The 576716-nt window shown below is 40.1% G+C and overlaps 7 protein-coding genes across 18 annotated transcripts; 3 read left to right on the top strand and 4 right to left on the bottom strand.

The window, feature by feature from the left end:
- Positions 1-11857: 11857 nt before the first annotated feature.
- Positions 11858-345655, top strand: NCOA1 (nuclear receptor coactivator 1). 8 transcript variants are annotated; one of them, XM_061168793.1, is made up of 23 exons: positions 11858-11899; positions 56499-56626; positions 149330-149456; positions 229566-229722; positions 242936-243041; positions 245913-246079; positions 251641-251738; positions 262980-263157; positions 265121-265300; positions 266592-266687; positions 271502-271642; positions 278453-278600; positions 279908-281228; positions 284075-284255; positions 292881-292998; positions 294263-294431; positions 302819-303133; positions 316075-316176; positions 318108-318510; positions 328124-328298; positions 335302-335485; positions 340761-340850; positions 344646-345655. In XM_061168793.1, the coding sequence occupies exons 5-23, from the start codon at positions 242953-242955 to the stop codon at positions 344814-344816; spliced, it is 4326 nt and encodes a 1441-aa protein (XP_061024776.1). In that variant the 5' UTR covers positions 11858-11899; positions 56499-56626; positions 149330-149456; positions 229566-229722; positions 242936-242952; the 3' UTR covers positions 344817-345655. The 8 variants fall into 8 exon arrangements, with proteins under 8 accessions (XP_061024776.1, XP_061024778.1, XP_061024782.1 ...); XM_061168795.1 differs by lacking the exons at positions 11858-11899; positions 56499-56626 and adding exons at positions 87598-87639; positions 177673-177757; XM_061168799.1 differs by lacking the exons at positions 11858-11899; positions 56499-56626 and adding exons at positions 87598-87639; positions 344504-344560 and having other exon boundaries at positions 344649-344737.
- LOC133104936 (thioredoxin-like) lies at positions 166921-167259 on the bottom strand. Its single transcript, XM_061210862.1, has one exon. The coding sequence runs from the start codon at positions 167257-167259 to the stop codon at positions 166921-166923; it is 339 nt and encodes a 112-aa protein (XP_061066845.1).
- Positions 345656-358726: 13071 nt separating the features above from the next.
- Positions 358727-361718, bottom strand: PTRHD1 (peptidyl-tRNA hydrolase domain containing 1). Its single transcript, XM_061168728.1, has 2 exons — positions 361467-361718; positions 358727-359066 (listed from the first exon to the last, which is right to left on the bottom strand). The coding sequence occupies exons 1-2, from the start codon at positions 361716-361718 to the stop codon at positions 358896-358898; spliced, it is 423 nt and encodes a 140-aa protein (XP_061024711.1). The 3' UTR covers positions 358727-358895.
- On the top strand, positions 361479-374845 carry CENPO (centromere protein O). 2 transcript variants are annotated; one of them, XM_061168726.1, is made up of 8 exons: positions 361479-361856; positions 362179-362287; positions 363856-364025; positions 369852-369969; positions 370669-370928; positions 371902-372073; positions 372830-372996; positions 374398-374845. In XM_061168726.1, the coding sequence occupies exons 2-7, from the start codon at positions 362242-362244 to the stop codon at positions 372964-372966; spliced, it is 903 nt and encodes a 300-aa protein (XP_061024709.1). In that variant the 5' UTR covers positions 361479-361856; positions 362179-362241; the 3' UTR covers positions 372967-372996; positions 374398-374845. The 2 variants fall into 2 exon arrangements, with proteins under 2 accessions (XP_061024709.1, XP_061024710.1); XM_061168727.1 differs by lacking the exon at positions 372830-372996.
- Positions 374397-423092, bottom strand: ADCY3 (adenylate cyclase 3). Its single transcript, XM_061168725.1, has 20 exons — positions 422966-423092; positions 396720-396850; positions 396217-396328; positions 395909-396036; positions 394464-394622; positions 393514-393691; positions 389726-389854; positions 387969-388111; positions 387648-387809; positions 386271-386358; positions 385314-385430; positions 383235-383494; positions 382875-382940; positions 381286-381367; positions 380126-380284; positions 379454-379600; positions 378762-378881; positions 376518-376638; positions 375749-375873; positions 374397-375165 (listed from the first exon to the last, which is right to left on the bottom strand). Exons 1-20 carry the CDS (start codon positions 423065-423067, stop codon positions 374983-374985), a joined length of 2712 nt encoding a protein of 903 aa, XP_061024708.1. The 5' UTR covers positions 423068-423092; the 3' UTR covers positions 374397-374982.
- Positions 423093-479588: 56496 nt separating this feature from the next.
- On the bottom strand, positions 479589-537878 carry DNAJC27 (DnaJ heat shock protein family (Hsp40) member C27). 4 transcript variants are annotated; one of them, XR_009703842.1, is made up of 8 exons: positions 537620-537878; positions 522361-522443; positions 517195-517264; positions 507429-507611; positions 506690-506812; positions 493028-493188; positions 489294-489481; positions 479589-479606 (listed from the first exon to the last, which is right to left on the bottom strand). XR_009703842.1 is itself a non-coding variant. In XM_061211358.1 (7 exons), the coding sequence occupies exons 1-7, from the start codon at positions 537704-537706 to the stop codon at positions 489349-489351; spliced, it is 822 nt and encodes a 273-aa protein (XP_061067341.1). In that variant the 5' UTR covers positions 537707-537878; the 3' UTR covers positions 486821-489348. The 4 variants fall into 4 exon arrangements, 3 of the variants coding, with proteins under 3 accessions (XP_061067341.1, XP_061067340.1, XP_061067342.1); XM_061211358.1 differs by lacking the exon at positions 479589-479606 and having other exon boundaries at positions 486821-489481; positions 507447-507611; XM_061211357.1 differs by lacking the exon at positions 479589-479606 and having other exon boundaries at positions 486821-489481.
- Positions 497321-499729, top strand: LOC133105390 (exonuclease 1-like). The gene is given in 3 exon segments (XM_061211379.1): positions 497321-497675; positions 497678-499509; positions 499511-499729. Coding segments are annotated over 3 exon segments (2406 nt in total).
- Positions 537879-576716: the final 38838 nt, after the last annotated feature.

Below are 576716 nucleotides of genomic sequence, written 5' to 3' on the forward strand. Positions count from 1 at the left end.
TTTTAAGAAACTCTACCTTGTATGCCAGAGTTTCCCAAACAAGTATAGTATTGCCAGAATATTTTACAACCAACTCCTATGTAAATCTTATAAATTATAGTTCTGATCAAATGTTTAATGTTAATCTGGAGAAGAGCAGTAGACTTGGGATAATAAATAATGGCACAGAGACCATAATTTCACCCTTTTCTCTATTTTACATAGGTTTTACTTTTATCATGGTAAAATATACACAACATAATATTTGCCATTTTAACCATTTTAAAGTACAATTCAGTGGCATTAATTACATTCTCAGTGTTGTGCAATCACCACCACAATCTATTTTCAAAACTTTTTCATTACCTCGAACAAAAAATCTGTACCCATTATGCAATAACTCATTATCCTCCCCATTCCCCCAGACCCTGGTAATTTCTAATCTACTTTCTGTCTCTGAATTTGCTTATTCTAGGTATTTCATATAAGTGGAATCATTCAGCACTTTTCCTTTTGTGGCTGGCTTATTTTACTTAGCAAAATGTTTTCAAGGTTCTTTCATGTTGTAGCATGTATCAAAACGTCATTCATTTTCATGGCTAAATAATATTCATATATATATATATATATATATCACAATTTGTTTATCCTTTCATCTATTGATGGATATTTAGGTTGTTTCCACCTTGTGGCTATTGTGAATAATGCTGCAATGAACACTGGCATACTAGAATCTGTTTGAGTCCCTGTTTTCAATTTTTTTGAGTATATAGCCAAAAGTAGAACTACAGGGTCATACAACTTTTTGAGGACCAGCAAACTGTTTTTCACAATGACCGCACCATTTTACACTCCCACCAGCAATGTAAAGGAGTGCCAATTTCTCCACATTCTTGCCAACACTTGTCATTTTCTCTTTTTTTGATAGTTACCATCCTAATGGATGTGAGGTGATATCTCATTGTAGTTTTCATTTGCATTTCCCTAATGATTAGTGATGTCGAGCATCTTTTCATGTGCTTTGGCCATTTGTGTATGTTCTTTGGAGAAATGTCTATGCAAGGCCTGTGCCCATTATTGAATTGGGGTTTTTGCTTTTGTCATCGTTGAGTTATAGGAGTTCTGTATATATTCTGGATATTAATCCCTTATCAGATGTAGTTTTGCAAATATTTTCCCTCATTCTGTGGGTTGCCTTTTAACTGTGTTGATATTGTCTTTTGATACACAACATTTTAAAATTTTCATAAAATCCAATTTGTCTGTTTTTTATTTTGTTGCCTTTGGTGTCATAGCCAATAAATCACTGCCAAATTCAATATTGTGAAGCTTTTGCCTGTTCCCTTCTAAGAGTTTTATAGTCTGACGTCTTACATTTATGTCTTTCACTCATTTTGAGTTAATTTTTGTATATGGTGTTAAGTACAGTTTCAACTTCATTCTTTTGCATGTGGGTGTCCGGTTATTCCCAGCACAATTTGTTGAAAAGACTGTCTTTCCCCATTGAATGGTCTTGGCACCCTTGTCAAAAATCACTTGATCTTATAAGTGAGGATTATTTCTGGGCTCTCTATTCAATTCCATTGGTCTTTATGCAGTACCACATTATTTTGATTACTGTAGCTTTGTAGTATGTTTCAAAATCATGAAGTTGTGAATCTTTCAGCTTTATTCTTTTACAAGATTTCTTTGGTTATATAGGGTCCTTTGAGATTCCAAATGAATTTTAGGATGGGTTTTTTTTTTAAATAAATTTATTTATTTATTTATTTATTTTTGGCTGTGTTGGGTCTTCGTTTCTGTGCGAGGGCTTTCTCTAGTTGCGGTGAGCGGGGGCCACTCTTCATCGCAGTGCGCGGGCCTCTCACTGTCGCGGCCTCTCTTGTTGCAGAGCACAGGCTCCAGATGCGCAGGCTCAGTAGTTGTGGCTCACGGGCCCAGTTGCTCCTCGGCATGTGGGATCTTCCCAGACCAGGGCTCGAACCTGTGTCCCCTGCATTGGCAGGCAGATTCTCAACCACTGCGCCACCAGGGAAGCCCCCTAGGATGGGTTTTTTTTAACAATAATATTTTTATTTACAATGATCACATAAATGTCCATCCACTGATAGGGAGAGATGTTTATGATCTATTAAGTGAGAAGAGCAGAATACAGAAAAGTATTTGTAACATGATCCAGTTTTGTTTCTGAATTGATGGTTGGAAAGAGAACTATAAAGCCTGAAATGTAGGATGGGTTTTTTTATTTTGCAGAAAAAAATGTCATTGGGATTTTGATAGGGATGGCACTGAATCTATAGATCACTTTGGGTAATATTGACATTTTAACAATATTAAGTCTTCCAATCCATGAACATAGGTTATTTCCATTTATTTACGTCTTTAATTTCTTGCAGTAATGTTTTGTGGTGTTCATTGTACAAGTCTTTCACCTCCTTGGTTAAGTTAGTTTCTAAGTATTTTATTCTTTTTGATGCTATTGTAAATGGGATTGTTTGTGGGGTTTTTTTTTCAGATTGTTCATTGTTAGTGTATAGAAATGCAACCAATTTTTGTGTGTTGACATTGTATCCTACTTTGTTGAATTTGTTTATTAATTATTAACAGTTTCTTTGTGGAGTCTTTAGGGTTTCTACATATAAGATCATATCATCTGCAAAGAGATAATTTTACTTCTTCCTTTCCAGTATGGGTGCCTTTTATTTCTTCTTGCCTAATTCCTCTGGCTAGAACTTCCAGTACTATGTTGCACAGAAGTGGCAAAAGCAGTTGTCTTTGTCTTTTTCCTGGTCTTAAAGGAAAAGCTTTCATTCTTTCACCGTTAAGTATGATATTCACTATGTGTTTTCATATGTGGTTTTTATTATGTGAAGTTAATTTCCTTTTATTCCTAATTCGTTGAGTGTTTTTATCATGAAAGGGTATTGAATTTTGTCAAGTGCTTTTTCTGCATCAATTGAGATGCTTATGTGACTTTTCTTCTTCATTCTGTTAATATGGTATATTATACTGATTGATTTTCATATGTTGAAACAGCTTTGCATTGCAGGAATAAATTCCACTTAGTCATGGTGTATAATCCTTTTGATATTTTGCTGAATTTGGTTTGCTAGTGTTTTGTTGAGAATATTTGTTCATAAGGGATATTGGTCTGTAGTTTTATTTTCTTGCAGTGTCTTTGTCTGGCTTTGGTATCTGGGTAATGCTGACCTCATAGAATGAGTTAGGAAGTTTTCCTTCATCTTCAGTTTTTTGGAAAAGTTTGAGAAGTATTGGTATTAATTTTTCCTTAAATGTTTGGTAGAATTCACCAATGAAGCCATCAGGTCTAGGGCTTTTCTTTGTCAGATATTTGATTACTGATTCACCATCCTTACTATAGGTCTATTCAGATTTTCTATTTCGTTGTGATTTAGTCTTGGTTGATTTGTGTTTGTAGGAATTTGTCCATATCATTTAGGTTATCCGAATTGTTGGCATACAGTTGCTCATAGTGTTCTCTTATAATCCTTTTTATTTCTGTAGAATTGGTGATATTCCCATTTTCATTTCAGATTTTAGTCATTTCAGTCTTCTTTTTTTCCTAGTCCATTAGCTAATGGTTTGCCAATTTTGTTGAGTTTTGAAAGGACGAACTTTTATTTTCATTAATGTTCTCTTTTTTTTTATTCTTCATTTATCTTTGCTCTAAATCTTCGTTATTTCCTTTCTTCTGCTAGCTTAGGATTTAGTTCTTCTTTTTCTAGTTCCTTAAATTGTAAAGTTAGGTTACTGATTTTAGGTCTTGTTTTTTTTCTCCTTTAGCAGTGCTTTCACTACATCCTGTAAGTTTTGGTATGTTGTGTTTTTATTGTCATTCTTTTCTAAGTATTTTCTAATTTCCCTTGTGATTTCTTCTTTGATATCTTGGTTGTTTAAGAGTGTATTATTTAATTTCCACAAATTTGTGAATTTTCCAGTTTTATTTTTGATAATTCTATTATAGTTAGAAAAGATACTTTGTATGATATCAATCTTTTTAAATCTATTGAGACTTAATTTGTAATCTAACATAAAAAAATCCACTTTCCACTTGCCCCTTCAGACCTAGGGGTGGAGATAGCCCCCATGTACTTCACCATCCCTTACTGGTTCTTTTAATCCTGCCCACACCTCTGTAAATAGTTTCCTTATTAAATTCTATTCAGTTCTCCTTTGAGTGTGCCAGTCTGTTTTCTGCCAGAACTCTGACAACTTCATCACTGTTCATGTTCTCCCTTTACTGTGTTTATTCATTTCAAGAATTTAATCTCATTTTAGCAGAGTTTCTAGAAGCAACAGAAATAAGTGCCATATGTTCAATCTGCTGTATTTAACTGTTAAATATCCTTTTCCCACTATCTTTTCCTATGCAGAAGTATCTGACTCTATTTTCTTTGATATACTAATTTCTCTCCAGTACCCAAAGCAGAAGACTGGAGGCCTTAATCTATGGTTAAACTGAAAAGAGAGGTCCCAACTCAGGGACAAGCACAGTGGTAGGCAAAGCAGAAGCACCATACTATAAAGAGTGACAAAGTCCATATGGTGAAGGGTGAGCCTCCACTCAGTCTCTTGAGTTTCTCAACGTCAAAAAAAAGCTGAAAGCCAGAAGGCCAATAGCTCTGTCCCCATGTACCCACCAATCAGAAGGTTCAAGGTTTTTTCCCCTGGAGAAAGTGAACAGCTCTAAAGAAAATTTTAAAATGCATGCTCAGTCATTCCACAGTGAAGCTCACCAGGCAAAAGTCTGGCACACTTACTCAAATCTTTTTTTTTAAATTAACTTATATTTTAAAAATTTATTTTGTTAAAGTATGGTTGATTTACAATGTTGTGTTAATTTCTACTGTATAGCAGAGTGATTCAGTTATACATATATATACATTCTTTTCCGTATTCTTATCCATTATGGTTTATCACAGGATATTGAATATAGTTCCATGTGCTATACAGTAGGACCTTGTTGTTTATTCATTCTCTATATAGTAGTTTTCATCGGCTAATCCCAAACTCCCAATCCATCCCTCCCCCATCCCCTCTCCCCTTGTCAACCACAGATCTGTTCCTCTATGTCTGTGAGTCTGTTTCTGTTTCATAGATAAGTTCATTTGTGTCATATTTTAGATTTCACATACAAGTGATGTTGTATGGTATATGTCTTTCTCTTTCTGACTTACTTCATTTAGTATGATAATCTCTAGGTCCATCCATGTTGCAAGACCCAGCTCTACCCACAAGAGGGCAGGCACCAGTCCCTCCCACCAGGAAGCCTACACAAGCCCCTGGACCAACCTCACCCACCAGGGAGCCGACACCAGAAACAAGAGGAACTGCAATCCTGCAGCCTGTGGAAAGGAGGCCACAAACACAGAAAGTTAGACTAAATGAGATGACAGAGAAATATATTGCAAACGAAGGAACAAGATAAAAACCCACAAGAACAACTAAATGAGGAGATAGGCAACATACCTGAAAAAGAATTCAGAGTAATGATAGTAAAGATGATCCAAAATCTCAGAAAAAGAGTGGAGGCACAGACTGAGAAGATACAAGAAATGTTTAACAAGGAGCTAGAAGATTTAAAGAACAAACAAACAGAGATGAACAATACAATTACTGAAATGAAAAATACACTAGAGGGAATCAATAGCAAAATAACTGAGGCAGAAGAACGAATAAGTGAGCTGGAAGACAGAGTGTTGGAAATCACTGCCACAGAACAGAATAAAGAAAAAATAATGAAAAGAAATGAGGACAATCTCAGATACCTCTGGGACAATATTAAATGCACCAACATTCTCATTATAGGGGTCCCAGAAGGAGAAGAGAAAGAGAAAGCACCTGAGAAAATATTTGAAGATATTATAGCTGAAAACTTCCCTAACATGAGAAAGGAAACACTCAAGTCCAGGAAGTATGGAGAATCCCATACAGGATACTCAAATCTTTCAATCAATGTTTTAGTGCCTTATTTAAAAATATGAATGGACAACAAAAGTGTACTAAGTATTTGAAAAAGACTTAAGAGAGACAAAGACAACCAAAAATAAATGCACAAACAAGCCATAGCAAAAATTCAAAGAAAGGAGAAGCAATTCAGGACTCAGAAAACAAACAAAAGAAAACAAGAACATTGGATTAGTCTGGAGAAAAAAATGAAGCAGTACTTTAAAATTCTGAAGAAAAATGATTTCCAATCTAAAATTCTATACCTAGGCATATTATCACTCTGATAAGAAGGGTAAAGTAATGGCACTTTTATTCAGGAACACTGAATGATGTGAAAAAGGAAGAAGCCAAGAAAGAGAAAGACACTGGATCCAGGAAACAGAAGATGTGACATATAAGCAAGGGGAAAAGAATTCCCAGGATTTTAGTGATGGGAAGTTTCAGGATGACAGCTGGGCAGTAGGCCTAGTGAGTGACCAGTACAGTTAAGAGAATGAAGGCAGAGGGCTCCAAGAGGGATACTTCCAGGGAGAAAACTACTTGTAGATTATCTGATGTATTTTAATGTATTCAGGGGACTTCCCTGGTGGTCCAGTGGTTAACACTCTGTGCTTCCACTTCAGGGGGCATGGGTTCGATCCCTTGTCAGGGAACTAAGATCCCACAAGCCACACGGCCAAAAATAAATAAATTAATGTATTCAGAAATGATTTTTAGTTCTATTGGATAGTTTGGAGTTGAATTAGTGATTTTGACTTGGGAAATAAGCAAACAAGTAACCAAAAGACCCCAAGGCAATTATCAATACCAGGAAGAACATAAAGTTGTTCAAGTATGAAATGTTATCATAGTATACAGTATCACAGCTGTGAATAATAGAAACTAATCATAATAATATAAATAATAAACATTTATTTAAACAAAAATGCCAAATGTAACTAATTTGGTAAATGGGAATGAGGAAGTATATGTGAGCAAATATATTTGGGGGAGATGACTTAAGAGAACTAAATCTTCATTTACCATAACAGCAAGTCAATAGGTAATAGCTAACATAAAAAAATAAAGAAATGGCAATGTAAGCACATAATTTATATAAATGGAGATAAAACCAGAAGAAAGAGTCAAAAAAATTTAAAGGAATTGCTTAAGAGGAGTGGGAATTTGGGAATAAGGCTCAAAGGGGCAGACTTCTGCTATTTTCCACTGTAAACTCACAGTTCTATTTAATTTTTTTAAACAGATACATGGGTTGGTCTCATAAAAACAAAAAATGAGAAGAAAAACAGGGGACTTCCCTGGTGGTCCAGTGGTAAAGAATCCGCATTACAATGCAGGGGATGCAGGTTTGATCCCTGGTCAGAGATCTAAGATCCCACATGCCGTGGGGCAGCTAAGCCCACGTGCCACAACTACTGAGCTTGCGTGTCTCAACGAGAGCCCACGTGCCACAAACTACAAACCCCATGTGCCCTGGAGCCTGCGCACCACAACCAGAGAAGAGAAAAGCCTGCACGCCACAACTAGAGAGAAGCCTGAGCTCCGCAACGAAGAGCTCTCGTGCTGCGATGAAAGATCCCACACGCCTCAACGAAGATCCCATGTGCCACAACTAAGACCCAACTCAGACAAAAATAATAAATAAAAGAAAGAAAGAAAGAAAAGAAAAAAAGAAAAGATAAACATATCACTTAGGTCAGGGGACCCCAACCCCCAGGCTGTGGACCGGTACCAGGCTGCAGCCTGTTAGGTACTGGGCCGCACAGCAGGAGGTGAGCGGCAGGTGAGCGAGGGAAGCTTCATCTGCCACTCCCCATCACTCCCCATTGCTCGCATTACCACCTGAACCATCCCCTGCCCGCCCCCACTTCCCTCCCAGCCCGTGCATGGAAAGATTGTCTTCCACGAAACCAGTCCCTGGTGCCAAAAAGGTTGGGGACTGCTGACATAGGTGGTCTGAGGACCTGAATAATAGTCACATAGCAATATTTCTCTATCTCTTCCCCCCACCTCTGTTCCTTGTAAAGAGTTCTCGGAACCTATGTGGTATCTCACAAGTGTTCTGTGAATTTGTTCTCTTGGCTGCCTTGAAGTTTCTGTTCTTGCTGTCTTTTTTCAAAGGCCAACTAAAGGCCACACCCCTGCTGGCTGCTGATTCTCACTGATCTCTGTCCCCAGGCTGCCGATTCCCAGTGTCAAATTGTTGATGTTTGTGCCAGCAATACTACTTCTTGTCACTGCTGAAGCTGCTGGCTCCAAGGCTGTCAACATTTTACACCCTACTGCCCCCACACACTTGTGTTTTCCTAAATGGGAGAAATTTCTCTCAATTTGCAAAATCAGGAATCAATATTCTCTCTTGAATATCTGCTTTTATCTTTTATCTTATGAATACTGTGGACATGCAACTGACTTTTCTTTTTTGGGGCTGACTTATAGGAAAGTTCTTAGCTAAATCTACTTGTAATTCTAGAGGGTGGAGAGGATCTTAGGGTTTGTATGTTTGTTTATTACTTTTAAGTGACTTTTGGACTTTGTTTTAATCTTACATTTTCACTTGTCTTTTATTCATTCATTCATTCATTCAATACTGTATTTATTTTGGTAAGGTGACTAATATCCTTTTTTTGGAAGTGGGAATATATAAATAATGGAATAAATAAGTGACAAAAATTTTTAGATTAAAAATATTTCCCCTTATTAAAATCTCTTTATCTTAGGAATCAGGACTGAATGCATGGTAGCTCTCTTGATTACTGTAGCTTTATAGCAAATCTTAAGATTGGAGAGTGCATTTCCTTCAAATTCTTCTATTTCAACATTGGTTTCGTCATTTTAGTTCCTTTGTCTTTCCAATAAATTTTAGAATTGGCTTGTCTATAGTTATAAAAACTTCCGCTAGAATTTTTTAAATAACACCTTTACTGAGATATAATTCACACACTATAAAATTCAACCTTTTAAAGTGTACATTTCCATGGCTTTTTATATATTCACAGAATTGTGTAACCATCATCACTATCTAATTCCAGAATATTTTTATCACCTCAGAAAGAAAGCCCATACCCATTAGAAGTCACTCATTTAATCAGTTGAAGACCTTAGGAAAAAAAGCTTGAGTCCCTGGAGGAAGAAAGAATTCTGCCTTGGACTCAAGCCTACAACATCAGCTCTTCTCTGAATGTCTAGCCTGCTGGCCAGTTTTGAACTTGCCAGGCCCCACAGTCGTGTGAGCCAGTTCCTACTCTGGAGAGCCCTGACTAATACATATTTTGAAATCATACAATATGTGCCTTTTCTGTCTGGCTTTTTCATTTAGAATAATATTTTCAAGGTTCATCCACGTTCTAGCATGAATCCATTCTTCGTTCCTTTTTATGGCTGAATAATATTCTATTGTATAGATATATGACATTTTGTTTATCCATTCACTAGTTGATGGACATTTGGGTTGTTCCCACTTCTGTCGATTATGAATAATGATGCTGTGAACATTTGTATACAAGTTTTTGTGGGGACAGGTTTCAGTTCTCTTGGATTTCTCTTCAATATGTGGCCACACCATCTTACATTCCTCTCAGCATTGTATAAGTGTTCTAATTTCTCCACATCCTCACCAATACTTATTAGTGCCTCTCTTTTTTATTGCCATCAGAGGGGGTGTGAAGTGGTATCTCATTGTGATTTTTATTTGCATTTCCTTGATGGCTAGTGATGTTGAGAATTTTTCCTATTTATGTTTAGAGTCATCAAAGGACTGCTTCATGAATTCTGTCCATTTTATAGCTGCATTCAGTGGGAGAGATTGGAAATATGCTTACTTCATTTTACCTGAAAACAGAAACTTGTTTTCAATTCTTAGAACAAGAGTATCTTTACATTTTCTAATTATTATTGCTGGTGAATATAAATACAATTGATTTTTTGATGTTCATGTGATTTCCTGCAAACTTGCTAAACTCTCTTTAATTCTAGTGTTTTATCATCTGCAGATAACGAAGTTTTGTTTCTGTCTTTCCAATCCTTATTTGTTTATTTATTTTACATGATTGTATTGGCTAAGAACTCCAGAACAAAAAGGTAAATTAGAAATGGTGATATGACACCCCTATTTTCTTCCTGGCCAGCCCCCACCTTTAATCATCTTGTTAGCATAAACTACCTAGGGGCCCACAATGGGTCACCTTGTTAGCATAAATGTCAGGTATGGTCCAAGGGGCCCACCATGAATAACAGAGACACTTTTGCCACTTGGAAAATTCCAAGAGTGTAGAGGTTATCTCCCAGAGCTAGGACAAAGGCCAGACCTCTCTTTGGAGGTCAAATTCTTTACTACACAGTGGTATGAGGATTAAATAAATAATTACATGTAAAGCTCTTAAAATATGACCTGGAACATAGTAAATTCTCAATAACTGTTAGTTACTACTATTACTCTTACTATTGTTATTAATCCTTGCCTCTTTTATTTTTGGTCTTTGACTTCTAAGAGAGCCTTGTTACCATTTTAATTTTTACTTTTGTCTATCCAACAGCCTTCGCTTTCCTAGTTTCCCTTCCTCTTACATCTCACATAAGGAGGACATTGCTTGACCGAGAGAGGGAAGGAAAGTGTAGAAATCAAGCTAATGTCTTTGTCCCTTCTCCCAACAATCCCTGACTCTTCCATTCTAAACCAGCATCCTCCTTCCCTTCTTAACAGCTCTCTTTCCTTCACTCCTAAATTGGAAGATCTTGACACTGTGAACCCAAATTCTTGCATAACAATATGCTGGTACTGGTCCCCACTTTAAACAAGCTCCATCCTGTCTCCATAACTCCCATGTATCTGCTTCATCTACCTGTTTAGACCCTCTAGGATCTGATTTTGCAATGAAAAGTTTAGAGATTATTACCAATAGTCTCTCAATATCTTACCAATAAACAGAACACAAGAAACATTATTAACAAACTTAGCAAAATTTTCTTACTAAAGAATTCTCCTGCTAAAACTCAGGCATGCTAAGTTGTATATGAAGAGCAAAGCTTTAATGATGTAAGCTCATGTTAATTTTTTGAATAAACTGGCCTTACCCCTTGCCATTGCACCTGAGAAATGGTGTTTCCATATTTTTTTAACTTATGTTACTTAACAAAATGCCTTCATTGAAAAAAATGAAGGTCCTAATAGAGAAATCCTGTGTGACGCAAACCAGTTGCATGAGATTTACCTTATCGCTAGTTCACTTATCAAATGTTCTTTTCCAAGGGACTGGAACTTCTAGTGCATAATTGGTTTTGGTTAAGAAAATCAGAATTCTGAATAAAAATGATTCCAAGTTGAAATAGAAAATAACTGGTTTTGGTTGTTTAAACAATCATTTCAAGGATTAAGTGACATTAGAGATCATTTAATCCAACTCCTGCCTTTTAAATATAAGGCAACTATCCAAGAATAAACAAAGTTCCATGCTGTGTTTTATGTTTTGAAGCTGTCAGAACCTCTTAAAAAATTAACCACTGCAGGGGGTAGACAGCAGAGGATTTGCTTCTTCAAATGTTGGAAATCACACCATGATTTTCCTATTGTTTTGGGAACAACTACTTGGAAATATTTCAAGGAGTTCATTTTAAGTTCAATCACATCTAAAGTGATGGAATTTATTATAATTTATTAGTCACTGAATATCCATGTGCTCCCATGCATTTCCCAGCTCCCTTGTAGTTAAGTGGGTCTATGTGACTAGTTATGACAAATGAGATGTGAGTGGAAGTGACATGTGTCACTTCTGGGACAAAGTGTAGAGAAAAGAGCACTTTTTAGTTCTTGATCCCTCTCTCTTTTCCTGCCACTACAACAGGAGAAGCTAAATGTCGAGATGGTGTAACCAAAAGATGGGAATAGCCTGGATGTCAGGTGTGCTTAGAAGGGAGATGTCCAAAGAGCCACGGTACCTGCAGCTAACTTCATGTAAGTGAAAAATAAACGTTAATAGGTTAAACCAATAAAAGTTTGGGAGTATTTAATTCTGCAGCATAACTAATCTATCCTGGTTAACACATTAACAATACTATCTTACATTAGCTATGTTTTAAACTTGCCATAATTATCTGAAACATAATTTATAATCTTTGACATTCATACAGATTTGAAACCTTAATATTTGTATGCATCTCTTATTTTAAAAAATGATGGCAAGTGAATTCTTATTTTTTCATGTTGAGTGAGAAGAGAGCCCAATAGAAGACTATATCACCTATGATTAATATAAAACATGGTCAGATTTAATCTTATTTAACATCTTGATTAAATCTGAATAATTAGGTAACCAAAAAAATTTTTATTTAGTTTATAAGGTTGCAATTTGCTATATATATCAGCACAGACTAAGCCATTTTGGAGGACAGCACAAAAGTTCTTTAGGACTACATGATATATTTTTCCTTTAATGTTTTCCTTTAATTTCCTTAAAGAGATGGATGGGTTAATTTTAATTTGTTTCCACAAAATTGAGAGCCAAAAGTTAGGTAATTTGCTCTAAGCCATACAAATGAATGGAGAAGGTAATACCGGAACCCAACTTTCATTGTTTCCACTCAGTATATGCTTCCTCAAAAAGATACAGGATGGTAAGTAGGAAGAGATGAAAAAGTGGAGGGTACACTTCTACTTCCAGGAATGATGAGTTAAGTAATTTAGACAAATCCTCTGTTGAAGACAGAATGCTGAACAAGATATAACATCATCTTTCTAGAAATAGCAAATTAACAAATAGTGAGAAATTCCTAGGCTAAGGTCCTGGAGAAGATGAAAATCCACAAAGATGTGCCTGGAAGTGGTGCCATTTTGTTCTGAGGATGTTTAGTAATAGAGAACAGGGAGTTGAGAGACTTAACTGCCTTTGGGGCTAGGAAGACAAAAGTTGGAGTCCATGGCCCACCACAGTAAGGGCCCTGCACCTTGAGTTGAGACTAAAAGGACGGACACTAGAAATAAGGGTGAATTGTACTGCAGTCTGCTTCTGAGTCATCTGTGCAGCCCAGAAAATGTCAAGCTGTGTAATTGGATTAGGGTAATCTTGGATTGTTGGTGCCTCCAACTGCCTGTCAGAAGCAATGAAAATTCTCTTTGGAGAAAGAGAACATCACTGTAGGCCTCAAATTATTTTTACAAATAATTAAAAATAAAATTGTCAGGACACAGTAAAAAAGAACCAGGTATACAAGATGAAAAATGCCATGAACAAGAAAAATAAAATATAACAGACTACAAAAACAGATCCTCAAGGATTCCAGATACAGATTGTAAAGCAGCTATGCTTATCAAAGTGAAGTAAATAAAAGGGAAGCTTGAATATTTTAGTAGAGAACTGTACAGAATTTTAAAAAAGTAACACATCAGAGTTGAAAAAGAACCAAATAGAATTTCTAATAGTAAAAAATAGAGTAACCTAAATGAAATCAGTGAATGAATTTAAGGACAAATTAGATACAGTTAAGAAAGAATTAGTGTACACGAAGACAAAAGAAACCACCCAGAATGAAGCACAAAGAAAAAAACAATGGAAAAAGAAAAGAGAGCAGAATGAAAATGTCTAACTTGTTTAATTGGAGTTTTAAAAGAAGTAAAAGACAATGGGACAGAAGCAACATTTAATGAGATAATGGCTGGGAATCTTTCAGCTCTAGACCTCAACCTACGAATTCAAGAAGCCTGGTGAATCACAAGGAGACTTGTAAAAAGAAAGCCACGCATAGTCACATCATAGGGAAACCAAGAAAACCAAAGGCAAAGAGAAACTATTAAGAGCAGCTTAAGTTGCTGCTATTAAGAGCAGCAACTTAAGACAGTTGACTGTCAAAGAAGCAATAGTTAGACTGATTGCTGAATTCTTAGCAGCAATCACTGAAGCCAAAAGATTAAGTAATGATACCTTTAATGTGCTGAGCTAAATAGCTGCCAACCCAGAATTATATACCTAGTGAAAATATCCCTAAAATGCTGTGTGAAAATAGCCTCAAGTCAGTAATTAAAAGTTTTGCCTTCTGGTACCTGCTGCAAGTACACACCTGTGTGTACCGCTCTTCTTATTCTTACTCACCTCCGACCTATAAGCTCCGTGCTCTTTGTAACTCTGCAAAGAGCTGCGAGAGAGGTGAGAACAGGAGTGAGGTAGGAAGGCAAGATGGGGAGTTAGAAAGTTCTTACTTGGCTAACATTTTTGTAAGATGGCTTCACATCCTCTAGGGCCAGTAAATGTTTGAAAACTGGCTCTCCCACAGGCAATTTCCAGAATTCCTCATAAATATTGAGTTGTCCATATTTTTCTTACTGCTTTGTAAGTTTTTTATACATTCTAGATACAAGCCTCTTTTCAATAATATATGGTACAAATATAATTTCCCATTCTGTGGCTTACCTTTCCATTCTCTTAATGGTGTCTTTTGATAAATAGAAGTTATTACTTTTAACAAAGCTTAATTTATCATTCTTTTCCTTCTGGTGAGTGGATATTTTCTTATTTGCAAAGAAGTTCCCCTTTGTCTCTTTTAATAGCAAGGCCAACCCTTTTTCCTCAGTAGCATAAAACCCAAATTTAACTGTGTGATGTTGAACAGAACTTGGTAGTCTAACCAACAGCCATTTCCCATTTCTTCCCTGCTTACAAAACAGAATTGATGGGAGAAGAGATTAGGGGAAACGTGCACCCTAAAAACCTAGGTTGTTTGGTCAAAGCACCCCACACCTGACCCACTGAATCATAATTCTGGGACTAGAGCTTGGATGTGTGCAATTTTAAAAAGTTCCCCCGGTTGTTTTGGTTGTATCTTAATAAAGATTACAAAGAAAAAAAAACCCCCTCAAGTTTCAGGAACGTGATGGAAGGAAGGAGAGAATTTCACGCAGGGGTTGGAAAATAGACAGTCTGGGGAGGATAAAGATTAAGAAGGGCACAAACTTCCAGCTCTAAGATGAATAAGTTCTGAGGATCTAATGTACAGTGTAGTGACTATAATTAACGGTACTGTATTATACACTTGAAAGTTGTTGAGAGTGGATCTTAAATGTTCTCACCACACACAAAAAAAGATAATTATGTGAGGGAATGATGGTGTTAACTAACCTTATTGTGGTAATCATTTTGCAATATATACATGTATTAAATCATCATGTTGTACACCTTAAACTTGCTTGTTATATGTCAATAGTATCTCAATATAAAGCTGAGAAAAAAATGCAAGGCATATGCAAAAACTAACAAGAAAGATATGGGCTACAATTATACCAATGGTACCAAGCAATTCAAATTTTAATTTTGTAGGCATTTATACAAGAATGAGGATTCTAAAAAATACATGGCGATTCTTTGCACATTTGCAGAAAAATTATCTAATAAATTATCTAATTTTAAAAAGATTAAGAAAAATGTGTTGGATTTAGTTTGAATCTTCAGTCATTAGTAAACTAAGAACACTTTTAGTTTATAGAGGTGTGGTATAGAATTTGGGTTACATGATGTTAAAGATAGGGAATAAGGAGTCAGAAAGCAAAGAACAGGTATATATTAAATATTTAAGCAGAGAAGATGGTAATAAAATGTTTTGCAGAGTCGTACACAAAACGACGTTTTTCAGTTTTAAGATTTGAGATCCAGGGGAATTCCCTGGCAGTGCAGTGGTTAGGACCTGGGCCCTTTGGTTTGGGAGCTAAGATTCTGCAAGATGTGTGACGCGTGGCGCAGCCAAAAAAAAAAGAAAAAGGAAAAGAAAAAAAAAAAGGCTTGAGATCCAAGACCATTAAAATCCTTGAATCTTAGAGCTGAGAGGGACCTTAAAGGTCATCTAGTCGAATTCCGTTTGATACTTAAGTTTTCTTTACAAAGTCCTGTCATTCTGTCTATACTCAAGCTCCTTTGTCGGGGAGGTCTGCAGTGTTTCCGCATGGCTTTGAGTGAGGGTTTTTCCTTGTCCACTTTCCTCCTCAGAGTTTACTGATTGTCATATTTGAAACAGGAGGACAGGTGTCAGCTGTGACGGAATGTCATCTCAGTAATTTATTTAATAGCTTTCCAAAGGAAATGATAAAAAGGGGTCTGGCTTGAATTTTATTTTCCAAGGGCGAACACTGGATCAAACTTAAATAGGACAGTGTAAGAAATAGTGGTTCGTCAAGAATGAAGTTTTGAAGGTCAGTCCTTTGTTTTATTTATTTATTTATTTAGTCCTTTGTTTTAGACTTTGTGAGGAAAATTTCACTGTGTGGTATTTATTATGGCAATCCCAAGTCAGAAATTTGAGGAGGAGCCATATCATTTAGGAATGACTTTGGCCGAAAGAAACAGAATATCCGACTAAAACTGCTCAAACCACATGACCCATAATATGCCACTTAAGAAAACGTGTGAAAGCAGGTGATGACTGGGGTGCTCAGCAGCTGGATGACGTTCGGGCACAAGGGCTGTTCCCTTGTCCTGCCCGTTCTGGCCACCAGATGGCGCAGCTGCTCTACACAGTGTATCCTCAGAGCGCCGAGTCCCAAGCAGGAAGGAAGGAGACGAGCAAAAAAAAAGGGCTTTCTCTTTCTCTTAAGTCTCCCTAAGCAGGAAGAAACATTGAGTCTCCCAGCAAATGTCTTGGGCCTGAATTTGACCTCATGCCCATCGCTAGACTCACAAAAGGGAAGTGAGAGTGACATGATTTGCTTAGGCTCTGAAAATGGGCACATCATTGCCCAATCGAAATAGGGCTTTTATTTTATGTATGTAATTATTATTATTATTTTTAAGCCAGAAAGAAGTGGGCAATAGCTGCTGGGTAGGCTACTAATAGCCTTGCCAGAGGAGCTCAGGAGAAATTATACACGCTAAATCCACCCGGCCCCGTGCCAAGGCAGGATAATGCCTCTTCAGAAACTAGTAAAATGTTTTTCTTCCTCTGATAATTATTCATTCTCTTCAGTGACTTAGAAAAACTTCTTGGACTACATTTCTTGCCATTAAGTACTTGATGAATATAGAAACTGACTGTAAAACTATTTTTAAAAGTCACTCTGCTTCTAACCCAAACTTCTTACTCTGGCTCTTAGCACTACACGAGTTGTACAAATCACCTCCAGTTTACATATTATAGAAGAGCCTTACATGGAAAAGAATAAATCATTTTCAAATTAGACATTCCATCTAGAACTGAGTAGCCGATTCCCAGCACTGTCTTTTATTTCTGACATGCTTTTACATGAGAGTGATCTTCTACTTGCAGTAATTCTCAGGATAAAATTTTCTTCTCAAAACTCATTTTATGAAGTGTTTTTTGTTTTTTTTAGTTTTGAAGAATAAAGCAATTATTCTTGCGTTTTGAAATTGCACATCAAGTCCAGGAACATGAATTATTCTTTGTTTTTGAAATTGCATATCAAGTCCAGAAACACTGACTTTTTAATTTAAAATATTAATGTCAAGTGATGGCTGTAAACATCTCCTATTTTCACCCTCATTCTCTCAGTGTGCTTCTCTTTCTTGGTAGATCCTCATTCCTACTGGATTTCCATTGCACGCCAATTATCTCAGGCTACCGCTGTTTACTGACAGCTGTTCTGTGCCCACCATGCAGCCACCCTTCTGCTGGTAACTGGACTCTCATTCCCATCTGTGGAAATCCCTGCCTCCCCAGTGTGGTTGCTTTGGCTGTGGCTTCACCCCTGGCTCAGGCACAGAGCTTGTGACCTAAATCAATCCAAATATTGCATTCCCCTGGACAGACTGATTCAGAATCAATGAGAAGTAATGATACTTTTGCTGGGACTTCTGGGAGAGAGATTCATTCTCTGTCCTGCTAGATTTTTATGTTTAATGCAAGTCTCAGAGTTGCTGTAGCCAACTTGACATCTTAAGGGGGAACCCTGTGAGAACTGACCTGTGAAGAGAGAGAGAGCTGAGAGAGAGAGAGAGAGGCACCCTGGTGGTACTTTTCAGCCTTCAATCCAAGATAGCAGTGTAGAAGCAAGCCCTATTCCTGGACTGTTCAGTTACATAATCAAGTAAGTTCCTGTTTTGTTTAAGCCAGTATTTGGATCAGATCTTTTCTCACTTGCTATCAAAAGAGATCTACCTGCTATCAAAAGCTATACAAATGTTCAGAATCTCTTATGACCAAGAAGTGTCCTCAGATACTGAACATGTCATAAAAATTAATATGGAAAATACTTGTTAGGGAATAAATGCACTTATAACTTATTATGTCTAATATTTTTGCTGTCTTTTCTCCAAATAATAATGTCCACTCATCATACAATATAGAAAAGAGTTTGAATTAGTATTCTCCATTTTACATACTTAATATATTCTTTCTTTTTTTGTTGTTGTTTTTTCTAAATTTATTTATTTATTTAATTTTGGCTGCGTTGGGTCTTCGTTGCTGCACACGGGCTTTCTCTAGTTGCGGTGAGCCGGGGCTACTCTTTGTTGCACTGCGCAGGCTTCTCATTGCAGTGGCTTCTCTTGTTGCAGAGCACGGGCTCTAGAGCGCAGGCTCAGTAGTTGTGGTGCATGGGCTTAGTTGCTCCGCTGCATGTGGGATCTTCCCAGACCAGGGCTCGAGCCCATGTCCGCTGCATTGGCAGGCGGATTCTTAACCACTGCGCCACCGGGGAAGTCCCTCATTCTCTTTAAAGGCAATATAGGGTTTCTTGTGAGGCAACTGACATTAACTTTTTTCATTAAAAAAATTAAGGTATAACTTATATACAGCAAATTTTACCCTTTTTAGTATACGGTTCTGCAAGTTTTGACTAACACATATCTTCCTTTGTCATTTTGATAGATACTGCCGATAGCCCTTTTGAGAAAGTTGTGTACGTATGTGTATCTGCTTTTCTACAGTCTTGTCAATTCAGATGTGTCATCAAACTTTTTGATCTTTATCCATCTGTAGGTGAAAGTGGTATTGCATTATCATTTAAAATTTTATTTCTCTTATTATGACGAAGCTTATCATTTGTATAAGATTCATTTAGATGTCCTTTCCTGGGAATGATCCAAACCTTTTCTTTTTTGGTCCATTTTTCTACTGTGGGTTGTTCTTCTTATTCATATCAAGTAAGGACTCTTGATATATTAAGAAACTAGTCCTTGTTTGGTATATAAATTACAAAAATTTGGGGAACGATGTTCACAGAAACATCACATAAGAACTGCACCCCCCCCACACACACACACAACAAACACTTAAACCTTTGTCAACCACTGGGAGCACACTGTATATACAAAATTCTACTCCAGGAGAACTAAACTTCCAAAATTAGGTTTTGGCTTAGGAGATTGTCATGCTTTGCAAAGGAATCAGAGATGTATTGTCTGGAAACAAAAATAAAATGCACGTGTCTGTGCAATTAACTGTATAGTCTTTGAACAATCTACAAGGATTAAGAGTAAATTTTTAAAAAAATATTTTTTTATTTATTTGGCTGTGCCAAATAGTTGAGGCACTCGAGATCTTTGTTGCAGCATGCGTGCGGGATCTAGTTCCCTGACCAGGGATTGAAACCGGGCCCCCTACATTGGGAGTGCGGAGGCTTAGCCACTGGACCGCCAGGGAAGTCCCAAGAGTAAATGTTTTATTATCTATAATATAACTGACCTGGGTCTCTCTAATTAATACATGAGAATATCCATCAGTTAATTTCAAGCACATGGAAAAATATAAAGTCACTTCTGGGTGCTTCCTGCCATACCTTTCCAAAAATATTACATTATACTAAAATGAAGAATACATTCACAGTTGCAGTGATCTAATCTCCAAACTGCACACGTAATATTCATTAGAGATCTCTATATTTCAGGATATAATGGAGAAGAGGTGGGATGTAAGAAAATTAAAAATTACTTTATTTTCACATGGCATGGAGAAATAAAATGTGTTATTTGGCCCCCAATACTGCAGAAGACAGCTTGTGAACTAAAAATGAGGGCACAGAAAACTTTACTTGATTTATTTGGATAAATAAATTTATAGAATGTTTAGGAGAGAACCTCTAGGAAGAGGGAGATGGAAATAGGGAGAGAAGAGTGACTCAATACGCCTTCTTACATATGTAATGATGGACATAAGGGTATAATTAAGTCATCCATTATGAGCTTGTATATGGTGAGTACTGGTCACTGCCTTTGTTTGTTTGTTTTTTTTTTTTTTTTAGAGCAGAGAAAGATTTATTGCAGGGCCATGCAAGGAGATGGGTGGCTCATGCCTCAAAATACCCTGAACTCCCTGAAGAGTTTCAGCAAAGAATTTTTTTTTTTAACATCTTCTTTGGAGTATAATTGCTTTACAATGGTGAGTTAGTTTCTGCTGTATAACAAAGTGAATCAGCTATACATATACATATATCCCCATGTCTACTCCCTCTTGCGTTTCCCTCCCACCCTCCCTATCCCACCCCTCTAGGTGGTCACAAAGCACCGAGCGGATCTCCCTGTGCTATGTGGCTGCTTCCCACTAGCTATCTATTTTACATTTGGTAGTGTATATATGTCCATGCCACTCTCTCACTTTGTCCCAGCTTACCCTTCCCCCTCCCCATGTCCTCAAGTCCATTCTCTACCTCTACGTCTGTGTCTTTATTCCTGTCCTGCCCCTAGGTTCTTCAGAACCATTTTTTTTTTTTTTTTTAGATTCCATATATATGTGTTAGCATACGGTATTTGTTTTTCTCTTTCTGACTGCACTCTATATGACAGACTCTAGGTCCATCTACTGCCTTTGATTTTAATTTGCGTATTGATATTAAACATTTTGTGTACTCTGTCATTATACATGACTTTTTTTTCAAACATGGATAATTGGTAGAAGTCATACATATTGGCAGCCTTTTAATTCTTTCTCTTTCACACCAATCCTTTTGTGTAACCAGCTCACTGAACAAGCAGGACTTGTACTTTGTGACCATAGAAGCAACTTATTTTTATTTCCTACTCTCTTTTTAAAGCTCTCTGTGGGAGGGAAGCCCTTGCCTTCCCCTCTGGGTGGAGATTCCAGCACTTGCATCACATTCTGCTCACTTTCAGGTAATAAGAATCCTTATGGTGGCTTTAAGTCCCAAACACAACCTCAACCTAGTAATTAAAGCTTATCCCTTACTTCAGCTGCGGCCTGTTGCAGGTGAGAGTCTGTGATCCAGGAAAGGTGAGAGGGGGAAACAGTTTCTCTTGCTCACGTGCCTCTCCCTAGCTGGGCGCTGTCTGTGAGGAGCCAGGAGCCAGGAGCAGGCATGGGAGCAAGGAGCGAAGTGAGTGGTAAGAAAGTACCTACTGGTGGATACTGGCTGGCTTCCCTTCTCCGGGCCTAGTGATGCCCACTCTCATGGGCAGTTTTCTAGGTCCTTCAGGCATTCTGCTCCTGGGCCTTCACTGACCCATCCTGTGGCCTGAGAAGCGCCCTTTCTTTTGGTTGGTTGCACCTGCTCTCTTCTTGGCACTGCTCCTGCTTTCTACCTATGTCCCCTCACACCACAAAGCTGCCCTCAAGGGCAGGACCCACTGAAATGACGTCTGGACAGCAGGAGAGGTCCTGCTCATGCTGTGGGTGTGGGCAGCCCCTGTGTCACCTTTAGCTTTCTCAGTCATGGGCCCCTGTAAGCAACCCTGTTTGGAGTGGGTCTCCAGGGCATCCTACTGAAGCTCCCTTACCTTTGAGGGGAAGGTTTCAAAGCTCCCTCCAGAGGAACCCTCCTCACAAAGTTCTTCCTCTCTCCTCTCTCAACACGGTAGGGCCTCAGTGTGGGTTCCTTGTCTAACCTGTTCTTGGCACCTGCTTTGAAGTTCCCACATGGCCTCACACCTCACTTTGGAATCTGAAATCTATCAAAACTGGGTGCATGAGTCAAACCTCCCAGTTACACATCTTGTCATGTTGTTTTCTCTTTTTCTTCTGAAGGAAATTCCTTTTACTTGTAGAGTTATTTCTAGCAAAACTTTCTCCCTTCCAGAGGGCATCACTCAAATTGGTGAAATGGCCTTTATTATCTCATGTCCCTGGGAGGCCCCTCAGCTGTCTTTGTCTCTTTATTTAGGTCACCTGTTTTTGATTAGGCAACATATGCACATGGTATAAAATTCTAAATGCACAAAAGGGAAGAGCGTGAAAAGCAGGTTTCTCCTCAACCCTGATCACTTGGATTCCTCATCCCTCCCTCCAAAAATAACAACTATTTTGAGATCTGGAGTATGTTTCCAGAAGTATCGATACAGATACAAGTATATATGTCTATGAAACCTTTTGCTTATAAAGGTAGCATGTAACACACTTTTCTGTACTCTGTTCTTTCCACTTAATATATATTATAGATCATTACATACCAGCACATATAAAGCTATCTCTTTCTTTGTAATGTCTACATTAAATTTCAAGGGGTATAACATAATTTGCTTCACCAGTTCCATAGTTGTAAAGATTCAGGTTTATCTTTGTTGACTGATTTAAATAACCCATTTACGTAATGGTTTGAGCATGGGCTCTGGAACCAGGCTGTCTGTATTTATGTTTCAGCTCAACCACTTACTTTCTGTGTGGCCCGAGGAATTCTACTTAACCTCTCTGTGCTTCAGTTGCTGCATCTCTAAAATGGGTGTAAAAATATTTACCTCTTAGAGTTGTGACGATTAAATGAGTTAATACATGTAAAGAGCTTACAACCATGCTTAGCACACTAAGCACTTAATATACGTTAGTGTTCATTCTTACTGGATAAAATTGCTCTGTGCCCTCCTGCTGTTCCTAAGCCTGGTCTCCATTGGTAGAGGGAGGGAGCTGTTGTTTCTCCCCGTGGTGTTGCGGGGAGGGACTGTGATTCAGACGTGCTGTCTGGTACTCGCTGACCTCAGGGGGGGCCTGGGTGCTCTTTGCTGCTTTGTTTTCACAGGTCAAGTCTGGGGTCTAGGACTTGTGACCTGGTTCTCTCAGCTAGCTGAGGCCTTATGGCACTTCCTGGGCCACTCACCTTCCCTCCTGGCCCTAAAACCTGTCTGAGGTCTGGCTGCTTCTCCAGTTTAGCCCAGTCCAGGCAGTTTGCTCTGTGTTCTCTCAATTCAGAGCCATGGCTTTCTTTTTTTTTTTTTTTTTTAAATTCTATTTATTTATTTATTTATTTATTTATGGCTGTGTTGGGTCTTCGTTTCTGTGCGAGGGCTTTCTCCAATTGCGGCGAGCGGGGGCCACTCTTCATCGCGGTGCGCGGGCCTCTCACTATCGCGGCCTCTCTTGTTGCGGAGCACAGGCTCCAGACGCGCAGGCTCAGTAGTTGTGGCTCACGGGCCTAGTTGCTCCGCGGCATGTGGGATCTTCCCAGACCAGGGCTTGAACCCGTGTCCCCTGCATTGGCAGGCAGATTCTCAACCACTGGGCCACCAGGGAAGCCCAGAGCCATGGCTTTCTTACTTTGGTGATCCCCTCTGACAAGCTTCACTCTCAGCTTTTGTCAGGAGTCTTCAATAAGTTTCTGGGCAGGAGCCTTCTTTGTCTTTTGTGTTATGCTGTAATCTAATGAATGCATCTCTCCAAATTCTCCATCCTCTCTTGGTTGGCTAAAGGTTGTCCTGTAGTACTTTCTTCCAGAAAGGAACAACAGTTCACCCTTGAACAACATGGGTTCAAACTGAGAGTTCACTCAGACATGGATTTTTTTCAGTAAATATGTTGGAAAATTTTTTGGAGATTTGTGACAAATTGTACAAGCTCACAGATGAATTGTGTAGCCTAGAAATATCAAAAAAAATTAAGAAAAAGTTAGGTATGTCATGAATGCATAAAGTATTATGTAGATACTAGTCCATTTTATCATTTACTACCAAAAAAATAAACAAATCTATTATAAAAAGTTAAAATTTATCAAAACTTATGCAAATAAACACTGCGCCATTCGCAGCTGAGTGAAATGTAAACAAAAGTAAAGATACGGTATTAAGGCATAATTGCATAAAATCAACTGTGGTACATACTGTACCGCTGTAATAATTTCGTAGCCACCTCCTGTTGCTATCGTGCTGAGCTCACATAAAATGCCGGGTGACACATTTTCTCCGCATGAGCAGTTGGTGGCTCCAGTAAATTGCACGTCGTAGTAAAAAGTGATCTCTTGCGGATCTCGCATATTTTTCTTCGTGTTTACTTCAGTACTGCAACCTTGAATAACACATGGGATCCACACGAAGTGCCACTACTGATGCTGGAAGTGCTCCCAAGAAACAGAGAAAAGGCATGACGTTACAAGAAAAAGTTAAATTGCTTGATATGTACCGTAGATTGAGGTCTGCAGCTGTGGTTGCAGCCATTTCAAGATAAATGAACCCAGCGTAAGGGCTATTTAACCAAGAAAAGGAAACTCGTGAAGCCACTGTCGCTGCAGCTACACCAGCAGGGGCGAAAACCTTCCACTTTTTTGCGAAATACCTTTTTATCTGGCATTGAAGATGTAGTTTTATGTGGTGCACGATTGCTATAAGAAGGGCATACCTATAGACTCTAACATAATTCAAGGAAAAGCAAGGTCATGCTCTGACATCTTAAAGCAAAAGGAAAGTGAAAAATCTAAAGCTGGAGAATTTAATGCCAGCAAAGGATGGTTTGATAATTTTAGAAAGAGGTTTGGCTTTCAAAACATCAAGATAACAAGAGAAGCAGCTTCTGCTGACCAAGTGGCATCAGACAAGTTCCCAGACACCATTAAGAAAACCACTGATGAGAAAGGGTATCTGCCTGTACAGGTTTTTAATGCAGATGAAAGTGCCCTATTCTGGAAAAAAAAAAAAAATGCCATGAAGGGCATTTATTAGTAAGGAAGAGAAGCAAGCACCAGGATTTAAGGCTGGAAGGGATAGGCTAACTCTACTGTTTTGTGCAAATGCAGTTGGGTTTATGATCAGGACTGCCTTTATCTATAAATCTGCTTTCCCCCAAGCCTTGAAGGGAAAAGATAAACACCAGCTGCCAGTCTTTTGGTTGTACAAGAAGGCCTGGACAATAAGAACCCTTTTTCTGGATTGGTTCCATCAAAGTCAGGAAGCACCTTTCCAGTAAGACTTTTAAAGTTCTTTTGATATTGGACAATGTCCCTGGCCACCCAGAACCCCATGAGTTCAACACCAAAGGTGAGGTGTTTGAGTGGTTTACTTGCCCCCAAACACAACATCTCTAATTTAGCTTGTAGGTCGGGGATCATAAAGACCTTTAAGGCTCATTACACACAATACTCTTTGGAAAGGATTGTCAACCCTATGGAAGAGAACCCCAGTAGAGAGAACATCATGAATGTCTGGTAGGATTACACCATGAAGATGCCATCATTGTTAGAGAAAAAGCTGTGAAAGCCCTCAAGCCCCAAATAATAAATTCCTGCTGGAGAAAACTGTGTCCAGATGCCGTGTGTGACTTCACTGGATTTATGACAGAGCCAATCAAGGGAATCAAGAAAGAGATGTGGATATGGCAAAAAAGGTTGGGGGAGGGAGTGAAGGGTTTCAGGATATAGGTCTTGGAGAAATTTAAGGTCTAATAGACATCATACCAGACGAATTAACAGAAGATGACTTGATGGATATGAGTTCTTTGGAACCGGTGCCAGACGACGAGGAAGAAGATGTAGAAGAAGCAGTGCCAGAAAACAAATGGACATTAGACAATCTGGCAGAAGGATTTTGATTATTCAAGACTGCTTTTGACTTCTTTTATGACATGGACCCTTCTATGATATGGGCACTGAAACTAAAGCAAATGCTGGAAGAATGATTGGTACCGTATAGAAACATTTTAAGAGAAATGAAGAAGGAAAAAGTCAGGCAGAAATCATGATGTCTTTCTGTAAAGTTACACTGAATATGTCTGTCTCTCCTGCTGCCCCTTCCATCTCCTCCACCTCTTGCACCTCTGCCACCCCTGAGACAGCAAGTCCAACTCCTCCTCTTCCTCCTCTTCCTCAGGCTGCTCAACATGAAGATGGCAAGAATGAAGACCTTGGACTTCCCTGGTGGCGCAGTGGTTAAGAATCTGCCTGCCAATGCAGGGGACATAGGTTCGAGCCCTGGTCCGGGAAGATCCCACATGCCGCGGAGCAACTAAGCCCGTGCGCCACAACTACTGAGCCTGCACTCTAGAGCCTGCGAGCCACAACTCCTGAGCCCTCACGCCACAACTACTGAAGCCCGCACGCCTAGAGCCCATGCTCCGCAACAAGAGAAGCAGCCACCTCAATGAGAAGCCCGCGCACCGCAACGAAGAGTAGCCCCCGATCACCACAACTAGAGAAAGCCCGCGTGCAGCAATGAAGAACACAGCCAAAATTAAATAAATAAATTAATTTTTGAAAAAAGAATGAAGACCTTTATGATGATCCACTTTCACTTAATGAATAGTAAACAGTCATCATGCTGTACAGTTAATAAACTTACCTGCTGTGTATGTATGTGAGTGTCTTTGTGTGAAAATCTAATAATTGTATGGCAAGAACTGTATGAGACATTTTTGTGTCATCATCATCATTATCATCACCTAAGTATTCATTGTGTAGAACATTGTGTGCAAGACTTGGATTGAAGTGGAGATCCTATCCCTACCTAGGCATAAGGTGAGTGATATTTAATATAAACTTAATAATGTGTTAGTTTTCTTACTGTTTTATAACTTTAAAAGAATTACATTACAGTATAGTGCGCCTCTCTTGTAATTGGAAAAACAGTATCAACCTATCATCGCAGTGTTTTGTATCATGCAAAACAATATTGATGTAGGCACTGACAGACAATTCATCTTGTAAACATGATGTAAACTTACAGTATTGATAAATACAGTACAGTACTGTAGATATATTTTCTCTTCCTTTTTTTTTTTTTTTTTCTAAATTGGGGTATAGCTGCTTCACAATGTTGTGCTAGTTTCTGTTGTACAGCAAAGTGAATCAGCCATATGTATACACGTATCCCCTCCTTTCTGGATTTCCCTCCCATCAAGGTCACCGCAGAGCATCGAGTAGAGTTCCCCATGCTATACAGCAGGCTCTTACTAGTTATCTATTCCATACATAGCAGTGTATACATGTCAGTCCCAATCTCCCAATTCATCCCACCCCCCTTCCCCCCCTTGGGGTCCATACGTTTGTTCTCTATGTCAGTGTCTCTAGTTCTGCTTTGCAGATAGGTTCATCTGTACCATTTTTCTAGATTCCACATATATGCGTTAATATATGATATTTGTTTTTCTCTTTCTGACTTACTTCACTCTGTCTCTAGGTGCATCCACGTCTCTACAAATGACCCAATTTCATTCCTTTTAATGGCTGAGTAATATTCCACTGTGTATATGTACCACATCTTCTTTACCCGTTCATCTTTCAATGGACATTTAGGTTGCTTCCATGTCCTGGCTATTGTAAATAGTGCTGTAATAAACATTGGGGTGCATGTGTCTTTTTGAATTATAGTTTTCTCAGGGTCTTCCTTATGTTTTTAGTAATAACATTTTCTTTTCTCTAACTTACTTTTTTGTAAGAATACAGCATATAATACATATAACATACAAAATATATGTTAATCAACTTTGTTATCAGTAAGGCTTCTGGTCAACAGTAGGCTATTTGTAGTTAAGTTTGGGGGGATTCAAAAGTTATATGCAGATTTTTGACTGCACATGGGTCAGTGCCCCAAACCCCTGTGTTATTCAAGGGACAATTGTATATTCCCTGACTTTTGGCATGCTTGACAATATTTGTCTGTTGCGTTTATATTAAATATGCTGAGTATGAAAATCTTGGATCACACTCCTTTCTTTATAAGGATTGCCTCACTGTGTTCTATTGTTGAATGTGACTATGGAGAAGTCTAAAGCTCATCTGAAACTTTTTCCCTTTAAAGATTAGTTGATAATTTTGCATGAATGCTCAAAATATTTTTTTTCTTTATCATTAAAGACCAGTAACTTTATTGGGGCATATTCTTGGTGACAATTCAAAATGTTCAGTTTCGTTTGTTTTGCTTTTTTTCTCAAGCCTTTCTTCTGTGTTCTTTAAAGGTTTTCAAGAGTTCATTGTTAGTTTCTTTGTTGCTCTTATTGTTATCCTCAGTTCAACGATGGCAAATGCCTTTTCCCTGCTTTTTTCCTGAATTCTTCCAATTGATTTAAAAAATTAACTTTTATGCAATATTTTATCTATGAAATTATAAAGTATATATAAGGCATAAGGACTAATCAAACAAAGATTTGACCGCTAACATTTGGGTTAGAAGTACACCAACTTAAACTGACAAGTCAATTCTAAAATTTATCTGGAGGGCTTCCCTGGTGACACAGTGGTTAAGAATCTGCCTGCCAATGCAGGGCACACGGGTTCAAGCCCTGGTGCGGGAAGATCCCACATGCTGCGGAGCAACTAAGCCCGTGTGCCACAACTACTGAGCCTGCGCTCTAGAGCCCGTGAGCCACAACTAGTGAGCCCGCGTGCCACAACTACTGAAGCCCGTGCACCTAGAGCCCGTGCTCTGCAACAAGAGAAGCCACCGTAATGAGAAGCCCATGCGCCGCGACGAAGAGTAGCCCCCGCTCACTGCAGCTAGAGAAAGCCCCCGTGCAGCAACGAAGACCCAACACAGCCAAAAATAAATAAATTAAATAAATAAATAAAATTTATTTTTAAAAAAAATAAAAAAAAATAAAATTTATCTGGAAATTCTAAGAACCTAGAGAAATCTTGAAGGTGGTGATCTTGAAGAAGTAGAATAAAGATGGACTTAGACTTCTAAGCATTAGATTTCTTATGAAGTTAAAATAATTAAGAGAGCATGGTGTAGGTACTAGGAGAGACAAATAGATCAAGGAAAAGAAGTCCAGAGATAGACCCACACATGTACAGTTCCGTGATTTGTTATAAATTTAATTCGGAGGAAAAGATGTTATTTTGAATAATGGTGCTAGGCAAATTGGCTGCCCACATAGGAAAAAAAATGAACCTTGACCCCCATCTCCCTTCATAAACCAACATTAATTTGAGGTGGATCATAGAACTGAATGTGAAAGTTAAAACAGTAAATCTTAAAAAGAACATGGGAGAATATCTTTTATGATTTTGCTGCAGGCAATGATCTCTTAAACAGGTTGCAAAAAGCACTACATATAAAATAAAATATTGACAAGTTGGTCCTAATTAAAATTAAGAATTTTTCATCAAAAGACATCAATGGAGTGAAAAGGCAAGATACAGACTGGGAGAAGAATATTTGTAGACATATATCTAACAAACGACTCCTACCCAGAATATACAAATAGCTCCTTCATATTAATAAGAAAAAGACAACCTGATAAAAAATGGGCAAAGACTTGAATGGGTACTTCACAAGAAGTAAGCACGTGAAAAGTTTCTAAATTTGAGTCATCAGGGAAATGTAAATTAAAATTACAATGAGGTGCTTCTACCAGAATGGCAAAAATTAAAAAACTAACAATATCAAGTAGAGGCTAGGATGTGGAGGATGTATTCCTGGTTTAAATTAGTACAGCCACTTTGGAAAACGTTTTAATTATTCAAAGCTAAATATACATGTACTTTATGACCTAGAAATTCCACTCCTTTGTATATTCCCAATAGAAATGAATGTTTATATCCCCCCAAAAGACAAGTACAAGAGTGTTCATAGCAGCTCTTTTCGTAATAGATAAAAACTGGAAACAGTTTAAATATTAATGGATAAATAGCCTCACATTCATGTAATGGGATACTATGTAACATTGCAAATGAATGAACTACTACTATTCACAACCATGTGGATGAAACTCATAGACACAATGTAAAGTGAAAGAATGTATAAGAGTACCTACTGTATGTTTTCATTTGTAGAACATTCAACACTAGACAGAACTAGTTGATGGTTGATGATAGTGGTGAAAACAACAATTACCTTTGACTGGGAAGGGCAGGGAGGAGCCTTGTAGGATGTTGGTAGTGTTCCATACCTCTTCAGAATGGTGGTTGCATGGGTATGGTTACTTTTTAAAACTTCATCAAGCTATACATCTAAGACTTTACTATATATAAATTCTACCTCAAAGAAACAAATGTTAATGCTAACTCATTTGTTAGCTTCAGTCATCTGATCATTTTCTCCTTGAACCCTTGTATCTCTGCTTTGAGTGTTTGCTATATACAGGTTATTTTTTTCTAGAGGTTATTTTTTCTTTAGTTCCTCGAGTTTATGGAGATTTGTTTGGTTATGATTTTCACTGGCTTTGTGGCAAGATTTTTCTGCTGTTATTCTTTATCTGCTAGTCATTTTTCCCTCTTGATTTCCTTCTTTTTTCTTGTATTTTTGTAAAGAACTGTGCTGTTCCCCTTTTGATTATTTCCCACCTTTAGTAAGGGCACTTTTTCCTGCAGGGCTGATACACTACCCATTTCCAAAGGACAGCATCCGTATTGTATTCTCTCCAGGGGGCGCCGTTCACACAGAATATGATATGAATAGTGTCTTCTGAGACACCTCTGCTGAGACGACCTATCTGCTGAAATTCTTGTGGCAAAGGGACCAGAGCAGAGTGCCAAACCTCTCCCCGAGCCCCCATGATATCAGCGGGGTTTGTATGTGTGCTTGTGTGAGCTGGTCTAGCCTTTCCTCCTCTTCAGAGGAGAAGGTTAGCAACTGCAGGGCAGCTTATTACTGACAGCCATTCCTCTACCTGACATCACCATGGTGGGTCTGTAACCTTCTTTCCTCACCTGCTGTCCCTGCCCTCTGTGGTCTCCGAAAGGGTCCGAGGAAACTTCAACAGCTGACCTGCACCAATTCTTGTTCTAAGCAAGTATTGTTGGTTTTGCACCTCAGGAATCCACTTATGTTTGAGCTGAGTTCTGCCAGCTCTGCAGTATGCAGTTTCCCTGCCTGGATCTCCTTTCTCAGGTTGGATTATCACCATAGAAAACAGCCTTCCTTCATATATATTAAGGTTCATGGTGAAAGCGGCTTAGCCATTTCATCAAAGATGAGGTTTCTTATTCTCCTTATTGCTTTCAGGTGATTTAAAATATTTTGTTGTCACAAACAGTGCTGCAATGTATATAATTCAGTTTGTATATATGCAAGTGTATCTGTAGAACAAAGCTCTAAGATTGGAATTTGGGTTAAAAGGGTATGTGCATTTATCATTTGAACATTACCTAGAGGTTGTACCAACTTATACTCCCATCAGTAAGCATGCCCATTTCCCCAGATCCTTGTCAACACCATGGACTATCATACATTTTGGTCTATGCCATTCTAGGAGGTACAAAATGGAGTCTTAGTATATTTTGAAATAACATTTTCTCTTTTTGTTTATTTAAGAATCACTTGTCTTAGTGTTACCTTTGTACTTCCTTTTCTACAAACTGTCTATCCATTTTATTAGCCCATTTTCCTATTGGGTGTTGGTCTTATTGATTTGCAGGAACTCTTTATATTAAGGAAATAAGCCCTTTGTGATACGAGGTGCAAATATTTCCCCCAGTTTGTCATTTGTCTTTGGATTTTGCTTAGAGTAACTGTTGCTTTATTGATTTTTTTAATTCACGAAGCTGCAGTTATGGATCTCTTCTTTGATGACTTATGGTGTTTTTACATCCTGAGAAATGATCTTCAGTGTAATGTAAGGTGAATCCTTTTGTGGTCACCACCCATGGTGAAACAGGGCTTAGAAACATGGTGAAATAGGGTCAACATCATGCAGTATGGCTTAAAGATAAGATTTTATTGAAGAAACCTACAAGCCAGGGGTCAGCAAGAAGAGATGAGGTGAGTAGTCCTCTATCTTCTCATCATCCTGTGGAGAGACATACCAGGGCCTGGGTAATCAGCTAGACACAGAGCAGGTTTGAGTTTCAGGGGAAGGATCCCTCATCCTCCCCGCAGTGCTCTTCCTTCTTACTGTGCAAGCATCTTGTTTGTGGGGGGGATAATGAGACTACTGGGCACCAAGAAGTCTAGATTTGGTATTTAGGATTATGACTATCCACAGGGATTATTTAGGAAAGCTAGCTGCCCAAAACTTGGAGACTTTGGGGCCAGCAGGAAGTTGTATAATAAACATTGAGAAGGATAATTATGCTCATATTTCCTAATTTTTTATAGCCAGGGGGTCAAAAGATTTCATTTAAACTGATAAGTCAGATAAAGCAGTATAACACACTAAATAGCACAAAGGAAAACCCTAAGACTGATTCTAAAATTGGGCCAAGTTCTTGGTTTCAATGATAAAATCCATGCTCACTAGTTTAGGCAGAAAGGGATTTATTAAGTAGCTCATCTAAGCATTGGAAAGGCTGGAAGAAACGGGCTTTAGGCTAACGTTCTAGCACCAACTCTTAGAACTACATTGCAGAACTAGCCTGGTGAGATAGCTGCGGCCACTTGTCCTCAGCCATGCCCAGGAAGGCACTTCCTCGAAACCACGAGCTGCTGCCTCCAGCTGCAGAAATGTCCTCCCCAGCACAGAATGCTCTTCCCCCAGATAGCTGTGTGGTTCCCTCCCTCGGGCAGCCCCCAGTTGGCTTCTACTCCTGGGTTTGAAGTTTGCAGATTAAATTCAGCCCCGGGCCCCGAGAGCCTTAATAATAGCCTTGGGCATGGAGACTCAGTATAAATCTGTTCGTGTCCTCAGCTGTCATCTTTCATTACCCATTGCTGCTCACATGCCCCAGGGATAAATCCCGGCTTCAGTACTCTTCTTCTTTTGAAGCAACTGGGTGGTTTCTTTCCCCAGGAACTAAGAGAACCATTTTCTGAAGGGAGAAGAGTGGCTTCCACCTAGTTGTGTACAGAGTAGACATGGATCAAGTGCAAATTCCATCTCAGAATCAAAAGGGAGATGTTAAGAGTATCTTGTGCTGGACTCTCTGTAATTGCCTTTAGGGAATTAATACATTTGAAGGCTAGTGTCCACAGTAGGCATTTGAAATCATTTATTATTTTATAGATTCAAAATTTTTTTGACATGTGGGACAGCCTTTTGATACCAGTCAGGTCAAAAAGTGGGTCCCCAGTTCATTGGTGATGTCATTCCATTTCACATAGACTCCCTGGTGTGTTCTTCCTTTCCGAGTCTGCACACCACATTCATGCACTCTATGGGGAGATTATTTTTAGTCATCAAATTCCTTGACAAGCTGGTGATGAATTTCTGCTAGAAAAAAATTTTTTTTGCATTAAAAATATCAAATCACAGCATGAATTTCATCTGGGAACCACATGTCTAGGAAAGTAATTATTTCAAACCCAAGGGCATAACCGACCACAGCTAAAATGGATCCAGTTTATGGTTCTGCCATACTTGCTCATAAAGCATTGTACTCCCAACAAAATCACAGTGCTACACACTGGGTACTGGCCACTAGCCTTGTAACTTTCTTCTTTACTGACTTGGATATTTGAGACCTGAACTTCAAGGGAGTTTGTAGTCTCTGGAAATGGAGAACAGGGACCAGCTAAAATGATCAACTTTGAGGGATTCTGAGAGCATGACATGCATACGCAAGAAAACAGTACTATAGAAAGTTCTCGAAAATCTGCTACCTGTATTAATGTTGACTGTGGTTCTGAGAGGAAATTTGATTGTAAGTTCCTTCTAGGAAAGGAAGGAGTGTATCCCTAGCACATACCTCTTGGTAGGTGCTTTGATGATGAACGGAAATAAAACCTTGACCTCATGAAGGAAAACAGCAGTGTCTTCTGCAGCTGCCATTCAATAAATAATCATCGAATGAGAGGCAGTGAAGGGTAATTATACCCCTTAAGGGGTAATTCAGCTAAACTTTGCATCTGTGCTTGTGCACAACCATGTGGGTAAGGGTAAGCTTCCTCAGAAAGACATTTTCCCAGTGGAAAAAGACTTAGAACTGAATTAGAAGATTTGGGTCTTGATCCTGAGACTTACTATCTATTTGACCTTGAGTACCTCACCATATGTCTCTGAGACTCAGTGTGTTCTATATAAACCATTTATGAAAATATAATGGGCGTGTGGACGAGTGCATTCATTCGGGAGAACAATCCACCCTTACCATGCGGAGTTGGGTGAGAGTAATCCTTATGGCCCTGTAATCCCCCAGAGTAGCTCACCTCTGTGTATTAGGGCAGCTTTATGAGGATGTTCATTGCATATGGAGAGTGTGCAGCAACCTAGTATCCATCTCTAGGGGAATGGGTAAATAAAATATGAAGGATTTTTATCACAAAATACTCTGCAGCAACTGGAAGTGATGAATTAGAGATACAGAGAGCAACATGGATAGATCTTTAAACATAGCCTTGAGCAAATGAATAAGACATAACAGTATCATAGAACGATTCCATGTTGGCTAATTAGAATCACATTCATGGAAAATAACCCATGTATTTATCAGAGATACATACCCATCGAGGACATATTTCAAACATGTCAGAAAGATACCTATGGAGTAGGGATTGGGAAAAATAACAGTATAAGAGAGGGGCCTTATCCAAAACCAATGATGAGAATATGGCTTAATCATCTCCAGCCTAATTAGAAACATAGCAAAAAATGCCATTCTTTACCCCATAGTTGGAATTGTTCCACTCACCCTGCTTGCTATCATGGTGTCTCTTTTTTTTTTAATTGTTCTTTAGGAGACCATGGCTTTTCCTAAACTCTGTTCAGTGATATCATGGATAATGCTTAGAGTTTAGGTATAGTTTGCAAATATCCTTTTGTTCCTTAGATTTTCCTAGTCAAATTAAGTATTAGATGTGAATATAAAGTAATGAGTTTTTAAACTTGATCCAAATGAATGTTATTTCTTCCAAGTACTCATAGATTCCACCAGTTCTGCCAATGCTTGAAACATTTTTGGAACTTGTGTGTGTGTGTGTGTATGTTTGTGTGTGCACGCATGCACAGTCATTTAAGGATCAGCCGAACTTTATATTATTTAAAAGCCTGGCCTTAGTTATCTGGTCACTGTCTACCTCTCCAACCTCATCTCCTTCCAGTCTCCCCGCCTTGCCCACAGTGTTCCAGGGACATGTGCCTTCTTTTAGTCTCTGCTGCACGTGAAACTCGTTCTTGCTTGGGGCCTTTACAATAGCTGTTCCCCTTGTCTGAGATGCTTATCCTTCTGATCTTCCTTTTCAGGGTGGGCTCCTCCTTGTCATTCAGGTCTTGCTTAAATATCATATCCTTAGAGAAGCTCTTTCTGATCACCCAACTAAAGAGCCATCTAATAATGTGCTCTGCCACCACCCTGCTTTAATTCCTTCCGTTGCCACAACTTGAATAAAAGTTGCATATCCTCAGTACCTAGAAAGGTGCCTGCCACATAGTAGGTGCTCAAAGGATGTTTGCCGAATACACTGAAGAGTATGATTAACTCAGATCTCTGTGCCTGAGGTCCAGAAAACAAGCAACATAAATATAAGGGGTTAGTATAGATTCTTTCTCCCTTGTTAATGTATTACAATTTATTGTTTATTCTTTTATTATGTCACTTCACACTTTACTTTGTACCACATATGTCTATTTATAAATGTATCTATTTCTCCTACTAACTTGTGGACTTCTGAAAAGAATGAACTGTGTTTCTAAAATTTATATCCCTTAGAGGACTTAGCACCAAATTTTGATATTCTGAGTACTAGATATATATTGCTATCAGATTGAACTGAATCTGAGTGGCGTGAACAAGTGTGTGTGTGTATATATGTGTGTTAAAGAGGGCATGTGGGAGAGAACACAGTTGTATGGGCCTGTTTGGGTACTTTTTGTGCCAATGAGTTTTAGACTGATTTTGAGTGTCTGCTTACATTTAGAAAGTGCGTATTTGGACAGAGATCAAATTTCTGGACCATGTAGTCGTAATAGCCTAAATTCTGTAGGACAAAAAGCAAAATAGACAAACGGGCAAATGGAAGTAAGGTCATATACTTAAGATGGCGCATACCCATTTTACACAATATTCTGCTCTTTTCTACATAAAAACAATGACATTAGGGAGTTAAAGGGGGGTAAGACCACAAAACCCAGGGTTACCCCAATATTTAACTGTAGTGGGTGGAACAGATAGATTGTGAGTGACTTGAGGACTGACCCTGTGTCCTGCAAATTTTTCTCTGCACTAGCTAGCACAGCACATAATGCATAGGAAACGCTTAACAAAAGTTTGTTAAATGATGGATTAAATGAAAAGTGGATACATGAACAGTAATGAGATTGATTTTTTATATGACTCATAAATTGGCTCGGAGACCATTGGCTCAGGAGGAACTCAATTGAATAGTTCCAAAAATGTGGCATCGTTGACCTAAGTGTGAAGTCTCTCTAGAGTACATATTTATCTGTAGAAGTGGCATTACTCTCCATCGTCACCATCTTCCAGTCTCTCAGACTAGAAACGTTACAAGCTTATAGGAGCCATCTACCTTACTTTTCTTCCACATCTAAGCAGTCATTAATCCCTGCCAGATTTACCATTGCCTTTTTGCCTAATTTCTAGACAACAGCCTCTTAATTGGGATCTGGCCACAAGTACCCCTCCCCTTTGCAATCAATCCTCTCTCAACTCACCAAAGTTATCCACCTGTATTTAGTATAATAAACAAGCTGGACTTGGGAGGATTTGAGCGAAAAGCAACTTTGTTCTATCTTATAACTGGCCCTTTAAAACTGCTCTCTCCAATCTTTCTTCCCTACCCATGGGTATTGAAAAGTTCAGTCCAATTTAATATGAAAACTTCAACTTCTTATCCCAGTTAAAGTTCTTCCTTCCACTAGTATGGGCCTCAACCAGACTTGCAAACATATGGTGAAGAGGCGGGGTTCACAGTCATTTCTTCTCTTTTCTCACCTCCTTTTGCACTAGCTGAGCCCAGGAGAGAAGAGGGATTAGAGAAAGAGGCACGGTCTTCAGTAGCTCCTGCAGTTGTAAGAGCAGAGCCCTCTGTGAGTGGCAGATCTAACGGGCATTTCTCTGGTGGGGTGATTTTGAGGATTCATTTAGAGACCCTTCTTCCCTGGGATATCCTACTATAGCATTGCCTAGACAATACCCGCTTCAGGTAGGTTCTTAAAATTCCTCCCTTATCACCTGGATTCCAGCAGCCTCCCCCACCCCCGGCAGTGTCTCTGTTGTTGGAGTCATCTAGAAGGGCCTTGTTGAGTCTATAGGATAACTCAAGTCCAACTGTCTTCCTCATATCCTCATGGCACAGACTTCTGTATTGTTTCCGTAGTGAAGCTTGTTCCCTCTGGGACCCACTGGCTTTGCTCTGCTGCCCAAGGTGCCACAGTCAGCCTTTTGCTAAAGACTTTTTTTCCAGTGGAATCACTCGGTCCCTTCTCTTAGCCTTCGCTTGCAAAGCCTGGAGGTGTGTGAAGATATAAACGTGGTAGAGCCAGCTCTAGGCATCTCTTTGCAAGTCCTGCTTAGACAGTCTTGTATCTCACTTAGGATGTCTATGAGTGGAGAGAGACATAAACCTACTGTTCTCAGCTTTGGAGCCTCAGCCAAAACCCTGAGAAAGGAAGAGCCCTATTTTAACATGCTGTTACATTCCTTTAAAAACATCAGATACTGTTTTGTTTTGTTTTAATTAACTGTTCTAAGCTTACAAGGCTTGATTTTAAAGTCCCAGAAAGACATTTTAGCAAGCTAAGTAATGGATCACTGAAACCCCATTATTTTGCAAGTGAGAAACTAAAGCACAGGAAAGTTGATTGATTTATGGAAGATCACACAGCTAGTCATGACTGACCAGGGCTTGAACCTAGATCTGCGGCCTCCAAATCCTGTGCTCTTTCCACTACATTATCCTGTTTAACATGCTTCTCCTTAAAGAGGACCAGAGACATTTTCTCTTGAAATAAAGCTGTCTATATGTAAAAGTCAAATGAAAATAATACATACTTTTAACAACTTTCAAAGTCTACAAACTGGATGCTGTGATTATGGAGGATTTTAATTTTTTTGGCTTACCTATATTTTCTAAATTTTCTATGATGATCATATATTTCTTTTACTATAAGGAAACAATACATACAAAATTATTCTTTTTAAGTATAGTTCTCTATTATAGGAAATAATTCTGTATAAACGAAAACAAAATTGCATCTATATACTTTTTGGTAAGTCCGTTTGAGTAGAATAATAAGACCTGAGTTAGGGAATTCTCTGGCAGTCCAGTAGTTGAGACTTGGTGCTGTCACTGCCGTGGGCCTGGGTTCAATCCCTGGCTGGGGAATTAAGATCCCAAAAGCCGTGTGGTGCGGCCAAAAGAAAAACAAACAAAAGACCTGAGTTACAGTCCTGGAGCTACTTAACTACATGACCTTGAGTTAGTCATGTGACCTCTTCGGGAATCATTTCCTCAAATGTAAAGTATGGAGCCTGGACTATATAAAAGCTAAGATGTTTTTCAATTCTGAAAATAAAAATTATTTCTTAAAAGCCTTATGAGGAGCAATTATGAACATTTATATGAAAAGTCTCAAAATATAAATCTCCATGTAAATTTATGGTAATAAAGGACCATGGTTTCTCATCCTTCTCTAAAATGGGCCTTCCAAGCAAATGAGGTCAACCTTGTCAGTTTATCCAAGCAAGGCACCCTGCCCCTGTATTTACCCTGAAGGGCTCCACATGTCCTCAAGTCCCACCTCCTCCGTGAAGTCTCCCTGACTACTCCAGCCCTCCCTGCCACCCCTTCCAGTTCCTACAGACTCTGAGCCTGCACCGCCCCATCATTTGTTGCTCTTTTCTGTTGCACATTGTGATTCCTTGTGTGTTAGATTTTCTTCTCCAGCACGTTGCCTGCATTCAGCAGCCGCCTTTGCTTTCCCTGTTTCCCCCACTACTGCCCACAACAGGCTTGAGCACACAGGGCCTCCTCCATGCACATTTGTTAGTGGGAGGTGTCCCTTAGGAGGAAAAATATCTGAAAGGTCCAATTAGAGACTCAAGCGATGTGGGGTCCCTGGCTGTCTTTGGAACAGGGCGCCATCCTCAGCCAGTCTTGGTCTAGAAGCAAATGAAATTGATCCCTTTTCCTCCAACTCCCTTTGGGTCTTTCCCCTTTCCGGCTCTGGGCAAGGCTGACTCTGGGTTACTTTCTGCTGCTGTCACTTCCTGGAACTGGACCCATGGTTTGGACCTCTTCTGGAAAAGGGATCATGAGTCTCTCCTTACACTGCTGGCTCCAGGTGACCTTCCTTGGGCCAGGCCGAGGGATTAGAGTCATCCAGAGCTCTAAACTGTCTGGCGTATGTTTTGGACCTCTTGGCTGAGAAGGCCAAAACACTCATGGTGAGCTCTGCTGATTTTTACTGTCTCGCAGGACCTGGGGGAAAGGAGGTGGAGCCACCTCTCTGCTGTCTCTAATTGGCCGTCTCTTCTACGTTCCTCTTCCACCCTTCGTGCCTCCTCTTCTCCCCTTTCACCCCTCCCTAACCACTGCCCTCTGGCTGTCTTTCTGACTTCCTGCTTTACTTTACTTGCCTCTGTTATCTCCTCTTCTTTCCCACTGGGCCCAGCTCTTGCCCTCTCTATCTGTCAGCCTACCTTCCTGTTTCTGGTTATTTCCACTGTCTTCTCTGCCCACAGAGCAAAGATGGGGAGAAGAAGTGGTCACCACTCTTGTGTGCCAGACTGGGAACTAGATGATTTCAATACATTTTTCTCATTGTGAGAGCTAGACTTGTCATTTTAAGATGGGAAACAGAATGATTGCATCAGCTGCACCTCAGAACCTGGTCAAGGGTCCCAACAGGAGTTGTCTTACATCCTGTTGTTCAGCACCAGCCGGGAGGCGGTGGAGGCACTGGCACTGGGGTGAGATGTCACAGGAGTAGTGGAAGTCCTCCGAAGTAGGCCACATATGCTCTGCTGTACGGTTCTGAGCTCTCTGATAAGCCCTTCCGAGCACAGTGCCTCAAGTCACACATCCAGAGTGAAATGTGGGTGTTTTAATCGCTGAAGAGAATCCTTCATACTGCTCCTTCAGCACATAGCTGCCTCTCCTGCGCCAGGAACCGCAGGGAGCCTATTGCTTCCCATCCTGAACTTGTTCCAGAAGCGTTAGGTGATGCTCAGTACAATTTTCAGTTGTTATCATATGAGGCCCTTAGAGACGCTTCTCAGTTCTAGCAATTAGCCACACCGGGGTCAACCAAGTGTTCTCGGCTCTAATTAACAGCTGTGTTGAATCTGGGACACATACGATTCCTTTGGGGATATGCTCTTCAAACAGAAACAAAACCGGAATATCAAGCTCTTTCCTCCTTATCAGAGGCTATGAAGTTGAAAATTATTGCTGAGGGTATTCTTAATAAAAATTCCGGGAAGCTGAGTGGCTTCTGGGCTGAATTATGAATTTAAAGGTAAAAATATCATCTCGGCTGTACCATGAAATTATCCAGTGGGGCTCAGGAGGCTCCAGGGAGTGCTAGGGGGATTAGGTGCCTCCCAGATGCACGCCCAGAGCTCAGCTACACCCAGCAGGCTACATGATATCATTGCCACATGAATCAAAGGCTTGCTCTCTGGCTTCAGAAGGAAAAGGAAAAGGAACAGAATACTCTGTGTTGGGAGTCCTGCCCCAAGCGGGAACTATGCTGATGCCTGCTCAAGTTGTTCTCTGGGTATGCTGGCATCTTGCCCTGCCTGACAGCTGCAGGAGTTCTGTAAGAAATCTGAGGGAGAATTTCCTCTGCAGCCATGACTGAGACACCCAGGATCAAGAGCTTTGCAGACAGAAAAGACATTACCCTTCAAATATCCCGAGTCATCTATTAGGGTCAATAAGCAGCCGGCAAAAGCAGGACAGCTGGCTGTCCAGCCCTGAATGGAGAAAACGTATTCCCCTGGGAACCAGCCAGTTGAATTTTTCTTTACTGATGGCAAATGTACAGAGGCATTTAAAAATAAGTATATTTTAACACTAGAATGTTTCAAATGAATAAAAATGTACAGAACAATGCCGATTAACAAATGTTAACTTTGTGCCATACTTACTACTTCACATATTTTTCTAAATAATTTACATATATGTTCGAATCTACCCCCGCTTTCTCTGGCCTCACTCACCACTGGTGTCCTGAGGTTGATATGTATCTTCCTGTGTATCCACATCCAAGGGTATGTATTCTTACTACACATGGATGTATCCATAAGCAATAATGTCCTTCTCTCTGTTTTTGAAATGTGTGTAAATGGTATCATTCTGTACCTCTCCTTTTGAAACATTTAAAAATTTCTCTCAACATGTTTCAGAATCATCCACATCAGTACATATAAATCTAGTTCATTCATTTTAATTTCAGCGAGATATTTTATTATATGACTGTTTCAAAATGTGTGTATCCGTTCCCTTATTGATAGACTTTAAGTAATTAAAAAAAATTTTAATCACAAACATGTCTGCAGTGAATAAGCTTGTACATGTCTCTTGGGGAACGTATGGGAGATATTTTTCTTTAGGACAGTGGTTCTCAAAGTTTTGCTCTCATAATTCTTTTACACTGTTAAAATTATTAAGGACTCCAAATAGCTTTTGTTTGTGTAGATATATCTATTGATGTGTATGGTGTTCAAAATTAAAACTGAGAAATTAAAAAAATATTTATTTAACAATAACAAATCCATTGTGTTTAACATAAATAATGTGTTTTTAATGAAAAATAACTATATTTTACCAAAAAAATTAGTGAGAAGGTCATTGTTTTGCATTTTGCAAATCTCTTTAATGCCTGGCTTGATGGAAATTGTTTCTCCTTCTGCATTCAGTCTGTTACAATATGTTGTCTTTGTTGAATTATATGAAGAAAAATAGGCCTCACATAGGTATGTAGTTGGAAAAGGGAAGAATATTTTAATAACCTTTTAAGATAACTTTGGATATTCTTCATCAAAGATACTAAATCAAAAGTCAATAAATAATAGTTTCATAAAGGTTGCAGTGTGGAATCTGAAATAATGTCAATGAACTTCTCATACTCTGTTACACATAAAACCCATTGATCTTTCTTGGTCATTTGGAAAACATTGCTTCACTGAATTATATGTCTTACAAACATCGACAGATTTCATTATACAGTATCAAAAAAGCACATTTATTTATATTACCACTGACTTCATCATAGAAGTTTCTGAAAGCTGGGAAACTCTCAAGGTCATAGTAGTGGATGTAAGTTTTCCAAAATTCTAACTTTTGCTTGAAAGCTCAAAATTTATCATTGGCAACAGATGCAGTCAGTTTCTTCCCTTGAAGTGACAGGCTCACTTTGTTCATTTATGAGAAAATGCCTGCCAAAATCCCAAGTCTGAATAACCATAGTTTGTCAGTCTTTCTTTCAAGTAGAAATGGTGTTCCATGAAAAAAGCAGCTAGTTCAGCTCATAGCTCAAAAAAAAGAATTAAAAAAAAAGAAAGTACAAGTGTTTTTCCGTGAGAGGGAACCAGCTACCCTCATGTGCAGAAATGTTTTATGCGTATTTTCCATTTCATTTCGCAGGATATTAATATTCAAAAGACATGTACTCCAGAGTTGAGCTTTAATAAAATTTATTAATTTTTACTGCTTCATCAGTAAAATTCATGAGTAAAACTGGATGATGGTGATGATGATGATGGTGAAGATGATTTTATTTCAAGTGCCTGACAATAAAGAATACAACAACAACTAGAACAGTTTGGTACCACAGCCTTGATTTGTGCTAAATCACCAGCATTTTACTCACATTTGCTTTTGCATCATCATTGCAAACAACACCACATTGAAAAAGGCAAATAGTACCGAGTTTAGATCTAAGAGTGGAGCTGCTGGGGTCTAGGATATATATGTATTCAATTCTACTGGATAGCATTGAATTGTTCTTCAGAAAAATTGTGCTCTCTTAGACATCTACCAGCAGTGTATGAGAGTTCCTGTTTCTCCACAACCTTGCCAACATGGAACTTGTCTTTTAACTGTGGTTTTGGTGTCTTGGTACAGAGGTTTTAAACTCTGTTTTGAAATATGCCCAGAGCATTCTGTTCTTAACAAGGCCTGCCCTCAAGAGAAACTGTTTTACCAGAGCCTAACGGACTGGGGTTTTACCAGAGACCCACTAACATGAAGGATGGGAAATACCCAACTCCAGCCCCTGCTAACCTTCCTGTCTCACTTAAGGGGGAAAAAGTAAAATAAAACCAAGAAACACTGGTGAAGGTCACAGCCCAGGGGGCAAGGCTCACTAAAAATCTGGGACCTAATCATAGGCTATAGAATATTCCTGTCTCCCTACCCTTGACCACCACATCAGTAAGGCCTTTGTATAATAACAGGGGAACACAGATGGAAGAATTGTGTGTCTCAGACGTTATTTAAGAAGAAGTCTCTATAGAAACCTAAAGACAACAGGGCAGACAGAAACAGAGGAAATTTTAGCCTCTGACACCTACAGTTAGCAAATGGTAACCCCCAGCCAGATAAATATAAAACTGCACACCAAGGGTCTATTTACCTCAGTTCCTTTTATTTGTATATCATGTCTGGCTTTCAACAAAAAATTACAAGGCATACTAAAAGACAAAAAAACAGTCTGAAGAGACAGAGCAATCATCAGAACCAGACTCAGATATAGCAGAGGTGTTGGAATTATCAGACCAGGAATTTGAAACAACTGTGATTAATATGCTATGATAGTTTTTTTCTTTGGTTCCAATTCTTTCACATTTTATTTGTTTCTTTCACAGGACCTCCAGGACAATGTTAAATAGAAGTGGTGATAATGGTCGTCCTTGTCTTTTTTTCCTGAATTAAAAAATGCTTCTAAACATTTCACTATTGACTATAATGTTTGCTTCAGGTTTTTGATAAATACTCTTTTTCAGGGTAGGAAGTCTCCTTCTATTTCTAGTTAGCTAAGCGTTTTGTGGTTTTTTAAAAAAATCATAAGTGGATGTTGAATTTTATTGAGTGCTTTTCCTGTATCCTCTGAGATGATCATGTGGTTTCCCTCCTTTAATTTATTAATGTGTTGAAATGAAATAATAGATTTTTTTCTTATGGTAATTCATCATTGTATTTGTGTGATAAACCCAATTGGTCATAATTTTTTTAAAAACTACATTCCTAGGTTTGGATTGCTATTATTTTGTGTAGGAGTTTTTACATTTATGTTCATAACCAAGGTTGACCTATATTTTCCTTTCTTGTACAGTCATTGTCTGGTTTTGGTATCAAGGATACACTAGCCTCCTAAAATGAACTTTCCATTTTTCAGTTCATTTTCTGGAAATGAACTCTCCTGCAAAATATTATGAACCTCATGTATTCTTTGTGGTAGATTTAACTATTATTCCATTTCTTTCATAATTATAGAACTAGTAATATTTTCTATTTCTTCTCAAGTTAAATTTAATAATTTATCTTAAAAATCCATGTCATTTGTTTTCAAATTTATTGGCACTAATTTGGTCAGAGAATTTTATTATTATAATTGTAATTATATCTTTATATCATTTCCAATATTGTTTATTTGTACTTTCTCTTTTTTCATTGATCAACCTTACCAGAAGTTTGTCTACCATATTTTATTTTTACTCCATTAGATATTTACTCCATTATTCATTTTCTAATATCTGGATTTAGAAACTTAACTTATTAATTTTCATACTTCTTTTAAAAATATACATATGAAGCAATAAATTTTCTTTTTATGCTATTTGTACTATGAGTTTGATATGCAATGTTTTCATTGCCATTTATTTTCTATGTATTTCATATTCATAATTATACTTTGAAGACTAAATTAATAAAAGTGTTTAAAAATTTCCAAACATTAAATATATTTTTATTTATTTCTAACTTTATCACATTGTACTCAGAAAACATGGTCTATATATAAATTCTTTAGTGTTTGTTAAGACTTCCTTTGTGGTCTTATGCATAGTTAATATTTATAAATGTTTTCTATATAACTTTATAACTGATCTTAAAAAATTATGTATTCTATAATTGTTGGGTGTATTGTCCTCTGCATGCTCATTAGATTGAAGTTGTTAAGTCAGTTATAAAAATCATCTGTATCTTTAACTAAATTTGTGTTTGATCTTATTATTTCATATGTGAGAAATGTTAAAAACCTCCCAGTGTTATTATAGATTTATCAGTTTTCTTCAGAATTTTGTCAAGCTCTGCTCTCTCTATATTTTAAAGCTAAGATGTTAGGTCTATATCATCCTCATGACTTAATAAATTCAACCATTCATTTACTGAGCACCTACTATGTGCTAGGCATTGTTAAAGACAGTGAAAAAACAGCATTGAACAAAACAGAGAATGATTCCCTTTATCATTGAGTAATGATACTCTTTATCACTAATAATTCTTTTGCTTTAACATTTACTCTGTATAATAATAATATTGGTGTGCCAGTTTTTAAAAAATGCATAATTTCCTGGTATTTTATCATCCCTTTGTTTTCATCAGCATATGACAGAACTTTGTTGTTTTTAAATCCAATTTGAGAATTGCTGACTTTTAATGGAGAGATAGAATCCCTCTTCTTTTGTTTTGATCACTAATATATTTGGTATTAATTTTAGCAAGTTATTTTATATTTTCTGTATACCCTGCTCTTTCTTTCTCTTTTTCTGTCATCTACTGTCTTGATTTTTTAAAGTCCTCTTCTTTCCTCTGTTGGTTGGGAAGTTATATAATTATATATCTACACTTTTAGAGACTTTTTTTGGGGGTTATTGTTAATATTTAACATGTACAGTTGCCTTAATGTTTAAAGTTAACCAAGAGTTCTATCCTCTTCCCAAACAATGCATAGACCTTAGAGTCTTTAAATTTGGTCACTCCACCTCCCATTGACATGTTATTCTTGAGTGGTATTTTATTTGTACTTTGTTTCTAACCCCCATCAGTCTTTAATGTTACCAATGTTGTTTTCACAAATGAATATTTGTATAGATTTAATCTACATGTTTACCAATTTACCTCTCTCTCTTTTTCTTTTTTTTTTTTTTGCATCTCATTTCTTCCCTTTTGTTTCAATATCTTTCTTCTGATACTTCAGGAAGAAGTAACTATCATAGGTCTTCCAGTGATAGCCTGTGAGTAATAAACTTTCTGTTAGTCTGAAAATGTCTTTATGTTAGCCTTATTTTAAAAGATACTTTAGTTAAGTGTATAACTTTAAGTTAAATAGTTATTTTCTTTTAGCTCTTTGAAGATATTAATCTAGTCTTTAAGATCCTATTGTTGATGATGAGAAGTCTGCTGTCAGTCTAATAATTATTCTTCTGTGCTAATATGTCTTTTGCCTCTGGTTGCTTTTGAGACTTTCTCTTTATCTCCGGTATTCTGTAGATTCTTTCACCACCATTTGTCTGTGTGTGGATTTTTTTTTCCTTGCTTGGTCCTTCAATGTGAGAACTTACATCTTTCTTTAAGTATGGAAAAATTCGATCTGTTTGCTCTGAGCATTGTCTCTCCCCCTATTTCTTTCTCCAGGAACTCCTATTAGAGGCATCATAGTATCTTCTCACTGTGTCTTCTCTCTCTTAGCTTCTGCCATGCATTTTCCATCTCCTTCATTTGTCTGTACTGCATTCTGTGTGATTTATGAAAATCTATTTTCTAGGTAACAGATTCTTTCTCAGCTGTGTCTAATAAGCTGTTTAACATACCTTTTAGGCTTTTTATTTCAGTGACAATAATTTTTTACTTCTACAAGTTGTAAAAGAAAAATCTGCCAGATTTTCTTTTTTTTTATTTTTAAAGATTCGATTTTATTTATTTTTGGCTGTGTTGGGTCTTTGTTGCTGCGTGCAGGCTTTCTCTAGTTGTGGCTAGTGGGGTCTACTCTTCGTTGTGGTGCGCGGGCTTCTCCTTGCAGTGGCTTCTCTTGTTGTGGAGCACGGGCTCTAGGCGTGTGGGCTTCAGTAGTTGCGGCGCGTGGGCTTGGTAGTTGTAGTACGTGGGCTCAGTAGTTGTGGCTCGTGGGCTCTAGAGCGCAGGCTCAGTAGTTGTGGTGCATGGGCTTAGTTGCTCCGCGGCATGTGGGATCTTCCCAGACCAGGGATCGAACCCGTGTCCGCTGCATTGGCAGGTGGATTCTTACCCATTGCGCCACTGGGGAAGTCCCGGGAAGTCCCCTGCCAGATTTTCTTCATTGTGGTTTCTTTCCTCTCTTGTATATCTTTAACTATTTGTTTAATTCAGATTTCACCAGTGTGTGTGTGTGTGTGTGTGTGGTTTTATGCAATCTTATCACATGTATAGCTTTGTGTAACAACCACCACAGTGAAGATACAGAATTGTTCATCACCCCGAGGTTCATGCTGCTCTTTAGAGCCATACCTACTTCCCTCACTCATCCACCCTGTTCTTAACCCCTGGCAACCACAAATCTGTTCTCTATTTCTATAATTTTGTTATTCCAAGAATGCTAAATAAATGGAATAATACAGTATATAACCTTTGAGTTTAGCTTGTTTCATTCAGCATAATTCCCTCAAGATCCATCCAAGTTGTATGTGTGTTAATAGTTTGCTCCTTTCTATTGCTCAGTAATATTCTATGGTATATACCATTGTTGTTTAACCATTCACTAGTTGAAGAATATCTGGGTTATTTCCAGTTGTAGGCTAATATGAATCAAGCTGTTATGAATATTTCTGTACAGGTTTTGTGTGAACATAGGTTTTTATTTCTCTGGAATAAATGCCCAAGGGTTCAATTGATGGGTCATATGTTAGCTGCATGTTTAGTTTAAAAAGAAATAGCCAAACTGTATTCCAGAGTGGCTATATCATTTAATATTCCTAGCACTGTGTGAGTGATCCAGTTTCTTCACATCTGCTCCAGCATTCTAATAGGTACCTAGTGATATCTCATTGTTGTTAGGCTTTGCATTTCCCTAGTGGCTTAGCACTTTTTTGTTTAGCACTTTTTTATGTTTAGCACTTTTTTGGTGCACGTGTCATCTGCATATCTTCTTTGGTGAAATGTCTGTTCATATCTTTTGCCCATTTTCTAACTGGATTTTTTAAAATTAATTTTTATTGGAGTAGAGTTGCTTTACAATGTTGTGTTAGTTTCTGCTAACTGGATTTTTTTTAACTGCTCAGTTTTGAGAGTTCCTATATATTCTAGATACAAGTCCTTCGTTGGATATGTGGTTTGCAAATATTTTCTGTAGCTTATCTTTTCATTCTCTTTATGGGGTCTATTGCAGAGCAGAAGTCCTACGTTTTGATGAGGTCCAATTTGTCCATTTTTCCTTTTAAGAATTATGTTTTTTGTGTCAATTCCTTAATCATTTTAAACTTAAACTTAATCATTTTAAACTTAAATATCTAGTCTCTTTCTGATTTGCTTTTATACCTGGTTGTTAGCACACAAATTCTACCCATTGTTGTGTGTATGAGCTCCACCTCATGCTGGTTTATTTCTTCATCTCTTTTGAATATTATGGGCTCATTCTGGGGGGAGATATAGAATGTTCGTTTTTCCTCATCTTAGTGCCTCGACCTATGGTAGTCACTCTATTTTGATGTTTTACATTTTCTCTTGCCAGGGTTTGAGAAATTTTGTGAGTCCTGGACCAGTTTGGGGATTTCTGTACCTTAGCGGTAGTAAATATATGGATCCCATATTTTCATTTGGGTAGTCTAGAGTTTTATTCCCCCATTGGAGATTTAGTCTCTCCAGTATTAGGTACAGAGCTTCTTTGCAACTTCTGTGGGCCATTGAGATAACGTTTTTCCTGTTCCTTTGTCATGGATTTAACAGACCATCTTCGCAAAGTCTCAGTTCCAACACTCTGCCTTTTTCAAGTTGAGAGTCATGCATTTTTTCCCTGTATGGACGATCAATCCCAATTTCCCGTCCTAAACCTTATACCCGGTTCCAGTATCCCAGTTTTCCAGGTTACTACAGGATAACTGGAGTTTACTGCTCTGATTTTTTTTTTTTTTTTTTTTTTAAGCCAGCATTTTATTTATTTATTTATTTTTGGCTGTGTTGGGTCTTCGTTTCTGTGCGCGGGCTTTCTCTAGTTGCGGCAAGCGGGCCACTCTTCATCGTGGTGCGTGGGCCTTTCACCGTCGCAGCCTCTCTTGTTGCGGGGCACAGGCTCCAGTCGCGCAGACTCAGTAGTTGTGGCTCACGGGCCCAGTTGCTCCGTGACATATGGGATCCTCCCAGACCAGGGTGCGAACCCGTGTCCCCTGCATTGGCAGGCAGACTCTCAACCACTGAGCCACCAGGGAAGCCCCTGCTCTGATTTTTTAATTCACTTTTTGTTCTTGACCTCTGTGGTTTCCCTTTTTTTTTTTCTTTCTTCCTTCCTTTCTCTCAATCTTGACTATATAATTAAAGTTTTATATTATTTTATACAGCATTTTAATATACTTGTAGTAAGAGTTGGTCCACACTAGCTTAATATCCCACGTTGTCAGGACCAAGACCTTCCACATAACAATTTCAGTGTTGTATCTGTTAATCCCATACCCCCAATTTGTCCCTCCTCTCTTCCCTCTCCCCCTCGGTAACCATAAGTTTGTTTTCTGTATTTGTGAGTCTGTTTCTGTTTTGTATATACATTCATTTTGAATTATTTTTTAGATTCCACATATAAGTGATATATATAGTATTTGTCTTTCTCTATTGGACTTAGTTCACTAAGCGTAATATTCTCTAGGCCCATCCACATTGCTGCAAATGGCAATTAAAAAAAAAAAAGGAATTTCAATCTTGCAGAAAATTACACACAATTTGAGAGGTAGAGAATGAAAAATTAAGAATGCAAAAAAAATCCAAAGAAGAGATCAAATAAACACTGATATTAAAATGACAAAATTTGACAGGGAAGCCTGTTAATATTTCTCCACCTGCTAAGGTATAGTTTTGGGTGGAAAGCATCGATTTTCAAAAACCTTTCTGATTGTTTCTTTCTCTGATCCCACTTCTACCCCCCTTCCCTTTAATAGATTCATGTTTGATATTCCAGTGTATGCTGAATCTAGTCCATGTCCTGGGCTTTGTCTTCTGAATATTCCTCTTCATATCCTTTCATCCCCAACCCTGAGTTGTAATTTTAGGTCTCATTCTACCTTGGCAACTGGTTTCTGATTACCCAGCTACTTCCCCTGCCTATCATATGACTGTGCTTTCCAGGCTTATCTTGACAATTGTAGTGCTAATTTCACACCCTTAGTCCCCAAATTGCTTGCTATTCTTGGTACCCCAAAACGCCATGCCAAAAAGTTTGGTATGGTGGGGGAGGGATAAATTTGGAATTTGGGATTAACAGATACAGACTATTATATATAAAATAGATGAACAACAAGGACCTACTGTGTAGCACAGGGAACTATATTTAATATCGTGTAAAAACCTATATTGGAAAAAAAAATGTTGGTATAAAGTTAGTCTCTTTTGATAGATGGAAAGAAAAGGAGGTTCCATGTAAGAGGGAATATGAGAGAATTCCCACAACTACAGTGGAAGCAAGAAGGCCTTATGTTGTAAAGTAAAACCATTTCTTAATTCTCATATTTCATTTTTTTTCAGGTCCACACACATTTTTACTTCTCCATTTTGTGTAACCAATGGTGCTTCTGATTACAATCCTCCAAGGGATTCCTATTACATTTAGAACAAAATTTAAATTTCTTATAGTGGCCTACTGTAAGGACCAACATGATTGGTTCCTGCCAACTCTCCAGTCTCAGCTCTGTATGTTCCTTTCAATATGTAGATTCAGATATTCTTTTAGTTCTAGACATTTTTCTCAGATTATAATTTTAAATATTAAAATTTTTTTTTATTCTTTGTGGACTCTCTATTGCCCACATGTTGGATCTTCTATGCTTATCTCATGTATTTACCACTCTGAATCAACTTTAAATAAATGGCTATCAATTCAACTCAAGCATGTACTTATTGCCTAGAATGCTAGTATGTACCTCAATCAGGAATACAAAAACCAAAACCAAGAAACGATCAAACATGTTGCATTTTGCTTTTTATGAGCTGATTATATATGGAGGCGACTCACAGGGAGAAAATAGCTTGATAAGAAGCAAGAATGTCAATATACGATTAACTGCTAAAATAAGAGTAAAGATACTAGATGATATAGGATTGAATTGTGTAGTCAATAATGAAAAGAAGGCTACTTGTAAAACCCAGCCTTAATAGGCTCTGAGGCAGAAATCTTTCTTTGCCATTCATTTATCAATGCTCACATTGATCTTTATTTTGACACTTATTGACATTATATTTATGCTTCACATTTTCTCATCTTTATACTACTCTACAAGTTTTCCCCGAAAGATGTTTGATGCTTATTCCATGTTTCCTCAGAATTGTGTAGAAACTTCTATTATAACACTAACTACATGGGTTGTCAGTGGCCCAGAGCAGGGGCTCTGAAGTCAGGTAGAGCTTGGGTAGAATCTCAGCTCTGTCACATTAATTTTGTGACCTCAACCAAATTACCTAACCTATGACTTTATTTTCTTCATCTGTCAAATGCGGTTAAGAATAGATTGTTATAAATGCTAAATTGGATAATGCAAGTAAAGTGCTTAATACAGCATCTGTCACATAGTAAATGTCAACTCATCTTTACAGGCACCTCTCTGTCTTCCCTACTGGACTATGGTCTCCAGGAAGACAAGGATCTAGGCTAAGTCTGTTGAGCGAATTTGTAGCTCTGTGTAATAGTCCTTTTTCTTGACTGAAGGTCATATGCCATGTTGGTTCACTATCTAGAGGACTCTTTTATTAAAGAGAGCAGATCCCCAAATAGCCTATCTTGTGCTCAGGTGGTAGGGCATGCTTAGGGGTAAATAATCTAGTTATTGATATTTTTACCTATCCCTATCTATGGTCTGGGAAACTCTATTGATCTGGGTTTTTCCAAAATTCTGGTGTCCATTAATTTTTCTGGTCACCTTCCCTATTGAAGAGGTGCCTGCACTTTTTTCTGGGGTGGCTAATCTTTATTTATTTATTTATTTATTATTTTTTGGCTGTGCTGCACAGCATGTGGGATCTTAGTTTCCCAACCAGGGATGGAACCCGCGCCGCCTGCAGTGGAAGCGTGGAGTCTTAACCACTGGACGGCCAGGGAAGTCCCATTTTTCTTTTAATTTCTCCTTTAAATCCTTCTTCCAGAGCACCCTGTATGCAGCTTAAGTTATTTTGCATTTGGCAACTCTGAGAAATTTAAAAATTCAATTATAGAGCACATTCTCCTCTTTCCTCTAGTTACTCCAATGTTACATTTCCCATGAAGTTTATTAAGAGTTTAAAGGGGGAGAAACAACCTAGCCATCTTTCTTGACTTATTGCAATAATTTAAATAGTCCCTTTAAAAGCAATGTGTGGATATATTTATATAAATATAGGTATAGTTATGGGTAAACTGGAGATACATGTGGTTGTATATATGGATGAAAAAGTCTGGAAGAATGTATCTCAAAAAGTTAACAGTGATAATCATTGGGTGGTGATATTATCAGTGCTTATTTTTCCTTTATGCTTTTCAACATAAATCCTTATTGGGTTGGTTTATATTCTGCTCTCACTTTAGCTGTAACAATTCTCTCAGAGACTGCTAACTGTCTTCAAAGTCCTTTTTCTCATTCTTCTTTCGTAATAGAATTTTTACCTGAGTACAGGGATGCCCCAAATAAAGACTACATTTTACAGCCTCCCTTGAAACTAGATGCAGCCATGTGTCTACCTTATGGTAAATGAGATGTGATTAGGAATGTCATATGTGACTTGGTGAAAGGGTTCTTGAATGGAAGATGCATATTCTTCTTCCTTTCTTTTTCCTTCTTACTGACAGAGAAGCAGGTATAATGGCTAGAAGTTGAGTAGCCCTTTGGACCATGAAGATAAAAGTCACACCCTAGGGATAGCAAACTAGAAAGTTGTAAGAAACCTGGATCCGTGACAATTTTGTGGACCTTGTCATACCAGCTCAAGGCTTCTCATCTCTGGATGTTTTACATGAGAGCAACATGTATGTTTAAGCCATTGTTAATTTGGATTTTATGGTACAGTTAAATCCTGACATGGAATTAGTGTGTAATTCATATTTTCCTTTGCCTCAAAGGTGAAGAATTTATATGCTCTTCCCTGGACATATTTTCTGTAAGTAAACTGTTGGGCTTGGATTCTTATGCAGTTTTTTTTTTTTTTAATTATTTATTTATTTATTTTTGGCTGCGTTGGGTCTTCATTTCCGTGCAAGGGCTTTCTCTAGTTGCGGCGAGCGGGGGCCACTCTTCATCGCGGTCTTATGCAGTTTTAAGGTCATTCAATCTCATAAAGCTCTGGTTCATTGGAAACATTAATACATGTTTACCAGGACACACATATAAGAGTGTTCATAGCAGAATCCACTGGTGATAGCAAAAATTTAGAAACCACTGATGAAAATTATTTAAAAAAATTTGTGGCACAGTCCTGTTACTGAATATTATACAACAGTGAAAATGAGTTAACTATAACTATAACATTATTGATAAATATAGGGAACATAATGTGGAGCCAAAGGAACAAGTCTCAGAAGACAACATGTAATATGACAAGTTCAAACATAAATAAACTAGCATATTGTTTAGGCCACACATGTGTAATAAAATGTAAAGAAAAGCAAGGGTATGATAAAAGCAAAATTTAAGAGAATGGTTACTACTGAGAGGAAGGTTGGGGAATGGGATAGAGGAGGAACACATGGGTCAACGTAAGTCATGGAGGCCTTTTAGCTCTTGGGTTGAGAGGTGGGTCCATGAGTCCTTTATTATATAATACATACAGTATAAATCAATTAAATGAGGTTTATGAAAGGACCAAAGGACTAATGATAATCCTGGATTCGTGACACACTATTAACATGAATCAGGACTCTGATAATCCAATTTTGTGTTTCTGAAGTTCATAAAATAATCATACCACTTGTGAAGCTGCCTATTAGGCAGGCCTGGCTTAATTTGTATAAACCAGGCAACAAGGATAGATGTGTTTCTATTTGTGTATCCAACTGTTTCCCTATCCAGGTTTTTAAAAATAAACTTTTAATTTTAGAATAGTTTTAGATTTACAGAAAAGTTGCAAAGATAGTACAGAGTTACTGTAAACCCTCCACTGACCACCGACCCTGTTTTCCCTGCTGTTAACATCTTACATTATATGGTGCATTTGTTCCAATTAATGAACAAATGACGATACATTATTATTATTGTTATTTTTTATTAATTTAAAAAAATAATTAATTAATTTATGGCTGCATTGGGTCTTCGTTGCTGCGTGCGGGCTTTTCTCTAGTTGCAGCGAGCCAGCGGGGGCTACTCTTTGTTGCGGTGCATGGGCTTCTCATTACGGTGGCTTCTCTTGTTGCGGAGCACAGGCTCTAGGCACGTGGGCTCAGTAGCTGTGGCTCACGGGCTCTAGAGCTCAGGCTCAGTAGTTGTGGCGCACGGGCTTATTTGCTCCGTGGCATGTGGGATCTTCCTGGACCAGGGCTCAAACCCATGTCCCCTGCATTGGCAGGTGGATTCTTAACCACTGCGCCACCAGGGAAGTCCCTTTTTTATTAATTTTTATTGGAGTATAGTTGCTTTACAATGTTTTGTTAGTTTCTTGCTGTACGGCAAAATGAATCAGTCATATGTATACATATATCCACTCTTTTTTAGATTTCCTTCCCTGTTATTATTATTAACCCTAACCAGACTCTAAGCTTCCTGAGAGCAGGGCTTATGCATTTTAGCATTCCCCAGCATCTTGCCTCTCGTCAGTGTTCCACGTGTGTTGTATTGATGAGGAAATTAAATGTACTAAATAACTAAATTGTCTGCAAAAATAAGCTCCATATTTCATGATCAAATATAATTTGCTTTAAGCAACTAAAGCTGCTTTGAGATATAACCCTGAGCTAACTTGGGTTTAATGTTCTTAAAAGTCATTGTTTTTGAATTATTTACAAGTGTCCTCATTAGAATAAGCACAGGGAGCCAAGTGCTGAATTGGGTATTTTTTTTCTTCCCTGGGTTTCTTTTCTAAATCAGGTCATGGAAAATGGATGCTATTTCTTTAAATAATATAACCAAGCTGATCCCTGGATTACAATTAGGTTACGTAACTTGCTTATGAGCTGCTTTTCATTAAGACTTGCAGTGGGCAATGGGGCTTTACATTTCAGAGCAAAGCTGGGAGAACAATCCTGCTAAAAGCCAGAATACATGCGGTGTCAGAGGTAGGAACTGCAATAACTTCGGCACGGGATTGAGTTCAGTGTAGGCGGCTCCTTTTCTCTTTAAATCCTTAAAACATCCTTTGTCCTACCAAACTCCGTGGTTCCAAATACATCCACAACAGAGTTGCCGAGGACCCACAGTAAGAGAGAAGATGAAGGTTGCTGGTCCCCAGCAGGCTGAGAAATGTAGCCCTCCAGGGAGGACATTATCAAGTTTCCGCAGAACCATGGCTCAGTTTCATTTCTTGCAGAACGCAAATTACTAGGAAACATTTTAAAAATGTGTCCAAGGGAGGTAACAAAAATCCTAGTACCAGCCTATAACCGTATCTTTGCAAATAAGCATTTCAGAGGTACAGTAAGTAAAGTAGAAGGTGTCAGATCAAGGAGAAAGCAAGAAACTTGGTGTCAAAGAAATAAAGTTGGAAGAGATTCCAGATGGGGGTTCATCAAAACATACAAACATCTGTTCTAAAAATGGAGATAAAGCCAACTTTCCCCAAAAGGAAGTTGTTCATTGCTGTTAAACAAGATTCTACAGGATGGGGCCATTTTTGAGACTAACATCAAAACCAGTCACAGAAGATGATAAATGTTGGAAATTGAAGTAAGCAAAGTTATCAGAGAATGGGACGAAGCACCCTTGGCAATAAATGATCAGGGAAAAGCGCTGCTCTCCAGGGTGAACCAGAACATCTCATGGAAAGAAAGGATAGCATAATGCCAAAATTCTACTAACTGCAAAATTCTTTTTTGAAATGGAATTACCGCATAGTGATTAAAATAGCAATCAGGAACAATTAAATGAACTTGGAGCCCTTCATGTCCTTGAAGAAACACCTGTCATATACTCTATGGGAAGAGTTAAAATGATAATTCTTTAAGCAGCTAAATTAAAGCTTGTTTCTTAACTTTTGATAAGTGTGATCTCTTGCAAAATTCCCCAAGTCGAGGACATTTTATTATAGAGCTATATAAAATAATAAAGAAAATTTTTTCTTTTAACCTACAGTTAGCTTTTAAAAATTACTGTTAACTTTCAACTACTAACAATATTATAGTTAACTTTTATAAGTTTTTTAACATAAAAATTAACTTTTCACTATCAATAATACTACCAATGTAAATGTAAGCTATATGCTTGAATGCAAAGCAGCTAATTAATTCTAATGGTATTGCACATTAAGCTTGGCTTCAACACAGCCTAAAACTTGCCTAAGCCCTGTTGGTTGCTGGGGAGTCTTTGATTCTGTGTGTGTGTCTAATTTACTAATGAACTTGGTGTCATTTAGGGCTGAACCAAGCACATCTGAACGGGTCTGGCTGCTCCTGGGCAGCTGGGGAAGGGCACCCACAGTGTTCTGAGCAGAGTTGGAAGAACACCAGAGCTGAGCTGAGTCAGAGGCTCTCAAAGTGTGTGGTGAGTCAGAATCAATGCCCCCCCCTCCTCGCTACCCCAGCTGTAGCAAAAACAAAAAACAAAAAACAAAAAAAACTGGGGGGAGTTCTAAAAGGGAAGGTATTAAAGGACACACTACGAACCTCCTCCTGAGACCCTTTGCATGCTGAATGTCGTGGGCCTTGCCCATTCCTAGGGAGGTTCAGACCAGAGGCCACGGTCTAAGCAATGGCCAGAGGGAGAGCCAGCAGAGGTAACCATAATCCTAACCCTAGCATGATGGACAGCAAGAAAGGGGACAGACTGGCCAGCACACGCCACTGGGGTGTGATCACCAGCAGTGAATCTTGGGGAATCTGCAAATGGTCCTGGGAGCCACAGAGATACATCAGAGAAGGGACATGAGCTCTGGGTCCCAGATACTTGGGTTTAAGCTTAAATCCTTCCTCTGTCACTTACGTGTGTGATATTGGGGCAAGCCACTCAAACACTCTGAGCCTTACTTCCCTTATCTGAAGGCAGTAATATCCTTTCTCATTACCTGGTTGGTTTGGTGGTGAAGAAAGTGGGTTGCATGTTGCTAAATAGGATTTCATGGTATTGCTTAGCTCAATACTGGGGCCTAAAATGAAGGAGGTAGTCGATAAAATATTAATGGAATGAATAAGTGATACTACCACTAGACTATTCCAGTTGAGGCTGTGCTTGATCCCTGGTTGACATGTTTTCCAGGACATGATTTCTTTAGACCCCTCCATATCCCCAAGAGAGCAGAAGCTATCTGTCTCCTAATCTGGGAATTGTCTGTCTTCTGTGAGGAAAGATTATATAGAAAAACTACAAGTTTAAATATTTAAAGTTTCAAAAAGCTCTATCCAGTACTCTACAGATGTGCACAACCTTCTCAAAAATGGCTCTCCCAGCAAATATGCCACTGGTGAAGATTGACATCTTTAAAAAAAATTTTTTTTATTGAAGTATAGATGATGTACAATATTATATAAGATACAGGTGTACAATATAGTGCTTCACAATTTTAAAAGGTTATACTCCATTTATAGTTATTATAAAATATTGGCTATATTCCCTGTGTTGTACAATAATCCTTGTAGCTTATTTTATACCACTGTTTGTACCTCTTAATCCCCTACCCCTATTTTGCCTTTCTCCCCCTCCCTCTCCCCACTGGTAACCACTAGTTTGTTCTCTATATCTGTGAGTCTGCTTCTTTTTTGTTATATTCACTAGTTTATTGTATTTTTTAGAGTCCACATATAAGTGATATCATACAGTATTTGTCTTTCTCTGTCTGACTTACCTCACTTAGTATGATAATCTCTAGGTCCATCCATGTTGCTGCACATGGCAAAATTTCATTCTTTTTTATGGCTGAGTAGTATTCCATTATATGTATATCTATATCTATCTATCTATCTATCTATATATATCTCACATCTTCTTTACCCATTCATCTCTTGATGAACATTTACATTGCTTCCATATCTTTGCAATTGTAAATAATGCTGCTATGAACATTGGGTGCATGTATCTTTTCAAATTAGTGTTTTTGGGTTTTTTGGATATATACCCTTGAGTGGAATTGCTGGGTCATATGGTAGTTCTATTTTTAGTTTTTTGAGGAACCTCCATACTGTTTTCCATAGTGACTACACCAATTTACATTCCTACCAACAGTGCAGGAGGGTTTCCTTTTCTCCACATCCTCGTCACCATTTGTTATTTGTGTTCTTTTTGACGATAGCCATTCTGCCAGGTGTGAGGTGATATCTCACTGTGGTTTTGATTTGCATTTCCCTGATTATTAGATGTTGAGCAGAAGATTGACATCTTAATGATGATGAAACAGCCAGAGGCTTTCGAGTCTTACTTCAGTAACAGAGCTCATTTTGGAGAAATACCATTGAGCATTCTTTTGACCGAATTTTACTGAATGTTTCTCCTCTGCAAGGCTTTGTTTTAGGTCCACCCTACAGAAAGCATTACGGATAAGGCACAGAAGCCCTATCTAAAACCTACAATCTTATGGAAGGAAACGACTGCACAGATGACTAGTAAAAAGACAGGTTGTGGTAAGAAAAGCTGAAGACAGAGTTGTGAGACCATCTTGTTTATTTTTGTAATTCTCACAGGGCCTTTTGTTCTGCTGCACAAAAATAATGATAATAAGAATAATAACAATGATGATGATGATAATGTAATTGCAAACATCCTGAGTGCTTACTACATACCAGACACGACACTAACAGCCTCATGCATCCATATATTGCTTTGTTTAATTTTTACAACTCTGTTAGGTAACTTCTCTTATTAATCCAGAATACAAATGAAGGAATTAGGGCAAAGATTTTCTCTGGGAGTTGCTGAAGACATTCATTTGCTTGTTCATCTGAATTTCAGCACCATATAAAACTTTGGGAAACAAAAATGGAATAAAAATTTCATTTCTAGACGCTACTAGAAAGTAGAGTTTGAAGGGGAAAGAAGAAGAAGACTGATATTAATTGAATATCGACTATGTGCCAAGCACCTTCAAATGCATGATTTCATTTAATGTTCATTTTACAGGTGAAGCAATGGAAGATTAGAGAGGTTACATAAGTTGAGCCCAAATATGCCTGACTCCACAGTCCACATTCTTTCCATTCTGTCAGTAGAGTTCTGGCTCTGCTACTTATACCTATAAATGTCACTTACGTGGTTTTTTTTTTTTTTTTTTAAATAGATTTATTTATTTATTTATTTTTGGCTGCGTTGGCTCTTCGTTGCTGCGCGCGGGCTTTTCTCTAGTTGTGGTGAGCGGGGGCTACTCTTTGTTGCAGTGCGCGGGCTTCTCATTGTGGTGGCTTCTCTTTGTTGCTGAGCACGGGGTCTAGGTGCTCAGGCTTCAGTAGTTGTGGCTCACGGGCTCTAGAGCGCAGGCTCAGTAGTTGTGGCGCACGGTGTTAGTTGCTCCGTGGCATGTGGGATCTTCCTGGACCAGGGCTCAAACCTGTGTCCCCTGCACTGGCAGGCGGATTCTTAACCACTGCGCCACCAGGGAAGCCCTCACTTACGTTTTCTAAACCTTGGTGTTCTCAATAGTAAAATGGGAATAAAATGGCTACCTGCCTAGTCCTTAGGACATTTTTTATTTTTAAATTTTTATTATTTTGGGGTTTTTTTGGTCACTCCATGCGGCTTACAGAATCTTAGTTCCCCAACCAGGGATCGAACCCATGCCCCCGGAAGTGGAAGCACGGAGTCTTAACCACTGGACTGCCAGGGAAGTCCCACCCTTAGGATGTTTTGAGAAATCATGTGAAATAATTGGGGTGGTCTACAAAAATGAAGCAGGCATGGATCCAATAGCAAATAATCCAAAGTCAAATCAAGGAGACATAAACATATCTATGATACAAAATGTTAGGAGTCAATATATCTGTTTGATAAAAATGCTGGGAGCACTGAAAAGAGAGTTATTTCTGTTGCTTGGGTGAGCCATGGAAGAGTCCATCTAGAAGATGACATTGAGCTAAACCTTTAGAATGAGGAAGATTTCATTAAGTTTAGAAAAAAAACTGGTGTGGGGGGGAGTGGAGGGTGGGCATTTTAAGGAGAAGAAATGACAGGAAAGGCATGGAGGCATGAAAAAGTGTGAGTGTCCCGGACACAGAGTACCAGGTGCCTGGGATTGGCAGATGATGAGCCTGGGAATAATTGGACCAGACTGAGAAGGCCTTGAATGCCATGCTAAGGCCTTTGGACTTAATTCTGTAGACAACTGGGGGCCGCCGAGGGTAACTACCCAAAGAATCCATAATGACAAAGAGTCTGAACAGGGCCTTTTGCCATCCTGTTCTTGTGATGATCACAAAGTCCCATGTTCAGAACATCACTGTCTGTTGCCATGGAAATAGTAATGGGCCTCACTATGGGAATAAATTATCCTCATCATTATACCTTTCTTCCAAGGAACTCAAAGTGTTTGTTGTATGTGTTTTCTTTTCTTTCTTTCTTTCTTTTTTTTTAATAGAAGCACCAGATGGTGGTTAAGGGAAAGAAGAAAGCCTAAAGACTGTTGAATTAAAGGAGATTTCAAAGGAATGGAAGGAAAAACACAAGTTGAATTTTGAAAGGTTTAATCAAAACAGATGGCAGAATATCTCAGCCTGAGGGATGGGGAAAATTTTCTCAGAACCGATCTGAAGTGGAAGCTTCTTCACCCTTGCTTCCTGGGTCCCTGTCTGATGCCTCTCTGCAGGCTGACAGTTCAAGCTGGCTAATGAGGAAAGAGAGGGGTGTGTGTGTGTGTGTGTGTGTGTGTGTGATAATATACATGCCAGAGACAAGAATTAACATTGTTGAAATGCCTTTTTAAGTTACTGTAAGTACTGATTTGTTATTCATGTGATCTTTATTTTCAGACAAAAATTTTTTTAAAAATAACAAACAGAAAATTTTACTCTCTTCACGAAAGTGTGTCTGCTGTTTTTACTCTGGGGGTAGAAAAAGGAAACTATTACTTTGTGTATTTAATTTGTGCACACTTTCCTGTATCACCCTATTTTAATTATCTGTTTAATTCAGTCTTTGGACAGAATAGTCCTATGAGGTAGACATTGCTCTTCTTTGTTACAGAGGAAGATGAGGCCCACAGAGACTGCACATATTACCCAGGTTACTTCTAAGTGGCAGAGCCCTGCTCTGAGCTCTGGTTAGCGTGGGCTCTTTCCAAAATTCCAAAAGAATTCTGGCCTTGCCGCTCTAAAACCGAGAGAACCTGGGCAAGTTTCTCATCCTCTCTGGGCCTCAGTTTCCTCTGTATAATAGGAAAATCAATGCCTACATCAGCATTCTTGCTTTAGAGACATGGGCGTGGAGTGGAATGTGAATCTGAAGAATGATAAACACTATGTACATTTTCTGATATTCTGATAATCATTTGAGACCTCTGAGTCCCTGTCTTGCCACGCTGCCTGGGGTTCTTTTGAATGGACCAATCATGTTCTGAGGGTTGAAATAGTTATTTTTTAAAAATGTAAGGTACAAAAAGCAGGGAAAAGTTAGGGCATTGGAATACCCATAATGGTTCTTTTTATACCACGTGTATTTCATGAGTGTTTACTATGTGCCAGGCACTGTTGGTGGGGATACTAAAATGAACAAACAGGCAGGATTCGGCTATCCTAGAGTGCCTAGAAAAAGAGCAGTCATGGGAAGATTTCTACCTGGAAGTTGCATGTGAAATGAGGTTCCAGCCATTATCCTTCACAAAAGACTATTTCCTAAATTTGTATGTTGTACCTTCTTCAAGCAGATGAGGGAAGTTGTATTACTCTGAACCTGCCCTAACAGTGATGTATCTGTCCCCACTCCCCAGTCACCCTTACTACATACAATAATCTCAGTTTCCTGAATATTTCTGAGGCTTTTTAAAAATATATATTTATTTATTTATTTGCCTGCGCCGGGTCTTAATTGTGGCGCACAGGATCTGTTTAACTGTGGCATGTGGGATCTTTAGTTGCAGCATGTGGGATTTTTTTGTTTTTTAGTTGCAGCATGTGGGATCTAGTTCCACGACCAGGGATGGAACCCGGTCCCGCCACACTGGGAGCGCAGAGTCCCAGCCTCTGGACCACCAGGGAAGTCCCTTCTGAGGTTTTGATATATAAACCACACATTAGAGGGATCAGGGCAGAAACACTTGTGTTTGAATCCTTTATCATTCTGCCTTTTACGGACTGAACTACTGGTTGATAACCCAACTGTCTGGTTGCATATTGTGGTTTTCCTGTGAGCGGGACGGGAAAGTGAGGAGGGCGAGGCAGCTGCAGTGTAACAAGGAAGGAGAAGCAGTTCACGGACCCCAGCCCAGGAGTGTGCCTGCTCCTCATCTTCAGGATGATCTTGAGTCCCTCCAACCTGCCACAGCACAAAAGGGGAAATAGTTTTCCATAAAAAGCTATACCTTTCGGTTTGGACCTTTCTAACACACATTCTCTCTTGAAGTACTTTGTTTTCTCTGCTCGCCCACTCTGATCCACCTGATGCAGCTCTGTGCACAACCAGATTTTACTGAGGCTTAAGTAAATTTGGAAGGGATTCTTACTCAAGGTCTTTGGACTTCTGGCTGGTGGGAAGATAAAAGAACCTTTCCTGAGTAGCAGGGCTCAGGCAGAGTCAGAGAACATATCCCAAACAGATTGTAAATACCAGGAGGTCTAGAGAAAATTTGGAAAGACCATAACCAAAGAGGGCTTGGAAAATCTGGAAAGGCAGCAGTGAGAAGCAGCAGCTGGAAACAGAGAGGCGGAATCGCTCAGGGGGATTCGGGAGACAGAGACCAGAGGGGTTTTGTGCATTTTCGTGACGATGCCAGATTCATTTTAAGGCAAAGATAGAAGAACCTAAGGAGATGACCATGACCTTGGAAAGGATTTTGGATTTTATTCCAAAATAAAGTCATTGGGTTGGATGTTAAGACCGAGGGAGAAAGAGGAATCAAGGAATCAACTGATGGTGCCATTTATGGAGGTGAAGAATTTTAGATAAGGACCAGGGTCCTTGACCCTGGAAGCAAATCTACAGAATTTCATTTGCTTTTGTTAAGTTTGAGTTGTGTTTGGATGCAGGAGTCTGAAACTCAAAGGAGAGGTCTGGGTTGGAGAAATGAATTTGGGAGTTGTCAACACAGATACTTAATGCCACAGGAATGGATGTAACCATCTAGAGAGAGGGTGTAAAACTATTATTATCTGCATTTTAGAAGAAGAGAAAACTGAAGCTGGGGGAGGTTAAGTAACTTGTCAAATATACCCATTCTGCCCCCAGTGAGTGGTGGAACCACCATCCAAACCAAGGCCTATAATGGGTATAAAAAATAGTTATTGTTATTTTTGTTGTTGTTGTTGTAGCTATTATTTCTTGCTGAGGTTAAGGGCTTGGCCCCATTACCTTTGTGTAAAACCAGCTTAGCACCCTAAACAGCCCCATAAAAATCCTCTGTGATGATACGCCACTGCCCTGGGAAACCCCCAGGCTCTGCCTCCCACCTGTTGGTTTAAACTGCTTGCCTCGTGCTGGGATCTCAGTTGCTGTGCTTTTGCCCAGCACCTGGTTATTTCTGCCTCGTTGCCCAGATCCTTTGGCCTGACACTTCAGTGGGACTCTCTGTTTGGCATCCCAGCTTTGCCCAGGGATGCTATCTTTCCCTTGGCTCCATGAGTTAAAGCCTGTGGGCCAGTCTTGCCTCAGCTTTGAGCCTAGTCCTGGATCCCAGTTCCCTAAAGCAAATATGGTTCCCTAGGTACTTGCTTTTGCAGCAAGAGAGCTCAGACAATATCCTGGCTTTGTCCTTTAATATATATTCTTTCCATGAAAAGCATCCTGGATTTATTCTCCTTACTTTTTCTTATTCTATCTTACTTTTCCAGCCTTGGGCTAATCGAGTAAGAATTCTTTATTCCATTGTCTTGGATCTTCTGAGTCTGCCTTCCTGCTTTTCTCTTCATTCCTCCATCATAGACTTTTATACTTTTTTTTTTTAAACCTGCTTTTACCTCCTTCTTCTTGCTTCCAAATGTCCTGGTTTTCATGAAGACCTTTCATCATTTCACTCCTGTGAAATTTCACTCCTCTTTCCCACATTATTCCTAGCTTCAAAATTAAAAAAAAGTTTAAACCTCACTGTTATTTTTTGACATTGGCTAATTCTAGCTCTTGCTCAGAGGTGTCTTCTCGCAATTCACAAATATTGTTTGGGCAAGGACCAGGTATTTAATCATACTTTCCCATCATTGCTAAATTCGGGGTGACCTACAGGTGGATAATACCTAATGGCTGTTTATGTTCAATATTCATTCAGGTTGTCCAGTAGCCATGCTGACCAGCTAGTTAGTATTTTAAAGATCACTCTGGCTAAAATACTACCACTTCTAGAACAGAGGCACACTGAGAGTGACAACTGTTAACTTTAATCAGCCTGAGAACTCATTGATCCTAAATGTCAGTTTATAAGGATCTTGGTGGCCCACCGACCTCTACATTCTTTCCAGAAACAGTGTGATGAAATAAACTCAGCAAACATTCCAAACAGAAGGTTTATAGGTCTTCCTTGCTGGGAATTAATGTTGCTACAACTTCTCAGGAGCCAAGATTTCCCTGTGCCTTTGTCCAGTGATTCTCAACAAGGGCACCCTTGACCCTTGGGGAAACACAAAAATCTCCAGGTGCAGGGGAGGGGTTTGTTTGAAAAAATACATTCAATATTAGAATATACTTCTATATTTGAAAAATAAATAAGAGCCCTTTTGTTTTCATTATGCAAACTGAAGGAAGTAAAGATGGACAAATGCAGGAAATAAAATAATCTCAACAGGGAGATCAGGGAGAGGAGAATGCTTTTCTAATTTTTTGTTGTTGCTGTGAACCACAACAAAATAAAAAATACATTTTGTCTTAATTCAGTACGTGTGTGTGTGTGTGTGTGTGTGTGTGCAATTAAAACAGACAAAAACATTTTATACAATGCTTACTCTTTTCTTTTTTCCCAACTGCTGGTCATGACAAACTAAATTGATTTTATGATCCAAAGTTTGAAAAACAATTCCTTCAGGTGATAGTGTCAAAATCTCGGGAGGGGTAAGATTTTTAAGTTTATTACAAAAAGGCATTTTTAAAGAAGTTGCCTATGTCCTTGAGATTGCAGACTTACTTCTTTTTTCTTCTCTTCAAGGTCCCTGTTACTTTACTTTCTTTTATTCCAGTGTGCATAGACAACAAGTGAGAATATAAAACCAGTTTGCTGCAGAGTGTAGAACTCCTAGATTACGTACTCTATGAAGTTGGTATATTGTAGGTACATAGTTTCATTGTTTAAACTTAAACTTATCTAACACCTATCAAGATCCTGATTAATAAATTGATTATGAGTAAACGCATTAATTAATTAATTATTAACTTTATCTTGTGATTTTTTGGTTCTATCCAATAATTTTTGCCCCTCATTCTAAATGAAGGTCCAGTTCTTAGCTCACCTGGCTCATAGGGGAGCAAAGTCCCATTTTCCCTACATAGTTGAGGCCTCACCCTCTCATACAGGATGGGTCACATTCCACTCTGCCTCTTGAAATCCCAAGCAGTGATACTCTCCTGACCACCTCCCCCGCTTCCCCCATCATCATCTCCTGCAGCTGGTCTCTCTTGCCGGCCTTCCGCTTAGTCTACTTTTTAAGTTAGCCCTTTTTTTTTTTTTAAACATCTTTATTGAAGTGTAATTGCTTTACAATGGTGTGTTAGCTTCTGCTTTATAACAAAGTGAATCAGTTATACATATACATATGTTCCCATATCTCTTCCCTCTTGCATCTCCCTCCCTCCCACCCTCCCTATCCCACCCCTCTAGGTGGTCACAAAGCACCGAGCTGATCTCCCTGTGCTATGCGGCTGCTTCCCACTAGCTATCTATTTTACATTTGGTAGTGTATATATGTCCATGACACTCTCTCACCCTGTCACATCTCACCCCTCCCCCTCCCCATATCCTCAAGTCCATTCTCTAGTAGGTCTGTGTCTTTATTCCCATCTTGCCACTAGGTTCTTCATGACCTTTAAGAGTGACTTTCTAATCTTTTCTCCTATTTCCTGATCCCACATCTCCTGTACACCTTCCATCCTTCCCTCCCCAGAAGGCAAGAACCCAGAGCCGGTATATCACCTACCTTGTCCATCAGATAATTGTGTATATTTTCTTGAATCCAATCTGATATTGTGATTTTTTTTTTCTGGGTGTAAACCAATAATATAGAGATATGGAGGGCCGACTGTATACAAAGGCCCGGGCTCATTAACTCCTTAATTCATTCCCCTGCGTTGGCTGTTATCTGCTATCTCCACTTGGATATCATGCCAACATCTTAGCGTATTTAAAATTGAATTTATTGTATTCTGCCTCAAACTATATCCCTTTTCAACTTTTCTACTGACAACGATGAGAACGGTGATGGTGAACTGTGCTGCCTTCCACTTGTCCAGAACTACTGTGTTTTCTCGCATATCATCTTATTTGTGCCTCCCCAAAAACACTATGAAGTTGACAGATGCACTCTACAAATGAGGGAACTGAGCCAAGACGGGGATCAGCACCTTGTTCAAAGTGGCAGACAGGTCTTCCAACTCTCAGTTCTGTGCCTAAGCGCTCGGCACTACCTGGCACCTCCAGCTTATAACCGCGTGGTGGTTTCTGTTCCTTTTCCTCTATCACAGTCCCACATCTAACCCATCACAACATTCTCCTGATTGCTCTTCTGCAGTGTCTCACACTTGCCATTATCAAAGCAGTTAAACAACTACCTCCTGGAGGCCCCCATCTGCTCATTCTTCAGTCACCACAGAAGAATGCTTTTCCATGCTTCTTTTCTTCTCTAATTCATCCAGAAGACATGTTTGTTTTGCATATGTTTTCCCTTTCATGTTTTCTTCCCTCTGTTCCATGTGCATTTTGAGGTCTAATTCTGGCTTTCCTCTCGGGATTGAAATGAGGGTCTCAGATACAACAGCTCTTAGGAGAGTAGCATCACACCCACACCCCATTTGAAGAGTAAATATCTGTGGATAACTGGAAAAATCATATGTGTAATATGTATATGTGTAAATATGTTGATCTCATAATATCACTGCCTTGTGGCCTACTTCAGCTTCCTATTTCCTATTTTGGAAAATTCAAAATAGGCTGTATATCCAAGACTGTCTGTTAACTGTGAATTTTCTGACCTTGTCCTAGATACCAAAGTAATGCAGCACTTAAACCACCTGTCCCAAAATTCAAGGGTGCGTGTGGCCAGGGGCTCCCTTCAGGGGATAGATCTATTAAATGGATCTATTAAATGGATCATACTTCTGTGATGCCAGAAACATCCCAAGGATGTTTATTTTCCCAAGGAAAATAAAAGGAACCAACTTTTATTATGTATCTTCTTGATACCACCACAAAGTATGGTATTTTATCCACTTTATCTCTTTGCATGCCAACACCAACCCTGCAAAACAGGTAAAGAGGGGGTGAGAGGGAAGTTCTGTCTTGGCTGCCTAACCTGGACTCAGAATTCTGACAGGTCTAGGAAGGTCCAAAAGCTGATGGGAAGGGACCTATTTGCTTGAGGAATCAAGGAGGTCCTGAGAAATAACTCATTCTAAGGAGAGTGGGGAAAATTTGGATGAAAGTGGGAAGGATACTGTGAGTGTTGTAAGCTGCTGGTCACTAACATTACCTGCTGACTCTGCTCTGGGAATTCCTGCATTAGTCCTAGTGAGATTGTACAAAAAGCAGAAACAAACAAAGCCATTCACTTGAAAGATATTAAGGCAAGATATTATGACCTGAGATACCCTTGCTGGACAGCTCGTGTGGCAGAGTGCAACCCACAGGGCTCTGGAGGATCTGTGGGAGCAGAAAGCACACCGTGACCTGGGAGCATGAAGGCACTGGGCACCTGCAGCCTCAGCCCAGGCCTTGACCACTGGGCATCAGCCTTCACCCCAGGTGCCAGAGCCAGAAAACAGGGAAATGGCAGACTTCATGGGCTGCTTGGACGACAGTAGTGTTTAAAGAATTCTTATGAGACAATCACTGTCTCCATGTTACCTGCCTCCTTCCCCGCTCCCAGAGCTATTTGAGAGGAAATCAAAGAAGGCTATTTCACAAATACTGCTTTGGCTGGCATATTTTTAGTTGCTGTCCATTCCCCAACCTGGTCTGAGAAGCAGATCACAAGCATATTTTCATCTCCATTGTATGGTTGAGAAACTGAGGCTCAAGAAATTTAAGTAGCTTGTCTAAATTAATACAGTTAGAAAGTGGCAGAGCTTGGGTTAGAATTTGGGTCTTCTAGATTTCAAAGCCCATGCTCTTTCCTTTATTCTTTTATTATTTTATTCCACAAACGTTTTTGGAGTGCCTACAATATGTCAGGCACAGGAGGCAATGTGAAACATTCTGCCCAAATGAACCTCATATGCAGTGGCAGAGATTGCTAACTGTTCACCAAAATTCATGGTCTCTTCTTCTTCCTGGACTCATAGCTAGACTACATCTCCCAGCTTCCTTTGCAGTTAGATTTCCAGCCTGCTGAATGTGAGTGGAAATGATGAGTGACACTTCCAGGCCTGGCCCATAAAAACCTCTCTCACATGTTTCTCTCTGCTGAGTTGACTAGCGCCACCTTGGAAGCCACATGTGGAAAATGGCCGAGCTCCTTCCGCTGATGAGGAACATATGATTTGGTCTGTTACATGAACAAGACATCAATTTATATTGTGTTTGAGATATTATACATTTAGGAGTTTATTTTCTACAGCACTCTCTAGATCTTAATTAAAACATACTTCTACATGAGTACTGTTTACAATGGTTTTCTTTTTACCAAAAGAATGCGGGTAAACATGCCTCCTTTTTAAACTAAACTACTTTCTAAAGACGACTTTGAAAAGTCTCGTGGTGTTGGATGGAAAACAATCATCTGCTGGCCAGAAGGGGCTCCTGTTGGCTGAAAGGGTGACACCAGGGACTCACTCGAGAAAGCCTGCATTGGTCCAGTGTTGCTCACAACTGAGGGGGCCATTCTCTCTAAATCTGGTTCTGTTTTACCCATCCCGCTGTGCAAAAAGACTTGATGCTACACTCTCCAGCCTGGCCTCTCTCAAATATAATAAAGACGATATCTTAACCTCCCTCTGCCACTCTTGTTTTACTTCTCAATTTATTCAGAACTCAGGTTGGGAAGAGGTTTGCTACTTATTGGGCTCCCTCAGAGATTTCTGGAGAAATCAGTAGTCAGTGATAATATCATGATGATTGTATAAATAAATCTTCACAGTTGAACCCAATGGAATACTGCGGTTATGTTTTGTTTCTAGTACAATTTTTGCCCTGGAGTTAATAAAAACCATGTTTTTTGTTTAAAGTTTTCTTAGTTTTCTATGAACCTACACTATTTTTTTCCAACTACTACAATTTCTCTGTCAAAGATTTTTCAAATAGTATGCTAAAAGTGCTATCCATAAAAGTCAATAAATTGGAAAGCATTAAAATTAAGAACTTATGTTTATCAAATGACATGATTAAGAGAGTTAAAAAAAAAAAAAAGGGGACTTCCCTGGTGGCTCAGTAGTTAAGAATCCGCCTGCCAATGCAAGGGACACGGGTTTGAGCCCTGGTCCAGGAAGATCCCACATGCCGCGGAGCTACAAAGCCTGTGAGCCACAACTACTGAGCCCAAGTGCCACAACTACTGCAGTCTGCGTGCCTAGAGCCCATGCTCCACGACAAGAGAAGCCACCGCAATGAGAAGCCCACGTGCCGCAACGAAGACTGGCCCCACTAGCCGCAACTAGAGAAAGCCCGTGCGCAGCAACGAAGACCCAACGCAGCCAAAAATAAATAAATAAATAAATTTATATTAAAAAAACCCAGAGAGTAAAAATAAAAGCACAGAATGGAAGATATTTGTAATCCATGTATCCAGAAGAGGAATTGGGTACAGAATATATAAAGAACCCCAATGGATCAATAAGAGAAAGACAACAGAATTTTTTAAAAGGGGCTAAAGATTTCAACAGGCACCTCACTAAAGAGGATTCCAAATGGCCTACAGACCCGTGAAAAGATCAACTTCATTAGTCATCAGGGATGTATAAATTAACACTAGACTGAGGCCCTACATATCTACTAGAATGGTTAAAATTAAGAAGGCAAACAATCCATGTGATGCCAAGGATGTGGAGCAACTGGAATTTCTACACATGGCTGTTGGAAATGTAAATCTGTACAACCACTGTGGATAACTGTTTGAACTACTTATTAAAGCCGAACTTATACATACTCTGTGAACTAGCAGTTCCCATGCCTTGATATATACCCAATAGAAATGAGTATAGTACTCACAAAAGATGTGTATAAGAACGTTCATAGCAGTCCTAGCTGTAACAGTTAAAAACTGAAAACAAAAGTCCATCAACAGTAGAATGGATAAACAGTGATGTATGTACTCATAAAATACTATACAGCAAGGAGAATGAACAAACCATTACTACTTGTAACATGATGGATAAATCTCATAAAATGTAACATTGCATGAAAGAAAACCACACAAAAAAAGACATAATATATGATTCAATTTATATAAAGCTCAAAACCAGGCAAAACTCACCGATGGAGATGATAGAAGTTAGTTTGGTGGTTACTTTTGTTGGGTGGAAGAAGGCTTGAGTGAGACTTTCTGGGGTGCTGGTTATATTCTATTTCACAGTCTGGGTTCTAGTTGTTTGTGAAAATTCTATGAGCTGAGCAATTATGATTTGTGCACTTTCTTGTCTGTATGTTATACTATACTGAAAAACTTTTAAATCTACCAGATCATGTAGACATACTGAAAAAATATTGAAAATTCTAGGAAACGAGAGCCTTCTGGATAGATAAGCTTCACAGTATACAAACTTGTCATTATCAGTAGGATTTGGTCTCTGGAATGACAAATGTTAATTCAGATGTGTAGACTTCTCAGGGGTGAAAGGGCACTTAAGTAGCAAATTGTTCAATCACCTGTCCACACCCTTTTGAGGGTGAATATTGAAGTAGAAGTATCCAGAGTGGACATCAGTTATTTTTTTCTGCCTAGAATTACTTCCTTGGGGGCTGCTACTGTCCAATATGTTCAATATGTGGTTTTGATGTGTTGTCAGTTACAACAATCTGTCATCTACCCCCAACATAGAGGTTGATGTTTGAGCTTTGCTTGGCCAGTAACATTTTTTATCCCAGGAAGCTGAACTTCGAGTTGAGAAATACAGGCACAGAAGGGGGTGAAGCTATGTTCATATGTTGTCATGGGAAGAGAGTTCACAGTTCCTGATTCCCAGATCCTTGAAGCTGCTTTGGTTCTGGCCTCCTGACGACAAATCCAACAGATCTTTTTATTCTCTGACCTGCCCTATATCCTCCCAATCAATTTTTGCCTCAGTAGCAAGAGTTTATTTTCATAAGTTTCAACCAAAGAATTGATACAGCATTGGAACCTGGGAGGTTTAGAAACTCAGTTCTATTAGTTCATTCAGGAATTATTATGCTGCAAAGAAGTGATACACATTGACCAAACTCATAGGAATTTGATATATAAACCATGATATTAACTTATTACTTTATTCTAGGAGATATTCTTGGTCTAAAGACAAACGCAGTCATTTTGCAGAGGGCATTCATTTCATATTTAGCATTTATTTACTAAGGACTGACTCTTAGGCACTATGGTGAGCAAAGAAAAATGAAACTGGGTGTTTTCAAAATGATTTTCATAACCTTCAAATCATGTCTTGATGTGCTATGCTTTCTAACAGTGCTCCTTAATAGATTTTTCCAAAATACCATTTTGTTGGCCCCTGGTCAGAAATCTTCAGTAACCCCCTCATCAACTACATATTGCCTAGAATGCTTCCATCCTCTTAATGTCACCCTCCCTATTCCTAGACAGAGCCTCCATAAAGCTCGTGTGCTACACTCTGGGGCTTAGGGAGCTGCTCCAGGCACTGCTTCCCACGTCCCTTTCAGAGCCTGCTCTCCCTCAGCACCTCTAGTTCACTCTGGTTACCTCATAACTAGTTCTGCCTCTTTGATTCGTTTATCTTGATCCTAGCCATGCCCCAGTTTGCTGTTTTGATCCTCTTTCACTGTGCATTTTGCAATTCCATGTGCCAATCTTGCCTTCCCTCTTACCCTGCCTCAACTCCCAAAACCAGGAGGGATTTGTATCTGAGGTCTCCTGGTTCCAGAGGGAGTGAGGATATGGATCAAGTCCTGAGACCTAAGATTGGCATTCAAATTTCTCCCAAATGCTGTGTATTTTCTTTACATGAGCATGCCACTCTAGCTAGAACAATTATTTACACTCTTGCTAACAGAAAATGAAGTATTTCCCACTCTCTGCTTTTGCTTACACTGTTCTCTCTCCCAGGAAGGCCCCTACCTCTTCTCTCCGTGTCTGAATCCTAGCCATCAAGCACTCCACAAATGCTCCTACAGATCCTTTGGGGCTTCACAGCACCCCACCCGTGAATCTTCTCCTGATTTTCTGGTTACTCTGCCATGCTCACCTTATCTCTACTACCAGTTTTCAAGCGGTCTTGAAGGTAGTGACTGTGTCTTAGACTTTTTTCTCTACTATCAATTAAAATATTGGTACTGAGGTCCTACTCTGTGAAGGGGACTTCACTGGACACTCGGGGAATACAGAGAAATAGATGACTTAGGTCCTGTCTTCAAATAGTTACAGCCTATTGAGGAGACTTTGTCACTGTAGCCCATGTGCATTAGGCCTGCAATAAGTACCTGTTTATCTTAGTCTTCTAGGGCCTGCCGTAACAAAATACCACAGACTGGGTGGCTCAAACAATAGAAATGTATTTTCTCACAGTTCTGGAGGCTGGAAGTCCAAGATCAAGGCATTGGCAGGTTTGATTTCTTCTGAGGCCTCTTTCCTTGGTTTGTAGATGGCCACCTTCTCATTGTGTCCTCACATGGTCTTTCAACTCTGTGCATGCACATCCCTGGTGTCTCTTTGTGTGTCCAAATTTCATCTTCTTACAAGGCCATCAATCAGATTGGATTAGGACCCACACTTACAGCCTCATTTTAACTTAATTATCCCTTTGAAGGCTCTTTCTCCAAATACAGTTACATTCTGAGGTACTGGGGGTTAGGATTTCAACATATGAATTGGGGGTGGCCATAACCCTGTTGAACAGACCATAGCCCTGTTGAACGATTGGTTAATTATAATTCTGTGGAATAAGTTACACCTTGCATAGGAGGCTAAACAGTTGTGGCAATTGCCTGTGAGTTGTAGACTAACGCAATCTTGGATTTCCAGAGGCAGTCCACCAGGTATGCTTCCTTTGGTTTTACAGCACAAAAATACAATGTAAGACACAAAGAAGAACTTAATTCCTTAAGCAATGAGTAGAGTGTTTCATCTCTGTATTTGGTTTTCCATCTTTTAAAATTAGAGGTGGAGTCTGTACATGACCTACAGGAAACTCAGGGGGTTATAATCTTATCTCTTGTACGATCATCGATATGCAACTTCTTGAAATTTAGTTTTCAACCATTGGTCCTCTATGTTGTAAAATTTTCTTTGAGTCTTTTCTGTGGTTCAGTCCTGTCAAGAACTTGGTCTGTTAGGTGCATGATTAGGGTGGGTGGCAGATATTGGGGGTAACTGCAGGCTAGTGAAGGTAACTGGCAGATGGATTAGCTAAGGGCAGGCCTTGTACAGGGATCAGGGTTTGCTGAAGTCTGGAGGATAAAGTTGAAGAAACAGTGAGTAAAGTTTTTCTCTACTGGATAGAGAAGCCTCAGGCTAAGAACTTGTGGGGAAGCTGTTGCTCTAAGAGCATGCAACACTCTCCCTTCTACCCAGTAGAACAGCCTTTTAAAAACAGCACTACTGTTCTCTGAGCATCATCAATATAAGCAACAGTCACATGTAGTCCTGATTGTCAGTGTGCACAGGTGCAGCTCCATGGGTTGCCAAGGGCTGATCTGTTGGCTTCTGTGTCATATCAGTTGTTAAATACTTTCAATATCACCCCTGGGCATGTGTATAAGTTTTCTATCTTTTTCGGTAAAATTTCTGTCAAGGGCACCAGCTAATCTGCTATTCAGTGTCATACAAAGATTTACATGATAAATTTCACTCTGCATTCGGAACTCAGGATGATAAATAACTTTATGCTGTAGTGTACAGTTCCAATTAACGTCAGCACTGACGTCACCAGAACTGTCAGTTTCTCTATATGGCAGTGACTACTGACAATTTGTCTTGGTTTCCTGGATGTCATCCAGTACATTGGCCAAAGAGGCCAAAGCAGGCATCTGTGTTATATTTCAACCTCCTTCCTGCCTCTTTTTTTCTTTTTTCTTTTTTTATTTGGATGTAAACTTTTGCTACTGAGTACACAGGTGCAGCATTGGGAGGTTCCTTTATTATTCATTCATTTGTTCATTCCTCCAACAAATATAGAGTTCCTACTCTGTGTTAGGTACTGGACACAATGGTGAACAAAACCTGATACGGTCCTTGTCTTCATGGAGTTTATTTTATTTATTTATTTTCAAAATATTTATTTATTTATTTATTTGGTTGTGCCAGGTCTTAGTTGCGGCTTGCCGGCTCCTTAGTTGCAGCATGTGAACTCTTAGTTGCGGCATGCATGTGGGATCTGGTTCCCTGACCAGGGATGGAACCTGGGCTCCCTGCATTGGGAGCATGGAGTCTTATCCACTGCGCCACCAGGGAAGTCCCTTCATGGAGTTTAGAGTCAAATGGATAGTTTAATGGCAGGATAAGTCAAGAAGTCATGTCCCCACTTATGGCTTTAATCTCATCCCTGTTCACTTCTGTTAAACGTTGCTTGGTCAGTTATTTTTCTTTTTTGCCACTTCAATCTTTTCTAATAAACGATCTTCCCCTCTGCCCACCAACATGTCATATCTGCCTCCTACTGAAATGATAATCCTCTTGTGTTCATTAAAAAATATATATATATTTTTTTGGTTCACCACACGGCTTGCGGGATCCTAGCTCCCCAGCCAGGGATCAAACCCGTGTCCCCTGCAGTGGAAGAGCGGAGTCCCAACCACTGGACTGCCAGGGAAGTCCCTCATTTAAGTTCTTGATTGCCATTTTCTCTCTCCATCAACAGACTTCACAAGTGAGTTAGTCTTGACCTCCTAGTGCCCACTCACTTCTTTACCACTTGTAATCCTGCTTCCATGCCCACTTCTCTGGGTGGCCAGGTAATTTTATTGCTCTCTGTGTTGCCTCTTTTTGGTCATCTGAGTGTTCTTCTTCCTTTTCATGCTAACAGCAAGCAGCAGGCAAGCAAGATCCTTTACATCTGTGAAACTTGTCCCAGAAAGCCTTCCCTCAGACTCATCCCAGCAAGAATGCCTCCTGCAGGGAGCAACTAACTAGCTGTTTGGACAAGTCACTTAAGTTCTCCAGGCCTCAGATGGCTTATCTGTAATATGAGTAAGTGGTGCCAAGATCTCTTCCTGTCTTAGGAGTTTGGGGGTGTAGAAAATCAGATGAGGGAAGAGTCAAGGGAAAGAGTGCCCCCAGTGTCTCCTGACCCTAGGGACAACGGGAAAGTGAGGAGATAGCAAACTCTGACAGCTCTTGGAGAAGGGATAGTTGGAGAGGGGGAGGCAAAGAGAGGCTGGAGGGCAATGATGAGGCTGGGCAATGGGGACGAGCAGAGGGGCAAAATAAACTCTTTCCTGGAATCATAGCTATAGACACTCTTGGGACAAGAAGCTCTGTGCAGGCTCTGAGCTTGTGGACCTAGGATTGCTGAGTTTGAAGCATATCATGTTTAACACATGCTAGCTCCATGAATGGTGATATGTACACTTCCCTTCCTCAAAAGAAGATATACAGTATAAGCACCAACTATCGGGTTTAGCTGAACACATGAAACTTCCCTATTAGAAGGTGAGTGCCTTGAGGGCAGGAAGCCTCTCTTTTCAGTCTGTATAGCTTCTCAGTGTAGTAAGTAGCACTCAGTTTGTTAAATTGAACTGAAGAATATTCTTAGATCTTATTCAGCTTGGTTCTGGAGGGAAATTCTGAGAGAAATTCAGGGTGTTTAATACATTGGATTATTTTAGCACTGATGCTCTTGCACTTTTATATTCTTCTTATATGAAACCTCTCCTCGTTTATTTACTTGTTTATTCATTTGTTATCTGCTTCTCCCACAATGTAAGCTTTTGAGGACAGATACTGCTTCCCCAGCAACCTCAATACTTAGAATAATGCTCGGCACATAGTGGGCTCTTAATAAATATTTACTGAATGATTGCATGAACGAATCTCTGCATAAAATCTCTACTTATGATTCTTGTCTTTAAAAACTTAGGGGCTGCCAGCTTGCCTTCAGGACAGAGGCAGTATAGCTAGCAATATCCCCTTCTCTGCTTTCTTATCCCTTTCCTCTGCACAAGTGGCAGAGTTTGGGCAGCCCTGAAAGACGGGAGGAGGAGAGAAATATGGCCACCCCACCAAGCTGAAAGAGTGGGACTTTGTCACTAGGTAGCCACCCAGAAGATTCCACAGCTGCCTATTTGAATCTGCTGTGGTCTGCAGCACAGTGGTGAGTGGGAGTGCAGGAAAGGTTTGGCCAGGGGATGGCCAGCCCCACGTGAGTTATGGGGCCTCCGCAGCAAGAATCCCCTCAGCAGGCCTGACTGGGGAGTCTTCTTCAGGGCACTAATGGGTACCACCATGAGCTCTCACCCATGTATCAGCTGCCTTGGCAGAGGTCCTGGTCCCCAGCACCAGCAGCTGGTAGGCCCCATCTTCATGGGAAAATTCACAGTCATCATTGGTCCGCAGAGATACGAGAGAATGAATTGGTGTATCAATAGCTATTGGTTGTACCAGTGTTTAAAGAGCAGCAGTGTAGGTTTTCCTTCTGAAAACCAAACTGAATGAAAAACAAGGGGTGTTGGTTTTATCCTGGATGTGGAGAGCCCTGCCCTCATTGAACTTGCAGGCTGTGAAATCTATAACCTAAAGACCTAATGATGGTGGAAAAGGCGTGACTCCTAGCAACCATTCCTGTTGCTCTCAGAAAGGCTGGTTGAACCACAAAGAGGGTGAAGTTCATCTTCGGTAGCCTCTTACTTCCCTCCGCGATACTTTTCTATTCCAGTGCCCCTACCTCCCCAAAATGGGAAGAAAACCATCTGCTTCACTGAAATCATGAGCAGTCTAAGGCATATATAATTTGCTCCTCCTCCTGTATTTAAATTCTAAAAGAGGAGTGCTCAAATAAGTAACAATTATGCCCTTTGATTTGACAACCTCCTTTGAGGACTTAGGTCCAAGGAAAGACTCCAAAAGTGAGAGAGAGGAGAAAAGACCCCAAATTTGCAATAATAGGGAATGGTGAAATCAATGCAATTGAATACTATACAACCCTTAAAACCCACGAAATTTGAGGCACCTTTAAGAAATAATGCTGAAAAAGGAAACTAGAACCTAAAATAGTTTATGCACTGATTACATGTCTGACTACTGATTTGTAAGAATATGTGAATTTTTATACACTGATAGTGTGTTGTATATCACTAATCTGTGTGTCTAGCTCAACACTTTGCTCGTAGTAGGCACTTAGTTAATGTTTATTGAATGAATGAAGGAACCAGAAGTAAATTTAGAGAAATGCTTGGAATTTATATTCATCAAATTTCTTTTACTATAAAGCTACTTTATTATTGTTTTTAAAATTTATTTATTTATTTTTGACTGTGTTGGGTCTTCGTTGCTGCACACGGGCTTTCTCTAGATGTGGCAAGCGGGGGCTACTCTTCGTTGCGGTGCGTGGGCTTCTCATTGCGATGGCTTCTCTTCTTGCGGAGCATGGGCTCTAGGCGAGCGGGCTTCAGTAGTTGTGGCACGCAGGTTCAGTAGCTGTGACTCACGGGCTCTAGAGTGTAGGCTCAGTCGTTGTGGCTCACGGGCTTAGTTGCTCCGCAGCAGGTGGGATCTTCCCAGACCAGGGCTCGAACCTGTGTCCCCTGTATTGGCAGGCAGATTCTTAAACACTGTGCCACCAGGGAAGCCCAAAGCTACTTTAATGCATAACAAAAGAGTTTCTAAAAGGAAGATCATCTTTTCAATTTTATGTATATGAAAGTAAAAGAAGGAAATACCAAAATATTAACAGTAGTGGAGTCTGAGTCATGAGCTACAGGTAATTTCTATCTTCATTTGTCAACTTCTCTGTATGCTCTTGATTTTCTACAATAATCATAATCAGGGAGAAACAATTTGTTGAAAGAATCATCCTGAAATAGCAAGTTACAAACCCAAAGGAATGAATCTCTGTTGTTGAAATTGCAGACACACTGGTAAGCTTGGGGGTGAAGGTACATCTGGCATCTCTAGAAGCACACAACACAGGCCACCACCAATCCAGTCCTCCTACGTATACAACTGAAATTGGCATTGAGACTTCAAAAGTAGGAAGCAGCGTTACAGCAAGTCTGATTGAAGTCTACATATGTTAGGGAGGCATACCTGTATTTTACATCATTAATGCTTGTCTGGGATATTGTCATTCCAGAACGGTGCAAAGAAAGCATCCATTGCAGTGTGCTTTTAGTAGTGAAAAATGATAAGTAACCAAAATGTTCATCATAGAAAATATAATCCCCAAAATTCAGATGTAAAAACCAAAGATATTTTATGGTACCTTCATCTTTTTAGTTACAATTAGTATGCATGGATAATGTCTGCCTTAAGAGAAACAGGACAGTTGTTGAGACTAAAAGGTATGAAGTGGTCATTCAGGAAAGGAAGATTGTTTTTTAAACATGATCGCATCTACATTTCCCCTGGGTCTGGACACATTGGGGCTGCATATATCACTGGAGAATTTACTACTAAGCATGAAGCAAGATGGTGTTGCTAAGTAGTTAGCTCTGACAAATGAATTAAATGAATTAACTGACGTAGGACCTAAGAATATTTTAGAAAATAACTGCTGTGTAATTTACAGGAATAAAGTTACAGTAACTAATCAACAAGACTTGGCAAAGAGATCAGAAATCCTGTTATTTGATAATAGAACACTCTGACATAATAAGTTATTTATTTGACTTTAAAAAATCAATTGCAAAAAGTAAAATTGTCACTATTTGCAGATGACATGATTTCATAGCTAGAAAACCCTAAGGACTCCACCAAAAAGCTGTTAGAACTAATAAACAAATTCAGTAAACTTGCAGGGTACATAATCAATATATAAAAATTGGTTGCATTTCTATACACTAATAATGAACTATCAGAAAGAGAAATTAAGAAAACAATCCCATTTACAATTGCATCAGAAAGAATCAAATACCTAGGAATAAGTTAACTAAGGAGGTGAAAGACCTGTACACTGAAAACTACGAGGCATTGATGAAAGAAATTGAAAAAGACACAAATAAATAGAAAAATATTCCATTCTTATGGATTGGAAGAATTAATATTGTTAAAATGTCCATCCTACCCAAAGCAATCTACAGATTTCATGCAATCTCTATCAAAATTCCTATGGCATTTTTCACAAAAGCAGAACAAAGGATTGTAAAATTTGTACAGAACCACAAAAGACCTACAACAGCCAAAGTAATCTTGACAAAGAAGAACAAAGCTGGTAGCGCTGTGCTTCCTGATTTCAAACCATATTACAAAGCTATAGTAATCAAAACAGTATGGTATTGGCATAAAAACAGACACATAGATCAGTGGAAAAGAATAGAGAGCCCAGAAATAAACACATGCATATATGGCCAATTCACTTATGACAAAGTGGGCAAAAACATACAATGGGGAAAGGACAGTCTCTTCAATAAATGGTGTTGGGAAAACTGGACAGTAACATGTAAAAGAATGAAACTGGATCACTAACTTACACCATACATAAAAATTAACTCAAAATGGATTAAAGACTTGAATGTAAGACCTGAAACCTTAAAACTCCTAGAAGAAAACATAGCCAGTAAACTCCTTGGCATTGGTATTGGTGTTGATTTTTTGGATCTGACTCCAAAAGCAAATGCAACAAAGGCAAACATAAACAAATGGGACTACATCAAAATAAAAATCTTCTGCACAGCATAAGAAACCATCGACAAATGAAAAGGCAACCTGCTTAATGGGAGAAAATATTTGCAAATCATATATCCAATAAGGGGTGAATATCCAAAATATATAAAGAACTCAGACAACTCAATAGCAAAAAACACAAACAAGCTGGAGGATCTGAATAGATACTTTTCCAAAGAAGACATGGAGATGTCCAACAGGCACATGAAAAGATGCTCAGCATCACTAATCATCAGGGAAATGCAAATCAGAACCACAGTGAGATATCACCTCACACCTATTAGAATGGTTATCATCAAAAAGACAAGAAATAAGTGTTGGAGAAGATGTAGAGAAAAGGGAACCCTCATGTCCTGCTGGTGGGAATGTAAATTGGTGCAGCTACTATGGAAACAGTATGGAGGTTCCTCAAAAAATTAAAAATATAGCTACCATATGATCCAGCAATTCCATTTCTGAGTACTTATTTGAAGAAAATGAAAACAGTAATTTGAAAAGATATAAGCACCCCTGTGTTCTTTGCAGCATTATATGCAATAGCCAAGATATGGAAACAACCTAGGGAGTTCCCTGGTGGTCCAGTGGTTAGGACTCAGTGCTTTCACTGCTGTGACCCTGGGTTCAATACCTGATCGGGGAATTAAGATCCCACAAGCCACAGGGTGCGGCCAAAAATAAATAAATTAAAAAAGACCACCTAAGTGTCCATTGATGGATATCTGGGTAACGAAGAAGTGGCATATATATATACACAATGGAATACTACTCAGTCATTAAAAAAATCTTGCCATTTGTTACAACATGGATGGACTTGAGGGTATCATGGTAAGTGAAATAAGTCAGACAGAAAAAGACAAATACTGTATGATTTCACTTATATGTGGAATCTAAAAAACAAAACAAACAAAACAAAATAAAACTCACAGGTACAGAGAATAAATTGGTGGCTGCCAGAGGGGATGGGGGTTCAAGGGTGGGCAAAATGGGTGAAGGGGGTCAAGAGATACAAAATTTCAGGTATAGAATAAATAAGTCATGGGGATGTAATGTACAGTGTGGTGAATATAGTCAATAATATTGTATTGCATATTTGAAAGTTGCTAAGAGAATAAATCTTAAAAGTTCTCATCAGAAGAAAAAAATATGTAACTTTATATGGTGATGGATGGTAACCAGACTTATTGTGGTGATCATTTTGCAGTGTATACAAATATCAAATTATTGTGTTGTACACCTGAAACTAATATAATGATACATGTCAATTATACCTCAATTTTAAAAAATCAACTTGCTGAGCAAAAAGTTTTGCCACCAAAACTGAAAGAAACTCCAAGAAACAGTTCAAAAATCAGTATTGTTTGGGGGCAAAAACCACTCAATTTGTTTAACAACAGCTAATTTAACAAATAATATTTTCAAAGTGTTAAAAAGAAAATTTTAAGATGCTCCAAATGAAACCCTATGTTTATGTAATATTGACTTCTATTGTACTTAATATCACACAGTAGGAGATGGTAACTTTTCACAGAGTTTATATGCAATTTAAATAAAACAGCATTTATATAGGCTCAAAGTAAAGCATGGCTGTGTATAAAGGGGTCAAAATCCATCTGAACTGCAAGGTGGACCCAGGGTACTATTGCTTTGGAAACAATAAAGTTAAGATAGATGCAGAATGTTTGTCCAGAAACCCCTTTATCTAAAACTCTACGCCTGGGTTTCAAACCAAGGCCACATTTCTGTCAAAAAAGACTTAGATTCTCTAGGCAAGAGACAGATACATCATTCTTATTGATATAATTATGAACACCACAGTTTCTGATATTTATGATTGTGGAGAACAAGATTTCTCAGTGAGTAGGAGAGCAGAAGTCACTCGAAGAAGGCGGCTATTATGACATTTTACAGCTGCAGTATGTCCTTAGGGGACACTGCATCCTGTTAACTGTTCAGCTGGCTTTATCTGTGCCTATTCTTCCAACTTGATGAATGGTCGGTCAGATTTTTACCTTCTTAGTTTGAGCTAATTTTTACTTTTTCACGGGCAATCCTAAGTAGCGAACTAAACACTACTGAGTGCTTTGCATACATTATTTCATTCAATCTTTGCAATAATCCTTTGCTAGCATCCTATTTTACAGATGAGGACACTGAGGCTTGGAGGTGTTAAAGGGATTTGTTCAGGGTCACACCGCTAGTCAGTGGCAGAGCCATTTCAAACCCCAGTTTGCCTAACTCTAAACCTAACTTTCTTAATGTTCATAATTCAAGCAAATGTAGAAATAAAAGACTATTCAAAGGAAAATTGACAAAATTCTTTTTGTGGGGAAGTGGCAGGCTCATGCAAGGTAGATAGGACCATAGATTGGAACAATTTTTCTGGAGGTCAATTTGGCAAATATGTAGTAAAAAAAAAAATTAAACATGTACCCTTTGAGCCAGCAATGAATCTTGTATGAATTTAACCTAAGAAAATAATTTTCAAACACTGCACAGGGGCATGCATTAGAATTATAGCATTATTTATGAAAACAAACACACAAACAAGAAAATAAAAACAATGTAAACATTTCCCAGTAAGGGATCGGTTAATTAAATGGCTAAAGAGACATACAAGGCAAGACTATTCAGCCACTTTAATGATGAAAGTATATTGTATAGTAAAAGACACCAGATTATCTATGAGCATGTATCGTGTGTCTATTATGTAAAATCGAATACCATACTGTATTTATATGTGCAAATACACATAGTCAATATGTGGAAAGGTGTTCATTTTTTTTTTTTTCTGGCTCAATAGAGTTTGTTTTACCTCTTTATACTTTTCTTTATTGTTTGGTTATTTTATGAATCAAAACAAAAAAACTATTTGAAAAAAAGTGTCAATGTTAAATCAGTTCTTGTCTCAGCAAGTGGAGTGAGTTCATGTATACTAGCCAGATGTTTTATACAACTAGGAATCTATTATGCTTTGGAGAAAATTCAACAGGTATGTTATAGATCCTGGTCATGTAACTACCATGTTTCTGTTCCACCAAAGGATTAATATTAAAGTATGAGGTCAATAGGACCTGACTGAAACCAGACCTGTCTGGGCTATAAAAGTTAAATGTTGTCTTACATTTTCATTAAAAAAATCTCTTCAAAACAGTTTTATTTAATTGAAGTCAGTCCTACTTGTTGATTGGCATTGTACTTTGGGAGTAAAGGAACTTTTGCTTAAATAGGTAAAGTAAATGGATTTCAAAGAGGCTGTGTGGGGTTCAGGAAGCAAATCTAACTAACACATCTTTTGCCCCTATATTAATGGCTCCTGGGGGTAGGGGGTTGGTTGGAATTAAGGAAGTGGGCCTGTTTAGGAAACGTAGATGGAGCCAGAGAGGTGTTGAAATGACGAGAGAAGAGACCAACTGGGAAAGAGAAATGTGGGTTATGAGCACATGAAAAGATGGTCAACATCACTAGTCATTAGGGAAATGCAAATCAAAGCTACAAGGGAATACCACCTTACACCCATTAGGATGGCTACTATAAAAAAAACAGAAAACAACTAGAGTTGGCAAGGATGTGGGGAAATTGGAACCCTTGTGCACTGTTGTGGGAATGTAACATGGTATAGCTGCTGTGGAAAATAGTATGGAGGTTCCTCAAAAAGTTAAACATAGAATTACCATATGACCCGGCAATTCCACTTCTGGGTATATACCCAAAAGAATTGAAAGCAGGGTCTCAAAGAGATCTCTGTACACATATGTTCATAGCAGCACTATTCACAATAGCTAAAATGTAGAAGCAACCCAAGTGTCCATTGACAGATGAATGGATAAGCAAAATGTGCTACATACATATGATGGAATGTTATTCAGCCTTAAAAAAGGAAATTCTGCAATATGCTACAACATGGATGAACCTTGAGGACATTATGCTAAGTGAAATAAAAAGACAAATACTGTGTGATTCACTTATTTGAGGTACGTAAGAGTAGTCAAAATCATAGAGACAAAATAGAATGGTGCTTGCCAGGGAAGGGGAGAATGGGGAGTTAGTGTTCAATAGGCAAGGATTTTCAGTTTTACAAGATGAAAAGAGTTATGGGGATGGATGGTGCTGATGGCTGCCCAACAGTGTGAATGTATTTAATCCACTGAACTGCATATTTAATAATGGTTAAGGTGGTAAATTTTATCTGTATTTTAACACAATAAAAAAAGAAGAAAAAAGTGGGTTACAACTGTTTTGGCAAGTGATTATAAACGTAGAGGAAAGAGAAGAAAGTCAAAGGGCCTTACTTATGAAGGAGTCTCACCCTAGAAAAGTCCTTTCTTTAGTGTCCATGGATGGCATGATAAGTAATACCTTAAGTTCCACTCATCATCCAACAAAATCTCAGCACTGCCTGTCCTGAGGATGTTTAAAAGTTAATTAAGACACTGGGCTGCAGAGTGGGGTAGGGGTGGGGGCTGGGAGAGGGAGATGCAGGTGTTATTAACAGTTGAAGCTGTGGAAACAAAACCAAGTCAATCTAAGTGAGAGGAGAGGTGGGAAAAAAAAATCAAACCTTGAGGATACCAACATTACATGGTTCTGTGGAAAAGGAACAGCAAAGAAAAGTGCTAGGGAAGGGAAGTTCAGAAAACATGCAAAGAGAGAAGAGAATGATGTAGAAGACAGGGGAGGGGAGGACAGTTTCAAAAAGCAGGACTTCACAGTATAAAGCGCTGTAGGAAGGCCATCTAATGGGGTGGGGGTTTGAAGTATCTACTGGACCTGGCAATCAGCAGTGGCCAGAGTGCAGCCCCGACAGGAGACAGCATTACCTGCACACGTGGTATGTTTGTAGGCCTCTTCATACAGTCCGGACTGGACTAGACTGGGAGGTATGTCCTACAGAAGGGGATTAACCTGGCGATTGAGAGATACATAGCTCTGGGTATTTTCAGTGATTATTGGGGATGGGGACTCTGTAGGTGGCTAGATGTCCTGCTAAACTAGGTGAGGGCAAGAGCTAATGAAATGCACCTAGGGCTCCAGTAATAAGAATCAAATGAATGAATATATAAAGAGTTTTTTTGTTTGTTTGTTTGTTTTTATTTTTGGCTGCATTGAGTCTTCATTGCTCCGCACGGGCTTTCTCTAGTTGTGGTGAGCGGGGGCTACTCTTCGTTGTGGTGCGCGGGCTTCTCATTGCGGTGGCTTCTCTTCTTGCGGAGCACAGGCTCTAGGCGTGCGGGCTTCATTAGTTGTGGCACGCGGGCTCAGTAGTTCTGGCTCGCGGGCTCTAGAGTGCAGGCTTAGTAGTTGTGGTGCACAGGCTTGGTTGCTGCGCAGCATGTGGGATCTCCCCGGACCAGGGCTCGAACCCATGTCCCCTGCATTGGCAGGCGGATTCCTAACCACTGCGCCACCGGGGAAGTCCCTGAATGAACGAATATATGATGAATGTGGGGTGTGGACTAAAGGTTGGTTTATGAGCAGGCCAGGAATAGGATGATGAGCAGTCCCCAACCTTTTTGGCACCAGGGACCAGTTTCGTGGAAGACAATTTTTCCACAGACGGTGCGGGGGATGGTTCAGGGGGTAATGTGGGCTATGGGGAGCAGCAGATGAAGCTTTGCTCACTTGCCTGCTGCTCACCTCCTGCTGTGCGGCCCAGTTCCTAACAGGCCTCGACCGGTACTGGTCCACAGCCCGGGGTTTGGGGACCCCTGATCTAGGGTATGGCAGTGAATGATGGCAGGATGGAGTACATGCCTCTGGAAGAAGTTGCTCACTGACTCAGAGAGGTGCCAGGGAGGTTGGTGTTTTCAAGGCAAGGTCAGGTTTCAGTTAGGAGAAGGAGGGTGAAGAGCTTAAAGATTTCTACAGGTTGCTCTAGAGCAGAAAACACTGAGAGACAACAACAGCAGGACAGGATTGAGGTAGGTGCAGACAGCTACCTGGGAATAAGAGTGCAGGAAAGGATAGCTATTTGCTTTACAAAGCACCTCTGCAGCCAGCGACTCATTCATCCTTAGGACAACCCGGGGAGAGAGATAGGTATTATATTGCCAGCCTTTGGAATGAGGGATGCTTTCCAGATAAGGCTCGGAAAGCCTGTTCAGCCGCTGTTTGATTCCTCTAGTGACAAGGAACACTCTACTTTTGGAAGTAGCACTTCCATTATAAAATTTAAAAAGCGAGTAGAAAAGAAGAAAGGTGTGGGCCCCCTTGAGGGGAAAGCTCTGTCAATGACAAACATTTTGGGTAATTCATGGAACTGCAGAGCCAGACGCGTCAGTCAGATCTTTTCATCTGTAAAACGAAGGGGGCAGATGATCTTTCTTTCCCCTTATCTAATAGCCTGTGAAATCATCTAGACAACCAACTCCCAGTTTTACAGAATAAAGAAAGGGCTGCGGATGTGTCTCGCTCGAAGTAATACAAGAAATTAGCGGAGGGACAGGCCAGAACCCACTCCACCCGGGTCTACTGCGTCCCTCGCCGCTCCACACCTTCCCGGACAGATCAGGCCAGCGGGAGGCTGCAGGCCGGGCGGCCTAGCTGAAAGCACCCTGGGGTTCGAGGCGGCTTCCCGGCAGCAGTCATAGGAACGCCCCGAGGGGAGGGGAAGAGTTAGGGCCTCCTTTCCCACACTTCGTTAGGACGCGGGCCGGGGCGGGACCGCGGCAGCCCTCCCTCGGGCCTGCGGCCGGCAGAGGGCGCGGGCCAGCTCCTCGTTTCGCTGCCCGGCGGGCGGGGAACTGGCTGCCCCCGGAGCGCCGTCGGAGCTCCCGGGCACCGGATCGCGGTAGTCCGGCCGGCCGGAGGGCGCAGGGGCAGCGCAGAGGGCAGGACGGCGCGAAGTGGGCGGGGCGGCCGGGAGGCGGCGGGGCGGGGCGGGGCGGGGCGGGGCGGGGCGCGGAGGGGGCGGGGCCGCGAGCGGGGGGCGGTGGCGGCGGCGGCGGCGGCGGCGGCGGCGGCGGCGGTAGCTGAGGAGGAGGAGGAGGAGAACATGGCGGCCGCGGAGAGCGGCTGAAATGCCTGTTTTTCAGGCCAGGCGAGCGGGAATCTGAAGCGATTCTCTGAGCTTTCCCCTCAGACGGCTGGACCGCGGCCTCGAGCGCCTCGACTGCCTTGTTCCCTGCTGCTCCCTCGAGTGCAGCCTGCGCCCGGTCCGTTCTGCATCCCCCTGCGGGGGGACTCCTGCTCCGGAGGAGGGGGCCGGAGAGCCGCGGCGGCGGCGGCGGGCTCCCGGCCCGAGCAGCGGCGGAGGCCGCGGCGGCGCCGCCACGGTCGCGGGCGAGCGCGGCGCCCGTCAGCGCGGCCCAGAGGCGGCGGCGGCAGGTGAGTGGCAGGCGGCGGGCGCCGAGCCTCCCGGTGGGTGCAGCTGTCACGAGCCGCGCGGCCGCCGAGGCCCTAGGGGGCGGGAGCAGCTGGTGCCCCTCCGCCCGCCGTTCTCCTTTCTCTCCGCTCCGTTCCCCCTCCCACTTTCCCCGACTTCTCCCTCGGCCTCGCGCGGCTGGAGGGGGCGGAGGTCGCAGCTGTCACGGGCACCAGCTGGGGGCTGTGCCGCGGATGGAAACTGCTGCAGCAGCGACTTCCCTGCCCCGTTTCCCAGTTGCCCTAGTTAGAGCGGACGGGGCGAGCATCCGCGGAGGGTGCGCGAGGCTCGCGGCCGCCGGCCCGGCGTGGGGAGAGGCGCCCCGAGCCCGCGGGCGCTCCCCGCCGCCGCCGCCGAGAGGGGGAGCCGGAAGTCGGCGCGGGCGCCCCTCGGCCCCGGCGAGCGCGGTGACCTTGGCAAGCCCGGTAACCTCTCAGAGTCTCGCTTGCCGGGACTGCGAAATGGGGATGACCGCGGCGAGCCTTCTTGTAAGCGCAGCCTCCGACGGCGCTTCTGTTTACCCCCGCGCACTTGCTTTAGCCTTCTCCAGACGAGGGATTTCGGAGGCAGAAACGGGATGGATAAGTGAGATTGTCCTGTTATGTTTAGGGTTTGGTCCCCTTCGTCGGATTCTGCTGAAAGGATTTAGGAAGGGGAGCAAACATGTTGGCTGGAAGACTGAGAGGTGGGATGGGTTAATGATCAGCGACAGAACTCGAGCCATTCCCTAGTCGCTTGGAAGAGAAATGGAGAAACCGGACACCAGGGTCCCTGCTCTTACTACCCAGCTGTGTTGTTTTTTGTTTTCTGTTTTTAAAGCAGTCACTCCCATAGACTAGACACTGCCTCGGTTGACGATGTTAGAGGGAGACGGAGGGTTTGACAATAAAGCCTGTATGTGTGACAAGGAGAGTCCGTGCTGCTGTGGCTGCAGTTTGGAGGGGAGGAAAACTTTAAGCTGGAGGATCTTTTAGCCTTTCAGGCTGGGCTCTCTTCGTTCACTGTAGGTGTTGAAGAGGCAGGTGTCCTTGTGGAGAAGGTGACATTTTTTTCTTTTGAGACGGTGAATTTTTAATGCTGAGCATGATGGTGGTGAATGAAGGGTTCTGGAGTGAATTGCAGTCCCAGCATCCTCTGTTGATGCCAAGAGTAATCTCTGGGGCGATGATTTGTGAGGGCTGAGGCTTTCACTTCAGTGATTAAGAAGTCTTCAAGTGTCTGTGTAAAACATTGCTGCGGTGAAGCTTAGATTATACTGTACAGCTGAAGGGATGGAGTTCAGGGGTTAAATTTGTTTGAGGTTTGTCTTCAATTTTGGAATTGGTTGAAGGTTAGTCTCAAAAAAAAAAAAAAGTTGGCCAAAGGGGCCTCTCAGCTTGTTTCACAGAAGCTGTGATGTAGTAGGAAGGGGGTCAGATTTCATGTTGAGAATAATATAAAAAGAAAGTGTTTGCTTGGGTCTTTTGGCTCTTGAACTAGAAATAGTTTTGGGTTAAAAGTAGCAGTGAGGTTTGATTCAGCTTAATAAATGGGCATTCCTTGAACTATGTCATAAACAGATGCAACTGCAAGTGTTTCTTTTTTATCTCCTGTACTCTGTGGAAGGGTCTAATTTGGTTTTGTGGACTAGCGTTGGAAATGGTTTCCCCCTATTTCTTATTCAGATTTTATCCTTTGGGAACAATGGATCAAAAAGGGGGCCTGAATAGGGAATATATGGTTTGGAGAGAAAATGCAGGGATGCTGCTTATAAGAACAGGCATTTGGTTTGATTTTTGCAAACATTTTGCACTGATTATTTATTTCATTTATTTAACTCACAATGAAGTTTGATTTTTAAGGTGCAGAATTTGAATTTTACATAGTTTATAGTTGATCTTTTTCTCATTTCCTTCTGAGAAAATCTGTAGGATTGTGTCTTTTAAATTACTTTTTGTGTGGTTTAAGCCAAGGGAGTATTTTAGATCTGCATTTTTGGTAAGTGGTTTTATTGAAAAAAAATGCTTGATGGAACTAATGGTGATTGTTCCACTTAAACTGGGATTATATAGACAATGCATTTTCCTCCCTCTTTCTGCCAACATTTGTTTTTCTTTCTCCTTCAATTCCAGGGTTTCATTTCTAGAAATCTGGGCTGGAAACAGAAGCAGCAGTTTGTATAATACCAAGAACTTGCTTATGCCAGGAAGCTGTAAGGGTAGCATGAAGTGGGTGTGGTATAAAGATACTGCCACTATTTAAGACAACTATTTAACTGTTGAGGGAGTCCAGGGTCAAACTTTAATTTTTGTTGAATTTCCTGTTTTCTTTGTATGTGTTAATCTTTTGGTGGGCAGAGGATTGGGTTGCTATGGTGCTGACTGGTGTATATTGTGAAAGCACTGGCAAAATTTCATGCTTTTACTCTATACGGAAGGGTGCTAAACAAGCCTAAATAATTTAAAGATGTTGCTCCCAGGATGGAATGTTCTCTGCATGTACTGTTGATCCTGCTAATCCAGTGATCGGTCTTCACCAGGACTAAATGTTGAGTAAATGATGAGGGTGGTATAGAGGTGCTGAAAGGTGGAGCGGGGAAGAAAGGATATTGGACATTCTTTGAAAATCTTTTCTCTATTGGACTGTATATCAGAGTATGGTTTATAATTCTTTTTAAAGGACATCTCTTCTCTGTCCTCATCGATTTCACCATAACTTCTCTTACATACTACCTTTGTTCCTTACTTAAGTTTGTCTTTATTGCCCTATCCCCCAAGGGCTCCACATTGCTTGAATATGTTGCATATCTTTTGGGGTTGGTTGGTCTTAAACCATATGGCCTAAAATAGCTTTCATTTTAGGGCAAGTATGGGAGGTAAACACAGCACACACCACCGAGTAGAATCTTCTTAAGTCATGGGGCGAGGAGATCCCCAGGATTCTCATTATTGTCTTGGCAGTGATTTTTACTTTCTGCCTATGATAATCACAGGAATTCTCAGAGGGCCATCAGCTGCTTTCCTAGCATAGGTCCAAAAACATGTGGTGGGCTCCTTTTTACATTACTTCCAAATATCGGGTGCAGAAGAGTGTGGGATTGGATGAAGTGCATGTGTTTCAGGAGTTGAATGACAGAGCACTATATCCAATCTTGGGCTGCAGAACCATACAAATTTCTCCCCACCTTGTACAACTTTCCTATGAGTTGGACAGACTAGACTGTAGGAAAGGACTTCTTCATTGCTTCTCTCCCAGGTTAACCAGTAGCTTAGCTCTTGGTTATTGGTCACTAAGAATGGACCTTATGGTCTCTAACCTTTTTTCTTACCATTGGAGGTGAGGTCTAGTCATTTCAAGCCTTTCTTTCTCTCTTCTTTGTGTTTTACTTAGACTTTGCGCCTCTCTCTCAACATATGGGGTCAGAGGTCATAAAATGGCCTAGTGGCAACTGTGTACCATTCTTGGTTGCTTAGTTTAAGGAGGAGGTGCAGGTTTTTTCCTGTAGTTGAATTCCAGATGATGTTTTGTGGGTGCACAGTATTTGGATTAACATAAATTATTATTTTATATTTCTGCAAGATACATGGTTGAATAAGAAGAATTATTACAAAACACTGACACCAACATTTAAGTCCAGTTCTAGAAATGCAAGTAGAGTTGGTTGTTGAATCCATGCTTCCTCCCCCATTCCCCCATCTGCAACACAGTATTTTTGAGGCTCCTTGAAATGACAGGCTTTTAGAAAAGCTTAGTATAGTTATCATATTTTGAAGATAAATAGCTTATGCCAAAACAGAAGCTATAGTCACTGGAGGAGTTGTAGAAGACTTCACATTAATCAGTCTAGTCACCCTCATCTTAGATATATTTTGATCTAGCTCTCCCCATGGGTATGTTTCAGTGTGGACGGTGGGAAGTTGGGCTTTACTGAGAAGCCCTGGACCTGACCACTGGGAACAGACAGATGAGATCCATAACAATAGGTGCAAGCACAGAAGTGAAATACACCTGTTAACAGGGCCAGAAGTCTAATAACACTGGTTTATCCAATGCTTCCAGAGTGATACTTCATTTTTGCCTATAATTTTGAGGCAGTTTTTAAGCTTCTTTTGAGAATGGATGTTTGACTTCAGACACAGGAATGATGCCCTGGCTCTTTTACTTAGTAGATGTAACCTTGGGCTAGTTATTTAACCACAGTAAACCTCAGGTTTTCGTGCTTAAAATTGGAATAATGTACTTAAACTCATATTGTTGTGACCTTTAAATTAACTGATTATATTAAATAACAAGATATGTCTAGCATAATGATGGGCAGGTAGTTAAGACTTTAATAATGTTTTCTACATTTCCATAACCTAAACACATCACTGCCTAATCCATCATCAGATTATCTGATTCTTTCTTTGTAATTTCTTGGATTTCCCCCTTTATTTCTGCAGTCTGGTCCTCCTGTCATTTTGCACATGGAGTAACTAGCATCACATGAACTCTGTGGGCCTGAGTTTCTTTATCATCAGATGAGCATATTGGTCTGAATTCACATTTCTTCTTGTGCTGAAATTCTATGATTTGTAGGTTTATAGCTGTTTGCCTGCATGCATTTGCCTCTCTAATTCATCCTACATATAAATGTTGAAAAAATTCTTTGCTGAAATATTTTTTGATGTTATTGTTTTTAGTGGAGACTCTCTGTGGAAAAATTTATCAAATGTAAATCATTTAAACTGTTCTTGTATTTCTCATTCCAGAAAATTTGCTGCAGATGGCATATGCAGAAATGCTTTGTAAACTGTAAAGTGCTACACAAGTGAAGAAAGTATTATAATCACTTGCAGATATCTTGCTTCTTTGATTTTACATGTTTCGTTTCTTTATTTAAATTGTATTCCCTTTTCCTTTATCTCTTGACCTTCAAAAACAGTCAGAGCTGGTATGTTCTCTAGAAAGCTTGATTTTTATCACACTCCTTTAGCATCGATTACCCAGTTTGTCCTCTTTTTTTTTCATTTAAATTAAAAAAATTTTTTTTATTGGAGTATAGTTGCTTCACACTGCTATGTCACTTTCTGCCATACAACAAAGTGAATCAGCCATACGTATACATATATCCCCTCTTTTTTGTATTTCCTTCCCATTTAGGTCACCACAGAACACTGAGTAGAGTTCCCTGTGCTATACAGTAGGTTCTCATTACTTGTCTATTTTATACATAGTAGTGTATATATGTCAATCCCAGTCTCCCAGTTCACCACCCCACCCCTTCCTCCTTGGTATCCATACATTTATTCTTTACATCTGTGTCTCTATTTCTGCTTTGCAAATAAGGTCATCTATACCATTTTTCTAGATTCCACATATATGCATTAATATATGATATTTGTTTTTCTCTTTCTGACTTACTGCACTCTATGACAGTCTCTAGGTCCATGCACGTCTCTGCAAATGACACAATTTTGTTCCTTTTTATGGCTGAGTAATATTCCATTGTATATATGTACCACATCTTCTTTATTCATTCCTCTGTTGATGGACATTTAGGTTGCTTCCATGTCCTGGCTAATGTATATAGTGCTGCAGTGAACATTGGGGTGCATGTATCTTTTTGAATTATGGTTTTCTCTGGGTATATGCCCAGGAGTGGGATTGCTGGGTCATATGGTAGTTCTATTTTTAGCTTTTTAAGGATCAGTTTGTTCTGTATAATAAATTTCTTCCTTTCCTTCTTCTTCTTTTTTTTTTTTTTTTGAAAGAGTTTCTCTTTTTAGTGTATGTTGAATTGGCTTTCCTAATTAGATTAGAAAATCCTCGAGATGGCATGAACCACAACATTTAGAGCAAAGGGCCCTTAATGGTAATTTGGAACAACCTTGTTAATATTATAGATGAGAAGACTAAGGCCAGACAAATATAGTAATTTTCATGGGTCACATAGTTAGTGTCTTTACTTGGCCAAGAACCCAGGTATTTGGCTCCCAGTCTTCTTTATGAGAGTTACTTCTTATATTTGAAAGTTATTACAAAGAGATTTAAAATTTTAAGAATTTTAGTAAGATTTTGAGTAACGTGTAAGCTAGTAGGAAAGGCGTATTTTTGGTTTTTGGCCAAAAATTGTCAAATATTGTAATAAGGTATTAATCAGGAATTAATTAAGGCTGCTGTCTCAAAAAGTACAAAAGTGCCTGGAGAGAAATGTTTGCTTTTCTTGTATGGCCCTCATTCAGAGTCAGCAAATATTTATTGAGGACTGTCTCCGAGACACAGTGTACTCAGGTACTGTGCTTGCTCTATATGTTACATTTTATAAACAAGGAAAGGCAGCTCAGGGAAGTTAAGTGGCTGGTATAAGATTGCACAGCTTGTAGGTATTAGGGATGACATTTGAGTCCAGGTCTTCTGACCTGAAATCACGAGCATACCTCTAAATTGGCTTCTCTCCAAGGTGCTCCCCACACTGGGCCACACTGTAGCCCTCTGTTACTTTCTGGACTCCTTTCTGTTGTCTACATGTGCAGTAGAGACTGCTGCCATCTCCATTGCTTTCTGATGATCCAGGAGCCGATGTACCAGTTACTTAATGAAAGTATCACTTTAAGATTTTTGTGCTGTTTCTGATCTCACCTTTGTACTTTAGTAATGTTGATTCTTTGGTGCTTCTGTCTAGGTAAGCTTATCTTTGAATGGTTGGTTTGGATTCTTTGCAATAAAATTCTGCCTCTCATGTTTTGTTAGTATTTAAATAGCTAAAGCTTAGGGTATTTTTTTCATTTGGAATAAATTGCTTGGTCATTCTCTGTGTTTCCACTTGTATTTTGAATGGTTGGTCTTATTCTTATAGCTTTAATATATTACATCTTACATTTTTAGTTTGCTTATATGGTTAAAACATTTACATGCTTTTATTATCAAGCATAGATTCAGTTGTTTAACAGTAGAGGATATTCTATTGTGAGTGTATGTTTGTATATATACAGATATCATGCCATATTTGACCAGATAGTTGAAGGATGAAATGTCCTTGCCTTTTGAAAGTACCTGTATGTGTAATACTGGCTTTACTTTGCCGAGTTTGTTTGGAGGAAACCAGGGAAAAGATATTTGTTCTACAAAGTCTAAGTCCTACCTCCCTCTCCATTCCAGGTGGTACAGGAAGTCTGTAATTGAATTTCTGAGTAGCCACTCAATCATTCATTCAAGACATAGTTATATGAGTACCTACTTTGTTCAAGGTGCTGTGTTGTTAAAAGATAGGGAAGTTAAATGATAAGATATAGATCCTGTCCGTAAGGAGATTATGACCTAAGAGAGGTGATAAAACTACACACAGATACCTATATTACTAATTAAATGTGATGAGTGCTATGAGAGAGGTACTGAAATAGTACTTTGAGGAATCAGGAGAGTGAGCAATTATTTTCATTTGAAAGGGATAGGGGCAAGTTTCGTGGTGGACTTCGTGGTGGACAGGAACATTGAAGGCAGAGGATGATTTCTGTGTGAGTGAGGGGGAGGAGAGCAGTATATTCAGGAAGATTAAATAACAAAGATGAAAGGACAGAGACGCTTGGGGTTATTTTGGGAATCATAAAGGGGGAAAGTGCAAGCGGGAGGGTGGCACCAGCTGAAGTGGGAGAGGGAACCAGATGTTCTAGGTGCAGTTGTAAGACATTGAATGATTTTAATGGAGGGAGGTGGTGAGGAACGGTGAAGTTTGTAGATCTGGATGAAAATGAGAAGTGCCAGTTTTCCAAATCTATGTGGATCTTTTTTTGGCGGGTTTTACACCCCAAATCTTATATTTTCATAGTTTTTGAAATGATTCCATATGTAAGGCTTACCACACTGGGAACTTACGCATTTTTATGTATATTTGAGAACATACTTTTTTTTTCTTGATAGAAGTTAGTACAAAATCTTTTTCACTGTCTTATGCTTTTAAAAGTTAAAAAAAAATTTTTTTTAAAGCAGTAGCTATTTCTTTAAACAGTGTGTTATCATTTGGAATTCTTAAGATGATGCAGTGGACTTGTTTTTCAAGTGTAAAAATGTCATCCTTATGTAAATATGTGTCACTCTATAAGTTAGATTGGTCATACAAGTTGAAAGCCCCTGGCTCTCAATATATTTCATGATTTATTTTACTGATTTATTTATGCCCTGCCATGTTCCAAAAAGGATTTAAGGCAGGATATGTCATGAAGAGTCTTGGACCTTGTTCCAGCCCTGTCTATTATTTGACTGAATTGCTAACCAACATTACACTGAGGGAACAGTGTTGAAGACAGCTGATGTCATAGAATGTACTGCAGTTGTGTCTTTGCCAACTGGTAGTAATTCAGAGATGGATACAATATAATTAGAGTACCTTTAAAGATAACTCCTTTGAACTTCCATAGCATGCCAGGGAAATTGGTTGGAAGGGACTCATGGAGAGCTTTGACCCTTGGGAGCCCAGGCACATTTAGAACAGTGGTCTCTACAGTAGGGTTTACATAAAATTATCAGAGAAATATTAGAGGTGTGTTAGAAAGTTTCTTACTTTCAGTCTGCTGTGATGTTTTATAGTTTATAGGAGCCTGGGTAATTGCTTTTTTAGATTTATTATTTTAAATAGTAGACTAAACATATATTGTATTGCAGTAAGGAGTCACCAAGCAGATTTTTTTTTTTTTTAAATTTATTTATTTATTTATTGACTGCATTGGGTCTTCATTGCTGTGCGCGGGCTTTCTCTAGTTGCATTGAGCGGGGGCTACTCTTTGTTGCGGTGCGCTGGCTTCTCATTGCAGTGGCTTCTCTTGTTGTGGAGCACAGGCTCTAGGCGTGCGGGCTTCAGTAGTTGTGGCACGTGGGCTCAGTAGTTGTGGCTCGCAGGCTCTAGAGCGCAGGCTCAGTAGTTGTGGCACACGGGCTTAGTTGCTCCGCGGCATCTGGGATCTTCCCGGACCAGGGCTTGAACCCGTGTCCCCTGCACTGGCAGACGGATTCTTAACCACTGCGCCACCAGGGAAGTCCCAGATTTTTTATAAAATATTTCATACAGGTTAACTGGTCATCTTGAGGTAAAGGACTTAAGAATTGTCTAATTTAAAGATGACATTAATTTTTCTTTCACAGAAATACAAATGTCTAAAATTTGCTGACATTTTTCTCTGACAAGTGTCTGTGAGTAGTATACTACCTAACAGATATTTATGAAAATAAACCCACTAAATCTGTCCCTTTGGGATGATGGTAAATTCTTAACAGTGACTCAAAAAGTAACTACCTTTCAAAACAAAATAAAATTCAGTGTTTCGGAGAGAGGTTATTGAAAATGTATATTTGGGACTATTTCCATCATTATTGGATTTAATTGCTGAAAATGATGTTAAAACTTTAAGAATGTTTTTATATGTACACTTGAACTTGAAAACCAAATTTTCTAACCTGTATAAAGACCTTGTAAGAGAGGCGTTTTAGTGGTTTTGGGCCCATCTACTGAAAATATAAAAAAGGCAATACTATCTGATGAGTTAGTAAGAACAACTGATTGTCATCAGGAAATATGGAAATGCACTGTCTGAATTTTAGCAAAAACTTTTGCATAAATGGTGAAGAGGATTGAAAATTGAAATTCATGTTTTATTCAGGGCAGCAAGTGATGCAGTTCTTCCCTTTGGTTATACTCATCTTTGTGAAGTATGTTTTTTGGCTATGATAACCATTAAAACCAAATAAAAGAGTTACTTATTATAAAAATGAACTGAATTTAGAACCAGACTTTTAAGTTGCTATATTACAAAATATGAAAGCAAAATTTAAAAATAATAGTGTTCATCACATTACTCTCACCAAAAATGGTGGTAGTATTAAAAACAATATTTATTAGGGAGAGCATAAAGCCGTGTCATCAATAGGTAAATTAAATGTTTAAAAATTGTTTATTTTATTATAATAAATGTCATTCTTTTACATATCCATTTTTGTGTATGCTTTATAAGGCACATAATTTATTGGTCTAGTGGGCAATGTATATAAATTATAAATAAATGTACATATATGGCTTCTTATTCAAAACCTTTTTAGCCGTGGGGTATATGATAAGAATAGTTATCACTGTTTTGTAGGAAAGATTTTTTTTTTTTCTCTGTAATATATTTATTACTCCGGTCTTATAAATCAGAAAAGGAGGATAACACTTCTCCCTAAGACTCAAAAGAAGCTCCAGCACCAGCATCCAAAGCTGAAATTCTACTTAAACTACTCCTTGAAAAATTACACACGAACAGTGAAACATTATCATGTGCTATGCTAGTATTAAGAATATATTCTAAATTATCCCATTGCTATGTATTTTGTGCATTCGGTGAACTACCCAGTCATAATGTACTCACACATACGTGCTTTATCGTACATAATACATACTGTGTATAATCATACATTATTTACCACATGCACATAAGCACGTCCATTAAACTATTAATGTTGCATAATAGATAATTGGTTCACCGTACATACCATTCTTTACCACATAGATACCCATTGTGTAACATATACAATTGATATTACATAGAACACACTAATAATTGTACGTGCCCTATTAAGTCACATCATTTCCAGTCAACATGCTTGTTACAACAGATAATCAGTTCTTAATCACCAAGCTTAGGACGGGTTTTTAAGTAAGAACCCTTGGAGTTCATGGACTGAGAGTCTCTAGATAGGCTTTGCGGGGCGTGTCTGTGAACATTCTGAAATTATGTATATGCAAAATTCTATGAGTCTGTGCATTTCTCTGGAGAGAAATTCATAGGGTCCCAAAAGGGTCCATGACCTCCCCAGAGGTTAAGAACCTCTTTTGTTAAGGACTGGGACCTCAATAACTCCATTCATCCAGTCTTATTCTCTTGCCAAGTTTAATGGATATATCTGATGTCATTACTCAGGCCCGCAGTATGACTGGATTTGCAGTCTGTTTTTCCATTTTGCAATAGATGTGATCACAATGCCTTTGGCCTTTATAGATGTTTGAGTTCCTATCTGTTTGTTGCACAATTACCTGGCCTTCGTCACTTGGCTGCTTTTATATATCATTTCCCACCTCTGTTCCCCCAAATCCCAGTGAAAAAGAGTGGATCTTTTGTATGAGTGTGGAGATGGAAATGAATATATGTATAGAAGAGCCCAGCATCAATTCAAGTATTGGGAGACCCCGCTGCGTAGGCTGGAATTCACAGTTCCTGTGGCTTTAACCTCTTTGTAGCATCTGAATCTCAGCTTTTTAGAGTCCTTAAGGTCTGATTTGACATATGCTGAAAACACTTTCCAAGTTCTATCAGCTCTTTAGATCTATTCCTTTTCTCCTCACTGTCATCATTCTATTGATAATTTAGGCCTGATATTTGCCGTAGTATCCCAGGGAGGTCTCACTGTCCCCAGTGAGTTCCTTCTTCAGTCTGTCTTAAATTTTGTTTTGGAATGATCATCCTAGTTTTGATTTTCATTGTGTTACTTTGTTTAAACCCTTCAATGGCTCCTCATCATTGTCAAGATAAAGTTCCTTAGCCTGGCATTTAAAGCTTTCCAGTGTCTGGTACCAACTTGCTTTTCTGGTCTCATTTCCCACTAGTCTCCCCCAATAAACTGTTTGAAGTAAAATTGTCAGTTACTGTTCCTAACACATCCTTTGGGCTTGTCTGTTTGCACTCCTTTATAATTCCTTTCCTTGGAATGTTCTCTCTTATCCTAGTCTATACCTCTTGAAATTCTATTTATCCTTTAAAGCTCAGCTCAGATTCCACCTTGCTTGTTAAGTGTTCAGACTATAAAATTAGAAAATAATCCCTTCCTTCTTTGAACTCTTTTAATATTTATTTTCCTTACTATTAATTTGACACTTTTTACTGCCTTTATACTCTGTGGAATTTTTTTGTTTTCATGTGTGCTATCTCCCAAATTAGGGTATGAGAATGGCAGAGGGGATCATGTTTATATTCTGTCCTCTGCAATGTCTTATGCATGTAGATATTAAAATGTTTGGCAAGTTATATTGATTAAATCATGATACTACTTATTAATGTACTTAGAGAAATAGGCCTTTTTTGTATGTGTGCCTGGAATACTCATACGTAATATCTAGGGATCCTCTTTACTGGCTTCAGGGTATTTGGGAAATTGAATTGGAAATCAGATATTGCTTGGAGAGCATGTAGTCCTACAGCATAAGAAGTTGGCTGTTAAGGGCTATGTTCAAAAGTCTGGGGTAACCTGGTGACTCTTTGTTTTCCAATGTAGCGCTCCACTTGCCATGGATAACAGAAAAGCCTGTGTTCGTTCGGCTCTCTCCTTAGCCATGCTGGAGACACAAATTCCTTATGTCTTGAGGAATACTACATTTCTGTTTAATTTTTCAACACATTCTTCTCAATAAAAGATAAAGTTTTATTGGATAATTGTTGTTTGAGTGGTTAGTATGGGGCACCATGAAGTAGTTATACCTTAGGGTTTCTGCCCTTCAGGGAGATAATGATCCTTATAGGGAGTCTCATTTGCTTTCAATCATACATGAATTAAAAAATAATATAAAAGATGTCATAAGGGAGTATATAAGTAACTAGTTTACTTAGTTGCTAACTGAGATATGTGGAAACTCCTCTAGCACTTACTATTTTTAGCACTCACTTGAAATTTATTTATTATCATTTATATTTGTTTCTGTTTTGACATGTGTCCTTTCTCAGCAACCACATTGTACATTATAGAAAGTAGAGGCCATTTATTGTACTAGTTATGTGCCAGTACCACAGTGCTTTTCATAGTTCTCTACCTGCAGTATACATGTAAGTGTGTTACTGATGATGCCAGGGGCATGCTCTGGGTAGGCTTCCTGGAGGAAATGGAATTTCAGTTAGATTTCTAGGATTTGAAATGATGCTTATAGCATCATCCCATGGAATATGAAAAAAAGGGTTCTGTAGTTGAATAATAAAGTACCTATGTTTGGTGCATTATCTGAACATGGAGCCTCCTTGGTTACTAGGCCTTTGGCCCTGAAGTGACCCATGTCACTTCCTCTTATAGCCCGTTGGCCAAAAGAAGTCACAGGGCACTACTTATGGAGCCAGGCATGTGGGCAAGAAATGAATATTCAGTGAGCAGTAGATGTCTTTGCCTCACTATAGCAGAATTGGCTTTATTCAGAGAGATGAATACTAGAATTGGTAGGCCCTACTTGGAGTCATTGAAGTAAAGAAGAATTGTTTCTGTGTGTCAGTATAAATAAGGATTTTATTATTAAATTTATTTGTGAGAAGAACTTGTAGTGTTGAATGGTAGCTCTTGGGATAATTAAAGGAGACATTTTTACTAATGTCTCTACTTCAGGGGTAGGTATTATAAATTGTTTTAGTTTAGATGGTTTGCTACCATCTTTAGAGTAGGTATTTGAAACAGGTAGAAAGTGATTCTTTGGCTTCAGTAAAGCTGATCCAGAATATTTCTACATATACTCTTAAGATTATAAGGTGAGAAAAGTGAGAGGGGGCATAAAGGGCTTTCAGATACTATTGAAGGCCATTTGCTCTCTGAGGATTTCATAAAATTTCTCTTTACAGTCCCTAGAGCTCTTTTCCCTCCCTCTTATCAACATATTGCTAATTAATTAAAATCTGTTTCCTCCATATTTTTGTTTGTCTTTTAATGCTTGGTTTGATAAGGACTGTTGGGTGGTGGTTAAAATGTTGGCCAAGTGTGCAGGACTAGGAAGCCCCAATCGTTATTTATACATGAGGCTTATTTTCCCCTCAATTTAACTCTAAAGGCATCAACCCTGAACTTTTTAGACCTTAGGCTTTCTTTCTGACTGCATTCTAATAATTATTTCCTTTTTAAATTAAAAAATAAATCATATATAATACATGACTATATTCAAATAATAAATTCCAAGAAATGGGAGTACATAGAGTTAAAAGGTTAAAGTCTCTGTAGTGAATTATATGATAGCTGGTAATTTAGGCTCTATAGATTTAGGCTGTCTAGTATTCCCTTTACCTCCTTTTCAGGTTGCAGTATCCTACCCCTTGGCCAGGGGGTGAGCATGTGACCTAGGCTTGGTCTGTCATAATGCTCCATTCCTCTGGACACAGTGACTGCTGCAGGATGGCCATATGACTAAAGCAGGTTCAGACCCCTTCCTTGAGATTGAAAAACAGATATTGGATGAGGGACAGGCTCATTCCTTTGGAGTTGCTAAGCTGACATAGAGTGTGCCTGGCCAAATGAAGGAAGCCTATGTGCCATGGGAAAGAATGAGGCCAACATACAGACTGAAGAAGAGCTGACCAACTCTCTCTTACACACAGGCACACTTAAAAATGCACAGTCATACACATTCTCACATGCTCGCATGTGTGAGCATGGGGAGTCATTGGAGCCTCTGGATCCACTTAAACCTTAAAGTAGATCCACTTTATATTTCCCAGTTAAATGAGTTACTCAGTTGCCTGACTTGCTTGTGTGAGTTTGAATTGGGTTTCTCTCTCAGAACTGAAAGAGTCCTGACCATTTCAGACCCCTGTTGGCAGCTATCCCTCTCCTTCCCTCCCCACTACCCACGGGATCATACTTTTTGAATTGTTATAGGCTTTAAAAAACTTAATATCATGGGAATCTTTCTATGTCAGAACATGAAGGAGCTGTTTTATCTTTGCATAAAATGCTGCATAGCATTACATTAGATGTATATTCTATAGTTTATTTAACCATCTCTCTTTTGATAGACATTTAAAAACTAGTTTTTTGCTGTTGCAATCTATGTTTTGGTAAACATCCCAGTTTGCACTTGTTTATGCAGGTGTCTGAGAACACACCTATGGAATTAATGGTTATGCATATTTAAAAAATTGATGTCCTTTCAAAATGTTATTACAAAGGCTATATCACTTTATGCTTTCACCAAGAGTGTATGATAGTTGCTGCTTTCCCCTAACTTTATCAGCTTTGGATATTATCAGTCATTTCTATTTTGGGTCTATCTGATGGGTGAGACTGGTATAAAGCATTGTTGTAATTTGAAGTTCCCTGACTATTGATAAAGTTGATCATCTTATCAGATATTTATTGTATATTGGATTTTTTCCCCTAAGGCTCTCTTGTTCATATTTTTTTCATTTTCCTTTTGGGCCTCTTTTAATTGCTTCCTAGCCATAATATACTCATGATGTAGTTGTTTTTATACTAATTAGGGATGGCCTTGGTAAACAGCTGACCCTGTTACCTAGTTATTTCAAAAAGAAAGATGTGAGATATCTAATCCAAAACCCACATCTTATTTATTTATTTACAGATATCCCTGAATATTTAATTGATTTATACCTGATAACTTTGTATAGCTGCCTATGTAACTTTGTTTAGCTAAGGGGTACATGTCTCAATTGGATAGTCTATGCGTACTTAATTGAGGTAATTTTATGGCTGAGCTAAAAGGTGAGAAACTCTTGTTTGGAGAATTTTCCAGGTCCAAATCATTGTGATTACATAGAATTTTGGGACTCAATTAACTGTTTGTCCATTGGTGCTGAATCAGAACCACTTTGAGAGGAAAATTTTGGCCCTATAAGAAACTATTTTCTTGGCTCACCCCTGTGGAGAGGTGGGTTGGCTGCATACTTATATATCTTTAGTGGTTAGGTTCCTTAATTTTCCTAAGAGCATATTAACCTAACTCTGTACTTGATTGACTATGAAAGTGTATAGTTTACCTGTAATTGGCAGTACAGAACAGCTTTACTCCAGCAAGTATGTATTCACTTACTTTGCAGCCCAATTCTTATCAGAAACCTCGTAGTCAGAAACAGGACTCTTTGAGAATTGCTTAAATAATACACAGTTAATCCATTGCTTTAGAAACGATCAGTTTTTGATTGAATCAAGCCAGTATACCAGAGAGCTACATATATTGATTGCATTGTTTTAGACTGGGGTAGAATTACTTTTACAGAATTGTTATTTGGTGTAATGCAATAAACCTTTATTGAGGGCCATTAAAACAAACAGTTTTATAAAATTTAGTACGCCTCTTATTGAAGAATTCTTGTGAGGATATTATCTCCTTTATCTCAGTGCCCTTGTTGATGTTGTAACTACTGCTACTACTATGACTATTAGCTGGTGATCTGGAGTACTAAGACAACACAAAATGAGCTAAGAGTTGATGGACAAATACTGCTCTTAGCTGATGGCAAATGCTTTTGCCCAAAAGGGAGACAACTTTATGGAAGAGGGGTGATATAATGGTTAGGGCTCTGTAGTTAGATTTCCTGGGCTTGAATCCTGGCTCTGCTACTTCCTAGTTATGTGTTATTTAACCTCTTGGTGCTTCAGTTTTCTCATCTATAAAATGGGGATAATAATTGTACCTACCTCCACAAGGTTGTTATGAGAATTTTGTGATTTTAAACATATAAAATGCTTAGAACATGCCTGGCCCAGGACACATGCAGTGAAAATGAGCAGCTGTTGTTCCTCTCCCCCCCCACTTTTTTTTTTGTGGTAAGATGCACATAACATAAAATTTACCATCTGAACCATTTTTAAATGTATAGTTCAAGCTGCTATCATTTTTATCATCATCATCATCATCATCAGTATTGGAACCCATGTAAAAAAATGTAAAAAGAATCTAAAAAAAATCATCATTTTTAATCATTATTATCATTATTAGAACCCATGTAAAAATGTGTAGTAATTTTTTTTCCCCAAGTCTGGGTACCAGGAAAAGCTGCATTTCCTTTGACCAACTGGTTTGCTTGTATTACATAGTCATCGTGACTCTTATAACCTATGGTATTTCTCTCTTTGCAAGGTAGCTCAGTCAGGTGTGCAGCCCTTCCCTTGCAACTGTATAGGACCTTGTGGCACATAGTTTGTGTGGTAAATTTACCTCTGACTTTATTTTCCTCCCTCGTTTTCTCTTTGCCTCATTCTTGTCATTTCTTTTTTTTGTTTGTTTTAAATAAAACTAAGTAGATTTTATTTATTTATTTATTTTTGATGTATTATTGTTTTTTAACCGTTTTTTTTATTGGAGTATAATTGCTTTACAATGTTGCGTTAGTTTCTGCTGTACAAGGAAGTGAATCAGCTATATGTATACATATATCTCCTCCCTCTTGGACCTCCCTCCCATCCCCTCTCCGTCCCACCCATCTAGGTCGTCACAGAGCACGACTTCTTTCTTTTTAATTCTAAGGCATTCTGTGAGCTGTCTCAAATCTTTTTTAGAATAATATGGAAATAAACAAGTAATCTTCATTATAGCATGTGCCCATGTTGAAACGTCAGATGAATTTTCATTTAATTTACCTTAAGGTGGCTGCTTCTTGATGACAGGGAGGTGCTATAATTTTCATTAAGATATCTCAAATCGCATCATAGGATGGGTTACTTCTGGGAACGTTCCTGTTGACAGCTAATCCTGTTGATGGTGTGGGTTTTCTTTTAAGCTTCAATTACAAAAGTGTTCCTCCTGACTTTTCTTGTTTGTTTTTTCCCTTGACCTTTGCTTCAGCCCTCTCTTGTAGATTTGGGGGGTGGGATTGAGGGGGGAGGATCACTTTAAGAACTTGTAAACCTGTAGTCTTTAAAAGTACGCTTCAGAATAAGACTTTTGTCATAGGTGTAGCATAGGAAGAAAAAAGGCTATATGTGTTACTGTCTTTCTTTTAAAAACCAGAATGCCAGTTTATTGATGTACAAGGGAAAAAAGGAAATGTCTCAACGCCTAAAATATTCCCATATATTCTGGTTATGTCACTAGCATATTCTCTCCCTCAAGCAGAGATGTGTAATGGGGCTGATGCTATTGCCTTGTTGGGGAGAGAATTAAAAAGAAGTTGTTTTGACATCAGGATTGATTGAAAAGTCTTTTAAGTATTTTTTTAACTTGTAGATTTCTTCTCCCCTCCCCCGCCCCCCCACCCCACTTTTTTTTTTAAATTTGTCTGTTGAAGAACCGACCATAAGGATCAAAAAGTGGGCAGTGGCCCAATTCCTGGAAATCCCGCCCCTTCCTAAAATAGCTGGAATTCTCCTCCCACTCATTAGCCTATGAAATTACCCATGCCTATAAAAACTGACAATCCCATACCCTGGTGCCTTTCTCGACTTCTGAGATGGCCCACAGTCTGTCTGTGGAGTGTGTTTCTCTCTAAATAAATCCACTTCTTACCCATCACTTTGTCTCTCACTGAATTCTTTCTGCGATGAGACATCAAGAACCTGAGCTTCATTAAGTCCTGAAACCAGGTGTGTGACTTCAGTTGGAAGACTGTGGGTTTTTGCCGGGTTCAAGTCCTGGCCGCGTGGGTTCAAGTCCCAATCTGGGTTTAAGCTGGCTTCGAGTCCTGGCACGTGGGTTCAAGTCCCAATCTGAGGTGCACGGTTTCAGCTTGTCCTATAGAATTTCTTATAGTCTGGATTTCTGTTTAGTTTAACATGTTTCTCTACCCTCTTGTATATCCTATAAATTGGTAATTTGATATAGAAGCTTGATTAAGGTTTAATTTGGGGAGGGGGAAAGATGACTTTATAGATGGTATTATGAAACACACATAATGTCTAGTTGTCTTTTTGTGATGTTATCAGCTGTGAGTATTGCTATTAGCTTTCTATTCTTAAAATCCTAAAGTGATCACCATGGTGTCTAGATGAGAAAGGGGAAGCAGTGCCTGGAAATGCTGGCATCTACTCTGTACAGATAGGACTCCTGGTGATCATTTGAGAATGATGCAGTGTTGTGTAGACTCGAAGACCAGTCTTGGCTTCCTTGTTTAGGAGCTGTTTGATCTTGCATAATTAACAACAACAATAACAGTAGCAGCAGCTACCATTCATTTATTGCTTATTTTACACCAGGTTCTGTGCTAAGTGCTTTATATATGTTGTGTAATCTGATCCTCATAACTACCCTGTAAGCTAGGTATCTTATTTTGCAGTTCACTTTGCTGAGAAGTAATGAAGCGGGGATTCAAGCCCTGAGTGACTCCAAGCTTGTGCTCTTAATTGCTTTGTTCTTCCATATCTGTAAATTGGGGTATAAATATAGCTGCCTTATCTATCTTGTAGGGTTAATGAGATATTGTGTGTAAAATATTATAGATGTTAAAATGAGAAGAGTGCTGGACTGACAGTACCCAAGGAAAGGTGGATAATGGAGGTCTTTGCCTTTGGCTAAGTGACAGTGAGAAGTTTGGACGGAAAGAACCCTCTGGTCATTTTCTAACTTCTGTTTCCATTACTATGGCTGTTGACATGTGGGAGAGTTTCCTTCTCTTGTTAAAATTGACAGTGATAGAGGTTTTATATGTGGTAAATGTCACATGTCAGAGATCACTTAAGAGTCTCTGGGTGAATAGTGATGTCTTGGTTTTACTCCAAGGGACACGTATATAGGCTTTGTACAGATATTTTTAACTGAGAGAACAAGAGTATAGTCACAGTTCTTTTTCTAAAAGGATAATATATTTATTGAAAGTGGGAGGAGCGTTAACTGAATTTGTGATGTCATATTTCTTTAGCTGGTTAGTGAGTATGTTATGTATGTTAAAGTTATTTCCCCCAAAATACCTTTTTTGTATGTCTAAAGTATTTTATAATTAATAAAACCATTGAAGTGCTGAACAGTAATAATCCCATGTGTAATAGACTAAGAAAGAAATAGGTGTGAAGTTAGTACCTTTAGGTCTAACCTTCAGTAATTTGTTATCAATTATGATATTGGTAATGAGTACATGGAGAACTGTGTTGAGAAGAGATCTATGGCCATGCCCAGTTCCGTGGCAGAGGGTGCTGTGATTGATGACTGACGTCTGCCTGGACCAGGCATGCAGAGTGTAAGCATATATGCTTTGTTTTTGCTAAATGTTGGTAATGTGTTTATCAGAAATCCCCAGGCCTTGACCTGGACTCATTTTCTCGGTTCTGTGCTTCTTCCATTTCTTCTGTTACTTTGGAAATCATGTTGCCATACTATATTTATTATGGCGAAATAGCTAGGATTTCATTGTGATATTCCCAATAAAGATTTCCCATTTATTATTGTTTTTGACATGTAAATCACATACCATAAAGTCACCCGTTTAAAGTAAACAATTCAGTGGCTTGTATATTTGCAAAGTTATGTAACTGTCATCGCTAGTACCAGACTATTTCACTCCCCGCCACCCCCCAAAAAATACCATGGAATCATATACTATGTGACCTTTGGTGTATGGCTTCCTTCACTTTGCATAATGTTTTTAAGGTTCATTCATACTGTAGCATGTATCAATACTTCATTCTTTTTTTTTAAACTTGTTTATCTTTTCTTTATTATTATTATTTGTTATAAATTTATTTATTTAATTTATTTATTTTTGGCTGTGTTGGGTCTTCGTTGCTGTGGGCGGGCTTTCTCTAGTTGCGGCGAGCGGGGGCTACTCTTTGATGCAGTGCGTGGGCTTCTCATCGTGGTGGCTTCTCATGTTGCGGAGTACGGGCTCTAGATGCACAGGCTTCAGTAGTTGTGCCGTGCGGGCTCAGTAGTTGTGGCTCGCGGGCTCTAGAGTGCAGGCTCTGTAGTTGTGGCACACGGGCTTAGTTGCTCTGCGGCATGTGGGATCTTCCCGGACCAGGCACAGAGCCCGTGTCCCCTGCATTGGCAGGCGGATTCTTAACCACTGTGCCACCAGGGAAGTCCCTTAGTACTTTGTTCTTTTTTATGGCCAAATGTTCTGTTCTGTGGATGTACCACATTTTGTTTATCTATTCAGATGTTGATGAATATTTGAGTTATTTCCATTTTTTGACTAATATGAATAATGCTTTTATTAACTTTTATGTACAGGTTTTTGAATGGACATATGTTTTCCTTTCTTTTGGTTATATACCAAGGAATGGAATTGCTGGGTCATATAGTAACTCTATGTTTAACCTTTAGGAACTACGAAACTGGTTTCCAAAGTGGCTGCATCATTTACATTCCTATCAGCAGTGTATGAGGGTTCTTATTTCTCCACATCCTTGCAAATACTTGTTATTATATGGCTTTTTGATCCACACTTACATCCTAGAAAGTGTGAAGTGACATCTCGTAATTTTGATTTGCGTCTCCCTAAAGACTAAGATGTTGAGCATCTTTTTGTATGCTTATTGGCCATTTGTACATCTCTCTTAGAGAAATGTCTACTCACATCTTTTGCCCACTTTAAAATTTGGTTATTTGTATTTTTATTATTGAATTTTAAGATTTCTTCACATATTAGTCCCCTTTATCATGGTTTTGCTTTCAGTGGTTTCATTTACCTTTGGTTAACTGTGGTCTGAAAATATTAAATGGAAAATTCCAGAAATAAACAACTTATAAGTTTTAAATTGCACACTGTTCAGAGTAGTGTGATGAAATCTCATGCTGTCCCACTCTGTCCAGGACGTGAATCATCCCTTTGTCCAGAATATCCTGCCCGTTAGTCACTTAGTAGCTGTCTCGGTTATCAGATTGACTGGTATCGTAGTCCCTGTGTTTAACCCTTATTTTACTTAATAATGGCCCCAAAGTGCAAGAGTAGTGATGTTGGCAATTTGGACATGCAAAAGAAAAGCTGTAAAGTGCTTCCTTTAAGCAAAAACCTGAAAGTTCTTCACCTAATAAGGAAAGAAAAAAAATCTTATGCCGAGGTTGTGAAGATCTACAGTAAGAACAAATCTTCTATCTGTGAAATTGTGAAGAAGGCAAAAGAAATTCTTGCTAGTTTTGAGGTCACACCTCAAACTGCAAAAGTTACAGCCACAGTACATGATAAGAGCTTAGTTAAGGTAGAAAAGGCATTACATTTGTACAATAAGATATTTTGAGAGAGACCACATTCACATAACTTTTATTCTAGTATGTTGTTAAAATTGTTGTATTTTATTACTAGTTATTATTGTTAATCTCTTACTGTGCCTAATTTATAAATTAAACTCTATCATAGGAATGTATGTATAGGAAAAAACATAGTATATATAGGGTTTGGTACTGTCTGTGGTTTCAGGCATCACTGGGGTCTTGGAACGTATCTCCTTCAGATAAAGGGAACTACTATATTTTCTGGATACAAGTCCCATATCAGATAAATGATTTGCAAATATATTCTCCCATCATGTGGATTGTAGTTTCACTTTCTTGATGGTGTCCTTTGAGACACAGAAGTTTTTAATATTGATGAACTCCAGTTTATCTTGTTTTTCTTTTTTGTGCTTCGGTGTCATAGCTAAGACATCCTTGCCTAATCCAAGGTCATGAAAATGTATGCCTCTTTTCCCCTAAGAGTTTTATAGTTTTAGCACTTACATTTAGGTCTTTGATCCATTTTGAGTTAATTTTTCTATATGGTATAATGTAGGTCCCACTTTTTTTTTGCAGTAGAGATAAAGCTCATTATCTTCTATATATACACATCAGCAAGACCTTCTGGTTCACCTCACTTTGGTAATGTTTTAATTAGTATATGATTTTCTGCCAGTTCATTAGTTTCACCTTTGACTCCCTGCTAATGAGTATTTTGTTGGTCTTTTTTTTTTTTTTTAATTAATTTTCATTGGAGTATGGTTGCTTTACAACTTTGTGTTTGTCTCCACTGCACAACAGAATGAAATCAGCCATACACATACAGATATCCCCTCCCTTTTGGACTTCCCTCCCATTTAGGTTACCACAGCGTATTAGGTAGAGTTCCCTGTGCTATCATTTTGTTGGCCTTAAATGGAGGTTTTTGTTTTTTTTTTTAAACCAAAGCCATATTATCCTTTGCACTTATCATAGAATGTGAGAATTAGGAAGAAGTTTATTGATCATATAGTCCAACCTCTTATCAGAGCAGAACCCTCAACGTCTGTGACAGAAGGGCTTTCAGTTTCCTTTTGGACACTTTCAGAGTTGGTTAGTTCACAAGTGTGTTGTACTATAGTGCAGTAGTTACATTAAGAAATCTTACTTAATCAAAAATAATTTTATAAATAGAAAGTGTTCCAGAGGGAAAAGGTGGTTAGGGGCTTGAGTTTTTCACCATTTTAAAGAGTTATTTTTTCCTGTAGCAGTTTAAGTTAAAAGGAGTTGGTGATTACATCTTGTTATGGACTGAAAGTTTGTGTCTCCTCAAAATTCTTATGTTAAAGCCCTAACCCCCAGTGTGATGGTATTAGAAGGTGGAACCTTTTGGTATGAGAAGGTGGGGCCATGATGGTGGAGTCCTCACAGTGGGATTAATGTCCTTATAAGAAGAGACCTGAAAGCTTGCCTCCGTGCCCCTAGCATGTGGGGATACAGCAAGAAGGCAGATGTCTGTGAACCAGAAAGAAGGCCCCTCATGAGACACATCTACTGGAACCTTGATCTTGGACTTCCCAGCCTTCAGAACTGTGGGAAATAAATGTTTGTTGTTTAAGCCACCCAGAGCATGGTATTTTGTTACAGCAGCCTGAGTTAACTAAGGTGCATCATAACCCACAGTGTTTTATAATTAAATGAGAGTGTTATATCCACCAGCACAGTAGAAGAAATGCTTATATACCTAAAGCCATTCAGTTCAGTTTTTAAAAGCTCTAATGGTTAGAACATTTATTCTTTTATTCATCTGGAATGTTGCCCTTGGTAACAAGTCCCCATTTTATCAATGTCCTCTTAAAAACCTGGAGTCTAAAATTAAACTCAGTACTTCACTTGCGTGCATAGTAGTACAAAGTATGGTAGGCTGATAATTTTTGTTTTCCCTTTTAATATAACCCAGAATTAAGCTGTTTTTGGTAGCCATATCCTCTTTGGAGCTCCTGTTGAGCTTGTGATCAAGTAAAACCCCCTTTTAACAAGAGTTACTAAGCTGCACGTCCCATTCCTTTGAAACACCAGAGTTGTTATAAAAGTTGCTTTGCAGGTACAGATTATATGGGCTTTTCTCTGTGACTTATTGGCTCTATGACCTTAGCCAAGTCACCCAATTTCTTTGACCTTAATTTTTAAAATCTGCCAAATGGGAATAATGCCTCCATTTTGTAGTGTTATTGGGGATATAATTAGATGATTTGTGCATAAGGCTCTCACACTCCCAGATGGAAATAGGTCTTGTGAAAACAGTCTTCTGTTACAGGTGCCTCTTTGCTGGCTTTACTTACTCTTGGTCTGGTATTAACTGTTTGTTAAATAGAGTCCAGCCGGTTCAGATCTCTTTATATCCTGAATTGATAAGAAATATTTCAAATATAAAGAATAGTAGAAAAATCCTTCCGTGTACTATCCATCCAGCTTATAACTTAATTGGATCTTAACATTTTCCTGTATTTGCTTCAGATTTTTTCTTTTATAGAAGTAAAACACTGTGGAGTTGAACCCTCTATGTACCCTTTTCTTTCCCTCCCCCCCTTCGTTCCCCAGAGGTAAACACTATCTTGAATATACTTGTCTCCATAAATAATGTAATCGTTTTGCATGTTTTTAAACTTTTCATACACACTGTACTGCTAAACACTCTTTCAGTATGTCTTTTCCCTCAACATTTTTCTGTTGCATGCTACACCATAGCTTATTTACCCTTTCTCCTTTGGTTGATTATTAAGTAGTTTTCAATTTTTTTTTTTTATCATTAGACAATGCAACAGTGAACTTTCCTGAACATGCTTCTTGTGAACGTGTGTGAGTTTCTACAGACAGCATGTAGGGGGGTGTGTGTGTGTGTGTGTGCGTGCTTGTATAGGATTGGAATCACTGATTGAATAGTATATGGCTCTTCAACTTTGAAGAGTAATTAGACATTACTAAATAAAGAATACTAATTTAGACATTACTGTTAAGAGTGTGAGAATTTTACTTTCCCCACATTTCCTCCACCAGGTTTTAGCATTATCTAAAATAGAATTCATCAGGTTCTAGATGGTGAGCAGTTATTGGGTTCAGCAATTTCTCTGGCCAACTCTAGAAACACTTGGTATGTGCAAGGAAACATTTATACATACTGTCAAATGAACAGGCTCCTGGAACTGTGTGGCTCAGGATCTGTGACTAACTTATTCTTATAAGGCCACCCGTAATTTGACCAGTTCCCTGGTGGTCCAGTGGTTAAAAATCTGCCTTCCAATGCAGGGGACGCGGGTTCGGATCCCTGGTCGGGGGACTAAGATCCCACATGCCATGCCAAGGGGCAGCTAAGCCCGGGTGATGCCAACTACTGATCCCGTGTGCTCTGGAGCCTGCGTGCCACAACCAGGAAGCCCGTGCACGACAACTAAGACCCGACGCAGCCATAAATAAATAAATAAATATAAAAAAGAAAAAGAAAGAAAGTCTTAAAAAAAAAATAGCAGATTTAAATTTTTTAGCAATAACACAGTCACATAAGCATTGGTAATAGTCTTCATTTACCTGTATTTTATTTGATTAATCTGCATGTGGGAGCAAGTAAGGTAAGCAAGATTCTAACCTCTGGCAATTGTGACTTAAAATGAATAATATTAACAGATTAATAAAATTAGTATAGGATACTAGATAATAAAATGTAGATAAAAATATTTAAATTTTAATGGCTTAAGATTTTCACATTGAAAGACATCTATAGTCATTTAATACAAAGTAACTATGATTAAGTATAGTATAATGAGTCTCATACAAATCTTCAGAGTAGTTATATTAACAATCCACAGTTTAAAGACCGAGATGGTACAGGTTCACTGAATTGAGTCAAGTGTGCAAGCCAGAAGTAAGAGTGCTTATCACATGTTGACCCTTGCTTGAACTCTGGGGATCAGAATAAGTTATAGCTGTCAAATCTAATTTAGCATTGAGAAAGAGCTTATCTTTTATTTTGTAAAATTTAGTATTAAAAACATGTTTCCTGTGAAGTTTCTAAATTATTGAAGGTGCATTTAGGAATAATTTATTTGGGGGACATTTATATTGGCACCCTTTTTAAAATTTATTACTCCTTTGGTATTTTGAGAGATTAGAGGTGATTCATGTTATATTACTTGGAGGAAGGCTGTGTTGGTTCCTTGATTGCTTGTTTTTGTCCCCTTATGTTATGAAAGGAAAATGGATTATAATGGAAAATAGGGAAAGTATTAAAAAGCAGAAGGGAGAAAAAAAAGCACAGAGCAAGTAAAATAAGCAAGTAACTAACCATATATAGTCCTGTCCCTAGACAAAAGCTATTAATATTTTGGTGAACTTTTGAAAGTTATGGTCTGGATTTATAATTTTATTCAGAATTTTGGAGTGTTTTTTCCAAAGCTAATAACTATTCTTTAAGTCATTGGATCAGGAGTTAAAAACAAAAAAACACACAAAAACAAATAGCACACAGAAACCTTCAGTGAATCTCCTTCTAGAAAGAAATTATTCTGTCATTGAGGAATAGCCATAGCAGCTCAGCCAACAGGTAATCAGTCACTCTCTGAGCTGTTTGACTGTGACCTCCTGTGTGCCAGCTGCTTGGTGGTGAATAGGCTGAGGCTTGCTCTGCATGTTACAGAGGCACAAGTGACATGGATCCTGACCTATGAAATATATTTTTTACTCTTTATGATTATGAATAGATTTTGCCTTTTTTTTTTAATTGAAGGGGAGGAAAGACAAAAGTTCATTAAGCTGTGAATGCAAAAAATTATATGTCACTCTTGTCAACTGAGCCAAACTAATGGCTACCCTTGTGAAATGATAGTAATAATTATAATAGTAGAGATAGACGTAAAAAAAAAAAACTTGGCCTAACTCCCTCTAATTCTCAGTCTGGTGTCTGACCTTTTTCTCTCTTCTCCCACCTGTTAGTGTCATCTTTCTCCTTTTCTCTGTTGCTCTCTTTGTTTTACCTGTTGCTATAAAACTCTCTCTCTAACCTTTTTCCCCAATATACTCTCCTCTTTCTGTCCAGCTTTTTTCATTTTAAAATATATCTTTATATACCAGTGTTTTTCTGTATGCACCCCCCCCAACTACATATTCACACCATTTTTTTGGGACTACACAGTGTTTTAATATCTTTTGAATTTGAATGTTTAAGGGTAGCATGTATTCTGTTCAGTAAGATATAGACCACACTTCTTCCTATTGGCTTAAACTTGCCCCGTTTACACGCTTTTGTTACTTTGGCTCTTGTAGGGATTTGAATTTGTACTTTTTATGCCATACTCTCTGTGACAGTCCAGGAATAGATCCATACATATGTGTTAAGTTGATTTTTAAAAGTACCAAAGCATTTCAGTGGCAAAAGGACAGTCTTTTAAACCAGTGGTGCTGGCACAATTGGATATCCACATGCAAAAAATTGGACTTTGATCCATACTTTGTATCACATTAAAAAAAATTAACTCCCAATGGATCATAGAACTAAATGTAAAACCTAAAACTTTAACACCTCTAGAAAAAGCATAGTATAAAACCTTTGTGACTGTAGGTTAGGTGAAAGTTTCTTAGATTCAACACATTCAAAAGGCATGATCTTGTAAAAGAAAAAATTGAGAAATTGGACTTCATCAAAATTAAGAACTATTAAGAGCATGAAAAAACAGTCATCAGAGAAATGTAAATCCAAACCACAATGAGATACCACTTCACACCCACTGTGATGGTTAGAATAAAAAGATAATAACAAGTGTTGATGAGAATGTGGAAGAAATCAGAACTTTCACACACTACTGGTGAGAATGTAGAATGGTGCAGCTACTTCGGAAAACACTCTGGCAGTTTCTTGGATATCCCTCTCAACTCCTTCAAGTCTTGCTCAAATCTTGTCCCCAATTAAGGGGGGACTACCTGTATCATCCTATTTGGTATCACAATTTTCCCCTTCCCCTCCTCTTCACTCACAATCCCCTTCTCTGCTCTCCCCCCGGTGTGTATCACCTAACATACTATATCACTTACTTATTTCATTGTGATTATTGTTTGCCTCTCCCCACTGGAATGTAAATTCTATGAGGGCAGGATAGAATGGTGCCTGGCTTAAAGCAGCCTCTCATTAAATATTTGTTGAATGAATGAACAAAAGCTGGGACTGACTTCAAATCTCATGTTCCTAATCACTGTGATATACAGTCTCTCTAACATTTATTATTGAGTTTTAATAATGACTTCATTTTTAAATTACGACTCAGTAACTATATAATTTGATACTTCATCTAGTTGTGCTATAATTTATTAAACTATTTATTGTCATTTAGTTTATTTCTGAAGGATGGAATCATTCATTCAGCAAACATTTAGCAGCCTTTAGTGTTAGGCTTTGTGTGCCAGCCTCATAAAGATGAAGAAAATATGGACCTTGTCCTCAGGGAATTCTTAGACTATAGTGGCAGTACGTATATCAACAATTATTATAATGGTACCTGATAAGGGCACACATTAGAGGCATTTTGAAGGTACCAAAAGAGTATACCAGATGTAGTACACAACTCTGTGGGAGCTAGAAGTTGGGTTCTGATTTGGGGATGGTGCAGAAATGGGAGGAGGAAGGACACCTGAATAAGACGCAGTAATCAAAATGTACATGGAGGTATGGTTTTGGCCAGATATTAAAATAGATTGGAAGAGGGCTAAGTATTGTCAAGGATGAAAAGGGTGAAGTAAAACCTTAATCATTAGGAGTATGATAATATTCTCTAGTAATTTATAATCTAACACATCATTGGAGTAAGATTCTTGCTTTTAAAGATTTGAAAGGGGTAATGCATTTACCTTGTATTTATCTTAAAATATGTAGTACTTATACTCTTAGGAGAGGGTAGGATTGAGTATTTAGAATTCCTTTAAACTACAAACAGTGGGTGTTATAAACTAATAGTTGTAGAAGTGAACACTTTTTGAGAGCTTATCATATACTAGGTACTGATGTAAACATTTTACATGTGTTAATTCAGAATAATATATTTTACTTTCAGTTATATGTATGGTCAAGTCATGAGTATCTGTAGGTAGATTATCTGCGTTTGGATTATTCATCTATTCCAAAATATATCTTCATTGACTGTGTCCTCTGTCTTCCCCTCAATATCCTTCTCCCAATTGTTTTTACTGCATCTGACTAGCTTTTTTTTTTTTTTCTGAATCATCATTTATACCTATTTTTAAAAAATCTATTAAATAGATTGTTTTTGTCTTTCTACCATATTTGTTGATATTTGATGGGTCATAATGAGAGAGCAGATGTCATGTAAGCCTGAGAAAAGTATATGGACTCATTTTCCTGTCTTAGAATTTTCCTCACTTCCTGTTTCTTAATATTTCATTTATTTGTTTAAGGTTTTTCTCCAATTACCATTTGATCGTCTATACAAGTACCAATGGACACTATTTTCCTCAGTCCTACTTATTATCACATAGCCTCCCTTCTCCCCGTAAACCAGGGCTATAATTCTTAGAAACCATAGGCTTTTTAAGAATTTGAAGGCTCAGAACTAGAGGAAGGGGAAAAGTTATGAAACAGAATCCACTTATGAGAATTGATTTCAGACAAGGCTAATGATGGAAAATATCTTCACCCATATTGTCTGATGATTTTTTAATTTCACTATTATTTTGCCTGAAATTCTGTCTATTAAGCATTACTATGGATAGACAAATACCTGCTTTTTAGATACTTTTGGTTAGGTTAAGAGTTTATAATGATTTTTATAAATTGTTCTAGTCAGATTACCTCTCCACCCCTAGTTGTGATTAGAAGGGAGAAATGTAATTTTGTACATTAGAGCGCTATGGTAAATTGGAGCAGCCAGAGTAGGGCTATAGTAAGATACTATGGTATGGGGGGATTTGCGCATACTGGAATTAGGAATGAGGAGTGTGGAGAATGCTGTGCAGAAAGGTGGAATTTACAGAAGACAAATTGTTTCATTAAAAAATTACTAAGGTTGGCAGTTTAGGGAGTGACCCTTTTAGGGGAAAAAGGACTTTTTTTCTTTAAGTCTTATCTGATGATCTGCTCACCTACTCAGAACTCAGGTTGATTCTTCAGTGTAGTCTCATTTTCCACATTCGGGAGACTAGTATGAGAAAGATGAAAGCAAACAAAATGGGACTGTAATTAACGTTGTAGTACAGCTTTGTAAAATAAGCTTTTGGGGACAAGCCTGTCAGTTGGACCATAATTCGTGACATTTATTTTATGGGAATATGCATATAAAATGTTAAATGACTAACATGCAGTTAAAATCAAGGCTAAAATTTGTTGTAGAGAACAAAGACCTCATATGCAGGATAAAGATTAGGGAAAGAGAATCTGAGGTTTGTAAGGGATCTTTGGCTTTTTAAGTCTATCTCTCTTCTGCTTGATTATCTATAGTAAAAATGATCCTGAGGTTTACTTCTATATAATATCTACTTATTGGTCACAGCTCTACTCTTCGAAGCTGGATACAGCAAATTGCTGTCCATTTTGGTACATCAACCGTTCAGATATTTGATGACTACTTTGATGTCTATTTGATGATAGCTCTCTGTCTTCCCAGATGCTTCTCTTTTCCAGAATAGTTTTGACAGCCTAATCGTTTCTTGTATACCATTATTTTCAGACTCTTGGAAATCCTAGGTGTTCTCTAAAGTAAAATCCTTTAAATCATAGTATTTAAAACCTCATACAATGGTTTAAGTGTGATTCTGATCAGCTCAGATTAGAATGGGTCTATTTTATCGGTGTGATTAAGATAGTTCAAGTTTTTAATTAGTTTTTTTTTTAATGACTGTATATCCCACTTTTTGTTCCCATTAACTATTTTGGTCATGTAAGCCTGTAGATTTGTTTGTTTATTTATTTATTTATCTATTTATTTTTATAATTGGTTACTATGCCAGGTCTTCCTGTCTTCATTTTAACTGAGGAATAGAGGAGAGATTGGTATAGCAAATCAAACCATGAACTCTAGGGGCAAAAAGATTTGGGTTTTGCCATTTATTAGTAAAGTGTCCCTGGATTAATTTGACTTTTTAAAAAAAAACATAGTAAGATCACAACTGACTGCTGAACAGTCATTGACAGGAAGGCACTGGAACTCACCAAAAAAGATACGCCACATCCAAAGCAAAGGAGAAGCCGCAGTGAGACGGTAGTAGGGGCGCAATCACAATAAAACCATATCCCATAACCACTGGGTGGGTGACTCACAAACTGGAGAACAATTATACCACAAAAGTTCACCCACTGGAGTGAAGGTTCTGAGCCCCATGTCAGGCTTCCCAACCTGGGATTCTGGCAACGGGAGGAGGAATTCCCAGAGAAGCAGACTTCTGAAGGCTAGCGGGATTTGATTGCAGGACTTCGACAGGACTGGGGGAAACAGAGACTCCACTCTTGGAGGGCACACACAAAGTAGTGTGCGCATCAGGACCCAGGGGGAAGGAGCAGTGACCCCATAGGAGACTGAACCAGACCTACCTGTTAGTGGAGGGTCTCCTGCAGAGGCGGGGGCCAGCTGTGTCTCACCGCGAGGACAAGGACACTGGCAGCAGAAGTTCTGGGAAGTACTCCTTGGCATGAGCCCTCCTGGAGCCCGCCATTAGCCCCGCCAAAGAGCCTGCAGGCTCCAGTGCTGGGTTGCCTCAGGCCAAATAACCAACAGGGAGGGAACTCAGCCCCACCCATCAGCAGACAAGTGGATTAAAGTTTTACTGACTTCTGCCCACCAGGGCAACACCCAGCTCTACCCACCACCAGTCCCTCCCATCAGGAAGCTTGCAGAAGCCTCTTAGATAGCCTAACCCACCAGAGGGCAGACAGCAGAAGCAAGAAGAACTACAGTTCTGTACCCTGTGGAAGGAAAACCACATTCACAGAAATATAGACAAAATGAAAAGGCAGAGGACTTTGTACCAGATGAAGGAACAAGATAAAACTCCAGAAAAACAATTAAATGAAGTGGAGATAGGCAACCTTCTAGAAAAAGAATTCAGAATGATGATAGTGAAGATGATCCAGGACCTCAGAAAAAGAATGGAGGCAAAGATCGAGAAGATGCAAGAAATGTTTAACAATGACCTTGAAGAATTAAAGAACAAACACCTAGAAGAGTTAAAGAACAAACAAACAGAGATGAACATACAATAACTGAAATGAAAAATACATTAGAAGGAATCAATAGCAACATAACGGAGGCAGAAGAACGGATAAGTGACCTGGAAGACAGAATAGTGGAATTCACTGCTGTGGAATAGAATAAAGAAAAAAGAATGAAAAGAAATGAAGACAGCCTAAGAGACCTCTGGGACAACATTAAATGTAACAACATTCACATTATAGGGGTCCCAGAAGGAGAAGAGAGAGAGGACCTGAGAAAATATTTGAAGAGATTATAGTCTAAAACTTCCCAAACATGGGAAAGGAAATAGCCACCCGAGTCCAGGAAGCTCAGAGAGTCCCATACAGGATAAACCCAAGGAGAAACACGCCGAGACACACAGTAATCAAATTGGCAAAAATTAAAGACAAAGAAAAATTATTGAAAGCAGCAAGGGAAAAATGACAAATAACATACAAGGGAACTCCCATAAGGTTAACAGCTGATTTCTCAGCAGAAACTCTACAAGCCAGAAGGGAGTGGCATGATATACTTAAAGTGATGAAAGGGAGGAACCTACAACCAAGATTACTCTACCCAGCAAGGATCTCATTCAGATTCGATGGAGAAATCAAAAGCTTTACAGACAAGCAAAAGCTAAGAGAATTCAGCACCACCAAACCAGCTCTACAACAAATGCTAAAGGCACTTCTCTAAGTGGGAAACACAAGAGAAGAAAAGGACCTATGAAAACAAAGCCAAAACAATTAAGAAAATGGTCATAGGAACATACGTATCGATAATTACCTTAAACGTGAATGGATTAAATGCTCCAACCAAAAGACACAGGCTTGCTGAATGGATACAAAAACAAGACCCATATATATGCTGTCTACAAGAGACCCACTTCAGACCTAGGGACACATACAGACTGAAAGTGACAGGATGGAAAAAGATATTCCATGCAAATGGAAATCAAAAGAAAGCGGGAGTAGCAGTACTCATATCAGATAAAATAGACTTTGAAATAAAGAATGTTACAAGAGACAAGGAAGGACACTACATAACGATCAAAGGATCAATCCAAGAAGAAGATATAACAATTATATATGCACCCAACATAGGAGCACCTCAATGCATAAGGCAACTGCTAACAGCTATAAAAGAGGAAATTGACAGTAACACAATAATAGTGGGGGACTTTAATACCTCACTTACACCAATGGACAGATCATCCAGACAGGAAATTAATAAGGAAACACAAGCTTTAAATGACACAATAGACCAGATAGACTTAATTGATATTTATAGGACATTCCATCCAAAAACAGCAGATTACACTTTCTTCTCAAGTGCACGTGGAACATTCTCCAGGATAGATCACATCTTGGGTCACAAATCAAGCCTCAGTAAATTTAAGAAAATTGAAATTATATCAAGCATCTCTTCTAACCACAATGCTATGAGATTAGAAATAAATTACAGGGAAAAAAACGTAAAGAATACAGACACATGGAGGCTGAACAATACGTTACTAGATAACCAAGAGATCACTGAAGAAATCAAAGAAGAAGTCAAAAAATGCCTAGAGACAAATGACAATGAAAACACGACGATCCAAAACCTATGGGATGCAGCAAAAGCAGTTCTAAGAGGGAAGGTTATAGCAATACAATCCTACCTCAAGAAACAAGAAAAATCTCAAACAATCTAACCCTACACCTAAAGGAACTAGAGAAAGAAGAACAAACAAAACCCAAAGTTAGTAAAAGGAAAGAAATCATAAATATCAGAACAGAATAAATGAAATAGAAACAAAGAAAACAATAGCAAAGATCAATAAAACTAAAAAGCTGGTTCTTTGAGAAGATAAAATTGATAAACCTTTAGCCAGACTCATCAAGAAAAAGAGGGAGAGGACTCAAATCAATAAAATTAGAAATGAAAAAGAGAAGTTACAACAGACACTGCAGAAATACAAAGCACCATAAGAGACCACTACAAGCAACTCTATGTCAATAAAATGGACAACCTGGAAGACATGGACCAATTCTTAGAAAAGCACAACCTTCTGAGACTGAACCAGGAAGAAACAGAAGATATAAACAGACCAGTCACAAGCACTTAAATTGAAACTGTGATTAAAAATCTTCCAACAAACAAAAGCCCAGGATCAGATGGCTTCACAGGTGAAATCTATCAAACATTTAGAGAAGAGCTAACACCCATCCTTCTCAAACTCTTCCAAAAAATTGCAGAGGAAGGAACACTCCCAAACTCATTCCACGAGGCCACCATCACCCTGATACCAAAACCAGACAAAGATACTACAAAAAAGAAAATTACAGACCAATATCTCTGATGAATATAGATGCAAAAATCCTCAACAAAATACGAGCAGACAGAATCCCACAACACATTAAAAGGATCATACACCATGATCAACTGAGATTTATCCCAGGGATGCAAGGATTCTTCAGTGTATGCAAATCAATCAATGTTATGAACCATATTAACAAGTTGAAGAATAAAAACCATATGATCATCTCAATAGATGTAGGAAAAGCTTTTCACAAAAGTCAACACCCATTTATGATAAAAACTCTCCAGAAAGTGGGCATAGAGGGAACCTACCTCAACATAATAAAGACCATATACGACAAACCCACAGCAAACATCATTCTCAATGGTGAAAAACTGAAAGCATTTCCTCTAAGATCAGGAACAAGACAAGGATGTCCACTCTCACCACTGTTATTCAACATAGTTTTGGAAGTACTAGCCACGGCAATTAGAGAAGAAAAAGAAGTGAAAGGAATCCAAATTGGAAAAGAAGAAGTAAAACTGTCACTGTTTGCAGATGACATGATAGTATACATAGATAATCCTGAAGATGCCACCAGAAAACTACTAGAGCTAATCAATGAATTTGGTAAAGTTGCAGGATACAAAATTAATGCACAGGAATCTCTTGCATTCCTATACACTAACAACAAAAGATCAGAAAGAGAATTAAGGAAATAGTTGCATTCACTATTGCAACAAAAAGAATAAAATACCTAGGAATAAACCTACCTAAGGAGGTAAAAGACCTGTACTCAGAAAACTGTAAGACACCAATGAAAGAAATCAAAGATGACACGAAGAGATGGAGAGATATACCATGTTCTTGGATTGGTAGAATCAGTATTGTGAAAATGACTCTACTACCCAAAGCAATCTACAGATTCAATGTAATCCCTATCAATTTACCAATGGCATTTTTTTACAGAACTAGAACAAAAAATGTTAAAATTTGTATGGAGACACAAAAGACCCCAGTAGCCAAAGCTTGAGGGGAAAAAAACGGAGCTGGAGGAATCAGACTCCCTGACTTCTGACTATACTACAAAGCTACAGTCATCAAGACAATATGGAACTGGCACAAAAACAGAAATATAGATCTATGGAAGAGGATAGAAAGCCCAGAGATAAACCCACACACCTATGGTCAACTAATCTATGACAAAGGAAGCAAGGATATAGAATGGAGAAAAGACAGTCTCTTTAATAAGTAGTGCTGGGAAAACTGGACAGCTACATGTAAAAGAACGAAATTAGAAAACTCTCTAACACCATACACAAAAATAAACTCAAAATGAATTAAAGACCCAAATGTAAAACTGAACACTATATAGCTCTTAGAGAAAAGCATAGGAAGAACACTCTTTGACATGAATCGCAGCAAGATCTTTTTTGAACCACCTCCTAGAGAAAGGGAAATAAAAACAAAAATAAACAAATGGGACCTAATGAAACTTAAAAGCTTTTGCACAGCAGAGGAAACTATAAACAAGACGAAAAGACAACCCTCAGAATGGGAGAAGATATTTGCAAACGAATCAACGGACAAAGGATTAATCTCCAAAATATATAAACAGCTCATGCAGCTCAATATTAAAAAAAACAAACAACCCAATCCAAAAATGGGCAGAAGACCTAAATAGACATTTCTCCACAGAAGACATACAGATGGCCAAGAGGCACATGAAAAGCTGCTCAACATCACTAATTATTAGAGAAATGCAAATCAAAACTACAACGAGGTATCACCTCACACCAGTTAGAATGGGCATCATCAGAAAATCTACAAACAACAAATGCTGCTGGAGAGGGTGTGGAGAAAAGGGAACCCTCTTGTACTGTTGGTGGGAATGTAAATTGATACAGCCACTATGGAGAACAGTATGGAGGTTCCTTAAAAAACTAAAAATAGAATTACCATATGACTCAGCAATCCCACTACTGGGCATATACTCAGAGAAAACCATAATTCAAAAAGAGTCATGACAACAATGTTCATTGCAGCACTATTTACAATAGCCAGGTCATGGAAGCAACCTAAATGCCCATCAACAGACGAATGGGTACAGAAGATGTGGTACATATATACAATGAAGTATTAGTCAGCCATAAAAAGGAACGAAATTTGATCCTTTGTAGAGACGTGGATGGATCAGAGACTGTCATACAGAGTGAAGTAAGTCAGAAATAGAAAAACAAATATTGTATATTAATGCATATATGTGGAATCTAGAAAAATGGTACAGATCAACCAATTTGCAAGGCAGAAATAAAGACAGATGTAGAGAACAAACGTATGGACACCAAGGGGGGAAGCAGGGGCCGGGTGGTGGGATGAATTGGGAGATTGGGATTTACATATATGCACTAATATGTATAAAATAGATAACTTATAAGAACCTGCTGTATTAAAAAAATTAATTCAAGAAAAATATATAGTGACAATATTAATACCTCATTAGTAGGATTGTTATGAGGATTACATGAAATAATCTAGGGAAAGGACTTTAATATGCTTCATTCTAGTGCTTTCCTTACTGTTAATTTTTAAAAATGTTTTAAATGAACATTTAATAGATGCAAAAGAATATATTAAAAGATATGTAACTGGTAAAGAATACTATGCAGCAAGCACTCATGTGCTTATCAGTCTAAAATGTATCTAGTTTGTTTTCAACCTAGTGTTCTACCCTTTAGATCATTTACCACTTTTAATCTTCATTTATTGCATTCCATAGCCTATTCAGATTTGTGTTATCAACAGATATGATGAACAAGTTTTTGAATTATTGGAACCAGTCATTGCAAAAAAAATGTAACAGGGCAGCTGGAGGCTGAGCACTGAGGCAGGCCACCACAGCCCTGTTCATTGGTGGATACTGAGTGCTTAATCAGCACTTTCTGGGGCGGAGGTTTTATAGTCAGCTTCTTTTCTGCCTGGAAGTACATTTAACCACTTACTTTCTATGATTTTTTTCTCTACAAAGATATTTGAGAGGTCAATGTCAGATATATATTCTCTTTAGTACTGATTTCCTAATTTACCCACCTAATTTTTTTGATGGTTATGCTGTGAAAACTGTCCTATTTTTTTGAAAAAAACCAGCCATATTTAGCATAATGATATAACAAACTCTTAGATATTTTAGCTAGTGGTAAAATATACACATCCTTTGTTTTAGCATATTACAGATTTTTAAAAATTGGTTTTAAATTTATCATTTTAATTTTTTTAGTTCTCAGTGTAATTTAACATGAACTAAGAAATTCTCTAGTACTTCTCAGAAATAGAATTTTATTTAATAGTTCTCACTAAAGATTGCAAAGTTCATTAGAGTTGCAACCAAAGATTTCCAGTTTTAGAATTAACAATAGCTTATTTTTTTGGTGCCACATTTCTAAGTCTTCTAGTGGTCAGCAGAATTATCTGAAGAAGTTTTGGACAAAAGATATTTAATATGGTTTTGATTTATACAAAAAATCAATGTGCTCACCATTAAGAGCTAGAGAAGGATCATTGTTTTAATAATTACATTCACCTTGCCATTTATTTATGTTATGAAATTGTAGTGAGAATCTTTATTGTGACTAACACAGTGGAATTTCTAGCTTATCAGGGTTTTTTTTTTTTTTTTTTTTATTTACTTTTGGCTGTGTTGGGTCTTCGTTTCTGTGTGAGGGCTGTCTCTAGTTGCGGCAGCGGGGGCTACTCTTCATCGCGGTGCGCGGGCCTCTCACTATTGCGGCCTCTCGTTGCGGAGCACTGGCTCTAGACGCGCAGGCTCAGTAATTGTGGCTCACGGGCCTAGTTGCTCCGCGGCATGTGGGATCTTCCCAGACCAGGGCTCGAACCCGTGCCCCCTGCATTGGCAGGCAGATTCTCAACACTGCGCCACCAGGGAAGCCCTGATCAGGGGTATTTATTTTGGGAAATAAAGACTCATCTGATGAGCAGAAAAACCTGTTTCTTATACTTTACTTTTGCAATAATATGGCCTTTGGTCTCTGTTTCAGATTTTTGGCTTTTGTCCATTTTGTCTCTCTGATGGCTTATTGATTCTTTTTTCCTACTGAGGCCCATTATTTATTTGTTTTAATTAATTAATTAATTTATTTTTGGCTGCATTGGGTGTTCGTTGCTGCTCTCGGGCTTTCTTTTAGTTGTGGCGAGCAGAGCAGAGGCTACTCTTCGTTGCGGTGCACGGGCTTCTCATTGTGTTGGCTTCTCTTATTGTGGAGCACGGGCTATAGACACGTGGGCTCAGTAGTTGTGGCTTGCGGGGTCTAGAGCGCAGGCTCAGTAGTTGTGGCTCACGGGCTTAGCTGCTCCGTGGCATGTGGGATCTTCCCGGACCAGGGCTCGAACCCGTTTCCCCAGCACTGGCAGGAGGATTCTTAACCACTGTGCCACCAGGGAAGCCCCGAGGCCCATTATTCTTAATCTAGCTTTTGTTTTCACATAGCTACTTCCCCCTAGTTTATCATCTATATGCAGATTAAATATAACATGCAGTGGCATTCCAGTCACTCTGTCTCAAGATAAGTTACTTTGTACTTTGCTTTTACTTTGTTCAGTACTTCCTTTAAAATAGCAAAGTCCAGAGTCCACATGTGTTTAGACTTGGATATATAGGACCTTTGCAAATCTTTTCAGCGCTGGTAAGGAAAGGAGGGACTGAGAAATGTCTTGAGGTAGAAAAGTAAGGAAAAGAAAATATATTTATGAATATTTTAAATAGAGGATATCTTTTAAAAGGGGTTGATTGCTATGCAGCCAAAGTCCTGTAGGCATTTCTTATATATCAAATTTCTTTATAGCCTCATCTCAGCAGTGTTAAAGCCTCATAATAAAAAATGATCTTACAGCTTCCTGAGTGTTATAGTGCAAGACTACTGAGAGTAGCTGTGATGGACTGCTCAGTTGAAAACTATCTTTGGTAACTTTTTGTTTCTAAAATAGGGGTGAAGGAGCAACCCATTATCAAAAAAAAACCAAAACAAAACAAACTACTGACAGAAATCCCCTTTCCTTCCTTGTAAGCCCAGAAATATGCAGGTTTGGGAAATTTACCTTGCTTTCAATGTTGAGATGACTTTTTATGTTTTTTGTTTGTTGTTTGTTATGGTGTCTAATGAAATTATGGAATGTATCCACAAAAAGAGCAAGTCTTATATCTGTGTTTGTTACTTGGTCACCTAATGAAATCAATATATCTGAATCATTTTGCTGCACACCAGAAACTAACACAACACTGTAAATCAGCTATACTTCAATTAAAAAAGAAAATCTACGGCCTGAATGAATTCTTTCTACCTTTCCTTCCCTAGCTTGAGCACTAGTAGCTGCCTGTAAGAGAAGTCTTATTCAAAGGCAAACCCTGGCCGAATGTTAATAGACTAAAATTTACGTGATAGTGCATGTTGGGAGAACTTTCATTTTCAAGCAGTATTGACCTGTTAAGATGGTGTTACCCTAAGCAGAGCCTTACATGATGTGAACAGTAATAGGATAAGCCAGTAAAATTGAATGAGCTTTGTAATGGGAATTATAAATTTATTTATTTATTTATTTATTTTTGGCTGCGTTGGGTCTTCGTTGCTGCGCGTGGGCTTTCTCTGGTTGCGGCGAGCGGGGGCTACTCTTCATTGTGGTGCGTAGACTTCTCATTGCAGTGGCTTCTCTTGTTGTGGAGCACGGGCTCTAGGTGCACGGGCTTCAGTAGTTGTGTCACGTGGGCTCAGTAGTTGTGGCTCGCGGGCTCTACAGTGCAGGCTCAGAAGTTGTGGTGCACAGGCTTAGTTGCTCTGTGGCATGTGGGATCTTCCCAGACCAGGGATTGATCCCGTGTCCCCAGAATGGGAAGGCGGATTCTTAACCACTGTGCCACCAGGAAAGTCCCTGTAATGGGAATTAGAAGACTTGGGTTCTAATCCATGTTCTGTTAGAAGTTATGAGCTTGAGCAGATCACTTTACCTCTCTCAGAAGCAATTCTTTAATCTGTAACTTGAGGGCTTGGATGTGATGCTTTCTTAAAACCTTTTCTGATTGAAAATGATTGCATAATTATTGTACCTTCCTCACTACCTCTAGATGTCTTTGTACATTTTTCTCCTTTCTTTTTCTTGGAGGAAAAGTTAAATGACTTTCCAAGACCTATTCATGTGATCGTGAAACTGCCCTTTCCTAATTCCTCCAGTTTTGTTGTTGTTCATTCATTTATCCATCAAACATTTATTAGGCATGTTCAAGGTTTCAGGTTCTTTTAGATTCTGGCAAGAAAAAGATCTAGAAGACATAGATGCTGTCCTTAAGAAGGTTACAATTTAGTAGGGGAAGAAAAACGTTCAATACAGTATAATAAAAAAGGGATGTAATATGGCAGGGTGATGGCACAAAGAGGAAGGGAATCTTTTTTTGGCTAGTCAAATAAGGGTTTACAGAGAAGGGGACCCCTGGCCAGAGTTTTAGAATTATAAAAAGAAAAAAACACTTTTTTCTCCTCAGTAAAGTATTTATTTTTTCTTTTAAAATTTTATTGGAGTATAGTTGATTTACAATGTTGTATTAGTTTCAAGTGTACAGCAAAGTGATTGAGTTATACATATACACATATTCATTCTTCTTCAGATTCTTTTCTCATCTAGGTTATTACAGAATGCTGAGTAGAGTTCCCTGTGCTATGCAGTAGGTTCTCGTTGGTTATCTATCTTATATACAGTGGTGTGTATATGTTAATCCCAAGTTCCTGATTTATCCCTCCCTCCACATTTCCCCTTTGGTAACCATAAGTTTGTTTTCTGTGTCTGTAAGTCTGTTTCTATTTTGTAAATAAGTTTCATTTTGTATCATTACTTCAAGTTTTCCTAACACCATTTATTGAAGAGACTCTCTTTTCTCCATTGTATATTCTTTTCTCCTTTGTTGTAGATTAATTGACTATATAGCATGGGTCTATTTCTGTGTTCTCTATTGTGTTCCATTGATCTATTTGTCTGTTTTTGTGTCACCACCATACTGTTTTGATTACTCTCGCTTTGTAGTGTAGATTGAAATCAGGAAGCATGATACTTCCAGATTTGTTTTTCTTTCTCAAGATTTTATTGGCTATTAGTGGTCTTTTGTGGCTCCATACAAATTATAGAATTATCTGTTCTGTGTCTATGAAAAATACCCTGGGTGTCTTAATAGGGATTGAACTGAATCTGTAGATTGCATTGGGTAGTATGGACATTTTAGCAATATTAATTCTTCCAGTACATGAACACAGGATATCTTTCCATTTATTTGTGTCATTGTAAAAGTAGTAGATTCTTAATGTAAAAGTATTAGGAATATAGATAAGCAAAAATCAGGAAAACAATCACTATTAACACCTTGATGTGCATCTCTTTTGAAAGTGGGTTTTAAGGGATGCCTAGAAGACTAAAAAGAAGCTGGGGGAGGGAGCATTAGAGACAAAAGGAATGATGAATGCAAAGGTATGAAGTTCTGTAAAAGCGTGTTTTGTATGACCAATCATAAATAGGTATAGCTGGACCACAAGGGGTATTGCATGGGGAAATGGGGAGATATAGGGAGTCATCAGTCATTTCATGGAGGACTTTGAATGTGATACTAAGGCATTTAGAGTCTATCTGTAGGAAGTCTGGAGCCAACAAAGCATTTTAAGCTGGGAAAGGGACAGATTCATGATGTGATTTGCATTAAAAACAAAACAAAACTTATTCTGGCCAATTTCAAGAAGTCAGACTGAATACTGACTACCTTTCTGCTTTCTTTCACCAAATCAATAGAAATAATAGAAAGATATATATGTAGCCATCTATAGAAATAAGAAGGAGAATTCTCTGTAAATCAGAAAGTATGAAGAATTTTTGAAAATAGACAGGAGGTCCTATGGGTAATGCTCATATCCAGAGATAGGGGAAACTGGAAGCAGAACGGGTCCCAGAATAATCAATAGGGTGATTCGCTAGCATTACTGTGCATGAGCAGTCAAGCAGCTCCAACCTCTGTACATTCTAACACCAATTTGGACCAAGCGAAAGGTCTGTTTCCATGTGAGAACTGCATGTAGCAACCTGGGTCTGTGAGATGGGGAAGCACCCAGGGTAATTGGTTATACTCACACTTAGAAGACCAGGCACTGAGGCCCCACACCTGGTCGCATGTTCTGCTCCTCCTCCACTCCTGTTGAAAGCAGTATGAAAAGAGTATTGCTCTCTGAATGACGTGTACCAAAAGAAGCCAGCAGAATGTAAGAGAATCCCAAATAAAAAGAATCTCCAAATGTTTCAGGAAAGTTGACACCATGATACAGAATCAACAAACAGAAGAGCTTAATGTCAAGTAAAAAGTGACTAGAACAGAGTTATAAAACTAGTGTAACCAATAATTTTAGAGACATAGGGAATTTATTATATTCTTAACAAGTGGTTATAAAACAAGGGTAGGCATTTATTAGGAAGAGTCAATTAGAGATCTGGGGAATGAAAAATATGGTTGTTGAAATGTAATAATCTTTTTGGTGCCAGTGGAGGATGGATTAGAACAGTGCATGGGGCTTCCCTGGTGGCGCAGTGGTTAAGAATCCACCTGCCAGGGCAGGGGACATGGGTTCGAGCCCTGGTCGGGGAAGAAGATCCCACATGCCGCGGAACAACTAAGCCCATGCACCACAACTACTGAGCCTGTGCTCTAGAGCCCGCAAGCGACAACTGCTGAAACCTGTGCACCCAGAGCCTGTACTCCACAACAAGAGAAGCCACTGCAGTGAGAAGCCCGGGACCGCAACAAAGAGTAACTAGAGAAAGACTGCATGCAGCAACGAAGACCCAATGCAGCCAAAAATAAATAAATAAAGAAGTAAAAAAAAAAAAAAAAAAAAAGAAGAACAGTACATGATTGGTAGCAGAGAGAACTGGCTCTTTCTGGTGATCCAGTGATATAATGAGATCTTGAACTAAGATAGTAGCAGTAAGGATAGAGCTGAGGAAACAAATAACGAGATGCTTAAAATATAGAATTAATAAGGCGAACTGGATGTGGGAATGAAAGAGAAGCGGGAATCTAGAATATTTCTAGGTTTCTTGTTTGGTTGAGTGAAGAGGTAATATTGCCGGAAACTGTGGTAGCAAATTCAAGAGTAAAAGCAGTTTTGGGGGTTGGTGATGGAGGATTCTACTCTCTCCCTTGGACCTGTTGAAATTGAGGTGCTTGTAAGACAATCAGGTGGAGAAGTGTTGTCTGTTAGACTAATGGATATATGGATTTGGAACTTAAATGTTTTGGGCTTGAGCACGATTTGGAAGTCATGTATAGGTGATAATGGTAGTAGATCTCATGCTCCTGGGTAAGATTGCTCAGGAAGAATACATAGATTTTGAGACACGATGACCACTGCCATTTAAGAGGTATGTAGAAGTAGCGACAGCACAGGAAGGGAGGGAAGACTGGCTGGAAGAGTAAGAGGTGCACCAAAAGTAATGTCACGGAAACCAGAGAAGTAAGGGAGTGGTCAACAATGGCAGACTACCAAAGGGTTAATAAGGGCTAAGTAGTGATTTGGCAATTGAGATTTGACCAAAACAGGAGGAGCTTCAGTGGAGTGGTGGGGCTAAAACCAGACCGTAGTGGGTTAAGGAATAAATGGAAGGTAAGGTGGAAGAGGCCATGAACATAGATTTTGCAGACATAGGTTTGTAGAGGAGTGAGATCTGTGAGAACTGGAATATGGAGGTGGGATGCAGGATTGGAGAGGAGGTTGTTCTGTTTTAATGGAGAGTCCTGTTTTCTTCTCTAGCCTCTCTTCTTCTCTACTAGTTTCTTACCCCTTTCTTACAAACATTGTCAGGTGTTTTCTTTCATTCTCTTCTAACCTTTTACCTCATTCCATTTCACTCTTAAACTTTTCTCCCAACTCTACATTTCTATAGTACTTATTTTCTCTTTTCTTTGTCTGGAAGGATTCTTATGATGTCTTACATCCTTGTTCATCTATTTATATGCTCTGTCTCCTTAGCTACTTGATACAAAAAGTCTTTCAGTGTCTTTTTGTGTCTTTAGGTTGACCACAGTGTGACACTGAAGATGCTCAGTTAAGAGTTCTTTGAAAGTCAGTTGCACAAATACCAGATGGAGACATCCCATTTTGGTGTAGTTTTAGCAAAAAAGTGTGCATTTTAGACAGTTAGAAGTTTGATATGACTTCTGGGAAAATTTGGGAAGCCTTCAAATGCATTAATTGAAGCATTATATTCTGACTACAGGAAGAATTAATTATTCTACCCTAGTGAAAATACATGTAACAACTGTTGTTTGACTTTAATTCTGAATGTCATGATTAAGAGGGACAATTGGCAATCCAAGAACTTATTCAGGAGAGGGAGGAAAATGGTGGAGTCCAGAGTGCTGGTTGTCAAACCAGTATCTATTCTCCCTTTCATTCTTAGTAACATATCTACAATATTGTGGGAAGATCACTAAGTCCAACTATAAAACATTATTTCTCAATAGCTGTAAACAGAAAACTTGGGTAGCACTTCTAGGAAAGCTCTTTAAAGGAGATGGACTCATCTGGGAAGCCTCAGAAGGAGCTCTTGTCCCTTCCTCCTTTCTTCTGCCTAGGACAGAGATGAAATTTCTGGAGTTGCAGCGATCATCTTTTGACCATGAGATGACTTTGAGCATAGATGCCATGGGGTAAGGCCGGCAGAGTGAAAAGATAGAATGAGTGGGGGTCCTTGGTGACGATACAGCTGCCAATCTATCCTGACCTACCTACCTCCAGATCTCTTATGTGAGAGAAAAATAAACCTCTCTTTTCTATAAACCACATGTATTTGTTCATGTGCAACTGAACCTTATCTCAGCTGACACAGAGGGCCAGTCCACTGACTAGATTAAAGCTATTACTGCGGCTAGTCTTAGCAGGCAGAGAAGAGGTTATGGACTCAGCTGGTTTTGGGTTTCCAGGGTTGACATAGGGGGACATTTTTGGAAAAAGGTTTTAACACTGATCTAAAGAATTCTTGAGAGAGCCTTTCTCAGTTTCTGATTCTGGACATAATTTGAATTTTCATAGCAGATGGCTCTCTGAGAAATAGTTATGGCACTGCATGAGATGTAAAAAATTCAAATTCTTAGACAGAGATTTGATTTTTGTGAACAAAGGGAATTCTGAGAACAGGAAAAAGTTTATGGAAAACAAAATCATTAATATTGAACTAAAATAATTCATAATAGTGAAAAGTAGATTGAATACTCCAGAAAATCACATTAGTGAATTAGAAGACTAGTTCAAACGATGTACCAGAATTACGGAAAGATAGAGCTGAAGATAATAGGCACAGTAGATAGATCCAGGAGATCTGGTATACATAAATTGGGTGTTCTAGTAGGAAAGAACAGAGATGATGTATACGTGATCAAGAAATTCTCAAAGAAAGTATTGAAAATGTTGCTAAACTGAAGACTTGTACTTTTTATAGAACTCACCAAATAGCAAACAAGATGAGTGATTATACTAGACACATTTCTGATGTTCAAGAATAAGAGAAAATTCTCCAAGCTTTTGGGGAGGAAAATCAAATGATTTTCAAAGGGAAGATAATCAGGTTGGAATCTAGTCTTCTATTTCATGAAAAATACTAGATGAGAGGATTCTAGACCTTTTATGGAATTTATGGACTAATAAAAGGCTAATAGAAAATCTGAGTGATTAACAAATTATCAAACTTTTTTTTTTTAGCTAAACAAGGGTATAAAATATAAAATAAACAATTGAGTAATTTTTGCTTTGAGTTGAACAACACTCATCTTTTTTTTTTCTTTTCCATTATGGTTTATTATAGGATATTGAATATAGTTCCCTGTACTATACAGTAGGGCCTTGTTGTTTATCCATTCTATATATAATAGTTTGCATCTGCTAATCTCGAACTCCCAGTTATTTTCTCCCCAAAACCCCTCCCTCTTGGCAACCACAAGTTTGTTCTCTATATCTGAGTCTGTTCTGTTTCATATATAAGTTCATTTGTGTCATATTTTAGATTCCACATATAAGTGATATCATATGGTATTTGTCTGACTTACTTCACTTAGTATGATAATCTCTAGGTCCATCCATATTGCTGCAAATGGCATTATTTCATTGTTTTTTGTGGCTGAGTAGTATCCATTGTATGTATATACCACATCTTACTTGTCCATTCATCTGTCGATGGACATTTAGGTTGTTTCCATGTCTTGGCTTGTAAATAGTGCTTCTATGAACATAGGGGTGCATCTATCTTTTCTAATTATAGTGTTTTCCGGATATATGCCCAGGAGTGGGATTGTTGGATCATATGGCAACTCTATTTTTAGTGTTTTGAGGAACCTCCGTACTGTTTTCCCTAGTGGCTGCACCACTTTACATTCCCACCAACAACACTGTCATCTTTTTTGATTGTACTGAGGACTAGTGAAAATTTAATCACCAAATAGTATTGATTCCTGTTTTAGAGTTTGGTAACTACTACAGTATCTACAGTGTTGTGAGGGAAAAGGATTTATCCTCAGAGTTTTATACCTTACCACACTGTCATTTACATAAAAAGGCAAAAGAGAGATTTCAAGACAGACATGGTTTCAGAAATTATACTAGCTTTGTACTTTTTCTGAAAAAAAAAAGTCCAAGGAAATACTCTGTAGAATAATATAATTAGTAAACTTGATTTAACAGATTGATATTAAACTTTGTACATACAGAAGATACTTCATTTTGATTACCTGTAATATAGCCATTACATCTAAGATACAGAAATAACAAAAATAGAAACTCAAAAGTATTTATTTTAAGCATTTACTGTGTTCCTACTATGTATTAGGCAGAGAGCTAGACTGAGGGTGCAGTGAAAAACAAGGTAATGTGATTTTTTTGCCCTGATGGAGCCTACAGCCTGGCAACCAATACAAGAAATAACCGGGTCGTTACAATGGAGTGCAGTGGACGCTCCAGTGGATAGCCTACACGATAGAATGTCAGAATAGAGCAGGAGCACTTAACCCAGATTTGGGGGAGAGGCAGAGATGGCTTTCTGAAGAAGGAACATCTGAGATAACACAGGAGAAAGAAATTGAGCAGATTTCAGATTAGTTGATTGCAGAGAATACAAAGAGAGAGAAAGGAACAGATGACACCAGAGAGGTAACTAGGGACGGTATCACAGAAAATCTTGAAAATAATATCGAAGCAGTTGGGCTTTATTTTGAGAGAAGTGGGGAACTATTAAAAGATTTTAATCATGAAAAAGTGATATGATCTGGTTTGTTTTTTATATAGATCACTCAGGTTATGGTGTGGAAAATATCAAATTAGAGCCAGTAAAATTGAAGGTAGTAAGATCAGTTAGAGAGTTGTCTTATTTATTCATTTGTTCTAACAATAAATATTTCTAGGTTAGAGGTGATGTTGGGCTGGCTATGGTAGGGTCATGGGATGGAGAGAAGTAGAAGGACTTGAGGAAGATTTAGTCTTTCGCGGTAGGCTTTGGTGGTTGGATATTAGGAAAATGTAGAAGGAAGAAGACAGACATGATCCCCAAATCTCTGGCTTGTGCAATAGGTAGTTGATGATGGTGCCATTTATTAGAGGAACCGTGGAGGAGAAGACTAAGGAAGGATGATGAGTTCAGTTTGAGGTGCCTATGGGACACCTAAGGTGAGATCCGGTAGATAGTTAGATAAATGGGTTTGAAGTTTAGGAGAGAGATCTGGGCTGGAGATACTGATTTGGAAAGTATCAGCATTTGGAAGGTAACTAAAATCATGGATATGAAAGATCACCCTGGTAGAAGGTACAGAGAGAGAAGAGATTTAGGTGAAAGATCTTAGAACACACACATCTAAAATGAAGATTCTTCTAATAAGACTTTTAGAAGGAATGGCTAAAAAAGTAGGACAAAAATTCAGGAGATACACCTAAAACTTACATAATGATTAAAAAAATTCAGGAGAGTGTGGGCTAACAAATCTGAAAGCACTGTACATGTATACTGGTATTAAATAAGTAAATGGACGGTGAATTGTGGGAGCCAGGTTTCTCACTTTTGGTGAGTGAGGTTACAGACAACCATGGCAAGGGGAAGGCTAGAACAAAATCACATGGTACTAGATTAGAGTTAGAGAAATCAGGATGAACTCACGTTTAGGTTAATATAGATATGGATACAGAAACAATTATAGATATGTATGTATATATGGCCAAGTATACAGACATATATTTCCTAACTCTGTCTACTAAAAGGGCCTAGAAGCAGTGACACCGCAGTAGCATTATGCACACCTAGCACCAAGATCTTGATTTCTGATACCATTTTCCAATTAAAAAAACTAAGCTTCTTGGAAAATAGTTGATTCTAGGACTGGCGCAGGGAATATGCAAGATGAACCTGGAACATTTTGTAGAGCTAGAAGGTAAGAAAATACTCAAAAGCCAAAAGGATGGGGCTTGGCAAAAGGATACAGGAGGCAACCTGAAAGAGCATCAAATGACCAAAGCTGGATCAGTTTGAATAACAAAATAAATAACACAGTATTGGATTATAACCCTAAATGATTGAATAAGTAAGTGTCCCCCACTTATTTATCCCATACAGAAGAGCTCCAGGTAATTTATGCAGACACTTCCCTCCCTCAAGGAGGTGGAACTTAACTCCCTAGGCTTTGAGTGTGTGCTGTACTTAGTGACTGAAAGGGAATGGTTATTTATGCAGTTGCTGTTTAAGGTTAAATAAGTTATGGCCTAAGGCATTTTCATGGGATATACCATTAAAGAATATTTGTGATCTCAGTGGGAGCTGTTCTAGGGGAAAGGTAGATTTTTGGGCTATTAATGTGTATGACTTTAACCTTAACCAATCTTATAGAGTATTCTGTATGTTCTTATTAGAAGATTTAATCACAAACTGACAGCTATTTAGTGTCCATCAAAAGCTCACTTAAAGTATCAGATATGAGAAGATAGTTTAATGAATATTTTAATTATGTATTCATCTAATTTCTTGTATTAGGTCTTCAGAGAACAAAAGTATCAAGATCATGTCACCTCAGTCTCCCCCAACATGAAAATGCCTGTACTGATTCTGATTTAATGATATGCCATCTGTCTATAAATATATCTATAAGCAACGTCATTTGAATGATGTGCATTTTCTAAAATTATGTTTGAAACTATAGTCCACTAGGTTCATTGTTCTTTTTCAAGTACATACAGTTCAGATACAAAATTTACATGTTTTCTTCTTATCAGAGATGAAAACTTACAACCCTGGAAACATGGACCCAAATTTGACACTCATTGTTTATAATTTGCTGATATTATGAATTTGATAGTGTCTGTTTCAGTTGCCTATTGTCATTTAACAAATCACTCCCAAACTTAGTGGCTTAAAACGGCATTGATTTATTATTTTTACAGTTCTGTGGGTCAGGAATTTGGTCAGGGCTTGGCTAGGGGATTCTTCTGCTCTGTGTGGCATCAGCTGGGTGCATTCACTCAGCTGGTAGCTGGGCTGGAAGGAGGCTTCACTCACATGTCTGGCACTGTGGCGTGCCTCCACGTGGCCTCTCACCAGCATGATAATTTCAGGGTATTCAGATTTCTTACATGGCCTCTTGCTTCCAAGAGGGAGAAAGGGGAAACTGTCAGTCCTTCTGGTCTGTGGAGTTTCAGAATGTCACTTTTGGTCACTGTTGGTCAAAGCAAGTCACAAGGCCAGCCAAGATTCAAGGAACTGGGGTATAAGCATCATATCCTCATGGGTGGAGTGACGTGTACAGAGAGAGGGAAGGACTTGATGGCAGCCATCTTTGGAGGCTATTATGTGGCCATACCAACTAACTACCATAGTATCTTAATTTTTAATTTTATTTAGAAAGTTTTATTGTGATTAATCCTCTTTACCTTGTGTCTTAACTTGTAACCAATTCAAGTCCTCTTAGAAATTAGATTATACATATTAAATAAAAATTATTACCTTAATTTAGTAGAAAAAATTGGGGGTAATGAGGGGCCATGGTAAGTCTCACTCTTGTCATTGTCACTCACTCTAAATTTATCTGGGCTTAACAAGTATCTTGGATTATTTAAAGCTGAAAATCTTAGTTTCTCTGATCTGGAAGGTTTACTGACACATGTCCATGTATATTTTTTAAGCCCTGATAAACTTTGTGGAGCACAGTTCTAGCAAAGGGTACCATAATTTAAAATTCAGATACTCTTTGACTCAGAAAGTAATTCTACTTCATGAGTACACAGATATTCTTTAGAGCATTGTCAGTAATGGAAAAATACTGGAAACAACATATGAGTCTGTCGATGAGAAACTGGTTTAACAAATCATGATGTATTCATATGATAGAATATCATGAAATTGTTAAAAGAGCAGGAGGGAATTCTATAAGGAATGATATGAAGTAAGTTCTAAAACACATTAAGTTAAAAAAAATCATGATGAGAAGCTGTATAGTATGCCATCACTTTCATTAAAAATACATATAAATGCTTTTTAATGTATAGAATACGAATGAATACACAGTAAACAAGGGAAGGGAGCTGGATGACTAGGGGGGACTTTCTATTCACCATAGTCTGTTAGTACAATTTACTTTTTATACCAGGTACATGTATTAACTACTCTAAAACTTAGCTTAAAAAATGCTCTGACAGTTTTATTTTATTTGTTGGTTATCTTCTTGTGTAAGGCAGAATGTTGGGTGTTCCATTCAGACAGGAGCCTAAAGGCCAGTAGGAAAGATTAAGCACATGTACCATATCAGCAGGCTGCTTGTTAGAGTTGTCATTTTTGCATTGTCCAAATACTTTGCCCATTGTTTTTACTGGACTGTTTATTTTCTTATTATTGTACTGAAGATTTCTTTTATATTCCGGAAACAAGTTATCAGATATTTGTCTTGCAGATATTTTCTCCAAGTTTGTGGCTTGTCTTTACATTTTCATAACACTGTCTATGGAAGAACAGAAGTTCTTATCAGAACTGTTAAGTTCTGTTCTTAACAGAAGTGCAATATCTCAATATTTTCTTTTATGGTCCATGCTTTTTGTGTCATATCTAAAAACTGCCTAACTCAGGTGTTGGCAAACTACAGCTGATTCAGCCCACTGCTTGTTTTTGCAAATAAAGTTTTATTGGAACATGGCTATGCCTGTTTGTTTCCATGTTCTCTATAGCTGCTTTCATGCTACAGGACAGAGTTAAGTCTTTGCAGCGAGATGATATAGCCCATAAAGCCTAAAATATTTACTGTCTGACCGTTTACAGAAAAAGTTTGTCAACCTCTGGGCTAACCTAGCATCCCCCAAATTTTCTCCTGTGTTTTCCTTTAGAAATTTTATAGTTTTATATTTTAAAATATCTAAGTCTATTAATTTTTTAAAAAATATTTATTTATTTGTTTATCTTGGCTGCGCCGGGTCTTAGTTGTGGCATGTGGGATCTTTTAGTTGCAGCATGCAGGATCTTTAGTTGTGGCATGCGGACTCTTAGTTGCGGCATGCGTGTGGGATCTAGTTTCCCGACCAGGGATCGAACTGGGCCCACTGCATAGGGAGCTCGAAGTCTTACCCACTGGCCCACCAAGGAAGTCTCTAGGTCTATTAATTTTTATATAAGATGTGAGATGTGGGTTGAGGTTCTTTTTTTTTTTTCCCCCATATGGATTGTCATTTGTTCTAGCACTAGTTGTTATAAAGACAGTTCTTTTTCCATTGAATTACCGTGGTACTCTTGTTGAAAATCAAATCACTTGACCATAACAGATCTATTTCTGGACTGTCTCTTCTGTTCCATTGATCTGTATGTTTATCCTTATACCAGAATTATAATGTCTTGATGACTATAGCTCTGTAGAAAGTATTGAGGGACTTCCGTGGCAGTCCAGTGGTTAAGACTCTCTGCTCCCACTGCAGGGGGCATGGGTTCAATGCCTGGTCGGGGAACTAAGATCCCTCATAACGCATGGCGTGGCCAAAAACAACAAAAAAATTGCAGGTCAAGAATAAAAAGATCTTCATTTAAAAAAAAAAAAAAAGGAAAGTATTGAAATCAGGTAGTATAAAATTTCCAGCGTAGTTCTTTTTTTAGAATTATTTTTAGCATTATAGGTTCTGTGCATTTCTATATAAATTGTAGAGTCAGCTAACCAGTTTTTATTTAAAAAATCCTCGTAAGTTTTTTTTCTTTTTATTTATTTATTTTTGGCTGCGTTGTGTCTTTGTTGTTGCGTGGGTTTTCTCTAGTTGTGGCTTCTTTGTGGTGCACGGCCTTCTCATTGCGGTGGTTTCTCTTGTTACGGAGTACGGGCTCTAGGCGCAGGGGCTTCAGTAGTTGTGGCTCACCGGCTCTAGAGCGCAGGCTCAGTAGTTGTGGTGCACGGGCTTAGTTGTTCCACGGCATGTGGGATCTTCCCGGACCAGGGCTCGAACCCGTGTCCCCTGCATTGGCAGGCGGATTCTTCTCCACTGGGCCACCAGGGAAGTCCCGCCTGGTGGGATTTCAATTGTGATTTATGTTAAATCTATACACTAATTTGAGGAGAATTGATATATTAACATTGATTAATCTGATCTTTGAAAACAGTATACTTCCATTTATTGAGGTCTTTGATTTCTCACTTGGTGTTTTGTATTTTTGAGCACAGGAATTTTCCATTTATTTTGTTATATTTATCCTATATCTTTCTTTTTTGATGCTAATGTAATTGCTACTGTTTTGTTAATTTATTTCTAATTATTAATTGCTGCCATATAGAAATACAATTGAATTTTATATGTTGACTTTGTATCCTGCAATTTTGCCAAATTCTAAGCAAATTTAGTTTCAGTAGTAGATTCTTTGGGATTTTCTATAGAGACAGTCCTGTCACTTGTGGAAAAAAGACAGTTTTGTTTGTTTCTTTTTGTTTTTTTTTTTCATCTCTAGGCTTTTATTTCATTTTCTTGCATTATTGTACTGACAGTACAGTGCATTGTTGAATAGGAGTGGTGAGAGCAGATGTTCTTGCCTTGTTCCTGATCTTAGAGGGAAAGCATTTAGTCTTTCATGATTATGTATGATATTAGCTTTAGATTTGTTGTAAATTCATGTCATAGGCTGAGGACGTTCCCTTCTGTTCCTAGTTTTCTGAGTTTTGAATCATGAATGATTGTGGGTTTTTCCTAAATTTTTTTTGCATCTGTGAAGGTGATTGCTTATATTTTAGTCTATTGATATGTTGAATTACATTGATGGATTTTTTTTTTCATATTGAACTAATATTGCATTCCTGGGATAAATGCTATTTGGTCATGATATATATTCCTTTTTGTATATTGCTAGATTCATTTTTCTAATATTTGGTTAAGATATTTTGTGTCTATGTTCATGAAAGGATATTGGTCTGTAATTTATTTTTCTTACAGTTTTTTTTTTGTCTGACTTTTATATCAGAGTTATGCTGTCCTCATAAGATGAATTGGGAAGTGTTTTCTCTTCATTTATTTCTGGAAAATGTATGTATTATTGTTATGATTTCTTCCTTAGATGTTGGTAGAATTTACCAAGGAAGCCATTTGTCATGGAACTTTCTTCGTGGGAAGATTTTAAATTATGAATTAAATTTTCTTAATATATTGAGAGCTATTGTTATTTAATTTCTTGAGTGAACTTGGTAGTTTGTATTCAGACTTCCAAGGACTTGGTACATTTTATCAAAGTTGTAGAATTTATTGCCATAAAGTAGCTCATAATATTCTCTTATTATCCTTTTAATATCTGTACAATTTCTAGTGCCGTCCTCTTTTCATTCTTGGTATAGTTAATTTGTGACTTCTCTCTCTCTCTCTCTCTCTCTCTCTCTCTCTCTCTGGCCAGAAGTTTATTCAGCGCTATTGAAATTCTCAAAGAACTACATTTCAGTTTCATAAATTTTCTCTATTGCTTTTTGTTTTTAGTTTCATTTCTTCTAATTCCTTTGTGTTTAATTTGCTCTTCTTTTTCTACTTAAGGTGGAGGCTTAGATTATTGATGCAAGACTTTTGTTTTCTAATATAAGCAGTTTATGTTTTATGCTGTAAGTTTTTCTCTAAGAACTGCTTTAGTGGTATCCCACAAATTTTGATATGTTCTACTTTACTTTTAATTCAATTAAAAGTGTTTTTTAATTTCTCTTTTTAATCTTTGGGTTATTTAGAATTGTGTTGTTTAATTTCCAACCTTTGATAATTCTTAATTTATCTTTCAGTTATTGATTCTAACTTAATTCTGTTTTGGTCAGAGAAAATGCATTATTTAATTTAAATTCTTTTAAATATTTTGAGCTTTGTTTTATGGCCCAGAATATGGTCTTTCTTGGTGAATGTTCCATGTACCCTTGAAAATAATGCATTTTCTGTTCTTGTTGTGTAAAATGTTCTATAAATATCCAATTAGGTCAAGTTAGTTGACAGTATTTTCAGGTTTTCTATAGCTTAGTGATTTTCTCTTTTCTTGTTCTGTTGATTAATAACAGAGGAGTATTAATGTCTACAACTGTAATTGTGGATTTGTCTAATCTCCTTACGGTTTTGTCATGAATTGATCCTTTATCGTTAAGTAGTGTCCCTCTTTATCACTGGTGATATTCCTTATTCTGAGGTCTGCTTTTTCAGATATTAATACAGCCATGCTGTCTTTCCTTTCCCTCCTTTTACTTTTAACCTATGTCTTTGTATATAAAATGTCTCGTGGATAGCATACGATTGGATTTTGTTTGTAAAATTTGATCTGATAATCTCTACCTTTTAATTGGGTGTTTAGATAATTTCTATTTAATATAATCATTGAAAGTTTGGATTTAAACCTACCATCTTGCTAGTTGTTTTCTATTTTTGAATCTTTTTTGTTTATTTTTTCTGCCTTCTATTGAATTAATCATTTTTCATAATTTCATTTTATCTAACTCTTGGCTTATTCTGTATATTTATACACACACACATATTTTTGTGGTTGCTCTAGGTCATGGTTTCTTAACCTTGGCACCGTTGGTATTTTTGGTTGGATAATTCTTTGTTATTGGGTCATGGAGGGGATACCTGTGTGCACTGCAGGATTTTTAGCATCCCTGGTCTCTATCTACTAGATGCCAGTAGCACCCATTCCCCACCCCTAGTTGTGACAACCAAAAAAGTTCCTACACTTTGCTACATGTCCCTGAGGGGGCAAGATTGCTCCTGGTTGAGAACCCCTACTCTACGGTTTAAAAGATATATCTTTAACTTATAATATTTTTTTTCACATTTTTTAAAATCACATTTTTTCCTTAAATAATATTATACTACTTCATGTGTCATGTAATACCTTATATACAGCATACTTCAACTGTCTATCTTCCATCTTTATACTGTGTTGTCATAAATTTTATTTCTATGTAATTAACCCTACATTATCATTTTTTGCTTTAGTTCGTGTGTAAACTTCTAAAATCAATAAAATATGGAAAAAATAGTCTTTTATTTTTACCTTCTCTTTCTAATGCTCTTCATTTCTTTTTTGTAGATCCAAATTTTCACCTGGGAATTTTCACTGCTACCTAAAGAACTTCTTTTAACATTTCTGGTGTCTGCAGGCAGTGAATTCTCTCATTTTATTTGTCAAAAGATTCCTTCTTTCTTCCTTCAGTTTTCAAAAATATTTTTGCTGGTTATAGAATTCTATGTTCAGCTCTTTTTTCTTTCAGTACCTGAAAGGTATTATATTCAATATTGTCTTTGGCTTGTATAATTTTCTGAAGATAAGGAAAATTTTAATCTTTGTTGTTTGTATGTAGTCTTTCTTTTTTCTCTGTCTTAGAGATTTTTATCTTTGTTTTTCTACAGTTTGACTATGATATACCCATGTGTGTTTGTTTGTGTGTGTGCGTTTTGGTATTTATTATGATTGGGGTTCTCTGGGATTTTTTGCTCTCTAGTTTGTTGTCTTAGATTCATTTGGGAAAATTCTTGGCCATTATCTTTTCATGTATTTCTTGTATCTTATTATTTTTGTTTTCTTTTCCTGGGGCTCCAATTAAATGGATGTGATACCTTTTGATATAGTTCCACAGCTCTTGGATGCCCTGAACTGTATTTTTCCTTCAGTGTTTTAAAACTGTGGTTTCATTTTGTATTATTTCTATTGTCCTGTCTTTAAGTCCACTGATTCTTTCCTAATCTGTGTCCAGGCTGCTGTTGAGGCTGCCAAAGAAATTTTTCTTCTCTAATGTAAACAAAATTTCTTTTGTTGTTTCTAGCTTTTCTATTTTACTTTTTTAAAGTTTCCATGTCACTGCTGAAAATTTCCATCTTTTTATGCATGTTATACATCTTTTCTACTAGATCATTTAACATAGTTATTTTAGAATGTTTGATAATTTCAATTAATGAATCAGTCCTGATTCTGTTGATTACTTTATCTCTTGACAAAGGGTTATTTCTTCTTGCTTTTGTGGATGCTTCATAATTTGTGATTTAATGCTCATCATCATGTACAGAAGAATAGGAGAGACTGAAGTGATCCTCTTCTCTCAGGCTGTTTTTGTCAGAGGTTGAGTCAATCTAATCTTGAAATGAGGTGGGTTTGGATTTTGTGGCCATTATTGCCTTCAGTGTACCACAGGCTTCACATTTCTCCATTTGGCTGCTGTTGCCTTGTGTTTAGAGTGTGGCATGTGGTACTACAGGACTTTTCTGTGATCCTGTATCACCCTCATCTTTCAACAGTCTTTGCACATCTGTTTGCAGAGGGATTTCATGTTATTGTTTTTCTCCCAGTGATAGATTATTGTTGCTTGTTACCCAGTGCTATGCTTGTGGGACAGGGCAGAGTTCTGTTTTGCTCTGGTCCAGACTTAATCCTGGTCAGGCCCTGCATTCCTGGGTATCAGTGGTAGGACTTTCTTAGCTTTCCTGCTTTCTCTTCCCTGTGGTGGTCAAACACTGTCATACATTTGTGGTTGGTCTTGGGCAGGAATATCCGTTCCCTCCCTTGTAGTAGTACATCTCTGTTGGTATTGGTGCAGGATCCTTTGCCCAAGACTTTTTCCTTTCCCCCTCCCCCACAGTGGCAGAGGTTTTTTTTTTTGCTTCTACTTTCTCATAGCATCAATGTGTCTTTGCCTGTGTCTGGGAGCTTAAGAGTGTTTTCTCCCCGTCTGGGAGAGGCATTTTGCTTCTGTTCTCCTCTGAAGCAGTGGACTTTTGCCTGGACCCTGGGGTGAGAGGGTTTTCTGTCCTTCCCCCAGTGGCTCTAGGCTTTTGCTCTGTGTTGGGGACGGGTTGGGGAAGCAGGCAGAGCTTCAGGCCTGTACTCATCACCTTGTACACACTTGCTTCAGTGATGAAGGGCTTTCTCTGGTTTCCTATCCTACCTCTAATCTTTCTTGCGAGAATCTGGTTGAGGCATGTAGAAGAACTTGCAATTGAGTGTAAACTCTCCTTGTGTCTGGGGTTCTCAACCACTCCTAACTGACATAATAGTTCATACTTGGTCTTTAAGAATTTGTTAAAATCTTAACTGATTTTTTTCTTACATACGTGTATGGAGGCCACTTCTTCTGATGACCTGCCAAAGGTAAAACAGTTTGTGTGTACAGCCTCTCCCTGGAGGAATTTGTCCCTCTTTGGTATTAAATTACTTAGTTGCCTTCTGACTTCAATTCTTTATTAGATTCAAGAGAAGTTTTGATTTTATAGATCTGGCTTTTTCTCACTAGGGTGGGAAAACATTCTTTTGTGGCTTTCTGCATTCTAGTTGGAAGTGGAACTACTTAGAGTTCTTGACAGGGTTTGCTATTTCAAACTGCTGCTTATTCGGATCCCTCTTGAATGTTTTCTCTTGCCTTCATTTGCCTCTTGAGCACTTTGTCATTTAGGATTGAACCCAAGGGACTACTTCCTCCATGAAGCTTTTCCTGATCCCACTAAGTAGCATAGAACATTTCTTGAATTGTGCAACTGCTTTGCTTCTTGTACAGCTGTATTTCATTTTTGCAGACCCATTGAAACCTTCATTGAGGTTGAGCAGCTTTCAGAATTCGAGACCTCTCAACCTGAGAACTGTCCTTCTACTTTCAAAGTTTATGACTATTATGGTTGATAGATTTTAGGTAGGATCATAAAGTAAACTTGAGATAAAAGATAAAGAAATATACAAGAGAACTTACATTTATTAATATAATAAAAATTTGTGAAATCATACCACATAGTTTCCTGTGTACAGTTATTGCTCTTGAACTAAATTATTTTCAGAAATAAGACTTAAATTTGTAGAATCTAATTTCTTAGAACTGTGGGCTTGGTTACACAAGCTAGTATATATTCACACAATGAAATATCATGGAGTTTTAGAAAACAGTGATAAAACATATCCTAACATGGAAAATCTGCAGGATATAATGAGTGAAAAAAATAAGGTGCAAAACTGAATATTTTGTGTAAGAAGGCAGGAAGAATAAGATTATATTTGCAGTTAAGTGTATTTGCATAAAGAATCACTAGAAGGATATACATACAAGAAACTAATAAAAGTGGTAACCTATAGTAAGCAAGGACAACGTGAGCTGCATGTGTGATATACAAATGAGACTTCTCAAATATGTTATGTTCCTTTTTACATCATTTTGATTTTTTTTGATTCATGTGAATGTAGTATATATTAAGAAAAGTTAAAGTTAATAAACATGTGAATCTTAAAAGATAACAGGAAGATTTAAAAATACTTTAGAGCTGATAAAATATGTTGGCCTATGAAATAAAACTTGTGTGTGAGATACCTTTATTTTACATAAATCAGATTTTACAAATGAAAAGGTAAATACAAAGCATGGAGAAATGCAAAGATCAAGGTTTTATGAATCTGGCTCTAGATGAATAAATATATAGAAAAGCTGGTTTTCTAGCATGATTAGAAAGGTTTTGGGTCTAGACCCAATGTGGATGATCCCTCAAAGCAGAAAGGAGCATTGTGTGTAGGCAGCAACTATAACAGAAACACAGAGCGCTGAGAGTGGACTGGGGAACCACTTCTTACTCATGAAACTACTGGGCATACCCTTGGAAACTGATAAAATGTATCTAACTATTGTCAGAAACACAGAGCGCTGAGAGTGGACTGGGGAACCACTTCTTACTCATGAAACTACTGGGCATACCCTTGGAAACTGATAAAATGTATCTAACTATTGTCAGGAAGAACAGGAGATGAGAATACCAAAGAATATTCTTATTACAAATTAAAACATATAAAGAAACAATAATTACATTATGTAAATAGATTATAGCCCAGAAATCAACCTTGTTGTAGACAAATGAAATGTATAAGAAGAAATTTATAAATCAAGGGGTGGTTTACTTAATTACTTAATGTTGTTAGGAAAGCTGGCAATTTGGAATACAGGTCAGTTCAGAGTTAAATCTCTTTCCATACATCATTTGGAATGAAGTATTCAAATAATTTAGCCCACAGAAAAGTGAAAATCAGAGTATTTATCTGTTATCATTGACGGGGAAGAAATTTCTAAGCAAAGAAATAATAGAAAGTGAAAAATGCACTGATGGATAAATCTGGCCATGTGAAAAGAAAAACTTTTGTATTGAAAGCCAGCGATAGACTGAGAAAATGTTAGAAGTAGATGAAAGAAATAGTATTTTCACAATATAAGTGGTTAAGGAAAACATAAAACTCCTTTCCCATTCTACCCCAGGTGGGGCTGGAAGAGGGAGAGTTGCACATTTGGGAACAAAGGCAATGTGCGTTATGGGAGAAGGATCTGATTAATGACATAGATAACATTCAGTGTCTAACTAAATTTGAAGACCTTAATATTATAGCAGGATCAGTCCACGTGGTTGTGTGTTTTTTCTCTAGCAGGTGATTGAATTGACCCAGGATTAGGAATTTGAGAGTGGTGAAGTGGAAGAAAGAAAGTAACGTACTTGGACTGATAGCTTGGGTGACAACCAAGATTTTGAGACTGGTGATAACACAGAACTGGAAAGATGAATGTAGGTAGAGTGCATCTAAGGGATTGAGTCTGGACCCCGGTTAGAAAAGATAGAGTGGAATATTGAATGACAAAGACAAGAAGAGGGTAGGACAGCCAGATGGCATGACCCTGAGGGAAGGAATGGGACTGCTTGTGAGTTAGGATCTGGAAATGTTACTGTGGACAAGGTTGATTCCTATGGCCTTAGTCTTCACTCTAGAGGGTTCTTTTCAAGAGCCAGATTTAGCCCAGTGGTTGAAAGTAGTGTTCAGTGATAAGGTTGAAGATGTAGAGGTCTTTTGTTTTACTATGTAAAAAGGGTTTCCAGAGGTCCCTGTGGAAAAGGTTGGAAGGAAGGGCGGCAGTTGGGAAACGCATGCGGTGACTGAGACAGCAAAGAGAACACTGGGCATGAAAACAGGAGAAAAGGTAGTCACAATGGTTTATGTTTTGAATAAAGCCCAAGGGTGACAGGGCTGGGAGCCACAGGTAGAAGTAACTAGCAAGATTCCTGAATTGACCTGTGGTGTAATGATTGTCTCTGGAGCCTGATCCACTGTGTCATTGTAATCTAAAGGGAATATTAGTGGAAAGCTTAACCCTGGGTGGTAAAACCTAAAGCAGTTAGGCTTTAAATAACGAAAGCCAGTAGGGCTCACATTTCTTAAGAATTCTCTGATGTCTGCACAGTCCCACTGTTTGGAGTTAGCTTTGAGGTAGAATGGGAAGATACAGCACTACCATTAATTTAGGAAAGTCCAATTTGTCACGTCCTATTGCCAAGGACCCAGGAATGAATGATAGCCATCATATTGGGTGCTTCTTTATCATAGAGGTATCTTCTGCTGGAAATCCTGTTTCCTCCTACTGTTCCATTTTACCTGAAACTGGGTACTGAGGCCACTGCTGCTGGGGTGACTTCAGCAACTCTGATGAGTGAGTCAGTAGCTTAGGTCTCTTGCCTCCTTGAATTACCAATGCAAAGCCCAATTTGCTGCATACCTCCTTTGGGGATCTGAACCTTTTTAAAGCTAGTAACTAATTACCACTTATCAACTTTATATTTGTTTATTTATTTAACCTTTATTCTTTAATTTCAGTTTTTAAAATCTGTGATAGGGACAAGAATGGGAATTAGAATTTCTTGAACAACGAAAGCATCTGTATAAGAATCTTTGTATGCTTACAGGGAAACAATGATGTGTCACGGTATCTAAAATCTAATGTTTTCAGTAGAACAAATGTCTCTTTTCTCCTACTTTAGGTCTAATGGAATGTAACTGGAACCGACTCTCATGATAAAAATCAAGGACCATCAGGCAAGATCAGGCAGTAAGAATTTTTGCTTCCAAATGAAGACACCGACATTTAGAACTTCTACTTATTCTAAGGTATTCGAGGTACAGTTTTACTTTAATTTGACTCCTTGGCAGTCATTTTATAATGCTGATTTCTATCTATATAGATTTCATAAGTTTAAAAGTTTTTATGTTAGAATGGTTAGCTTTTAGGGAAGAGACCACCCCCCCACACACACGTTCCCCCAAATCAGAGAAGAGATTCAGATTTTAAAGGGAGGTCATCCTTATAATTAGGAAAACATGTCAATTATAAGAAATATAATGGACTTCCCTGGTGGCGCAGTGGTTAAGAATCCGCCTGCCAGTGCAGGGGACACGGGTTCAATCCCTGGTCCGGGAAGATCCCCCATGCCGCAGAGCAGCTAAGCCCGTGCGCCACAACTACTGAGCCTACACTTTAGAGCCCGCCAGCCACGGCTATGAGCCTGCGTGCCACAACTACTGAAGCCCACACGCCTAGAGCCCATGCTCCGCAACAAGAGAAGCCACTGCAGGGAGAAGCCCGCGCGCCGCAACTAGAGAAAGCTGCGCACAGCAAGGAAGAACCAAAGCAGCCAAAACTAAATAAAGTAAATAAATTTATTAAAAAAAAGAAGAAACACAAATGTAAGAAAATATATCAAAATGTTCATTAAAAAAAAGAAATAACACTGAGTGCAGATTAACACTCAGTATAGAAGAACTGGAATAAATAAATGTCAATTTAATAATTATTTTGTTTATGTCATGACCCTCTGAGATGAGCAATTGAATTCAGCACTCTAACCAAGTGTGCTTACATGATACAAGAGATCTTAGTGATTGTCCTTTAGTTTGGAAACCTCTCTTTCCTGTTTTCCTAAACTTACTGTTAAGAGTTTTCTATTCACCAAGAAATGTCACTTATACTCCCAGTAGACTGTTTCTATAGGACCTCAGGGATTTGACGGGTTAGTTTCACTTAGATCAGAAAAACCAGGCATGTAATTAAAGAGTCAAATGATACTTCCAAATCATTGGGTAGCTGTCCACTTTAAAGACTACATAAGACAATTGAAAACAATCAAAGGAAACACAGTATCAACAGAAAACATAGTGGTCTCTATTTTTCTAAAATACATATAAATTTCAAAGAGGGTACAGTTAGTTTGGTGTTTATTTAAAAACAAAATAATTTCGTGTTAATTGTATTTTTCCAAATAGGCAGAAAGTATGGAAAGATAATTATTTTTAGGGACAGTCAGAGTTGGTTGGTTCTCTGTATACATTATAGAGGTTTGTAAATTAATTTTGCTAGATTATAGAGAAGATGAAAATCTGAGAAAAATGTATCACTTATTACTTGGATTTTAAATTTCATTTTATTCTGTTTCGGAAGAAGAATATGTAAAACAGTAAATTCTAAAATATAAGAATCCATATTGGAAAACCTAAGACTGCTTCAGTTAAAATAAATGAATTACTTTCTAGAAGGCGGTGGTATAATTGAGCAGTTTTTGCCAAAGAAAAGTTACCTCGAATCAATTAGCAGATGAAAAAGAGGTTGTTTTGATGAGAAGTTTTAAACCTTCTCTGGCAGCTAGCAGGTATATTGTACTTTTCAAAAATTTTTTGGTGTCATTTTGAATCAAATGGTAATGGTGATTAAATATATAATTTGACTTATTACCAGAATCATTTCCCTTTTAAAAAAATTTGGATGTACTTTATTTTTTGGCTGTGTTGGGTCTTAGTTGCGGCACGTGGGATCTTTTATTGCAACGTGCAGGCTCTTAGTTGTGGTGTGCGGGCTCCAGAGCTCGTGGGCTCTGTAGTTGCGGCACACGGGCTCTCTAGTTGTGGCATGCAGGCTTAGTTGCCCCATGGCATGTGGGATCTTAGTTCCCTGGCATCCCCTGCAGTGCAAGACGGATTCTAAACCACTAGACCACTAGGGAAGTCCCTCCCTTGTTTTTTAAAGATATCTTTCCTTCTTACTTTCATTTAACAACATTAGTTGAATATTCAGGCTTTGCAAAGAATAAGTCTAAATATGTGGAAGGATATAAATTATTCTGTAACTTCATTATGAATGAAGTTGAAGACATCTTTCACTCAGAATGTTTACTCTGGGGCTAGGGAGGCTAAATACTCACATCTGAAAACCATTTAAAAGCAATTATGAGGACTTCCCTGGTAGCGCAGTGGTTAAGAATCTGCCTGCCAATGCAAGGGACATGGGTTCGAGCCCTGGTCCAGGAAGATCCCACATGGCGCAGAGCAACTAAGCCCTTGCGCCACAACTACTGAAGTCCGCGCACCTAGAGCCCGTGCTCCGCAACAAGAGGAGCCACCACAATGAGAAGCCCACGCACCACAACAAAGAGTAGCCCCCGCTCGCCGCAACTAGAGAAAGCCAGTGCGCAGCAACGAAGACCCAACGCAGCCAAAAATAAAATAGAAATAAATAAATTAATTAAAAAGAAAAAAAAGCAATTGTGAAATGAGCACATAAAATCATAGTTTAGTATTCCTTTCTAAGTAATATAGTTAAGTTCTATATTCAGATGTCAACAAAAAGAGAGTAGGACATTCTGATCAATTGAATTTGGTGACTAATTGGTTGTGGTTGTTACCCATTTATGGTTCTGCTTGTGAAAGTGCCATATAACCAAATTAGGTTTCTTAAATCCTTAAATTAGGGATTTCTAATTCATCAATTTCTTATATTGCCCCGCGCATTTGCAAACTAATATTTGTCATTTTCCCTTTCAAAAATGAAGTAAAAATTTCACAAACTTGTGCTCAGAAGTTTTATATAATACATTTTGACAATATTTTCTTAAAAACTTTTTGAGAGGACTTTAAGATTTTGAGATAGTGGGATTTTGTTTTTTTGGGAAGGGGGATTAAAACAAAACAAAATCAGTACCTGAGTTTAAGGCCCTAGAACATTTGTAAGGTGATGTCTTGGATTATAGTTTACATTAAATTAAAATAGTACCTTTAAAAAATATTTTGTTTGGACTCACAAAAACATTTGAAAACATTTCAACAAGGTATATTGAGGGAATAGGTATTCCCTTGCCACCATGATTTTCTCTGTGGTGTGATGGAAAGAGCACAAGCTTTGACTCTTCTACTTTCATGCTACCCTGAGGAATTGAATTAATATTTGTCTTAGTTTCCTTTTCTTTAATAGTTACTTTTTAGACTTTTGATGAAAAATGAAAAAAGTGTATAAAATTATATAAAATGATGCTTTTCAGTGTTACATTAATGCACATTGTTGCTAAAGATAGAGAAGACCACACTACTGAAGTATCATTCACAGTTATCCTTCTAGCAAAAAACAGGTCAACTCACACTACTACTGAGAAGCTTGTCAAACCAGTTTCAAACTTAACGACAAATATTATGCTTGGAGAGAAAGTAAAATGAGCTTTTGGCAAAAATCCCTTATCAAAAGCATACCATCTGGAAAAGCAGTTACTGTCATGTGCATGCTAGCAGAATTTTTTGTTTTTCAGTTGGATGAAAGCACTGATGTGCTGAGGACATACCAGCAGTTCATAGAGATGTGTTACTGTTTAATCACTGAGAAATCCACACTAACAGAAGAGTTTTTTGTTGATATTTTGTTTTATTGTTGGTGGTGGTGGTGGTGGTTGGTTGGTTTTTTTAAGCCATTGTTGTCTGGAAAAGTTGCATTGGTTCCTCTGATCAAAGCCCAACAACTTTAGCTGTAGGAGAGGGTGTACTTGGTCTGTGAATAAAAGAAATTGCACCAAGATATAAATTTATATCCTGCTTTTTTCCAGAGAGAAAAATTGGCATTTAATAATGTGATTTCTGGTTGTGATTTAATGTTGAAAAAGAACAGTAAAAATTGTGGATGTAAGCAATTTTTGGCCACTAACACCGTCTCTTTTTAGGATTTTGGGAAGAAATGGTCAGCAAATATAGGATCCTGCTTTTCCACAGCGATGTATGCTAGCTGTGTAGGGTGACAGGGCTTTACATGTTTGTTAATTTGTTTTTTAGTAAAATAAGAAGAATGTTTCTTTACCACTGATAATGCCATTTCTATGATTTCAAGGAGGCATAAACTTACGTTTACTTTTTCAAATAGTCAGAACTTATAACTTCATATTCACAATATCATGAGTTTCAATGTTAAGATGAGGTATAAGAATTTTATAAAAGTCTGAATTATAATACAAAATAATTCATATCTAAGGGTTTGACCATTTCCCCACACTTGATGATTTTATTGGGTTATCAAAGAAAAAAAAACCAGTGAATTTTTATCGTACATGTTTAAAAACCACATCTAAATTTTGAAATAGAACATGAAGAAATACTTTCCAGAGCCAAAATGCCGGCAGAGAATATATTAGGAATCTTGTTGCTCCAGTCTCTCAAACTGAAGCATTTAACATCCAGTTTTGAGTGGGATATGCTCTTTTTTGGACATTGAATGGAATGCTGAAAGTAGACTTGAGAAGGAAATATTTCTGTAATTTCTGGGTCCATGTTCAATCATAATATCCAGAATGTATTCAATATAACACAGTTGATTTATAATTAAGAATTAGGCATTTTTAATTTAGTAGAAATAAAGAATAAGAAAGGAGCTAGTTGAAATGGAAAGCAGCTTATGGCTAAAGCTGGTTCCAGAGCTGGGGCCTTGAACATCTTGCAAGGAAGTTACCATAGGGGGTGGCAAAACAATGAAGGTGCTTAATTGAATGGGCTCTGTCTGGCCAAAGATGAGACAATTTGAGCATTAGTAAGTATCACTGCAATATATAATCAATCACATCCAATATGTTTAAACTGATGAGTTCATGATGATACTTTAAAGAACTCATTCATTTTCTTTGGAGTATGCTAAGAAACCAACTATACCTGAATGTGACCAGTAGTTGAGGAAAGGAAGTTTCTTTTCTCAGGTGTATTCTAGTTACTAGTATTCTATTTACAGTTAAGGGGTGATAAATAGAACATTACCATTTCATAATGAATTCCAGGACGTAAGCAAAGATCATCAGTGGCTGCTAACATCACAGGAGGAGAGACAGTCGGACATTAGGTTTCTCTTAATGAAAGTTCACAATCCTTTCTGTGAAGTATCGTTGCCAAAAAAATTGAATTTGAATCTAAATCTGATCAAGCCTGTAGCTCCAACTACCAATTTACAGGAAACATAGAAGACAGGGAAACAAGTGAAATGATACCATGGAGATGCAGTCAGCAGAATCTAGACTATGGGGAAGTCTTTGGGACACACAACTTGGTTTTTTTTAACAAATAAATTGTGAGGAACAAAAAAAGAGAAAAGAAGGAAGAAAACTGAAATTAATAGCAATGTTTGGACTTTATTTGGGTCCAGATTTTAATAAATAAATATTTAGAAAATAATCAGGGAAATTTGAACACTGGATATTTTATATTAAGAAATTATTGTTAATTTTTAGGTGTGATAGATAACAGCATGTAGTTATATTGAAAAAGAGTCATTATCTTTTAGAGATACATATTGAAATGTTGATGGATGCAAGGATTTGTCTGGGATCTGCTTTATTATCTGGAATAGAGGGAAGGCTGTGGCTGGGGATGAATCAAGATTGGCCATGAGTTGATCATTGTTTAAGCTAGGCACTTGTGGTGTTGGAGGGTGGGGTTGTGGTGGTGTAATTCTTGATATTATTCTCTAAGCTTTTTTGAAAATTTCCATAAGAAAAAGGTCCAGAAATTTACATTTTCTCTTTGTTGGCTTATAAGAATACAATTGAACTATGTGTATTTAGCAACCTGCCAAATTTTTATTTCTAATAATTTCTTGAGTCTTTTGGGATTTATATATACAAAATCATATTGTCCACAAATGACAGTTTTACTATATAGTGCTTACTGTTTACCAGGTTCTATTTTAAGCACCTATGCGTATTAACCCATTAGGTCCTTGCAAGAGCTCCAGTGAAATAGACATTAACTTGCCCAACGTTGCGTAGCTGGTATGTGGCAGAGCTGGGATTTGAATCCAGGCATTCTAGCCCTAGAGTCTGTGCTTCTCTGATTTTTATATCTCCTTATAAGTTTTTTTTTTAACCCCTCCACTCTAATCCTTGTACCTTTTATTTCTTTTGTTCGTTTTAGTGTACTGGCTAGAATTTAAACTTTTAAATACCAGTTTTCATTTGTAATTTTGATTTTGGAAGTTGTCTTAATATTTAGTGAATCCAGAGTCCAGTCAAATTTACTCCTTTATAAATACAAGGTACTCACCAAGAAACTAAGAATTGACTTAGTATGAAGCTAGAAGCCGAAGAATAAAGTGTATCGCTATTTAAAGTTGCCAAGACATGGAAGCAGCCTACATGTCTGTCTAGAGAGGAATGGATAAAGAAGGTGTGGTACGTATATACATTGGACTACCACTCAGCCATAAAAAAGAATGAAATAATGCCATTTGCAGCAACAGGGATGCATCTAGAGATTATCACACTAAGTGAAGTAAGTCAGACAAAGACAAATATGATATTACTTATATGTGGAATCTAAAAAAAAAAGCGATACAAATGAACTTATTTACAAAACAGAAATAGACTCACAGACATAAAAAACAATCTTATGGTTACCAAAGGGGAAAGGTGGGGTGGGGGATAAATTAGGAGTTTGGGATTAACAGATACACACTATTGTATATAAAAATATGTATTTTATATTCAGAATACATATAATATATATATATATATCTGAATCACTTTGCTGTACCCTGAAACTAACACAACATTGTAAATCAATTATACTTCAATTAAAAAAAAAAAAGAATAAAATGTATAGTAACAGCTTCTAGTTTTTTTTTCAAAATTAGATTTATCTCCCGATCTGCAAGCAGCCTATTCCTGGTCCGTTTGACTTTGAGTTACTTGTTGATTCCATTGGTCCTATTTGCTGAATTTCTCTGTGACTCTTTGGTCTTCTTACCCCGACCCCCACACCTGTCTTACAATTACTTCTCATTTGACTTTACATGGTTTCCATGAGATAAAATCAGGGGAAGCACTTAGCACACTGTCTAGCACATAACATATATCTAGTAAATATGCCTTTTGGTTTAAGAGAAAGCTACTTCACAGTTTTGTTTAAAAATTGTTCTTATTTCTTTAATTAATTTTTTAAATGTGGAGAGGCGAATATGGCTTAGTTACTTTAAGAAGCCCGAGACCTGGGACATGGGGGAAAAACTGATGATAATGTGCTGTGGTGGTTTAATGAGTATCTCTGTGTTCTCTGTAAGGCACTTGCTTATGATAGTCTCTCAGTTTGAGAAAGATTACCGAGAGAGTTGGATGCCAAAATAATACTTCTCTACTAGGGAGTGAGGTAGGAACAATTTAGGGGAAAATGTAACTTGTACCAACTCCATGGGACTTTTACATTTCTCTTTGGCCAGCAGCAAAATACATTATGATGTAGTAAGATAGCTAAGCTTCATGAAAGGAGGCATATAGGCTTCAGTAAGGAGGACAATTTTTGGTTTCACCCTCAAGAGAAAGAGATGGGTCATAATTACAGATAACCTTTTCCTGAAGTTTGTGGAAGGTGACCATCTGAAAACTCGGTGTAGCTAGTTGAAAGTTGTGCTATTTTTCTGTCCTTCGCTGCCTTCCTCCCTCCATCCCAAGTGCTTGTTATTTTGTATAGCAATAAACTGAAACAACCTTTTAACATATCTTTAATGGTATTTTTGAAAATTATATTAAACTATTTGGAAACTGAAGGTTGTAGAGGCACAAGAATTTCTTTCATTTTCCAAATGACAGAATATAATTATTCAATATAATTATTGAATGGCACAGCTATTGAAATTGAATAACCAGTTACTTGACTGTTTTGCTTTTATGGGCTGTAGTTTATTGGTAAGAAATAAAACATATTTTTTGAAGAATAAAATAAATGTGTGTGGTGGAAACTCACTCTTCTATCTGATCATGAAAGCTTTAAGTGGAAAGATGTGGAAAGATGAAATACTCTCCAAACTACACCTGGATGCTATGGAAACCAAAAGGTGATATGCAAGATTAAGCACAGTTGAGAGGTGCTCAGTTTAACATCTGTCATCAGTTAGTTGGTAAAGGCATTGAGCCATTTATTGTTCTGAAGATGATCTTAAATGAGGAGGCATAGCTAAAGTGGTCAGTTACAGAGTATGGGATCAGTGAATTTAAGAGAAAAGAAAGCTGATAGGAGAAAACAAAAATGTAATAATAATAATAATAGCTAATATTTAGTGTTTGCTGTGCAGCAGGCAATGTGATAGACACTTAAATATATATTTTCAGATACTATCTTAGTAACCCTGTGAAGTGTAAACTGTTATTACACATATACGTATGCAAATAAAAAACTCTGCATAGCAAAATAAAACACCAAAAAAATTTTTTTTGTAGGAGGAAAATGAATCTTAATAAGGTGTACTTTGAAATTAACTCACAGGAGAGCCAGGATTCCTCCATCTCTTCATCTTGGAGTGAAACCAAAAGCTTGAGTTCAGAAACTGATTTTTAATCAGAATTGAAAAGGAAAGCGAATTCTAGTTTAAACAAGCTGCAAAAGCGTAGATTTGGGAAAACCAGGGATTTAGGGATTTTGCTAGTTCAATATAATTTTATGATATGATAGGGCTCCTGAAAAGTTATTGTAGTCACTAATTATTAGTTGGAGTATAGTGTCTCATACAAGAAAAGTCATAGCTCTAACATGCTAGTAAAATCACATTTTACTGTTTTACAGAAGGAGGGATGCCTTATTGGTTTTGAAATGGTGTTTGATATGGAGTGACTTTCAAGTATTTTTATCACTTTAACTTCCTTCTTCAATTAAAAATGAACATGGAAATGAATTTAAATAGCTATTAATATTTTCGAGAATTTTTGGACATTCCTTAGAATTAGAAATTCCATACATTATTAAGAAACACTCTGCCTATTACAGGTCTAGCAGTGTAAACTAAAATTAGGTTAGGTGCAAGATTGAGAATTTCTGTCCTTACTCTTCATATATGGATGCATTTCATGCTAGTAAAAACTGAAAGCCTGAAGTATAGTGTAAGACCTGTATTGCTTGTAACGTGGTTTATTTAGTTACTTATAAAGCTTTCATTTAAATTTTGGATTAAGTATACTTTTCCAGTTGACTGTGCAACATTAAAAAAAAATATTTAGGTTAAGCCACGAAGGAAAACCTCAGTAAATTCCAGAAAAGCTAAAACTAGACATGTCCAGTCTCTCACCATAACAGAAGTTTAAAATGCGCTACTCCAACCACTTGGAAAAATCAAACAGAAAATGTTCTTAAATCATATTGAATCAACCAGGGGATCAAGTATACAATAACTGATTATATAGCAAACTAAATACAGACTCAGGCAAAGACTGATATTGACCTTAGAAAATTGATTTTTGAAAAAGAAATGTACTCAACCTCAGATTTTAGTAAAACAACAAATAAAACCAACAAAATTAGTGCCTGGGAGAAAGGGAGGATATAAATAAGATGAAAGCAGAAACAGATGAACTGAAAAACAAACTGTAGAATTAAAAAAATCTAAGAGCTACTTCTTAAGGTTAAAAAACAAAGTAAATATCTGACTGATTTTATCAAGGAAAAGATAGAAAACCAAAGTAAGAAAGAATAAACAGGACATAAAAGCAGAAAAGAGATTTTTAGAATTATAAGAGAGTTCTACTTAGTAACCATAAGCCAATTTATTTGAAATCTCTCTGAAATGAATTAAATGCCCAAACTACTTTAAGAAGAAGAAAATCTGGGTAACCCAGAAAACCATGGAAGAAAAGTTCGAGGAATTTTCTCAAAAAATTGGTTCTGGGGCCAGATTGTTTTGCCAGTGAGTCTTTTCTAGCTTTCAAGGAACATATAATTCCTATGGTAAGAAATAGTTTATAAAAGATGGAAATATGCCCAATTAATGTTATGAATATCTTCACAATGGTTACTTCATGGGAGTGAGATTCTTTCAGGGGATTAGTTTTTTAGTTTCCACTGTAAGCACAGATTTTTCTTGAAATTAAGACAATTGAGGGAAAAAAAAAAAGCAAACCCAGAAATTAAAACCTTAGACAAAGATGTCTTTTGTATCTATTAATATATTTAGTAGTGTTACTAGTACTCTTTATTCCTTTGTATAGTTCCACATTTTGATCTGATATTCATGTAGATCCAAATTTTGATCTGATATTCTTTTCCTTCTGCCTAAAGCACATTTCTTTAAAAAGGTGCATGCCTTATAATGGATTTTTCTCAGCCTTTGTCTAAAAACATTTCCATAGTCATTTGGAAATATATTTTAACTGGATATAGAATTATTTATTTATTTATTTATTTATTTATGCTGAGTTGGGTCTTTGTTGCCGCACGTGGGCTTTCTCTAGTTGCAGTGAGTGGGGGCCACTCTTCCTTGCGGTGCGTGGGCTTCTCATTGCGGTGGCTTCTCTTGTTGCGAAGCAGGGGCTCCAGCGGTGCGGGCTGCAGTAGTTGTGGCTCTCGGGCTCTAGAGCGCAGGCTCAGCAGTTGTGGAGCACGGGCTTAGTTGCTCCGTGGCATGTGGGATCTTCCTGGACCAGGGCTTGAACCCGTGTCCCCTGCATTGGCAGGTGGATTCCTATCCACCGCACCACCAGGGAAGCCCTGGATATAGAATTTTAAGTTGACTTTTTCTCTTCTAGTACTTAGCAGTGTCACTACATTGACTTCTCATTTGCATAGTTTCCAATGAGAAGTCTTTGTTTTTCTGTACATAATGAGTCTTTTTCCTTACCTCTGTCAACTTTTAACATTTTTTCTTAATCAGTGGTTTTCAACAGTTTGATTATGATGATATTTCTAAGTGTGGTTTTCTTTGTTTATCTTTCCTGTATTCTGTTGAGCCTCTTTGTTCTGTGGGTTTATGGCTTGAAAAACGTTTGCCTATTATTTCTCTACATACTTTTTTCTATCACCTTCTTCCCTCTAGCTTTTAGACCCCAATTACATGTATATTAGATTGTTTGATATATTGCTACAAATTACTGGTGTTCCCCTTCTTTTCCTTTCTCCCTCCCTCCCTCCCTCCCTCCTTCCTTCCTTCCTTCCTCCCTTTCTCCCTTTCTGTTTTTTCTTTTTGTGCTTCATTTTGGATATTTTCTATTGTTGTGTTTTCAAATTAATTGTCCAATCTGCTATTAATCCCATCCAGTGTATTTTTCATTTCAGATCTTGTGTTTTTTATTTCTAGAAGTTTCATTTGGACTTAAAAAAAATCTTGCCCTTCTCACCTTAACATCGCCATGTCTTTCTCTGCCTTCTTGAGCATGTTGAGCATATTTATAGTAGCTCTTTTAATATCTTTGTCCGCTAAGTTCCGTCTGTCTGTTAGTTCTGTGTCTGTTTTTATTGATCTGTTAGTTTCTTGGTTGTAGGTCATATTTTCCTTCTAGTTTATATGCCTTGTAAATTTTCATTGGATGTCATTGTGAATTTTATGTTGCTGGGTGTTGGATTTTGTTGTATTCCTTTAAATAATGTTGGTCTAAGTTTGGCATGCAGTTAAATTTTTTGAAATCGCTTTGATGTTTTTTTGAGATTCACTTTGTTATGAGGAAGCTTTGGTAGGGTGGGTCCTGGGCAGCCTTATTTCCTTGAGCTAATTTAGAGTTGCTACTTTTTGAGGACTTTACTTAATGTTTCATGTATTATTAAAACCGTGTAACTCAGACTGGGACTTGAACGCATGCGGCCGGGACTTGAACCTGGCCAAAACTCTGTTTGGGACTCCAACCCACGGGCTTTTAATTAGAGTCACTCATCTGGTGTCTGGACTTACTGAGGCTCAGGTTCTTTATATCTCAGCACTGAAGGAATTCAGCGAGAGGCAAAGTGATAGGCAAGAAGTAGATTTATTAATATAGGACACTTGTAAGAGATGCAAGCGGGCAGGCAAGGGAGCTCTGCCCAGAGGATTAAGTGGGCTACAATTTTATAGTCAAAGGAAAGGGGGAGGGGAAAAGACTGCCTTCTTCGAGTAGACGTGGGGCTTACATCACTAGTTCCTCCTTCGTATCAGTCAGGAGAGTGTCTGACCTTATGAGGTCAAACTAGGATTATCATAGCACTTATTCAAGTCAGTAGAAGGGTGGTGACATTTTTCTTCCACCTAATGGCCTGGGGCATATCTTGTGCTTTATAGTTAAGCAAGCCTGCTTCATTCCACGACGTTCCAGTAGCTTTCTTGAGCGATCATTAACTTAACAGTGGTCTCCCAAAGTTTCCTAGGTTTCCCTCTCTATCTATAGTCCCTTACTGGGACTTCTACAACTACCTGTATAACTATCCTATTCTATTCGTATCATTATGAGGTCTTTTCACTCTACTTGGTGGGAATACAAATTATCTCTACCCTTGTATGAGTTTTGGGACTCCTTTGACCTATTTGTTTTTCATTGGTCCTTTCCCCAGTGTTAGGTAGTTTCCTCTCACAGATGACCTGTCAAAGACTTGAGGGGAGGCCTCTACAGATTTCCAGAGCCCTGTGTCTGCAGGTCCCTTCTCTCTGGTACGCTTTAACCAGATTCTGGCTGCTTTGGCTTCCCTGAACATTGTCAGTCTGTCTCCTCAACTCTCTGAGACTGCCAGGCTCTGTTGAAGTCCTCCCTCTCTACCCTGCATTCTGGAAACTGCTTCAAGGGTGTAAAGTGAGGCAGTTGTAGGTCTCACCTAATTTTTTCCCCCTTTTCTCAGGGATCCCACTCCTGCTTTGGCTGTTGTCCAATATCTGAAAGCTGTTGTTTATTTTATCCAGTTTTGGTTGTATAACCAGAAGGATTAATCAGATCCCTGTTACTCCATCATGGCTGTTTGTAGAAGTACTCGATTATCTTTTCCTTCTTTTCTGTGGGTTAAGATGTGGACCTAAATAAAAGAAGCCAAGAAATCATTTGGCTTGTTCTCAGTGTTTCAGGTGTTAGGCTTAACTGTAACTGAGGCAGAGGAGTCCCTAGTTGCCTATGGTCCAAACCCTTTGATAATAATAAACAGGCAATTTTGCCTGGTACATCCCTTCTCACTTTCATTCTCTGGAACCTATTGCAGTGGTAGGGTGGTTGATCAAGAATTATGGTATTCTGAATCTTGGTTAGGTACTACATAGTTTTAAAAAGTTCTTAATACTCTTACTTTCAACTGAATTAAGAGCTATTTTTACTTACTTTTTCTCAGCTGTTTCAATTTGCTATTACCTTTAATTTTATCAGTTTTTTTTTGGCTATGTTATTTGCTATTTAGTTATCTATCCGGTTGTCATTTTTCACTGGGTTGTATTTATTTCATCATGTGTTTTTCTGCATCACAGTAACCTTTAGGATCTTGGAAGGGTTTGATCTTTATTCATTATTATCTTTAGTTTTGTTCCTGCTTCTCTGTTCTTGCTTTCCTTTACCCAGAAATGAATGAGCAAATAAGTAACTGAATAGACATAGACAAATATATTCACACATATATACACACGTACATTTTCTCAATTCTAAGACTATTAATTGTGATATATACTATTGATTGAATATACTTTAAAGAAAGAAGAAACATTAAATTTATTTTTAAAATCCTTAGAAATTAACTGACAGAAGCATGCATTTATCCATACAGTTTCTATACCATCTTCTTTGGAATCGTAATACAAGAGTGAGTCTAATCCTTTTTCATACTGACATGCTGATTTTCCTCACCTGTTGCTGCTTTTCTATACATTATGATTGTCAGTGTAGTTTTGAGTCATATGGGAAATGTTTGGAATTTAACTGCTTTACTTTGTTGGCTAAATTCATGGTTTCAGTTTTTCTATAAACTGTGAATTAAATAACTTCTTTTTTGAGTCAGCTGGAAACTTTTGACAGATATCCAGCCCTTGGGTAATAGTACTTTGTAAAATGTAAATTGGTCACACCAGTGTCTCCCAGCTCTGCTAATTCTGTGATCTATTTTGAGGGACTGGGTAATTTCTACTGCTTTTAATTGCTCTTGCTTGTCTCGCAACAGACAATTTTTGCATCACAATAGCTTTTTATTTCAGTGCTTTCTGAAAACATTTTCAAGCAACAGTTAGGCTTTCAGATTTAACTTAAAATTCAAAGGCTTGTGAGTTTATCTATGCAGTAAATTCAGCTGTGGTGATATTTGGATAATCAGATACCTTCTGTGGGAAGGTGTTTACCATAGGTTTACACATGGGCAAGCAGTTACATACATCACAACTTACTCTTTTGCTTAACTACTGGTACATTTTTTGGACAATAATTCTGATACTTCTCCTAGTTTCAGAAATCTAAAAATATTATTTTAAGAAAAGCATTTTTAGAATTGAGAAAATATGATTTAGGAATTTAGTATACAATAGCAAGCATAAAGTCTATCAAGTATAGAATTATTTCATTAATTTTGAGGTGATCAGGTAGCAGTTAGAAAAATTAGTGTTGAACCTGTCTGTATGCAAATGTATGGTTAACTTTTTAAAAACTGGAAAACTAGTGAAACTATGCAAATAGTAACCCAAAGTAAGAAGACTCAAAAATTGACTAAAGGGGCTTCCCTGGTGGCGCAGTGGTTGGGAGTCTGCCTGCCGATGCGGGGGACACGGGTTCGAGCCCTGGTCTGGGAGGATCCCACATGCCGCGGAGCAACCGGGCCCGTGAGCCACAATTGCTGAGCCTGCGCGTCTGGAGCCTGCGCTCCGCAACAAGAGAGGCTGCGATAGTGAGAGGCCCGCGCACCGCGATGAAGGGTGGCCCCCGCTTGCCGCAACTAGAGAGAGCCCTCGCACAGAAACGAAGACCCAACACAGCCATAAATAAATAAATAAAATTAAATTAAAAAAAAAAAATTGACTAAAAAATTAAGTACATCTATATGAAAAAACCAGCACAAAATTAAAAAGAAAAATAACAAAATGGAAAATATTTACAAATTTGACCTTAAATCCTATCTAAAATAACTATGAATATTTTTAAAATATTTACAACACTAAGATTCCAGTAAGTACATTGATAAAGTCGTGTCTATTAGGTCAAAATAGAGTTTACATAGAGTAAACAAATGTAAGGAAAAGAGTTCAACCTCCTGGGTAATTAACTGAAACAATAGTGAATAACCTTTTTGTACTTATTGAATAACTGTAATAAATTAGGGAATGAAGTACTCATGCATTGTTTTGGAATTGGTACAGCTGGCCTCCATAAGTACCTTTTTGTACTTATTGAATAACTGTAATAAAGTAGGGAATGAAGTACTCATGCATTGTTTTGGTATTGGTACAGCTGGCCTTCATGGTTTTCTGATGAGAAATTCCCCTGTAGGTAATGCATTGTTTTTCTCTGGCTGCTTACAGGATTTTTTTCTTTGTGTTTAGTTTGAGAAACTTTATTATAATGTGTGTATGTTTGGATTTCTTTGGGTTTAACCTGTTTGCAGTTTGCTCAGCTTCTTGAATTTGTTAGTTTATGATTTTCACCAAATTTGAAAAACTGTCATCTGTTATTTCTTCAAATAATTTTTCAGCCCACATTTTTTCTTATCTTCTTCTGGGACTTTGATGATGTGAATGTTAGATCTTATGTAATTGTTCCACAGGTCCCTGAGGCTCCATTATTTTTTTCAATCTATTCTTTTTCTCTTTTTCATACTGGATGATTTCTATTGATTGATCTTTAAGTTCACTTTCTTTAAGATCGATTCTTTCTTCTGTTATCGACATTCTGCTCTTCAGACCATCCGTTGAATTTAATTTTGGCTATTGTATTTTTCAGTTCTAAAATTTCCATTGATTCTTGTCTATGTCTTCTGTTTCTTTGCTGTGACTTTGTTTTCCCATTTGTTTCAGTAGTGTTTATAATTGCATTTTGGTTCGTTTTACTGATAGCTGCTTTAAAATCATCGTTAGATAATTCAGACATGTTTGTCATCTCAGTACTGGTGTCTGTTAATTGTCTTTTCTCATTTAAGTTGAGATTTTTTTGTATATTGCTTTATTTTTTCATGAATATAGTTATAAAAACAAATTACGAGAATAAGAACAAAGAGGAAATAGAACCAATCTAGCTGTATAAACTCAATTTCTTTCTCTATAAAGTAGAAATAATATCTACTTCACAGATTTTTTTATAAAGACTACATGAGAACACATACATAAAATATCCATCTCAGTCCCTGGCATATAACAATGCTCAGAAAATATTAGTTAACTTTTCTTTTTTCTGATTGTAGTATTTTGAAATCATTACTGTCAACTAGTTGGCATTTTAAGGGAAGAGGTTCTTTAAAAGAAGTCTTAACCTTCCTTTCCTAACTAGTTCTCTAAATTGTAATTACTTAATACAAAGATCAGCATCTTCCTCATTACTGTCTTAGCTTTTTTGTTGGGGAATGGACCTTTTTGTTGTTAAACCTAGATTAGTTTTCTCCTTGTCCTAAGTCCTAGGTAATTCATCCACTTTCTTCTGTTCCTTAGAGACTCTTCTCTATCTCACTTATCCAGGGCAGAAGTGGAGTGATGTATTGGCAGCTCCCCCTTACTTGCCAGCATGATAAGTACACTTTCCCTTTTTTGCTTTTAGGATTTTACAGCTACGCTTTACGGGAAAGGTAGAAGGCGTAAGAGGTAGAGAAGGGGTGCTGGTCATGACAGAAATAAACACAGAGGTGTGACAAAGCTTAGGAAATCCTAATAACTTCTTAGAGTCATTGGTAGTCTCTGACTCTTGCTGAGTTGGTAACTGGATGCCCTATTTCAGGGGTCCCCAACCTCCGGGCTGCGGACCGGTACCAGTCCACGGCCTGTTAGAAACGAGGCCGCACAGCAGGAGGTGAGCGGCGGGGCGGGTGAGCGAGGGAAACTTCATCTGCCGCTCCCTATCACTCGCATTACCGCCTGAACCATCCCCCCCACCATCCGTGGAAAAATTGTCTTCCACAAAACCAGTCCCTGGTGCCAAAAAGGTTGGGGACTGCTGCCCTATTGGACCGATGCATCTTGATTTCTTTCTGCTTTCTCCTGAAACCTCTTTGACTTTCATGATGCAGAGTTTTTCCTGAGAAAGTGACATTTAAGCTAAAATTCTGAAAGATGAGTTAGGAGTTACTAGGTGAGAGCGGAAGAATGTGCAGGGAGACAGAACCAGCATATCTGAAGTTCTTGAAGTAATGAAGGAGCATATTGGAGGTACTAAAAGAATGTCAGTACAGAAATAAAAATGGTGTGGTATCGGCAAAGGGATAGATGCACAGATCATTGGAACAGAGTAGATAGTCCGGAAATAGGATCCACAGAAATATGGTCAGTTGATGTTTTTTTTTTAAAAGGGTAGAGTTAATATTTTATTGTCACTTATCAGATGGCAGTTAGGTATATAGTGTTTATACTTGACCTTTCCTTTCTGTAAATAAAAAAATTACAAGTTTTAAACAGCCAGTGGATATTTACTGGTCATGTCTTCAGAAAACATGATGAGATTAATTCATTAATGGTGGCTTCAAGGTTTTCCTTATTGACGCCAGAAAATTCACCCACTTTCTGTTCCTTTTTAAAAAACGGGAAGATTGCCATGCATTTGACTTCACACTCTGAAGCAACATCCTGACAGTCATCCACATCTACTTTGAGAAACACCACGTTGGAATACTTTTCAGAGAGAGAATGAAAGAAAGGCTTGATCATTTCGCAAGTCCCACACCATGTGGCTGAGAAGTCGACTACTAGGAGTTTCTCTCCTGCATTGTTCAAGGCCTCCTGAAAAGCATACTTTCTCTCAATCTGCTTCACCATTTTGGCTCCTGGGGTCTGATGAGCAACCTCACGGTGGAAGCAATGAAAGCGGATCCAAGGGGCTGGACAGAGCTTTGGCCAGTTGATATTTGACAAAGTTGCAAAAGCAATTCAGGAGAGAAACAGTGACCTTTTTAGTAAGTGGTGTTGGCTTTGCATTCATATGCAAAAAAAGAATCTTGATTTATACTTCACACCTTTGTATAACAATTAATTCAAAATGCATCATAGATCTAAATGTAAACTGTGAAACTGTAAAGTTCTTGGAAGAAGGCGTAAGGGAGAATATTTGTGACTTGAGGTTAGGCAAAGAATACTTAGATATGACACCAAAAGCATGATCCATTAAAGGAAAAAAATTGATAAATTGGACTTCATAGAAATTAAAAGCTTTTTGCTCTGTGAAAGACACTGTTAAGAGAATAAAAATACAAGCTACAAAGTGGGAGTAAATATTTGACTATCACATATCCAATAAAGGACTTATGTCAAGAATATATAAAGAAATCTCAAAACTCAAGAGTAAAGAAACAAACAACTAAGTTTAAAAATGGGCAAAAGACATAGACATTCCATCAAAGAGGATATAAGGTTGATAAATAAATACATGAAAAGATGTTCAAAATCATCATTTCTTTTAAAAATCATTTTCTTTTAAAATCAAAATCATTTCTTTTAAAAAAAGAAAATTTGGAATTTGCAGAAAAGTTGCAAAGGTAGTACAGGGTGAAATTTGTTAGTCTTTCCTTCTTTTTGATAACTCTGACACTTTTGAATAGTACTGGTCTGGTATTTTGTAGAATGTCCCTCAGTTGGGTTTGTCTGATGTTTTTCCGATGATTACACTTAGGCTATAGTGTTTTGGAAAGAATACTACAAGAGGTGAAGGACCCCTGTCTTTACATTATATCGCGGAGTACAGTATCAACATTATTATCACTGGTGGCGTGGTGGTGTTAACCTTAATGATTTTTTTTTTTACACTTTGGAAAACAGTTTGGTACTTTTTTATGGAGTTAAACATACAGTACCAAATAACCCAACAACCACCCTCTGGGTACTTACTCTAGAGGACAAAAACTTAATTTCACATAAAAATCTCTACACAAATGTTCGTAGCAGTTCTATTCATAATCACCCCGAACTAGAAACAACCTGATGTTTTTCTGATGGGTAAATAGATAAATGATGGTACATCCATACAGTGGATTACTATTCAGCAACAAAAAGGAATAAATTATTATTATTTTTTTTAATAAATTTATTTAATTTATTTTTGGCTGCATTGGGTCTTAGTTGCTGCGCGCAGGTTTTCTCTAGTTGCGGTGAGGGGAGGCTCCTCTTCGTTGCAGTGTGCGGGTTTCTCACTGTGGTGGCTTCTCTTGTTGCGGAGCACGGGCTCTAGGCGTGCGGGCTTCAGTAGTTGTGGCATGCAGGCTCAGTAGTTGTGGCTCACGGGCTCTAGAGCGCAGGCTCAGTAGTTGTGGCACACGGGCTTAGTTGCTCCGCGGCATGTGGGATCTTCTGGACCAGGGCTCGAACCCATGTCCCCTGCATTGGCAGGCGGGTTCTTAACCACTGTGCCACCAGGGAAGCCCAGGAATAAATTATTGATTCATGTGACAACTGGATGAAGTTTCTGTTGGGGTAATGGAACTTTCTGTATTGTGGTTGTGGTGGTGGTTACATGACTCTATATGTATTGCTAAAACTCATAGAACTGTACATGCAAAAAAGTTTCTTTTATTGTATGATAGTTTACAAAATGTAATTTTTAAAAAAGGAAGCTAAAGTAAAAAGAAAAAAGAGTGCATACCTGGAACACAGAGAACAATAGCAAAAATAGCAAAAATGGTACGACTGAAGAATGGAGAGTAACCACATCATTTAGTCCTTGTAGGACTTAATGGATTTTAAGCAGGGGAATGACCTGATCAAGACATTTTAAAAGAGAGGTTTATGAAACCTCTTTGATCTTCAGTGTGGAGAATGCATTGATGAGAGATAGATTGAAGATCTAAGAGGAAGAATAGAAAATAAGACATTTCTTGCATCTTTCCCACAAATTTTGTTAAAACCCAATTCCTGAGGTCTATTTTTGGTATTAGGATCTTGTGATGATAAGAATAATTATAATTACAAGCACTCCTTTTGACTTTTTTAATACAACGTATATTTTTGTACATTATACTCTGCTTTTCATATGAATAAATGAGACTCAGTTACCAACTAACATGATTTTGCCTAGTTGTGTCTATCCAATATTTTGGTTTCAAAAGTGTTACCATCTTAAAAAAAAATTACTTATGCAGTCCTTGGTATATTATTATACTTGTTCTTATTTTGTAAAAATGAGTAGAAGATTAAAGAAATTCAGCTGAGAATGATAACTATAAGTATGCTTATAAATTAAATATTAGTTAAGACCAAGATGAAAATTACAAATCTTTGGCTTCAGTCAGTGCTTATTGGATTAAAGAATATTAATCCAATATTATGTGTGAAGTAAGAGAACAGATTTTTAAGAAAATGTGGAAACGTAATTATATTGTTGACAACTGGTCAGGTGAAATTAGAGACATACATGTTTTTGAAAAACTTAATAGTATCCCCCTTTTATCTTTTCACACATTTTTGTTTTCATACAAATTTTCGGGAGTAGAGTATATATAAATATAATGAATTTCCTGCAATGCTAGTGTTGCTATAAGAAAATCTATTATGTCAAACTCATGAAACTGCCATTTTTTGAAGGCAAAAATATTAGAATGTTGGCAGTTTCGTGTGGTTGAACCTAATATTTTTTTCCCAGATTGATTACGTTCTTGTCTATAAGTTCTTGATTTAGAGAAGGGTATGTTTTATAGTTAATTTTCTAGGAGATATATCTTGGTTCTGGTTTTGTACAAAAGTCAAAAAAGATTCATTGATTCGCAAAGAGACAGCAAAAATGTGAATTAATGTTCTTTTTTTAAACATAAGTTTTACCCACAGAAGTAATTCTCCTTTTTGAAATGCTAACAAGATTGGTGAAACTAAAGTCCATCTTGAGCATTTCTACAGTCCTGGTTCTTTCCTGTTCTCTCTGTGGTTAATATTTGGTGTCTATCTTTTCAGATATTTTCAGTCCATTTATATTTATGTACTTACATACATATATCCACACATATCCACTGATTTATATACGTAAGTATACATATATACACACATATTTGTAGGAAATTTATAGTATTGTATGGATTATTTTTTGTAAGTGGTATATTTATATATTTTGGCAGTATGACTTTTTCACTCTCCAGCATGTTTAGATCTGTGTTTTGTTGTTGTTATTTTCAGTTTCTGCATTGTGTTTTGTACGATGGCTGTACCAGTTTTATTTGGGCCCTCAGGGTTTTTACTGCAGATTGTTTATAATTTTTTAAAACTACAAACAGTGGAGTCAGGAGTGTCCTGTATGTACTTTCTCATGCACCTGCATGATAGTTCCTTTAAGATAAAAAGAAGTGGAATTGCTGAACCATATGGTATATGCACTTTAAATGTTTTATAGGGAAATTTTCAAGTAGACAAAATAGAAGAGTGAACTTCTACTCGCCTTCAACAGTTATCATCCCGTGATCAATCTTGTTTTATCTGTACTTTCACTTACTTTATCCCTTCTCACATTTTTGAAACAAATCGAGATATCGTGTCATTTGCTCTGCAGATATTTCATGTGTTTCTGGAAAATATAAGGTCTTTTTTTTTTTTTAGAGAAAAACACAATCGTGGTACTATTATCACACTTGAAAATTAACAATAATTCTTTAGTATCATTAAATATTCAGTCAGTGTTCAAATTTTAAACTGTTTTAATGTCAGAAACATTTTCTTCCATATTTTTTTACTTGTTTGAGTTAGAATCCAGATGAGGTTTACAGTTTGATTGGTTGAGATACCTTTAAAAAAAAGTCTTTCAAACTATTTTTCCTCTTTTTCTCCCTCCCTCTCTTTCTCCCATCCCTTCTCTCTTTCTTTCACTCCATCTCCCTGATTCCCCTTTCTTTCTCTTGTCTCCAGCTTCCTTTCTTCCTCCCTCCCTCTTTCCTCCCCTCCCTCCCTCCCTCCTTCCTCCCCTCCCAACCTCCTTGTCTTTCTTTTTTAAATTTTGCAGTATATTGATTGAAGAGACTGGGTGGTTTGCCCTGCAGATTTTTTCCATACTCTAGCTCTTGCTTATTGCATCCCATGGCATTGTTTAACTTGTATTTTGTTCTCTGCATTTTCTGTAAATTTTTAGTTAGGTATGGAGGCTTGATGTGATTCAGGTTTGATTTCTTTTTGTTAAGACTGTTTTATAGAAAGTGTTGTCATTTTCTATAAGGAGGCACATATATATAGTGATGATACATGCAATTTTTTTTTAAGATTTTTTTTGATGTGGACCATTTTTAAAGTCTTCATTGAATTTGTTACAATATTGCTTCTGTTTTATGTTTTGGTTTTTTGGCCACGAGGCATGTAGGATCTTAGCCCCCCAGACCAGGGATCAAACCTGCACCCCCTACACTGGAAGGCGAGGTCCCAACCACTGCACAGCCAGGGAAGTCCCGATACACGCAGTTTTGATTTGGAAGATATTGCCAGATTGTCTTCCAGAACTGTTGTTTCAGTCTATACCTTTATCATTAAGTTTTTGAGAGTATCATTTCATACACTTGTGAACTGTTACCATCTAGCTTTCAAATTTTTTGGAAAATGTCTTCTTAGTCTTTAATATTTAATTCACTAATTACTAGTAAGGTGGTTTTTTTTCATATTTTTTATTTTTTAGGGTTATTTGTATTTTTTCTAATGGGAATTGCCTATTCACAGTATGCTTTGTTTCTTTTCCTGTTGGTTGTTGAACATTTTTCTTATTGATTTGTAGAATTTCTTTAGGTCTTTTGATTACTCATCCTTTTTTTTTTTTCCTGTTTTTATGATGCCAAATATTTTCTCTTAGGTTTTTACTAGTCTTTCATTTTGATTATATTGTCCTTTGGTATACAGAAATTATACCAGTCAGATCAATCAGTCTTTTCCTTTATGACTTATGTGTACTTTTTAGTTTGTGTGAAAAAGGATTCTTTGCCTAGAGGCATAAAAATATTCACTTACATTTTTTTAATTATGAAGAACACGTAACATAAAAATTGCCATCTTAACCATTTTTAAGTGTACAATTGAGTAGTATTAAGTACATTCACCTTGTGCAACTGATCTCCAGAACTTTTTCATCTTGCAAAACTGCAACTTTATACCCATTAAACAACAATAACTTGAGATTAAGTTTTCATGTTTAGGTATTTTATCCTCTGACTTTTTTTTTCTTTTTCTTTCTTTTTTTTTACTTTTGATATCTGGTAGGATAAATAAAACTGGTTTGTTGTTTTTCATAATTCTCTTTGTTATTTAAATATATATGTATATGCATATACATGTCTTTTCTCTACGTTTTTAATATACTTCGTAAGAGGCATGAAAAATTCTGCTAGGATATTATCTGGATTTATATATTAATTTGAGGAAAATTAATATTTTTATTAGGTATATTGACTGTTTCTCCATTCAAACTCAAAAGTTTTATTCTTTTGGAAACTTAGTTTTCTACTAGAAGACCTTACTCATATTCCACAGAATTCTTTATTCCTAGGTAATTTTTATTTTTGTTTCTTCTAGGACGGAGTGATTCTGATTTTTTTTTAAAAATTGTAGTCCGTCTGTTCCCAGTTCTGATTTCCCCTTTCTCTCCTTTATTTTATTTTACATTTTCACAGCATTTGTCACCTTGTAGCAGATTTGATAATTTACCTATTTATTATGTGTGTTGTTATTACCTATCTTCCTTACCCTCTCCCCAAATCTAGAATGTAATTTCTACAAGGACAGGGATCTGTCTTTGAGTTTTATTTTCCCTTTGAGTTTTATAAGGATAGGTATTCACGTTATATGTAAATAATGACTTTTGGGGAGTCTTTTCCTTTCTAGCATTAATATATTTTTTTCCTTAATTTATTGCATTGGGTAAGCCTTCCAGTACTATGTTGAATAGTACATGTGATTTCGCACATTATTAACTTGTTCTTAACATACATGAGAATGCATCTGTTACTTTATTCATAGGTATAATGTTTACCATTGGTTTCTGATAGGTTTTAACAAAGTAGGGAAGTTCATTTTTTGTTCTTACCTTGCCAAGAGTTTTTATTTTTGGATTTTGAATTTTATCAGTGGGAAAAGGCACATAAATAATCTCTTGGGGAGTTTTCACCATTTGTAGATGATACCACCAAGAGGCAGGAGAGTTGAACATATAGTGGTTGCTAAGAAACAGAAACTGAGGAGACCTTTTGGCCGTCTTACAGGGGTGGAGAGACTGTTGGAGTTCAGGGTTACCAAGGCATCTAGAGCTTGAATGACCAAGATGGTGAAGAGAAAATAAGCATAGAGAAGTGAGCCAAAAGTCTGAACCATGTTTCCACCAGAATTTGTTGAAGATTAGTAAACTGCACAAGCCAATAGGCAGAAAAGTTGAGCTGAAGGTGGCTACTAAGAGGCTGAGAAGCTAAGCAGAATTTTCAGCAGTCTCATGGTACTAAAGAGAGGAGTTCTGGTACATATCTGAGGCTTTCAGTTGAGATCTCTAAATAACTATATCCTAACAGTAAGGGTGAACCAGAGAAGGAGACCAGGTCTTTTTTTTTAAAAATTGAAGTATAGTTGATGTATAATGTTACATCACAGGTGTACAATATAGTGATTCATAATTTTTAAAGGTTATACTCCATTTGTAGTTATTATAAAATATTGGCTATATTCCCTGTGTTGTACAATATATCGTTGTAGCTTATTTTATACATAATAGTTGTGCCTCTTGATTCCATACCCCTGTGTTGCCCCTCCCCTTTCCCTCTCCCCACTGGTAACCACTAATTTGTTCTCTATATCTGTGTGTCTGCTGCTTTTTTGTTATATTCACTAGTTTGTTGTATTTTTTAGATTCCACATATAAGTGTTATCATACAGTATTTGTCTTCCTGTGTCTGACTCATTTCACTTAGCATAATACCCTCTAAGTTCATCCATGTTGCTGCAAATGGCAAAATTTCATTCTTTTTTATGGCGGAGTAGTATTCCATTGTGTGTGTGTGTGTGTGTGTGTGTGTGTATATACACATATACCACATCTTCTTTATTCATTTATCTCTTGATAGACACCGAGGTTGCTTCCGTATCTTGGCTATTGTAAATAATGCTGCTATGAACATTGGGGTACGTGTTCATAAGTCTTAATATGATTGAAAATTGTCTTCAAATTAGCTTAATCTCTGATTGGATTAGCTCCTGTTGCCTACCAGAAACTAAAGAAAATCTTCTATTGAAAAAGATAATATCAGTCACAGCCTCTACAGTTTTTGTTATGCAATATCTGACATTCAATCTCCAGATTCCAGGCATGCCAAAAGTCATGAACAAGAGAAAAACAGATATAGAAACACATGATCAAATGTGGACTTCAGTGCCACTTCCTTCACCCCTCTTTTGTTTCAGACAAGAAATCTATCATTTGAATTGTTTTTCCCCTATAGGTAAAGGATCATTTCTCTCTCGCCGTTTTCATAACATTTTCTTTGTCTTCAGTTTTCAGAAGTTTAACTGTGAACTGTCCTGGTATGGATTGCTTTGGGCTTATGCTGTTTAGGATTCACTTAGCTTCTGGAATCTGTAAGTTTGTGTGTTTTGCCAAGTTTGAGAAGTTACAAGTTTTTGTTTCTTAGAGGACTTTTTCAGTCTTACCCTCTTTCTTCTCTCTTTTTGGGACTCAGATGACATGGAAGATAAATTGTTTTGTTTTAAAGGTTTTTAAAAAATTATTATTTAAAAAAAATTAATTAGTTAATTAATTAATTTTTGGCTGCATTGGGTCTTCATTGCTGCATGCGGGCTTTTCTCTAGTTGGGGTGAGCAAGGGCTATTCTTTGTTGCGGTGCACAGGCTTCTCATTGCGGTGGCTTCTCTTGTTGCGGAGCACAGGCTTTAGGTGCGTGGGCTTCAGTAGTTGTGGCTCGCGGGCTCTAGAGCACAGGCTCAGTAGTTGTGGTGCACGGGCTTAGTTGCTCCACAGCATGTGGGATCTTCCCAGACCAGGGCTTGAACCTGCGTCCCCTGCCTTGGGAGGCGGATTCTTAACCACTGCACCTGGGAAGTCCCGGAAGATAAGTCTTTTGTTGTAGTCCCACAGGACCCCAAGGCTCTGTTTATTTGTTTTAAGTTTTTTCTCTCTGTTGTTCGGATTGGGTAGTTTCTATTGTTCTGTCTTCCAGTTCAGTGATTCTTCCCTCTGTCCTCTCCATTCTACTGTAGTTCTCATCTGTTGAGCTTTTGTTTCAGTTTTTATATTTTTTCAGTTCTGAAATCTTTTTTTTTTTGGTGTATTTTTTCTTTGTTGAGGCTCCCTATTTTTTTGTTTATTTGTTTCAAGCATGTGCATAACTGCTCTTTGAGACATTTTTATAATGGCCACTTCAAACATTATGTCAGGAGGGGTGCCATCAGGGTTTTAATCCAGGATCTACCTCTCAGTAACTTTATGAATCCGGGCAACCTCTGGGGTTTTTATCTGTAATTTAATCTCTAGGTACCTCACTTTTCACATGTGTAAAATGGGATTAATAACAGTAATTAGTGACAGTAACTGCTTCACAGAATTATGGTAAGGGTAGAGTTAATATGTATAATATGTTTATAGCATTAGCTAAGCACATAATATATGTTCAGTAAATATTACTTAATAGTAAAAAAAAAAATCCTCATCAGATAATCTTACCATCTCCCTCATCTTGGTATTGGCTTCTGTGGATTGTCTTTTTTCATTCAGTTTGACATATTTCTTGTTATGATGAGTGTTATGAGAGTTCTTATTACGATGAGTGATTTTTATTTGATACCTGGACATTTTGGGTATTATGTTCTGAGACTCAGGATCTTATTTAAACATTCTGATGTAGCTGACTTCTTCTGGCACTGCTCCAACATGGGAAAGAGGGGAGTGCTCTGTCACATTACTGCGCAGAGGGGATAGAAGTCCAAGTTCCTCACTCTGCCTCTGTTGACTGTCAAGTTGGTGGGAGATTCCTCATTGCTGCTTGTCAGGGATGGGAGTTCTGGCCTCCACTGACTTTTCCTTGGCTGGGAAGGCAGGTGTGCCTCAGTACACACCTGTACTGAGGGGGAGGGGAGGGCCTTTTTACTGTTGGGCAGTGGTGAAAGGCCCAACTCCACTAGGCCTCTTCTGACACCAGCCTACACCAGGAAGGGGGAAGTACACCTTCTTACTGCCAGGTGACATGTAAGCTCTCCATGTGGTCTTCACTGACACCAAGGGGAAGGAGGTCTCATTATCACCTGGTAGGGACCAACTCCCAAATGGCCTTCTCTGACACCACCGTGGTGGGGAGTATGGGGTGCCGTGTTACAGTTTGGCAGAGGTGGAAGTCTAGGCACACTTGACCTTTGCTGGTGGCGCTGGTGCCACAGTTTTGTTTTGTTTTATGGTGTTTGTCTGGGTATAACAGCTTTTTGTCTAGATTGTTTCTTTCCTGATCTTTTGGCTGGGAGAACAGGATTTTGTTTTGTTTCTTTGGTTTTTTGGAGGGTCTGGGCCTATTGGTATTTCTAGGTTGCCAGCTTCTTCAACTCCAAGTCTAGAATATATAGGGCACAGAAGACAACCCATAGAACTCACCACCATGTTGTTTTCCTTAGATCTGGTGATTTCTACCTGATCTGCTTTCTTCTCTCCACCTTTAGAGTCGTCTTATGTTTGTTATATATGTTGTCCAGGACTTTTAGTTTTACTTAGTGAGAAGAATAGGGAAAAATGTATCTATTCCACCTTCCCAGAAGTGGAAGTCCTCAAGTACTTTAAATTCTTAATTATTTAGTTTTCATTATAATTAATATTACCTTTTAGTCTGCTTGCCATATGCTTGACTGGGTAGAATTTTATCAGTGTGCCTCACTTATAGGGCTTTAAATTTTTTTTTAAATGAAAGTATGGCTCACCATCTAGAAGTAGAAGTTTTAGAATTAATCTTTTAGTGTTAATTATTTTGGAGAAAGAGCAATAATTTTCTATATCCCATTTTATTAAAAATATATACATAAAACCTCTAGTTTTTGTTTGCTTCAAGAGAATGTCCCAGGGTAGCTTATGTATTAATTATGAATATCTTAGTGAATTAAGAATACTGCTTTAAATATATTAAATTTATTTACTGCCACCACCCTCACCCCCACCCCTACTCTCATTTTCTAGAGTAGATTGTATTAATTTCATGTGATTGATCCAAGTAGCTATGACTGACTGTAATACTGTTTTCCTGATTTCAGGTTCTCTTTACAACTGCGTCAGAGGTTGAATTAATATGCTAAGAAATCACTAAGTACTGTTCTGAGGGGTTTTGAAATAAATGGGGTAAGTTTAATATCCTCTTAAATACTACTTGGATTTTTATAGTGAGTTCCTGATTTCGGCCCGTATGTGCCAGACATGAAGCTGGACGCATCAAGCGGGAAGAATATCTTCACTTTGATTTTGGTCTTTGCTTGTAGTGCTTTTCAGTTTTCTTTTGGATCAGGAGCCCCTTGGAGGGTTTACTTAAAGCTGTAGTCACTTTTCACAAACATTCACAGATGTTCAGAGAGTTCGAGGACCTTCTGAAGTCCCCCAGAGTTCATAGGCCTTGGGTCAACCATCTCCTCTATAGTTTTTGAGACTTTTTTACGTGCTTTGTTGCTCTTTTAAATATCACAACGACCCTGAGAATTAGTGGCTTGTATTCATATTTAACAATGAAGAAACTGCTGCTCAAAGTGGTGTGTGATTTATCTGGTTATGTAGCTGTCAAACATGAGTCTAGAACTGAAGACTTTCCTAAACTGTGACAGTTTCTCAGGGGGGCATCAACATTTTCTAAGGTTCTTGATACTTAATGTCAAAGTGCTTCCTAATAAGGTACTGTCACCTTTTCCTTACTCTCAGCAAATGAGCATGCCTTTTTCACCACATTATCACATTGAGTTTTTCCCCACCCCAGTGTTTGCTAAACTGATATATATACAATAATATTTAATTTCTTTGTTTGTATTAGGGTCCTCTATCCATTTATCCATCAGTCTGACCAGTTTTTATATCATTATGTATAAAACTTAATGTATTAAGAATACTAATTTTGTCATTTTTTTACAAATACTTTTACCCTTTTTATTTGCCTTTTAATTTTATATGATTTCTTTTTTATGTATAGAAGTTTAGAAAATAAGTATGTATTCAGATTTCTTCTAATTTTTTCTCTTTTCTTTTTTTAGTGTAGAAATATCCAAAGATTTGACACACTTAAGTGAATGCAGACACACACATATACTTAGACTTTTTAAAATTTTAAAAACATAATGGGAATCTAAAAGAAAAGAAAAGGAATGTCATTTAAGTTGCAATTATTTGACTTCTTTTTGTCATATGTTTATTGGCTGTTGGTCTTCTATCATTTAAGAAATTTTTTAACCATTTTTTTAATTGAAGTATAGTTAATTTACAGTGTTGTGTTAGCTTCAGGTGTACAGCAAATTGATTCAGTTATATATATATTCAGTTATATTCAGATATATATATATACACACACATATACACTTTTTCAGATTCTATTCCACTATAAGTTATTACAAGACATTGAGTATAGTTCCCTGTGCTATACAGTAGGTCCTTGGTGTTTATCTATTTTCTATATAGTAGTATATATCTGTTAATTCCAAACTTCTAATTTACCCCCCCAACCTGCTATACCCTCTAGTAACCATAAGTTTGTTTTCTATGTCTGAGTCTGTTTCTGCTTTGTAAATAAGTTCATTTATATCATTTTTTTAGATTCCACATATAAGTGATATCATATGGTATTTGTCTTTCTCTGTCTGACTTACTTCACTTAGTATGATCTCTAGGTTCATCCATGTTGCTGCAAATGGCATTATTTTGTTCTTTTTTTATGGCTGAGTAGTATTCCATTGTGTATATGTACCACATCTTCTTTTAGTATTCCACTGTATATATGTACCACATCTTCTTTATCCATTCCTCCACTGATGGGCATTTAGGTTGCTTCCAGGTCTTGGCTATTGTAAACAGTGCTGCAGTGAACATTGGGGTGCATGTATCTTTTTGAATTAGAGTTTTGTCCAGGAGTGGGATTGCAGGATCATATGGTAACTCTATTTTTAGTTTTTTAAGGAACCCCCATACTGTTCTCTATAGTTGCTGTGCCAGTTTACATTCCCACCAACAGTGTAGGAGGGTTCCCTTTTCTCCACACCCTCTCCAACATTTGTTATTTGTAGACTTTTTAATGTTTAATAGTGGCCATTCTGACTAGTGTGAGGTGATACCTCATTGTGGTTTTAATTTGCAGTTCTATAATAATTAGCAATATCGAGCTTCTTTTCATACACCTGTTGGCCATCTGCATAAATATTTTTTGTTTAATCTTTCAGAATTTTTATAATTATGCTATGTAGAAATCTAACTTTTTTCTCTTATATTAGTTAATTCTTTCTGATAGCATTTATTGAATGTTTCTTTTCTTGCCCACTGTTTGAAGTCTACCTTTATCATATATAAGATTCCCATATATACTTATATTTGTCTGTCTGTATAATGTTCTTTTGATCTCCTTTTATATTGCTATGTATTTATCATACTCTTTTTTTTTTTAATAAATTTATTTATTTTATTTATTTATTTTTGGCTGCGTTGGGTCTTTGTTGCTGTGTGCGGGCTTTCTCTAGTTGCGGCGAGCGGGGGCTACTCTTTGTTGCGGTGCACGGGCTTCTCATTGCAGTGGCTTCTCTTGTTGCCGAGCACGGGCTCTAGGCACGCGGCCTTCAGTAGTTGTGGCACGCGGGCTCTAGAGCGCAGCCTCAGTAGTTGTGGCGCATGGGCTTAGTTGCTCCGCGGCATGTGGGATCTTCCCGGACGAGGGCTCAGACCCGTGTCCCCTGCATTGGCAGGCGGATTCTTAACCACCGTGCCACCAGGGAAGCCCTATCATACTCTTTTAATGTTATATTATTTAATGTAACTTTTAAGTTTTCTCTCACTTACTTTTTTTTTTGGTAGTAATTCTTACAGACTTACTTTAGAATATATTCATCAAGTTAAAAAAATAAGGATATGAAGGATTTTGATTAGAATTGCATTGGGTTAAAGATTCATTTGGGGGAAAAAATTGATACCTCTTTATTATCTATACTTATGCACCTTGTGGAATCTTCTCTGTCTCTGTACTCTTGGGGACTTTGCTTATGTTCTCTGGCTCCCAGGGGTCTTTTCCTGGCCTTCTCATTAGAAAGCTGAAGTTTCTTTCTCTCAGAGTCTTGGTGTTCCCCCCTCCCCCTGCACCTCACTGTTGCACAGTTATACCCCATTGAGGCCCTCCTGGGTTGAAAGGGTAAGGGGAAAAAAAGGAGAAGTGAGGAGCTCCCCCGCTCCAATACTCTTCATACAATGCTGGCTCCTTTTTCTAGTTCCTTAGGAGGTTGGGGCCAGTTTTCTCTTAGGCTTTTAGGTTTCCTGCCTCAGTAGTATAGCTTTATAACTTGGACTGTCTTCAGAGCGGGTCAGAAGAGAAAGAAAAGAAAAGGAACTGGAAACCTCACCACCAAACGTATACACTTTCCAGCTTGCAGATGCCCCTTTTACTCCAGTGAGAAAGAGGGGGTTTCTCTTGGAGTTTTTGCTGTGTGCCCCTGCTGTGTAATTCTGGGACTCTACGCACCCTCATGTTAAAGTGGTAAACAAAGAAAGAGTTTTTAAAATAGAGTAAACTCACTGCCCTATTGATTATTCTTCAAGTTTTGACTTCCCTCCCCAGTGCGCCTGCCACTGTTTATTTTTCAGAGTTCTCAGGTAGTTGTTTTTAGGATTCTCTCCAGAGTTTTTACTAGTTGTAATGAGTGGGAGAGATGTAATGGGCTTACCATCTCGGCTGTCACTGAAAGTCAAGTTATTTCATTTTGAAAATAATTTTTGTTTTTATTTTCTAAAAATTCTTTTTTGTTGGTTACTGTATTTTATGAACAGAGTTTTCTTATTTTATGGATATATTGGCCTCTTTTTTTAAAAAATAAATTTATTTATTTATTTTTGGCTGCATTGGGTCTTCATTGCTGCATGTGGGCTTTCTCTAGTTGCAGTGATTGGGGGCTACTCTTCATTGCGGTGCGCGGCTTCTCATTGCGGTGGCTTCTCTTGTTGCGGAGTACGGGCTCTAGGCACGCGGGCTTCAGTAGTTGTGGCATACGGGCTTAGTAGTTCTGGCTTGCGGGCTCTAGAGCGCAGGCTCGGTAGTTGTGGCGCATGGGCATAGTTGCTCTGCGGCATGTGGGATCTTCCCGGACCAGGGCTGGAACCCATGTCCCCTGTGTTGGCAGGTGGATTCTTAACCACTGTGCCACCAGGGAAGCCCCTATATTGGCCTCTTGAATCTCTCTGAAGATACCAATATAAGTTAAACATCTTATTTCTTTTTTTTTGCTTTACTCTCTCTTCTGTGGGTCATGGTGCCCGTGATTTTTCACCTTAGTGCCTCTCTTAGTTTTTATTAAGTAGCTGGTGATTCTTGGCTGTTCTTTATAGAATTTTTAAATGAAGATCTAAATCAGTGGTTGTCCAACTTGAATACATGTAACAATCCCCTGGGGACCCAGTTTAAATGCAGATTCCTAGCTTCACTCACAAAAAAATCTGATTCAGTATGTCTGGGGTGCACCAGTATGATTCAGTATGCACTTAAACAGTTTAGATGATTCTGATGCTGGTAACATCTTGGTAACTGGTGTAATTTGGTACAGGTCAGTGTACTCCTTTACAAAGCATTGTCTTCTCCACTGAATATCATTGCTGACCACAGGACTCTGCGAGTTGGTTTCCCACTTGCTGTGGTAAATGGGATGTGGATTCCTCCCCACCCCACCCCTTTTCTTTGCATTTGCAAAGACAAGGCTAACAAGCTTGTACCTGTCCCTCCCTCAACTTCTGCTATAGGGAAGGAATTTATCTGCAGGGAGAGTTCTGATTAGTTCTGAGTTATCTTCCCTCGATCACAGTCTATTGAGATTGTCCTTAACCTGCTATTATCTTCAACTCAAAGTTCACACTATAAGCCCTCTGACAGAGACTTTAGACCCACAGTAAGTGCTGTGGCCAGCATTTACTATTTATCATCAGAGTTGTACTGGTCATCTTCGGTGATTTTTCACTCATTTGTTCTGTGGCCTGACATGAGGTGTTTAAGAAGGAGAAGAGATAGATGCTCAGTCTGCCATCTTGAACTGGAAGTCCATTGTTACTTTTAAAGCTGTGTTGATTTCTATTATGCCAAGAAGTATTTCTTTTGAAATCTCACATAAAATAAACATCATAAAATCTGTAGCAGGATCACAGCTTACTCATACTCACTTAGGTGTGCAAAGAAAATATAGCTTCTTTATTTTTCTATAAGTCATCTCTTCCTTTTGATGAACTCTGGGCACTGGGTAACTGGAGGAGGAGTACCAGTCTTACTCCAAGCTGGTAAACTAGGTCTTATGTAGTAATTTAAATTGATCTCTTTGGATATTTCAGTCTTTGTTTGGATACTGGTCATTCAAGTATCATCTCTTCTCTCATGCCTTCCCACAATGGAATCCAGACTTATGGGCGCTTGTGTGACCTTGTAGTCATGGAAGGATACCAGAACCCTCAATCCATGTGCTATCTTCTCTGCTTCTCACTGGTCTCTCCTTTAAAGTAACTGGTCAGGCTATTCCCTGGAATTGTGACTACTGTGGTGCTTTTGTCCTTGGGTATTCTTCAGATATCTGAAGCTGAAGTTTACAACTGATGTTACTTGAGATCTGTTTTCTTGGTTCCCAGGATGTATTGCCATCTTCCCAGGTATCACAGGTAACCTGATGTCTGGCTAGGGATTCCCATTGACTCGCTAGCCAGGTGGTCTCTTTTCCAGGCCTCTGCTGTGGAGCTACTTTGCCCCTATGACAGTGACCTCTTCTGGCAAACTCAACATCCAGCATCTTAAGTTACCTGTCCTGAACTACTTTACAGCACCCAGGAATTTCCCAGAGTCTTCCATGGCACAGGGGAGAAAAGGGAGACCCCAGAGCCGATCTCACACCCTTCCTCAATCTGATTGTGCTTCTGTGCATATGCTTTGATGTGGCTCTCTCCAGCTTGTGCTAGATGTGCATGAGGGGAGGTAAAAGTTTGGTTGCGGGGGAGGGCAGTTGGGGGCGTGCAGGATGTTACTGGAAGGCAGTGACTTCGCACTTTCTCAACAGGAAGCAGAGCAAAATCCATTCTAACTCCCAGATTTCCCCACTCCTTCAAACATTCCTTTCCTTTTGCAGCCTCCAGCTGGAGAGGGTAATGGGAGTACTGGGCTGATCACTTGCTTCTCGTGTCTCTGTTCTACTTCTTTATCCCACAGCCCTTTGGCCAGAATCAGGAATTTGAGGCTTTAATTTATAGTCTCTAGGTTTTATCCTCCTTCTACCCTAGGTAGTAGGCATTATGTTCTAGCTGTCATGAGCAGAAGGGATATCTGCTCTACAAAGTGGAAGAAACTGTACTCTGAGTCTTTTCAGCCTTGGTCAGAAAATATTAGTGTTAAAAAAATTTCCTTCTTTGGGAAAACCAGACTTTTAAGACTTAATCTTGCTGCAGAATCCTTTCTTTAATTCAGAAGGTGAGCATTAAATATTTCTCTTTTATATCTAAACTTCTCCAAGGAAATGGATGCTACTCATAGAATAGTAGGGAAGTAAGTAGAAGGAAATGCAAATGGGAAAAGCATATCAACAACTGCTTTCATAATCATTAGGATATACCTACCCTCATTACTCTTCTTTTTCAAAATTTCCTTGTTTTATCTTACAGATTTACTCTTATTTTTTTACTCTTTTTATTTACTCTTTTACTCTTTTCTTATATGATTATATTTCTAAAACACACTTTGGTTTTTATTTGATTTGTATTAAGCCTATAACTTTCAGATCACTTTTTATCTTTTTTTTTCCAACATCTTTATTGGAGTATAATTTCTCTACAATGGTACGTTAGCTTCTGCTGTATAACAAAGTGAATCAGCCATACGTATACACATATCCCCATATTCCCTCCCTCTTGTGTCTCCCTCCCACCCTCCCAATCCCACCCATCTAGGGGGACACAAAGCACCAAGCTGATCACCCTGTGCTATGTGGCTGCTTCCCACCAGCCATCCATTCTACATTTGGTAGTGTATATATGTCCATGCCACTCTCTCACCTCGTCCCAGCCTACACCTTCCCCTCCCCGTGTCCTCAAGTCCACTCTCCGTGTTTGCGTCTTTATTCCTGTCCTGCCCCTAGGTTCTTCAGAACCATTTTTTTTTTTTTTTTTTTTAGATTCCATATATATGTGTTAGCATACGGTATTTTTTTTTGTTTAAACGTCTTTATTGGAGTATAATTGCTTTACAATAGTGTGTTAGTTTCTGCTTTATAACAAAGTGAATCAGCTATACATATACATATATCCCCATATCGCCTCCCTCTTGCGTCTCCCTGCCACCCTCCCTATCCCACCCCTCTAGGTGGTCACAAAGCACCAAGCTGATCTTCCTGTGCTATGCGGCTGCTTCCCACTAGCTATCTGTTTTACATTTGGTAGTATATATTAGTCCATGCCACTCTTTCACTTTGTCCCAGCTTACCCTTCCCCCTCCCCGTGTCCTCAAGTCCATTCTCTACATCTGCATCTTTATTCCGGTCCTGCCCCTAGGTTCTTCATAACCATTTTTGTTTTTTTGTTTTTTGTTTTAGATTCCATATATATGTGTTAGCGTATGGTATTTGTTTTTCTCTTTCTGACTTACTTCACTCTGTATAACAGACGCTAGGTGCATCCACCTCACTACAAATAACTCAATTTTGTTTCTTTTTATGGCTGAGTAATATTCCATTGTATATATGTGCCACATCTTCTTTATCCATTCATCTGTCGATGGACACTTAGGTTGCTTCCATGTCCTGGCTATTGTAAATAGAGCAGCAATGAACACTGTGGTACATGACTCTTTGAATTATGGTTTTCTCAGGGTATATGCCCAGTAGTGGGATTGCTGGGTTGTATGGTAGTTATATTTTTAGTTTTTTAAGGAACCTCCATACTGTTCTCCCTAGTGGCTGTATCAATTTACATTGCCACCAACAGTGCAAGAAGGTTCCCTTTTCTCCACACCCTCTCCAGCATTTATTGTTTGTAGACTTTTTGATGATGGCCTTTTGGTTCTGATGAACCAAAAGAAATTATCAAATACAGATGACTTTTTGATGATGGACTTTTGGTTCTGACTGGTGTGAGGTGATAACCTCATTGTGGTTTTGATTTGCATTTCTCTAATGATTAGTGATGTTGAACATCCTTTCATGTGTTTGTTGGCAATCTGTATATCTTCTTTGGAGAAATGTCTGTTTAGGTCTTTTGCCCATTTTTGGATTGGGTTGGTTTTTTTTGATATTGAGCTGCATGAGCTGCTTGTATATTTTGGAGATTAATCCTTTGTCAGTTGCTTTGTTTGCAAATATTTTCTCCCATTCTGAGGGTTGTCTTTTCGTCTTGTTTATGGTTTCCTTTGCTGTGCAAAAGCTTTTAAGTTTCATTAGGTCCCATTTGTTTATTTTTGTTTTTATTTCCATTTCTCTAGGAGGTGGGCCAAAAAGGACCTTGCTGTGATTTATGTCATAGAGTGTTCTGCCTCTGTTTTCCTCTAAGAGTTTTATAGTTTCTGGCCTTACATTTAGGTCTTTAATCCATTTTGAGTTTATTTTTGTGTGTGGTGTTATGGAGTGTTCTAATTTCATTCTTTTACATGTAGCTGTCCAGTTTTCCCAGCACCACTTACTGAAGAGGCCGTCTTTTCTCTATTGTATATTCTTGACTCCTTTATCAAAGATAAGGTGACCATATGTGCGTGGGTTTATCTCTGGGCTTTCTATCCTGTTCCTTTGATCTATATTTCTGTTTTTGTGCCAGTACCATACTGTCTTGATTACTGTAGCTTTGTAGTATAGTTTTTCTTTTTCAAGATGGCTTTGGCTATTCGGGGTCTTTTGTGTTTCCATACAAATTGTGAAATTTTTTGTTCTAGTTCTGTGAAAAATGCCATTGGAAATTTGTTAGAGATTGCATTGAATCTGTTGATTGCTTTGGGTAGTATAGTCATTTTCACAATATTGATTCTTCCAATCCAAGAACATGGTATATCTCTGCATCTGTTTGTATCATCTAAAATTTCTTTCATCAGTGTCTTACAGTTTTCTGCATACAGGACTATTGTCTCCTTAGGCACGTTTTTTCCTAGGTATTTTATTCTTTTTGTTGCAGTGGTAAATGGGAGTGTTTCCTTAATTTCTCTTTCTGACCTTTCGTTGTTAGTGTATAGGAATGAAGAGATTTCTGTGCATTAATTTTGTATCCTGCTACTTTACCAAATTCATTGATTAGCTCTAGTAGTTTTCTGGTAGCATCTTTAGGATTCTCTATGTATAGTATCATGTCATCTGCAAACAGTGACAGTTTTATTTCTTCTTTTCTGATTTGGATTCCTTTTATTTCTTTTTTATCTCTGATTGCTGTGGCTAAAACTTCCAAAACTGTTTTGAATAATAGTGGGCAACATTGTCATGTTCCTGATCTTAGAGGAAATGCTTTCAGTTTTTCACCATTGAGAATGATGTTGGCTGTGGGTTTGTCATATATGGCCTTTATTATGTTGAGGTAAGTTCCCTCTGTGCCTAGTTTCTGAAGGGTTTTTATCATAAATGGGTGTTGAATTTTGTCAGAAGCTTTTTCTGCATCTATTGAGATGATCATATGGTTTTTCTCCTTCAATTTGTTAATATGGTTTATCACATTGATTGATTTGCGTGTATTGAAGAATCCTTGCATTCCTGGGATAAACCCCACTTGATCATGGTGTATGATCCTTTTAATGTGCTGTTGGATTCTGTTTGCTAGTATTTTGTTGAGGAGTTTTGCATCTATGTTCATCAGTGATATTGGACTGTAGTTTTCTTTTTTTTTGTGACATCTTTGTCCGGTTTTGGTATCAGGGTGATGGTGGCCTCATAGAATGAGTTTGGGAGTGTTCCTCCCTCTGCTATATTTTGGAAGAGTTTGAGAAGGATAGGTGTTAGCTCTTCTCTAAATGTTTGATAGATTTCACCTGTGAAGCTATCTGATCCTGGGCTTTTGTTTGTTGGAAGATTTTTAATCACAGTTTCAATTTAAGTGCTTGTGACTGGTCTGTTTATATCTTCTGTTTCTTCCTGGTTCAGTCTCGGAAGGTTGTGCTTTTCTAAGAATTGGTCCATTTCTTCCACGTTGTTCATTTTATTGGCATATAGTTGCTTGTAGTAATCTCTCATGATCCTTTGTATTTCTGCAGTGTCAGTTGTTACTTCTCCTTTTTCATTTCTAATTCTATTGATTTGAGTCTTCTCCCTGTTTTACTTGATGAGTCTGGCTAATGGTTTATTAATTTTGTTTATCTTCTCAAAGAACCAGCTTTTAGTTTTATTGACCTTTGTTATCGTTTCCCTCATTTCTTTTTCATTTATTTCTGCTCTGATCTTTATGATTTCTTTCCTTCCGCTAACTGTGGGGTTTTTTTGTTCTTCTTTCTCTAATTGTTTTAGGTGTAAGGTTAGGTTGTTTATTTGAGATGTTTCTTGTTTCTTGAGCTAGGATTGTATTGCTATAAACTTCCCTCTTAGAACTGCTTTTGCTGCATCCCATAGGTTTCGGGTTGTCGTGTTTTCATTGTCATTTGTTTCTAGGTATTTTTTGATTTCCTCTTTGATTTTTTCAGTGATCTCTTGGTTGTTTAGTAACATATTGTTTAGCCTCCATGTGTTTGTATTTTTTACAGATTTTTTCCTGTAATTGATATCTAGTCTCATAGCATTGTGGTTGGAAAAGATACTTGATATGATTTCAGTTTTCTTAAATTTACCAAGGCTTGATTTGTGACCCAAGATATGATCTATCCTTGAGAATGTTCCATGAGCACTTGAGAAGAAAGTGTATTCTGTTGTTTTTGGATGGAATGTCCTGTAAATATCAGTTAAGTCCATCTTGTTTAATGTATCATTTAAAGCTTGTGTTTCCTCATTTATTTTCATTTTGGATGATCTGTCCATTGGTGAAACTGGGGTGTTAAAGTCCCCTACTATGATTGTGTTACTGTCGATTTCCCCTTTTATGGCTGTTAGCATTTGCCTTATGTATTGAGGTGCTCCAGTGTTGGGTGCATATATATTTACAATTTTTATATCTTCTTGGATTGATCCCTTGATCATTATATAGTGTCCTTCTCTGTCTCTTGTAATAGTCTTTATTTTAAAGTCTATTTTGTCTCATGTGAGAATTGCTACTCCAGCTTTCTTTTGATTTCCATTTGCATGGAATATCTTTTTCCATCCCCTCACTTTCAGTCAGTACGTGTCAATAGGTCTGAAGTGGGTCTGTTGTTGACAGCATATATAATAGTTCTTGTTCTTGTATCCATTCAGCCAGTCGATGTCTTTTGGTTGGAGCATTTAATCCATTTACATTTAAGGTAATTATCAATATGTATGTTCCTATTACCATTTTCTTAATTGTTTTGTGTTTGTTTTTGTAGGTCTTTTCCTTCTCTTATGTTTCCTGCCTAGAGAAGTTCCTTTAGCGTTTGTTGTACACTTTGTATCTTAATAATTTCCCAAACAGGAAAATAGTCTGTGTCTCTATTTTCCATATCTTTAAAAAACATTTATCATAACTTGATACAGCCACTATGGAGAACAGTATGGAGGTTCCTTAAAAAACTGAAAATAGAACTACCATACGACCCAGCAATCCTAGTGCTGGGCATATACCCTGAGAAAACCATAATTCCAAATGAGTCAGGTACCACAGTGTTCATTGCAGCACTATTTACAATAGCCAGGACATGAAGCAACCTAAGTGTCCATCGACAGATGAATGGATAAAAAATATGTGGCACATATATACAATGGAATATTACTCAGCCATAAAAGAAATGAAATTGAGTTATTTGTAGTGAGGTGGATGGACCTAGAGTTTGTCATACAGAGTGAAGTAAGTCAGAAAGAGAAAAACAAATACCATATGCTAACACATATATATGGAATCTTAAAAAAAAAAACTGTTCTGAAGAACCCTGGGGCAGGACAGGAATAAAGATGCAGACGTGGAGAGTGGACTTGAGGACACGTGTAGGGGGAGGGGTGGGCTGGGACGAGGTGAGAGAGTAGCGTGGACACATATACACTACCAAATGTAAAATAGATAGCTAGTGGGAAGCAGCCGCATAGCACAGGGAGATCAGCTCGGTACTTTGAGACCTCCTAGAGAGGTGGGATAGGGACGGTGGGAGGGAGACACAAGAGAGAGGGGATATGGGGATATGTGTATACGTATGGCTGATTCACTTTGTTATACAGCAGAAGCTAATGCACCATTGTAGAACAATTATACTCCAATAAAGATGTTGGGGAAAAAAACAGTTATCAATAAGGTTTTATAAAATTTCGAAACATGGCTTTAAAATATAGGACCCCTATTCTTTTTTACATGATTTTTTTCCTTTTTGACTGTGTGTGTATGTAAGAGAGCAAGATCCAGTTTGCAGCTCAGTTCCTTCTGCTTTGTGGCTTTTTCCTGTGTGTTCCCATTGTACTTTGTCTTTTCTAGAATTCCTCATATTTATGTTTACGCAGGTGGATCAGGTCAAGGCCAGGTGCTCAGGTATTGCTTATCTTTTTTGCCTTAGTTCCTAACAAATTCCTGCTCATAATAGGCTTGAGGGAATAAGCAATTCCTATACTTCTTCCCTGATTTATTTTTCTCCATAGTACTTACCATATTCTAACATACTATATTATTAACTGATTTGTTTTATTTATCATGTGTCTCCTCCCACTAAATTATAAGTGCCACCATGGCAGGGATTTTTAACTGTTTTGCTTACTACTATATTTCTAACACCTAGAAGAATACCTGGCACAAAGGTGACCAGTGATTATTTGTGGAATGATTAATTAATGAATTGTTCAAATTTAGATAATTGCCTAAATTATACCATACGATCTGTAAAATATGATAGGTATAAATGCTGGCATGGAAAAAAATTTAAGTAATGTAATCATAAAACTCTAGAGTTTAGGGACTTCCCTGGTGGTGCAGTGGTTAAGAATCCACCTGCCAATGCAGGAGACATGGGTTTGAGCCCTGGTCTGGGAAGATCCCACATGCCGTGGAACAACTAAGCCCCTGCACCACAACTACTGAGCCTGCGCTCTAGAGCCCGTGTGCCACAACTACTGAAGCCCACACACCTGGGGCCCGTGCTCTGCAACAACAGAAGCCACTGCTATGAGAAGTCCGCGCACGGCAATGAAGAGCAGCCCCTGCTTGCCGCAACTAAAGAAAGACGGCGCGCAGCAACGAAGACCCAACGTAGCCATAAATAAATAAATAGATAGATAGATAGCAGCAACGAAGACCTAACGCAGCCATAAATAAATAAATAGATAGATAGATAGATAAATACATTTATATTAAAAAAATAATAAAACTGTAGAGTTTAAAAGCCAGGAAGACCTTAGTAACATGTAATTCTGTTCCATTTTGGGAAATGACCAAGAGGTGAAATGACATGATTTAAGCATGGAGTCAGTTAATTGTAGAGATAGAACAAGAATTTAGAACTCAAGTAAAATTTAATAATTAATAGTGGTGTTAGGATATGTGGGAGGCAAGATGTGTGATTGTGGGTAAGAAAAAGAACAGGTTCTGGAATCAGCTAGATATAGGCAAGTGACCAGACTCCCATGCATCAGTTTCCTCCTCTACAAATCAGGAATAATTCTACCTTTTTATACATTGTTCTGAGACATGTATGAGACAAAGCATATTAACTTAAGAATGTACCCTGCCTGGCACTTAGTGAAGGCTCAGTAAAGGTGGCTCCCATTATTACTATTTGGAATATTTTTCTTGATATCCCAGTAAATACCATTTAGGTTTTTTTCCCTCGTAGCATGTTGACACAATTTGCAATTGTGTATTTAATGTCTGTTCTCCATTAGATTGTAAGCTCCATACAGGCATGAGTTGTGTCTCTTTTCTTTATTGTGCTGTATCCAATGTCTTATACAGTGCCGGAAACATGATAGGCCCTGTGTATGTATGAATTATTTAATTAACTTGAGAAGGTTGCTAAGGAGTTTGAAAAGAGGAACATTTGATGAAAACCTTTATGACTAACAAAGGTTGAGAAGAATTAGGTGGGCAGCTTTATGTTAAAACCATAGGTACCTTCTTAGGATCAGAATCATATACTTCTAAGGAACCTTGTGCTTTTAATTTGTTTTTCCCAAGTAAACTGCTCTGCTGGAAAGCAAATTGACAGACTTCCTGGCAAGAATATTCGTTAAGTTTATAAGATACTGTTCATTGTAAATGACTAAATTAGCTTTTAGTGACCACTCTTGGATAAGATAAAATGATCCATTGAGGTACTAGACCTGTGGGGCTGAGAGATTAGGCACCTCGATAACAGTCTTGAGGCCCTTGCCCAGCCATCAGCCTATCTATCTCTTGTTACTTTACCTAGTTTCATTTGATGAAAATCAAAAAAATTGTTTTTCTCCTCAAATTGCTATTCCCTCCTACTTTTTCTGTACTGTTTTGAAGCAGTAACCATGGTTACTAGTAGAAGCTCCTTGGAGCTTTAAAAACATCGCAGCTGGAGGTAGAGTGATCTAGATAAAAGCATAAGAAAAAAAGCTTACTGTCGTTTTTTTTCCTCCTGTTGGAACTGAGTTCTTTCATTAGGAAGCACTTAGCATAAAGTGGAATGTTCTTTATTCCCACTAGAATAGACAATATTTTCATTTAAATTAACAGTAGGTTAGCACCTGGCTCCTTTTTAGAGTCAGGAAAGGGAGGTAATGCTACTGCTCACCTGTCCTCCACCTGAATCTACCCTCTCTCTATTCTCTTCTTTCTCTTCTCTATTTCTTTACACCTTCCCGGGGCCAACAGCGAGTAATACTGACATTTGAGGCCCAGATGGATAAGGTTGGAAGTTGCACCTTTGGATTAATGTGGCTTGGAGCGGGGAGGCAGGGAGGAATGAAGGAGCACTAAAATCTTGGTACAGTGTACCAGGAGCATATTTGCCGGACCAAGAAGAATCAAGGGCCATCTCTTGTCAGAGGGCCAGAATGAGTGATTTCTAGAAGTAAGTTTCCGATGGCACTGTTGAGAAGAGAAAGGAAAAGTATATTTATTAAACATCTAGTATGTATTGAATACCTGCATTGGTACTTTCTACTGTATCACGCTCTCTTATTCTAGGCTGTGAAAGGACTCTGAAAATTTAAAAATACCTGGTTTATACCATCTTGTTTCTTGGTGTGATCTATACCGGGGTTGGCAAACTACAGCCTATGGGCCAAATCCTGCCCACAGTCTGGTTTTGTTTTTTTTTTAATAAATTTATTAATTTTATTTATTTATTTTTGGCTGCATTGGGTCTTCGTTGCTGCGCGCAGGCCTTCTCTAGTTGCCACGAGCGGGGGCTGCTCTTCGTTGTGGTGCGCGGGCTTCTCATCGCAGTGGCTTCTCTTGTTGCAGAGCTTGGGCTCTAGGCACGCGGGCTTCCGTAGTTGTGGCTTGTGGGCTCTAGAGCGCAGGGTCAGTAGTTGTGACACCTGGGCTTAGTTGCTCCGCGGCATGTGGGATCTTCCCGGACCAGTGATCGAACCTGTATCCCCTGCATTGGCAGGCGGATTCTTAACCACTGCGCCACCAGGGAAGCCCCCACAGTCTGGTTTTTTGTAAATAAAGTTTTATTAGACCATAGCCACCATGCTCATTCATTTATGTATAGTCTGTGACTGCTTTTGCACTTCGAAGGCAGAATTGAGTAGTTGCTACAGAGACTGGATAGCCTGTAAAACCTGAAATATTTACTATCTGGCTCTTTACAGAAAAGTTTGCCAACCCCTGATATAGATGGACTGGATCAGTTCATCTTGGACCAGGTATGGGAATGGTTATATTTGGAGTAAAGCATACTCTTAGGTTGTACTCCTTGTGGATATTAGAATAGTGGCATCATGAAAAGAAGGTGCTGGGGATTTGGATAAAAGTGGTAGGCTTTCTGGGCCTTTTTCAATCATAAGTCCAAGCCTAAATTGTGAAAGGAAACTTTAAATGTAAACTTTGTATTTTTTCCACATTTCTTTGCCATTTTCTAATCCTACATACATAACTGTGACTGTAGTCTCAAATGGACTTAACTCTAATTCTGTTACTTATTCATAGACTTCCATAAATGTAGACTTATGTATTTTAATTGGAAATGACCTTGGAAATCATCTGCTCCAATATCCTTATTTTACAGATAGCAAAAACTGAGATCCTAAGAAGTTGTCCTATACCTCATGTCACAAAAGCAGGTTAGTGGCGAATCCTGCTGTCAGGTATAGAGGCATTTACTTATGAAGTCTACCCTGTAAGGTCTCGCCCAATATACCTGCAGCTCTAAGTAGGACTTCTTAGAAATCTAAAGAAACAACTGAAGAGGAGAGAAGCATTAAATCTAGATTCTAATTTAACTCTGCTACTGACTATCTTTGTGATTTTTAGTAAGTGTACCATTCTTTGATAAACAGAAGTGAGAATCTAGAAGATAAATTAAGCTCGTAAAGATGACTGTAGACTAAGTTCCAGATATTTGCTTCATTTCCTGGTAAATGTGCAGTTATTCAAGTAAACACAGCGGTATATTCACAATCCCCGAGTAATCTGTAAGCGAAACATTGGAGAATCCAGAATCCATGTCGCTGTAAGTGGGGTATATAAATGTGTGTAAATGTTTTTCTTTTGTGAATTGTACAAACTGTAATTTATAATAAAAAGATCCAATTTATGACTTCATGAGCTAATGAGAAAGACTTCCTTAAGAAAATTAAATTAAAATTAAATATTGTTTAACTAAAAATACAAAAAATGAATACACCAGAAATTGTGGCCATTTTACTTTTATATTCCTGATTAGGGATATTGCCAATTGGAGCAGAGTCATTATTTTCCTTAAATTTAGTACTGCAAAGGCCTCTCCCTTTATTGCATCAGGAAATAATCATAGAATTTCTTCTTGCTAGTTCCCCAGGGACCCATTTTAGACAAGAGGAATCCTAAGGGCAGCCTGCACAAAAAAATCTACACATTGGAACCTCTATTGTGAGAGCAGATATTAGTATCCGTTTGGCTTATTCTGTAGATGATTTGTAAAACCTTAACACCAGTATTAGTTGCATGTATTTAATTAATCTCTACAGAATTGTATAATTGTTTCTTCTTCCCTCTGTGATAAGTCAGGCCCCTCTACTTTCTTTCCTTTTACATTGGAAAACTTAACATTTTTTTTCTTAGCAATATAAAATAATGAGCAAATTTATGTTGTAGCTTAATAGACTTAACTCATCTTAATTATAAATTAAGATGCAATGAGACTGTGTTCAACTCTTAAAATACATGATTGCTATTTAATCTTTCAGAAATTTAAGCCATTTTAACAAGTAAATATTTGGTATTTAGTTTATATTTTTATTGAAGGCCTATCTCCAAGTGGATTGTCCAAATAAAGAAAATCAAAAGGAACACGTTTGTTTAAATTTGGAATTCTAAGTAAATATTTTTATTACAGTTGGTTCATTAGAATTGAGATTGACATACAATCATAATGGTTTCGGGTATCACTTATCTGGAACTCTGATTTACCAGCATAGTTTAATTATCTAAGCTAGTAGTTTTCAGTTCTTCAAAACCATGTTTCTCTTTGGTAGTCATAAAAGTAATCAATTCCTCTTTACTATTATTTGAAATTTAAAATAAATTTAATTTGTTTTAAAAAAAACAAGAGATTTAGGTACAAAGTACTGCTTTGTTTTCAAACTTATTAACATGTCCCCAATTTATTGAATTCTGTTTAAACTTACAGAAGTTTCTGAGTTCCATGGACCACTTCAGAGGGTCGTTAAACTTTCCTGACACTATATACAAAGTTTTGTACATGTGAAAATTCTTTTGAGGTGAAGTGTCTAGCTTTTATTGAAGTCTCAAAGTTGTCCATCACCCAAACAAGGTTCAAAACCATTTTTATAAGGCTTCTGAAGCTTCTTGCCTTCTGAAGGTATAATGAAGGTAAATCTGCTTTGCTTTCTATAGAATCTTGAGTGACCAACCTCCATTTTTCACAGGTGAGGAAACTGAAGCTCCTAGAAGTTAAGTGACTTACACAAGAATATTGTATCAATAGTTTAATCCTTGTTAAATTAACAGGGGTCCCTCTGGGGCTCTTGTGGCATCTTGATTACTTAGGGCCTTTTTAGCCTTACCGCCTCTGCACAGAGATTGTTGAGCTTTCAGCTGGGCAGCAAGGTATTTGAATACAAAGGTTTTATGGGTGTGATAGAGATCTCTCATAATTTGCTCCAATTATTTCATGAAATATTAGTGTGATACTAGTTATATAGTTTCTTAGAGGGAATCTATATGGAGGACCCCTAAAGCACCAAAGGAAAATCTCTAAGTCTTCGTAAAAAAACTATACCTTTGGCAATGTCCCTATTGAAGTAGAATTTAGGAGCAAGGTCATGAGACTTCAGACTACAGAAATTTCAGGCCTGTGAACATTTCGTTTATTCATTTAACAGATGTTTATTGTGTGCCTACTATAGGGATATAGGTTTTACTAAATGATAAAGAATACTTGTGGTAAAATATGAGATTGTGTTCATTTAATAATATCACCAGTTTAATTAATGTTGGAAGATGTTTTTCTAATTACTAACCCAAAGGAAAAAAAATCATACAATAATATAGACAGCAACTTTTATATAATAGTCATTAGTATGCTAATCTGATAGAGTTATGAAACATTATAAATTCTCAGACTACTGGGAATTAAAGAGATCGCCTTATTTAAATACAAAACCAAAGCAAAAAAAAAAAAAAAAAAGATTTTGTTTCATTTACCATTTTTCACTATCTAAGATTTAACTATTCTTCTTTTTTTTTTTTTTTTTTTGTAAAAACAGGTACAAAGTTTATTATTAGACACATAGCACAGTTACAAGTGGGAGAACACGCAGAGAAACAGTTTGTTTAGTGAGGATAGAAGCAAGGCAGAGATGCACACCTGGAGAGGAAGGGTGTGGGCGTCCTCCCTAAAGAGGAGGAGCACAGTAAAGAGGCGGTTAAGTCATTTATGCAGGGCAGTTCTTCCGGGTCTTTGTTTACCTTTGGCCAATTATGTGGTTTCTTTTTCCGCACCTGACGTGCCCTAGGACCATCCCCAACGCGTGTGAGCAACTTTTTTCCAAGATGGATTACAGCCCAGAGGCCTTAGCATCACATGGCTTTAGCATCACATGTTATGGGGTGGTGCCCCCTCCTTTTTGACCCCTAAGGTGCAATGTTTCCCTTGCCCCAAGGATAGGAAATGTATGACCTCTTGATCTTTTAACAGGGTTTAGTCCCACTCTGTCCCTGCCATAAAAATGTCCAATGTCTGGTTTTTTACCCTATTTCTGTTGCTGGTTTTTATATCGAGGTGCAGATCTCGAAATACAGACAGGAGTCCAGTCATAAATATGTAGTCCTGGAGCCCGTTTGTCTCTTGCTTCAGGAAGTGTAAACAGGGGGCTGGTAATGAATGTCCGGCCTGGAGCCCATCTTCTTCTCACCCCAGGAAGTGTGAACAGGAGGCCAGTTGTAAATGTCTAGCCTGGAGCCCATCTATCTCCTTCCTCAAATCCCCCCTGAGAGATGTGAACCCCAATAAATCTTTATTGGGAGGATGAAGGGCGAAGGTCTGTCTCCTCCAGCTTCCTCATGTTGGCATGGGGCTCATAGGCCCTACCTAGTTAGGGTCAGAGAGCTCTTGTCTTGTCTCATTAAGGGGCCCATGGTGACTTCTCTTGTTATTCCGAGTAGTAGCTGGAGTCTCTGCATCACCGTCATCTTGAAGTGCAACTATTGTAATCTGGAAGAGACAAACTTAACAAGTAGATTAAAAAGGCAAGGGCCAAAGATCAGTAAAAGAAATATTGAAACCAGGGGCCCAAGCAGGAGTAAGAACCAGGTTACATTGATAGCGTTACTTTAACTGTAGTCCAGGTAGTGTTAGCACTTGGGTTACCCTGTCCAAAGGAATGAAGCCATTGAGCATGGTCATATAACTTTTTGACGTCTTTTTCTACTAACCCAGTGTTATTGATGTAGGTGTAACAGACCTAGTTAGAAGTAGTTGGAGGAGTGACAACCTGAATGTTAATAGAGAAAATAGATCTCATTTCTTTTCAGGAGATAAAGCCTGAAACCCAGTCTGGACCTGGCACTTTGGGGTTACTTGTAGCCAGGTAGCCAGTTGTCTAGTTTCATCTAAGTAGGTTTTAACTTTTAATGTGGTATTAACACATAGATAAGAGGTGCTATTGGTCTGAAATTTTTCTCCTTAATAGCCAAAGCAGACGTTACCATTAATGATGTTAGTGTTTTTCTAGGTATGAGAAGATGTAAGAATTTGGGCTCATAAAATCTTTTTCTGAAAATATCTAACTATCTGAAGGCCTGTCCTGCCAGTTTTTCCCAGAGCACAGAGTGCCTCATTTCTGATCTCCACCCTGAGCTCCTTTCAGGGGGTGTTGAAGGTCAGCAGCTGCAATGGCCATGATTTAGTCCTTGTAGAGGTAGATGGCAAGTGTCAGTTTCCAGTTGGCAGGGCCCCTTCATGGTCATAAGTTTAACCATGGTTTGGGGGGCATTTCATGGCCATTTTATCCCATGGTGCAAGGAATGCTCATTCCCAGGTCTGGTGAAGATTTCGTTGACAGGCCACTCAATGTGCTGTTACTGGACTAGCTCTGTTAACAGTAGCCAAAAACCTCTGGACCACCTGTCTTACTAATCCCTTATGGTCCAGGTAAATATTCCCTCTTGTTGCTTCTTCCCATAGCTAGAGTTACACTATTACAGTCATTGATCTCATATGGAACTATATATCATTATTTGATCAGAGGCTCAGTCACACATTTGGTAATGTAATAAACAACAATTTTGTAAAACAGGCAATATAGAAAACAATATAGCCAGCAGTATTAGTAAGGTCATAAGTACGAATTTAAGTCAAGAACTTCCATTAGGTGTAGCCCAGTATATACCCAGGTTATCTAACTTAGTCTGTTCTGTTCCAGCCCTTGTCTTTCAGGGAAATTGTATATTGGCATTGTTCATAAGGCATTTAGCCCAATTTTCTAGTGTAACTAGACTGATTATCCTTAGTATGATTTAATTGTTCCCAGCATAGAGGAGCTGATAAAGCTGCTGGGAACCTAAGAGTTTCCAATCTCAGGAGGGAGCAGATAGAAAGATGAATGTTTTAATTTTACCCACAGGTGTAAATTACCAAACTGTTGTAAACCATAAGTAGCTTGAGGAGAAGAGCTTCTTTATATCTTGAACTCCCGGGTTTCGGCACCATCTGATCTCGGAGAGGCAGCAATGAGTGGTGGCGTGAAGTGAGATCTTAATTCCCTGCCCAGGAATTGAACCTGGGTAGCCTGGATGAAAACTAGGAATCCTAGCCACCACACCCCCTGGCCCTTGCCCCCCAGTGAAAAATGCATTTCTCACGGAGGCAAAACTGTAAAAACAGGTACAAAGTTTATTATTAGAGACATAGCATGACAACAAGTGGGAGAGCACACAGAGAAACAGTTTGTTTAGTGAAGATAGAAGCAAGGCAGAGATGCACACCGGGAGAGGAAGGGTGTGGGCATCCTCCCTAATGAGGAGGAGCCTATTATTCTTAAGGTAATTTTTTTTTTTAATGTTTAATTTCAGTGGTCATATTTTACATTGTGAACATAGTTCCTGAATTTTTATATTACTTGGTAATGTAAGGTAGCATAGTTGCAAGTGTAAAAGGTACAGCAAATTCATTGGAAGTATCCTTAAATGAACTTAAATTTCAATCGCTTTTCATATATACTTAAGATGCTTTCAAAATAAGGATTTTATGATTTAATATACATTTCAAAGAACTAAAGATTAATCCCATTTTACAATATTCATTTTACATAGTATGCTTGAGATTTATGAACTGTGAGATTCTGTGTGTGTCTTTCCAATTCCAGTTAATCAGATTGGCTTTTCAAACTGGAACAAGATTCTTCAACATTCTAAATCTTACTCTTTTAAGATTCCTTAGCCAGTTCAGTTCTTTTTTTTTTTTTTTTCATAAATTTATTTATTTTTGGCTGTGTTGGGTCTTCGTTTCTGTGCGAGGGCTTTCTCTAGTTGCGGCGAGCGGGGGGCCACTCTTCATCGCGGTGCGTGGGCCTCTCACTATCGCGGCCTCTCTTGTTGCGGAGCACAGGCTCCAGACGCGCAGGCTCAGTAGTTGTGGCTCACGGGCCTAGTTGCTCCGCGGCATGTGGGATCTTCCCAGACCAGGGCTCGAGCCCGTGTCCCCTGCGTTGGCAGGCAGATTCTCAACCACTGTGCCACCAGGGAAGCCCCTCCGTTCTTACAAAGTAATCACTTCAAAGGAATATTAATGTAATATTTGTATCGTGTTTGTTTTCACATTCTGTTCTTTTTAAATGTTTTTACTCTATTTCTATATGTTTACGGTATATAATTGATTTCCAAGGGTGATTATATGATGAACAATATTTTAGTTAATAGGCAGTTAAGATTCAATTGATGCAGAAGCTTTAGTTATGTATGTGTCCCTTCCCGGTGCTCCCATGAATAGTGTATCCTGAGCTCAAAACCTCATGATATTTATTGCATTATTTTGTTTGTTTCTTCAGCTAAACTTCCTCCACCCCCAAGTCCTTGAGGATAGGGATCTAGATCAATTTTGAATCTTCAGAATGTAGCACACAGCAGACACTATATATTTTTAAATGAATAAATTGATTGAGGGACATGAGGGACCTGGCTTTGTGTCCCCTATAGTCACCAAACAAGACTTTAAACTCTGGGACACTGTATTAGTCAGGGTTCTCCAAAGAAACAGAATCCATAGGATGTGTGTGTGTGTGTGTCTCTGTGTGTGTGTGTGTCTCTGTGTGTGTGTGTGTGTGTATTAGAGAGAAGAGAGAGATTGATTGATTGATTGATTTTAAGGAGTTGGCTCATGCAATTATGGGGGCTGGCAGGTCTGAAATTTGCAGAGCAGGCTGGCAGGGTGGAGACCTGGAGAAGAGTTGATGCTGTAGCTCAAGTCTAAAGGCAGTTTCCAGGGAGAATTACCTCTTCCTTGGGGGACTTCAGTTATTTTTCTCTCAAGGCCTTCAACTGATTGGATGAGGCCTACCAACATTATGGAGGATAATTTGCTTTATTCAAAGTCTACTGATTTAAATGTTAATATCATCAAAAAAAACCCAAACAAACAAACCCTTTACAGCAACATCCAGACTGGTGTTTGACCATATATTGGGCACTGTGGCTTAGCCAAGTTGACACGTAAAATTAACCATCATAGGTACCAAGTAAGTAATTAATTTCAGTGGGGGAAAAAAGATTCCGTAGTATTTTCATAAATGAAATTAGCTATGAAAAAAATTGAAATTAGTATAAGGAATATTAACAAGTTAAAATTAAAAAGAAACATGCATGGCTATGGCCAGGAATATATTTGTATAATATAATTTTTATATTTAAGTGCAACATAGGAAAACAAAGCATATGAACAAGTATTACACAATATATAATAGAAAATTTTCAGGAAGCAGTGATCAGAATGGGATTAAAGGCAAGTATTCTTAAAGGATATGAATTTCGATCAAATTTTGAAGAAAGTGTACAGCTATGCATATCTATGGAGTTGGGGCATAATCCCAATAAGTAGAATACCAAAACCTTATGAGAGGCTTGGAGAAGGAAAGACAGGGGAAAACTGAAGGGGGGCCTTGAATATACATTTTATATTTGTTTAGCTAGGCAATTAAAAAAAAAACTTCTGAGAGTTAATTAGGAGGGAAGTAATTAAATAAAACATTTCTTAAAGATACTGTTCTGCATGTATAATGGACTACAGTGGTTTCTTAAGCCTAAGCACGGGATGTGAGAACCTGGACAAAGATTTATGAATAGAAAGAGAATCCAGATCTCTTAGAGATTGATGAAGGAATTGACAGAACTTTGTGATTTAATGTTGGAGACAAATATGAGAGAGATATACTAATTTTGTCTAAATTGGCAGTCTGGTGCCATAAGAACGATGTTGTTAATTTTGACAGTGATGTGGAAATATAGAAAATGGGCAGGTAGAATAATGATGAATGTTACACACATATGACTCAAGGGATGTTCAATACGGTAAAAGTTACTATATCACTGTACTATAATATTCTAATATTCTACTCTGAGGCATAAAATATAGTACCTTCTTATTAAGGAATTTTATTCTACTTGGTGAAACCAGCATACTTTTATTATAAACTTTATAGTGTGAAATTTAATATTTGAAGATATCAGACATGAAATTACTGGTAAATCATCTCTTAGTATCTACTGTGACAAAGACAATGAAAACTGTAGAAGTTCAAAGTGAGAGGGTATTTAAGGGTATTCCTATTTTCTGGGAAGGATTTATGGCAGATATCAGAGTTAAGCTCCTATAGATAGGATTTGAAATGTTTTACATAATGGGGCTAATGGGGGCAAGCAGAAAGCCCCACATGTTGGATGCTTAGCTATGGCTAAAATGTACTATATGTTTTAAAATAAAACTTTGTTAGTTTGGATATCTTATAACTTATACACAGCCGTTTAATCTGCTTATTATATATAATCATTTTTATATGACCTGCAACTGTAACATCAGTCAGTTGTATAATTTACTTTTTTTTCTTTCACTCGCCATTCTCTTTAGTTTATCAGTCTCAAAAATCCATGAAAATGTTGGTCACTTCTTGAGGGTAGCATTGAGATTATCTGTTATTTCCCTTTGGTCATTCTTTATTTTGTCATCACACTGTGATGTGTGATGATGTGTGATGTGTGCCTTTGTTTTCATTACTTTGCTTTGTCCATAGTCCTAAGAGTGGCATTAATTGGGATGTTTCTTGGTCCAGAGCCAAGTATTCCTACTGTTGTCATTGCGCTTGAGCGTACCTTCTCTTGCTTTCTTTCCAGATAGGAGCTTCTTTGAATGGTGGTATTTCTTCCTGTGCCTGCTTCTCAAGCCCCATTCTAATTTCTCTTCTCCAAACCTTATTGCCTCTTACTGTTATCACTGCCATGGTAAATCTCTTCTTTGGATTGCATTTATAGCAGTTTTTATGATATGCATAGAATTTGAATTACTGAAATAAAACTGTATTTTCTGTACCTCAGTTAATATTGGGTACCTCAGTTTTCATCAAGTCAGATAATTTTCTTAACAAGTTGTCAATGTTTTCTGGGTTTCAGTACAAGTTATCATCTTGCAATACAGAAATGATATCTGGTATAGTTAAGGTTTGTCACAAAGTTACCGGAGATGGAATATTTAAAATATCATGCAATATACATGGAAAACTTTCCATAATTCTATAGCTTCAATATTTAAAAAAATAATACTGTTTATTTATAATCAGTCAATGAAGGTGCACTTTAAACAATGCTGGGAGAAAAGGATTTAATAGCTCCTGAACATCCTAATACCGCTTCTTTCCCTGACAGTTTTATTAATTGGAATTCCTCTGGAGATCATTCTGTGGAAAACAACTCCTCCCTCCTCCCACCTTTACCCAAGAGGTCAGAATACAAGTATTCCTTCCTTTGCATGTACTTTAATGTTGCTTAGAGTTATTATGTCTTCCCCCCTTAATTGTTCATTGTTACTACTTCTGTAGTTTCAAAAAATACCCACTATAATTAAAATTCAGGAGGAGCATTGAGACTTCAATGGAGCTGTCAGTTGTTATGTTAGTTACAATTTACTGAATGGCCATATGTTTGGGGAAGAATAGGAACAAGTAATTTGATGGTTAACTGGTACAATTTTTTTTTCTTACAATTTTTAAATAAACTCTAAATTCTTTACTACATTTATGTGATAACTAGTAGTTTCTTGAATAGTAGTTCTCTAGGTAAGCAAGACAATGTATTTTGGTTAATAAGGAAATAAGAAGGGTTATTTGAATATTTGAAAATATTTAGGTTATTCTCTATAAAATACTGTTCTGTAATCTCCTTAGTCCATTTAATAAAAATTTATTGCCCTCCATTAGAAAGTAGATATAAAAATATTGTTTAGTATGTTAATACGAAACAAGCAGTAGTATGTATACCAGCCTAAGAAATGGAGTTTTACCAATACAGTGGAAACTCCCAGTGTAAACCTATCTCAACACATCCCTCTTTCTGTCTCCTTCTAAATGTAAACACTATACTGAATTTTGTGAGTGTTATTTTTTTAATTTAAAAATATAGGTTTTACATATATATCTATGCCTAAGTAATATAGCCTATTGATTTATTTTTGAACTTTATAAAAAATGGTATATTGTATGTATTCTTCTTAAGATCTACTTTTAAGTTAAGATTCATTTACATTGCTCTGTAGGACATTTATTTTCATGGCTAGATATGAATATGTGATGAATTATTTTATCATTAATTGACACGTTTGTTTTTGTTTTTGCTGTTATGAACAATACTTCAATGAGTATTCTTACAGATGTCTTGTGGTATACATGCACAGAAACATCTCTACCTTGGAGTAGAATTGCTGGGTCATAGAGTATATGCACATTCAGTTTTAATGCTAAATTATTTTTCAGTTTGGTTTGTGACACACGGTGGCTAGATGTACACTAAAAATTTCCTCTTCTTCCTGGGCACAGAGTTAGGTTGTATTTTCCACCTCCCCTGCATTAGGAATGTACACTTAAACGATTTCCAGTCTGTAGAATGTGAGTAGAAGCAATATATGCCACTTTCAGGCTTGGCCCACAAAACCCTGCTACGTATGATCATCTGTGTTTCTCTTTTCCCATCTTCTGGCCAAGTTTTGTTTCTTCCATACCAATTCTTTCACCTCCTGTTATATATACTGTGCTAGAAAGACCTGTACAAGTGGAATAGAGGTGGTGATTGATGAGTGTCCTTGTCTTGTTTCTAATTTTAAAGTGTATGCTTCAGATATTTCACAATTATCTACAATATTTTCTGGGTTCTCTAGATACCCTTTATAAAGTAAGGTGGTTCTTAAAAATCTTAAAGATTTTTCTAAAACTTTTATCAGGAATGTTGAATTTAATCAGATGTTTTACCAGTAACTATTGAAATGATCATTCGGGTTTTCTCCTTTCATCTGTTAATTTTGTGAATAATATTTATATTATTGTAATGTTTTGTAATGTTAAATCACACTTGTATTCCTAGCATAAACTCAGATAGATAACTTTTCCATTCATTTGTTAATAACAGTATCTTTCACTAGCTACATTTTTTTGGGATTCTTAGTTTGGATATAATAAGGGTATGATGGATATAACTGTCTAGTAAGGACATAATGACTATTTTTTTTTTAATACATTTATTTATTTATTTTTGGCTGCATTGGGTCTTTGTTGCTGCGTGTGGGCTTTCTCTAGTTCCGGTGAGCGGGGGCTGCTCTTCCTTGCGGTGTGCAGGCTTCTTATTGCGGTGGCTTCTCGTTGCGGAGCATGGGCTCTAGGCATACGGGCTTCAGTAGTTGTGGCACGTGGGCTCAGTAGTTGTGGCTCGCAGGCTCTAGAGCACTGGCTCAGTAGTTGTGGCGCATGGACTTAGTTGCTCCACGGCATGTGGGATCTTCCCGGACCAGGGCTTGAACCCGTGTCCCCTGCATTGGCAGGCAGATTCTTAACCACTGCGCCACCAGGGAAGTTCTTAGTTTTTCCTTGTTTTTATGACCTTGACAGTCTTGCGGAGTACTGACCAGGTATGCTATAGAATATCTCTCTATCTGGGTTTGTCTCATGTTTTTCTCATAATCAGACTGGGATTATGAGAAGAATACCATAGAGGAGAAGTGCCCTTCTTGTCACACCATTTCAGGGGGTACATGATATCCACCACATCACTGATGATGTTAAATTAACCTTCATCATGTGATTAAGTAGTATTGCCAGGTTTCTCCACTATGAAGTCCTTATTCTTTTTTCCCTACTTAATTCTTTGGAAAAGAGTTCCTAAGTCACAAGTCTGTAAATTAAGCTTCACCTCATAGAAGGAGGAGGAGTTTCATATATTTTTTGGAATTCTTCTGTAAGAAGAATTCTTCTCCCATTTATTTATTTATTTGTTTATTTATTTATTTACATCAATATGTCCTAGGTTAGTTTTAATGCATTATAGCTTTTAAGAATTTACCTATTTCATTTAAGTTTTTGAATCTATTAGTAAAAGGTTTTCCATAATATCCTCCTATTTAATGTTTGCTTTATCTATAGTTACACTTTCCTTTTCATATTTAATAATTAACATGTATCTTTTTCTTTCTTGACCTCATCAGGAGAATTTTATTACTCATTTTAAAGAACTAACTTACGGTTTTATCATTCTCTTTATTGTGTTTTTTTCCATTTCGTTAATTTATGCTTTAATATTTCTTCCTTTTCACCTTTTTTCTTTAGATGGGGTGGTTATTTTTTTAGTTAGACATTTAGCTCATTAATTTTCAGTCATTCTTCTTTCCTAATAAAAGCATTTATGAGAATACATTCTCTTGAGTATAGCTTTCACAACATTTTATAGTTTTGAAATGTAGTATTTCTTTATTGTTTCATTCTTAGTTTAAAATTTTTTGTTATTATTTCTTGAGTTGTGAGTTATTTAGAGATATAATTTTAAATTTTCAAGTGTATGGCAATTTTATGTTTCTTTTTGACTTTTATTTCTTTGCATTGTGATCAGAGAATGTAGTCTTTCTGATAGTGATCATTCCATTCTTTCTTCCATGTCTCTTTTTTTTTTTTTTAAACATCTTTATTGAAGTATAATTGCTTTACAATGGTGTGTTAGTTTCTGCTTTATAACAAAGTGAATCAGTTATACATATACATATGTTCCCATATCTCTTCCCTCTTGCATCTCCCTCCCTCCCACCCTCCCTATCCCACCCCTCTAGGTGGTCACAAAGCACCGAGCTGATCTCCCTGTGCTCTTCCATGTCTCTTAACCTCTCTTTCGTATTTTTCATTTCTCCATGACTTTGTCGATAATTTTGTCATTTCTGTCTTACAGTTTACTGACTCCATTCAGTATGTTTTAGTTGTTATTTAACATTGTGATTTTACTTATAATGTTTTTCAGTTCTAGCAGTTCTATTTGGCTCTCTTTCAGATTTACCTGTTCATTTTTTATATTCTCTTGAATCTTACTGATGTTTACAATTCACTCTTTTCTTTCGCTTATGTATTAAGCATATTTAATGTTCTATATTTGATATTTCTAATACCTGAAATTTTGCAGGATATTTTTGCGACGAATTTTGTTGTTTATTTTTGCTGACTTTTTTTATAGTGCCTTGTTTACTTGTGTGTTTTGTGATTTTCTTTCTGAATTATGAACTCATTTTGTATTGGAACCCTGTGTAATTATGGAAATTCTTTTCAGGTTGAGTTCAGGGTACATTCATCTAGAGAGGATTTTTATTTCCTTCTACTATGTGCTTGGAGATGGGGATCTGTGAACCTGGATTTTAACTTAAAATTCTCACTCTTGGTTTTAAAGAATATCCACATAGTATAGATGAATTCAGGCATCAAATTCTGATGTATTTGCTAAAGTTGAGGTACATTTTCCTTGATGTTTGCCTTTAAGGTGTTTTTAAGGTGTTTGAATTCATTCTTTTCCTGGGTTATTATTTATCTTGGGCCTTGACTTTGTCTGTTGGTCTCTGATCTAACTTTAGGAGGCCTGAGCCTTTTTCCTTGGTTCCACGCATTCCTAGGTTACCAAGATCCACATATGCCCCCTGGAGTATCTGGCAGCTTCACTGCTTGCTTTTCTGTTTGTTCTCTTGATTTGTTTTTATTCTCGACATTAGTGATTTCCTATTGCATTCTTTATGGTATATCCAACATTGAAAAGGATGATTTTTATATTTTATTGAGCAGTTTTAAATGCTGTGTACCAGAAATGTTTTAAGATCTGTAGTTTAGTTTATTTCAGGGAAGGGAAGTCCTCTTAGAGAATTTTCAAAAAAATAGTTTCTAGAGCCCAGCCCAGACCCACAGACCAGAAACTCCAGGATACAGGGCCTGTGGGTATTTTTAAAAGCTTCTTAGATGATTCTGATGCACTGCAAGGTTTGAGAATCACTGACATAGAAAAAGTTGACAATTTCATTGTGTAAACTTAGATAATTAAATATTAATAGCTAATGTTTATTGAAGATAAGGTAACATGCATAGGAGAATGCAATAATCCTAGCTATAAGTATTATTATTATGTGCTAGGCTCTATTCTAAATCTTTCACATATGTTGTCATTTATTCCTCACAGCAACACTATAGCTACTACTATTATCCTCATATTATAAATGAGTAAACTGAAGCACAGAGAATGTAGCACAATTGATATTTGAATTCAGATAGTCAAATTCCAGAGCATGTAAGCTTAACCCATCATCTTTATAGTCTTCCAGCTACTTCACAAACATTTTATTGATTCCCAGAGGGGATCTAACATTACAGAATATAGCAGAAAAAAATATATTTGAATCATTCCATATTCATGTTGATTCAGCATAGGTACTGGGGAAGGAGGATAGTATAGTAGAAATAGCTTCGACTTGTAGTGAGATAGACAGGCATGGGTCTTTCCTCAGCTGCTTGCTGTGTAGCTATAAGGAAGTAATTTATCTTTTCTGAGCTCTTATTTTCTCATTGGTAAAGGAGAATAATTATTTTTACTTCATAGAGATTTTGAAGAAATAAAATTAAGTAACATATTGCTTGACATACAGTGTATGGTCAGTATCGGATTCAAGGTATCCCCTAAGAAAATTATGTTGACTCCCATATAGAAGATCGTAGTAAGCTTTAGTCTAGGAGCAGTTGATGGTGCTTGAGGGCAATGCTGACTGTCTGTATTGAGAGTGTACTTGATGCCAAGCACTGCCCTAGGCTCTGGAAATATAGCCGTGAGTAAGACATAGCCTTCCTGCTCTCAAGGAACTTATAGTCCACTTGGGGTGGGGGCGGATCCAGACAGATACATAGACAAATACTTTGCTAGATGCTGTTATGGGGGAAGCATAGGGTTCTGTGGGAGCATATAGGAGGGTTACTCAGTCAAACCATAGCGGATGAGGAATGGCTTCCCAAAGGGAGGCGGATGATGATGTGAAGGATTAGACTAGTAAGTCTAGGTAGATGGCAAAGAGACGGCTGGTAGAAATTTGTCATTGCTACAAAGGTGTCCCATTCATTAATGAAATAGGTGTCCTCAACATTAGTGAAGATTTCAGGGATACTAGGAAAGTATGCTTTTGTCAGGTCAATGTTGAAATATTAAGAGCCTACTTTTAGGTTTAGGTGTTACTAAAACAGACAATTTTTAAAAAGTAAAATAAGGGCTCTTTTTATATATAATATTGAAATTTCTATCAAATAGCACTTTCTGAGGTCTTGTATTCACATGGCCTACATGTTATTCAACATTACTGTCACATTAGGTTATACTTACGGGGAAGAGAGAGGGAAAGGCACAAAGAAACAATGAACTTCAGAGGATGGAAATGATGATTTGTGAGTTGGGGTGAATACCGCTACCACTACGTGCTGTTTATACATTTCCCTTTCTCTCATCATCCTTACTCACATGTGATGAAAAATTGTCTGAGTGGCTCATTGACAGTTCAGTTTTAATTTGGTGTAGTACTCTGCTCTGGTGATTTGATATTGATCAACAAAATTGTATATATAGGAGATAAGATTTCTTTCCATCTTTTTCTGGTGCCCCTTCCCAATAAAACAACATACTAAAAATATGGAAGGGAAAGATCACTCCTATGGCAAAACTGGGATAAGAAAATGAGAATGAATAAAGAATTCCTTGGAAGGGAAGGAATATGGGTCTAGAAGAAAGAAGAGGGTGTTGAAATAGGCTATTGTAATGGATAAAATGATATAAAAAATTAAAGGAATAATGAATGAGCTTGGTCTTTAAAAACACCTCCAAGGCAAGCACATTCTGGCAGCCTGAGGAATGTGGCTTGATGTAAGAATAGACTTTGATCTCCTACAGCTCATCTTGTACATCCATATGAGGACTATAGTTTTTGCAAGAGCCGTCCCTGACTAGAGCTGGGTCAAGTGGAGCAATTGATGTGGGTATTTGGAAACATTGGAAACCAGTTGTTGGGGTTAAATCTCTTAGTCCCTGAGGGGTAAGCAGAGGGTAGAAAGAAAAAGGTAAAAAATGAAATCATGTTTGTGAAAGTGAATTCTGAAAAAGATACTTAGGAAAGTTTATAAAATGAGGTTGAAACTATGAACATGTTTGCTGTGATAATAAATCTTAGATACTAGGACTGGCCAAAAACTTGAAGAGAGAAAAACAGTTTTAGGCCCCTCCCTCCCTGCTACCACCACCCCCCGAAAAAAACCCTACCAAAAAAAAAAAAATACAAACAAAAATCCTTTATAATTCTATCCCACAAACCTATGTAGAAATCTTCACTGTTTGGACCTTTATGGCATGAAGTTGAGGGAGGGTGGTAGACACCTTGAGCATAAAAATCATGTAGGTTCAGTGATTGTGGTGGTGTTGGGATATGTTGAATTCTTGGTGTCTTTGTGGGGAAGTATTTGTGCCTCACTGGGTTTATTTTAGCAAGGACTCTTGACTACCTTTGGGTACTTTTCTAAGAGTTTGTTGTGTTTTAAAGGGATTGTGATTGTTTTGTCAGGTTCAAAATAATTCTCGAAACTGGACATTATGGTCTCTCTACTCTCAACTTCTGGTTTTCCTCTTACCTTTATTCATTTTTTTCTCTCTCTGTCTCTCTTTTTTTGTTGTTGTTGTTACTTGATCTTCCAGCTTTAACTGCCCCCCTCCTTAAATATGGGAGTGTTTCCATAGTAATCCATTCTCCTCTCTGCACACTTTTCCTTGGTCATCTCATCTATTCCATTATCATCAACATGTCCATGATTCCAAAAACCTTTATATCCCACTACTTTGGAGGTCAGCTGGATAAGATCTACTTGGATGTCATATTCATAATTAATGTGTACATTAACTGAATAACTGAATTCATTAGCTTCTCCCTCAGACATCTCATCTCCTGTAAACTCAGTCTTGGCTAAATGGCTTTAATATACATCCAAACTCCCATGATAGGTCACTTGGTGTTTGTAGAACTTCTTTAGAGAATGTAATCCTGAATGTAAATAAAGTTTTAGCCAGAAAGATACCTCATCATAGCATTGTTTTTAATAGCAAAAAAATTGGCACTAATCTAAAGTCCTGCACCACTGCCCTGCTTAAAAACTCACACACACACACAGACATACACACAGAGGAATATTTTACAGGCAATGTAGAAGAATATTTAATAGCATGAGAAGTTATATATATAAATTTAGTGAAAAAAGATGCTCTTAATATGTACACTGATACCATAATCATTAAAACTATAAAAAGAACTGTGTATCTATATTTGTAGAAGAATATGTATACAAAGGTTTGCATTAATTCTAGATGGAACAGTTTTGGGTGATTTTTATTTTATTCTTTTCATCTACTTGTATTTTCTAGACTTGTACAGTAAACATGAATTACTTTCATAATTCATACATGCAGACAATTTGGACTCACTTTTTCACCTCCAACTCTTGTTGATTTAGTCCAGTGTCTCATTCAACCCAACTGTTGCTGCATTAGTTCAACTGCTTATTATATCAGAATTAGACTATCATAGCAACCCCCTTGATTCCATTGCTCAGCTGCCAGAGCTATCTTCCTAAAAATCTTAACTGGTCGGGTTCTGCCCTTGCTTAACCTTTCCAGTTTAGGTAGCTAAATGTTAAATCTCCAAAACCATCAGGAGTAGAGTAAATTTTGAATGTTTTCCCTTGTTACAGTTGACTCTGAATTTAGCCAACTCAAGATGTAATATAACGTTTTCTCTTAACCCTAACCAAGTCACCTTTGACCAGAGAGCAGATAGTCATGCCAGATTGGGGTTGGAGGAAGGGAGGAAGAAAAGGAGAAAGTGGGAGGGAAAATATGAATTGAACTCAGGTGTTCGCAAATCTTTGCTCTTTGCTTGTGCCTCCTGTTCTGCCTCTGCAACCTGTCATATTTTGCCCTTGCTGGGTGGGGTTTTTGTTTGTTTGTTTTCTATTCAAAGGACGATTTATTGGTTTTCTTGAGTATTTAGTCAGTAAGAACAAATAGCCAAATAATGAAAATCCACCAGTTTTAGTGCCAATTATTATATTAGCAGATCCTATTAGGAGTATTTATTGAAGCATGTCATGCTAATAGTCCCTGAATTTAATTATACTTGCAGATTTTTCTTGCTTTCAGGGAGTCTGTAACATGTTCCAGATGGTTAAATAGGAAAGAGTAGACATTTTGTACTGTCTTTTCAATTATGATTAGGAATTTGATGTTACTTACTACTTATGTTAACGTTATTGCTTTTGTTAGATCCAAACATGAGAGGAATTTAAACAAAAAAAAATTTTTTAAACTCTCCTACTATGGTCAACAATTAACAGGACTTTTCATAGATTCTTTTCCTCTGTTAAATTGTTTAATTAATTTAAGCATCATTAAAATGAGATAATTGCATCATAAGTAGTAATTCATTTATGAATATAGTCCTTAATTTATACTTGGAAAGTATTCACTTGGGTTTGTTGCAGACTTAAAATTACATGGTGAACTTTCTTGAAAATTTACATGAGACTGAAATAGAATAATTTTCCAAACTGTTGAAGGTTCTTTGACCTTTTCCACAACCTAATATGACCCTAGATTCAAAATCAGTGGGATATATACTTTAAATTTTGCCAGTATTAGTAGTGATGACTTTCCTTCATGTATTCATACTCTCTTGTCTGCCATTAACGGACTATCCAGCTTCTCTCATTTGCAAGGCAGTTTACCAAAGATAGGCATATAGCCTTTGAATTCAGAATAGAAAAGTTAATAGAGCATAGGGATCCAGACCCATAATCCTTGGCTTCATTATGACCTTATGTTAACCAATTTGCTAACTGGTTAGTTGACGTGAAGAAATATGTTGTTTTTCAATAAGAGATAGGATACTCTGTCATTCACTTTAACAGCCTGTATATTTTCATAATGTAATTGTTGAGGGCAGACAAATGGTTCTTCCGTAGACTGCCATTCTCTGTCCTTGGAGTGTACTTCAAGAGTTCTTGCAAACTAGAAAACAAGTAAAAAACATAAAAATAGAATACCAACATTATTTTTTTGTTGATGAATGAAAGCAAACTATTCCTAAAGATTTTGTTGGGATGAAGGGAGTAACTTACATTCTGTATCATCCAGGAAGACTTACTTCCTGTCAATTGCCTTTAAATATCTTTGTTCATTCTCAGACTTCCCTGTTTCTCATTAAGCTACTATATCTCTACCTCTTCTTAATCTTCTTTCCCCCAAACAACTTGCCGTCTCAGCCTCTTCAGACTCCTCAGTGCTTTTCCTTCATGCCTGCTCTACAAATTCTTTATAGTTTTTCCAGGTAAAATTCTTATCCTTCTATAAAATTCTTTAAATTCCTTCCCAGCAAGATCAAAGTTAGCCTAAACCAAGACTAAGAAAAGCATATCTTTGAGGAGATGCAGTTCATCTTGCAATAATAAACTGGCATTAAATTGGGATTTCCATTTTCATGACTGTTGCCAAACTTTATGTTATTTGGTTTGTTTAGCATGTGCAGCAAATGTTGTGATCAAGTTATTATTAACTATTCAATATTGTGAGTCTATCTGGGAATAAGAAAAATAATATGGACAAATTTAATTCATATTTTTGTGTGTTTTAAAGTGTTATATATATTCACTTGTCTCATGTATAAAAATTTGATTTTATACAAAAGTATGTTAAGATGGGATTAATTTTTAAAAGAATGATTCACACTAGGATTCCATTGAATGAAATATTTCAGTTTTACATATAAAGAATAAAGTTTGATTTATAAAATTTAGTATATGCAAGACCTTTCCAGGCATATCAATATGAGTTACATGTATGTGATGAAATTCAGGCTAATTAGGGAAAATACCTCTCTGGGTTAATGGTAAGAGATGATAACAAGATATTTGAAAAGCAGTACTACTATGGATTCTATGATATTACTACTATGGATTCTATGATAGTACATGATATTATCTTTGATCTAGTTAATAACGAAACTAGAATTTTTTCTTACTCCTTCTTTGCAGTATCGCAGCCTCTATCTCTTTTACCCACTCCACTTTTATCATGATGTGGAAAGAGTTGTTACTGTGATTCCCATAATCTTGGAGGCAGGGAGAATTTACTTATCCACCTGACCGCTTTCCTGGACTTTGATGCTTGAAACATTCCTGTCTTCTTGAAATATTTAGAAAATTATGGTAATGGTACTTCAGTCCTCATCTTCCCTAAGGTTTCCTTTGTCCCCTTAATATACATCTGGTGTATTTAAGATCTCTTTGGGGACTTCCTGCTGGTGCAGTGGTTAAGAATCCGCCTGCCAATGCAGGGGACATGGGTTCAAGCCCTGGTCCAGGAAGATCCCACATGCCACGGAGCAACTAAGCCCATGCGCCACAACTACTGAGCCTGGGCTCTAGAGCCGCGAGCCACAACTACTGAAGCCCACGCGCCCTAGAGCCCGTGCGTCGCAACTACTGAGCCCACGTGCCGCAACTTCTGAAGCCTGCACACTCTAGGGCCCATGCTCCGCAACAAGAGAAGCCACCGCAATGAGAAGCCCGCATGCAGCAACAAAGACCCAACGCAGCCAAAAAATAAATTAAATTTAAGAAAAAAGAAAAAAAAAGATCTCTGTTTTTTTCTTTTCCCTTTGAACACTTTAACCACAGCACCTCAGTGTTTAACTGAACATAGGTACTGTCTATAGATTCAAATTTCATTGTATGTGTGTATGTGTGTGTATGTGTGTGTGTTCTGGCAGCTTTCTAAGCAGAGCTCATGAATTTGCATTCTCCATAGGTCCAATTTGTTACTGGTCTCTATATTCCTGTGTCCTAGGAGGCTGTGTTAGGAATTAGTACATATGTTTATCTCATTTCCCCAAACCTAATGTATGACCTTACTCTGTTAGCTGACTCAAGTTCTGTTCACGGCATGATAGGTGCATGGTAGTACTAGTGACAACTCTATTCCCCATGTGTTCTGACTCATTAACTGTGTGAGAGGAAAATGCTCAGCCACTCCAAGGAAGTCAGGCTGAATCAGTCTGGCAAAATGGATATCGAATGTAGAAGAGGGAGAACCATAGAGCAGTTTGACCTTTTAGTGCACATTGTCCCCCACCTGCCAGTTACATAGACAGTCATTATACTAGAATTTGACATAAATAACAATTAATTTTCTGCCCTTCTGGGGAGGAAGGAGCAAAGGTAAATGCAATGTTAAAGTTCCTGATTCTTCTGTGCCAGGGTTTTTCAGTCTTAGCACTATTGTCATTTTGGGTCAGATAATTTTTGTTGTAGGTGCTGTCCTGTGCATTTTAGAAGGTTCAGCAGCATCTCTGGCCTCTACCCACTAGATTCTAGTAGCACTTCCCACCCCAAATTGTGACAACCAAAAATATCTCCAAACATTGCTAAATGTTCCCTGGAAGATACTGTACTTCCCAGCTGAGAACTGTTGTCCTGCACTTAATGCACTTTTGATTATATGATGAGGACAAGTTCTTAGAAGATTGATTGCTTTCTATGTGCAATTTGATTATTTTGGCAACTCTAGAAAGCTGGTGCCAATTTACACTCCTGACAGTGGTGTGGGATATTGCATATTTCCTTAGACCCTCAGCAGTGCTGTATTTTGTCAGTCTTTTTAATCTTTTACCTGTCTGATAGATGAGAAATTACTTTGCCTTAATTTTAATTTAATTCAAACAATTAATTAGGTTGGATGTTCTTTTCATTTTTATTGTCCAGTTGAAGATCATCTTATATGCATTGTTTATTTTTGTTCTTTGCCCTTTTTTGGGGGGATGTTAACTTGGTCATTTGTGGGATTATGAGATTGTTTGCACTGTTAGGAATTTTTAACTGTTTCATGGTTAAAAATTATCACTTTTTCTTTATAGTTTCCATCTTAAATTTATAACTAGCTTTATGTCCATGTCTTTCCTAGTAGATTGAATTTATTGCGATGTCATATATAAGATACTCAATATATTTTTAGACTAAATTTAATTGAAGGAGCATTGGTACTTCTCCAAGGAAAGAGTGAAATGTGTATGTGCATGCGAGTGTTAGTGTGTGCATGAATGTGTGTATATATGTTTGTGCATGTTCGCATGGGCACCGAAGAAAAGAAGGCTAAAAAACTGAGCTGTAGGTATGTCTGCATTTGCCAGACATTGGAAGGATATTGAGAAGAAGTTGATGGCAGGCAATAGAGTATAGTTTTCTTGGAATGCACCTGAAAGCTCAAAGAGAATATTGTTCTTAGAACTGGCAGAAGGTTCACTGTAAATATCCCTAGCCAAATTCTAGAAGGTCAGACAAGAGATAAGGGTTCAGAGGGTTAAAAGGAGTTAGAGATGACAATTCAGAACAGTGATATAGTAAGGGTGTAGCTTAAACTTCATAGTGGAGTCAAGTAACATAGAGTTTGGGAGATGTAGGTGTAGGTTGGTGGGAGAGCCCAGCTGATACGGATTATCAATTAAACTTTCATACTTTTTCCATTTTTATCGGGGAATTTCTGTTCTTCAGTGTTCCTAGATACCATCTTATTTTCCTTTTCTAGGCTCTGGATCTTTTTCTTTGAAAGGATCTTTGCCGTCTTCCTTAAGAGCAAAGAAGGAGATAAGAAGTATACGTCCAGAGCAGAAATTCACAAAATATGGTCTGTGGACTCTTGGGGTTCTGCTTGGGCTGCCTTAACAGAATACCATAGACTTCGTGGCTTAAACATGCCCTTGAAAAGAATATGTGTTCTGCAGTTTTGGGGCATAGTGTTCTAAAAATGTCAATTAGGTCCAGGTGGTTGATAGTACTGTTCAAATTTTCTGTCTTTATTGATTTTTTTTTTTTTCAGAGGGGTCTGCTTCTATCGGTTGATGAGAGGGGGGTGTTAAACTCTCCAACTATAATATGTGTTTGTTTTTCTCCATTTAATTCAGTCATTTTTTGCCTCTTTTATCTTCAAGCTCTGTCATTAGAGGCTATGACAGATAATAGGAGACCTTGAATGCTGCTAGGTAACAGTGCAAATTCTTTGTGGAAACTGTGGAAAAGCCCTGTTGAGTGGTGACTAGGGGTGTGACATTGTGAACATGGAGCTGTGGGGAATTGTTTAGCAGGATGTGCTGTGTAGGCAGACCAGGAGTAGAGGTTAGATATGCTGCTAAATTGCCTCAGACTTGGATTGCTAACAGTATGGAGTATAATGATGTTATTAATGGATTGAATATAGGAAATGCAAGAAGGAGAGCTGAGTTCTAAGAAACTGTTCTAAGAAACAGTTCTAAGAAACTAAGTAACTGGCAAAATACTAGTATGGCTGATAATGATAGCAGTGTACTTAGTAGTGACTTCGAGGGATAGTGATGAGCAATTTCTTTTTGGCCCATTAATTTCGGGTGTTGCCTGGATATACAAATACAGACATCATATAGGTAATAATGAGAAGTTCAAGATTAGTGAAAGAGGATAAGAGGTTCTTTCTGCTACGTTTTTATTATACACATACTACGAAATCATTCATTTCTGAAATAATTTTGGGATTAAGTTTTTCTTATTTGTGGCCTCAGCTCGGATGTTACCCTCACATATAAACTCTCCTTACTGAATCTAAAGTAGCTCCCCTAGTAACTCTCTCCCTCAAGTTATCCAGTTTTATTTACTGATCTTTTCCTCCCATCTGAATGTGAGCTTCGAAGAGTAGGAACTTCATCTCTCTTGTTCAGTGCTGTACCCCAGCAGCTGGTACGGTGCTTACCACGTATTGGGCTCTTAAATATTTGAGGATGGAATGACCCTGTCTGTTACAAAAGAAATGACGTGTACTGAGTAAAAGAAATAAAAAGAAATGTTTTACTATTTGGTTTTAAAAATACCTTGCAAATGTTTATTGCCAGTTTTTTTTAAGTCATAAGGCTAGCCTTTGGTTACTGTCCACTCCCCCACCCCAAGATATGTCCTGTTGCTATATGGAAAGTTCTAGTTAAATGTAACCATAGATTTGCATACCTTATTACATGATTATAACTTTGTATTCCAAAAAATGGAATTTATTAAAACCTCTAAGCACATATCCTGGTCACGTCTCTATTTTAAAAGATAATATGTAATTTAGAAAGATCATAAAAAAGAAAGAGAAATAATCTAGATAGAAATAGTTTTATCAATTAACTTTAGTGAGTATCTATCCTTGGCTACCCTTGAGAGGTACGAAGAGGTAGTAAAACCATCTTTGTCAGTTGACAGTGTGGAGGGGTAGATAGTGCACATAGAAAAATGTGTAATGCAAACATTCATCTGGTAACATATATACCAATTTTAACTGTTACTAAAAATGATCTAACCTTTGCTGTGTTTTAGGCCTTAATAAAATGCTATTTTCTAACACATATAAATCACGTATTGGGAATTAAAATCCGATCTGAGCACCTTGCTATAATGTTTTAGACATTTAAAATAGCTTAGTTTTGGAAATTCCCTGGCGGTCCAGTGGTTAGGATTCTGGGCTTTCACTGCCAGGGGCTGGGTTTGATCCCTGAACGGGGAACTAAGATCCTGCAAGCCGCACGGTGCACCAAAAACAAAAAACAAAAAACTACAGTAGCTTAGTTTTGATAGTCCTTGACAATTGCCTTCCAATTTAGTAGAGTTGCTCTTTAGGAAAGAACTAAACTCTTGTAGTTAAGGTGTTACATTTCATTTTTAGCTCTTTGAGTGTGGACTCTCTCCAACACCCTGGTGTTTTCTCTTGCCTTTTGGCAAAAACAGAGAGGTAAATTATATTACAGAATGAAGCCACAGAAATAGGCGTTCCCCGCTTAGTAGAGACTAATCTAGCAGTTTTACTACTTTCAGCGTTCTTTCCTCCCTGTGTTCTCACCTCCAAACCTTTGCCTAATCCCTTATATTAATAATCTAGTATACCTCTCCCCATGCCTCTGATATTCCTCTTGGATTTGTTTAGAAAGACTTGTAATGTCCTTTGACCAGTTTAATGATCCTCATTCTCTTTAAGTTTTTAACTGCACTACCATTCTTGAATTAGAACAGGTTCATTAATGCCACAAATTAACCTTTTAAAAGGTTAATAATTGTATACCTACTGTGTATATCTACTGTGTGCCAGTTAAAAAATATACACCTGGGATCTTACAGTATAGTGAGGGAGACAGGTGGTAAACACAATCACACAAACAAATATGTAAATAAAAACAGTGAAAAATGCTAAGAAGAAAAAGTAGAAAGTGCTATGAAAGTGTCATGGAGGGCTGATTTTGATTATGGGGTAAGAGAAGTAGAATTTTAGTTAAAGCTTGAACAATGAATAGGAACTGAGCAGGTGAAGAAGGTAGGAGGGATTATTCACAGCAGAGAATATACTGTAGTGAAGGCCTTGGAGTGGGGAAAAAAGATTGGGGAATAGAGAGGAACCGAGGACGGATCAGTGTGGCTAAAGTACAGCGTGCTATGAGGAGAAGTGGCTATGTCCTGAGTTTTGGATTTTGTTATATGTGAGATAAAACTACATGGAAGGAGTGTAAGCAGGAATAGGGTATCGGATTTGTATGTCTGTGGATTGATGATTTATTTTTGAAATAGACTAGATGGGGCTTGGTGATTAACATATTATAGGTTGTGAGAGTGGAAAAGATTTCAAGGGTGACATCTGAGTTTCTGGTAGCAGCAGTTGGGTGGGTGTGAGGTGCCTTTTTTTTTTTTTTTTTTGGTGTGTGGGATAAGGAAGAGTCAAGGAAAAGGAAAATGGAGTTTAGTTTGGAACTCCTTAATAAATAGGCAGATGCTTGCAGGAATGGAGCTTAGAATAGAGCATTAAAAATAATAGGAGCATTCTTTTGAGAATAGCTTGTCTCCAAAAGAGATGTGTTTATACTATATCCAGAATTATTAGTATTAAAATCCACTAGTCTAGGCTTTTCAGTGTTTATCTCTTTAATGTAAATGTAAAAGTAGACGTACGAGTCATTAATATTTTAGATTCAGTAGTTGATATGCAGGCAGTTAAACACACAGTTTTGGTTTTAAGGTTATAATCTGCCTTTTTTTTTTTTAAAGGGGAGCAAGAAATAGAAATTAAGATACAACAAAGTATTCAGGACTGGCTTCTCACTGTACTTAAAAAAAACTTTTTTTTAATCTTTAAAACTTAGAATGTAAGTATTAATATCTCCGTAGAAGCAGAATGAGAGTTAAAAACAAAAGCCATATGAAGGTACATACTATTTCCTGAATATGTATTACTGAAACGAATAATTAAAGAAATGCATGATACCTTAGTCTGGCAGAAACTAAGGGAAAATATGATGGCTGCCATCATTTATTAGAAAGGGGGCTGCTGAGTCGAACAGATATTAAACTTGGTTGGCTATGGTCTGTTTATTAATCAAACACTTCACAGTGTTTACCATGTGCCACACTGTCCTAAATAACTTAAATATATTAAATGTTTAGTCTCCTAACAACTCTTGAGTAGGTACAAGTATTATCCTGCTTTTTGTAGTTGAGGAAACTGATGCATGGAGAGGTTAAGGTCAGAAAGTTGGTAATGGAGTTGGGCTCCGCAGTCTATACTTTAAACTATAATGCATTACTACCTGGGTTGTAAGAAGGGAATGTGGTTGGCTTTAGGCAGATGAGGATAGCTAAAGCTCAGTTAATTTATTTCACTAGTGTGAGGTTTTACTGTATCAATATACTAGAGTTTACTAATCCATGCTATTATTGATGGGCATCTAGGTTGTTCCTATTTTTTGCTCTTAGACACATTGCTAACATGAACAGTTTTCTTCATATCTCTTGTTGCACATGTGCATGAAGAATTTCCTTGGGGTCATGGTTCTCTTTAGTGCTGCTTCACAGTAGAATTCTTGCCACTTACCAAGATCTGTTTCCCAGCTAGTGTCCCTTTGGAACTCTTGCTCTTACCATAGAGCAACATTTTTCATATCTTTCCAACATAATACAATTTTATCTTCTAACAACACCCATGAATTTACCCAGATTTTTAAGACACCCCAAAAATTGTGTGAAGAAATAAGTATTTTTCTGCAGAGAGATTGCAAGGTTTTCATAAAAGCATTTTGTAATCATAAGAAAATGAAGTCAGCCTTCTAAAAATTAAAGATTAACAAGGAAAATTAAGTAAATATTGTCATTCTATTAAAAAAAAATTCTGTCTTTAAAGTCTTCATTTTCTTCTAGGCCTCCTCTTCATAGATAGTGTTAATAAGAAAAAGCAACTACATACTATGGAGAAGTCAAATAAATTATATACATATTTTTAATTTTTTTTTTAACACTAGTAGGGATGGCTTGATTTCAAATTTTATTTAGATCATTTTTGTCTTTGATTTGGAGAGTCTGACTCCTGTGTCATCACTAATAGGAAAGTAGGTAGCATCATTTTTTTCTTCATTCTTTCAAAAATCTTTCAGTCTCCCAAGGAAAAAAGACTTATTTCTTCATACAATTTTTTAGGTGCCTTTTTCTTTCTTAAAGTTTATTTGGGGTAGAATTAATAAGAAAACAGATGTTACTATAGAATCTTAAGTCCATTTAACCAAAATGATTTATAATTGCCACTAATGTTAATGGTTTATTTATGACAACCTACTATTGGATGACAGCAGAGCTAAACTAAGCTATTAATCCCAGCACACTGGGAGTTTTGGCTAACATTATCCCTTTCTCTCCTCATCAAAAAGTATATCATAAAGAAGAAAAGTTAAAGTAACTTTATAATAAAGATAACCTTCAATCTGCACTAATTTTATTAAAGTAATTTATAAATATTGTAATTTTAACTGTTATTAGTAACAAGTTCCTTTCATCACACTTTACAGTTAATGTATGTGGGAGAGAAAATGTACTGCCCTTAGAGGTTTGAGAGTTTCTTTTATTTCCTTACAGAAAAGAGAACATTACACCACAGCTTCTTTTGACACTCAGCAACTGTTACCTTATGAGATAATGGAAGATGGATTGTTTTTTCCTGCTTTCCCAAAGTCACAGTCCATGATATCAGCTACCAATAGGTGTATGGAGAAGTGTTCCATTGGTCTAAAGCTGACTCCTTTCCCGAACTTTCCTGATTAACTGTTGCATAGGACTTGCTGCCTATTGTTAATTCTGTTTCTGGCAGATAATTCTTGATATTATTGAGTAATTTCAATTGCTAATTGGTTTTTGAGGATGTCAGGATGGTGGATTTTAAAATTCTCAAAAAGATTAAGGCGTTAATAACATACTTGAAACAAAACCTTAAAAAGATTACAAAATAACAGGAAGATTAAAAACAAACAAATAAAATATTAAAAATAGTATCATAGTATTTGATTCCAAAGAAATTAATAGGTTGAGCACACATTTAATATTGTTCCCACCCCAAACCATAGTTTAGTTAAACAACAACCAAAATAAAGTCAACAGGGGTTGTTGTTGTTGTTTTTAGTCATAAATCAAGAGATGTAGGGAAATGGGAGAAAATACAGCAAAATTTTCGAGGCTGGAAAACAGCTAGAATAGTGGTAACAATCCTATTAAACCTAAGAAAATTATGTTTTAAGTGGAGAAAGCTAAGGACCAATTGAATTTGTACTGGTGACTCTTCAAAGGGCCCAGGCAGTGGTAGTATTGTGTACTTATGGAAGTGGAGGCGAAGAAGGGAAGGGGATTAAAATAAGGAGGATTATTTAAAAGCTAAGAAACAAATGCCTGGGTCTCGTCTATTCTTTGCCACTGTACTACTGCCCTGCTCCCATCTTGACAAATGGGAGACTTGAAGTTTATTCTCTAGCTTAAAACAGAGGACTAGTGTACACCAGGCACACTGAAGGGGGAGGGGGATTAGATGAGCATTGGCATTTTGAATGCTGAGAACCCTTGCTCTCATCTCCATTACTGGCTTCCCAAACTGAGTCCTTTATCCTCCAGGCAGGAAACAGGAAGAATCTTCTGTGAAGAATCTGACCATCTCAAGAAGAAAAACCTAAAGGCAAAAAGGGACTGTACTCTAGTTGGTAAAATTGTTTCTTACAGGGGTACAGGTTAACAATTCCGAAACTACTTTATATGTATACAGGTATTGAACAAATAAGTAAATAAGTGGTAGATAATGGCAACCAGGTTTCTCATATCAGTATTTGTGCCCTAACAGAGGGCCTGGCCAGATTGCCCTGTAGTGAATGTCACAGTCAGTAGCCCCATGTACATGACTAGAGCTTTCAGTAAACTTTTTATATCCAAACAACTAAATACCATCAGGCGTCTAAGGAAAGCATCTACTATGACTAACAGGAATGAAAATAAACAAATAGAAAATACAAACAACTTGGAGAAAATAGACTATGCAGCCGAGAAAATTTTATGTATATGCACACATATATGTACACATCCAGCTGTATATAGATATACATATATGCATATACCATATATACACATACATACATATCATATGTGTGTGTATAAAACAGCTGCAGAAAGTTGGGATGCTACATCTGTAAAGCAGAAATAGGGTATTTTAGAAAGAACATTCAGAGAATGAAGAATTATTATAAATTAAGAATATATAGCAGAAAAAAAAACTCAATAGAGGTTTGGGTAATGAGTTGAGGAAAATTTTTTACAAAGTAAAGCAAAGAGGCAAAGAAATGATAAACAGATTATAAAAGAAAATAAAATGCAAGAGGGAAGAGATATGGCAACATATGTATATGTGTAACTGATTCACTTTGTTGTAAAGCAGAAGCTAGCACACCATTGTAAAGCAATTATACTTCAATAAAGATGTTTAAAAAAAAAAAAAAAAAAGAAAATAAAAAGAAGGGTCCAGGAGGGTCAACTTCCTATTATGAGGAGTTCCAAAGAGAGAACAGAATAAATGAAGGGAAAGAAAAGAATAAATAGTATAATCCAAGAAAATTTCCCAGAACTGAGACAAAGTACCTGTTGAGTACCCAGTATAATGGATGAAAAGAGACTAACACCAGTTGAAATAATAGGATATCCAAATAGCCAGCTGTGATGCTCAGTCTCTATAATATTCAGGGAAATGCAAATTGAAATGAGATCCCATTTTCATCTGTTAGACTGGTTAAAAAATAAAGTCTGACAATATCAAGTGTTGGAAAGAATATGGGTGAAAATGGTTCTCTTACACACTGCTAGTGGGAATGTGAAACAATCATTTGGGCAATCAATTTGACAAATGGTGAGTAGAGCAGAAGATATGCAAATACTACAACTCAGAAATTCCACTTCTGGATATTACCATTAGAAATTCTTGTACATGTGCATATGAAAATATGAAAGAGAAGCCATGTACAAGAGCACTCATTGAGGCATTATTTGTAATAATGAAAATTTAGACAACTTAATACATGAATGACTGGGCTGAGATGTGGTATATTCACATGTACATATGAATGAAACACACACACACGTCAGCAGGGATAGAGCTCCAAAACAATATAATGCATGAAATCAGCAAAATGCAGAATATGTACAGTTTAAACATGTATATTTTAAAGCATAAAACATCAGTGTACATTGTTTATGGATGGATATAAAAAAATTGACCAGAGGATATATACTAAATTCATGATGATGGTTATCTCTATCAAAAGGCGGGAGAGTGAAAAGAGTGGGCTTTGTGTGAGTGTGGGGCCTTTTGATTTATTGGTAATACTTCATTTCTTTAAAAAGAAAATAAATATATCAAAAATGTTTACTGTTGTTACTTACTGGGTAACAGATCCATAGATACTCCTTTGTTCTGTTTCTCTATATATTTAAAAATTCTGGCCCTGTACCTCTGCCTAACTCCAAAATAACAAAGGAGGAATGTTTTATAGATTTCCTTTTTTTACTCTTTCTATGTGTTAAGTGCTATAGGTACTCTTCTTTCACCTTGCTTCCTCGTCTGATTCTTAAATCAGATTGAATATAAGAGGTTAATAAACTGAATAATTTAATAAATTAAATTAAAGGAATTGAGGTGCTGCATTAGCCAGCATTTGTGCCAGAACTGGAAGCAGAAAATGAAGACAGAAAGGCCTTACCCATGAGGAGAGAATTGGAACGAGTAATGGGAAGCCTCCAGGCATGAGGGTCTCTTAGGAGTTTGTACCATCCATATCAGGTCTCCTGCTTTGGGTTCCTGGAGGTGAGGGGGTGTGAGAAAAGACTTAAAATACTGAGCTCTGGATAGCACAGATAATACATAATAAATACTAGGAGATATATTTTAAGAATAGTGAGCTTACTGATCTCATAATGCCAAACATCAGATCATCAGCACTGCTCTTTTTCTCCCTATTTCTTCATATTCCTCCTGTCTTCTTTGGTTCTCTGTGTATCACCTGTCTCTTGATTTCCATATTTTTCACTTCTCATTGTCTACATATCTTTTTGGAGTATGGATTTATCTTGTGCTTTTCTGTCTTCATGCAGTCCCTGAGTGACTATGCTCAGCCTCCCCCTCAGCATCATTCCTATATTCCCGTTTGGCCCTGAATCATCAGGACCCTAAATCATTAGCAGGATCCATCTGGCTTCAGTTACTGCCTGACTTTGAAAAAGTACCTGTAAAAACTCTTAGGTTTTATAGAAGAGAGTGGCATTATTTCACAAAGATTATACCTGTAGCCTTAACTACACAAATGATTTTTGAGGAGTGCTCTTCCTTGAAAGTCAGAAAATGACAGAACCTGGGTTTGTGGTTGACTAAATGAACACTGCCATCTTTGCCGTAGTCAGTTACTACTTACCAATTCTCAAGCAAATTTACCTAGGAAAAAATTCAAAGATACAGTGCTTCACAGATGAAAGAACACAAAGGAGTAATTAGGAGGAATCTTATCACCCAAGAAATGTTTTAGGGACTTAAGTTGATTACAAATGCAAATAAACTAGATATATACAGTGAGAACAACCCAACCAAATATAATGTAAGTTGGGCTAACCTAACTATAAATTCCTTTCTTTAATGGTTTAAACTATGTCATTATGAAGAGCTAGTCCAAGTTTTTTTGAGTTTTTGAATTGTGGGTTTAAATCAAGGAAAAAGGGAAAGAAAATCTTGAAGATACAAAAAGCACTCTGTTTAATTTAGAGGGACTGTAATAGGTAAGCACTTTTGGATCCAGGTCATAGGGTCATCCAATTTTCTAACATTAGATAGACATGCCACTTTAATGCGGAATTCAGCACTGGGGGGGAATCATGATGTAGAGAAAACATAGTCTTTATTTAAAAAGCAAAAGCCTAAGACAAGCATCAGAAAACCCACATTATAAATATATTATAAAATAAGATAAAAATAGATTTGTATTCATTGATTGTAAAATGCACTAGATATGTAAAAAGTAAACCACTAATTTTATTTTTGAGTATATGAATTAATTTGGGGGAGAATTTACATCTTAATGCTATTGAGTCTCAGTGAACCCATGAAAATATTCAGTCACTCTTTTTTTTTAGTCTTTTTTAATTTCAGAAATGTTTTATAATTTTAAGTGTATAGGTCTTACCTATATTTTGTTAAATTAATTCCTAAGTATTTTATGTTTTTTGATGCTATTATAAATTGTTTTGCACTTCCAATTGTTTACTGTGGTTATATAGAAACACAATTGATTTTTGTATACTCACCTTGTGTCTTACAGCTTTGTCAAATCACTTATTGATTCTAGTAATCATTTTTCAGATTCCTTAGAATTATGTACCAAAATATTTTAATTGAATAAAGACAATTTTAGTTCTTCCTTTCTAAGCTTCCTTCTATTTGTTTTTCTTGACTTATTGCACTGATTAGGACCTCCAGTACATCTATTACAATAATGAAGAGAAGTGGTTAGAGTGAACATTCTTGCCTTGTTCCCAATATTAGGAGAACTCCCAATATTTCACCATTGTACAGAATACTAGCTGTAGGTTTTTCATTGATCCTCCTTATCAGATTGAAGGAGTTACCTTTAATTTTTAGCTTGCTGAGAATTTGATCATGAATGGGTGCTGAATTTTGTCAGATGTTTTTCTGTACCTATTGAGATATTTATATGCTTTTTATTCTGTTAATGGCGTATCATCCTTATATATTGCTGGATTTAATTTGCAATTTTGTGTCTATATTCATGAGACTGATTTTCTTTTCTAGTAATATCTTTGGCAAGTTTGGTATTAGGGTTTTGCTGGCCTAGTAAAACAATTGGCCTAGTAAAACAGTTGGGGTGTATCTGCCTTTTATTTTCTGGGAAGGGTGCACAATTGTTATTATTACTTCTTTAAATGTTTCATAGAACCCACCAGTGAAGCCATCTAGGCCTGGAGTATTGTTTTGTTTTAATTATAAATTAATTTCTTTAGTAGATAACATTCTGTTCGTTTTTGTGGTTTTAATAATTTGTATTTTTCAAGGAATTTTTCACTTCATTGCAGTTACTGAATTGATTTGCATTATGTGGTTTAGAACATTATATTTGTAGGACATGAAGTGATAGCTGTCCATTTCTGACATTGGTAATTTGTGTTGTCTTTCATTTTTCTTGATCATTCTTGCTCAAGTATTAATAATTTTTTTATCTTTTCAAAAAGTCAACTTTTGATTTTAATTTTTTTCAGTTGTCCAGTCTTCATATTGGGTATTGTTTTGACTTCAAGATCACCGACTTGTTTTTGTGTGCCATCTCAAATCTTCTATTAAGCTTGTCCAGTGAATTTTAAAATTTCCATGTTGAAGTAGTTCTTGAATTTTCATTTACTTCTATTTTATAGTTTCCATTTGCTACAAGTATTTCTCATCTGTTCACTTATTATAACATCCTGAACATGCTCATAATAACTGCTTTAACATCATTATCAGTTAATTTCAACTAATCATCTTATAGTTTCTATTGACCCCCCTTTTTTTTCCTGATCTTGAGTTACAGTTTCTAGCTTCTTTGCATGTTTAGTAATTTTTTTATTGTATACTGGGTATTGTAGATAATATTGTGGATTATCTTTTTCTGAAGAGTATTGATTTTTGTTCTAGTAGACAACTAAATTACTGGCTGGTAAATATACACTTACTGTACAACCCAGTTGCATTTATGGGTGTCTGTTTGTTTATTTACTTATTTATTTGGTTGCATCGGGTCTTAGTTGTGGCATGCAGGCTTTCTAGTTGTGGCACTCGGGCTCCAGAGTGCGCAGGCTCAGTAGTTGCAGTGCACGGGCTTAGTTGCCCCGCAGCATGTGGGATCTTAGTTCCCTGACCGAGGATCAAATCCGTGTCCCCTGAATAGGAAGGCGGGTTCTTTACCACTGGACCACCAGGGAAGTCCCCATTTCTGGGTGTTTATCCTAGAGAAATGAAAACTTATATTCACACAGAAACCTGTACACAAATATTTATAGCAGCTTTATTCATAATAGCCCCAAATTGAAAACAACCCAAATGTACTTCAACAGGGAATGGTGAAAAAGAAACTGTGGTACCTTCAAACCATGGAGCAATAAAAAGCAACCAACTATTTGTATATGCAACATGTTGGATGGATCTCAAGGGCATTATACTGAGTGAAAAAAGCCAATACAAAATGTTTCCATACTATTTGATTCAATCGTTGTAATATTCTCAAAGTGACAAAATTATAAAAATAGAGGGCAGATAAGTAGTTGCTAGGAGTTAAGAAAAAGGGAGTGAGGAGTGTATGATTATAAACAGCAAAAGGGAGTCTCATCTGTGGTATGGTTATATAGGGGTACTTGGATCAACCAAGGATTTGAGGAAAATTTGCATACAGAATTAAGGTCCCCCACCCCCTTACTGTACTGCCCTTCCTACCATGATTTTCTCCTCCTATTATCTAGCATTCTGTCAGCTCTGAACTACATTCTCTAATGCCTAAAGCCAGTGAGACAGTGGTTTTCTCCCTTAGGTCTAGCCTCCCAGTAGTACTTAAGGGGTATACTGGGAAGAGTTCTCTTAAGGGAAAGTCTTATAAGTATAGATCTTATTCAGTATGATTCCTTTCTGTCAGTGATCAAATTCCCTATGTTTCTGCCTGCTTTTAGTCACTTTTCAGTGTCTGAGTAATTTTTATTTTGTCCAGAGTTAATCATCGTTATCTGTGGGCAAGTTAGTCCAATACAAGATAGTTCATCTTTACTGGAACCAGAGCTCAATGAATTTTATTTTTAGGTATTAGGAATATAAAATTTTTGTAAACTTTTTCAATAAAAAATTTGAAAGTTAAGTATCATAGTAACTTTAATACATAGAAGTATTACAGAAATGAAAGAAGGAATTAAATGCAAACTGAAAACATTAAAAATCAGAATTTATAGGTAAAAAGAAAGGTAAACATACAATTGCAGCCAGAAAAAATCAGGAGATTAAGTGCAGAATGCAATTATGTATTACTCAAGCAGCAGTCTTAAATAAGAATATATATTCAGGTACCAGAAGGACTTTAGTTGTAAAATCAGATCTTCATCCATCGTCTTTTGGAAGTGTTTTTCCATTTGGCCTGAAAAGTTGTATTTTCTTTTTTTTAACTGAGCATTTCTGACCTTTATTATTTCTTAGAGAATAAAATGACAATCTAACCTCCCTTCTGCTTTTATTTTTTTCTTCTCCTTTGTTTTAGTTGTTTGCATAATTGACCTTAAAAGAGGTAAGAGTGAAGAGACTCGAGGCATCTCTGGAAAATACCTTTCCCCCATTCCATTGGAAGCTACCCTCTGGAGCACCAGATTTGACCATATATGTTCTGAGGACTCACTATGAACAAAGAAGTCTCCCGGGTAGGAATTGTAGCTCTGTTTTTAAAGAGCTTTGTTTCTGCAAAAGTATGGTGTGAGAATGATTACTTGTTGACTCTTATTTTTTATGGAAATATGTCTTTGATCTGAGAAGCTTCAAGGTTATTCTAAAATATGTGCTGGCATTCCTAAATTAAAATGTTAGAAAAGTTATAGATTATACTTTGTAAACCACTGTAATGCACATTGAAATTAATACTGGTTCAGATCAGTATCTAACTATGAAATGCTCAAGTCCTTACTGAATTAAAAATGGCAGCACACACTACTATATATAAAATAGATAACTAATAAGAACCTGCTGTATTGCACAGGGAACTCTACTCGATACTCTGTAATGGCCTATATGGGAAAAGAATCTAAAAAAAAAAAAAAAAAGAATGGATATATGTATATGTATAACTGATTCACTTTGCTGTACACTTAAAACTAACACAACATTGTAAATCAACTATACTCCAATAAAAAATTTTTTTTAAATGGCAGGGGAAAAACTATACTGAACCATCCCCAGATTTGGTCTATACATTTCTTTTTTTTTTTTTTAACATCTTTATTGGAGTATAATTGCTTTACAATGGTGTGTTAGTTTCTGCTTTATAACAAAGTGATGCAGCTATACATATACATATATCCCCATATCTCCATTTCTATTATAATCCAGTCATTAAATCTATTTACATCTAGCGTCCATTCTGTACATTTGAGCAGTTTTACATTGTTATTTTCTAAGAGTTTGTGAGCTAACTGAAGGAATAGAACTAGTGTATCCATGAACATGACAATGGTCATAGCAGCCTATAGTGAGAAAAATAAACATGCACCAAGCCGAGACTAGAAAGTTGAAGAGTAATCAGAAACTGGTGAACCAAGTAAGGGGAAGACTTCCAGCAGGAAGTTTTAATTGAATTATAACATATATAAATAAAAATCATAAATTTTAAGGGTATAACTCTTTTAATTAATTAATTTTATTTTTGGCTGCATTGGGTCTTCGTTGCTGCGTGCGGGCTTTCTCTAGTTGCGGGGAGCGGGGACTACTCTTTGTTATGGTGCGCGTGCTTCTCATCGCAGTGGCTTCTCTTGTTGTGGAGCGCCGGCTCTAGGTATGTGGGCTTCAGTAGTTGTGGCACAAGGGCTCAGTAGCTGTGGCTCGCAGGCTCTAGAGTACAGGCTCAGTAGTTGTGGCACACGGGCTTAGTTGCTCCGCAGCATGTGGGATCTTCCCGGACCAAGGCGCGAACCTGTGTCTGCTGCATTGGAAAGCAGATTCTTAACCACTGTGCCACCAGGGAAGCCCTAAGGGTATAACTCTTGAGTTATCATGTACTGAATGTATTTGTGTAAATGCCATCCAGGTTAAGAAGTAGAACAATGTTAGTATCCCAGTAAACCACCCCCATCTCTGACTCATTGCACAGCCACCCACTTTTTTTAAAAAATAAATTTATTTATTTGTTTGTTTATTTGTTTATTTATTTATGGCTGTGTTGGGTCTTTGTTGCTGCGTGCGGGCTTTCTCTAGTTGCGGCGAGCGGGGGCTACTCTTCATTGCGGTGTGTGGGCTTCTCATTGCGGTGGCTTCTCTGTTGCGGAGCATGGGCTCTAGATGCGCAGGCTTCAGTAGCTGTGGCACGTGGGCTCAGTAGCTGTGGCTTGCAGGCTCTAGAGCGCAGGCTTAGTAGTTGTGGCACACGGGCTTAGTTGCTCCGTGGCATGTGGGATCTTCCCGGACCAGGGCTCGAACCCGTGTCCCCTGCATTGGCAGGTGGGTTCTTAACCGCTGCATAACGAGGGAAGCCCACCCACCCACTTTTAAAGGAGGAGACAGTTGTCACCCTGGAGGGTGATTGCTGTCAATTTGGAGGGTGGGGTTTAGCAATCATAGAAGTTAAAGGCAATTAAATTTGGTTGGCTGACAACCAATGCCTATGTTTGGGATAAATAATGAATTTGGGAGACGGAGGCAAGACTGAATTGGCAGAGAACTTTAAAGCAAGGACTGGTGGTGCAGCATGATTTGAGAAGATACTCATTTGATCCTACTACCTCCCTCTTTAAAATCTCATTGGTTTCCGGAACGAACACGCTCCAGATTTATGGCTTTTATTAACTGGTGATACATTATATTTATTAACGTAAGGTTTCTGTTGTTTGAAATCAGACTGTTGATTCTCAATAAGGAGAGAGAAATAAGTTAATAAGCATTCTGATTATTAAGAAAAAAGTTTTGCAGAGTAGGATGTATTATAATTAAGAGAAATTTTAGTCATGTAGGAGAGTCCTCTCTTTAAGAGTTTTTAGACAGAAATGTTCATACCTGGACTTTATGAAAGAGAAAGGGAGAGAAAATAGATTATTATCTAGTGATTGAACTCTGGGCTGGGTGTCTTTTTCTTTAACTCATTGTTCAGTGAGTGGCTCTGAGAAAGTCATGTTTTCTTCATGTCACAATGAAAGTTTTTACCTTTTATATTTCTCCTTAACATTTATTCAAACCAACTTTAAACATACCAAATAGCTGCAAGATTTGTAGATTGCACACCTATGTGCCCATTGCCCAGTTTCACCAGTTGTAAACATTTTGTTACATTTGCTTTCTCTCTCTGTATGTATTTACTACTACTTCTCCTGCCCCTCCTCCTCCATCACCATTATGATGATGATGAATCACAGTTGAGAGTAAGTCATAGACATTTATGATCTTTTACTCCTAATATCTCCTACTTAACCACAATATAATAATCAAATTCAGGAAACTTAACATTTTCATTATTATTATCTAATATATGGTCTATATTACAATTTAATCAGTTGTCTAATCCAGAATCATACATTGCATAGTTGTCACATCTCTTTGGTTCCTTTAACCTGGAATAGTTTACAGCTTTTCTTTGTCTTCCATGATATTGACATTTTGAAAAAGTATAGGCCAGCTGTTTTGTACAGTGGCACTCATTTTGAGCTTGTCTGTCTCCGTCTATGTTCCTTTCTAAAGAGACTATGATATGGGACTTTGGAGATTCATGGTTTTGTTACTGAGAATCTTACCCTGTAGAACGAAGCCCGTGAAGATTTTTTTCAGGAGAAAGTCTGTTAAAACATGGTAGGATCCCAAAATTCCAGAAGGTAGATTCCTAAAGATGATTTAGATGTTATTGAAAGGAATTTTATGTGTGCATATGTATACATATAATCTTAGAATCCAAGATTTATAAACTTTTGGACAAATTAAAGGCAGAACTTTAGATTTTGAAGGAACAGTACATTTATGTTTTAAGGTGAATCACATCTTATAAGAAATAATAGGTTTTATTTGTAATGACCATAGAAGATAAGTCAGGATTCGGTATATGATTAATTTTATTTATTTCTATGTGATGTTTGGGTGAAGAATTAGAAAGATTCTCTTTTCGTGTGTTTGAGAACTTCGTAAATAACCACCCAGGATTTTTAGATGTGGTATAACTTAATTTCAGCTTTTCTGAAGACTTTCCTAATGAAGAAGCATTTTAGTGTAGAGGTAAAAGCAAAATTTAGAATCTATTGTTGACTTTTCTACTTATCAGTATGTAAGGTTAGGTTATATAGGTTAGTTATATAAGTTGAAACATAGCCAGATTCTGGAACCAAATTACCTAAGAATTGGTCATTTGATTTCTACCTCTGCTACTTATGATGTTGGGCAGATTAAGTAACCTCTCTGTGCCTTCGTTTCCTCATCTCTAAAATGGATTATAATACTACATACCTCATATCTTATGAGTAAATGCATTAGTAAGGTTTATAAGTAAATACTATGTTAGATGCTTAGAATGGCACATAGTAAATCCTATAAAAGTGTTAGTCATCATCATTGTTGTCATCATCAGCCCATAGGTTCTCTATTAGTAAGATAAAACCATTGAACTCAGTCAGTGATTCTGTAAAGTGGAGATAATAATAATACACACTTCATAGGGCAGTTGTGAGGAATCAATGAGTTCATATATGTGAGATACATAAACACTCAATATATATTATTACATTGTCATATCCTTTAATTGAATACATATTAATGGGCCTACGTTTTTCTGTGAACCTTTTTATTATTTTGTTCCTCTCAAATTCTCTTTTACTACTAACTTTATACTGTAAAAGTGGAAATAGGCAGGATAGGCATTTTGTATGTGCTAAGTAGTCTATAGTCAAAAAGTTGAGAAGCACTGTATGAGATGACAATTGTTAGGGTCCCTCTTCTGAAATTTTATAAGTCTGAATCTCCAGTTTAAAATTTATAAGCATGATTTTCATAGTTATTATTTTATTGAGAACACTGGAAAGTGAAATTTAAGTTTCACTTGTTTAGAGTTAGTCTTTAGTTGGGTACTACACTGGAAGGGATATAGCTAGATAAATTAGTGTTTTATTGAGGAGATACTGATGTTGTTTAACCAGCTATTCACCTGAGATGCTTGGGGATTTTTTTTTTTCTTTCATTTTTTCAATGGGTATCAGTAAAGTTTTTACCAAATATAAATGAATCAAGTAAGATGACTTAGGTTTAAAGCTGGGCTTTTAAAAATGCATCTCCTTTCTATAAATGTGGGCAATGAAGATTGTAGCTAGAGTTGTATTGTGATTTAATTTCTGCGCCTTCCCCTCCTGCTGGGGAGATGATCCTGAAATTAACTGAAGGTTTAACTTGACTCGATCATTTTCTAATGCCCTCAAAATACAACTCCGTTATTTTGGCAGATTATTTTGACCCATGCAGCTCTATTATTTTGGTATTACTGCCACCTTATAACTTTAGAGATCAAATTTCAGTATGATTTTTTTTTCTTTTGTTGGTTTATATATGTACATTTAACTTTTTTAAAGTGAGTTTCTGAAATGTTCGAGAGAAATTGAACCACTTCTAATCAGGGGCTTAATTCTTTATTTTAGATATTGGAGTATTTTAGATATTGGATTTAGAAATTGAACCACTTCTGATCAGGGGCTTAATTCTTTATTTTAGATATTGGAGTAATAAAATAATATAAATTTACTATTTATATAGTAAATGTGATTATTTGGTTTTGGATAGTCATCTGTGGATTATCTATGTCTAATGTTGATCTTCAGTCTCGTCTGGCCCCCGCTTTAGCTGTTTTTCTGCTCATTAGTATCTGAATCTGTGAAAGAGGATGAAGTTCGTGGAAAAAGACAGAGATTGACATTTTTGTCACTTAATTTTTGTCTCTATGACCATCATTTTCTTTTTTAAGGCTGTTACCTCTTTACTAGATTACTATAAACTGTTCTCCTGTGCACATGCAAGTAAATATCAAATACTTATTTTGTTGTTTATAGTTAAAGATAGCTATAGTCAGGAAGACTGATTTTAATCTTTTTTTTAATACCAACATATTTTTCATGTTAGAACAATGTAGAACTGATTTTTGGAAGACATGTACAGTATATCTACAGTTACCCAATATCATTTTAAAATAACTGGAATCATCTAGCTTTGTAGATTTACAAGGAAATGTTAAGGATATTTTTGCCAAACTGTTTTAATACAATAGCTGCCATAAACATGTTTCATATGCTGACTGTTTTTCCTAAATAGGAGTATTTTAACAAGGCAAATGCATATATGTGTATTTCTTATCTTAAAAAATTAAATTTTAAATAAAGTCAATATGAGGAATTTAAACTTCGGGGTTTAAAACTTATTTGGTTTTCTTCTTCTTCCTATATATTTGCTAATAGAAAACATAGAATACTTTTTAACCCTTTTTCCAAATTATTCTTTCCATTCAGAAAAAAATAATGCAGAAAAAGGAAGCATTGTCTCTTGATCTGTAGAATAAACTTTTAGTAGTAAACATAAATTTATTAAATACATTGTTTCAAATATTATATACTTTTAGAAGTTAAGTTGCCAAGTCCTTGATAATGTCTTTATTATTAGTGTAATAAATTTAAAAGAGTTTGCACAGGATTTTCTTTTACAAAAAGCACTTTAAAAAATCTCATTTTATAGAATCAATGAAATAAGATAAAATGACGTCTATTTTTAAGAACTTATTGCTTTGAATCTGTTTCTTTGCCTTTGCTTTTTATTCCTGGCCATAGCAGTTAAGATATGGGCATGTTTATGGCAGAGGCTTATGTGGCAGGGACTCTTCTCTGGGCCAGGGATAACCACGATCTGAGTTTTGGTTCCTGCTTTGTGGGTTCAGAGAGAATTTTTGTTTCCAGATGTTTAAGGAAATCCTTGTTCAGTCATTAGCTTTAAAATATCTGTTTTTTAACAAAAAAATTGGAGGCATACAAAGAAACAAAAAAAGTATGGCCCATACACAGGAAAAATAGCAGTCAGTAGAAACTGTCCTAGGAAGCCCAGATGTTGTACTTACTAAACAAAGAAGAAATAGTAGATAAGTTGGATTTCATCAAAATTAAAAACTCTTGTTCACCAGAAGTTACTATAAAGAAAGTGAAAAGATAATCCACAGAATGGGAGAAAATATTTGCAAATCATATATCTGATAAGGATCTAGACATGAATATAAAGAATTCTTATGACTTACCAATAAAAAGACAACCCAGTTTAAAAATGGGCAAAGGACCTGAATAGGCATTTCTCCAGAGATATACAAATGGCCAAAAAGGACATGAAAAGATGCTCAAAGTCATTAGTAATTAGGGAAATGTAAATCAAAACCACAACGAGATACCATTTCACACCCACTAGGATGGCTATAATCAAAGTAACGTTAAAAAAAACAGAAAATACCAATTTTGGGTGAGGATGTGGAAAAATTGGAACACTTGTACATTTGATGGTGAGAATTTAAGATGGTACAGCCACTGTGGAAGACAGTTTGGCAGTTCCTCAAAAATTTATAGAGTTACAATATGACCTAGTAGTTTCGTACCCAAGAGAATTGAAAACAAGTTCACACAAAAATTTGCACATAAATGTTCATAGCAGCATTGTTGTTAAATAGCCCCAGTAATGGAAAACCTAAGTGGCCATCATTTGATGAATACGTAAGCAAAATGTGGTATATCCAAACAATGGGAAATTATTTAACCATAAAAAGGGCAATAGAAATCCTAAAGTCCCCATCCTTTCTTATCACATGAGAAAGAATTCAATTGTCACTGAAGTGAAAAGACAAAATTGAAAACTTTTTTTAGAGAACCCTAGGTGTCTGAGGACTCCAGTTTGGGAAACATTCTTTATGGCAGTTACCCAGTGCAGGAGCTCTTTATTTGTCACGATTTTTCCTGTGTGATATTATCAACTTGGGGAGGTTTAACTCTCAGAGTGTCCCTCTCATGTCTGTGCTTCTCTGTGCTAATTGCTTGCTAGCATTTTCAAGTATATTATTAGAGTTGTTTATTAACTAATTGTTACTTATTTTTCAAATGATGCAGTCCTCAGCTAAATCTGGGAGGTGAGGGACAAATTTCTTATGTAGAAATCTATAGTTCAACTGAAATATAAAGCACTGACCTATTTCTTCAGCCCAACCTGTTTGGTTTAGTCTGGTCCATTTGAACAGAGGTAGGTGTGGTTTCTAGTTCCAAAAACTGCTCTCTAGAGAGTGCATGAGATTGTGTATAACTTAGCAACTCTTTTTAAATCAACAGCGTACTTCTACTTAGAAACCTAACCTCTTTTTTTAAAAGGTGATATGTAAATTGGCTTCCTGAAACCAACATTTCTTTTCTTAATGAACCTTGTTTAAGTTCCCTTACTGCCAAATATAAAGCCATTCCACAAATAGAACAGCTGTAAAAGTTTTCACTCATCAGAGGTTTTGCATTCCACTATTTCTTTATTGTGTTTTGTAAATAGAAAGCAGGTAATACCAGAATCATATCATCAGCAAATTGTTGGTGACTTTCTCATAGCTTCTTACTATTGGCTCTTATTTTGGTAAGCCAGATATTGAATTGCTGTTGAATTGTTGTCTGATGTCTCCTCAACCCCAGAATTTCAGACAAATTTAGCAGATGTCAGTCTCCAGCCAGCAGTCTGACTTAGCATAGTCTGGGGAATCTCATTTGAAATCCAGATTTATTTGTTGCTCAAAATTATCCAAACTGTGAGATTGTATTGCTTATGTTTACAGTTGTATAAATGCAACATATTTTTGTGTCTCTATCGTACTGTGAAATATAGTAGGAGGTTTCTCCAAAATAGATCTTAACCTTTTCAGAATTAGAAGAGATGTTCTGAAATTTCTAGACCAAGAAGGTAGTTGTTTGTTTTTTTTTTCCCATTGAAAACAGGGGAACAAGGATTTCAAGAAAGCTCAATTTCTCAATTATAGAAAAGAATTCCAAAACATTATGAAAGATTCCAGAAAATATTTAATTATAAAAAATCTAAAATATTCTTTACAAAATTTAAATGTCATATTAGTAAAATGACTTAATCACTTAATTTATCACCTACTTTAGCTTGTATATCTTTTAGACATTATGTTACATATTGGATATACAATAAAAAGATCTAGTAACTGTTTGTGAGTTCACAATCTAGAAGAGGAGACAAACAAGAGAATTATAATTTTATAGCATATTATCATAAGAAATATATGCTCAGCAGTATTTTGAGAGCCAATAGAATTCAGATGGGTCAATTCTTAGATAGGTATAACCTAATGTCTTAGGAGGCAGGGAAGACTGGCAGCTAAGTAAAGCTGAGCATTAAGTAGGAGTTAGTTAACTTTTCTTTTGGATTTTAGCAAACTCTAAAGTCTTATCTTTCATTTTCTTTCCTGTTCATCATTTTCTTCTCTCTTTTATTTCTACTTTTGTTGAAAAATTTAGCATTGATGCTTCTTTATTATTATGAATTTATCACATAATTTCATTTTTTGTTTTAATAAACTTTGAAATATATTTATATTTTATTTCTAAGTAAAAATAAAATTAAGTGGCTTCTTTACTTCTGTGGTATCTGGTTAATCTCATTTATGTTTCTGTGACTCTCCATAGGAGAAGAAGGTAGCAGTCTTACTCATTATAGTAATATATCACTTAGCTGATTTTTCTAGTTTTGTATTTGAGACTGGATGCTAACAAAGCCATTGTCGGGTCTTTCAACATCTTTTTGGTTGTGGTGGCAAGTCTGGCATATTGACCTTTGCATTGAGGCTGTCCACCTTAAATTGTAATTATTTTCCTTGTCATATAGAGCCTTCCTCTCCCCCCGACAAGAGGTTTAATAAATGTTTTTCTATGATGACATTAATCCATAATGCAGTTCATCTCATTTATGTATCATTAATAGAAATATGGAACTTAAAAGCCCATCATGTTTTATACATGTTGAATTTGAGGTGACGTGGGATATCCAAATGGAAATCTCCATTTGGCAGCTGGAAACTTATTTAGATACCAAATTACTGAGATCAGAAAGATGTGCTTATTGTTCATGGAGGAAGTCTTAGAATGAAAATCAGACCTTGTCATTCCTCTGTTCTTAATCCTCCAGTGACTGGCTAATTCACTCAGAGTAAAGCTAAAGTCTTTAAAATGGTTTCAGCCAAGACCTTACATGATGCAGCCTTATCGCCTGCTCCTCACTCCCCAGTTTTACCCACACTGATCTCTTTCATGTTTCTCAAAAAGCGTACTTATGCTCCGCCCTTCAGGCTGTATGGCCCTTCCTCTGCCAGGAGCACTCTTCTTCCAGATGTCATTCTCTCTCCCTCACCTCCTTCAAGTCTTTGCTCATGTCTCACCTTCTCAGTGAGGCCCTTCCTAACTACTTTACTTAAAATTGCTGCCCCTCTCCTTCCACAAAACTAAGCCTCTGTTTTTGCCTTGTTTTCCTCCATAATACTTATCACCTTCTAATATACTGTATAATTTACTTTTTAATTTTGCTTCTCTCTCCCTCACAATAGAATGAAACTCTATGAGGACAGTGATTTTTTTATAAGTTTCATGCACAGTTGTACTCCCACTACCTAGAACAGAAGCTGGCATATAGTAGGAGCTCAATAAATACTTTTTGCTGAGTTAACTTGGGCTACCCACCTTGAGATCAATTTAAAGTTCCTGACTAATGTTTACCTTTGCTGGGAAGATGGGATAGTATCAAGGATTTTATTTTTAAAGTCTTTCCTTAGTGTTGAAACTAAAATTAACATATATAATCTATATGTGTATATAGGGACTATATGTAGTATATAATATATATAGTCTGTTTATATATTGTTTATATAGGTTGGGCTAAACTTGATTGGACAAACATTTAATCACTCATTCACCAAATTCTATAATGGACACACAATAGATGGGAACTGATGCAAACTTTGTACATTATGTTGAATGTTATCCTGTGGGCAGTGAGGATTTAGGGAAGGGTTTAAAGCAAGAGATTGACATGATCAAACTTATGTTTTTGATAGCCTACTTTGGTGGCTCAGGGAGACCACCATAAAAACTATGATGTTTTTAATAGTTCAGCAACAGGTGAGAGGAGACTATAAGAAAGGGGTGGATTTTGGAAATATTTAGGAAATAAAAATGGACACATCTTACTGTTCGCTTGCATGTGGGGTATGAGAGAAGAGGCTAGAATGACTCCAGTGTACGAACTGAGAGAAAAAAATTGCATAAGGAGGAGATGTTAAGTTCATTTGGAAAGTTGAATTTGAAGTGCCTCTGTGACCTCTGCATAGAGTTATCTGGCAAGGAGTGGGGTTATGGGTCTGAGACCCAGGAGATCTGGGCTAGAGATGGAGATTCAGGAGTTATTGGTTTAGAGATTTTTTTTTTTTGAAACCATGTTGAGTGAGTGATATCACCCCAGAATAATGTATAGTATGAGGAGAAAGGAGGTGTAGGACATTAGAACCATGAGGAAATCTAACCCCAAAGAATTGGGCAAAAGTACTGAGAATAAGGAAAGTAGAAAACCACACTAATTCTACTAATCTCTCAGTCTGTGGCTTAAACATCACTTCTTCAGAGAAGCCTCAGTTGATCGCCCAATTAAAATTAGGTCTCCTCTATTGTTTTTCTCTATGAACCGTATTCTTTTCCTTTACGATTTTATCACTATAAGAAAATTACATATTAATTTTGTGTTTTATTTGTTTATGTCTCCCACTCTGCGAGGGCAGGAACCTCTATTTTGCTGTCCGCGATTTGCTCAGCTCCTAGCACAGTGCCTGAGACATGATAGATGCTTGATTTATTTGTTAAGTAAATGAAGGAAGCATAGGATCACAGAAGTCAATGGATGACAATATTTCCAGAAGGAAACAGTTTCAGATGCTGCTCCAAACAGTCCAATAAAATAATAGTAATAAGTTAGCATTTATTGAGCATTAATGAGTGGAGGAATGAAAAGTGTCCATTGTATTTATCAATGAGGAAGTATGGGATGAGTTATCCACTGAGTGAACACTACCCCCTCATGGAGCTCTTAGTCTAAAGGGGAGATAATAACAATAACCAACATTCTCTAGGAACCTACAGTGCACTCTTTACATGCACTGTTCATTCAGTCCTCACAACAAATCTAAAGGTAGGTAAGTATAGTTATTATCCTTATGTTACAGATGAAGAAATAGGAGATTTAAGGAGATTAAGCACTTTGCCCAGGAACAGGCAGGTAATGATTAAGCAGGGCCTTTCTGACGCTAACGCCCATGCTTTTAACCACCATGCTGCAGTAGGGGAATTAAGCTGATTCCTTATCAGGGAAGTGATATCTTGAAAATGCCATTTGAGCAGGAATGGTTTTGCTGCTGTTTATAGGACACATTAGAAGTGAGAGTGACTGGAATTGAGAAACAAGATAGAAGGATCTTGCAGGAATCTAGAATGAGGTATTTGCTTCCAAGTAAGGATCATAACTGTATCTGAGAATGAAGAAGGAGGGGACACTGTAAGATCTCCTCTTAATGAAGAATTGACAGGACGTGGATACCGATACAAAATGAGGAGTAAAAGAGAAGAGTAAAAAATAATTACAAGATTGCGATCCTAGGAGCTGGAAAATTTCATGACCTGCACGTCTAATATGGAGAAATTAGAAATGTGCCTTTTTGGTTACATGGAATAATAAAGTCATGATTAGAGTTCTAGGTGTTATTTTTATATTGAAAAGGGGATATGGCAATCTTTGGTACTGAGAAAGAGCTGGAGACAGAGGAAGTTTTAGGACTAGAGAAAAAGGATTTATTCTGACGTATTAATTAAAGTCATGTGAGAAATTCTTATGGATCTCAACTTTACAAGCATGGCTGCTAACATGCAGCACTGTATTTATTTAATAATTTTAGAATTTAATGAAAAGTTAAAGGTTTTTCCCGTTTAACAAGAATTTCCTCTCCTTTTACAAGGGTAGATGGAATGGAAGAGAATAAGAGGTGTGTTGTTTGGCATTAGTAAAATCTAAGTGGTAGTGATGAGTATAAGGCCAGAGATAAGATTCCGAGTTTCGTTAGAGATTCTGTAGAGAATAGTGGTTGATAGGGACAGATCAGAAGGGATCTTTAAGTGCAGTCACTGACTGGCACAACATGTAAGAGAGAGACCTGGCTGACATGCTAGGGGAAATGACTTTGTGTTCTCTGGCATCTATAACAAGATCCTAACGTAGACTAAACATTTGATCTTTGTCGCCTGACTGCATAAGCAAAAGGTTAGGAGTATGGAATTCAAAGTTGGTAAGTACAATTCAAAATCCAAATCTAGTTCATCGCTTTAATTTTAATCATATATGTATTATTTCTTTTCCTATCAATATAAAATCCCAAACCTTATGAGTAAAAGTTGTTTTAAGTCCTTTTCAAAATAATCTAAAATAAATACATATAAAAAAGAATCTATCTGACTCTCACTTACACAGTTTTTACATTTACATATGAAGTGGTTTTTTCTCTTTAAAAAAATCTCATTGTCTATTTAATTATTCTAACAATATTTTCATCCTAATTGATCTCTATGATTTTATAAAGGATGACTAATTTTATTTTACAGGTATAGAAAAGAAAGTGTAGAAACACTAAATAGCTGATGACTCCTGTGCTTTTATATAAATGTGGATGCTTTTATGATGGCTGTAATTATTCATTGAGAAACCACAGTGTTTAGATATATTCTAACACAAGGGAGCTTCCTATTCCCATAGAGTTGGATAGTTCATTAGGGTAGATTTCTTATTGTTTTCCTTCCTTTTTAGGTGTGAAGTTTTTCAACATGAGTGGCCTTGGGGACAGTTCATCTGACCCTGCTAACCCAGACTCACATAAGAGAAAAGGATCGCCATGTGACACACTGGCATCAAGGTAGGAACACTCTTTTTCTTAGTCCGTTTCTGGCAGAGCTGTTTTATCATTTTCATTGTCACTTTATTGTCATTGTCATTTTCATTTCACTTTAGAGCTTTTGCTTCATCTACTCCAAGTTTACCAGCCTTCTCTGAGTCCCTCATACTTACCATGTTCTCTTCCTTCCCCAGGGCCTTTACACATGCTGCTCCCCCAACCAGCTTGCTCCCTCTAGATTTCCTGTAGTCAACACCTATGCATTCTCCAAATACCAGTTTAGTCATTACTTTCTTTTTTTTTTTTTTTAATTTATTTATTTAATTTATTTATTTTTGGCTGCATTGGGTCTTTATTGCTGCATGCAGGCTCTCTCTAGTTGCAGTGAGCGGGGGCTACTCTTTGTTGTGGTGCGCAGGCTTCTCATTGTGGTGGCGTCCCTTGTTGCGGAGCGTGGGCTCTAGGCGCGCAGGCTTCAGTAGTTGTAGCACGCGGGCTCAGTAGTTGTGGCGTGCGGGCTCTAGAGCGCAGGCTCAGTAATTGTGGCTCACGGGCTTAGTTGCTCCGTGACATGTGGGATCTTCCCGGACCAGGGCTTGAGCCCCTGTCCCCTGCATTGGCAGGGGATTCTTAACCACTGTGCTACCAGGGAAGCCCTAGTCATTACTTTCTTAAAGGGAGCCTTCTCTTCCTTCCATTAACTATTAGGTCAAATCTCCCCCTTTTGTATCTATTTCACATGTATTTTTATAGCTATAATCCGTAATTTCAGGTTTATATTAGTTTGTGTGCTTATTTCATGAGTTCTCTACTACAGGCTAAGCTGCCATTTGGTAAGAACTTTGTCCTTACTCACCATTTTATCCCTAGTTCCTAGCACGATGTTTAACATATATAGTAAGGACACAGAAAATATTTAATATTCAAATGAATAAATGAATCCATTGTACATCTTTAACTGCTGTTTCAGTATATTATGGTATTAGTGGAACAAAGAAAAAAATTGTTAATATCAGGATTTTAAAGAATGAATATCTGTGGAATTAAATATTTGTTGTTAATAAGGAATGTGGTCATCAAATAGGCAAAAGAGAATTATTGCTAAGGAGACTGTAATAAATGCCAGATAGAGAAGGAACCTCAATCAGATCAAAACAGCAGCTTTCCTACCTGAGAGAAGAGTGGGGATTTTATTCCATTCACCTTCAAGGATCTGGAGCAAGGTTTCTCAACCTCCACACTGTTGACATTGTGGGCAAGAAGCTATCCTGCATATTGTAGGATGTTTGGCAGGGTCCCTGGCTTCTACACACTAGATGCCAAATAGCATCTTTATATCAGTTATGATAACCAAAATGTCCTACCAGTTGTGATAACCAAAAAAGTCTCCAAACATTGTCAAATATCCCTGGGGACAGGGAAAGCAATATGGCCCCCAGTTGATAATCATTGATGTAGAGCGTAAAACGGCAGAAGACTCTTCTGTCATTGGATTACATGCTTTTTCTCATGGGGGGACAAATAAAGAATTTTTACAGGAGAGTGCCAGGGCTTCAGGTTGGGGAAAGAAAAGTGACTACTTCTCTTAATCAGTTCAGAGAACTGTTACTGAGCGATGATAACCTAAGTACTCATAATCATAGGTAAGTGTCCAGAAGCTAGGAGGAATGCTGATATCAAGATGCAATTCAGTTTGTGTTGTCAGAGTTAATGTTCTTGTCTATTTCTATATATGTCAGTCCTTCTTAATTTAAGAATAAATAGATAAAACTATTGTATTTTACTTTAAATTTTTATTTGGGGAAAATTTTTTAACCTATAAAAGAATAGAAGACTAGGAAACGATGTATACCCACCACATATAAACCACGTATTTGCAGTTTTGTTCAAATAAAAGTAGTAAGATGATTAATGATAAAATTGATTTGTCTCTAATTCTTTCAATCTGTTTTTAATGATTATGCATATATAAGTATCTGTGAACAATATAGAATGTTTATTAAATTTATATATTATATAATACTATGTGTATTTTTCTACAGTATACTTTTCAGCATGGATCTTTAGACATAAAGATAAATAGATTTATTCAGTTCTGTTAACTTTTGATAAGTATTGTATTACACGAATATACCGTATTTGAGAAATCTGTTTCCCTACAGATAGACATTTCCTATGGGTAAACAACCATGTTGTTACAAATTTTCATCCTTACAGCCAGTAGTACTACAGTGAACATGAACATCTTCGTACACACCTCCTGTTTTAGGAAGAGTTTCTTTAGGATCTGTGTACATTTTTATGTTAACTGGGTAATTATCACATTGTTCTTTAAATGATAAGCATTGAGAGTTCCCTTTTTCTTGCATTCTCCGCACTTTAACTTTTTGCCAATCTGATGGGTGTGGGGTTATAATTTTAAGTACATTATAAGAATCAAGACTTTATCAGATTTCTAATTATAATTTATTTGAACTCTGGTGTAGTATGCCTGCTTAATTTACAACAAACTTATTTGAAAATTCAGATTTTCTATTTTAAGGAATTATTATTTAGAACATCTAATAATTTCAAATGCAGCTAGTATATGTACTGTCTGCTTCTTTTTGATATCTAGTATTTATTTGAAATATTCAATGTATATACATCATTGAGGGAATACATCTGTGATAGCAGTCATTCTCTTTATGTTTTTTAGCCAGAATTGTTTTCTGCACCTTGGTATTTTGTAATATTTGTTTTTTAGATACAATTTTAAATTGTTTTCTAAATCTGGTTTTATAGTCTGGATAAAAACAGGAATCTCTGCAAATATGTAAATATTAAATACTTGATCAGAGAAGGAAATATGGTGGTAGAAAGTACAGTAACTGGATTTCCTTTGTGTAACAGCACTGAAAAGAGGCGCAGGGAACAAGAAAATAAATATTTAGAAGAGCTAGCCGAGTTATTGTCTGCCAACATCAGTGACATTGACAGCTTGAGTGTAAAACCAGACAAATGCAAGATATTGAAGAAGACAGTCGATCAGATACAGCTAATGAAGAGAATGGAACAAGGTAAAAAAATGAACAAAAAAACCCCTGTGACTGTGTGCTTTGTTATTAAGACATTTACAATATGTGATTTTATTTTTTATCATTAAGAAATTGCATTCAATTTTGTAATTTTTTTAAAGGAACATTTTTGTTTAGATGCTATTTATTTAGAATGTGAATCTGAGACCCTTCTTTTACAACAAAGTGGCTTATTAAGTTATCTTGAGAACTGGTTGCCTTGAAAGGTTATGAGACCCAGTATCAGCGGATTAAGTCAGGAGATACAAGTTGTGGTATCAGACCTGAGGCTCTGGCATAGGGTTGAAAGACAGCAACTCAGAGGTAGGAAAGTCCCTCCATCTGAGTTATAAGTTTATCTCTGCCTGGGCTCTGGGTGGGGGAAACAGCCTTCTCTGAGAAAACCCTGATTTATTTTTATGGTTCATATTTATACTATTCATATTTACTGGGGACCCAACACCACACAACTCCTGGGTTGCCTACCAGAAACAAAGGCAAAGCACTTTGAAGGAACATAACCACACCTCGCCCTGTCAGATTCCCAAAGAAAAAGTGCTTCTGAGGGAGATTTTATGCTATAAACTTATATAACATAGGAGGAAATAATCTACAGTGAGTAAGAACACAAATAACAAACAGAAGGAATAGACCCCAAAGAACTTCAGATTAATAGCAGCAATGTTAAAAAGACTATGAACAAATAGTATGTTATAAATGGTTGAGGTGATAGGCTTTTAAGATTTTAGGAGCTGGATAGTCTAGTGACAACTGATTTAGCAGACAGGAAAAACGGGTATTGTAGGTCTGCAGAGGGGATAGCCAACAAGAGGCTGTATGGCACCTTCCCTGCTCAATCTGGAAACTCTGACAGCCTGGCTCGTACTCCCTCAGCTGAAAATGGGAGGATTCCTCTGGGTTAATTGAGCAGTCCAAAGGGAAAGATACACAGACACTAACAGTTGGAATTGATCCCCCAAGTGAAAAAATCAGCTCCTTGCTCTGTCCCCACACTTCACACAACTGCCAGTCAGGATTTTAGTACCTCACTCTTTAATATGAATAAAAATCCAGATATTTGAAGAAAGTCTTTTTATAAAAGAGAATAAATCAAGCAAACGAACAGAATAAAGGGAACTCAGAGGAAGCAGAGACAATGCAGGGAGCAAAAGAAAATGTAAAGCCATCAAACAGTCCCTCAGAGACAAAAAGGAGGATATTTCATCTATGAAACAAGAATAAGATGCTATAAAATGAAACATTGGAACTTAAAATCAGGATAGCTGAAAAAAACTTTACCTCATTACCTTATTTTCTCATACTCTCTGCCCCAAGCATTCCAGGAACACTCTGCCTCAGGTATTTGCACTTGCTGTTCTCTCTGTCTGGAATTCTCTTCCCTGGATATACACAAGGCTCACTCCTGCATCCCTTTTATGTGTTGGTTCAAATATTTTTTCTCAATGAACTTGTCCCTCACTAACCTATCTCATACACACATACACACACACACACCTCTCTACATCTTCCTTGATTTATTTTCCCCACAGTATTTTTTACATCTAACATATTACACATTTTATTTGTTTATTGCCTGCCTACCCCCACTAGAGCTTCATGAGGGCAAGGATTTTTGTTTGTTCACCATTGTATCCTTAATACCTGTAGCAGTTCCTGGGTACATAGTAGACTTTCAATGAATATTTGTTGAATAAAAAGATAAAGCGTTGAAAGATAATTTGAAGAAATCCCATAGACAGTAAAATAAAAAGACAAGCAAAGGAAAACAAGAGAAAGATAGAAATGTATAGGATTAGTTCAGGAGGTATAACACATCATGAGTCCCAGAAAAAAAAAACAAAAACAAAAACCAGACCAAATAGAAGGGAAGAAATTATAAGAAATAATGCAGAGAAAGAAAAACCAAAAAATTCTCAGAATTAGGGGATATGGGTTTCCAGATGGAAAGCACCCATGTAGTGCACAGCACAATGAATAAAAAAGAAAGAAAAAAACCTCACACCAATGCACAATTTCTAGACACCAGAAAGAAAAAACAAGAGAGAGGAAAAAACAGACACATACTAGATTACTTTCAGGAGGGTCCGGATTTCTAAATAGGAACACTGAAAATGAGTATCCTGGACCTAGAATTCTGTGTTCATCCAAATGAAGTATGAGTGCAAAATAAAGACATTTTCAGACATCTGAAGCCTCAAGAATGTTATCTCCTGTGTACTTTTTTTCAGAAATATCTATCAAGACCAAGGTAGTAAACCAAGAAAGAAAGGCATAGGATCTTAACCCAGGGAAACCATGAAATCTTAACAAAAGAAAGGTAGAAGGAGACCCAGGGTTACAGTTGAGCAGCAGACTAAAGAAGTAGCCAGTCCCAATGGGAGCAGGTGGATAGAGGACTCTAGGAGGAATATTTCCATGGGGAAAAAAATGGAACACATAGAGTATATGATGACTGACCAAACTGAGAGGAATTTTTTAGTCTGGAGGAGAGTTTAGAGATGAATCAAACTTCACAGAAAAACTAAAACATGAAATATGAGAATTGTAAATTATAGCACATACCTTGACTCATTTGTGAACTATATTTATATGGCCATAGTAACATATATACTAAATACTGACTGCTCTAAAAATTATTGTAACTATACTGGGAGGATGGGAAGAGGGGATATGTATGTGTGTCTAGATGGTTGATGTAAGTAAGTTAAATTCTTACCTTTTATGATGGCACGTTAATAGATTATGTCTAACATGGGCACAGTCAGGATATAGCAAATAAGCATGTTGTTGAGAAATATGGAATGTATTAGTTAGGATACAGGCAAGGCTACTGTAGCAAGAGACCCAAAGTACAGTGGCTTTAACAAGGTAGTCTAGGTGTGTGTCAGAGGTTCAGATTCCTTCCATCTGTTTTGCTGTGCCATTCTTAGGGTATTGCCCTTACCCATGTGGTCAAACACGGCTCACCTGTACGTGTTCCTGATGACAGGAAAGGGAAAGAAGAAAACAGGAAGGCATGCTTCTGTCCCTTTAAGGACAAGACTCTGTCCTTGCGTGTCTCATCTGTTCACATGCCTTAGGCCAGTCATATAGCCACTCCTGCCTTGGGTTTTGCCTAAAATTTTGTTTGCTGTGCTTTTCATGCATAGTTACTTAATGTACTTGGACTTGATGGTTTATGTTTTTTTGGAACTGTTTAAGAAACAAAACCTGTCTTAATGTTAGAAACACATGAAATGATGAAGGAAGTACATCTTAGAACTAAATGAGAAACTCCTATACCATAATAATTTAAAAATAAATAACCCAATTAATTAATGGGCAAAGGCTCTGGATAGACATTTCTCTAAAGAAAATACACAAATGACCGATAAGCACATGCAAAACATACTCAATATTATTAGCCATCAGAAAAATACAAATCAAAACCACAATGAGAGACCACTTTACACTTGCTAGGGTGGCTACAATCAAAAAGACAGATAGTAACAAGTGTTGGTAAGGATGGGAGAAATTGTAACCCTCATACAGTGCTGGTGAGAGTGTAAAATTGTGCATCCACTTTGGAAAACAGCCCAGTAGTTTCTCAAAATATTAAACATAAAGTTATCATGTGGCCCAGCAAGTCCACTTGCAGGCATATACCCAAGAGAAATGAAAACTTGTACACAGATGTTCATAACAGCATTATTCATAAATAGCCAATAAGTGGAAGCAAACAGTATATCTATCAACTGATCAATGGGTAAATAAAATGAGGTATACCTATACACTGGAATATTATTTAGCAATAAAAAAGAGTGAAGTACTGATAGATGCTTCAACATAGATGAATCTTGAAAACATTACACTAAGCAAAAGAAGCCAGTCACAAAGGACCACATATTATATGATTCCATTTATATAAAATGTCAAAAATAGGCAAATCTATAGAGACAGAAAGTAGATTGGTGGTTGCCTTGGGCTTGGGAGTGTTGGGAAAATGAGGAATGACTGCTAAAGGGTATGGGGTTTCTTTTTGGGTTGATGAAAGTGTTCTAAAATTTATTGTGATGGTGGCTGCACAACTCTGTGAATACACTAAAAACCACTGGATTGTATGTTTTAAATCCATGAATGGTATGCTGTGTGAATTGTAGCTCAGTAAAGCTGTTATTATAAATACTATATGAGATAACATTTTACACCCATTAGGTTTGCAAAAATTAAAAGCTGTGCTGATATCAAGTGTCAGCATACAGAAAAACAATAACCCTTGTATGTTACTGGTGGTACAACCTCTTTGGAGAGTAATTTGTCAAACTTAGTAATGTTGAAAATACACAGACCCTGTGATCCAGCAATTTCACTTCTAATATTTACCCTAAGAAACTGTCACAAATGTGCAAAAGAGGAAATACTGAAAATAGTTTATTACAGCATTGTAAGAAGTCAAAAGGTCTAACAGTAGGGGACTAGGAAATCAACTGTGGGTTATTCATATACTATACAGCAGTTCAAATGAGTGTATGAAATTTATATGTATCAGTATAGTTAAATCTCAAACATAATATTGAGTGGAAAAAGTTGAAAAAGTCTATATATTTTTATGTAAACATTAAAACACGAAACAATAATATATTTGTAAAAATCATGCATATGTAGTTGAAGTATAAAAACATTCTTAGAAATGTTTATGCTGACCTCAGAACACTGGTTACTTCTGAAAACGGACAGAGGAGGAATAGTGGTAGAGCTGTAGCTCTATTTGTAGCATTTTATTTATTTAAAAAGGAAAGACCTGAAGCAAATAATGTTAACATCTGTGAAAAATGAATGGTGGCTGTGTGACTGTATGCTATGCCACTTTCTGTATTTTTTGTAATATTTGAAATATTTCATATTTTAAAGTGAAAAAAATGAATCTCTCTATTCAATAATACTGTATTTGCTTTTGGTGAGCTAATTAGTCTGACAGATTAGAAACTTTTATATAAGTATGCTGCTGCTTTAAGATGATGGATGGATTTTTCAACATCACCACACAAAAGAATTCTAAATCATTTAGCAGTTGCAGTTTTATCAATCAGATCATCATGACATGAAGGTGAAAAGTTAGCTATTTCACGCAGGCTCACAGAATCGTACCTTCACTCTCTCTTCAATGGCAGTTGATCAAATCAGAGAAGGAGAAAGATGGAGGAAATAATTATTCTTTTACAATTTACTTATTTCTTTAAAATTTTTGGTGTAGACTTTTTTTTAAAAGGCTGTATATTTTTACACCACTTTTTCCATTTGTTGGAACACTGGACTTGGTCAGAATTCAAATCCTCCTGCTGCCAATTTATTAGTTATATGATTTGGGACACATTATTTAACCTTTGTGAACCTCAATTTCATTATCCATAAAATGAGTATAATTAAGATTAAATGTGAAAGTGCCTAGATAATGAATAAATATTATTTGAATCTGAAATTAGGTGAGTTCATGTCTTAATAAACTTGCCATTATGGAATTGAGCTCTTTTTGGATGTGTGACTTTTTTGCTGCTTTGTTACAGAGAAATCAACAACTGATGATGAAGTACAGAAGTCAGACATCTCGTCGAGTAGTCAAGGAGTGATAGAAAAGGAATCCTTGGGACCTCTTCTTTTGGAGGTAGCTGTTCTCATTGACTCAGAAAGTGATCAGAATCTTTTTTCTACCCAATTTGGTTCTTTTCTTTATCTTCTTTTATGTTTTAACATCCAATTAATAAATTGTAAAACAGAGTAAAGTTTTAAGGAACTTTTAATGATTATTTTATTTTAGAAACTATTTTGACTGTTGTTACTATTTCAAAATTAAATGTGAATAATGAACATGAGAAATTTTCATAAAGATGCTACCAGAAAACTACTAGAGCTAATCGATAAATTTGGTAAAGTAGCAGGATACAAAATTAATGCAAAGAAATCGCTTGCATTCCTATACACTAATGATGAAAAATCTGAAAGAGAAATTTTACCATTGCAACAAAAAGAATAAAATACCTAGGAATAAACCTACCTAAGGAGACAAAAGACCTGTATGCAGAAAACTATAAGACACTGATGAAAGAAATTTTAGATGATACAAACAGATGGAGAGATATACCATATTCTTGGATTGGAAGAATCAACATTGTGAAAATGACTCTACTACCCAAAGCAATCTACAGATTCAGTGCAATCCCTATTGAACTACCACTGGCATTTTTCACAGAACTAGAACAAAAAATTTCACAATTTGTATGGAAACACAAAAGACCCCGAATAGCCAAAGCCATCTTGAGAAAGAAAAACGGAGCTGGAGGAATCAGGCTCCCGGACTTCAGACTATACTACAAAGCTACAGTAATCAAGACAGTATGGTACTGGCACAAAAACAGAAATATAGATCAATGGAACAGGATAGAAAGCCCAGAGATAAACCCACGCACATATGGTCACCTTATCTTTGATAAAGGAGGCAAGAATATACAATGGAGAAAAGACAGCCTCTTCAGTAAGTGGTGCTGGGAAAACTGGACAGGTACATGTAAAAGAATGAAATTAGAACACTCCCTAACACCATACACAAAAATAAACTCAAAATGGATTAAAGACCTAAATGTAAGGCCAGACACCATCAAACTCTTAGAGGAAAACATAGGCAGAACACTCTTTGACATAAATTGCAGCAAGATCCTTTTTGACCCACCTCCTAGAGAAAGGGAAATAAAAACAAAAATAAACAAATGGGACCTAATGAAACTTAAAAGCTTTTGCACAGCAAAGGAAAACATAAACAAGATGAAAAGACAGCCCTCAGAATGGGAGAAAATATTTGCAAATGAAGCAACTGACAAAGGATTAATTTCCAAAATTTACAAGCAGCTCATGCAGTTCAGTATCAAGAAAACAAACAACCCAATCCAAAAATGGGCAGAAGACCTAAATAGACATTTCTCCAAAGAAGATATACAGATTGCCAACAAACACATGAAGGGATGCTCAACATCACTAATATTAGAGAAATGCAAATCAAAACTACAATGAGGTATCACCTCACACCAGTCAGAATGGCCATCATCAAAAAGTCTACAAACAATAAATGCTGGAGAGGGTGTGGAGAAAAGGGAACCCTCTTGCACTGTTGGTGGGAATGTAAATTGATACAGCCACTATGGAGAACAGTATGGAGGTTCCTTAAAAAACTAAAAATAGAGCTACCACACAACCCAGCAATCCCACTACTGGGCATATACCCTGAGAAAACCATAATTCAGAAAGAGTCATGTACCACATTGTTCATTGCAGCTCTATTTACAATAGCCAGGACATGGAAGCAACCTAAGTGTCCATCAACAGATGAATGGTTAAAGAAGACGTGGCACATATGTACAATGGAATATTACTCAGCCATAAAAAAATGAAATTGAGTTATCTGTAGTGAGGTGGATGGACCTAGAGTCTGTCATACAGAGTGAAGTAAGTCAGAAAGAGAAAAACAAATACCGTATGCTAACACATATATATGGAATCTAAAAAAAAAGAAAAATGGTTCTGAAGAACCTAGGGGCAGGACAGGAATAAAGACTCAGACATGGAGAATGGACTTGAGGAAATGGGGAGGGGGAAGGATAAGCTGGGATGAAGTGAGAGTGGCATGGACATACGTACGCTACCACATGTAAAATAGATAGCTAGTGGGAAGCAGCTGCATAGCACAGAGAGATCAGCTTGGTGCTTTGTGACCACCTAGAGGGGTGGGATAGGGAGGATGGGAGGGAGACGCAAGAGGGAGGAGATACGGGGATATATGTATATGTATAGCTGATTCACTTTGTTATAAAGCAGAAACTAGCACACCGTTGTAAAGCAATTATACTCTAATAAAGATGTTAAAAAAGAAAAAGAAATTTTGATAAAGGCATTCTAATGGTCAGATGGAAAACTGAAGACAACTGTCTGGCTTTGCTACTTCTTTATTATAGTTAGGACTAGTTGGGAAAATAAAACTTTTAGAATTATTTAGCTAGTGCTAATTTCTACTGTAGAATTTCACTTTTGAGTAAGGGATGCCTCAGTTTATTACAGTAGGTGTTTTCCTGACCAAAATTTTTTAACTATTTATGTAGACATTGTAAGAGAACTTACTATTTTAACAACTCTGTCAAATTTTTTAAAATGAAGAACTTTTAATCTTGAATTACTTTGTAATTACTGTGTAATTTTCACCTGTTTTTTTCCTATCTAATCTTTCCTCCCTCTGTTCTCGAAACAGATGTTTTGTTTCCAAGCAGGCTCATCACCTTAAGTACTCCTTCTTCATACATGAATGTTTAAAAACACATACATGTGTGTATATATACACACTCATTCCCCACAAATTAGGCTTTTCCATCTCTAGGCCTAATTTTATTTTTTTATATATGTATGTTTATTATATACATGCATATACTTAAATATAAATATGTGTCTTTAAATCATACATGTATTTAAAAATAAATATCTATATAAATAAAATAAATTCTCCTTTCCTGTCCTACCTCAAAGCCCTTCTTTCTGGTGAAGTCTTCCTAACACTCAAACTTGTATAGGTCTCTTGATTTTCTAACTCCTTTATACATTTTTTTCCTACTACCCTAACTATTCTTCTGTTTTTGTATGAACCATAATTCCCTCTACCAACACCGCTAACGTGAGAACATTCTCAAAATTTAGTGCTTGGTTTTTTAGCCCAAGTAATATCATTTGCTTCATCTTTTATCTCTTTAGAAATGACTCTCAAATATGTACTTCTTGCTTTAACCTCTTTCCGAACTCTATTCCTGTACTTTTAACAGGCTGCTAAATATTTTTGACTCTCCTGTTAGCAAGTTCCCCCTCAAAACCTAAATTCCTTTTTCCCCTCCAAGTTATACAAGCGCTTTGTTACTTTAGGCTGTTGGTTTTAATGATTTTTATTAGGGGAATGAGCACATATTTTATAGTGTTGTAAAATATAAAAAACATTGGCCATTGAAGCTGGATAGAAACTACTCTCTGGGTGAGTGTATAACATATAACTGGGAGAGGGGAAAGCCACCACGTGTGATGGACTCTGATGTTTTTATTCTTTTCACAACCCCTTAAACTGATTGCATGACACATGACTGCCTTTTGGAAATAGTGTTAAAATAAGTACAGTAAAAATGTTAATGGTAGAATCTGTGTGGTGGATATACAGATGTTCACTACAAAATTATTTCAACTTTGCTATATTTTAAATTTTTTAATATAAGCCATTAGAGGAAAATAAGTTAAAGAAAGAAAAGTTCTTTAGGCTCATTTCCCGCTATCCCATCTCTTCCCCGGCCTTGGTTCCTGTCCCCATCCCGCTACTTGGTTACACTTGGGCCCTTCCCATCCTAGGATGAGACCTGACCCATCCTAGCATTTATTGCTTATCTCCTCTACTCTGCAGGATATCAGTAGACTAGTCTCTTCATATCTTCTAGTTTTTCTGTGGCGGTTCTGTCTGCCTTCTCAGTGTCCCTAAGTGTAAAACTGGCCTAAGAACTTTATATCTCCTTTCGATTCATTAAATATTTATGAAATGTATTTTCTGCATATAATGCCATTTGAGATACTGAAAAAGTATTAGGTATAGAGGTCCTTGAGATTTGTGGAGTTCCTGTAGAGAAGTGGTAGTCATTTAAATCCCAGTTTTACCACAGGTTCTTCAGAAACCACAGAGATCAATAAGGAGAGCAAATAGATGATCCACAAACTGAAAACAGCACAACTGGAGCCAGAGAATACTACTACTGCTTTAATTTACATAGACATTTGTTATTTCTGTGTAAGAAAAATCTATAACACTTTAAAATGAACAGAAAACGACAGGAAAACATCCATTCAAAACTGCTATAAGAAGAAAGCATTTTTTTTAGATGATGAAATTATTACCTTGAAAACCACTATGAATCAAAGGAAAACTGTAACACAACATTACACATGAATTACATGTCATTAGACAAACATTTTCATATATGAAAACACACATCAAATTAGAAGTTCCAAAAACTCAGAATAGAAATGTATTTAGGTTCTTGACTTCAAGGAGCTAATAATATTTTTATTTATGAGCTATACAGATGTGAAACTGAGACTATAAAATAGAATTACTTTTATAGACTTCAAAGTTGCCTTCATTGACAACCTTTTCTAACCCTTCTTCTGTATCTCCCAATCCTGCCTCATTGCCTTAAACTTTATGAAATCTAATCCAGGGCAGCTAAGAGAAGAAATGGTAGAAAAGCCACCACAAGATTGTTTATTGACTTATCCAGGCTGCAGTCTAGAGCTGCACTGTTCAGTAAGATAGTTACACATGGCTATTCAAAGTTAAATACAATGAAAAATTCAGACATTTTTGCTGAATGTCTGGTGAGAAAAATTCTCACCAGCCACATTTAAAATGCTCCGTACCCACATGTAGTTAGTAGCTACTGTATCGGACAACACAGAAAGAGAACATTTCCATCATTGCAGAAAGTTCTATTTGACATCAGTCTAGAGGGGCCTGCTCAGGTGGAAGATCTGCACATCTAGAAGGTGACCAAATATCCACCGTATTGTGAGAAATTCTCACCATACAATTTTCAATATATTTCCCCCTCCTTTTTCTTAAACATAAAAAGGTAGCACGAGTTAAGAATAAAGGTATTGGAGGTAATTTCCTCACACTTAAAGAGAGAGTGGTGGGACTTCCTTGGCGGTCCAGTGGTTGAGACGCTGCGCTTCCAGTGCATGGGGCGCAGGTTCGATTCCTGGTCAGGGAACTAAGAATCCCACATGCCGTGCGGTGTGGCCAAAAAAAAAACAAAAACAAAAACAAAAAACAAAGTAAAACAAAAGAGAGAGTGGTATTAGAATTTATAGGCTTTTTTTTTTTTTTTTTAAAGCTCCTCATTCTCCAGTGTTCTTTGCTGTCTAAATTTCTCTACCTCCTATTCAGAGCTCTGCATTATCTGACTCTAACGCTGCTTATTTCCTATTGCTCCACAAGAAAATTCTGCTTTAGTCACAGAAGTCTCCCGATACCTTGCATGTGCATTCAGGCCTCCTTACCTCATATTATACCATTCCTTACGTTGCTTTGTTTCTCTTGACACTGTTGACCACCCACTTCCCTCTTCCTTAAAACTCCTCATGAGCCTCTTTTATAAAACTATCTCTTTGCCTCTCTGGCTGCTCCTTAGCCTTTTCCTCAGATTTCTCTTTCTTTACCTGCCTCTTAAATGTTAGCATCCCCCAAGGTTCTGGCCTTGGCTCTTTTCCTTTTGTTTTTTATTCTGTGCACATTTCCTGGACAGTTTTATCAACATCTATGTCTCTGTCTATATGATGTGTTCGTGTGTGTGTGTGTGTGTGTGTGTGTGTGTGTGTGTGTGTAAAATACCAATTAGGGTTTTCTGATTTGAAGCAACAGACACCAATTCTGACTAAGTTAAGCAAATGTGAATTTATTGGGATGCTATTTGGATACCACAGAACTGTGCTTAGAAATAAGGTGAAACCAAGGCATCTTATGGAGGCTAGAAAGCAGAAACTGTATGAATGGTCTCTTCAAAAGACCCATCTGGACAGTGCCCGGCTGCCAGAATGAATGTGTTCCAGCCATGTTCGTTCTTTTTGTAATTCTCAAGGCTCACATTTAGGGAGGAAGTTTCCCAATGGCCTGATTAAGAATCCCACGAGACTTTATTAAATGGGGAAGAAGTAACTCCTCAAAGGAAATCAGATATTCTGTGGAAGGGGAAAAGATGATTGTAGTTAAAAACAAACAAAAACTAAATGATACTATATGTACCTGTAAGTCAAAAATGTCTGTCTTTAACCCATATCTCTTTTCACAGCTTCCCTTTCATCATATCCTGTTGCCTTTTGAACATCTCTACCAGAAAGTTCCTCAGTCATTTCAAATATAACATTTCTAAAACTAAATTTATAATTGATCCCTTTATCTCCTGTTTGAAAAAAGAAGGAACGTCAAAAAATTAAAAACTAGATTTTTTTTCCCGCTTGAATCCCCTTTGTTAGGGGAAGGCACTTATCTGCCAGAACCCTAAAGTCATTAATGAAGGATCACCCCAAGTGCTTGTTCCCACAGCTGCTAGAGATCACCAAATGCTGTTTGTTCTGCCTCTGTAGAGTTCTCTTCCATCACTTCCACTGCCGTTGCCTTGATTCGGGCTCGCATTTGAACTGGAGTATCACAATAGCAGTGCAGTTTGTCTGCTTGCTTCCAGTGCACATGCCACACCCCCTGCCAGAAGGATCTTTGTTAAAGCAGATCGTGTCAGTCTCCTGCTTAAAAACATTGCCTTCAAGATGATCCCCATGGCCTTTTTTTCTTTCTTTTTTTTTTTTTTGGCTTTTCCTTGAAGCTTTTTCAAAAAAACTTTATTGTTAAATATAACACAAATATGACAAGTACGTACAAGGTGATTTCTTCTTTCTTTTTGTAAACCTCTGAGCTGTTTCCTCTGTTTTGAATGTTCTTTCCACCTCTCGCCCACCCGAGTTACTGCTGTGTCCTTCAAGCCTCAGCTCAGGTGTCATGTGGCCTCCTCCCAGGAAACCTTACCCACAACAGTCATCCCTTTGCCCATTTGGGTGCTTCACTCTGTGCCTAACCTTTATGAATTCCTCCATTGTACTACAATGTGACTACACGTACTTGTTTTTTTCCCTTCAGAGACTATAAAATTGTTGAGAATATGTGTTTTATTCCCAGAACTTTGTCCAGTGACTGACACTTAGGTGTTACTTAGTGAAGCTTGTGTAGTCATTTAAAGCGAGGGCCCTGTGAGAAGCCCTGGCCAGTGTGAACCCTGCATTGACACCCAACGTGGTCCTCTTCAAAGACTGATATCCTGGGTAGAGAGAAAAACCCCTCCAACTGATGATGCTGTACAGAATGGAGTGGCATTTGTTATCATCTCCTGTGTGTAGCTCAATGTCAGCCCAGCTCTCAGGACTTGGAGAAACAGTAAGATTCCTTCCTAGGAGCACACTTGGAAGTTAATTATATGCACAACATATGAGGGAAACTTGTAGGATAAGAACAAGTATTAGCAGGTTATATTAATCAGACACACTTTTAGAAATTAAAGATGTTTGTATATTCATAGGAATAGTCTCAAAGGATTCCTTGAAATGTTACCAATCTCTTGGGGGTGGGATTTTGGCAGATCTTATACTATCTACTTAATTTTCATACATAAAAAAAGTTTTAAGTTATATTTCATTTATAATTTAAAAAAATAAAACATACGCATTTCTAGCACAGGACAGGCTGTCTGTATCTCAGGAGAAGGTCAGCAGGACCTCTCTGCAACTGTGGGGCAGCCTCTGTTAACCTGTTTTCCAAGCCAAACTTTTCTGGAGAAGCTCAAAAGAAATATGATGCCCCAGACTTCTCAGAGGAAACGATGAGTCCATGTAACCAAGGCCAAACAGAGACCTGGTGAAAGTTCTGTACTCCCTGTAAGGCTGACCAGCTGCGTATTCCAGAAGCCAGCTACTAGAATAACTTCCCAGCTTGGCAGTGAGGTCAGGTGCAGTCAATGGGAGAACTTGGAGAAGTCCCAGAAAGTCTGTGGAAACAGGAGACTGCAGGGACTCCAGGCCTACTGCAAAGGAAGTTTAAATCCTTTGGATTTCACAAATGCCTTAAAAATAATTGCACCGAGTAGTCCAGGTGAATCCCTGGGCCTTGCTGGTGCTCGAGGTCTGCACCACCAGCCCTGTGCCCACTGCTGGACAGTCTTCAGATTGGGCAGAGATGATCCCAGGAGTGGGTCTCAATCTCTCCCAGCCCCTCGGCAGACAGTGGATAACTTCCAGACACAGAGACAGACATGGAGAGTGAAAAAAGCAAGGGAGGGCTTCCCTGGTGGCACAGTGGTTAAGAATCCACCTGCCAATGCAGGGGACACGGGTTCGAGCCCTGGTCCGGGAAGATCCCACATGCCGTGGAGCAACTAAGCCTGTGCACCACAACTACTGAGCCTGCGCTCTAGAGTCCGCGAGCCACAACTGCTGAAGCCCACATGCCTAGAGCCCGTGTTCCGCAACAAGAGAAGCCACCGCAATGAGACGTACGCGCACTACAACGAAGAGTAGCCCCCGCTCGCTGCAACTAGAGAAAGCCTGCGCGCAGCAATGAAGACCCAAGGCAGCCAAAAATAAATAAAATAAAATCGATAAATTTATTTAAAAAAAAAAAAAGCAAGGGAAACTGTGACTTTGAAGATAGACAGTGTCACTAGGGAGGCAGAGAGCAAGGAGCTAAAAAGGACACCCTGAAAACTAGATGGAAAATAGAAGAAGGTAGTGCTTTAGAAACTGGTGTGGCCCTTGGAAGTGGTTCACCATGAAATGGCCAAGTTTTTTTACTTGCCTGTGTTTTGATATCAATCCTGTTTCTTGCTCTGAACTATGATACTTTGTTATACCCAAACTGTTCTTTATTAAACTCTTTTAAGAGACCAAAAAGAAAAACGAAAGTTAAATTGTATTTACACTGATTCAATTAATAGCTAAGAACATTTTAAAGAATTTTTAGATCTTCTTTTTAAAAAATATGTCTGTATTTCAGTTATCCCTATTTTAATATAAACTGCCTAATATATATACATATATATAGAGAGAGATCACCTGTTATGAAATTTATAGCTAATCTGACTTGAAGAAAACAATTAGATATGAGGGTGCTTTCCTGTGCTCATCTAAATCCAAAATAGTTTACCAAAGGGTTTATCTAGTGTTGAGGTTTTTAGATTATTAATCACATCCCTCTCCTCTTTGCATTATGAACTAAATGAAAAATAGTCACAACAGTCAGGTGGAATAAAAATAGTTTTATTTCTTTTTGTTCTTGTTAAAGAAAATATTAGCAGTATTTTTAATGAGAACAATGCTGTACTTCATTATTTTTTAAAATCTTGGTTGAATGCTTTGGGACGCAGTGATTTGAAGATGTAGTTTCAAGTTCAGTTTATTTTAATATTTGGCTTAAATTATCAGCTGTAAAAAACACCTCACAAAAATGAGGTAGGTACAAATGGAAAAATATATCATTGGATGAGTTTACTAAGTCATGATACTCATTTTGAAATCCTATCTACCAATTATGCAAAGGTTTTTCTTCAAATTTCAACATTTTTTTTTTTTTTTTGGCCACACTGTGCAGCTTGCAAGATCTTAGTTCCCTGACCAGGGATTGAACCCCTGCCCCAGCAATGAAAGCACTGAGTCCTAACCACTGGACCTCCAGGGAATTCCCTGAATTCCATCTTTTTTGATCTCAAATAGTGATTCTCCAAATTAATCAAAAGGAGTTGAATTTTCCTTTTTTAAAACACGGGTTTTTAAAGCCCATTGAAACTCTTATTGGAAGAATTTTGCACAGGGAAAAGGTTTTGTTTCTAAATGTTTTACACTGAGAAGATAATTTTTATAAGTGATGTACATCATTTTCAGCAACAAAATTATAACTGTGGTAACATTTCAAAACATCCATTTTCATGTGCTGTCTCTATAGCATAAGTGTCTTTTTGAAGGCAGTTTATTTTTTATTCATTGTTAAAATTTCATCTTTACCCTGAAGGAACAAAATTAGGTGTGTTTATTATTTGGAAAATACCTGCTTAGTAGGATATTATCATTAGCACCCAGCATCATAGAAAAGGTCAGCAAACTTGGGACACTTAACCTTTTGCAAAAACAAAAATGAGTAGCCCATCAACATTGCTGGATGGCTTAAGTCTTTTGCCACCAGTAACCAGCAAACCCCTGTATGATACAAAGGGTGGTTACGTCTTGTTACAAAATTCTATAAATGTTCTACTTTTTAAAGGTCTTGTTTTTATTGCTTTTTACATTCTATAGCAAGTAAACTGTAATATGTTGCGATAAACAGAAAGATAATAAATAAGGTACCGCTGTCAACCTCTGCATTCTGGATCTTCTCTCAGATTCCGTGGTTTGTGATATGTGACTAGACTGAGTGAGGCACCAGGGTGTCAATATGTTAATTAAGCTTAATTTCTTCCTTATGTTTTAGATTATGCTATAAATAGAGATTCCGGCTTCTTTTCCCTGCACCCCTGTGGATATTATGTCCCCTTGGGGCATGTACATCTTCTTTTGGAGGTCTCTGGCTCCATCACAGTGCATAGAAGGCCCTCTGTGATTTGGCTCCTGTCCACCTCTCCAGACTCACTGCCTGCCTGTGCCTTGTGCTCCTGCAGCTCCAAATGGCTTTTTTGTTCCATTATGTGCCATGTTCTCTCCTCTGCCTAGAATGTTCTTGCCTCATTCCTCCTCCCCTCTTCCACTATGCCTTTTATAACTCAGATCAGGGTCTGTAAGGAGCCTTTCTTTGCCCCCCACCTCGACCCCAAATAAGTATCCTTCTTTGTGCTCACAGAGTAGTCTGTGTATGGCTCTGATACTGCATTTCTCACTGGTATTTTATTATGCTTATGTCTCTCTCCCCACTGCAAGTTCCTTGAGGGTAGACACCAGGTCTTAACCTACAGTTTACAGATGTTTATGACTGACTGAATGGGTCAGTCATTTACTTCACATTTGCTGCCATAAAATTTCTTTCCAAGGAAGACGTTTGACATATTCATTGATGCCTACTTGAAACATGAGTGTACAGTCTGTTTAAAAATCCTGTTCCCTCCACAGAGAACATGCAATGTTAAATCTTCTATTCAGTCCCCCTTTTTTTAAGTTGGCATATATTTCCAATCTCTTTTTCAGTAGAGAAATGTATATGTGTATTTTTCTTCTCTCTTTTAACCATAACCTCTTAATCGTTTTTTTGGCTTTGCAGGCTTTGGATGGATTTTTCTTTGTTGTGAACTGTGAAGGGAGAATTGTATTTGTGTCAGAAAATGTGACCAGCTACTTGGGTTACAATCAGGAGGAATTAATGAATACCAGTGTCTACAGCATACTGCATGTGGGTGATCATGCGGAATTTGTGAAGAATCTGCTACCAAAATCGCTAGGTAAAAGGAATGTGTTTTTTAAAAGAATATGAACTCTCTATAGCTTCCCTTCACATAATATATATAATATATTATTATATTTATAATATATAGTATTATCCTAATATATATAATAACATACTAAAAATATTTTAAAATTTAATTTCAGCCTGAGATTAAATATGGAGGAGGAGTGTCATCAGATAGCTGATAGAGAGCATTCCTTTTATCCTCTTCCTCTAGATTATGCCACAATTATGTGACAGTGTTAGGAGGCAGAGCAGTTAGTTGCCTTGCCAGAAGAAGCTTCTGCTTGGAATTCCCTTTGTTTTCAATTTTAATTATGTACAAGGAAGAGACAAATGTATATAATGTATCCTACCACCTTGCTCAAAGAAAAGAAAAAAGGGAAGGAAGGAGGGAGGAAGGGAGGGAGAGAGGAAAGAGGGTAAGGAGGGAGGAAGGAATACCCTTCATATTACATACTTATAAAATTAACATTTTTGGATGTGAGTGGTTTCAACTCAGTAGTTCTAAGTATGGTTGGATGGGTTGTTCACTGCTAAAGGAGCCTAGCTGAGAGTATGGATGGGGCCTGATTTCCAGCTTGTGTTCTATTCACTAAGCCATGTGCCTAGTCTTTAGCCTGTATGTGCTCCAAAAGTTGGGGGAGAGTCTTGGCTAGAAATCCTATGTAACTAAACGAAACATGCAAATAAAATGTTACCCATAGCTCTTAATTTTCTATGTTGTTCACTCGATGAAGTGGAAACCTATTTCTTCTTGGAAAAGAGTAGTATGTGTTTATAGTAACTGGAAGCCTGAAACAATTGTTCCTCTTAAAATCGCTAGTTTGATACTTGAGTTACCAAGGGGTCTTAATGTGTTACAGAATTTTAGAGTGTAAGTGACTTTAGAGATAATACAGTGGATTGCTTTATTTTAAAGACAAGGCAAAGATTAAGTCATTAACCCAAAAACTCACAGCTAGTTCAAAGACGAACCAAGACTCCTTACTCCAGTATAGGTTTGTTTCCATGATTTCCTCTAACAGTTATAGAGTGATGAGATAGTAAAAAGGAAGGAGGTTCAACGGCGAGTCTATGGTAAGAAAACTGTTGGGAATGGGGAGAGAATAGCTGAAAAACCCCTCTGACTGCCACCATGGTTTGAATATAACATTGTAACTGGGAAATGGTGACCCGCCACACAGTGATTCTCACTTGAAATGTACAGTTATCTTCTCTATAACTGAATTCACTTTTCTTATACTGAATCAGGTAACATTTCTGTTTTAACAGTCATTTCTATGTAATGATTACCCACTATATTCAAGGCATTGTAGCATGCAGACTGTGCAAATAAAATAAAGAGCAAGAAAAAATGATTTAAGAAACGAAGATTGGTCTCTGTCTATTCTAAATATTTTTTTTGAGTCACAGGCTCATTTGAAAAACTTTGACTCCTCCAACCAAAAGTGTGCACACACACACAAGCCATCCTTAAGCATCCATGCCTACCAGGTTAAAACACTTGCCTAACAACAGACCTGTGATTTTCAGTCATTTTTTTCATTGCCAGGGTATAACAGGAAACAAGTGGAAAAGCTCATTAATTAACTGCTGTAAAATTCTGAGCAAAAGAGCAATAAGCTATTAACTTTTTAAAGCTATTAATTTTTAATTTTGTCTTTATCTGTTTATAAAAGCTGTTAATGAGTTAAGGTATTTGTAAGACCTTATCTTTGAGGGAGGAAATCCTATACAATTTCTTGAAAATTTTACATTTTTCTAATTGGTAAACATTTAGCTTTGCTAAGGAAGATAAGTATCCTATTCCCTCAGGATAATGTTGGATCTGAGGAAGTCTGTCTTTTAATCTGAGTAGCTAATTAAGCAGATGAGTAAAGGTATGTCTTTTGTATCTTCAGAGTTTGTACTTTTTCACCTTTTTCACAGGCATATAATCAATTTTTCTTTCACAGTAAATGGAGTCCCTTGGCCTCAAGAGGCAACACGACGAAATAGCCATACCTTTAACTGCAGGATGCTAATTCACCCTCCAGAGGAGCCAGGCACTGAGAACCAGGAAGCTTGCCAGCGGTATGAAGTAATGCAGTGTTTCACTGTGTCACAGCCAAAATCAATTCAAGAGGATGGAGAAGGTAAAAACAAAGGGTGATTTTAAGGTGTTTGACTGCTTTTTCCAAGGTTTTAGGAACAGAGAGGAAATTGATTATAAACTGCCTTCTTCAGATAGTATTTTTGGTTATTATATTATATATCATAGTGGCAATTCAATTTGCTCTGTATTTCTTAATACTTAAGAAAAAAATTGCTAACATCTAGAATTACCCATTTAAAATGCCCCCAAATCCTCAGTTTTAAGCTGACATTCCCACTAAAATGTCAAATTCAAACCAACTTGCTGCCTAGAAATAAGAGCTGTAACTAACTGCTGCCAGTTGGAAATGTACCAGATGCAGCAGGCTGTTGAACAGCTCTGATTTTTAGAAAGTTTCAAGCTTAGAGTGTACGGAACACTGGAGAATAGAGTTAGCATTTTTGAGGCCATACAAGGTAATTTATAAGGAGAAAGCTTATGAACAGATGAAAACACAGCTGAAGCTCTGATATGAACAGGGTATGAACATGGTATTAGTTAAATTTGTTACAGTGGATGAGTTTTCCATGCAAGCTTAAACTGAGCTAAGTTAAGAACACCACAAATTGGAAATTGGAGTAAGGACTAGGGAAGGTAGCAGCCGAGAAGTCAGTCAGATGCAAAAAAGGCCGTGTATGTAGTGAGTCTCACCAGGGCATGGGCGCCACAATCAACTGGGGACTTTTTACAAAATACACATGCAAGCCTGTCTTATATGACTGAAATTCTTATTTAGTTGTGTGATATTGCGTGTAACCTCTTAAAAAAATTTGGAAATGGGACTTGCAAAAAAAATTACAGATCCTAAAAACATAGAAGTCCTCTGTCAAGGGCAAAATAATGCTTCTTCAGAAACAGTTAAATGTTTTTTTATATGATAAATTATTATCTGCACAGTGTTTATAGGAATAATCTTTGTAGCCATTAATGAATATAGGAAACGGACTAAAAAACTGTATTTTATAAACCACTATGTTGCTTAAATGTAGCCAAAACTACTTCTTCAAGTTGTTATCATCCAAGTACTTGAGATGCATCAGTCTCCTCTAGTTTATGTAAGAACATTCAATGGGAAGGGATAATTTATTCTAACTAGATCTCTATCTGGAGCTGCCAGTTTTTAGTTGCGAGCAATTTTATTTCTAATATTATACTATTAGATCAGAGTGACTCCAATATTGTGTCAGATCATATAACATGTACTGTTTTTATAAAAACCATTAATGGCAGGTGGTAGATGTGAACCGCTTTCTACCCTCTTTCCTTCAATTTCGCCTTCTTGTTTTGGGCAGATTTCCAGTCATGTTTGATTTGTATTGCACGGAGATTACCTCGGCCTCCAGCTATTACGGGTGTAGAATCCTTTATGACCAAGCAAGATACTACAGGTACTAGCTGCAAAGTTCAGAATGTTCTATCAGTATTCATGATGTGACTATGCCCTTAAAACTAATTGTGTCCCTCTGTTCTCTGCTGTTCAGCTTCTGTTCACTAGTCCTGTACAGAAAACGTTTCCAATGTGGTCTTGATACTGTGCATTTTAGATACTGTCATCATTGTTATGGCAGGGTGCTGGGGAGAACATTATTTTGTAATTATGCACATATCTATATTCTGATTATAAATTATTTTTCATAATCTATGGAAAGAAATTTGACAATGTAGATATTAATGTATTTATTTATAAACAGATACAAAGAAGTGGTTTTAATATTGTGCATAAATGTATCTGGCTATTTCCTTTTTCCTTTATTCTTTGTCTTTAAATTTATTCAGCACATACTGATTGAATTCCTAGAAGTGCCTGTCACTATGTGTGATTGCTCAGGGTGTACCTGATTGAGCAAAAAGCAATGATATAATTACAGATTTGTACTTTTTTGATGGAAAAGGTGTGAAATGGTATAAGGGAAGCTAATAGGGAGGTCCTATTTTAAAATTAGCTGGTTAACAGAAGGCCTGTCGAGCTGATATCGTGCCCCTAGGCCCCAAAGGATGAGGCTGTGCCAGCTGTGCAAAGTGTGGGTGTTGGAAGGGCGCGTTGGGCATGGGGCATGGTGCAGAATGGGTGCTCCTGACTGAGGAGGCAGAGCTGCAAAAAGCCCTAAGACAGAGGAGTATGTTAGAACTGGAAGAAGGGCAGTAGAGCCACAAAGGGAGTAATAGTGAGCGTACCTGAAAATAAGCCCTTCTTTTTAAAGGCCTACTTCAGATTTGATTTTCAGCAAAAACAAATTGTTACTGTTCCTTATAATTTATAAAGTATTTCTCATATACTGTTTAATCTTTTTTGTTAATTTTTAAAATTTCTTAAATTTTTAAAATTTTTTGGCTGCACCACGCGGCATACAGGATCTCAGTTCCCCGACCAGGGATCAAACCCGTGCCCCCTGCAGTGGAAGTGCAGAGGCTTAACCACTGGACCACCAGGGAATTCCCCTATATTGTTTAATCTTATCTTCACTTTGTCATGTTAGGTTTTCATACTTTTACATCAATCAGAATTGTATATGTATTACTTACCACTGTAGTCTTAAAATAGAGTTAGATACTACAGACAGATTTTTTAGCAGACCAAGATTTAAAAAATCATTTCGACTAAATTTTATTCTTTTTTTTTTTTAACTTTATTCTTTGTGAAAGTTTAGTTTTAACGTACTTTTTCACTTTACCATTGTTTACAAGATCCTGTTACAATATTTATTAATTTTTTAGTCCCAGAAATCTAATATTCCTGTATTGTGTGCTTTATTCTTGTGTTCTTAAAGATAAACTCCCAACTGCTCTTACTAAAGAGTAGGTGGGGATAAATTAGGGCAGAAAATATTGGTTTGGCCAAAAAGTTTGTTCAGGTTTTCCGTTACATCTTACAGAAAAACCCGAACGCACTTTTTGGCCAACCCAATAGAACACAACAAAGAGAATGTCTAGGAGCTTGATATCTAAGGGTAGTAATGATCAGTTACTACCCTTACAGCATCTATTACAGTAATGATCAATTACTACCCTTACAGCAACAATTACAGCATCTAAGGGTAGTAATGATCAATTCCAATACCTTTATTCATTCACTTTTTGAGTCTACCATGTACATGTTCCTTTCCACTTTCCACCAATGAACAACACTGGAAAAATTTAATAAACCCTTATTGAAAATCCAAAATATTATTGCATGAAGGAAAAATAGGGTCTATTAAAAAATATAGCTGGTCTTTTGTGTCAGTAAAACCAAACAAGGGTTTGAGAGATAGCAGAATAAAAGCCTGTTGGAAAGGGGTGATGGTTAGGCCACAGAATAAATGTGGGAGACAAGGGAGGCCTAAAAATTATGAGGATAATTTAGGAACAGTATATTTCAGCTTTTCCTCATATTGCATTTCTATAAATTGAATCCTAAATTAGATTGTTTTAAAGAAGACTGTATTTTTCCATAGGAACAGTGTTATAACTGGTAGTTTTGTTTCTGACCAAGGACCCAGCATTAAAATCTTAGATATACTTGATTTTAGAATAAACTTATAAAAATTAAAAAATTAAGCTCTGGCTCATAAAGTAATTATAAATCTAGAGGGAACCTCAGAGATTACAGAATCTAGCCTGTCCATTTTACAAATGAGGGAATGGTGACTTTTCTAAAACCAGGCAGCTAATTGCTGAGGGCAGACATCTTTAGGCCCTAATATAGAACTCTTTCTTTATATTGCATTGCCTTCCACCGACACACTATTTAAAGGGCATCACTGTACTGCACACACTTCTTACACAAAAGATACCAGAGAAAATATAAAGAAAATAGAAAGATGCCAGAAAAATATGAAGTATTCTTTTTTTTTTTAACATCTTTATTAGAGTATAATTGCTTTACAATGGTGTGTTAGTTTCTGCTTTATAACAAAGTGAATCAGTTATACATATACATATGTCCCCATATCTCTTCCCTCTTGCATCTCCCTCCCTCCCACCCTCCCTACCCCACCCCTCTAGGTGGTCACAAAGCACCGAGCTGATCTCCCGCCCGCTGCTATGCGGCTGCATCCCTGAAGTATTCTTAAAATGTAAAATTAGCATCATACCATAGAGTTGATTTAGATAAAAAATAATAAACTAGCTATAATAAGTATTAGATAATTTAATTCCTTAAGTTTTAGTAGTGCTTTCAACTCTACATGGAGTGGTTCATGTCCCTTAAAAAAAAGAAGAAGTTTTCTACCAGGAAATGTTGAACAGTGGTTTATTTGTTTGGTTGGTTGGTTAAACTTTCCTCTAGCAAGGAGAGGTATTCTAAATCAACCTATTTATGATTCTCTCCTAAGATACTCATTGCATTACTGATCATTTGTTTCCATTACTGATAATTTAATCACTTTCTCCCCTCCAGTCCCACAATTACAGATGTCCTTGCTCTCATGTGGGTTAATACTGACCTTGAACACATAAACACAAACACACATGCCTCGCTTAGTCACTGCATATGAGGAGTATTATTGCATTTGAAGATTATATAACAGTGGATTCTCTGCTATAACGAACTCTTAGTCTCTTATGTGATGAGACAAAGATTGAATGATTAAAACTCTTAGAAAATCTGAAATTATCTATAGTTTCAATCACAGTGTTCATCAGGCTTTCCCCAAACTGTTCTAAAATAACAAAAATTCCCTCACTTAAGTTTTAATTTATTTTCTTTCTACATTTATGCCAAGACTTGGGTGACAACCTGATCAGACATACTTGGTTATATTAGATTCAAGACCCTACGTTAAAGAGGTCTAATAAGTACTTTATTTCTAAACAAACCAAGAGAAATATATATAGAAAGGATTAGTTAAAATGAAGAGGCACAAACAGTACAATAGATTTGAGTTGATTGTGTGAAAAAAGGGAAGATGAGGAAAAGACAACCAGGCATTCACAGAAGAGGAAACTTGAGTGGTGAATAAACATGAAAAATATTCAACCTCATTAATCAGGGAAATACAAAGTTAGACCATAACCATTTTTCAACTACTAATTGTAAAAAATAAAGAAGCCCAACAGTACCAAGTGATGGAATGGATGTTGGATTAACAGTAACTCTTATATAAGTTTCTGGAAAACAGTTCAATATTATAAAGTTGAACATTCACATAACCTGTGACTCCACAGTTCTATTCCTACATATGTACTCTAGAGAAACTCTTACACACATGCACTATGGAAAATGTGAAAGATATTCATAGCAGTATTGATTGTAATGACAAAAAACTGGGAACAATCTAGATAGACAGGAGAATATAAAGACAGAGGGATGTGACAAGTGAGGAGTACACACATAATTGAATAATATTGATGATATTGGTAATGTTCAAGTTTTGAAGTTGGATGGGGCTTTGTAAGTTTTCATCTTATTAATCTAATTCTTAATTTATATATATATATATACACACACACATACATATATATATATATCTTACCTATATTTGTGTGAATATAAGATTGCATAAAAAATAAAACAGATCTGAATAATCACAAACTGGATTAATTGGCTCCTGATTAAGAAATAATTTGCCTGAATTCTTCCATAGTCATTTAGGAGACTTGTTCAAATGTGATAACAATGTCAAATCGCCACTAAATTTTATAAAGCATTATGTTCTGTTTGCAGAATGCCTAGCAGATCTTAATGTTCTCACTTATCTTTTTCTGATTGTCCTTTTTTTGCCTTCAGTCTTTATTCTTAAATGCAATATTGTCTATAGCCCAAGAGGAGGTAGGAAAGGAAAGGCTTCCTTACTTTCTCATACTCTCTTCACTTAATTATTGGAAATTAATTTAAACCAAAATAATATATTTCATCTCTGCCTCCCATCCCCAATAAGTGATCCAATCATTAGTATATGTAGAGAGCAGGATCCAAAGAGCAAGCCAGAGGAGTTTGACCTACATTAGTCTCTGCAGCTTCAGGTCTTTATGATATGACTTTACTACTTGATTGGTATTGAATTTTAGGATATAATATAACACACTCCAAGGCAAAAACAATTTTGTATTATCATGTCACTGATATATTCCGTTATCATATGTAATAAAAATTAATAGTGCTTTTGTCCATTAAACATTTGAGAGGTGGCAGAATATTTTTTAGATGCAGTTGTTAGTTTTGAAACATGAATGACTTGTATCAGGAGGCTATCATAAATGTGAAATTTCATTCTTTGTATAGGTAAAATCATCTCTATTGATACTAGTTCCCTGAGAGCTGCTGGCAGAACTGGCTGGGAAGATTTAGTGAGGAAGTGCATTTATGCTTTTTTCCAACCTCAAGGCAGAGAGCCATCTTATGCCAGACAACTATTTCAAGAAGGTAAGGTTTTTCTCTCTCAGCTATTTTCATTAACCTTGCTCTTTATTAATACTGAATAATTTATATAGAATTTATGGCTTGATAAGTATTTTCTCCAAATTACAGTTTTTGCAATAATCAGTTTTAGGAAGGAAGAAGTGGGTAAGCAAAGTAATTCATGAGTGGATCCTGAATTTTGGGATGCACATTTTAAAGAACAGGATATCATGTGGTGGTCACTCACTCATTCATTCATTCATTCATTCAGCAGACACGTATCAAGTTCCTCACATACATAGAACACTATGTAAGGTGCCAGGGATACAGTGATGACAAAGCAGAGTTTTGCCCTCCAGGAGCTCAAAATCTGTTAGGAGGATATATGACAGTTTTAAAGATCAGTGTGGCCTGGGCTATAAAAGAGGTATAACCAAAGAAGAAAAAAATTAATTCTGACTTGGAGAATCAGGGATGGCTTTAGAGAGGAAGTGATATTTTTGTCTGGCTTTTGACGATCACTCCCAGCAGAACAGGCATGTCAGAGGGCTTCTAGATAATACAGATCTATATCATGCATGTTTACTTCATGACTGTTACAGTACCTGACTCAGGTTGAAGTTTCAAGTTAAAAATATGTCATATGAAATTATTAATTAATAATTGAACAACTGCTGTGTCATAGTAAGTACTATGGGAATATGAAACAAGTATATTCCCTGCCCTTAAGGAACTTAACAGTATTATAGGAAAGATAGGGAAAATTAACTGAGAGTGAAGGCCAGAAAGTTTGTAAAGATTCAGAGATAAGGGGTTCTGATATATTTTAATATATTGTCATGTAATTATGGTAGCCTAATACACCTTTCCCAGTGTAATTTATTCTGTAATCTTTAAGTAAATAGTTTGTCTGGAAAGAGACTCTTTGTATGGCTGTTCCTGAAAAACAATTTTTAAAATATTTTTCATTATTCCATCACCTTTCTTAATTTTAACATTTTCCCGTTAGGTTTCTTAAGTTTACAGATGATTTTCCATTCATTCCATTTTAGGTCAGCTGCTTCCTAATGGTATGTGAAGGAAGCAGCTTGATTTTTTTTTTCAGGAAGCCATCTGTATGAATCTCACTAGTCTGTTTACTTCTGGGACAGCTTCCTACAGACTAATGGTTCTTCAGTTGGCCTCTTACTAGACTGTTACCATCCCCAAAGGTGGTATTTCAGTGGATATGACCGAGAAGTTCCCCAGGCAATCCTGAAGTGCAGTCAGGTTTGGAAACCATTACAGAAAGCAGTTAATGCCATCCACTGGTTGCGAACTTTGTGACTCCCTCTACCAGCAATAGCACTTGACTTTTGCGTAAGTGGGAGACTCAGAGCACTGTCTTCACTCATTGCCTAAAATGCTGCAGTATATGATACTCTTCTCTTTGATTTTTGCCTTAACTTTATAAGTTGAACCTTCCAAGGCTTTCCTTAAAAGACTTTCAATTTTATTTGCCTATAATTTATATACATTTTGGCCAAGGCAAAGCAGGTCTAGATTATTGTCTCATTGTCCAAATGCCTAGGCTGCCCATAGATGTGATTGAGCCGTGGTTTAAAGTATGTGTTTCTAAACCATTGGAATTCTCTATAAAATAGATTGATTAAAGTGTAATAAGTAACTAACCTATCATTAACATATGAAGTGAAACAATTTAGAGAGAAATGTAAAGAAATATAATTCAACACCTCTTCTCCATTACTCATGTCTTAATGTCCTTTTCTTGTACTTTTTTTTAGAAAAAAAAAAATTCCTCAATAGAAATAACTTTTTTCTCAGAATTAAATTGCCCAGAATTCACATGACTGATTCTAGTGTTTTGGAGATTCTGGACAACTTGGCAAACAGCGTTCATGAATCAAGCACATCTTTTTCTTATATGTTATATTCAGCAGTCAAGTTATATTCAACATCAAGTTTGAGAACCACTGGTCTATCAAGAATGGAGAGAGATGTAAATAGCATTTGCAGTTTCCTTGCTGCCTCTGCACTTAGGGACAGTGTGAAAGAATGAAACAAATTATGCCACTATATCCTCGATTTTGTGTAAAACTTTTAAAATGTAAAACCTCTACAGTAATTGATATTTAGGCAAGAAAATTTGTCCTCCATCTGTCTTTTTTCCTGCCTTTAACTTACCTTTTGAAGGCAGCAGCTGGTATAAAATCCTAATAGGCATTAAAAATTTAAGTTCTTACTTTTTAAGAAATATTACCTAAATATGTGGCTTGCTCAGTGTTTAACTGCAAGTTTTCATTCTTGGACTTTGAAAACGAGATTAAACGTTAGTATTTGTGTGAAAAAAAAAAGATTTAAGTTCTTAGCTTAGTTTTTCAGCTGCTTTTGACAGACAGCTCACGGCCTGCTTTTAAAGGGTGTTGACCATTTTATTTTCCAGAATCAAATTTGAAAACACATTTCAGCCAAAGAATATTGTGGGAGCATTCAGGATGAACTAGATTAAAGCAGTTGTTCTCCATTGAGACTGGGGAGGAAATGGGTATCAGGACCACCTGAGGAACTTTTAAACTGGGAGGAAGTTCATGAAAGTGTATAGTTTAGAAAAGCTTCCTCAGTTCTGTTCACTTCAGAATCATTCTTTTAGAGAAAAGTCTAGGTTAAATGCTTCCCTAAGGTCCCTGATAAGATTCATTTGGGGCAGCTGTTAAACCAGATTTCTGGACTCCACCCACACCACTGAACCAGAGTCTATAGTCTAAGATGCTTTATTACAGAAAAGTTTGGAAAACATAAACATAGGTTCCACAAGATATTAATAGCTATAACTAGGAAATGATGTTTCATGCTGAATTAAATATGGGAAATACTTCAGTCTCTGACTTTTGGGGATTCATAAGACATATTTAAGATATTTAAGTTTCTGGGAAGTTCTACAATAAAGGTTCATGTTTGACTTTGTTACCCAGACTTATTTTTCCTCAGAATACTTTTTCCTGTAGCACATCTATTAGCACTTAAGGAGAGTAGTAGTCATGGGAAATGTTGGGCTAGATAGCCTAGAAAAGTTTTATGAAAGTTCTGTTTACCTATTATCAGTAATGTAATATAATGGATCGTTTCTTCTCTTTGAAAGATATCCATGATACATTGTTACATTAAAAAGTAGGCTAAGAAAGCATGGCATATATAGTAAGATCTCATTCTTGTATATCTATTTATCCAATAATAGAAGGCTAACAAAATGTTAACAGTGGTTATCTCTGAGTGATGGGATTATACAAGTTTATCTTTACTTACTCTTTGTTCATTTCTCTATTAACTTTATAATCACAAAATAAAGCTATTTTCATTAAAAAAATCATGAGACAGTTGGAAGGAGTTTGTAGTATCAATAAGTTTGGAAGTGTTGCTATAAAACGTAAGTTCCCATATGAATGATTAACCAGAATGTCCATGTTCTGTATAACAGAGTTAACTGAAAATCTTTTTTTTTGTCTAACTTTATTAAAAATATTTAAAATATGAGTTTATTTTCCTTTTTTAGAAATTTCGGTATACTGAATAGAGTTTACACATTGGTGACTGAAAATCTTAGAGCATCTAGGGGTAATTTTTTTTTCTTTATCTTAGTAACAATTTTTAAATTGCATTTTTTCTGCATATTTCTAGGGAAATATCAAAAAGAAAGAGAAATCTCTGCCAGCATTGATCTGTAGTACCCTGCCATACGTTTTAAACCTGCCCAGTTGGTTAACATCAGTAAGGCATGCTTGTTGAGGTTATCTCAGCACCAAATTAGGTGGAGTCAAAAACCCAAATAGCTCTACTTCTATAGCTGCTATGACCAGAGAAAACAGTTTCCTTTGCTCTGTTTCCTGGCTCTGTTGAGGCCTACTCTGGGGGGACAAAAGCAAAAACGATTGCCATTTTAAAGGTTCTTTGAAGAGTTTCTGGGGTGGCAATAATACCACATCAATAACATCCCTCCTCACTAAGTGTTCTAAAAATTTTAGAAATGGACACAGGAGTCAGAGATCAAGACCTGGCAAAACTAAATCAGGAAACAAAACCTGGTAAAACTAAATCAGAAAACAAGGTCAGGACCTGTGATCAAATGAAATTCCAAATAGTTTTGTTCAGGCACAGGTCTTTCTTATGGGGAAAATTTGGTGTGTAGAACAGACGTTTAACCAACCAGTTCTGTAAAGAATTATGGCTCCCATACTCATGTCTTAATTCAGAATATTAGATTGTTATATAGGGTTGAAGCTATTAGTATAAATGGTATCTTGGGATTGGCTGAATGTGAGTGAGTATGACTCAGGACATAGGTACTTTGGAAACTGCTTATTTGTAGTTTGGTTTTTCTTTGGTATTTATTCAGGAAATATTCATTCAGTACCTGCTATGTACCAGGTTCCATGCTAGATATTATCTCACAATAAACTGGCTCCATTTTAGTGACAATGGGCAAAGGTTAATTTGCATTATTAAGTCCTAAACTTGTAAATGACAAAGTCAGAGTTCAAACCTAAATCTGATTCCTAGGCTTTTATTCTTTTCATTGACCTGTGCTGCCTTCCTTGTGCTGAGTCTTATTCCACACCTTATTATCCAAAATAAATAATCTAACTTCAAAACTTAAAGTGTCATAATTTCCTGTATTAAGTTAGAAGAGATTCCCCAATTTTGGAATTTTCACTAGTTTAGATGTAGTCCTCCAAGTTAAGGCAGCATAATTACCAAAGGACTATTGATGGTTCTGTAATCCACAGTATCTTAATATTCCCATGTTAGCCTGAGTTTCTAGTTCTTTCTCACTTTAAAAGCATCGTACAATTTCAATGGAGAGTGGAAAATAAGAATGGGACACAGTACTAGCCCTTATGTTTATTCTACCTGAAGAAGAAAAATAAGTGTATAAAAGGTTTTCTACGTCCTATTCAAAGAGATATAGAAGAAATGTTTATGAAACAATGAAAAATAAGATTGGAAATGCAAAATGAAATCAGATTATATGGAGCTGTACTGTCCAATATGGTAGCCACTAGCCACATGCAGCTATTGAGTACTTGAAATGTGGCTAGTGAGACTAAGGCACTGAATTTTAAATTTCTTTTAATTTTAAATTTAATTTGTCACATTAATTTGCCACATTATGAAAGTGGCTGATGACTACCATATTGGACAGTCAGCTCAGTGGTGAAGAGCCAGAGAGTGTTTTCCAGCAGAATGATCCTAAAGCGCAATAAAGTGTGATGAAAAAATAGACAAAATGGCATAAGCAAAATAACGTGAAATATATTCTGTGTCTTATCTGGCCATTTATGTATCTGTAGCTTTCTCATTATCCCAGGTTAATAATTTATCTTAAAGTGCCACTTTTTTGTTGTAGTTGTGTTTTCTAAAATATATTATCGGAAGATATTAACAGTTGGGAATTGTTAATATTTTTTTAAGGTTTTGTCAGAGCAAACATTTAACTTATATCCTTACACAGAAATTATCGGTTTTCATTAAAGACGTTTTCATCATTTATTATTTCACTAGATACTAAATTTCTCCATGTGTTATATTTGGTAAATGTGCCAGTGATTTGGCTGAAATTGCCAGATGGGTAAGGAATCCTTGAAATTAACTTTATATCCTGGTTTTGGTACTTTGGGAGATTTATGTATGGCATAGATTTACAGCAGATTATGCCCTCTTCAGTTTATATGGTATACCCATGGCAATAAAGTAGAGCCTGCCTTCTCTTTACTTAAAGTAATATGTAGCTTCAAAAATTATTTATCAGTTGGTCATTTTGTCTTTCTCATGTGTCTTTAAAGTGTGACTGAAGCCCTTTCTGAAATGTCTTTGAAAAATAGGACTAACGTTTATTACAGGCTAAATTATAATAGTCATTTGTGGTAGTAACCCTTGTATTTCAGTGGATATGATTTTTAACCTTGGTATAGCTGAGTCTACCTATTAAATCTTTCTTTAAAAAGAACTCTATTGTATTACTGAAACATCAATGACATTTTCTTACTTAGTAGTCTGGTATAGCCTTTACATATTTCATAAATATTTACCAATAGAGTTAGAATTTTATCTGTTGTTAATAAAGCTTTAAGACAAAAGTAAATCGTGTTGTTTATACAGTGATTTGACTGCCTTAACCTAGTTTTTATTTTATATTAGTAATCAGTGGCTTTATCTTAATTTGCTTACTAAACTAAATTCAAACATCAAAAATAATATATATGACTATAATAATTTGACAAGTGGGGACCTTATCAATTCACATTCCTGAGTGAAAAATTAAATTTGAATTTCAGTTAAAGAGCTCTGCAAACTAATCAAAACTTAGAGGAGGAATTTTATAGTATATTAATGACATCTCAATAAACCTGTTTTTAAAAATCAGCCAGCCAAAGGTGGGGGGAGAGCTTGTTAGAGATAATACTGAGAATGAGAGGGGAGAAAATTACTTCTTGGTATTTTTAATGAACACTTAATAAATTTAAGGAGCTGCCCAATTATAGGGAAAGATTAAGGTTGATTTTTTTGTGGTTTGTGGTTTCTTCATAATCATAACTTCTGTGAGGAGGCACCCATTCAAGTAGGACTAAATTAAAACTTGTCATCAGATTGTATGTTTCACCCAGAATCATTTTTCCCCCTCAGATATCTGCTTTATCTGACTGTATTTTGAGTCTGAGCAGGCAGCAGTTGGAAGGGCATTTAAATGAAGTTCTAGGTAGAAATAAGGCTTGATAACTCTCCTTTGCCCAAAGTATAAGTGTCAGAATTTTAACTAGGTTTCTCTTTTGTTTGAAACAGTGATGACTCGTGGCACTGCCTCCAGCCCATCCTATAGATTCATATTGAATGATGGGACAATGCTTAGCGCCCACACCAAGTGTAAACTTTGCTACCCTCAAAGTCCAGACATGCAACCTTTCATCATGGGAATTCATATCATCGACAGGTACTACTTATTTGGAGAGCTTCATATGAAATAAGTCAGTTCACATATCTCTTCTTAGAGAAAAAAGTTTTATATTCTTGATGGCGAGAAAACAAATTTTAAATTAGGCATTAAACTAACATGATGAGTATATAGTTAATATATCCATACTGAGTTTTATAGTTCTGTCGCCTAACAATAGCTTTGTTGTTTAGAAAGGGAGACAGGAAAGGTGTGGCTGAATATATGCTTAAGGGGTAAAAACCAAAAACGTGGCTAAGAATTTCCAACTTTCCGTATGTGAACTTATGGTCTTATAAAAGATTTGAGTTTATTAGTATTGTTATTTTTTAATTTTAAAAGTGCTTTATTTTCATTAGGGCAAAACTCAGTGGCTCCTGAGTTCAAGTTGACAGTTTATCAAACTACAAATTATTACACTATCCACTTGAGATTTTTTGAATGTCATTGCCTCTAATTTGTTCTCCTCTCAAAATATGTTTTGCACTATTATATATGGTAAATTCATGAAACCATTCTTTTATCCTATGAATTATTCAAAATCCTACATTTACAACTATTTAAAATTTAGCATTAAACAAAAGCAAAGACATTTTCCCTCACTTCATCTTTCTCTCATCTGATATATTTGCTTATGGGAACATGGTAATACCAGTCACAAATCTGTTGTCGTAATTATGGATTTGAGTAAAGAACTTGATGAAAATCTGAATTCAGTATTCTGCATTTTCTAATTTTAGTTTAATTTATGCTTGTGAGTGGAATTAGCACAGTTCTTTTTTTCATATTGTGATTTCTCTTTCAGAACATCTGCTATGTCTGCATGTCACCCTTTTTAATTTTTACATCAGTGACACAGTATTTTCCTTACCCAGTCTTCCTCTTTGGAGTTGAAATACTTAAAAGCTGTAACAAGGGAGTCATAAATAAATACCTTGTAACCAGAGAGGTGTGGAAAGTTTCTCTTTTAACTAAAAGTCTTATGTAGTGTTAATTATTTATATGAAATTTTGAAAAGTTTAGAAGTACATATATTGGATTTTTTTCCAAGGCCAAGAAAGGTTTCTCTCCCATTTAACTGAAACCATTATCATATTTACAGGGTCTTAAGCACTATTGCCTATTAAGTGATGCTAATATTTCACAGTAGTACTAACAGTCCACTGCTTTTCTTAACGTGATACAGAAGCTTTTTACTTGATAGTTTGCTACATTAGTGAGATTAATGGTCTTGTTTTATAATATTTATCATAAAAATATTATAATGGAAAACAGTGAAGATCTTTGAATGTCTTTTCCTCCTCTAGGGAACACAGTGGTCTTTCTCCTCAAGATGACACTAATCCTGGAATGTCAATTCCCCGGGTAAACCCTTCCGTCAATCCTAGTATCTCTCCAGCTCACGGCGTGGCCCGTTCAGCTACATTGCCACCATCCAACAACAACGTGGTATCCACCAGAGTAAACCGCCAACAGAGCTCAGACCTTCATAGCAGCAGTCACAGTAATTCTAGCAACAGCCAAGGGAGTTTTGGATGCTCACCTGGAAATCAGATTGTAGCCAGTGTTGCCTTAAACCAGGGACAGGCCAGTTCCCAGAGCACTAATCCCTCTTTAAACCTCAATAATTCTCCTATGGAAGGTACAGGAATATCCCTTGCACAGTTCATGTCTCCAAGGAGACAAGTTAGTTCTGGATTGGCAACAAGGCCCAGGATGCCAAACAATTCATTTCCTCCTAATATTCCGACATTAAGCTCCCCTGTTAGCATGACAAGTACTGCCTGTAATAATAGTAACCGATCTTATTCAAACATCCCAGTAACACCTTTACAGAGTATGAATGAAGGACCCAATAACTCTGTTGGCTTCTCTGCCAGTTCTCCAGTCCTCAGGCAGATGAGCTCACAGAATTCACCTAACAGATTAAATATACAGCCAGCAAAAGCTGAATCCAAAGATAATAAAGAGATCGCGTCCATTTTAAATGAAATGATTCAGTCTGACAACAGCTCTAATGACGGCAAACCTCTGGATTCTGGGCTTCTGCATAACAGTGACAGACTCTCAGATGGAGACAATAAATACTCTCAAACCAGTCACAAACTAGTGCAGCTTTTGACAACAACTGCAGAGCAGCAGTTACGGCATGCTGATATAGACACAAGTTGCAAAGAGGTACTGTCCTGCACAGGCACTCCCAGCTCTGCCTCTGCTAGCTCTTCAAGTGGTTCTTGCCCTTCCTCTCATAGCTCACTGACAGAGCGGCACAAAATCCTACACCGGCTCTTACAGGAGGGTAGCCCCTCGGATATCACAACTTTGTCTGTGGAGCCTGATAAAAAGGATAGTGCATCTACTTCTGTGGCAGTGACTGGACAGGTACAAGGGAACTCCAGTATAAAGCTGGAACTGGATGCTTCAAAGAAAAAAGAATCAAAAGACCATCAGCTCCTACGCTACCTTTTAGATAAAGATGAGAAAGATTTAAGATCCACTCCAAACCTGAGCCTGGATGATGTAAAGGTGAAGGTGGAAAAGAAAGAACAGATGGATCCTTGTAACACAAATCCAGCCCCAATGACCAAACCTGCTCCTGAGGAAATTAAACTGGAGTCACAGAGCCAGGTAGGTAATTCCTTGCTTCACAGAATGAACATTCCTAGTTATTTTTTTATTTTCATTTATTTTATTCCATCCATAGACCGTATTTGGATTCAGGCTATGTTTTGCCCTATCCCTTGGGCATATATTAAAAGGTTAGTTTCGATGGTTGAAAAATTACAGGATGCCCTGAAAAGTTCTCTTTGGAACCTTGGAGGGCAACAATATTAATGTGGCATTCTAAGAAAGTAGTTGTTTCTTTCTTTCTATAAAATCAGAGTTCACATCTTTGGAGGTTTAAAAAAATACCTTCCCTGCCCCCTCCTCCCATCTTCCCACCTATTAAATCCAACTCTTTCAGAATAGAACCTAGAAACCTGTATTTTAAAGACACTCCCCAGAGAACTCTGATATGTAACAACGTTTGGGAACCTCTGATGTAAATGAAATGAGAGAGAAATGTGAGGAGGTGGACAAAGCTGCCTAGTCTGGCTTGCTTTGCTATTTAATTTCCTTTGAAGCATTTTTTAAAGTCTTTTTCCTTCTCATCTGATTCTAACTGCCCTCAATCCACAACCCCCATCAGAATAGGGACTTTGAGTATTCCGGGTAGTAGGGTATATAACATGCCCTGAAACAGAAGTAAATAAAAATAAACCTTTGCATAAATTGTTATGGATCAGGAACCTCTGTGTTTAGGCTGGGGTGGGGGGTGGAGTGAAAAGTAATAGGCAGCTTCATTTATTGAATAATTGCTGTGGACTCTGAAGGAATTTAAGAAAAAAAGAAAATGTGATTCCTCCCTGCTAGGAGCTTACACATTATTTAGATAGAATATAGACATACGTGAAATAGCTGAAAATGTATTCACATAGCAGTTTATTAATAAGACTCTTCATTGTGAAACAAGATTCACACTTAGTACGTACAGGTCCTACAGTTTCTTGAGTCAGCTTTATTTTCTGCCCTCATCTCACAGAAGTCTCTCTCTTCCCTCAGGCATACTGCATTCTAGGCACATGGAAGCCCTTGCCATTCCTGGGATAAGCCATGTCTCTTCTAAGCATCTTCTGCCTTGCTCTCCTTTCTATGTCTGCTGAACTTCTACTCATCCTTCACAAACAATTCAGACATCATTTCTGTAAAGCCTTCCCCAGTAGCCTTAGTTAAACATTCCCTTCCTCTCCACTCTCATAGTTCTCTGTATTGTCTCTATTTACTATAACACTATTTGGGTTATTTCTTTACATGTGTGGTCTTTGAGAAGGCTGTCTCTTGGTACAACTAAACTAGTGCTGTGTTTCTAAGCTGAAAAACAGCTTTAAATAATAACTATGTTAAAACTCTCATGCTTTAAAATTAACTTTAAAAGTAACAGCTTTATAAGAAAATACCATTGTGTACAATCTTGGCACATCTGTTTTAGTGCACATGTACATGCATTTCTGCTGAGTTTATACCTGGGAGTGGAATTGCAAGATCGTAAAATATGTATGTGTTCATCTTTAGTAGATAATGCCAGTTTTCCTAGTGTGTGAGAATTCCTTCCAGTTGTTCCATGTCCTTGTTAATACTTGCTGTTGTCAATCTTTTAAATTTTAGCTGTTCTGGGGTCTGTGTAGTGATATTTCGTAGTTTTAATTTGCCTTTCCCTGGTAAACATTTATTGGTCATTTGGATATCTTCTTTTGTAAATAGCCTGTTCAAGTGTTTTGCCCATTTTCCCAATGTTATATTTTTCCTATTGACCTGTAAGAGTTCTTTATGCATTTTGGGTGAGTCCTTTATTGTTTATATATTTGCAGATATCTTCTCTATGCTGTGCCTTGCCTTTTCTTTCTCTTAATGGTGCTTTTTGTTGGAGTGAAGTTCTTCATTTTAACGTAGTCCAATTTGTCAGTTTTTTCCTTTATTGTTAGTACTTTTTGCACGTGCCACAAAAGACATGTTCAAAAATAGTCATAGTAGTTTAACTTGTATTAGCCAAAACCCAGAAAAACTCCCAAATCCATTACAGTAGAATTTATAAATATATTGTAGCATATTCATACAATGAGATACTATTCAGCAACAAAAACAAAGTGATCTACTGCTACTTGCGACAAGGTGTCTAAACTTCAGGAATGTAATGTTAAGTGAAAGAAGCCAGACTTCTAAAAAATACATGCATGTAATTCTGTTACACAATCTAGAAGGAAATTTTTGTTGAAGTAAATAATGAAACCCAAACAGGTAGACATTTTATGTTGATGAATTATCTTAAGGTAACCATAGTGGAATAATACTGTGAAATAAAGGTCAGTTTTCTCCTGTGCATAGCCACAGACAGATGTAGGAACTCCCTACCTATGCTAGAAGATATGTTTCTTATTCTAGTAAGTCCTTAAGTGGTAAGTGACCTTTCTGGGATCTTTCAAGCTAATATTTATTAAAAACTTTCCCAAACTTTAAAAAATTATTTTTAAAAACAGTGTATGTTTTGCACCATCATAAAGTAAGCCATTTTATAAAATTTTGAAAAATATGACAGAAGATAATCACCCATGATGCTATCGTCATAACACAGTACTCTCGATATTTCTTTACAGTTCAGTCTTTTTCCAGTGCATACATTTTATACCGAGATATAGTAGATAAACACTATGTGTATGTTATCTTATATCCTGTAGTATATTAATATCATAAGCGTCCACATTTTGTTCCAGTGTTAGGTCCTGTTATTTCATTGAGACCCCAATCTTTCTTTCTTCTTTCTTCATTCTCTCATAGTCACACTCAATTCATATAGTTTAAAGGAACAACTTGTTTTCTACATTGTTTCAGGTGAAAGTGTAGAATATATTTCCGCTAACTTTGGTTTCCGTTCTTAGTTTACAGCTGACCTTGACCAGTTTGATCAGTTACTACCCACGCTGGAGAAGGCAGCACAGTTGCCAGGCTTATGTGAGACAGAGAGGATGGATGGTGCGGTCACCACTGTAGCCATCAAATCGGAGATCCTGCCAGCTGCACTTCAGACCACCACTGCCAGACCCACTTCCAGGCTGAATAGTATGTGTTGGGGACAGAACTTCATTTTAAATGTTTAATGATAATATGGATTAGTGCTTTGTCTCTCATCATTATTGCACAGACCTTTTGTTTGTTGAGAGTGAAATATCTTTTCATTAATGCCACTCTTAGTAATACACAGTTACTTTCAGACATATGAACTTCACTCATCATGTCTATTTTAAGTTATAGTATAACCTCTACTTTTTTGTAATTGATGTTAAGGTGAGCAGTTGATGTTAAGGAGAGCAATTTTGTGTTCTTACCCAAAACATTCCATAGTAGGACTTTCAGAAATATAATATTGGATCAGATTATGTTTCCCAAAGGGTCTTCCTTGAACACTAGTCCTATGAAAAAAAGGATTTTGTGCTAACATACACTGGGCAAATGCTACGTGACATATACACCATTCCACTATTAAAATTCCACAGTGCATATTAAAGGTTTTAGGAAGTCCTGTGTTAGATGAACTAGTTTATATATTTTAAAAATTGTTTTGCTTTATCTTTGTGCCAGTTTATTGTTTTTTAATTTAAAACAAAATTTTATACAAATTTTAAAGTTTACACTCCATTTACAATTATTACAGAATATTGACTATATTCCCCATATTGTACAATACGTCCTTGTAGCCTGTCTTACAAGTTAAATTTAAATTTAATTTAAAGATTTCTTTAACCCAGCATTTGCCAAACTTTTCTTGATTATGGAATTCCTTTTCTCAAGTAATACATGTTACCCCACAGAATGAGTTTTTCATGGGGCACTGTTTGGGAGACATCTATGTTGAAATAGGTCATGACTCCTCTAGCCCATGTTAGCATTCTCCTACTTAAGAGACACTTTGAATAGTATACTTCCAATTCATGAAGGTAGTTTTCACCCATCAAATTTTGAAGTTGAAAAAAATAGTGGTGATAATTCCATTGTGTGACCTTGAAAGTAAAGGAAACTAACCAGCTCACTTTCAAAATTTGCCTGTCCCTCTTCTAATGGGACCAGATGTGGGCCTTGTTTATTTCAGTCTGACTACAGCTTTTAGCTGGCATGACACAATTCCCAAAAACTTACCAAGATTTCCAGACATCTGGAAAGAAAAATCTCAAGTCATCTCTGACATTTTTGGAAGCAGTTTTTCAGCTGACCAGAACACTAGATGAGAGCAGGAGCCTAGGTTCAAGTCTCATATTTCCCGTTTATTAACGGTAATACCTTAAGCACGTGAATTTTCTGAGTCTCATTCTCTTTATCTGCAAAATAAGAATTAGATGAAACAACTTCAGAAGTCTTCTAATTGAAATAGAGATTCCAGACTCTGGGATATCCGGCACAGTTGGGGAAACAATGAGATGTAAGGCTAAGAGGAGATAAAATGAAAGTCTGCATATTGATTGGTTTCATCCTCGTCCTTCCCCTTCCAATGTGGGAGACTGGAGGGGTTATCTCAGGCGATACCAAATGGCCAGAAAGAAGATGTCTGGATATTGGTATGTATGGGGAAATCCCTAAAGTGCAAAGGTCATGCTACCATCTAAGCATCCAACAGTGAAGGCTACCAGCAGACACAAGCCTCACACTGAGCCCAACCAGTCAGTGTTTTAGAACACTGTGTCTGTTTAGAATAGACACAGCCAAAGATAATCAGGACTTTGAGGGAAGTCTGTAACTTGAAAGAGAGCAAACAAAACAAGGTCGAGCTTAACTTTTTCTTCCCTGCTTTCTATATGTCTTTTGGTCTTTTTGTTCTTTCTGACAGCTTTTCTCAGCTTTATTTTCTAATATTTCTCTTGCAATTAAAAAATTTTGGATATCTAATTTCCAAAAATTCTTTCTTGCTTTTTGTCCCTTTTTTTCTTCCCATGTTATTCATGGATGAAATATCTTTTCAAAAACTTTTTAGTCCATACACTCATTGTATACTTCCTTTGCATACTCTTTTTTTGTTTGTTTGACAGGTCCTAGAAGATATACTTCAGCGAACAGGGAGAAAACCAAAAAAGAAAAACTTACAGGGTCCAGGGGAAACAGAGGATCTGAAGGGAAGTCCAGGAATGATCAGCAAGATTAGAGAACAACCAGTGTTGATTGGAGCAGGGGGCCTGAGTCCTCTGGAAAGGCAGCCTCCAAGGGAGAAATTACATTTATCTCTTTGAGTTTATAGGAAATATTAATGATAGATTTATGTCAGAAATGTTGAAGCATCCAAAAATTTCTCCTAGAAAAGCAGGAAAATGAAAAAAAATAAGATAATTATTAACTCCAGAAAAAAGAAATCATGATATAAGAAAGGATGTTTGAACATAGTATACGACATGCCTTAGCAGTGAGTAATATTTGTGTAGTCGTAAGACTCTAAATATTAACTTTTTATTTTATAAAGAACTGTGATCTCTGTTCGGGAATAGAGGGCACAGGAGGTAATAAGAGAGGTGATGTAAGAGAACTAAAACCCCATCTATCATGATGGGGAGTCAGAAATCTAAAATGGAGATATTTTAGAAATAATTAGGCAAATGCTAAAGAAAACAGCTACACAGGTTGTGAATGGTTGCCTCTGTTGAAAGGGAAATAATTAAAGGATCGGAAGGGGCAAGACAGGAAACTGCTTTTATTCATAATAGGCCTTTTGGTCCTGACTTTTAAATTTATGTATATGTGTTAATTTGATGAAAATTAAAGTTAATAAAAATAGAAGGGGGACTTCCCTGGTGGAGCAGTGGTTAAGAATCCGCCTGCCAATGCAGGGGACATGGGTTCAAGCCCTGGTCTGGGAAGATCCCACATGCCGCGGAGCTACTAAGCCCGTGCGCCACAACTACTGAGCCTGCGCTCTAGAGCCCGCGAGCCACAACTACTGAGCCTGTGTGCCACAACTACTGAAGCCTGTGCACCTAGAGCCTATGCTCCACAACACGAGAAGCCACCACAGTGAGAAGCCCATGCACCTCTAGGAAGAGTAGCCCCTGCTCGCTGCAACTAGAGAAGGCCGCGTGCAGCAAGACCCAACGCAGCCCAAAATTAATTAATTAATTAAAAAAAAAAAAGAAGGTGTCTTCTAGCTCTACAAGTCTGTGAAAGTAGAGTGTTTTTCATCCGTAATCTGTCTTGAGGCAAATAGCTCTTTTTTCTTTCTTGAGATTTTCTCCCCTGAATACAGCTCCATGTATAAAAGTTTGTAAATAGGCCAGAATCTGTTAAACCCTGTGCTGTAGTACTGCTGAAGGCCAGAAACATAGAGGGGAAGAAATTGAGGTAAATGAGGGGAGGGTGATAGCTGCAGACAGTGTTTACAAAGTTTCCATACCGACAAGAAAAAAGGTTTCAAGAGGCATAAGGCTAAGGAGGCAAGTTGGACAGGAGAAAGGAAAAGATAACAAAAGACTGGAGAAGGAAAAAGAAAGAAAAAAAGAAGATGAGGACAAAAATACGATAGCTTATAAAGGGAAGAGAACAGCCTCTGATTCTCTGCCCCCTCTAGCCTCTACACTGCCCACCACTACCTTTCACTAGAGCCAGAGTCCATTATCCAGTAGCTGATTCCATGTCTTAACCTTGTGCCCAAAGGTCTCACATAGGACAGTTTAATTATCATAGTATTTCACCACCTGAGATATACCTATTAGAACTTCTGGATCTATCTGCCATGTCACTTATCTTTTCTGTCATACTTTGCACTGTATTCTGAGAGAGTCTCTGGGCCAGATTTTCTGGATCAAAACTGAATCTTCAACCATATCCATTCTGCTCTTCAGTCAATCTATTGAGTTCTTTTAATTGTGGCGATCACGTTTTTAGAAATTTTTTTTCATAGAAGTCTATTACCATTTATGTATATGATAGACTTTTAAATCTGTGTGATGATAAATTTAGCATATTACTTTAGGGCTCATCTATTTTCTGTAACAACCCTTTTTCCTTCAAAGTTTCTTTCTTTCTTTGTCAAATTTGCTATCTTTCTTTTCTGCTGTTGACTTTTCTTGAATGTTTGGTAAATCAGGGCTGTCTGTCCATATATACTGAAAAAGACCTAGGATGAAACATCTTGGTAGCTAGAGTGTTTCTTTAGCTAAAGTGAGAGGCCTTTTGCTCTGGCAGTGAATGTAGGTTCTGATTATAGAGGCCCTGATTCTTAGTTGTCGTTGTGAAGGAGTGGGGGTTGGTGATGGGGAAATCCCTTGTGGCAGCCCTCACACCCACTTTGGGAGATTCCCTGGGCAGAACTCGCACACTGAGTCATGTACTCACCACTTTAATCCCATGGGCAGACGCCAGAGTCAGCTGCCCTCAGAGCAGGGCCTGGTGACAGCTGTTCAGTTGTCCTTTAATTATCCCAGCAATCACCCATGGCCTGTTCCTTTACCCGCTCGAATGACCGCTGAACCTGGAGCTGTTCTAGTGTTCTTCTGAGAAAAACCCCCTTTTTGGAAAATCTCCTCTTTGTCCTGATGTAAGGTTTTTAGTTTAGGTCAATTTCACCATCAGTTTTATCTTTCCATCTGTTTTATCTTTCAGAAATTCTTCATTGTTCTAGTCAGCTGCCATGCTGCTTCTTTTGCCTCTCCTTCAGCTGTAGATTTGTTTTCCCCTTTTAATTTCTTTTGTTTCAGTGATAATTTTACACATCAAATAAAATATAGATGATATATTTCACATTGAACCAGAAATTTTCCTTAGATCTATTTACATATGAGGAAACTAAGGTCATAAGTCCCAGAGAAAGAAAAGAAAACACACACAAACAAAAACTTGCCCAAAGTTATCCAGTTAGTATATGCAGAACCAGGATTTAAATTTCAGTCTGCCTGGTTTCAAAACACATTGTTTATATGCACACACACACCCATGCAGTGTGACCAAGTGATTTAAATAATTTTGTTAGAAATGTACTACAAGAGCACATCAAGAGACAACTTAGGAGGATGTTGATCAAAATATACATAATGTGCTTTCTTGGCAGTACCTTCAGAACCTCTGCTATGTCCTTTTGACCATCTTTAAATTTCTATCCCTTGAGGGTGGATTTGACTTTTGAAGTTTTGTGAAGTTATTTGGAGCCAAATTTGTTGATCTGAAAAGAATAATACTTTTTAAAACATCAGAACCAAAATTAGATGTAGTTATAAGGAGTCGTATTTTCTTGAAGGACTTGTATACTGGTTAAGACAGTTCTAGAAGAATTCCAAAAATATTTGAACATTGGCAACATCACTGAAGTAAGGAATGACCTACTGAGGTGCTTGTTTTTATGTTCTATGAACATACAGATTCTGAGATGATTATTTTTAAAATCTTATTAATCTGTAGTACATTAATAGTGTTCATAACTCTAAAAATAAATGTTTCACATAAAATATTTTCAGTACTTAAAAACTCCATTTTTAGTTCCCTGTTTCTGAGGTTGTGTTTAGTGTGTTGTGGCTATCGGTAGGCATTTTGCTAGTACAAAACTATAATGAATAATCTTATGTAGAGATAGTTGACCACATTTGAGAGTATATCTGAAATATAAATTCTGAACAGAATTGCTGGGTCAAAGGGTAGACAGATTTTGCCAAATGGCCTTTCTTATGCCAGTTTACACTCTAACTGATAATGTTCCTCTTTCCACACATCCTTTCTAATAAGTTGAATTATGCACTTTCTCATCTTTGCCAATTTGATGTGTTTTTTTTTTAAGTATCTGAATATAGTTTTAATCTGTATTTCTTTTATTGTGAATTAGGTTGATCATTTTTCAATGATTTCATGTGACCTGTTTATATTCTCTGACCATATATCTATTGGGCTATTCAGTTTTTATCTTATTGATTTATAGTTCTTTTTGTATAGTAGAGAAATTAGTCAAATAAAACATTGTAACTGCTGTGCATAGTTAACAGCCAAATGTAACACAAAACTGAACCAGAAGTCTCTTTACCAACAGCTGAAGAAAATTAACTGTGAACATCACAATCACTGATATAAAATATGGATTTTATATCAGATGCTGAATCAACTCTTAGTGGAGTAAAGTGTGCAAAAGCCACTCTCTTGATTAGACAATGCTTTCTACTTTGTGTGCAGAAGTTTTTAAATTTTTTAATAATATAAGGTTTTTTAAGCTGGAATCACTGTGGCTCATGGGGATATAAAGTTTTCTTTTAACCATGTTTAAAATGGAGAAAATATGATGTTGAGCCCTTTGCTCAGATGATTAAAAAAAAACCAAAACCATTAATAGCTTGATCAGGAATCGCTAAGAGCTTGTTTTCTACCCCCGCTTCAGCTGCCTCTCTCCAACAGAGACTAGTAAATGCAGTAATGCATCCCTTTAAAAATTACTATGCCTGTCTTGTGTAACATATATACATACTTACTCATGTTTGCAATAGAGACACAAACATGACCAAAAATAGTAGGTTTATTCCCTGGACAAAGAGAGATAAAGTGTGTATTTCGTAAAACATTCCAGCAAATCCTCGAATTTTTTTATGTAAGTGCGTTTCTAAAGGAAGTCCTAAAGGTTGAAGTGACTTTTAGAATAAAAACCAACTTCTTTTAAGCATACAGCCTATGCAAACAAAGCTTTTAATTGAATCAGTGATTGATTTCTTTGGATTTTCCTCCCCTTTTCACCAAATTTAGCACGTGAATCTTAACTTTATTTTGAAAATATTTTATCCAACTTGTTTTCTTAACCTTTTTTCCCATCAAGACTACTAAAATGAGATACTGTGTCCTATTACTGAGTCAAATAAACTATCCTGTAATACTAAGTATTGATGGTAGACAGCCATATAAATTTTCTTTGACTCTTAAATATAATTATTTTGTTTAGGTTAGATTTCTAAAATGGAATAAGATTGAAAAATTCGTGTGTGGAGCAGAGCAATGAGACAGCTTTAGATAATCTTTGACCAACTTCCTGATTGAAGTAATGAGAGGAATTAAGTGATTACTTTCCTATCACCATTTATTGTTGTTGTTTGGTGTTTTTTGTTTGCTTTGTTTTTTGCTTTTTTTTTTTTTCCAGAATCCTTTAGAATTTGATTTCTCTATCATTTGTCATGATAAAGAAGACAAGTTTAATTGCAGACTATAATTCTTTGCATGTAGAAGTGAATGTGCTTTTATATGGACTCCTATATTTCATTCATACTAAATATTGAGTATATTTCACATAAAAGTGAGCCTAACATGTTTTGTGTAGTTAATAATGATCAGTATCCAGCATTAAGTAAATTTGGGGAGCATCCTTAAATCTACTTATTCTCCATTCATTAGAATGAGGAATTCTACCTAATTAGTTTTTTCTTAAACCACCAAGGCTTTCTTAGTTTTTGTTTTTGTTTTTAGTTTGCTAGGGCTGCCATAATAATAAAATACCACAGACCAGTGGTATTTTATTGCCAGAAATTTATTTTCTCACAATCTGAAGGCTCGAAGTCCAAGGTTAGGGGGTTAGCAGGTTTGGTGTCTTCTGAGGCCTCTCTCACTAACTTGCAGATGGCTTCCTTCTTACTGTGTCCTCATGGCCGTCCCTCTGTCTGTGTTGTCTGTGTCCTAATCACCTCTTCTTTTAAGAACACCAGTCATATTAAATTAGAGCCCACCCTAACGACTCTATTTTAACTTAGTCACTTCACGCAAAGCCCTGTCCCCAAATACAGTCATATTCTGAAGTACTAGAAGTTAAGGCTTCAACATATGAATTTTGTTCTCTTTAGAGATTACAAATAACCATGAGAAATACTAAAAGAAAATAAAGTAATCCTTAATCTCACAACCTAAAATCTACCAAGGATATATAGCCTACCAGCATTTTTTCTATTAATATATATGAAATAGCTTATAAAAACAGAATCATCCTGAACATAATGTCTTGGATTATACTTTTTTTCTTTTTCATTTATCAGCATGTTGTAAATATCTATACCATAATTCATTAATCAATCAGCAAGTTTCTGGTATTTAGGTTATTTACAGTTCTCTCCTACTATAAATAGTACAGAAATAAACCTTTCAAAAAAATTGCCCACACAAAAATGTTCTAAAGTGCACAAACTATTTTCTTCTATTACAAGACATAATTCACCCCCTTTTTTCATTCATCATTATAGACATCAATTAATTATACTGTTATTGTACAGCTATATTCTCAGTTAACAACTGTAGAGTTTTGTCCCCAGACTGCAGTGCCCTTTAGTTTCTGTTCCTGCCTTTTATAGAACATATTTTATCTTTTACTTGCAGCTCTCATTTTATGACAGTAACACTGTCCCTACTTATAGCATATTCTAATATGATGTAGACTGAATAAGCAGTTAACCAAATTGTTATGATTGTCTTTAAAATAAATAATTTCAGACAAAGTCCTAAGTGATTCTCTTACGGTAATATATAAAAACTTTTAACATCGGACTGCCTTTGATTCAGAGACCTTTTCTCACTTTCTCATTTACTTATTATGTGGTCACATTCTAGATAATTTAAGTTTCTGAGTAAGTGACTTTTGTATCACTGAGGTAGTATTTTATAGGGGAAATCTCACTCTACTGTACAATATATTACTTCTTAAAAGTATTATCATCTTATCTTCCATTGTAATATGTCCTGACTTCTTACCTTTTCTTCTTTAACCAGGATTACCTGAGCTGGAATTGGAAGCAATTGATAACCAGTTTGGACAACCAGGAAGTGGTGATCAGGTTCCATGGACAAATAATACAGTGACAGCTGTAAATCAGAATAAGCCAGAGGAGTGAGTAATACATTTTGTATATTATGAAGTATCAGATACCAACTTCTACAGCAAAGAACTACTTTGCCCAAACTAGATTCTAGTCTGTATTGGTATTTTGTGAGATATTAATAGAAGTGAAAGTTTAATGAAAAGAAAAGGATGGAGGAGGACACCAAATCAAACAGATTTATTTACTGCATGACTGCAAGGCTAGTGTACATTGTAATTATCAGGAGGCTGATAATAGTATGCAGCTGTTGTTTTATTTTTCATCTCTTACTTTTCTTTGATTGATTACCATAAAATTCCTGGGACCTGTGGATGAATTGGCCTCAGCACAACAACTATGTTGCTCTTTATTTTGTCCAGCTTTTCTCTTTGTTTGGAGCAAGAGTGGATAAGAAGGAAAGGTACTTTCCACATCTACTCAGTGTCCCATCTTAATTAGAATTTAATTTCTTAATCCACACAGGTAGCTCCATTCCAACACATAGACTATATCTCATATATAGCAACCAAAGGATGAGTAGGTAATATTGAGTGTGGAGCCTTAACTGAACTGTAGTCCCATTTACCTTCCCAAAAGAAGAATCCTTATAATTACATTATTATACAAGTAGTATTAGTACTAGTATTATCTTCTATGTATTTCCAAGTTTTATGCATCAGTTGGTATCAGTTTGGATTAGACTATGTATTTCCTACATGTAATCAACAATTTATTGCTTAACACTGAGCATGTTTCATTTTTCTAGTTTGATTTCTTTTGTAAATGGTAATCATGTCATGTTATCAATATAGTTTGATCATCTTTGAAAGTTAAGTAATATAATGTGTACTGTTTTGATTATGGTTCAATTATCAATAATTAATGGCACCCATAGAATAAATAGTATAAATCTTGATATAGACTAAATGATTTTTTTCTGAGTTTTTGGTTGATTTTTATTTTTTACTTCTGTTAAAAATCATTTTCTCTTAACTATGGTTAATTTTTCAGGCTATTTCTGTAAGCTAACATGAAGAATATGGAAACAAAATTCAATGATTGACAAAATAATGAAAAATATGTTCAAGCTACATACCAAACATTCATAAATTTCTGCCCATTAAGTATAGAAAATTTCACTGCATAAGAATTGGTTAAAAAAGCATCTCAACAGAGAATTTCCTAGAACTATATTTGCGTATATATGTGTTTGTGTGTGTGTATTTGCGTTCTTAAGGTTGAATACTTATTTGCTATATCAGTCTTAAACTTTCTTATCTTTTGATTCTGCAGCCAGTGCATTAGTTCACAGTTAGATGAGCTTCTCTGTCCACCAACAACAGTTGAAGGAAGAAATGATGAGAAGGCTCTTCTTGAACAGCTGGTATCCTTCCTCAGTGGCAAAGATGAAACTGAGCTAGCTGAACTAGACAGAGCTCTGGGAATTGACAAACTTGTTCAGGTATTTACTAAAGTTGGCATTATTTAAATGATGGAGCCCTGAAAGCTAGAAAATTATTTTTAAGCAAGACTTTTCCGTATTACTCTCACTGTGTTTTAGCTGTTTTATAATTTACCCTTGTGAAAGTTATCAAAATATATAATAGTTAAATAATGGGCTTTTTAAACAAAAATATCGTAATAATTAGAATTAGAAATAATTAGAATTAGAGAGTTTTAGCCTTTTACTATGGAACATAATCTTAGAAGCTCCCACTAGAATAGAATCCATATTTTATATCATCACTTCTTATTTTAGGACTTAATTTGTCCTTCATTCATGCTAGACTTCAACCTATATGTTCCATGACATTCCAACTTCCAGGTTAGCGTTTTTCAGACTTTGTAGTTAAAAGATCACTTTAGTGTATCATGACCAGTATTTTTTTTTTTTAACATCTTTATTAGAGTATAATTGCTTTACAATGGTGTGTCAGTTTCTGCTTTATAACAAAGTGAATCAGTTATACATATACAAATGTCCCCATATTTCTTCCCTCTTGCATCTCCCTCCCTCCCACCCTCCCTATCCCACCCCTCTAGGTGGTCACAAAGCACCGAGCTGATCTCCCTGTGCTATGCGGCTGCTTCCCACTAGCTATCTGTTTTACGTTTGGTAGTGTATATATGTCCATGCCACTCTCTCACTTTGTCCCAGGTTACCCTTCCCCCTCCCCGTATCCTCAAGTCCATTCTCTAGTAGGTCTGCATCTTTATCCCCGTCTTGCCCCTAGGTTCTTCTGACCATTTTCTTTTTTTTTTTTTAGATTCCATATGTATGTGTTAGCATACGGTATTTGTTTTTCTCTTTCTGACTTACTTCACTCTGTATGACAGTCTCTAGGTCCATCCACCTCACTACAAATAACTCAGTTTCGTTCCTTTTATGGCTGAGTAATATTCCATTGTATATATGTGCCACATCTTCTTTATCCATTCATCTGTTGATGGACACTTAGGTTGCTTCCATGTCCTGGCTATTGTAAATAGAGCTGCAATGAACATTTTGGTACATGACTCTTTTTGAATTATGGTTTTCTCAGGGTATATGCCCAGTAGTGGGATTGCTGGGTCGTATGGTAGTTCTATTTTTAGTTTTTTAAGGAACCTCCATACTGTTCTCCATAGTGGCTGTATCAATTTACATTCCCACCAACAGTGCAAGAGGGTTCCCTTTTCTCCACACCCTCTCCAGCATTTATTGTTTCTAGATTTTTTGATGATGGCCATTCTGACCGGTGTGAGATGATCTCATTGTAGTTTTGATTTGCATTTCTCTAATGATTAATGATGTTGAGCATTCTTTCATGTGTTTGTTGGCAATCTGTATATCTCCTTTGGAGAAATGTCTCTTTGGGTCTTCTGCCCATTTTTGGATTGGGTTGTTTGTTTTTTTGATATTGAGCTCATGAGTTGCTTGTATGTTTTGGAGATTAATCCTTTGTCAGTTGCTTCATTTGCAAATATTTTCTCCCATTCTGAGGGTTGTCTTTTCATCTTGTTTATGGTTTCCTTTGCTGTGCAAGAGCTTTTAAGTTTCATTAGGTCCCATTTGTTTATTTTTGTTTTTATTTCCATTTCTCTAGGAGGTGGGTCAAAAGGATCTTGCTGTGATTTATGTCATAGAGTGTTCTGCCTATGTTTTCCTCTAAGCGTTTGATGGTGTCTGGCCTTACATTTAGGTCTTTAATCCATTTTGAGTTTATTTTTGTGTATGGTGTTAGGGAATGTTCTAATTTCATTCTTTTACATGTAGCTGTCCAGTTTTCCCAGCACCACTTATTGAAGAGGCTGTCTTTTCTCCACTGTATATTCTTGCCTCCTTTATCAAAGATAAGGTGACCATATGTGCATGGATTTATCTCTGGGCTTTCTATCCTGTTCCATTGATCTATATTTCTGTTATTGTGCCTGTATCATACTGTCTTGATTACTGTAGCTTTGTAGTATAGTCTGAAGTCAGGGAGCCTAATTACTCCAACTCCGTTTTTCTTTCTCAAGATTGCTTTGGCTGTTCAGGGTCTTTTGTGTTTCCATACAAATTGTGAAATTTTTTGTTCTAGTTCTGTGAAAAATGCCAGTGGTAGTTTGATAGGGATTGCATTGAATCTGTAGATTGCTTTGGGTAGTAGAGTCATTTTCACAATGTTGATTCTTCCAATCCAAGAACATGGTATATCTCTCCATCTATTTGTATCATCTTTAATTTCTTTCATCAGTGTCTTATAATTTTCTGCATACAGGTCTTTTGTCTCCTTAGGTAGGTTTATTCCTAGATATTTTATTCTTTTTGTTGCAATGGTAAATGGGAGTGTTTTCTTAATTTCACTTTCAGATTTTTCACCATTAGTGTATAGGAATGCAAGAGATTTCTGTGCATTAATTTTGTATCCTGCTACTTTACCACATTCATTGCTTAGCTCTAGTAGTTTTCTGGTAGCATCTTTAGGATTCTCTATGTATACTATCATGTCATCTGCAAACAGTGACAGCTTTACTTCTTCTTTTCCAATTTGGATTCCTTTTATTTCTTTTTCTTCTCTGATTGCTGTGGCTAAAACTTCCAAAACTATGTTGAATAATAGTGGTGAGAGTGGGTAACCTTGTCTTGTTCCTGATCTTAGTGGAAATGGTTTCAGTTTTTCACCATTGAGGACGATGTTGGCTGTGGGTTTGTCATATATGGCCTTTATTATGTTGAGGAAAGTTTCCTCTATGCCTACTTTCTGGAGGGTTTTTATCATAAATGGGTGTTAAATTTTGTCAGAAGCTTTCTCTGCATCTATTGAGATGATCATATGGTTTTTCTCCTTCAATTTGTTAATATGGTGTATCACGTTGATTGATTTGCGTATATTGAAGAATCCTTGCATTCCTGGGATAAACCCCACTTGATCATAGTGTATGATCCTTTTAATCTGCTGTTGGATTCTGTTTGCTAGTATTTTGTTCAGGATTTTTGCATCTATGTTCATCAGTGATATTGGCCTGTAGTTTTCTTTCTTTGTGACATCTTTGTCTGGTTTTGGTATCAGAGTGATGGTGGCCTCGTAGAATGAGTTTGGGAGTGTTCCTCCCTCTGCTGTATTTTGGAAGAGTTTGAGAAGGATAGGTGTTAGCTCTTCTCTAAATGTTTGATAGAATTCGCCTGTGAAGCCATCTGGTCCTGTACTTTTGTTTGTTTGAAGATTTTAATCACACTTTCAATTTCAGTGCTTGTGATTGGTCTGTTCCTATTTTCTATTTCTTCCTGGTTCAGTCTCGGAAGGTTGTGCATTTCTAAGAATTTGTCCATGTCTTCCAGGTTGTGCATTTTATTGGCATATAGCTGCTTGTAGTAATCTCTCATGATCCTTTGTATTTCTGCAGTATCAGTTGTTACTTCTCCTTTTTCATTTCTAATTCTATTGATTTGAGCCTTCTCCCTTTTTTTCTTGATAAGTCTGGCTAATGGTTTATCAATTTTGTTTATCTTCTCAAAGAACCAGCTTTTAGTTTTACTGATCTTTGCCATCGTTTCCTTCATTTCTTTTTTATTTATCTCTGATCTGATCTTTATGATTTCTGTCCTTCTGCTAACTTTGGGGTTTTTTTGTTCTTCTTTCTCTAATTGCTTGAGGTGTAAGGTTAGGTTGTTTATTTGAGTTGTTTCTTGTTTCTTAAGGTAGGCTTGTATAGCTATAAACTTCCCTCTTAGAACCGCTTTTGCTGCATCCCATAGGTTTTGGGTCGTTGTGTTTTCATTGTCATTTGTTTCTAGGTATTTTTTGAGTTCCTCTTTGATTGCTTCAGTGATCTCTTGGTTATTAAGTAGTGTGTTGTTTAGCCTCCATGTGTTTGTATTTCTTACAGATTTTTTCCTGTAATTGATATCTAGTCTCATAGCGTTGTGGTCAGAAAAGATACTTGATACGATTTCAATTTTCTTAAATTTACCAAGGCTTGATTTGTGACCCAAGATATGATCTATCCTGGAGAATGTTCCATGAGTACTTGAGAAGAATGTGTATTCTGTTGTTTTTGGATGGAATGTCCTATAAATATTAATTAAGTCCGTCTTGTTTAATGTATCATTTAAAGCTTGTGTTTCCTTATTTATTTTCATTTTGGATGATCTGTCCATTGGTGAAAGTGGGGTGTTAAAGTCCCCTACTATGATTGTGTTACTGTCGATTTCCCCTTTTATGGCTGTTAGTAGTTGCCTTATGTATTGAGGTACTCCTATGTTGGGTGCATAAATGTTTATAATTGTTATATCTTCTTCTTGGATTGATCCCTTGATCATTATGTAGTGTCCTTCTTTGTCTCTTGTAATAGTCTTTGTTTTAAAGTCTATTTTGTCTGATATGAGAATTGCTACTCCAGCTTTCTTTTGATTTCCATTTGCATGGAATATCTTTTTCCATCCCCTCACTTTTAGTCTGTATGTGTCCCTAGGTCTGAAGTGGGTCTCTTGTAGACAGCATATATACGGGTCTTGTTTTTGTATCAATTCAGCCAGTCTGTGTCTTTTGGTTGGAGCATTTAATCCATTTACATTTAAGGTAATTATCGATATGTATGTTCCTATTACCATTTTCTTAATTGTTTTGGGTTTATTATTGTAGGTCTTTTCCTTCTCTTGTGTTTCCTGCCTAGAGAAGTTCCTTTAGCATTTGTTGTAAAGCTGGTTTGGTGGTGCTGAATTCTGTTAGCTTTTGCATGTCTGTAAAGCTTTTAATTTCTCCATCAAATCTGAATGAGATCCTTACTGGGTAGAGTAATCTTGGTTGTAGGTTTTTCTCTTTCATCACTTTAAATATGTCCTGCCACTCCCTTCTGGCTTGCAGAATTTCTGCTGAAAGATCAGCTGTTAACCTTTTGGGGATTCCCTTATGTGTTACTTGTTGTTTTTCCCTTGCTGCTTTTAATATTTGTTCTTTGTATTTAATTTTTAATAGTTTGATTAATATGTGTCTTGGCGTGTTTCTCCTTGGATTTATCCTGTATGGGACTCTCTGTGCTTCCTGGACTTGATTAACTATTTCCTTTCCCATATTAGGGAAGTTTTCAACTATAATCTCTTCAAATATTTCCTCAGTCCCTTTCTTTTTCTCTTCTTCTTCTGGGACCCCTGTGATTCGAATGTTGGTGCGTTTAATGTTGTCCCAGAGGTCTCTGAGACTGTCCTCAATTCTTTTCATTCTTTTTTCTTTATTCTGCTCTGCAGTAGTTATTTCCACTATTTTATCTTCCAGGTCACTTATCCGTTCTTCTGCCTCAGTTATTCTGCTATTGATCACTTCTAGAGAGTTTTTAATTTCATTTATTGTGTTGTTCATCTCTGTTTGTTTGCTCTTTATTTCTTCTAGGTCCTTGTTAAACATTTCTTGTATTTTCTCCTTTCTATTTCCAAGATTTTGGATCATCCTTACTATCATTATTCTGAATTCTTTTTCAGGTAGACTGCCTATTTCCTCTTCATTCGTTAGGTCTGGTGGGTTTTTGCCTTGCTCCTTCATCTGCTGTGTGTTTCTCTGTCTTCTCATTTTGCTTAACTTACTGTGTTTGGGGGTCTCCTTTTCACAGGCTGCAGGTTCATAGTTTCTGTTGTTTTTGGTGTCTGTCCCCAGTGGCTAAGGTTGGTTCAGTGGGTTGTGTAGGCTTCCTGGTAGAGGGGACTAGTGCCTGTGTTCTGGTGGATGAGGCTGCATCTTGTCTTTCTGGTGGGCAGGTCCACGTCTGGTGGTGTGCTTTGGGGTGTCTGTGGCCTTATTATGATTTTAGGCAGCCTCTATGCTAATGGATGGGGTTGTGTTCCTGTCTTGCTAGTTGTTTGGCATAGGGTGTCCAGCACTGTAGCTTGCTGGTCGTTGAGTGGAGCTGGGTGTTGGCATTGAGATGGAGATCTCTGGGAGATTTTCGCCGTTTGATATTACGTGGAACTGGGAGGTCTCTTGTGGACCAGTGTCCTGAACTTGGCTCTCCCACCTCAGTGGCACAGCCCTTACGCCTGGCTGGAGCACCAAGAGCCTGTCCTCCACACGACTCAGAATAAAAGGGAGAAAAAAAAGAAAGAAAGAAAGAAGATAAAATAAAATAAAATAAAGTAAAATAAAATAAAATAAAGTTATTAAAATAAAAAATAAAAAATAATAATTAAGAAAAAAATTTTTTAAGTAATTAAAAAAAAAATACAGACAGACAGAACCCTAGGACAAATGGTAAAAGCAAAGCTATACAGACAAAATCACACACAGAAGCATACACATACACACTCACAAAAAGAGAAAAAGGGGAAAAAATATATATATCATTGCTCCCGAAGTCCACCTCCTCAATTTGGGATGATTCGTTGTCTATTCAGGTAGTCCACAGATGCAGGGTAAATCAAGTTGATTGTGGAGATTTAATCCGCTGCTCCTGAGGCTGCTGGGAGAGATTTCCCTTTCTCTTCTTTGTTCGCACAGCTTCCGGGGTTCAGCTTTGGATTTGGTCCCGCCTCTGCGTGTAGGTTGCCTGAGGGCGTCTGTTCTTCGCTCACACAGGACGGGGTTAAAGGAGCAGCTGATTTGGGGGCTCTGGCTCACTCAGGCCGGGGGGAGGGAGGGGTACGGATGCCGGGCGAGCCTTCGGCAGCAGAAGCCGACATGACGTTGCACCAGCCTGAGGCGTGCCGTGTGTTCTCCCGGGGAAGTTGTCCCTGGATCACGGGACCCTGGCAGTGGCGGGCTGCACAGATTCCCGGGACGGGCGGTGTGGATAATGACCTGTGCTTGCACACAGGCTTCTTGGTGGCGGCAGCAGCAGCCTTAGCGTCCCATGCCCGTCTCTGGGGTCTGCGCTGATAGCCACGGCTCGCGCCCGTCTCTGGAGCTCGTTTAAGCGGTGCTCTTAATCCCCTCTCCTCACACACCAGGAAACAAAGAGGCAAGAAAAAGTCTCTTGTCTCTTCAGCAGCTGCAGACTTTTTCCCCCGGACTCCCTCCCGTCTAGCCGTGGCGCACTAACCCCTTCAGGCTGTGTTCACGCCGCCAAAAACCCCAGTCCTCTCCCTGCGATCCGACTGAAGCCCAAGCCTCAGCTCCCAGCCCCCGCCCGCCCCGGCTGGTGAGCATACAAGCCTCTCGGGCTGGTGAGTGCTGGTCGGCACCGCTCCTCTGTGCAGGAATCTCTCGGCTTTGCCCTCCGCACCCCTGTGGCTGCGCTCTCCTCTGCAGCTCCGAAGCTTCCCCCCTCTGCCACTCGCAGTCTCCGCCGCGAAGGGCCTTCCTAGTGTGTGGAGACCTTTCCTCCTTCACAGTTCCCTCCCAGTGGTGCAGGTCCCATCCCTATTCTTTTGTCTCTGTTTTTTCTTTTTTCTTTTGCCCTACCCAAGTACGTGGGGAGTTTCTTGCCTTTTGGGAGGTCTGAGGTCTTCTGCGTTCCATAGGTGTTCTGTAGGAGTTGTTCCACATGTAGATGTATTTCTGATGTATTTGTGGGGAGGAAGATGATCTCTGCGTCTTACTCTTCCGCCATCTTGAAGCTCCTCCTTCTCTCATAAAGAACGCTCAGAAATTCTTGGGTGGGTCCAAGGGGGGCAGAAGGTGGCTGTGGGGTCAGCTGGTGGGCACAATTATCACATGGCTCCCTCTGATGGGTCTGCAACTCGATGTGGAATAGTGAATAAAAGGGTCAGTTCATCCTCAGGGTTCCTATGATTCACTCTAGAGGCCGCCATCAGTATTTTTTTAATGGAGTAGAACAATGTAGAATACAGAGTATCAGAATGCAGAAAAAGGGGAAGTTATGTTTCATGAAACTCTGTTTTCAGTTACACACGCACACACACACACACACACATACACACACAATAGGTCACAATTTAAATTACATTTCTTACAATGAGTAATAGTCAAAAAGTTTGACTATTGCATTCTGTTAGGTCAGCTATGAATTTTTTTTCAAATGAGATAAAAGCATGAATTCTGTATTTGAGATAGAAAAATTAATCCCTCCTTTAGGAATCTACTTCTCATGGTAACCCATTAAATGTAACATGTGTTGATTCTTAGACTTCGCAGTGAGGTTCTTTTCAAACCGTTTAGCTTTATTTCATTGATGTAAGGCCCTTATTTTAACCATATTTTCATCTCTTTACTGAGATTTTAAACATCTCAGTTAATCTATTACTCCATTTCAGAAGTAACTTTTATAAGTGATTCCTTTAAGTAGCAAACTTTTGGAGAGCTTCATGAATTCAGCATGAATATATTATTATGAAACTTTCTAGAGATAACATGCTCTCAGATCCAAAATCATATAGAGAAGCATGTCATTTATTGCCAGAAATTTATTTGTAAAATGTTCTGGCTTATTTTCCAACAGGGAGGTGGATTAGATGTATTATCAGAGAGATTTCCACCACAACAAGCAACACCACCATTGATGATGGAAGAAAGACCCAACCTTTATTCCCAGCCTTATTCTTCTCCTTCGCCTACTGCCAGTCTCTCTAGCCCTTTCCAAGGCATGGTCAGGCAAAAACCTTCACTGGGGACTATGCCTGTTCAAGTAACACCTCCTCGAGGTGCTTTTTCACCTGGCATGGGCATGCAGACCAGGCAGACTCTAAACAGACCTCCAGCTGCACCCAACCAACTTAGACTTCAACTTCAACAGCGATTACAAGGACAACAGCAGGTGAGTACTCTTGTTCAGCTGGTGATCCTTTTTAAAGGTATGTGCTAACTCTCTCTCTCTGTAATAAGACAGCCCAATTGCTACAATAAAGGTATCAAGTCCACTCCCAGAATCTTTATGACTCAAAAAGTCATCCTTGGTCTTAGGATAAGAATAAGGGACATTCATTCAATTAAAGACTTCTAGCTCATAACAAAGTACTTTGACACCAACAGTTTAAAAGGAATTTACTTTTTTTTTTGAGATAAGAAATATTTAGGATGAACATCATATAATTATTAAATTAATAAAATTGAAACATTGATTAATTTCTAAAGTAGAGCATCAAGAGATACTGTTTATCAGACTCACAGACTTAGAGAATGAACTTACGGTTACCAGGGGGAAGGGTGGCAGGAAAGGATAGTTAGGGAGCTTGGGATTGACATGTACACACTGCTATATTTAAAATGGATAACCAACAAGGACCTACTGTATAGCACAGGAACTCTGCTCAATGTTATGTGGCAGCCTGGAGGGGAGGGGAGTTTGGGGGAGAATGGATACATGTATATGTATGGCTGAGTCGCTTTGCTGTGCACCTGAAACTTTCACAACATTGTTAATCAGCTATACTCCAATATAAAATAAAAAGTTTAAAAAAAAGAGAGAGAGATTGTTTATAATTGAACACAAAATGAAGTTTATGTTGTTTGTAGTTAGAGTAATTAATGCCTAATGATGTCATAATACTAAGAGGACAGAGGAAGGGATAGTTTGGGGGTCCTGGGTGAGTTAAGTATTTTCTCTCATGACAAATAATGAGTAGGTATAATGACATAAATATTTAAGATTGTATAAGCAGCAGTTATAGGGATAATCATCAAGAACCAAAAACCCAAACTGTTAAAAGTATTGTTTCTGGGAAGCAGGACCGGGACTGTAGATTGTTGCTTCTTGTTATTAATCTTTTGTATTTTTTTAACCATATGTCTATATTGCTTTGAATTTTTAAAAAAGCATTTAAAGAAATTCCCTGGAACCTTACTAATAGAGAAAGGAAGAGGAAGAAGGAGCTAAATTATATTAGACAGGCAGCATGATAAGATGACTGTAAGAGTTAGCTCTAGTTTCAAGTCCTAGTTTTAACCTTTTCTGAGGTGGGTTGATAGTCAAATTATTTAGCCTTTTAAAGCCTCTGATTCCTCATCTGTAAAAAGAATCTAATAAATAATTCCTTTACCTCATAGCTGTTGTGTGGATTAAATGAGATAATAGATGTAGAGCACAGATGTAAAGCTCTTAGCACAGTGCCTGGCATGTAGTCCCACTTAGTAAATACTAGCTATTATTATAAAATTGTATTCAGTAAATATAACAAATAATATAAAATGTGCTTCCATTCCACTTAAAAGGAGGAAGATGATGAAAGGGAGAAAGAGACAGATGACATAGGATGAAAAATATTTTTAATGGTAGACTAAGGAATAATTTTTAAATGCTGGAGTGGAATAAAGGACACAAAGAGGAATTAAGGGAAGAGAAAGAAGAAAACAGAAACAAAGGAAACAATAATACGTTCTGAGTATTATTTAAGATAAACTACTTCTTGTTATAACTTGTCATTCATTATTAGATAGCACAATAAGAAATACTTAATAGTTCCCCTGTATTGAAGTTTTCACAAAATATATTTAGGGGGACTGTACTAGTTACTGAGACGAATACAAAGAATAAAAGATATAGGCAATTTTCAGAACTTACAATCAGCTTGGGGTATTCAAAACATAGTGTACAGTCAGCCCTCTGTATCTGCAGGTTCCGCATCTGCAGAGTAAACCAACTGTGGATCAGAATGAGTATTTTTTAAAAATTCCAGAAAGTCCCAAAAAGCAAAATTTTCTGGCAATGAAAACTGCCTGATAAAAGAGTAAGCTTCCTGAAAGAACTCTTTGTTTTGGCAAGAATTTGTGTGGTGGCTGAATCAGGGTTCTCAACCTCATCACTATGAGCATTTGGGGACTGGTACATTGAAGGATGTTTAGCAACATCCCTGGCCTCTACCCACCAGATACTAGTAGCAACCCCTCCCCAAGCTGTGGTAACCAAGAATGTCGTCATATATTGCCAACTCTTCCTTATGGGGCAGAAGTCACCCCTGGTTGAGAACCTCTTGGCCAGATAATCATCTTTCAGGTTTACTGTAGAAGGACTTCTTGCTAAGGCACTGGAAAAAAATCCATTCAGGCAGGTAAAGTGACAGCAAGCCTGAATTGTGTGTGTGTGCACATGTGTGCATTTTATACACATAGGCTGGGTTTGTGCTCTTCCACTGGCCTCAAGCACCACATCTCCTTTAGTAACACAAGCCTGGCGATGTGACCTTTAAAGGCTTTTGAATTTGTGTAACCAGCTCTAAGGATTACCAGCTTCTCTCTTCCCACTCCCTAACCCCCCAAAGGTTAAGGTTTTGGAGGAGATGAAGGATATGGTGATCCTTTTAGGAAGACTTCCTTGGAAGAAGTAGAATTTGACCTGCTTACTGGAAAATGGGTAACATTTTAGTAATCAGAAAGAAGGAGCAGTTTAGAGTGAGACTGTTGTACACAGCATTAGTTAGGTTGTACACACAGATAGTCAAGGGGAGGGGAAGATAAACTGAGTTTTTCCAAGGGCAGGAATAATTTTTCTTTAACAGAAAGTCCTTGTAGATTGCTGCTTTTAGAATAATTCCTTCTACTTCTAAAAGTAACCTATTTATTTTCTAAGGTTTTGATTTATTTTCTAAGGTTCTTTTCTCACTTTTACTAGTTCTCAAGCATTTTTCCTCTGTCCCCACCCATTTCATTTTCGTGTTATCTCACAATTCAAAGAATATATAAAGCTGTAAGCTTGGAATCCCAACTCCCACACTTCTGGCAATTTTACTTCTCTTCATCGCTAAGTATTAATGTATTTTCACCTATCCTCATTGCCTTCTCTTCTGTTTTTAGACTTGCTGTTCTTTCTGCCTTGAGTTAACTCTACCATCCTCTTTGCCACCTGGCATTCTCATCTTTCAAGGTCCCGTTGAGCTCACTCATGCTCTTGGTCCCTGCCTTCAGGTCCTAGGCTAAGTTAGTTGCTCCCCCAGTGCTGCTCTACGTATCTCTATATATGCAGTATAGCGCTTGTGCGTTGCACTTCTGTGTTGGCCTCTGCCACTCAACAGAGAGTTCCCAGAAAATAGAAGTTTGCTCACTTTTGTAGCCTGAAAACTTTATATACTATCTTGCATATACTGAGTTTTTTGATAAATCTTTGTGAAACTTATGGTTCATTTAAACTTATGTGCAAGGTCTGTTGAGTTTAAGAAGTATGTAGATTTTCATACTTAAGTATTTTAGAACCATAGTATTGGTTATCTTTATTTTTGATGTGATTCTGAATGTTTTATCCTATTCCACAGTGCCTGAAAGTTGTAATTTTAATATTTATATTATATTGGGCTTTTCCCTCCAAATCAATTTGTTTTCTAATCTAATGGGAGTCAAAAAATGAATGAAACTACAGTTAAGAATTGAGCTTTTTGGAGATAGCTGTTTGCAGCTCTTTGGATTCTCTTATAAAATTTTCATAGGCTTTCTAGTTTGCAAATAGTATATTAAAATATATTAAATGTATTAAATGTGAATATAATAAAATACATTGATATGTCAATGTATTTTATAAATAATTTATATATTATTAAGTACCGTATAAACACAAAACAGTATTGATATTATTACTGTTCTCTCTCTGAAAAGTTTATTCATATCAAATTGTTGAGTAAGAAATCCTTTAAGCAATAGATTGTTTATCAGGAGATATCACCTCTAAGGATGCTTGTTTTGTTATTTGATAAAGTTAAGGCATGCCTATGACCTGGAATCCTAAGCCTGATATAGATATTATCTTTCAAACTAATGTTCCGTAGAAGATTGTTCTAGGAGATAATAATAAATGTTAATGGCTATATGTCAGAAAAAAAGGTTCATGATAAATAAATTGCATAGTTTATCCCCTTCTTGGAGCTCTGCACTGTGCTTTGGCCAATTAAAGGCTCATAGAATTAATACAGTAAAGAAATCTGTTTCACTTTGTGTAACCCATTATTTCCAATGCTTAATACAGCACAGCATGCTATTTTCCTGGCACATCTATTAATATCCTGCAGAACAATGTTCTTTAGAACACCAATTTGGGAAATGCTGGTCTAAAGTAATTACTTCTTCTAGTTAAATAAATAGTCCATTTTCTCAGACCATTTGTTTCTTATATAATTCTCTCCAGCTAATGAAATTACGTTGGATTTTCCCCAAATATGTACCCATCAGACAGGTACCCTCCAAGTCAGAAGTACCTCAACTTTTCCATTCATCTTCCAGACCTTTATAGAATGTTCCCTATTGTATATTTACTTTTTTACTCACGACAGTTTAAGACCTAGGGCTGATGTTTCTTTTCTCTCCATTATTGCACGTGTCTGAAATAACTAAGTTTTTTTAAAAAATTTTTATTGGAGTGTAGTTGCTTTACAATGTTGTGTTAGTTTCTACCGTACAGCAAAGTGAATCAGTTATACGTATACATATATCTCCTCTTTTCTGGATTTCCTTGCCATTTAGGTCACCACAGAGCATTGAGTAGAGTTCCCTATACTATACAGTAGGTTCTCATCAGTTATTTATTTTATACATAGTATCAATAGTGTATATATGTCAATCCCAGTCTCCCAATTCCTCCCACCCCCACCCCCACATCCCCCTTGGTATCCATATGTGTGTTCTCTAGTCTGTGTCTCTATTTCTGCTTTGTAAATAAGATCATCTATACCAATTTTTTCAGATTCCACATATATGCATTAATATACGATATTTGTTTATCTCTTTCTGACTTACTTCACTCTGTCTGACAGTCTCTGGGTCCATCCACGTCTCTACAAATTACCCAGTTTCGTTCCATTTTATGGCTGAGTAATATTCCATTGTATATATGTACCACATCTTCTTTATCCATTCATCTGTCAATGGACATTTAGATTGCTTTCATGTCCTGGCTGTTGTAAATAGTGCTGCAGTGAACATTGGGGTGCATGTGTCTTTTTGAATTATGGTTTTCTCTAGGTATATGCCCAGTAGTGGGATTGCTGGGTCACGTGGTAGTTCTATTTTTAGTTTTTTAAGGACCTTCCATACTGTTCTCCATAGTGGCTGTATCAGTTTACATTCCCACCAACAGCACAAGAGGGTTCCCTTTTCTCCACACCCTCTCCAGCATTTGTTGTTTGTAGATTTTGAGATGATGGCCATTCTGACCGGTGTGAGGTGATATCTCATTGTAGTTTTGATTTGCATTTCTCTAATAGTTAGTGATGTTGAGCATTCTTTCATGTGTTTGTTGGCCATCTGTATGCCTTCTTTGGAGAAATGTCTATTTAGGTCTTCTGCCCATTTTTTGATTGGGTTGTTTGTTTTTCTGATATTGAGCTGCATGAGCTGTTTATATATTCTGGAGATTAATCCTTTGTCAGTTGCTTTGTTTGCAAATATTTTCTCCCATTCTGAGGGTTGTTTTTTCATATTGTTTATGGTTTCCTTTGCTTTGCAAAAGCTTTTAAGTTTAATTAAGTCCTATTTGTTTATTTTTCTTTTTATTTCCATTACTCTAGGAGGTGGGTCAAAAAAGATCTTGCTGCAATTTATGTCAAAGAGTGTTCTGCCTATGTTTTCCTCTAAGAGTCTTACAGTGTCTGGCCTTACATTTAGGTCTTTAATCCATTTTGAGTTTATTTTTGTGTATGGTGTTAGGGAGTGTTGTAATTTCATTCTTTTACATGTAGCTGTCCAGTTCTCCCAGCACCACTTATTTTTTTTTTTAATAAATGTATTTATTTTATTTATTTATTATTTTAGGCTGCATTGGGTCTTCGTTGCTGTGCGGGCTTTCTCTAGTTGCGGCAAGCGGGGGCTACTCTTCGTTGTGGTGCGCGGGCTTCTCACTGTGGTGGCTTCTCGTTGCGGAGCACAGGCTTTAGGCACGTGGGCTTCAGTAGTTGTGGCTCGCGGGCTCTAGAGTGCAGGCTCAGTAGTTGTGGTGCACGGGCTTAGTTGCTCCGCAGTATGTGGCATCTTCCTGGACCAGGGCTCGAACCCATGTCCCCTGCGTTGGCAGGCAGATTCTTAACCACTGCGCCACCAGGGAAGCCCTCCCAGCACCACTTATTGAAGAGGCTATCTTTTCTCCATTGTATATTCTGGCCTCCTTTCTTATAGATTAGGTGACCACAGGTGCGTGGGTTTATCTCTGGGCTTTCTATCCTGTTCCGTTGATCTATATTTCTGTTTTTGTGCCAGTACCATACTGTCTTGATTACTGTAGCCCTGTAGTATAGTCTGAAGTCAGGGAGCATGATTCCTCCAGCTTCGTTTTTTTTTTTTTTTTCCCTCAACATTGCTTTTGCTGTTCGAGGTCTTTTGTGTTTCCATACAAATTGTAACATATTTTTGTTCTAGTTCTGTGAAAAATGCCACTGATAATTTGAAAAGGATTGCATTGAATCTGTAGATTGTTTTGGGTAGTATAGTCATTTTCACAATATTGATTCTTCCAATCCAAGAACATGGTGTGTCTCTCCATCTGTTTGTGTTGTCTTTGATTTCTTTCATCAGTATCTTATAGTTTTCTGCGTACAGGTCTTTTGCCTCCTTAGGTAGGTTTATTCCTAGGTATTTTATTCTTTTTGTTGCAGTGGTGAATGGGATTGTTTCCTTAATTTCTCTTTCTGATCTTTCATTGTTAGTGTATAGGAATGCAAGAGATTTCTGTGTATTAATTTTGTATCCTGTGACTTTACTAAATTCCTTGATGAGCTCTAGTAGTTTTCTGGTGGCATCTTTAGGATTTTCTTTGTATAGTATCATGTCATTTGCAAACAATGACAGTTTTACCTCTTCTTGGCGAATTTGTATTCCTTTTATTTCTTTTTCTTCTCTGATTGCTGTGGCTAGGACTTCCAAAACTATGTTGAATAATAGTGGTGGGAGTGGGCACCCTTGTCTTGTTCCTGATTTTAGAGGAAATGCTTTCAGTTTTTCACCATTGAGAATAATGTTTGCTGTGGATTTGTCATATATGGCCTTTATTATGTTGAGGTAGTTTCCCTCTATGCTCACTTTCTGGAGAGTTTTTTTAATCATAAATGGGTGTTGAATTTTGTCGAAAGCTTTTTCTGCATCTATTGAGATGATCATATGGTGTTTGTTCTTCAATTTGTTAATACGGTGTATCACATTTATTGATTTGCATATATTGAAGAGTCTTTGCATCCCTGATATAAATCCCACTTGATTATGGTGTATGATCCATTCAATGTGTTGCTGGGCTCAGTTTGCTAGTATTTTGTTAAGAATTTTTGCATCTATATTCATCAGTGATATTGGCCTGTAATTTTCATTTTTTTGTGAGATCATTGTCTGGTTTTTGTATCAGGGTGATGGTGGCCTTGTAGAATGAATTTGGGAGTGTTCCTCCCTCTGCTGTATTTTGGAAGAGTTTGAGAAGGATAGGTGTTAGCTCTTCTCTAAATGTTTGATAGAATTCGCCTGTGAAGCTTTCTGGTCCTGGACTTCTGTTTGTTTGAAGACTTTTAATCACAGTTTCAATTTCAGTGCTTGTGATTGGTCTGTTCCTATTTTCTGTTTCTTCCTGGTTCAGTCTTGGAAGGTTGTACCTTTCTAAGAATTTGTCCATTTCTTCCAGGTTGTCCATTTTATTGGCATATAGTTGCTTGTAGTAGTCTCTTACGATCCTTTGTGTTTCTGCGGTGTCAGTTGAAACTTCTCCTTTTTCATTTCTAATTTTATTGATTTGAGTCCTCTCCCTTTTTTTCTTGATGGGTCTGACTAAAGGTTTATCAATTTTGTTTATCTTCTCAAAGAACCGACTTTTAGTTTTATTGATTTTTGCTATTTTTTTTTTGTTTCTCTTTCATTTATTTCTGCTCTGATCTTTATGATTTCTTTCCTTCTAGTAACTTTGGGTTTTGTTTGTCCTTCTTTCTCTAGTTGCTTTAGGTGTAAGGTTATGTTGTTTATTTGGGATTTTTCCTGTTTCTTGAGGTAGGATTGTATTGCTATAAACTTCCCTCTTAGAACTGCTCTTGCTGCCACCCATAGGTTTTGGGTCATCGTGTTTTCATTGTCATTTGTTTCTAGGTATTTTTTGATTTCCTTTTTGATTTCTTCAGTGATCTCTTGGTTACATAGTAGCACATTGTTTAGCCTCCCTGTGTTTGTGTTTTTTGCAGTTCTTTTTCCTGTAATTGATTTCTAATCTCATAGCATTGTGGTCAGAGACGATGGTTGATACGATTTCAGTTTTCTTAAATTTACCAAGGCTTGATTTGTGACCCAAGATGTGATCTATCCTGGAGAATGTCCTGTGTGCACTTGAGAAGAAAGTGTATTCTGCTACTTTCAGATGTAATGTCTTATAAATATCAATTAAGTCTATCTGGTCTCATGTGTTATTTAAGACTTGTGTTTCCTTATTAATTTTCTGTCTGGATGATCTATCCATTGGAGTTAGTGGAGTGCTGAAGTCCCCCACTATTATTGTGTTACTGCTGAATTCCCCTTTTATGGCTGTTAGCATTTGCCTTATGTATTGAGGTGCTCCTGTGTTTTGAGTGCATAAATATTTACAATTATTACATCTTCTTCTTGGATTGATCCCTTGACCGTCATGTGGTGTCCTTCCTTCTCTCTCGTGACAGTCTTTATTTGAAAGTCTATTTTTTCTGATACGAGTATTGCTACTCTAGCTTTCTTTTGATTTCCATTTGCATGGAATATTTTTCCATCCCCTCACTTTCAGTCTGTATGTGTCCCTAGGTCTGAAGTGGGTCCCTTGTAGACAACGTATATACAGGTCCTGTTTTTGTATCCATTCAGCCAGTCTGTGTCTTTTGGTTGGAGCATTTAATCCATTTACATTTAAGGTAATTATCGATATGTGTGTTCCTGTTACCATTTTCTTAATTGTTTTGGGTTTGTTTTTGTCGGTCTTTTTCTTCTCTTGTGTTTCCTGCCTAGAGAAGTTCCTTTAGCATTTGTTGCAAAGCTGGTCTGGTGGTGCTGAATTTTGTTAGCTTTTGCTTGTCTGTAGAGCTTTTGATTTCTCCATCAAATCTGAATGAGAGCCTTAATGGGTAGAGTAATTTTGGTTGTAGGTTTCTCCCTTTCATCACTTTAAATATATCCTGCCACTCCCTTCTGGCCTGCAGAGTTTCTGCTGAAAGATCAGCTGATAACCTTATGGGGATTCCCTTGTATGTTATTTATTGTTTTTCCCTGCTGCTTTTAATATTTTTTCTTTGTATCTAATTTTTTGTTAATTTGGTTAATATGTGTCTCAGCTTGTTTCTCCTTGGGTTTATCCTGTATAGGATGCTCTGTGCTTCCTGGACTTAACTATTTCCTTTCCCATGTTAGGGAAGTTTTCGACTATAATCTCTTCAAATATTTTTTCACACCTTTTCTCTTTTTCTTCTTCTTCTGGGACCCCTATAATTCGAATATTGGTGCATTTAATGTTGTGCCAGAGGTCTCTGAGACTGTCCTCAATTCTTTTCATTCTTTTTTCTTTATTCTGTTCCTCAGCAGTTATTTCCACCATTCTGTCTTCCAGCTCACTTATCTGTTCTTCTTCATCAGTTATTCTGCTGTTGATTCCTTGTAGTATATTTTTAACTTCAGTTATTGTGTTGTTCATCACTGTTTGTTTCTTCTTTAGTTCTTCTAGGTCCTTGTTAAACATTTCTCGTATTTCCTCTGTTCTATTTCCGAGATTTTGGATCATCTTTACTGTCATTACTCTGGATTCTTTTTCAGGTAGATTGCCTATTTCCTCTTCATTTATTTGGTCTTGTGGGTTTTTACCTTGCTCCTTTGTCTGCAACATATTTCTCTGTCTTCTCATTTTGTCTGACTTACTCTGTTTGAGGTCTCCTTTCCACAGGCTGCAGGGTTGTAGTTCCTCTTGCTTCTGGTGTCTGCCCCCAGTGGGTGAGGTTGGTCCAGTGGCTTGTGTAGGCTTCCTGGTGGGAGGGACTCGTGCCTGTGTTCTGGTGGCTGGAGCTGGATCTTGTCCCTCTGATGGGCAGGGCCACGTCAGGTGGTGTGTTTTGGGGTGTCTGTGGGCTTAGTACAACTTGAGGCAGCCCGTCTGCTGATGGGTGGGTTTTTGTTCCTGTCTTGCTTGTTGTTTGGCTTGGGGCGTTCAGCACTGAAGCCTGCAAGCAGTTGGTGGAGCTGGGTCTTGGAGTTGAGATGGAGACCTCCAGGAGAGCTCTTGCCAAGTAATATTTCCTGGGCAAGCAAACAGCAACAAAAACAATTAAAAACAAACAAACAAAACCCCAAACAAATGGTAAAAGCAAAACCAAACAAAAACAATAAAAACAAACACACACACATACAAAATAAGAAACAAAAACAGAGAAAAAAAACGAGAACAACCAAACAAAAGAGCCTCAAAATGAAATCAAACAATTAAAAACAAAATCAACAAAAACAAAAAATAGAAAATAAAAGAAAAGCAGAATGCAAACTGAAGGAAAAAGCAAAGAAAACAAAACAAACACACAAAAATGATTTTTAAAAAATGATTTAAAAAAGATAAGAACAAATAGAACAATGGAAAAAAAGATAAAAAGAAAATAGAACAAAGGAAAGAAAAAAAAAGAACAACAAAAAGTAACATAGAAATAGAAATATAAAACAATTAAAAATATAAAAAAAATTTTTAAAAGCTAAATAAAAATAACAAATAATAATAAAACAGCAACAAAACAAAACATTAAAAAAAATAGTAATAATTGTATTTTCCTGGGGTCTCAGCTATCAGTGTCATTGCCCCCACTGTGAGTCACAGCCAACCTTTACCTCCCCAGGAAGCCCTCCAAAGCCTCTAGGTACGTCTCTGGTCCCTCTGTGGACACTGTGGGGCAGCGAAGACTCTGACCTGGCCCAGCTTCCACATGTACTAGTCCCCAAAGTCCACAGCTGCTAGAGCTAGGCCAGTTTCAGTTGTGGGAACACTCATTGTCCATTCAGATATTCCATAGATGCAGGGTTTACCAAGCTGAAGGCAGGGATTTAATCTGTGGTTTGTGCAGCTGCACAGAAAGATTTTTGTTCCTCTTCCTTAGTCGCTCCACCCCTGGGGCTTAGCTGTGGTTTTAGCCTCACCTCTGCATGTGGGCCACCCACAGGAGTCTGCCCCCGAGGCTGCCGTGGAGGACTCGGGTCTGCCCTGGTTAGGACAGGGCGTGGAGGTGTCACGACTGCCTGGGTCACGGGGACCCTGGCAGTGACAGGTGTGTGGGAAAGCCAGTGGCTACAGGCACGAGAGATCTGGCCCCAGTGGGAGGCTTTCCTAGCACCTGGTGGCCGGTGCAAGAAGGTCAGCCCTGGTGGGGGCTTTTTGTAGCACCTGGAAGGGCAGGGGCCCAGCACGTGGGGAGAGAGAGGCTGCAGTGGCAGCTCCACCCCCTGTGCATCACTCAGTAGAGGCACCTTGCTTCTATGGCAGTCTGGGTCTCCTCCACAAGCATTCCTGGTTGTGGATTTCCTCCCACCTGTCCCCTTAGGCTATCTCCTCGCAGCCAACAGCAGTCCTCCCTGCAGGTTTGCTCTCCAGTCCCCACATTCCAGCTCTCAGCCCCCATGTGCACCGACGGACACACATCCCAGTCTGGGACGTGGAGGGCTGTGGCACGGACCATCTGTATAGGTCTGTCCTGTCTGCCACAGACCGGCCATTTCACCCTCCTCCGACAGCCTCAGATGCTCCCCTTCTGTCCCAACTGATTTCCCCATTGGTGAGGGGGCTTCCCTGGATGCGGGAACCTCTCTTCTGCTTCAGCTCCCCTCCAGGGGCACAGATCCCGTCCCACTTCCTCTCCTCTTCTTTTTCCCTTGTTTCTTTCATCCTGCCCAGTTATGCAGGGATCTTTCTTGTTCTTTCCGGTGTCCAAGGTCTTCTACTAGTGTTCATCTGCTGTTCTGTAAGAATTGTTCCATGTATTCTTGATGCATTTGTGGAGAGAGATGAACTCCATGTCCTCCTACTCCTCCACCATCTTGGTGAATCTGAAATAACTAAGTATTAACATGTTTTAAAAAGCATGATAAACATGTTTGTGTGTGTATATATATGTATAAACACTGCAGAACACAATATGGCAGAGCATTTAAAAGTAGAATACGTACACATAATATATTTATGCATATAGGTATATATGCATTTATACATATGTATGTACGTATATGTACATGTATGTTGTGTGTATGTATTCTACTTTTTAAAATTAATTAATCTTTTTATTTTTGGCTGCGTTGGGTCTTCGCTGCTGTGCGCGGGCTTTCTCTAGTTATGGCGAACGGGGGCTACTCTTCGTTGCAGTGCATGGGCTTCTCATTGCAGTGGCTTCTCTTGTTGTGGAGCACGGGCTCTAGGTGCATAGGCTTCAGTAGTTGTGGCACGCGGGCTCAGTAGTTGTGGCTCGCAGGCTCTAGAGCGCAGCCTCAGTAGTTGTGGTGCACGGGTTTAGTTGCTCCGCAGCATATGGGATCTTCCCGGTCCAGGGCTCGAACCCGTGTCCCCTGCATTGGCAGGCAGATTCTTAACCACTGCGCCACCAGAGAAGTCCTGTATTCTACTTTTAAATGCTCTGCCATATTTAGAGTTCAGTAGGCAGAAAATATTTGATAAATGTTAGGAATTGCCAACCTTTTGGCAAATAAACATGGGAAGTAATCTTACTAAACCTGCAATACTAGAACCTGTTAATAATCAATAAAAAGTTTGTGTTACTCTAAAAGGGCCATGCTGTATGTTTATATGTAGAAATATATCTCATTGTTTCCATTTTTCTCTAGTTGATCCACCAAAATCGGCAAGCTATCTTGAACCAGTTTGCAGCAAACGCTCCTGTTGGCATCAATATGAGATCAGGCATGCAGCAGCAAATTACACCTCAGGTAACATGAGAAAACCAGGCATTGTTAGTACTTCTCTAACCCATAACCCAAACTGTATTTCTTAAAGTGTTGACTTGAGTGTCTTTGAAATGGTCTGTGAACTGATCTTTTAATGATGTTTGTACTGTAGCTTTCTTCTAGAATGAATTTATAATCAACTTGTGATACCCCTTACTGATATTTGATGTAAAGCTGAGGGTTCTTTGTTTCATTTTGTTGTTATTATTGTCATTGCTATTAGATATCAGGTGACTAAGTAGAAAACTCTTATTGCTGTCCTGATTAGTACCAGTAATAAGAAGCCTCGGATATGAAACTGTGTGTATGGTACCTGAAACCTGATCAAAACCCAGTCACATTGTTTAGTTATCTTAACTACCTTGTGTTCTCCACTCAGTCTGAGCATCAGCATTTTGTTTTTTATTTGTTTTAACGATCCTTGTGTATGAACCCAGAGCCATTGGAACTAAACATAAAAAGAACGGTGTAGGCTTCTAAGTGTTATCTAGTGCTTCCTCCCTATTTAACTTCTGCACGTACTTTAATATTTTTGCTTCAACCACTTTTTTGTTTTTGGCTGCACCACGCAGCTTGTGGGATCTTAGTTCCCTGACCAGGGATTGAATGAACCCAGGCCCACGGCAGTGAAAGCGCCGAGTCCTAACCACTGGACCACCAGGGAATTCCCTCAACCCCTTTTTTTATGGTTTCCCAACAAATTACACAAAAATTTGGGAGATGAGTTATTTTAGAGAGGATTCGAACAAAACACTTCTCCATAAAATGGACCTAGAAGGATTGGGAGCAAATACTAACCAAAAGGATAAATATTGATAGAAACTGCTGTTTAGCAGCAGATGTTGACATCTTCATGGATCCAGACTTGGGTTTCTCTGTCTTAAAAATCTCAGTGGTTAGCTCATGCAAGGGTAATTAGGTTTTAAGGAAACAAGACCCCACTGTTGGAATTCACATAAAGACGAATTCTGTCAGGAAGTCATTATGTCACAGTTTCTTCCAGATTAGACTTCATCTGGTTGGCAGTTTTCATTTTTATAGAGCTGTATGCTTTAATCAGCTCCTCAACCTGAATGGACATTTTCTGACGAAGGCTTTATTGACATGCCACGTTGCTTTGCAAGTTAGACCAGAAAGTGACTTCAACCTAATTTTACCACTTCTTTCATCATTCATAATATTATGGCTATTAAAACACTTACTCTAATGCCTGGAGCAGTCTTATACTGCAACAATAATATAAGATACCTGGGTTCATTTATTTCTGCTTATTATTTTGTTTCTAATTAATTATTTGCTTTTTAAGTGACCGTTTGGCGTTGGATCCCGGATTTCTGATTCTTCCTTTTTTAATGGTATTTGTAGGTTTTTCTAATTGTGAAGATAATGCACATTCATTATAGATAATTTAGAAAATACAGAAAATTAAAATCACCTGTTATCACATTTCATTTAAGTAAAGTGGAATAAATGATCTCCAAGAGAAAAGGGAAAAATAAGTTTCACCATACTAGAAACACAGTGAATTTTTTGGAAATGAAAAAGAAAAAAGTCCCCTAACAACCTAATGCCAGATAAGATAGAAGTCATCAAGCACATTTTATTTCTCTTCTTTATGGTTTTCATGTTTCTCTTAATAGTTTTCATGGCCTATATTATAATACTAATCAATATATGCTTTCTTAGACTTTTATCAGTCCTGTGTGACTTTAATCTGTAAAATGTACTTATTTTCTCTCCTGTAGCTATTACTTAAGAGGTTTTCTTCCTTTTCTGTTTTAGTTTCCCTTGTACACTGATAATTGCTACCTATTCTGTTGCTCCAAGCTACTAGGCTTAATCCTGTAAGCTTTCCAAGTTAGGTGGTAATCAAAATAATATTAATAAGTGAGGATTTTTTCTCTCTTTTTTAGCCACCCCTGAATGCCCAAATGTTGGCACAGCGCCAGCGGGAGCTGTATAGTCAACAGCACCGACAGAGGCAGCTAATACAGCAGCAAAGAGCCATGCTTATGAGGCAACAAAGCTTTGGGAACAACCTCCCTCCCTCATCTGGACTGCCAGTTCAAATGGGGAACCCCCGTCTTCCTCAGGGTGCTCCGCAGCAATTCCCCTACCCACCAAACTATGGTACAAATCCAGGAACCCCACCTGCTTCTACCAGCCCGTTTTCACAACTGGCAGCAAATCCTGAGGCAACCTTGGCCAACCGCAACAGCATGGTGAACAGAGGCATGACAGGAAACATGGGAGGCCAGTTTGGCACTGGAATCAGTCCTCAGATGCAGCAGAATGTCTTCCAGTACCCAGGATCAGGTATGAGGATTACACCTTTATGTTGCTTTTATAAGTACAGTCGGCCCTCAGCATCCATGGGTTCCGTACCTGTGGATTCAACAACCCCAAATCGAAAATATCCACCCCCCAAAAAAAAAATTCCAGAAAGTTCCTAAAAGCAAAACTTGAATTGGCTGCACTCTGGGAACTATTTACATTGTATTTACATAGCATTTACATTGTATTAGGTTTTACAAGTAATCTAGAGATGATTTAGTATATGGGAGGATGTGCATAGGTTCTGTTTCTCCATTTTATATAAGGGACTTGAGCATCCATGGATTTTGGTATCCATGAGGGTCCTGGAACCAATCCCCCATGGATACCAAGGGACGACTATACCACATACAGGCTCAGGTCTCTCTTTTCACATGTGTTTCAGTTCACTGACATTGAGGCAATTTGCTGAAGAAGAAAGATGCTGAGGGAGTTCCCTGGTGGCTTAGTGGTTAGGATTCCGGGCTTTCACTGCCGTGGCCTGGGCGAAACTGAGATCATGCAAGCCGCGGGGCGCGGCCAAAAAAAGAAAAGACGCTGGTGTTGGAGTCAGGAGATCCAGGCTCTAGGCTCAGCTCTTGCCACTAAATGGTTGAGTGGTTTGAGGCTTCTCTCTTACATAAAGCTAAGATGATTAAATTAGAGGATCCATAAGGACCTGACACGAAAATTTTTAACATTTTGTCCGCAAAGCATATTCTTACTTTCTTACTTTTTTCATGGATCCCTATAAGAATCTTATGAGAGTCCATGTCAGACAATGGGTGCAAGTACATTAACTCAAAATTTGCATACAGATGTTCTAAATTATCTTGGAAAATTTTTTTGATAGATTACATAAGGATAATCAGTCTTCACAAATTATCTCAGACTTCTCATTGGTGTCACCACCCTTAGCTGCTTAGGTTGTAAGCTATTCCTCTGAAATATCAGGCAGCTTTCTGGCTTTCAAAAGCTTTGTTCTTTTTTTAGTCTTTCATTTGCAGTGTCTCTATCCTATTCCCTTTGTCCTAGGTAATGATATCTTTTTAAAATTTTTCTTCTATCACTTGGAGATTCTAATAGGTAGTGGCAATTAAACACATTTGATTAATCCACCAGGTTTAATTAACTTTGATGCAAAATTAATGGCACATTCCTAGGAAAAAAATTGAAATAAATCCCTTCATTTTATAAATGAAAGAAAAAGTAAATTTTAAGCCTGCTTAAAAATGAATTTCAATGAGAAAGCTGCTGTTTGACCTGAATAAAATGTTGAAGTTATATAGAGATTTTTTTACATGGCAGTATGCTTATCAACTTTGACAGCCAAATCAATTTAGACTTTTCATTCTGGTGGCAACAAGTGCTGAAATCCTTTGACTATTAAATTAAGTATCTAGGGAGACATGTGTCAGAGAGTACCAGAATTCTCTAAGACCTTTTAATCAAAATTATACCACATCAGTTTCTTTGTCCTCAAGACAATGAAGTCATCTTTGGCTGGTTTGTATCACTTACACTGTATGTGTGGGCAAGAAAAGTATTATAAATCCATATTTTAATTATAAGATTGTCTGAACAGGAGTGGCCTTCAAAAGAGTTGTATTTTCATGTGCCTTGTGATTTGTGTATGCAAAGAATTTGACGAGGTTCCTTCAGTGTATTCCAGCCTACAGAAGTACTTCCTCCAACATTAGAAGACTTATATAGTTGTTTCCCCATTGCTCTTCCAAAATGGCAACTTAGCCAAAACAGCAAATAGATTCTTAGTAGCATTTATGATACTGATTGCAGAGCCTTAAATCAAAAGATTTATGTCATTCATTGGGGAAAAAAATAACCACAAATAAGCCAAACATTAATAAATTCCCCAATAAATTCTCTTATTAAAAAATAAGATAAAAACGGTACATCTCAAAAAACTAAAAATACAACTACCATGTTACCCAGCAGTTCTACTACGGGGTATATATCTGAAAAAAACGGAAACACTAATTTGAAAAGATACATGCACCCCAATGTTCACAGCAGCATTATTTACAATAACCAAGATATGGAAGCAACCGAAGTATCCATTAACAGATGAATGGGTAAAGAAGCTGTGGTATACATATACAATGGAATACTACTCAGCCATAAAATAAATGATGATATTTTGCCATTTGTAACAACATGGATGGACTTGGAAGATATTTTGCTAAGAGGGAACAAACTGGTGGTTACCAGTGGGGAGAGCGAAGTGAGGAGGGGCAAGTTAGGGGTAAGGGATTAAGAGGCACAAACTACTATGTATAAAATAAATAAGCTACAAGGATATCTTGTGCAACACAGGGAATTTAGCCAATATTTTATAATGATTATAAATGGAATACAACCTTTAAAAATTGTGAATCCTGTGTCATACACCTGAAACTTATATAGTATTGTACATCAACTATACTTCAATTAAAAATTATTTAACTAATTAAAAAAAAATACAAAACAGTACTTCTGTCAATTTTCAGTCATGCTCTTTAACGCTTCATCTCTGGAAAGCCAAGAAAGGATGACTTCTATCCGCTCCTGTTTCTTGACTAAGCCTCCTAGAGAGGCAGTACTCCAAAACGCCATTTCCTATGAAGTTGACAAGATTTCCTTCAGGGTTTTGGGTCTAGTCTTTAATCTCTTGCAAGTCATATAGAACACAGTGATCGAGATAATGAGTGGGTAGAGCTTCCTTCTTCTCCAGACAGTACAACCAGATGTGTTACTACCCATTGTAAGTGCTCTATCTGGTACCCGGATTTTTCTTCCAGTCCAACTTTTGATTGACAAAAAGTGCTTTTCACAAAATAAGATTTTTTTTAATAAAGTATCTGTACTACAAACAAACCCCAGAAGCTAGGTACAGTGGAGAGAGTAGAAGTTTTATCCAGTTGCAATTTGAAATGAAATGGCAGAGCTTTCAGGTCTTCCATGAAAAAACAAAAGCACAGGGGGAAAATTGTTTGTTTTTCTGGAGAGTATAAGAACATTTAAAGGTTCAGTAGTTTAAATTTCTTCCATTGCTCTAAGTTATAAACTTGCACTATCATGATCAGCAACCTGGCAGAAAGCTGCAAGACCAGGTTTTGTGTTGGTACAAGTTCAAGTTCTGGAGAAATTCCAACCTTTTCAAATCAAGCCTTCTCCAAGAAACAAAAAAACAAAAACCACCACATGTTTTTATAAATAAAGTTTTATTGGAACACATCCATGCTCATTAGTTTACATACAGTCTACAGCTGGCTTCACGCAGTAGAGTTAAGTAGTTCTTACAGAAATGTTATGGCCTGCAAAACTGAAAATATTTACTATCTGGCCCTTTGCAGAAAAAGTTGGCTGATCCCTGTGTTAATTAATGATAGTAAAACCAAAGGATGAATAAAGTAGCTTTGCTTTAGTCCTTTGCTTTGGCATCTTTCAACTTAATATAGACCCAGAGTAAACGAAGGAACATGTAGGTCATAATAATGACAGCGTATGCTTTCTTTTATTTCTGAAAACAGAAAGTTATTGTAGACTATCATGCCATGATGATGAGTGCACAAGAACAGAATTAGACATTTAAAATTTATTTTATACTATGGTAATATTCAAATAAAATATGAGGGAAATTTAAAAAGAAATTTTTTGTACCTATTTCATGAATTCCTTGGAGCCAATCCAGAGCTCCCTCTTCTGTGAACTACAGTAAACATGCTACTCCGCTCACTCCTCCTGAGTGATGTCATCTACTCCTGTGGCTTCAATGACTTCTACATGCTGATGACTTTCTTCTCTATATCTAAACCAGATCTCTCAGCTCATGTGAGAGACATACCTGAATTTTCTACCAGCACCCAAACTTGTCCAGAGCTAGGCTCATCAACTCCATTTCCCCTTCCCTCCATGCCTCAATGTTCCAGTTTAACAAACCTCTCAAGTTCCAAGAAAGAACACATACCTTGCTGTCTTCTATTTCTAGGCTTTTGTGTTTTCTGTATCCTTTGTCTAAAATGTCCTTCCCTCACCTGTCTCATTCCTGTTCCTCCCTCCCCTCAAAGATATCTCCTCTGGGAAGCCCTCCCTGACATTCCCAATCATAAGTACTCACCACTCTGTCTTTTTTTTTTCTTAAAGTATGATGGGGTTTTTTAAAATTTTTATTTATTTATTGGCTACATTGGGTCTTTGTTGCTGCACGCGGGCTTTCTCTAGTTGTAGCAAGCAGGGGCTACTCTTCGTTGTGGTGCGCGGGCTTCTCATTGCGGTGGCTTCTCTTGTTGCGGAGCATGGGCTCTAGGCACGCAGGCTTCAGTAGTTGTGGCTCGCGGGCTCTAGAGCGCAGGCTCAGTAGTTGTGGCCCATGGCTTAGTTGCTCCGCAGCATGTGGGATCTTCCCAGACCAGGGATCGCACCCATGTCCCCTGCATTGGCAGGCGGATTCTTAACCACTGCACCTCCAGGGAAGCCCCACCCTCTCTTAGAGCCACTTGTTCATCAGCTGCCTTTCTTTCTAAACAGCAAGTTCCTTGAGAGAGCCAAGTGTGACCTTTTAAATCTTTGTTTCTCAAGTGCTTAGCACAGTGGTCTGGTGGGAAGAGTAGATGCTCAATGAATCTTTTAATGGAAAAATGAATCCTAATTCTAGTTGCTGCTGCCAGGTGGCTGTGGTGAAATTTATGGTCCAGCAGGGAGACTTAACATAATCAAAGATAGAACTGTAGAATTTTTAAACTAGAAGGAAGAAGATTGTCTGGTCCAAGGAATCCAAGGTCCAGTGCAGTGACAGAACTGGGGCCAGAACTCTACCCCTCCAAATTCATTATTCACAGACTGGTTCTTTATACTAAAACTAGGTCATCTGATAAGGAAAACATGGGCAGTTAGAATGTGAAATGAGGCCAGAAAAATATGTCAGAAAGCATGCTGGGACTTCCCTGGTGGCACAGTGGATAGGAGTCCGCCTGTCAATGCAAGGGACACAGGTTCAATCCCTGGTCCGGGAAGATCCCACATGCTGCGGAGCAACTAAACCTGTGCGCCACAACTACTGAGCCTGGGCTCTAGAGCCCACGAGCCACAACTGCTGAGCCCACGAGCCACAACTGCTGAGCCTGCATGCTACAACTACTGAAGCCCATGCACCTAGAGCCTGTACTCCACAACAGGAAAAGCCACCGCAATGAGAAGCCCACGCACCACAGCGAAGAGTAGCCCCCGCTCGCCGCAACTAGAGAAAGCCTGCGTGCAGCAACGAAGACCCAATGCAGCCAAAAATAAATAAATAAATTTATTTTTTTAAAAAAAAGCATGCTGATGTACTTGAAGTCTTATTTATTAACTTTGACCCCATAGAATAATAGCCAGAATGTGATAAGTATCTTCCCCTCTCACATATATATTTTTCCTGAAATTATTTTATCATAAATAAGATTAAAAATGCATTAGGAACAGATAAGTATTTTTTAAAGATCATAACCAAAATAGTTAAAAGTTAAAATGTAGAATTAATGCAAAGACAGCCAATATAAAAATGAAGATGATGGGGGGGAACCCACCCTCTAGAGTCATAAATGAAAAAAATAATTTCTCCATATATTCTAAGTCAAAATTATTTACCAGAGATTAAATTACATATGGAGGAAGCAGCAAGGAGAACAATATGTAGCTTTTTTTTTTTTTTTAATAAATTTATTTATTTTATTTTTGGCTGTGCTGGGTCTTCAGTTGCTGCGCGCCAGCTTTCTCTAGTTGCGGCGAGCGGGGGCTACTCTTCGTTGTGGTGCACGGGCTTCTCATTGTGGTGGCTTCTCTTGTTGCGGAGCACAGGCTCTAAGCACGTGGGCTTCAGCAGTTGCAGCACCCAGGCTCAGTAGGCTCAGTAGTTGTGGCCCGTGGGCCCTAGAGCACAGGCTCAGTAGTTGTGGCGCACGGGCTTCGTTGCTCCGCGGCATGTGGGATCTTCCCAGACCAGGGCTCGAACCTGTGTCCCCTGCATTGGCAGGTGGATTCTTAACCACTGCGCCACCAGGGAAGTCCTTGTAGCTTTATTTATATAAATTTTACCAAGAAAACAAGTAGCTAAACATTTAGTGAAAGAAAAAAATATAGAAAGTCTACAGTTGGCTCAACTTTCACAGAAAATTTAAAATATTTTAAAAACTGTAGCCTATAAAAAACAAAAGTGAATACTTTAACTACATATCTGGCTAGTTTAACCAAACAGAAAAAAGAGAAAAGTCATTGTATTAATAATAACAGAACACAAAATATACCAGAATCTACAATTATGTTTACAAGGAGACATTAAGGGCATAGAGACATACTTATGATATAATGATAAGGGAAAGAAGCAAGCCACAAAGTTAATGCAATATTTCATAGAGGAAGATTTGAAGGAATTATACTAAATTATGGGTAATCACATTATGATATTCTTTTTTTCTGCACCTTTATAACTTTCTTTACCTCAACAGTATTTAACTGTGAAATGTATTTTGTCAGGAAAAAAATAAAAAATACAAAGTGCTAGCATAACAGAAAACATAAAAAGAAGCCTATTTTTACCTTTTAAATTTTTATGGACTTCCACTTTTGGTCAGGATGGAATAACAGGGACGAGATTTATTCTTCCATCTGAAGCAAACAAAAAATTGAACAATAGTTGTAGAAATTGTCCAGACTGTGACGCGGGAAGGGGGAATCCAACAGGAGCACGTGGTTTCCTATAGTTGAGGCAATGGCACTTAGAGTCTGGGAAAGCCAAGGCAGGTAGAGGTTTTAGGGCACAGAACCAGAGAGAAGAGAGCCACACAGAGAGAGAACCATGGGGATATATAGAGGGTCCTGCTCAGGTCTTCAGTTGAGAACCGATAAGTGTGTATGTGTACACAAACCGAGGCCGGGGAAAACCACCTGAAAAGAACGGAGGGAACATCTTCAGAGTTTACACAGGGCCAGTTCCTCTTCCCACCAGCCAGAATAGAAAACCTCAAAATTCACGGTGTCAAGTAGAATACTCAGAAATGTTTGTGCCTAAGTAGCAGGGCAAAATAAGCACCAGGCTAAACCCTGCTCTTGTCTCTTTAGGCACAAGACCCAAAAGATTTAAAACTGTTACCATGTAACCTATCCACGACCCAGACAAAGGTCGAAAATTTAAATTTAAAGGAATTTTTAAAATCTAGCACCTAACAAGGTAAAATTCACAAGCCCTGGAATCTGAATTTTTTTCTAATTACCAGACATGCAAAGATAAAGGAAAATAAAACCAATAACAAGAAGAAAAATCAGTCATCAAAATCAACCCAGAAATATCACAGGTGTTAGAATTAAAACAGTTATAAATTATACATTTATTCTGTATGTTCAAGAAGCTAGAGGAAGACTTGAACGTGTTAACTAAAAGTATGAAAAACATAAATAAAACCAAAATGAAACTTCTGCAGATAAAAACTACAGTGTCTAAGATGAAAAATATACTGGATGGGATAAGCAGCAGATTAGACATTATAAAAGAAAAGTTAGTGAACTTGAAGATATAACAATGGAAACTATACAAAATGAAATCAGAGAGAAAAAGACTGAAAAGGTAGTAATTTACTCCAAATTGATCTTATAATTACACAATCCGTGTCTAAATATCAACATGCTTTTGGGAGAAATTGACAAGCTTCTCCTACAATTTACATGGAAATGCAAAGGACCTAGAGTAGCCAAGACAATTTTGCAAATTAAGAATAAAGTTGGGGGACTTCCCTGGTGGCGCAGTGGTTAAGAATCCGCCTGCCAATGCAGGGGACACGGGTTCGAGCCCTGGTCTGGGAAGATCCCACATGCCGTGGAGCAGCTAAGCCTGTGCACCACAACTACTGAGCCTGCACTCTAGAGCCCGCGAGCCACAACTACTGAAGCCCGTGCACCTAGAGCCCGTGCTCCGCAATAAGAGAAGCGACCACAATGAGAAGCCCACGCACCACAACAAAGAGTAGTCCCCACTTGCCACAACTAGAGAAAGCCTGAGCACAGCTACGAAGACCCAACACAGCTAAAAATAAAAATAAATAAATAAATAAATTTATTTTAAAAAAAGAATAAAGTTGGTTGACTACCAGTTTCAAAAATTATCATAAAGGTACAACAATCAAGACAGTATAGTATTAGTACAAGTATAGACCTACAGATCACTGCAACAGAATAAAAAGTCCAGATATAAACCCTTACTTTTATGGTCAGTTGATTTTCAGCACAGTTATATCAATGGTTACTAATAAGCACTATCCTGAATAAAAAGGAACAAACTACTGATAAATGCTACCTCAGCGTAATGTTTCACTCAACATTATGCTGAGAAAAAGACACCAGATACAAAAGACCTCACATGATTACGTTTATATGAAGTTTCCAATAGAAGGCAAATCTGTAGGGACAGAAAGCAGATCAATGGTTGCCTGAAGCTAGAGGTGGGAGTGGGAATTGACTGCAAACAAACACAAGGGAATTTGAGATATGATGAAAATGTCTAAACTGGATTGTGGTGCTGGTTGCACAACTCTATAAATTTACTAAAAATCATTGACTTGTGCAGTTCAGTGGGTGAATTTGATGCTATTTAGATTACATATCAGTAAAGCTTAAAAAAAAGGCAGGGAAGGGAAGCAGTGCCCATAGAGACAACTGAGGAGGAGCGGCCGACAATACTTTCTCACTTTTCATTTCATGCGTGGGTTTTTCTTACCTTTTTCCCTCTTCAACTTATTTTTTTTTAGTTATTTTTATTGATGCATACTTGACATAACATTATGTTAGTTTCAGGTGTATAACATGATGATTTGATATTTGTATATATTATAAAATGATCACCACAGTAAGTCCAATTACCATCTACTACTGTACATAGTTACAATTTTTTTTTTCTCATGATGAGAACTTTCAAGATCCACTCTCCTAGCTACTTTCAAATATGCAGTACGATATTATTAACTATAGTCACTGTGCTATACATTACATCCCCATGACTTATTTTTTTCTTCCCGTTCTGTTGAGATATAAATGACATACAGCACTGTATGAGTTTAAGGTATACAGCATAATGATTTGACTTACTTCATACATCATGAAATGTTTATCACAAGTTTAGTGAACATCTGTCATCGTGTATCCTTTTCAACTTATTTTTATTACACAAGTAATCTGTCATGTGTGCTCATATTTGTTTTTTACATAGTGAACATCTGTCATCGTGTATCCTTTTCAACTTACTTTTGTTACACAAGTAATCTGTCATGTGTGCTCATATTTGTTTTTTACACTTAAAAATTCATGTAGTCAGAAAAGAACAGAAAAGAAAATCATACATAATCATGGTACCCAAATCAATATCTTAGTGAATGGAAACGTTCTTCCAAATCTCTTTTATATGTTTATTTATCTATCTGTTTATACTGAAATTTCCTGTTTTGTTTTTAAGGAACTGAAATTTTTCCTACTCTGTTGAATAGGCTGTTTCTAACTATATTGTGACAGATCCTTCTGGGGTTTTTTTTTTTTCTTTTATGGGGTTAATAAATGTATAGTGTATTCACATAAATTAATTTGTGTTGATTTGTAGGAATGGTTCCCCAAGGTGAGGCCAACTTTTCTCCATCTCTAAGCCCTGGGAGCTCCATGGTGCCGATGCCAATCCCTCCTCCTCAGAGCTCTCTGCTCCAGCAGACTCCACCCACTTCTGGCTACCAGTCACCAGACATGAAGGCCTGGCAGCAAGGAGCAATGGGAAACAACAAGTAAGGGGGCATTTTTATATATGAGCATCCCTGATACTCTGCAGCACATAAGAACAAATACGGCTTCACAATCCAAATAGAAGATTATTAGCTACTATCCATTTGCAAATTCAAGGAACTGAATTTTATGTTACCAGCAAATAGCGATTTTTAAGTCCTTTAAGTTTCAAGTCAATTTTAAGGCAAATTTGTGTGTTTACAGTACAGAATAGTATAGTGGCCCCCAACCTTTTCATCCCACTCCCAGCGCACCTGAAGAATATGATCGACTCCTATGAGTAACAGAGCTTCTCTGGGACAGATATAGGAATGAGTACTTTTTAAAAAATCATTCTTTATAAAAACACTTAAAAATCTTAAAAATCTAAAGCAAGAATGGCAAAATGTTAGAATTCAATAGAGCTGAATAGTGGGCACACGGTTTCACTCTTCTCAGTATGTTTGAAGGATTTCATAGCAACAGCAAAGGTTTTTAAGTCTTCTAAGGTCATTCTACCTTACCTAGCTTTTTGAATCTCTAGATTTTCAGTGGCCTTATTTTACCCATTTTACTGAGAATTATCTTACTAAAGTCATTTTTCCCCCCAAATCGTGGCTGCTGAACTTTTCACACATCACTTGAGTTTTATAAAGGTTTTAATTTGGTTGTGTCTTGGTTCTAATGACAGGGAAGCAGTTTGATCTGACAACATAATAAGTAAGGTAGTTGAAGTTGAAAACTTAAGACCATATTCTCTTAAAGTTCATTGAAAGGTAAGAGAGGAAATCTTCCTGTTAGAGAACTGTGTAGCTCTCAGTGAGGACTGATGTAAACTAGGTAGAAATGGAACAGTCTATGTGATGTGCAAGAACTTAGTCTTCTACTGCGTTCTAATCCCAGCTTCCTAAACTCACTTTAGATTCCATGGTCCATCCTTATAATTACTCCCTTACAGGCATTCTCAGCTCCCTTGCCCACCTCTCCCTCTGTTGCACTTATGCCTAGCAAAATGCTCCCTAATGAAATCCAACTAAACTCTCGCTCCATACCTACACCTAAGCATCTGAATGTGCCTTGAGAAAAAAAACACAGTCATGCTGACAGATCTGCTCCCCTTCACAGGTAAATCCCTTCCTCTCCTTCCATTTCTTATTGAATCTGTCAGGCTTTCATCCCTACCATTCCACCAAAAGTGTTCTTATCAAGGTCCTTAATGTCCTTTACAATGCCAAATGCAATGAGCATTGATAGCACTTGACATATTTGAGCATGTACTCTTTCTTGGAGCTCTGTCTTCGTTTGATTTCTGGAACAACTTTCTCTCCTGAGAAAGGTGACTCTCTTCCTAACCCTCAGTCTCCTCTGCTGGATCTTCCTCATCTCCCTGACCTCCATTTTAGGGCCTCAGAGCTCATTCTAGGACCTCTTCCCCATATCTGCTTGCTCCCTTAGTTATATCATTCAGTCTTACTGATACAAATGCCTATCCCTATGCTTATGACTCCTAAATTTAAGTCTCTAGCCCAGACTTCTCCCCTGAACACAATACTGTATATATCACAGCCTAATGGACATCTCTACTTAGAAGTCTAATAGGCATCTCAAACTTAACATGACAAAAACTAAAGTGATATTCTTCCCCAAACCTGCTCGTCTCATACTTTTTTCACACTCAATAAACAACTCTATTCTTCCAGTTATTCAGAAGAAAATCTTTTCTCTTTCTCTCACATCCCACATCAAACATCCATCAGCAAATCACATCAGCTTCTTAGCAGCTCTCACTCCTTACTGTCCCACTTGTACACTTTAGTGCAAGCCAGCATCATCCTTTTCCTAGACCACTGCAGTGGCCTCCTGTCTTCCTGCTTCCACCCTTGCTCCACTACAGTTTAGTCTCCACATGGTAGCCAGAGTGATGCTTTTAAAACATGAGGCAAGATATCAGCCCTTTACTCAAAACACTCCAACTTATTCAAAATACAATATAGGGCCTCTGATGCCCTACATAATCTTGCTCCAGGATACCTCTCTGACCTCATCTGCTATTCTCATCACTCATTCTGCCGTACTGGCTTCTGTTTATTCCTCTGTTCCTCAGATGTGCCAAGTACATTGCAAACTCAGGGCCTTTGCATTTTTAAATCCCTCTGCTGGAATGTTCTTCTCTCAGTAGCCACATGGATTTCTCTCTCATACTTAAGTCTCTTCTTAAAAAATGTCACTTTATTAGACATAGATATTGAATGTCACCATATTAAACTTCCCTGACCATCATTTCTAAACAGCATTTCCCACCTCTTGGTCCCTCCTTTCCCTTCTTTATTTCTCTTTATCATGCTTAACATCTGACATACTGTGTGTTAGTCTATTTATGGTCTGTCTCCTCCAACTAGAATATAAACCTCAGAAGAGCAAGGACTTTTTGTTTACTTGTATATGTCCATCCTTTAGAACAAGTAAGCACTTAATATACATCTGTTGAACAAATGAGTGTAGAGATTCCCTGTTCCTACCTAAGTCGTTTTTTGGATGCAGATTCAAATATGAACTTGAGTTTTTGTTGTACTTTAGCAGTTTCTATGAACTTTTGACTTTCCCAAATCATTTGAGAAAGAAAATAGTTATCACCAACTCTTCAAACATTCACACTTGCTTATTTGGTTCATGTATAAAAGTTTATTAGTCAACACAGGCAGCATATAGTTTGTGATCACTCACTGTCTCTTTTGCACTGTGCAAGATACCACAAGGAACTGGGGAAGACAGCCCCTGTTGTCAACTTACCTAGAGTGTAGTTAGTGACAGGAGTAGGTCGGAGAGAAGTAAAACATGAAACAAAGACTCATTAAGCAGAATGATGTAATAGAGCTCAGAGACAGTGTAATGTGATTCTTTTTCATTATCTCTTTGGTAGCAAGAGAAATAAAGGGTTAAACAAACTTATTTGTCCAGGAACTGGACAGTGTTTCTGTGTAACTCTAGTCACAAAGGAGAATCCCAGGGCTTATTAGCATTTTAAAGGCAGAGGTCTGTGGTTTAATCCTTTGTTTCTGAGACTTATTTGACCAGGGACTCCTCCTTGCTTGTTAATACCTGTAATATCTATGGAACCTACTTTAGGCCAAAGTTGTCATCTTTCCCTTTTCCCCCCATGATTTAAGGGCTACCAAGTACCTGGTGCTAGCGTAAGGAAACTGTGATAACTGCCATGAGGCCAATCAGGAAAGCAGGTGAGGGAGGGGTCCAGGAAAGTGTGAGGAAGGGGTCCTTCATGCATTGGGCCTAAGGTGCCAGTGAACCCCACAGTCTATTCCAGGACCTGGAACAGTGATTGATGCTGCAGAAGGGCTTGATCTTCTTCCCATGAGGGAAGAAACTAAAATGGAACTATTGGCAGGAGTAGTTTGAAAGAACTTAGGCTAATATACAGTCCCAAATATAATTTGAAAAGAAAATAAATCCTAAACATTTTTCACTAAGTATGACATCATTGCAGTCCTTGAAGCTGCTGCATGCATTAACTTACATAGCCCTGCGCCTCCACAGTGGTGATTTATGTACCAGTTGACAAATGAGCACTGTCTAAGGCAGAAATGTTCTCATTAGAAACTGGGCAGTAGACTAATGGGTTTTTTCCTCATCTTTAGCTGTGGGGACACTGTCTGACAAGCATACACACTGTACAGACATTAATGGTCCACAGATGCATTATTGACCATTTCCTAGGCATATAATTTTCTTTGAGCATTTGTGTTTTATAATTACTTGGGGAAAATTTGCTACTTTTCTTCAGACATGATGAATAGGCTGTTTCTCAGCCTGTTAATTTCAGTATGATTACCTTAATTTACCAGAAGCTGTAAATGTTAGTACATCCTGCTTACCTCCCAAGAGCAAGCAAGGAATAGATAAGCCATTGATGGGATAAATAATTTTTGAAATCAAATTCTTCAGAATAAACATTAAAATAGGTGGAATTTTACCAGCAGCTTATTGTTTAAAAATTGATAGATAATCACAAAACATTTGGTGTTTTTTTTGGAACTTACCAAAGACATAGTTCATATTATTTTCCTTTAGATGTGTATATCTGTATCACTTAGAATCTGGGGGGTTCAGATATAAAGTTTCAAATTGTATTTACTTGGAGTTTATTCCATACTATTCTATCTACTAATAGAAACTGGTTTAACATTTGAGATCCTTGGGGTAACCACAGTCCAGACCTTGGTGGTGAAGAAGGAAGTCTAAAACAAGCCCTCTGAAAACCATAATTGGCATTGCAGTTTGCTTCCTAGAAAAGACATGAACCTATCTTCAGGCCTGAGAAAACCTTTGAAGTCTTCAAAAATATTACATTTTCCAAATAAAAATATCTGGTATATACTTCTTGGTTTCCTCTTAGTTTATAGCATATTGAAAGCGGCCAGAAGCTGAATCCTTGAGAAGTGACATCAAGCGGTAGGACACTGAATAAAGGCTCTCGAATTTTAATGTGCATAAATAGTTAGAAATGCAGCTTTCCATACCCACCCCCAGAAAATATGATTCACTAGGGCTGGGGTAAGGCCTGAGAGTCTCAATTTTCAATGAATACCAGGGAATTCTCTTGCAGATGGTCTCTGGACTACACTTCAAAAAACATTGGTATACACACAGTAAAATCTATCAACAAAAGCAACTGAACCTCATCAGTTGACAGCACTGAGTAATAACCCATGTCCACAATTCATTCATTCATCAGATATTTACTGAGTGCCTGCTGCTGTATGTCATTTATTAGTAGAGACAAGGAATAAATGGAACAAAATATCATCACTCCCCCCAGGTGTTAAGTCTAAGAGGATATACAAGCAATCACAATATAAGAATGCTACCTTTGAATCATTCATTCCTTTGTTAATTTATTCAATGAACATTTATTGAAGATTGATATATATGCCAGGTACTTTGCTCAAATAGGATATTCTCTGTTTAAGAAGATAAAATAGTGTAATAAATTTTAGAATGATTTTGTTGTTTAAATGGGTAAACTTCAGTTATCTGGAAGATTTACTTCTGTGGAAAACTTCCTTTCTTAGTTATTTGAATAATTGAAGTTTAACAACTCTGATACTAAGCCAGATAATTATGACTTAAAATGAGGTCTTTTTAGTTATTAAACCCCTTGGGCAGAGTTCAAAGTGCATCTGAATGATACTTAGTTCTTATATATTATAATAAGATAAAATCTTACACATAACTTAGGAATATAAAATATTTTCTTTGGAATTCCATCTAATAATTTAGAAAAAGAGTCCAGCCAAAGCAATCTTGAGAACGAAAAATGGAGCTGGAGGAATCAGGCTCCCTGACTTCAGACTATATTACAAAGCTACAGTACTCAAGACAGTTTGGTACTGGCACAAAAACAGAAATATAGATCAATGGAACAGGATAGAAAGCCCAGAGATAAGCCCACGCACATATGGTCACCTTATCTTTGATAAAGGAGGCAAGCATATACAGTGGAGAAAAGACAGCCTCTTCAATAAGTGGTGCTGGGAAAATTGGACAGGTTCATGTAAAAGTATGAAATTAGAACACTCCCTAACACCATACACAAAAATAAACTCAAAATGGATTAAAGACCTAAGTGTAAGGCCAGACACTATCAAACTCTTAGAGGAAAACATAGGCAGAACACTGTATGACATAAGTCACAGCAAGATCCTTTTTGACCCAGGTCCTAGAGAAATGGAAATGAAAACACAAATAAACAAATGGGACCTAATGAAACTTAAAAGCTTTTGCACAGCAAAGGAAACCATAAACAAGACCAAAAGACAACCCTCAGAATGGGAGAAAATATTTGCAAATGAAGCAACGGACAAAGGATTAATCTCCAAGATTTACAAGCAGCTCATGCAGCTCAATAACAAAAAAACAAACAACCCAATCCAAAAATGGGCAGAAGACCTAAATAGACATTTCTCCAAAGAAGAGATACAGATTGCCAACAGACACATGAAAGAATGCTCAACATCATTAATCATTAGAGAAATGCAAATCAAAACTACAATGACGTATCATCTCACACCGGTCAGAATGGCCATCATCAAAAAATCTAGAAACAATAAATGCTGGAAAGGGTGTGGAGAAAAGGGAACACTCTTGCACTGTTGGTGGGAATGTAAATTGATACAGCCACTATGGAGAACAGTATGGAGGTTCCTTAAAAAACTACAAATAGAACTACCATATGACCCAGCAATCCCACTACTGGGCATATACCCTGAGAAAACCATAATTCAGAAAGAGTCATGTACCAAAATATTCATTGCAGCTCTGTTTACAATAGCCAGGACATGGAAGCAACCTAGGTGTCCATCATCGGATGAATGGATAAAGAAGATGTGGCACATATATACAATGGAATATTACTCAGCCATAAAAAGAAATGAAATGGAGGTGTTTGTAATGAGGTGGATGGAGTTAGAGTCTGTCATACAGAGTGAAGTAAGTCAGAAAGAGAAAAACAAATACAGTATGCTAACACATATATATGGAATCTAAGGGAAAAAAAAAAAAAAAAAGAGGTCATGAAGAACCTAGTGGCAAGATGGGAATAAAGACACAGACCTACTAGAGAATGGACTTGAGGATATGGGGAGGGGGAGGGGTGAGATGTGACAGGGTGAGAGAGTGTCATGGACATATATACACTACCAAATGTAAAATAGATAACTAGTGGGAAGCAGCCGCATAGCACAGGGAGATCAGCTCGGTGCTTTGTGACCACCTAGAGGGGTGGGATAGGGAGGGTGGGAGGGAGGGAGATGCAAGAGGGAAGAGATATGGCAACATATGTATATGTGTAACTGATTCACTTTGTTGTAAAGCAGAAGCTAGCACACCATTGTAAAGCAATTATACTTCAATAAAGATGTTTAAAAAAAAAAAAAAAAAAAAAGAGTCCAGTCACGTTATCCCCATGTTCATGATCAGTGGATGTAATTGAGATTGTTTTTGAGTTAACAGTGTGTTCAGTCAAGCTGTCCAGAACCAGCCCACGCCTGCACAGCCAGGAGTGTACAACAATATGAGCATCACCGTGTCCATGGCAGGTGGAAACACAAATGTTCAGAACATGAACCCAATGATGGGCCAGATGCAGATGAGCTCTTTGCAGATGCCAGGCATGAATACTGTGTGCCCTGAGCAGGTAAGTGGCACAACTGGCACACTTGCTACACACACACATAGTGCTCTACATCACACCACACTGCAATTCATTATTCCAAGGAAATCAGGAATGTTCAGTTACCTGTCAAAAATAACCACACTTCTTTTTCTTTCCCACTGTCTTTTGATAATTACTATTTATTAAGATATACAGTGGAAATTTTGACAGACCTTGTAAGATTTTAGTCTCATGAGATTTTAGTGTTTTAGACTTATTATAAAAATGATACATATAATACATTGACTTGGAACTTACCCCTTTATATTTTGAACACATTTTCTTCATTTCTCCCTTTCAGTTCAACAAACTCAGTACTTACTATATACAAAGGTAGCTCTGTGGGCAATAATATTAACAAGTTGGGGAGACATAACATGAACAAAGGATTAGTTGAATAATAGGACAGAACAGCTGTGTAAGAGATGGACCCTATAGGACTGTACATATATTTCTGTCAGATTAGGGGTATATACAGTTAACCACGGAGGGTTTAAAAGAAAAAGGGTCTGATTAGGAAAGTCTTCATGGGAAATTTGCCTAAAGGAAGAGATAGAAAAGAATATTCAAGACTGGTTAGCACAGCATGACCTGGACAGGAATAGATGTTGAAAAGCCTAATGAATGTTAAGGGGATGTTTATATTATATTTAGAGCAGAATTTATGTGGTAAGCTTTTTAGGGGGTGTTGCAGGCCACCTAAATGTTTAGTTTATCTTGGAGCCTCCTAAAGATTTTTAAGGAAAGAATGACTAAATTCAAAGTGATATTTAAAAAAATCTTTGGGTAACTCCCTGTAGTTACTATTCTATCATCAACCACAAAGTAGACTATGGTGACTTGGCTATGACCATATAGCCATAATGTATAGCAAGTCTTAAAAAACATGTAAACACTGATTACCTTTTCTATAGAATTCCTTTTTGATATGAATTAAAAAAAAAGAAAAGTCCCCATTCACCAGGTATTAGCCTAACGAAGTTAGCAGGGAAAAAAACAACAACTTAGGAACTTCCCTGGTGGCACAGTGGTTAAGAATCTGCCTGCCAATGCAGGGGACACGGGTTCGAGCCCTAGTCTGGGAAGATCCCACATATCGCGGAGCAACTAAGCCCATGCACCACAACTACTGAGCCTGTGTTCTAGAGCCTGTGTGCCACAACTACTGAAGCCCGTGTGCCTAGAGCCTGTGCTCCACAACAAGAGAAGCCACTGCAATGAGAAGTCTGCGCACTGCAACAAAGAGTAGCCCCCACTCGCAGCAACTAGGGAAAGCCCACGTGCAGCAACGAAAACCCAACGCAGCCAAAAATAAAATCACTTAATTTTTTTAAAAACATAGAACTTCATTTAAAAAAAAAAAACCCAACAACTTAGTGATATCTTATAGCAAAATAAAAGAACTAAATAGGATTGTTTCTTGTCCTTGTTGTTATCTTGTCATATTTCAGTTATTAGAATTATTCACTATCTCCAGTATATTAAGACAGAATAATAAAAAATAAAATGAATTAGGTAAAAAGAATATTACATTTAAAATGTATTTCTTACATAGTTGGGTCTTGCTTTTTTATTCAATTTGACAATCTCTGCCTTTTAATTGGAGTGGCTAGCCCATTTACATTTAATGTGATTATTGATATTGCTATTGAAGATTTAAATCTCTCATCTTATTTGTTTTCTCTTTGTCCCATCTTGCCTTTTTTGGTTTAATTGAATATTTTAATTCATTTTATCTCCTTTGTTGGTTTATTAGCTATAAATAACTCTTGTTGTTTTACTGGTGCTTTAGAGTTTATAGTATACATCTTTGTTGCCATCTACCTTCAAATGCTATTATATCACCTCATATAAATATAAAAATCTCACAATGGTTTATTTCTATTTCTCCCCTCCTGTGCTATTGTTGTACATACATATCATGTCTACATATGTTATATACACCACAATATGTTGTTAGTACTTTTTTACTTTACTTTTTTTACTTTAAACAGTCAATAATATTTTTTAAAGTTTAAATAAGTAGTTTTTATATTTCACACGTAGTTATTTCCAGTGTTCTTCATTCCTTGGTGTAGATCCAAATTTCCATCTAGTATCATTCTCCTTCTTCCTGAAGGTCTTCATTTTTTTATAGTGCACGTCTGCTAGTGATGAATTCTTTCAGCTTTTGTATGTCTGAAAAAGTTTTTGTTTCACCATCATCTTTGAAAGTTCTTTTCCCTGAATTCTAGGTTGGTAGTTTTAGCTTTCAGTACTTTAAAGACATTGCTCCACTGTATTTCTGATGAGATATCTGCTGTCATTTTATCTTTGTTCCTCTGGCTGCTTCTAAGATTACTCTCTTTATCACTGGTTTTAGGCAGTTTGATTATGATATGCCTTAGTGTGATTTTCTTCATGGTTCTTGTGCTTGGGGTTCAGTAAGCCTCTTGATTCACAGGTGTATAATTTGCATCAAATTTGGAAAAGTATTGGCCATTATTTCTTCAGATATTTTTTCTGTCACCAACCCCCTCCTCTTCTTCAGAGACTCTACTTACACATATCGTAGGCCATTTGAGTTATCCTACAGTTCACTGATTTTCTGGGTTTGGAGTTTTTTAAGGGGGTATGAGGTCAGTCATTTTTTTCTCTGTGTGTTTCATTTTGGATAGTTTTTATTGCTATAGCTTCAGATTCACAGTTCTTTTCTTTTGCAATATCTGAATGTTTTATCTAGTGTATTTTTTATCTCAGACATTGCTATTTTCATCTCTAGAAATTCACTTTGGACCCTTTTTATATCTTCCATATCTCTAACATGTTCAGTCTTTCCTCTGTCCTCTTGAATATGTGGAATATGGTTATTATAATAACTGTCTTAATGTTCTTGCTTGTCACTTCTAGCATCTGCATCATTTTAGGATTGGCTTCAATTAATTGATTTTTCACTTAATTATGGATCATATTTTTCTGCTACTTTGTTCTTTTATTTTATTTTTTAAAAATTTTATTGAAGCATCATTGATTCCAATGTTGTGTTAATTTCTGCTTTACAGCAAAGTGATTCAGTTATACTTATATATACATTCTTTTTTAATATTATTTTCCATTATGGTTTATCACAGGATGTTTAATATAGTTCCCTGTGCTGTACAGTAGGACCTTATTGTTTATCCATCCTATGTATAATAGTTTGCATCTGCTAATCCCAAACTCCCAATCCTTCCTTACCCTACCCCCTCACCCCCATGGCAACCACAAGTCTGTTGTCTATGTCTGTGAGTCTGTTTTTGTTTCACAGATATGTTCATTTGTGTCGTATTTTAGATTCCACATATAAGTGATATCATATGGTATTTGTCTTTCTCTTTCTGACTGACTTCGCTTAGTATGATAATCTCTAAGTCCATCCATGTTGCTGCAAATGGCATTATTTCATTCTTTTTAATGGCTGAGTAATATTCCATTGTATATATATACCACATCTTCTTTATCCATTTATCTGTTGATGGACATTTAGGTTGTTTCCATGTCTTGGCTATTGTAGATAGTGGTGCTGTGAACATAGGGCTGCATGTATCTTTACAAATTATAGTTTTGTCGGGGTATATGCCCAGGAGTGGGATTGCTGGATATGGCAACACTAGTTTTAGTTTTTTGAGGAACCTCCATACTATCTCCATAGTGGCTGCACCAATTTACATTCCCACCAGCAGTGTAAGAGGGTTCCCTTTTCTCCACACCTTCTCCAGCATTTATTGTTTGTAGACTTTTTAATGATGGCCATTCTGACCGGTGTGAAGTGGTACCTCATTGTAAGTCATAGTTTTGGTTTGCATTTTTCTAATAATTAGCAATGATGAGCATCTTTTCATGCACCTGTTGGCCATCTGTTTGTCTTCTTTGGAGAAATGTCTATTTAGGTCTTCTGCCCATTTTTCGATTGGGTTGTTTGTTTCTTTGTTGTTGAATTGTATGAGCTATTTGTATATTTTGGAAATTAATCCCTTGTCAGTCACATCTTTTGCAAATATTTTCTCCCAGTCTGTAGGTTGTCTTTTCGTTTTGTTTTTGGTTTCCTTTGCTGTGCAAAAGCTTATAAGTTTGACTAGTTCCCATTGGTTTATTTTTGCTTTTATTTCTATTGCCTTGGGAGACTGACCTAAGAAAACATTAGTACAATTTATGTCAGAGTCTGCTACTTTGCATACCTGGTAATTTTTTATTGGATCCCAGACATGTGAATTTTACCTTGTTTATGTTCCTATAAATATTGAGATTTGTTTTGGGAAATGCTTAAATTACTTGGAAATAAACAGTTTGATTTTTTTCAGGTCTTGCTTTTTTGTTTAGTGGGACCAGAGCAGTATTTAGTATAGGGCTAATTTTACCCTACTACTAAAGCAAAACCATTCTAGTACACTACCTGAATTATGATGTTTTCCACTCTGGCTGGTGGGATCAGGACCTGTTCCCAGCTCTGTGTGACCTTTGGGAATTATTCCATGTAAATATTTTCAGGTGAATCTTTGCTTTGGGTAGTTCCGTAACATCCATTAGCTAGCTGATCAATACTAAGCTGCTACTCTCTGTGTTGTTCTCTCCTGATATTCTGCCCTGTGAATTCTAGCTCTATACTCTCAATTCAGGGAGACTGCCAGGCGCTGTCTGGTTCCCTGTCCTCACGCTGCAGCCTGGAAATTCTCTCTAGGCAGTAGGCTGGGATAGTGGTAGGACTCACCTCAATTGTTTCCCAACCCTTAGGGGCAACTTTCCCCTTCATTGCCTTTGTCCAAGGTCTTGAGTGTGTTCATTTCATATATTTTGTCCAAATTTTTAGTTGAGTCAGGCAGAGGATAAATCTGATCCCTATTACTGAATCTTGACTGGAAGTGGAAGTCTTTTGCTAATTAACTTTCACGAGTGTTGAATTAACTTTTTATTGAAGTATCATCTATAAGGATATACAGAAAAGTATACAACTAGATGAATTTTCGTGAACTGAACACATCTTTTTAACTGTCACCTAGATCGAGAAACAGAACATTACCAGCCGGACCCCAAAGGTTCTCCCCACACTCCCTTGCATGTCTGTCTACTTCTACAAGGGGAACCACTGTCCTGACTTCTAACAGCACAGTAAATTTCTAAGCTTGTTATTTCTGCTCTCCTCCTATTACTTTTCTGTCAGTGAGATTGTTTTTCATTGAGGAATTTGGTCTTCAACGTAAACAACTAGCTTGTAATTTGGTCTTGTACTTATCTTTAATAGATAAATGATCCAGCACTGAGACACACAGGCCTCTACTGCAACCAGCTCTCATCCACGGACCTTCTCAAAACAGAAGCAGATGGAACCCAGGTCAGTAAGAAAACTCTAAGCCCAGAGCTGTCAAGTTTTCTCTAGATACACAGGAAACTCTGTGTAGCATCGCGGTTAAGAGCCTGACCTTGAGAGTCAGACCTGGTTGTGAGTCCTGGCTCTGCTCTTCTTAGCTGTGTCATCCTGGGCATGTTAGGGAACTTTCCTGAGCTGCCGTATAACCAACAGAACTAATGAGATACCTGCTTAGAGGATTATGAGAGGGTTAAATGAGATCAGCTTTCAGAAAGGTTAATCCAGTGTTTAGACAGGATAAGGGATCACAAATGGTGACCACTAATTGCTATTTGTAAATAAACACAGTGCTAAAACTCATGTGTAATCAGAATACCTCAAAAGAGTTCAATAAATTCAGACAAAACAGAATGCCTACTGTGTACTCTGCCTCCTTTTAGAAGTTTGTTTCAAAACAATACAGATAACAAGGGTGGCCACTTTCCTATATTAGCATAAATTAAGATACTTTTTAAAAAACACAGGCCTTATGCAAAGGTGGAGATACAAAGAAACATGAGACATGTTTGCTCTTTAGGTGAACTGCAGGGAGAAGTGAGGAAAGGAAGCTTCATTTGTGGAATGCTTATGATTTGCCAGGCACTGTGTTAGGCACTATCTGCTTTATCTCATGTAAACATCACTGTAACCCTATGAAGGAGTTATTAGTTTTCCTTTTTTTTCACAGATGAAGAAACAGAACCTGAGGCGATTAACTACATATACAATTCACAAACTAGAAAGTGGCAGAGCTGAGGTTCAAACCCAGATCTTTCTAACACCAAAGTTTATGCTTTTTCTGCCATACCACTTAGGGCCTGTCGAAAGATAACACATACAGACAAATGCACATAAATTATTACATAACCAAAGAAGGCAAACTCAAGTTTATTACAAGTAACAAGAGCCATAAGCATTAAAAGAAAGGAGAAATTCCTGAGGTTGTCAGAGAGCATTTATGTAGGAGATAGGACTGAACTGGGCCTTGAAGGAGGCAAGTGAAGGAGAAAGGTACTGTGATTTTTGGAGGCTGAGGAAGGGGCTGAGCTTGGAAGTCCAGGGGATTGGAAGTTAGAGGGCACAGAGACAGGGAAACAGTAATATCATCGTAGTCCTGGGAAGCCAAATCCACTGAGCATAAAGGGTTTGTAATAAGAATTCACAGGAATTAAAATTGGTAAAGTAGATTGGGTCAAATTTCCAGGGGCCTTGAATACTAAACTCTAAGGAATTTGGATTCAGTCCTACAAATGAAGCATCATCCCTGAAGGGGAACAGTGAGAAAAGTGCTAGTTTAAGCTTCATCTTGAGGGGGAAGAGGGAAAAGGAAGAGTACTAGACAGCCAGCTCAGAAAGAGGAAAGCCAGTTAGGAAACTATGTGCATAGTTGGAGCATCAGGAAATAGGATCTGAGTCCTGTGAGGGTGAAGAGAGGATTTTGTGCTGGGGGAAATGAAGTCTTTATTCACTAGAAGTTTTTAAAAGTCTCATACTTACAGAGACATATACTTAAGACAAAACAACTAAGTTTTAAAGTTCCTGAGTCCTGGGATAGTACGTGAATTGAAGTAAAAACTATGCTGGAAAATCTTAAGAGGTTGGGACTCAACTCTCACATCACTCTTCTCATTGGGCAAATCATAAGTTTTGTTTTTGTGTTGCTTTGCCTGTCTGTGAAGGTATAGCAATATCAGAAGTCCTTTGAGGTCTGGTCTAAGTCACCATGTTTTTAAGTAATAATTCAAAAAGGCTGAAATGTGTACTTTTTGGAGTTTGGTATCTTTTTTAATAAAGCATTCTTTTTAAAGCAGCAGAATTTTCTCTCCAGTTTGTTTTATCATGCCTTTATCAAAACTTTTTTAAGTGTTTGGGGGCACAAACACCTTATGCTCTGCCCCAGTATTTCATATGTTGAAACATATAAACATGAAATTTTATGTTAATTTTTTTAAAAATCAGTCATTGCCTAAATGCACTATAGTTTGTGCTCACGTTAAGTTTCAGTGGCAGAATCTTCTTTCTGTGGTAGCCCATCATGAAATCTCTATTTGCTCTAATGTTTTTGTATTTGCCAGACAGAAGCTGGGGAGTGAGTTAGATAGAAATATAGAAACAGATGTACAGAAAAGGAGACGGAAAAGAACAAGGAGAGAAGGAGTAGGGGAGGATAGAGGGCTAGCTGCATTTGGAGAGCTGGGATGGGGAAGAGGAGAGAACAGGAAAAGAACACAGAGAATAGAGAAGGCGGAAGAAGGCTGGTAGGGGGATTGTTGACATAGAGAGAGAGGAAGGCCAGGGTTGGAGCTCTAGAAGGAAAAGAGTAGGAATGAGAAGTTATAGAGAACAAAGGTGGGTGGAGGGCACAGAGGCAGCTGGAGAATAGACTCAGAGAGAGAGCTGGTGTATGTTATGTACATGAGGAAGAGCCCAAAAGAAGAAAACAAATGGGAACCTATGGGGACAAGAAGCAAAATTTGGGAAACTGGGGGAAAGAGGAGGATGAGAGAGAGGGTGAGGAGAGAAACGATACTAATCTAAATAAAGGTTTAATTCATCAGACACTAAAAAAGCTCAGCTCAAGAACTATCTGCCTTATCTGACAGAGTAGAGTGGAGGTGTAGGTGCATCGTGAGGAGAAAATATCAGGGGTTAGACTGATGGAGAAATTGGATGGTCGGGACATTTGACAATTGGCCAATTAAGGTTGATGGAAAACAACTTTTATTCAATTAGGATAGAAAAGTTTTCAGAAACACTGAGTGTAATTGGCATGAATTTAGTGATGAACAAAAAAATCTGTCACTAATCTAAAATACTTCATGAACCTATTAAACATGAGGCACAAGTTTGCCAAATGCTGAGACACTTAGATAGATGCACTTGGATACCTTAGAGAGCATCTCCATTCTTGGTCTGGAACATTCACAAGTGTGATATTGGCCTAATCAGTTCTACAGATGACTTTTTAATAAGGCTGATTGTTGAAGACTAACTTCTGGCTTTGTTTTCCTGATAGAAAATGTTAAAACTGTGTAACCTTAGACTTTTTAAAGGAATACATGTATTATTACTGAAAGTAGTTAAAGGGAAAATTCACACTGTTCTCAGCTAGTAGTTTACTGTTATTTTTAGCTCATGTGTTTAAATGGATTGTCTATCAGGAAAAATAAGTTAAATATAAAATTTTTATTTGTTCTAATATTTTGCTGTAATTCTAAAGGCAATATGTAAAGGAGCTATGTAATAGTATATTTAGATACTACACAAATCTTCTGGACATTAATTTTAGAATACTGATGTCCTATTTACTGAGCTGTGGTGGTTTTTATTTTGCTAATACTGGGTTAAAGCCCTTAATTTTCTAACATCATAAAGATTTTTTTATCCTATTAAAGTCATCCATAGAATGCTTTTATAACCAGTTTTCCAAATAATATACCTATTTTTTAAACCCACCACTGGATACCCAGACTGAAACTGGGCTTTTCCCAATCTTGGCAATATTAGCAATGATGCTCATTTTCAGTATTGATGGCAACCCTGTAGGAGGCTTGACCATTCCAATTTTGATTTTATTTTTAAAGTGTGAACTTTCCAGAACCCTGAGCAAAATGAGTGCAGCGATTTTCTTTTTGTAGGACAAGAAGACAGAAGAGTTCTTCTCTGTGGTGACTACAGACTAGAGGAATGCTCTAGTGAGTTTCCACTTCAAGTAGTACCCACTCATAAGCCGGGGGGGCAGACCCTTCTGTCTAAACACATCTTTTATTTGTGTTCCAGCAGGTGCAACAGGTTCAGGTGTTTGCTGACGTCCAGTGTACAGTGAATCTGGTAGGCGGGGACCCTTACCTGAACCAGCCTGGTCCACTGGGAACTCAAAAACCCACGGCAGGACCGCAGACCCCCCAGGCCCAGCAGAAGAGCCTCCTTCAGCAGCTACTGACTGAATAACCACTTTTAAAGGAATGTGAAATTTAAATAATAGACATACAGAGATATACAAATATATTATATATTTTTCTGAGATTTTTGATATCTCAATCTGCAGCCATTCTTCAGGTCGTAGCATTTGGAGCAAAAAAAAAAAAAAAAGAAAAAAAAAGTTCACTTTCGTTGGGAGATTGAGAGATGTTTTTGTTTCTTTCTTTGTAAAGGCCTTGGATATTGAAAAAATAACAAGGCAGAACAGTTGGACAATCTCTCTCTTGAGCCAAATTTAATTATTCTTATTTTTATAATCAGTCATTGGCTTCTTATCTGGATGAAGGCTTTTGGAGGAGAACCAAAATGACAAGTTCCAAGGGGAAGATGAAGCTCCGCCTCTGCTGGCTCAGTCCCGACCCTGCCAAGGAAGAAGGGCCCAGTGGGGCTTTGCCTGTGCCCATCCACCAAAGGCTGTCACAATGTCTCTAAATCAGCAGCCCTCCCCTTCCCAACCAGGCAGCTTGTGTGTACAATCAGCTTCTTCTAGCAACTCTATATCTGTTGGCTTCAAGAGAATATTTTGCCTCCACATATGTACCCCTTCTCCTTTTTTTAAAGATGGATTTAAACCAAGATGCCTCCAGGAATGAGGACGAAATGAGTATATTCACAGAGGAATCCAAAAAATACAGTTTGGGGGAAAATGCAATAATTTTTGATGAGATGGGTGAAGGACAAGAAGCGAGTTATGTCGATTATTGTAGATACAATTTTCTGATTAAATCTGGACAAAAGGCAGCCTGTTCTTTCTGCTTTTATTGTATTAACAGCTGAGGTAGCTAAAGTTATTTAAAATAAAATTAAATTTATGATTCAAGTAGCTTATTTTTCCCTTTAAATCTCACTGTAAATATATTTGATTTCTTGTAGAAATTGATTTCCTTCTGTTTAATTTTATGGTTTTATTATCATACTCTTGATTTTTCTAAATTTCTGTGTGTGAAATATAACATTGATTGAATTGCAGTTACATTTGGCTAGTAATATTTCATTATTTTAATAACTGTGACGCCATGTATGGATTTACTTTGGGTTTCACATCAAAATGCCACTGCCAGAAAGAGCTGTTCCAGATGAGCTAGAGCGTACTGCCCTAGAGTGTCCCTGGGATCATCTAACTTGAGAGCAGTGCAAGGAATTATCACCAGAAGTGCACAGGCTACTTGTACAGAGAAAAATTAATACTCAAAGAAAATCTTTTTTTTTTTTTTTAGATTGACTTTGGGAATTTGAGTTTTCATCAGTGCAAATATAAATCTCTCTATTCCTGCTCTGAGGCTAATTGATACCATATTTTCCCTTTGTGTCTTGTCACTCTGCCACGTCTTGTCTCATCCTGGCCTGTGAGTCAAGGACCCAGTGAACTGACTTTCTAGTTCTAGAAGTTCCACTGAAAGGCCAGGAAAGCTTGAGAAAGGTATTGTGGAAGAAGCAAAGGTAGACCCCCATCACTCGCCTTTACTGCACCCCTGGGCCTGTGAACGATGACAACATCTGACATTGTGCACCAGCTACCTCTGCTTCCATGGCAGAGAAAAGGCCATAAGAACTAACAATGGAAGAGGAGCATGGACTCAGACATCAAGGAAGAAGCCATTTTCCCAGGTCCTCCTTTCTGCATCTCACCACCCCTAGTTACAAGTAACTCCATTGAACAGCATCTATTCAGAACCTGTACCGAATAAAAAGATTGATGGAAGGGCTCAAGTGGGTAGCAACTATGAAACAGAAACAGGACATTCAGTTACAAACATTCTCTCTTTTAGTTTTTCAGAAAAATGCATCCCTGATTTAATTCATTCCCAGCTTGAAAGCCCAGCCATATTATGCTAGTCCCTCCCAAACTGTTCTAGGAGGTCATTTCTGTTTTGTTTGTGATATTTAGACGTGCAGACTTCAGGAAGTTCACCTTTAACTTCAGCATTCCAGATGAAGTTTCCTGACTCAGTACTTTTGCATAAGGAACTTAAAAAAAAAAAAAAAAAAAAAAAGTGGTAAGGAAAATTGGAGATGCTAACATCCTCCCCCATCCCAACTGCACCTTAAAGTATGCATGTCACCTTCAAGGTTTTATAATTGCACTGTTTGTTTTATGTATGTACAGATTAAAATTATTGCTACATTTGAGGAAAATAAAATTGCTTGCTTCTATGTAATTCCTGTCATTCCACAGGAAATTCACTTTTCCAGCTACTGAATAGATGGGTTGCCTCTTCTTTTACAGGGAAGAAATGAAACCTACATCCTGCAGGAATTGTCAAAACCCAAAATGACTAACTATAATTAAAGGATAATAAAAGAAAGGATCCCTGAAGCCAAAGCTCCTCGAAGTCACCCTAATAAGAACCAGCCCAGTGAAATTTGAGAAGGTCCCAGTGAAGTTGTGATAGTAGGCTGTGAGGAAATTCTAACTCTGGCCACTTGTCTGATGATTAAACACTCTGGTCCTACTGTTTCTTGACCTAGGAGATCTGGTCCAGGAAGCACTTCTTAGCCACAGGATAACATCTCTCCCACAATTATTGGTTTTTGTAGTAACATTTGTAATTATTATGCAGATGTTGAATCTTACTTGAGGAGACTCCTTCTTGACAATGCATTTTATGAAAATTAGGCCCTGTTTCTTGTTTGTGTGTTTTTAAGGCAACTAGGTCCACCAACACTTGGCCAAGTAGGGCCGGCCAGGGTAAGGAGCGTGAGCAAATGTGATTCTAGAGGGAGGGGAGGGAGTTTATCGCACACACTACACACAGATTTGGTAGCTGTTGTCTGAAATTATACTTTTGGGGGAACAGAACCTTTTTTCCAAAAGTCAGGATAAGGTAAAAAAGATACTTCTCTTAGATGAGGCTGAACATTGATTTAAATGTATCCTAAGGTAGGGGTGTGAAGGCCATTAGAAAAACAAATAGTAACAAGTGAGGAAAAAGTGAGGTTGATGTAGAACTTCATCTTTTTCATGGTTTTGCCTAGGGTAGCTTCCATACATAGAAACTGTCTCCTGGGCCCTAAGAATCAAAGAAAAAGAAAGGACAGTTGTCTGTTTACAAAGGAAGTTGTGCTTATTTCCTTGTTGACATTAACTGCTCTTCCCAGAAGAGCTGCTCCACTTGAATAAAGTGAATAATTCAGAGCAAGCTCGATCCTTGACCATTCCTGTACCTCTGCAAAAGATCTTGATGATTTAATTAGGCCCATAAATCTTTTTTATTGGAGAAAACTGCCAAAGGAAGCATTCCTCCATCCAGAACCTTTTCTGCCAGCACTAAATTAGTTTTCTTTTTATACTTTATATTCATTGCCACAAGAGCTCTTAACAAGATTGAAGAAATGCAAAGCTCTGGCCTCACTCAACACATTTTATTGTCTTTATCCAAGGCACTAAGGATGTGGAAGGATCCAGACAGATGTGAACCCTGCCCTCCCAGAGCTTATATTTACATGGGGGGACTTAACATAGTTATAATCACAATTGGACTAAATGATATAAAGGAGAATTAGAAGTTGCTTTGTGAGTGAGACCGTGTCTGGAGAGTGAAAGAAGGTTTCCTTGAGGAAGAAATGGCATTTGAAGTGAGGTTTGCAGGATGGGGAGGAAGTAGCTCAGAGAAGAGCAGGCTGAGAATTCTGAGGACTAGCACGTGTGAAGGAGGGCCCGGAGGCAAGAAGGAGCCCCAGAGAGCTGCTCTTTTAAACTGTTAGCCAGTGTTCCGAGTTCTCAAACATGTTATTAGAATTATGTTACCTGGTGGGCTGCAAAGTAATTTAAATCAGCCTTTGGCTCCAGGAGGGACATGAACGGGCGTTGGGATCCTCACTTGGAAATTGTGCCAGCCAGTAGCTAAGGTCTCTTCCATAACTAGCCCTAACCAGCCACAAGTGCAGGCTTTTATATCTTTTACACAATCTGTTGGAGCTGATGAGAATAATTTTTTAAATTCAGGGAAAATAAATTTGCACTGTAACATTTCTAAGGTGCTTTTAGGTACAATTATCTCATTTAATCCTCTGCAGTCCTTCGAGAGAGTTGTAAAGAGAAAGGTCAGGACACAAACACTGTCTTTCAGTAGAATTGGGACTGGAACCAACTCTTCTAATTCCAAATTCTGGATTGACTGTCCTGGACTATAGGATTTAGGATTCATTTGGAGTCTGCAGACTTTAATCTCACTGTGTGTGACCTTAGGCAATGCTTTTTTACATGAAATAACTTTTAAAAGCAGGCTTTGAAAAGAGGGCTGAGAACTCAAGGGCTGAGAAGAGAGCACCTGGCCCCTTCTCTGGAGGCAGTCAGAGAGCCTGACCTTTGGAAGCCTAAAAGAGGGTGAGTTTTGGCATGAAGTCAGCAGGTGTCCCGATACAGTTTTGGGAGAGGCATTCTGTCCCTGCATATTTTAACAGGAAATGAAGGAGGGGCTCCATGAAACTGCAGTGTCATCCCCTTAGCTTAAAAGAACTTTGGAAAATGTGGGTTCCTTGTGGGGCAGGTATAAAATGACTGGCAGAGGACCCCTTTTGTGAGGTAAAAAATTTGGTTTCTTGGAGCAGATCATGGAAACATTCACTTTTCCCTAACTCTTGATCCTTTTGCAGACAATGAATCTTTCTTTTATGCTGGAGTTTAGCTCTGGTCTAATCATGTGTGCTTATCTCAGAACTTTGGTAGTTTGTGCAACCAGCAGAACTAAGCAGTGTCTAGAGGTATTTGTAGCAAACCCAAGACACTGGCTTGAGAAAAGAAGAATTAAAATGTTAAAAGGAGTAATCTCTATTTCATCAGGTTTTCCTCCCACTCCAATGCCCAGAGGTCCTAAGGTACAGAATAAAACAAAAAACCTTAGACCAAGTTTTCAGTACTTAGGCCATTTTTGATGAGCTGTTGCAGAACAGACGCTGTGATAGGAAGTGTGGGAAGTACAGAGACACTTGCCTCAGCTGCCTCCTTCCTAATAATGGAGATTCTTATAATCAGTTAAATACTTTCCATTTCTACTCTGCCAGGCAATATGCTAGGCTAATACTCTTGTGCTAATAATGTCTTAGTTTGTACAGCACATTCACATACAGTGTGTCATTTGATCTTCAGAATCCTACGAAGCAGTTAGAATAGGTCATAGTGCCATCTTACAGATGCTGAAACTGAAGCTCAGATGAATGGTCAGGTGGCTGGTAAGTGCCAGACCCAAGAGTCTATCCTTGGGCTTTGTGATGAAACCTGCCATTGTTTCCACTGCCCAATTCAACTATTAAAGATAAAAGCACCCTTAGACAGTGACACATAAAGACTGGGAATCCTGATGAGTTACAAGTTTTTCTCTAGAATTCAAGTTCCTTAAAAGCTTATAGGGGTTTCCATTTTGAAAATAAAACCTGGGCACTAATTTTGAATGTGTTCAAGTACTGATTTTTTTTTTTTTTTTTGTATTTTAAATTTTGTTTGAGGGTAATAGTTCTCAAGCAAGTCCCTGTACTCTCCCTGAACAATTTCATCTTTTCCCTTTAACCCAGTACTGCTTACATTTATATGCATCTAAAGTCCACTCTTCTAGCCAAGATCTCTCTTCAAGATCCAGTCTCTAATTTTCAACTGGTGAACATTACCATGTGGATGGCTCCCACCCCACACTCAGCACCTCAAACTTAAGCCCCAAACCAAACAACTTATCTCCCCACAGACAGCTTCTTTGTCCCTTACCTGAATTAATTGTATCATCATTCTGTTAGTGATCCTTTTCAACAACTGCCTCCTACTCATATTACCGAATTGCAAAAAGTTGTCTTTTGTAATGCCTCATAGCTGTCTTCTCTTTCCTAAGCCTATTGATCAGAGATGGAATGCCAGACTTTTTATGGTGGGGGTGATTATAGTAACTACCTTCATGCCTTTTACATTCATCCATCACACGGTCATCAGAGAAGTCTCTCTAAACACAACCTTCAAAATCTGTTGGTGACTAATTCTTGCCTATAGTTGATCTGAAATCTACCTGCCTTTTAAGCTTCGTGACCCTCTACACCCTCTCTAAACAAATGATCCTGCCACATTGATCTGGTCTTTATTCTTGGATTTACTATCTGTGTTCCCACTTCCATTGCCACATTCATTCTCTTCCCCCCAACCCGTAATGCTCCTCCTTCCTCCTCACTACTTGTCCTTCATGGCTTCAATTTATTTTTATTTTTTTGAATTTTTGAATTTTATTTTTTTATACAGCAGGTTCTTATTAGTTATCCATTTTATACATATTAGTGTCTACATGTCAATCCCAGTCTCCCAATTCATCCCACCACCACACCCCCACCGCCACTTTCCCGCTTTGGTGTCTATACGTTTGTTCTCTACATCTGTGTCTCTATTTCTTCTCATGGCTTCAGTTTAGATGCCCTTTCCAAGAAGCCCTCCCTTTACCCCACACTTAGATTAGTCCCCTCTTCTGTACTGCCTTGTGCAGTGTTGGGGCCTCCATTTGGCACTTGGCTATATGTACATGTTTCTCTCCACCAAATTGTAAGCTTCTTAAAGAAGAGGTTCACATCTCTCTTTTTTCCCCCCTCAGTGCCTTCCACATAGTAGGCTCTCAACTGCTGATTGAAGAAATAGATGCAGAAGCAGTATTTTAAATAAGAGAAACGAGCTGATAGACCAGGTGCTGAGTTGTCTTCCTGGAGTCTGGATTGTTAAGCTAATGGAAGGTTGCAAAGTATCCAAGAGTTCAAGACAAGATCATGATTCTATCATGATGATTGTTTCTTTTTTTCATGAAATGTGAGCCTCTACATATTTGGAGAATTTATAGAACATTAGCAGTTATCTTTATTACTTCCATTTTTTTAAGGACCATGTCTAAGAAAATTAATGCACATATAAGTTACTCAAAAGTAGTACTTCATTACTTACATGCTCAAGCTTTATATTTATCGATGATACATGCTGCTGTTAAACCCTTTACTTTCCTCAGAAATTACTTCCCCACTGAAGATCAGCTGATTGGATTGACTACACTTAATGAGAAAATAGAAAAAGGCAGATCAGGAGAGACAGTCCCTTCTGGTTTTCCTTCCCAAAGTGAGTATATAGAATGTCCTACTAATCTTTCACCTACAATATAATGCCACTGAGAAGTGATTCATGACGAAATTGAACAAGAATAAGATGGCTTTTTGTGAAATTTCTAATTGGCCTTTAAAACCAGTGCCTCTGGAAACTGAGTGACTTAACTTGGAAAGTAGACAGATGGGAAATTCGGTCAATGAGCAGGAAGACCTTCCTCTAACAGAACAAATGTCCTACCAGGAATTTTCCTCATACCTGAAGAGCCAGCCCTGCTCAGTTCTGCTTTGTTTGTTTTCAAATCTAAAGTAATTTAGCATACACCTGCCTGTACTAAATTTTAGGCTGCATATTTCCTATTCATTGTCCTTTTTAACTTGCAAACTTTTATAAAATAGGTATTAATTTTTTAAAATTAGCTTTTCTTTTTAACATTCTTCTGATGTTAGCAATTGTGTTTTAAATGATAATTACTTAGTAAGCTAGACTTTTAAAGTTCAACCAAAACCAACTGGGAGAAAGGCTCTACATAGAAAATGCTCTGTTTAAAGACTCATGCACGTCTAAGCCTCGGCTTTAAAATTTCATCCTACCTTCTCTTGAAAACTTTTTTAAAGCTTTTTAAGAACATGTTCACGTGTATGTGAAAGTAGAAAGATTACTATAATGGACTAGTTCTAGGTTTTTAAATCAGCCTTTGATACATAATTTTTATAACCCCAGATAAAGAGGTGACTTCAGTCACTCTTTCCACATCAAAAAGTAAGTTGTAGTTAGTCTTGGGAATCTTTAGACTTAAGGGTTTGTCTTTTAAAACATTGCACAATAGCTACTTTAAAGAATGAATGTTTTTAATGTAATAGTAATAACAACATATATTTTCAGTCAACAGGTATTCATTTAATACCTACTATTTCCCAGGCACTATTCCAGTCACTGGGGCTACATCCATGAAGAAAATGAAAATCCTTGCCCTCATGGAGCTTGCGTTCTAATGAAGGTTGACTGACAAATGAACAAAATATGTGGCGTGCCAGAAGATTAGTGCTATGAAGAAAAATTAAGTAGGGAAGGAGGGATAGAGAACACTACTGGAGGAGAGTGGCTGCAGTTTAAAACAGGAAAGTCAGGTCTTCAGAGAAGGGGACATTTGAGTGAAAATATGGAGAAAGAGCTTTCTAGGTGGAGGTGCAAAAGTCTTGAGGCTGGAGCAGAGTGAATGCAGAGAATTGTAGGAGATGAAGTCAAAGAGGTAGTGAGGGCCAGGATGGTGTAGGGCCCTGTAGACAAATGTAAGAACTTTGGCTTTTACTCTGAGATGGCGAGCCACTGGAGGATTTTAAGCAGGGGAGTGACCTGATCTTACTTGGGTTTTGGAAGGATCACTCGGGATTTTGTGTTGAAAATAGTTGTGGAGAAGGCAAATGCAGAAGCAGGTAGACCTGTAGGAGCCTATTGTAATAGTACAGCCGAGAGAAGATGAGTTGGACCAGAATTGTAGCAGTGGAAATTGTGAGAAGTGGTGAGGTTCTGGATGTATTTTGAAAGTAGAGACAACAGTATTTGCTGACATATCAGATGTGGAGTGAGAGAAGAATCAAAAACAACTCCAAGGTTTTTGGCCTGAGCAACTGGAAGGATGGAATTTCCATTAACAGAGATGGGGAAAAGAGGCAGGTTTAATTTATTTTCTGTCATGATAAGTTTGAGATTCCTATTAGACATCCAAGAGGAGGAGATGTCAAATCTATTGGATACAGAGGCGGCTGAAATTTAGGGAGTAGTTGGGGCTAAAGATACAAATTTTGAAGTCATCAGTATATAAATTGGCTTTTAAAGCTATGAGACTGAAAGGTAACTGGAACCCAGGTCTCTTAACTAGGCCATCTCCCTCATATTAAATAATCATGCCAAAGTAGGATTTATTCCAGGAACAAAGATGGTTCAGTATTTGAAGTCTTACACTGCAATTCACCACAGTAACAATGGAGAAAACCCATATGATCATCTCAGTAAATGAAAAAAAAAAAAAAAAAAAAAATGAATTTTTTAGATTTAGCGAACCAGTGGCAGAAGGGAGCTTCCTTAATCTGATACAAAGAATTTGCTGAAACTTTCAACAAATTAACATACCTAACGGTGAAGATTTAAAAGCATTCCCATTGCAGTCAATAATAGCAAGTCAGGGATACCTATAAACACTGCTAGTATTGTACTACAGGTCCTAGCCAGTGCAAGGACCTGAACTGACATCTCCATAATGCAATAAAATGAGAAAAAACATTGAGTATAATGATTGCATTGAAAGAGACTAAATTGTCTGTGGTGGTGATAGGTATATAGTGCTTTTGTAGGGTACTGTTTAAATTGATCCTTAAATTTGAATTGATTAATTCCTGTTAGGAATTATTCACAGATAAGGAAACTGAAGCAAAATTGCTTAGCCATTAAGTAGCAGAGTTCAGCCTTAATCTCAAGTCTTCTGGGACTGTCACCTGCCTTGCTCTTTCTGTTTATACCATAAGGAAGTAACACCATATTTCTTACGGCTCAATTTTCATTTTGTAACCACATCATCAGTCTTGTGCCTTGATTATTTCACACAGCTTCCTTACTGATGTCCCAACTCTCCTCCCCATTCGCAGCAAGTACATCTTGTACCTGTTGCCAGAACAGTCTTCCTCTTGGATCATTAGTACTTCTTCAGAATTCTTTACATCCAATGCTGGGGAGGAGGTGGAATGCCTTAGCCCCACTTCTTCCTTTACAGAGTGAGTTTAATAAACATAATGCTCCTATGGAGTCTATTGTTCCACCCCTTGTTCTTCTTCATGCAGTTTGAATGAATAGCCTAGTTGGTGGCTGATTGCTTTTGGTCCATGTTTCTCATTTGGGTGGAACTAATCAAAGTTTGATAGATTGAATGTGGGGGATTTATCCTCTCTCTCTCTTCTCCATGTGACCAGTAGGAAGGAGCAACTTTCGTGAGTATCAGGACAGGAAATTAGCAAGCCCATTCAGGCTATCACATAAAGCTCTATCATCTAACCTATTGATAATAAAAGTGATATTTTGTTTCATCACCTGCTTTTTATCTTATTTCTCAAAAACCTAGGTTCAGAACTTGGGTGCCACTTTTTTGGCCCTTGCAAAGCCCCCAAAGCTAAAACTTAGGCCAGCTTTTAAGACCTACCATATCTAGATCTCAAAGTAGAGGAGAAGCTGGGGCTGTGCTAACTTGACCTCAGAGGACAGCTAAAACTTGTGAGGTCATGGTAGCCCAGGGCAGTGATTCGTGGTTCTCAGCCATTTTTCCACACTAACACCTTCTCGTCAGTAACAGTGATTCACCACTGCCATTATTCTCAACCAGGAAGCAGTGCACACCCGTAGGATGGCATCTCAGAACCTGTGGGGAAGATATGTTGATTAAACAACAATAAAATGAAACTTTAACATGCCCCTCTAGGGGAGCCCTCTGCATTCTGCCAACCCCATGAGAAGCAATGACCTAGGTGTTGATCCTCAGCTTTACAAGTTCAAAAGCTCAATTTTGTCAGCTCATCCACTTATAATTGGTCCCTACGGTATTGAGTCACACAGCTCATAGTCACAGGAGACTGATTTATAATCCAGAATGTCAATTAACCAATTTAAAATGGAAGATACAGCTTCCCAGTGTTTGAACTACTCGTGACCCCTTTTCAAACCACTCTCTAACTAGTATCTAGATGGCTGAAAATCAGATGAGTAACCAGCTATAAGAGGTTAAGAGAAAATTGGACTGACAAAAGACCTGATTTTCAATCCCAGTCCTGCCACTGACTTTGATCTTGGGCAAGTCAAAGCCTTTCTGAATCAGTAACCTTGAGACAAGCCTGCCTGCATCACAAAACTGTCAGGATTGATTAACACATATGGAAGCACTTTGTTCATAATAAAATATTTTTTCACATGTAAGAAACTTACCAAAGCATAGGAGACTCCTTTTCAAGGATTTGTCACCTATTCTAGGTCTTGCAGCACAGACTTTGCTCCATTGGAGGATCCGTTTTTTTGTAAATTTGGTATACAAGGCCAGATATAGTGTACTTAGTGCCAGATTCTTACTCTCCAACTTGACTCCTTCCTGTAAGCACATCATACACTATCCTAATGTGTTGATTCTAAATCACACACATTTATGGTACACTTTTTAGGTTGCCTGCCTCCTGGGACCAGGCTGCTTCTAGATAACACCAGTGTTTCCGATTCAGTAGGTCTGGGGTAGGGCCTGAGAATTTATATTTCTAACAAGTACCCACGTGATGCTGATCTAGGGACTATGCTTTGAGAACAGCTGATCTAGTTCAGATGATAATGAGCTTAGCTGATTCTAATAAGAAAATCTGCCACTTCCCTGCTACTGTCTTGTTCTCACTTGGGTCAGCACATGAGTGCCTGTCCTTTCCTCACTTGGGTAGAAATTTATGCTATTTGTGCTCCCTGCTTTCGGGATTTACCGGAGCTGTTATTTCCCAGCTGTGTAGACACTCATCTCTCTCTGGCTTTCTCACTGTCTTACTGCAGAATTTGAATTTTAAAAAATACATTAAAAAAAAAAATACAGTGTCATTTGGAAACGTTTTCCTAATTGTCTTGAATGGAAGTAGCAGGGAGTGGATGGCATTACTCCCTAGCAGAAAAGGAATTAGACTGGCTTACGTGACTCATGGCTTTCCCTTAAGGAAAGCTCCTTAAGGGCCATGTCTTATATTTTTATGCTCAGGTTCCAGCACCAAGTGCCCTGGCATTGTTCCAAGGGATTTGTACGTACTGACACATCTAATCCACATAGCACTCCTGTAAATCCCTGTTGTACAGATGAAGGTCCTGGGGCTCAGGGAACTTGAGTGACTTGCCCAAGTTCACACAGCTGAAATAGTCGAGAGCCAGGATTTGGACTCAGGCAGTTTGCTACCAGAGTCTGAACTTTAACCACTATGTTATGCCATGTAATACAGTGCTCAGTAAGTTTGTTCAGTGTTATGAAAGGCTATGTGCTTCCCGCTTCGTAGAAGAAAATTAAGTTAACAGGTATTTCTTCCACTATAAACTTATGTATATTCATACCTTTTCCCCACTTCCTTTCCTCTAGTCTCAGGTTTCTCTCTCTCTCTCTGTTCAAGGCCTGTCCTTCCTTATGCCCTTGACCCTACCTCTTCTCATTTTTTCCTGAACTTCTTTTATCAGTTATTCCATTTAGTAACTTCAATCTCTCTTCTCCTTCTCCTCCTTCTCACCTATTAACTTGCTCAAGCGTCTAAGAAAATTCCCCTTTGGGACCCAGCATTCACCTTTCCAGCCCCCATTGTCCTCTCTCCTCCCATTCAAGCTTCTTAAAATAGTCCCCACCTCTTACCTCTCCTCCCATTCTTGTCGATAGGTTCCAATCTGATTCCCACCTCATATACTATTTAAACTGCTTTCACCAAGTTAATCAACATATTCCCAATTGCTAAATGTTTTCATTTCTTAATTTGTGAAATTCTGTGCTGCCCTTGATTGCTCTCTACCCCTTGAGACTCTATTCACTTGGGTTCCTGGGGTTGGTTCTGCCCTCAGCACTCTACCAATTCTCCCTGGGAGACCCTATCAACTCTCCTAGTTTCAAGTGACCATCTCTTATAAAGGAAAATCTTCCTATCTAGTAGCTTGGCAGTCTTGGTATCTAGAGGGTTGGGGGAAGTGTACCCATTTTACCTTGTACATTTCTCTCTGTATTAATATCTATATATCTGTCTTCTCACTAGATTCTTAACTACCTGAGGGCAAAAACTTCTATTCATCTTTGTATCCTCAGCTCTTAGTACAGCCTGCCACAGTAGACATGCAACAGATATCTGTTGAACAAATGACCCTTTATAAACTTTGCTTCACAGATGTCCAAACAACTTCAGTAGATGTCTCCAAATGTTTATAGAAATATTTTAAGCACTCAACAGTGTTATAATACATGTTCAGAGAAGGGAGCTATCATTTTTGGCTGCGTAAGACTTTGTGACAGTGATAGCACTCGAGCCACAAAGTTTCAGTCCAGAGGCAGGAAAGGGAGGGAGAGAGTACTAACATTCAACTCCCAGGCCAGAGACTGGAGGGCAGCGACTGGAGTCTTCATTTATACCTCAAGTTTGGATAAGGGAATAGAAGATTCACCTAAAAAGGTAGGTAGGAAATATAAACGTGGAGGGCCTGAGGGCTAAGCTAAGGAATCTCGACTTTATTCCTGGGCAAGTTGGAGCCTATACTGAAAAGGGTGCTCAGTGATCCTATCAATATACGAAGCTGGTGGCAGAACGTTTGCTGCCTTGTAACCAGGATACGCTAGGTGAGCAGACCAGTGGGACACTCGTGAGCAAAATGAGAGCCTGATTCAGGGTGGTGGCACTCGAAACTATAAGAAAATAGATGTAGTACTTGACATATTTTATTAAATCAAATAAATAAATTTTAACATCTTTGAAATGAAATTACATCTCTCAACTTAATTGGCAGCATTTCTTCTTTCTTAACAACACGTAAAATAATGGTGTATCTTAAAGTTGATGGTGTCCAAGATTCAATGATTACAATACCTGGATGTGAGTAAGAAATAGGGAATTCAAAGGAAGAGTTTTAAACCTGGGTAATTGGAAGAACTCTATTATTCCTAACAAAAAAGTAAGGGTATTTCCTTGATCCCTATATAGGAGTGTAACCAAATCTTCTATTTGAGCAATGACCCATAGATGATGATAATGCTACTCTCCTACTTTCCCCATCTGAACTTATAAATAATTAAAAATACTTATTAATGACAACTTTAATATGAACATGTTTTGACCCTCAAGAAACTGTCATAATTTAAAGGGAAGGGAATTGCCACTGAAAGGAGTACACAGTGCTTAGGGATGGACGGCGTGCAGTTTCTGGATCCAGCTGATATTCAAACATATCAAAGCAATTGATAACTTCAGTCATTTGTACAATCGGAACTTCTTCAAATACTGGTTCACTTCCTCCTTGGGGTAGGGACGGAGTGCAATGCAAGTGGGGATGTTCTCTGGCTGCTCCACCCACAGCTTGTGGTCAATGTTCTTCTGCTGCAGCGTCTCTGCCAGCAACTTTAAGGTGGTCTCATCTGGGGCCTACAAGGAGCAGAACACAGACTGAAAAGCCCATTTAGTAAGTGACAAAAGGCAAAGGACAAAAAAAAAAGTATGGAGGGGGGCTCCTCTTAACTGAAACTGGAGGAACAGCTCTACCAAAGAAGGAACTGTAGAGCAAGTCTCTAGAAACAACAGCTTCATTGCTCCATTTGCCATTCACTCTCTGAAGGGGTGGGAGTGGGGGTGGGAATGCATTGTCAGTAATTACGCTCTCTACACATTTTCTAGTTCTGGTGCCTAAACAGCATCCCTAATCCCTCAGCCAGCTCTGACTTTAAGAGCTGACTACTGGAAGGATTTCTAAAATCACACCACCTCCACCTCCCTCCTACTCCCACCCTAGTCCACACAAACCTAGAAGGATTTTCCTTCCACCAGGATAGTTCCCAGTTTTTAACTCAAGGGTGGGCAAACTATTCTCTAGTGTCCTTCTGAAATTGTTTCTCATCATCTTTATCACCCATGCTGAATCCCATTACAGGAAATAGTATAGCTATCACTCAGAAAATAAAGATACTTAGTGTGTTATGTTGCATAAGGTGTATTTTTTTGCCGATGAAGGCAGAAGCCACTAAGATAACTAGAGGTTTGTCTTATCAAATTAGAGGATGCTGGGATTGCCACTCTTAATCTACTGAGTCCTTTGGGCATGCTGAAGAAGAATGCATTGACTTCCCCTCCCTCCTTCTTCAGCACCAGGAGCAGCACAGTACAAGTGAGAGTGAGTCCAAACCCTTGCTCTACCACTTACTGATTTGTGTGCTCTTTGATAAGTTATGTGACTTAGCTGAACCTTTGTGTCCCCATTGTAAAATGGGATGATAATGCTTCCTAGTAGTAGTGAGATTCAATGAAATCAGGCTCAGATCTGTGCCTGACACAGCATCCAGTATATGGAGTTAATCTTGGCACTGTCTTATATTTTATTGGTCTTTATGGCTACAGCACCACCTTTATTTAATCAGTGGTGACTCCTACATCCCTTTCTTGAGTCATAACTAACAACAGAATCATGAGATGTCTTTTAAACTCAGAGGAGTCACGTAATCTCTGTGGGCTTCAGATGTCTCATCTGAGAAAAGGGGTAAATATTTTATCTGCCTGAAAGCAAGGGAGTGGGGGATGTCTGAACTACATGATTTCTTGAAGCCTTCCTATAAAATCCTATAAAAAGAATCTAAAGGAAAAGCTATCTGTTTCTTTTCTGCCTACTTATAGATTCTCAAGACATTTTCCTACAGGTTACAGTTTAACGTTTCATTACCCAACAGCAATTTTTCTCTTGAAAAATGATCTGCTTTTGCCAGCTGGCCAAGAAGGAATTACCCAACCCCTCTAACCCCAGGTTTATTTATTAAAATAAATAAATTTTATAATGAGAAGAAAATTGCTTTAAAATGAAAGCAATATTTTTTTCATTATAAAATGTGTGCTTAATGTAGGAAACTAAAAAAAAATAGAGAAGCATTACAAAATAACCAAAATTCCACTACCCACTCACTACTTAATATTTGGATATATTTTCTTAGTTCTTACTTTCAAAATCTGGATCACTTTGTATGTAGAATATATAGTTCAATTAGAATCGTATCATGAGCACTCTTCCATGTCAGGTAAATATGCTCCAAAAACATGATTTATGCTAGTTTCGTAATAATCCATTATAAGAGCATAAGTTTAGACAATTCATCATACTGGAAATTTAGTGATTTCCACTTTTTTTACTATTATAAAATGCTCCTATCCTTGTACAACGCTCTTTGGGTGCATCTTGCTATTTTCTTAGGATACATTTCTAGAGGCAGAACTGACAGAAGGTAAGGGTAAGATCTGTTTGGCTATCTGTAAAAAGAACCTTACCTCTGATGCTAGGTTCAAATTATACTAGGGTTCACATTTATTTTCAAATAATTTGGCGTCAGAACCAGGTAAATGCTCCAGTTTGACTTCACTTGCAATAAGGAACCCAGCATCCTTACCCTTCAGTATTGGTTTTGCGAAGAGGGTTAAGGACAGTACTTTCCTGCGCAGCCATTAAAAGTCCGGCGCAGTGCACAGGTAGAAAGGCGGGTGTCGCTCCACCAGCCTCCGCCCTCACAGGCATCTGTTTAAGAGCGACGCAGGTAAGACCGAAGGGGTGCGGGAAGCGTTTATAACGGGCCCGATGTCCACTTGTCACACCGTCAGGCCCCACCCAGTCAAGGTAAGGCTCCCTGGGCAATAGCTCAAGCCCCAGAACCCTTACCAAAACTTAGAAGTCAAACACCCCTCACCACTAATGCCACACCCACTCCATGAAGTTAGGCCCTCCGACTCAAGACCACACCCTCTTCCGGTCTCGATATCCTCAGGGCCCCTCCCCCTCCGCCCGGGCCTCACCTCGAGGACCACCTTGCGCATGCGCCCCAGCTCCCGGAGGTAAGCGGCCGTGTGCGGGTGGTCCTGGTGAATGTGCAAGGCCGCGGTGGCTGCGTGACAAGCCTGTGCTACCAGTGCGCCCGCTGGCCAGGAAAACGGCGCCTGTGATAGATCCTTTCGTAACACCAGGTACTGTACCAGGATCTGCGGCTCTGCGCCAGCGACCGCCATCTTCCCGCACAACTGAAAGGCCAGGCTTATCCCCCGATGCATGCCGGGATCAGGGAGGGGCCTTGAGCGCTGCCATGTTTTTATACGGTGGGAGTGCAAAGCACGCTGGGACCGGTTGGCTTGGATTTGAAGGCAAGCGGGAACTCTCGGCCCTGCCCTGAGTGAGCCAGAGGAGAGGAGGTAAGGGAGAGTAAGACCCAGTGGCGGAAGGGACCGTGACAGGGTGGAAGGCTGAGCGGCATTTTTACAGCTCCTTCCGTGTGCAAGGAAGCCCGGAGGAACCAGAGGCGCCGCGCCTTGGGAGCGCGCAGGGGCGGGGAGGTAGACGTGGACACCGCCGACTCGGACCCGGGCAGCGGACCGGGCGGGTCAGGGAAGGGGAGCCCTAGCGACGACACTTGGGGTGTCCGGGGCGCACGGGTGCGTACCTGCGTTGCGTGTGCCTGCCCTCTAGGTTTGTCTGAATGTGAACCGATTCTTGCCATTTTATTTTGTCCCCAAGGACAGCCCTATTACTGGTGCTTGGACAGCTTTCTAGCAAGTCTCTTGGAAATCTGAGGAGGAGATGGAGCTGGCGAATACTCTAAGTCAAGACGGCGAGTCCAAAGGAGGTATTCAAAGGGTCGCCTTTCCCCCCTTACTACTGCTGCCCAAACAACGCGCAGGTTGAAAGCCCTTTCCTCCTCTAACCGATGTGTGACCTGTCCTGTTTGGGAGCAGGATGGTGAAAGGAACTAACATTGAAGACTTAAAGGGACAGGCAGCTAAGATCATTGGAGCAGGAAAAATTACTTAACATATTCTAGGCTCTTATCCCTTTTTAGACCAATAGGTTGCATTCCCAGTATGCTAAGCGTTCATATTCAGAGCTACAGTTCTAGCCAATGAGCTTTCTTTACTCTTCCCAGGATTTGGGGGGAGCCACTTATGCATTACTCCCGTGGAAGAGGCAGTGACTGGTATTGGTCAGACCTGGGTTGGAGTACTGGCTGTGCCATTATAAATACTGTGGCCTTGGGCAAGTTATTTTACTTTTCTCTGCCTCAGTTTTTTCATCTGGAAAATGGAGATGAATAATAGCATTGTGGTGGTGGCTGTGGAAATTAGATAAGTAATTCTTTTAATGCTTTTCAAGTGAAGCATTTAGCACATGCCTAATGCATAGGAAATATTAAATGCTTTAATTGTTTGCATGCTTTGCAAGTAAAGGATCTAGCACAAGTGTCTCTTTTTTAAATAAATTTATTTTATTTATTTAGTTTTGGCTATGTTGGGTTTTCGTTGCTGCACGCGGGCTTTCTCTAGTTGCGGTGCGCGGGCTTCTTATGCGGTGGTTTCTCTTGTTGTGGAGCACGGGCTCTAGAGCGCAGGCTCGGTAGTTGTGGCGCACGGGCTTAGTTGCTCCGTGGCATGTGGGATCTTACCGGACCAGGGCTTGAACCCGTGTCCCCTGCATTGGCAGGCGGGTTCTTAACCACTGTGCCACCAAGGAAGCCCCACAAGTGTCTTAATATGTAGGAAATGTGCACAAATGCTTCATTGCTAGAGTTGATTAGCATTATGAAACTATGACCTTTACTATATTGGTCTTTAGTCAGTCTCTTAGGATCTGAGATTGCCTCTGAACTTCTATCTGTTGGTGAGCTTGTTTTCCTGTCTGATACCCAGTAATATTGGTGGACAGTTCCTTTCAGCGTGTGCCTTTATAGTCCTATGCTCCTAATACTTTTCAGAGCTTCAGAGTACTTATTCAAGCCTCTGTGGATGTCTAAATCCAGTTATGCATTAGCACTTTGGGAAAACATGCGTAAAACCCCAAAAAACAATTCTGCATTAAAAAAAACAATTTCTGAGAGAGTCAGTGAATTTGGTGACCCTGTTTTCCTCTGGGTCACTATTATCATAGGTAACTGAGATTAGCCATATTCAGATGATGCCCTTTTTGAACAGTGTCTTGGTCAGGGACTGCTTGTAGGTCAGTGTTCGGCCTAAGAGGTTGCTGATCATTGACTTCTGTTGTCAGCTCCTCTTGTTTTATAAATTGTTGGCAACGTCTCCAGTTTAGCTGACCACAGAGTTCTGGAAAAAGGGTCACCCTCTGTTCTTCCCTGAAGTGCTTCCTGTTCCTGGGGTTAGAAATCCTTAGCTTCTTGTGAAATTCCCTTTTTACTTCCCTCAGGTGTTTTAGCTCACTTGGAAAGACTAGAGACTCAAGTGAGCAGATGCCGTAAAAAACTGGAAGAGCCACAGAGTGCACAGGCAGTGGAAAGTGCTCTTGGAACCAGGATTCATGAATTGAGACGTCTGCGAGATAAGCTGAGGGCTGAAGTGAAACAACATCAAGCTAGAGTGAGTAGAAGGGTGATTGACGTTGGCAGGCTTTCCTAGAGTGTAAAAAACAAACATGATCTGGGAATTAGCAAATCTGTGTAATATGTTTTACCTGTGGTCTTACTGGATGGATTTCAGTCCTTGATCCCTCAAGTGATCAAACCTGTAGAGTCGGCTAATGTCAATACCAGCTAACAGTTGGCAGACATTACTGATGGGCCAGGTGAATTCTTCATAATAGTCTCTTAAACCTGCCCTCATAGACATGAGCCTGTTACCTTAATCTCAGCCAGACTTGAGTCATTGGTACTTTTGTCATTAGCACCATCTTTCTATAACCCAACCTGAAACCTCACAGTAAACTTTGACTTTTCCCTCTTTTCAGCTTTCTCTCTAGCCCAGGTTCAGTTAGTAAAACCTGTCAAATTCTTCTTTAGATTGGCTTTGTGCCCCTCCCCCACCCCCTGCTGTAGAGCACGTATTATCCACATGGGTCCTAAATATTTACCAGGTGATATAGATGGCGGGATTATTGCAGCAGTCTGCTAGTTCGTTTTCTTCTGGTATTTATACTTCTCTGATAAATTCCGCACAGCCAAGAAAATCTTCATAAAACACTACATTTTTCATTAAATTACAAGTTTCCTTGCTCAAAGTGTCAGTAATTATTCATTGCTCCTGGGTTAAGGTCAGCCTTCTTTTTCTTGTCTTCCCTCCCTCTCTTCCTTTTCCCCCTTCCCTCCATTTCTTCTCTTCCTCCCTCCCCCCTTCCTTTTTTATTAAAGAAAAAAAAAATATATATATATATGTATACACATACCCATATATGTGTATATATGTTGTGCACAAATCTGAAGATCCTTTTACAGAACGAACACACCCTGGTAAGTACCACACAGATCAAAGTGTAGACTACTACCAGTACCCCAGAAGTCTCCCTTAAATCCTCCTAGTCATTTCCCTCAAGGTAACTGCTATTCTGGTTTCTGTTACTATACATTGGTTTCACTTGTTACTGAGCTTTATATAAATTTAAAAAGTATAAACTCTGTTATGTCGGGCTGCTTTTGCTGAATGTTATCTCTGTGAGGTTCATCCATATTGGTGCATGCTGTGGTCATTCTTTCATATTGCTATATAATTATTCCGTTTAAGAAATATCCCACAATTTATTTACTTATTGAATTATTGGTGACATTTGGGTTATTTGGGTTGTTTCACTTTGGGGCTATTAAGAATAATGCTGCTGTGAACATTCTTGTTCCTGTCTTTTGATGTAAAAATATATACTTTTCTATTGAATTGCTGGGTCACAGGGTATGCAGATTATCTTTAGTAAATACTATCGAACAGCATTTGAAAGTTATTGTACCAATTTTACATTCCCAGCAACAGTGTATAAGGTTTCCATTGTTCTGTGTCTTTACCGATACTTGGTGTTGTCAGTTTTAGAAATTTGTCATTCTAGAGTGTGAGAGTAAATCATTGTGGATTAATTCACGTTCACCTAATGACTGATGATTTTAGGTACCTGTTTGGACACTTGAAAATCTTCTCTTGTGAACTTCTTAAGATTTTTGCAGAATTTTTATTGGGTTGTATATCTCTTATTGTAGAATTCTTTACACATTTTGGATATGAGTTCTTTGTTGTGTATCTGTATTCCAGATCTTCTTTTAAAGACCTGGCTTGCCTTTTCACTCTCTAATGATGTGATGAGAAGAAAGTCTTCGTTTTAATGAAGTTTGATTTAGGAATCTAACTTTATGCTTACCGTTCTTGTTTCCTTTTAATCTTTGCCTAACTTTGAGAACATGAAGATATTCTGTGTTATTTTCTAAAAGCTTTATTTTACTTTTTATTGTTAGAATTACAGTCCCTCTGAAATTGATTTTTGTGTATGGTGTGAAATAGAGGTCATACTTCTTTTGTTTTTTTCCATATGGATATGCAGTTCATCCAGTACTACTTCTTGAAGACCACTCTTTTCCCATTGTATTGCAGTGGATCTTTGGGTCCACTCTGGGCCCGTTTCTGGGTTCTCTTCTGTGCCATTGGTCTGTTTGTCTTTGTGCTAGTACCAGAGGTTTATTACTGAAAGTTTTGATACCTATAGCTTAGGTCTTCTTCAGAATTATCTTGGCTATTGTTGGCCCCTCGAATTTCGCATAAATTTGGGAATCGGCTATCAATTTCCAAAAAGAAACCTCCTGTAGCTTTGATTGGAATTGTACTGAATCTATATATTGATTTGGAGAGGATTGAAATCTTTATAGTATTGTGTCTTCCAGTCAGTGTACATGGCATATCTTCTAGCTTCTTGGGATGAACACTTATTGTTTAAGTCTTTTTTTCTCCTGTATGTGTTTAAGGTTATAAATTTCCCTCTAAGCATAGAATCTTAGTCCATATGGGCCACAATAACAAAAATACCATAAACTGGATGACTTATAAGCAACAAATATTTATTTTTTACAGTTTTAGATGCTGGGAAGTCCAGGATCATGGCACCAGCAAATTCAGTGTCTGAGGACTTAACTACCTCTTTGATTGTGGTCTCACTGTAACCTCACATGGCAGAAGAGGCATGCTAGCTCTTTGGCATCTCTTTTATAAGGGCACTAATCGCATTCATGAGGGCTCCCCCATCATGACCTAATCACCTCCCAAAGGCCCCACCTCCAAATACCATCACATTGGGCTTTAGGTTAGGTTTCAACATGAAGTTTGAGGGACACAAACATTCAGTTCATAGCACATGGCTTTAGCTATATCCCACAAGTTTTGGTATATCATGTTTTCATTATCATTTCAATTCAAAATATTTTTGATTTCCATTGTAATATCTTCTTTGTCCCATAGGTTTGTTTTAGAAATATATTGCTTAATTTCCAAAAATTGGGGGATTTGTTAGTAATTTTTTTAGTTACTGATTTATAGCTTAATTCCATTGTGATCAAGAACATGACCCAGCATGTGGTCAATTTTGATAAATGTTCCATGTGCATTAAATGTGGGTTTTGCATTTTTAGGTACTGTATTCTATCAAATAGACCAAATATGTTCATCATGATGTTCAGATATTTTATATCCTCACTAATTTACTTGTCAACTTGTTTTATCCGTTACTGGGATAAATGTGTTGAAATCTCCTGCTGTAATTGTGGATTTGTACATTTTTTTCCCTTTCATTCCATTTTGCTGTATAGTAGGTACAAACAAATTTAGGATTGTTATATCTTCCTGGTTGACTTAACTTTTATCATTATGAAATGTTCCCTTTTCTTTTAGTTAAACTTCTTAAAGTCAACTTTGTCAAATATTAGTATCACTACAACAGCTCTTGTTCTTGTAAGTATCAATAGCATATAGTTAGACATTTTTAATCCAGCCTGGCAGTCTTTGTCTTTTAATTAAAGTATTTAGTCCATGAACTTTTAATATGATTACTAACATATCTGGATCTCAGTCTACCATGTTATTATTTATTATCTTATGTGTTGTTTCTCTTTTGTCCTTTCTTTCCACCTTTTGGATTGATCTTTTTTTATTATTCCACTTCTCTAATTATACATACTTTTAGCATTCTTTTAGTGGTTATCCTCCAGAAAACATGCTTTTTTGTCTTACTAGAATATACTTTAGATTAGTACTTGTACCACTTTCTGGATAATTACAGAACCTTCTAACATCTTTTCTCTCCCACACATGCAACCTTTCATGTTATTATTGTCATGTTAATTCTACATATACTTAAAACTGTATGAAACACTTTTGTTTGTATAGTCACTATGCCTTTAGAGTTACATATATATATTTACCTTTTTCAGTGCTCTTTATTACTTGCTGCATTTCCAAATTTTCATCTGGGATTATTTTCCTTCGGTGTAAGTAGTTCCTTTTGGTACTACTTTCAGTGTAAATTTGCTGGAAATAAATTCTCTATTTTTGTTTGTCTGAAAACACCGTATTTCACTATATTTTTCATGTTTAAAGGGGTATTTTTGCTCGGTATAGAATTATAGATTGAAATTTATTTTCTTTCATACTTTAAATACGTTTTTCCATTGTCTTCTAGTTCCATAGTTTCTGTCAGATGTTATTATTTATTATGTGCATGTAGTGTGTCTTTTTCCCTCTGGCTGCTTTATGGTTCTGTCTTTGGGTTTTAGCAGTTTTATGTCATAATGTGGCTAGGATTGGTTTTCTTTCTTCATCCAGCTTGGTGTTTGTAGCATTCCTTAAGTTAATTACTTGCTGTTTTTCATTTATTTGGAAAATTTGGCCAGTATCTTTCAAATAATGCATCTGCCTCATTCTTTCCTTTATTTCTGGGGCTCCCATGTGTGGAGTTTTTGTTTTGTTTTTACTGTGACCTATGTCTTATATCTTTAATCTAGATAAGAAAATATACCTATTTTCTACTTTTTTTATGTGTCCAGTCAGCTTTTAAACCTGTTGAATTCCTGATTTTGGTTATTGTATTTTTTGGATTTAGGATTTTCATCTGACTCTTTTTAATAGATTCCAGCCCTTTGGTGTGAGTTCTCCATCTTTTAATCTATTTTAATGACTATGCCTGATAACTCAAATAGCTGAATCCCTTTGGATCTGCTTCTGTTGTCTTCTTTTTCCTCCTGGTTTTCAGCCATCTGTTCCTCTTCCCTGATATGCTTCATAATTTTTTTTTTCAGTGATGGGTATTGTATGAAAAAATATAGGGATTCTGAACTATGTTCTCTTCCTCCAGAAAGAATTTCATTTTTTTTCTGACAGGCAGATGGCATATGGGCGTATCACCTTAATCCAGTTGAGGTAGTCTGTTTCTGGTTTGCGCTTACTCCTAGGGTGTAGTCCTTTGGTGGGGGGCAGGGGGACCTCACTTGAAAGCTTGGATGTGTTGGGAACAGATCTGTCAAGATCCCTCTTCTTTGGCAGGCCCTGATCTCCAAAATCTCTGCTTAGCTTTTTAACTTTCAGGAGCTTCTTTCTGTTTTGGTTTCTAAGTACCCAGTCACACATAGGCAGTTTAGGATTTGGCAAATGCCTGGAGGGCAAGTTGTATGCAGAATGTTGGGTTCCCTTTTCTATAGTTTGACCCACAGCAAGGCTGCTCTGGTAACCTTGATCTCCAGTTTCTGTTTCCCTGGCATGGTGAGACTGCTACAGAATTTAGCCTGCAGCTTTCTATTTGGCCTACATGCCTTGTGATAAAAATCAGCAAATGCTCTGAGGGGGAAAACCTCAGGAAATCCCAGCTAACTTCAGAGCATTTATCTTTAGTCTTCAATCTGGCTATTTTGGTGATTCTCCAGTGCCTTCGGGCCATTTTCTGTTTGTTTACTTGCATGATTGCTTATTCCTCTTTGGTATTTGATCCAGCTTGTGTAGTTGTCTCAGAGGGAGAGTTAGTCCAATACCTCCTACTGAGCCGTAGCTCACAGCGTGTGGCTTAGGGTCAGTATTTCTCATCCTGGCACTTGAAAACCTGCACAGTCTGACCCAAACCAACTTTCCCAGCCTTGCCTCTTCGCAGCTGTTTTTGCTTGCCCTAGACTTTCCTCACATCCTTTTCTTTCTCCTCTCACAGTACTCTCCATGCCAACCAAATTCATTGTTGTCCAGGCCAGCATGATTTCTACTTCTGATTCCTAGCACTGTAACCCACAAGATTCTTCCTCTGCTGTGAATTCATAGCACCAGGTGGCTGGCCACTGTAGCATTTCTTGATTGATTATATAATAAAAAAAATATTCTGCGTTTAAATTTTTTCCAGGTAGGTGAGGGCATGGGCTTTCTATTATGCCCCTTTGTACCCAGTTTGATCTGCTACGTATCTCGCAGGTTAAAGCATCTACTACCAATGTAGAACCCGACCAAACATTAGAGATTACTGAGCAAGAAATTTTGAAGAGAAAACGGGAAAACGTGAAAGCCATTCTGCAGGCATATCGTTTTACAGGTATAGTTTTTTTTCTGACCTGTTTCAGTCTGGGTCTCTTGTCTCTAGTGAGTTAGTTTGCAAGATGTGTTATAAGTCCTGGACTTACTTCATGAACATTGACTTTTGCCCCCTTCAGTGTACACACACAAAGCTGGCATGCTATTCATAGGCAACTTTACCTACAAGATTGACCTCTTTGTGCAACATAAGGTTGATTGGTGGCTGGCTTAGACTGTTCATTTTTAGCAATTTGACATGTGCTAGACAGTGTGCTAGAACTTCCTTTACTGCTGGCTTGCTTTATGCCACTGGTCAAATAGTTTGAACCCCTCAAGTCTCTGTTTCACCATTAAAATGAGGATTTATTTACCTATTATCTGTATCATAAGAGGATTCTGGGAAGACGTGGGGACTACCATAAATTATTTGACACTCAGGAAAAAAGGAGCATAGGTAAATTGAAAAGTTCAAAATCTCTTCCTCAGTAATTTAATATTTAGGATGCTTTTTCTTTCCCACCATTCTTCTCTGGTTTTATCAACTCAAACTCAAGTGAGCCAGAGTCAGTGAGAAGAAAGAGTCTGTTGTCGTTCATTCAACGAGCATTTGAGCCCATGATGTATGTAACTAGGCAGTGCTGAGGGGACCGGGATGCACAGATGAATAGGATACTGCCTTTGCCTGACATCTCTTAAGCTATCGTCTTATTTGTCTCAGGGATCAGTGGGAAACTGACCAGCCGAGGAGTCTGTGTCTGCATCAGCACTGCTTTTGAGGGGAATCTGCTGGATTCCTATTTTGTGGACCTTGTCATGCAGAAACCACCTCAGATACATCACCATTCGATTCCAGTCTTCATTCCCCTAGAGGAGATATCTGCAAAATACTTACAGACTAATATTCAGCACTTCCTGTTCACTCTCTGCGAGTACCTGAATGCTTACTCTGGGAGGAAGTACCAGGCAGATCGACTTCAGGTATCTACGATCTTATAAAGCATTCTGTGAGCCCGGATAAGCTTAAAAGGAAAAAAAGGGACATGTTCTTTTGTACTTTCAAATGTTTCATAACTCTGAGCCGGAAGTTTGACCACTGTCCTTCTAATGCTTGTTTCTTATTAATATACAAGCTATTTTCCACCTTCTCTTCTGTTGAAACTCTGGATGATGTGGAAGCACGCATACCAGTTAAGGGATTATTCACTCATGAATGGTGATTCTCAAGCTTTTGTACTTGACCCTTCCTTCGCCTCACAAAGTGGTAGGGTACAGTTGCTATACTTTTAATTCAACAGGAATTTATAGAGTACCTACTATGTGCCGGGTGTCTTACTGAACCTTGGGTATAGGTGCAAAGCAGAATAATGGTTTCTTGAAATACCACAGAGGAATACTCTCCATCTTTGCCTAAGCTCTGGCTTACCTTCTATTTAGGGTTGCAGTTGAGCTTAGGGTTGAGGTAAAAAGGAAAAAAAAAAAGGTAGACAGGAAATGAATGCAAAAAGGGAATAAGTGACTCTTAAAATAAGTGACTCTTATAAGGCATTACCCTCTTTATGCATTTGGAATGACGCTGAAGCTCCTGGTTGTCAGATAAACTTAAATTGATATGTAGCCTGGTTGTCAGATAAATTGGTACGTGAATGTAGACATGAAGCATCTCAGCCATATGGTTGTCAATGCAGTTCTTGGCAGAAATATTATCTCCCCTGTATCCCCAGCCCCTGGCCATTTACTTAGACTCTAGGCTGCTACCAGTTCTTAATTATCTTATAAATCTCTGTCATTTGTCCTTTTTTCAGGCCTTTCTCTGTCCTTCATTTATTTCTCTGAGATTTAATTAATAGGCCCTGTTTTTGGTAGACATGTTTGAAGCGTCATAACCACTCACTGCCTTTGGAGTTTTAACTGTCATATACTTTGTGTCTCTTTTGATCCTTACCCCCATTAGAGTGACTTTGCAGCCTTTCTGGCTGGGCCCTTGCAGAGAAACTCACTGTGCAACTTGCTGTCATTTACTTACAAAGCAGAGCCGGAAGGCCAGTCCTTCCCATTTTGTGCTAGACTGCTGTATAAGGACCTCACGACAACTCTTCCAACTGATGTCACTGTTACTTATCAAGGTAAGAGGAAGGATACCTCCAGGAAGAAATTATAATATGCCTGGGTTACTTAGGTTGATTGAAACAGGGTGAAATAGACTACATCAGTTGGGCCTCTTGAGACACTTTCTTCTGTTTATGTACTATGAACAGAAAAATACGAAGACAGATACCAAGAATATCTTCCTTGTTTCTACCAAATTTTCCTCTCCTCTTTGTAAGTAATAAACATAATTATCCTAGTTTTCCTTTCTCCTTTGCTCCATCCAACTCCGCCAGAGTTCTTTCAGCTTATGATTTGTTTTCATTGGAGACCCCTCTTAGAGAGACAGTTAATGAGGCTGTGTCATAGGGTCACTGTGGTGGAGAGAGCCAAGACTCGTTTCACTGTGAAACCAAGTAGACATGACAAGTCAGCATATACTTAGCTCTCCAGAGACTCTTCTCTAAATGAAAATTTTTCAGGGATGGCTGAGACATTTGCTGTGACTTTGTTTTCATTAAATGTACCATAGTACATGGGCGATAATGAGAAAAAGGATAAAATGTTTTTAGGAGGCAGAAATTTTGAAGCTGCCACAGGTTTCACATCATAGGCTTTAGATTTCTCTGGGCAGAGTTTCTGGTCTTAAAATTTCATTGGACCAGTAAGGGGCAAGCCTCTCTCAGCTCCAGACCAAATTAAAAAAAAGTTACATGGGTCCAGAATATTAGTGATCCAAGTTCTGATTCCTACGGTTGCACTAAATGAGATTGATAGGTTCTATCTTTTTTTAGGGACAGATGCATTATCCACCACACGGGAAGAACAGCGAGCAGCCCATGAAAATCTGTTTTTTACAAAGCCCCTACATCAAGTGTTTACTTCATTTGCAAGAAAAGGAGACAAGTTGGATATGAGCCTGGTCTCCTAGAATATTATTTTCATTGGGAACACATCAGAAGTGAGTAAACTAGTACTGACCACAGTTGCAAGCAAGGTCCTGGGAACTGAAAACTGTTGAAAGGCTCAGACTCCTTGCCTGGGGACCGTCCTTGCAATGAGAACAGACACCCACCTCATCAACATGGTTAGGGACAAGTTTGAGTCTGTAGACCCTGGCATTTTCGGACAGTTCTCCATGATTGCCTGGTCATTTGTTACAGTGCTCAAGAGTATCTCTTCTCTTGAGATATTGATTTGATCATAGATTTTAGCTGAAAATCAGAGTGGTCTGTGGGGTAATAGAGGGCATTTTGTGAAAAAGGGAGTATGTACCATTCAATTGAAGAGTATTTCTAGCTTTTATGATACCTTCAAGTAATTTTGCCTTACCTTCCTTATCTGCGACTTTTGAAAAGAAAGTTCTTAGAACACTCTAGGTTCATGATATGACATGAATCATACAGTTAAGAAGGGAAGTGTGTTTAATCTTTGGTTTGGAACGGAATATTCTAGGTCACTGCTTTACAAAGAATATGGCATGAGAAGGTACTATGGATAAAATCATCGGGGTTCCATGTATCTAATGTCGTTTCCTAGAACATGTTACTAGAGCACAGAGTGTATTAAGCTCAGCGGTAAAAAAGCATGATCAGAAGTCTCCTCATAATTTGATCACTGCAAAGGGAAGCGGACTACTCTCCTTTTTCTCTTCCCTCTCCTGCAAGCTCCAGGCCCTGGCTGCACATGTGTCTTCCTCATCTCCTAGTCCAGTTAGGGTACCACTTCTTGTAACCATGGCCTCTGCTCTGCTGGTGCTTTTTGTTCCTTGTCTTGAGAGTATACGCAGGGCTAGTGCTCAGATGTAAAAACCTGTCATCGTGCCGTTTTAATTCCTGTCCCGTTTCCCGCCCCGCCCCACCCCCCCAGTCACAAATAGGAGTCATTACCACCCGTACTGCCCAAGGCCAAGACCTGATGGCCACGCAGCAACCTGCAGGTGTGGCAGCCCCAGCTAACTCTGGGAGGAGCACAGGGGAATGGTCAAACCAGCTTGGACCACCATTTAGAAAGAAGCAGCTTAAGAAGAGAGCAAGGTCCTAGTTTAAGCTGTTGCCTTCCAGGCACATGGTGAGGACAGTGTGGGAAGGAGCAAAGCACTTCTCAGATGAGGGCTGTTAACAGAATTTTCCCAGTGATCACATTCAAGTTGAATAAAGCTTTTAATAAAACAGTCTTGTTCTTTATCAATACCTGTAAATTCTCTTTTAAAGCAGTAGCAAACGCGACTGTAGCAAGAGCTCAAAAGGCAAGGCAATATCGGAAAAGTGTTAACAGAAAGTTAAAAATATAAATGTAGAAGATCTGTTTATATATTTTTCTTTCAGAAATCAAGTCCCTTTCCCTCCCTCCCTCCCACCAGGTAAAAGGAAATATTGCACTTTCTGCTCTCATGACTAAGGTGACTGGGGTTCCAGAAGAACCTTTCAAGATTATCAGGACGAGGCCCATTTCACGTAACTCGGACCACAGAGGCAAGCAGGTCTTCAGAGTGAAAAGCGCTGCTTCCAAGTTCTAGCTGGGGAGCAGAGCAGCTGCCAGCCCTCATGGTAAACAGAGCTGTGCCACCTGTGCTCCCCGCCGGGCACGAAGGCAGCAGCCTTGTTCCTCCTCTGGTACATCCTGCTCACAGCGGCCATGGCCTCTCTGGGGGAAGGAGGGCTGGTCGGAACTAGGGCTCTGGAAGGATTATTCCAGTACTACGCCTAGGAGCCCTACTCTCTGGGGAAGCTACAGGCACACCAAGGAAGAGTATGGCCGCCCTCAGAGCTCACACATCCATAAACAAATGAAGGCTTGAGATTTTTAAACCTAAAGTCTATGTGAGTGTGCACTTCAGCAGCTTGGGAATGTTGGGACTTGGTCATTTGTCCTTTCCCAAGGCCTTTCTTTGATTCCAAAAAATAAACTCTCCCTCCCGTGTGGACTCTCGTGGGCTCGAGGCCATTCAGGAGTTGTCTACTACCTGGTGGGGCAGTGTAACCGAGGAGCCATTAGGGAACGTGGCTGGCTTCTCTCGCCCCTTCAAGAAAAAGGTTAGCAGCTCCCCCTTCCCTTTCACAAAGATGGGCCCTCTCCTCACAAAGCGGAAGCCGTACTCTCGAAGGATGACTTGAGTTTCTTCCACCACCTGTAGAGGGAGAACCGAGAGCTTGGGCTTAGAGAGTGAACCTGGGCCGAGGGGCCCGGTGGTACCCACGCAGGGTCCCCGTCCACAGGCTCACAGCGCTCTTCTGCCCCTTCCAGCCTGTGTACCGGTTGGGGCGGTGGGGTTTGCCTGGCCCGCCCCTCTCCCAAAGGTAACCTTTGTGCTCGCTCTCCTAGGAGGTCAGCCACAGGTCGCCTATGTTTGGCAACTTGTATGCCTGCTTTTCTGTCCCCTTTGCCCTTCTTGTGGAGCTTTCCTGCCAAAGCCAGTGATACAGGTCAGGGTGGTTTTGGGGGGAGCTGTTGGAGGCCCAGGGTGTCAACTGGTTCACACCAAGAGGCAGGACATCCTTATCTAGAACTTAAACCTACATTTTGCAAATGGGGTTGAAGTATTTTCTCGGTTTTACTGAGGCATCTCTTCCCACTCTTGCCCTTGATCTCAGCATTGCCAACTTAACGTTCTGGGCCAACAGAAAGGAGGCAGTAGTGCCCTGCAAAACATGCATTATTCCGATTCCACTCCCTGGATCTGAGCACACGGTCGGTTTTGTTGCTGGACGTACCTGAATGTTGCCCATGACCCCTGTGGACTCCATCCTGCTGGCCACGTTGACTGTATTGCCCCAGATGTCATAGTGTGGTTTCCGGGCTCCGATGACGCCAGCCAGTACCCCTCCTTTGTTCATGCCTGAGGTAGAGGCACAAAATTCAGCACAGCCCCATCTCAGAAGCCACCAGCTCTTCGCACGGAATTTGCCACCTGGCTCCAATCACAAAGCTCCTAGTTATGTAACATCTCGTCAAGCCTAAGTTACCAGAGGACAGAAATCACGTGTCCTACTCACCCTCCTCACTCTGTGCTCAGTAAATGTCAGCCACCCCAATATACTAACTCATTTAGTACAGAAGTTGCCAGTTTCTCTCTTGACACACCTGGTACTTCCAAGTCTCCTGTGACCTTGCCCGGGATCGAGACCCCCTTCCCAGTACTGGGTGGCAGGTGACATGAATCCTAACAGGCTGGACTGAGGTGAACAAGGGCCTCAGACACAGAAGAGTCCCTGGAAAGGTAGGTAGACAAACTCAAGTCCCAGCCGGATTCAGAAGGAAGGCCATCATCGTAAACAGCATGGGACAGGGATGGCTGACCATTTCATCGCACTTTCGGTTTGATCATCAACCTAAAGACCCTTAAGGTCCCTTCCAGCTCAATGAGTATGACCCTCCCCAGCCAAAACGCCTAGGGTCTTTCTAAGCCCCGTCCTCCCTGATTTGCCGAGCCCCCTGCACCAGGGGGAGCACGGCAGGAGTGGGCGAGCCGAGAGGCCTTACCAATGCGCAACATGAAGTTGTTGAAGGACTGGTTGTTGATATTGGTGAGCGTGTCTTTCATGGCGAGCGCGAAGTCGGCCAGATCCGCCAGGTGCTGCCAGCGCTCCTTGTCTGACTTCTCCTGCACGAGAAAGCAACTATGAGCGCCAGGGCCAGCCGGGCGCCTTCCTTCCCTTCACCTGCTAGTGACAGGCCTTGTTCTGCACTTCCTCCCACAGGGGAGCCAGGGACCTCTTTAGCTCTGACCTGTCACTGTGACAGCTCACTTGGGTCCCTCTGGGTCCAGGGCAAGGATGGGCAGAGGTGGTGGGGAAGGCAAATCCTTCCCAGCCCAGCTGCTGTCTGCCATGCATCTGGCAGGGTCGTGTCACCACCCTGTCTGAACCTGGCCTTTGAATTTTGTATCGTTCTCATTTTGTTTCTTCAAGTAGATTGTAAGCACTTGAGGGTGATGACCATTCTAGATGTGTTTCTTTAACCTCATCCATAAAGTGGAGATGGCAGTAGGACTTAACATTGTACAGCACAGTTGTGAGATAAACTAGGGTAATGTTTTAAGAACAGCCCTTGGGACCAGGGTCCCCACAGTTCATTTCCTCTCCCTCTGGCGCTAAGCACAGCTGGCCTCACAGGGCTGAGCTAACAGGAGAATAATCTGTCAGCCAGTGAGCGCTGACGACTTCCCTCTCCTAACAAAACCATTTCCCCAGCCCGGACATCTTCACTGTTACATAACTGTGTAGCTAGTTCCTGCTCCCCGGTTCTTATGAAAGTATAGAGCATTGAGAGGGCATGGCCACAGGCACATGAAAAGATGCTCAACATTGCTAATTGTTAGAGAAATGCAAATCAAAACTACAATGAGGTATATCACCTCACACCAGTCAGAATGGCCATCATTAAAAAGTCTACAGGGCTTCCCTGGTGGCGCAGTGGTTGAGAATCTGCCTGCCAGTGCAGGGGACACGGGTTCAAGCCCTGGTCTGGGAAGATCCCACATGCCGCGGAGCAACTGGGCCCGTGAGCCACAATTACTGAGCCTGCGCGTCTGGAGCCTGTGCTCTGCAACGGGAGAGGCCGCGATAGTGAGAGGCCCACGCACCGCGATGAAGAGTGGCCCCCGCTTGCCGCAACTAGAGAAAGACCTCGCACAGAAACGAAGACCCAACACAGCCATAAATAGATAGATAGATAAATAAATAAAATTAAAAAAAAAAAAGTCTACAAATAACACGCTGGAGAGGGTGTGGAGAAAAGGGAACCCTCCTACACTGTTGGTAGGAATGGAAATTGGTGCAGCCACTATGGAGGGTCCTCAAAAAACTAAAAATAGAGTTGCTATATGATCCTCCAGTCCTATTCCTAGGCATATATCTGGAGAAAATTTTAATTTGAAAAGATACATGTACCCCAATGTTCACTGTAGCGCTATTCACAATAGCCAAGACATGGAAACAACCTAAATGTCCATCAACAGATGAATGGATAAAGAAGATGTGGTACATATATACAATGGAATATTAGCCATAAAAGAGTGAAATAATGCCATTTGCAGCAACATGAATGGACCTAGAGATTACCATGCTAAGTGAAGTAAGTCAGGAAGACAAATACCGTATGATATCACTTATATGTGGAATCTATATGATACAAATCAACTTATCTATGAAACAGAAACAGACTCATGGACGTAGAGAACAGACTTGTGGTTGCCAAGGAGGGTGGGGGTGGGGGAGGGAGGGACTGGGAGTTTGGGGTTAGCAGATACCAACGATTATATAGAGAATGGTTAAACAAGGTCCTACTGTAGAGCACAGAGAACTATATTCAATATCCTGTAATAAACCATAATGGAAAAGAATATGAAAAAGAATGTATGTATATGTGTATAACTGAATCATTTTGCTGTACGGTAGAAATTAACATTGTAAATCAACTATACTTCAATAAAATAAATTTAAAAAAAAAAAGAGGGTATGGCCACAGTTACATAAACCATCTCATGCCCGGCCTAAGCTGTGGAACAGCGGGGGGCCCATGTGTGTTCCCCTCTCTCTGCTTATTAAACTCGTAAACCTGGTTTTATATTTGCACCACGTGGTGCTAGTGGGTGTGTGTCTGTGACCCCTTCGCACAACAGTACTCAATGGCAGCTACTTTTATTATGACATCGTTTCCCACGTGCTACGTGTAGGCTGCCTCTCTCTTGCCCCATCTCCTCTAGACATTGAGCTGGTTAGCTACCTTGTTGGAGCTGGTAAAGCCGTTGGTGTTGACATCTGGGGTGACTCCTGAAGCTGCCATGTAGGTGCTGCCAATGGTTTTGATCTTGGTGATGACCCGAAACTTGGGATTGTCCAGGAGCTGAGGCCAGTAGTAAGGAAGAGAGAACTGTCAGCAGGCAAGGGAGATGAATGAGCCACAACTAAATGACAGATTTGCCCGTTTACAACAAGCCCACGAGACATCTAAGATGTCTTCCTATAACAGCTTCATCCAGCCGACATCTGCCACATGATCCTGGGCCAACGTCCTGATATTCTGAGCCTCAGTTTCTACCACCTTAACACTGGGATTAAAGTGCCAGTCTCCTAGGGTGGGTGAGCATCTATGTAAAAGCATTTCCCCTGGTATACAAGTTACCTGATAAATGTCTACTGAATCTGAATTTGAGGGTAGGAGGAATCAGAGGGGCCTCAGGATCCTGTTTTGGCCAGACCTTCTATGAACTTGTAGGTGATTTCCCAGGCTCTCACCTGGGACCCAACATCTCCAGATGGCTGCAGAAGCCCCTCCGTTATGCGGAGGGGCTTTTATGGGGAAACACAGCAGCCAGAGTAACTCTCTAACTTCTGACTTCAGCAGCCTTTCCTGGGCTGCAATCTGAAAGGGCTGGCTCTGTGGCAGGAGGAGGGGGGCGCAGGATGGTCACTCACAGAGTCAAAATCTGAGATGATCTCATTGAGGAAGCGCAGACACTCAATGCCACCGTTATTGATGCTCTCCTCTGTGTAGAAGTCAGCAAAGTTGGGCAGGGAGGCAAACATGACTCCAATCTCGTCATAAGACTGACTGTACAGCTCCTAAAAAGAGGCGGGGCCAAAGTGCTCAAAAAAAGTCTAAGTGAATAATGTGCTATAGAAATGAATCTGTCTTCCATACCCATGACATGTGCACTCAGCTTTTTGGACACACACGTCTCCCAGACTATCCCAACTTTAAATTATTAGAAAGTAGCTCATCACAACATTTAATAACTAAAAAAGAGCTTCACTAGTCCCTGCAACAGCTCCAGCTCTGAGAAGTGGGTGGGGTGGAGCTGGGAAGTGAGGCATGAGAACCAGTCTGAGATGATCACAGTCGACAGAAAGGTGGGCTCCACCAAGGCCTTGGCTTCTGAAATGGGCCTCCCAGAGGTGTGTGGCCCATGGAAGCAATGTCTATGGCAGTGCCCTTTACCAAAAGCCTGTGAAATTCTTCTTTTGCTTCTAGTATTGTGGTGCTGGGTAGGTCCAGCCCTACCTGGGCCCCCAGGCCATGTCATAAGAAGACAGAAAGCCAGAAGATGACACACAGGCTCGTGGCTCCAGCACAGGGCCACCCCTCACCTCGTCTCTCTTCTTGGACCCCAGAAAATGGCGTGCCACGTGCTCAGGCAACATGTTAGTGACCAAGGCCTCGTTCCAGCGTCTCATTTCATAGACACGTTCCTTCTGGTCGTGGACCTCAATCTTCCATAAGAACAGTGTCCGTGCCAGCTTCTCCACCTACGGACACAGACATAGGTAAGGTGTGAGCTCTAAGCTGGCCATCTGAGGGAATTCCCTCCTGGCCCAGTGGTTAGGACTCAGTGCTTTCACTGCCGTGTCCCGGGTTCAATCCCTGGTTGGGGAACTAAGATCCCACAAGCTGTTCAGCACAGCCAAAAAAAAAAAAAAAAAAAAAAGAAAGAAAAAGCTGGCCATTTGATGGGAAGATGAAAAATGGGAACTTGATAAGTTCCAACATGGAAAAACTGAAAGGAAAACGGCTAGATGGCAAGGGAAATGAGACCCAGAAAGATTCACGTCATCAAAAAGGCCACCCTACAGGTGCAGTGAGGATCCCAGCCCCTGTGGTTACAGGAGGATGTGAGAGGTATTCTGGATGTGTGGGGCGTCCTGGGACCTAATTTTAGCTACAGGTCTGCCCTGTGGGTGGTGGCAGCAGTGGGATCTCCTAGCCCAGGGAGGAGGAGTCCCCATTTCCAGCAGGCTCCATTTGGTCAAGAAGTGGCTGGGGATGGCTGTAGTTCCCCGACAAGCCACTGGGTGGCACCTGAGCTAACAGGGAAGTAAGTCCCTCACGAGGGTACTTCCTTCCCTCTCTTCCTCTTTTTCCTTTTAACCAAACAAAAACTTCATCAGCTTCTTTCCCTTTATTTTCCGGCTCCGTAGTCAGTGTGTTAGTGACCCCAAGAGCCAGCGTGAGTGGAGATCCCTGAGCCCCTGGCCTAGGAAATAGAGATTTTATCCAGGCTTTTGTGCCCCTCCCCCAGGCTTCCTTCAGTTTCCCACAGGAGGTCAGAAGGAAGAGGTGAGAACTGTTGCTCCTGTACTACTGAGGAAGAAACCAGAAATTGGCAGAGGTGGTGGCCTGACCAGGGTCACATGCCATGTGGGGTAAGGGAACCAGCATTCCCCAGAAGCTTGGGTTCCTAGGTCCTGTGGCTGCTTCTCCAGAGGCCCCGACAGGTCCGCGCAGAAGAGGAGGGTGTGCAGGCACTCACGTGGCGGGAGAAGTAGTAAAAGCTCAGCATCATGACAAAGATCATCACCGTCATGGAGCATTTAGAAGGCACCAGGGGCAGCCTGTAGGGCCGAGAATAATTCAGCTGAAGGGCACCGTGCTGCCCTCTGACAAGGGAGTTTTATTCCCTCTAATCTGGCTGTGCTGTTTCCTGTCACCCAGAAACTTTTCTCAGCAGCTTAAGCGCCTTCGCATCAAGTCCAGACGCCCACTGGGCAGTAAAGCTTTCTGAAATCATTGGGTTTTTGTCTTAACAGCCAACCAACTCCTGGCTCCTCCCGGCTGCACTTGGAATCCACATCAGGCCTTCGGGGATGCTCCCCAGATGTTGAATAAACACTGCATCACCTGACTGATCACAGAAGTAGCTGCAACCATCTAGGAATCTGGAGACGGAAGAGACTAACATCTCAGTGATGGGATGAGGGCACAGTTCCACCATGCTTTTGTATAACTGTCACCCATATTTTTGTGTGGAGCTGTACATCATTTCCATTACTGTACAGTATTCTATTATATGAATATACCACGATTTATATATCTGTTCATTGTGGATGTCATTTGGGTCATTCTCATTTGTTTTGGATGTTTGTAGGTGTGTGTGGCTATTATAAACAGTGCAACTGTGGACATTTTTGTACATGTATCCTGGGACATATATATGTGCATTCGTTTCTCTAAGGTGTACACGTAGCTGTGGAATTGCTGGGTCATAGGTCTATTTTCAACTGTACTAATTAACTCCAAATTGTTTTCTAAAATGGTTGTACCAGTTTATACTCCCACCAGGAATGTATGCATTACCATTATCATACATGATGTGATCAGACTTCTTAATTTTCGCCAAACTGGTAGGGATGTGATGGTCTTTCACAGTGGTCTTAATTTGCATGACCTCGGTTACCTGAATGCCTTTCATTTATTAGTGCCCATTTAGATTTCTTCTTTTGTGAAACGCTCTTCAAGTCTTCTACCCACCTTCTGTTAGGTAATCTTTTTTTTTTTTTTTTAAACTTACTTAAAAGTCTAGTCAAGTCACTGAATCATACAATTCTAAAACTTTAGAGCTAGAAGGGACCTTGAAGAACTTCTAGTCTGATACCCTCTTCAAGAGATGAAAACTGAGACTCAGGAAAAGTGGCCTGCCTGAGGCCCCACAGAGAAGCACTGCGGCAGGGTTAGGAATCCAGGTCTCCTAGTTTGCATGCAATAGTGTTCCTTCCTCCTTCTGTCTCTGCTGTCTGTTCTGCCGGCCGGTAAGTGCAGCTATCATCCATCTGGCTGCTCTTCTTTTCACCTCAGCCCAGCCGGCTCTTTATCCCACCCTCTAAACCACGCTGCTCGCCAGGCCTCGCTCTCTTTGACTCAGGAGAGGCCAGCGTGGCCAGATTAGCACTAAAATCTGCTGCAGTCTCCTACAGAAACACACACTCACTTCTCCGGCTTGAATATCCCACGTCACGTGCCTCTGGAAGGATGAGACCATGGGGCTTTGGCCTGTTGTATTCCCTGCCTCTAGAAGAAAGGGGCCAAAAACACAGACCAGGACGGGAAAGCGGTCACCCTTACCTGTCAGTGCCATTGAGCCCAGGGCTGGAAAGTACCTGCATCTTCTCTAAGGCCACCATCGGAAAGCTGTTGGGACAGATAATAGCACACTCAGGCCCCATCGGGTACAAGAGACTGGTGCCCAGCCAAACACTGAGGTGACCCAGGTCTTCAACTCCTCAAGAAGGGGAAGGATGTGTCCTGGGATCACAGCCAACCAGTGGCCCGTCTGTGAGAAACCACAAACCCTGATTCCCATACAAGCCATGGATGAGCCCTAGAGACAGACGGCCAGCTCAGTGCAGACCCATGACCTTGAAACGGGGCCTGGGGGGTGGGAGGAAGGAGACTATGCAGATCCCCAAACAGGCTTCATCTTACTCGTGTTCCTGGAAGCGTCTGCGGTCGTATTCATCAAAGATGGGGCGCCAGGCGTAGATGTTGATGACAGCCACAGCCCCTGCGATGAGCAGCATGAGTGTCAGCTTGACCATGTGGCTGACCTGCACCAGCATGATGGTGGCGATGAGGGACAGCACAGCGACGTAGTTGTAATACTTGGGGTTCTCCACGCAGCCGTCCTCTATCTGCACCCCTGAGGTGCCGTTGGTGGGTCCCACGTAGTACTGGAGACAGCTAAGCTGGAGGCCAGGACCGTAGGGGAGAGCGCGGGGTGCAAAGGGACAGCAGACACTGGTCAGAGAAGGCGGGGCTGTGGCAGCTGCCACTTCCCACAGCTCCCTCAGAAACACCGAGAAAGAAGAAAAATTTACCAGGGGACAGTAATACAGAAGTCAATTAATTCCTGCTAAGAGCTTTACCATCATCTCCTCTGAGGATCATGAAAATTCTCTTGAGTATTTTAGTGCTGCCACCATCATAGGGAAAATTCGGAGAGGCCACCCTTGCCCAAAGTGGTGCAATTAGCAAGCAGCAAAGCCAGAACCAGGAGTCTGTGCGTTAGGTTTCAAACCCAACGTGCACTTGCCCACAGCACTCTGTTGCTTCCGGAGGGGCCGTGAGCCAGCCAGGCGGCCCCGCACAGCTTCACTGCGATGGCAGCCAGCCTCCACTCAGAACCTTCATTTCTGGAGTCTGGTCGCCGGTCCCACTGCTGGGCAGATGTGGTCAATGGAAAGTGCATCCATAAACCGAATCAAACCTACTTTTCTTCATTTTCACCCACTGGCGCTTGTCTGGCTTTGGGGAGGCTCTCAGCATGTGAGTCTAGCACGTGGAAAGTTTCACACCTCCCTAGTTTTTCTCCCCTCCACAGGACTTCCAGATGTCCCGCCAGTGTCCATGACCCTGTCAAACAGTGGCCCCCAGACCTCGGCACCAGGCTCCAGGGGGGTGTCCTGACACGCAAGGGGCCCAGGCCTTTTCTTCCCCGCCCTGTGGCCACCAGCAACCCCTGGGCATGTCAGGTTCTGGAGCTCCTAACTCCATTCCTGTTGGACTTTGGATCAATTGGCCCTAGGGCTTCTCATGTATACTGCTACCAGAATAAGTCTCCATGCTGACTTTTCTCCCATGCTTCAATTGTTAAAGATAATAAAGCAAATAATATTATATTTGCAAAAAGCAGGACTCTAAGAGAGTGTACCTAGTACAGTATTACCAACATTGGAGGGAGCTGGGAGGCCTGACCAGAGAGCACCAGTGACAGCTCCAAGTGCCCAGTGCTCAGGAACTGGCTGGTGGCTTCCCACTGCCATCCCTTCTCCCCAAGAAAGCCTCTGCTGCCCCCTCACGGACCCACATGAACTGAGGACAGCAGAGCAGAGGAGTTCGTCTACCGCTAGCCATCTGGGCTCAGTGAAACTGCCATCCCAGTGACCCACCTCTGGAAGGTGCAGCCTTGTTCAAATGGATGAAGCCCAAACAGGAGTGCTCCTCTGGTGGAGCCGGTTTACCTCCCTCGTCCTGATGGACGCCTGATGCTAGCCACACTGTAGGGAATACTTAAGATACACAGAAAGCTTAGGAGTACTGGGGCCCCTGAACAGTGAGACATGGAGAGAGAAAACACAGGACGGGGATTTAGAACTGCTTCAATTCTCCACTCTGTTACTTACTGGCTGTGTGACCTAAAACAAGTCATTTGACCTCTCTGAGCATCATTTTTGCACATGAAACTACAGATGATACCGACCTCTCGGGATTGTTATACAGATTAAATGAGACAACATATGTAAGCCACCCAGAAAGGAGCTGGTGCCTGGCGCTGGGCTCCTGGACCCGGGGAGAGTGAGGAACTGGGCAAGACAAGGCAGTCTCAGAGGCATCCTGGGGAGAAGACCCCGCCGTTTGGCCAGGATGATCGTTTAGGAACCTAAGTGCCACTCCAAACCTGTGTCTATTGGGGGTGGGGAAATGGGCTGGCAACTGCTCATGCAGGCTAATCCAGAAGCCTCCTCTGAGAGTGGGCATCCCTTCAACAGGACAGCAGGGGCTCACCATGTCCACGACGTTTGCCATGACCAGAATGAAGATGGCCAGCATGGCCCAGGTGTTCCTGGCCCAGCGCGTCCGGTCGATCCAAGTCGAGAAGGCCACGATCTTCTTAGGAAAGGCCTAGAAGGATGGAATTTCCAGGCCCTTGTGTCTTGACAGCCTTCCCCCCTGTAAACCTGACTGCTAACCACTCTGCTTGCTCCTATACTTCCCAGGAACCTGGAAAGTAGTGCCGCGTGTGTGCGTCAACCAAAACCTGGCTGTGGCAGAACTGAGAAGGCGCGCGGATCCCGGCTCTGTCTGCCAATCCTGCTGGATGTGCAAGTGACACACCATGGCTGCCAGATATCAGAGCCCTTCCCAGAGCTGCTCGGCGACCGGCCTGAGCCTGTGGGCAGCACCACCAGCAGCAGTCCACTCACTGTCTCTGGGCGGCAAAGCCACATTAGGGGAGAATTTTCAGGGCCGGCCGTCTTTGCCTGGCTACTCCTGCTTTCCCTGGGTCAGTGTACTTAAATCCCCCAAGTTACTCACAAGCCACCTGCCAGATTAATTTTCCTAAAATGCTGCTTTTCCCTTTTTTTTCCTGATCAAAAACTCTGCCTGGCACCCAGTGCTTATAGGAGAAAGTCTCAATCCCTGTGTGTGGCTTTCAGGGTCCTTCACAACTGGAGCCATTCCACCTTCTAGCTGGGCCTCCACTGCTATTCTACACAGGTTCCCATTTACGTAGACTCTGGCTCACTCACCCACGCGCGCCCCGGGGCCTGGCCCAAAGTGGGTGCAGAGCCGATAATGAAGAAGTGTGTAATGAATGCATGGATAAGTGCCTGAGCCACCCCAGCGGAAGTCCTCTACTTGTCAGGATCTGACAGGACACAACTCCATCAATACCCACTTTCACAGGGAGTGATGCTCACTTCCAGACGGCTCCGAGCCAAAAGGAAAAGTGTTTCTTACCCGAGGAAAGATGGCAGCCAGCGAGCAGACAGTCAGGAGCAGGAGCAGGACCTCGCCAACCACAAAGGTCACGTAGTTTGTCATCAGCCTGTAAGAGAGAGGAAACAACTCGGGAGAGGACCAGAGGGAGCAGTGGGCTGGGTCAGGGGCCGGAGAGGAAAGGAAGGGAGGCAGAGGGCAGGCCCCCTAAGCAAGGCACAAGCCTGTACCCGAAAAGTTCCACGTGATGCCAGGGAGGTGCTGCCAGCTGTGTGCAGGGCCTGGGGACATGGGACCCTCCCCAGCTGTAACTGTTCTTTGGGACATTTCTTAAAGAAGGACAGACTCACAGATGCCCTGGGCAGAGCCCAGTAAAACCTGGGAAGGGATTCTTAGGAACAAGCTTTCTGCCGTGTCACAATGATGAAAGGGGAGAGCACAGAACAGAGCCGCTTATTGCCGAGGGCTGCTGAGGGTTACAGCGTTCACCGCTGTATCCCTAGACCTTAGCCCCAGGCACAAAGTAGGCAGCAAATATTTGTGAAGTGAATGAATGAATTTGGTCCTCACAACAATTCTGAGTTAGCGAGGGCAGGTTTTATTATCTTCAGATCATCATCATCATCAACATCATCATCTTTCACTTTACAGATGAGTAAACTGATGCTCCAGGAACCTTTAGTGATGTGCCCAAGGTCATAGAAGAAATAAGTGAGCAAGCCGAGTCCAGAACCTAGGACCTTGTGACAAGTCCAAGGCTCTTTAAGTTCCCCAAACTGTGATCAGAAGAGGGCTCCATACTCCCTCCTTTCTGGTGGGGAATCCCTGAGCTGGAGGGAGAGGCTGATCGGCCACGGGGAGAAAGGGAGGGAGGGAGGGGGCAGCCGTCCTTCAGCTGGGCTTCAGCAGATGGGGCAAGGATTCCAGAACACCCTGCCTTGCCCCAGAGGACCTGCTGCTGTGAGAGAGACCAGTCTGCACCCAGAGCCTGAAATCTGTCTTGTAGAACATGAGCCAAGAAAGGGAGCCGATGGGCCGTGGTGACCGAGATTGAGGAGCGTCCCCATCCTGTCTCCTTGTCCCAGAGCCACTCAGACCCATCCAGCCAAGGTCTCCATCCCCCCGGACCCTTCCTCCCTCAGCTTTCTCAACCCTGGTGTGACCCCCACTTTGACGCTAGTGCTATTCTAGGACCCAGGAGCAGAGAGAAGGAAGGGGGTCCAGGGCGCAGTCCCAGCATTCCCAGGGGCTGCTCCGGGGGATGCGGGGCAAGGAACAGAGCCTGTGCCCCTGTGTCAGGCTCCAGCTGAGGCCCACACCCCGCAGGCCTCTGGCCTAGGAAGCGCGTCACCTTCCGCCCTCCCCTGGCTGTCAGGGCCTGCCCTGCCCCTCCCTCACCAGGGGTCGATGAGAATCTCAACCAGGGCCGTACAGAGCAGGACGACGCAGGAGCAGCTGAAGGCGGCCCCGCTCTGCTTCTCCTTCTCCACCGAGTAGCGGGTTTCCATCTCGCGGTCCATGAACCGCATGGACAGGAGGAAGGTGTTTCTCTTCTTCACTCTGCAGTGCAAACAAGCCCTATGAGACGCAAACATCACATCTGTCTCTGCCTGCCAAGAAGGGGCCATATTCAAGATGACTGACTTCCTGGACCCCCCGCTGGGGCAAGACAAGGCACGTGCCAAGGGCAAGGGGCCAGCTGCCTGAGGGGCCACTTACACCTGGGCGGACTCCCGCTCCAGCAGTGCCTCGTTGAGTAGCTGGTTGAGCTCGTGCTCGTCCTCAGAGGCGTCCACCACGCGATCGGCCAGGTCCTGAAGCCGCAGCCTCCGGCGAGGGTTGGGGAATGAGGGGTTGTCAGCCTGCAAGGCAGTGTGGCAGAGTTGGGGGGCAGGTGGGATGGAGGGGGGAGAAGTTGGGGAAAGACAGGGTGGTGTTGGGGGAAGGGGAACTAAAGGGATCACACGAGCACCAGCCCCTTGACTCTCAAGATCATTTCTCGGGAAAAGTCTTCCCAGTGCTCTCGCGTGGCTCCGTCCTGCTTGGGTGTGGACCCAAAGCCACAGTCCTTCCTGGCTGCCCCGGGACTCCAGGTCCCAGGCCCTGTGGCCCCTAACAGAAGCTCTGCAGTGATCGCCCACTAATGGCAGCGTGGGGAGCAGCCACCGGGGGCCCGAGTGGGAGACCTGGAATTTGAGATTGCTGCTGGGTCAGCGTGGTCCTGGCACCTCCTGCTACAAGGATGGGGGTGTCACACAGCCATACCCTTCGGCATCCTTGGGGATGTAAAAGACCCCCAACCCTACGCTTAAGGGCGCTCTTAAAGGAGCTCAGGTCTGGCTCATTTGGGGGAGGAAGACCTGAGGGGGAAAGCTATGGAGAGAAAATAACATCCTTATTGCTAGTGGGGTGGTAGGTCTGGGGTACCCCCTACCATTTTTATTCCTGGTCACAAAGGAAAAGCCTCCGCTCCAAACACATGAATCCAGACTATGATTACACAGCCATCAGCCCAATTGGGATGGGCTGATTAGAGCTGTCTGAATGGGTCTAAGAGTGTATCTGGAAGCCAGAATCAAGATACCCTGGGCTTAAGCTCAGGCGTGCCGCTGGTTGAGTCTGACCCTGTATAATCCATGTCCCCCCAGCCCCAGTTTTCTTCTCTGTAGCATGATGTGGATGTTCTGTTCCAGCACCAGAACCTCCGTCCCTGAAGCATATCGGGAGCAGTGCGACACTGGCTAATTGTGAGGACAGAAAGAAATCACAGGCTGCTAAGCCTCTGCGTCCTTCTTGTTAGTGAGTTACACTGAGTCTGTATTAACACTTTCGATCAAGAAACTCACAATAGGGAAAAGTTACTGAGTGCTGTGGTGCTCAAGGAAAACCCAGTTTATCTTCAGCCCTTTCCCCTCTTGTCTTCCAGCACCTGATCTACAGGCACGGGGCGGTTCTGTCTCCTCTGCAGCGAGACTAGCGGTGTGGCCAACCAGCTCCCGGCAGCCTCTGCGAGGCCGAGACCCATCTCAGCACTGGCCTCTGTCGGTGGATATACTCAGGAAGCTCTTTAGTAATGGACGGATCCTGGACGCTCTCCCAAGGTGCACCCCATCCTCAGGGGGCCAGCCTGTTCATTCCTCTGGAAACCCCTCATCTGTGCACAGGACTTGTGCGGTTTGGACCTAGCCAGAGAGGTGAGCCCAGCCCTTTAGTGTCACTTCTGAAACAGCCCTGGATCCTAGAGAAATTTCCGTGGGTGTCCTCACTGCCCTCAGAGCTCTAGGATTCTGGGACATGGGAGCCAGACAAGGCCTCGGAGGTGAGCACCTCTTCTGACCTCAGCCACCTCCACCCCATGTAACTGACGAGGAGACAGTGAGGCCAGGGGGCGGGGCGGTGACCAGCCCAAGTTACAGCCACCAAAGACAGAGGCCAGGCTAGGAGCCAGGCCACCCCGGGCCTCGCCCCGCACGTACCTGGGCATCTGGCTCCTCGGGCCCCTCGGACGTGGAGCCGCTGGTGTGAATGCTCCCGTTGGGCTCCTTGGTCTCAATGAGGGCAGGGGAGCCGGGCTTTGAGGAAGGTGGCGCTCCGTTCGGCAGAGCCTGCAGCAGAAGGGAGTGGCCATCAGGAGCCCCCAGGCACTGCCAGATGCCCACCCAGCGTGGGGTTGGTCTACTCTCAGTCTGGAATCTTCCCACAGGAGTTCAGAGGCCTTGTGACCTTAGAAATATCTCACTATTCAGTTCCTTCTCTAGACCATCAATTTTAAAACGCTGTAATTTTCTAGTATCCATTTCTAGTATTAAAACTTTTCTAAGCAGAGAAAGACCCTATTGTTCCAACTCCTATTTTTAAAACAGTAACTCAGTGACACAGTGATTCACAGAGATCTTTTCTGGGGTCGAGCCCTGTCAAATGCCTTCCAAAAGTCTGAATAAATTCCATAAACCAATTTCCCCAATGATTATTTAATGTACTCCGTCAAGGAAAAATACTACTCTATACAGGGAAACAGTTCATTCATTCATTTACCAAGCATTTACTGGGTACCTACTGTGTGACAGGAACTGTTGTAACTCCTGGGGACACAGAATGTCCTAACCTCAGAGCCCACCTTCTAGTGAGGACGGGCGGACATCAGCGAAGTAAAGAAGTAAATGATTACAGAAGGTCAGAGAGCAGTGCTCTGGAGGGGTGGAGTAGGCAAGGGACACAGGCATTGCTGGGGAGTGTGACTGTAAGGGGGGCGGGGGAGGTGTCACCGTGAAGATGGCATTTCCGTGAAGACCCGGAGCACACCACGCGGCTCTCAGGCATGGGTTCCAGCAGGCGGAAGCCCGGGGCGGGCTGGAGGCCCGGGGTGTCTGAGTAGCAGCCAGGAGGGCGGCGCTGCCCGAGCCCAGTGAGTGAAAGGGGTGGGGCGGTGAGGACCTGCTGGATGGGGTTCCTGACCTCAGGGGACTTTGGCTCTTCCTCTGAGTGAGATGGGGACCAAGGGAGGGTGTTGAGTGGGCGGGGCGGGGGGTGGGTGTGTGTGTGTGTGACATGATTTCACCTAACATCCCAGCAGGATCACTCTGGCTGCTGTGTGGAGACAGAGGGGGGCGGAGCAGGGCGACAGATTGGGAGACCACTGCGCTGACCCAGGCATGAGATGGCTCGGACGGGACGGCGGCTGCCAGGGTGTGAGGAGAGCGGGGCTAGAGCTATACCTTGCAGGAAGGGGCTCATGGATTGTAGAGGGGGGTCAGGATGTCTCCAAAGGTTTGGGGCTGAGCAGTTAAAGGAACGGAGTTGCCACTGATTGAGACAGGGAAGACTGAGGAAGAGCGGGCTTTAGGGTGGAGAGAAGATCAGGAGCTCAGCTTTGGACCTGTCATATACACAGATGGAGATGCACACATGGCTCTAAGTTTACTGCAGGGATGCCGGTTGGGGCTGAGATCTCAATCTGGGAGTTGTCGGAGATGGCATTTAAAACAACTGAATGAGACTAACAGCAAGGTTAGTATAGATAGGAGATGTATTTTTAACACTTTGGAAAGGATCCACTGTGACAATTCTCCTCACACTCTCCTCCTTATCACTTTGTTCAACTAAACCACGGGGAGAGGCTTCTGCAGATGGAATGGTATTTGCTCCTATGAGGCCCAGAGAAGCCACCGTCACCACTTTCCCTACTGCTTCCCATCATCACTCACACATCATTCACGCGTTATCTCTGTGCTTGACTACTTCTGACTGACTGCTGAGCAGGTTTGGTGATTTGCTGACATGGCCTTCTCGGCACACATCTTGAGTTGGAGACATCTTAAACAATTATTGAGCTAATCACATGGGCTTATGATAATGGTGTTAAGTTGTTCACTTAATGCACACTGGGGGCTGACAGTTGCTGCAGCGCCTTGTAGGGAAGACAACTGGTAAAATCTACAGCAGCTCAACTTCTAAGTTCCCCGAGACAGATACATCACAGTGCTGGGCACGAAGTGGATGCTTGATACATAGCTGATGAGCATCGTATGACAGAAGGCTCAGCTCTCTAATAAACAAAAAGCGTCTACAAACCAGAGGTGGAAAAAGCCCTCAAAGGTTAGATATGAATATGCAATTCACAGAAGAAAATCACCAGGCTAACAACCATGTTAAAAGTGTCCAGTCTTACTAATAACTAGAGAAATGCGATTAAAACAATAAGATACCCTGGGTTCATCTTTCAAATGAACAAAGAAAAAAAGTGAGGAAAGAGCCAGCAAAGGCATGGGGAGGGCGACAGGAGGTGAGTAGCAGGCACATGGGTTAAACTTTCAATGTACAGAACCTTTAACCCAGCTTTTCCACTTCGCGACATCTATGTTTTTTAGGTAGGGGCACTAAGAAACAGTTAAAAGTCAACTTTACAACACACTGAAAACCTGGATTGCCCCAAAACATCAGGAAAATTAGTTTTGAAGGGAACAGCGCCCATGTTTCCATGAGAAATGGGCCGCCTCATTTGTCTGATGGAGCATGTACGAAGAAGTCTAACTCCCTTTCATTGGAAGCTGTCACCTGTGCTCCTGTCCTGTGTGGCAGGACCCAGGCCACGGGGTCCAACGGACCACAGCCCGGACCCCACTCCTACTCACCCAGAGCCTCTGTGCTAGTGTTTTAAGCTACACGTCCATGAACTCAACTTTTCTCTAATTGGAAAACTGAGTAATGACTCCTGCACACCAGCTTCATAAAGACACTGCCGCCAGGGCCCCATCCGTAACCCTCCCGGGGGTGTCAGGTGCCAAGAACAACTCCTGAGTCAAATGACGCACCATGCAAGGGTTGATTAAATAAAATGAGAAAATGCAAGATTAGAACGAACAGGAATGAGTGTGGTTGTCACAAAGATACGTTTGACTGCTGCCCTGTGACTTCAAGGTGGTCCCCAGTACAACCAAATTTGTGGGTAATTTTTTAAAGGAACAGCATTTTAAAATGTACTAAAAACGTTTTTTGCCAGAAATTGTAAATGTCCCATCGCTTCACAAAGGTAGCTGATTTCTCAAATTGTTCTCAATTACCATCTTATAGAATAGCTTAGAAGATGCATTGTTCATTTGTTCCAGTGAATATATTGAAGTTGTGCATGTAGCACTCTTTTTTTTTTTTTTCAATAAATTTATTTATTTTTGGCTGCGTTGGGTCTTCGTTGCTGCGTGCAGGCTTTCTCTAGGTGCGGCGAGCAGGGGCTACTCTTCTTTGCGGTGCGCAGGCTTCTCGTTGCAGTGGCTTCTCTTGTTGTGGAGCACGGGCTCTAGGCGTGCAGACTTCAGTAGTTGTGGCCCGCGGGCTCAGTAGTTGTGGCTCGCGGGCTTAGTTGCTCCGCGGCATGTGGGATCTTCCCGGACCAGGGCTCGAACCCATATCCCTTGCACTGGCAGGCGGATTCTTAACCACTGCGCCACCAGGCAAGTCCCCTAGCACTCTTAAAATATGAAGACTCAATAATTTTGTGACAAGGTCAAGTCTCATTTCATGGGGCTCCACTTTCCACCGTGACATTTCCTAATTTTCTGCAGGACAGCTTCCTACTTTTCTGAGTTCTTTAGAGCATTTACTGTAGCTCAGACTTCACACTGGGCATGAAATATTTACCTCGTACTACCCTTTGCTCTAACACTCAGCAGCTAGCGGGACCTCTCATAGTCCTGCCAACTCGCCTACAATCTCGCCTCTAATCCCTTCCTTTCCCTCCCCCAGCCCAGGGGGTGGGTGGAGGACTCACCGAGCCACTGAGGCCATTTTGGGCGGCTGTCCTCTTCACCTCTGGCTTGGATGCAATGATGAGGTAGGTTTCGATGCCCTTCTCATCCAGGTAATCACAGCGGCTGCCCCCGTCACCTGGCTCCACGTCGAACTCGCCTTTCAGGCAGTCCATGGTGCTCTGGGAGATGTGCACGCGCCTGTCCGGCGAGAGGGGCCCTGAGCACAGGCCCCAAGGCAGACCCCGCCCTACCCCCGGGGACAGAGGCGGAGCGGAGACGGGCAAGTCCTGGTACTAAGTGGCTGTGTAGGCAGCCCGGCACCTCCCCTTCTCTGAGCCTCGGAGTTCAATCCATGAGACAGTTTGTCCTCACAGGCTGCTGAGGGTATCAAATGAGATAAGGAATTGAAGTCTGCTCTGAACACTAAGGTCAGAAGGCCTGGTTATCAGCCACCTGGTGTGATTCTCCGCTGCAACACCTGCTGTCAGGGGGTAATAACCCATTTCTGGGGAGTCACCACTAGAGAGAGAACTGTCACTGCCTCCGAGGGAAGCCCCCTGACCCAGGCGGGGAAGGTTTCACCGCATCCTTGGTCCACCCTGAGAGTGGAGCCTGCCCCACCTGACTGGCCGAGTCTGTAGAGAACTCAGGAAAGATGTGCAGGTGCCTTAGAGCCTGTTGGGAGACTCTCACTGCTAACACTGCCCTTCGGGGTGACCTGCACACTGAAGGAACTCCAGCCCTGACCTCAGAGCCCCGAGGCCCCGCAGTGGGTAAAGGGGGTAGGAGGACAGACTCCTGCAGAGCCCCAGGCAGGAAAGGCCCAGGAGGCAGGCCCTGGAAGAAGAACACTGCTTCTGGGTGGGAAGGGCTGCTTCTTCGAGGCCCCTTGCCCCTCGTTTGGGCCACAGCCCTGAGGGATGGATGGGCCGGTCCCATCCCCTGGCCCCAGGAAGGAACGCGCGCTCACCCGGGGATGCCGCCAGCCTCCATCTTGTTGGCCACGGTGACATCGGTGGACCACACGTCGTACTGCCAGCGCTTCTGGCCCAGGACACCCCCCAGCACGGTGCCCGTGTGCACCCCGACTCGCATGTCCACCCCGGTCTTCGTCTTCTCCCGTACATACCTGCCAGGTACACACAGAAAGGAGGAGGGGTCAGGCCTGCCCATAGCCAGGTGGCCAGCCCCCTCCCCAGCCCCCCAGCGGGAGGAATTCTGCACAGCCTTCCTCCCCTCCAGGCTGCAGGGCCTACAGAATGCCCCCATTGCTTTCTGCCCACATCTGAGTCACCCACAGCTGGGGCTACAGCAGGCAGTGGCCAAGGCGAGATTCAGCAACCAGAGGCCAGTGTGATTCGGGGTGGGGATGGAGGGGCAGGAAACAGCAGAGACCCTCTGCCCCTGAGGGACCTCCAACTGTTCTCTTCCAACCATCCGTTTACTCATTTGTGCAGCTGACCTTCACTGAGCGCCTACTATGTGCCAGGCCCTGCACTACGTGCTGTGTGTGCAGAGGGGAAGCGCTCCTTGCTTGAGATCTCCAGGAGGAGACCAACAGGAATTTCAGCACTTTGCCCAACAGTGATGGGAGTAGAGGTAAGAGTCTCTAAATCCTGAACTATGGCCCCTGGGGAAAGGCAGCATCTGCTTCTTTCCAGCCAATCCTAGAGGGGGCTTTAACCTGGAAGACAGTAAAAATGCAAAACCACCCCCTTGGAGATGGTGGCGAAGCACACGCCCAATTCCTGGACTCAGCAAGGGGCTTGGGGCAGCTGGTACCACCCAGGGCCTCGTCGACAGCAGGGAGCACCCCCCCCGCCCCCCCAGGGATCTCCAAGCCCACAGGCGCAGTGACAGCAGTGGGAAAGAGCCGGGAAGGCAGAGTTCACCACCCTAGAGGCTCACAGTGGTGCAGGCAGGAGCCTTGGCCGGAGCTCAGAAGCCAGGGTTCCACTCCCATCTCTGCTGCCCAAACATCTCGTGACCTCAGCAGTCCCTTCACTGCTGTACTCGGGCTTCCTGATCCGAGAGATGGGCATGGAGATCTCTGAGCCTATCTGTCCTGGGGGGTCATGATGAGAAAACACGGAGAGAAGAGATGGGGGGGGACACTTGGGAGGAAAAAAAAGCAAATGGAAGGTGGCAGAATTTCATGATGACTGCACCTTCCAGCAGAAAAAACTAGTGTGGACTAAAGCTAGAAAAGCATCCCTTGGAGGCTGCAGTTTCCCTCAGCCGTGAGGAAGGTAAGCCTAGCCCGACTTCCCAGAGCCTGGGACTGACCATGCTGCACCCACCTTATCCCCTGACGAGCCCAGCTCGGGGGCCTCGGGATGCACAGGGCCCACCAAGACAGAGCAGCGCGGAAGGCGTGCTGGTGCCAGAGCCGGGAGCCACGCTCCCCCCACTTACGAGATGGCCTCCACCATGGCGAGCCCCATGAGGATGGAGCAGACGGCGTGGTCCTCCCGGTAGTCAGGCAGCCCACAGATGCAGTAGTAACAGTCGCCCAGAATCTTAATCCGCAGCTGGTGGTATTTCTGAAAGGGCAGGTCCTGAGTCCCTCCTCGGCAAGGAGGGGAGAGGGGCAAAGAAAGCAGAGGATAGACGGGTGGGCGGAAGTCCTGGGAGCCGGAGGAGGAGGAGGGGCAGGGATAGGTCATGAAGATGGCGCCCCCCCACCCCTCCCCAGAAAGCTGGGCGAGGGTCAGGGTACTTACAGCCGCCAGCTTGTCGAAGCGGGCAAAGAGCTCGTTGAGGAGCTTCACGAGCTCTTGGGCGCTGCAGGCTGAAGACAGCTGGGTGAAGCCCACGATGTCGGCAAAGAGGATGCTGCAGAGGGGGAGGCAGGCCCCGGTGGTGAGGACCCGGACGGCACGCCGGGCTCCACGCTGCCCACCGCCAGCTCCCGCTCCAGCCCTCAGGCGGCCAGGTCCCTGCTCGAGCCCCGAAGTGGTGAGACCCTGGCACGTCCAGGGCGCACTCAGGGCTCCGGCGTTTAGCTTATCTCGCGGGTGGCGTCTGTACAATGACGGGCCTGGACCACGGGACCCATCTCGGCCCCAACATCTGGCAGCAAGGCGGCCTCCGCGGGGGCTGAGGCTCACACTGTGGGGTGGCCGTGTTTCCAGTGCCCAGGAAGACTCTCGAACCCCGCAGTGCTCAGCCCCACCCCCCAAAGCCTCCGTCCTGAGCTTGGAGCCCAGGCCTGCAGCCGGCGCACCTGACGTTCTCGTGGCGGTACATGTACATGGTGTTGAACTGCTGCTGGTCCTTCTGGCTCTCGTCCTTCTTCATGTCCTTCAGCATCTCGTCTGCCACGTGCTTGGGCAGGATGGAAAGCATAAGGTTCTCCTGTAGGGGAGGAGAGAGTGAGTGGGGAGGGCAGGGGCAGGCGCGGACACTCTGGGAAGACACGCCCTTATCCTGGTGACAGGTGTCAGCCAGGAGCCAGATGACCCTCCGCAGAGACCGTGCAGTGCACGCCCCTCACTGGGAAGCTGCCGGAGGCCCAGGACAGGCTGCTTCCTGCCCTGAGCAGGCTCAGCATCGCGACCTGAGCACCTTCAGAGCACGGACAGAGCTCAGAAACCCGTGAAGAATGCCAGGCTTGGCTCTGTGCCTCCAAGGCATCCCCAGTACCACAGGAAGGGTGACAGCGCCTACGTGTGCCCTTGAGGGCAGGGCTTCTGTGTGACCCACCCCACCTTGCACAGGGCTATCACTCAAGGATCCGGATTCCATGTGACGTGCCAGGTACCACCGCTAGGTGCCAGGCTACAAAGACGAGTGAGTCCCTCCCTCCGAGGGCTGCGGGTCTCGTGGGGGAGACGCTAACGCACCCATCACAGGGCGGTGAGATCCGCGCTAAGACGAGCGACGGAGGGCAGAGCACTGAGAAAGAAGGAAGGAAGGACGTGGGGGGCCATCAAGGAGGCCTGCCTAGGAGCGAGGCTTGAGGACTGAGAACGTCCTGTCAGAGCAGCCGCGGGGCCGGCAGGTGTGGGCGGAGGCGGAAACAGCGCGCGGCGTGGCCAGAGAGCGCGGCTGGGTCAGGGCCAGCAGGCCGCCACCTGGGGCCTCACCCGGCTGCTGCCCAGTTCACAAATCAAGTTGTGCCAGCCCCCAGCCCTGCTCGCCCATTTACACATTGTCTGCGGCCGTCTTCTCAGCGGAACAGCAGAGTTGGGTGGCTGTGACAGAGACCGTATGGCCCACAAAGCCGAAAAAACGTACTACCTGGCCCTATTCAGAAAGCGCCTGCCGACCCCTGGCTTGGACGCCGGAAGGGCCTCTCGAGCCGGGCCGGGCATCGGAAGTCCTTCCCGAGGGCTGGGGAAGAGACGGGCCCAGGCAGAGGGCGTGGGGTAGAGACGGAAGCAGGGAGGCCAGTTAGGAGCCCCCGCCATTCTCCAGGCAGAGCCAGGCCCGAATGAGGGCGGCCAGCTGGGCAGGACGGGCGGCCTAAGACCCCGGGCCGGCAGGATCCGCGACTTGGTGCCGCCTGCACCTGGGGTGATGGGCCACGGCCGGGGTGATGGACCACGGCCTGGGCGTCCGGGTGGGAGGTGCCAGTCTCTGAAATACGGGCAAAAGGAGGAGGGAGAGGTGGGGGGGTAAGATGGGAGTCTGGTCTAGGAGGTGCCTTGGAGGGCTCCGTGCAGGGACGCCCAGCAGGCAGATGCTTGGTGGCTAGCAGGCTGAGCCTGCAGCTCAGAAGCCGCGGGTTTGACCGAGCGCAGGAACAGGAGAGAGGAGACAAGTGGCGGCGGGGGTGCTGGAGGGTGGGTCAGAGGAGGCGGAAACGCAGGCAGCGGCAACTTGTCGGGAAGGAACCACCCCGTGCCCCCGGGAGGGGAGGGAGGTGACGGTGGTGCCCACTGGAGGACGGTGGGATAACCTCAGGTGCAGGTCTGCAGGATGGAAACGGTAAGGGAGCAAGAGAACTGCGCTAATGGCGAGGAGGCGACTAAACCGAGGCCCGCGGGATCAGGCAGCGGGAAGTGAGGTCAGCCTGGGAGAAGTGTGGGTGCAGAAGGAGGCAGAGAGGGCTGGGGGAACAAGAGACGTGGCTGGAGGGCGCAGCCTTTGACCCCGGGGTGGAGCAGTTCCGGGTGACCAGGCCAGTGCTGCAGGGTCAGCCGCTGAAAGGGGAGGAGGGGACGGGCGGGGCGCGCGGATCCGGGAGTGCTATGTGCAGTTACCTGGGGCCAGGAGCTACCTGGGGCAGGAGGGGTGGCCAGAAAACCAAGACCCGCGTCCTCAGCACCTGGGGTCTGACCAGGGGTCAGGGGCCACAGTGAAACTCCGGCTGCAGGTTCCAGGCCTCGGCAGCGATGCCAGCCCCGCGGTACAGGAGCGGGAACACACCTCCTCCACGGGCCTGGACGGGGGGAGAGCCCTGCCCGCTCCTGCTCTGTGCTGTGGTCAGTGGGCCCTGAGGCCAGAAAACCCCGCTCTACCTGCCTTTCAGACGCACCTGCTCTGGGGTAGGAGCCTGAGGTATAGAGGTCGACTCCTCTCCTCCGGTGGGCACAGCCAAGAGGCCCCCAAGAGTCTGGTGTCGTACCTGGGCCTCTGTCCCCACTGAGCCAGAGGGCTGGGGCCTCAGCTCCCCTGGAGAAGACGGCTCAGCTGTAGGCGGCCCCTCCCTCCTCCTCCCAGGAAGGCCTGCAGGCCAGGAGCCCCCCACCTGCTCGCCATCACACAGGGAGGTAGGTCCCTGTGCCCTATCTCTGTTCTCACAGGGAAAATCAATCCTCTTTCTTGCGGTGAATACCACCGTAACAAGGTGAGCCCGCTCTGCTCAGCATGCCTGGCACTGGCTCTAGCCTGAAGCACGGACAGTGGTTATTCCTATTACCCTCCCATTTCCACAGCAATGTCTCTTCCACTGTTAAGAACCTCACGAATGGCACCATTACAGCTCAGGAATGAGAAGCCAAAATAACCCCAGTGCGCCCTGCCTGGCTCCACCTGAGCCCAGGAAGCAGCACCCGAGCCTCCCGGGGCCCTGCAGCCCAAGCAGAGCAGGTGGCAAAGCTGCTGCCATGGCAAAGCTCTCAGCTTGGGAAGAAGATGAGCCTCCAGGAGGATTTTCAAGAAAAGCCAGAGACACGAGGCCCTGCCTGCTCTCGAGGGTGGCCTGTGGAGAGAGCTGCTGGGGTCCTGAGCGGGAGAAGGAGCCGGGGCTGGGGAGCAGCAGTGAGGGCTGGGGCAGGAATCCCAGGGGTCCCAGCCCACCCCACGTGTGGCCCTGCCCATGCCAGGCTGGCAGGGACAGGGTCCGACCGCCTGGCTCAGACCCGAGCCCTGCCACTCGCTGCGCGATGCCAGGCCATCATTAAACTTCCCCGTGCCCTGGTGTCCTCGCCCGTAAAACAGGAGGGCTGAGTGACCCATTACCATAAAGCACTTAAAACGGTGTCTGCACATGGCAAGTGCTCCATATACTTTAGCTGTTCTTGTGTCACTTGGTGTGAAGTGTCACTGAGGCACTGAGACAGAAGGTGTCTCAGAAAGACAAGGTCTAAACTTCCCCTGGGGCTTCCAAGCTGGCCATAGATTTATCGATGAAGAGCTCCAGCGGGATGTCAGGGTCAGCAGGAAACCTTTTGGTCCCTCAGCCAGGCCCTGTGAGCTCTGTCTGGTCCAGACAGGATGATAAGGGGACACCAAGAAGGATCCTGCCTTCCACGCACATCTCAGCCTTTCTCCCCTCAACGTGCATGCGGGATACACGCCAACGCAGGAAAGAAGCAGACATGTGAGGGGCGTGGGCAGGGCCTGCCAGGCTGGGAAGAGCAGAGGGGGGCCACGGAACACCGAGGATCAGGAAAGTCACAGCGCGGTGCGGCCTGCCTCAGCAGCCACCCCCGACACAGGCAGGCCTTTCCCACGCCCCCCTCAGGCTCTTCCACAGAACTCTGTCCTCCCAGAAAAGCCACTCTGGGCTCCCTGGGAACCTTGGGGACATCAGAGTGCAATCCAACCCTGTGAAGTGCCCGTGGCCCAATTTCCCTGGAAACAAGCCGGGCCTCCCCGGAGGCGACACGCACTGCCCTATCCTAGCACGGCCTGGGCTCCAGGACTGTCAACCAGGGCAGGATAAAGGCAGCAGCAGAAGCACAAAGCAGGGCAGCCCTGACGCCCAAAACCCAAGTGCCTTGGAGGTCCACAGAGCGAGGAGGCTGTGAGCGTATCTCTGGGGGTGCCACGTGGGGAATTTTCACTTTTTGCATCACGTGATTCTGTAACTTTTTGCAAGAGAAGAGATGAGTTCTGGGACTTCCCTGGTGGTCCAGTGGTTAAGACTCTGCACTCCCAATGCAGGGGGCCCGAGTGATCCCTGGTCAGGGAACTAGATCCCGCATGCATGCCACAACTAAGGAGCCCGGGTGCCGCAACTAAGGAGCTGGCAAGCTGCAACTAAAAAGCCTGCGTGCCGCAACTAAGACCTGGCGCAGCCAAATAAATAAATAAATGCTTTTTTAAAAAAAGAGAGAATAGACGAGTTCTGAAAGCAGATAACCCTTAAATGTCAAATTTTCAAATATCAAGAAAGCAGCTGTGGTTGTAAATGAAGGCTACCAATTGACGTGTGTGGTGTATGGCAACCCTATGGTCAACCTCAAAAGGTTAGCAGGCAGAGTCCACCTTAAGTCACTCTGATAAGATGAGTCTTAAATAAGAAGTAGGCGTACACAGAAAAAAGAACAAACAATTTGTCAGATGAGAAAAAATGCAACAGGCAGCTGCCACGGGACTGGACAGGAAAGAACATTCTAGTAGGTGGAGGGCAGGGGCAAGAAAGTGGCCGAGTGGGCAGCGAAGGAGGGGCCGGGCCCACGTCGCAACCCCAGGACTTCTGTGACAGCCAGGCTCTGCTCCCCTCCACCTGCCACCTTCCACATCTGAACTTCACATCCGTGGATGGCTCCCCACCCGCGTGCTTCTCCGCGGCACCGAGGCCTCCTCCCTGTGACACCCACCTGCCTTCCTGGCCCCAGCTCCCCCCTGATCTCCTCGGTGGCCCCTCCTGGGTAGACAAGCTGGACTATTTGCTTTTCTCTGCTCTGGCGTCACTCTCTCTGGAACGCCCCCTCCTCACCCACCTGCCACCTCTCCAGAGCCCCCGACCCCTGCCCAGGTGTGCTCATCCCCTTCCTTACCTACACCCACTTTATACCAGTGTCTCTACTGATGCTGACCTTGTTTGCCCTTACATTTCAGAGATTCTAAACCCATTCCTGGATCCTGGCCTCTTTTAAGAGTGTATGATGCTCATGATGGATCTTCTAGAAAAATCCTCACACACACATAGAGGATCCTTGACAGCCATTCTCAGAGTCCAGGCTGAAGACCCCAACACCTCCCTCATCCGTGTCCTTGGAAAAGGAAGGAGGCTGGGATCCAAGTGCACTTGCCTGGTGGGTCCCATAGAGGGCACAGGGGTGGACAGGACAGGAGCCACCCAGGGCATCCTCGGGGCCCAGAGCTGGGGGATGTGTCTTGGTCTCCCCAGCAGAGAGGCAGAGCCTGCTCTCCCTAAAATAGCAGTTGCTATATGTTTTGGGAGTCATAAGAATGTTCTAAGCCTCTGACCCATTAATGGCGCTTCTGGGAATTTATCCAACAGAAATAATCCAAAAGAAGTAAGAAGATTTATGTGTAAGAACTTTAATGCAGCATCACTTACACTTGCGGAAAAAACTATAAGCAGCCCAAATGCCCAGAAAATGGCTAATTAGATTGTGACACATCCTCTGGATGGAAGATTATGCAACCTTAAAAATGATATTGGTGAAAACTGTTACAAGAAAATGATGAGAGAGAAAAGCAAGACATGAAATTGTATTCTGTGAAGGTGATGCTGGATGCACATGCATCGAAATAATGGCAGAAGGATATATGCAAGAGAGAAAAGGGTAACAATGTGAGAGATGGAATTAAGAGAAAACTTTACATGCTTTTCAAAATTGTTATATGGTTGTTATACTGCTGCTGCTTCTTTTTTAAAGTACGTTTTAAACTGGAAATAAACACAAAACTTCCTGTTGCCTCCAGCTGTGACCCTGACCCCAGCTTGTCTGTAACTACCAGTTTTCTTAGAAATGGACCGTCCCTGCAAGGCCACTGAGCTGCCTCCAGACTCCCACATCTGCTTGGCTATAACCTGAGAAAGGAGACTGACGGCCAGGTGCGAAGCAAGCAGGAGACCACAGCCCCCCAATGAAACGGGAAGGAGGCAGTGGCCCTCTCTTAGGGAGCCATGCGACAGAACCGGCGCCCTGGGCTGGCTTCTTTCTGCAGTTCTTAGAAGCACAGCAAGTCGCCAGGCAAATGGACACTAACGACCAGTATCAAGATCGTCCCTCTTCTTCCCTAAAACTTTCTCACCTACCCAATATTTTCACAAACACGTCATATTGCCTCCATCTTGCAGGTGCCCAAATCGAGGCATGGAGGGGTTATGTGGATTGTCCCGGTTCCTCAGCCGTAGTGGCAGACCCGGAACGTGGACCCAGGGCTCCCTGACCGATGGAACTGGTGGCTTTTTCTCCACCAAAAGACGTACTTTCCACACTCTTAACTCTCTCACCTGCACCGGACGTTGTTCTGCTATGAATGTGAAGAAAAATAAGTGCCCAAATCTTATCTAGTAAGGACCTGACAACACGGCTGCCCTGGGGATGAGCCCACCAGAACATTCTGTGGGCCCCGGTCCCTGTGCTGTTGTGTGGGAGGGTGGGTCCTCTGTGGGTGCCTCAGCATTCTGGCCCAGGTTCACCAGACCACATCGGGGCACCAGGGAGAGCGGGCCGGGCCAGGGCAGCTGCTAGGACTCTTCCTGACGGTCAGCAGAGAAGGAGGGGGAGGGTGCTGCTGGGGCGGACGCAGGGGAGGCCTGGGCTCAGTGCTGGGCAGGCCAGGAGACTGCCCTGAGCCCCACCCCCCAACCTTTCCCCACGGGCCGAGGGGAGGAGGAGAAAGGGGCTGATGCTGAGAGCTCTGCCTCAGTGACTGACAGTGGGCTCTGGATGTGACCAACGGTGAGGGCCCTGAGATGCTGGGTCACCCCAAAGCTGCAAGAGAAGCCAACTGCGGCAGCTCCAGAGGGGCTCACCTAGACGGGGGTGCCACCAGGTCTCCCCTATGGTCCAGTGAGCTGCCACTGGACTGACCGCAAAGGGCCCAGAGGTGCGTGGTTCCTGTGCGAAGCTTGGCATCACTTGACACTGCTACTGGAGGAGCAGAAACTTCTGATGAGTCCCTGGACGTCTAGGCGCTGGGAGGTCCCCTGGTACAGCTGAGCCCATCCCACGGGACCAAGGCCTCATGACCCCAAGTCTGGCCTGCAGAAGGGAAGCCTCAGCATCACCTGGGGCTCACCCAGCAAGGCCCAAGGATCCTCAGGTGACTGGTGACCACACTGAAGTTTGGAAGCACCACTTTATGAGCATTTGAGAAGGATTTGAAGGAAAGGAAACCAAGGGGAAAGGCACAGTCATGGTCCTGTAGTGGAGAGGAGCTGATCAGTACACCCAGAGAAAGATCCTGCTGCCAAGGTCACTGCTGGAGACCCCCCCCTCCAAGGCCATGTCCGAGCAGCAGGGAAAAACCTCAACCGGGACTTGTGGATTAGAAAGAAGCAGAACGGGGACTTCCCTGGTGGTCCAGTGGTAAAGAATCCTCCTTCCAATGCAGGGGATGCGGGTTCGATCCCTGGTCAGGGAACTAAGATCCCACGTGCTGCGGGGGGACTAAGCCCGCGTGCCACAACTACTGAGCTCACGCACCTCAATGAGAGAGCCTGCATGCCGCAAACTACAGAGCCCACGCGCTCTGGACCCCATGCACCACAACTAGAGAGAGAAAACCCACATGCCACAACTAGAGAGAAGCCTGTGCACCACAAAAGATCCCACATGCCTCAACGAAGACCCTGCATGCCTCAACTAAGACCCGACACAGCCAAAAAAAAAAGAAAAAGAAAATAAATAAAATAAAATAAAATAAATATTAAAAAGAAGGAAGATACTAAAAAAAAAAAAAAAAAAGGAAAGAAAGAAGCAGAACACTTGAAACCCAGAGGATAGGACAGCAGTGTGATTCATGTCAAGGTGGAAATGGCAACACACCTCCAGAAACTTGGACTCATACGGTCAAAGATGCAGAGGTCCAACACTCACCCAGGCTCCCCCAGGAAAGCCAAAAACCACTGATGACCACAGTCCCAAAGAACTGGGAGTAAAGAGGAAGATGTGATCAAAGTTTATCAGGAACTAATAGAGTGGGCAGGGGGAGGATGTTCAATAATTTGGATAATCTTTTCATTTAGTTTTTCTTCTCCCTTAACCCTTTTTTATTTTTTAAATTAGTTGTTTTGTAATATTTTCAAAACTGAATTGAAACTGTCATCCCCCCCACCTCTTTAAAACTCCTGGTATTTTGAATTCTAAAGCTCAGCATTCATTATCATGTGAATTCTTGTGATCAACTCCAGGCCCCTTCCTATCATCTCTCCTTTATAAAAATGACATGAGCACAGAGGGCACTTTTTTCAGGACTGTGCCTTTTCAGGCTTGTGGTGCCCTGAAGTTCTGGTATGTGCTTGCTTCACTCTTGGACCATGACTTTAAGTGACCCAGTGGAAGTTTGCCAGAAAACTGGACTGTGGGAATATGACATTTCCTTACCTTGAAGCTACTTTTAAAATCTGATGGTCTGGACCGAAAGAAGGAATGGAAGTTGGAGGCTGAAGAGACAGACGTGGAGATAATAATGACTAACTCCAAAGCAGACTTTGCTGAAGAGACAAAGCATTTTAAAGATTTAAAAATCTTGTCAGAAGGAAGAGGAGTAGCTTTGGGGGGTAGAGCAAAAAATCACTGAGCTGGGGTCAGGCCGCTAAGGCCCCTGCGACCTGGGGCATACACTTTACCCCTTCGGCCTTGGTTGCTCATGTGTAAAATGGGTTCTTTCTTAAGTATCTCTTTCTTTGTTCAAAGTGGAAATTTTTCCAGAAGGAACACTTGAGAAGATACAGACCATGTATCTATAAAATGTGTGGATGGCATGTCACTGGGACAAATGGTTAATATGGACTTTACTCCAGAGCAATCTGGTAAAATGTAGAGGAGCAACTTCAAAAGGGGTAAATGTAATAACCTCTACTTGAGTCCCCAAAACCAACTGCCGGAGAACAGCATGGGGGCGGGACACAGTGTATCAACCCTGGGAGAAAAGTTTGGCCATTTGAGATGCTATTAGATATTAAATGAATTCACAGCATAAAATGATGCCTACACAAGCCCCTTGGCCCTTAAGAGAAGTTAAGGTCCCTAAAGAGGAGGTGGTGGAGCTCCTGGGTCCTCCCCGCCAACAAAGAAACAGATCTCCTGGGCCTTGGTCAGTGAGTGACCCTGAGGTGAGGGAGCCGGAGTCCGGTCACCTGAGGGTGGGTGGGAATCAGCCCAGAGAAGAGGGGGATCTGCGGCCCCACGGAGAATTCAAGTCTGAGGAACGCTGTTGTGCGGAAAAGGAATGGGCTTGCTCTGAAGGCCCCAGGAGGGAAGACAGCGGGGAACAGACGGCTGCTTCCCATGGAGGGAGAATTCTCTAAAAGTCAAAACAGTGCAAACAAAGAATGTGCTGCCCCAGAGGTGGCGACCTCGCGTCCCCAGATACCGCGTGAGAAGGCGGCAGGAGGGGGCAACCGCGGATGGAACCACCAGCAGAGGACAGGGACTCAGGGGCTCGGGGGCTGAGACCCGGCTCCACACGGAGAAAGAAGGAGGGTGAGGGGCCTCACGCAGCCTCTCCCCAGCCCTCAAGGCTCATCCTAAAAACACACGGCAATGGAAGGCAAGGCCCTGGCCCTCTAGGAAAAGAATCAGACGCGGTCCAGAAAGAGACAGGAAGTTTCTAGTAGGCTTCATGGGTAGAGCAGAAAACTGCCCAGACCCTGGGGAGAAGGATCCAGGCCCACCCCAGGCAGGTGAGCAGACCGGGTGGGGCAGGGGGTCCTGGTCCCTGGGAGAAGAGACCACAGGGGCCCGGGGCAGGATGCTCGGCCTCCTGGGCTGGGGTCTCCTCATCTGTAAACAGTTACGTGCCGAGCTGCTCAGGTGAGCCATGAGCCCGGCCAGGGCACTGTCAGCATGGTCTCAGCCAGGCTCCGGGAAGGGACGGATCAAGCACGCCAGGCCTCGCTTTCCTGCTACCCCAGGACTGAGACAGAGGAGGAGGCCAGCACCACTCCCAGGGGCCCCGAGTTGTTACGGCTGATACTCTGATGAGGCATATTCAGGAGTTAATTACAGCAGGGTGGCCGCCAGGGATTTGGATAAACGAGCTTGGCTGATGAGAAGCTAAGTTTCTACAACATCCTTGTGAAAGGGGCAGAGGGAGGAAGACAGATTTAAGTGGAGAGACCTACAGTGCCCAGGTGGCCGGTACGTGTGCATGTGCGTCTGTGAGTGTGTGTGTACAGTGTCTGTACAAAGTAAGCCTGTTAAGTCTGCTTGTCTATTTAAAGAATGTGTGTGTCCTACTGGGTACACACACACACACACACACACACACACACACAAATACATGTCACTACAACAGGCTGTGAGCAGACCCACAGCTGTCTGCAAACCTGTCTGTTCTGGTCCTGATCTGTCCACGTTCTTGGAGTTTCCAGGCCACTTAGAAGCCAAAAGGTCACTGGACCCCCCCCCCCCAGGTGCCCATCCTGGCCTGAGCACCTGTGCAGAGGAGGCAGCAGGAGGAAGGAAATGCAGGGTAGGACCTGGCCTTTAGCCCAGGGAGGTCAAGGCCCAAACAACTCCTCTCTCCCTGATGACAGGACACAGGACCGCATCATGTGAAATCCGGACACCCCGGTGCTGCCGCTTCTATGTGAGCAGACAGCCACCCTGTAGACTAGGGGCCCACACGTGCTGCCCCATCTAAAAGACATGGTCATGACCTCGGTCACTCAAAGTCATCAAAGAACAATCACTGCTCATCTAGGCAAGTCCCCAAGCTACATGCTGTGAAGCTCAAAGGTAAACAGTACTCCCAAGAGCTTGGATGAGCAGGGCAGTCAAGTCACTTTTCGACTGGCTGGTCTCACAGGACAGGAGTGCTTTGCTGTCTTCAGCCAAAGGCCATGAGAGTTCAGAGGAGGGAGAGGCTGTGTAACTCAAAAACCAGCATATCTTTAAACAAGACTTTCCACTGCAAAACAGGCTCCAAGCCAGCAGCCCAGAGTCTCCCAGGTAGACGGGCTCCAAGATGGAAGCAGGACCACATTCAATCTCAGTGTTGGGAGAACAGCCCAGAAACCACACAGACCCAGGGTCAGCCCAGAACCCTTACCCTGCTAGAGTGGGAGAGGGAAGGCTGAGCAAGTGCAGCTGCTGGTCATCTGCCTGGCTCCTGCACAGTCCCCAGAGATGGGCCACTGTGGGCCCACGTGACCACCATCTCAGGAGACTGCCCTTTGGGCCCAAAGATAGCCCACACGTGTGGCATCTGGAGCCCTCACCAAGAGAGCCTGGCACAAAGAGGGTGCTCCTTAGAGGTGTGATGAGTTAATGAGCTGTCAACTAGGAGACGTGGCCCAAGAGGCAAGCCATCACCCTCTAGAACAGCACTTTCTGCAGTCATGGAAATGCTCTGTAACTTGTGCTCTCCAATACGGTAGCCACGAACCAGCCACATGGAGCTACTGAGCACATGAAATGTGGCCAGTGCAATGGAGGAACTGACTTTTTTTGTTTTTTAGTATTTATTTATTTATTTACTTAGCTGCACCAGGTCTTTGTTTCGGTACGTAGGATCTTTAGTTGCGGCGTGCAGGATCTTTAGTTGCGGCATGCAGGATCTAGTTCCCTGTCCAGGGATCAAACCTGGGACCCCTACATAGGGAGCGTAGAGTCTTAACCACTGGACCACCAGGGAAGTCCTGAGGAACTGACTTTTAATTTTAAAATTTTAACTAATTTTAATTTAAATAGCCACAAATGGCTATGCAGCTCTAGAACGCTACCGCAGCAATTAAGTCCAACTTGGAGGGACAGAGAGCAGCTGCCTGGAGCACTGTGTTGAGAAGGATGCCGAGGTCACGTCTGTGATCAGTGGAAAAGATTGCTACAATGTCTGCCATGGAAGCACACACCACCTGCTTCCGTCCTGGACCCAGAGCAGCAGCTCACCTGCAGGCTAAAACCCTTAGAGCCATCATTGACTTCCCACTCTCTCATCTCCCGTTCTACCCAGCAGTAAGTCCCGTTGGCTCTGCCTTCAAAACATACCCAGAATCCTCTGTCCTCCTCATCACCTCCATCCTGGTCTGGGCCATTATCCTCTCTCACCAAAATTACTGCAATGCTTCTAACTGGTCTCCCTGCTTCCACTGCTCTCTCTTCTCCACCATAAGCCCGACTGATCCATTTAAAACCTACAACCCTCCAATGTCTCCCATTTCCCTCAAGGGAAAAGCCAAGGTCCTAACGAGGCCCCGTAGAATCTGGCCCCCATCACCTCTCTGCCTCACCTCCTACCTCTCATCCCCTCACTTCTGCTCCATCTGCACTGACCACCTTGACATCCTATGAACATACCACAGGGCCTTTGCACTTGCTGCTCATTTCTCTGATCACTGCATGGCTCACACCCTCACTGCCTTCAGGTCTCTGCTCCAATCTCATCTTATCGGAAAGCCTCCTCTGGCCACACGATATTAAACAGCAACCTCCCTTCACTTCTGGCAGGCTCTATGCTCCTTCCCCTGCTTTGTTTTTCTCCACTGCCTGTCCTACTTCCTAACACAGCATTTGTTTAATGACTGTCTCCCCCACTAGAATCTGTTCTGTTCACAACTGTACCCCCAGTGTCTAGAAGCGTGCCTCAAATATTTGTGGGATGAATCCTCTCTTTTAGACAGTCTGACAATCCTATTCTGTTCCCATTTCACAGACAAAGAAATGGGGGCTCAAAGGGCATAAGTAACTGGCTCAAGGTCATGGGGCAAGTAAGTGGCCTGGCTCGGATATGAATGCAAGCTTCACTCTGCACCCTGTGTTGTCAGACATTTCCATTTCTCAAGGCAGTCAGAAATACAAGTTTTTATATAGAATGTCCAAATTTTTAAGTATTAGAAATTTTTGAAGCTCTGGGCAGGTCAAACAAAACAGAAACTGATAGCCCAGATGTGGTCTGGGGACTACTCACCTAATTCTCCTCATCAGTAGATCTCCCAAATAGAGGCCCTCACCGGGAGGGAGGGCCAACTCCCTTCCTGGGTTTTGTCGTGATGATTAAATGAGATAATTCAGTAAAAAGTCAGCTCAAGACTGGGCAGAAGTAATTGTTAAAAAAAAACAAAACAAAAACTACTCCTATTACTAAACAAAACTTCATCTTTACAGCCAGATAAAGGTGGGGACGCACCACAACCCAGACCAGACTGGACCCCGACCGTAGACTCTACGACTGTGTGGAGAGAAGAACACTGCTGGAGGACGTCTCTGGGCCCAGGACCCTCCAGAGCCCGGCAGGGCCCCAGCGCGGAGGCCACAGCCCAGACACGGGGCCATGCACTAGCAGCACCACCAGCGCCCAGGCCCCCCGACCCAGCAAATGTCCCCCCACCGGCAGGGGCCCTCCACGGCCTTCGAACGGCCTGTCCTCTGTGGGCTCATCATGTGCATCACCTAACATGGCCTTGTTCTGCTAAATCCTGGAATGTCAGAATGAAGAACATTCTGTGAAATCCAAGAGGTGAGAGCTGAAACCGACAGAAGCACTAATGCCTACTTCATACCATGGGAAATTCACCTTCTGGCTTTTCTCAAACCAAGAGGCCTTCAAGGCTAAACTAAAAACTAAAACATACTCGTGAGTGGTTCTGTGAAGCAGTTAAGACAGCAAGCATCTTTGGAGGCTGCTGTCAGGGGGTTTCCTCCATGGTTCCCGTCAAGTAAACGATGGGGTTGCCCCGCCTCCATCAGCTGCATCCTCGTGCAGTGACACAGGAGGCAGGTCCCCAGCCCCAACCTCACTGTTGCCAGGACAACAGCGGGGCGCTTTGAGGGCTGACACTAGAAACCCACCCCCAGGCTAGGCGGCAGTGGCTCCTCCTCACCTCCCTGTCTCTCTCTGTCAGTCTGACTCCCCTCTCCCCACCAACTGAGGCTGAGGTCACTCTACAGCTAAAGGTCTTGAAGGGAACAGTGAGGCAGGCTTGGCCAGAGGTCAGAGACCTTCAGAAAGACCAGAAACTGAGCTTTTGAAATGGCAGCAGTCCCAGTCCCAAGCTTCTCTTACCAAGCTTCTCTTACCAGAGAAGTCTGAGTCTCGCGATAAAGGGGTGACCTGCTCAAGGGCAGAAGGTCACCCACCCAGGGAAACACTCCTGCACAAAGAAGAAATACCACCCCTAGTCAAAGGTGCTCTGGGCTTTGGGTTGGAGTAGCAGGAGAGGCAGAAGTGACTGCTCTGTCTGCATCCCCCCAGAGGTGAGGGCCCCCAGCGCTCACCCACACCGAGTTCCCCAGGGCACCACGGAAGAAGGTGATCTGACCCCTGGCCCTAGGTGGGTACGGGTGGCAGTGGATGGTTTTCTGGCCTAGAACCCCGCACAGGCAGCCTTGGGCTCTCCCCTAGACGCCTGGCCGCAGCTTCCTACCCCAGGCGGGTGGGGACCAAGGGCAGCTCTCCTCCCCAGGTGAGGACCAGGTTGGTTTCCTAACTGAACATGATCCGAAGGAAGTGCAAGCCTACGGTGTCCCCATCATCCCTCCATCCTCCCCCACATCCTCCTCCACCCACCTCCCACTCCCTGGGAAGTAATTCCGAGTACGTGCTTCAGAAAGGCTCAGAAGTCTAGAGTTTGTACCTGGCGACGGGTGTGTACTGGGTGGATTTCCTGGGTGCCTGCAGTTGTCAGGTGGCAGTCGGGGCGCTTAGCAACCCTCAAGGTCCCCAACTAAACCCTCGAGTTATGGTCACATGGGAATAAAGAAAAACAACTCCAGCTCCTTCCTCTGGGCCTCCTGCTCGACCCTAACAGGCCGGTGGAGCTGAGGAGAAGCTGGAGACAGGCCTGAAGTCCACCCGGACCACCCTGTGGTCAATGCCACTGGACGGCCTAAAGCGCCAGATACGTGCTCGGCAATGCAACGAGAGCCCTCACCTGCCAGGGCCACACTCACGGAGCCTCAACTCCACGAGGTCCCATCCCTCCCGGCAGAGGAGACAAGCTGAGCCACTGGAATCCGAGTCGTCATCCCACCTCCTCATCACCCAGGTGCTCCCTCATCTCAACACAGCCTCCGACACGCCAGGCAGGCCCACCCTGTGACAAAGCAGAGCGGGAGGCTGTGCTCGGATGCCCAGGGCAGCTGCGCACCTGCCAGGGACGAGGCCAGCAGCCCACCCACCGGGCATCACCCGCCGTCAGCAGGAGGCTGGTCGTCTTAGCAAAGGAGAGCCCAACCTCCCAGGTGACAGCAGCAAAGAGGACAGAACCAGAGGATCCGGTGTGGGCTCCTGACGCCAGAGAGGAGTGACGGCTGGAGGCCACACACGGTGCCTCCTCCCAAAGCAGTTTAGAAGACAAGATAAACACTCGCCGACAAAAGAAAAAGTGAGACACGGACCCTGAGAACTAAATTCTGAAAGGAGGTCTCCCCTGCAAATTGGGAACTTTTAAAAAAGGCATTTAAACAAATGTGAGTACATAGGTGGCCAAACCAGCTTCTGTTTCCTCTCCCACTAGGACCTTCTGCAGCCCTTTCCGAAGCGTTTTCACTTCTATTATCTCATTTTTATTCTCACGAGGGGCTTTCACAGGAGGAAAGTGAAATGGGAGTGTGCCACCTCTCCAGTAGCCTGCATTCAGCTCCAAAGACACATCAGCTGACATTCCTGGGATGTAAAATCAGCCCAGAGCCCACACCACTCGCCACGTCAGCCCCGACGCCTGGGGAGGGAGCAAGCTCTGTCCCGAGTGGAACCATGGACAAGGGTGCACCAGCCCCAGCCGGCTCCCATCCTGCCTCTTGGCTCCTCCTTAGCCAGCGTCCCCTGGGCTGGGGCCATTGCCATGTACTAAATTGTACAATATGGTTAATTTTATGTTATATGTTGTTCACCTCAACAAAAAGGAAAAAAAATCCAGCAAACCTGAAAGCCTTTTCTAGCCGAGAACTCAATTTAACACACTATTTTTTAAAAATTATTTTTAAATGTAACCCCTGGATTATGGGAGGTTTTATTCTACTTCTCTGTATCTTCAAAATGTATCCAACAACAATAATATGATGGTAGACAGTTCACTGCCTACTCTTTAGCACTGTGCTAAAAAACCCTTTACATTGAGCTTCCATAATAACCCTATGACACGGGCGTAAGACTTGAATATCTGGTTCTGAACTGCTACATCTGAGAATAAGATGTTACTTTTATAATCAGGGTTAACACTCTTTCAAACATAGAAGAAGGAAAAAAGACTTGAAGGAATATGCCTCTATCGTATTTTTTCTTTATACTTGTCTATTTTGATCAAATATCATACAACATATACTGAAAAAGAAAAGAAACTCTTCCAAACCTGTGTTTACCTCGCTGTGACTTGAGCCAAATAAGGAAACAACAGGCAACAGCTCACAGGATGTTACCACTGCCTTGGGGCCTGTTCCCTGCAGCTGGGGTTTTCAAATAGGCATCCCTGGGGGGAGCTGCAGGGTTCCAAAAGCAAAGAAGTCTTTTCTAGATAAACAAGGAAAACGTAAGCGCCTAAGTCCACTCTCATTCATTCCTGGGAAGAGTGTAAATTGTTTGAACCTCTATGAGACAATTTGGTAATATTTATCAACATTAAAAATGCACGTGCCTGGTTCCTCAAAAAGTTAAACACAGAACCGCCATATGACCCAGCAATTCCACTTGGGTTTATACCCCAAAGACTTGGAAAGCTGGGACTCAGATACTTGTATACCAATAGTGCATGGCAGCATCATTCACAAGAGCTAAAAGGTGGAGCCCATCAACAAATGAATGGATAAACAAAACATGTTACATACATACAATGGCATATTATTCAACCTTAAAAAGGAATGAAATTCTGATACATACTACAACATGGATGAACCTTGAAGACATTATTCTAAGTGAAATAAACCAGGCACAGAAGGGCAAATATTGTAGGATTCTACTTACATGAGGTACCTAGAACAGTCAAATTCATAAAGACAAAGTAGAATAGTGGTTGTCAGGGGCTGGTGGAGAGGAGGATGAGGAGTTAATATTTAATGGGTATAGAGTTTCTGTTTGGGATGATGAAAAGGCTCTGAAAACGAACAGTGGTGATGGCGGCGCAATGTTGTGAATGTACTTAATGTCACTGAACTTATACACTTCAAAATGATTAAAATGGTAAATTTTATCTTCTGTATATTTTACCACAGTAAATACGCATATATATATACACACACACATATATGTATACACATACACACACATATATACACATATACATATATATGTATACTTTTTAAAATGCACATGCCCTTTGATCCAGCAATTCCACTTCTAGGTTTTGAGTTTTCAGATATATTTGTACACGTATAATATGGTGTGTCCCTACAAAGATGTCTATTACAGCAATGTTTGCAGTAGCAAAAAATTGGAAATAACCTAAATGCCTACCTACAGGAGCCCTTTTAAATAAATGATGGTACCTCTATACAATGGAATACAGCACCGTCACAAAAAGCAAGAGGCAATTGCAATATGGACTTAGAACCTTCTCTAAGGGATTAGGTGACTAGATGGAGTGCAGAAGAGTGAACATACTACCATTTGTGTGTGAAAAGTCTGTACAGGCACACCTCAGAGATACTGCGGTTTCAGTTCCTGAATACTGCAATAAACCGAACATCGAAATAAAGCGAATACTGCAATAAAGTGAATACGTGAATTTTTTTGGTTTCCCAGTGCATATAAATGTTCGCACTATACTGTAGTCTATTAAGTGTGCAATAGCAATATCAAAAAAAAACAATGTATGTATCTTAATTTTAAAAAATACTTCATTGCTAAAAATCGTTAACAATCACCTAATCCTTCAGCGAGCCGTGATCTTTTTGCTGGTGGAGGGTCTTGCCTTGATGTTGATGCTGCTGACTGATCAGTGGTAGCTGCTGAAGGTGGCGGGAGCTGTGGCAATGTCTTAGAATTAGACAGCAACGAAGTCTGCAGCGTCAACGGACGCTTCCTTTCACGAATGGTTTCTCTGTAGCATGTAATGCTGTTTGATGGCATTTTACCAACAGTAAAACTTCTTTCAGAACTGGAGTCAATCCTCTCAAACCCTGCCGCTGTTTTATCACTAAATTTAGGTAATATTCTAAATTCTTTGATGTCATTTCAACAATCTTCACAGCATCTTTATCAGGAGTAGAATCTACCTCAAGAAACCATCTTCTTTGCTCATTCGTAAGAAGCAACACTTCATCCATTAGTTTCATCAGCAATTCAGTCACATCTTCAGCCTCCACTTCTTTTTTTTTAAAATAAATTGATTTATTTTATTTATTTTTGGCTGCGTTGGGTCTTTGTTGCTGCGCGCAGGCTTTCTCTAGTTGTGGCGAGCGGGGGCTGCTCTTTGTTGCGGTGCGCAGTCTTCTCATTGTGGTGGCTTCTCTTGTTGCGGAGCACGGGCTCTAGGTGCGTGGGCTTCAGTAGTTGTGGCACACGGGCTCAGTAGTGTAGCTGTGGCTCACGGGCTCTAGAACACAGGCTCAGTAGTTGTGGCGCAGAGGCTTAGTTGCTCCGCGGCATGTGGGATCTTCCCAGACCAGGGCTCTAACCTGTGTCCCCTGCATTGGCAGGTGGATTCTTAACCACTGAGCCACCAGGGAAGTCCCAGCCTCCACTTCTAATTCTAGTTCTCTTGCTATTTCCACCACGTCTGCAGTTACTTCCTCCACTGAAGTCTTGAACCCCTCAGTCATTCACAAAGGTTAAAATCAGCTTCTTCCAATCTCCTGTTAATGTTGATAGTTTGACCTCTTCACATGAATCACGAATGTTCTTAATGGCATCTAGAATAAAGAATCCTTTCCGGAAGGTTCTCAATTTACTTTGCCCAGATCAGAGGAATCACTCTCTATGGCAGCTATAGCCTTACAAAATGTATTTCTTAAATAATGAGACCTGCAAGTTGAAATTACTCCTTGATCCATGGGCTGCAGAATGGATGTTACGTTGGCAGGCATGAAAACAACAGTAATCTCCTTATCCATCTCCATCAGAGTTCTTGGGTGACCAGGTGCATTGTCATTGAGCAGTGATATTTTGAAAGGAATCTTTTTTTCTGAGCATTAGGTCTCAACAGGTCTTAGCATAATTCTTAAGGGCCCTAGGATTTTCAGAATGGTAAACAAGCATTGGTTTCAATTTCAAGTCACCAGCTGCATTAGCCCCCAATAAGAAAGTCAGTTCATTCTTTGAAGCTTTGGAGCCAGGCATTGACTTTTCCTCTCTAGCTATGAAAGTCCTAGATGACATCTTCTTCCAATAGAAGGCTGTTTCATCTACACTGAAAAACCACTGTTTAGTGTAGCCACCTTCATTAATGATCTTAGCTAGATCTTCTAGATAACTTGCTATAGCTTCTACATCAGCACTTGCTGCTTCACCTTGCATTTTCATGTTATGGAGATGGCTTCTTCCTTAGAACTTAGACCTCAGGAACCAACCTCTGCTGGCTTCAGTCTTTTCTTCTGCAGCTTCCTCACCTCTATCAGACTTCACAGAACTGAAGAGAGTTAGGGCCTTGCTCTGGATTAGGCTTTGGCTTAAGGGAATGTTGTGGCTGGTTTGTTCTTCTATCCAGACCATTAAAACTTTCTCCATATCAGCAATTAGACTCTTTTGCTTTCTCATCATTCTTGTGTTTACTGAAGTAGCACTTTTAATTTCCTTCAAGAACTTTTCCTTTGCGTTTACAACTTGGCTAACTGGTGCAAGAGGCCTAGCTTCTGGCCTATCTTGGCTTTTGACATGCCTTCCTCACTAAAGCTAATCATTTCTAGCTTTTGATTTAAAGTGAGAAATATGTGACTCTTCCTTTCACTTGAACACTTAGAGGTCACTGTAAGGTTATTAATTGGCCTGATTTCAATATTGTTGTATCTCAGAAAATAGGGCGCCCGAGGAGAGGGAGAGAGATGGGGGAATGGCCGGTCAGTGGAGCAGTCAGAACACACATATTTATTGTTTGCCGTATCATATGGGCGCAGTTCGTGGTCCCCCAAAACAATTACAATAGTAATATCAAAGATCACTGATCACAGATCACCACAACAAATATAATAATAATGAAAAAGTTTGAAATATTGTGAAAATTACCAAAATGTGACCCAGACACATGAAATGAGCAAATGCTGTTGGAAAAATATGGTGCTGATAGACTTGCTTGATTCAGGGTTGCCACAAACTTTCTTTTCCTTTTCTTTTTTTATTTTGGCCACGCCATGGCTTGTGGGATCTTAGTTCCCGAACCAGTGATTGAATCCGGGACCTCGGCAGTGAAAGCACAGAGTCCTAACCACTGGACTGCCAGGGAATTCCCGCCACAAACTTTCAACTTGTTAAAAAAAAAAATTCAGTATCTGCACAGCACAATCAATAAAGTGAAGTGCAATAAAGCAAGGTGTGCCTATATACAAAGATTTGGAAATAGAATACCTCTGAAACACAACAGAGACAACAGTGGTTGTCTGAGGGACGGGGAAGTGGATGATATACAGAGGGAAACTTACTTTCCATGGTACAATTTTTTTCATACCTTTGTAATTTTATAATATGTACACTTTTAGCTACTTTGAAATAAACTTTAAAATATTTTAAATAACGTCCAACTCTTGCTTCTTATAGAGGAGTTTATATCAGACCAACCCTTTAGCCAAGAACAACTATAAAAGCTGGATAAAACACAAAAGAACAGCTATCTGAAGGCAATGGGAAACAACCAAGACAGCTAGGACTTCAGGGCACAAGCTCTCTGAGGGAAGAGAGACACGTTTAAGTGAGCCCAACACACTCTGCCACTTTTTCCCTTGAGACTAGGGTTGAGAGTCTGAACAGAGAGCAATGGCTAGAGCTTCCGAGGGGCTGGAGAAACAAGAACTGGTGAACAAGGATTCCAACGCAGAGTAGAGAGGTGAGATCCTGGACAGAAGAGAACCATAGAAAAGTAAGCCTGACTTTCTCTACAACTACTCCCCTTGAGGCATTTGCCAATCCCTAAGCTGTATGGGGCAAGAGACCGAAAATCCAAGCAGAAAGTGACAGACAGGAGGCTAAAAATCAAAGGATAGTTTTGGCAGCCTCTTAATGCTGAGGAATTCAGGGTCCCTCAAGAGGAGGACACCCTTTCAGTTAAGACCCCTGAAGGGATATTTCCTAAGAGTAGGCACAGAACAGAAACAGACCAGCTCTCAAGCTAAACCCAGCTTTAAATCTTCTCACCCCCACATGGTATCAATCTGAGCTAACCCTACCATAACCATCTGCTGCAAGAAAAGTAATCCCGTCTGGAGAGACACAACATCATTCAGAGCTGCTATGATTTTCCATACACAATATCCAGTGTTAATTAAAAGTCCAGGATGCCATAAGACAGGACCAAAAATCAAGAGAGAAAAGCAGACCCATCAGTATTCCGATACCATGGTTGTCAAAGACTTTAAAATGAATGTTTAATATGGTTCTAAAAATAGATGACAAAACGGAGAACTTAACCAGAGAACTCAAATCTATTTTTAAAAATCAAATGGAAAATTTTTTTAAATAAAATAAAATGGAAATTCTAGAACGGAAAAAAGTACAATACTGAAGTTAAGGATTCCAGAGATGAGCTCAACCATTGAGTTGACAAAGCAGAAGAGAGGATTAGTAAACTGAAAGTTAGGTCAGTAAAAATATTCAGTCTGAAGCACAGAAAGAAAAAAAGGAAGATCCAGACATTTATGGAACATGGTAGAAATGTCTAATAAAGATATCTAGAGTCATAGAAGGAAAGGACAGAATGAGGGAGCAGCTACAAAAAGATACTGGCTAAAAATTTTCATCAAGCCATCAATGCAAGAAGCTCTTTGAGTACAAAACAGGGTAACTTCAAAAGAAAACTCCTAGGCAAAACTAAAACCGAAGACAAAAAGAAAACAGTAAAAGCAACCAGAGGAAGATAATATGCATTAGTTTAAAAGGAGCAGCAGTATTATTGTACAACATGGGGAATATAGCCAATATTTTATAATAACTATAAATGGAGTATAATCTTTAAAAATTGTGAATCACTATATTGTACATCTGTAACTTATATAATATTATACAGCAACTATACTTCAAAAACTAAATAACAAAAGGAGCAACACTATGTCCTACAGCTGGAAGCCCGAGGATAATAGAAAGACACCTTCAAAGGGCAGAAAGTAAAAATCCAGAAACCTTAAATTCTATATCTGATAAAAAATGACTTTCAAAATTGAAATCAAAATAAACACACTTCTAGCAATTAGAAATGGAGAGAATTTAGTGCCAACAGACCGACTTGAAAAGCAATATTAAAAGGAATTCCTCAAGAAGATGGAAGCCCAACAATGAAGAAGAAATGGAGTGTAACTGAGAGGGTAAAATACGGGCAAACGTAGGTAATGAATATTAACTGTAGAAGACTATAATGTAACTTTATGAGACTGTTTTGTGGGGCTTAACACAGATGTTGAATTAAAATACATTACAATCGAATCACAATGTTGTACATGTGAAACTAACAAAATGTTGTAAATCATCTATACCCCACTTTTTTAAAAACCTGAAATAAATAAATAATAAAATAAAATATATTACAGTGGCCAGAAAGTATTGGGGAGGGGGAATTAAGTGTTGTGAGGTCTTCGCATTGTGACCAAAGAGGCAAAAAATACTTTGGGGTAGATGCAAATGAATCATAATTGACATTTATTGACCTTATTTCATTTTTGAAAGATATTTTGATACATTTTGTAGAATATACATTATTCTTAACTGCATCAAAACCAGTCACATGCTAGGTCAAAAATCAAGTTTCAACAAATTTCAAAGGGCTAAAATCATACAGAGCATATTCTTTGACCGCAGTCAAATGAAGCTAAAAATCAATAGTAAAAAGATAACTTTTAAACATTCCCCAGATATTTGGAAATTAATGTACTCCTAAATAGCTCATGGATCAAAGGCATCTCAATGGATTTAGAAAATATAAATTTTAGAATTTAGAAAACGGAACTAAATGACAACAGGAATATGACATATCAAAACTTGCGGGATAAAGCTAAAGCACTGTAATGAGGGAAATCTATAGCATAAGTACATGTTTTAGAAAAGAAATGCTGGAAATTAGCTATATCAGTTCCATTTCAAGAAGGTAAAAAGGAACACTAAATTAATCCCAAAGAAAGGAAATAAAAAGTTAGAAGCATAAATTAGTGAATTATAGAAATGCACAAAGAACCAAAAAGGTGTTTCACTGAAAAGGCTAAAACATTAATAAACCTTAGTAAGACAAATTAAGAAAAAATTTAAAAACAGAAGGCACAAACTACCAATATCAGTAATGAAAAAAGGAACACAAATCCCATACACAATGACACATAAAAAGAAAATATAATGAACATTATGTCAAAAATTTGAAAACTTAGATGAAATGGACAAGTTCTTGAAAAAACAAAAACTTTCCAAAACTCATGCAAAAAGAAATGTACAACGTTATATCTTTAGATGAAACAACCTTCTCATAAAGAAAACTCCAGACCCAATAGGGCTCCACTAGTGAATTCTTCTAAACATTAAAGGAATAACCTAAATCTTCTTTAAACTTTTCCAGGGATTAGAAAGAGGGAACATTTCTCCAATTAATAAGTCTGGCAGGGGCTTCCCTGTTGGCGCAGTGGTTGAGAATCTGCCTGCCAATGCAGGGGACACGGGTTCGAGCCCTGGTCTGGGAAGATCCCACATGCCACGGAGCAACTGGGCCCGTGAGCCACAATTACTGAGCCTGCACGTCTGGAGCCTGTGCTCCGCAACAAGAGAGGCCATGATAGTGAGAGGCCCGCGCACCGCGATGAAGAGTGGCCCCCACTTGCCGCAACTAGAGAAAGCCCTCACACAGAAACGAAGACCCAACACAGCCATAAATAAATAAATTAATTAAAAAAAAAAAAAAAAATAAGTCTGGCATAACCATGATACCCAAACCTGCCAAGGACACGGAAAGAAAGTTAAAATGGCAAGCAGCTCTCATGTCCATAGTCACAAAAGTCCTAAGGAAAATATAGCAAATTGAAACTCACAGGTGGCAGAATTCCAGCCCTCCTGATGGTGATAATGCTTTTCTCATTCTCAAAGGAACTGACACAGATTCTCCCATGTTACCGCCAAATTTATTATCATCTACTATTTACATATAGGGAAACTGAGGCCCAAAGAGGGGAAGGAACTAGCCCAAGGTCACATTCAGGCTAGAGTCCACTTGATGGACATTTACAGCCACCTGCTGTAGCCCAGCAAGGCCTGGGGATGAGGTCTGTGCCCCTCCTCCCCCTGCACCTCCCTTCTGCCTCCCTGGACCCCTCACTCCTGGGCTAGTGTCTGAGCAGGTAACGCACAGGAGCAGCAGCATGGCCTGGGCAGGCTGCCAGTGCCCCCTGGCCGCTCCATGGTGTCCAGGAGGCCTGGAGCACACAGGGGTGGTTCTCTCAGCCAGACCCCAGGCTCCCCGCACTGATCCTGCCCAAAGGGGCATTAGAAAGTGGGCCTTGTGGCCTATGTACCTCAGCCTGACCATCACTGTTTCCAGCTTTACTGGTTACAAAGCACTTCTGTGTTTCCCATCTGACCCTCAGCAAGATGAGTATCAACATCTCTACTTTGGAGTATCAATACCCCCACTTTGCAGATGAGGGAAGTGAGGCGCTATGGGGTGGATAACTTGTCTAAATCATCCACCCAGAGACTAACAGATCCAGGGTGAGACTCAGGGCCTTCCTCACCGCACCAGGAGGCCCCCACCAAGCACTACTGAACGTAATTGAAGATGTCCTGGATTATACATTATGAGACAGACAAGATGAACACAGATGGGTATGCTGAAAACTGCACAGACTATATAAAAAAGAACTCCCCAGTCTAGCTCAATGGTGACACATGCATTTTTTTAAAATGTAGAGAACCCAGAGGGCTGCCTCCACATTATGAGAGATCAAATGCAAACAAGAACCAAGACAGTATAAAAAGCAGAAATTAAAGAATGCCTTTGAAGGAACTCAATAAAGCCAGTAAAGCTTTACTGAGGATTCTTTAAATATGTTCAAGCCGCAGCAGCTCCCCGGTAACCACAGGATACAGGGCCGAGGAGAAGGGGACGAATATGACGGGCCCTTTGTCACAATGGAGGTAGGAAGGTTCCCCTTCTAAAGCTTGTCTTCTGAAAGAGATGAGTCCGAGGCCCAGCTCAGAAGCTTCTAGATCTCATTAGTAAACAGAGAGAGAAAGAACCTCCCAGGACAGACAAAGCTAGGACACATCAGCTAAATGACTCAGTGTGTGCCTTCAAATAGCACTGTCTAGAGAACATGAGGCCCACCAGTGGGGGCCCCCCGAAACTAAGGCCCCACCCACCTGGGTGGCAGGGTCTATGAAAACAGCAATTTCAGTGAACCCACTGAACCCAGAGCAAACAGCACCACCTGAACACAAAACGACATGGTTCCCAGAGCAGAGAAATCATATGTTTTCAACCTATTGAGTTTGTTTGTTCAGGGCAAGTCAACCTATGGATAACAGGAAACTGGTGGATGTCATTTCTGAAATCCTTCAAAAAGCATGTGAGATGAATCCAGACCAAAAACTATTTAAAAGACTGAGTCACACGAGAGTGGGGAGTTTCTGCAGTGGATCAGGCTGGAGTAAAGCCAGTAAACAAAGGGAGGGGACAGCAGGCAGGCACTTCTCTTGATGGAAAAATGTAAACAGTGGGCTCCCCAGGGGTTGGGCTCAGTTTTAGGTCTTCACAAATGACTTAGCGGGAGAAGGCAGTGGGGAGATTGCCCTGAGCCCGTGGGAGGAGGGGTGAGGGGCTGATAGACTTCACACACAAGGGCCCCCGAGGCCAGGGGATGGGTCTCCCACCCCCACCCCACCGCAGGGAGAGGAGCCCTGAGAACAAAGCAGGTGAGCGATCTGCCCAGGCGGGTGTGGCAGAGGGAGCGGGGAGAGGAATCACACAGAGTGATGCCTCCAGAGAAAAATAATTCACACGGAGCCCTGGGGTACCCACAGCAACTGGGTTCACGCCCTTCCGACAGGCCCCAAACCCAGGCTCCAGGCCGGCACTGCCCCAAGGCCACCCCCAGAGAGCCTCACCTGCTGCTGGCTCTGCTCCTCCAGGTTCATCTTCACCTCCAGCGACTGGCGGGCCTCCAGGAAGGCCTTGCGGTGCTTGCGGTCCGCCATGTAGTAGGACATGACGCCCACGATGATGGCGCACAGATAGAGGAAGACATTGGCCAGAATCTGTATCCAGAGGAGGAAGAGAGGAAAGGACAATGGTCAAGGCATGTCTTCAAGGGAAGGATGGAGGAGGTGGGCAGGTGGTGACCCAAATCCAACTGCAAGTTGCCCACTGTCCAGGGAGGTCCCCAGCAAAGCTCCTGACCTTGAGGGGGTATTCAGATCCCTGAAGTAGACCCTGCCCCATCACCATGGATGAGTGAGGGGACTGCTGTTCTCCCTTCCACCTTTTCATGGTAGGGAAGCTGGCCAATCCTGCCCACCTGTGAAGCCTGAGCAGTCCTTCTGCTACTCATCCATTCACTCACTCACCTGTTCAACCACCACTTACTGCACCCTTACTTCGTAGGCGCATTTAGGTACTGTGCTGATTAGCTGGGGAGGAAAGTGAACCAAGCCCAGATCTACTGGCCAGGGGTGTATAACCTAACAGCTGCAGATCATATGGAATGTCACAGGAGACCAGAAGAGGTCCTGGGCTGATTTAGTTGTCACGATGCCACCTAACACGTGTGCCGCAGGCTACAGGCTTCTGGGATTCACATGCATCCTCTGAGCCAACCCCACCCGCCAGCAGGTGAGAGGGTGGCCGGTACCAACATCCAGGTCTCATGAAGAACTGAGGCTACAGGAAGGGGAAGAGACGGGTGGGATCTGACGTCTGTCCGGTGAGCTCAGTGCATTGGCACCAAGAGCTTCTTTGGGCATCGAGAACCTGTTCCCCCACTCCTGGCACCCTGCAGGCTGGCCTAGGTGTCCTTGGTCCCCAGCCTGCTCCCACAGGCCGCCAGAGGTAACCTTGGCTATGGACCTGACATTCAAACCACACCTGATTTCCTGGCGCTGTCTGCTGCCGGCTACGATCCTTGACCTGACTGGGCCCCATGTGGGGTTGGACCAGGTTCTAATTCCTCCCACTTCGCCAAGACCACTGGCCATGAAGCTTCTCCAACAAGGCCTGTTTCCAGGTCTGGTGCCTCCCACTCCCCTGAGGCTGCCCCACGCTCCCTGCCTTGATTCCCTGAGGTCCTGCCAGAGGTGGACAGACCCCTCCTCCCAAGGGTGTGGTTTCTGGAGCAGAAGTTGGAAGTTGAGAGGCAGGAAGGGAGACAGAAGTTCTTAGTTTCTGACCCTAGGGGAAGAAAAGATTGGCCCAGCGGAACATAATAAATTCTGGGGTAGGTGAAAAATGCAGGGAAGTCAATTTTAGTTGTTGAAACAAGATAGTTTAATAGACAATAAGGCAAGTTAATTCTAACATTAATTTCCTGGGTACTCTCGGTTATGCTGTATCCCTCTGACTGTTTTTATGTTTCATCAGGGCTGCCGGTCGAAACTAACCAGGAGGACCTACCACCCCCAGCAGAAGCTTCCTGAAGAGTCTGTACTTGGGCACCAGTCTGAGCCCAGGGGGCACTCAACAAAGGCCCGCTGAGCAATGAATTGATTAGCAGGTGAGGTGTGTCGTGGTGCTGGTCATCAAATCACTGGGTGAAGATTTCACGAGCTTCTTCGATGGCTGGTTCTAGCAACTAACAACCAGCTGTGTTCTTGGGCCTGAGCAGCCTGATCGCCTACACCGTCTGCGGGGCAAGCAGGGGATTTCAAAGTCCTGTAGGACGGCTCCTGCACCTTCTTCTGGACCATGACAACCCATTCCCATCTGAGTGGTCAGTATGAGTATGCCCACTGGTCATTAGTATGGTCAGGCCACTTATTAAACATCTGATGATCGGAAAAGCTGCCAATTTATAATTTATGTTCAGTGAGTCAAAGCAAATCACACAGATCATTGGGTCTCAAAGCCAGTCTAGCCTGAGGTCCAGGAACCTCCACCAGCCCAGAAGCCACCCTCCTGTGGGGTCCATGTGGCCTTAGAAACCCGCCCAACTCCAAGTTCATGGTGCAGGAAGCTGGTCAAGGTCAGGCTGCACCCCGAGCATCCTCACCAAGCAGTGGCATTCCACCGAAGCCCATGCGGGGTCCAGACACAGCAGCCACCAGGCCAAGGGTCTCCAGGCTGACAGGGCTTGGGGTCCTGGAGGGCGAGGGAGGAGCCACACGTCTGCACCCCACACCTGCCAGTGTCAGCAACTGAACCAGGGGCTCCAGACAAGGCAGGCTGACCTGGGGCCACAGGCCTGTCTCTGCCCTGGCCACAACCAGCCTGGGCTGTCACACGGCTGGGGACAGAGCTCCTCACTCAGGGGTCTTCCTGACCACCTCACGAGGATGCACGAGGCAGGCTCTGTACAGTGCTGAGCTGTTGTCATTACCCATAGGGCGTCCACCTAAGAAAACCAAACCTGCAGACAGGCTGTCAGAGAGCAACTCTAGCGGAAGAGTTTCAAACCAAAGATTATAATCCAAAAAATAACAGGATTCAGGGACTCCCCTGGTGGCACAGTGGTTAAGAATCCACCTGCCAATGCGGGGCATACGGGTTCGAGCCCTGGTCCGGGAAGATCCCACATGCCGCGGAGCAACTAAGCCCGTGCGCCACAACTACTGAACCTGCACTCTAGAGCCCATGAGCCACAACTACTGAGCTCCGTGCCACAACTACTGAAGCCCGCGCACCTAGAGCCCGTGCTCCACAAGAGAAGCCACTGCAAAGAGAAGCCTGCGCACCACAACGAAGAGTAGCCCCCGCTTGCTGCAACTAGAGAAAGACCCCGCACAGCAACGAAGACCCAACGCAGCCAAAAATAATTAATTAATTAATTTTTTTAAAAAAGAGGATTCAGGTTGGGTTCATGCCTGGGGAATGTCTAGGCAGGACAGCATTCCTTTCATTGAAGTGCACATTGTAAAATAAAATTTACTTTTGCACTCACTTGTAGGTACAGATGATCTAGAAAGTGAATTTAAGAGGAGCGCTGGACTCCGGCACTGCCCCTCGCTAGCCGGGTGGCTGCCAGGTCATATAACCTCCCTGAGCTCACTTCGTCATCTATGAGCGAGGGAGGGACTGACTCATCTGGAAGACCCCTCAGTCCTGACACTGGTCCTCATCAGACCTCACTTCTGAGGGCAAAGGTTGGGATTGGAGATGACCTGGTCCCGAGAGGCCAGGGGAAGGAGAGCAGGTCAGTTTCAAGTTGGCCAGAGAGCCACGCTGCCTCCCGGGCCCTGGGCATCCCCGGACCCAGAGGCCTCATCCCCTTCCTGACCTGCACTCTTGGCTGCAGGGATGCGGAGGGAAACGGCCACATCTGGACCATGCACTGCAGAGTCAGGTGGGTCCTGCAGGTGCCATCCATGCCAGGGAACTCCCTCCTGCCTTCCAGTGAGCACATCTGTTTCCAGACAATTCTCCCGACAGTCCCAGGCCTTGGGTCTCCTGGAGCTCCCCCAATTCTCTGAACTTGCCTCAACTGAAGAAAGGGCCCTCAGGGCGCTGCTGCTCTGGTCCACCCAACCTCTCTCTCCAGGGCTACGAGGCCCAGAAGGAGTGCGGCAACCCCCCGGTGCCAGGCAGAGTGGGGGCGAGAGGCTCAGCCTCCAACTCCAGGGCACAAATCCACTAAGCCAAGGAGACCTCCAGCCGAGGAAGCAGGGGTTCGCTCTGGGGAGGAGGGTTGGGGAGGGAGCAAGAGCTGCACTGCAACATGGTCCCCTGGGGTGATGGGGGCCCAGAGGTACACAGGTGACCAGTGGGGTGGATGAGGGTGTGGACAGCAGTCCCCACGTGCAGCCAGGGCCGGGAGCCCCTGATCTTCGTGACCCTGATGTGCAGCCAGGGCCGGGAGCCCCTGATCCTGGCCTGTTTCCTCGCCTATAACATCCTCTCACATCACAACCTTACATTCTAGACATGGTCACACACCTCACCCACCTCATCTCGTTTAATCTTCACAAGGCAGGTGATATTATTCCAATTTTACAGGAGAAGGAATTGAGATTAAACAAGGGCTCAAAACTAGAGGATAAGGTTTCTTCCTGCACTCATCTCTTATTATTCTCTGATGCAAAACCCCACCCTACAAGCACCCTTCAGCTAATTTACATATTTATAACCCCACCTTTCCCCAGAAAGGCTATTAGATATTTTTTAAAACTAAAATTAAAATTTCCACCAAAATACCAGCCCTAAAGCACTTATTGTGAGCTGCTTGCATTTTTAATCTGAAACAAAATAGTACATCTACAGATTTCCACAACTTCCCTACACATGGGTGGTCATTAGCTCTAGGCTCAGAAATCCCTAAATTATGCCTGTGTGTCTCACTTAGCAAAAGGGATGTGATCCTCCCAACACACTTGGAAAAAATGAGTTGTGCTCCTTCGGCAGTGGGCTCCGAACAGCACCAGCACCGAGGAATCGACGGTGACCAGGACGCCCCCGCGGAGCATGGGAGCCCAGCGCTGCCGGAGACGGTCCAGGTCAGGCCACGATGATGGGTAAGTGGGGCGGCTGTCATCTCTCTAACACATCCATTAGTATGGCCTCTCGCTACAGTTTAAGAGCTGCAGACCCAGGAAAATCTTTGGCCACCAGGAAAGGTTGAACCCTAGAGAGAATCCGAAATGTGTCTCTCACGTGACTATGACAAATGGGCTCCTCCCAGCTGAGCCTTGACCTCTGCAGGCCTAGGATGAATTTTCTGGTGCTCCCACCCCGGTGAGGGGCGAAGGGCTTCCTTGTCAGAACTCGTCTCTTCTCCCTCCAGGACTGCCTTCCCTGCACCCACTGCTGTGCAAATACCCCCCAACCCTCAACACTCCAGCCACAGCCGGCCCACCTGGCAGCCCCTCTTCCTGCTCAGCCTCCCATCTCCCTTCCTCCCTCTCCATCCCTTCCCCATCCTCCTCATACACGTCTGCCCCTCTCTAACACACGGGGCACCTGCTAAGGCAGGCACTGCTGTCCTCCTCACCCCTGTGTCCCCAGAGCCCAGCCCAGGCCTCATCCAGCACCTGGTGCTCAGGAACCCAGAGCTGTTGGGCTGGATGGACCAGGTAATGGAACCACATCACAGACTCACCCCTCACCTGACCCCTTCAGCCTCTGGCCAGCAGACAAGAAGCCAGCATAAAGCCCACCTCTGGCCCCCACCATCTCCCCGGGACCCAGCCTTCTAATTAATACCCCATCTGCTGCACCCCACCCTAAGAGCAGAGAGGAATGGGGCTCGGTCACTCCCCCAGGACAGCAGGTGGGGGACAGTCCAGGAAATATCCAGAGTATAAGGCAGAGCATACAAAGCGGTGAGAGAAGGGTGGGGATGGGTGGCGGGGTCTCATTCATTCAGGAAGAGGTTAGATGGCTTCACACATGTGCCAGAGAGAGATGGGGTCTTGGAAACATGACGACGGGGCTCTGATACCATGGTCAGTGAACAAGCGTGGCCCGAAGGCTTCTGCCCTCTACAGTAATCCAAATGACGTATTTGGAGAGCTCCAGTTCCACTTTCCAGTTCTGAAAGTCAGCAGGAGCCCCGATGCACAGACCCTCACTCCTGGCTCTTCCGAGTGGTCCGGGGCCAGCGACGGCAGCACCTCGACCGGGCCATCCACACTAGGCAGGCGATGTCCCCCACATCTCCAAGGCTGAGAAGCCCTGCTCTGGGGTGCCGTCGAGGTTACCTCTTCGTGTCCCAGTGGCCTCCTTTAGACTGGGCAGCACTCTTATTTGAAACAAATTGTTCTTTTTTTCTTTTAAACACAAGATTTTAAAAATAATGAATAAAATGAATGAATCTCCCAAGTGGGTAAACATTCAGCCTAAAGCTTCATCTAACCCATGGCAGCTGGATAATGTGTTTATAATACACCCCAGCTCAGAAATGCAACCGTGAGAAAATTCCTTTACAAGATCCTTTCTCTTGGAATCTGATGAGTCACAATGTCCCGCACGTTTTCTAACAGCCCACAGGGACAGGGACTGCTCTTAGTGGGGCTTTAAAATGGAAGTCACCCCGTCAGAGGCAGGCTGGTGGCTCAAATGCCTAGGCTGACCTCTCCCTATAAACTCATTCCGGCCTGCAGATTACAGAACATTCCCGAACAGGGGAGAAGAGACCGAGGGAGAGACAGCAGCTCTGGGGTGTCAGTGTTCATGTCAGCTGCCCTTGGAGACCTTGTGATGCTCTGCTGCTGGGGGAAGGCCCCTGTTCATTATAGTTAACTTAGATGTTTTCGAAAAAAACTCTCCAAGGAGCTGCAGGGTAGGAAGGAGCGGGGAGAAGGCACCTCCGAAGGCAACCAGCCTCCCCAACCTAAGGAAGACTGGCCGGAGCCTGCGGTGGCAGCCCCAAAGTGCCCGTGGGGTCCCCATCTGTGGAGCCATGCTCCCTGCAGACACTTGGAGGGGCCTACTAGTGGGTGAACGCATGGCAAAGAGGTTGGGCCACGCCGTCACAGAGACCTCCCACACCACCAGCAGGCTGTGTGACCTGGAGCAAGTCACTTAACCTCTCTGAGACTTGGCTTCCTCATCCTCACTGTAACCCTGAAGGCTGTTCCACTAAGATTAAAAGAGAGATTCTAGGCAACACCACCTAACAGAGGGCTTGGCGTAAAAAATGTTCTAAATGACTTTTTTTTCCTTTTCTTCCAGAGAGGAGAAAGAAAACTGGGACCTAATAATAATACTTTAATGAAGTTTTACAAGAGACTTCACATTCATTATCTTATTTGTTTGTCACAACAGCAAAGTTTTCTTATTCTCATTTTGTAGAAGAGACTTGAAGCCCAGAGAAATTGGGTTATGAGCCCACAGTCTCCCAGCAATGCTGAAACTGGAACCCAGATCTCCTTCCTCTTTTTTTCCCCCTACATACACAGAATTTAAATTTCAAGACATTAAAAAAGCTCTGTCCCAGCCCAGAGGACGGAATATCAGAAGCCAGCCTGACCAGGCACATGTGGCCTGGGGGCAGATCCACCGCTGCTTTCTTGCCCAGCAAGCACACCACCCAAACATGAGTCCAGGGCCCCTTTCCCTATGTTACTGTCTCCTTAGCTGAGTTGTGATGAGGGTCGGCAGAGGCTGGGCGAAGTCCTAGGTGCTGGAGGTCCCCAGGGAGCACAGAACCCAGTGAGGACCTGGAGCATCTCTGTGGGTTGGGAGGTCCGTAGACAGTGGGGTGACGCTCCCGTGCTGCCCCGGAGCAAACTCCAGCATCCCTCTGCCAAGAGGTGACTGGGGTCTCCAGTAAATACAACCCTGCTTGACACAATGCAAGGTTCAAGCCTTGGGGCACTGTGACATGCCCTTCCAAGCCAGACATTTGTCAAGTTTCCACCACATGCCTCAAAAGGACTTCCAGAAGCTTCCTACTTGTTTAATAGCTGGGACATGCCTCTGCTAAAAGATATGCAATGTTCACCCTCTTCCAAAACAAAGATGACTTCCAGATAGGCATCCAGCCATCTCGACATGTGACACAAGGTCCCTCATGACCTGCTGGGTGGCCAGAACAGCTTCCCAGGTTGTGTACTGCACACCCCTAGGGGCACCACTCCAGACTCAGACACGATGGCTCCCCCAGAGACGTGCAACAGGGAAGCCCTGACCATTGGGCTCCAGTGTCACTCTTATGTCTTGTATCTGCCTGCTGCCCACCAGGCTCCCCTCACTCCAGCCACACTGGGCACCTCTCCAATCCTCTAACAAGATGTGCTATTTCAGGGCTCTACAGCTCTAACCAGAACATCCTGCCCCTGCTGCCCACATGCCCCCGCCCCGGCCAATGGAGGGCTACACATTGTAATGATGCCTTGATTTAACCAGGTCAAGCACAAGCACACAGCACACACCTGGCCCTTAGTCATCCCTCAGGAACTGTTAGTTGTTGTTACTATTTCAAGATTATCTCCAACACCCCTCCCTGATTCCCCAAACGGAACCATCCAACCAACCATCCATCCATCCATCTATTCATTCACAGATTTACTGAATGCCCACCCTGTGCCAGGTTGGTACTTGGTATTTAGCAGTGAATGAGGCAGAAAAAGTCCCTGCAATCATGGGGCTGATGATCTGGTAACAAGAGACAAATAAGAAATAAGTAATTCAACAATAAGAGTACCAAAATTCAGCAGACAATAAAAATGATAAAGTGACTGGGTGGCTGCTTTAGACTGAGTGAGGGAGACTGCTGGCCCCGTTTCTTCACTCCCCTGTAAAGTACTGTTCAGCCACAGCTTTGCCATAGCCTCAGGGAGAGTGATGTGTTCCTCCCTCCTGCTGACTCGGATTGTGTGGTTTGCTTTGGCCAAATGGATGTCAGTGCATATGACATGAGCAGATTTTTGAAATACACTTGCTTTCCCCTTTGTGCTTTTGCTGTCACCATGAGAACAACATGCACCAAAAGTTCAAAGGTCCAGCACAATGAGAGGCTCATGGAGCAGAACTAAACTCAAGCTGCAGCTTGTAGCCAAACCCAGCTGAGCCCAGCCTAGATCAGCCACACCCCAGCCAACACACACACGTGTGAGCGAGAAATATGTGGTTGTGAGCCACTGAGTTCTGAGCTGTTTGTTACAAAGCATTAGGTGAAAACAGCTGACTCTGGTTAGGTGGTTAGGACTGGTCTCCCTGAAGTAGTGTCACTTGAACTAGAATATGAATAACAAAAAAGTTCCAGTCACAGGAAAAATCAGGAGAAAGAGCCTTCTGGATGGAGAATATACTAGTGCAAAGGCCCTCTTTCCCATGAGACACTCACCCACCTCCTGATGCATCTGCATGTATCGCCCCGACAAGGACGCAAGGAGCACCTGAGGTCAGGGTGTGTCTTTTACATTTGCAGCCGCAGGGCCTGGCACAGCTACTGGCACAGAGCAAAAGTTAGCTGCACGAATGACTATAGTAGAAAGAAGCTGAAAGAACAGTCTGTTGTCCACTGAGGTGTCCCCTTTAATAAGAGAGCCAAAATCCAGCTACGGAAAGGCTGAGCAGCAGTTCTTAACTGGGGTGGGGGGTGATCTGGGCCCCCTGAGGAACATTTGGCAGTGTGTCTGGGGACATTTTTGATTGTCACGACTAAGGGGGAGGATGCTCCTGGCATCTACTGGGTGGAGGCCAGGGATGCTGCTGAACAGTGCACAGGGCACAGGGCAGCCCCCACAATGAGGAGCTGTCCGGCCCCAAATGTCAATAGATCTGAGGTTGAGAAACCCTGGCCCAGGCAATGCCTTCTTCCTTTTTGATTCCTGAGTCTTCACTTGAAACTTTCTTAAGCTTTTGGATTGAAGAACAAGGAACGCTGAGGACAAAGACGGCACAAGAACATTTATTTTTATATCAATCATAGACCTCGTGGGCTAAGAGGAAAACACTACTGATACTTGTTGAACATAAGGACACAGTAGCTCGATAAATGCACCCACGATGGAAGGAAGGCCCAAATCACAGGGGTAGAGACGATTAAGACCGGAGAAGACCACCTGGTCTGTCTCTCCGGAGGGGCAGCTGCAGGAATGAACATCTCACAGTTGGCATTTGATACCAAGGAATTATTCGCTTGAAGTCTGTGTACCAGGTTAGGGGGAGTCAGTGAACCCCTAAAATTAGGGGCAAAGTGTTTCACCCTTTTCTGGGGAGCAAAGTCCATTGCTTTCACCAGATTCTCCAAAAGGTCTGTTAGCCCAGATGATTAAGAACCACAAAACGAATCAAAAGCTCCCCATCTCCTCTTGTGGCTTCTTGGCAGAAACAGAAAGCATCAGGTCACAACCCTCTGTGTCTTTTCTTACACATGTGACCCCATTAGTCACCTTGGTCTTTTTCTGCAGGCCAAATAACTCCCCTTCTCCTTAAAGGAATCTATTTTAAAATGTTTAATCACGTTCGGCTTCAGATTTTTTTTTTTTTAACTCCTGAGTTCTCCCTGAGTGGTGGACCCCATGTTGGGTCCTGGAAAGTAAAAAAGAACCTCAAGAGCTCAAATCTACTAGGGGTAAAGAAGCTACAGGAGGGACTTCCCTGGTGGTCCAGCGGTTAAGCCTCCGTGCTCCCAATGCAGGGGGCCCAGGTTTGATCCCTGGTCAGGGAACTAGATCCCGCATGCTGCAACTAAGAACCCTCATGCTGCAACTAAAGATCCTGCATGCTGCAATGAAGATCCCACGTGCGGCAGGCAGCTAAGACCCGGCCCAGCCAAATAATCAATCAACCAATATAAAAAAAAGAAGCCACAGGAAAGGTAGGAAGCATAGATTGATTCCGAGGTAGAGGAGGACAGGTCGACAAAGGTGTTATTTTCTACTGTACAGCAAAGTTATTCAGTTATACATATATATATACTCTTTTTTATATTCTTTTCCATTATAGTTTATTATAGGACATTGAATATAGTTCCCTGTGCTATACAGTAGGCCCCACGAGGGAGTAAAACGGGCTGGACACACTCAATTGTGGGTTTTCACAAATATTGACAACACGGAGCTTTCACATACATATTAATATATGGATGCTGGATGGTGAAAGCAATTTAAACCAATTTCTCACTGAGGACCACTGTTAAATAAAGGAAAGGCAAGAAGTAATAAACTATACGCTTATGCGAGTTACCAGAACAACGAAAGGGTTCCACGCTGCCTGCTCTGGTCTTCTCACCTCTAAGTAATCCTACTTGCATTTAGTGCAGAGATCCTGACTTTCTGGAATTGTCTTTGAGTTAACTTGAGAACAAATGTACCAGCCCAGAGGAACATATAATCTGGAGACAGAAGAAGAGTTCTAGAATCCCAGCAGTATGATCATCACACAAACTTAGCAAAATGAGAAAGGGAACCCCAATTTCACAAGCACACTGAAGCCCCTGCATATATGGAACAGAGCAAACTCGGGATTCCGAGGACTTCGTACCTCTCAATTCAAGATGACTCATATCTTGAGAGTAAAATTTTTTGCAGACTCTCAGCTGCAGAAACCAGCGTCACAGCTTTCTCCTTGGGGATTCAATTGCCTCTCTTCTCTCCCTGAGTGCTTCTGAGGGATTACTCAGCATCCCTCATCCCTGCAGCCTCTCAGAGCCTGCCTGGAGACATCTGGGATGTGGTTTTTTAGTCACTGGTTCTGACTTGACCCTTCAGTGCTTATTCCTTACTTGCTATTTCTCTAGTTTCTGATCCAGGTGTGTTGGCATCCAAAAGGTAAATGATTAAGACTCAGGAATCTAAATGTCACACTCCCCCAGGTGATTCTCTTTTATTCATTGTTCTAGGTGGTGCAGTAAATAGCAAAACAAAGCCAAGATCCTCCAACCTTCCTGGTTCTTTAAACCAAACTATAAACATATGCGATCACTTTACGTTATCTCCCTATGCCTATTGCCTATTTTTCTTCCATCCGTTTTTTCTCTTTCCTTTTCTAACAATCTTCTGATCCTTGGTGCACCCTCACCCAGAGTTACTGCACTTCCTTACCGTCCTTCCCTATCCGACCAGCATCTCTTCCATACGTTCAAAGCCACATCCACTGAGATGTTTTCCATCTGTTCACCCTGTTTCATGTGTCCTACATTTAATTCAGTTCCCTGGTTTTCAATTCAGATCTTAAGTCATTTTCCAAGTTTCCTTCTGACTGCCCCAACCCTGTCTCCCACTGCCCCCCATCTCCCTGCTCTTGGTAGAGCTAGTACACACTCACATCAGAGACTCCACAGCCCGGTCCTCTCCATGCACCGTCTTGGTCACATGACAAACAAAAACTTTCAAATTCCACAATCTGAGCCTAAAGCCCTGGCAAACTATCACCACTCCTAAATTTCTTCAGCCGCAAGTGTCTTGAATTAGCGCCACCTGAGTGTGCTCCCCTCCCCCTCCCTCAGTGGCTCCCAACCCTGCAGCACCTGAGAATCACCTGGGGGCCACGCCCGGGCAGCATCCCAAAACAGTGAAACCTGAGGCCCAGACATGGCACCGTTAAAAACCTCCCAGGTGACTATATATGTGTAGCCCATGGCCAGTGGGAACACCCAAGTCTGTCACAGTCTCCCCAACCATCCCCGAGCTGAAGGTCCCATTTCTGCCAGCCAAGGGTTGGGACCAGAGCTCACCCGACTGTGCACCTCAGATAATTAGCACCCAGCCTTGAGTATGTCTGAAGTAACCCTTTGTTGACTGACTGTTCTCCCTGTCGCTGGTGCTCCTTCCTGCACCTCCAGTGGGTCATTCATTCCATCTGGTCTTTCTGGGTCTTCCTCATTGTCCTCCTCTTGCCATCACTCAGCCCAAACCCTCACCTCCCACAAGGCTGGGCACAGACTCATTTCCCTGGCCCCTCTCTGGTCCTGCTAACCCCCCCTCTGGTATCAGGTTAATCTTCCAAACTTACCTTTTTGCAAGTTCCACCGCCTGCTCAAAACACCTCAAGAGCTGACAATTTTCCGAAAGGTAAAGTTCAAAATCCTCATTCTGGCACTCGAGGTCCTACATACTCTGGCCCCTGTGACCTTTTCTAAATATCGTCCACAGTCCCCTGATGTAAACCATCTGCTTTAGCCAAGGTGATGTCCCCAACGTTGTCACCCGGCAGGCACTCCTGACCTCAGCACATGTTGCAGCCCACACTCCGAGGGCCCTCAAACTTTTCCACTAAAGTGGAGAGGAAGCTTCACCTCTTCCCTTGCTGGGGCATGTGGCTTTTGCATTCTGTTCCATAAAAATCCATGTTTGTATTACTATTTTTTTTTTTTGGTCATGCCGTGTGGCATGTGGGATCTCAGTTCCCCGACCAGGAATCGAACCCGCACACCCGGCAGTGGAAGCTCGGAGTCCTAACCACTGGACTGCCAAGGAAGTCCCTGTATTACTATTTTTAAACGTCTTAAAATGTTTGCCTTTGAGTAAAACACATGTGTCTGTCTGTTATATTACACGCTCCTCTAGGGTGGGGACAAGATCGGTTCCCATCACCACTGTGTAGCCAGCACTGGACAAACACCTGGCACACAGGAGGTGCCCAGTGACTACTGAGCGAAGGAATGAATAGTGCGGGAAGGAGGGAGAGAATGAAGGAAGAGAGGGAGAAAAGGAAAAAGGTGAGGAGAGAAGGGCAGAGGGAGGGCAGATGTTAACACCGATGCCATAGTTATCCTGAGGCCTCAAGTACACCGTAGGCAAGCACACCCCTGCATCCGCCAACGTGAGAAACACCCCGCCTGAACTGGCCCCCCACTGTATCCCCCATCACCTTCAGCCCTTCCCTCAAGATCCAGCTAAACCCTGCCTGCTCTGCAAAGCCTTCCCGGATGGCCCCGCCCCTGAGCTATCACACTCTCCTCGTGTTTCTCCTCTAGTTTCTTAACGACGAAATAAGTGCAAGGTAAGTCATTAAGAGAAAAAAAAAAAAAGTTTAAATACACAGCCACACTCTGCTCTCATTTTCAGAGTAGAAATGAAACAGGGCAGGAGCAGAAACACCAAAACATCAACAGTGGTTATCGTGTAAGGGAGGGAGATTTAGGACGATTTCTGATTTCTTCTTTTTGCCTCATCATCTTTCTGCAGCTAATCTCTCTGCAGAGACAAGAAAGACAAGGGGCACCATCTGAAGTTTCTATTGTTCCTTCCACTCGCTTGGAACACCCTGACTGCCAGCAGACCCGGGGACCCTTAACATCTTTTTTTTTTTTTTTTTTTTTAATTTTGTCTGCGTTGGGTCTTCGTTGCTGCGCGCGGGCTTTCTCTAGGTGCGGCGAGGGGGGGCTACTCTTCGTTGTGGTGCACGGGCTTCTCATTGTGGTGGCTTCTCTTCTTGCAGATCACGGGCTCTAGGCGGGCGGGTTTCAGTAGCTGTGGCTCGCGGGCTCTAGAGCACAGGCTCAGTAGTTGTGGCGCACGGGCTTAGTTGCTCCGCGGCATGTGGGATCTTCCCAGACCAGGGCTCGAACCCGTGTCCCCTGCGTTGGCAGGTGGATTCTTAACCACTGCGCCACCAGGGAAGCCCCCGGGGACCCTTAGAAACAGAGACTCCTCTTCACTGAAACTCCCTCCTTGCACTCAGAGGCCCTCAGTAAACACCCCGTGGTGGGGAGCCCCACCCCAGAGCCACTGAGAACCTCCCCTGGGCGCCTGTTTCTACGGGACACACCTGCCAGACTTCTCAAAGGGCCAGCTGGGAAGATAAACCTTCCGACAGCCTTCAAACAAGATCCAGGCGCAGCACCCGAGGGCCTCGCCCTCTGCCCTCCCGCTCTGCTCGGTGAAGGGCGGGAATTCGGAACCACAGGCTCACAGCCACCAGGAGTGAAGGGAGACGCCCCCGCCCCGAGCTGCCCAGCCAATCGTCTGTCACTCATCGTTCAGTGCCAACCGGTGCAAAGGAGGCACCCTCTCATCAACTGGAGCTGGTTCGGGTTATCCCCACAGAATCACCACCTCCTCTCGCTAATGAGCCTTCCCTGGGGAAAGGCAGGGGCGAGCCCCGCCAGCAAGGTGGCTGCAATCAGTCGCGATGGTTCCACACAGAGTAATCGCTGCTGGCATAGAGGGCCTCTCGCCATCGCCCTCGAGGTCCCTTACAAACAATGCACACGGCTCACTTGGTCTAAGTTCTCCTTTGGACCTGGTTTTCTTCCTCTTCCCTCAAATGCTTTGTCCACCCGTGAGTGCCACCCCCCGTCCTTTCCCTCAGAGACCGGCCACCCAGCTGGCAGGGATTTTCTCACCCTGGGAACACACATAACCCAGGTTTCCAAAAGAGCTCTAAAACCATCCCCTGGCTTCCTGAGAAGTTCCCGACTTTAAAAATATTTCCTTTTGGTTTTTGCCCAATTTTTCCACTTATCGGCCTTACACTTTTGACACATAAGAGACCAGATCTTCTCCCCACCTGAGTGGAGGACTGAGGCCCATCATCAGCATCGCCAGTGGTCTGTCCACAAGGGCATCGAGCCTCTCCCAGCTCACGGCCGGCACCACACTTCCCGTGGCATCCTTCCTCTATGGGCCCCCAAGGACCATCTGTCCCTACCCCTCCCAAATACATTAACACACACACACACACACACACACACACACACACTCACACACGCCATCTCTCAGTAAGGTAAACACTCGGGGACAGTAAAACACAGCAGTTAGAAACTGGGCTTGAATTCCAACTCCACCACCACTGGCTGTGGCCTTGGGAGGTGTAACCACTGCTCTAAGCTTGCTCCCTCCTCTATGAAATGAGAATAACATGATTCCTACCTCAGGGTGGGTTTGAGAATTTGTGAAGACGATGCATGTAACACACCTGGCACAGTACTGTGCTGGGCACACAGCAAGTCTTAATAAGTGTTAGCTATTATGATTAGGTGTATTATAAATTCCCAGTATCACTACAAAACTTTGTTACCAATTCTCCAGCTTTCTTCTTCTCCTTTAATACGTCTTCTCAACACCTGGGAAGGCGATAAGTACCAATGGCTCCCAAACCTGTTCTAAGGTTCTACCCTCAGATATTCTGCTTTAGTATATTTGGAGGAGGGCCAGGAATCTGCATTCTGAAAAGCGCTCCTCCCCCACCCAGGAGATTCCAATGCCACCAGTCCTGTAACCTGACTGCTGCATTTTACTATTTAAATACGATTCTGTGTCCCTTGGTGTTGTCCTATAAGGTTCATCCTGATGTGAACTCACGTTGTCCCCCCACATGGCTCTCAACTGTTTTCCTGCTGCCATGGCCCTCCCCCATCGCCCGTCAGCTCTCCCTGAGTCCACCGCGTGCCGGCTGGGCTGCAAGGCTGGTGATGCGGCTCCATCCCAGGACCCTGCTCCCAGCTGAAGGGCTCAGTCCCTCTCCTGTCCCTCTGCCCAATCCCTACTGGGAAGCCCCTTGTGGCAATGCCAGCAGCTGCCAGAGCTAACTGCCCAGACCATACTTATCAAGTACTTCCCTAGCCCACAGTGCTGCCTGCTGTCTGGGGACACCAGTAAACCTCGAGCCATTCATCAACAAGTCCTCCTCCAGCCCCTACCCGGGAGGCAGAGTGACACCATGCAATGAACAACAGCTTTGGAGCCAGACAAGTTCCTAATTTATCATTCCTTAGCAAGTCCCCTAAAACTTCCCTCTTTGATCTCCACACATGGAAAATAAGGCTAACAGCTTCAACTTACTTCCATTTAAGTAATCTTTGCCCATCCCAAGAAAATCACAATGATTTTCTCCTATGCTTTATTCTAGAAGTTTTATAGTTTAAATCTTACTATGATCTATTTCAAGTTAATTTTTATATGTGGGTAAGGTATGGATTACGTTTTTTTCCCCCATATGGATATCTGATTATTCCAGCATCATTTGTTGAAAAATTACCCTTTTTCCACTGAATTACCTTGACACTTTTGTTGAACATTACTTGATCACAGATGTCTGTGTTAATTTCTGGACTTTATTCAGATTAATTGATCTAAGTGTCTACCCTTACGCTGATACTACACTGTCTTGATTACTATAAATTTATATCTCATAATCAGGTGGTGTAAATCCTCTAATTAAAAAAACATTTTTCTAGTTTATATATCCTAATAAATTTTATAATCATATTTTCAATTTCTAAAAAAAGACTGATGGGGTTTCGGGTTTTTTTAATAATTTAATTAATTAATTAATTAATTTTTTTGGCTGCATTGGGTCTTCGCTGCTGCACGCAGGCTTTTCTCTCTAGTTGCAGCGAGCGGGGGCTACTCTTCATTGTGGTGCGTGGGCTTCTCATTGCGGTAGCTTCTCTTGTTGCGGAGCATGGGCTCTAGGCGCGCAGGCTTCAGTAGCTGTGGCACACGGGCTTAGTTTCTCCGCGGCATGTGGGATCTTCCCAGACCAGGGATCGAACCTGTGTCCCCTGCATTGGCAGGAGGATTCTTAACCACTGCACCACCAGGTAAGTCCTGGGGTTTTGATTTTGATTGAATTGAATCTATAACAATTTAGGGAGGATTGACATCTTAACAATATTAATTGTTATCTGTGATCTCTCCACTAATTTAGGTCTTCTTTTACTTCTTTCAGCAATGTGTTATAGTTTTTACATCTTGCATATATTTTATTAAATTTAGCTTTAAGTATTTCATGGTTTTGCATGGTACTTAAAAGGGATTTTTTTGTCAATTTCCAATTGTTTGTCGCTAGCATATAAAAATACAATAGGTCTTTTAACATTAATTATGTAACTTTCAAACTTGTTAAACTCACTTCTAGCAGCTTTTTGTGGATTCTTCAGGATTTTTTTTACATTGATGATCGTATCATCTGAGACTAAAGACCGTTTCATTTCTTTCTTTCCTATTTGTATGACATTTTTTTCTTGCTTTGTTGCACTGGCTAGGACCTCTAGTAAAAAAAGGTGAAAGAAGTAGTAAGAATGAAATTTGTTTTTTGCCTTGTTCCTGATTTTAGGGACAGGGCCAGCTAGCTACATAATGTAGAGGCCTACTGCAAAGTGAAAATGAAGGTCCCCTTATTCAAAAAGAAAAAAAAAGAGCCAAAAAATATACTAAAATATAAAGCTTCATCCTTTCCTTTGAGGTCTTTCTTTCAACTTATGGTAATTTTTATCTGCTATTTGATGTTGTTCTAAGAAAAGTTAAATTTTAAAATTATTAGCATGAATTTTACCATCAATCTATATTGTACAATGCCAGTTTTAAATACAAATGTAAGCCCATTTAACTCGTATGAAGAATCACTGCAATGAAACAATTAGTATATTGTGGCTTATATGAACATATGTGTATGTACAGTAGAAACTGCAGAAAACTAACTCAACTGTTTTTATTCACTTCTTGATATGCACACGTTCTACTGACACTGTCTACATTCAGCTTATTAATGAAGAAGGACTAAAAAGAAAAAGAACTATGGTTTCTCTTATATTTTCCTTTCTTTCTGCATTAAGTGGGTGGCTAATACAGGCAAGCAACACGTGTAAGAAAGCAGTGATGGAGTTCCTCAGACAGTCACGTTCCTTAAAATGCCACTACTTTCTTTCTGCATTAGAAGCAAGATCTAGTTTGAACAAAAGCATGTCCTCTCACAGCCTTCAGGACCTCCACTGAGTCATAGAGACAATATGGTACTTTGTATTTGCTTTGCATCTTGCTGAACTCCCAGACATTGTGAGTTCACCAGAATTCCAACCTGTTAGGGCACTGCAAACTCTATATGAAAATGAGACAGCAAGGAGGAATGGAAGACACACACATTGTGCATATTTCCTCTGCGCACCTGCATGTTCCATTATCCCAGTAGACTCTAATTACAAAACACAAGGTCAAAGATAACATTAAGAATTTCAGGGCTTCCCTGGTGGCGCAGTGGTTGAGAATCTGCCTGCCAATGCAGGGGACACGGGTTCGAGCCCTGGTCTGGGAAGATCCCACATGCCGCGGAGCAACTAGGCCTGTGAGCCACAATTACTGAGCCTGCGCATCTGGAGCCTGTGCTCCGCAAGAAGAGAGGCCGCGACAGTGAAAGGCCTGTGCACCGCGATGAAGAGTGGCCCCCGCTTGCTGCAACTAGAGAAAGCCCTCGCACAGAAACGAAGACCCAATACAGCCAAAAATAAATAAATAAATTAATTAATTTAAAAAAAAATTATGCCTTAACATTTAAAAAAAAAAAATTCAAAACTGCACAAGTAAAATTCTATAAAGCTAACCCTGCTTAGGAGGACAGCATTCAGATTTTCACTATTAAATACGATGTAGGTTTTTCAAGATGCCTTTTCTCAGGTTGAAGACATTTTCTTCTATTCCTAGTTTGCTAAGAGTTTTTATCATGAATAGGTGTTGAATTTTGTCAAGTGCTTTTTTCCATATTTATTGAGATGATCATATGGGCTTTCCTTTTAGTCTGCTAATATGTGGAATTATACTGATTGATTTTAACATGGCATTCCTTTGAAAATCCCCACCTGGTCATTATGTGTTATTATTTTTTATATATTGCTGGGGTTTGTTTGCTAATGTTCTATTAAAGATTTTTTTGGTGTACACGACAGGACTATTCATCTGTAGTTTGGGGTTTTTTCTTATAATGTCTTTTTCTGCTTTTGATATCAGGGCAATGCTGACCTCATAAAATGAGCTGGGAAATGTTTCCTCCTCTTCTATTTTCTGGCAGTTTGTATAGAATTGGTATCTTTTCACTCTTAAATATTTGGTGGAATTCAGCACTGAAGCCATCAGGGGCTGGAGTTTCTTTGGGGAAGGTTTTTAACTGCAAATTCAGTTTCTTTAATGCAGATAGGGCTATTCAACTTTGGTAGTTTATGTCTCTCAAGTAATTTGTCTAATTTATCTAAATTGTCCAATTCGTTGGCATATAGTAGTTTATAACATTACTTTATTGTTTTCTTAATGTTTACAGGATCTGTAATAATGTTCCCATTTCCCTTCCTGGTATTTGTAATTTGTATCCTCTCTCATTTCCCTGATCATCTAACCAGAGGTTTATCAATTTTATTGCCTTTTTCAAAGAATCAAGCTTTGGATTCACTGATTTTTCTTTATTGTTTGCCCACTATTTTCTGTGCTTTTTTTTTTTTTTTTTTACTTTCTACTTCTTACTCTGGATTTAATTTTTCTACTTCACTTGAGGTGGAAGCATAGATCATTTATTTTAGACCTTTATTAACACAAGCACTTAATGCTATACATTTCCCTCTTGGTACTGCTTTGCCTGCATTCCACAAAATTGGTATGTTGTGTTTTCACATTAATTCAACACATTTTCTAACGTCATTTGTGATTTCTGTCTTTATCCATGGGTTATTCATGCATGTGTTGTTTAATTTTCCAAATATATTCTGCAATTTTTAAGATATATTTCTGTTATTTCTACTTTAATCCATCATTTTTGTCAGAGAACATTATACTTTGTATGATTTTAATCATTTTTTAATGTATTGAATCTTGTGTTGCGGCCCAGCAGATTGGGCGTCTTCATGAACATTTCAGTGCATTTGAAGAGTATATGTATTCTGTAGTTGTTGAGTAGAGGGTTCTATAAATATCACTTTGGTCCAGCTCGTTGTTACAATCTATATCCTTCTAATTTGTCAAGTATTCTATATACTTCTAATTTGTCTACTTACTTTACCAATAACTGAGAGAGGTGTGTTGCAATCTTCAAATATAAATATGGATTTGCCTATTCCTCCTTTTAGTTCTATCATTTTTTGTTTTGTGTATTTTAAAGCTTTGTTATTAGGTGCATACATATTTAGGATCATGATGTTTTTTTGATGAATTGACTCCTTTATCATTATGAAGGAGTGGATACCTCTTTATCCCTGGTAATATTCCTTATTCCAAAGTCTACATTGCCTGTTACTAACATAGCCAGACACTCCAGCTTTCTTTTGATTAGTGTATACATGGAATATCTTTTTCCATCCTTTTAATGTGTCTTTATGTTAAAAATGGGTTTCTTTATGATAGCTTATAGTTGATTCTTGCTTTATTATCCATCTGATATCTGCCTATTAAATAGAGTCATTATATCACATACATTTAATATTATTATCAATATGGTTGAATCTAAAACTATTTTTGTCTCCTATTGGTCTCATTTGTTTTTTGTTACTTTTCCTGCCATCTTTTGATTTTATCATTCCACTTTATCTCCATTATAGGCTATGTGCCATGCTTCTTTGTTACGCTCTTTTAATGGTTGCTTTGAGATTTACAATACAGGCATACCTCGGAGATGTTACAGGTTTGGTTCCAGACCACCACAATAGAAGAGAATATTGAAATAAAGCAAGTCACACAATTTTTTTGTTTCCAAGCGCACATAAAATTATGGTTACACTATACTGTAGTCTATTAAGTGTGCAATAGCACGTCTAAAAAAACAACATACATACCTTAATTAAAAAATACTTGATTGCTAAAAAATGCGAACAATCATCTGAGCCTTCAGAAAATCATAATCTTTTTGCTGGTGCTCTGATATATTGCAAAAGTTACCAAAATGTGACACAGAGACATAAAGTGAGCAAATGCTGTCAGGAAAATGGTGCCAATAGACTTGCTTAATGTAGGGTTGCCACAAACCTTCAATCTGTAAAAAACACAATGTCTGAGAAGTGCAATAAAGCAAAGCACAATAAAATGAGGTATGCCTATATGCATCTTCAACTTAATATAGTCTACTTCAAATATTATTACTTTACATATAGTATAACAGTATATTTTCATTTCTTGCTTCCTGTCTTTTGTTCTATTGTTGTCATACATTATTCTTCTATGTTATAAACTCCACAGTACATTGTTTATATTTTTGCTTTAGATAGTCTTTTAAAAAGAGATTAAAAATGAGAAAAAGGGCTTCCCTGGTGGCGCAGTGGTTGAGGGTCTGCCTGCCAGTGCAGGGGACACGGGTTCGAGCCCTGGTCTGGGAGGATCCCACATGCCGCGGAGCAACCGGGCCCACGCGCCACAACTGCTGAGCCTGCGCGTCTGGAGCCTGTGGTCCGCAACAAGAGAGGCCGCGATGGTGAGAGGCCCGCGCACCACGATGAAGAGTGGCCCCCGCTTGCTGCAACTAGAGAATGCCCTCGCACAGAAACGAAGACCCAACACAGCCAAAAATAAATAAATAAATAAACAAATAAATAAATAATTTTAAAAAAAGAGACAAAATAACTTTCATTTTTCCACAGATTTACTATTTAGAGGCCTCTTCATTCTTTTGTGCAGTCCAAATTCTATTTAGTATTATTTTTCTTCTGCTTGGAAAACTTTCATTAATACTTTTTGTGGTGCAGGTCAGCTGGTGATGAATTCTCTCAACTTTAATTTGTCTACAAAAAAGGCTTCACTTCACTTTTATTTTTTGAAGGACATTTTATTGGGTACAGAATTAGAGATTGACCTATTTTTCAGTTCTACTGTCTTCTGCCCTGAATAATTTCTGGCTAGACATCTACAATCATTCTTATCTCTGTTCCTCTATGTAACGTGTCTTTTTTTTCTTTCTTTCTGGTTGTTTTTATGAGTTTCTCCTTAACTACTAGTATTCAGCAACTTGATTATGATGTGCCTTGGTATGATTCTCTTTATTTTTACTCTTTATATTTATTTGAGTTATTTTGAGCTTCTTGAACTGTGGATTTATAGTTTTCATCAAATTTGGAAATTTTTTCACTATTAGAAAAATGCTTTTTCTGTCTTCTCTCTGTTCTTCTTCTGGGACTCTGCTGCTCTCACTGCCTACGGAATGTAGTCAAAGCAATCTCAAATAGCTTTCTAGGTCATCCATTTGAGATCCCAAACTGCCTTCCAGCCTTCTCTTTTACTATCTCATACACCCAATTCTGCAGTCAAAAGTTCTGTGTGTGTGTGTGTGTGTGTGTATGTGTATGCATCCCCACACCACTGCCCAGCAGCAACTGTCTCTGCCCCTTACCAATCCAGGGCTCAAAATCTAATTTCCCCTTCATGGCACACCTCAGTACTGCCTCCTCCGTGAGAACTTTCCCAACCAAGGCAGAATGATGCCTTTTCTCTGTACTCTCACAGGTCTTGTCTGTCATAGTGGCTCCTTGAGAGCTTGCGGACATCCTGTCAAGTCATTTTGGGATGAGTCCCACCCTCAGGCCCAAAAGAAAGAAAGCTATTGGACCCTGTGATGGGAGTAAGAGCGATGTTATGTCAAAATGGGCATATGCGAGACTTTCCTGAGGAAGAAGTTGAGCACACAGTATTTTAGGAAAGAGTGAGTCAGGCAGCATCTCTCCTTTTTCCAAAGGGAAAAATGAGACACACAGCAGATTAAGTCAATTATACTGAGCTAGAGGAAATATCCTCCAAGGATCTTCACTCTCAGACCAGTCTCTCAACGTAGCCTCTCAAGAGTTGGAAAAAAACCATTCCAGCTTCCGACTTCCTTCTTATAAAACAAGGGGAGCAGGAGCAGGCAATCATATTCCAGGAAGCTACTCAGCTCTGGGATCCAGGTCTCCGGGGAGAGAACCCTGGCCTGGAAAGGTGTGAGAGGCCCCAAGAAAGCAAACAGAATTCCCAAAATTAGAAAAACAAAAGCAAAATGAACCATGCAACCAAGAGCAGCTCACCAGCAGAAGACATGAAGCCTGAGGCCATCCCAGTTTTACACTGGAAAGTCTTTCAATGGCCCAGAACTCCACACCATCCCTTCAAACACGCCCACACCAGGTGACCTGCGCTCCTTCCATCTCTACCTCTCATTCTCCTCATTCTCCCCACACAACCACATTCTCAACAGCCTCCTACCTGAACAAATTCCTCCTACCACCCCAATGGCCCCTCACTCACTCTTTTCACTCCATTACCCCAATGTCACCTGCCTGCAATGCCCACCTACCCCTCCCAGCCACCCCCCTTTGAAGCTCCCATCTTCACATAAGTCCCCGAAGCAGAGCCACACTGGCTACCCATGAACAGACTCTCCATCTCCTTCCTGTTTCCTGTTCCTGTCACGGGTCCCTGCCCCACCACACGGTGGGGCACAGTGGAGCACAGAGTTCCCTCTTTGAGGGGTCAGAAGAGTACTGGCCTAGGGGCCAGGAGACCAAGGCTACAGAGGCCCTGAGACTGTCTCTCTGTGGGGCCTCAGGCAAGTCACTTCCCCTCTGGGCCTCAGCATCCCCTCTGGAAACGCTCAGTAATATCTCCGAGGCCACCCCTCCTGGCATAAGCAGTGTTGGCAGCAGGGGCAGCAAGCAGCAGGAACAAGATCCTCTTAGGTGCAAACCCCAACTCCTCCAGATCTGTAAATACCACTCAAGCACAATGCAGTTTGGCACCTCCCAACAGGGATACAGTTTGGGGTTTTCCATAGTGACAGATAAGCATATAATCATAGTAACACCTGCATCTGAATGGAGCCTTGTGGTTTACAAAGTGCTTCCACTCATCCTCTCATTACAACCTCCGCCACAACCCTGGAGGAGGTGGTGCGTCGTCATCACCAGCATGGCAAGAAGATCATGAGGTGAACACTATTCTAAGAGCTTTATTAGCTCATGGAGAGATTTAGTAACGAAGGCCCAGAGAGAACTCAGCAAGGTGACCAAGATCTCAGAGCTGGAGGGGGCAGATCCAGCCGCTGGAACCCAGCAGCCGGCCCGGCGGCTGGCTCGTGCTCACTGGGCTCCCACCCTCTATTACCCTCACTTACTGAGGAGGAAACCAAGCTCGGCAATATCAAATGGTTTTCCTGAGACCTGCGCCCACAGAGGGGCAGAGTTTGAACTCAACTCCTGTTCACTGAAACGCTGGTGATAAAATGGGCAAAGTCACAAACACAAAGGATGTCAGCACTCGGCGGGTACGTGGATACTACGGCGCTTCCTCAGCTAGAGGAGCGGCTGCAGGTGCACGTGAGGGGCCACCAGAGTGGACCCCATGTGGGGGACCCTGGCTGAAGGAGGGAAGGGCTGCAGTTCATGGGGACACGTCACCACCTCGAGGGGGACACCAGCTACCGGAGAGGAATGTGTGGACGTTAGCGCTGACAGGTTTGCTTCGCTGATTTGCCGAAACTTACATACATAACCTCTCAATCCTAAATGTACATATATCACATAAAAATGCAAATTCATAGAATGCTCTCTGGAAGTATACCCACCACACACTTGGCAACGGTTGCCTATGGTTGGGGGGGCGGCAGAGGAAAGGGGGGCTTTCACTTTTATGCTTCGTACTTCTGCCTCGGTTGAATTATTTCTTACAATAAGCAAAACACATGATATAGAATAAAAATCAATCATCACATCTATCTATCTGTAAAAAGGGACCCAATGTTAACAGTAGGTATCCTTGAAAGATAATATTATGGGTAATATTTTCTCGTACTATTTAGTATTTCCCAGGCTTTCCATAATGAGCACATCTGTTACTTTTATATTAAATAGAACCATATGAAATGAAATTGCCATTGTTTGCACGTTGAAAGTGGTTGGATATTGGCCATTTCATGTGATTCAGCTTACTAATAATTCATGCATCAACATTCAACAACTATTTATGGAGGGACTGCTCTGTGCCAGGCCCATATCCAGACAACGATTCTTTTTTACTTTTTATTTTTTTTTAAAGAAAGTAAATAAACCGGGACTTCCCTGGTGGCACAGTAATTAAGAATCCGCCTGCCAAAAAAAAAAAAAAAGAATCAGCCTGCCAGTGCAGGGGACACGGGTTCGAGCCCTGGTCCAGGAAGATCCCACATGCCGCGGAGCAACTAAGCCTGTGCACCACAACTACTGAGCCTGCGCTCTAGAGCCAGCGAGCCACAACTACTGAGCCTGCGTGCCACAACTACAGAAGCCCACACGCCTAGAGCCCGTGCTCTGCAACAAGAGAAGCCACCACAATGAGAAGCCTGCGCACTGCAACGAAGAGTAGCCCTGGCTCACCGCAACTAGAGAAAGCCTGTGCGCAGCAGCGAAGACCCAATGCAGCCAAAAATAAATAAATAAATTTATTAAAAAAAAAAAAAGTAAATAAACCAAGCTGGGCCTCCCTTGTAGGCAGGACCCGAGGTTACTGTCTCTATATTCCCAGGAACTTGTGTAAACATGTGTCCAGACCATACGTGTTTGGCTGAGTGAAAAGATAAATTTGTAGACAGAAGGACAATAGATGTCCATCAATAGGCACACACATGCAGTTATACATCCTAAGTAATCAACAACAAACACAGTATCCCTGTAGGAAAAGAAGAGGGCAGACAAAGAAGAGGATGGGTCAGACTCTGGGTGACTTGATAATCGTGCTGATCTTTATTGCTCTGGCAGGGCGACAGGAACAGAGAAGCAGTGGGAAAGGGAGAGGTACAGGGGGCGTGCAGGCTGCAGAGGGACACGGCCGTGGGCAGAGGGCAGCCCAGGGAGGCAAACACACCTCCAGCCCCGAGCAGCAGTTCCAGCGGAACAGTCCCTGGGAACAGCTCCTCAGCCGCCCCCACTCCCTTACACAGTACATCCTGCCAGGCCGGGAACGTTCCGTCAGTCTCTGGAGAGCTGTCCTGCCATCGAAGCAGCGGTGGGTTTCTCTATATTAACTTCAATTTTCATGTGGACTATAATTCTTTTATTAAGACTTGATGCCTAAATTTTCCAGGAGTGGAGACCACCCTCCCCACCAAACCTCAAATTACAGCTGTAGAATTTTACCTCTAGCATTTGTGTCCTGCAGCTAGGCAGGATGGGCAGGGTTCTTAGAGCAGGCAGGGGGAAATGCGTGTAAAACGGGGAAGGCACCCCGAGCACCACGTTTCAGTTTGCAGCCAAAGAGAAGTGCTAGGATGATGTAAGGTCCGGAAATGTCACCTGAGGACTTCTTGAAAAAGTTCAGTGGGTTAGGCTGAAGGGGAGACAGAGAGAGAGCAAGATTGCTGAACTCAAATACTAGGAGGGCTGCTGGGTAGAGAACAAGAGGCGGACGTGTGTACTTCCTCTGGATAAACTAGAACCAGGACCAGATGCTAAGAGGGGGCAGAATGGGGCTCCAGTAGGAGGGCCAGGAGCAAAGGACCAAGCTGAAGCTTATCCACCCCCTGTAAAACCTGCTGACCTTACACGCACAGCTGGCAGGATCCTCTCTAAAACTTTCCTGCACATCTGCTCCGACTTCTGGAGTGTTTCCCAAAAGTCAGTTGTGTTTAGTCCCAAACCTGCTTATGTCAGTTGTTTTTTGGTATTATATTTACATAACTTAATGAAGAACCTAAACAGATAAAATATGAGTATGAAAGACAGTTGTTATTTCTAAAAAAAGTAAAGTGAACATTTTGGAAATTTCTGAATAAATGTAAGTAGCTAATAGAAACTGCTGCTGAATTAGATGTGGGCAAGACAACAGTAAAAATTTAGCCAAAAGAAAAAAAGTCATAAAAATCTAGGATTCTGTACCTAGATTATTTCCAAGTGACTTTTAATCCTCCCTCCACTTTAAGGAAACTAGAAATTACAGAGGACACATCTTAGCTACAAAAGGCCACAAGGAACACCAACAAGAGCACCCAGATGCAAAGGAAAGATTTTTCCTTTCCACAAAAGATGAGCAGCTAAATGTTTTCAATTGAAATAAGCTATTTTAAATGCATATAAATGTATATATTTATGTGCAATTTTTTTGTGATTGCTGGATTCTACTGACTTTTAAAAATCTACTTTGTTGAGTTATAGTTTGAATACAATAAAAAGCACCCACGTAAAATGTGTATTTTGGGAATTCCCTGGCGGTCCAGTGGTTAGGACTCTGCACCTCCACCGCAGGGGGCCGGGGTTCAATCCCTGGTTGGGGAACTGAGATCCCCCAAGCCACGTGGCACGGCCTAATAATAATAATAGTAAATAATAAAACGTATATTTTGATGAGTGTTGACAAATTCACACAGCTGTGTGACTACATCCACAATCACCATAGGGAACGCTTCCTTCACCTCAGAATATTCTTTTGTGCCCCATCCAAACCCCCCCTCGCCCCACAGTGTCTAAGGCATCATGGCTCTCACACACACAATGTGTCAAGGTCATCCAGTGACCACCCGAGCTTACCACCATCTAGCTTTGTTTTTACTCCCTTTTTTTCACATACAGTAAAATTCACTCTCTTTGGTGTATAATTATGTGTTCTGACACACAGCTGTGTGACCACTATCACAATAATTTAACTTCTTGCATTAACTGACCAACCACCTGTCTCAATCTCATCAGATTAGACGACTTGCACTGCATTTGGACCTAGAAGGCTTAGACTTGACACCAGCCACATTGCATCTTCACTCTCTGATCCTGGGCACTTTATTACCCCTGTAAATTGAACTGTGAGCTCCATGATCTTTTCTACCGCTAAATCCAGTGATAAGTGTCATGAGGTGTGCATGAAAACGAACAAAATGAGGCCACCCAGGAGCAATGGGGACACCCCACAGCCCTGTGTCCCCTTTATTCACAATAAAGGAAACAAGCTCCACACAGCTCAGGCATTCAACCTAATGGAAGAACAGGTTTGACACTCCTCCAGTCCAAATCATTCCAGAGACTTCCTTCACTGTGTCTCCACCTGCCACTAAATTTTTTTTTTAAACATCTTTATTGGAGTATAATTGCTGTACAATGTTGTGTTAGTTTCTGCTGTATAACAAAGTGAATCAGCTCTATGTATACATATATCCCCATATCCCCTCCCTCTTGCATCTCCCTCCCACCCTCCCTATCCCACCCCTCTAGGTGGTCACAAAGCACCGAGCTGATCTCCCTGTGCTCTGCGGCTGCTTCCCACTAGCTATCTATTTTACATTTGGTAGTGTATATATGTCAGTGCTACTCTCTCACTTCGACCCAGCTTACCCTTCCCCTTCCCCATGTCAAGTCCATTCTCTACGTCTCCTGCTACTAATCTTAACTGATTCCTCCAAAAAGAAGGAATAAAGAAAAAAGATATTAAGTGAAAAGCCACGGCTGTGATACAAACCAACAACCCTGCATCAAAAGTACAGAATTCTTTGTCCTCGTAGGGAACTTCATCTGAAAAGTATGTGTCTCATTTCTAAGACAACAACAAGAAAAATGGTGGCCCAGGAAAAAAAAATGGGGAGATGAGTGTCTGATGACCCAATCCAGGTGCCCTCCAGACATCCAGAGCATGGAGCTGCTCTTCCCTCCCTTGGGGTTGGCCCCAGCTTTTTAAAAATCCCTCTCCATCAGAGCCAGTAATACTAATGACAGCGACAGCCAGAGCAACAAGCATTTTTCTAGTGCCAGCTGTGTATCCGGCCCTGCACCAACCAAAAGGACATGTTTTCATCGCTAGTGTGTGTTTCATCCCTACACTAACCCAGCGAAGGAGGTGTTATTAGGCCACTTCACAGAGCAGAAACTAGACTTAGATTGAATAATGTACACAGGATCCCCCAGCTGGTAAGTGGGGGGAGCCAGGAAGTAAACCAAGTCAATGACTATGAAGCCAGGGCTCTCAGATTCCCGAAGCAGAAAGCCCACTCACAGGTCAGGCTTCCAAGGCCCCTTCATTAGTTTAAAATGTAGAGGTCAGTTGGTCTGAGACAGGACACTGAAGGGACAGGACATGCTCCCTAAAGTAACCACCTACATTGGGCCCTTTACTGAAATAAAGAGGCAATGTCCCAGATCTGTCCCCAGAGATGGGCAATATAACATTAACAACTACAACCCCAATTTAGGGAAGGGGGGGATTAATGTGTTTTCCAGAGTGCTTAATACTGCACAATGAAAGATAAACTGTAATCATACGGAGGAGTTTAGAAAACAGAGTGCTGACAAGTGAGAAACTGCGGCACTTTTCTGGCAATCTGGGGGAAGCTGTGTCTAGCTGACAGCGTCGCCCAGTGCAGGGAAACGAGCCCGGCGGCGGCAGGGGGCAGCTCCCAGCCCCAGCCTGGGAAGATGACCGCCCCCCAGCACCAGGCAATGCCCTTCGCTCAGATTCCCCTCCAGGAAATTACTGATTTGGTTTCTTAGGAATTTGCAGTAAATTTGTGCCAAATAACAGATAGAGTATTCCCCTTCCTGGGAGGGTGGGAAGGGCCACCTACCACCAGCAGGTCGGTGACTAAGCCTTGGGCTTATGGGTCAGTCTCTTAAGAATGAGGCCCAGGGGGATCAATTCCCCAGGGCCCGGTCCCCTCGGGTGAAAAACTCAGCCTTCCAGGGGCAGCCGAGGAGCCCACCTAGAACCAACTCTGGCCTGGAAAGGTGGCTGCCCAGCCTGACGCTGCCAGCTCTGACTCAGCTGGCCCCAAGTTACATTTCGTGGGGACCAGTCCTAAAATGACACAGAACACAACCCACAGCCACGGAAATCTCGCAAGGGTTCAAATCCAGTCTGCTTACGCTGGGGTTTTGAATGGGGGTAAAGCGTGGGGTGGGATTTCTTCTGAAACGTGTCATTTTCTTTTCTGTTTACAACAAAGAAAGTGCTCTTGAAGAGAGGAATGGGAAAGGGGAAGACAAAGTTTCATTACTAATTAAAGCAAATTTCTTCGGAACCACAAAGAGGAATTTTGCTGGGAGAAACAGCTGAAAACGTGATCACAGGAAGGAAGGAGCATCAGATATAAAACCACCAGAAGGGGACAGGAGAGAGGCAATGGGCCTGCTAGTATTACATACAAATAATAAGTAAATGAAATATAGATGATAAATACATAAAATTAATAAATTAAGAGTAACCAAATGCCCTACAGAAGAGGAACAGTTGAGTTAATTATGGTACATTTAGCCAACATCATATGATACAGCCATTAAAAATGATGATTGTGGGGGGATTCCCTGGTGGCGCAGTGGTTGAGAATCTGCCTGCCAATGCAGGGGACACGGGTTCGAGCCCTGGTCTGGGAAGATCCCACATGCCGCAGAGTAACTAGGCCCGTGAGCCACAACTACTGAGCCTGTGCGTCTGCAGCCTGTGCTCCACAATAAGAGAGGCCGCGATAGTGAGAGGCCCGTGCACCGCGATGAAGAGTGGCCCCCGCTTGCCACAACTAGAGAAAGCCCTCGCACAGAAACGAAGACCCAACACAGCCAAAAATAAATAAATAAATAAATATTTAAAATAGTGTGGAAAAAAAAGTTTCCTTAAAAAAAAAAAAAAAGATGATTGTGAACACTAATTTAAAATAGAAAAAAGTCTGTGCTATAAAGCTAACTAAGAAAAGCAGGAGTAATGTACAGCTTTGTAAGAATTTCTAGAAAGGAAGGACTAGAAAGGAACACACAGAAAAACTGGTTATTATAGGATTATAATAAATTTCTCTTGCTTCCAAAGTTTCTGCAACATTAGATGGTATTTTATAATTAAAAACATTCTTTAAAATAATCCTTTCACAATGAGAGAAAAAGAGCCAGAAAAGAGATGAGAAAAACGACGATGAATAAACTTGGTCTGATTCATTCATAGATCAAAGATCAGAGATGGTTTGCCAAGATTAAGTGCAATAAAGAAATAAATAACTAGCATTCACATGGTGCTTTGTAGTTTATGAAGTGCCTCTATATACATAGCCACCCTTCCCACACAAGGTGACAAACGAACACTCCCATGCCCTTGTTCACCAGGTACAGTGACACCCCACCTGACACCCTGGTTCCACCTCACCTTGGCTTGTCTTAAGCTTCCCCAATGCAAAAGAACCAAAGGTGTAAACACCGTCAGACAGGGGCTGCCTCCTGCTCCCGAAAGGACCGCCCACCCATCACAGGCCACCTGGGACAAACACGTCCCAGGCAGGAAGCAGAGGCTGGGTGAAGCATGGATCTTCCATGCTGGGGACTGCCCCCCACCAGGCTGCTCCCTAGTGTTGGGTCCTAAGCCCTCTTCCTTTTTGATTCTACACACTCTCCTTGGGCAACCCCTCATCCTCCCTATGGTTTTGGGTGCCACTTAAATGCTGATGATTCCCAAATCTAGAACTCAAGACCTCTCTTCTAAGCTCCAGATCTTGAGCACAGGACCTGGTATACATAAGGTGTTCAATAATTATCCACTGAATAATCTGATAGTTCCACTTGGATATCCCACGGGCACCTCAACCTGAACTCATCCATCCTCTCCTTCCATCTTGGTGGGTGGCCTTCATGGTGTCATGCCTGGACTACTTCAATAGCCTCCTAAACAGTCCCAGCCTTACTCAAGTTCACCAGAAAGATTCTTTTAAATGCAAATCAGACCCTGTCTGTCCCCTGCTTAAACTCCTTCAATGGAGCTCCATCACAGAGGAATAAAGCCCAAATTCCTTAGCCCTTCTGCTACGTAGCTTCTCTATACTTTGTCTCACTAGTTCCTGCCACCCACTCATGCTCCTGTTACACATAGTATTCTCACCAGTCCAAAGCAAGTTAGAATCTCCTATGACTCTGACCGGAAAGCCCTGTTCCCACTGTTCTCACTGTTTACCTGGTAAACTCCTAATCATCCTTCAAAACCCAACTCAACAGTGAGCTCTTAGGAAACCTTCCTCTGTTTACTTAGGCAGGCTCTCTTTCACTAACAGGACTTACACCACAACCTGGGAGCTCCCTGATGGCAGGGGATGAGTTTTACTCATTCTTTGTATACTCTACCTAGAACAATGCTTGGTAAGTGATGCAGGGAATAAAGTTTCTCTTTAGACTGGAGGAACTAGCAGGAAGGTGGGATGGTGAGAGCTCCAACTCTGCTCAGCCATTCTTCTACATGATCTTACGCAAATCATTTTTGCCGAAGGACAAGATTAGAACTAGGCCAACAGGATATCAATGACTCATTTTCTGGGCTCCTAAGAACTGTGCTCTTTTTTCCCTTTATTAACAAGTGGCAAAGGAGTACTGATTAGCACTCTTGAAAAGTTATATAAGTCTTGTTTTAAAAACATCATTCTCAAATCACTTAGGTTAACACCAGAACGTTTCCCTAGCCTGGATCTAACCAAAAATTTATCAAACTGTCAACCAGAGTTGATGAGGAAGGAAGTAAAGATAAAAGCAAAGCAGGAATGTATTTATTCAACAAACATTTATAGAGTGACAGTCAGGACCAAGGCACTGCAAGGGGCTGCAGAGGGCCTGTACTATTGGTCTTACTCTCCTTGAGGCAAACAACAACCTGCTAGGAAGACAAATTCGACATGTTTCTGAAGGATGCACACAAGCAAATTCCCACCTCCTGGGAAAGGAATACAAACGTCAGAGCCAGGCTGCCCATCTAGCTGACGTGTGGAGAGAAAGGGCCGGCACTGGTGCTGGGGTCGCGACTAGAGGCAGGTGTGCCTCCCCGTAACCTAGTGCAGCGCCCTGGACAGAGAGGGTATGCGTGTTGGAAAAGTTAAGAGAAAAATTTTTCTTCTGAAGGTAAGGTAAGGCAAAGCCCACGCAGGTGAACCACGAGCCATCATCTTTTCATGTGCAATGCAGTTTCTAACTTTCTGAAAGATCTTAGAAATGATGTATTGGCTCTCATAGAGAACCAATACCTTCAAAATGTTATATACAGTCATCTCTCAGTATCTGCAGAAGACTGGTTCTAGGGGCCTCCATGGATAACAATGGCATATATAAAATGGCACAGTACAACGAAGACAGTCGGCCCTCCATATCTGTAAGTTTCACATTCACAGATACAGAGGGCTGACTATACAGCCGACTATACAGTGGACCACATTTCTCACTTCTGAAGCATCCTATGGTACCCCACCCAGACTCATGGCTCCCTTCATCTCTTCTCCCCAACATCCACCATGTGCCACCTGGTATAGTAAATAGCCTAAGAAGACGGCTGGCCTCCATTCCTTCCTTCCCTGTATGTACATTTAACCCTCATGTCAAGGGGTGGAATCAATTTCCCCTTATCTTGCACCAGGGTTACCCTTGTGATGTGCTTTGACCAATAGTGATGGGTCTAGCCTTTAAAACCTCTGATAGTTACCACTGTCTCCCAGACACCACCATGCTGTGAGGAAGCCCAAGCTAACTACTTGGAGGGGTCACTGGAGAAGCTCCACGGTTTTAGACATGTGAGTAAGGCCTTCTTAGAGCTTGCCAACAAAGCTGTCAGCTGAATGCTGGCACTGAATGAAATAGTCCAGGCATCCAAGTGAGTGACCTCGACCAGTGCCAAGTGAGGCAGAGCAGCACCCAGCTGAGCACAGTCAACCCAGAGAATCATGAGATAAACTGTTATTGTTTTAAGCCAATAACAGTTGTTGTTGTTTTAAGTTTTGAGGTTATATGTTATATAACCATGGATAACTGAAACAGGGTAAATGAAGGAATACGTGTGCAGTAATGCCACTGAGAAACGGGCCATCCCACATTAGTGAACTTCCTAGAGAGCCAAAATGTAATCCTTATTTGTCCGAACGTGTTCTTATCCATTTCTGACAAAAATGTTTTTAGAATGCAGTATTAGACCCCACTTTACACTAACTGTAATTTAATATTCTCTTGAAGTGGGCATCATGATTACAGATATTGGTTACTACAATGTCCTGTAATGTAACAATGCCTCCTAAAGGTATATAAGGAATGTCGGCTGCAACACTGAACCCCCAGACAGCTCTCTGCTCCTTGATCAGCGGCAATACTTCTGCCCCTAGAAACACCTCCTCGACCCCCATGTTGTTCCTTCTGATGGTTGTGGGTGGAGAAACTAAAGACCCAATCCTGTTGGAACTGTATCTCAACAGACTGTTACGGAAGATCTTTTATGACTGCAGAAGAGAAGGAACTCTGGAATCCCACTGACCTAGATTCGAACCCTGCTCCTCTACCTTCTAGCTATGTGGCTCCGGACAAGCCATTTCACTCATCACACATTTCAGTTTCCCCATCTGTAAAAAGAAAATACTTTCTACCTCTTGCTGGAAAATACTTGACTGAAATACAGCAAGAGTTCAGTAAACTGAGTACCTTGTCCATCCCCATGTTCGCTGGGTTTCCACCTAGGGGTAATCTCTGAGCTCACACATCTGAGTGTCGGTCAGGACTGTACCCACGGTAAAGTAGATCATCACGAGTGCGTATGTTCATGAGGGGACAGCTGGGGGTGGGCTGAAGGTTTATTCGGGGTTGGAGCACCCTACTGGGATTCACTGCACATTGATGAAGAAATTGCAGAATAACCTGGAGTCCTAGCAATTCTGCCGCTTGGAGATTTCACCAGACCTTGACATGGAGACTGGTGCCTGGACCTGGCCCCACTGACGCGGCCCTCTCCAGAAAAACCCAGCTGAGGACGCTGATGTGCATGGCAAAATGTCAGCGAAATCATGTGGGCGAAAGGTGGGACCTAAAATGCATTTGCTCAAGGATGCCAGACTGGAAACACTCTGTTTACACACAGATAAGGATCAGAAAAGGCCCCAGAGAAATGTGACCAGGGGAAGCACTGAGGGGGGAACTTTCTGCAAAGTTGTTTACATGTTCAATAATTGACTATTCTTCCCCCACGTGCAGCTGGATTCGATGGCCTCCTGGTCCCCTTCTGTGCATTTCCTTATTATTCTGGTTCCTACATGATACCCGTCTGCACGCTTTTTGTAGAGGATGAGCCATCTGTGGGACAGGGGCAGAGCCCAGGGCCAAAGGGCCAAGAACTGGGTTGGCTCTGCCCCCTCCCAGACTGTGTCCTGCACACACGCCTCAGCTGCTCAGAGCCCCAGGCTGCTGCCTCCCCACCCAGCTCCTGTTCCTGCTTCCCCCACTCACTTCTCATACACTCCTGGCCACGTTCCCACCAGGAACATTCTGTCACAGGCTTCTCCCTGCCCTTGCATCCAATTCCCAGGGGGAAACAGAGGGGTGCTTCCTATGATATTTTAGGTCCTCCCACCTCTCGGCACTGTTCCTCAACACTGCTTATAGCAAAGGCATCTGGGGGCAGCCAGAGATGCAGGAAGGAGGCCCAGATGCCAGCTTCCAGAGAAAAAGAGGCTTTCAGGGAAGCCCCCTGTCTCTCACACCCACCATCCCACCATCTCACTCACCAGTGATCCCTCCCCAGTTACCCAGCCCCTCTGTCTTCTCTCATCCTCCTGAGTCTCAGTTTCCTCATCTGTAAAATGGAGCCAGTAACACCCAGGATTAATTGAGATGATGTGTATGAACTTTAGCTCCAGTCTACAGACAGGGCATCTGAAGCATGAGCTTCCTCACACCCTCCCCGCTGAAGCCCCCCGGAGCCGAATGTTCATTCACTGGGCGAATGATTTGCTCTGTGATTTGTAGGTGTGAAAGGAATCACACATCCACTGCTCTATCATGTTCTAATTTGTGAATAAAGGTCTGAACAGGCTAGTAACTCCATGAGAGAGTTTTGCCCCTAAATAGCCTTTCTGCTGTGAAATAAAGCTATAAAATATTTTTCAGGGGTTCCTCACCCCTAACTTGCCACAGTCTCATTCCTTTAAGGACCCTGTCAGAAGCTAACAGGTGTCTATGGGCACATGTGAGGGTCTTGGGAGCAGCCACGGGCCACAGGAATGTTCCCTACCTCGGCTGCATTTTCTCCCCACTCCCATCTCCCCCTTCATCCTCCCCCATCAGCAGCTGCCTGGTCCTGCCCTCGACCCCCTCCTGCTTCATCAGCTCACCCCTTGGGCAGCTCGGGGTGAGTAAAAGGCAAGCTGGGCCAGGAGCCAGGCAAGGGGAGGGATGTGGGAAAGGCCTGCCGGCTGCAGCTTACTCCTCCCTCCCTCCAACCCCACGCCGCGCTCTCCTCCACCGCAGCCTCCGATGACATTATCTGACACCCTTCAGTCCCAGACCCCACAGGCTGCAAGGCCTGTACCTGTTGCTCAGTTAGAGCCCCCCATTCACTGATAAACGAAGCCCCAGCATCGCCCCATCCCACAGTCCCGGACTCCACCTGCTCTTCGGGGGAACCCGGACCTGCCTGCCTCCCAAGAGAAGAACCCAGGCAGGGCAGGCTGTGTGGCTTGTCTCTGACACTTCAGGCTACCCTGAGGCCCCTGTGTCCTTCTGTCTTTCTCCCACAGAGCCAAGTATGGGTTTGAGGGGATGAAGTGTGCAGAGGAAGAAGACTTGGGCATTGGAAAGGTTCCTTCGGTGCTGCCGGTGACAGCAGCACTCACAAACCCCCAAAAATCCAGTGTCTGCTTCTAACTGTGCAACTGGGTTCATCCCCTCACCGACCCAGAAGGGGGTCCCTGGCTGGAGCCAATAGGTGACGGGAGAAGAGAAAGAAAAAGGGAGTCTCTGGGCAGAAGAAAGCAAAGCAAGGAGGTGCCGGGGGCTGGTGTTACTCTGACTGTGGGGGGAGAGGGGGTCTGGTTGCCAGTTCTCACGTCCCTGTTCTCCAGCCCCTGCCCCCTCCTATCCCTGATGGTGCCCCATGCCGGGAGGTAACAGGGGACCAGGGGAGCCGCAGGCAGGTGAGCAAGCTTCATTCCATGGCCAGGGGGAGGTGTCTAGGTGCTCTCTCCATGGCAACACGGGGCCACAGGGGGCTCAGAGTTCCACCGTATTCTGAGAGACCAAATGCAGGGACACTGTGACTTAAGACTTTGGTGGGTGGGCCTGGGAACCCAGGCACCTTTTAAAAAGTCACATGATGGGACGTCCCTGGTGATCCAGTGGGTAAGACTCCACGCTCCCAATGCAGGGGGCCCAAGTTTGATCCCTGGTGGGGGAACTAGATCCCACACGCATGCCGCAACTAAAGATCCTGCATGCTGCAACTAAGACCTGGTGCAGCCTAAATAAATAAATATTTTTTTAAATTATTAAAAATAAATTTAAAATATATATATATATATATATATATATAAAAAGTCACATTAGTCCCAAACAAGTGACTCAGAAACTTCTGGAACACAGCCCACTGAAAGCTGGGGCCTCCTGCATTCTATCTTGGGCTCCCAAATGGACCTTGGGAGCCACCTCTCCCTCCCCATCTAGTCCCAAAGCTGCATCCAAGGCACTGCCTCCATGTCAAGGTCACGCTCTCCTGGGATGCTAATATTGTTATTCTTGATTTACTTATTTTTCTATCTTTTTTTTCTGTTTCCTAATCTTTTGGAGTTTTTGTTTCTTAGCAGCGCCCGAAGGACACCAGCAACCAAGGGTTCAGCCTCTTGGGGTCCAGTGGGGAGCATTTCTGATTTGCTCCCTTCATGGGCAGCAAAGCATATGGGAAACTCACATGGTCCAGGGACCCTGGCAGAGAGGAAAGGGCTAGAAGTGACCGTTCAGTAAAAGGAAAGGGTTCAGAGTTTGATCCCAGGCCCCAGAGGCTGCCATGCCCACCTATCTGCCCCCAAGCTGTGCTTGTCACCAATTCCTGATTGGAATGCCTCTCACCATTCTTGCCCAGACAGCTTCCAGCAGGGCCCTCAGCTGGCAGCGGCACAACCTGAAGTTCAACACCGGGAAGTCATAAGGGGAATGGCAGGCTGTCACCCTTTACGCATAGGGCATTGGGAGAACAAGGAACCTTTCGGTGTGCCTGCACCAATCCGTGTGCACCAGCCCAGGGCTGGGCCCCTGCAGCATCAAGACACAAAGCTTCTGTGAGAGAGGACACTGTGTGAGCCAGAATGGGAAAACAGGAAGAATATTGGTCCAAGAACTAGGAAAAAGTTAAAACAGAGGAAAAACCTGTGTTTTAATCTAACTAAGCGGGAGGCAATGGGACGGCCCCACAGGGTTCTTGCATCAACCACCAACGGCACTGCTGCGCCCCTGGACACTCAGCCCCCAATCCCAGGAGACTAATGGCTTTGGCCAAGATGGCGGTAGCAGTGTGATGTAGTAGCAAGAGCACTGAAATGGGAATCTAGAAATGGACATTCCAGCCGCTGACTGCCATAACTAGCTGTGTGGCCTTAGAGAGGTCACTCTCCATCTCTGGGCTCATATATAAAATAAGCAGGTAGCAGGTAGGACATACAACTGTGGAATTCATTGACTCTAAGCCCTGTGGACCCCCTGCCCCCAGATAGGTTACCAGATAATAAGTGCAGAAGGCCAGGAATCACATCTCCCGATCTCTGTAGCCCCTCAGAACCTACTCAGGGTCTTGGCACCCAGTGGGAGCACAAGACTATCTATTAGTTAAGCTGAGGCCAAAATTTCGCCCCTTCCACAGGAAGGCATCCTCCGGAACCAGCAGACACCCCCTCACTGTGGCCGGCGACCCTGTCCCCGATTGCATCCCCATGACATGCCTTCTTTGGGGAGACCACCACTCCCTACATCATCTGACTGCTCAGGCACCCTGAGCTCCCAGCAGAAGTGGGATTTACGACAATCACGCAGTCCTTCACGTCTCCTTATTTGAGGTTACCCACAACCTTTGATCTTGATAACAACCACTTTAGGCAGGCCAACTCTGTCCCCATTTGACAGAGGGGCACTGAGTCCACACACACAGTCTCTTGCCGAAACCAGTCAATGACAAGCTAGAGACCAGAAGCCAAGGGCGCCCTCTTTCCCCACAAGAGGTCTTCCCGGCAGAGGTCAATGACAAAGACAAGGCTGCCTCGCTCAAGACCAGGCCCAAGCGGGCCTTCCTGCCACCCACGCGGGCTGGGCCCAGGTGACAGAGTGGCCAATGTCCGGAAATCCTCCAACCCCTAAGGCCAACCACAGACAAGCTCTATTGCAAAGCCAGGGGTTGAGGGAGAGCTGGTCCTTCCTGCACAGGCAGATGAGAACCCCAGACCACAACCCCTCCCCCCGCGACATTCTGACTCAAGGGCAAAGAAAACAATGCCACCCCCACCTCCAAAACGGGCACCACCTCAGCTGAGAGCTGCTGGGAAGAGAAGCCGCTGGGTGGGACAAAAGGCGGGACTCACCTCCCTCACCAACTGCATCGCCTTCAGCCCGTCCCGCTGCTGCTGGGCCACGGTGACCCCCAAGACGAGCGTGTGCACGACGCAGGAGACCACAGAGATGATGACGATGGGGCTGAGGCTGAGGGGCAGCGTGATGAAGAAGGAGAAGACAAAGAAGGCCTGCCAGCCCACCGTGTCGCTGGCTGCATGGGCACGGGAGAAGTTCAGGCCCAGGTAGGAGAAGACCTGGGCTGTTATCAGCAGCCACAGCAGGTAGGGCACCACTTTCCGGGTGACCCGGTTGGGGAGCAGCCCCTTTTTGCAGAGCACAAAGAGGATGATGTCCAACACCAGCCCGACCCCGGCCACGGCAAGGGGAGCCAGCTTGTCACTGGAGAAGACCACCGCGCACATGACCACCACGTAGCAGTCGAAGAGGGCCGCGAAGACCACCAGCACCAGCAGCGTCTCGTGGCGCTGCCTCTTGAAGTAGGTCTGGTACAGGTTCTCCAAGGACTCCGGCACGAAGGTCAGCCGCATGAAGCGAGGCAGGCACAGGCAGGATCCCGAGTTCCGGACAGAGATCTCATGGGTCCGGCCCACCCCGCGCTCAGGGTCAGAGGGCAGGCTGACGGAGTACTCGGCTGAGTACTCGGCCGAGTACTCAGGATCGGAGAAGCCCTGGGTCCTCGGCATCCTGGCTGGTGTCTGCTTCTACTGGCTCTGGAGAAGCGGACGGGGAACAGAGGAAGGACTCTGGAATGGGCCACCTACCAGGGCTCTCGGGGACCTGGGGCAGGCTGATGGCCGGCCCCCTCAGGCAGGAACACAGAGCTGGCTTCCCCGGCACAGGCAGCGCTGACCATCTGGAACTTAAAAGGACATCACTGCGTAGAAGCCCCTCTTCCTTCCTACCTGTGCTTTCTCCACGACCCACCCCAGCCGTCCTCAAAGAATCCTTGCTCCAAGAGGCTCCAGAACCAGGGCCGTTCTCCCGCCACCCCCAAGCTCACGGCACCACCCGACCACACACACTTAGTCCTGTCCGCCCAAACACTCCGTCTCCTGTCTCTGCCTATGGACGGGCCTGGCCACCTCTCCATCCGTCGCACCCTTGGTCGTCTCGTCTCTCTCAGTCCCTGACTTCCTCACGTAAATCTCCTCCAGGCCCAAGCCTTAGAAGGTCTAGATAAAACATGCTAGAAAGGAACCAGAGCCATCCTGGGGGTTCCCGAATCTTCCTCTGTTTACTTCCTTTCCCACCCAGCCCCTTGGCCACTCGGGCTCCCCACCTCGGGGCACTGTTTGCCCTCCGGAAGGCTGGCCCTGCCCCTCCGTTTACCTGTGCGGGAACTCGGGAGCCGCGTGGTCCGGGCCGGTCCCCTCGCGGGCTGCGAGGCCGAGTCACGCGTGCAGCGGGAGGGGACAGGAGGGCTCAGCGCGCCCGGGGGCTGCTCCTCGCGGAGCCGCACCGCCCCGCCGGGGCGCGACTCTCCCGCCGTCAGGCCGGGAATCCGGCCGGGAGAGGCGCAGGGCTGCCCCTCAGCATCCACAGGCGCCCGGCTGCAGGAGGAAGGAGGAGGAGGAGGCGGCGGCGACAGAGGCTGGAAAATTCGGGGGCGCCCGCCCCTAGGGCTGCGGCTCGCGGGGCCGGCGTGCGCGGCCGGCCCCCTCCCTCTGGCCCCGCAGTGGTCGCGACGGCGCGGCTAGGGGCGCACCCGGGGCCCTCCGCGGCGGGAGCGAGGGCCGAAGCCGGGGAAGCCCGCCAGCATCCTCTGGCCCGCCCGCGCGCCGAGCGGAGCCAGCCGAGTCGGGGCGCTGCGCGCTACACAGTGAGTCCCCGCGCGGCGCTGGCGGCTCCGGGGCCACGCGCGCTCCAGGCCCCGGGAGGCGGGCGGCGCCCCTCCCTCCCCGCAGTCACCGCCCCCTCGGCGAGCGCGTCCGGAGTAGGGGGGGGTGGGGTGTGGGGGTAAGGCGCCCGGCTCCAGACCCGGGCCGACGGGGGGAAGGAGTAGAAGCGTGAGGAGGAGCGCGGGGGCGAGTTGCAGGGGCCCTGGCGGCCCCACGCTCCGACACCGGGCGGCGAGCTGGCGGCGACGGCTGCGTGGAAGCTCGGGGTGGGCGGCGGCAGGAAGGATGGGCTAATCAGCGCCTTCCCCCCGCAGGCCCGTCTCAGAAGATAGAAGCCCGGGACGTGCCCTCCCGCAGGTGAGGCACGCTAGGGACATCCCGGGCGCCCCCTCCTCTGCCGCAGCTTCCTTCCGGGCTCGGAGAGGCGGGGGCTGAGGTTTGGGGACGACTCCCCCCGCCGGTGCGCCGGGCCTGTGTCCCCGCCCACCCTGGCAGCTTTCCGCAGAAGGGCCCGCAGCTGAGCCCGGTTCTTGAAGGAAGCGGGTAGGAGTGGCCCAGGAGGCACGTGGAATTGGGAGAGACCCTGCTTCAGAAAGATCTCTTGTGCACATTCCACCTGTTTGAGGCATTTTTGAATTTACAAACTCTGTTAAAAACTCAAATGCTCCTTTGAATGGTTAATAAGTCTTTCAGTCTCTTACACCGTAGTATAAATTACTTTCCTTGGATTTGACAGAATATCTTGCCAAGATCAACCACGGGCTTTAGGAATTTAGATAAAGGGAGAGGAGGGAGATAGATTGTTTTGGAGCAAAAGTAAGAATGTGGGGGTAAAGCGTTGCTCAGGACAGCCGGCAGCATCAGAGGGTGGGCTCCCTGGGGAGAGCAGAAGATGTAGGTAAGAGAAGAGAGAAACTCAGCCATCCGGGCCCTGGATGAAGATGCCTCCTGGACCTCTTGAGATCATCCATGAGGGCCCTTTCCAGAACCTCAGGTGTCAACTCACCTACCTCAGGGAATAGATTCATCAGCGAATTGATCCTATTACAGCTGTTTCTGTCCGACCCTCATACTAATTCAGAAAACTTGCCAGCCTCAGCCCAAACTTGTCAGGGCTTTGCTTCCAAAGGTGAGGAATATAACATCAGATTTAGGAGGAGGGGAATTTCAATAAAGCAGCATTTCTCCCCATTGTTTCAGTTTGTTTGGAATCCAAACATTTATTTTGAATTGTTATACAGTGTTAAAGGAGGCATGATTTTTATGTTTAACAAAGGGACATGTGTTAATAAAGGGGAAAAAAAGCTGATGAATACTATTTGGGCCTGCTTGGGCACAAGCGACACCCACATTGTGTCTTCTGTGAGTCCCTCCCCTTTTCCTGGCACACATGCCAACCCTTGGGGTTCTGGGGGGCTCCCCACTCGGCAAGGCCACGCCCAGCTCCTGGGCCCTGTGGGTTTTCTGCTGGGCCTTCTGCCACCACCCATGCCCCAGCCTCTCCCCACCCTGATGCATCCAGTGAAGGAAGAAGGTTCCACACAGAGATACCCCTGGTGAAAACCCCGATCTCCTGCCCCTCCTGCCCTGACTGCTGAACTCACTGCTCCACTCCCTGCCCTTCCACAGTCCTCCTCTCCTGGCTGTGGGCCCCTGTTCAGCAGACCTGTGCTGGGAGCACACAGGATGCCCCGCCAGGCCAGGCATCAGGAAAGACCAGAGAAAACACCCCACCCCTGCCCTCAAGATGCTTGCCAGCTCTGCCGGGGCACCACGTCCACAAAGACAGACCCTCAGCTGAGCACAGGTGACCTGAAGCAGGGCCTTTCAGGACCACAGGGGAGCATCTGGTTGGCTGGAGCCTCTGCAAAGGCTCAGCAGCAGGACAGTACCCACAGCACACTCCCGTCCCTGCTCTGCATTCTGGGTTATGCGCACAGCCCTTCCCAATGGATGTGGGAAGCCCAGCAGGGCAGCTGCAGCCCCTCTCTGGGCCTCCCTGGAAGCCAGGGGCAACTGAGTGAATATTCCAGAGCAAGAGAGGTGATTGGGGAAAACGCAACTAGTCAGAGACAGGCAGTGAGGCCACAAGTCTCATCCGTCTCCCTCACAGCTGCTTCTCCAGTACATGGCACCTAGTAGATACTCAAAGTAGCCGTTGAATGAATGGATGGTTTCCTTAGGAAGAAGTGGCACTTTATAAGTGTCCCTGAGCAGACCAGTAGGACTTATTCATTGATGCTGAACATGTCCTGGTCCAGGAGAAATTAAAAATAACCACACTCAAGTGAAAATGGAGGGAGGTGCCTTCAGTTTCTAAGCTATACATTTTGCACTGTAATCTGGAGAGCTGTCATGCATTGCTTTTGCAATCAAAAGATACAGTAAATCTATCTTTAAAACACATACCCACACACACATGCACACACCCACACAACCGAAGACCATGAATGGCTCTGTGAGCGACTTGCCTATGGCACGTGTCCTAAAGTGAAGACAGAATCACGGGCTTGGGGAGAAGCTTGGAGGGCACCCCAACCCTAGCCCAGGATCCCCTCGGACAGGATACCTCTTTGCAGAAGGCACCTTTTGTTTGTATGGTTTGAGACTAGAGATGATTGCTGAGAATTAATTGTTACTGGATAAACAAGAGTGGTTTGGCACCCTGGGGAAATGTGGTGGCTCCTGAATCCAGCAAACAAGAGATCAGAGCAGGACCCTGGTGTCCTGGGGAAAGAGAAGCGGCAGGAGAGACAGTCATCAGCTCCCCTGGTGCTGGGCCCTGGGAGGGCCCTGGTTGGGGCCTTACCTGCAAGCAAAGCCTGCATGCAGGTGGTTTAATTGGGAGAGTGATTCCTGGGGAGAGAAGTCAGGAAAGCCAGTAAATACAGGGGGGTGTGCCAGAGTGGTCACTGCCGTGGGCAGTGGGGCTTGATCCCTCTGGGACCCTCGGAGGAGCCTTGCATTAGACACCTCAGCCTGTTTGGCTGGGTGGCTGGAAGTGGGGAGTATTTATCCCGCTGCTTCCCTCCCGCGTTGGTTAAGGGTCACAGGTCGGTGGGTTTTCTCTCGAGTACTTCCAGGTGCATGCAAGCCTCAGGGAGGCTGAGCGGTGGGCACCTGGGCAGGAAACAGGACACTCGTGCAGTGAGGCAAGGTGCCTGCAGGGTGTACCCGCAGCAGTTGAGGAGTAGATGGAGGGGCCACGAGGATGACCCGTACAGCGTCCGGACCTTCATCAACTCCTGCCAGCTCAGAGGTTTGGAGCCTTCACCTGGGGGACAGGAGCCCTCAGTCGTCAGCAAGCTCAGCCTCGGACCCTGGCCTTGACGCTGCAGAGGACCTCAGACAAACGATTCCACCTCCCCAGTTCTCAGTGTCCTTGTGGTGGGGTGACACAGACTGACCCTAGGAACAGGGGCTAATGGGCATCAGAATGGTTGGCAAATCTCCACAGAACAAGTCAGACGGGTGTTACTGTCCATCTCCTGGCCAGATGGCCCAGCTGCTCTGGCACTGCTGTTCCAGCGTGACCTGCTCAAGGCCTGGCTGGGCTGCCATCGCCCTTGGGCTCTCCCTGTGGTTACACCTGGGTCCCTCTCTTGATTCCACTGCAGTTTTCCTCTCTGACACCATCAGCCTGAGTGCCACTTCTTTGTCTCTCTCTTTCCTTCTCTGTGTCTCTTGGTGCTTCTGCCTCCACGTCAGGGTCTCCCTGGCTCTGCCCCTGCCTCTGGGTCACTCCTTGGACCACTGTGGATGTGTACAAGTGTGTGAGTGTGTATTTGTGAGTGTATGCATACGTGTTTTGTGTTAGTGTGTGACCGTGAGGGAGTTACGTGTGAGTGAGCATGTGTGATTAGTGATGAGTGTGATGGGTGAGCGTGAGCACATGTGCACACTCCCGGCAGAGCTGCACTGCCCCGCCCTAGCAGGTGGGCTCCGGCCTCCCCCCTCCTCCCCCATCTGACACCCCGGTGCCCTGCTCCCTTCCTCGGGCCTCTCCTCTGGACTGTGGGCGGGCAGGGGGAAGTGGAGCCCAGAGAGACAGTGAAGACCACATCCACTTTCCTGGGCTGGGGTGTTTCTGGATCTGTCCCATCCTGGGTGTGAGCATCTCCTCAAGAGCCAGACCAGCTCTCCTGGTCCCTCCAGCCCAGCATCTGAAACAGAGTAGCTACTACATACCCTGCGGTTGAAATAACTTCAATTTAACACTACCCATTCATCCCCTTTCACTCACTGATCCATGCTTCCCAAAGGGCGGTGATCTTGCCTCCTGTGGGATCCTGCCTTCAGGCACTCGGGGCTGTGTGCTCTCCTTTAGCTCTATGACAGAGGTACTACTAACGTCCTCATTCTACAGGTAAGGAACAAGAGTTGACTTGCTCCTGAGCCCACAGCTAGGAAGGGGCGAGTGAGGGCTGGAATCCAGGTGCTCTAGACGGCGCACGAGTGCGGCTCCAGCAGGAATCCTCAGGAAGCTTGCGCCAGGCAGGACACTGTGATCTCAGACTCGGAGCCTAATATATAGCCAGGGGCAGCCTGCAGAATCGCGGCTCCCTGGATGTCAGGAGCTGAAAGAGACTCGAAACATCGTTCTGCTCCCGCCTGGATGGGCAAGTTGAGGCCCAGACAGGTTAAATTCGGGGCAAGCAAGACACATGCCCATGGAGTGCGAAGCAACGTGTGAATGCTGAGTAATCCCGAGGCCTCTACGGAAATGTCACGTTTCCAAAAGCACTCAAGCCCGGGCTCCTCCGAGAAGAGGCACCATAGAAATATGTGCTAACAAACCTCTCCCAGCTGCTAGGGATTAGAAGGAGCAGAAAGAGATTTTGAACAAGAGGTGGCTAGACAAGGCCCAAGCCGGCAGGAGATGGAGGCCTCCACCTCCACGGTGCCTCTCCCTCCCTCTGGTCCCAATACCCAGAAAAGCTGAGTCCTGGGGGGGAGGGGGGGGGTTAAGAAGGCTGGGGGCTTAGAGAAGGGCTGGCTCAACGCCCTGGTTGCAGATGTTAAAACCTAAACCATCCCAGCAGCTGTTTCCCTGCCCAGCGCCCCATCTCAGGACTTGGTAAGCATCCTTGACCCTGCTATTCCTCTCCCCTCCCCCCACCCATTTTCTACACCGCAACCAGGGCAATCGATCGGTCCAAATCCATATCTGATCTTGTCCCCATCTGCTTTAAAAATCTGGTCACCGGCTGTCCCTGCCCCAGCATAAGAAGACCGCCCACCTCTGCACGTGCTAGGGGATCAAATATGATAATACTTGTAAAGTGCTCAGATGTCACTTTCCTTTGAAGTTGTCCTCAAGGAACATTGGTCATTTTTGCCTGGAGATCTGTAGTGGGTTGGATGGTTCCCCCCACCCTCCCCCCTCCCCAAGATATGTACACACCCAATTCCCTGGAACCTATGAATGTGACCTTATTTGCAAAAAGTGTCTTTGCAAATGTAATCAAGAGATGAGATCACCCTGGATTACCCAGGCGGCCCTAAATCTAATGACAAGCGCCCTTAGGAGAGACACACAGAGGAGAAGACAGGCACAGAGGAGGAGGTGCTGTGAAGATGCAGGCAGAGGTTGGAGGGATGTGGCCACAAGCCCAGGAACACCTGGAGCCCCCAGAGGCTGGAGGAGGCGAGGAGGGATTCTCCCCTACAGCCTCCAGAAGGAGTGCGGCCCTGCTGACCACCTTGATTTTGGACTTCTGGCCCCCAGAACTGCGAGAGAATAAATTTCTGTTGTTTTATGCCATCCAGGCTGTGGTAATTTGTTTTGACAGCCACAGGAAACTAAGACAGGATCCACATTTCCATACCTATACTTAACACTTGCTACGATTTATTGTAATTTTATATGACTGTCACCCCAATCACTAGACTTTGAACCCAGGGTCAAAGCCTTTATTCACCTTCATACCAGGAATGCCAGCCTCCCAATAAACCTTGCTGAATTTTAAAAAGTCAGTTGGACCCTCTTCTTCAAGTAGGGGACACATGCCCCCCTGATACTCCGAGACAGACCAGGAAGTGGCATTTCATTGGAACAAATGACATGTCCTAACCAGCTATGTTCTTTCAGAGGGCTGATGTGGGATAAAAGGTGGTTCAGAAAAGGATGAGATCATCAAGGGAAAACTGACAAGAAGGCACGAAATAACTACCAGAAGACAGTGGTCCAGATTTAAGTAACACTCTCTAGGATTCATTCGACAAAGTTCTCAGGCCCCACGCAAAAGATGTCGGGCTGACTTACACTCAAATTAGACACGCGCAGGTTTGTGGTTAAGCATATCCATGTGTTTCTGCAGATAGTGATTTTTATAACTATTAAATAACTCATGCTGGCATTGTTTTCCCTCTTGCATTCTTTAAAAAGATGCTGTTTACTGCTCAAGGGGTGACGGAAATAAATTAGCTACTCGTTTTGCCATCCCTCTTCCAATCTTGCTGTGCCACATGGGGGATGCCAGGCACAGGCAGGCACCTTTCTGAAAGTGTTATATTCAGTGGGATAGGTGCTAAGCTTTTTCAAAACCAGACAAGAACTTGGTCCTTTTTTTAAAAAAAATTATAGCTTTTATTTTAAAATTTTCTTTTTTCACTCTATTAAAACTCATTTCAGTGAAATGAATTCAGGGTGGGTTTAAGCAATTCTCTCACCCTTCCTCCCCTCCTTGATGCCTCTGGCTTTACATGCAACCAGCCCTGCCAAGTGGGAAGCAAGTGATGGCTCTGCTCATAGCTGAGCGAGGACCCAGAACCCCCAGTGTAAGGCTCTCTGGTCGAGATGGCTCTAACCCTTCCATTCATGAATAGCCCCGCACTACCTGCCAGCTTTGCGATTTGTTTGGACAGGAAAGCGTATAACTCTGCTCTGCTATTTTTAGCAGCTGCTAGCGTTGAGTCAGTCTTTCTGCTGGCTTGGAGCCCTCTGCTCTTTCTCGTGCTGTCAGAGACTTGCTCACATCTCAGGGCAGTGAGCTCTCATGTCCCTTGCCTGCACCCCTCTCTTTATCACTTTCTTAGGGCAGGGCAGATTTTTAGGGGTCTGTATTTCTGTGCTTCTCTTAATAAAAGCTGCCCCACAAGTCATTTACATTAATCTGGATGGAGCTGGAGACTTTCCATCTTGTTCACAATTTTGCATTAATGTAGCTAAATGGGAATTCTTTCTAAGTCAAGTCTAAGTTCAAATATGCCTTTAAACAAAAATAAAAAATTTACATTTAAATAACTTTAGAGAGAATAAGATAAAGGAGGATTTAACTGTTAGCTATAAATTGATACTCATTGTTCATTGTTTTTTTTTTTAATCCCAGAGTCTAGCAGAGTGCCTGGCATTGAAAAGACACTTAATAAGTGCTTGATGGAGGAAGGAATGCTTAGGAATAAATGGATAAATTCTAAGGTGCTTAATCCCTCTCAAGGGTAAAACTTATAATTAACACACAGAACTTTTCTTTAATAAACTGCAAATGGTGGAGTTCTCAGGCATCTCTCCTGGGGTGTGGTCAGAGATGTTTTTGGGCAGTTGGGTTGTATTATAATTGTTGGGATGATTTCTGTCCTAAGTAACCCCAAACTTAACTCACAATGGCTTAACAGTAGAGAAAATGTATCACTTCTGTAACAAGTCTTTGGATAGAACAGGTCTAAGGTTAGTTATTCGGTGGCTCAAAACCATCTTTAAGGTGCATGTCACTTTCCATCTTCTGCCCTGCCATCCTTAGGGTATCAGTTTTGCCATCACAGGCTAACTCTCCCCATGTTTGCAAGATGGCACCACTATCTATCATCATATGCAGATACATTATTCCACAGAAGAAGAGAAACAGTTTCCTCCCATGCCCCTCTTTTTGGGAGTATGAAATTGTTTCCTGGAAGCTCCCTAGAAGAATGTCCATTATGTCTTTTTGGCTAGAGCAGGGTCACGTGCCCACTTTCAAACCAGTCACTAGCAATAGAACTGGTACCACCATAAACGGCTTCAATCACTCATGATTTACCCTGAGCCACACAGTGGAGGGAGAGACACCTGGACAACATTAGGACTCTGCCAACAAGGAAGAAGGGGGAATGGCCAGTACTGACTCTGGTGGGCCTCAAGGGCCAGACCTGATTCCCGGCAAAGCCAACTCTCTTATCATTTTTCCAAGGAACTTCTATAAACCTGGGAAATACTTAAATTTCACCGAAGAAATTATGCCAAGCTTTTGGTTAATGAGCAACATATTTGGGCGCAAAGGGCATCCACGCTTTTCTTATTTTCTTACTCTCCACTAGGCCCCTTTTAATCAACATTCAGTTGTGTTCTGTGACTTTTTTCATAATCAGTTGGGAAACATGTGGTTTCAGTTTAGCAATTCATTCATTTATCAAACATTTACTATGCTTTTATTAGGCACCAAGGACACAAAGGTAGAAAAGATAAGGTCTTCGTCTGCCAAGAAGTGATACATTGGAGAGCCCCCTGTCCTGCTGAGGAGAAAATGTATGAAATGTGCCTGGGCAGCAGAGGTGAGTCCAGAGAAATTTCAGAGGAAGAGACATTTGAGTTGGATATAAAAGTTCAGTAAGAGTTTGCCAGGCAAAGAGGAGAGAGGAGCGAGGGCATGTGCCTTAGTCTGCTCAGACTGCTATAACAAAATACCACAGCCTGGCGGACTTAAACAACAGACATTTATTTCTCACAGTTCTGGAGGCTAGATGTCCAAGATCAAGGTACTGGCAGATACAGTTCTTGGTGAAGGCTCTCTTCCTGGCTTGCAGACAGCCACCTTCTTGCTGTGACTTCACATGGTGGAGAGGAAGCTCTGGTGTCTCTTCCTCTCCTTATAAGGACACTAATCCCATCATGGGGCCTCTACCCTCATGACCTCATGTAAACCTAATTACCTCCAAATACCCCAATTCCAAATACTATCACACTGGGGGTTAAGGCTTTAATGCATTTGGAGGGGACACAAACATTCGGTCTATAACAGCGTGTCTGGTCGAGGGGGGGGCAGCAAGTACAAAAGCACAAGGCTATGAACAGCAGACTGTGTTCAGAGAACACCAAGAAGTTCATTGAGCCTAGAGCAGGGAGGGCAGGGGCAGTAAGGAGATGGAAGCGTGGAGACAGAGGACGGGAGAAGACTGGATTATGCCAGGCCAAGGCAGTGTGGTGCTACAGCAAAGAGCGGGGGTGCTGAAGTCAGGCCCCAGTCTGAACCCAGGTTCTACTCTTACAATAGATCAATGTTTGTTTTGGTTTCCTGGGGCTGCCATAACACATTTCTACAAACTGGGTGGTTTAAAACAGCAGAAATACATGTTTTCACAGTTCTGAAGGCCACAAGTCCAAATGAAGGTGTTGTCAGGGCTGGAGGCTCTGAGGGAGAATCCATTCTCTGCCCCTCTCCTAGCTTCTGGTAGCTGCCAGCAACTATTGGCATTCCTTGGCTTGGGTCTTTATAGCTCCAATCTCTGCCTCTGTCTTCACATAGCCTCCTTTTCTCTGGTGTCTCATTTTTTTCCCCCTTCTCTTCTAAGGGCTTGTCATTGGGTTTAGGGTCCACCCTCACCTAGGATGAGCTCATCTCAAGACCCTTACCCTAATTATATCCACAAAGACTCTATTCCAAATAAGGTCACATTCTGAGGTTCTGGGTGGACATATCTTTTGGGGACCATAAGGCAACACTACAGTGTTGTAATATTAGACAGTTTACTTAACCTCTTTCAGCACATTTCCTTATCCATACTATGGGGATAGAATATTTATCCTGAGGGATCATTTTAGAGTCAAATAAAATGCTTTTAAGTTGCTGAGGAAGTACTTGGTCTATAGTTAAGTGCTCAAAAAGTTCCGGGGACTTGGATTTTATCCTATAGGCAAAAGAAGGCTTGAAAAGTCAGTGTCTGAGCAGGGTGGGGGAAAGGGTGTTACTTCCCAAATTTTTCCTCTTTTCGAAGGCACAGGGGAACCGGGCTGGGCCCCCTGTAATGTTGGACTCCGTCAGAGGCTTCCAAGGCAAGAACACTGCAGAGTTACAGCTGTCCCAGAAAGGTAGTGGTGGAGACAGTGAGAGTTTCAGGGTGAAATGGACACATGAAGATGCTGGGGGGTGGAAGCTGCCCAGTGCCGCCAAGCCTGTGTGAGCTGTACATCTACCTGAAAACCCAGAGTTACTTAAACAGAGTGCCTCTCTGTCGTCCTGGAGGTACTAAGGCTGCCCCAGCAGTAGAGGCATAGCCGAGGGCTGGGAGAAGTCAGGGAAATGAGTGAAATGAGAGAAGCCTGTAGACTTGCACAACTGCTAGAGATGGGAGCAGAGGGACCTTTAAGAGCCTCACTGATAAGGCAACAGAAGCCTGGAGGAGTCAGATGGTTGCCCAGGGTCACTGAGCTTTGACTGACAGACCCAGATTTTGAACCCACAATGTTCTCACTACGTGATGTGTTCTTTCCTACCACTCTGGTCAACTTAAGCAGGAAAGACTTAGTGGAAGGATGTCAGGGGACAATAAACTCTATGTTCTTTTAGAGCAGCCTGTCCTATATGAGTGGTTCTCAAACATTATAGTGCATCAGAATCCTCTTGTGGGCTTGTCCCAATACAGACTTCTGTGCCCCCAAGAATCTGGTACATAAGTCTGGGATGGGGTTCAAGAATTAGTGGCATTTCTAACAAGCTCCCAGGTGATGCCCACGCTGCTGGTCCCAGATCCCACTTTAAGAATCATTGTCCTACACATTTCCTCAGTTCCTGAAGCACCCACTATGCTTTGTAAATATCAGGTGCTCAATTCGTCCCTGCTGCAATGAATCACATGCTTTGGATTTAAAATACTATCAAAGACTTAATACCCACTGATGATGCTGACTGGAGGCTGCTAGTGAGTTACATCAGGTCTTCCTACCTAGTAATTTACATCATGATATAAATGAGTTTGATTTCAACCGAACCCATCCCACTGAATACATTTTACAGAACCCCAAGCCTTGCTGTATTAAAATTCCCTGGCAATATGGTGGGTATGTGCTCTAAGACAGGAGTAAAAAGCTTTGGGGCATTGGATTAATTTCATCTGGTCTATAGGGAAAATCACAGGAAGTGAGTCACCTTTATGCCTCTAATGGAGTGACGTTTTATAAGTCTTTAACAGTGATACAGCAATCAGAGAAGAAAAAGAAATAAAAGGAATACAAATTGGAAAAGAAGAAATAAAACTGTCACTGTTTGCAGATGACATGATACTATACATAGAGAATCCTGAAGATGCCACCAGAAAACTACTAGAGCTAATCAGTGAATTTGGTAAAGTTGCAGGATACAAAATTAATGCACAGGAATCTCTTGCGTTCCTAAACACTAACAATGAAAGATCAGAAAGAGAAATTAAGGAAACACTCCCATTTACCATCGCGACAAAAAGAATAAAATACCTAGGAATAAACCTACCCAAGGAGGTAAAAGACCTGTACTCAGAAAACTAAAAGACACTGATGAAAGAAATCAAAGATGACACAAACAGATGGAGAGATATATCATGTTCTTGGATTGGAAGAACCAATATTGTGAAAATGACTATACTGCCCAAAGCAATCTACAGATTCAATGCAATCCCTATCAAATTACCAATGGCATTTTTTACAGAACTAGAACAAAAAATCTTAAAATTTGTATGGAGACACAAAAGACCCCAAACGGCCAAAGCAATCTTGAGGGAAAAAAATGGAGCTGGAGGAATCAGACTCCCTGACTTCAGACTATACTACAAAGCTACAGTAATCAAGACAATATGGTACTGGCACAAAAACAGAAATATAGATCAATGGAACAGGATAGAAAGCCCAGAGATAAACCCACGCACCTATGGTCAACTAATCTATGACAAAGGAGGCAAGGATATACAATGGAGAAAAGACAGTCCCTTCAATAACTGCTGCTGGGAAAAATGGACAGCTACATGTAAAAAAATGAAATTAGAACATTCCCTAACACCATACACAAAAATAAAATCAAAATGGATTAAAGACCTAAATGTAAGACCAGACACTATAAAACTCTTAAGAGGAAAACACAGGAAGAATACTCTTTGACATAAATCACAGCAAGATCTTTTTTGACCCACCTCCTAGAGTAATGGAAATTAAAAAAATAAAATGGGACTTAATGAAACTTAAAAGCTTTTGCACAGCAAAGGAAACTATAAACAAGATGAAAAGACAACCCTCAGAATGAGAGAAAATATTTGCAAATGAATCAACAAAGGATTAATCTCCAAAATATATAAACAGCCCATTCAGCTCAATATTAAAAAAACAAATAACCCAATCAAAAAATGGGCAGAAGACCTAAATAGACATTTCTCCAAAGAAGACATACAGATGGCCAAGAGGCACATGAAAAGCTGCTCAACATCACTAATTATTAGAGAAATGCAAATCAAAACTACAATGAGGTATCACCTCACATCAGTTAGAATGGGCAGCATCAGAAAATCTACAAACAACAAATGCTGAGAGGGTGTGGAGAAAAGGGAACCCTCTTTCACTGTTGGTGGGAATGTAAATTGATATAGCCACTATGGAGAACAGTATGGAAATTCCTTAAAAAACTAAAAATAGAATTACCATATGACTCAGCAATCCCACTACTGGGCATATACCCAGAGAAAACCATAATTCAAAAAGACACATGCACCCCAATGTTCACTGCAGCACTATTTACAATAGCCAGGTCATGGAAGCAACCTAAATGCCCATCAACAGATGAATGGATAAAGAAGATGTGGTACATATATACAATGGAATATTACTCAGCCATAAAAAGGAACAAAATTGGGTCATTTGTAGAGACATGGATGGATCTGGAGACTGTCATACAGAGTGAAGTAAGTCAGAAAGAGAAAAACAAATATCGTATATTAACGCATATATGTGGAATCTAGAAAGATGGTACAGATGAACTGGTTTGCAAGGCAGAAATAGAGACACAGATGTAGAGAACAAATATATGGACACCAAGAGGGGAAAGCAGGGGGTGGGGGTGATGGTGGTGGGATGAACTGGGAAATTGGGATTGACATATATACACTAATATGGATAAAATAGATAACTAATAAGAACCTGCTGTATAAAAAAAAAGTAAATAAAAATGAAACAGGATAAAAAAAGTCTTTAATGGTGATATTATTAAAGATTGTAATCAGTCAACAGAATTAATGAGTGCCTCCTGCAAGTCACTGTGACACGTGCTGTGAGAGATGAGGCTGAGACCTAAGCCCTGCCCCAAAGGGTTAACCGTCTGGTTGAGGGGATGAGATAAAAGGAAAGGATCTTGAGGGGCATGAGGAGAGCTTATATATTGGAGGATGCATAAAAGCCCTGCCCACTCCCATGCTTTCCTGGGGTAAACCCAGAGCCAAGCTGGAGTTCGCTGTATCACGGCTCATGAAAGCTATTGGTGCATCTCTTCCCAACTTGGAATCAACCATGAAGAGTATTTATACCATGAAAATTGGGCAAAAGCCACAAATCAGGGCTTCCTCGCCCCCTTCCTGGAGGGTCAGTTTACCAGCACACCAGGAACTCCTAGGGCCTGATAAAGAAGTTCAAGGTGGCTTCCAAGGTGTAGTCTGGGAGGCTGCAATTTACCAGGGAAGCTTGGCATAGAGTGGCGAAGGCTGAAAGAGGGGCCCTTGGGCCTCACTGCTGGGCTGAGCGAAAGTGGCCTGTGCTACAGACTGCCCAGGTGGGCAGGGCGCAGAGGTGCTAAGAGGACCAGGGAGCAGAAGAGGCTGAGGGCCTGGACAACTAGGAGGATGAGTGCTTGGACCTTGTGTCTGGAAGCCATGACGGAACCATGACAACAGCAGCAGATGGCAGACCAACTGGAGCCAGTGAGGCCACTGGGGTGAAAGATGGCAAGAGTACCAAAAATATAAGAGGTAAGGCACCCTCGCCCCAACTCTAGATCTCCCCTGGGAAAAGGAGGGTAGTGGAAGTATGAGGGCGATGTGGGGACCTTGCATTTACTGCGTTTTAATCTTGAACTGATCACGTTTAAAACCAGAAGTGACTAACCTACCTTAAGAGGCAAATTTTAAGTTTTCCTGTCCTTGGTGAAAAATGTGAGCTTGGGAGCCAAGATAGCTTCCGTTTTACAAGAATAAAGATTATCTTTGAACATCTGAGTCTTGTTGACTTATTACTAAAAATTTCAGACCTGTGACACCATTTGCCTTTGTAAAATGAGATGCCATATCACAATTTCAAGCAGTAAGAATTTAAGGTTTTCTTTATTAAAAGAAATGAGAGGGTTCAACAATGCCTATTATTGCTAACTTTAGGAAAAACTTAATTCACTAACTTTTTTCTAAATTAATTTTCCTTTTTCTTTATCTTCTTTTTTGGGGGGTATGAGTGTTGCACTAGAATTATATGCGAGAGGTCTGGGGGTCTAGTATTTATTGCCTTTGTAAAATTCCATAAAATAATGATCTTTAGAAAGGACCAGAGGTGTTATCTAACCAACAGCCTCATCTAATAATGGAGGAACCAAACCTCAGAAGAGGCCCCTGGCCCAAGGCTACTCTATTAATTAACAGATAAGCCTCTGTCTCAGGACTTCTCATTTCAATTCTACTGCTTCTGTGTTATCTGAGAGAGTGTGTTTGCGGATATGTACCTACATTAAGTGAATCTGAAATTCCAGCCAGAGAGCACTGATTGCTATGTTAGCTTTTCAAAAAACTTTTGAGTGACTAAAAGTTTTTTTTCCATTTCAGTCTGAAGTTTCTACTAATGTAAAGACGTAAGATTTAATTATAGCCCAGAGCGCCCCTCCTATAGAGTCCCCACACAAGCTTCAGAGTGAGTCTCCCTCTCTTTTTTAATCTGGTGCTATATTTAGTTTTTGGTTTCACATAACATTTTAAATGATTAAAGTAGTTGACATTCACTAGGAAAACTCAAATAATACAGACAAGCATAAGGCAGAAAGTCAAACCATCCTGACCCCATCTCCTGAAACCCACTCCCCAGACAATCACTCTTTACAGTTTGGTAAATATAAAGCAACTTTTCTTCCTGCAGTGCTAGCGATTCTAATACAAAATGCCACACTAAGCTTTGGGGTGGAGGGAGGGAGGGAGACAGCCCTCTAATAGCTTCTTCAGTTCTAACTATGACAGAAGAATACGTTAGGGATGTGAAAATCACCCAGAAACAAAATCCTTAGGCTGACATATGCTGTAAAGGGATCCTTCCGTCCCTGCCCACCAGTTATATCTTAGACTCTCAGGGTGGATGTCCCTTAAGACACGATTTCCAAGTGGTTCTGGAGGCATCATCAGGTTCTGCAAGAGTTAGTGCAAAATTTCACCTAAAAAACCCTGTTAATAAAAATATCCAGATGTATTATATTCCATATTTTAATTCACTGTTAACTTAAGTTGTCATGTTAACTCCCTCTTGGCTTGGGCACACCTCAGAAAGAAGTTTCTTTCATTCCTAAGCACATATATAGGATTTGAACTTGGGCCATTAATGAGGGAAATTGTACCTTTGTGGTCTTTTTAAAAATGCAGGCCTATCATCAAAAAATCTACAAACAATAAATGCTGGAGAGGGTGTGGAGAAAAGGGAACCCTCTTGCACTGTTGGTGGGAATGTAAATTGATACAGCCACTACGGAGAACAGTATGGAGCTTCCTTAAAAAACTAAAAATAGAACTACCATACGACCCAGCAATCCCACTGCTGGGCATATACCCTGAGAAAACCATAATTCAGAAAGAGTCATGTACCAAAATGTTCATTGCAGCTCTATTTACAATAGCCAGAACATGGAAACAACCTAAGTGTCCATCAACAGATGAATGGATAAAGAAGATGTGGCACATATTTACAATGGAATAATACCCAGCCATAAAAAGAAACGAAATTGAGTTATTTGTAGTGAGGTGGATGGACCTAGAGTCTGTCATACGGAGTGAAGTAAGTCAGAAAGAGAAAAACAAATACTGTATGCTAACACACATATATGGGATTAAAAAAAAAAAAAAAAAGGTCATGAAGAACCTAATGGCAAGACGGGAATAAAGACACAGACCTACTAGAGAATGGACTTGAGGATATGGGGAGGGGGAGGGGTGAGATATGACAGGGTGAGAGAGTGGCATGGACATATATACACTACCAAACGTAAAATAGATAGCTAGTGGGAAGCAGCCGCATAGCACAGGGAGATCAGCTCGGTGCTTTGTGACCACCTAGAGGGGTGGGACAGGGAGGGTGGGAGGGAGGGAGGGAGACGCAAGAGGGAAGAGATATGGGGACATATGTATATGTATATGTATAAAGTGGAAACTAACACACCATTGTAAAGCAATTATACTCCAATAAAGATGTTAAAAAAAAAAAGAAAAAGAAATCCAAGCTCCACTGCTCACTAACTGTCTGAATGTAGGCAATCTCCCCCACCAAAAAAAAAAAAAAAATGCAGGCCTATTCACAGGGAACTATATTCAACATCTTGTAATAACCTATAATGGAAAAGAATCTGAAAAAGAACATATATATATACACACATATATAACTGAATCACTTTGCTGTATGCCTGAAACTAACACAACGTTGTAAATTAACTACACTTCAATATTTAAAAAAAAGGTTAATAAAAAAACCCTGCTAGTTCATAAAAACACACATACATGGATAATATTGCAGCATTTTTTGTAGTGACAAAAAGCTGGAAACAAAGCCCGTGGCTGAATAATTTATGGCATAACAACACCATTATTATTATTCAGCCACTAAAAAGACTGAATTAAATCTAAACCAATTGACTTAAGATTTTTATGAGGTACTGTTGAATGAGAAGAGAAAGATGCAGAAAAGTGTACATAATATGATCTCACTTTTGTAAAGCCAAAAAAAAAAAAAAGGCAACCCCCACCCCACCCCAAAAAAGCAGCCCTATTTATATCCATGTAAGTAACATGGTACAAGCAGGAACAACATTATTTATGAGTGTGAAGCAGAGTATTTAAAAATTTGGAACTTTAGGCTGATAGTGTACACTGAGAGCCTGGGTTCTGAAGTTGAGCAAGCTTGGGTTTGAATAGCTTTCTATTTGGCCTTAAGCAGGTCACTTAACCTCTCTGAGCCTCAGTTTTCTCATCTGTAAAATGGGGATGACGTTATTAAAGACATTCATGTTCTTAAAAGTCCTTTGATTGTTTCTGTCACTGGGAACTTCTCTCTTTGGCTATCTTTCTAAAATTATCTAATAATTTTTAATATCTAGTATCTTTCTAATAATCCTTTTTTGGACCCCAGCCTCCTGTCCCATCTCATCAAGTCTTTCTTCCTTTTCTTTTAGGCAGCCCCAACCCGTAGAAGTCTTGTTCATTTCTTATGAAGAGCAGCTCGGCTCCGTGCCTCACCACACAGCCACAGTACTTTCCCTTATACCTAAGATTTCACTAGGATGCTTCATTAAACAGGGTTCCTGTCCAGCACTGCCAGCAGTACAGAGTGCCTGGCAGAAGCTCTTAACTTTCCTTGAACCTGATCACTTTCTTGGGCAAGGCGCTCTCCTCACCAGCATCTGTGAGCAGGAGGGAATAGTGTGGGGATTTATCATCTTCTGCTATAAATGCTGACGTCTCCCCTAGGAGACAGAACTGCCTGGTAGGTTGCTTTTATATGGAGTGATGTTAAAAGCTTGAACTTTTATAAATTTATCCTAATAAAATGTTGCTCTTATATAAAAGTCTCGTATCGGAGTTCACTAGAAATATAGGGTTCTGTCGATAAAAAGCACTGACAACCACTGACTTGGGGCTTTTCTATTTTCTCCCTGCTAGTCAGATCTGAGATAGTTTCTTTTGTTTTCTTTAACTTTCCTTTTGAACAACTTGATGTCTTCTCTCTCTTTAGTATTTATTTTATTAACCTTTTTGTTTTCTCTCATATTCTGAAACCAGCAGAATGTTCACATCCTGATATCTGAGGCATGTGGCACCTCAATTTCTCTCAGTCATAGCAGACTCTTAATTTCTCTTCCCTAGAACAAATGCTTTCATGGACTGCATCTGCTGATTTTATAATTATCACTAACAACTAACTGTTTTGGATGCATGGAGAAATAATTTGCCTAAAGTCAACTGATCATAATTTTAACTGGGTGATATCAGAGGTATACACTATTTACTTAACTAAAACAACAACTGAGATTCTAGATATTTTCCCCTCCAGATGAACACAACCTTATCAACTACTGTGGAAGGATATATTGCTATTTTAATTATTAATATAAAATGTATATAAAGAAACTCCTTAAGTCTAGTACTATTTCCTCCAGGTCAACAGGAAAAACAACTTTGTATAATGATAATGGTTAAGGTCTCAAGAAAAAAATTAATATAGCATTTTAACAACCTACATGATCTTTAGTATGTAGTAGCAATCAGAGTATTAATTGCAAAACTGCATATCTTGAAGAGCAGTCAAAAAATGCAAATTTGCCTCTTCAGAAATAAACCTACAGAAAAAAATAAACTTTCTTCAAAACTTCACAAATGAAAAAGAAAAATGACAACAATGTAAGCTCCACAGGGCAGGGATTTTTGTTGGTTCTGTGCTCTGTTACATCCCCCGTGCCTAGAACAGAGCCTGGCACATAGTAGGTGCTCAATAAATGCATGGTGAAAGAATATTTTAACAACGAAGTTTGATTAGAAATTTAAGATATTATGGGACTTACCTGCTGGTGCAGGGGTTAGGAATCCGCCTGCCAATGCAGGGGACACGGGTTCGAGCCCTGGCCCAGGAAGATCCCACATGCCGCAGAGCAGCTAAGCCCATGCACCACAACTACTGAGCCTGCGCTCTAGAGCCCGCGAGCCACAACTACTGAGCCCGCATGCCACAACTACCGAGCCCACATGCCACAGCTACTGAAGCCCGCGCGCCTAGAGCGCGTTCTCCACAACAAGAGAAGCCACTGCAATGAAGAGTAGCCCCCGCTCGCCGCAACTAGAGAAAGCCCACGTGCAGCAATGAAGACCCAATGCAGTCAAAAATAAATAAATTAATTAATTAATTTTTTTAAAAACAGAAATTTAAGATATTAGAAGTGCCCCGATAGACAATGGGTCAAATGGAACCAAAAAAGCTAGATAAAATTGTGCATCTTAAATTGATCCTGAAACAAAATGAATAAACCTAATTTTTCTTCTCAGTTTACAATTGGTTATTATTGGTTTAAAACATAGCCCAAGGGCTTCCCTGGTGGCACAATGGTTGAGAATCCACCTGCCAACGCAGGGGACATGGGTTCAATCTCTGGTCCGGGAAGATCCCACATGCCGCGGAGCAACTAAGCCCGTGCACCACAACTACTGAGCCTGTGCTCTGGAGCCCATGAGCCACAACTACTGAGCCCATGTGCCGCAACTACTGAAGCCCATGCTCCACAACGAGAGAAGCCACCTCAATGAGAGGCCTGTGCACCGCAACGAAGAGTAGCCCCCGCTCGCCGCAACTAGAGAAAGCCCACGCACAGCAACAAAGACCCAACACAGCCAAAAATAAATTAAAAAACAACAACAACAAAAAAAACATAGCCCAAGACTTTAGTTGAAAACACCAAGTATTTGGATATATTTTAATATATAAAATGTCATAATATACTTATCAAGTACTGTACCAGTCTACAGACCATAGCTTTCTCATCCCTGCTCGTGATCCTTAATGTCTATTATTTTCTAATGTTCTTTTAGTTGCAAGTAACAGAAAACAAACTCCAGGAAACTTAAGCAGAAAAGAGAGGAGTGGAGATTTATTAGAAGGATTCTGGGGTGGCTGACGGGCTTGAAGAACAACCAGTTCAGGGGATCTCAGGGGACTAGAAGGAAAGTCTTAGCCATCAGGACTCTGACTCTTTCTGAATGTGTTTCATTCTCTCAAATTTTTTCTATGAGGTTGGAATCAAGGTTGCCAGCATCAGCAGGACTCCTCCTATCTTCCTCACCTGAGAAGAAGTTTGTTTTCCTAGATCCAATTAGAAAGATCCCAGGGAGGGATGCCAATTGGTTCAGCTTGGGTGACATTCCCATCTCTTGGGCCAATCCCTGTGACCAGGGAGGAAGGGTGGGTCATAGGAGGATTTGGCAGCTCCCCTTTAGAACACATTAGCAGTATGGAGAGGGTAGAGCAGTTCCCCAAAAGAGTGGTGGGCATTCTCAGGTGATGACGAATGTCATTCATAATGAAAATTAAAGCTCTTGTTTGAAGTGTTCAGAGATAGAACTGCCTTCTGTGGGTTGGCCCTACAAGGCTTTCACTTTCAAATTTGAGTTCACAATAGTCTGTTACTTAAGGATTCTTGTTGTCCAGGGACTAGTTAGCTGAATTATTAAGTTATTCAGCCAAGATCTGCATTATTAAAATGAGATAACAATAGTTTCATTTGAATTAAAAAGGCACACATAATATTAGTATCTTTCTTTAAGAGATCAAAACACTTTCATCACAATTTAATTAAGGTTAGCCTGAGGGACCAGTGAATAAAATTTCCTCCACTTTACCCACTGGCAACTAAAGCAAGATGTCTTTTTTTTTTTTTTTTTTTTGTAGAACCACATATATACATGCAACACTAAGAGATATCTTTAGATCCCTTTTTTAGATGATTCCATCTATAATGGGACAAAAATATATAATAGCTACCAGAATACATGCTTCATTGTTTAAGACTTATTAAATCATTACAAGCAGATCTATTAATAAGGCATTGGAATCACATGAGGACATAATCACTACGTCTTTAAATTTAAAATAAGATTAGGTTCTTATCCAAAGAATTAAATATATATATAGTATTTCATATAGAGGAGATATATATATTATATATGTATATATATTTGCATAGAAATATACTATATATGTGTGTGCATATATATATACACACACATATATATACATATCCTACATGGAAATATATAGTTATCATAGAATATAAAAGAGAGAATATCAAAAATTGTTACTAGAGACTAAGGAAGGACATTTTATCATGACAGAAAGGGTTAAAAAGAATTAAGAACTGGAAGGCAATCAACCAATAATTTTTGAATGCTAAGAATGCCGAAAGATTTTTTCTTAAGTGTTTCTTGTGTTTCCCTATTTTTTAGAATCAGCTGGGTATTACTTTTATTTTTTTTTATTTTTTTTATTTTTCCACACACACTGTATTTTATTTTTACAAGAGATAAATAGGCAACTAAAGCAAGATGTCTTATCTATGATCTCAGTTGGTAAGGAACTGGATTGGCCTCTAGACTAGCATGTTCTACATTAAAGACCAGTATCTCAACAAATAAGTGCAGCCCACAGACCGGTGTTTGGCATTTTCCTTTACTTTATAAAAATACACAACTTAAATACATATGACACTCTCTATACAAGACATACACAGCTGTTAGATTTAACATTTTCCGTTAGTTCAACAGAAAGCAAGTATGTAAATTACTTCGTGAGAGCAAAGGGTTTCTTTAGAGACTGTGCATTCCCGGCCCAAGGGCAGACCACCCCGCGGGCCATCGATGCAGGAAGCTCACTCAAACTGCCCAACTTTCCAGCGAGTCATTTCACCAACATGGCCTTTATTGCACGGCTTCCTATTGCACTGCTTGTCAGACATAATCTAACTTACCCACACCACAAGTTTAAGCTTTCGTCTTCTCTAGAAATGCTTAATGGAAAAACCAACGTATAAACAGTATTAACTGTCTCTTACAATTGTGCTAAGTACCAATCATGAGAAATATGAACCCCTCTTCACTCTGCAAAACTTGCAATGGAAGGTGGTTAGCTGTATTTCGCGGCTAAATTCCACTGCAAACGTTTTACAAAAACGTTGGCAGACTCAGAGTGAGCTATATGGAGTGTGGTGGAGAGGGAGTGACATCCCAGGGCCCACTGAAATTGCTTATAGGACAGGCACTGTTCCTGTCAAAGGCAATGTGCGCACGGCCCTACCCTTTCGAACTTGAGACCGAAATACCTCCCTCCCCCTCGAGATTCTGTCATTGTTCTATGAGGAACAGCTACCTCATTACTGATTCAGAGCTTACAGGGGCTGCCCACTTACTGTGGCCTTCTTTCAGAAATTTAGCTGCCTTATCTATGGCTCATTTAGCGAACAGTGAATTATGTACTAATTTATCAGTATAAAGAAATATTTACCAGTTGAGAATTCAATGCAAAAAAAAAAACATACTAGAGTGAGTTTCCTGAGGTAAATGCGAGCCTTAAAGAAGAGAGCGCAATCTACAGAGTTATAGCAATTTATCTTGGGTAGCACCACAATACCCCCAAGTCTGGACTTTACCGAGCACACATTTATGTGAAGAAATAAAGTGACAATGCTGAAGTAAAAGAAATGTTGACAGTTGAGAATATCAATTCAAAAGGAGGCAGGAAAGAGGAACAGAGGAACAAAAGGAGGGTATATTTTAAAGTTCTTAGGTAGGTTGGACAATTAATTTCAAAAGCCTCCAGGTATTTCTAACAAGTTTTAAAAGTGTTAATTCTTGGTGACTCAGATGCAGAAGAAATGGCTTTTCTTGAATAATAGCTGTTCGAACTTTTTATTCTTTTTTTGAAAAACATGACTTTCTATAAAAATTTTTTTAGCCATTGAAATTATTCTGCTAGTTATTACTCTCACTGATGTATTGTGCAATCCTAACTGGCTGAAGAATTTTAATAAGGTTGAACTACAAAGTACATATTTGCACCAAGAATTTAAATTAATGCAGAGGTCTGTAAAATTTTGTATGAAGTTACTTTTCATTGCAGATCAGGCATCATTACTTCTTGATATTCTACTCAAGGATTATGGAAATCAGAAAAATTCTAGGACCCTGAAGCTTAACTTTCTTTTACATAAATGAAGTAGTACATGGCCATCCTTAACATGAATAATCAAGGTGTTGGGAACTGAGCCTCAAGACCTACGAATCAAGATCAGGCTAAATTTCAACAAGTCACTCATTATATAAGGATATGAATGGAAGCACTAAAGATCTCTCTCTGCTATAACTGCTCATCTGCACCATGTAGTTGAATAAGGTGACCAATCTAGTGTTTAATAACAACAATGAAAACTGGCACCAGTTTTTACCCAGGGCCACATACTCAGTGACCTGTCATGTCAATTTGGGCTGATACCACCATGCACAGTCCCTCATAAATATGACCCTCCTAAGTCCTGCTGTAAGAACAGATCTATGTTTAATTACTTTAGGCATGATGAAGGCCTTAAGCAAAATTTAGGCCCCGAAGAACTTTGGGCTGGAGTTCTACAGGCCCAGAGCTAGTTAAAATTAAAAGGCCAGAGGAAAATCCCACAAGAAATCATACTCGTATCTCAATTTATAGAAAAAAAAAGCATTTTCAATATCACCAAGATGAAAATTCATACTAGAAAACAATGCTCTGGTTTCCTGACAACCAGCTCAATGCAGCTCAAGGGCAGCCACACAAAGCAAAGCTGCTTTGGAGAAGGGAAGAGTCCAGAAGACTGCAGTGTGCTTTAATTAAACGAAAGTGGTTTTTCTTCTCCGGTGGTAAGGTGAATGCTCCTTGGCGATCAATATGGGATAGCTGTTTAAAATTCACAGACAGTAATGTTTTATATACTTTAAAGCCCCAATTAGTGCAGCCTGGTCACAGCTAAAAATCTGAGTAACATGAGAGTGATGGTGTAACGAGCCACACAGTGACACTGGTTCTGTAAGCTCTGGAAGAAAGGCCGGTCCTCACACTTGGTCTTCATCCATCCCTTGGATACTGAGGAAGATACTATGGCAAGAGAATGTATTTCTCTATGTGAAATTAATTTTCATAATCTGTAGCTTAAAAATATTACTAATCAGAAATTTGTAACCCAAGCAAAAGTAACAGAGATTCTTCCCACACAGGCCTTAAGATCTCTCTGTCCACCACCCAAAGGATCCATACTTGTCTCTGGTCAACCAGGCCCAGGTGAAGGCTGCACAGGAGGATGGAGGAGTCAATAGCCGGAAGGCAGGGACTCAAGAAGAGAGAAATGGCGGCAGACGTGGACAGGAAAAGAAGAGGGAAGAAAGAGGGAACTAACACTGATGAGGAAGTGACGAGGAGGCCCGGCACCCCAGCCTTTCCCACCTGCTGTGATGCAGAAAGTGATGCAGAAACAAAGAAGGCATAAGCCTCATATGGAGGCTCTCCTAGGGCATCAAACATGCCCGAGCCAGGCCGGCCGTGCCCTCTGGGCATGTGTGCTCAATCTAGTGTGACCTGCAGGCACTACTGTCTTGGAGTCTGACTGCTGATTCCTAGGCGATGATGCTCCCTACGGCTACCAGCACCCACTTCCACGGCCAGGGAGAGGCCTCAGGGGCAGGACTAGCAGCAGCCAGTGTACCAGAACTTGTGGCCGCCGTCACTGTCTTTGCTCTCTTAGGACTGGCTGGTCTCTCCCCCTGTGGCTGGAGAAGGGGAACAGAGTGAACGTCACAAAAGGGCTGCTCAGTTCAGAATTGTATCACCTCGTTTCACTTCCAAAGGGCTGCCAAGAGTTCATTAACTATAGATTGATGCTTAAAATACTACCTAAGAAACTCACTGTAAAAGGGGCAACTTGCTTGCGAGGTCACCACACTTTCAAGGATTCTGCTATGTCTGCTTCCATTTTTGTTTTCTTCTCTGATAGTGAATTTTTTTAAAGAAAAAGTGAAAGGATCCTCCTATCCTCTTTCCAGAAACCTCATGGACTTTCCTGAGCAAAGTGCCTAAGGGATACTACACTGACAGAGCTAACAAACTCATGAGAAAAGAATCTTACATCATTCAGAAGTAGGAAATGAATGGCAGTGTATAAGTGGCGCTTGGTTCTCTTCACTTCATCTCTCTGCAAAAGGTCTATGGCATGGTAACAGGCACCCGAATTACTGATTTACAAATGACAGCACATGAGTGAAAAGAGCTGTAAGATTTTGTGGAGGAAAAACCCATGTTGGCTATTTTACCTCTAGGGAAAGTCTGTTTGGACTTGAGGCCCACACTTGTCTTTTTTTCTACTTTCTATTTGATGTTTTTCAGGAGGGCTGTTCGGGCATTCACAACGGCTTTGAAGGCATCTTCACTACCAGGTGCTACACACTTGTCAGGGTGAAGCAGCACAGCAAGTTTCCGATATGCTTTATTGACTTCATCTCTACGAGAAAAAGCAAAGCTCTATGTCAGTATCGAGGTCAGCCCCCACCCTCCACCCACTGCACTTTAGCTGTTTGGATATCATAATATCTCTTACAGTAAGCATATCCCAAATAAATGTTACCGTTTCTCAAAGGTGGGACTAAAGGACTAGGAAACAAACAATGCACAAATAATATGTAACATTCGAGTAGAAAAATATACAATGCAAAGTGAGTATACAAACAAACATGATCAGATGAAAACAGTACTCGGCACTTCATAGGCACTGGGCATTTGCCGACGGAAGCAATGAGGACAGGGGCCATCAGGGCAGGCCCCCTGGAGGAGGGTTCTGGAAGAAGCTTGGGTTCAGGGATTGACACAGTGGTGGGGAATACAGAGCAGCAGGGAGAGAACCGGCAGAGGCCAGGAAGGGAGCCGGAGCCTGCATGCAGTTCCAGGAGGAAACTGCACTGGGAAGTAACACGAAACAAAGTTGGCCAGGAAGCACGGGTCAGTAAGTGAAGGGCCTTGAAGGCAAAACAACAAAAAAGTTGGATTTTTAACAGTAGGTGTTTCATGACAAAATGGTGCTGGGAAAGCTGTTTTTGGAAGTTAGGAGACAGGTAGGAGGTTGTTACAATAACCCAAGCATGAATACAAGGGTTTAGATTAAGGTGTTTGTGGAAGCCAACAAGGGAAGGCAAAAGAGATAATAGAAACAAAGCCCTGGCGGAAGCAGATGATGAGCTGGGTATACGGGTGGAGAAGACATGAGAAAAAGGGCTGAAATGAGTTCCAGGGTGATGGGGAATCTAAGGCCTCAGGGAAGATGGTGGCACCACTGACCAAGAAAGAGCCACTGGAAAGGGGTACCTGAGAGTTACAGTGAGCTCCCTGAGACCAAAGAAGAAACAAGAGAGAATTTAACATTATCTAGAGAGGAAAGGAGCAGTACGATGAGTGTTTCACCAAAGACCAGGGAGCCCCAGGAGAGACCTCTAAGGAGCAGGGACTGCTGGGGTGGGGGCTGGAGACCACCTGGCCCTGCAATTCTCCCCGCTCTTCATATCCTCAGGTGTCAGGCCTCTGAGAGGCTTTCAAGTACCGAGCCACTCCCCTGGTCAGAGTCCGGCTCTGTCTCTACCAGATGGTTTTATTTCCCACTTCCCTTTTGAATTCCTTTTGTAATTCAAGGTCCTTGTTAACTTATAAGCCTGGATTTGGTGCTTCCCCAAATCTCCTTTATTCTTTATCAGAAAGACTTCTAGTCTGGCTCTCCAAATCAAGGAGATGGTCTTTGATATCTTGGATGTGATATCTGATCATGTTTGTTTGTATACTCACCTTGCAGTGTATATTTTTCTACTTGAATGTTACATATTATTTGTGCATATGTGATATCTTACGTGTCAGCTTGGGGAGACTGAGGTCATAGGGCTATGTTAACAGCTGTCCATGTTGTAGGCATACGTTCTAAGGCTTTTTCTGCTTTCTGATCTTAGAGGAGTCCTTCTGAATTTTCCTGTTTTACCTTGCATGTAGCTTTTCTACATAGATAATTTCGATATTAGCTAATAAGAATCACATTCTCCCTAAAAGACTCTCTGTCCTTGAGGCAGAAACAGCATCCTCTCTCTTTCCCATGAGTGAGTCTTGGGTGGGCCCCTCTAGCCACTCTGCTTCCCGAGGAAACATGTCCATATGGGGTTAGTGGTTAGGCCTGGTACCTTTCAAGAATTCTGGATAGCAGGAGAAACTTCCAAGGAAAATTTTAGAGAAACAAGACTGAGTCAGGTGTGTAAAAAATGTATTAATTCTACTAAAGATTTTTCTTAAAGTTCAAGAATAGTAAACATAGCACTGAACAAACAGTAAAACTCTCTATAACTTAAAAAAAATGTTTTTAGGGAATTCCCTGGCGGTCTAGTGGTTAAGACTCCATGCTTCCATTGCAGGGGGCACGGGTTCGATCCCTGGTCGGGGAACTAAGATCCCGCATGCCGCATGGCACAGCCAAAAAATAAAATAAAGGTGTATTTAAAAGATAAAATAAAATAAATGTTTTTAGGTTTTGCCCAAACGTGCTCATGCCATACAAATTAGTTTGATAGACCCAGAGGAACAAAGGTAAGATAAGAACATGTTATACTGGTTAAGGATATGGAAATTATGGAGGTCCTGTAAATTTTGGGAGATTCCAGTTAACCACAATAATAAGTAAGAAACCAAAAGTTTCTTTTTCCCTAATGATTATTGTTCTAAGTTAATTAGTAAGTAATAGTTTCTTAGTTATAGAGTCAATATCCCTTGGAGATGAAATGGAAGAATTTAGGATGTGACTATGGAAGTCTAAAAGGACATTTAAAAGCCACCAATTAATTTTGTGCTATGAGGTCATCTTAATTCCTTCAGGTGTTTAACAGCTCCTCAGTAATGCCTGGCAAGTCCAGGGAGACCAATAACTGTCTCCCTTGCCCCCTCCCCTCTTTCCTTCTGGACTCAAAGATATGCTATGAGACCAAAATGGAGGAGATACTTAATGCTGTTGACACTGACAAGGCGATTTCAAGAGCTACTTTCTCTTTTGCGGGAATCAAGGTGAAAAAGTAGAAAGGGGAGGAAAGCTATGGTGCAAAATAAAAAGGTCTGAGAACTCTAATAATACGTATAGTAACAGTATTATTATAGCATTAAAAGTTATATAACAATTGAAAGTTGTTAAGAGAGTAGATTCCAAGAGTTCTAATCACAAGGAAAAAACACTTTTTTTGGTATCTATATGAGATGGCAGATGTTAATTAAACTTACTGTGGTCATCATTTCACAATATATGTAAGTCAAATCATTATGCTGTACACCTTAAACTTATACAGTATTGTATATCAATTATATTTCAATAAAACTGGGGAGAAAAGTTATATAATCATGCTGGATAATGATTTATTCTTTCACAAAGAGTAGTGATTGTATTTCCTTTTCTCCCAAATAATTATTTTGGATAAAATAAAATAATTTAATATAAACACACACAGACGAGGAACCAGCAGGATTTCTGACAGAGATAGAAAGAGACAGAGACAGGCAGACACACAGTGCTCAGGGTCAAGAACCAGTTCTACCACTAACTCCTGGGGTCCTTGACTGTGTTTTTAGTCTCACTGCCTCCCAGTTTTCCCACCTATGAAATGAAATGTTTGGACAGGTTGATGGCTAACACTCTTTCCTTCTCTAAAATTCTATGATTTAAGAATTCTTTTTTTTTTTTTTTTTTGAGGTTACATTAGCTTCAAGGCTCTTAGTCAACAAAAGCAGAGCATATAATTTCAGAAGGTACTTATATAATATACAAACTACATAGTTCCCACATTAGGTAATTGTGCCCTCTGTTTTCTCCCTTTGGTATTCACTTAATTCAGTGAAGGAGCATTATTAAGTAATCCAAGATATTTCCACACATCTTCATATTTCTAGCCAATTACAAGAAGATATCGCACTATAATTCTGATGATTGAGTCTTTTTCTATAACAGAAGGCAGCACTAATATCTGACAGCACTGCTTACCTTGAGGCCCCAGGTTTGACTCCTAACATGTCCCAACTATCTTTACTATTTCGAATTCTGCGAATGGTGTCTGCTTGTTCTTTGGTGAAACTAGCACTGCTATTTGTGATAGGACGTTTCCCGCCGTTTTCACATAAATCAACTATGGATACATAAAATGTCTGCAAAAAGAAAACACAACCCAGAGGAGAACTGATTTTGAGAAAATAGGAATTCCTTCTAACCATCAACTTAAAGAATTTTAATATATTCCAATAACTTAAAATTCACAGTAAAGCAAATGTACTTTGGAAGATTTTTTTCTTTCATACTATACATACTATACATACATATATGTGTATATATATATATTTAAGCACACAATAAGGATAAGGAATAAAATTTCAATGGCTTATAATCCTACTCTCAGATAACCACACTTGAAATTAAAAACTAGCACATGAATATTGTTAGGAAAATTCAAATAGTAGGAAAAAGTGTAAAATGAAAACTGTCTCCCTACCCCTCAAGTTCCTCTCCTTGAGGTAACCATTGTTAATATATTATTTCAGTATCCTTCCAGAATAATTTTCTATCGGTACCCAGTCCATACACACATCCAAACCCTAAGCATTTACATAAAAGAGAGCAGATTAAACACACTGCTTAGCACCTTGCATTTTTTTTTCACATAATAATAAATCTTGGAACCTTTCTCTAGCTGCATATAGACACTTTCTTCCTTCTTTCGCTTAGTTTTTTTTTTTACATCTTTATTGGAGTATAATTGCTTTACAATGTTGTGTTAGTCTCTGCTGTATAACAAAGTGAATCGGCTCTATGTATACATATATCCCCATATACCCTCCCTCTTGCGTCTCCTTCCCACTCTCCCTGTCCCACCCCTCTACGTGGTCACAAAGCACCAAGCTGATCTCCCTGTGCTATGCGGCTGCTTCCCACTAGCTATCTATTTTACATTTGGTAGTGTATATATGTCAATGCCACTCTCTCACCTCGTCCCAGCTTACCCTCCCCTCCCCAATTCCTCCTTTTAAATGACTGTTCAGTATTCTACTGTGTGACTATACCATAATTTATTTAACCAACTCCCTATTCTTGGACAGGTCAATTGTTTCTAGGTTTTTTCACAAACAGTGTTTTAGTGAATATTTTTTTATGTGTATATATCTCTGCACACTTGTGGGAATACTGCTTTTGGATAAATTCCTAAAAGAAGAACTACTGAATAAAAGTGTACATGCATTTTACTTTTCAATTTTGACAACTTTCATACAAAAAGGCTATACCAGTTTATACTCCCACCACTGTGTATGGGAGTGTCTATTTCCCCACACCCTTGTCAACATTGGGCATTATCATACATCTTCACTTTTGCCAAGCTGATGTGTATCTCACAGTTTTTATTTCATTTCTTTAATTATAAGTGAAATTGAGTATCTTTTCATCTGCTTATCGGTCTTTTCTTGTTCTGTAAACTGTTCATATTCTTTTCCTATTTTTATAATGTTTTTCAAAGTGAAAACTATTTTTTGATCCTGCTCATATTTCATGCTCTATGCACTATTATTGTTGTTGAATAACTTCACTCAAAAGACTAATTTAATACACTATGGCTGCTTTTAAATTATTTCCTCATCCCTCCATTTCTTTTTTAATCTCTTCCTCTTTTTTTTCCAGATATTTCTATAGTGCCTATTATCATCTAAAAATTTTATCCTTCTCTTTGACTCCTCTTTCTTATCTCCAGTATTAGCTAAGAAGCCTTGACATGTGAAAAGGGGTGTCAAAGGAAAAGCCGTTAGATACCAACACAAGAGAAGTGTTAACTTAGTTTTAGTCTATCTTAATACTGCTCTGTGTTAACAGTGTAAGATAAAACCAAGTTCCTTCCTGACATAAAGTGTCTATTAAATATATAGGAAACAAAGAAAGTATTGATTAAACTGAACCAGCAGGAAAGCACTACTTCTAAGTACTTACAGAATAGTTTATTACACTCTGTTACCCTTTTTTTTTTAAAAGACTATCCATTAGTTCTACCCAAGATTAATCTAAAAAAATAAAAGCAACCTAAAAGGGATCACAGTTCACAAATGTTTGCTTGTGCTACGTATCAATAAGGTTTTCTTCTAGTCTGTAAGTTAACCTAAAATATAAACACTCACAGATTTCTGAGGGCACAAGCATTTACCCATAACACATAATGTTATAGAAGGCTAGCTGTGGTGATATAGAGAATGCTAGAACTGAAGTCAAAAGTCTGTTCAAATTCCTTGTTTGAGTGCCCGCCATGTTAGTGTAATGGGTACTGGACTGAACCTCCTGCCATAAACTACTATAAAAGTGAACAAATATATGAGGTAACTCTTTTCAGGTAGTGGACAACAGCAAGTGCAAGACTGCTCCTTGGTCCTCTACCTGGAGTCCATTTCCTGACCCTGTCACAGAAAGCCAGAGTCTGAGCAGACACAAAGTCCCATTGAGCTAAAGAGGCAGAGGTGAGAGCTTGAGGATGCTGAAGTGGCTAGAATCTGTGGAGTACGGCCTTGGATAGGAGGGTGTTGTGCAGAGTTGGGCCCCAGAAGTCCATGTGAGGGTTCCCTACTAGTTTGTAGCTGAGGGCTAGGCTATAAATACATAGGATGAGATCACCTGAGGCTTATCAGATAATAGCTACTAAGGGGTTGAGAACAGAACTGACTAGTGGTGCGAGGGGAAGAGCCACCCTGGGGACACCAGAATTTGGCCTTGCCAGAGGACATCTCATTAATACCCCTAGCATCTAGCTGAGACACCACAGAAAGGCTTTGCCTTAGGAGTTAGATTCATCCTAACAAAACCTAAAACCAAGAACTGACAAGATCTGCAAGGGGGACAGAATTTGCAGGCTGAGTCTTGCCAAATTAGAAGGGCTTGGGAAACACTTTGGGCTTCCTTCAGATCCTTGCTATTAAAGCAAAAAGTCCAGCCTACACAAGTTCAGTGTAATCTGCCAATAACTGAACTGCCTGCTGAAACAAGAACCAACATTCTTCTGAGGAAAATAAACAAATCTAGAGTCTCTATAATGTATTGTCTACAATGTCTGGTGTTAAATCAAAAATCACTACTCAGGGGCTTCCCAGGTGGCGCAGTGGTTGAGAATCCGCCTGCCAATGCAGGGGACATGGGTTCGAGCCCTGGTCTGGGAAGATCCCACATGCCGCGGAGCAACTGGGCCCGTGAGCCACAATTACTGAGCCTGCGCGTCTGGAGCCTGCGCTCCGCAACAAGAGAGGCCGCGATAGTGAGAGGCCCGCGCACTGCGATGAAGAGTGGCCCCAGCTTGCCACAACTAGAGAAAGCCCTCACACGAAAGGAAGACCCAACACAGCCAAAAATAAATAAATTAATTAATTAATTTTTTAAAAAAAGACTTATTTAAAAAAAAAAAAATCACTACTCATACAAAGAAACAAAAATGTGATCCATAGTCAAGAAAAAAGCAGTCCATAGAGACTGAACCCAAGACGGTTCAGATATTGGACAAAGACTGTAAAGCTGCTATTATAACTATTTCAAAGAGATAAAGAAAAATATGTTCAAAATGAGTAAACAGAAAATCTCAGCAAAGAACTGGAACTATACAAAAGAACCAAATGCAAATTCTACAACTGAAAAGTAGTGAATTGAAAACTTCACTTGGTAGATTTAACAGCAGATTGAAATCAGATCAATAGAGACTATGCAATCTGGAAAACAGAGGAAAATGGAAGAAAAATAAACAGTCTCAAGGACTATGGGAAAAAATAAAATGGTCTAATATATACGTAATTGGAGTCCCAGAAGGAAAAGAGGGTAAGAATAGGGCCAAAAAAAAATTGGAAGAAATTGAAAGGTCTGGCCGCAGGTGCACAGCTGCGTCCCTGCGCCCCTGCCCCTTGAGTTCCCCGCAGCCGCCTAGCGTGCTCCGGCCCAGGCGAGTGGGGGCCGTGGGGATAGGCTTCTGAGCCCTCACCGGGCTGCCCTCGGACGGACGGCGGGGGACCTCCCCGGGAAGCGAGCGGAGCGGGCTGTGCAGAGCACGAGGCCAAAGGAACGTGTCTCCTGGAAAGGGCTTGTGGGCCGCCCTGCCAATCTCTGTGAGACGGGATGGAGCGGTGACATTGTGCTGTCACTACTACTTGGTGCTGCGGGCGGTCTCCTGAGGATGCTTTGTGCCTAAGGCCCCCCATCGTTCTCATTGTGCTGAAGAGGAAACATTTATTCGAGAATATTTACCTAACTTAGAAAAAAATTTAACTTGGCACTATGGGGATACAAGGATTGCTGCAATTTATCAAAGAAGCTTCTGAACCTGTCCACATGAGGAAGTATAAAGGGCAGGTAGTAGCTGTGGATACATACTGCTGGCTTCACAAAGGAGCTGTTTCTTGTGCTGAAAAACTAGCCAAAGGTGAACCTACCGATAAGTATGTAGGATTTTGTATGAAATTTGTAAATATGTTACTATTTCATGGGATCAAGCCTATCCTGGTATTTGATGGATGTACTTTACCTTCTAAAAAGGAAGTGGAGAAGTCTAGAAGAGAAAGAAGACAAGCCAATCTTCTTAAGGGAAAGCAGCTTCTTCGTGAGGGGAAGGTTTCAGAAGCCAGAGAATGTTTCACCGTTCTATCAATATCACACACGCTATGGCCCACAACGTAATTAAGGCTGCTCGGTCTCAGGGAGTAGATTGTCTTGTGGCTCCACATGAAGCAGATGCACAGTTGGCCTATCTTAACAAGGCTGGTATTGTACAAGCTGTAATTACAGAAGACTCTGACCTCCTCGCTTTTGGCTGTAAAAAGGTTATTTTAAAAATGGACCAGTTTGGAAATGGACTAGAAGTTGATCAGGCTCGGCTAGGAATGTGCAAACAGCTTGGGGATGTGTTCACAGAAGAGAAGTTCCGTTATATGTGCATTCTTTCAGGCTGTGACTATCTCTCATCGCTGCGTGGGATTGGATTAGCCAAGGCCTGCAAAGTACTAAGACTAGCCAACAATCCAGATATTTTAAAGGTTATCAAGAAAATTGGACATTATCTCAAGATGAATATAACAGTACCAGAAGATTACATCAAAGGATTTATTCGGGCCAGTAATACCTTCCTCTATCAGCTAGTTTTTGATCCCATCAAAAGGAAACTCATCCCCTTGAATGCCTATGAAGATGACATTGATCCTGAAACACTAAGCTATGCTGGGCGATATGTTGATGATTCTATAGCTCTTCAAATAGCACTTGGAAATAAAGATATAAATACTTTCGAACAGATTGATGACTACAATCCAGACACTGCCGTGCCTGCCCAATCAAGAAGTCATAGTTGGACTGACAAAACATGTCAAAAGTCATCTAATATTAATAGCATTTGGCATAAGAACTATTGCCCTAGACTTGAGCTGGACATTGTTTCAGATGCTACAAAGGTGAAGGAAAATCCAAGTACTGTGGGCATTGAACTAGTGATTAGTACTAAAGGGTTAAATCTTCCAAGGAAGTCATCCATTGCAAAAAGACCAAGAAGTGAAGAGCTATCAGAAGATGATCTATTGGGTCAGTATTCTACTTCCTTTACAAAGAAGATCAGGAAAAATAGTTGTGAAGGTAATAAATTATTGAACTCTTCTGAACGGTTTATGCCTGACCTGGTAGATGGAACTACTATTAAAAAAAGCTTAAGCACACCACCTAGGACAAGAAACAAATTTGCAACATTTTTACAGAGAAAAAATGAAGAAAGTGGTGCAATTGTGGTTCCAGGAACCAGAAGCAGGTTTTTTTCCAATTCTCCGGATTCTGCTGACTGTATATCAAAGAAAGCAAGCAGCCAGTCTCTAGATGAAACTGCTGTCACAGATAAAGAAACCAATGTAAATGAATCAGATTGTCTAGATGGCAAGAAGTTGTTAGATATCAGTGTAGCACATAATTCAAGTGAGCATATTCCAGATGATGTGACTGTGATCGCTGAAGAGTCTCAGTCTTTTAAGACCAGCAGATTCACGAGGACCATCTCACCACCCACCTTGGGTACACTAAGAAGTTGTTTCAGTTGGTCTGGAAGTCTTGGAGATTTTTCAAGAACACCAAGCCCCTCTCCAAGCACAGCATTGCAGCAGTTCCTTAGAAAGAGTGATTCTCCCATCTCTCTGCCTGAGAATAATGAGCCGTCTGATGTATCTCAGTTAAAGAGTGATGAGTCAAGTGATGAATCTCATCCCTTACATGAAGTGGATTGGTCTTCACAGTCTCAGGAAAGCATGGACTTATCACCACACAATTTAAATGCATCAAAACTTTCTCAGCCTTCTAGTGAGGATTTAGATTCAGAGGTTCCTGGGCTGTATAAATCTAGTTCTGTGGACAATCTTTCTACAACCAAGATCCAACCTTTAGTACCTGCCAGAGTCAGTGGGCTGAGCAAGAAGCCATCAAGCATCCATAAGAGAAATAAATCATCATAATGCCGAGAACAAGCCAGGATTGCAGATAAAAATCAATGAACTCTGGAAAAATTTTGTATTTAAAAAAGATTCTGAGAAGCTTCCTTCTTGTAAGAAGCCAGATCCCCTGTCTCCAGTCAAAGATAACATCCAACTAACTCCAGAAGAAGAGGATATATTTAACAATTCTGACTGTATGCGTGTTCAGAGAGCAATATTCCAATAAACACAGGCAGCTGGGAGGCTATTGCCTGCAAGAGAATCTCTATCAATTTCATGTCCTGTTTGAGAATGAAGCAGTTATCAGTAAGAAAGATTTGTTCTTAGATCTATGCTATTTATTTTTAAATAAAGTACATTTTGTATATTAACTATGTAACTGTTTTTGTTCAGCTTTTTATATTTTCACAAGAAGCTAACTAGAGAAATTTGGTTTTGACACGTTTTCGAAGTTTTAATGTTAATTGAGCAAGTCCCTTGGAACTTACAAAAATCTACTCCAAAGATTTCTGTAATGTTGTCAAGTACAAGGATGGTAAATGGAAAACCACAATTCTGTGGTCATTTTATACTAGAGGAAATTACTGTGTTTCTTCAAGCTATGGTTTTTTCACCTGCCTTTCCTGTCTGTCTTTCAGGGTTGAATTGGAAATACAGTTGCTGGGATGGGAGGGGTAGTTGGAAGGGTTAAAGATCATTGCATAAATGGGGCAGTGCTCTGTTTTCCCTGAAGAGTTTGGTTGGGTTACAGATTGACAGTAAAAGAAAATTGGTTTCAGCATCATATGAAAGGAACTACTTCTTATATCATTAATATTCTTAAACTTCAAAATAGCCTGTTTCTCTTATATGTCTTTTTTGAAGTGTGGGCTAAAAATTCCTTAACGTATATTTAAAACTAGTGTCCTAGGTGCAATGTAAAATACTAAATCTGCAGGGTCTATGATGTGTACATACTCTGCAAAGGAATAGATTCTTGGAAAGAAAACCAGCTATGCAAGTGAAGATCTGAAGTAAGGAAGTGAAGTAAGTGACAATCTGACAGGAAGTAAAGGAATTGTAAAAGTGTCTGAGATATAGAGGATAAAAGAAAGGGATCCAGAGCATTTTAATTTTTAAATGAGACTTAGTTGAGGAGGTCAGAGTGGAACAAAAAACATAACATTGTAAGAAACAGCATAAAAATGTTAAAAGGAGACAAAAATTTTTTTAAAAATCTGGAAAAGACCAAATACAAAGAACAAAAGCAAATTTGAACTTTCTGTGAATATTTCCTGTTATAGAACAAATTAAGAAAGGGAAGATGGCAGCAGTGCTGTAATTTGTCAATCTCCGAACCGCCGCATAGCAGCAACTGGATAGCAAAGTCAAAATACTAATGAACAACATTACAACAAATTTAGATGGCATCATATACTTAAATCCTGAAATATAAGTGGGTGAAGACAAGCTACCAAAAGCCACAAGACTACAAAGTGGTACTGGCATCTATTTGGGAGAAGTAGAGGATGGCAATAGGGCATCTAATGGACCTGAGAACAGAACTTACATAGAATGATTATTGAAACACATAGCAGTCCAAGTTGCAAATAGCCATTTGAAACTGGGAGAGGCTTTGAGCATTCCAGTGGTGAGTGAGTGCAGGAGACCTGCAGTAATGTCTGAAGGAATGAAGCAATGTAGTCCATATGAACTTTTGAAATGATTTGCCATATTTGTCAAGGCTCCACAGAAGAGACACTGCTGGCTGTAAAACCAAAACTGAGCAGGAGAGTGACAACAGACACAAAGGAAGATAAGGTTAAATACAGTGAAGGGAGGAACTGTTGACCAAGAAATCTCAGCAGAATACTGTTTTTGTTTTTGAACACTGAAAACAAAAACAAAAACAAAAAAACCAACAACAACAAAACAGCTGAGGTTTGAGAAGCTCCCATGACCCATGCCTCCTCAAAGTTAAAGAAAATTATTTTTACTTAAGAAGAAACCACAGAAAAGTTTTTAGATCAATCCCTTACAAAATTGATTTAAAAGAGTCAAGAGTAGAACAACATTTTTTACAAATAATGAAAATCTACCAGAAAGGTCCCCAGAGCAGATCAAAACCAGACTATTTCAAAATGTGCTAGATGTTATTAAGAAAACAGTGTAGGATACGAAGGAAATTTAGAATTGGAAAAACTCAGAAGAAAAAAAAAAAGATAAGCTCAGGAAAAGATTAGAAAAAAATTTTGGAAATTAAGCCTAAACTAGAAGGAACACAAGCAAATAAACATACAGATAGATGATGCCTTAAAAGAAATAGGTAAAAATCAAAAAAAAAAGGAAAAAAACACTTTAAAAGATTAGGAAGTGACAGATGTTGAAGATGACGCAGACGGTCCAATATACAGATAATAGGAGTCTCTGAAGAAAAAAACTCCTATTTTCAGAAAACTTTGTTAATTTTTAAAAGATTTGAAACAATATTTTTTAAATGCACTATTATACCCAAGATTATTGATCCAAAACTGCCAACATCAAGTCATAAATGACAACAAGTTACTTTAAAGAAAGGAAAAATCCTCTGGGTAGGCAAGAACAGCAAGTGATACGAAAGAAAAAAAAAAGATGATCATCAGACTTTTCCACAATTATTCTTTATACCTGAAGAAAATGGAGTAACGTGTTAAAGATACTCAAGGGAAAATGTAAGCAAAGGCTTTTATGTTCAACAAAATCGACTTTCAATTATAAAGGGCACAAACTTATCCATCGAACAAGAATTTGGAAAATACTGCTCGCTAAGCTCTTCCTGAGAAATCAGAAAATAACTAAAATAGAGAAACAGCACCATAAAGGTTGGTGGTGACCATCAAACATAGTGACTTGTACAGTTAAAAATTTGAGAGCTAGGGCTTCCCTGGTGGCGCAGTGGTTGAGAATCTGCCTGCCAATGCAGGGGACACGGGTTCGAGCCCTGGTCTGGGAGGATCCCACATGCCACGGAGCAACTAGGCCCGTGAGCCACACCTACTGAGCCTGCGCGTCTGGAGCCTGTGCTCCGCGACAAGAGAGCCCGCGATAATGAGAGGCCCGCGCACCGCAATGAAGAGTGGCCCCCACTTGCCACAACTAGAGAAAGCCCTCACACAGAAATGAAGACCCAACACAGCCATAAATAAATAAATAAATAAAGGTTAAAAAAAAAAAAAAATGCAGAATCTTAGGCCCAGTCCCAAACCAACTGATTCAGATTCTGCTTTAAAAAAAAAAAAAAATTTGAGAGCTAAAAGGGAGAGTATGATATGCAATGGCTGTATGTCCAGATGACACAGGTAGTACAACTACAGAGGAGAGACCATATGCAAAACATTTGGTTTAGCTCATAGTAGTAGTCTGATATTGTTATTTTAGGACCATTGTGTATATAATGTGGGATAGAATAAATGAATATTTAGGGGATATTTTAATTCATCCCCAATTTTCTTGAGAACCAGGATTCTTAATGTCTAGAGAAAGGAGATACAGATAAAATACAGAACAGGTTAATTTTTTTTAAATGTAGTTATAAACTTGGGTTGGGAGTACTGATAGAGACTTATGAATGTATATACACACATACTATATATATACATGTATATACATGTATATACACAGTGAAGAGACCCAGAGAAAAAAATTAACCAATCCAGTACCAATGAGCATCCCTATCACTCAGCTTGTAGTCTTAAAATACCATTTTCCACCGAAAGAAATGAGAGCTTCTTGGAAAAATAGTCTGGAAAGGAAATGTAAAAGACAAGCCTGGGATATCTTGTTGAAACAGAAGCCTTTACTGACTACTAATGTAATTTCAAAATGATTAAGGAGACACCTGAAGAGGCCCCCACTGTCCAAACATGGGAGAATTTGATCTTGAAAAGATAATAATTGTTTACTGGAACCCATCATAAACATATTTTTAAAAAATTGGTCACCTTCAGAGGATGATGGAATATCAATTCATTATCTTGAATATGGGAAAATAAAAGGAGAAATATCAGGCATTTTCCCTGTCTGTACTGTACCAATGGGTAATAAAACAAGATAAATCTCTTTTTACTGTTCTAATAATGAAAAAGAGATAATATCACCGTTTTGCAACCCCCAGTGGATTAATGGATTTAGGCTTTGAGCATCAGCCGCTATTAACATCATAACCAGACATTTTATGTCTCATAATAAAAGAACTCAGCATCCTCTGTAGTCTTGCCAAGGGATTGGAGATGAGTCTGATCATTCCTCTGGATCCAGCTGCCGAATTGCAGGAAATACAGAGGACAGAGGAACATGTGGGACTGCAACATAAGTGTGCAATTAGCAAAATCCAGTCTGCAAGAAACTGCAGGTTAAATGCCCTTGGATTCTCAACAGATAAATTGTAAGGAAGGGGATGGAGAGGAAAATTCCATATTAAAAAAAGGACAGAACTAAACTAGATTATTTAGGGATGCACATTCTGGTGATTAAACAATAGAGAAATATAAAGGAGTGATAACTATAAAATTTAGGGTGGTGGTTACAGGCGGTGGGGTGGTTGGACATTGATATTAAAACAAAGCACATGGAACAGATTCTGGGAATTGCTGGCAAAGTTTTATTTCCTGGGTGGTGTATTTTATGACAGAGTTTGCTTATAATATAACTTACTAGGCTATCCATATCATAAAGTAAAATGTTGGCCTTATAATTTATTAAACCATTTAAAAAAAAAAAAGTTGGAAGAAATAATGGTTTAAAAAAAAGAAAATTCCCAAATTTGATGAAAAACACCTGTTTACCAATCCAAGAAAATCAACAAACCCCAAGTAAGATAAATATAAAGAGAACCACACCTAGGCACATAGGACAACTGCTGAAAATCAAAGATAAACTCTTGAAAGTAGCTGGAGGAAAAAAAGAACACATTATATATAAAGGAATAAGAGTAAGAACAGGTGCTAACATCTCATGGGACACAATAGAGGCCAGAAGAGAATGAACCAGTATCTTCAAAGTGCTGAAAGAAATTTAATCTCTAACAGTTATTTATACCTCTTGGACAAGTCACTACTACTCTTAGATGTCCTCATATCTGAAATGAGAATGATACCTGCCACACGTTGTTAAGAGTCTCATATGAGATGAAGCGTGTAAACTTCTCCAGAAGTTTAATTGGTTAATTTAATTTAAATGGTTAAGTATCATGATTGCATACATATAGGTACAAACTATGTACCTATATAGTCTATGTATTCAAAAGAATAGAAAAGTGGCAAACCAATATCAACCTTATTTGGTCTTGAAATAGACGCTACTGATGCCCAATCCAGCCTGTCAGCCAAGGATAAAACCTGTCTTCTAGTAGGAGGGGTGACATCTTGTTAGAAGGAAATTCAGTACAAAAGATTAAATAAAATCCCACTCGATAATTAAGAACAACTCGTTATAGTATAGCTACATTATCTGAAATGCTAAAAATTCCCAAAATATCAGATATATTCATAAGAAAAAATGCATTATTCATGCCACCACTTACTTTCAAATGTATCTATAATTAAGAGTTGACTGGACTTCCCTGGTGGCGTAGTGGTTAAGAATCTGCCTGCCAGCCTTTCTCACCTTCTGAGATGGCACACGCTCTGTCTGTGGAGAGTGTTTCTCTCTAAATAAATCTACTTTAGGACTTCCCTGGTGGTGCAGTGGTTAAGAATACGCCTGCCAATGCAGGGGACATGGGTTCGATCCCTGGTCTGGGAATATCCCACATGTTGCGGAGCAACTAAGCCTGTGCGCCACAACTACTGAGCCTGCACTCTAGAGCCTGCGAGCCACAACTACTGAAGCCCGCACGCCCTAGAGCCCGTGAGCCGCAACTACTGAGCCCACGTGCAGCAACTACTGAAGCCCATGCGCTCTAGTGCCCGCGTGCCACAACTACTGAACCCGTGTGCTGCAACTACTGAAGCCTGCACACCTAGAGCCCATGCTCTGCAACAAGAGAAGCCACCACAATGAGAAGCCCGCACACCGCAACGAAGAGTAGCCCCCACTTGCCACAACTAGAGAGAGCCTGCGCACAGCGATGAAGACCCAATGCAGCCCAAAAATAAATAAATAAATTAATTAATTAATTAAATCCACTTCTTACCTAAAAAAAAAGAATCTGCCTGCCAATGTAGGGGACATGGGTTTGAGCCCTGGTCCGGGAAGATCCCACATGCTATGGAGCAACAAAGCCCCTGCGCCACTACTGAGCCTGCGCTCTAGAGCCCACAAGCCACAACTACTGAAGCCCGCATGCCTAGAGCCCGTGCTCCACAACAAGAGAAGCTACCGCAATAAGAAGCCCAAGCATCTAAAGGAGTAGTCCCTGCTCACCACAACTAGAGAAAGCCCGCATGTAGCAACAAAGACCCAACACAGCCAAAAATTAATTAATTAATTATTTTTAAAAAAGAAAAAAAAAAAAAAAAAGAGTTGACTATAATTTGTTGTTTAGGTAGTCTCCCCCCCTTAAAATTATTCTAGATTAGTAAATTCTAAAAAATGACCATCTATTCAGGTTGTCATGTTAGTCCATCCTTCTATTGCCTACGTGATCGGTGAGACCGAACTTTTACGTATGATTGGCTGGATTCTGCAATGATAGTCTCCTGGTCTCTAACTGTACCCCCATGGGCTATGATATAGGATTATATTAGCTATGGCAAGGCAATTTTGCCAAAGTAATGCCTTCATTTGATTATGCATACAAATGTAACCAAAGGTGGTTTTAAAGAAAATCTTTGTCCCATTTAAGTAAGTATATAATAAGTGTTGTTAAACTTGATGATCATCAGGATCACCTAGAGAGATTTTTCAAAATACAGATTCCTCAGCTCCATCAAAACATTAAGCTTCCGGTAGGTCTGGAGCCCAGCAATTTGTATTTTGAAGAATTTCCTCAGGTAATTCTGATGAGCAGCCAGATCTGGTCTAAAACAGACAGCAGACAAATATCACACATACATACACACTCATTCTCTTCCTCTCTCTCCCATTCTTCCTTTCTTACTAGCTTCTGAAAAGAAAGAGCTTATTCTAATGAGAAGTTCCTATTACTCTTTTGCTTCTCATAATTTACACTAAAATTTGGTATGGTCAGCCTTGACACAAACTCTAAAACAATAAAATGCTAGGTTACCTGGAACATCTCACTGATTCCTTCTCCAGTTTGAGCCGAAGTTTCGAAGTACAGGAACCCTTTGCTTTCAGCCCAAAGACGTCCTTCACTTTCATCAACACAGCGGTGCTTAGCACAGTCGATCTGAAATTAAAAGTTGGGGGCAGGGGGAGAGAAGATTCCAACCTTGTCCCACTAGAATAGGCCCAGTAGGTCTCTGTCAATCCTTTGCTGAGGCAAAAACTCTTAAGTGAACCCCAGTACTAGCATATAAAATTATCAGGAACAAAAAAGATTAAAAAATTACTTACATTGAATGTGGACTGATTTTCTGTGGCAAAACCACAAGTGCCTGATACCAGCATTTTCCCTTGAGAACACTGCTGCTGCTCACCTCTGTGAAAGGTGGCTTCATCACACCTGCCACACCTGAGGGCCATGGTCTGCCCTTCACACCTTTCCACAGTCCACATTTCACCTAATTGCTTCCCCTCCTCCAGTCAGGTCAGAGTGTTATTATTAGGCTCCACCTCTCCTGCTCAGTCACCAATATCCTCCCCAAGTATGGCACCAGTGAAAAAAAAATGGATAAAAATCCTGATATGCCAGGTTTTATTTTTTAATTGTTTTTGTTTTAGGGACCTTTGTTTTGAAAAGCTGTTGATTCCTATATTACAGATTGCAGAATTTTTGTCTTTTTATTTATTCCCCAAAACTCAGCCACACTCTTCCCATAATGAACCTAGAAAGTTGAGCATACCATTTCCAACGCAGTTACCTTGTTGGCACACACTGCAAATACAATATTTTCCATGTTTCCATGAGGTCCAAGATCTTGCTTCATTTCTGCCAGCCATGCATCAAGGGCATCAAAGGAATCTTTCTGCCCAACATCATAGACCAGTATCACACCCTGTGTGTCCTTGTAAAACTCATTACGAACCTTTACATAAAAGAACAGGTGCACAAAATGTAGGTATTATGATTTTATAAAAGTATATCTCGCAGTCATTGACTTAGCAAAGTGTGTTCTTTTGTGTATTCATAGTTCTTTTCTAATTGTACTACTGGCCTTTGGAGGGCTTTTTATTAAGTCAAAGTAACATAATAATAATAAAAAAAGTCACTTAGTATAGAAGGACTTGTGATGGAACTAATAGCCTCCTGCCCCACCCCTCCTCACCTCCAGTTCCACTCCCCAGAGGCGATCAATCTTTAATTGTTGTTAGTAGGTCTTTAAAAGAACACAAATTATATAGCATTCTTCTTAGGGATAACTAGGAAGGTGAGTGAATAATTAAAAAGAACTTAAGGCAAAAAATGACACAAGTATCAGCAGTAGGTACAGCCATTTATATATCACATCCCAAAGCTGGCTTCCCCCAGAATGCTAGGCAGAACCTCCCTATGACTCTTGGGTCTCTATACCAACTCTAGAACTCCAAACTCTGAGTGTCTGTGTGATGCAGTGGAAAAGAGCATGGGCTCTGGAGTCAGATCTGGGTTCACACTTACTTACTAGTTGTGTGATCTTGGGCAAGTCACATAACCTCTCTGCATCTCAGTTTACTCATCTGTAAAATGGGGATAACACTACTTACTTCACAGGGTTATTATGAGGATTAAATGAGATAATGAAGGCAGAGCACCTAAATAGTGCCTGGAAAACAATGTGTATCAGCACCTTCTCCCTTCATTCTGACTGTCCTCCTTTGATGTTCTTATTAAAAATGGCAACTGAGGACTTCCCTGGTGGTGCAGTGGTTAAGAATCTGCCTGCCAATGCAGGGGACATGGGTTCGAGCCCTGGTCCGGGAAGATCCCACATGCCGCGGAGCAACTAAGCCCGTGTGCCACAACTACTGAGCCTGTGTTTCTAGAGCCCGCATGCCACAACTGAAGTGCGTGTGCCTAGAGCCTGTACTCCGCAACAAGAGAAGCCACCGCAATGAGAAGCCCGCGCACAGCAACGAAGAGTAGCCCCCGCTCACCACAACTAGAGAAAGCCCACGTGCAGCAACGAAGACCCAACGCAGCCAAAAATAAATAAATAAACAAACAAACAAATAAATAAATGTTCCTTTAAAAAAAAAATGGCAACTGACCTCTGGGGCATATCTTCAATTCTGGGAAGAGGCAGCATGAAGTACAGGGCGCAATAAAGTGGTAGAGGCGCTAATGTGACAGGTTAGGCGGATAAGGAACAACACTGACAGACTGGGGGTTTCAGGCCAAAATTCCAGTAAGAATCTTGACAGAAGCCATGTATTATACGTTCTTTTCAGAAAATTCCAGTAAGTACTCAGACTCACGCTGGATATGTAGTAAGAATGACGACATCTCTCACATGTCTGGCATGAAGTGTCTATAGGTTTCTGAGCATAAAGAGGCACCCGGACCAAGAATGTAAGTGCCTCTTAATTTATATGAACATAGAAAGCTATCCCCTAAAATCAAAACCAACAAAATTGGAACGAATTTAATGTGATGAAGACCAGGAAGGTGTCTTCTACCCTCAGTACTCATGGCCCTTAGCCCTCCTGCAGGAGTTACAATAGAGTTTTCCCTTCTGTCTAGAAACTCCTGCTGCCTGGGCTCCCACACACCACATTCTCCAGGTTCTTAACTGATCTCTCTTCCACTGACTCCTCTTCTCTCCATTGCTCCCACTCCAGTCAGCCGCCACAATTCCAAACCCTGTCCTGGGCCCTCGTCCTTTCTTTGTTATCCTTCCTCCCAACTCAGCAAAGTCAACCACTTGCTCGGTTTCAACTGTGAGAACCTCCAAGCTGAGTCCTTTGATCGGCGCTTCTAGACCCACATTTCCAATGAGCTCTAGACTTCCAGCTGAATGCCCTGTTGGAAACTCAGATTCAATCTGCACAACAGGAAACCCTCCAATTCATTCCTTCCTAAACTTTTCCTTCTCTTGAACTTCTAGTGATGAAGCAGCACACCCCTCGCTGAGCCACTCAGGTTGAAAGCCTGGTGTTAGCCTCTGCCGCTCTTCTGTCCCTTTGCCCAGCAGATTCAAACAGTTCTGTAGAAGCCGCCTCTGCCATGCTTCTTGCACTGTCACTTCCTTTCCATTTTCATTGCCAACATTATCTCTTGACTGCATGACTGCAAGAGTCTTCTAAGCAATCTCCCTAGCAACGTTATATATTGTGCATATGTATCTTTTTAAAGCCCTGGCTCAAAAATTCTTTAGTGTTTCCCTACTGCCCACCCTCCAAAGTTCAAACTCTTTTAATTGATATTAACAGTGTCTGATCAGTCCTCCACCAACTTCCCAGCTTTATCCCCCTCCTGTTCCCTGTACTTCAAACTGGATAATCTCTCACTCCCCAAACCTGTCCTATGCCTTCCTAACTCCACCTGGAAATGGATACCTCTTCATCTTTCATTTTCTAAGATCTAGCTATAATGCTGTATCTTTCATGTAGCTTCTTCTTCCCCCTTTCTCACCACCTAACCCCCTCCACCTGCAAAACAGAATGCAATCTCTATGTCCCCTGGAATACCACAGCATTCTGTACTTCTAATAGCACTCATGTCACTTCCTGTCTAGTTTCATAGTTAGTAGCATATCCAGCTGTCTTCCCCACTAGACTGTAAGCGACATGAAGGAACATATCATCTTTGTGTCACCGCCTGGGCCTAGCAGGTATAAGTATTTGTATAATCAAATGGCTGAATGTGCTATAGTAGAGAACAAAAGTAGAGGCCAAAAGGGAAAAGAAAGAATTCCAAAATCAGATCATGCTGTTCAGACGGAGATTTGTGTGTAAAAAGAGAATTAAATGAGCTCAATGGATTTCTCTTTCAAGGGACTCAAGTTCAAGTCTGGGTTCAGCAACTAGCTGTCATCTTGAGTAAGTGACTTTATTACCTCAAGCCTTAGTTTCTGTAAAATGGAAAGGTCAAAGTTGATGCCTCAGTGGTCCCTAGAGTTCCATTATTCTTACCTCCCCAAACAGCTTTCTACTGTAGTCCTGGCAGACTTGCCACATCCAAAGTTTAATTAAATAGGATGCTAAGGGAATTGGAATTATTTAATTTTAAAGCAGAGATGGCAAACTTTCTAGCTTGTAGGTTACAGAAAGCTGTTAGTTTAATATCACTCAGGCCTCAGAAAGTTTTAATAGACCCACTAACTCATCCCAATAAACCCCAGAATTCAGCTGTGTGCACCAGTGGAAGCATGACTCGTGGTAAAATACAGGCCACTATTCTCTTGGGAGTCCCCTCTCTGACACTTTCCTCCGAGATTGCTATCTGACACACTAAGCAGACTGTCTTTTCTCAGCAGGCCCCTTGGGCAAAACTGTCAAATGGACTGGTGACAATGGAAGCTTCAATGGAGGACAGACACTAAGGATTTGAGGAAGCCAGGGACCTTGAGAATGACTGTGGATGCTTCACTAGGTGTGTGCTGGGCAAAGGTGTACTTTGGTCAGTTTAGGGCTTAGAAAGAAGATGATTGCTTTGGTCTCGTCAAATAGGAGGGTTTGAGCTACAGACAGCAAATACTTGACCAAAAAGGAGAGATCAAGGCTATTCTGGAGAAAAGGTACTTCAGAAGTGGTGATTTCAAGGTGCTTCTATTAATTATACTTCTATTTTTGTGAGCTGCTAAAAAATAGCTATTGCAATTTTGGGTTGCATTAATAAGAGTCTAGTGTCTAATGACAGAAGTAACAGAACACTCAGTCTTTTTCACTAGTTAGACAATATCTGGAATGTTGTGTTCAGTTCTCAGCTCCCTATCAGCTACCTAGAGGTTATCCACAAAGGATGCTGATTGGTCTAGCTGTGGCAGGAATAAAAAATGTTTTACCTGGAAAGGTGTAGATTAACAAATATTAGGAAGGTTCTCTTGTAAAAGCACAGACTCAGGCTATGTTGCTTCAAAAACAAGGCCAGAATCAGTAGCAAATTCAAAGGAAGGCAGCCTTCATAACAGAGAAGTTGTTAATGTAGAGTTTTTAACTCTGTAAAGGATTAACTCATGAAGTAGTGAGACCCTATCATTAGAGATACTCATTCCAAACTCTAACAGTCTGCACCACTCAAAACTGTCCCGTGTATTATATTGTCCCTGGATTCCCACCAACCTACATAACTCTTACTTCTCCATCAAGACTCAGTTTAAATGTTGCTTCCTTCAACAGGATTTCTTGACCTTCCAGATAAGCTAGGTGTGGGTATTAAATGCTCCCAAGCATTCTGTCCTTTGTTTACCATGTGTCTTCTCTGACATAATTATGTGTCATGAAAACTGGGGCTGTGTATTTTCAGTGTGCAGCATAGAAACTGGCATACTGTTATCTGGTGAATGAATGATGGCCATCAATCAGGAATGCTACAGAAATAAATCCTACAATGACAGAAGTCTGGACCACATAATTCTCAGGCATCTTCTAACTTTCCACTTACATGACTTTGGTGTAATCTAAGATTTATGTTAGCATTTCTGGTAGTTAGAATCTATGTCAAACTTTGGTCACCTAGAGCCTCCATTCCTTTTTCACTGACAATATTCTATACTTGTAAAATTGATTTAATCCACTGTAAGGCTTCACGTTTGAAAGGAATTCATTTAACCTAAATATTTGGGTATATTCACAAGATGGAAGATTATATAGCCACTAAAAGTTACGTTTCCTGTGGGAAGATGGAGTACATGTGCTTTTCCCTATGCTTTCCGCTGAGTACAAGTAGAAATCCTGGACGCTATATATAAAACATACAGAGACTTCCCTGGCAGTCCAGTGGTTAAGACTCCACGCTTCCACTGCAGGGGGCATGGGTTCAATCCCTGGTCGGGGAACTAAGATCCCACATGCCACATGGCAAGGCCAAAAGAAACCAAAGAATAAAACCAAAAACACAAAGCAAACAAACAAAAAGAAGATTCTGGAAGGTGGGAAGAAGAAGGCAGACAAGCTGGGTACCTTGGGACCTGAGGAATGACACAGCAGTGAGTTCCCTGGGTTTTCTTTTGCCTCATGTATCCAAAACTTAGAGCTGCAGAAGTACAACCTGGAAATGCCAATGGGTACAGACCAATAAAAGCCTAACAAAAGCCTGCTCTCTTTAGTGAAGGACCAGGAAAGATGATAACCACACTACTTCAGCCTGACACCTCAGAAAAACTCTGTCTCACCACTCCCACCCACTCAAGCAAAGGCTGAGTAGAAATATTAGAAAAATAAATTACTGAAAAATAGAATGAATGACATAAAAAGCCTAGTATTATAGTTGGGCTCAAGAGCAGAATGGAGGAGACAGTGGAAAGAATCAGTGAAATGGAAGGCAAAACAATAATGACCTAATCTGAACAACAGAGAGAAAATAAACTAAAAAAAGGAAAGAAAAGAAAAGGAAAAAAGAAAGAAAGAAAAAGAAAAAAAAGAGAGTCTCAGGGACCTGTGAGACTATAATAAGATCAGAGTCCTGGAAGGAGAGGAGAAACATGGTGGGGCTGAAAAAGTACTTAAAGAAACAATGTATGAAAACTTCCCAAATTTGGCAGGAGACATAAACCTACAGATTCAAGAAGCTGAGAAAACCCCAAACAGGAAAAACTCAAAGAAATCCATGCCCAAAGACATCATAATTAAACCTGTAAAAATTAAAGACAAAGGAAAAATATCATGAAAGCGGTCAGAGAAAAAATGACACCTCTCTGAACCTAAATAAGTTAACCTTCCCAATAAATATCCCATTCGTCAGAAACCCCACTTCTTCCCTGAGAGCGGTGAAATTATAGGGGATTAAGAGGCTCAGTGAGTACAAGAGCTGGCCTCAAAACCACAAATGATAAGGAAATCTAAGTAGAGAAGAGGAATATTATCATAAGAGGAGAAATGATTCTCATATAACATGAAATAACTTTGCACGGTGCTCAAGAGAAATTAGAGAAAACAGCAAAGTAGGAAGTTTTCTGTGATATGTACTATTTTCCCATGAAATACAATGTTTAAAAAACTGCTCTTTCTTTTTTTTTTTTTTTTTTTGAGCTCTTTCTTAAATGCAGAGTTGAAACAATTTTACGGCAGAAATTTCTAAGTTTAAGATAAAATGGACCTGATCTCATATAAAAAATTATTGACAATGTTAAAAAAAAAAATGGGGGAAAAAAACATTTCAAATGACAGCAGATTTTTCATCAGAAACCATGAGGCCAGAGGAAAGAAGCACATTATTTTTCAAGTGTTGAAAAAAAAAGAAAAATTGTAACCGAGCAGGACCCTATGGGGACTTTTCAGGACAGACCCCTCCCCCATATCCTCTGCTGCACCTCCTCTCTGAAGTACCTAGATAATAGTATCTGATACACACTTCCTGAGTTGTTTTACAGATGCTAAAACCACCAATGGAAGAAATTAATTACTTGATGGTCATGAGCACAAAGCCCCCCAGACCTACTGGCACCTAAGGATTGATAATGTTAATTCCTATTATTCTGCCCTGTTATCCCACCATCAACCAATCAGAGATTTGTGCACAAGCTGATCACATACCCTGTGTGGGGGGCTGGAGGGGGGGCGCCCTTGCTTTTAAAAATGCTTTGCTGAAACCCTTCGGGGAGTTCGGGGTTTTTTTTTTCCAGCATTAGCTGTCCGGGACTACTTGCTTGGCGCCCTGCAATAACTGCTGCACTTTCCTTCACCACAACCTATTGTCAGTAGAATTGGATTTACTGCGCACAGGCGAGTGGACCCAAGTTTAGTTTGGTAACAATATCAAACCAGAATCCCATAACCTGCAAAAAAAAAATTCTCCAGGACCAAAGGAGAAACCAAAACATTCTTAATCAAGGAAAACTAAGAGAACCTGTTGCCAGCAGACCTACACTAAAAGAATGGCTAAAGGAGTCCTCCACACAGAAAGGAAATGATAAAAGAAGGAACCCTGGAATATAAAAAAGGATGAAAGAACAGAATAAGTAAAAATACAAGTGAATACAATATGCTTTCCTTCTCTCTTAAGTTTTCTAAATTATGTTTGACAGTTAAGCAAAAATTAAACACTGTTGTGCTTCTAATATACTTAGAGAAAATATTAAAGACAATTATATTATAAATGGGAGAGGATAAAGGGGCGTAGAAGAAGGAAAAGTTTCTACACTCCACTCAAATTGTTAAAGTAACAACACCAGTAGCCTGTGATAACTTACATAGTGTAATAATTAGAGTATCCACTAATAAAGCTATGCAGAAAGATTTACTCAAAAACACTATAGAGGGGCTTCCCTGGTAGCACAGTGGTTAAGAATCCACCTGCCAATGCAGGGGACATGGGTTCAATCCCTGGTCCAGGAAGATCCCACATGCCGTGGAGCAACTAAGCCCACGCGCCACAACTACTGAAGCCCACGTGCCTAGAGCCCGTGCTCCGCAACAACAGAAGCCACCGCAATGAGAAGCCCGCACACCGCAACGAAGAGTAGCCCCCACTCACCACAACTAGAGAAAGCCCGCGCGCAGCAACGAAGACCCAACGCAGCCAAAAATAAAATAAATAAAATAAATAAATTTATTAAAAAAATACTATTGACAAATCAAAATGGAATTCAAAAAGTGTTCAAGTAACCCACAGGAAGGCAGGAAAAAGAAAACAGAAGTGAAAGATGGAAAACAAGGGCTTCCCTGGTGGCACAGTGGTTAAGAATCCACCTGCCAATGCAGGGGACGGGTTTGAGGCCTGGTCTGGGAAGATCCCACATGCCACAGAGCAACTAAGTCCATGCACCACAACTACTGAGCCTGCGCTCTAGAGCCCACAAGCCACAACTACTGAGCCCACGTGCCACAACAACTGAAGCCCGCGTCTCTAGAGCCCATGCTCCACAACAAGAGAAGCCACCACAATGAGAAGCCCGTGCACCGCAACAAAGAGTAGCCCCTGCTCACCACAACTAGAGAAAGCCCACAGGCAGCAACGAAAACCCAAAGCAGCCAAAAATAAATAAATAAATTCATTAAAAAAAAAAAAGGAAAACAAACAAAAAAAATAATAAACTTAAACGCTAACATATCAATAACTACGTAAGAATAGGTGGTCTAAGGACAGAAATTGGCATAATACATTAAAAAACATGACTGAACTATGTATTGTCTTATCACTTCAAATATAATGATATAAGCAGGCTGAAAGTGCAAGGATAGAAAAAGATGTATCATGCAAATATTAATCAAAGGAAAGCAGAAATGTCTATATTAATATCAGATAAAATAGACATTAGAAAGAAAATTACCAGAGACACAGGGGGGACAGGATATAATAATAAAATTATATAATGAAGGCATAGCAATCCTAAATGTATATGCACCAAACAAGAGAGCTGCAAAATATGTGAAGCAAAAATCAATAGAACTGAAAGGAGAAACAGTCAAATCCACAATTAATGTTGGAAACTTCAAAACCCCTCTTTTAGCAACTGACAGAACTAAACAGAAAATCAGCAAGGATATAAAAGAACTCAACACCACCACTGACCAACAGGCTCTAATAAATATTTATAGAACACTTTATCCAACAGTAGCAGAATATACATTCTTTTCAAGCACCCATGTAACATATACCAAGACAGACCACATCCTGGGCCATGAAAAAGAAACCTCAACAAATTTTTAAAAATTGAAATCATATAGTGTGTTTTCTGATCACAATGAAATCAAACTAGAAATCAATAACAGAAAGATAACAGGAAAATTTCTAACACTTGGAAACTAAACAACACACTTCTAAATAATCCACAGGTCAAACAGAAAATCTCAAGGGAAATTTTTTTAAAAAGCTGAATGAATGAGATGAAAATGAAAATACAACATATCAAAATTTGTGGGATACAGCTACGCAGTACTGAGAGGGGAATTTATAATACTAAATGCATACATTAGAAAAGAAAGTCTCAAATCAATAATCTAAGCTCCCACCTCAAGAACCTAGAACAAGAAGAGTAGAATAAACCCAAAGCAAGCAGAAGGGAGGGAATAAATGAAAAACCCAAGGAAGGAAAAACAAAAGATAAAGGCCATGAGATTGATTTTGAGACTACTTAGGACTGATAAGCAGATGAAAGTAAACCAAGTGAGGCTGCTTTAGCTTCTTCTGGGGAGAGAGCACACATGACTGAGGAGGGCACTGGAAAATCACTCTAGAACACTGCTACAAAGGGTTCATTTCTGAATTCCTAAGTCCCTGTATGTATGTAATTATCTTTTCACATTCTGGGCTAAGGCACAAAGTAAAAAGCAACAGTCCTTTGAAGGTTAAAATGTCTTATCTAAGTGTTTGAAACATTAGCAATAAAATTTCCTACGACTATTTAAGGGGATAGCACAAAAGACCAACAGATATCCATTAAGTTAAAGCTCCGAAGGGAAGCCACAAACACCAGCTAAATTTACCTATTTTTACACATGACTTGAATATTGGTTGTTCGGTAATTCGGGATCTTTCCTTCAACCCACTGACAATACTGGATATAGGTTTTCTCAAAAAGTCTTTCTTACCTCGTAGAAGAAGGGATGTCCAGCCATATCGAAGATGTTAACTTTGATTTCTCTGTCTCTGACTTGTACCCTGAAATGTTCAAATGCAAACAGTCCCAAAGAAGGTCATGGCTTCTGTATTCATATTAGTATCATTTATGTCACTTACGAATTTCAAAAGGTTATGTGTATGAAATTTAAAAGAGGTACTTTCTTAGTGCCTCTTCTTGATTCCAGATAATCTTTACAACAGGAGCCAGCAACCTGGCAGGTGGCTCCTGTTTTAAGAACCCTGAACTCATTTAGCCTCACTTTACCTCGACACTTCAGTCCACACCCCGTAACAAACAAATAGTAGCTATTACTGTGGTGCTAAAAAAAAAATGGATTTGGGACAGTAGGAGCAAGATGAAGGAAAACAAAATGTTTTACTTGACTTAGTAAGACACCGTAATTACTATTGGTTATGCTTGGTTACCATACAGTAAAATAAATAGTACAAAATAAATAGTATAAAGATGTATATTATTAATGTTGATTGTTTAATTTTCCTATGCCCTTCATTTGAGCAAGAACAATAGTCAATTTGTTTTCAGAAATTTGGAAATACAGAAGAGGACAAAAAGGGAAGTGACAACCATTCATGTTAGAATTAACTACTGTTAACATCACAGTACACTTGCTTCCAGTCCGTTTATTTTTTTAAAGAAAAATCACTATTACTGTTTCTATAGCAAAGGCGGCTGGTTGGGGACGGCTGACGGAGTAATGGGGCAGGCCACGGGACCCTTGAAGGATTGTGTGTGACTGCAGGCAGCCTCCTTTGGGAGGTCGTTTCCATTCTTTTTTCACCTCGGTCCCCACCCCGGGACTCTGGGCCTCCGCTTTCTTATCTGGAAAGAAGGGTGTGGAGTCGTCTCCCCGCCCACACTCAGTGGTGTTAGGGCAAACCGAGGGCAAGCTGCCCGGCAAAGGTGTTAACCTGGCATGCGGTCCCTGTGGCTCCTGTGTGGTCCCATTTCTGCCCTCTGAAGCAGCAGGGCCCACGCACCAGATGTTACAGAACCTCCCTATCTTGGCTGCCCATCTCTGAAAATATGTGACCAGACTAGAATGGTCAGCCCCAGGAGAGGCTGGACACAGAAGGCACTGCCCTGCCTTTGAGAAACCTGGAACAACTGGGGGAGATGCAGCTGTGTAGGTAAAGAATACCTGGATGGCAGAGGAGACATGGTTCTGTTGATAAACCCCACACTCACATCTGCACCCAACCAGGAGAGCAGAGGAGAGACTGGTCTCCACCACGGGGCCAAGGGCTGCCACATTCCCTCCTCCTTCTTTTGAACAGCTTTACTGAAGTATAATTGATGTACAGGAAGCTGCACATGTTTAAAGTATACAATTTGATGAGTTTGACATACGTCTACGCCTGTGAAGCCATCACCACAGTCAAGACAATGAACATATTCATCACTCATTTCCTTGGGCCCCTTTGAAACCCCTCCTTCCTGCCCTTCCTGCCCTACTTAGCCAACCACTGATCTGCTATCAGTCACTATTAGATCACTTTACTTTTTCTAGAATTGGATATATGTGGAATCATGCCATGTGTTCACTTTTTTGTCTACCTTCTTCTACTCAACATTATTATTTTAGGGTTTATTTATGTTGTTGCATATATGAATAGTTTGTTCCTTTTTGTTGCTGAGTAGTATTCCATCATATGACTATGCCACAGTTTGTTTATGTTAATCTGCTGATGGACATTTGAGTTGTTTCTAACTTGGCGCTACTAGAAATATAGCTTCTATGAATGTTCACATACCAAAAAAAAAAAAAAAAGAAAAATCACTATTGGAAAATGAATGAATGAAACATCATAAATAATTCAAACACTAAAGGAAAGTAGAAAGATGAAAGTTTAAAAGTTATCCCAAATCCTACCACCCAGAAGAAAAACCTTCATTAATAGAGATGAACATTACTGTAGACTTCTTTCTGTACATAGATAAGACTGATAGACATAAATATTTTTATAAAACTGGGATTATATTAATTTAAAAGCATAAAATTTACATTTCACTGAATTTAACAAAAGAAAAAAAAAGAAACTGATGTAAACTGGGAGGAATTATTGAGCTTTAAATATAAATGCTCTTTACCACAGAAACAGTATTTCCTAAGAAGATTCCTATAAGGTTAAAAATGGAGATTATTAGCAATAAATTAACAGATTCAAGTTATGTTTTTTTAAGTAACATGTTTCAGTTTAGAAAGCATTGATAAGAGTCCCTCCCATGGACCACAAGGACAGCAGCACCTGCTCCCATTGTTTCTATACTACCTCCTGGCTTATTTATGATTATTGTTCCCTGTCCAAGTTTATAATATCCACTCTCTATTACTTTTTTTTCACTTTTTTTCCACTTTCTTTTCTGAAACCATAATTCCTACAGTTGTTTTATATTACTTGTATATTTCAATCAAACTAACCACTAATCATCTTATCATGACTTCTTCATTCCTGAATTCTCTGCCATATTTCATCAATTCTAAGATGCACATTTGTTTTCATTTTAACATCTGTGAAATCAGGATCCATCTTACAAAAGAGAGTGTGAGAACAGCAAAACAAAACAAAATAATAACAGAGTTTGAGAGCATCTGCATTAGATATCGTGTAACAATTCATATTAGAAAGTTTTGCCAGATAGTAGCTGAGAAGGGATGGAACTGAAGTTTATAAAATCAGGAAGTAACACGAATGTGTTCACAAATTGAAACTCAAAAGAGGTCAATTTAATTCAGAAGTCTGACAGAGGAAATTACCTTAAGAAAAATGGTAATTCATTACCTCAAGCCAGTGCTTTCCTAAATTGTGGCCTGAAGACCACCTGCATCATTATGTGGAAAGATGGGGAGGGTGTTTAAAATGTAGTCCTGTGCCCCACCTCAGATCCAGTGAATCAGAATCTTAGTGGGTGGGTCTTAGGAATATTCATTTTCACAAACTCTACAACTAATTCTTAAGCATACTGAAATCTGAAGGATGGAGTGGGAATCTATTTTTGTTTTGTTTTGTTTTTTAACATCTTTATTGGAGTATAATTGTTTTACAATGGTGTGTTAGTTTCTGCTTTATAACAAAGTGAATCAGCTATACATATACAAATCTATTGTTTTGACTGCCCAAGAGAGTACCCTCCTTCTCCCAACTGTGGTTTAAATGGGTTCTTCCATCTTCTTTTTTGATGCCACTCTGCTGGCCACAGCTAACTGAGCTGGGGAAAGGCACCTATCTCCACCTGGACAATCAAAACCTTCCCTGGTATTTTTTAAATTTGTAATTAGTTTTGGTAAACTTGAGAGCTACCAGCAGCTGTGGAGAAGGAGCCAAAAGGTAGAGAGAGACACGTCATGAAAGGACCAGGTTATATTCTCTCCTTGGTTCCAGCGATCTCTGAGGCCCAGCTACATCCTTATAATTGGATTATGTGAATTGATTTTTTTTTTTTTTTTTGGCTTCAGTTGGGTTTCTGTCAATCATATCCTCCTCCTCACCATAAGACAAAAAAAAAAAAATCAACCAGAAACAATAGTCAGCCTTACAGAAGGCTCTGTATCCATGGATTCGACTAAACTTGGATCAAAAATATTCAGAAAAAAAAATTCCAGAAAGTTCTAAAAAGCAAAACTTGAAATTGCCATAAGGTGGCAACTATATATTTACATAGCATTAACACTGTATTTAAAACTATTTATTGATATATTGTATTAGGTATTATAGAGATGATTTAAAGTATTGAGAGGATGTGCATAGATTACATGCAAATACTACACTATTTTATATAAGGGACTTGAACATCTGTAGATTTTGGTATCCACAGGGGATCCTGGAACCAACATCCCTTGAATATTGAGAGATGACTGTAGTCTGTTGAATAAACCACAGTTCTAGGGCATAACATGGTAACTCTTATTTCTTAAATGAATAAATTAGCTACTTAACATGGATTCAAAACAAAACTGCCTTGAATAGGATATCCTACCATATAACTGATGAAATCCTGTGCCCTGAAGTATAGATTCACCCTACCACTTTAGTCTACCTTCTTGAATGTTGCCTTCATATTCTAATGTTGCAAACTTCCTCTTCAGATGTATCTATCTTACCTAAAAATAATTATTTATTGAGTATCGACTATGTATAAGCACTGTACCAGGCACCTGGAGATAATTTATACTAATAGCCCCTGCTTAATGGAGCTTTAAATCTAGCAGGAGACATTAAACATATACAAACGATAACACAAGACAATTTATGCTAAGACCCATGAATAGCAGAGAATTTTAATATTTCTGTCATTTTCAACTAAAATGAGTCCTGACTGATACAGGAGCTGTTCAGAAGGCCATATGGGAACAGTTACACTTTATACCTTGAGGAGATTGACAGGGGGAGAGATGAGGGGAAAGGACATTTCAGGTGGACAGAATGAATGATGACACTGAGATAGGAAAGTATGATGGCACAAATTCAGCATGGATGGAGAGTAAAGTGTGTAAAAGAATGAGATAACAGAGAAGGGAAGGGGCAGGTTGAGGTCAGAATAGTGAGCACCTGAAATTCCACCTTTGGGGATGTGCTGTCTACCCCAATTCTACTTTCCCCCAGTGTAATTTCCTGTTAATGTGACCCTATCTCCTCCCCAAGCTCAACCCACCCTTGATTCATCTCCAAATAAATCCCCATTTATACCTAATTTTACTCTTCCCAGATCATTTTTGCTGGTTTCTAATAGGATGTAAAGATCATAAAAGGAAGTTCTCTGATAGAAAATTTTCCACATAATATTTAGGCTTTTGGGAGAGAATATTTCAAAATTCTCTAAAAACATAACTGCTAACGAGACCTGCTTATATAGAAACATGCTTCCTGAAAAGCTACATCTGCCAGGCAGGCTTTGTGCTGACTTGCTCATCACCAGACCCTACACCCCACACAAAGCCTGGCAAACAGAAGGTACTCCATGATGAACAAATGATGTGATTACTACTATCTGTAAAGGTCTCATTCCTATGTGTCCCAGTTTATCTTCAGACTCTCCATTTCAAGACAGATCAGTTTAGAAGGGTTCTGAATTTCTATGTAATTTGCAAGCCCAAGGAAAGAATATATGTACTCACTTTGTGACTCCATAGTCAATTCCAATTGTTGCAAGGTATTTAGACACAAATCTTTTCTCACAGTATCGCTTTATAATACAGCTCTAAAAAGGTAAAAATACATGCTTTTAGTAAAGACACTCTGGGAATGTATACAAAATAAGCACATTTCTTCATTATGGTTTCTTCATTCACCACGAGACACAAAGCTTTTTCAAAAGCCAAAACTATAAAATAACTGAAACAAATACTAAAGGTGAAGATTTTAAAGAAAAATTATTTTAAAATTCTTCCCTTAATACCAAATATGGGTATGTTTTCAGTTTAGCGTTCAATCCTTGTTCTCTTTTCATTTTTTTTTATAAATTATTATTATTTATTTATTTACTTATTTTTGGCTGCATTGGGTCTTTGTTGCTGCGCGTGGGCTTTCTCTAGTTGCAGCGAGTGGGGGCTACTCTTCGTTGCGGTGCGCGGGCTTCTCCTTGTGGTGGCTTCTCTTGTTGTGGAGCACGGGCTCTAGGCACGTGGGCTTCAGTAGTTGTGGCACATGGGCTCAGTAGCTGTGGCTCCCCGGCTCTAGAGCGCAGGCTCAGCAGTTGTGGCGCACGGGCTTAGTTGCTCCGCGGCATGTGGGATCTTCCCGGACCAGGGATAGAATCCGTGTCCCCTGCATTGGCAGGCGGATTCTTAATCACTGAGCCACCAGGGAAGTCCTTCTCTTTTCTTCTGAAGACCTCTTCTACTCTTATATTTTTAATAATAACACCAAAATATCTGTCTACCTTGACCTCCCTCCCCAGACCAGATCCACATCTCCAAATATCTACTAGACTAATTTCTACTTAGATGTCCCACTGTTCCACAAACTCAAAATGCCCAAAAATGAACTAATCTTATACATAAAAACAGCGAATCCTGCTCACATCCTAGTTCTGTTAATAATGCCACCATTTTCCCAATTACAGGGTATTAAATTACTAAAGTCATGTTTGATTCTGAGTCTTTCTAAATCTTCTTTTGAATGTTTCTTCCATCTTTCTCCTCACTCCAATTCCCATTGATACCATTTTGGTTTAAGTCTTCATCATCTACTTCTGTACAACTACAACTACAGGAAATTCTTTATTGGTCCTTATGTCCCCTTTCCCTCCCAACTTCAATCAACACTGCATACCACTAACGTTATTTCACTTCCCTAACTCAAAAATCTTCAGTGGCTTCTCACTGCCAAGAGTTCAGCATCCAAATTCCTTTGTCCGTTATTCAAGATCCTCCATAATCTGGCCCTAATCTGTCTTTTCTGTCTAAACCCTTCTAATATAAACCCTCCATTTCTGCAAAACTCCCAGGCCTGACTTTTGTCATTACTTTTCTCTCTACTTGGAAAGAGCTTTCTCCCTTCTTTCCAAATCTTACTTATCCTTTAAGGTCCAGTGCAAACTCTGAGCTTCCAGGTTATAAGAGATGTTGCCTATATCTGAACTTCTCTAACACTTTTTATATACTATATGTGTATATAGTACATATACTATATATGTATATAAATGTATATATACATATATAATGTATTTGTTATCAGTTATTCACTGCCTTGTTATCTTTGCACATGTGCATATTTATCTTACTTCTTCAGCTAGACAGTAAACTGCTTGAGGGCAAGCACCGGTATTTTACTTCTTTATATCTTATAACTTTATATCTGAGCAATTAGCTCAGTGCCAATGAAAAACTGAATTAAAATGACTTGTACATTAATAGCAATCCTTAGCACTCATGAAACATAATTTACTTGAAGTGCTGGTCATGAAGCTTATTCTGCTCAAACACTTTCCTGATGAACCTCAATCTATATTCAATAGGACAGTTGCTTTAGAAAGTACTTAATAAGCTCATTATGAACTGAAGGAAAAACTTCTTTGGAGTGAGTACTGCTAAGAGGCTATACTTTTAAAAAACACTTTACAGGTTGAAAGCACTTCTCAAATGTTTTCTCTCACAATGTCCTAGAAAAATAAATATAGCCTTTTTCTAAATTATTCATGAGATTAAGGGACCAGGAAGTCCTTTAACTCCAGTACACTATTTAAACACTAGCCCTAAGTATTTAAAGAGATACACATTTAATTAATGGTGTGAATAACCACTCCCTATAACCAAAGAGACAGGGTTCCTGGGCCTTAGGATCTTATAAACTAAGTTAAATAACATAAATATAGAGAGACTTTTTTGCTTTCTCTATTTTTCTTAAATAGATTTTTTTAGGCACTTTTTAAATGCAGTTCCAATTAAAATCTTAACCAATTAAAATCTTAAGGTTTGAAAAAAAAAATCTGAAGGTTTGAATCTTTTTTTTCCTAATAGAATTACCCTAAAATTCATATGAAAGAACAGTTATCTGAGAAGAACTAATCCAAGTATGAAAAACAGGAAAGGGGCAGGGCAGTAGAAAGAGGTGGGAATTTGTATTGACAGATATTAAAATTTAGTCTGAAACTGAGAGAGTATTATACTGGCATAAGAAAAGACAAGTAGGTCAGTAGAACAGAACAGAGAGCTCAGAAATAGATCCCATTATATATAAAAATTTAAAAAGTGACAAAGGTGATATTTAAAGTCAATGGGAAAAAAATAATTTATTTAGTAAAATATTACTGGCACAATTGCATATCTATCAGGAAAAAAATTAAGTTGGGCCCTGAACTTCCCTATATACAAAAATAAATAACAGATAAATTTATGATTTAAGTATTTAAAAATAAAACAGTAAAAATTTCAGAAGAAAATGTGCAACATATGTACAACCTTAGGGAAACCTTTTCAACCAAGAAAGAAAACCCAGAAACCACAAAAGACAGGCATAATCTGTATGTGTATGGCTGATTCATTTTGTTGTGCAGTGGAGGCTAACACAACATTGTAAAGCAACCATACTCCAATAAAGAAAAAAAAAAAAAAGACAGGCATAGCCAAAGCAATCTTGAAAAAAGAACAAAGCTGGAGGTATCATACCCCCTGATTTCAAACTATACTACAAAATGACAGTAATCAAAACAGTAGAATATTGACACAAAAACAGACACATAGATCAATGGAACAGAATAGAGAGCCCAGAAACAAACCCACACTTATATGGTCAATTAATCAATGACAAAGAGGGAAGAATATATAATGGTAAAAGACACCCCCTTCAATAAATGGTGTTGGGAAAACTGGACAGCTATATGTAAAAGAATCAACTGGACTACTTTCTCACACCATATACAAAAATAAAGTCAAAATGGATTAAAGACTTAAATCTAAGTCCTGAAACCATAAAACTCCTAGAAGAAAACATAGGCAGTTCACTCTTTGACATCAGTGTTAGCAAAATTTTTTTGGATCTGTCTCCTCAGGCAAGAGAGACAAAAGTAAAAATAAACAAATGGGACTACACCAAACTAAAAAGCTTTTGCACAGCAAAGGAAACTATCAACAAAATGAAAAGGTAGCCTACTGACTGAGAGAATATACTTGCAAACGATATATCTGATAAGGGGTTAATATTCAAAATATAGAAAGAACTCAGACAACTCAACATCAAAAAAAACAAATAGCCCAATTAAAAAATGGGCAGAGGATCTGAATAGACATTTTTCCAAAGAAGACATACAGATGGCCAACAGGCACATGAAAAAGATGCTCAACACCACTAGTCTTTAGGGAAATGCAAATCAAAACCACAATGAGATTCACCTTTTACACCTGTCAGAATGTCTATCATCAAAAAGACAATAAATAACAAGTGTTAGAGAGGATGTGGAAAAAAAAGGAACCCTCGTGCAATGTTGGTGGGATTGTAAATTGGTGCAGCCACATGGAGAACAGTATGGTGGTTCCTAAAAAAAATAAAATAGAACTACCATATGATCCAGCAATTTCACTTGTGGGTATATATCTGAAGAAAACAAAAACACCAATTCGAAAAATTGTATGTACCCCAATGTTCACTGCAGCATTATTTACAATAGCCAAGATATGGAAGCAACCTAAGTGTCCATCCGTAGATGAATGGATAAAGAAGATGTGACATATAAAAATGGAATATTACTCAGCTATTTTAAAAAAATGAAATCTTACCATTTGTGAAAACATGAATGAATTCTAGAGGGAATTATGCTAAGTGAAATAAGTCAAAGAAAGACAACTAGCATATGATCTCACTTATATGTAGAATCTAAAAAACAAAGCAAACAAACAAAACAAAAACAGACTCATAGATACAGAGAACAAATGGGTGGTTGCCAGAGGGTATGGGGGATGGGGAAGTGAAATAGATGAATGGGATTAAGAGGTACAAACCTCCACTTACAAAACGTAAGCTACTAGGATGTGTTATACAGCATAAGGAATACAGTCAATAATATTGTAAGAACTTTGTATGGGGACAGCTGGTTACTAGACTTGTGGTGATCATTTCATAACATATGCAAATGTCAAATCACTATGTAGTACACCTGGAGCTAACATAACATTATACGTCAACTATATTTCAATTTTAAAAAGATAGGCATAATTGAGTATATACAAATAATAATAAAAGCAATTGTATGGTAAAATATAAAAGTATTAAAAGACAACATACTGGGGCAAACATTTGTAACTTATATGACTGGCAAAAAGTTAATAACTCTAACATCCCCCAACCAGAAAAACTGGTAAGAAAGACACATTATCCAAGAGAAAAATAGGCAGGGACTATAAATTGAGCAATCCACAGAAAAGCAAATCCAAATGTTCAATAAGCATTTGAAAAGATGCTCAGCTTCATCTGTGGTCAGTGAAATGCAAATTAAAGTAACAGTGAAATTACTTCTCACTAACCAGATTAGCAGCAATCAAAAGAATGACAATACTGTGTTGGCAGGGAGTTAGGAGGAAATGTACCAGCATATTACTGGTAGAAACACACCTTTTTGAAGACCAACTGGCAATTGTTACTAAAATTTTAAAATGTGCTATTCAACCCAGCAGTTCTACCCCTGGGAATCTAGTCCAGGTATTTTAGGATACATATACCTATAGAAATGTATTATAGCAAGATTGTTTGTAGTAGGGAAAAAGGGAAACAAGTGAATTCTCATCAATAGAGGAAACACTCGCATGTCATGGACTATTATGCAACCATGAAAAAGAGTGATTGGAGCTATGTCAGATAATTGGAGGAATCACCACAATCTACTGTTAAGAGAGAAAAAGCAGGGTTTCCTTGATGGTGCAGTGGTTGAGAATCCCCCTGCCAATGCAGGGGACACAGGTTCGATCCCTGGTCCGGGAAGATCCCACATGCTGCGGAGCAACTAAGACTGTGCACCACAACTACTGAGCCTGTGCTCTAGAGCCCGTGAGCCACAACTACTGAGCCCACTTGCCGCAACTACTGAAGCCCGCGTGCCTAGAGCCCACACTCCACAACGAGAAGCCACTGCAATGAGAAGCCCGCGCACTGCAACAAGTGCAGTGCGAGCCCCACTCGCCGCAACTAGAGAAAGCCTGTGTGCAGCAACGAAGACCCAACACAGCCAAAAATAAATAAATAAAATAAATAAATAAATCCTGGATGTCATTAAAAAAAAAAAAAGAGAGAGAGAGAGAAAAAGCAAACTCCAGAGAAGTATATATAATACTGTAGGATGTGGGTACTTTTGACTGCAAGTAAGGGAAACCAATTCAACTGACTTAACAGGAAAATATTTATTAAAACTGGAAATCTAGAATTAGGGCAGTCTTCAGAGTTGGTTGATATGAAGAGTCAATGGTGGGGGATTAACCAAGATGGTGGAGTAGAAGGACGTGCTCTCACTCCCTCTTGCGAGAGCACCAGAATCACAACTGGCTGCTGGACAATCATCGACAGGAAGACACTGGACTTCACCAAGGAGGATACCCCACGTCCAAGGACAGAGGAGAAGCCACAGTGAGACGGTAGGAGGGGCACAATCAGAGTAAAATCAAATCCCATAACTGCTGGGTGGGTGACTCACAGACTGGCGAGCACTTATACCACAGAAGTCCACCCACTGGAGTGAACGTTCTGAGCCCCACGTCAGGCTTCCCAACCTGGGGGTCCGGCAACGGGAGGAGGAATTCATAGAGAATCAGACTTTGAAGCCTAGTGGGAATTGATTGCAGGACTTCGACAGGACTGGGGGAAACAGAGACCCCACTCTTGGAGGGCGCACATGGAATAGTGTGTGCATCGGGACCCAGGGGAAGGAGCAGTGACCCTGGGGGAGACTGAACCAGACATAACTGCTGGTGTTGGGGGGTCTCCTGCAGAGGCGGGGGCTGGCTCTGTTTCACCGTGGGGACAAGGACACTGGCAGCGGAGGTTCTGGGAAGTACTCCTTGGCGTAAGCCCTCCCAGAGTCTGCCATTAGGCTCACCAAAGAGCCCGGGTAGGCTCCAGTGTTGGGTTGCCTCAGGCAAAACAACCAACAGGGAGGGAACCCAGCCCCACCCATCAACAGTCAAGTGGATTAAAGTTTTACGGAGCTCTGACCGCCACAGCAACAGTCAGCTCTACCCACCTCCAGAGCCTCCCATCAAGCCTCTTAGATAGCCTCAACCACCAGAGGGCAGACAGCAGAAGCAAGAAAAACTACAGTCCTGCAGCCTGTGGAACAGAAACCACATTTACAGAAAGATAGACAAGATGAAAAGGCAGAGGGCTATATACCAGATGAAGGAACAAGAAAAAACCCCAGAAAAACAACTAAATGAAGTGGAGATAGGCAACCTTCCAGAAAAAGAATTCAAAATAATGATAGTGAAGATGATCCAGGACCTTGGAATAAGAATGGAGGCAAAGATTGAGAAGATGCAAGAAATGATTAACAAAGACCTAGAAGAATTAAAGAACAAACAAACAGAGATGACCAATACAATAACTGAAATGAAAACTACACTAGAAGGAATCAATAGTAGAATAACTGAGGCAGAAGAACGGATAAGTGACCTGGAAGACAGAATGGTGGAATTCACTGCTGCGGAACAGACTAAAGAAAAAAGAATGAAAAGAAATGAAGACAGCCTAAGAGACCTCTGGGACAACATTAAACGCAACAACATTCGCATTATAGGGGTCCCAGAAGGAGAAGAGAGAGAGAAAGGACCAGAGAAAATATTTGAAGAGATTATAGTCGAAAACTTCCCTAACATGGGAAAGGAAATAGCCACCCAAGTCCAGGAAGCGCAGAGAGTCCCATACAGAATAAACCCAAGGAGAAGCACGCCAAGACACATAGTAATCAAAGTGGCAAAAATTAAAGACAAAGAAAAATTATTGAAAGCAGCAAGGGAAAAACGACAAATAACATACAAGGGAACTCCCATAAGGTTAACAGCTGATTTCTCAGCAGAAACTCTACAAGCCAGAAAGGAGTGGCATGATATACTTAAAGTGATGAAAGGGAAGAACGTACAACCAAGATTACTCTACCCAGCAAGGATCTCATTTAGATTTGATGGAGAAATCAAAAGCTTTACAGACAAGCAAAAGCTAAGAGAATTCAACACCACCAAACCAGCTCTACAACAAATGTTAAAGGAACTTCTCTAAGTGGGAAACACAAGAGAAGAAAAGGACCTACAAAAACAAAGCCAAAACAATTAAGAAAATGGTCATAGGAACATACATATCGATAATTACCTTAAACGTGAATGGATTAAATGCTCCAGCCAAAAGACACAGGCTTGCTGAATGGATACAAAAACAAGACCCATATATATGCTGTCTACAAGAGACCCACTTTAGACCTAGGGACACATACAGACTGAAAGTGAGGGGATGGAAAAAGATATTCCATGCAAATGGAAATCAAAAGAAAGCTGGAGTAGCTATACTCATATCAGATAAAATAGACTTTAAAATAAAGAATGTTACAAGAGACAAGGAAGGACACTACATAATGATCAAGGGATCAATCCAAGAAGAAGATATAACAATTATAAATATATATGCACCCAACATAGGAGCACCTCATTACATAAGGCAACTGCTAACAGCTATAAAAGAGGAAATCGACAGTAACACAATAATACTGGGGGACTTTAACACCTCACTTACACCAATGGACAGATCATCCAAAATGAAAATAAATAAGGAAACAGAAGCTTTAAATGACACAATAGACCAGATAGATTTAATTGATATTTATAGGACATTCCATCCAAAAACAGCAGATTACACGTTCTTCTTAAGTGCGCACGGAACATTCTCCAGGATAGATCACATCTTGGGTCACAAATCAAGCCTCAGTAAATTTAAGAAAATTGAAATCATATCAAGCATCTTTTCTGACCACAACGCTATGAGATTAGAAATGAATTACAGGAGAAAAAACGTAAAAAACATAAACACATGGAGCCTAAACAATACATTACTAAATAACCAAGAGATCACTGAAGAAATCAAAGAGGAAATCAAAAAATACCTAGAGACAAATGACAATGAAAACACGACGACCCAAAACCTATGGGATGCAGCAAAAGCAGTTCTAAGAGGGAAGTTTATAGCTATACAAGCCTACCTAAAGAAACAAGAAAAATCTCAAGTAAACAATCTAACCTTACACCTAAAGAAACTAGAGAAAGAAGAACAAACAAAACCCAAAGTTAGCAGAAGGAAAGAAATCATAAAGATCAGAGCGGAAATAAATGAAATAGAAACAAAGAAAACAATAGCAAAGATCAATAAAACTAAAAGCTGGTTCTTTGAGAAGATAAACAAAATTGATAAGCCATTAGCCAGACTCATCAAGAAAAAGAGGGAGAGGACTCAAATCAATAAAATCAGAAATGAAAAAGAAGTTACAACAGACACCGCAGAAATACAAAGCATCCTAAGAGACTACTACAAGCAACTTTATGCCAATAAAATGGACAACCTGGAAGAAATGGACAAATTCTTAGAAAGGTATAACCTTCCAAGACTGAACCAGGAAGAAGCAGAAAATATGAACAGACCAATCACAAGTAATGAAATTGAAACTGTGATTAAAAATCTTCCAACAAACAAAAGTCCAGGACCAGATGGCTTCACAGGTGAATTCTATCAAACATTTAGAGAAGAGCTAACACCTATCCTTCTCAAACTCTTCCAAAAAATTGCAGAGGAAGGAACACTCCCAAACTCATTCTATGAGGCCACCATCACCCTGATACCAAAACCAGACAAAGACACTACAAAAAAAGAAAATTACACACCAATATCACTGATGAATATAGATGCAAAAATCCTCAACAAAATACTAGCAAACAGAATCCAACAACACATTAAAAGGATCATACACCACGATCAAGTGGGATTTATCCCAGGGATGCAAGGATTCTTCAATATACGCAAATCAATCAATGTGATACACCATATTAACAAATTGAAGAAGAAAAACCATATGATCATCTCAATAGATGCAGAAAAAGCTTTTGACAAAATTCAACACCCATTTATGACAAAAACTCTCCAGAAAGTGGGCATAGAGGGAACCTACCTCAACATAATAAAGGCCATATATGACAAACCCACAGCAAACATCATTCTCAACGGTGAAAACCTGAAAGCATTTCCTCTAAGATCAGGAACGAGACAAGGATGTCCACTCTCACCACTATTATTCAACATAGTTCTGGAAGTCCTAGCCACGGCAATCAGAGAAGAAAAAGAAATAAAAGGAATACAAATTGGAAAAGAAGAAGTAAAACTGTCACTGTTTGCAGATGACATGATACTATACATAGAGAATCTTAAAACTGCCACCAGAAAACTGCTAGAGCTAATTAATGAATATGGTAAAGTTGCAGGATACAAAATTAATGCACAGAAATCTCTTGCATTCCTATACACTAATGATGAAAAATCTGAAAGAGAAATTATGGAAACACTCCCATTTACCATTGCAACAAAAAGAATAAAATACCTAGGAATAAACCTACCTAGGGAGACAAAAGACCTGTATGCAGAAAACTATAAGACACTGATGAAAGAAATCAAAGATGATACCAACAGATGGAGAGATATACCATGTTCTTGGATTGGAAGAATCAACATTGTGAAAATGACTATACTACCCAAAGCAATCTACAGATTCAATGCAATCCCTATCAAATTACCAATGGCATTTTTTACGGAGCTAGAACAAATCATCTTAAAATTTGTATGGAGACACAAAAGACCCCGAATAGCCAAAGCAGTCTTGAGGGAAAAAAACGGAGCTGGAGGAATCAGACTCCCTGACTTCAGACTATACTACAAAGCTACAGTAATCAAGACAATATGGTACTGGCACAAAAACAGAAACATAGATCAATGGAACAAGATAGAAAGCCCAGAGATAAACCCACGCACCTATGGTCAACTAATCTATGACAAAGGAGGCAAAGATATACAATGGAGAAAAGACAGTCTCTTCAATAAGTGGTGCTGGGAAAACTGGACAGCTACATGTAAAAGAATGAAATTAGAATACTCCCTAACACCATACACAAAAATAAACTCAAAATGGATTAGAGACCTAAATGTAAGACTGGACACTATAAAACTCTTAGAGGAAAACATAGGAAGAACACTCTTTGACATAAATCACAGCAAGATCTTTTTTGATGCACCTCCTAGAGTAATGGAAATAAAAACAAAAATAAACAAATGGGACCTAATGAAACTTCAAAGCTTTTGCACAGCAAAGGAAACCGTAAACAAGACGAAAAGACAACCCTCAGAATGGGAGAAAATATTTGCAAACGAATCAACGGACAAAGGATTAATCTCCAAAATATATAAACAGCTCATTCAGCTCAATATTAAAGAAACAAACACCCCAATCCAAAAATGGGCAGAAGACCTAAATAGACATTTCTCCAAAGAAGACATACAGACGGCCACGAAGCACATGAAAAGATGCTCAACATCACTAATTATTAGAGAAATGCAAATCAAAACTACAATGAGGTATCACCTCACACCAGTTAGAATGGGCATCATCAGAAAATCTACAAACAACAAATGCTGGAGAGGGTGTGGAGAAAAGGGAACCCTCTTGCACTGTTGGTGGGAATGTAAACTGATACAGCCACTATGGAGAACAATATGGAGGTTCCTTAAAAAACTAAAAATAGAATTACCATATGACCCAGCAATCCCACTACTGGGCATATACCCAGAGAAAACCGTAATTCAAAAAGACACATGCACCCGAATGTTCATTGCAGCACTATTTACAATAGCCAGGTCATGGAAGCAACCTAAATGCCCATCAACAGACGAATGGATAAAGAAGAAGTGGTACATATATACAATGGAATATTACTCAGCCATAAAAAGGAACGAAATTGAGTCATTTGTTGAGGCGTGGATGGATCTAGAGACTGTCATACAGAGTGAAGTAAGTCAGAAAGAGAAAAACAAATATCGTATATTAACGCATGTATGTGGAACCTAGAAAAATGGTACAGATGAGCCGGTTTGCAGGGCAGAAGTTGAGACACAGATGTAGAGAACAGACATATGGACACCAAGGGGGGAAAACTGCGGTGGGGTGGGGATGGTGGTGTGCTGAATTGGGCGATTGGGATTGACATGTATACACTGATGTGTATAAAATTGATGACTAATAAGAACCTGCAGTATAAACAAACAAACAAACAAAAAAAAGAGTCAATGGTAAGAACATCAGGATCAGATCCTAGAGGACACTGAGAACTGGGCTGGGATTCTGGGGTAAATTGATGCCAATGCAGAAAGCTGAATTGGATATAAACAAAGACCACAGAGAAATTCCCCCATAGAGGGAGTTAAGCCCTCGGGAATCTCCTTTTTCTTACTGCATCTCCAGAACCTCTAAAACAATGCTGAATAATAAAAGAAAATAGTATGTATCCTTTTCTGCATCTAATTTTAAAGGAAATGGCCTTAGCATTTTACCATTTGGTATGTTTGCTGTTGGTTAATAATAACTATTGTTTTTAAAATAATAATAAAAAATATTGTTTTTCATATTTAAGTGGTTTCATTTTATTCTGATTTTGCTTCAAGTGTTTATTAGGTTGATTATATCATTTTTTTTTACAGTACAGAAAATATTTTCTCTAGTAATCAGTTCATATAACAAATTATGTTGATTAACTTCTTGATGTTGAACCAAGTTTGCACTCCGTGGGATAAACCCTACTTGCTAATAGTGAAATTGTTTTGATACGTTGCTGAATTCTATTTGTGGATATTTAGAAATTATGCATCTGTATGTATACGTGAAAATGGTATACACTTTCCTTTTTTGATACTATATCAAGTTTTGCTATTTAAGTTATCATGACTTTACATAAATAAATTGGAGTGCTGTTCATCTTTTTCTGCCTTGGAATAACTTAACTGAAATTATGTGTTATTTAAAGCTGAAATAAAGCTTGTTCATGAAGCCATCTGATCCTGATACCTTTTTGGATAGTAAGTCTTTTAATTGCTTTTCCAACTTCTCCTTAAGTGACTGGTCATTTGGGTTTTCTACTTTTTGAGTCAATTTTGGTAATTTATATTTAGCTAAGAAATCCTCCATTTCCTCTACATTGTGAAATGTGTTCCCACAGAACTGAATGTAGTAGTCTCTACTTTTTCTTTCAATTTCTTCCAGTATGTGATTGTCTCCTTTTCAGTATTAATCTTGTAATTTTTTGCTTTCTCTATTTTTCTTAAATAAAATTTTAGGCATTTTTCTTTTTCATTAATCTTTCCAAGGAATTCTCTCTTTCTCTTGGTGAATTTTGTGTCATTTTTCTTCTGTCTTAAGTATTAAGTTCCTTTACTTTTTAAAATTCCATACCATAATATACCATAATATTCATACTTTTAAGGCGTACAATTCGGCTGTTCTAGGCATATTCACAAAGTTGTACAACTATTATGTTCCTTTAGTTTTTAATCTCTCTTTTTTAGAAATGAGTAAGATAATGCATTTTCCTTTCACTACAGCTTTAAATTTGCCCTGAAGATTTTGGCATGCATTCTCTCCTTTCATGGCTTTCTAGTTATTTTGTCATTTGCTTTGATTTGCCCTTTGATGCAAGGATTATTTACTAGGGCATGCCTTAATTTTTAACTTGAAATTATTTATCTGTATATCTTCCTATATTTTCCAAATTCTTTAAAATGAGTATGTATTACTTTTATAACCAAGGCAAAATTCTTAAATTACATTTAAATCTTTTATCTGTGAAAAATTTATCTTTAAGAAAGGCATTCAATAGGAATCCACTCCACCCCCAAATAGTAGAAAGTTGTTGTAAAAGTGCTTATTAAATGGTCCCTACTTTCCCAGTTTAACTATATTTGTTGTAAACTGAATTTCCTTATATGTTTGGGTCAATTTCTGGACTCCATTCTGTTCCACTGATGTCCCTATATTTCCTCTCCAGTATCAATAGGAAAAGATTGTAACTTTAAAATATGTTTTAATATCTGGTAGTGTTAGTCTCCTCTCATTTCTTTTCCATAATTTTCTTGCTGATTCTCACATTTAATTTTTCATAAGGACTTTAGTACCTTTTACTATGTTCTGAAGAAAAAAAAGTATTGCTGTTTTAACTGGAACTGAATCACATTTGTAGATTATTTTAAAGAACTGACATCTCTAAAATACTGAGTGATTCTAATTAAGAAGAAAGTATATCTTTCCATCTGTCTAAGTAATTTTGTGTCCCTTTGTAGAAATGCTTTTCATATAGGTCTTAGGTGCTACCTATTTCTTCGTACGTTTAAACCTAGGCCCTTTATTTTGGTTGTTATTGTAAATTAAAATAGTTTTTCAATTATATAGTCCAAACAATAATTTGATATAGTAAAGCTATAAAGTTTTGTATATTAATTTTGTCTTTTCTAATAGCGTTTCAGTTAATTCTCTTTGGTTTCCAGATAAACAATCATATCATTAACAAATAACGATAATTTTGCTTTCTCCTTTCCAGCATTTTGTATGTTATTTCTTTCCCTTGTCTAATTGCATGGGCTAATAAATCTAGAACCATATTACATAAATGTGGTGACACACTGGGCATTTTAAGCTATTTCTAACATTGCACCATTAAGCATAGTAAAATTTTTAAAGTGAGCATGCTCACTTAGCCAGTTTAGTACATAACCTTCTAGAGGTTTTATTCTTTTCTTTTCAATGCCTGGCACATAATTGACATTCAATAATTGTAGACTTTCAGCTATGTTAATACCCACATACACATAAATACATAAACAGTACAAGATAATACTAAATGGAAAGAAAAGATACTAATAAACATTTACTGAGCATCAACTATGTGCAGGACACTGGCATAAACACTCCCATTAACAGCTTTTTTGGCATGTAGATCCTACTGGGAGTTGATTTTGACAGCAAATAATGATGGAAAGAGAGCACTGCAATGAATGTGAACACCCAGGTTCTAATCCTGTCTCAGTCACTGATTTGATGACCTTGGAAGGTTCTTAACCAACAGCTTCCACTTACCCTGAAGGAGAGACAATTTGGGTGAAGAGGCAGTCTTAGAATTCATGTGGGGAAAGAACTCCATTCACCTCTCGCCCTCCCTCCCCCCATACTATGGGAGAGCTTAGAGCTGACAGCCAGTAGAAGCAGCACAGAAAAAGGCAGTGGAACTAAGACTTCTTTGAGATAATGGATGTGGTGACACTACCAGAAGTAAAAACAAAACAAACGAACAAAATAAAATAATGCAGGTTCCTTGACATCCATTGCACGTACCCTGTGAAACACCTTCAGCATCAGTTATGCTCTCTTACAAATGAAATGTAGATTCTGGTCTCCACGTCTGCGGAGTAAATTTTACAAATCCCCATCCTCACACACGGCCCAGTAAGTTCCCTTCGGCTCCCCAGCTCTGCTGGGGGTAACTAAACTTTTTTTCTCCACCTCTGAGTCCTGGACGGGTCACCTAGAACGCAAATATGGTATCCAGGCAAACGATCTGACATAAGGACCCAGGCCTCCTTACTCTCTTTGGGATACATTCAAGGGTTAGAGGCCACTCGAGACACCTTCTTAGGTGTCGGAAGGGGGAAACCCAAAGGTCAAAAAGGTCAGGACAGTTTTCCCCGCGGAGCCGCATCCCCCAGGAGACCCAGGCCCGCTCAGGGGCGGGGACGAGGCTGGGTCCCAAGCTTTTGAGTGGCCGCCTTCCCAGCCAATCGCCACGTCGCTCCGCCGCGCTGTGGTCCCGCCCCTCCCAGCGCGGCACTCACTTTTCCCACTTCGGCGTTGCCCATGGAGATGACTTTGATACGCAGGGACTTGCCAGGCTCCTTCCGCTTCGGTATGTTGGCCTCCATTGCTCTGGCTCTCTCGGGGCCACCCGCCTTGGTCTCTCCTTGTTCACCACGCTGGCCCGTCCCTCAGGCTTCCTCGTCCAATGGCGGAACTGCTGTTCTCGTCACCACCCCGGCTCCGCGGCTCGCCATCCCTGCCTCTGTCTGGCAGCGGGCGCAGGCGGCTGGGAGCGTAGGGAACAGGGTGAGGGAGGAGAGAGTCTCGCGATGCTAGAAAGGGGCAGCGTGACGTCATCGCCGGGCTCCGGAGACTAGGCTGTTCCCTGGGGTCGCGGGATTTAGTCCGGGCTGCGTCCCTCGGCAGGAAGGTGGCGTCGGCAGGTTGCTGAGTTTACTCTGCCGGGAGGGCACTAACTTGTGTTCAGGGGGCGACAGGACATAGACATTTGTTAGGTTCGCTGCCGAGTGGTAGAAATTTATTGGCTATTCAGGACAGATCCTCGGACTGGAAGTAGCTGGAATTACGGGTTAGTTCAAGGGCCAGTGGCGCTAAATATTCGAAGTAGACCACGGTCCGTTTTGGGGTACTTTTTGTGTATGCTTCAGTACCCATGGACCCATCCACTGACCCCTCTTCCAATATTATGTTTCCCTTCGGGCTTCCTGAGAGGACTTTCTCCTGAGATCTGGAACCAGGGAAGTGGGGAAGTCGGGCTTTGGTTCTGGAAGAGGGCCATTAGGCAAGATCTGAATCTTGTACCTATCATTAAAAAAAAAGGTTCTCCATTTGGAGTCAAGACAGGTTTCAGTTTAGTCCTTGATCTTATATTACGTAGTTCTCATCTGCAGGCGGAAAGCTCAGACTAGACGTTTCTTACACTCTTTTAGTTCTATCAAGGTGTGTCTGATTGTAGCTGTGTGCTCCGTTTACCTCCTTTCCCTGCGACTCATGCAAATTTAACCCCATCTTCTGTTCTCAACTTTCCTTTAGGTGATAATATAACAGTAGAATAATAATGAATTCTAAGATAACCACTTTTCTATTCTGATTCCAAGCGATGAGAAGAAAAGCATCTTCTAGAATAGAAATCAGTCTGAGAGGAACTGTAGTTTTTTGAGTCAATATCTGTAGTTACAGAAGATAAATAGAACTTGGCAAATGATTATGTAGTACCCTGAAAAAGAATGGCTGCCAATTTCCCAGTAAATTACGAGGGCAAAGGCAGCATTGTTTCTGTTCTCACATAGCTTTAAACATCATTAATACATTGCAGGAAGATAGTGACTAGAGGTTCAAAATTTTGTAACAGTTATTTTAAATTAGATTTTCAAGCATTTTAATTTTAAAATTTAATTTTAAAACAGTAAATGCTTTTTAAGAAAAAAGCTTATTTTGGATTGTTTTCATAATCAACAAGTAATATAACTTAGTTCAATGAAGCTTCTAAAATTCTTTACGAATATGAAATATAAGTCCTGGTTAGCATTTTGATAGTTTAAAGCTTAAAAGAATTGGATTTATACTGATTTTCCAGATGGTAATATCTCAGTGTGATTTAATAAATCAATAAACGTCTGTTTCTTTGATAGTTCACCTCTGACCCTGTAATAGAACTGGTATTGTAGAAGAGTAATTGCAAAATGTCAGATCTTCAACTATTAAAGACCGGTTAGGTATAATACTATTGAGCATAAGAGCAGTAAAATGTGCTGAAGATTAAAATTTATTACCATTTTTTCATACTGATGTTTTCAAGGTTTGAATATGTACAGCCATATTGTTTACTAGGTGTGTTAAATTAGTTTGAAATTGAAAAAGCTAGAAAGTTAGTTAGCTTTCTCTCCCAGTCTAAGATAAAAAGAAGAAAGAGAAGCATGAATTAGCTACGTATGGAGCTGGAAGATATGGTATGGGGGTTAGGAATGTGAGCTCTGGAGTCAGCCGTATTATACATTAAGTTGGCATGACATGGGCATGGAGTGGTGGAAAGGGTTACAGGAGATAATGTACATGAAATACATGGTAATCCCCAATAAACAACAGCCATGTGCTTTCATTTACTCATGTTTTTTTATTTTTATGTATTAAGAAAGATTCTACATATTTATTATTTAAAATAAATTATGAAATATGTTGGACATACTTAAAGATATTAAGAATAATGTGATGAATATCTGTGTATCCACCACTTAACCTTAACAAATAAAACATCAGCAATATTGTGTGTATTCTTCCCCAAGTGTACATCCCTCTTCCCACTCTACAAAGCATTGCAACTATTTGAGTTGGTGCTTTTAATTTCCACCCATTTAAAAGTTGTTTTACTACATATGTATATACACCTCAAAATATAGTATTGTACTGCATCTTTTAGAAATCTTTATTTTGAAATAATTTCAAAAATTTCAAGAATAGCAGGGGGAAATAAAACCTTGTATACCACTTATCCAGATTCATTGTTAATATTTTGCTCATTTACTATATCAATTGTGCTCACTATCTATGTATACACAAATATACACACATTTTTCCCTAAGTCATTTGAGAGTAATTTGCAGACATCTTTCTTTATTCATAAATACTCCAATGTTCATTTCCTAAGAACAAGGACATTCTCTTACATAGCAACAGTATATTTATCAAAATGAGGAAATGTAACATTGATACAACACTATTATCTAATCCTGTGGTTCTCAAACTGTGCACTGGGTGCCCCACAGCACCACAGTGAATTCATAGGGGATATCTGCGATATTTTAATTGTAAATTCTCAAGGCAAGAAAAACTATGCAAAACTACTCACTCGAGGTCATGTACAATTTTAACAATAGATGGCGCCATATTCCTTGGATATGTCATATATTTGGGAAGCTGGGTTTTCCGGTGTTTGTGATAAAAAGTACAGCGCAAAAATCAATGTAGCGCAGGAAATAAGTGTGGTTGTGTCCAATCTGATTCCAAGGTTTGAGAAGTTGTGCAGTGCACAGTAGCTGCATAAATCCCATTAGTAAGTAATTGTGGTTATTTAAGAATGAAATAAAAATATTTTTCTTTCAATTTATGTGTATTAGTTTTGCAAATGGCAACTAAATTGTTAGGGCATAAATATTTAATAAGTTGTTTGGAACTAGATTTTTTTTTGGCTGAGGAACCCCATGAAAAAATTATTGAGACACTAAGGGCACCTTGAACCAAGAACATTTGGGAAACTTTGATCTAACTCACAACCCTTATTCAAATTTCACCATTTATTCTAATAGTATTCTCTATAGCTATGTTCTTTACCCCTGGTCTGGAGCCTAGTCCAGCATCATTTAGTTGTCATAAACATCTTTTGTCTTTTTTTATCTGAAGTTATTTTTAGGATACCCCTCAATTTGTATGTAATCTAACATAACTGATTAGATTCAGTTATGTTTAGTGGAAATACCACAGGAACGACATTGTGTCCTTTTAAGGACATCATATCAGAAGATCGGTAACGTCAAGATATTCCATTTATTAATGATATAAACTTTAGTTAGTTTGTTAAGGTGTAAGGTAGTGTTCACTATGTAATTCACAGTAAAGTGACTTTTTTCCTTTGCAGTAAGTAATTTGTAAGGGGATACTTTGAGATTATATAACTATCCTTTCTTCATTGAACTTTCACCCACAAATTTTTATGATGATTCATGGCTGAAGAGATATTACTATGATGGGTGCAAAATGATCATTTTCTAACTCCACCTTTTGTCCTATATTTATTACTTGGTAGTCTACCATAAGGGAGAGCTTTCCTTTCTCATTCATTCATTTATTAACGTATATCAGGATGGACTCATTTATTCTTATTTTACTCCGTGAATATTCTGCTATTATTATTATTTATTTTAATGCTCAAGTTGGCTCTTATATTTTTTTGATATGTTTCCACCATTTTTTTAGCACTTCCTTGCTTTCTGGCACAATAATGAGCTCTGGTTCCCTAGGTCCTTTTAGTGGAGAATGGTATTTAGAAACCAAGACCTGGGTGCTACAGGTGCTCATTGATACTAGGGTGTCTTTGCTTTGGGCCCTTTCGGTTGACTGAACCAAAAAAAAAAAAAAAAAATACATATACATACATACATGAATCTATGCATAATATGTGGATAATAAATCCATATACTAAAATATAGTTCATACTGATATCCCCAATCCATTTTAGCACAGCAGGATTTGTTCTAGTCTTCCCCCTTTCAATATTTATTATTACCTTCTTCAACAATAGGAAACCTGGCTCTCATCTTCAGTATATTTACTCATTTACTCAATCCTACAATGCAGAGGAAGTAGTTTCAGAATTGCTAACCCATACCATGTCAAAAAACAGAAACACTGGGCTTCCCTGGTGGCACAGTGGTTGAGAATCTGCCTGCCAATGCAGGGGACACGGGTTCGAGCCCTGGTCTGGGAAGATCCCACATGCCGCAGAGCAACTAGGCCCGTGAGCCACAATTACTGAGCCTGCGCGTCTGGAGCCTGTGCTCCGCAACAAGAGAGGCCGCTTTAGTGAGAGGCCCGCGCACCACGATGAAAGAGTGGCCCCCGCTTGCCGCAACTAGAGAAAGCCCTCGCACAGAAACGAAGACCCAACACAGCCATAAATAAATAAATAAATAAATAAATAAAATTAAATTAAAAAAACACTTTGAGAAACAGTTCAATATTTGCTTATAGCTACTTTTGTCTTAAACTGACAAATATAGTTTGTCATATACTTTCATATAGTATAAGTATTATGTTCAAAAGTTAATTGGGTTAATCCTTTTTTCTCCTCTTTGGTGTCATTATGATTTTCATTTGAAATACAATTAAGGGACTTCCCTGGTGGTCCGGTGGTTAAGACTCCCGGCTTCCACCGCAGGGGGCACAGTTTTGATCCCTGGTGGGGGAACTAAGATCCCGCATGCTGTGCAGTATGGCCAAAAAAAAAAAAAAAAAAATACAATTAAGTTCATTTGTTAATGTTTGTACTTTATTTTAGTTTTTTCCCCTTCATTACTTTTGACTTTATTAAGTTTTTGAATATGTAAAACATTAACAGTTTCAAAAGTAGAATGATACAAATTGGTATACTTGGGTAAGTGTCACTTTCACCCTTTACCCCAATTCTCTTCACCTCTTCTCACCTACCTCCTTGGGCAACCAATCATATTAGACTCTAGTTTATTCCTTCTTGTGTTTCTTTTTGTAAAAAATAAGCAGTTACATATATATTTTCTTATTTCTCCTTATTTATTGCACAAAAGGTAACTCTGTGTGCGTATGTGTGTGTTCTTTTGAACTTTGCTTTTTTCACTTAACAATATATCCTGGAAAGCACCCCAGATTAGCTCACAAAAGTCATACTCATTTGTTTTTTACAGCTACATACTACAGTACTCCATTGTGTGGATATGCCATGGTTTTTTCAATCAAATATATTTATGAGCATTTATGTATTTTCATGTTGTTGTCAGTGTGTCTTCAGGGTAAATTTCTTAAAAAGTGGAATTACTGGGTCAAAGGTAAATGCATGTTTACTTTTGTTATACATTGCCAAATTCTGTAAGGTAAAATTTTGAGAATTTTTGCATCAGCGTTCTTAAGTAATATTGGAATTAAGTAATATTTGTTAATACAACAATAAATTAAGTTTTGTGCGAACTTTACCTGGTTTAAATATTAATGTTATACTTTCTTCATAAAAAAATTTGGAAGTTTTGTTTCATTTTCTATTCTCTGGAATAATTTGTGACAAAATGTATGCCTTTGCAATAGTAGAGAGAATGATGCAATCAGTGCTCTGTACTCATTTCCCAGCTTCAGCAACAGCAACATGTGGCCAATCTTGTTTCATCTATACCCACCTCCTTCCCCAGAGTATTTTGAGGCAAACATGTATAGCAATACATATCTTTGTATGTATCTTTAGACAGCAAAGCTCTTAATTACAAACATACCTACAATACCAGGGCACACCATGAAAAGCAGAATTCCAGGATGGCCTCCAAGATTCATGGCTACTAGTATCCATACGTCTTCTCCCAGTTCATTAATTAAACACTAATCTGAGTGTTGCCATAAAGGGATTTTGCAGATATAATCAAGGTCCCAAATCAGTTGTTTTTAAGATAGGGAGATTATCCTCCCTGGGCCAGACCTAGGATTCCTAAGGTAAGTTCTTAAATGGGACAGTACTTTTTCTGGCAAGAGATATTCAGAGTGTGAGAGAGATTCAACGTGAGGGAGGTTCTCTGTTGCTGGCTTTGAAGATGGAAGGGGCCACATAGCAAGGACCTTGGTGGACTCTCAGAGTTGAGAGCAACTCCCAGCCAACAGCAACAAGACAATGGGCACCTCAATCCTACAACCTCAAGAAAATGAATTCTGCCAAAAGCCTGCGTAAGACTGGCAGGAACTCCTGAGCTGCAGATGAGAACACAGCTATCTGATACCTTGATTGCAGCCTTGTGAGATTTCTGATCCAGAGAACCAGCTACCCTGTGCCGGGACTTCTGACCTACAGAACTGTGAGATATTAAGTGTCTGTTGTTTGAAGCTGTTGTTATACTGCAACAGAAAACTAATATACACACTGAATAGTTTTTATCTACAGATTCAGTTTCTTGAGAAGCTCTCTTTCCAGTTTGGCAGTGAAAGTCCCTGCAGATGAAGTCTTCCACTGCTAAGTATAAACTGAAAAAAAAATACAGAACAACTACCTGGGCATTCTGAAGAGTAATAATAATCAGGCAGATGATGGAGGGGAGTAAAAAACTTGGAGAAGCAACTGGCATAGGATGAGTTTCTCCTGAGCAATACAAGGACCTTGGAAGATACTGACTCTGATTAGCCCTTTCTGTCTTACATATTAGTGTACAGGATTTTAGTTCTGAGCAAGCACTGCAGCCTATCAAAGGACGTGAATATTATGCTGCCATATAGCCATCTACACACTCATCCTACTATCATCCCGAGGACTGTATGGCTGAAACAATATCTTCCATCTCATATGGGTTTTTTTTAAATAAAATTTACCATTTTAATCATTTTTAAGTGTAGTATTCAGTACATTCACATTGTTGTGCAGCCATTACTGCCATCCATCTCCAGATCTTTTCATCTTCCCAAACTGAAATTCTGTACCCATTAAACATTGATTTCCCCTCTTCCCTCCCCCTAGCTCCTGGCAACCACTATTCTACTTCTGTCTCTATGAATTTGGTTACTCTCAGCACCTAATATGAGTGGAATCACACAGTATTTGTCCTTCTGTGACTGGCTTATTTCACTTAGCATAGTGTGTTCAAGGTTGCCATACGATATTCTTATAATGGGACCACCATTCCTCCCCTTGAGAGGTGTTGTCGGGGGGAGGTCTATGTCTTCTCTCACTTGAATCTGGGTGGCCTTATGACTGTGTGTAAGTGATGTTATGACACTTTCAAAACTAGATAATAAAAAGTGTGATTTCTTTCTAGTTCTCTTGGAATGCTCACTTTTGAAATTCTAACTATGCAGAAGTCCCAGCAGTTCGTGGAGAGGCCCACACAGAGAGAACTGAGGCCCCCAACCCCCATCTACAGCCACAGCTGAGCTCCCATATGACAGCTGGCACCAATTTGCCAGCCATGGGATTGAGCCATCCTGAAAGTGCCAAACCAACGAAACAGGGATGCCAACAAGAAGTGGAATGTGGCAATAAGGAGTCTGTGGCAAGTGATAATCAGTGATATAGATACAGCTAGAAAACTGCCATTTACCCTACCAAGGAATTTGAACTCAAAGCAAAGTGAAGATTCCTTGGAAGACATCCTGGGGTACCAGGTGAATTACTAGAGGGAAAGAGCTCAAATGCCATCGTCCTCCCATTCTTTGAATGCCAAGTTCATTTGAAGCTCATGGACTTTGTATTTAGTTTCCCTCTGCCTAGCATGCTCTTCCCCAGATCTCCAGGTGCTCCAGCCATACTGGTCTGGTTACCAGGGAGTAGAGATTTTGGCACAAACAAGTGTTTCCATTTGCATAGCCAGTTGCAGTGAATGGCATCCAGTAGCCTGATAACAAGTTTAAGAAAGAAAAAAGGGAAGGGAATGACAAGAAATAGAATGAAAGAAGGAAATCTCTAGTGCTATGCCATAGGATTCTGCTTTTTACCCAGCTCTCTTTAACAGTTCAGGTAAAGATACCAGGGATGTTGGAAAAAGTTGTGGATAACCGTTAAAATGTAGGAACTATGCTGATTAAGATGGACAACAGAGAGAAGGTTTGAAGTGATCAGTCTGCTACTGACTAGTCATGCCTATTAGCAGCTTAATGCAACTTTAACATTTTGCAGTTAAAGTCCATCAAAATTACTTATGTTCACATTTCTATGGGGTTGAATCACTTTGTCAAAGGGTACGTATGTGTTCAGCTTTGGTAGGTGCTACCAAACAGTTTTCCAAAGTGGCTTCATCAATTTACACTCCCATCAGCAGGGAATGAGCATTCCAGTTGTTCCAAATTCTCATTGGCCCTCAACTTTGTCAGTCTTTTTCATTCTAGCCTTCCTTTATAGGCTTGTCGTAGTATCTAATGGTCGTTTTAATTTGCCTATGCCTGATGACTAATGAGATTGGGTGCCTTTTCATATGTTTATATTTTTCATATGTTCGTATGTTTATTTCCTCTTACATGAAGTGCTTGTTCAATTATCTCATACAATGTTTTATTGAGTTGTTTATTTTTTCTTATTGATTTGTAAGAATTCTTTATATGTTCTAGATATATATCTTTTATCGGGTATGTATTCTTTGCATAGGAATATTTATAGCAGTACTATTAGTCAAAAACTGGAAACAATGCTTTTGTCCCGCAGTGGCAGAATGGATAAATTCTTATGATGGAATACTATATTTTGCTATACAATATTACACAACTGCTATGACTTTCATAAATATATTGTTGAATTAAAGAAGCGAGACACAGAAGAGTATGCACTGGATGATTCCAATTACACAAAGTTCAAAAACAGATAAAATTAATTAGTGGTGTTAAGAGTCAGGATTCTGGTTATCTTTGGGCTTAGTGAATGAAAAGGGGTGTAAAGAGGGTATCTGGGTGCTGGTCACGTTCTATACCTTGATCTGGGTATGGTTACAAAAGTGTGTTCATGTTGTGAAAATTCACTGAGCAGCACACTAATGATTTGTGCACTTTTCTGTAGTATGTTACACTTCAGTACAAAAAGTTTACAAAAACGATTCCTACCTAATTTTCACAAGGGCTTAAGAGCTAAAAAAGCAGACATGGCCTGATGTTTTTCTCTGCTCAGAGTTTCTCGTGCTGTTCCTGTGATGGATCTTGGTGTCTATGGAAACCAGACAGAGACCGTGTGGTGGGGAAGCAGCACATGAGACAAAGGAACAGACACTCGGCAGGCGTCTTCTCCCCCCTGTATTTTCAGATCCCACTCAAGCCACAGCCATTCCCTGCTAAGGCCACTGTCCGCTTGTGACAACTGTGACCACTGCTTGTCATAACTTCCTGGGAATCCATCGCATAACTAGGTCCAGCTCACCCTCCCCATGATTAGTTTCTGTTTTACTCAACCCAGAAGGAAAGTTAGGCTAGCAGGGACTTGAATTAGAAAAAGCCTTCTCTGGATGGGCACATAACACCTCACTAGCTTTAAGCTTTATGTGGTAACCTCAGCTCTAAAGTGGAACCTTACTGAGGGCACAGCCTAAAAAGGCCTTCGAGTAGTGAGAGTGAATGTTCCCGAGTCTGTGCATTAATGCAAAAGCACTTTACCTAGAGCAGAGTTCTTCAGATCCTTGCTCAGAACTTATTAATTCTTGTTTTAAGCGTCATCATATCACCTTATTATCTGATTTTCTAGGTCTACAAAAAGACAGATTAAAAGTGGTTGGGCGGGTCTTCCCTGTTGGTCTAGTGGTCAAGACTCTGCACTTCCACCGCAGGGGGCACAGGTTAGATCCCTGGTCAGGGAACTAAGATCCCGCATGCTGCGGGATGGGTGAAAAAGTGGATGGGTGAAATTTGCCCCTAAGGGTGCACATATGTCTGGCTTTGCTAAGTTTGAGACTAATTATGGATACACCTAGATACAAATGTGTGCATGCAAGTGCATGTGTGGAAATCTATGTGTATACCAATGTGTTGGTTCTGTGAATGTGCGTGAGAGGGCATATGTAGATTTGCATCTTGTGCATCTGTCAGTTTGGTGTGTGTGTTTCGGGTGTATGATATGTGAGGACATTCATGCATGAGTTTGTCATTTCATGTGTTTATATGCGTACCTGTGATCAGATGTAAAATATGTAAATGAGAATTTACACCTATGGGAATCTGTATAAGAGAACATTTGTGGGGCTGCATAAAAGTTTTTATCTTTGATCTAAACTGTAAATTTGTATAATGGATTTATGCAGGGATAGTCCCAGGCAAAGTTTTCAAGTCATATGGTTGGACTATATGGAATTGCCATTTTTGTGGATTAAAAATGGTTAAATATTCAGTGATTTTTGTATGATTGAACCTAATGTGTGTATGCATGTACATGTGTATGTATACATACATAAATTCAACCTAGCATACCCTCTGTACCACATTAGTATTATTATCAGAGCCAAGAAGGAAATGACATCATGGGTGTGAGAAATGGGAAGAAATTTAACACAGATCTTGAAGGAAAGATAAGATATAGAAGGAATGATGCCTAACGCAACAGAAAGTTGCAATAGGGGAATAATGAGAAATGAGACAAAGTCCTTTACTCTGGGAAGCCTCCTCCACCACCTGTTTTTTACCCAACCACCCCAAGTTTGCCTCTGCCATAGGTTTCTACACTACTTGTGGACTTCCTCTATGATAACGTTTGTCACGCAGAACTGTAATTGTTGTTTTAAGTGGCTATCTTCCCCACTAGACAGCAAGTTTGCTGAAGGCAAGAACTGCGCCTCTGTAGTTCACCTATTTCCTAGCTCTAAAGCTTGGTACAGGATAGAAATTCAATTAGTATTTGTTGAAGAATTGGATGACTAAAAGCAAGATAGATACTCTGATAAAGCTGTGCACATGTAACTTTTGTTCTGTGCAACTGATAGACATTTTGGAGAAGGGATTAACATGCACAGAATACCATTTTAGAAATATTAATTTAGGAATAGTATAAAAAATAGACAGAAGTAGCTGTGGTGAGCAATCAGAAGCCCAGTAGTTACCCAGGTATGTAGTAATAAAAAAACCTAAACTATAGTGTCAATGGGAATGGATAGTAAAGGAGAGATGAAAGAAGTACAGAAGAAGACTCTCGGCTATTGCTAGGTGTGAGGGAAACAGAGAAAGAGCAGGAATGGGTGACCTCAAGTTTTAGAGCCTGAGTCACTGATAGAAATAAGGACGCCTAAGGGTAAACTGTGTAAACATTTGTGAGCTCTGTTTTGAACATGCTGAAGATTTTGGATTTGTTGGATATAAATTGAGGGTGACAAAAGAACATCCTAGAAAAGACCAACAGGCAGTTAAATATGTGACAAGAGTCCAGGCAGGAGGCGCAGGGGGTAGCTATTCAGTCAGTCCCTCAACAAATATTCGCTCAGTACTTACTATGTGCCAGTCAATGGTCCAGGCGCTGGGCATAGAGCAGTGAGTAAAACCAAGTTTCTACCAACTTTGATAATTCTGCCTGCAGATATTTTAAGCTATTCTCTGACTTATTTAAATATAGTAAGCTTAATTATAATCTGTATCTAAGATTTCTATATCTGAAGTCTTTGCTGGTCTGTTTCTACTGCCTGTTGTTTCTGCTGAACCTTGCTCATGTCTTATTTCCTCCCATGCTTGGTATCTTTGACTTTGGGTTGAAAAATTATTTGTAGGATTTCATTAAAATGAAATCTCCTGAGTATTTTTTAAAAATTAAAGTTTAAAGATGTCGGTTCTCCTTAGATTAATCTATAGAATCAATGCCATTACAAATACAATCCCAAAAGGAACCTGACAAGGTGATTCTAAATTTTATGTGGCTGAACAAAGGACCAATAATTGCTAAGACATTCCTGAAAAAAAAGAATAAGTTGGGGAAACCTGCCCTATCAAATGGCAAGACTTATATTAGACCCTCCAAGATGAAATATGGGGGACTTCCCTGGTGGCACAGTGGTTAAGAATCCGCCTGCCACTGTAGGGGACACGGGTTCGATCCCTGGTCCGGGAAGATCCCATATGCCGTGGAGCAACTAAGCCCGTGCGCCACAGCTACTGAGCTCTCGAGCCCGTGAGCCACAACTTCTGAACCTATGCACCGCAACTACTGAGCCCACGCACCACAACTACTGAAGCCCGTGAATCTAGAGCCCATGCTCTGCAACAAGAGAAACCAACACAATGAGAAGCCCGTGCACCGCAATGAAGAGTAGCCCCCGCTCGCCACAACTAGAGAAAGCCTGCGTGAAGCAATGAAGACCCAAACGCAGCCAAAAAAATAAATAAAATTTTTTTAAAAAGATGAAATATGAACTTATCATCTACATATTCAGATCATCCGTAATCATGCTCCACCTTGTCTGTCCTACTTCATTGGCCCCTGGTCCTCAGCATGAAATGTTCGTTCCAGTCTGTTTGATCTTCTCCTCATCTTCTAAATTTGGGCTATTGCCTCCCCTCTCTTTGCTCTTTCTGCTTTTCTTGCTTTTAATTCTCAAATTCCACCTTTCTACCAACCCTGGCCAGCCGTCCTCAAATAGTGCCTCCAAAATCTTCTTTTTTGTTCTTATCCAGCTCATATAAATTTCTTTCTTCCAAACGCTCATGGTCCTTATTATTTCTGTCATTTACTTCTCTATTTTATCATACATAGCATTGAAAAAGAGAGGAGAGAAGGGAGAAGAGAAGCTAGAAATGGGTATTCAGAATTGGCCATATGTCGGCCTGCAATACCTCATCAGGAGGTAGCCGGTCTCCTTGAGCACGTATCCAAGATCTGACAGAAAGCCTGCCAAGCGTCATTAAACTCTCACCAGCTGATTTGTGTGGGAAATGTCATACAGCCTGATAAAACCTTACAGGATGAACTGGCAACCCTGACACTGTTGCTGGTACACCAGAGCTGTTTTCACCTCTCTTCATCTGGTTACAGGTTTGATCATGAAAACAAAGACTAAAAGATCAGTAACAAGCTATTTGTCCATCGGGAAGGGTTTGGGTTCTATTATGGTACAACCACAGGCAGCTAGTGAAAAGAATGAGGCAGCTCTGTATCAGTGATAGATAAGGAAAAGAGATAGATAAGGAAAAAGCAAGGTGCAGACCAATGTCACCACCCGTAATGAGTGGGTTTCTTATTTGTTTGGTTTAAGAGATATGGGGATATATGTATATGTATAGCTGATTCACTTTGTTATAAAGCAGAAACTAACACACCATTGTAAAGCAATTATACTCTAATAAAGATGTTAAACAAACAAAAAAAAAAGAATGTGCATTCTCCTGGTTTTGAACATGCAGAGAGACTGGTAATTGTCGGTCCCTGAGGAGAGGGATGAGGGCTGGGAGATAAGAGTGGGGGACTTTCCACTGAATACCTTTCACTGAATACATTTTGTACCATGCATAGCTATTAACTATTCAAAAAGTAAGTGTTTAAGAGAAAATAATAAGGAGCATAATATTAGAAACAAACAGCAAATTAAAGAGTGCCAAAGAGCAGAATTTGGATTTTTTTTTTTTTTTTGGCTGCATCTTATGAGGCCAAAAGGAATGCTAGCAAGGGACAGCACACTTCTCATTAAGATGAAAACGAATGTGTTTCAGGGCAGACCTTCTAACCCAGCCAGAAAGATTCTCAACTAAATGTGAAGCAGAGGAAGCACAGAGCCAAGCTATACAGCTGCAAAATTAAATACCTCTGAAAAGATACTGGCATCAGAATTACAAAAGGAAGAGAATGGATTGCTTAGCACTGGCTATTTGGTTCCAGAAAGAGAACAAAATTAATAATCACACTAAACTGAGGAAGCCAAACACCCCCTCCCCCCTCTGTGTAATTGCAAACCAGGCACTAATTTTTAAACTGCTTTCTGCTGGAAGGGGAGAGGAGGTCTGTGACAGTTGAAAGCTTCTGCCCAGCTCCACTGTGGAGACCAGATCCTGGGATCCACACCTGCTGTGGCACTTGCTATCAAGCAGGCTTTGGAAATGCTGCTTCAGGCGAATGGCTGCCAGAAATCCAAGACATTTATAGAAAGGGCAAGATCAAGGATCTGAGAAAAGTACTTGAGTCATGGTCAACACATGCCAACTCACTGGTATAGGAGTGAAAAGCCTTGGAGGCAGAGAAATGCCACCAACCAAGTGACAATTTCCAGAGTCCCCTCCTGAGAAGGTGTTCATGAGATCAAAAAAGAAACACTGTTGGGGACTTCCCTGGTGGCTCAGTGGTTAAGAATCCACCTGCCAATGCAGGGGACACGGGTTCGAGCCCTGGTCCGGGATGATCCCACATGCCACGGAGCAACTAAGCCCGTGCGCCACAACTACTGTAGCCCGCGCGCCTAGAGCCCGTGCTCCACAACAAGAGAAGCCACCGCAATGCGAAGCCCGCGCACCACAAGGAAGAGTAGCCCCCGCTCACCGCAACTAGAGAAAGCCCCACGCACAGCAACGAAGACCCAACGCAGCCAAAAATAAATAAATAAGTTTATAAAAAAGAAAAACACTGTTACTTTGGTGTGAAGCTTCTTTACTCTCTAAAGAAAGTACAGCAGAAGGGATGGATAATTCGGGGGATTAAAATGTCAAATTCACCGTGGAGCAACTGGAATTCTCATACATTGTTGGTGGGAGTTTGGGAAAATCTTACAGTTTTTCATAAATCTAAATGCATATATACCCTGGGACCCAGCAATTCTACTCCCAGGAAATTGTCCAAGGAAACTGAGATTATGTGTCCACAAAGAGTTTGTACAAGAACGTCCCTAGCAACATCATTAAAAATAGTCAAAAATTGGAAACAGCCCAGGTTCCATCAGTAGGAGAATAGATGAACAAATTATGATATATTCAGTTAACTGAATACTACTCAACAATAAAAAGGGACAAATTACTCATACATGCAACAGTGTGGATGAATCAAAATATTTTGTCCTGTGAAAGAAGCCATACACATGACTAAATACTGTATGATTTCATTTGTATGTCATACTAAAAAGGACAAAACTAATTTATGGTGGAAAAAAATTAGAATAATGATTGACTCTGTGGGGAGGGGATGGGCATTGACAGGGAAGGGGCATGAGGGAATTTTCTGGGATGATGTAATGTTAATACCTTGAAAGAAGTTTTAGTACATAGATGTCTGTGTTTGTCAAAACTGAGCAAAGGTACAGTTAAGATCTGTGCCTTTCACTGTATGTAAATTTTACCTCATAAGAAAAGAAAACCTGTGAACAAATATTGAACTTTAGTTAATGATATGAATTCTGAAATACTTAAGGGGATGTGTACTGATGTAGGCAATTTAACTTGAAGTGCATCAGGACAATCTAGGTGGACTGATGGATGGGTAGATGGGCAGGTATGTGATAAGGCAAGAGAAGTGTTAATGGTAGAGTCTATACAAGTGCTCATTATAAAGTTCTTTCAACTTTTTTTGTATACTTGAAACTTTTTATTATAAAATGTTGGAAAAAATTAAAATCCAAATCTGCAAACTTTAACTGAGAAATATGAAATAAAAGAATGCATGGGGACTTCCCTGGCAGTCCAGTGGTTAAGACTCCCTGCTTCCAAGCTGGGGGCGTGGGTTTGATCCCTTGTTGGGGAACTAAGATCCCACATGCCGCACGGTGCAAGGAAATAAATAAATAAAATAAATAAAAAAAAAGAAGAATGCATGGAAGACAACTGTTTTTTAAAAATGTCAAATTCATAACCAGCAAGAGAAGGAAATAGATCTACTGATGTGTTCATGCTAAAGTGGGCTATTCACAGGGCTCAACTGAACAAGGTCTGGAGGATCAGGGGCACTTGAATCAAGATGATGTAAGAATGATTGTGAACTAAAAATATGTAGTAAAAACACATCACAACCGCAAGGGTCCTATTGAATTCTCATAATTGGTGAATTATTCAGGGCTGGAGAAGAGAAAAAGAAACCAGGATGGCTCTTAGAAAATGAGAACAGATGGAGGAATTAAGGTCTGGAGCAGCAAAGGAAGTGGAATAGCTGGGCCTCTGCCCCTTGAGCCAGATCTCTGGCCAGTGAGTCTCAGTGCATGAAGGTCAGTGGTCCTCCAACCCCAGTCAAGGAGCTCTGCAAGCCGTCTGGGCTCAGATTGAAGACTTCACAGCCTGATTTGCTTGCAGTGTGGTACAATGTGTCACAAGCTGTATCACTGTGAATACTTGGTCACCCATCCCTTGGCATTTTTAGACCCTAATGTATTGACCATGTTTGGGACTTGGGCAGATGGAGGATGGTCCCATATTTGTTTGAGTTTTGGCAAAGAGGAACAGCTAGTGGGAACCTGCAGTCTTGCAATTTTTACCCAGTGAATATATCCTCTTGCATATTACAGTGCAACTTCTCCTAGAGAAATTCCCCATTCCCCAAGCCTAAGGAATTCAAGCAGAAACTGTGAATAATTAAGAATCTGGCAGCCGCTCTAGAGGCCTTCATTAAGAATTACACTCCCCCAACAGTGGGTAGGAATGTAAATATAAAAGAAGGAAGGATGGTCTAAGTTGATATGTATCACTCTTTTTGGAGAGTCACAAATGTTTAATTAGGGAGAGAGAAAAAGAGTTGAGAGTGGGGAGAGAGAGACATGAAGATCAAGAGGAATGAAGGAGAAGGAGATTTATATGACATATGATAAGTTATGAATAGGTCTTTATTAATAGTCTTTGAAGGACACAAAAAGAGATTGCAATTTCTTTTCAATACTTTTTGTTGCTGGACTCTTGATTTGACTGTGACACCTGCAGAGATGGAGGAGCATGAGCTCAGGCTTACCTTTGGGTGACACCAGGCTCCACCCTTCTTAGAAGCAGTGGGGAGTATAGGTAACAGACAGTATTTTATACTTTACAAATATTTGTTGTGGAATAAATAAATAAATGAATTAATGAAAAATTGCAGATAGCAAAGAGGAGAGATGCAATCTAAGAGGAACAGGCAGTGAACTGAAGGAGAGGTGAGGTTATTACATGGCAGTAGAGCAGTAAATAGGCAAATGGGGTCATTATTCTTGGAGGATGAGAAAATAGAAGAGGATTGAAATAGAAAATAGAGGCAATTGTGTGGCTTAGAAAAGCTAAGTCCAGAAGTAAGGAACTGGACATGGCTTTATTCAGAGTCCAGAGAGAATATTACCAAGATTCTTGCTGAAGGCATAGTTCCACGTTGGACAAACAGAGCCTTTAATTCGTTCAGTCAGCAAACATTTATTAGATACTTATTTGACAGGTATTGTCCTAGGTCCTGGACATTAATTATAAACAAGGCACAGCCCTGACTCTATGAATCTTACATTCTAGTGCAGGGTTCAGCAAACTATAGCCCAAGGGCCAAATCCGGCCTGTTTTTGTAAACGAAGTTTCCTTGGAACACAGCCACACCCATTTGTCTACATATTGTCTATGGCTTTTTTTTTTAATAGTTTTATTGAGATATAATTCATATAATATAAGATTAACCATTTTAAAGTTTATAATTCAGTGGTTTTTATATTCAGAGTTGTGCAAACAGCAGCATTATCTAATTTTAAAACATTTTCATTACACTCAAAAGAAACCCCATACTTATTATCACTCCCCATTCTCCCCTCTCACCCAGAGCCTAGAAACCACTAATCTACTTTCTGCCTCTATTTGATTTGCCCATTCTGCACATTTCAAATGAAATCATACATTGTACAGGCTTTTGTGCCTGGCTTTTTCTTCACTTAGCGTATATTTGTACTTCTTTACATAGCTCTACGGCAGCTTTTATGCTATATTGGCTGAGTTACATAGTTGCAACAGAGTCTATATGGCCAGCAAGGTCTAAAATATTTACTAATGTTTATTAAATACTATCAAAAAAGTTTGTGACTCATGGTCTAAGGGAAAAATAAAAGACATCTTAGAGTCTTAGAGTTGGAGTTTATGTCAGCAAGTTAATATCTCATTTAATTCTGGAATCTCTTTATTAGCATCCCTGCTGGAAGTTTTAGTCAGCTGAAAGGACATCTGATTGACTCTTGACTTGCCTTGCCAACAGTTTATCAGGAAACACTGAGAGAGAACTGATTCTTAATATAGAAGTGGTGAGAAAATAGAGGGAAATGGTGGGCATCTGGGGAATAGACCAGTATCCTAGATTTTAGAAAACCAGATCCAAAGAAAAGATACAAAGAAAGGAAAATCTGATCCAATAGTTAAAAATTCAAAAAGGGCTCAGGGAAAATAAGTGGAAGGACATCCGTGCTCATGGATTGGAAGACTTAATGTTGTTAAGGTGTCAATACTACCCAAAGCAAGCTACAGATTCAATGCAATCCAGATGACATTTTTTACAGGAGTAGAAAAATCTATCCTAAAATTCATGAGGAACCCTGAACAGCCAAAACAACCTTGAAAAAGAACAGTCTCCCTGGGAGGTGTTTGGAAACCTGTGGGTGCATTTTGGTTGCCACGATGATTGAGGAGCCCCAGTGGCTTGGATGGCCAGAGATGCTGGATGCCCCACAGTGTGTGGACAGCCCGCGCATGGAGGGCTGTCCCGTCTCCCACACAGTTCTCCAATGCCTGCCAGAAATTCACACAGGAAAAAAACCCTTCTATACTTATCTAAGCCCAGCTGTGAACTCCATTTTACATATAAACACTCACAAAACATTTATGTGGTTTTACCATATACCAAATTTTCCATAAATGCAACTGCTAGTTAGATTGAGAGAAGATTGCATTTTGTTTTGTTGGGAACTTTACCAAGAGTTGCTCAGAGTTTCAGAAAATCATATCATTGATGGCAACGTTGCTTGTGGTATTTGAGTCAACACACCTGCATCAGCCTGTGTTTGTGTCTGTCTGATTTGTGGTAATTTTATGGATACGTAGAAATATATTTGTTTAATCTTTCTTTCTAAATATTAAATACAAAGATGAAAGGTCAACAGTATTCAGATGAATATCATCTTACTTTTCTTAAATGCAAACTTATTCGTTACAAGTAGGCACAAGCATCTCCCTGTTTTACTGTATCTTCTAGTTTAGCTGTGCCTGAGTATTTATGTATTAAAATACAGTCTGTTTTATTATACATTACTTTTCTTTATTGCTTTCTAAAATCACAGGTATACATCAATTTTAGGAAATTATGTGATTATGTAGGTTATGTTGTTTATGAATTTCATTTCGGTATGTTTCAAATATTTTTAATAAAAAGCTAATGTTAGGTCTTACAGGATTGAAACAACTGTCTTAGAATATTAAATGAACTTTTAAATATAGCTGTAGAACTATGGTCTACACACACACACACAGACATCAATATGTCCATATATACTGCACATACAAAGAAAATCCTCTCTTATAGCTTGTTGTTATAAGCAATCAGATATACGTCAAATGATATAACCCAGGACATAACAACTTCCTGTGGAAAAACTGAACCTAACTTGTCTCTAAATATCCTTCCTGGCCAGACTTGTATTCTTGGAATGGAACCAAACTAAAACCGTTTTGATATATATTATTACTTTTCTAACTTAAAAAGAAGCATGATTCTTGTCCTTGCAAATACAGTAACATCCTTTAATAACTTTACCTTCCTCTTCCCTCCAAAGTGACATCAAACTGGACTACTAGGCCGTTGGGTGAAGGTATTTCATGTCATCATGTTGTACTTCAACAACTGCAGAGGCCATGGGGGAGAGCACCTTTACAGCTTCAAAGTTCAGAGGTCTTTGTTCCTTGGCTTTTTTTCTCCTCCCCCCCGCCCCCCGTCTGTGTTTTCCTCCGTGTCCCTCTCCTCCCTCCCACTCTTTCTTCGATGTGCTGTCCCTCCACCGTTTGAGTCACAGGCTGCACCCCATCTTGAAGGCGTGATCATTAGTCAGGGATGCAGGCCCAGCCTTCCTTGGTTTTCCCTGGCGGCGGAGAGCTGTGTGCAGGCAGCGCTGGCTCTCTGCGGGCATCTGGGGAGACTGCAGGGCCGGCTCTGCACAGCCCAGTTCCTCCCGGGAGTTGTGGCAACAGGAGAACTGGTGGTGGAAGCGGACAGTGGCTGTGCAGGGGACGCAGGCGGGGCTGGGCTGCCTGGAGACTCCAACCTTCCAGCCCGGAGAAACCTCTGAATGTGATCCACAGCCCAGATATTAAGCTAATTATTAAGCCTGTGATATCACCAGGCCCCACGCCAAGCGCCAGGAGGAGGGAAAGGCCACCCCCAGCTGTGCCTGGGCCTTTAACCTTCCCTCTCTCCGCTCAATGCCTCAGTTCCCACCCCTCCTCCCACACCCTCTGGGGATCAGTGCTCCTGGTACTTGTTAGTAGTTGCTATGAGGTAACACTCTGGAATCCCCAGGTACCTGAATTACGTAAATCAGGGGACTCAGAGGAAGTAAACGTGCTCTCAGTATCCAGTCCTGTAGGCAACAAGGAAGCTTAGTCTTTTTTCCTTCCTTTCCCTAAGCTTACCAAGCTGCTCTTTTGAAACTTATGGTTAGCACCCTTGCGTGCCTTCTTCAACTTAGAGTTCAGGGCAGAACTGGGACCCCTGCTTTGGTTGCATGAAGGGGGACACAAACGCTGAGAATGCCTGGAAGGGTGTGGCTTCCTGCCTGACAGAGAGGTACCTCCTGGGGCACCGGGGAACTACGGAAACAGGTTGGAAGAGAGAAATTCTGCTCTTCCCCATATCTCTTCATTGTTCTGAGCCAGGTTTCTGCCTCTTCCTTAGGGAGGGAATTTGGTAGCAAGGGTCAGAAAAATGAAAGTCCACGTTTCCAACCTACTTAAGGTTCCATCTCTACATAATTTCTCAAACATCAGTAAAGAACTAAATGGGGGTGAAATTCATATTCTCCATCTCAGTTTACCTGCTAACCAAATATGGAACGTCATGGTATCAGATCTTGCATATTTGTCAGAATTTTGTCAACTTAAAGGGCAAGAGGGAAGGGAAGTGTTTACTCATGTACCAGGAAGTCTAAAACATGACTCTTCACTGTCATATGATCCAGCAATCCCACTCCTGGTAATATATCTGGAGAGAACCATACTTCGAAAAGACACATGCACCCCAATGTTCATTGCAGCACTATTTACAATAGCCAAGACATGGAAGCCACTTAAATGTCCATTGACAGATGAATGGATAAAGAACATGTGGTATATTTATACAATGGAATATTACTCAGCCATAAAAAAGAATGAAATAATGCCATTTGCAGCAACATGGATGGACCTAGAGATTAGCATACTAAGTGAAGTAAGCCAAACAGAGAAAGACAAATATCATGTGATATCACTTATATGTGGAATCTAAAAAAATGATACAAATGAACTTATATACAAAACAGAAACAGACCCACAAACAGAAAACAAACTTATGGTTACCAAAGGGGAAAGGGAGGGAAAGGGATAACTTAGGAGTTTGGAATTAACATATACACACTACTATATATAAAATAGATAACCAACAAGGACCTACTGTATAGTACAGGAACTATTTACTCAATATTTTGTAATAACCTATAGGGGAAGAGAATCTGAAAAAAAATAGATATATATCTATGTATAACTGAATCACTTCGCTATACACCTGAAACTAACACAACATTATAAATCAAATATACTTCAATAAAAATAAATTTTAAAAAAGTAACAGCTAGGGCAGAGTTGAAAATTGCCAAATTTGAATTTTAAAAAAGTATGGGGCTTCCCTGGTGGCACAGTGGTTAAGAACCCGCCTGCCAATGCAGGGGACATGGGTTTGATCTCTGGTCCGGGAAGATCCCACCTGCCGCGGAGCAACTAAGCCCGTGTACCACAACTACTGAGCCTGTGCTCTAGAGCCCACGAGCCACAACTACTGAGCCCATGTGCCACAACTACCAAAGCCCACGTGCCTAGAGCCCATGCTCCGCAGCAAGAGAAGCCACCACAATGAGAAGCCCACACACTGCAACCAAGAGCAGCCCCCGCTCGCCACAACTAGAGAAAGCCCACGCACAGCAATGAAGACCCAACGCAGCCAAAAATAAATAAAATAAATAAATTTTAAAAAGTATGTTGGGTAAAAATAGCGATAGAAATAGTGTCCAATGGAATACTATACAACAATGAAAATGAAAAATCACTATGTGCAACAATATGGATTAAAAAATACATAAAACATGACTCTTCAGATGTGACTGGGTTTAGGAGTTTAAATAATGTCACTAGTTCTAACTCCCTATTGTTGGCTTGTTTGCCCTTGTGGCGGCTTCATTCTCATGTAGCCTCTTCATCTTGTGACAGAGGTGGACCTTGACAGCAATGGCTACCATATGGTTTTCCTTGCTTGTCTTTCCCACTAGCTCCTTCAAAAGTCCCAGGATGACTATAATAGGCCTGGCTTGGGCCAAGCATCCTTACTTGAACCAACCATTGCAGCCAGGAGGATGAAGTAAGTCTTCTAATGTCTAGCTCACCTTATGAGCCCACTATGTGTGGGAAGACCAGGCAAGGAATTGGCCCTCCTGTTAGATAGAGAAGGAGCAATTCTCCAAAGGAAAACATAAAATGGGCAGATAAAAAGTAATACAGCCATACCTGCTGGAAAGCTAATTCAAATTAACAACCTGCTTGCTTGAAAGCTAATTCAGATTAACAAGCAATAGGGTGAAAGATGTGAGCAAAACAAAGATTTATAAGACATGCTTTTTGTCCTTAAAAGAGCATATAATCTAGTTGTTCTGGAAGCTGGTCACATTCTTTAAGAATCTGAGGCAACATGAGTTACTTCATTGGAAAATAGTTTCTGAGTGCTTACTTAATGCCAGACATCATGATAGATTCTTGTCATCCAGAGATGAAAGGCAAACCTCTTCCCACAAAGAGCTTCAATCAGGTGGGAAAGACAAGCAAACAAGCAAACATTTTCGATGCGGGGCCACACGTGCGATGATAGACGTGTGCACAAGTGTCCCGAGAGCCCCCCCGCCAAGGGCACCTGTTCAACTTTAGGCTCAGAGGGGCTGAGGCATGAGCCAGAGCCGGAAAAACAAGTTGGGGGGTGGGGTCCGATGAGGTTGGAGGGTGGGGAAGGGTCTCGCAGGCTGAGGGGCTAGGGGGTGCAGAGGTCCAGGGGTGTGAAGTAGGGTGCTATGGTTGGAGAAGTGAGTGGAGTACATGAGGCAGTGCAGAGGCAGGTGAACCCAAAGAGGTAGGCAGCAGCCAGATCACAGATTTGAGCTTAGTCCTGAAGGATTTTAAACAGGGCATGGATGTGTCCAGATTTGCAATTAAGTATGCTGCTTCTGGCAGCAGACGGAGTGGAGTGAGCCAGACTGGAGGCAGGAAAAGTAGTCGGAAGACGGCTGTGGGAGAGCACATGAGACGCAGTGAAGACTTCTGCTTGACAGAGAATGCCAGCTAATAAAAAAGGACAATTAGCAAAAGCACCATTTTGCAACCCCAATTCAGGCAAGGATTATGATTATCAGCAGATGGTAAGATATTCACATGGTCTCAGAGAATCTCTCCACTGATTATGAATTGCAAAGAGGAAACTGTACCATTGCAATAGAAAGACCTGGTGGCCGTCGCCTTAACCTAGAGGTCAAATTTAACACAGTGGGACAATCCGATGTTATGTGCCTTCTGATGTGATGCAGTAAGAAACACGTAACATCTCCTATATAGTATTCTTTTTAAAGATGTTTAGGGAATTCCCTGGTGGTCCAGTGGTTCGGACTCTGCACTTTCACTGCCGAGGGCCCAGGTTTGATCCCTGGTCGGGGAACTAAGATTTCACAAGCTGCGTGGTGCAGCCAAAAAAAAAAAAATGTTTAATCTGAATCTAATGATAAGGAAACAATCATGCAAATCCAGAATGTGGGAAATTAGCTAAGAAAACTGGCTGGAACTCTTCAAAAATTCAGTGTCATGAAAAACATAAATAAAAATAAAATGTGAGGGGACTGGTCTAAATCAAAAGAGATTAAGGAGACTCAACAGCCTCATGTATATGTAACACTTGATGAGATCATTGACCAAAATTTTGAAACAGCTATAAAAGATATTTGGGGGACAACTGGGGAAATTTGCGTATGAACTAAATATTAGATATCAGTTTTTTTAGGTGTGATAATGATATCATAGCTATGTCAGAGAATGTCTTATTCTTAAGTGATGCTGGAAAATTGAGGAGTGAAGTGTTTTGCTGTCTTCAACCTACTTTCAAATGGTTCTAGAAAATATGTAATATATATATGTGTACATATATGATATACATGGATGCTTTTACATATATATGATATACATATATGGCATGTATGGAGTGAAAAAATATTGATCAAAATCCAACCCATCACTTGAGGATATGGGGAGGGGGAAGGGTAAGCTGTGACAAAGTGAGAGAGTGGCACGGACATATATACACTACCAAATGTAAAATAGCTAGCTAGTGGGAAGCAGCCGCATAGCACAGGGAGATCAGCTCGGTGCTTTGTGACCACCTAGAGGGGTGGGATAGGGAGGGTGGGAGGGAGGGAGACGCAAGAGGGAAGAGATATGAGAACATATGTATATGTATAACTGATTCACTTTGTTATAAAGCAGAAACTAACACACGATTGTAAAGCAATTATACTCCAATAAAGATGTTAAAAAAAAAAAAATCCAACCCATCCATCAATGTCTGGCATGAATAACCTCTTTCCAAAATCTTTCCTCATCTCTGGAAAGTCATTCAACTAACATACGTTGAGTATTTGCATAAGCAAATGCAGAGTACTAGGTGCTGAGAATATGAAAATGAGTGCCAGGTGGTCCTGGCCTCAGGTAGTGCCTAACTCTGTGAGGGGATCAGGCACGTACGCAGATAAGTATAAAACAGCCTGCTAAGCACACTGATATTAGATATTACTGGGTACCAAGAGAGTACAGAGGAGGAATACCTAACTCAACCGTAGATTGGTGAATTAGAGAGGACTTCCTGGAGGAGGCAACTGCCAGAGTCATAAGATAAGTAGGAGTAAGCCAGATTGGAGGGTGGGATGGTGGAGAGTGTGATGGAGACAAGCAGCAGCCAGGCGGAGGAGGAGAGGTGCGTTTATAAGAAGTTCATTATTGCTGGAGTGGAAGTGGAAAGCCAGCAACACTGAATGAGAGCAGACCGAGGGCTAAACCAGAGATTCCTAGCTTGGCTGCTCATTGGAATCACCTGGGGACCTTTAACAAGCTATTGATGCCTGAGTCCCGATTTAAATGGCCTTTGGTGGGGCCTGGGCGTGGGGATTTTTAAGAACTCCTCAGGTGATTCTGATATGAAGCCAAGGTGGAGAAAAAGTCATGAAACTGAGTTAAGACTTGTTTCTGAGGGAACCTTGGCAGGAGTTGGGGATTGATGGGATGCGTGGTCAGGTGGAAGGTCAGTTTGACTCCCAGGTTTGTATCTTGGTGACAGGGCAGAATCATGGTGCCACCAGCTACAGTAAAGAATCGGAGTTGGGGGAAGAAGATGAGTTTGGTTTTGACTACAAAGTACCTGTGGGACATCCAGATAGAATTGTCCAGCAGGTAGTGAGATATAATTAAGATATACAGCATCAGATATACATCAGCTGGTGGCATGAATGCCTATTGATAGTTTTTGAGCCAATGAAAGTAAATGAGATGATTCAGGGAGAAAATAAGACCTTTGAGGGTATTTGTTGTGTATAGTGTGTGTGTGTGTGTGTGTGTGTGTGTTGTAAGAGAGAAAGGAAAGAGAGGGATGTGCCAAAACGTTACCAATTTCCTGTTTAGGAGAAGGATACATGAGAGTTCTTGCACTATTCTTTCACATTTATTCGTAGACTTAAACACTATGAGAATGAAAAGAAGGAGGAGAAACAGGAAAAGGAGACACACTAATGAGAGCTTGACCCAAGACCCAAGCAGTAGGTTTGGGGAGGAAGGTTGGAGCCATGAGAATTACAGAAATATTGGGAATCTGTCCCAGTCACCTGGAGTGACGTTAGGGAAGCAGGCCCATCAGGATTTCCACTTCTGGTCAAAGATTATGTGATGTCCTTTCATCATGCGAACAGCGGCAACAATCACAACAACAGCACTTAAACTCACCACCCCGGGAAGCAGAGAGCCAGGGGGTGGCTTTGAGGGAATGAGTTTAGCTCTTCTGAGGCTCTTTCCTGACAACGAGGAGATTGGAGCAGATGTCCTCCGAGGTCCTGTTTAACCTTCTCCAAATGCATAGTCACAGTTATGCTTCCTTACTGACGCTCCTCGGAGCCATCTGACCTAAGCATTAAAGGTTTTGTCACATGTGCCATGTCATTCAGTCCTGATTTATTCCTCCAGCCCTTTTTGGCCATCCTCTTTTGACAGTCTGTCCCTGACCAGACACGGTCCTCATTGAACTCTGCTCGGTAAGTGGAGCTCTAATAGCTGCCGGCCCCTGACCCTGCTGCCCCTTGACCTCATGGCAGGGCTTCTTCCCAGACTCTTGGATATTGCTTTCTATTAACAACTCTTCTGATTTTCTCTCTGTGCTAACGCTAGCACACACTTATGATAGAAAAGTGGAAACTTTGGGAAATTATATAGAAGAAAATTTAAATTACTCACAATTCCACCATTTCCCAGATAGCCACTATTAAAATTTTTTCCGAATGCTTATGAGTGTGTATGTGTGTTGCATAGCTGATCTCTTATCATATACATAATTTTGTATTCTGATTTCTTAACTTAATAACATATCTTGAGCACTCTCATGGAGGAATGGAACAGATCGCCATTCTGTAATTTTTTTGCAGTTTTACAAGCATCAGATGTCATTTAGGAACCTCATTTTTCATAGCTCTCAATATAATGAAGCATTATGTTTTGAGAAATGTAATGTTAAAATTCAATGTTTAAATATATTTCTTTATCATTATATGATAATGATATAATTATCTCCTTATATAATTAAAAGATTCACTGTTTTCATATAAAGTGTTTTCCAAATGATTTGGCAACTCTGCCCATTTCTTCTGGTTCTGATGTAAGCCTGGCCTGTTACATCATCACTGGTACTGGGGAAACACCAAGATAGGGAAAGGACAAGAGAAAGAAATAGATTTAGAATTTCTCAGTTTATGGTACCATATCATTAATGGCAGATCTGAGACAGGCTGGGACCTGGAACCTGGGACCCTTTGCTGCAGTGCTTGCACCTGGACAAACATCTCCTCAAGCAACAGAATACAAAGAAACTATAAGGGACTAAAAATAATTGTGTACATATACAGTTGGGGCAAATTATGGACACCAAGATACAAAAAGACCAACAACCCAACTGCCACTTCTGAGGTATCGGGAGCAAAAGTAGGGTACCGTGCATGATCCCTGCACACAGAATTACCAAGGGGGTAGGCAGGCCACCTAAGCCACCCCTCTGGCCTGACCCATGGATCCGCCCCTACCCTTAGTCAGTTTAAGGGACCAGCTCACCCCCCATCCCCCTGCCCAGAGAGCGAGCGAGGGCACCTGTTACTTGTTTTCATTCCCTCGTGCTGCGGCACAAGTCCCAATAAAGCCTTGCCTGAATTTCTCATCTGGCCTCTTATCAACTTCTATTGATTAAGGACGCCAAGAACCCTGGTCGGTAACAGATCCATAGAACCAGTTCTGGGTGGTGTTGGTGGAATTTATAGGGTGTGTGTGTGTGTGTGGTGAGTGGGTAGCAGGAGAGAGCCAAGTGGGAGGAGTAAGGCAATGAATTAAATATGATAGGTGTGGAGGCACACATGGTAACTATGGAGATTCCATCTCTTCCTTTCTTACTAATGCCAAATAATAAGGTCTAATTTTAATGTACTGTGTACATGTGTGTATGTGTGTATATGACAGCGGGGGTGGGGGAGACATGTGAGGAGGGATGCATTCTAGAATCTTAAAAAAGAAAAAAACAACAGAATTAATCACAAGCATTTCCTAATGTCATAAGTTAATTAAATTAAAACATCCTAACAGTTGACAGATGGATATTCTTTAATGTCTCCAAGGAAGCACCCGAACCATTCACCAATTCAAGCATCTAATATTTTCATCCAAGAAGTTCAAACCACTTAATTCATCCTTATGGTCCCCCTGGGAAGCAAGGAGAAAAAAGAAATTACTCTCCACCCCCTCTTTTATATATGTCTATATACACTTTCTATTATGCACTTATCTTTATAGAAAAGGAAACCCCATAAACCAAGTACATCTCTCTGAAATCACTTCTAACCCTCGTTAGAATGTGCACATTCACTTGAAATTGTTGCCTGCATTCTCCTTGTCTTCCTGCATTTTTTCCAAATATACACATTTTGATGACCATCACACTTACTATTTTTAATGACTATATAATATTCCATTTATTGACATGTCATTGTTTATTCAACCATATCTTTATTGTGAGAGCTTTAGGAGTTGTTTCTAAATTATTTTAAGCATCATAAGTAATACTGTGAATGCATCATCATGCAAATATTTTTTCCTTTGGGATTCTTTACTTGAATCTGATGCTGGCTTTTATTATTTCACTTTTGCTATACTATAAACATATAATAGAATCTCTAAGTTGTTTGATTGATATTTACCTAATTTCTATCAATAACTTAGAATTAGATAGTTTAATTTCTATCGATGGTTTCTATCTATTTTCCTGTGTATAAAAGTCTATTCTTATCCTTTTCTACTATGATCAATTGCCAAGTAGAAGCTAATGATTAGCCATATAAATTTTTATTAGATCTAGATTTTTTAGGAATGTAAACTTCTACGAATTATATTTGTCATGAATCATTTTCACATTCTGTGGTCTTCCTTTTTTAAACTTTGTTCAATTACATTATTTCATATGATGTATTTTTGGATGTTAAGAAGGGATTGTAGAAGAATTTACTCACGGACTCTTTCCCAATGATTTCTATTGCCCTTGGAAACCTCCATATCACCCTGGCAAGTCCTAACAACTGAATCCTCTGATATTAGGAAGAAAGCATTGGGTCAAGGTTGAAGTGGGGCCTGGGACATCCCAGGAACATGGCCTCCTCCATGGGGAACGTGGCTGAGAGCTGGACTGTCAGTCTCCAGTGTTATTGCTACTAGCACTCTGCTTTCCCACTTCCCTCTTTGTTCCAAAATAGTCATCGTGATATCTCAGAACTAAATCTCTGGCTGTCCCTTAAACCATGTGGTTAGGGACCAGCACTGGTTATTCCCGGAGCTGCCGGTGGGTCACATGGAGAAAGGAGCAAGGACAGCGTGTTTCCGTGACTCAGGCATGCTTGCTCCTGGCCACAACGATGACACATTTGTCTACATTCCCATCCTGAGCCTGAACCAGGCGTCACGCATTTCCCTGGCTTCAGCGTAGAGGTGTGAGACAGATCCTGGCTCCAAACAGAAGGTTATCTTTATGGTCATTTGAGTGTGTGTGTGTGTGTGTTGCCTGTCTCTCTGTATTCTCTGTTGTGTGTTGTGCTTGTGTAGCAGCCCCTCATACACAGTCCTTGTTGGAATATGGAGTAATGGAGTTTGGATAAATGCTTTGTCCCAGCAGCAGTAGGGAGGGAGGGTGTTCAAACGCCGAACCTCATCCACAGACTCAGTCATCCTGCTCAGCTCTGCTCAGTCTGAACAAAGTAGGTTATCGCTAGTGGAACTGAGCTCTGATTCTGCTGAGGTGTCAATAACACGACCTGGGATGAGAACTCATTGTGATGCTGAAAAGGCTGGGAGGTACAGGTGGGCTCGAGAATGGGAGGGAAGGGAGGAAGAGTGTGGGAATTACTGCATTTCAAAAAAGGCATACTCTAAAGCTTTAAGATAAAAGAATAAGTGTTTTTTAAAAAACTAAAATGGAAAATGCTAAGAGCTCTGAAACTCATATTACCAGTCTGAATTAGAGGGCTGCAAAAACCAGTATTGAGGAGATGGTGAGAGAAAACTGTTCACACATAAGCAGAGCGAGGAATTTCAAGAACAAGACACAGAAGGACAAGACTTGGGTCAAACACTGTCTAGAGAAAGAGTTCAGGAGGGTGGGTAAAGGGGGGGGCAGGCCATGGCTGTTACTGGCGGGGCTGACCCTAGACAAAGTGGTGCACCCAGCCATTCTGCAGCCTAGCTCCCCACCAAGAGCTCTCTAAATACAGTGCCACCAGTATCATTATTTGTTTAATATTTTTAATTGACTTTCTTTTTAAAACTCAAGCATCTAGTTTCATCTTAAACAATCCTATCTGGGAAATCACAGGTTTGATATGCTAGTTATATATTTTTCTAATACATATTAAAATAAGCACACAGTTAGTAAACGGTTGTATATATCTGTGAAGCACCTGAAGTAATAAGTATTGATTGATGGTATGCACACCATTCTTTGGAAAATTCATTCTCTCTTCACCCCACAGCCCATGACTTAACCATCATCATCTCTTACTGGGATTATTTGAACAGCTCCGCTTTCCTGGTAAACTCTTTCTTTCTACATCCCTGTCTCTGGGGAAAGTCTTGACTGACTCTTCAAGTTTCAACTTGGCCTTCACTTCCCGAGGAAATTCACCCCCACCCCCAACTGCTTCCCCACTAGACTGGGGAAGATTTCCCTATCATATGATTCCATAGTTCCCCCTTTTTTTTTTATTCAGCAACTATACTTGCTACTATCACTTATTCTATTATTCAACCCTTCATTGGAGGTAAATTCTGCCAGGGCAAAGAAACAATAAGTTTTTTCTTTCTTTCTTTTTCTTTTTCTTTTTTTTCTTTTTTTTTTTTTTTTGCCACGCCATGGCTTGCAGGATCTTAGTTCCCTGACCAGGGATTGAACCCACACCCCAGCAGTGAAAGCACCAAGTCCTAACCACTGGACCGCCAGGGAATTCCCATGATAGCCTTTTTCATCATTCTGTTATCAGGGCCTACCACATTGTCAAGTACAATGTAAAACTCAATAGATAGTTGAATGAATCAATTCTGTCTAGCACCCGTGGGCAATTCTCCCTTTTATCAAAATCTTTTCTCAGCTGACTTTCAATTTATAAAATATTTAGATATTTAGATTTAGATATAAAAGAACTATAAAAGTCAAGTGCATAAATGGTCTGTTTGTACGGTCCAGCTAACCAGTGAGATATTTCTCTGCAGAGGATCTGCTCAGAGTTCCTCAAATCACACGTATGTGGCGGGGTCATATGTTTTGCTTTAAAATAGAGAAGCTGTGAGTGGGGTGGTTGACAGCTATCTCTGGGCTTGGACTACTGGGTTTCAGTCCCACTTTCTAGCTGGGTAAACTTGAGCAAGTTATTTAATTTCCCATGACTCAATCTTCCCAACTGTAAAATAGGTATAAAGTTATACCTACTTCATAGCTCTCTAAATGTTTTCAGTATGGTGCCTGGTACATAGTGAGCACTCAGTAAGTTATCATTATACCTTCCAGATGCCTTTCTCTACATGCACTCCAGTTTGTTAATATCTCTTCTAAAGTGTAACCAGTCAAAATTAAACCCCAAACTCTATTTAGTCTGACCAAGCAAAAGGTGCAAGGGGCTAACACCACCAAAGATCTAGACATTTTACTTATTTTAATACATTCTAAGACTACACTGTTTTTGTTTTTTAGCAGCCATATCATACTGTTGAGTTATATTGACCTTGTATTTAATAAAACCTTCAGACCTTTTTGTGTGAATTTCTGTCCAAATAGCACATAACCTTCCTGCCTCTAGGCAGTTGATTTTTTTTTTAAAAAACAAATACAGAACTTTTAAATTGTTCCTATTAGTTTTAATTTTGTTGGTTTGGACCCAGTGTTTTAGCTCATACAGATCACTTTGAAGTTTGATGACATTCTATTATCATATTTGTCATCATTCTTAGATCTACGTCATCTGTAAGTTTGTTAAATAAGTCTTTTATTTATTTATTTATGTAATTTTTGGCTGCGTTGGGTCTTCGTTGCTGCGCGCAGGCTTTTCTCTAGTTGCGGAGAGCAGAGGCTACCCTTCGTTGCGGTGCACGGGCTTCTCGTTGTGGTGGCTTCTCTTGTTGCGGAGCAGGGGCTCTAGGTGCGTGGGCTTCAGCAGTTGTGGCACGCGGGCTCAGCAGTCGTGGCCCGCGGGCTTCAGAGTGCAGGCTCAGCAGCTGTGGCGCACGGGTCCAGTTGCTCTGCGGCATGCAGGATCTTCCCGGACCAGGGCTTGAACCCATGTCCCCTGCATTGGCAGGTGGACTCTCAACCACTGCGCCACGAGGGAAGCCCTTAATGTTATATTTGAATCATCCATAAAATTGTTGACCAGAAAAAGTCCAAGGGCAAAATCAATATAACTTTAGTAAAGTCTCTGTAAGTCAGCATCAATGGACCAGGAGCATTCTTCATATGTAATCCATTCAGGCTACAAGTTTCCACCTTGTCTATAATCATTCTATAAAGAAGACAAAAATTACCACTTCTTAATAAAGATGTCTGCAGGACTTCCCAGGCGGTCCAGTGGTTAAGACTCCGGGCTTCCACTGCAGGGGCCGCAGGTTCCCCTGGTTGGGGAACTAAGATCCTGCATGCCACTCGGCATGGCCAAAAAATAGGGAAAAAAAAAAAAGATGTCTGCGAAAATTGGGCTCTAAGGATGTTTGCTGAGGTACTGTTTGTAAAAGCAAAAAATAGAAAAAAAAAACCCTTAATGTCGAATGAGTCATTAATTAACTAATACATTTTTGTACAAACTTTCGATGGACTATTCTTTGTCATTGCAAAATAAAAAACAGAATTCTGCAGATTCATGGTTTCCAAACTTACTTTTAGCCATAGATATTGTAGAAATTTGGTGGGTTTTTCTCTCTAGTTTTTATTCACTCTTCTAGTAATATCACTCTGACTTTCTTCCGGGAAAATTTCCCTTTCTCACTGGGTACTTCTAGTGAAACTATCTAACAAAGTATCTTTTGCTTCCCTAGCCAGAGGGTGTATACCTGGCCCAACCTAGGACAGTTGGGCTGCCTCCGTCTTCTAGCACATAAAGGACCAAAGAAATGTTGGAACTGATGCATCACAGCAGTCATGCCCTGATCCAAATGGCTATTAATTCCTGCTGCCAGGAGCCCAGAGCTCCCCTGGCTCCTGCCCTTTCTGATTCTGATTTTTCACCTGTGCTTTTTATTTGGTGAACTACCCATAACTTTCTAATGAATTGCATTTTTGCTTAAGTTATCCAGTTTTAGTTTCTGTTGCTTACAATCAAAAACTCTAACTCTAGAACCCTTAAAAAAATTTAAAGACATTTAAAAAATCCCAATACGTAAAACAAAATAAAACAAGAGCGCTCTTGCGTAAGGGAGGTTCACCCAGTTGGCCACCCCTTGCCTGTACAACAAACTGATAAGGCTCTAAGTGTAAAATGTCATCTTTCATGGATATAAAATCTTCTCTCTTTGTTGATATAAAATGTAAAGTGTTCTTCTGTCTCTATATCCTACAAGTCCTTTTCACTGTTTATTTGTTTTGTGTTTTGTTCTCTTTCATGTTAGATGCTTTTCTTAAAGGTCTGATTGGCTGATAGTTTATATTTAAAAGCAACTCACTAAAATGATTATCAGAAATGTAGGTGGTCAGGGTTTGTACCTGTTTTTAACTCTACTCTTTACATCTGAGGTTATTAGTGCCTTTGATTCCTGAGCCTTTCTGGGCTTCTGCTGCCCAAATTGTCTTTCATTGGCATCTTCTTCTGTAGGCACCAGCTTTCAGCTTATTTTTCTCTGCCAAATCAGTTACCACTCGTCAATTTATTTTTCATCTTCCAAACATTTGTTGTCATTACTGATCCTTTTATCTCCTCTCCTAATCTCTTTATCCTTATGAATTTGTATCTTTCTTGTTCCCTTAGTGTAATTTTAGTGTTTTTCAGTGGAAAGAAAGCAGAGATAATAGTTGGGGGTTATTAAACTAGAAAACTCTATCTAACTTTTCTATAATTACCATGTTTTATTTTTACACTAAAAGCAAATAAAGATATTTTTAACTCTAAAGTTAATAATTTTTATAACAATCTCATGTTGTCCACCAATGCCCTGCAAATCTATCAATTGATTCAAAAAGGAAAAAAAGATGGGTACTATGATTTGTCCTTAACAAATTCATACTGGCTCCAGCTGTTCACTTAATTACTTTTTAGGTGTTCACAGCAAGCAACTCTGTTTAATCAGGGGATTCTATTAATTGTCAATATTCACCACCAAGCTGGTAATTAGCAGAACCTACTCTTTCCTTTCATACAAGGTCAACCCAGTTTCAAGTCCTCTCTAGTTTCTCATGAATTTTTAAAGTTTATTGATAGCTACTTTGCAATCCGTTTTCCAAGTCTTCTTAGCATCTTAGGAAGAAATTTGTCTAGACATGGGGGGTTTTGGTAATTAATTTTAAATAAATTTAAAAATTTTAAACGTATTAAAATAATTAACTTTATTAAATTACTTTGCCTACCTTAGGCTTTAATTCTCTCTTTGCAGTGTTTGTTCTAAATCCTTTCCATTTAAGGACTACAGTAGACTTTTCCTGGGGGGAATGGAGTGGGACCACCTAGCATCTAAACACCCTTCTCATCTGAGGGAATCCAAAAGATGTGGGAGACAGAGCTCCACCTCCCACTGTGGAAACCAAAGGGGACAGCTCTCCTTGTTCTCCACCAAAGGTATTAGCATGTGATCTAGGCTCAGTGAGCCAGATGCTACTGCACAGGATTTTTAATATTGAAGGAGGAATGTGAAGACACAGAAGGTGAGAGGCTTTTTTTGTTGTCGTTTCGATAGTAGAAGAGTTTAGAGTACAGATGTGGGGAAGGGGCATCTTTTGTCTGTGACACCAAGAGTGACAGCAGCCAGCAGTGGTGGTGCCAATGATGGTGGCCTTATGGCATGATCTTGATTGTATTTATATGCCCAATCTCTCTTGGTTCCTGGCTGGGTTTTGATCTTGGCCTTCCCGTTGACTCTGTGATCCTATACCATTCCAAGGAATTTCTTTTCTAAGTTAGCCAGAGTTAGTTTATGTTATCTGGACCAAGAACTTTGAGTAGTACAGAGAAATTGGTGCTGGGAGATGGTTGCAGGCAACAGAACCTTTGGGAAATGGATGGGATCTGCTAGCTGGTTACTTAAGACCAAGAGCAGCAAATATTCTGTTAGTCTATAGGGATGATATGTCCATGACATAAAATGGTAGGAAAAATTAAAAGATAAATAAAGTCTCTGATTGCTGCTCATTAGAAGCAACTATTTGCTCCTGCCAAACCAGGAGAGTCAAAAAGAATTAAAGGACTACAGGATGGTGTCACTTCTTCTGTTGCATCTAGTTTGCTTAAACAAAAATAAGTGACAAGCTCAAATCCTTAAGTTTTCAGATCATAATACAAATTGTAACGTTTTCTAAGACTGTGCAAAAAAGAAACTCATTTCTTACAGCTGCATGACCGAGATGACTGAAAGCCAGACTCCATGAGTTGTCAAATTACAAAGTCCACTGAATTTACAGCCTCACCAGGTCTCTTATGTGAAAGTTAGGGCATTGATCAGGAAAGTGCTGCACCTCAAGAACTACAGTGGGGATATATGTGAATATCTGAAGAACTCGGGGAACCCTGTACCCCTAAACCTCACTGAGCCTCCATCACCAGCCCAAACAGAATCTGCCATATCTAATGAGGTTATTATTGCTTTACATGAAGATCCACTGAAGGGAGTTACCTTACTGAAGGAAGCCAATTATCCTGTGCTCTACTCCCTTCACTCCTCATCATCTCCAAACATTTGACTAAAATTAGGTACCAGCACACCCAAGGGGCCAATTATAAGGTATAAACTGGGATTAGGGATCAGCACATACTGTGGATAAGGCACACACACATACACAGATCCGCACACCAAGATTTGCTAATTTACATGAAAATGGGGGAAACACACATGAGGATGGATTTTCTAAGGAGGAAAAACCAAAACTTAGATTCAGGCTGAATTTATCGACAAGGGTGTATTTGCTAGAAATTTGAATTTAACATCTTGGCTTGAGTAGTTGGACGTGTTTCTACATATTTTCTTAGTGGGTTGCCTAAAACCTAGTCACAATAGAGAATACTAAACGAAGCTGAGGTACAATGTGGTATAATGTTGAGGAAGAAATTCAAAGACATTGGAAGATAGAAATATTGGGGGGCATTTATCATGTCTTTAAGGAGGCCCAGAAAAAGCTCATGAAAGAAATCTTTGTGAGTGCTTTAGTGGCTATTCTAAGTAGGCCAAGAATGCCTGTGATATGCTACAGATGAAAAGCTCCTCCCCCTCTTATTTCAATCACAGTGGACAGATCCTGGCTCAGCAGAGGCTATATGCTGGCACTTAATTGCCAGTGATACGGGGACATGATTTCCATCTGGGGCAGCAAGGTCAGCATGAAGTTTCAGACCCTCACTTTTTTTTTTTTTTATCATGGGTCCTCAGTACCAAAATAAATAATTAGCCACTGAGATCCCATTTGATTTAAAATATATTTTTAAAAATAAATAATTCAATAATTATTATTTTGAATAAATAATTCAAAAATTTCAAAACCAAACTCCAATCAAAAACATTTGATTCAAGTCAATACAATAGAGTGACAGCCCCACATCCAATTACTAGATCCAAGATTCCATGAGTAGAGGGAAAGCCTGGGTACTTTTGAGGAACAACACTGCAGCCACCACAAGTACAAACTGTTTATATTTCCTCTACCCTTTCCCAAAGGGAATTGTGGCCATTTACCGAGGTAACTTGAGGGGAAGTAAAAGGATCATTTATGGGTTACTGGACATTGACTTTGAGCTAACACTAATTCTTCAGAACACTTCATACTGCTACTGCCCACTGGTTGGAGTGGGGCTTATGGGAGCCAGCTCATAAGTGGAATTTTGACCAGAATCTACTTCACAGTGGGCCCTAGAATCCCAGAGAAATCCCACAGTTATTTCCTCAGTTCTTGAGTTTAGAGTTGGACTAAACAGTCTCAGAGATTGGCATAATCATAGAAATGGATTCCTCACCTGTGGAATAAGGCTTATTAGGTAAACAGGGCCATGTTGAAGTACCTGCAATCCCTCCTACTAAACAAACAAACCAAAAAACAGTCAAAAGCAATACTACCTCCCCAAGGAAGTCATTAATCCAGTTGCCACCATAATAGTCTTGTTAGATGCAAGGTACAGAGTTCTATCATATTTCCATTAACTCTTTAGTTGAGCTAGTGAAGAATCTGGCTGGATCCTGAGAATAACATGGGTCCTTAGTACCCTTGGTTTATTATAAACTTAACTAGGTGATGCCTCTGATTGTATCTGCTGTTCCAGTTGGGGTCTCCTACTAGATCAAAACAATAGGGACTTTGGTACCCAGAAGACTGCAGCTTATCTCTAATGTTCTAATGTGTTTTATCCCAGTAATCAGAAAACACCAGAGAAAAAGGTTGCTTTCACCTGGTAGAGAAATACACCATTTTCCTCAGCACTGTGTCATCTCTCTGTTTCTGTACTACAATTTAAATGCATAAGACACTGATTGTCTTTCTATCCCATTGGACATCATGCTCCAGTAAAATATGGGTGACATCATGATGATCAGATATGGAGACCCAGAAGTATCAGGTACCCTAGGTACCTTGGTAAAAACAAACAAACAACAACAACAACAAAAAAAAACATGCAAGAAAGAGAGAGGGAGGAAAATTCTAAGAAAGTACAGGGGTCTGTTGCCTCAGGGATTTCTAGAGGTTCAGTGGTCTAAGTCATGTCAGGAGAGTTCACACAAAATGAAGAACACTTTGTAACCCCTAGTACTCTCATCACAAAGAAAGAGGCCCAGTGCTTACTGGGCCTTCTTGGACTTTCCAGGTAATATATTTCACATTTTGGTGTGCTTCTCCAAACTGTTTACCAAGTGACTTAAAAGACTTCCAAGTTTTGAGTAAGGCCCAAAGAAAGAAAATTTTCTCTAGGCTGCAGCATATGTGGCCTTAATGACCCAGTGGATTCAAATGGTGCTTGAGTTATCAATGGCAGATTGAGTTGCTAAATGGAGCTTGGGGCAAGCCTAATTAAGAGAATCACTGTGGAGACCCCTATGGTTTTCCATCAATCTATGACCTCTTCAGCAAGCAACTGTTGTCTTTGTAAGAGATACTTCTCATCCTGCTTCTGAAAAAGCAGTGAATGTCAACTGTGGAGCACCTGGTGACAATGCTGTCTTGAGCTATCCATCATGAACTTGGTATCATCTGAGCCACAATGCCATAAGGTTGGGTGTGATAAGCAGCACACTAGAAAGCAATGTATATGAGAAAATGTCCAAGCAGGTCCTGAAGGCACAATACATTATTTGAGAAGTTTGCTCACACTTGCAGTATGCTAATTTCTGCTGCCTTGCTGCCCCTTCCTCAACTCCATGATCTCATATGGAGTTAGTTCCCTACCAGCCAAATCTAGTAGCAACCCCACTCAGATTAGTCCCAAAGGACAGTGGAGATGAAATATACTCCCAGTAGGCAGAACTTCACACAGCATATCTCTACCCAAAAGAAGAGATAACCTGAAGTAAGAATTTACAATGAGTCATGGGCAGTGTCTGGTGTTTGGGCTGTATGGCTAGGAACTTGGAACGAGACTGAAGGAGAATTTTGAGGAAGAAGTATTTGGAGTGACATCTTGGTCAGAAATAGCACTGAAGTCATTTGGGAAAGAAGAATGTGGAATAACCTAATGGAATGGACCCAATTAATCAGGTGAACAGATTACTCACTCTGAGAATATCATT

The sequence above is a fragment of the Eubalaena glacialis genome, chromosome 14 (assembly GCF_028564815.1).
Source record: "Eubalaena glacialis isolate mEubGla1 chromosome 14, mEubGla1.1.hap2.+ XY, whole genome shotgun sequence".
NCBI classification, from domain to species: Eukaryota; Metazoa; Chordata; class Mammalia; order Artiodactyla; family Balaenidae; genus Eubalaena; species Eubalaena glacialis.

What these genes read in the sequence shown, in the direction of transcription:
- LOC133104936 (XM_061210862.1), bottom strand. Translation starts at nt 167,259, where the DNA reads ATGGTGAAGCAGATTGAGAGAAAGTATGCTTTTCAGGAGGCCTTGAAC.
- NCOA1 (XM_061168793.1), top strand. Translation starts at nt 242,953, where the DNA reads ATGAGTGGCCTTGGGGACAGTTCATCTGACCCTGCTAACCCAGACTCA. An exon ending in TGGGACCTCTTCTTTTGGAG is followed by an intron (nt 251,739 to 262,979) that starts GTAGCTGTTCTC and finishes TTGGCTTTGCAG; the next exon opens with GCTTTGGATGGATTTTTCTT. An exon ending in CAGACAACTATTTCAAGAAG is followed by an intron (nt 271,643 to 278,452) that starts GTAAGGTTTTTC and finishes TGTTTGAAACAG; the next exon opens with TGATGACTCGTGGCACTGCC.
- PTRHD1 (XM_061168728.1), bottom strand. Translation starts at nt 361,718, where the DNA reads ATGCATCGGGGGATAAGCCTGGCCTTTCAGTTGTGCGGGAAGATGGCG. An exon ending in TGCGCAAGGTGGTCCTCGAG is followed by an intron (nt 359,067 to 361,466) that starts GTGAGGCCCGGG and finishes TGCTCCTTGTAG; the next exon opens with GCCCCAGATGAGACCACCTT.
- CENPO (XM_061168726.1), top strand. Translation starts at nt 362,242, where the DNA reads ATGGAGCTGGCGAATACTCTAAGTCAAGACGGCGAGTCCAAAGGAG. An exon ending in AGACGGCGAGTCCAAAGGAG is followed by an intron (nt 362,288 to 363,855) that starts GTATTCAAAGGG and finishes TACTTCCCTCAG; the next exon opens with GTGTTTTAGCTCACTTGGAA. An exon ending in ACCAGGCAGATCGACTTCAG is followed by an intron (nt 370,929 to 371,901) that starts GTATCTACGATC and finishes TACCCCCATTAG; the next exon opens with AGTGACTTTGCAGCCTTTCT.
- ADCY3 (XM_061168725.1), bottom strand. Translation starts at nt 423,067, where the DNA reads ATGTCCTACTACATGGCGGACCGCAAGCACCGCAAGGCCTTCCTGGAG. An exon ending in GCCATGGTGGAGGCCATCTC is followed by an intron (nt 394,623 to 395,908) that starts GTAAGTGGGGGG and finishes TGTACCTGGCAG; the next exon opens with GTATGTACGGGAGAAGACGA. An exon ending in GGTCCAAGAAGAGAGACGAG is followed by an intron (nt 379,601 to 380,125) that starts GTGAGGGGTGGC and finishes GCCTCTTTTTAG; the next exon opens with GAGCTGTACAGTCAGTCTTA.
- DNAJC27 (XM_061211357.1), bottom strand. Translation starts at nt 537,706, where the DNA reads ATGGAGGCCAACATACCGAAGCGGAAGGAGCCTGGCAAGTCCCTGCGT. An exon ending in ATTGACTATGGAGTCACAAA is followed by an intron (nt 517,265 to 522,360) that starts GTGAGTACATAT and finishes TGAACATTTCAG; the next exon opens with GGTACAAGTCAGAGACAGAG. An exon ending in GTCAAACCTGGGGCCTCAAG is followed by an intron (nt 489,482 to 493,027) that starts GTAAGCAGTGCT and finishes TTTTTCTCGTAG; the next exon opens with AGATGAAGTCAATAAAGCAT.